This window comes from Puntigrus tetrazona, chromosome 16 (genome assembly GCF_018831695.1).
Source record: "Puntigrus tetrazona isolate hp1 chromosome 16, ASM1883169v1, whole genome shotgun sequence".
Lineage (NCBI taxonomy): Eukaryota > Metazoa > Chordata > Actinopteri > Cypriniformes > Cyprinidae > Puntigrus > Puntigrus tetrazona.
In genome coordinates, this window is record NC_056714.1 from 15476499 (window position 1) to 16053214 (window position 576716).

At 37.7% G+C, this 576716-nt stretch overlaps 45 protein-coding genes, 3 long non-coding RNA genes and 4 pseudogenes across 93 annotated transcripts; 31 read left to right on the plus strand and 21 right to left on the minus strand.

Annotated features, from left to right (window-relative positions):
* Window positions 1-16449: 16449 nt before the first annotated feature.
* rps19 (ribosomal protein S19) lies at window positions 16450-19915 on the minus strand. The gene is given in 8 exon segments (XM_043260093.1): window positions 16450-16506; window positions 17367-17421; window positions 17514-17613; window positions 17616-17650; window positions 17652-17694; window positions 18909-19009; window positions 19129-19205; window positions 19837-19915. Coding segments are annotated over 7 exon segments (438 nt in total). The 5' UTR covers window positions 19837-19915; the 3' UTR covers window positions 16450-16479.
* A 920-nt stretch (window positions 19916-20835) lies between these two features.
* LOC122360844 lies at window positions 20836-26499 on the plus strand. The gene is given in 6 exon segments (XM_043261693.1): window positions 20836-21029; window positions 25025-25050; window positions 25159-25492; window positions 25688-26238; window positions 26241-26267; window positions 26270-26499. Coding segments are annotated over 6 exon segments (1362 nt in total).
* A 3061-nt stretch (window positions 26500-29560) lies between these two features.
* On the minus strand, window positions 29561-150611 carry cadm4 (cell adhesion molecule 4). Of its 3 annotated transcripts, none has more exons than XM_043261113.1 (9): window positions 150350-150611; window positions 58304-58450; window positions 53778-54065; window positions 50211-50372; window positions 48794-48884; window positions 45475-45647; window positions 40849-40926; window positions 34309-34437; window positions 29561-31168 (listed from the first exon to the last, which is right to left on the minus strand). In XM_043261113.1, the coding sequence occupies exons 1-9, from the start codon at window positions 150420-150422 to the stop codon at window positions 31059-31061; spliced, it is 1251 nt and encodes a 416-aa protein (XP_043117048.1). In that variant the 5' UTR covers window positions 150423-150611; the 3' UTR covers window positions 29561-31058. The 3 variants fall into 3 exon arrangements, with proteins under 3 accessions (XP_043117048.1, XP_043117047.1, XP_043117049.1); XM_043261112.1 differs by lacking the exon at window positions 150350-150611 and adding an exon at window positions 68545-69944; XM_043261114.1 differs by lacking the exons at window positions 40849-40926; window positions 150350-150611 and adding an exon at window positions 68545-69940.
* On the plus strand, window positions 54072-57203 carry LOC122360481. Its single transcript, XR_006252806.1, has 3 exons — window positions 54072-54403; window positions 55256-55347; window positions 55502-57203. It is a non-coding gene; the product is annotated as an uncharacterized LOC122360481 (long non-coding RNA).
* A 3431-nt stretch (window positions 150612-154042) lies between the features above and the next one.
* On the minus strand, window positions 154043-163390 carry si:ch211-79k12.1 (uncharacterized protein LOC568891 homolog). The gene is made up of 7 exons (XM_043260918.1): window positions 163237-163390; window positions 161952-162073; window positions 160303-160513; window positions 159277-159431; window positions 157251-157395; window positions 155065-155206; window positions 154043-154777 (listed from the first exon to the last, which is right to left on the minus strand). The coding sequence occupies exons 1-7, from the start codon at window positions 163292-163294 to the stop codon at window positions 154690-154692; spliced, it is 921 nt and encodes a 306-aa protein (XP_043116853.1). The 5' UTR covers window positions 163295-163390; the 3' UTR covers window positions 154043-154689.
* Window positions 163391-164675: 1285 nt separating this feature from the next.
* Window positions 164676-169793, minus strand: si:ch211-79k12.2 (uncharacterized protein LOC568844 homolog). Of its 2 annotated transcripts, none has more exons than XM_043261882.1 (3): window positions 169568-169793; window positions 168890-169121; window positions 164676-167931 (listed from the first exon to the last, which is right to left on the minus strand). In XM_043261882.1, the coding sequence occupies exons 1-3, from the start codon at window positions 169586-169588 to the stop codon at window positions 166571-166573; spliced, it is 1614 nt and encodes a 537-aa protein (XP_043117817.1). In that variant the 5' UTR covers window positions 169589-169793; the 3' UTR covers window positions 164676-166570. The 2 variants fall into 2 exon arrangements, with proteins under 2 accessions (XP_043117817.1, XP_043117818.1); XM_043261883.1 differs by lacking the exon at window positions 169568-169793 and adding an exon at window positions 169325-169538.
* A 1979-nt stretch (window positions 169794-171772) lies between these two features.
* Window positions 171773-183115, plus strand: LOC122360429 (NF-kappa-B inhibitor delta). Of its 2 annotated transcripts, none has more exons than XM_043261018.1 (12): window positions 171773-171908; window positions 176262-176398; window positions 176485-176515; window positions 176617-176840; window positions 176955-177187; window positions 178150-178255; window positions 178333-178479; window positions 178554-178605; window positions 178689-178858; window positions 179486-179602; window positions 181007-181171; window positions 181337-183115. In XM_043261018.1, the coding sequence occupies exons 1-12, from the start codon at window positions 171893-171895 to the stop codon at window positions 181406-181408; spliced, it is 1470 nt and encodes a 489-aa protein (XP_043116953.1). In that variant the 5' UTR covers window positions 171773-171892; the 3' UTR covers window positions 181409-183115. The 2 variants fall into 2 exon arrangements, with proteins under 2 accessions (XP_043116953.1, XP_043116952.1); XM_043261017.1 differs by lacking the exon at window positions 171773-171908 and adding an exon at window positions 174768-175131 and having other exon boundaries at window positions 176603-176840.
* A 138-nt stretch (window positions 183116-183253) lies between these two features.
* On the minus strand, window positions 183254-195653 carry fxyd6l (FXYD domain containing ion transport regulator 6 like). 17 transcript variants are annotated; one of them, XM_043261022.1, is made up of 10 exons: window positions 195349-195647; window positions 194122-194178; window positions 193923-193949; window positions 192498-192521; window positions 192044-192067; window positions 190984-191058; window positions 190439-190472; window positions 190061-190092; window positions 189511-189547; window positions 188738-189416 (listed from the first exon to the last, which is right to left on the minus strand). In XM_043261022.1, exons 2-9 carry the CDS (start codon window positions 194171-194173, stop codon window positions 189537-189539), a joined length of 279 nt encoding a protein of 92 aa, XP_043116957.1. In that variant the 5' UTR covers window positions 194174-194178; window positions 195349-195647; the 3' UTR covers window positions 188738-189416; window positions 189511-189536. The 17 variants fall into 17 exon arrangements, with proteins under 17 accessions (XP_043116954.1, XP_043116972.1, XP_043116957.1 ...); XM_043261020.1 differs by having other exon boundaries at window positions 194122-194222; window positions 195349-195645; XM_043261024.1 differs by lacking the exon at window positions 195349-195647 and adding an exon at window positions 194245-194493.
* A 5013-nt stretch (window positions 195654-200666) lies between these two features.
* si:dkey-56f14.7 (engulfment and cell motility protein 1) lies at window positions 200667-212083 on the plus strand. Of its 2 annotated transcripts, XM_043261585.1 has the most exons (8): window positions 200667-200747; window positions 201824-201899; window positions 205006-205142; window positions 207296-207408; window positions 208198-208305; window positions 209241-209320; window positions 211270-211347; window positions 211563-212083. In XM_043261585.1, exons 2-8 carry the CDS (start codon window positions 201894-201896, stop codon window positions 211773-211775), a joined length of 735 nt encoding a protein of 244 aa, XP_043117520.1. In that variant the 5' UTR covers window positions 200667-200747; window positions 201824-201893; the 3' UTR covers window positions 211776-212083. The 2 variants fall into 2 exon arrangements, with proteins under 2 accessions (XP_043117520.1, XP_043117521.1); XM_043261586.1 differs by lacking the exons at window positions 200667-200747; window positions 201824-201899 and adding an exon at window positions 202617-202897.
* LOC122360742 (serum paraoxonase/arylesterase 2-like) lies at window positions 211999-216761 on the minus strand. Its single transcript, XM_043261580.1, has 9 exons — window positions 216461-216761; window positions 216197-216267; window positions 216003-216058; window positions 214976-215141; window positions 214540-214666; window positions 214247-214447; window positions 214054-214135; window positions 213807-213935; window positions 211999-213595 (listed from the first exon to the last, which is right to left on the minus strand). Exons 1-9 carry the CDS (start codon window positions 216562-216564, stop codon window positions 213431-213433), a joined length of 1101 nt encoding a protein of 366 aa, XP_043117515.1. The 5' UTR covers window positions 216565-216761; the 3' UTR covers window positions 211999-213430.
* A 504-nt stretch (window positions 216762-217265) lies between these two features.
* Window positions 217266-220107, minus strand: LOC122360744 (serum paraoxonase/arylesterase 2-like). The gene is made up of 9 exons (XM_043261582.1): window positions 219982-220107; window positions 219683-219753; window positions 219356-219411; window positions 219071-219236; window positions 218751-218877; window positions 218463-218663; window positions 218250-218331; window positions 217931-218059; window positions 217266-217760 (listed from the first exon to the last, which is right to left on the minus strand). The coding sequence occupies exons 1-9, from the start codon at window positions 220056-220058 to the stop codon at window positions 217599-217601; spliced, it is 1071 nt and encodes a 356-aa protein (XP_043117517.1). The 5' UTR covers window positions 220059-220107; the 3' UTR covers window positions 217266-217598.
* A 3127-nt stretch (window positions 220108-223234) lies between these two features.
* Window positions 223235-227682, minus strand: LOC122360743 (serum paraoxonase/arylesterase 2-like). Its single transcript, XM_043261581.1, has 9 exons — window positions 227524-227682; window positions 227245-227315; window positions 226952-227007; window positions 226696-226861; window positions 224369-224495; window positions 224075-224275; window positions 223900-223981; window positions 223623-223751; window positions 223235-223441 (listed from the first exon to the last, which is right to left on the minus strand). Exons 1-9 carry the CDS (start codon window positions 227598-227600, stop codon window positions 223280-223282), a joined length of 1071 nt encoding a protein of 356 aa, XP_043117516.1. The 5' UTR covers window positions 227601-227682; the 3' UTR covers window positions 223235-223279.
* A 3370-nt stretch (window positions 227683-231052) lies between these two features.
* ywhabl (tyrosine 3-monooxygenase/tryptophan 5-monooxygenase activation protein, beta polypeptide like) lies at window positions 231053-241388 on the plus strand. 2 transcript variants are annotated; one of them, XM_043261583.1, is made up of 6 exons: window positions 231053-231209; window positions 233247-233552; window positions 236951-237074; window positions 239493-239656; window positions 239757-239852; window positions 240306-241388. In XM_043261583.1, the coding sequence occupies exons 2-6, from the start codon at window positions 233259-233261 to the stop codon at window positions 240363-240365; spliced, it is 738 nt and encodes a 245-aa protein (XP_043117518.1). In that variant the 5' UTR covers window positions 231053-231209; window positions 233247-233258; the 3' UTR covers window positions 240366-241388. The 2 variants fall into 2 exon arrangements, with proteins under 2 accessions (XP_043117518.1, XP_043117519.1); XM_043261584.1 differs by lacking the exon at window positions 231053-231209 and adding an exon at window positions 231340-231616.
* A 1276-nt stretch (window positions 241389-242664) lies between these two features.
* On the minus strand, window positions 242665-244625 carry negaly6 (neuromast-expressed gpi-anchored lymphocyte antigen 6). Its single transcript, XM_043261694.1, has 5 exons — window positions 244577-244625; window positions 243767-243880; window positions 243521-243667; window positions 243322-243432; window positions 242665-242876 (listed from the first exon to the last, which is right to left on the minus strand). The coding sequence occupies exons 1-5, from the start codon at window positions 244623-244625 to the stop codon at window positions 242665-242667; spliced, it is 633 nt and encodes a 210-aa protein (XP_043117629.1).
* Window positions 244626-245613: 988 nt separating this feature from the next.
* Window positions 245614-247831, minus strand: LOC122361102 (urokinase plasminogen activator surface receptor). Its single transcript, XM_043262060.1, has 5 exons — window positions 247790-247831; window positions 247285-247395; window positions 247055-247201; window positions 246841-246954; window positions 245614-246206 (listed from the first exon to the last, which is right to left on the minus strand). Exons 3-5 carry the CDS (start codon window positions 247188-247190, stop codon window positions 245998-246000), a joined length of 459 nt encoding a protein of 152 aa, XP_043117995.1. The 5' UTR covers window positions 247191-247201; window positions 247285-247395; window positions 247790-247831; the 3' UTR covers window positions 245614-245997.
* Window positions 247832-249240: 1409 nt separating this feature from the next.
* On the plus strand, window positions 249241-253793 carry smg9 (SMG9 nonsense mediated mRNA decay factor). The gene is made up of 13 exons (XM_043259996.1): window positions 249241-249755; window positions 250314-250388; window positions 250489-250717; window positions 250821-250918; window positions 251015-251127; window positions 251233-251344; window positions 251416-251511; window positions 251756-251841; window positions 252172-252278; window positions 252436-252543; window positions 252621-252746; window positions 252962-253103; window positions 253267-253793. Exons 1-13 carry the CDS (start codon window positions 249612-249614, stop codon window positions 253343-253345), a joined length of 1515 nt encoding a protein of 504 aa, XP_043115931.1. The 5' UTR covers window positions 249241-249611; the 3' UTR covers window positions 253346-253793.
* A 403-nt stretch (window positions 253794-254196) lies between these two features.
* On the plus strand, window positions 254197-259210 carry si:dkey-79d12.4. 2 transcript variants are annotated; one of them, XM_043260581.1, is made up of 3 exons: window positions 254197-254273; window positions 254716-254825; window positions 255955-259210. In XM_043260581.1, exons 2-3 carry the CDS (start codon window positions 254742-254744, stop codon window positions 258181-258183), a joined length of 2313 nt encoding a protein of 770 aa, XP_043116516.1. In that variant the 5' UTR covers window positions 254197-254273; window positions 254716-254741; the 3' UTR covers window positions 258184-259210. The 2 variants fall into 2 exon arrangements, with proteins under 2 accessions (XP_043116516.1, XP_043116515.1); XM_043260580.1 differs by lacking the exon at window positions 254197-254273 and having other exon boundaries at window positions 254343-254825.
* Window positions 258775-277412, minus strand: kcnn4 (potassium intermediate/small conductance calcium-activated channel, subfamily N, member 4). 2 transcript variants are annotated; one of them, XM_043260583.1, is made up of 10 exons: window positions 276404-277412; window positions 275954-276335; window positions 272770-272865; window positions 270177-270631; window positions 269667-269802; window positions 265153-265263; window positions 262759-262880; window positions 260402-260471; window positions 259910-260076; window positions 258775-259829 (listed from the first exon to the last, which is right to left on the minus strand). In XM_043260583.1, the coding sequence occupies exons 2-10, from the start codon at window positions 276236-276238 to the stop codon at window positions 259826-259828; spliced, it is 1446 nt and encodes a 481-aa protein (XP_043116518.1). In that variant the 5' UTR covers window positions 276239-276335; window positions 276404-277412; the 3' UTR covers window positions 258775-259825. The 2 variants fall into 2 exon arrangements, with proteins under 2 accessions (XP_043116518.1, XP_043116517.1); XM_043260582.1 differs by having other exon boundaries at window positions 275954-277412.
* A 270-nt stretch (window positions 277413-277682) lies between these two features.
* On the minus strand, window positions 277683-283169 carry si:dkey-79d12.5 (maternal B9.15 protein). Its single transcript, XM_043260584.1, has 5 exons — window positions 283007-283169; window positions 280849-281029; window positions 280026-280163; window positions 279580-279865; window positions 277683-279325 (listed from the first exon to the last, which is right to left on the minus strand). Exons 2-5 carry the CDS (start codon window positions 281019-281021, stop codon window positions 279131-279133), a joined length of 792 nt encoding a protein of 263 aa, XP_043116519.1. The 5' UTR covers window positions 281022-281029; window positions 283007-283169; the 3' UTR covers window positions 277683-279130.
* On the plus strand, window positions 281041-311728 carry LOC122360188. 2 transcript variants are annotated; one of them, XR_006252775.1, is made up of 6 exons: window positions 281041-282644; window positions 286927-287920; window positions 298366-298473; window positions 308355-308484; window positions 309863-309945; window positions 310748-311728. It is a non-coding gene; the product is annotated as an uncharacterized LOC122360188 (long non-coding RNA). The 2 variants fall into 2 exon arrangements; XR_006252774.1 differs by lacking the exon at window positions 309863-309945.
* Window positions 311729-312083: 355 nt separating this feature from the next.
* On the plus strand, window positions 312084-320657 carry LOC122360120 (sperm acrosome membrane-associated protein 6). The gene is made up of 9 exons (XM_043260468.1): window positions 312084-312725; window positions 313171-313257; window positions 313837-313908; window positions 314162-314185; window positions 314595-314672; window positions 315243-315343; window positions 316631-316787; window positions 316887-317067; window positions 317350-320657. The coding sequence occupies exons 1-9, from the start codon at window positions 312710-312712 to the stop codon at window positions 317447-317449; spliced, it is 816 nt and encodes a 271-aa protein (XP_043116403.1). The 5' UTR covers window positions 312084-312709; the 3' UTR covers window positions 317450-320657.
* A 1930-nt stretch (window positions 320658-322587) lies between these two features.
* has1 (hyaluronan synthase 1) lies at window positions 322588-328204 on the minus strand. The gene is made up of 5 exons (XM_043260368.1): window positions 327264-328204; window positions 326333-327028; window positions 326007-326232; window positions 325455-325587; window positions 322588-324739 (listed from the first exon to the last, which is right to left on the minus strand). Exons 2-5 carry the CDS (start codon window positions 327011-327013, stop codon window positions 324064-324066), a joined length of 1716 nt encoding a protein of 571 aa, XP_043116303.1. The 5' UTR covers window positions 327014-327028; window positions 327264-328204; the 3' UTR covers window positions 322588-324063.
* A 12285-nt stretch (window positions 328205-340489) lies between these two features.
* Window positions 340490-342623, plus strand: fpr1 (formyl peptide receptor 1). Its single transcript, XM_043260046.1, has one exon. The coding sequence runs from the start codon at window positions 340490-340492 to the stop codon at window positions 341615-341617; it is 1128 nt and encodes a 375-aa protein (XP_043115981.1). The 3' UTR covers window positions 341618-342623.
* A 1435-nt stretch (window positions 342624-344058) lies between these two features.
* On the plus strand, window positions 344059-349363 carry si:dkeyp-84f3.5 (uncharacterized protein LOC334144 homolog). The gene is made up of 3 exons (XM_043261886.1): window positions 344059-344324; window positions 345093-345166; window positions 346231-349363. Exon 3 carries the CDS (start codon window positions 346667-346669, stop codon window positions 348407-348409), a length of 1743 nt encoding a protein of 580 aa, XP_043117821.1. The 5' UTR covers window positions 344059-344324; window positions 345093-345166; window positions 346231-346666; the 3' UTR covers window positions 348410-349363.
* A 7645-nt stretch (window positions 349364-357008) lies between these two features.
* Window positions 357009-378155, plus strand: znf1035 (zinc finger protein 1035). Its single transcript, XM_043261615.1, has 4 exons — window positions 357009-357678; window positions 358399-358470; window positions 369112-369165; window positions 369262-378155. The coding sequence occupies exon 4, from the start codon at window positions 369298-369300 to the stop codon at window positions 377395-377397; it is 8100 nt and encodes a 2699-aa protein (XP_043117550.1). The 5' UTR covers window positions 357009-357678; window positions 358399-358470; window positions 369112-369165; window positions 369262-369297; the 3' UTR covers window positions 377398-378155.
* Window positions 378156-379432: 1277 nt separating this feature from the next.
* On the plus strand, window positions 379433-385408 carry im:7147486. 3 transcript variants are annotated; one of them, XM_043261617.1, is made up of 3 exons: window positions 379433-379583; window positions 381092-381805; window positions 381854-385408. In XM_043261617.1, the coding sequence occupies exons 2-3, from the start codon at window positions 381172-381174 to the stop codon at window positions 384979-384981; spliced, it is 3762 nt and encodes a 1253-aa protein (XP_043117552.1). In that variant the 5' UTR covers window positions 379433-379583; window positions 381092-381171; the 3' UTR covers window positions 384982-385408. The 3 variants fall into 3 exon arrangements, with proteins under 3 accessions (XP_043117552.1, XP_043117554.1, XP_043117551.1); XM_043261619.1 differs by having other exon boundaries at window positions 381092-381781; XM_043261616.1 differs by having other exon boundaries at window positions 381092-385408.
* A 755-nt stretch (window positions 385409-386163) lies between these two features.
* Window positions 386164-390623, plus strand: si:dkeyp-84f3.9 (zinc finger protein 616). 2 transcript variants are annotated; one of them, XM_043260370.1, is made up of 2 exons: window positions 386164-386306; window positions 387387-390623. In XM_043260370.1, exon 2 carries the CDS (start codon window positions 387432-387434, stop codon window positions 390300-390302), a length of 2871 nt encoding a protein of 956 aa, XP_043116305.1. In that variant the 5' UTR covers window positions 386164-386306; window positions 387387-387431; the 3' UTR covers window positions 390303-390623. The 2 variants fall into 2 exon arrangements, with proteins under 2 accessions (XP_043116305.1, XP_043116306.1); XM_043260371.1 differs by lacking the exon at window positions 386164-386306 and adding an exon at window positions 386322-386486.
* A 182-nt stretch (window positions 390624-390805) lies between these two features.
* Window positions 390806-392713, minus strand: prss1 (serine protease 1). Its single transcript, XM_043260373.1, has 5 exons — window positions 392556-392713; window positions 392279-392438; window positions 391374-391627; window positions 391135-391271; window positions 390806-391045 (listed from the first exon to the last, which is right to left on the minus strand). Exons 1-5 carry the CDS (start codon window positions 392593-392595, stop codon window positions 390896-390898), a joined length of 741 nt encoding a protein of 246 aa, XP_043116308.1. The 5' UTR covers window positions 392596-392713; the 3' UTR covers window positions 390806-390895.
* A 2013-nt stretch (window positions 392714-394726) lies between these two features.
* Window positions 394727-398690, plus strand: si:ch211-261d7.3 (myb-related transcription factor, partner of profilin). The gene is made up of 3 exons (XM_043260372.1): window positions 394727-395869; window positions 396748-397173; window positions 397268-398690. Exons 1-3 carry the CDS (start codon window positions 395563-395565, stop codon window positions 398038-398040), a joined length of 1506 nt encoding a protein of 501 aa, XP_043116307.1. The 5' UTR covers window positions 394727-395562; the 3' UTR covers window positions 398041-398690.
* A 112-nt stretch (window positions 398691-398802) lies between these two features.
* On the plus strand, window positions 398803-405669 carry zgc:66448 (uncharacterized protein LOC327401 homolog). The gene is made up of 2 exons (XM_043260369.1): window positions 398803-399477; window positions 401965-405669. Exons 1-2 carry the CDS (start codon window positions 399105-399107, stop codon window positions 405504-405506), a joined length of 3915 nt encoding a protein of 1304 aa, XP_043116304.1. The 5' UTR covers window positions 398803-399104; the 3' UTR covers window positions 405507-405669.
* A 435-nt stretch (window positions 405670-406104) lies between these two features.
* Window positions 406105-414672, plus strand: si:ch211-261d7.6 (zinc finger protein 91). Its single transcript, XM_043261390.1, has 2 exons — window positions 406105-407131; window positions 408288-414672. The coding sequence occupies exons 1-2, from the start codon at window positions 406768-406770 to the stop codon at window positions 412382-412384; spliced, it is 4461 nt and encodes a 1486-aa protein (XP_043117325.1). The 5' UTR covers window positions 406105-406767; the 3' UTR covers window positions 412385-414672.
* A 1419-nt stretch (window positions 414673-416091) lies between these two features.
* Window positions 416092-417976, plus strand: LOC122360621 (trypsin-3-like). Its single transcript, XM_043261391.1, has 5 exons — window positions 416092-416223; window positions 416401-416557; window positions 416788-417047; window positions 417548-417684; window positions 417752-417976. The coding sequence occupies exons 1-5, from the start codon at window positions 416115-416117 to the stop codon at window positions 417899-417901; spliced, it is 813 nt and encodes a 270-aa protein (XP_043117326.1). The 5' UTR covers window positions 416092-416114; the 3' UTR covers window positions 417902-417976.
* A 1040-nt stretch (window positions 417977-419016) lies between these two features.
* Window positions 419017-420824, plus strand: LOC122359983 (annotated as a pseudogene).
* A 1543-nt stretch (window positions 420825-422367) lies between these two features.
* On the plus strand, window positions 422368-432237 carry LOC122359969. The gene is made up of 10 exons (XM_043260231.1): window positions 422368-422504; window positions 423561-424233; window positions 424677-425198; window positions 425372-428823; window positions 428970-429156; window positions 429292-429450; window positions 429560-429646; window positions 429736-429925; window positions 430024-430231; window positions 430594-432237. The coding sequence occupies exons 2-10, from the start codon at window positions 423621-423623 to the stop codon at window positions 431803-431805; spliced, it is 6630 nt and encodes a 2209-aa protein (XP_043116166.1). The 5' UTR covers window positions 422368-422504; window positions 423561-423620; the 3' UTR covers window positions 431806-432237.
* Window positions 432238-432415: 178 nt separating this feature from the next.
* LOC122359971 (zinc finger protein 85-like) lies at window positions 432416-436670 on the plus strand. 2 transcript variants are annotated; one of them, XM_043260235.1, is made up of 5 exons: window positions 432416-432572; window positions 433335-433513; window positions 433759-433874; window positions 434982-435125; window positions 435345-436670. In XM_043260235.1, exons 2-5 carry the CDS (start codon window positions 433363-433365, stop codon window positions 436125-436127), a joined length of 1194 nt encoding a protein of 397 aa, XP_043116170.1. In that variant the 5' UTR covers window positions 432416-432572; window positions 433335-433362; the 3' UTR covers window positions 436128-436670. The 2 variants fall into 2 exon arrangements, with proteins under 2 accessions (XP_043116170.1, XP_043116172.1); XM_043260237.1 differs by having other exon boundaries at window positions 432431-432572; window positions 433338-433513.
* Window positions 436671-436949: 279 nt separating this feature from the next.
* Window positions 436950-443004, plus strand: wu:fe05a04 (zinc finger and BTB domain-containing protein 41). 3 transcript variants are annotated; one of them, XM_043260234.1, is made up of 4 exons: window positions 436950-437444; window positions 438491-439159; window positions 439759-440735; window positions 441428-443004. In XM_043260234.1, the coding sequence occupies exons 2-4, from the start codon at window positions 438496-438498 to the stop codon at window positions 442727-442729; spliced, it is 2943 nt and encodes a 980-aa protein (XP_043116169.1). In that variant the 5' UTR covers window positions 436950-437444; window positions 438491-438495; the 3' UTR covers window positions 442730-443004. The 3 variants fall into 3 exon arrangements, with proteins under 3 accessions (XP_043116169.1, XP_043116168.1, XP_043116167.1); XM_043260233.1 differs by lacking the exon at window positions 436950-437444 and adding an exon at window positions 437488-438125 and having other exon boundaries at window positions 441428-443003; XM_043260232.1 differs by lacking the exon at window positions 436950-437444 and adding an exon at window positions 437489-438106 and having other exon boundaries at window positions 441428-443003.
* Window positions 443005-443576: 572 nt separating this feature from the next.
* On the plus strand, window positions 443577-445239 carry hcst (hematopoietic cell signal transducer). The gene is made up of 5 exons (XM_043260238.1): window positions 443577-443713; window positions 444035-444110; window positions 444445-444465; window positions 444755-444886; window positions 444971-445239. Exons 2-5 carry the CDS (start codon window positions 444053-444055, stop codon window positions 445012-445014), a joined length of 255 nt encoding a protein of 84 aa, XP_043116173.1. The 5' UTR covers window positions 443577-443713; window positions 444035-444052; the 3' UTR covers window positions 445015-445239.
* Window positions 445240-448475: 3236 nt separating this feature from the next.
* Window positions 448476-452322, plus strand: LOC122360717 (transmembrane immune signaling adaptor TYROBP). 2 transcript variants are annotated; one of them, XM_043261538.1, is made up of 6 exons: window positions 448476-448703; window positions 449279-449302; window positions 449392-449550; window positions 449641-449705; window positions 449907-449964; window positions 451940-452322. In XM_043261538.1, exons 1-5 carry the CDS (start codon window positions 448658-448660, stop codon window positions 449961-449963), a joined length of 351 nt encoding a protein of 116 aa, XP_043117473.1. In that variant the 5' UTR covers window positions 448476-448657; the 3' UTR covers window position 449964; window positions 451940-452322. The 2 variants fall into 2 exon arrangements, with proteins under 2 accessions (XP_043117473.1, XP_043117472.1); XM_043261537.1 differs by lacking the exon at window positions 451940-452322 and having other exon boundaries at window positions 448477-448703; window positions 449907-450348.
* A 7826-nt stretch (window positions 452323-460148) lies between these two features.
* lratd2b (LRAT domain containing 2b) lies at window positions 460149-462392 on the minus strand. Its single transcript, XM_043260718.1, has one exon. The coding sequence runs from the start codon at window positions 461510-461512 to the stop codon at window positions 460520-460522; it is 993 nt and encodes a 330-aa protein (XP_043116653.1). The 5' UTR covers window positions 461513-462392; the 3' UTR covers window positions 460149-460519.
* A 5697-nt stretch (window positions 462393-468089) lies between these two features.
* Window positions 468090-471559, plus strand: klhl38b (kelch-like family member 38b). The gene is made up of 4 exons (XM_043260716.1): window positions 468090-468290; window positions 468860-470213; window positions 470300-470405; window positions 470861-471559. Exons 1-4 carry the CDS (start codon window positions 468265-468267, stop codon window positions 471148-471150), a joined length of 1776 nt encoding a protein of 591 aa, XP_043116651.1. The 5' UTR covers window positions 468090-468264; the 3' UTR covers window positions 471151-471559.
* A 3449-nt stretch (window positions 471560-475008) lies between these two features.
* Window positions 475009-481684, plus strand: fbxo32 (F-box protein 32). The gene is made up of 9 exons (XM_043260909.1): window positions 475009-475262; window positions 475786-475895; window positions 475973-476022; window positions 476101-476193; window positions 478298-478391; window positions 478997-479181; window positions 480463-480645; window positions 480778-480921; window positions 481037-481684. Exons 1-9 carry the CDS (start codon window positions 475141-475143, stop codon window positions 481124-481126), a joined length of 1071 nt encoding a protein of 356 aa, XP_043116844.1. The 5' UTR covers window positions 475009-475140; the 3' UTR covers window positions 481127-481684.
* Window positions 481685-483170: 1486 nt separating this feature from the next.
* On the minus strand, window positions 483171-487210 carry prelid3a (PRELI domain containing 3A). Of its 2 annotated transcripts, XM_043260913.1 has the most exons (7): window positions 487024-487210; window positions 485989-486157; window positions 485389-485478; window positions 485191-485261; window positions 484922-485024; window positions 484416-484491; window positions 483171-484080 (listed from the first exon to the last, which is right to left on the minus strand). In XM_043260913.1, exons 1-6 carry the CDS (start codon window positions 487053-487055, stop codon window positions 484420-484422), a joined length of 537 nt encoding a protein of 178 aa, XP_043116848.1. In that variant the 5' UTR covers window positions 487056-487210; the 3' UTR covers window positions 483171-484080; window positions 484416-484419. The 2 variants fall into 2 exon arrangements, with proteins under 2 accessions (XP_043116848.1, XP_043116849.1); XM_043260914.1 differs by lacking the exon at window positions 484416-484491.
* On the plus strand, window positions 486214-490900 carry si:dkey-29h14.10. 2 transcript variants are annotated; one of them, XM_043260912.1, is made up of 5 exons: window positions 486214-486363; window positions 488260-488523; window positions 488657-488707; window positions 489260-489394; window positions 490126-490900. In XM_043260912.1, the coding sequence occupies exons 2-5, from the start codon at window positions 488301-488303 to the stop codon at window positions 490314-490316; spliced, it is 600 nt and encodes a 199-aa protein (XP_043116847.1). In that variant the 5' UTR covers window positions 486214-486363; window positions 488260-488300; the 3' UTR covers window positions 490317-490900. The 2 variants fall into 2 exon arrangements, with proteins under 2 accessions (XP_043116847.1, XP_043116846.1); XM_043260911.1 differs by lacking the exon at window positions 486214-486363 and adding an exon at window positions 487516-487685.
* A 458-nt stretch (window positions 490901-491358) lies between these two features.
* tbc1d31 (TBC1 domain family, member 31) lies at window positions 491359-498369 on the plus strand. 2 transcript variants are annotated; one of them, XM_043262102.1, is made up of 22 exons: window positions 491359-491690; window positions 491778-491924; window positions 492013-492128; window positions 492210-492388; window positions 492458-492609; window positions 492855-493014; window positions 493102-493302; window positions 493520-493687; window positions 493826-493905; window positions 494014-494160; window positions 494277-494410; window positions 494505-494638; window positions 494721-494900; window positions 495421-495653; window positions 495745-495897; window positions 495988-496123; window positions 496489-496581; window positions 496847-496987; window positions 497151-497345; window positions 497525-497678; window positions 497783-497893; window positions 497971-498369. In XM_043262102.1, exons 1-22 carry the CDS (start codon window positions 491617-491619, stop codon window positions 498114-498116), a joined length of 3234 nt encoding a protein of 1077 aa, XP_043118037.1. In that variant the 5' UTR covers window positions 491359-491616; the 3' UTR covers window positions 498117-498369. The 2 variants fall into 2 exon arrangements, with proteins under 2 accessions (XP_043118037.1, XP_043118038.1); XM_043262103.1 differs by lacking the exon at window positions 493520-493687.
* A 924-nt stretch (window positions 498370-499293) lies between these two features.
* Window positions 499294-510241, plus strand: dync1i1 (dynein, cytoplasmic 1, intermediate chain 1). 11 transcript variants are annotated; one of them, XM_043261257.1, is made up of 18 exons: window positions 499294-499454; window positions 500126-500250; window positions 500346-500460; window positions 502193-502334; window positions 503029-503034; window positions 503300-503359; window positions 504090-504205; window positions 504322-504408; window positions 504505-504667; window positions 504923-505022; window positions 506113-506238; window positions 506589-506735; window positions 507026-507139; window positions 507228-507361; window positions 507949-508093; window positions 508178-508318; window positions 509284-509409; window positions 509596-510241. In XM_043261257.1, exons 2-18 carry the CDS (start codon window positions 500143-500145, stop codon window positions 509707-509709), a joined length of 1944 nt encoding a protein of 647 aa, XP_043117192.1. In that variant the 5' UTR covers window positions 499294-499454; window positions 500126-500142; the 3' UTR covers window positions 509710-510241. The 11 variants fall into 11 exon arrangements, with proteins under 11 accessions (XP_043117192.1, XP_043117194.1, XP_043117186.1 ...); XM_043261259.1 differs by having other exon boundaries at window positions 502244-502334; XM_043261251.1 differs by having other exon boundaries at window positions 504322-504667.
* LOC122360541 lies at window positions 508243-509686 on the minus strand. The gene is made up of 3 exons (XR_006252813.1): window positions 509552-509686; window positions 509247-509393; window positions 508243-508363 (listed from the first exon to the last, which is right to left on the minus strand). It is a non-coding gene; the product is annotated as an uncharacterized LOC122360541 (long non-coding RNA).
* Window positions 510242-512362: 2121 nt separating the features above from the next.
* Window positions 512363-521704, plus strand: LOC122360538 (zinc finger protein ZFAT-like). Its single transcript, XM_043261249.1, has 16 exons — window positions 512363-512517; window positions 513564-513725; window positions 514049-514312; window positions 514389-514565; window positions 514638-514794; window positions 515476-516794; window positions 517082-517314; window positions 517397-517481; window positions 517554-517703; window positions 517866-518039; window positions 518774-518862; window positions 518941-519079; window positions 519188-519312; window positions 519992-520112; window positions 520193-520341; window positions 521023-521704. Exons 1-16 carry the CDS (start codon window positions 512499-512501, stop codon window positions 521251-521253), a joined length of 3594 nt encoding a protein of 1197 aa, XP_043117184.1. The 5' UTR covers window positions 512363-512498; the 3' UTR covers window positions 521254-521704.
* Window positions 521705-521813: 109 nt separating this feature from the next.
* Window positions 521814-524150, minus strand: rbfa (ribosome binding factor A). The gene is made up of 7 exons (XM_043261263.1): window positions 523869-524150; window positions 523748-523778; window positions 523411-523578; window positions 522647-522759; window positions 522487-522571; window positions 522332-522408; window positions 521814-522249 (listed from the first exon to the last, which is right to left on the minus strand). Exons 1-7 carry the CDS (start codon window positions 524078-524080, stop codon window positions 521886-521888), a joined length of 1050 nt encoding a protein of 349 aa, XP_043117198.1. The 5' UTR covers window positions 524081-524150; the 3' UTR covers window positions 521814-521885.
* A 664-nt stretch (window positions 524151-524814) lies between these two features.
* Window positions 524815-529973, minus strand: adnp2a (ADNP homeobox 2a). The gene is given in 13 exon segments (XM_043260048.1): window positions 524815-526275; window positions 526278-526298; window positions 526301-526840; window positions 526843-527536; window positions 527538-527816; window positions 527819-527839; window positions 527842-527891; window positions 527894-527944; window positions 527947-528186; window positions 528189-528198; window positions 528360-528452; window positions 529193-529323; window positions 529638-529973. Coding segments are annotated over 12 exon segments (2946 nt in total). The 5' UTR covers window positions 529301-529323; window positions 529638-529973; the 3' UTR covers window positions 524815-525436.
* Window positions 529974-531849: 1876 nt separating this feature from the next.
* On the minus strand, window positions 531850-534962 carry LOC122361119 (annotated as a pseudogene).
* Window positions 534963-535153: 191 nt separating this feature from the next.
* On the minus strand, window positions 535154-537287 carry LOC122361120 (annotated as a pseudogene).
* Window positions 537288-570051: 32764 nt separating this feature from the next.
* Window positions 570052-572571, plus strand: LOC122360846 (annotated as a pseudogene).
* The last annotated feature ends 4145 nt before the right edge of the window (window positions 572572-576716 follow it).

Below are 576716 nucleotides of genomic sequence, written 5' to 3' on the forward strand. Positions count from 1 at the left end.
AAATGTTGGAAACGCTGCTTTTCATGATCTACGAGCATGCGCTAGTGTGGTTTTAAGTCTTCCGCTGGTTTGGATCATTCATTTGTGTGTCTTTGGTAATAACAGTCTCTCAGTTCACACTGGGTTTCAAACAGGCATTCCTGGGATAGCTGGAGCAAAACAGCTTCTTAACTCTTCTCAGGATGAGGAGTGGGGTGCACAAAGAGAGAGAGAGAGAGAGAGAGAGAGCGATAAGAACCCGATAAGAGGAGAGAGGCTTGGGAAATGGAATTGGGCAAAGTGATGAAAGAAGAGGAGAGAGAAGACAGGAGGGTGGAGCTTTTGTGTTGGATAGAGAGGATACGGTGGGATATATTCAGCTTTGTCATTACTGTAACTTTGTGCTATTCTTGGGTCATGACAGCACAGCAATGTATTAAAGTGCTCATCTCGTAACACCAGAAGTGACGCACTTCAGAGTCCAAACGGACATTGCTTATGCATACGCATTCATATTCCAATGCCCAAAATCCAGTGCAAAGCATGGAAAGTTAGGGAATTAAGGGGTCAGTAACATCTGAAACATCAGTACTGAGAAGGGCTTGTTCTGGTAAGTGTCATAAAAATAAATAAAATTTTCCAGTAATGGCTACATCAGAGATAAAGCAGACTGACATGAACGTACGGTCTGTTAAAGGGATAGTTCACCAGAAATGAAAATTGGATTAAGTTTTCATGTTGTTTCCGTTTCAGTGGAATACAGAAGAAAATATATTTTCGCACAGACAGTATAGCATAATAGTTCACGATAACCTCCAAAAAGACTAAATAAGTGTAAAATTCACTACAAAAAAAACTAGTGCGGACAACAACATACAACAACAGTCTAACAAACAAACTGAAACTTTATTCACTGATAATCCCACTAAACTCAATCTCAAACTCCATTCATTCTCCATCACAATTTGCCAGCTGCCACACGATTGGATAAGATTGAAATGCACAGATAACGGTTTACTCACCACGTGTTGTTCTGAAATTAAAGATGCATTTAGATTCTTCTTTTTGTGTCTTCCGCTGGAAAGGAAAACCATGACAAGCTTTGGAAAACAATTTTAAAAGCAGTTATCGCTGTCAAATCTGCTGTACGGCACAGGGTTGCGAGGTGTCCGGTCTCAGCTTGGACAGGAGAGCGTAGTAACTGAAACCCATTCTGTGACCTTTCCACTGCCCAGACTTTGCTCTTTGAAAACATCAGAGCCTTACGTTGACCCGGAATGTTTCGGTGATTTAAAGTGTGTGTGATTTTCACCAAAAGCGTCATTTTCCTCGGGAACAATGCCATCAGAAGTACACTGAGATGTCGGGCTGACGGAGGGATGTAATGATAAAATGATGAAAAGGGAGAGAAGAGGTTAGAAGTCTTTGATTCTTGTGTCAGGGTGTGACTAGCATGAGGCCCCGGGGGAACAACGGGGATACAGAACAGAGGAGCGGAGAAGAGAGAAACAGAATGATAAATTGGGGCTTAAGGGAGAGGAAAGAGGACTGCACACCAGGCAAGTAAATCAGCAGAGAATGAGTAAAGACAGACCAAAGGGAGCATGGACAGAGGAGATGGATTGAATTTAATGTGCTTTTTAATATTATTCTCACAATTATAGGTTGTTACGTAAACGGCTCTCACATGCTTTCTCCAGTTCGTGTTTGCCTACATCCTTTCAGGCAAGTTTTTGTTTACCCTCCGATTCGATTTTCTCTCAAATAGTATTCCCGCAATTTTGTAGAACCGCTGAATACAGAGAACATGCTGGGATGAAAAATCTTGTTATCAGAGATGGCTTTTGAAAACGTCCCTTTTTTATAGACAAACCTGGTATGGGAGCAGGGAAAATAAACCTATTCAAAGTCTAAATGAACCTGGGGAGAGAAAAAAAAAAAAAAACGTGGGAAGAAAACCCTCTTGGTCGCTGTAAGATACTGTAAGATACAATACTGTTAACATCAAAAATACACGCTTGAGGTTGCAACGGTTGGGGTTCATTTTCAGATAATGTCCACTTAAAAAAAAGAAAAATTCAATTTTAATATACAAAGCAATCAGAATCACAACAGGGTGAACACCGCAACAATATAGCAGTAATATTACAGTGAAGTCCACTGAGGTCATTTTAAATACAATCAAAATCATAAGATGATGTCAGGCATGTTTGTATGAAATATGAGAGAGGTCATGAGGTGTGATATAAGAGTTCCTCTCTAATATCGCACCTCATAAACGCTCTCATATTTCAGTTACCTGGATGAGCAATGTTATATATATATATATATATATATATATATATATATATATAAGGTTACCAGAACTATATCACTGAAATAATATAATGAAACATTTAAAGCAAATGCTGAATTTCCTGGTTTTACTGTGTGTATTCGTAGGATGATACTGAACAAGGTTCCTGCAGCTGAGGTTTTAGTCAAGGACAGATCCTCACTCTGCTCTACTTTCCAGGAATGACTGCCACCATAAACCCACAGGCAACATGTATCCAGCCTTTAGACCTAGCCATAACACACTCACCATGGCGGCACAGCGTCGGGATCCAACCCAAAAAGTTTGCATATTTGTGTCAGTCATTTCGGTTTGGCGCGTGGGCGAACGTGCTGACATTTCGGCTGCAGGGTTCATCCTCATGGGGGCTTTCAATAGAACAATACAGCCTATCATTCCTTCTGCCCACAGCCTGACTGAACATCTTTCTCTGCACATAGAGCTGATTATCATAAACTACAGACCACACAGATCAGAGCACCGTGTGTCTGAACTGACCTCGACTCATGCCGGAGGTCAAAGAGCAACTGGGGAAGACATGGAAGGCGTTGATACTCTCAATAAACACGGCAGATTAAGACTTCAGGATGGAAACTCAAGAACGGCCTCATTAAGCACGGTCAGCGTACAACAGGATTCATACGGCTCTGCGCTCTAAGACATTTACGTTTACTGTAAACTGAGATGACTCACTCCAAAGAGCTGTGGGTTTTAAATTCACTGCCTGTGAAACAATAAATAAAAAGCCTTTGTAATAAAAACCTTCGTTTAATACTCACATGTGTATGTGTGTTTATAATGGGCTATTACACTGTTGTTTTTAGTTCACTAATATAGCTGATCCAGTATGTGCGTGTATATTATACTAATATATAAATATGAATGAATATATGTGTATGACTTTATACAGTATTTCTGATCATTCAGTTCACATTAGTTCTTTTCAAAAACTAATTGCTAATATTGTTGTATATAAATGAGTGCCGTCAAATCGATTCATTTATTAATGTGTATATAAATACACATGGGAGATATAAATAAATATATAAAATAATATATTTAATGATTTACATGACTATAAATATACATTATTTAAACATACGTATTTATATACAGTATACATATATTTATATTATTTTAGCTTCAATTAATCATGATTAATTAGTTTGATGGCCCTAATTTTTCCTTTCCGCAAGAAAACCTGTCAGATGTAAAAGGTCTTTAAAACCGAGGTATCATACTTTAAACAGAGCAGTCAACTTAACACTTTTTGTAAAAAAGTGCACTGCAAACTTAAACTTAACACACATTAAACTCCATAAATGAAATGATTTCTCTCTGAGAAAAATATTGAAATATTCATATGCTGAAACAACATGCCTGGAGAATTTAAACCTTTATCCATTTTTAGCACTGTCTGTTTCCACACACATACGCCTGCAACAAGCCTGAGGTCCATTTCAACACAGAGTCAGGAAAAAGTGTGTGTGTGCGCGTGTGTGTGTGTGTGTGTGTGTGTGTGCGCGCTCGCGCTGGAGTACAGATGGGGGTGTTGGAGCTTAAGGCAAATTCTGTGAAAATTTCCTCGACTTACTTTAAAGAGAAATAATAAAAGTTCCATGGAATGAATTAAGAGGTAATTATGGATGAACCAAAGCATGACTGTTTACTTATGAAGCATATTAATGAGGCAGCCAGTGCGTACATCAATAAGTCACAAAGACTGATCTGTGCGCACATCGAAACGTATTTACACCTACAGTACAGCTCAAGTTCACACAATTGCACACAACGAATAAACCACTGCAGTACGCAGCAGAAACAAGAGTGCGTTTTTACGACTCTGAGCTCAGATTTCTCGTCTCTAGAGTCAGACTATGGCAGTGTTATTCCACCTGTGCATCCATTAGCCTGTGCTTCTGTCTGTGTGTGTGTGTGTGTGTGTTAGCTGCTTCATACAGGGGCCCCATCTGTGCGTAGTGAGGGCTGTTTCGGTGCCAAACCCCACTGATGTCACCTCCCCTGAGTGGCCTCCTCCTTTGAGAAGACCCCCGAACCGGCACACACACAAACTTCTGCTCTTTATCGACCCAAGCAGCATGCTAATCCTCGCCCATCGCTCTCTTTAGCCTAGTTTTCTTCTCGCAATCTTATTTGCGTCCCCCATTTCCTTAACTTAATCTCCTTCCTTGTTCTGCCTCCTCGTTCTGTTTATCCTCATTTCTGCTTTCTCTGTCACCCTTTCTTTATCATTCCATCTCCATCCAGTTCGCTCTCACCCTCTATTACTCACGACGATGGCCATTATCTTATTAGCCGCTGATGACGGTGCATTCGGGGAAGAGAACCTATGTCACACACTGGCATATATATAAAGGTCTGAGACTGAGAAAGAAGAGCGAGAGAGAGAGCGCTAGAAATCCCAGCCCGCAGCAGTCAGAGCAAGCGATCCCCCCTTACCGCCATGATTTAGCACTGTGATCTCTGCTGCCAAGCTCCCAGCATGCCCGCTCATCAGGACCAGCGTGGCAGTGCAGCGGAATGCCCACGTGCTCCTTTAATCAACTTACCAGCTGATTCATTCGCATCCGCTGGCCGAAATGGATTGACTGGATTGCCGAGATCTGCAAAAAAACATATGACATTATTCAGGTTAAAAGGAAGCTCGTTTCAAGAGCCAGGACAGCGTAATGCACGCTCACTGCAGTAATTTCTTGAAAAGGTTTGGGACTTCATTTCGTGCTTAGCCACGGGAGCATAAATCAATAGGAATCATAATCAATATTCAGCATATGGTGAGGCGCAGCGTCCTGGGAGAGTGTGTGTGTGTGTGTGTGTGTGTGAGAGAGAGATTGTGAGCGTGTTCATCAGGCTCTGCTGGCTTGAGCTGCTTCTGTCCCTTTGATCAAGCAAGCGGGTCTGTCAGCCCCCCTACAAGAGCTCACACTCACTCAGTCTCTCTCTCTCACACACACACACACACACACTTCAAATGCTTTAGCTGGATTTACAGTTAAGCATTAAAAGATGACGTTAGATGAGGAATTATTAAAAATGTTTAAGCACATTGTGGTAATACAGCGAAAATGTGAAGCTAAGTCACAGTTACGCTGTGCATTAATTATCAATAATTCAACAGTCAGTCATTCTGATTATACCGCAGTAAGTACATAAACACATCGTGTGTGTAGAACTACTTTCTTCACACCGTTGTATGTTTATAAAATAAAACGAGAGCGAGAAAGAGAGAGGTGCTGTCCCTATAAATTATAATTTATGTACTAATTTCTGTATTTATCATATTTATTTGTGTCAAAATAACAGACATTGGCAAGGTGATATAAAACTGCAAAAAGGTCCGGATCTGGAACTACTTCGTTCTTCTTCTGAACATAAATGAATATAGTTTTGATGAAATCGGAGTTTTCTGACCCTTCATAGACAGCAACGTAACTTCCAGATTCAAGCACCAGAAAGGTCGTAAGGAAGGGCATTGTTAAAATAACCCGTCTGACATCAGTGGTTCAAATATAATTTGCTACAAGAATATTTTGTGTGTACAAAAACATTATTCAACAACTTGTCTCTTTGAACATAGAAACACCAACATGGATTATTTTAACAATGTCCTTATAAACTTTCTGGGCCTTGAACATGGAAGCTGTGTGGCAGAAAAGCTCTCAGATTTCAGCAAAAACTATCCTATTAAGTGTTCAACAGCATCATATGACACTTGCAGCATATACACTTTTCAACACGTCATCTCTTCACAAGCACCAAACTATCTGACTCACTCACTCACTTACACACATCCATCTGCCTGACGTCATCAACAATAGATCAACTATTCTGTCACAGAGAACACTGCTCACCACTTCCTGCTAGAATAATGCTGTTTGATGCTCCAAGGTTATGGGGAATCTGACTCAGCATCTCTCACTTTTCCCGATAGAGATGACTTCACACTGCAGTCCACAATATGAGCGCTACCCCTGGCAGGAATAAGAGAAAGTGGCAAAATACAAGAACAATTGATCTGTTTATAAGTGGAAATAATAGATTTTCTCTGAGTGCTTTTTAAAAGCATACAAACAGATACACTCTTTCTCTTTCTTTCCTCAGTTCTCTTACCCTTTCTTCTCTTTTACTCCTCCCATAATCCCTCATTCGCTCCTCCTGTCTGTTTGCGCTTTTTTTTTTCCCCACGTCGGGCTGATCCATTCTTCATCAGCATGCAAAGCGGTTGGGTTCCAGCTGTGAACAAGGGATTGAAATGGAAATAAAGGAGAGCAAAAGAGCAGATTACTGTCCTCCAGCACACGTTTTGCCTCTTGCTTGTTGAAATTGGGGAGAAGGGTCAGAAGAAAAGGGGCAGGAAAGAAAGGGTGTTTAATTTGGGTCAGAACTGGACTACTTAGGCTGGTACAATGCAGGGCACAACACAAGTAGAATTAAGGGACCTAACGAGGGCACTATTTGTTTACTTAAGATGCTAAGAGCACATTGGAAGAGGTTAAAGAATGAGGGGCATTAAAATAATGTTCAGAATGCTAATTGGAAGGTCTTGAAGTGGAATTACAGTTAATAGAAGTAAAAAACAATATTATTTAATATTTTTAGGCTCACTTTAAGTAATATGTTCCTTTAAGGTAGCAAAATTAATCCTTTAGGTAAAAACAAAGGTACTGCCCTAGGGACAGCTTTTGTTCCTTTATTTCTGAGAGTGTAGGAAATTATATTATCTGGTGCTCAGTGTTTGTTATTATTTATCACGGAATAACAGAGCAATTGCTAAATGTGAAAAATTACACAAACACATATGCATAAACATATATGTGTGTATACGTGTATATATATTTACATTTACATTTAGTCATTTTGCAGACGCTTTTATCCAAAGCGACTTACAATTGAGATATATATATATATATATATATATATATATATATATATATATATATATATATATATATATATATATATATATATGAAAATAAAGTATATATATATATATATATATATATATATATATATATATATATATATATATATATATATATATATATATATATATATGTATGTATATATATGAAATAAAGAATTCATTCAAAAGATACATGAACTAAAGGAAAAGACAGCTAAACGATACACTAAAATAATACGCTTATCTAAATCATTAATTGACAAATTAATTTTAAAAAACAGTAGATTAAAGTACAATATTATGAGATTGCTATGATTCTTGCAATAATGATAGAATAAGTTAAAATTAATAATATTATTTAATATGTAATAATATATAAGTTTAATAGTCCTTAAAACAGATACATTTATTATTAAAATAAATAAATTTACACAATTAGCCAGGTCAGGGTTACTAGAATTAACTAAAATTACAACAACATTTTTATTACTTAAACAACAATTAACTAATAAAAAAATATATATATATATATATATATTGTTTAACCTGATGTACTATATTAATTAAATAAAACTTGATACAAATAATATATATATATATATATATATATATATATATATATATATATATATATATATATATATATATATATATATATATATATACTGTATTTGTATTTATTTTTATATTTAATATTATATTTTTATATTTTTAATGAACAGAACAATTCAAGATTGATGTACCATGTTCATGTTTTAGTTTGCAGTCAGTCAATGTGCACCATACTTTTAATGTTCATCTGATTTTATTCAGATGACAAATGACGACAAATACATACAAAAATATTACAAAATTACAACAATGACAGCTACAATCAGGGTTTTCCTCAAAATAAATTATTCATAAGTTAACTACAATAAGTACCATTAACATAACATTTTAAATGAGTGACATTTAATAATGATATATAGTACGTACAGGTCAATGTAATTGCAGATTATACCTAGACCCAGCACCCAAAAAAACTCATCCTGCTCCAAAGTCAAGGCTGGAAATGACAACGGGTCAACAAACAGAATAAAACATGCTATTGCATTAAAAAGAGGAAAATTCAGACAGCAAGAGCTGAGTGGCAGTTATGCTTGCAGGTTGCAGGACACTTTAATGGGCAGAGTCTTTGTACCCACCCAACCATTACTCCCATAGGGCAAAGAATAGTAGCAGTACATTGTTATTCATGAAATGCTGTGTGTGCTGTGCTACAGAATTAAAACACGGCCAGACACGAGACACAGCTGAAACAGAAGCACCACGGTTGTGATGAAAAATGAAAAAGAGGGTCATTCATATATCAAAAGACAGAGAAGCACGACTCCCCATTACTGTAGAAGAGAAGAGCCTCAGGCAAACGCATAATGTAACACTAAATGTCTGTCTGTTACATTTGCGCAGCCCTAAAGCAGGTTCAGGCCTTTCATCTGCGTAGTATGCAGATGACAATCTGAATGGGACAAAGTGGGAAACAAAGTTATAATCTCTAACCCAGATTGCTCTGGAGAGCGCAAAAATTATTTAGGTACTTTAAATCCACATATTACAACTCCTGTTGTGCAAGTCGTACTTCCTAATTAACTGAAATGAAAGTGAGCTTTTTTCTATCACAAGTTTAAAAGTCTCTTCTGTCCCTTTGAAAAGACAACGATAGGGTATGCGACACAGCTTGGCATGCTAATAGATCTCAGAGCAATGACACAACGTCTCCTTTCTGGAACACCGTCCCAAAATTTCACTGTCCTGACTTTGACTGTAGCATTAGCATTCCATGTGAGCTCTCTCCTGAGCTTTCTCCTTCAAAAGCAAGGGGACAGTCAGTGTTCTGTATCCAGACAGTGGTCTCAATGTCCCACTGTGGCTCTGCACTACCTGACAGACAAGCTCTAAGACTAAAACATAAAAGATCTCAGACCTGGTCCCTCTCTCTCTCTCTGGATCCACTCCTCCAGCACTGGTGAAGCTCAACCGCACGAACACGCTACCTACAGCCTGTAAGAAATACCAGGAAATAGAAAGAGAAAAGGAATCAAAAGGAGAATTTCATAGAAAAGACCATCACTGATAGCGGCTTTTGTGGACGCTGGTGTTCCTTACAGTCCAGTTGGGTTTCTCATGTTTTGTAATTTATTCATGTGACGACAAAGATTAATTTTCAGCGTCCGTTACTCCAGTCAATCTCACGTGATCCTTCAGAAATCATACTAATATGCAGATTTGAATTTTTGAAATATATATTAGCATTCTTGCATAGAACGTTCAAAACAACAGCATTTATGTGAAATCGTGTAGTTTTGCTTTTGATTCATTTAACGTATCACTGATGAGTAAATGTGCTTACTGACCAAAAATTTTAATCTTACCGATCAAAATGAATTTCTAAAAACGTGATGGTACACTAATTGAGTGAATGAATGGTGTTGAAAAATCTTAGAAACCCATTTAATTAAATGTGACATTTTGAAGTAAAAGACTGCAATAGTATTTTATTATAAAATGTACTCAATCTTTATTTTACTTCTAACTTTAAAAGCCCTACAGCCCTGCTGTGTATTTTTTTTAAACTGTGGAAAAGGAGGAATATTAATATTCATGATGAAAACTACCTGATTAATCAGTACAAGCATATCATCAAGCATATCAGCGCATCTATGGTTCAAACGGAGGTATCACACAAAAATGGTGCTAAACAACAATAAAAGGGGTTAATTGGCTCTTAAACCCCATTCTGCTCCTCAGATTTTAGATACGTTACTCCACTCTCATACGTTTGCTATTATGGGAATTTACTTCAATTGCAAAAACTGCTTTGAATCATTTTTATCTTTTCAAAGTGTCTCATCTTGAGGGCCTGGATTATTTCCTTACAGGAGCTCCTTGCAGGCATAGACACACATTACCTTCAGGAAACACACTTTATTTTAAATGTCATTTTTAACCCTTTCCCCAATTAAACTAAGACACTAGAAGAGAACCTTTTAAAGAACAATACAGTTGTTTAAAGGGTTTTTATTCGGCGGTGATGCTGTATAAAACCTCACTCACCCCACTCAAGAACCAAAATGTTATAGTGTGTAGACGTAAGAACGAGTTTCATCTAAAGAACCCCCCACCAGCCTACATTTTGGAATTGCGTGCCCGAGGTCGTTTTCGAAATCGATTTCTAAATATTTCGTGCTTTTAAAAAATGTAAACATTTGAACGTCGATAAACTACCCATTTAAGTCGTCAAAGAGAGAATGCGGCAATTTATACAGAGAAAATACACCCCGTCCAACACACATACCTCGTGTACAAACCCTCAGCTCTGCATCCACCCGATTATCAGGCACTCCTACTTCACAAACAGCATGCCTGAACTCTGAGGGGACACTGTGAGAACTTTGCACCAAGTTAAAGAAATGCACTATTCCATTCAACACATCGCTAAAGCCATGGAAGAACCATCGCACCATCAGCACTGACCATTACAGCAACCATAAATAATCCATTCCTGTCTTTCTAGAGAGTTCACCCGCTCTAATAATCCTAACTCATGCGTGTCTGCTCTTACCAACTGCAGGGATCTCGGCTGTCATACGAGACTTAATAAATAACCGCAGGTATGCGCGTGGCTTATGTTCACATTCCTCCGGACACTGTTCGAGTAAATATTTAATACCGGGATGTTGCAAAATTCATATTCCTGCATGGAGGAGTGGGATGGTGGATGTGCATTGTCTGCATGAGCGAATGGGAGAGGAGCGGGCTGATAGGAGTAAACCGGAGAAGGACTGCGGGTCGGACGCTGTTAAGATAAGACCACACATACTCAAGAGATCAGAGCAGCTGAGAGCTTACGGTGAACAGGGGTTTGAGTTGAAAGAGAGGTGATGCTAGACACTGAGGGGGGCCGGCACAGGTGAGAGCAATACAACCGAAATAGGAGAACAGTCTTGTTATCGGTTTGTGTGATTAGATCAGGAGGAATTGTTTAGGAGCAAAGACAGAGACGGATCCCTAACCCCAAACAAGCTTGCGTGGGACTGTTGGGTATTTAGGTGGGTGGGAACAGATTATCCCTCAGAAATGTAGATGTTTTCTGATAACGTTGCAAGAACACTACTGGGTGTCATCTCACACCTTACTATAAATAATTCACTTTGTATAGTACTTATCTAGATGTTTATAGTTATCTCAGTCAGCCCCACCTTTAGAGTCTGTTTTCTATCTCAGGAGTTTACAAAGTTGGTGCCAAGGATCCGCTAATATACAGTATTCTCCTGCAAGGGATCCACATGCTGAAACAGAAAGGTATGCATTTATATGTCTTGTGACCCACAAACAGTACGATATCAAAATTGCAACACTTATGCAATATTGAATCACGTTCATTAATAACAAGGTAATAACACTAAATGAGCATGAAGAAAAACTACAACGATACAAATAATGTATTCTTAAATGTGATTAAAAAAAGGAAAAAGACAGATAAACGATTATAAAATCTTACTGTTATTAAACCAAGGTGTCGCTACAAGAATTAATTGATTGCTTATGATTATTGGTAATCATGAAGCCTGTAAAATTTTGTGTTATGTTTCCCCCTAATTAAATTTGAAAAATATCCCAAAAAAGTTTTTGTTTACTTAATGAATAAACCGCACAAACAAATGCATCATCTTTAGATATAAACACACATTCTACACATTATGAAGACTACATTTATATTATTATAATATAAATATTTTATATATATATATATATATATACACACACATAACATTTTTCTTAATTATCCCTGTGTCACATAATACACACTCGTAATCAAAAACAGTGTATGATTAATCACTCGACATCACTATATTAATGTAATATTTACTTTTTAATATTACTTATTCCAAATCATTTCATATTCTATCCTTTTTTTTTAACTTCTACATTTTTCCTAACCATACCAAATGAACTTGTTAAACTGTCAGCCCTGCTTTGGTTCTTTTATAATAGTTTTTCTATAAACTTGACTCTTGATTGTTTGACAGGTGTTTGACTATGTCTGGCAGATCAAGTGCCAAACAGACAGTCAAGCACAGTGTTTCTAACCTGCATCTGTTCGCTGCTCGCCTTTTGCCCTCAAAACAGGTGCTATGTCCAAGGGAGAAGGCCGTGCCATGTGCCGGTTGAGTAAAGACAACACAGGCTTGTCTGCCCCGAGGCTGTGCCACACACACACACAAAAATCACAGTCACATTTGCGCACACACACACAGAAGATTAATACACAAAAGCACCAGGACTTACAACACCACCTGCCCCAAACACAAACAGAGCATGATGGGTAGATTAACAAAGACGCCAAGCAGAAGCTGCGAGTGTCCGTGACAGTCTGACAGAGAGAGAAAGACACAGAACGCGCGCTTGCATTTATAAAAAAGCGTTTCTTGCAATGATGCAGCACGTTGTATTTGCAAACCAGTCATTTTAATTAGGATCTACACAAATGGGCGTAAATTTAACAATCCAGATTTTGCGACGGGTACAGATTTGACTCGTTACCGGCAGAAAGCTGCTTAGGTTTGAACGCGACTTCTACGAGAACCGTACTTTACATAAATGACCAATGTTTGCAAATTTTCAACAGCAAATTAAAACCAATTGTCTACTAGGACTTTCTCAAAACAATACGCCTCGGAAAAATTAACCAGAAAAAAATAAAAAATCAGCAACAAATAATCACCCAGAGCAATGGTTGAGCCATTGTTGTTGTGATAACACTATGGATCACTCAAAACAAGGATTTAGAGATAAACGCTCAACTTGTGGTGATATTATAATTTATTTATATGATTTATATTATAAGGATATCCATAGTCCATTGCACACAATTACAAACACATACAGATAGAATGACAGACCAACAGAATAAAATAAGATTCAATAAATCTTAGCTGCTGCGAATCGCTTACAGGCTTTTTTTTTTTTTTTTTTTTTTTTAACTTGCACTAGCCAGATGTTTCCTTTTAGTTGTCCACTTTTAAAGACAACTTTTTTCCATTATTGCCGTGTAGATTCTTTATATTTTTAATTACAATCTCTCTTCAAATACAAAGAAGAGAACTGAACTGACTCTTGCTAAAAATAAACTGCAGTTTACTACATTTCATGTGATCATGCGAGTCATGTGCATGCACTCTAGTCATTCATACACTCCACACTTAGGACACAAGCGGACAGAAAAAGCTGATGATCAGCATCGAGATGCCAACAAAGCCAATATAGTTTGGTCAACCTGCAACCAATACTTTAACCCCAAGTTTATTCAGCTAACCTCATGGTTCAGTCCGCAGAGCAAATTTTAGCCGGAGAGTTTCTATTCAACTCGTTTGCTTCCTTTCATTCGACACCACCAAAAATGGCTATTTACTTCAGTTTACGAACGGCGAGATAAGATTAGCAATCAATAGGACAGAAGAAAAATATATTTGCACACTTCAGCAGTGTGTGAAAAGGAAGAGTGTGAATGGATTTAGGACAGCTCACACACACAAAACTAAAGCTTTGTTAAACAGGAGCGTTCAATTATATCTTAATCTTATGCATTATTCTCTCCTTGCACTTTCCCGCCTGTCAGCCTGACCTGCTCTCACAGATCTCTCCATCCTGTGCTTTAAAAAAAAGGGTGTTGAGTGGCTCCGCTGATAATACGGTTATTTTAAAAGGACCTGCGCACGGTCCAAAAATCAGCACATCTGCAGCGGAAAATGCAGCCGGCTACCATTTAAACATTTTCCCACTGTTTAACAAGCATGACATTACCTGAGAGCACAATAACTTAATTATCTAACGTCATAATTGCAGTAATTATAGTTTTTAATCTGCTTTTCGCGCATCCACAGGCTCCATTACCAAAACAATGCCGTGCAAAAAGTTAATAAACGCAAGATAAAGGCCGCAGGGGCCCAGAGTCGACGTCTGCGGCGGTTTTCGGAGGCCTAGTCGCGTTCAGACAGTAGCAAGTGAACAAACAGCAACACCTTCTCAGCCAGCATTCTTGACATTCTCCTTTATCATTCAGAGACATGTTTATCTTTCTCTCTTGCTTCCAAATTACAGGGTAGAGACAGAGAGAGGGAGGGCCTCAGGTGCCCCAGTACAGCTGGCGAGTTGAAGGCGGGGAGAGGGAAAGAGGTGGATAGCAAAATATTACAAATGAGCGTCTCTTGAGAGATGATTGCGCGACGACTGACTCTGTAAAAGGGAGATTCTGTGTACACACGGTCATAGATAACCTGGCGCGGAGCTGCTTTGTGGACTCGGAATAGCAGGGCTTTGTTTCCCGGGGAACATCTGAACACACAGTGTATCAGGCAAACACGGCCCAGTAAACAGCACAAACCAGCGCTCAAACTAATCCCCGGTCACACCGGCGCGCGAACAAACCTTACATCTCATTTTCTGTTTTGTATACATACAGATTATAATGCAGCAAGAAACTGTTCTACTCGCAGGAATAGCAAAAAATAAAAACACCTATGATATTAAGAGTACGTGTTGATGCAGCAGTTCCGAGAGCAACCGCAGTGCACGGCTTCGTACAAACCTTGATCTTTGCTGCCCTCTGGTGTTTATTTATTGCAGCAGCTACAATTATGGACACATTTTGCCAAAGGACTTGTGAATTATCAGAATTTAGCAGGCGTATTTAACCATTTCCAGCCTTTAAGTGCACTATTAACATTATGCTAGTGTTAAAAATAGCGTCATTTCTATTTACGGAAATAGACCCGAAAAGGCGGATTCTGCTTACCGAGCGATGAAGCTGTTTAACAAAGGAACCCGCGGATTTTCTGTAATAACTGTAGACTACATACCCTGAGGTTAATTGTCTAGAGGAATGTCAAATCAGTCAAGTGAGAACATTTGTACACGGCCATAAAAAGTTCAGTGAATCAACTGTCCCCATTATTTCATTTTGCCGCAAGTCATATGAAAATCTAGTAAAATTTTAAAATGTAGTTTAAGACAAAGTATGCATTTCCAATAATAACTTCCGCACATGGTGTCCAAAAACGTACGTAATAAAATATTATATACAGAATATAAACGTAAATAAACGCTCGAGTTTCGATTTTCAGAAAGGTGGTAACTTAAAATTAACTTTCAAAAATAAAAGAAATACCACTGAAGTAGGCCTACTTAACATTGCCAAAATCATAGGTCACGCTTCCTAGTTTTCAAAGAGCAATATCCAAAACAAAACTGCTACCATATAAAGCTTTTCATCCAAATGATAGGTGAGATTTACATATAAATGTAGTATTTCCATCACTTTTGAGAAACCCGAGAGCAAAGTGAAGGACATTTCTTTCTGAATTAAGTAACAAATCAGCAGGACTGCCATAGAAAACACTTCAAAGGCTGTAATTGAATTCTTTTATCATGAAGTTTTATCTCAAAGATGCTACAGCACGAAGTAAAAGAAATGGAAAGCAGTGGCATTGTTTTTCAGAGCACCTTCGTGATTAAAACACTGCAGGTTGACATTTTCTGGATGTGAATTTTTAACATTTGAAAAGAACACTCGTAACTCCTCACAACCGGTTCCAACCGAAAATAAAAGTAAATCTTCACACCTACAGCCAAAACCAGTGACCATGTTCAGACCTGTAATGAGATGGGATGATTTAAGATGAAGTCTAGCTCACAAGTCAATATCAAGCCCACATGATGGCACTGTTACCATGCAGAAATCAAACTTCGGCTCAATGCACAGCTGTTTGACTCGCAAGCATTTGCCCAATAACTGCTCCAAATTTCTCTGCCAAAACCAGCAGCAGGGAAATAAAGACACTTGTCTTAATGAGTAAGTCAATCAGCATCCTTGCCAAGGACTGATAGAAATCCAGCCTTACAGTTCATCAGACACTAAGATGATGCAAGCAATTTTGCCTGAAGCACCTGAGGCTGAATTGTGAAATATGGCTCAAACTCACAGAATTGAAAAAAAATAAAATGAAAAAAACCACATCAAGTTGAAAAATGGCAAGGAGGGGAGAACATTAACAGACCATTAAGCCACTAGAGCTTTAGGAACATTAAAGCGTTTCATTTTTAGATTTTTGTCCCTGAAGGAAAGTCACACACAAACACAAAAACATTAAATAAGACCAAGACGCAGTGGTTGGTTTCTCACAAAAGTTTATTTTACACTTCAAGATTTCTTGCTTGCAGCAGCAACCTGCAACAGAGCATAAAGAAAGAGATCAGGATTAAGAGACAAAATCAAAAATCACAGTCTGGTTTATTCCCTGCACTGTCTGTCGCCCCAAAATCCTTGAGAAATTAATTAACTGTGGGGAAACATTCAGGAGCCTTTCAGGTTCTGGACGTGATCTTAGCCAGGAGATTAGGAGCAACATTCAATTCTACACTGACACTGTTTTTGCTCATGCCACCAATGAGAAGCCAAGCATTATCAACAGTGCTCTGGAAAGAGTCAGAGTGCAGACGACACAGCCAAGGCAAGCACAACACAAGAAAATCACGTTAACTCATCTGAATTCAGCTCATTAAGGGGATCAGGCAGAATAAAACGCCGCCATACGGCAGCCCAGCGAGCATGAAATTCAATCGGCTTGTTTACTTCCTCCAGCATCGGATTGGCGCACAGCGGTAGCTCGCAGGGAAAAGCGGAGGACCAACAGAGGGGCGAAAAGCAAGCGAAGGCTTTGGAGGAGATGTGCGTGCATTTCCTTTTTTGAAGATAGTACTGTGTCCACACACTAAATCAAAGCTACTGCAGTCAAAAAATAACCATGAGGCCTTTTAAGTGAAAATAGCTTCATTACATTCGGTACCTGAATCTGCTTGTTCTCATGCTACATTGTGCAGCAACATCGTTTTAATCCCTTTGAAATTTGATTACACAACTCGGGTGAACAGAATTTTGTGAATCCTGAGAAGCAGCATCTGTTCTACGGTACCAGACTTCAGAAGTGTGACTTGGAGACCGAATCAATAGCGCCTTTAATCCGATTTAACAAAAACCGAAGTTACAAATGCTCAACCCGAATACAGTAATCTGATAACACTTCTTACCTGCCCAGCAATTCTGTCCAGGTCTCTGGTGCCCTGAGGGGTCAGTCTACGCCCACTGGAAAACAGCAACAAATTTAGAGTTGGAAATCAAAAACACCACCTGCAATCATACAGATCACAGTCAAAAGCAGCCTACAGGCTACTCACCCATTGGGGTCTTTCTCCACCATCTTAAGTCCCTCGAGGGCCTGGAGCACTTTACGGGCAACGTTCTTGGAGCCCACACTGAAGTGAGAGGGGCATACACGTTCCTCTTACGCCCGCCGTAGATCTTGGTCATAGAGCACGCCAACACCTCCACGCAGGTACAGGTGACGCACTGTGGAGGCTGAGAGAGGACAGAGAGGGTCAGGAGAAGAGATTTCTTCAGGGGAACGTCAAGGTGCCAAGAAAAGCTTCACTTTTGCTTCTAAACGAAAGAACCAACCTGGTCGCAGCAATAAAATGCAGCGCACATGACAGAAAATCTGTAATATCAGTTCCTAAGCACACAAACTCAGCTCTTAATTTACAGCGTGTCAAGTGGGAGCTTTGTTTCAGAGAAAGAAAGTTTCATGAGTTTCTCAGCATACAGCAGAAACTGCTGATAAATTAACGGGACAAGGTCATCAATAATTGAGCCCAATCCTGACACAGTCGCTTACATTAACCATCCATTGTTTGCCACCCGATACTCAGAGTAAACATTTAAAAGCCACTAAACTGTCATCATTTGAAAAACAAGTATTCAAACCGATCAATCAAAAAGAAAGTTTTAACTACGCTTTGTGCAGAGCAGAAAGGAAGTTCAGCATGTTTTTTCTCCATTTTACTGCAATATACGAATGTAAACTTTGTTAGTCAACAGCCATAAGCTTACAAATAGGTCCATCTGGTAGACGTTTTGAAGTTCAATGGGAACGGAAGCTATTTTGTAACCAACAAGCTCCACAAGCAAAGAAAGTGTCATACAGATTCAGAACATCATGAGGGCAAGTATACTACAATTTTCCCTTTTGGGGTATCTTTAAATTTTAAAAGCATATATATCACCGTTTCTCTTGACACTGCTGGTACATGCTTGAAGCATTGTGTATAAAAGTATAAAGATCACTACTTCTAAGGTCACTACAACGTAACACTTGAGAAACACTTCAAAATGATCAACAGCATATTAGTGTTTATTATGATTTTGAAAGTCATAAGAACCACAAAATCATGTCTTGCTATCAGGAAGTTAATTACGAATAACACTGACATGTATACATCAAATATTTACAAGAATTCAATTTTAATAATTCTGGGACTAAAACAGATCTTTTCCCACAAAAGCCTGGCAAAGAAATATTGACTAAGTCCTGTTTACTGCAGATGATTTCCTGACAAATATTTTGCACATCACATAAGCGTGGCGCATGGCTCAAGTTAACAGACGCCTAGCCAGCATCCTGGTTTTACAGTACATGAGAATCTGCTTGGACAGATTTGCACAAAAGCACAATGCATTAAAGTCTTACTTTCATGCATGTCTATAAGCTTTTATGAAATACACATCACACTCACCAGCTCTGACGTAGAACCAGTTTTCGTCGCAGGGAGCCAGCTCTTTATGCTTGGCCAGCTTAACAATATCAACCCAGTCTGGCACCTTCAGCTTCCCCGACCTGTCAAAACACCAGGGTTCAAAATGAGCTTCAGTGCTCAAAGCCAATACTATTTTATCATGTCCCGAGCTTATAAAAATAAGAACATAATCACTGAAGACAACGAAAGCTGAACTGACTTCTTGAGGAAGGCTGCCAGCGCTCGGACAAACTCCTGCTGGTTGACGTCTTTCACTGTTACACCACCGCCTGGCATCTGAAAACCATTATTTTTTTTTATTAAAAATCACAAAAGGTATTTTACAGTTCTAACAGGAGCAACTCACATGTAAAACGTTTAGTTACGCGAATAAGCTTTATTTAAAAGAAGCGCAGACACCGCGTATATTGCAGAAAACAATACAATGAACTTGTTACACGTTAAACGTGCAATTACAACAAATACACGCAACACCTCGTAACGGAGTGTTCAGAGGCATCGTGTTAGCAACGCGGCTAACGACCACGTTTATTCTGCCTCGAAAAATACAGCATAACACCAAATACTACTGACTGACAAGCAACACGTTTTAAGTCTAGCATTTAGATCATGTAACGATTAATTGTAATTACTAGTAACAACGCCTCTTATTGCAGCTAGGCAAAGTGATACATGTCGCGTAGACTAGGCCTCGATGCGGCTGCATGGGCGCAGCCATTGAACACCGGGAACAGCATGCGATCTAATTTTTAATTTTCAAAAAAAGACGCATTTCTGTATCATTTTATTGACAGTCCGGCGACAGAATGAACAGTATTGCATAATAAATTGGTTGTAGGAGAAAAATAGTGGCTAGCAGTGCTTAAAGCTCACTTTATAACCTAGAAAGATACGGAGTATGAGTTACCTTGCTTGTGGACAGCAAAAGGAAGAGGGACGTGCAGGGTTTCCTATGCGTGTTAACAGGGGAGTCTCGCACTTGTTATCGCGAGATTTGCACGAGCTGCAGACAGCGATGGATAGTTGCTTTTAGCTTCTCGAAGTATGCTAACTGAAGTACTGCGAATGTTGCCAGAATGTTTTGTAAACAACAAAAAGATTATTATGTCAATGGAACAGTTGTGCAGTTTTGTATAATGTGTAAATAAGCCACAAGTGTTTAAAAGCTTTGTTTTTCATTTGAGGAAATTCAGACAAGACACTTTGTTTGGGACAAATCACTTAAATAAAATAAAAATTATATAAATGGTATATAACAGAGAGTCTAAATCACAATAAGGCAGGCATGTTATTAGCCAGTAGTAGTTTAAAGGATTTAAAACAGGAGGACCCAAAGAAGAATTATTTTTCTAGGCACATAATTTAATATTTGTGTAATTACCTCCAATATTTATTTATATAACTAGACCCTGCATGAAACCAAGCAAATTATCAAATTCAATTTTTTCCTGCCATTTTGAACAAACTAAAGTCAATAGTGTCAGACTAGTTTGCATTGTGAAAATACATTTTTCATGTTGTTTGCAAAGGACATTTGTTCATCATTTCATAGTGTAAAAGCTGAATATAAGCCTATGAGTTAAAGCAGTTAAATTTAATTTGATTCATTTGTATTTGATTTTATTTTTATTTTTTTTAAGCTTTTTGCAGTTCTATGATTGTTAAATGTTCTTCATGGAACCATTAATGCCAGTAAAGACTTTATTAATAAAATAACTATTTTGTGTTTTACAAATAAGAGTTTGTTATATATATATTAAAACTAACTACTAACTAACTGAAAACAATTTTTAATCTTAAGATCCTTCTGAATGCTTTACATGGATGTGAAATATTCTTAATATTAAAATAATACCATTAAAATAACCACACATGTCTGCATATCACTTACACAGGTCTTTTGACCATGTGCATCAACCGCAGCCTGCATGCAAGTGGGACTTTGATCAGTTCACAGTATGCCCCTCTCTGCATCCATCACTTTAGACCAGGGGTGCCCAATCCTGTTCCTGGAGATCTCCAAAGTTCAGCTCCAACCCTGATCAAACACTCAGGATTGGGCACCCCTGCCTTTGACCAAGGGGGTCCAATCCTGCTCTTGTATGTCAATGTCCTGCAGAGTTTGACCTTAACAAACGTGTCTGGAAGTTTCTAGTTAGTCTGAAGGCCTTGATTAGCAGGTTCTGGTGTGTGTGGTTGGAGACAAATTTTGCAGGACATTAGACACCAGAAACAGGCTTGGACACTACTCACAGCTTTCCTTGATGGACACTTTTCACATTTCTGATGTTCTGAGAAACAGAAGTCGTCATATTTGGGTACAATTCTAACACGATTTTGAGTTTCCATTTGCTTTAATAGCGAAAGATATTCAAAATAATATTTCTATGACTTCATAAAAAAGTGTGTGGCATTATAGAGAGATTGATTACATTCGTCTGAAAAGAGAAAGATATCAAATTTATCTCTGTCACTTTCTCAGCTATTTTAAAAACACACAGTATGTGTTAAAATGTTCTCTTCAATCTAGTGTCAAGGAAAACAAAGTACATTGTTATAAATATCCATACATGTTTTTGGTTTTTTTTAAAGGATAATATAAAAAGAGCTATATACCACGTTAATAACCATGGAAACATGTCATCACATTTATGAAAATGGTCTATAGTGCTGGGGTGAATATGACACACATTTGCCATTTGAACTGCTTAAAATACTGGTTAGATCAGAGGTCTTCAGCCCAGCTTCTGCAAAGTTTATTTTCAGTCTGCCTCAGCACACCTGCCTGTGCATTTTCAAGTGATCCTGAGGAGTTTAATTAGCTTCTTCAAGTTGGTTCGATTAGAGCTGAAACTAAACTCTGCAGGACAGTGGGTTCCCAGGAGCAGGACTGAGGACTTCTGGGTTAAACTATTTATTTCTTCTTCATCTGACTTTTTCTCATTTAGGGTCATAAATGTTCATGCATAGTTTTAGTAACTACGACTCTGATTCACAAAAATCAGCTGAAAATGCAGGTAAAAAAAAAAAAAAACTTTGTTGCTTGTCAAAGACTAAAATATAAAACACATCAGCACTTAAGAAATTTAAGACACAATTAAATACATTTCATTTACTTCAGTCTTCTTTATTGACTTCAGTAAGACTGTTTATTCAGTCCTCTGAAACGTCTGAAGGATAATTTGCTATTTCTTCATCTGTTTGAGCTTCACGGTCAAAAAAATCTGTGAAATGATGCTTTTGTTAGTTTTCTGGCTCCCTATTACTAGTCTGTGGCAACACTGAAAGTAAATGTGAGAAACCCATTTTCCTTCACAAGAGTAACCAGACAAAAGTAATGAATAAATAAATTATTTTACACTGGTACAATGTTAGATAATAATTATAATTATTTGCACAATACGATGATATGCACAGATAGTGCTCAACCTGTCCTTTCCCCTTACACTCCAAAGGTGTTTTTTCTTCTTCCTTCAATAAACCTATGCTATTAATCACCCTTTGCATCTGTCTCTGTTTACTATCTTCAAACATTTAGCCAATGAACGTATTAAATAGAGTTTATTTGTTATGAAACCTGGCAACCCGGCACAGCAACTGAACAAAGTCTTGCAACGGAAAAAATATCTTGTTGTTTGAACGAATACAGCGTTTTCATTACGAAAAAAACCCCCAATGTCAATAAAAGACCAATTTTGAGACCAGTGTGTAAAATGTGAATAAGAGACCTTCAAAAGATCAACATTTCTGGTCCTCCACAGAGTTTTTGCCAGGTATGTGGATATATTGGATATGCTGTAATCTTCTATTATGACTGTAATTGTGTTGGACGTAATTATTTAAATTATATTTCAAAACAGGCAAAATACTTTACCTGCCCCTCTTCTCAATAACATACATAAACATGACCAAACAATACAAATTTGTTTATAAAACCAAACAGAAGAGTTATTGTACTTTATGTGTAGAGACCAGTGGATCACAATGAAGTCATAAACATTGCTCACAGAAGATAGCTCTTGTAATTAGGTTTAAAGAAGCCCTGAAACTCTGTATTATTATTATTATGATGATTGTTAGTGATAGGAAATGTAAAGTTTTTGAGACTATTTTGTGCTATTTTGGAGTACAAAGTTGTCATTCAATAAGTATGTGGGTCAAATTGACCTCTAACACATTTAATACGAGTTCATGTTTTCTCATATTTTATAGCCTATTCCTTCTCTCAGACAAGCTGCAATAGAGGTTACACATTTTAGCACGAAATGAGTGTTTTTCATAGCGCTTGTTGATTTTTGACAAACTGCACGGAAACCAAAGGGGGTCACTTTGACCACCGGCACAAGTGGTATGACTTTATTTTCAAAACAACAGGAGGTCTAGAATACTTTACTAACCTTAAGACTTTCTTGTGAAGTTCAACAGAGTATTGTGTATTAGTACAACTTGTGTTTTTTTTTTTTTTTTTAAAGAAAAGCAATGAAGCAGCTTTATTGAACCGTGGTAGAAATCTATCATTTCATACCCTGCTGAGAACTGAATTAGTTCATGTGCATCGACACCTAAACTCCCAAACAGATAAGCTCTTCCTCTCCCCTTCATTCTTCTTTCACCCCAATCATTCTTGCCATATCTGTTTACTTTAGAGATAGAGTCCTGGCGTGCACAAATCGGTGCTGGTGTGTGTCTGTCTCAGGCTGTGCATATCTAAAAGTGTGTATGTGAGCTGGGGTCTTTATGTGTTCCTGAATGAAATTGATGTAGGCTATATTTATGGTGGCGAGACTGCCCTTTGTACTGGCCAAATGGAATGGGCAGTTTTGCTCACACACTTGAATGGACTGATAAGCGCACACTGTACTGAAGGGAGGAGTTGTGGTAAAAATGGTTTATTACGATGTGTTCGCTCTGTCCGCCCGCACATTTGAGATCCACAGAATTAGCTTTGGATGAAGGAGCTGACAGATTCGTGTTTATCTTCGCGTCCAATTACGGTATTTCAACAACTTGTTCCTCTCCTTTTATTCAGTCGTAAACGTGCAGTTTTTTAATTAACACATTTCCTGTTTTTTTCGTCAGTGGAGGGCCGTGAATCCGCGAGTGTTTGTTGTATCTATAGACTCGTAGTTGATTATAGCGGGATAAATTAATTGTGCGGAGAGTGATGTGCAGAAGCATTACAATGGGAGCGACACAATGAGACGACTTCCAACTTTTACACCATTAATTATTTCAGCTAATCAATTTGTACGAGTGGGGAAAACAATGAAAGAAGAGCAGACCCAGCGGCCCAGCCCGCGCTTGTGAGGAGCACTGGATTAAGAGATTGCGCAATCATTGTTCATTACTGTGAAGCACTCACAGGCTTTCTCCGACTGATTACTGTCAGTGGCTGTTGAAAAGGTCAAACTCATTATGATAAAGAGACAGGTGGCATATTGAAGCGTTTCGGGGATATTTTAACAGCTAATTTTTTTATCGCAAATAAGTATTTTCCTTTGTCTGGGCACAAAATGAAATAACCTGTCTGTCAGAGCAGCGAAGCAAGTACGTGACCGGGTTGTCGTAGCTGATGTTGCTGTGTGCGTGACTTTGCAGGCTTTTCTACACTGTAGTTTGTGGTCACATCCGCTGTATGGATGCACTGTCACAACAATCTCCGCTAACCTTTTCAATGGAGTGTAAACTACAAATGCCATCAGAAATCTCTGCATCCAACTCTCTGTTTTAAACGAATAGCCTACGTGGTTCAAACGATTTTTAATTTTAATAATAATTTAATAATCATTTTCCAGTAACCCTTGGCCATCTTCTGGTCCTGAGCTGTTATCATTGTGGTTTTAAAGCTAACCATATAACCTGATTAAAAAAAAGCTTATAATTATTAATTACATATAAAGACATTGTATTTACTTGTTTAAAGCTGATGATACACTTGGCAACTTTTAGAGCAATGTTGCAATATAAATGTTACGTAAATTATGGATTTTAAATACATATTGTATCAACATTATTGATATCATTGTTGTCATTATTATTAATAATTATATATGATCGATTATTTATAATAACCTCTGATTCTCATTCTGTTTTAGTGTTTACTGGGGTGTTGACAAAAAAGGTATGACCAGGGGAGTAAGAAGCAGGGACCATTTACATTTGACATTTACTCATTTAGCATACTGTATATTCAAAAAATAATTTTTCATCTCCCTCTTTTTCTTCCCAGGGGTCATGTATGCCATGTGGCTATATTCCCTGATTCAGTGTGTAGTAGCGGTGCTGGTGATCGGAGTGAGTGTGAGGTTGTGCTTGGCTGCAGCTGGTCCAGAGACCAGACGCTGGAGCACATCTGCATGCCTGAAGCTCTGCCTCGGCTTGGTCGGGTCAGTGGGCAGTGTTGTGGACGCTCCTGTGTCTGTGCTGTTAAGCCCGAGGAGCTCCCAGTGCCTGTACACCTGTATCGCTATGGTCACCTGCCCCCTCCTGCTCAGGCAGTTCACCATGTGCCTTCTGCTTCTGCTCACCCTTAATACACACCTGCAGAGCCGCCTGGGGAACAGGTGAGTGTGAACATACTGACCTTGCTTGCAGTGCTTGTGTTTGAGAAGTTCAGCAAGTTCTCAGCTTATTGGGATTTTTGCATATGTGAAATAACATTAAAAACTGGATTTGTGCTGACTGTAAAATCGCAGTATTAAATTGTGCTGAATATGCTAAATAGTAAAAACTCAAGACGGAGCTTATGTTTCTTTCAGATATGCAGGCTTAGTGGCTCGTAGGCGGGTTTTGTGCTCGGTGCTGCTCTGCTGGGTCATTTCAGTGATCATCGCCTTCGGCCAGTTCATCGTTTCCAAGTCTTCCGATACCTGGGGAGCTGCTGAGGATGACGATACGGCTGGACTGGGGATGGATGAATGGCCTGAAGCCAATTATACCACCCCTGCCCTCCCTCCCAAACGTCCATACCCCCAGGACCGCTCCGTAATCGGGCAGTTCTTGCCTTACGGAGGATTTCTTTCCAAGTTCCTGGTGGAGGACAATGAGAACTTCACATATGCTGAGATCCACGGCAGCCATTGGGGCGTCTGTGCCCCTGAAACCACTCTCAGTCCGGTCTTTATGGTGTATGTTTATGCCGTGACAGTGTTCGTTATCCCTTTGTTGGTTCTGTTGGGTGTGTATCTGGACTTGATGTGCTGCATGCCACAGCAGGTTCCAGCGAGCTCAACGTTTTCTCTAAAACGAAGCTCAGTGCTGTCTCGCTTATTGGCTCTTTCTATTTCTCTACTAGTAATGCTTTGCCTGCCCTGCACATCACCCACGCTTTGTTACTCTTCGCCCGAGCGCCGCTAGACCCAGCTGGACCTCTCCAACGGCCTCTGTTCTCTTCCAGATGTATGGCCTAGTGCCCCCTCTTCTCTTCACCAACACCTCTCAGCAGGTAGGCTCAGAGTGCTCCTTGTTATCCGCGCCCAACCTGACCTCGAGGGTTATCTCCTCTCGAGTCAAATCAGCAGGAGCGCTTTCCGTTCTGTGGAAGATTTTAGTCGCCCTGGACCGAAACTGAAAGCCAAAGCTTCTCCAGAGATGCGATGGGATGTTATGTGAAGAGGGCACTTGCACCAAAAAAGTTATCTGTAAAGTTATTGCATGGGTTATATGAAATTATTGAGTAAAACTAATCCAATTCCAGTCTGTGGCAGATGGCAGGTTTTCTGCAGTGCATTTACTTTAGGGTCAATCCATGTAATTTCAGATTGAATTAAAGAAGTGGTTGCTGCACCACGATTTTCTTCATACTTTTTGTGTTGTATGAAACCTAAAACTAAAGTTTGAATAAATTGGTCATTTTCTGGAGCCCCCTAAAATTATTATGCACCCACATGTCACATTTCACTAAAATGCACCCATCTAATGACTGTGGTCATTAGTTATATTTAGATACTTATTTTTTTATTCACTCTTTTTGTGATTGTTTCAAATTGTTATTCGCGTTTGCTATTTGACCGCCTCATATCTGCTATTTTATGCTGTGATTCACATATTCTGTCTTATATAGTGTGACAAATGGATTTGAAGCAATGTAAACTGCACCTTGCTGCTTTGTTTTCTTCAGAAAAACATCGCTCCTGCAATTTTCTGAGATCTTGTGCTGCTGCACTAAAGTACATTATAGGTTGAGCACATTTTATTTAGTTGCAAATCACAGAAATAACATAAAATTATATTTCTTCAAGATGACAAGTTAAAAATAGGTTATTTTTGCATTTTTAAAAAGGTTTGATGAATTTTTTATGGCTTCATTTCTATGGCATCAAAACCACTTGTTTCAATTTGAATGAAATTTCAGTCCTATTTGGTCAGCTTATACTAATTAAGAGTTACATGAAACATTTTCATTTGGACTGGGCTAAATAAGCTTAAAAATGAGCAAAATTTTGTTCCGCACCTGACTAAAATAAAACATCTCTCATTCTGCTCATAGACTTGCAAATTTTGACAAAGCCTATCAAGACTTTGGCTTTAAGATCAAAACGCATTTATTTGTATCCTTGGTGTTTTTGATTAAGGCCACAATACCACCCACGTCTAAAAAGTTTTCACTTTTCCCAACTTTAGGGGCCAATTATGAAAATACTTGAACTCAGCGGGGACACTGAGCCATTTGGATTTGAAGGAAACAAGTTTGTGTATGTATCTTCCAATTCCTGTGAGGCCAGCAATCGTAATTCTTGTGTTATCATACCCTGAACATGGCTTACCAGATAAGACCTTTTTGGCTTGGAAATAATGAATTCTTCAGGGGCTGAAAAATGATGTTACAATATGCAAGAAAAATTCTTGAAAGACCTTAAGTTTTACATCATCAACAACAAATAAGCAATATATGTTGCAGAAATAAACCCTTCTGACTGAACATGTAATGAATCATTAGAAAGCACTTTATAAATTCTTGTTATGTTGCACAAATGGTCCAATAAATATTCCATTGCTGCCATGTTTAATCCCAGTGATACTCCAGGATTAACGGTGCAATGATTTTACCAACATTCTCAGAAGACTGTTGATATGAATACATCAATATGTTTGCATACTTCTACATAATTAAATATAGTACATTAAAATGTGTCCCATCAATGTTGAAACCCGGCGCAAGCTTTTGGTTTGATCTGAATTATAATTATAACAACTATAATAGCATATCAAGTGGGAGAGACCGTTTGAATGCATCGAGATAATTAACCACTCAATAACTCCCAGGGAAAACAGGATTCCATAGCTGTTTTGATTAAATGCGTACTTCTTATGTGCAGCTCGAATAAAAGCCCTGTTTCACACTAATTGGATTATTCTTTTTGCTCACTTGTGCCAGTGCTGGTGTAAGAAATGACTCCTTTTGTATCTGAATATTTGTGTTGTGATCTCCATGTCTTCCTCTCCCTCCTCGGCGTCTCATTTCCCTATTATCCAGCCAAGTTTCAAGCATGAAATCCTCCATCTAATGTTACTTTCACTCATTTTGTCTTTGTAAAGCCCCGACTTTGATTTGCCTGGTGCTTTTTCCTTTCTTTTATCATTGTCTTCCACTCATTTTTCTTGCAAATGCTTTTCTCTCTCATTAAAGTCTGCACTAACCTCCAAAGCCGAGGTGAATTATTGAGTGAAGCTGGACTGTCAAAAAGGAAAAACAAGTAAAAGCTCTCCCCATTCGATTGTTTTGTCCGCTCGAGAGCCTTTAGCTTCCTGCCGATATGACAATCTTTCATCACTAAAGCGGCTTCAGTCAATTCAAGGCACCTGCTCTAGTTCACATCCTCTTGAATGGGGTCATTACAAGGAGTTGGGAAGCTTCAAATCCGTCACGCACAGAATGTAACCGTTTATCGTCCTTGGATAAAGCCGAAGGAAAGTTTGAGCAGCATATGCTTTATTACCCATGGATCTGCCTTATTTGAGATGCCAGCCGAGGTCCTGTAAACGAAATTACAAGAGATTGATGAAGTTCAGATCAAGTCTACGGCTGTCATTGCTCATTTGAACTCGGCGTTTGGAGATTGCCGGCCCACTGAAGCGTTACTTGCTTCGCAGAAACCCCAAAATTAGCAACTGATCATGCCTTGTGAAGCATTTCTAGTCATGCTAAAAGGAAATTGCTAGCATATGTCCTTCTTTATCTAAGGAGCTGCTCAAAGCGAGCAGAACAGCAGGTAACGCAGTGTGCGCTTTGATTGCCATGTGACAGTTACTGTTTATGACAGGCTTCTGCAGAGCCTCTCCATCAATAGAGGACAAACACATCGATCAGTCATCCTCCCCTCGGCTTTTAAACGTAGATCCACCCCTCCCGGAGCGCTCAGCAAGTGACTTCTGACACAATCGTATATTGATTGCAGCGGAATAATGGAGGAGTCCTATTTTAATGCACCTGCTTTCTCTCTTTGGTGTCTCTGCACTTTTGTCATAGGAGCCTTATGATTCATCATCTCAGTCACACAGCTTTCATCTCTGCTGGCTGCTTCTGCTAATTAAAATATCCTCCCTTTTTTCTTGCTGCTCTCCTTTATTGCCACCATGAAACTTGATTGTGTCAGCTTCTCCAAGTCAGAAAATCAGTCTTTGACACTGGAATCTTTAAGTATTTTTTATTTTGTCGTGCTTGGTATCTTTCCCCTATAAAGATGTACAGTTAGCTATATCAACAGCGACGCAAAGACTACAAAATAAACAGGAAGTGAAAGACGGAAGAGGAGACGGACAACTAGAAGGAAAGACACAAAGAGGATCAAGAAGGACAGAAGAGAATGAAGAGAGGAGAGAAAAGTGGGTACACGGCTGTTTCTACTGGTAAAACTAAAGCATGGGAAGTATACAATTTATAACATTTACAATTATAATAACAGTAAGAATAATAATAATAACAATAACAACGATCATAATAGTCCAAATAATAATTATTAAAAACAATTAAGACCTCTGATATCTTTTAAAGACAAACGAAATATATATTTTTTTGAATTTTGCATTTTTTTTTTAAAGATGACGTAACAGTAGTTTGTTCAGTTTTGCACCTCTAAGCTAATATTCTGTGTTAGTACGATAGCATCGTTGGGTAATGCGCATAAAAGTAAATGTGTTTTTTTCTTTTTCTTAAAAGAGTCATTTAACTTACTTTGTAGCCTTTTTCATACAAATAATGACTTTAGAGATATGTTTCATTGTGTAAGCGTTTTCGTGTTGAGCATTTGAAAAAGAAACGAAACAAAAATATTGAAATTTCTGACATGTTCTCTGCAAACTCCTTCCTGTTTTTTCTCACCCAAGTCGAGTTTCGCGGTTTCACGTTTCCAATGACTCTTCGCGATAATTAAGCCCCTTTTTACAGCGTCAGAGTGAGCGGTCCGCTCCAATTCATTCTTCTCATAAAAGAGAACATGTCTAATCCCTTAATTATTAACAAACAATAGTGGAGAGATAGCGGAGGGAGAGGAAGGAGTATCGGAGAGCGGGAAACAGAGAGTCACCGAGAGAGGATCAAAACGAGAGGAACTTTTCTTCACAAGTCAACAGGTTATTGGCCAACGTGAGCAGATAATGGAGTCTGCGGATGAAAAGCGCAGATGAATACTTTATGAGGACGGCTCTGAGCTCTCAGCGCTGTCATTGGTGGATTTATTGTCTACCAGCTCAGTCTCTGAGACCCGAACGCTTTGGCAAATGCAGGGAATTTCAATTTGCTCACGTTGGGACATTCAATAGCTCATAAGCCCTTTGAGGCTTCCCACGGTGACGCTGTTTCACCCGGTTATGGATCGGCTTGTTTTGAATGGACACTTTTCTCTCCTGGTCCTACAATTATGGCTAGTTGTCTATCGTACTCGCAAGTAAAAACAGAAAGAGTGTGTGTGACGGCTTTTCAATCATAATAATTATCCTCTCCTTTCGGCTCTCTCCACCCCGCTCCATTATTGTCTCCGTCCTCTCCTTCCCACTCCAACTTCATATGGCACGATTGTGATTCCCTCTGGTTGTCGCAGTGGTGGTGTGGGTCTGTTTGGGAACAGTGTGTGTTGCGATGTGCACTCTGTAGTGGTCCAGTGTTTCCGAAGAGCTCCTCTAGGGCGGTCGCTACAGTAGGTACTCCTTCTTGCCCTGACTGGCATCATTACCGTTGAGGAACGCCTCCTGAACCTCACCGTGTTCATCCAGCCCACTGGCCTCGTGAGTCAAATATGAACCTTGAGAGAAAGAAGACAGTTTCATCAGAATTTGGTTTATACTTCACTGCAGGAATTAATTGCCATTGGATATTTTTTTCTATCAAAACTTAATGTTGTTTTAATTATTGTCTCTTATTGATTTGATTTGCATCTAGTAGGGGACTGGGGCAAGTATTTAATTATTCTTTTTAAAACATGACACCTCCAATAAAAATGTGATGATAAATGTATGAAAAAATGTCTCACTTCTGGTTTAGATTTTATTATTATATAATTTCATATCATTATGTAATTTACTGAATATATTCTGTGATCTGTGTTCACTTTTATACAACAACATTTATTAACAGCAGGACTAAATACATTTAAGGATTCAATTTATGACTTTTTACCACATAAAAACACAATTAGATTTTGACAAAAACAAAAACCTGAGATGTAAGCCTTGTGAAAACTTCTCTGTATCAGTTTTATTGTAGAATTATTTAGTATTTGATTTACACACTTTAGATGAATCACATCACAATTGTTATATATTTATATACTTATTATAAACAAGATCAAACAAAGAAATCTTAAAGGAATGGTTCAGCCAAATAAAAATAGTTTTCATTCTTTCACCTTTATGCAATTGCTATAAGTTAATGTCAATTAATATTTGAAATGAACAGTTTCACTTTAGTTTTTAATTTTTGTTAAAATTTTATATGCTTTTGTAATTTTTTATATTTCTATTTAACTTTATATTATTTTAGTTTGAGTAATTTTAGTACAATTTTATTTTATTTCTAAAATAATTTTTACATATTATATATATATATATATATATATATATATATATATATATATATATATATATATATATATATATATATATATAATTTTTTTAAATATTATTTTCAGCTTTATTTTAAGTAACCAAACAATTACACATAAAAACACTGACCCACATGATACCTGGCCCCTGGTGGCCCTTCATAAATACTTTATCTTCTGAAGTATTCTCAGTGTATTCTAATTTGTATGCATAACAATCAATATAACGTTTGCACGTCCCCTCTTGTATACTCGGGTGTCCTCAATCAGCGTGTCTCCAAACTAAACTGTCCCCTGGGGATTCATGCTGTTTTATTAAATCGCACACATCTAAACATTCATCATCACATTTCTGACAGATGCAGTGTCTTTTGCAGGGCCAGCAAAAGTCATCTCACTGTAATTGAGGGGAACTTATGCAGATCAACTTTTAATTATTCAGTAAATTCATTAGAAATAATCACCTCTGACATTTTGCTGCACAGTCAGCGATTTGGTAGCGTGCGACCTTTTTATTCACACCATTATATGACACAATGGTTTTGCCTCTGTGGCTGTGAGACAAATAACTGAAATAACTCGGGCAGAAGTGACTCTGTGGCACCAGCACGACACCGTTTAATTAAAAAAATCGATCTTATGTACGTGCAATTTTGCTTCGCTAAAATGCAAGTGTACAGCAAAGGCTGATGGGGCCATTAAAAACAGTGATGCCGTGGCCGGCTCAGGACCAGCACAATGCATCAGAGCTGTAATGTACCTCTTCCTCTGCCCTAAGATTAATCACTTCCATTCTGCCTTTCCAGCCACCCCAAGGTTAGACAGGATCAACCCTAATGCTCTCTGTCTCTGCACCGATGGTTGAACTAACTGCATGTGACTTTGACTGGCAGCTGAGCTCGGGTTCCTCCCCGCCCTCTGTCTCCGCCCCAATTTGAGGGTGCCATGATTTGTATTGGAAACGGTGACACACCGAGATGGCCAGAAGTTCTTAAAGAGTTCAGGGCTGAGTAATTAAGTTTTCTTTATAGATGCGCCACGATACGGTTGATGAAAAAAGGCAATTAAACATGAGGGCCGTGCCCACATTTCCCTGGGCTACATCTCTATATCACAGGTCTGGTACAGTCCTCTGAAGACATTCTTTCCTTCTTTCTATCCGTCCTCATTTGAACACATTTACACAAATACAGACGTGCCCACAGAAACCAAAAAAAGAAAGAGAAGACACCTACACCGACTATTCTCTCCTCCTGACTTTTCCACTCATCTGTTACATCACCTTAAGGGTGGGCGGCATGATCAAAATCTCTAACATGATCAGCGTTGCGATATTGGTTTAACACAACAGTTCCCTAACTCAAAAGATAATACAAGTAACCTACAATTCCGATTACGTTGAACAGTTTTGATCTCTTTACCCACAACCAAAAGACATTTTCCTAAATATTAAATGCTGTTCAGAAACAAAGAAGCAGTAAAATGCTAAAAGTAATATTTTAAATAAAACATTAATGCTCAGAAGTTACATTTTTTACCAAGGTTGCATTTATTTGATTAAAAAAATACACTAAAAACAGTAATATTGTGAAATATTCTTTTTAAATGCATTTCAAAATATTTATTCATGGGATGGCAAAGTTATTAAAAAGCTATTACTCCACGCTTCAGAGTCACATGCTCCTTCAGAAGTCATTTTAATCGACTAATTTGCACCTTGTTATGAATGCTAAAAACAATTGTGCTGCTTAAGAAAGAAGTACATTTATTTTTAGAAATGCATAAGATTCATAATATTATAAATGTCTTTATTGTGACTTTTGATCAAACAAATCTGTCCTTGTTGAATTATGAGCAATATTTTTTTCAAAGGAACAAAAGCAAATTCTTTGATTGTTAGCGCTAGTAACTAATATTCAAAATACTGTTGAAAAATAGTGAACATGTCACAAAAACACCATCTGAAACGGAACAAAACTCTGCTTATATACACCCTGTATTCATCCTCACATCTTGATCTTCATTTTAAATTTACTCAACATCCACTGCAGCATAAACAGTAAAAAACTTCTTCAACCACCATTTAGTACTTTGCACAGCCCAACCTTATAACACCAACCGCAACTGTCCTTTTCTCAATTCTTGTTCCTGCAAGCTCTCACTGCACCAAACTCAACAAACCGCATGAGTGACTGAACCTGGTTGATGTTGGTGTAGTGCGAACCAGCTTTTATCTTCCCCAGACACACTCTCTAGCGCTCGGATATCTGTTACTGAGAAGGTGAGGTGCTGCATGTCAGTGTGTCAGCACAGGTTAAGTGTTTGTGGAGAGAGGAGGTCACCTTTCTGTCGGACGGAGCACCAGATGGTGACGATGAGCACACAGATGACAGTGAAGACCAGCAGAGCCAGGATGCCCCCGATCACTGCATACGGAACAGCACTGTGGGTTTCCACCACTGCCCCGGGGTCTGAGACACACACAAACACACAAACTTTAGCATTTTAACTCAAAACAAGTCACATATATCACGTTTAAAACGCCATCGTTATTTTATTGCTCGCATTTTATTCGTTAAAAAAGACAATGACTGCAGAGGAAAGATGCCACCGGAGCCTGTGTGTGAAGTTTACAGTAAAAGTTTTACCTAAACTGACAGACAGGAAACAGCGAGAGGCAGACAGACACTCAGAATCATCAACACATGAGACTGGACAGCATCCTTAAATATTTAACAACCTGTTTACAGCACACAGCGGTGGGTAGAAAAGCAAAATAGGAAAGACGGAGACAGACTGAATGAAAGAAATAGAGAGACACGCGGATAGAGAGAGAGCAGAAGAGAGAAAGGGACGTACAAAATGAGAACAATGCCAAGAAAGAGTGAGGAAGGAAAGTGCTGTGTGTTTGATTGCAGGGAAAAAGTCAACACCAATAAGTAATGTTTTTATGCATGCCTGAAAAAAAGTTATATATTTAAAATACATTTATTTCATACTAAGTATAGCTCTATCTATTAACATATTTACTGACATACTGCTAGAGGCTTATGGAAGTTATAATTAAACTTTATTTGGAGTACTACTTCTACACAATATTCATTTCTTAATATTAAGCATAAAATTAGTTATATTTCAGGCTTAATATTAAGAAATTAGCAGACTTAAGGTATAGCAGAAAGTATGAAAGCAGAGTATTTTTATTAAGCACATAAATATGCAAATATCTTCGTATACTTAGCATTTCATGTATATTGTTTTAGTATAGTTATATTATTTTTCACAAGAGAAGACCAAATCTTAAAGGGATATTTCGGGCAGAAATGAAAAATTCTGTCCTCATTCTCTCACCCTCACTTAGTCCCAAACATGTAGGACAAATTTGCGGCTCATGACCAAAGCTGTTACACTCTAAAATCTTCAAAAGGGTAAAACTTTACAATGCAGGCTATTATTATCAGATAATAAAATTATTACATTTCTTTTTTGTTAATTGTAAGGGAAGCTGAAAAAAATATTAGATGAAAAACCTAAACTTAAAGGAAAATAATAATGTTGTTCTAAAAGTCGACACAAAAAAATAAAAATAAAAATTGAAATAAATAAAAATGTGATATTTATATATGTATATAATAAAATTAACAAAAGCACATAACAGAATTACTTAAATTAAACTAAATAAAATTATGTAAGTATTTATTGCACCAAGTTTACAACTGACTTCCACAACATATATTATTTCATAATGTAAATGATGACAATGATGTTTTGTTTTGGGTGGATTATCCTGTACATGTTCACTATAAACCCTCTTTGTATCGAAAAGAGCTGTGTAAGAATTCTTCAAACATTTGCGTTTCAAAGAATAGCATATGAACCTGGAACAACCAGATTGAGTAAATAGTTTATATGTTACATATATTAAATCGAAAGTGAAGTGTGTAATAATGCTTGCTTTCAAAAAAAATTCCAAGCCAAACTGATAACCCCGCCCCCAAGCTCACATCATTGGTTGAGCTCACGTTGCCGCGTGGTCGAAATTTTCAAACAAACGAAACAATGCTTTAACCACAGACCCCCAGTGTTTACATTTTTCGAGGGAAATAAACCTAAAAATGTCTTTACTTACAGCTGTCTCTGCATATACATTTTTTGAATAGGAGAAAGTATTTAAACATCAAAAAAAATTACACACTTCACCTTCACCGCAAATGCTTTAGAAACAGCGGGAGAGCTTGAGGGAGGGAGGTCGCCTTTGAACAGGCTGTCGAGTAACATTTCATTAGGAGTCCGTTTCAGAGACGGTGAAAATTAACGCTGCTCCTGCCTCATGAACACTTTTCAGGGAACCAGCCATCCGGTGCTGAGAAGGTGACATTAAAGAGCGCCTCTCGCTTCTACTTGCAATTGTCTCTCTCTTCTAGTCTGTTCTGGAAAACACAGTCTTTATCCCTTCAATTTTTACTGGAGACTGAAGACAGCAAACAATGCCAGTCAGAAAGAGGCAGAGCAAGAAATGACAAAAAGGTGTATGTGAGACAGAAAGTGATAAAGATAAAGCGTCGTAGATTCAATGACTGTGCACTTTGAGGTGCATGAAATGGAAATGTTAGAAAATGCATCTGATATCTTCTGCAGGTCAGTGTGTTGGAGCTGCTGTGTGAGGTTTGTGCAGTGTTGCGTGATCCTGATGTCTCGCAGTACAGTGAAGTCTCTTAGTAGTTCTGTCAGGTGGGAGGATCAAGAGCTTCTCGTCTGACCTGACCTCACATCCCACAACAAGCCACGCCGTTTAGAGCCGGGCCTCTTTTAAGGGGTCGTTGTGTCTTTTTTTTTTTTGCTCTCTCTTCAAGCATGTGTTTCTTCATCTGCTCTCACACTCTTAAATTCGAAAGAAAAACAAGGAGCAGCAGCTGAGCAGATCCTCTGGAGAGCAGCGTTAGTGCTTCAGATGACAAGGGCACTTGGAAGACAATAGGATTGTGTGCACACGCATCTCGAGGAACATTATTAAACAAAACATAAACGAGGAGATGAGAAGCTAGGCGATTTAGGGGGAGAAAACATATGGAACCGTCTGGGAGGAATTCACATATGTTGAGGTGGAGAATGAGGTGTAAGACAATTAAAAAACTGTATTTGCGTTTCCTGAAGGAAATAGCAGTGCCTGCAAGTCAGCAAACAGCAACGTTAAAGTATAAGGTAAACTGGTTAAAAAACTGTGAAACCAAAGAAAGAAACAAGGAAAGACAGAAATTGACAGTAATGTGCAACGCAGATGGATGAGTAAGCCTAATGTCCTGTCTTTGTAGTTTTTTGAATGCATGTTAAAAAAAGCTGCATCCCAATTCGCCTACCTATAGTTTGGTTTTTGTAACACCTTTTATTTGTGTTTAAGTTTGCAATCTCCCAGCGCACCATGGGTCAAGGTCAGTATTAGCCAATATTCTGCACTTTGAATTTTCACAGGAAATAACAGACCATCCAGGTACCTCCGGGGTGCTCATTTCAACATACCATGTTCGGGACAGACACATTTTGAATGTGAAATACTATTTAGGATGGATTGCAAACTGGGATGCAGCACAACTGGAGTTCAGTATGCACATACACTATATGGACGTTTTGGAGCTCCCCCTTGTATTGAACAGGTTTGATTACTTTAGTAATTTTCAAGCACAAATCTTAATGTTAAAGCATATAATGAAATTCTAGGGAATTGTGCGCTTTTAGCTTTTATAACCTTTCCTATTCTTATATGACAATGCCTCTGCGTATAAGGCAATGGTTCAAAAAGAAATTATTTATTCAGTCAATGTGGAAGTACTTGACTGGTCTGCAGAAACCCAAGTCCTAATCCCAACTGAATACCTCGGGTGTGATTTTAAATGCAGACCTCGAGCCAAAAACTCAACACCAAACACCAATGACTTGTACATATAAATACAGTCATTTTAGACACTTTCAAAACTGTTGCAACAGAGATGAAAATACAATTTTTTAAATACAATTTTTGTTGCCACAGTTTATGAAGTGCCTTTTACTGTTGTAAAAAAGGCAGTGTCCCAGTACTCCTGTCCATATTGTGTATGTACAAGTCATTGGTGTTTGGTGGTGGGCTTTTGGCTCGAGGTCTGCATTTAAAGTCACGCCAGAGGTGTTCAGTTGGGATTAGGACCAGGGGCAGATTTAGTGAATTTGGGGCTCCAGGCAAATACAGGAATGGGGTCCTATACATTTACAAACATCTAGATCACCCTTGAGTTTCCCTTTTTGTTGTGATAATTGCAGCTGCTCAATGGTGCCCCGTAATTGTGTAGTGTTTCGGCATTTTTCATGTACATGTTATGGGATTCTTTCATTTAGCCTCCATGAAATGTATTAATTTAGCAAACACTATTATTCTTTAAATGTTGTAGACCACAAAATAGCAACTGATTTCCCTACGAGATACAACCTTTAAACAATTTTTTAAGAAAACGGATGAGTCAGAAGTATAAAATATTTTATTACGTAGTATTATATTTACTGACACATATCCTAGGCTACATTTTCACACGACAGAGCAGATGGCTTGTTCTGAACATGCAAAAGGTATATTTATTATTTATTACTACATTTGTTTTCCTCTCTTTACCCACATACTGCATTTTGATGCAGCTAAATTCTCAATAAAACTGTTTTCATTTCTATGTTTTAGTGTTTCTGTTTTCGGACAATGGGGTGAATGTGTAATAATCACTGAATTCTACATAACCAGCTCTACCTTCCGTAATGTTAATCCTAATTTATAAGCCGTCGTCTGATAAAATCACATAAGCTACACATAAGGTAAATACAATAGCTGTGCTGTTATTTAAGCAATACTTGCATGTAAAATTAGAGAAGCAGCATATGTGTTTTTCAACTGAAAGCGCAGCTCGCTGAACAGAGCAGACGCAGAGAGAGAGAGGAGTGTGCGCAGCGGGGAAGAGAGACCTCACGCTCGTGTGGCAGTCAGCTTCAGATGCATCATTTTTTCATTTGCTACAAGCAGGATGCACGAAGCACATTCAATTTAGACCCGCAGACAGTTGTCGTGGTAACAAACACCATAAACATCAACCGTTCACGTGTCCGCACTTAATAAGCTTCTCATGACAAGCATTTCAGGGGGCCTTTGGCTTTTGGGGGCCCAAGGCGGTTCAAAGGGACCTTTTTTTTTCGAATGGCTAAGTCCGCCCCTGATTAGGACTTGGGTTTCTGCGGACCTGTGAAGTTCTTCCACACTTATTCAATCAGTCATTTCTTTTAAAGGCATTGTACAATAAAAAAAGGGTCCTGTCCAAACTGTTGCTATAAAATTAGAAGCACACAAGAATATCATATCATACTGAAACCTTAAGATATGGACTAATGGAAATTATTAAAGTAGTCTAACCTGTTCATTAAAAGGGGGTGTCCCAATATTTTTATCTATAGTGTATCACAATGATGTCATCAGTCAGTTACATTTAGAAATGCTGAACATTTTACCAACATAAAGATGTGTTCATGTCCTATCAAAATTTCCATAATTATGAGGCTATAATAAAACATTCATATCCTCATTAAATGACTTAATTCTAATAGCTCCAACTTGCACCTTTCATGCAGCTTCACACAGAATCATTACAAATGGCAGTGAATTCAGCAGTCAATAGTAGTTAAGTAGTTATCTTGTAATATTTCAGTTCAAAAATTCCAATAATTGACTACCGTAAACGTCTTAAATGCAAGATTAATCGGAAAATAAATGATAGACACAATACAGTTTAATGTAGCTCAGAGTTGGACAACTAATACCAACTGTGCTTCTAAATAATTTAAATAAACTTTAAAAGTCTATTAAAGAGGCAGTTATATAAGAGCTGTTTTTTTTCTGGGCCTTTGTTTATTGATTACTTAATTTGCACAGATGCAAATCATGTTGCTGTTAATAGAGTTGAAATAGAAAAGCATAATTCTGAGGGCATGAAAATGTTTCAAGTAGAATGTCTGGGTTGCCGTATAGTAATTACTGTAATTACAACATGGCATGAATGCACCGTACGTCAACAGCACAACTGAATTCAATTTTTAAACAAATATAAATTTTACAATAACCAAAAACAGATTATACGACGGGCTGACAGCAATTCACAACCACAAAAAAAACCCCAGACATTATAGATTTTCAATAAAAGTTGCTTGAACCATTGAATGTATTCAAGCGCTGTCAACATGGGTTTTCCAAGGCTATAGCGTTTAACAAGTTTTTTATCCATTCTAAGTAGTGGACAAAGTCTCAAGAATTACTAATAGGTTTTCATCCCATAGAATATGTATGACGTTGAACATATGAATATTCTATATCATATGGTCAATCACATATTATAAAACAGAACCAATTATTCTGCAGAAGAACGTAACTCCACACAGATGCTGTGAGAGCCTCTTTGGAAATGAATGACTTGTGGTTTCATAGTTTGTCACATCCAGTGGAAAGGCAGCATAAGGCTAAAATTACAAAGAAAATAATTAGCAAAACAAATGAAGCAAACAAAAATAACTGCAGAAACTTGAGTAGAAGAATGAGAAGACCAAAAAATGTATATTAATACAGTGCTCAGTTTGCAAGCCCTGTAATAAAAGTGCCACTCATTACACAAATGAAGAGGTTAGCCATCGCAGCAGAGGTCGTTACATAATTCTTACAGCTACAATAACAGAAACAGTCAGAAGGGGAAAAAAAGAAATGTAAATGCAGTCATGCGAAACTAAAGTACGGTGCAATAAACAAGCTTAAAAAAAAAGAAAGGTAAAAGGGAAGTGAATAATGCAATGTAGATGAGGTAAGGTGAGGTGAATGGAAGGAGGGTTACCTTGGTATTCCTTCGTAAAGCTGGAGGATGGAAGGGTGGGGTGAGCGATGGCAGGATGAGATTTGGGAAGGACAGACACTACAAGGGAATGGATTTACAACAGGGTTATTTACCAACTACTGCAGCTACATACAAGCACATGCAGGGGAAAACACATGCGAAACGAGGCCTATCAGTGTGTGAGTGAGTGTACGAGTGCGTGAGCAAAAGATAGACCGCGATGTTCATGAATTACACCCCTCTGCCGGGGTCAAGGGTTTCTTTGCGGGTAACATCTTCAGCCAGCAGGGTGCAGCAGCTTCCTGTTCCACCCTTTCATCTCTCACCACTGCAAAATACTGCAGTTACTGTGCACCCCGGGCTCAGCTCTCTCTCTCTCACTGTAATCTTCAATCCCTCCGTCCCAAAGATCATCAATCTTACTGCTCTGCTCACCATCCTCCACACCTCTAATATAAGCACTAGCCTCATCGCTCTTTCTCGCCCCATCTCATTCCTGTTGCAGCCTCGCAGCTACTCTCTCCTCCATCTGCATATGGGTCTACCGACTTTTTATGCAACAAAGAGCAGCACCACAGTTTTCCGTTGCGTGTGTGTGTGTGGGCTACAACACTCTGAGGGATTAACAGCTTGGTACCAGACCGTTCAATAACCGGACGCAGATCAATATTCCAAGACCACCATGACTCTTCAGAAAGAGGAGGGCAGCTAATCATCCCCCCCTCATTTCTCTTCTCTCAATTCCTCTTATTTTTCTTTGAGGCAAAAATCTCATATTTAAAACACAACAGTCCAGATATTTAAAGGTACAGTTTCCTTAAACAACATTTTTAAAGGGATAATTATTTTAAAAGCTAATCTTAAATGGACCGTTGACCTAAGAATGTGAATTCTGTCATCATTTACTAACTAACAAACTCTTATGTTGTTCCAAAGCTTTTAATCCAACATAAATTGAGACATTCTTCAAATGGACCATATGGGTTGCATAAATATTGATCACACGACTATTTTCAAGTCTTATGTAGACTTACTATTGATTTGTGTAAGAAACTATGCAAACATTGGGATCAATTGATATGTCACTATGAACCAATGTGATCGGATCATTGAGTCAAACTAGAACCTCAAAACAATTCAGAAAACAAACCGGTCAGACAATTTTGTGAACCAGTGCAATGGAATCACTGAAATGATACACAGACTTTATTATTCAAATTATTTATTCTTAAACTAAATAACTGCTTTTGCATTATCACAGCATGTAAAAATAAATAAAGTTTGAAAAAAATGTGAATAACACATCTGGTTTGGTCGGTTTCTCACATAATAACAGTATATTAGAAGACTTTGAGTATTGCACACAAATCATGTGGATGACTTTAATGTTATTTTATGGAGCTTTTGGATCCTTTTTAAGCTTGAAAGCTTCGGTCCCAATTTATTGTAATTGCACAGAAAGCGGCAGTTAAAATCTTTCCTTTTGTGCTCTACAGAAGAAAGAAAGCCATACAGGTTGGCAATGACATGTGGGTGAGTAAATAATGACCGAATTTAGTTTTTGCTTGCCCTATTCTGTCATTCGGATCCTTTTGTCGCATTACATTTCCTGTCCCTCTTTCCTTTCTCCTCTCTTTTCGATGCTCCCATTCTCTCATTCATCACGTTTCTCTGTTTTTCCTGCACTTTTCCCAAAACCAATCATTTAAAAGGCGTTTCTCCTTTCCTGCTTCCTCTACATCTTTACGGCTCAGGCTGAAAGCTGATAAACATTTCATCACACAGATGTTTGGGTGAGTCACGTCAGCAATGTTGTTCTCTGCGTTTTTGGGACTCTGGGTTTTGTGCCACATTATAGCACCAAAGAAAGAGAGAGTGGCAGATCTTCAAGTTGTTCTAATCCTTCACATACAGAGTCCGTAAATCCCACAGTCTCTTACCTCTCCCCTCTCAGCTCAAAGGCCAAGTCTCTGTCGTCAACTCACTCGATTCGCCACTCTTAATATTCCTGTCATGACTATCCAAAGGTAAAATATGACATTTTCAATTACTATATCCCCTCTTGCTCACGCTTTCTTCTCCTTTTCCTGAGTTTCACTTCATTAATTAAGTGCCCATGTTGTTTCTTCCAATTAGAGCCACAGCTCATTACGCGCTTACATCTTTTTCTCTCTCCTGCGAGCGACGATGGCTCTCCTTCCATCTCTTTCTCCATCCATCCTTTCACTCATTTCAATCTCGGTGGCTCTCTGAGGTCATTCGATTGTAATGGTTTTTATCGGCAGCGAGGTCCATCGTGGGTAAGTACTGCTGCTGTTTTACATAAGCATGTCTCCAGGGGACTGTCCTGACCTGACCGTTTGACCGCTGGACAAGCCGCCGCATGTGTAGAGGGTCTGAGCACACGCACGCACACTCACATTTGCTTTGCTTTACACAACGGTTAATAGAGATTTAAAGAGTTCAATCTAGCATTTTTGTATGTTCTATAAAGCACTATTTATCATGTTTAATACATTTTGGCTGCTGCCTACAACGTAGGTGATTTCAGGTTTAGCAGTTCTTGTGTAGGCAAAACCTGAACCCACACAGATACATTTAAAAATATAAAAAGTAGTAGCACGTTAAAATGCTTCTTAGGTGGGTTTGGTAAAAAAGTGTGTACCAAATATATATGCAAATGTAAAAGTTTCCAGACAGACAGAGATAACGCAGCAAAGACAGGCGTACCTGTTGAGCCATGTGGTAAATACACACTTGCATATCAGTCGGCGCAAATTGAGAAATTTCTGAAAAACAAAATCTCCTCCTCCACTGTCCTTTTTGCCTTCCTCATTTCCCTATCTGTATCACCCTGATTCATTTTGTCTTGCTCTCACACTCCTCCAGCTTATATTCATCATTCTATTCGTATTTGGCTGGTTGCTCCTCATTTTGCACTTCATGGTCACTTTAGACAAAATAAATCAGTGAGAAAAAGTTTGTCAGTGAGAAGCAGCGAGATATTGAGATCAGCCTTCCTCCACCCTCTCGTGTCACTGTGACTGCTGACTCATCATCTCAGTGGTTGTCCCTCATCCTCTGTCAGCATTCAGCAGTCAGCTATTTCTCTCTTTTAGTTGCACAGAGCATGGGATTTCCAGCGGATGAAGCCTAAATACACTGATACCGCTGAGAGTTAACACCAAATCTTGTTCATTTACTCCCACACAAACACATTAAATGGGAAGGTCTGTGTTCTTTGTAGAAGAGCGACGACAGAAAGAAAGAGAAAGGAAGAAATGAGTTAGGGAAAGCAGGAAGACAGGAAAGGCAGGAAGGAATTAAGGAAGGACAGAACAAAAGAAGAAACAAAGAAAGAATGGAACGTAGAAGGAGTGGAAAATACAGGAATGAAGAGAGGGAGAAGGGGAAAAAGAAAAGGTGAAAGGAAGAAATTAGGAAGGAAGGAAGGAAGGAAGGAAAGGAGGAAATAAGGAAGAAAAATAAGGAAGGAAATGGGAAATGAATGAATGAGGGAAGGATGAAAACAGGAATAAAAAAGAATGTAAATAATGTAAAGGTATGGACATGAAGGACAAGAGGAAGGCATGTTAAAAAATAGAAGTAAAGGAGAAAAAAGAATGAAGGAAGGAACGAAGGAAGTAGGAACAAATCAATTAATAATGTAAGGAAGGAAGGAAGGAAAGAAAAAAATGGAAGGATGGATGAAAAAGAAGGAAAAAAGAAAAGACAACGAAGGAAAAAAAGAAAACAGGAAGAATGGACATATGGATGGAAATTAAACCATTAATAAAATAAGGAAGAAAGCTTAAAAGGATGGATTAATAAAAGAAACAAAGGGAGGAGGAAATGAAGAAAGAAAAAAGAAACAAGAAGGATAGACAAATGGAGGGAAGGAGGGAACAATTAAAGGAGGAAGTAAGGAAAGATGGAGTGAATAAAGGAAGTAAAAGAGGGAGAATGCTGGGGGAAGGATAGAAGAATAAACAGGCAGAGAAAGGGATTCCTGGGACATTTTCTGAAGTGCAGAGGTGTTTCAAAGCTAAGAGGCTCACCTACACAAAACCACGGATAGAACGAGCGGAAGAGAGAGGGAGCGAAGGATAGAAGCGGGATGAAAGATGACATTCCCACCCACCTGCGCTCTCCGAGCTGCCTCGTTAAGGTGCGTATTTGATGGCTGTCGTTACCATGCAAAAAAAGGAGGAGGAAAAAAGAGAAAGAAAGGAGGAAGACCTCTGGGGATCTCATTTCTTGCACTCTTTCAAAATACATCACACATCCTGCGGGTCTACAGACACAGCTAGAAGGTGCAGTACCCCGAACAACCACAGGGGGCAGAGCTGGGCGAGAGGGGGAGGATTGAAAAAAACACAACATGGTGGGAGAACTAGACTACTTTGTCGCATCAAAGCCACAGTAAACCACCTCTGTAGCTAAAAAGATCCTACGCTGCTCTTGAGCGGAAAAGAAAGTGTAGGTGTTCATGCATATACATGGAATAAGGTTTTGTAAGGTGTGAAAACAGGTTTCGAATGAAAGCCTACATACTAAGATGCAAAAATGTAGACTGCACCGAGTAGTTTAGAAGGGGTCATGTGACCGGGACGTATGTTTTCTTACCATATACCAGAAGTGTGTAGTGATCGGCTGCACGGCCGTAATTATTATGCGCCTGACAGAGGTAGGTGCCGTTGTGTGATTGGCTGAGGCGAGACATATGGAGAATGTTGCCCGTTTTCTCCGCCCTATCAGGAAGAGTGTCATTCACTCGCGACCACTGGATGTCACGCGGTCTAGAGAAAAAGACAGCAAAAGAAGACATTACATTAAAGAAGCAATCAAGAATTTATCAGAGAAGGAACAATGTGTTAAAAGAAAAGCTTGAAAAGCAAATCTTCTGCAAATAATGAGGCACCAGGGACGAAAGAGAACAGAAATCAGATCATATAAAAAAGATGAAAAAGACATAAAAGGATTTGGGGAGAAATAACAATTCTTAATCAGTATTTTCGTCTGCTAAAAAATTTAAACAGTCTTAAAACAAAGTTATTTTTAAATGTGCATTATTTGTGTAAAATGGGATTTGTTTTCGGAGAAGCATGTTAAATTAAGTATTTATTGTTTATATGAAGTATGCATCTAACGAACACATTACTAACTCATCCTCATAGAGAAGATTTGTGAATGGTAGTGAAACTATACAACTGACACTAGCGGACCACATCCAGATTAAACTCACACTACACGCATTAAAACAAGATAGATTTTAATGGTTGCAAAGTAATTACTCTACTTTCTACCTATTTAAAGTATAAAGCTTTGGACACAGACATTCACTTGCTTCTTGCTTTTTGGTTCAGTGTTTTGGAATGAATCAGTAAAAGAATGATTCAGTGACTCATAAAGCCATTTGCTTTGTTTGTGAACACACAGATGCATACACTGGTCAAAGAAAAAACAGCTCAAGTGTATTACAGCTTTAAATTTTTCCCCATACACAATACGTGCCCTGTGCAGTTATTATTTTTTTATATTTTTTGTAGAAAAAAAATGATTATCATACATTTGTACCATGATTTAGACAGCAATTACAATGTAATTAAGTGTTTAAAAAAAGTTCACATACTAAAAAGCCTGTCTTGCATATTAAGAAACTAGAACTATTACATGACATTAAAAGATTCTATTTAAGGATCACAGTGCAGCCCTCAAGAACTAATTAACAGTAATTTTGAATCTTTACCAGTCTTAGCCACTATCTTTCAAAACACTAGGTTTTACCAATTTGTTAGCTAAAAGTTTTTAATAATTTAAAATAGAATAAAATGTTGTATTATTTTTGCTGAACACTACCGTCCTGGATTTGTAAAAGCAATAATCTACTCGTGATTGCATTTATCTCATTTTAAGAACGTCTGAATATTTTAACTGCTTCTACATACCCTTGCATACTTGATATTTTTCAAAGAAGAGAGGAATAGAGAACAGAGGATAGTCCTAGCAGATAATACCAGCCAGACAGAGACAAAAGAGCATGAAAGTAGGAGATTACCTAACACACACACACACACAAACAGCTGCGAGGTGATCCAAAGCAGCAGGAGATACATGGAAACTGTAGGGCAAAAAGCCTGAGGCTTCAGTTCTGAGCCCACCGCCTGTGAAACGCTTCATCCCTCATCCACCCTGGCTGGAAGACAAGTCTACGTCATCACCCACCGTAATCCCACAGGACACGTTTAATTACAGCCCTCACAGGATTCGGCATACAGTACCACACACACAAACACCAAGGATGAGCCAGCCAGAGCACTGAGGAATAATAAACACACCCCTCCAACAAATGCAGACTGTGTTTAATTGGTGATTAATGTCGGATGAACATGATGGTAATGGCTTTATAACCAAGCAGCACGAGGCAGTGTACTGTGAGTTCAGTTACCGTCGAGCGGCATCTGGATCCATCTCTCATTCCTCCCGTCAATACACTCATTTATCTCAACCTATCCGGAGAGCCGGTCTCTCTGTGGGTGGGCAGTCTATTCTCATTTCTCATCACCGCATTCTGTAATCTTCAAACATGCCCCTACAATTAAACATTTACACGTTTCACACTCTCTTTCCCCCTACCGCATAAATCAAGTTGGCTTTCATTTCTCTTTCCTAGCTAAAACTCCTCGGAGCCCATCTTTCTTTCTTTCCTTCCTTCACTCTGTCATTTCCCCATTTCAGTGCAAAATGAGTGGCAGCTCGAGCGTCCTCTCTATCTCTCCATCTTTCATTTCTGTTGCGCTCTCCTTACGAGGCTCTGGAGAGGTTTAATGGCTTTCTGCTCACAGGCTCTTAGGGAGAAGAGGCTCAGTGACCACAGTCGAGTCGTAGAAAAAAAAAACTGAGACAAACATGTCTTCTGAAGGAAAAAAGCGCCTGTGCTCAGTGTGACATTGGTGAGGTTGACAGAGGACACTTCTTCAGTATAAGATATTTAGTGCGAAAATAGAGAAATATCCTTGAAAAACTGGCAAAACTATATTCCAACTGACCAAAATTGGCCGGAAAACACTTGCATCTGTTGTAGCAATGATATTTTTCATTTGAATGTTCATTAATCTCTTTTTTTTAATTGCTCATTTTATCCTTTTATTTTATTGCATACTATCATTTATATCAATGACCACCAGTGCTGCTTCATAAATAAATTTTAATTAAAACAAAATAAATAATGGTATTACCTGTAATAAAATGTATAATACACTATAATTTTTTAATTTTATTCCATTCCATTTTTATTTTATTCCATCATATTCCAAGTCTGTACCGCTACTTATATTTATTAAAACACATATTTTTTATTATTTATAAATAAAGGCTATTAGTGTCATAAAAATTATACAATAACAACTTGTTCTATTTTATTATATTATATCATATAAAGTTTATTTTGTTTTATTACCTCCAACTTTACTGCAAAATACATTTAATTCCTAAAATAAAATATGTCTTTTTATTTTATAAATAAATAAAGGTAGCAGCAATTGTTAGAAAATAATAAACATACAATACGTTTTTATTTCAGTTTTCCAGTCACTGCTTTTACTGTGTACTTTGAAATTGAAATTGAAGGTGAAATAATGAGAGCGAGTGATACAAGAAGGAACAGAGGACGGAGTGAAGGCTGTTCTCCCTCTTGTACAGATGCAGAATCATTCTTGTTCTGAGCAGTTATACTTTATTGGAGCTGGATTGAGATGATCCTCTTTAAGCATTTTGGAGCATTAGAAGATAAAAGCTGTTCTTGTGGGACCAGTTCAGATGATTAGTTTTTAAAGCACATGTAGAAACAGAACTTCACACGCGCTTTCACATCCATCAAAATCTCCCACACGCAACCTGACAGATGCATTTCCAAAGAAAAACACACATGCTCTTGTACACTCACAGTGGGTTGCCGGTAACGGAGCAGGTGAGACTGAGGGAGTCTCCTTCTCGGAGGATGCCCTGAGGGGGAATGATTTTCACCGTAGGAGCAACTGCAGAGATAAAGAGAAGGATAGAGAGAGGGAATAAAACTGGTAAAGAGCTCTGTCACAAAGTCTAGTGAACACACACTGCCACACGCACTAAAAATGGAAATTATTGCATTGGAATAAATATTTCAGTGTATAACTGAATGTTGCTTGGGATTCACAGTTGATTTTAACACAGCCAGTGCAATTTATAAACTTTTTAAAATTATTTTGAATTTAATCATTTTCTGTTTTTAGAGATTTATCTTAGACTGACCTTTTCGACATTCAAAGGTTTGGTCAATTTTTAATTCTTTGTAAAAGATTTATACATTTATTCAGCAAGGGTGCATTAAATTGATCAGAAATTACAGCAGGTAACAAAAAACATTAAAATATTCTATTTAAAAAAAAAAAAATCCTTAAAATAGAACCCTTTTGTTGGTTATAGGCTTAGGGTAAATACAGATGTAACTACAGAAATAAATTACAGGATGGTAACTTTATATAAATGTACAATAAAAATTATTATGTGTACAATAAGTGTATCAAATACTTATATTAAAGGTATGTTAATATAAAAGGGTGTGCACATATATATATATATATATATATATATAAATATAATATATATATATATATATATATATATATATATATATATATATATATATATACATACATACATACATACATACATACATATATATATAAACACATTTTTATTGTAGTAATATTTTATATTATTACTGTTTTATTGTATTTTTGACCAAATAAATGCAGCCAGGATGAGGCTTCTTTCAAAAAGCTTACCAATCTCAAACTTTTGAATGGTTATGCAATACTGTTTAGCATTAAATGAAATATTTATAATCATAATTTTGCATAAAAATGCTCTTAAAATGCTGCAGCTCCCCAGGTTTCATAACAGATCAAGCGTCTCAACTCATTCCAAGCAGGTGTATGATTTAAACTCACTGTGGGTAACAACAGCAATTCACTAAATTTTATTTGAACTAGGCTGTCTTTTTATAGAGCAAAGCCCTTCCGATTTTTACAGCAGCGTTATGAGAGGAGTCCTTGTGTAAAGTTAATATTAGATATTTTTATTGGTTGAAACCCTTCCACGGTATCAGATTTCTGTTAACACTGTGGTGTGTAATGGGATACTGTTGTCTTCTCATCCTTTATCATACCAGGCAAGATGTAACACAAACAAACAAACAAACCTTGTTAGAGGCTTGCCAAGTGAACATGTTTAAACAGATGGGGCTTCAGCGAGCTAATAACAAGCGTTAATCAGTCTAATATGGCGGTAGTCATAGAAACGTGACGGCATTGTTGGCTCACAGTGAACGTCCAGGCTGTAGTGACGAACTCGTTTCTGCCCCACGAGTGCCGGGTGAGACGCCTCACAGCTCAGCGCCGCTCCGTTATCTTTCCTCTCCACAGGGATACGGATAGTGTTGGAAACACTCACGGTCTTGCCGTTCTCCTGCTGAGAGATCACACCTGAACCAAAAAGAGAGGAACAGAAGTCAGTCGCTCGCGCTTGGAACAGTGTGTGTTTTCACATTTCAGCTAGGCACTATCTGCATACCTTTCAGACGAAGGATTGCACATTTGCCCCGATTACTTCAAACTGTATGAATCTGACACGCTGAGCAACACACATCGATTTCGCAAACCAGGCTCTATTATCCTTCGGAGACTATTAAGTTTTAATTTGATGATGAAAAACGAAACGACAAGGGGCGAGTGAAGGGCAGTAATGGGGTGATGAAACAGACAGAGGGAAGTGCAGGTCGATAGAGCGTGAGGTCGAACGGAGTTTACAGATTTATGAAGATTACTGCAATTATGGGTTTCCAACTTGTAAAACTCTTCTTCGGGCCTTTGTCAAACTTAACAGAAAGCGCCAATCACTTGACCGTTGCGACTACATATAAAAACAACCGAGACGGCAGCGGCTTAAAACAAATCGATACGTGTTTCTCTTTGATATGTAATTTTATACTCACTTTGTGCTTTGTTTTGAAAGAGCATAAAAATGTGAAAAAGCAATTGAGTATTCTGCTGTGACTGACAACAAAGCTACGAACGGATCCTATTTGGTGTTATGAGCATTGCCATAGAAACAAATCATTTCTGAGTCATAACCAGCTCTTGGACCGCTCCGACGTTTCTTTAAGACGCAAACAGCTCGGAGAAGCTTCTAACACAACAATGTACAATAAGACTCGTTGGTAACCGTTTATTTCAAAGACCAGTTCTCACTATTATACTATATACTATATTGTACTGTACAATCACGATACTCGTAACTAGCAGCTTATTAACATGCATATTACTAGAACACTGGCTATTTATTAGTAATGTATTAATGCATGCTTGTGCATGACCGCACTCTAGATCACTTAACCCAAGCCGATACCTGAACTATTAATGAGCAGCAAATTCACAGCGTACTGAGAGAAGACTCTTGTTTAATAGTGAATATGTGTTCTCTTATTTAAATTGATACTGACTCATTTATTAACCGTAGTTAATATATTAGGTATCATGAACTGAAAATAAACATAGGGGATAACATGATTCTGGAGGATTTCAAGTTCCATCATAACAAAGTCAAAGGGGTTAAATGCCTAAATTAAGGTCTGTAATGTGAGCTCAAGATATTTTCACATTTTATTCTACAGCATAAAGTACGCCAGTTATAGGCACTTCTGGTTTTTAACAGCTTTTACTTTTCTTGAACAAGGCAGGTGCTAACAGGTAGCAAAATTTACGGCCATTTAAAGCCGTTTATAGCCTACATTTTTGGGGCGACTGTATTTAGGCTTTAAAATTCAGAAAAGTTGTTGTGATGATAGATGATCAGTTATTAACTTTATGAAACATGTATGAATCATAAACTTTTGTTGGTCACAGAGTTTATTTTCCGCAGTAATCCAAAAGCCAATTCAAAAATCCTATTGGGTTTTTGTCAGGGAAACCAGGGTGATGCATAGCCACTGCAGCAGGCTGTACTTTCACTGCATGCATCTGGGTTAATATTCATTTATAAGAGTGTTTAGCAACAATTAATTGTGAATAATTACAAGTCTTTGTGTACATAATATATGTGTGCATTCTGTGCATATTTATTCTGCATATATAAGTACACACATACAGTTTATATTCAAGAAAATTATTTTATGTTTATATTTTAAATATATTTAGATATAAATTATATGAATATGAATATATACATGTAAAAACATATATTTTCAAAATATATATACTATATGTATGTGTTTATATACATAATAAATATTCCCAGAACACATGCAATTATAACATGAACAAAAACATTTATTTTGAACGTGATTAATCAATTAATTGTTGCCTAGCACTAATTTCTGAACATAGAATTGTTTAGTGTCAGATCATGTTTGATCATCATTCATTAAATAATGTTAACAGTAACTAATCACTCTAGGTTCAAGAGGGTGAGCAATTAATAGGAAAAAATTGCGTGTGAACAAAAAAAAGTTCAAAGTTTGGGGTCAGTACATTTTTTAAACATGTAATAGTATTACGTGATTTATGTATTTTTGATTAAGTAAACTAAAAATATATATTTTTAAGTAAACCTATACAAATAAATGTAAAAAAAAAACAGTATTGTCAGTCATTCATTAATTAAAGGGGTCACCGTTTATTTTAAGGTCCAATTCTTGCAATTAACAAACCATTAACTATGATTTTTGCCTCAAAGTCCTAATTTGCTGCTTATTAATACATTTAGGTCCTGGGTAGGATGAGTAATCTAGAATGTCTGCTTTATGAATACTAATAAACAATATGTTAATAATAGCCGTGCTATTGGTCCCAATCCCAAGTGGATCCAATCTCAAAGGTACCATCTCACAATACAATGACATGAGCAACACTGGTGTTACAGCACAGGCCAGTTTTAATGTTTGTGTCACTCCACTTGTCTGTGTTAGTGTCGTTCCAGACCAGAATATGCGAGCAGCATTTTGAAGTTGTGCCATTTGTCTAGACTGGCTGTCAGCCTGCGTGTTACTTGGTGAATTAACAGAAACGCACATTGCTTGACATAAACGCGTTTATATAAGGATATCGCTTAAATATCCTTGATCAAGCAGGCATTTAAATTATTTCCACCGAAGCGAAACAGCGGCAGACTCAGAAGTCTAAATTCAAACTGAGCCCCGTCGTACTGAATCTGTCGCAGACAGACACTTGCGCTCACGACTTTGCAGAGCGCCATCATTGATAGAGTGCCAAGCCTACAATCTCACTCTGCACTTTCCTGCCTCTTTTTTTCCTGTTTCTGTGTCTTTGTCATTTTCTTTCTGTGTTTTTTCCGTTCTCGGAGCCCAAAAAAGTAAAGCTGAAACAAAAAGATAGAGAAAATATGATGGCAGTGAGAAAAAGAACGGAGAGAAAGGTAGAGGTAGAGTTGACAGAAAAGGAATAAAAGGCACAGATTGGGGCCGCACCTGGATCCAGTTCTGTGCGTGCGCGTATGTGTGTGTGTGTGTGTGTGTGTAGGAGTGTATGTGACAAAAAAAGCTTTCCTGCACACATCCGAAGGGACCCAGATGGACAGATGCATTTGAAATTCGATAGAGTGACATAAAGCAATAGAGGGGAAAATGTGCCAATGAGCAAACACATGGGGAGAGGAGCAAAGCGTATCTTCCTGGCTGTCAGAGAGATTAGTCGAAATGCATGACATTTACCACGAAGACAGAGAGCCTGACAAAGAGACAAAGCAAATATGCAATCATGTGAAGGATTTTTGCGAAAAGCTGATTATTGGGCTTATGTGTCTTTCACAGTATATAAAAGTGGCCGCATTGAATGTAAATAATACAATAATTGCGACATTTAAATTAAACTCGCCTGCGATTTCTCTGCGATCTCGGACCCAGCGCAGGGTGGCCGGAGGTTTGCTCCGCGGGGACACACATGTGAGTTCCACCTCTCCACCCTCCACCGCCTCCGTCTTCACCTCCACTGTAGGCACCTCTGGAGGCACCACCACCGAGAGCGTCGCCACCTGGTGGTGTGTGTCATCGGTGTAGAGCTGGCAGAAGTAGCCACCCTCGTCAGATACACTTACGTTAGTCAACGTGATCCGCACCAGGCGCGGTGTGAAAAGAACCATCTGAAAACGGTCGTCTTTCAGTGCTGGAAGAGAGAGCAGGGATAAGTAAGGATAAAGGAACCTCAGGATACACAAGTCAAAATTAAATTAAAATTGAGCCTATTTGCTTTCTAAATACATCCTTGTAGCCTTATTTTGAGCAATTTCAGTGGAGCATGTTATTGCAAAGAAGAAAATGTGTCTTTTTAATTTTTAATCAAAAATGGAATGACTTTCTCCTTCTCTGAAATGACTTCCCTTTTCCGTTGATCTCCAAATAGGCATTTAGGCATTGTTTTAGCAATCCTATTTCGAGTTTTGCTTCATTCTGGTTGATATCGCCGCCTTCACACAATGATTAAAATCAAGTCAAGCCCATTACGTAAGTAAAATGGGTTCTGGTTGGCAATTCACACTAACTTAAAGTAACAAAATGGCTTTGTGAAGAGAAAATAGAGCTACTAACTTAATTACACTTGCATTCAAACATTTTTTTTTAAGAAATACATACTGTTGTTTCAGTGAGGATGCATTAAACTGATTGACAGTAACAGTAAAGACATGATGTGTTTATATTAGAATGAATTTCTAATGAATGTTGAATGTTGAAAATCTGCTTTGTCATCACAGGAATAAATTACATTTTAAAATATAAGAAAAATTATATTTTAACTTTAATATTATTATTAATTTACTGTATTTTTTATTCAATAAATGCAGCCTCGGTGAGCATATTTCTTTAATAAATTATTTTGATGGATTCAAGTTCATCCATGCCTTAATACCACTGTTTATTATTCAACTGAATTCAATTTAAGTTTATCTGTATAGTGATTTTTACAATACAAATCGCTACAATACAAAATTCTTGTGGTTTTCAATTGTTTAGCTGTCAGGAAGAAAAAAAAGTTTTGTAGATCCTGATTGTAAGCTCTTTTAAAAACCACTTTGTCTTTCGATTTTTGTAAGTAACTTGATAGTAAAATAAAACAGTATTACCTTTTAAGTATCAGCTTGTAGAGTTGCTAGCTACAATCGAAAGGGAAGCTTGTAGCTTAACTACTTTTAATTAGCAGTACTTTGTTATTTGCAAGTCATAGTTTCAAATTAACTCATCCAAACAAGAAAAAACACACAATAAAGATCAAAAGAATAGAGCAACATAAAAGGAGAAGATGAAAAGGAGAAGAAAACAACAGACGAGGGTTTTTAACTAGCATCTCTCACAGAACAGCTGACACAGAGCAACACATAAATACTGAGGGGAAGCAGAAAACAGAAGCTCCGAGAACTGGAGTTGAAAACGTTTGCCGTTTTGAAACCAAGGTGAGAGAAAAATCAATTGTCAGAAAATAATAATAATAACAAATAATGATGCTTGTTACAAAGGCTGGATGAGCTTTTTGGGATAAGATTCAGACAAGCCCATATTATATTGACCAGCACTAAACACTCCCTTTCTCCCTACTTCCTTTTAAAGCTCTTTGTCTGTGGCCGGCTGGGCTCTGGAGATGCGACCCTCTGCCATCAGCACACTCTCGGATAGCAGCAAGCTGTGCTCGATCCATAAGATGATTACTACTCTGAATGAACCCAGACATTTTTCAACACCTGGCTGCGTCTATCTGTGCGTCACGTTGGAAACTAAATGAGTATGCAAGAGAATGAAACAAATGAATGTTCGAAAAAATAAATGTGTGAGTGAATGAATCAGGTATTCGGTGTTACAATAAGGGAATAATAGTGACACACTGAGTAAAAATGAAACAGTGAATGGCATGCTTGTAGTCATACATTGGAGCAAGTCGGTGAATGAATAAATTAATGACTAAATGCATTAGTCTGTGAGAGATCAATCAATCAATGAATCAGTATTACATTAGGTTAGTGATAGTGATGCAAGTGAATCACTATACGACTCAAAGCGAGTGTGCAGCGGAGTAAATGATTCAGTGTGTTGCACTGAGCAAATGAGTGACACATTGAGCACGTCAATCGCTAAAATTAACAGTCAGCGACAAACAACTGAATGAAAGATTCAGTTACATGTTGAAAAAGTGCAAGAGTGATACTTTCAGTGAATTAAAGTATATTCATAATGAATAAACAAGCAATAAACTGAATAAATGAGCTCTTTTTCATGACGTGTATCTTCTCACTCGATCCGTGTTTCACACGACAAGAGTAAAAGAGCTTCACTAAAGGAGATAAATGCTTTCGCTCATGCTAAATGGCAGGGAAATGTCAACGCATTGTCCAGGCCGGTGTCACCTTTAGTCACGCCTCATTTACATACCTCACGGATCCAGCCAATCTGAAGGAATCTCATGGAAAGGGCGCATGCTGATAGGCTATTGTATAGTATGACCGCTGAGGGATATTTACGCCCTGCTGCCTGCTAAAAGACTGTTATCGGGATTCATTAGTTAGGAAGCAGAGGTTTTCATTTGCGTTTCTCTGTACATTTAGACCAGGGCACTCAAGCAGTAAGGGCAGCCTGGAGCTGTCAGGAGAATCCACTGATATTAAAAACCTAAAGATTGTTAGCAAAAAGTGTGTCTGAAAATAGTGGTGTGAATGGCTCAGAAGAGGGGTGATTTAGCTCCTACAAAATGGCCCAATTATGTGCACTTATAAAAGCAGAGATCACGGTTACTAATTCAGCTTTTAGCTTTTGTGGTCCTTTCTGTTTCTACCAATTTCATTCTTTTTCTCCATTCACTTTTTTTCACCGAATTACGTATGCTTTCTGAGTCCTTTGCTGAGGCAAGGGTTACAAAGGCAAGGATGAAAACACATTGCATATCATGTAAAACGAGGGTGACAGAGAGTCATCACTTAAAGGGATTTCAAATTTGAGCGATAGTGACGGCTGAGATGGAAAAAACAAAGGTTATTACATAAAAGGATCTTTAAAAAGAAATTGAAATAAGGTGTAATCAGTTAAAAAGGATTTCAGAAAGAATGACGGCGCCAGTATAAATATATTCCAAAGATGATAAAAGCTAACCAGCATGAAAAGAGACTGCTCCAATGCTAGCATGGACTCCAAGGTTGTGTTTAACATATTTACCACTTACCAGCGCTACAAGAGAACCATTAATGGATATGGAATATGTCTGATGAAGCCAGCGCTGGAGAGGGAGTGCTCAATAAATTCATTCTAGTACATTTGCTAAAAAACCGCAGCAGCTGGAATGTAATAATAATGGGAAAGAACTTTAATTAGATCATTGTCAAACTTTATATGATGCTTAGCAGACACTAAACTTAGAAAAAAGGCTGTCACTGGGACGGTAGCCTTTCGAAAGGTGCTAAAATGCACACTTCTGGAGTAAACAAGCTACCAGGGGATGTCTGCCCAGCGAAAGCTTTTGAAACCTTTTTTCTGAGATAACGTTTTGTTAATTATGATATGAGGTTTAAAGAGTATTATAGTATTGTATTTTACTATAGATAGATAGAATAAACAAATTTAATTTATATGATCAATGATACACGATAACATAATAATGTAATTCTAACTGTAACATATTAGCCAAATTTGAAATTGTGAAAAAGAAATTATTTACAGAATTTGTGTATAATCTAGACAGTGAAAACAGTGAAAAACCTGTAAACGTGACAATTTGTTGAATTTATTCATTGCTGAATTGATTGGTTTGCATAGAAATGTCCTTATTTGTAAATGACCTTTTTATGCTGTAAAATTTACAGTTTGTTTTGAAAATGTATTTACAGTTTTACATAGTTTTTTTTAAAACATTTTCCTGTAAACGCAGCTGCCAAAATAACTTTTTAAAAACAATTTTTTTAGAATGTATATTTTAATAATGCAATAGCATTTTATGCTAAGTTCAGCGTAACAAAAAATATAAGAAGCATAACAATACCATTGCAAGTAGTCAAAACTATATATTTATATATATTTATAAGACATACAAAGTTACAATTCAGAGAATTAAGTGTCTTTTGTATTAAACTGCCATAATTATCGCAATTATGAGAAATAAAGGTGTAATTTTGAAACAAAGTTGCAATAAAATCTTAATCTCCAGATGTAACCTTTTTTTTGTACGCGTTTTGTTAAAATAAAGGAAAACATCCCACTAATTGGTCCTGTGCATCCTAGCATAATCTTTAAGTCTCCCAGCTAACCCAAAGTAATGTGAGCAAGAATATTAAAATAATTATGCCAAAACAACTTTGTTCCAACATGTTTTTTTCACGGGGTTTAAAAAGATTTGCTAACGACTGCCAGCGAAGCGGCAGCTTCGCTCACCTCGCGTTCCATTGAAGAACAGCGTTTGTCTGCGCGGGTTCTGGATGACCACGATGGAGCCGTCGTAGTTCTGCAGACGACAGGAGATCTGTGCCGTCCCTCCTTCCAGCACGGTCACGTTCTCAGCCTGCACGGCCTGCCCCTGCGCTGAAAGACAGAGGGAGAACAGAGTTAACGCAAAACTCTCATTTGCCTAAATGAATCATTTATTTAAAAAAAAAAAAGATTTTTGATGGACAGAAGGAGACAAGATGGCACACGGAGCAAGTTTAAAGACAGAAATACCTCAGTGACCAATTAACACCTCGCTCACGTAACTACCTTTGTGCTTAGAAGTGTGAACTATGCAGAAGAGGAGACACAGCACGAGTGAAAAAAGGAAAATAATGAGAGACTGACAGATAGACAGATATAGCGAGAGGGAGAAAAAGAAAGAAAGGGTCCTAATTAAGTGCTGGTAAGACCAATAGCATCGTTATCTTTATCCATTACTGTGGGCTGACACACTTCTCTCTTCCATCTGCTCGCTCTGACATCCACCTCGTGAAAGCGCCGGTAATGACGGCTCTTTTTTCGCGGGAATAAACTCGGATCAGTCATACGCGGGGAACACAGAACATCTAATGGCACTTTGACTGCTAAATCTAGTTGAACGTAACATCTACCGCATGTTCCCGGCTGACGCTCACGTGTTGTTGATGTTTATTTTATCAGGACATAGAGGAGCTGAACGTGAGGTCATCACCGCTGGCCCGCGCAGGCATGCTGCTGGAACCCTGCGCACATCATTAGCCGTGTTCCTCGCGGAGAGCCTGTCTCTGCTGGACTGTAATGATTCGCAAGCCTGACACCAAGGCACTGCGTTCTTCAGCAGAACATACCCGATCTGATGACATCACAACAGATCGCTGGGGTAAAACTGTCACATCCGCTGATTCGCTGAGACCTGTCTCCCCTCATCGCCGCACTCAGCTAGCTGGGACAAGACGTCTGACATGCTCAGACTGACATGCTGCATGACAGAAAGTCTGTATATAGCTTGAGCTCGGAAAAGTTGATAGAGTACTGGGTAGGTGTCTTACTTTATATAATAACGAAGGTGAAGAGTGTTTCTTCATCTATATGGGCACTTGAGGTCCGAGGGCTGATTTTTGTAATAACTAACTCTTCTTTTCTTTTCTTTTTTCACACTTCTTGTTATATAAAAATCACATTAAAACTTCCTTGAAAACTTCCCCTCAGAAATGTAAAATTTATTTCTGCATTTATTTTATTTAGCTACTTTTCAGAAGTCTTTTATGTATAATATAGACGTTTATTATTTTATAAACTCTGAAAATGCATCCAAAATGATTTACCTTTATTCTAATATAATTACCATACTACCATAACCTAAAAAAGTGAAATGGTCATTTCAATATTATTGTGAGAATATATATATTTTTTCAATTACAACAGTTTGCCACTAGTAAAGTAAGCTCACTTGTTTACCACTTTTTTATGTAAAGGTCATATTAAAACTGTCTTGAAAACTTTTCCCCATGAATTCATGATTTATTTTTGCATTCATTTCACTTTTTACTTTCATGAGATTTTATTTAGTGATTGTCAATCTTTTTATTTTATATTATGAATAATGTTCAAATAAGTAAAAATAAATTGTGCTGTCAAACGATTAATCGCATCAAAAATAAAAAGTTTCTGTTTACATAATATATGTATGTACTGTTTATTTATTTTGTGTATATATATATATATATATATATATATATATATATATATATATATATATATATATATAAACACACATAGTTTATATTTTGAAAATATTTACATGTACATAAATTTATATATTTATATTATATCTAAATTTTTTTTTAAATAAATATACATATGCATGTGTACTTATGTATATAAAAATAAATATACACAATACACACACATATATAATGTAACCCAAAGCTTTTGTTATTGAGGTGATTATTCGTTCAAAAGCACTAATTATTGTTTTATCATAAGCCCAAACTAGAATGTGAAAGTCTATCATTTAAATATTAATTTAACTTATTTAAACATTATTCATAATATGATATAAAAAGTGACTGTAAATTATTTATTTTTATTATTTATTATGAAAAAATATCAATTTATACTCAAATTACAACTGGCCCTCAGTGTCATTTACAAAAAAAGCAATAATTATTACTTGTTTATCAAGGAGAAAACTAAATATACATATACATATACATAATACATGTACAACAGTGTGGTGAAACAACAACGCAGCATTGCTAGGGTACAACAAACAACAAAACCAGTGAAACTTTTTCCTTTCAAAGGTAAAAGTTGGAAGTGAAGATGTCCTCCAAACATTTCATCAGGACATCTTGGTTATATACAAGAGGCTAAAACATCTCTTAGAGGAACAATTAGGATTATTATGGAGTTTTTTTTTTTGCTGAAAAGCGACAAAAGAGAAGTTCAGGAGGGAAATAAAGCAAAGTCTATAAAGGCGCTAGTCGGCATCCTCCGTCACCCGATGGCCCGCTCGTCTGGCTTCATTTAAATTTAATCCTGTCAGGCTCTATCCATCTCAGAGTACCCTTGTCTTAAATTCAGCGTGGAGGGAGAGCGGGTTAATAAAACATTGACAGGTGAGGTATTGAGCTGAAATCAAGAGGCGAGAACAGAGAAGAAAATGAGAGACAGTGACTGAGGACGTCCTGAAATTTTGCTCAATTGCCATTGTAATTGTAGCCATTATTATTTCTGTCCTCCGCATCAATATTGTGATTCATATCAGGACAATCGGCACCGCCATTGCTATCCCAATTATTATTCTAATGACTGTTATTACTCAGCACTCGGGCGTCCGCAGACTTGGCCGCCATTGTTTTAATGGCTCCTAATTGTTCCAACAGCACTATACATCAAGAGAAGGTCTGTGAATGCATGGGAGGCAATTAAAAACCTAATTCAAACCTAACAGAACTCAAACAAGTGTGGCCAAATTCCCAACAAAAGTAGCTAAATGTGTTTGATTGAGAAGTCAAACAAAACACGGCTAATTGAGCATCCGTTAAATGCACTCTGCTGCACGCCAGCTGTCTCCTCTTCATGTAAATGACCGAAATGAAGGGACGCGAACGGGAAAACAAATGGCACGGAGGGAGGGAAGCGTGCCGTGACGCCAATACGGTATTCGAGAAACTCGCCAACTCGCTGACAGGGGGTGGAAAGAAAGACACCAAGCGAGATGTAGAGGGAGGCATCGGGCAGAAGAAAGACAGCTGTGGGTTTTGGACAAGTGCGCAGCTGCCAGGAAAATAGCGGAGGGGTCGGTCGGGTCCGCTACAACTTGCGTGGGAGTTGTTTGCGGTGGTATCTGCATCGTGGGCACGGGAGTTTATGAGAATCGACGGTAGGGCGAAAACAAGAAGAAACCGCAGATGGGTTCATCTTGACCCTATTACAATCAAACCATAATAAAATACACAACATGCTCACAATTGGATTAGGTGTGAAAGTGAAGAGATCGATAACAGGCCGGCATACTGATGCTGTGAGAGGCAAATAAAATAAAGTAGGCTGGTGGGGTGGAGGTGGAGGAGGTGGTGGTGGTGGTGGTGGGATGTGGAGGAGAATTTCACAATTTGACCAGATGAGGGCGATGTATCAATACACACAAAGTGTCTATCTTTATCCTGAAGACAGATGGGTAGAATGATCCAATAAATAAACAATGAGATACTGAATAAATAATGAGTTTAAATGTAAATATAATATAAATATGAAATATAAATAACTGTTATATAAATAATAGAGTTTATATAAATAGAGTACGCAAGAAAATAAATTCATAAGTCATATCAGTTTAACTGTAGAATAAGATGGGGAAGTTGCATGCTTGATCATTTGTTCAGATTCCATCTGATAAGTTTTACCGGTTTTCAAAGGAAAAGTTCACCTAAAAACCTGGATGACTTATACTTTCTTCATCAGGACACACACACACACACACACACACACACACACACAGAAAGATAATCTAAAGAATGTCTGGGCTGTTTTTGTCCATTCAAGTAAATGGCATCCAAAACTACAGCTTTGAACCTCAGTTTATTCAAACAATGACAAAATCTTCAGTTTTTGGGTGAACGGTCTCCTTTAAGGCAGGGCATTTCCCCCCATCTTCCTCTACACAGAAAGCAGCCGTGAATTATGGAGGTGAGTTCAATTTAGTGACTTGGTAGAAGGCCAGATACAGAGCAGGCGTATGAGCAACCACCCTGCTTGAGATTAACTAGCTGAATTACAGCGTACAGTGAAACCATCAGACGCCCTCACACACAGAATGCAGTCATACACACACACACACACACACACACACATTTATGACTCCCATATGAATGAGCAGACAACCAGGCAGAGATGAGGACATCCTAAGAGATCCATGTCAAAGTTTAACAATACTAGCGCTGTTGAAACATTAAGACGTGCTTTGATTCTTCCCTTTAATCCAATTTCAATTCAGACTTTCCGCTTCGCTCTGTGAGCACCTGATATCTTCGGAACTCATGAGTCACTCATCACTTTTCTTTTTTTTTTGTTTTATTTTTCCAGCCAACCTGAAGCTCCCAGACGTCACCTAACCTGATGTCTCAGGTAATCAGTGAGCAAGCAGCTTCGGCTGAAAAGCTGACGGACTGAGATTCCCTGCTGCTATCTTTGTATATCTCTTTCTTTCACTCTGTGGTCTAAAATTAAAACGATCTCTCCGAAGAATCTCGCTCTCTGCCAATCATACGTGGTTAAAGAAACATTCCCACCATAAATAAAACATAATCCCTTGCAGATCCCCTCTCTTCTTTTTTATCTCAATCTGTCACTCTCTTATTCCCGGTCTTTCCCAGTTCCATCTCCCTCAGCACCTTGTCTTTTCTTCAATCCGGCGTATTTCTATCCTCTGCCCTTCTTTTCTTTGTTCTTTTCTTTTCTCCTCTCTAAAACTCATAATTCCCTCTCCTACCGTATGCTTTTCCTCGCTAATCTCATTCCCTTCCGCTTTCACACCTACACAGACTCCCCTACCTCCTCCTTAACATCAAACCCTGTCTCTTTCCTTCATTTTCCCCTCGTTTTTCTCGTCTTCAGTCCCTTCGCCCTCAGACTAAGCTCCCTTTTTTCCTCAGTAACCGGCTTCATTCGTCGCTTGCTTCTTCTGGTTTTCTCCTTGTAACCTTCCCTAACTTTTCTTCCGTGTCCCTTCTACTTTACATTTCCTTAACTTTCCTCTTCTTTATCTCCCCACCATGGATTCCTCATCATCTCTTTCGTGTTCCTCCCGCTCTCTCTTTGCTATCTCTCCGGCAAGGGGCCTGTTTATTTCCATCTCTCTCCTTCAGAAATGTGATTTGTTCTGCAGCTCAGACTCGCAGTATAATCATCCTGCTTTGTCCGGGCGGGCGAGAGAGCTGGAGAGAGGAGGAGCGGAGGAAAAAGGGGAAGGAGGGAGTGAAAAGGACACGCAAAAAGCAAAGAGAGGAGAAAATGGACTGAACATCCATCTCTTGTCTCTTTGTTCCACTAGTCTAATTACATCCATGTTCTTGCCTTCATATATCCTCTCTCATCCGTATCTTTATTCTAAAGCTGCACGGTACAAAATGAAGAGTTCGCTGAACTTAAAAAATAATGAAGGACACGTAAATGGCTTTCCTGAATGCATTTACTTAATTATCATAAGTAATTATTTTAAGCAAATGTCTTGACTGAACTGGAAATGTCAAACTGCCTTGACTTAAAATCTGCCATCATTGTAATAATTGGCTATTTAGATTGAAGGTTCATGCAGTCATTTTTTCCCCCTCATTAAATAGTTTAACACAAAGAACTGAATAGACTTCAAGATAAATATTCCAAATATTTCATAAAATACGTTTTATTGTATGTGGATCAGGTTTACCATTACACCAATTTGTGGTTAGTCCTGCAACCTCACCGTTTTAATTTTGTCAAATTTGATACATCCACACCACTAGGTGTCAGTAAAATCCCAAGATGACAACATTAACAAAAAGCTAATTGTTGGCTCTATTTCCATTTAAACTGTGCGATGTATATTCGGTAAGAAAACTAACTGCTTTGACTTAAAAAAACTTAAACTTAAAAAAAAATGTCTTTCTCCAAACTACAGAGTCTGTTGCTTGGATCAGAACATTCTTTAAAATATTATTTTAAGAGAAATATAAGAGAGCAACATAAGGACGAGTAAAATTGACAGATTTTTTATTTTTGGTAAACTATTCCTTCAACAAAAAAGGCACAGCTATTTGGTTATTTTCTTATTTACTGATCTAAGATCATTTCCGTGTGTCCAAAACCTCCAAAGGTTTTTTTCTTCACCGTTTCATTGCCTGTTCATGTTGTTTATTCTTTCATTCCCTGTTCCATCGCTCCATCTGTGATTTCTTGTTCCTGTTCTCCCTTATCTCTTCCCCTCACCATAACCGCCGCGCTCTCTTTGCTTTGACCTTCATGTTTTACGCTGCTCTTTTCTATGACCATATTTCAGTCATATCACTCTCTCCTCACTCCATTTCATCTCTCTCTTTCTCTCTCTTTTCCCCTCCATCCATCCATTTATTTCTCTAGACCACATTCCTCAGGTCATCTTGTCCCTGATACCCTTGTTTTCTTGATGTGTGTGTGTGTGTGGACATTTGTTTGTTTTGGGAGCAGTGCAGAGACCCCCGTGTGTTGCTGACACACTGTTTCGAAGCACTGCAGAGACATTTACAGTCGGTCATAACAAGAGGGGTTTACGTGAAATTTACAGGGCAATTACACCTGTAGGGCAATTAGCCTGTGAGAGCTAGCCTACGGCCAGCACGGAAATCCAGACTACCTCAACTCCTTGCATATACACACTCATCCTGTCAACCTGGCTCCCATCCTCAACAGCATCTCACATTCTACTGCTAGAGAAAAAATGCTTTATTGGCGAGAATTACATAACAGCATATTCTGCCAAGGCTAAAGACCCATTCTTTATCTCTCTCTCTCTCTCACTCACGCACATACACACATGCTGGTGCAGAGAATGGCTTTTTGTTGCTGAGATTATGAATATACAAAACGGTTCAAATGTCTGAGACCACTGAAATTGCTTCTATTTAGCCTTTTTCTAATTTAATACTTTTTTCCATTACAAATTAAATTATCAGCATAACACTTTGAAACGTTAAAATGAAAATTTAATTTAATGACTTTTACGATGTCTAAGTATTTCTCCGTATTAACCACCTTTCGCTTTAATGCCAGCAGCACTCGGGCTTCATGAACTCCACAAGTTTGTTTAAAACCTGATGATCTTATTTTCCAGAATTATCTTAAAGCACAAATTCAAAATCTGACAGTGGACTATGGAATAAACGTTACTAACTTTTTTGATTAGTGACCAAGCAATAGCTTAGAATCTGAAATATTTTAGTATAGTTATACAAAGTACACATACAGTATACTCACAAATGGCTATACTGTATATGTACACAACTGAATTATTGCTTGTATTGTCACAAAACTATATTATCACGAAATTAAAATTTGCTTAAAGCAACTATATAGCACAAGTATATTAAGACACGATACACATTTACCTCATGGATTTCTTTAAAGTTGCTTTGAAAGTCTATTTGGAAAAGAGCTATACAAATAAATTGATCAGACATACAAATTCTATTCTATATTAATAAGCTGATTTTTCCTTTAATTTGATGCTTTATGAGTTTTTAATTCAATAATAAGTGTTAATCATTCTTAAATTCTATGCTAAATCTGTACTTTTCATTATTATTACTATATAAATCATGTTTTAAAAGATGAACTTCAATGTTAGATATGATGTTAAAATGAATCAAAAAAAATTCAAAGTGTCTTATATAATGATAAAACTATAGGTTGCAGTTCTACTTTATAGGTTGTCAAAATTAACACGAGACTGCGTAAAACTGTGCATTATGTACCCTTTAAATAGTTCTTATTTGTTTTACATCAGAACATGTAATTACTTAAGGTTTGAATTCGACTGAGGACTTCTGCTCCTGCTGACAATGTGGCTCAGCACCCCAGATGTGATGTTATTAAAAGGCAGAGGAAAACAGCAAGAGAAGTCTGAAGTATAGACAGACTGTCATATCAACCTGAGGTCTAGTGACTCACAGAGAACAGGACCAACAATGTCCTTGCTGTGCTATAAGTGCACATACTCTGGGAAAAACATCAATTAAACCATAAAATGGCCAATCTCGGGTTTCCTTGAGGTTCCTCTTGAATACATGTTCTCTTTAACGGCGAACGTCCCTGAGTGAATTTGAGGTTATCCGCCATAAAGCCACTGTCATATCTCCTTCCTTCATTCCTGCCTTTTGTGTGTCCCTACAGAGTCTGTATTCTTGTTCATTCGTCCCGTTCTCCTCATTGTTATACTGCCGTTTCCTTCCTCCCCAGTGTTCTGCACATTTTAATGGTTGTATTAACAATTCCCTCTCAACTTCAGGCTCTTGTTTTACCACTCTCCTCTCTTCCCTTCTTTCTACAAGATGTCTGTTCTCTCTGAGTTTTCCACATGCTGTAACTCTCCTTTGCTACTTCATCTTGCCCTTCCTATGTCGACCTTCATCTAATGAGTTATACAAGTTATTATTCATATAAATTAGGGCTTACAACGAGTAATCATTTTAACAAGTAGTCAAATTTGCCTTCCGTAAATAAGAGGTTGCGTAACTTGTTTCTGCTAATTTCCACGTTTTCAAAATGACATCAATCATTTTATGAGGTAAAATGCAAGAAACACATTTAAGCACAGTGCATCAATTTTCATATTACTAAAATGATATTTAAATGAATTAATAGTTACTTTCCCATTAGTCATGTTGAACATGCAGGTTTGTAGCATCACAGAACTCACTCCTCTGTGGTGAGCAAATCATCCAAGTGCATGAATTTAATCACTGAGGAAATAAGCAAATTTATTTTTAACAGACATCCCCATCTAAAACAATTGCCATTTAAATAGGGCGGCAGGAAATTTGGACAGTTCAAGAACATCTTGCAGTATTGACACCTACACAAATATCACAAAATAAGTGACTTCGAAGCTGCATAATATTAAATTCAGGACACTCAAATGGTGATCATTGTTATGGCTGATAATAGTATTCAATACTAGATGGACCAATAAGATGCATAAATAATAAATGCTAAGTGAACTCATCCTCACAACAACACTGAGATTTTGAGATCTACAAAAGGCGACATTTATCAGTGTCATTAAATGATTGGTGTTTAAGTGAGCGTTAGATAATAGTAAAAGTAATGGGAAATGAACGTACAATTAAACATCCAAAAACATTATTTGGTTCATTGATAATTAAGAAGCAAAGTGTTTATCTAAAATGTTGCAGCAACTGATGCGGTCAATCCAATCGAATACATTCCGTCATCATCTACCCACCTTCACTTCAAACTCATATGCCTTTTTCTGGTTCACAAAAAGGATAATTATCAAAATGTCAAATCTTTTGCATACAATGAAAATGGGGGTTGATCACCAGTTGTCAAGTTCTGCTGCAATTTTGCTTGCTTTATTTCAAAAGAGCCCATTAGGTCGGGTTTTAAACCCCGGTGCCTTTGCATGTTAAATCAAAACTCCATTCTATCTTGCATTTACATATGCAACTGGTAATTTGTAAAACAAAACTAAAAAAGTTTTATGTTCTTGCCTAAGGCGCTGAGTGAGTCGAGACTTCCTCTGGTGCCCATTTAAAAAAAGAGAAGGAAAAAAGTCCACGACACCACTATCTTCTATCTTTTTGTCTTTGGTCCACACTCCTCTCTGATCCCTCAATCATAAATCTGCCAGCTGGCTCGGCCTCCATTCTCTCTTTTCTCTTCACACACGCGCATCTCTTCGCTCCTTCCCATAAATTATCTTCCTCTGAGGCCGGGTGAGAGAGAAGGACAGAAAGAAGTGTCTAAGGAGATGGGGACTGGCGAAAATAAAGAGTAAGCGACAGGCCGAGCCCGAAATGAGAAAGATGAAGAGAAATGAAAGTAGCTTTGGGTTTCATAAGGTTACAGACAGAAAGAGAAAGATTCATTTCGAGGTGTGCTGAGGAATTACAGGGAGAAACGGGACACGAGACAGATGGAGAAGTAAAGCTAGAAATGTGACGACTCACGGCAGAGGGAGAGCAGAACGAGGGACCGCAGCAGGAGGGATGGAGTGGAGGAGAGGAGGAGAGATCGCTGGCCTCGTCTCATTGTGTATTGAGGCTCGGTAGCTGATCAATGAGGCCTCTGTGGTTGATGACTGCACAATTCAGCACACGCTACACAGCTGAAACTGCTGCAAAATTACTACACCAAACACCAGTGCTCTTTAAAGCGCAAGGTTAACTAAATCACTTTAGCGGCTGCGTTTTAATCCTCAAGCAACTAATATCGCATGCAATAATAACCAGCCGAAGGTGGCTAATTAAAACAATGCTCAACGTTCAAGAGTAAAAAGAAACTGTTGCAATTTCCAGACAACATTCCCATCAAACCACTCAATAGCACTCAAATACTAAACTCGGATGTTGCGTACATTAATGGAGTAGTGGCTTTTAGATAATATCGTATTTGTTATGCAGAAGGCTGTTGTGTTTATATCTGAAACGATAGCCGGCTAACCACATCACAGAACTAAATCACGCAAAAGTGTTCGCTTATGAAATTCTTGTTTTTACTGCACGTCTTGTCTGGTTTTGCGGGTTTGTTGTTCTCTTTCGCAAGAAGGCAGAGCCTGTTGAGATTCACCTCGTCATGACGCGCAGACCGGTGCCAGAATGACACCGTGATACAGCAAACACAGTCTGGCTCGCTGAAACAATCATAAATCAATGCGCTATCTAGTCTGCCAACTGTTTTCACCAGATTTTAAACAAGTATTTCAACTGTAAGGAGTTCAACAACCACATCTGCGCGACTTTAAAAAAGACTGCACAAAACAATGGAAGTACAGACAAAGCGGTCGATGATGTATTTTGCGTCGTATAACCAAATCTATAACTAATCTGAAGTGGAATTGAAGTTGAGATTGCATACCACACATCTATGTATGACACATTAAAGGCTTTGCTCTAAAACACTGAAAAACGTGTACAGTAGGAACTTGAAGAGCTGGCTCAAAAGCCCAAAATGATCCCTAACAAAGAGCTATGTGTTATCGCACCATGAGAACAGGAGTATTAAAGCCCAGAACGGCCAATCACACTAGTGTTCTAAGCACACCGTGATACTGAGCACAGCCAGGATCCTCACTAACACACACGGTGATTGGCAGGGCTGATATTCTCAGTGTGGGAGCACAACTTCAGATCTGTGCCTCAGGTAACTGCCTGATTCTATTCGATTTTCCCCAAAGTCGTCACACAACTTCCCCTACTTCCACCAAGGTTGAGTCAAAGTTAATCCATCTCTCCTTTCCTTTCTTCCTTCTCTCTTTTTCTTGAGCTGTCCATCGGCAGAAGGTCCTCTGATTTCTTCAAGTATTGTTTCTTTTCTTTTTCGTAGTCCGAATCTCCTTAAGTAATCTGCCTGATGTCTGTATAACCTCTCCTGAAAGTGCACAGACACAATTTGGGAGAGAACCCTGGTATATATACTTGAGTATGTGCGTGCTCTGCAGATGCATATCCCACATATCGTTATTTTGGCAAAGGCCAGGGTAGGGTGAAAGTCCACAATGGCACTCATTCAGAAAGCAAAACAGTCAGACAGTCAATGAGCTTCACTGTCTTTCAGTCTCACTTCTACAGTTGGTTGTGTTTTGCTAAAGCGCTGTGGGTAATCAGCTTCTTTCTGATCAGTCTTTATCTGTCTGGCACACAGAGAGTCTTCACAAAGTCACGAGGGGCTGTTCTAAATGAATGCGTCTTGTTTTGCTACATGCTGTACATTATGTACTATACTAAGCTATGTGCACATAAATGCGTGAGTCTGTGTGTATTCATATGTGAACAGTATCCAATGTGCACAAAGAGGAACAAGAGAGAGGATAGCAAGATTGTGTGAATGTGGACAGACTAGTCAATTAGTTGATTAATTCAAAGGAATTCAATCCAGGTTCTTCATAAAAAAATAAATACATCATCCATCCATCCATCCGTCTACCTATTCATCTACCTATCCATCCATTCATCATCCTATCTAGTTATCTACCCATCTATCTACCTAACCATCCATTATATCCAGCTATACAACAACCTTTCTAGATACCCACCTACTTATCTATCTAACAACCATCTGCTTATCTGTGTACCTATCCACCTACCTAACCATCCACCCACCCACCTACTATCCATCTATCCCATTTATCCAACCACCTACCTATTATGCATAAAACCAAACACACCTACTAATCTACCTACCCATTCACCCATCCATTTATCTACCTACCTACCTACCTATCCACCCACCTTATCTATCTTCCTATTCATCAATGTACTTACAAATTTATCTCCTATTCCACCTACCTGTCCATCAATACATCCATCCATCTAACTACTACTACTAATACTATATAAATGTGTGTGTGTGTGTGTGTGTGTGTGTGTGTGTGTGTGTGTGTGTGTGTGTGTGTGTGTGTGTGTATGTTGGTAACAATAACACAACTAGCTGAGTATTTTTTCTGGATGACTCCTGACTCCATCCCTACACAGCCACGTCCATCTGTTTAAAAAATTGTCACTTTTGTTGATGCACAGATGTCATTTAATTTCATCTTCTCACTCTTATTATGCTTTATTACTGCTGATGCGGCTGTGTGTGTATTCATTACAGTTGTGTGCAGCACGAGACTGTGTCCAAAGTCCACTTTCCCGTTCCACCATCCTCATTTGCATCCCAATCATTTCATTTTTCACTGGCACCACACCAGACCAAATGTTGCCAAAGCACTTAAGGGACATGAGTTAACAGTTGCATGAGGGTAATGTTAAAAACTCATGCATGCCTCATACACACTCTGACTGCTTGTGATACCGTAGACATTAAGGCTCTTAAAACTTAATCCAGCACCAAAGGTTCGGTCCAGGAAAGCCCGAGGCTGCAGGTGGGAAGGTGGGTGTCCGTGGGTGCAGGAATCCTGGTGCATCAGCAGAAAAGGTGCGGGGTATTTTTGATGAGCTGATCCTATGTTCTGCTTATCACAGATTAAATTTGCGTTTTGTCCTTCAGGCTATGTAATAATGCGTGTGGGTGGGGGAGTGGTGAATTTAAGTCTCTTGGAGGAGAAGGAGGGCGTAGAGTAAGAGCAAAACGAGTGCGCATGGCTCTGAGTGTGTGTGGAAGACTTTCTTGGCACTCTTTCTCTCTCTTTCCTTCTGAGTCTTGTTGTTTGTTAGTGCCAGGCTTTTATGCCAAGCCGGCAGCCATTACTCAATCAGACAGCTTCCTGTGAGCTCTTCTCATTAAAACCTCACACGAACTCTAAACCTATGAGCACAATTATCACCCTTTATACAAACACACACACAAACCCGGGGGCACACGCACACGGTCGACTCACAACGAAAATACAGACAAAACAGAAATCCGAGTCCTGCAATTTGTGGGATGCTATTAAAGCATTTGGAGATGAACTAAGCCCGGTCACCCCCAACATACAAACAGTTTAGAGCAATGAACAGCTATGGTAAAATATCCCTCTAAGGGCAACAACACTAACACACGGCCTGAACGCTCTGAATTTTTCCATTTATAATAAATCTGCCAACACGGAAGCTCTTCTTCATTTAAAACAGAAAAAAAGAATATCAGATTATGGTTTTATAATTAAGCAGTGATGAACTGAAATATTATCTTGTGAAAAAAGAGAATGAACATATTTTAAAGTTTTGCAGTGTCATGCGATCCTTCAGAAAAGATTACAATGAGCTCATTTCTGTTCGAACTACCCAAATGAACTGATTCACTAAAATGAATCGGACTGATTATCATTTGATTATCACCTCAGCCCAGTAGGCTGTAAAGTTGCGTGAGAGATACAGTGTGACAAATTTGATGTAGCTGTTTTGTCACGCTACATTGCTACATATTCCCCAGTAGCTTGTTACTGAAAAAGCAACATTATTAATATGATAAATTGCTTGTGATGTTTCTCATTTGTAAGTTTGCTCGGATTAAAACATCTGGCAAATTACTAAATGTACTCTAAAGATACTCCACTCTAAATGCAGCATCACTACCGATAGCACAACCGAGAAAAATATCGCTTTTCGATTTATTTGATAAAGATTTGGTTGATTTTCTACACAAGTTGTCACTTTTGACAGTTGCGTTTGCATTGCAGTACGGCCATTGCTACTGTCAGCTGTAAGTACACTTGTAAGCACACACACCCGCAGAGAAAAAAACACACTCGAACAAAGTTGGTCAACAGGAAGCGCGTTCTCGCAGGTTCTGAAAGAGCCGCCGTGTGCTGTTTCTCACCGGGATCAGAGCCTATTGAGCATCACTGCATGTTGTTTATCAAAAGGAACAGGAGAACGGGAACGTGATCACCACACTGTTTTCTTCTTCCCTTCTCGTCTCGTCCCCATTCTGCCAGTTATCTATCAGCCCACAAAGGAACTATTTCTTTCCATATGATAACATAATCTTCCTTTTCTGTTCCTCTCTGAATAGTGCCCTTTAGTGTCTCTTTATCGACACAGTGTTTCTCTCTCTGTCTATCTCCTTCTCTGTTCGCCTTCTTAGACTGTCGATCTGTCTTCTCCTTTCTAAATAACTCACTTTTTTTTTCCTTCTGTGCCAGTGACCTTACAGCGAGGCTTTGAACCTTGCTCTTTCTTCCTCCCTCTCCATCATTCTCTCCCTTTCTCTCTCTCTGGAGGAAAATCACACACTCATCAGTTTTCCCCGCTTGGCTCTTGACGAGCAAAGTCGCAAGGAGAATATTAATGGACTTCAGCAACCAATTAACACCTAACTCACATAACAACCTTTTATACAAGCCAGCATGCTGGGAAAAAGAAGGAGAGAAGGGAACAGAGAGAGAAGGAGAGAGAGAGAGGGGTAGAGAGTGTGAGACGAAGAGGAAGCCGTTTAATTTGACATTTATGCTGTGAGGATGGGGATGACGGAGGTGTCTAGGAGAGAAAAGCGAAAGACGGAGCGCATGATCATGTTAAAACGAGAGAGAGGAGTGGGATGAGGAATCATGGGAAGTAACTGTAATCACAATTAATCAAGAGTTGCGCTTCTAGACCTATCCAGACTGTTGAGAGTATTAGAGTGATTAAAATGAGTTCATTATTCAACTTGCATAATTAAATTCCAATTCCAATTAAATTACGAAGAAAAATAATTGAAAGGGATCTTATTGCGATTGTGAATGTGCACTACGATTCTAAAATGAGTGATCTGTTCAGCAACAGGGTCATATGATAAGGAGAATCATGCTTATTATACAGTATTATAAAAATGAATGATTATCATAAAAATAAAAATCAATCACTTCAAGAATCAAGACTCCAGTTTTATATCTATATCCTGGTTTATTCTGCAATGTTACCCAGAGTCAAATGCATGCAGAGAAAACTAATATAAATATAAATATAGAATAGAAATAGAAATATAAACAGAACAGAATATAAAACTAACTGTTCAGATGTACATCATCCTGAACAAATATACATCATGTGAACCTAAATACGGTGAACCGTTCTGTTTGTTGTGTGCTGAATCTATTATCTTTGCTTGGGTTCTGAAACTCATATATATATATATAAAACGGCAAATGCGCGTCTCCTCTGACCCAATACAAATCAAAGCAAATCAAATTACAAAAACAAAATATAAATGGCCTTGGAATACTGAAAGAATGAAACCAAACCATGATACAAGTTATAATGACATTGGGCTTCAAAACAAGATTATGAAATGGCAGAATATGTCGTCACTGTCAGAGACACTGAATACAGATTCACTTAATGCATCCTCGCTGTCAGAGATGTATGACGCAGATGCAGAATATCCCCACATTCTCAGAGATACAGAAACAGAGAGAGTACTGTTAGAGTAAAGCATCTGTAGATACACGGTATTGAATTATAGAGTTGTTAGAAGATGGGTGACAGGCACTGAGCTTTTGTAATATAATGGCTGACTCTCTTCGATTTGTTCGTATCTGAGATAACTATGGCCGGGTATCAGTACAGATTACCTGATTCAATTCAATAGTGATTCACAAGCTATTCATTCGATTTGATTCTGTTCATCACCATTCTGTTTTTCTGTTTATATATATATGTGTGTGTCCATTTTGTTGTACAGTATGTCCATAATGTTTTTAGAGTTTCAGACTGTATTAAAGTGCTAATATTATGCAAGTTCATAATTTTATTTTCTCCTAGAATACATTTACATCATTTAAAGTAAAAAAAAAAATTCTCATATTGTGCATTGCTGCAGGCCCTGAAAAGCCTGATCTATTTGGTCAGCCTAGTCGGTTACGATTGTTTCATGATTTAAAGAAAGTTTCAGAAGTGTAACATTCCTTGCCATAGTCAGGTTTTTAGCTATAAATAATATAATATGTATGGTAACTATAGCATCAGTTGACTGTATTTTGCCTTCACGGTGAAAACAGTCTACTCAACATAACGAAATCACTAACCCATCTGTTCTTTGAAGGAGGACCAAAGCACCCAGAGGGCGGGCATTATGCAAATGTCTAACATGGTGACATAAGCAAGTCACAGAAATAACTGCAGGACAACAAACAAGGCATTTCAGACAAGTGCTTTCTTTCTCAAAGATTAGCTCGCTTTGGTGTGGACTTGATGCTTTGTAACTTTACAGATCATTTGCATGCACAGATAACTACATCACATACTAAAGCAAAGGTAAAATAAAAAATAATAATCTTATTACTTGTTAAACTGGTTATGTCTTTGATTTATTTAAAAGACGTTTGAGGAGTTTGTTCATTAATTGGACTATTTTACTGGTTGCATGTTTGTTTTCACATTTAGTGAAAAACAACAGTTCGATTATTACTCATTATTACTGTCATTATTTACTCACCCTCACATTGATCCAAACCTGTGTGAGTTTCTTTATTCTGATGATCAGAAAAAAAGATATTTTGAAGAATGTGTTTAGCCAATAGTATCCTTCCACTGCATGAAAAATAGCAGCCTTTTGACTTCAGTGTTTCCCACTGGATTTTGTGAGACTAGTGGCAGCAGGTGACGTCACACATTAATTAGCATTTGCGTGATGTCATTGCACCCAGTTACCGTTAATGAGTTAATTAGTTTTGGCAATGCAGACATGTTCTACTCTATGAACTGTCACATACTGTAATATGACTGAATGCCCGATGAAGCTGTTCTGTTGTCAGAGGAATCTCTCTTGCTGTAGTCCTGATTTATAATCGCAACATCATCTGATTAACTCAGTATTCATCAAACTTAAACTAATAAGTGACCATATGCGGTGGTTTTGGCTATATCACCGTTTTGTCTTATTCTGCATGCTGCCTGCGTCTACGTAACAAACTATGAGCATATTAACAGACTCATTTCGTTCATATTTAAGTCCAGACAGTCAGTAAGTGACACATGCTTAGAAACACTGTTTTGTATTCATTTATTTCTTACGAGCCTGCTGCGGTACGGGCAACCTCATACAAAATAGATGTCAAGAGAGAGGACACTGCACCGGGAAAGTCAGACCTTCGAGCTCACATGGGCTGTACTGGCAATATCTTCCCACTGAATGATAGCTACGTTTTTTAAATGCACCTGTTATGTAAAAAAAGCCACTAAAAGGGTCTCAAAGTTGATAAAGTCATGCTTGTGTGTGTGAAAGACGGGAGCTGATGGCAGCGGGCGGTGGGCGTTTGAAGCGGTCGATCTGGATATTGTGGTGGCCCACCACAAATCAATCAATGTATGGGAAACACACATTTGTGTTCTTTTGTGTTCAGCAGAAGAATGAAAGTCATACAGGTTTGGAACAATTTTGAGTATGAGTAAATGATGTTTCTGGTCATTATTTTGGGGTACGTACTATTATAATAAAAAATAAATAAATATAGACTAGCTGTCAAACAATTAATTGTGATTAAGCTCATCCAAAATAAAAGTCTTTGTTTACATAATATATGTACTGTTTATTTATTATACATATAAATACACACACATTCAGTATATATTTCGAAAAGATTTACATGTATGCATTTTTATTACTACGTATTATATATTAAAATATAAATATATTAAATATATAAATAACCTTTTTCATAAACATATACATGCACGTGTTTGTATTTCCAAATACATAATAACACAGTACACAGTACACGTTTGACAGAACAAAAAAAAAACATTACAACAAATAATAATAATAATTATAAATAAGATAATACAGATTAAACTATACAGTCAAGTGGGTTTTGGGTGCTCTATACAGCTTTAACACCCAAAACTATGTAATAAAAGATTGATCTCGCTTGATTTTAAGACTCAAAACCGGGAAGATTAGAACAAAATTCAATATTTTTACCCAGCCCTAGTTATAACCATGAATTGTGTTGCAATTTCATCCAAAGCCTGCTTGCACAATGAGTCTGGAACCTCACAACATCATTAGATTCTGGCGTATTAGATTTGGCACATTACTGGTGCAAAATATACGCCAGTAATGTGCTTTTTACAAAACCACACTCACTCTCAAATCACTCACATATTTTTGTGTGTCCAGTACATCTATTTCCACTAAACAAAAGACCCCAAATCTCATACTCGACGATTCTTATCATGTCAGTCATACGTGCCACAATATTTATGACTAAGATTCATATAATCACTGCTGTTTCTTTGTCGAAAATTGGGTTACATAAGCATAACTTCATTGATTTGCCAGCAGTGTGAGCAGTCACGGCCACAGAATGAGAAGTGAATTAAAGTGAATTATGGGAAACAGTCTCAAGGGAAGGTTTCATTGAAAGAGGAACAGTTCCAAAAACAAATTACCTGAACAAAGGTAGGCCGAGACGCAAAATGAATTTGGGTGATGTTGGGACAGGAAGTACAACAGCGAGTGCATCATTAGCAGTAACTGAGAAGCTGAATAAGAAGTCTGGAGCTAAAGTACACATCTTTAACAGTCCAACAGGCCGTCTGTCGACTGAGAGGAACAAGTGAGGAAATGAGAGCTGAGGGAAAATGAAATAATTAGAAGGCCTACCTGCGGCGTTCATTGAAATATGCAAATCCATTTAATTTTGCTTTGATTTGCTCTGCTGCTCCCATTTCTAACTCACCCTCTCTCTCTCTCCTGTCGTCTTCTTTATGTCTCCGGCTCTTCTCTCATTCACACCAGCCATATTAAACTTGTATTAATACACTGTAGGTATGTCAGTTCAATTACCGTGATTCTGTACTGCCCATGGGCACAGACGGTGCGTGTGTGTGTGTGTGTGTGAGCGAAAGTGGGTGATAAGATGTTTATGAAAATAGTTATGCCTGAATCATTGTTTTAAAAAGCTCAAACGTGAGTGTTATAATCAGTCTCTCAGTGTGCATTCAGGTGAAACATATTTGGTAATGAAAATAGATGAGATTGTGTGTGTTTGTGTGAACTGGATGTGTGAGAGAGAGGCGGAGGGAGAGAGAGACAGATGTCTATGTAGATTACAGATCAAGAGAGCAACTGCAGAAATAGGAAGCTGTCTGCCTTAAAGGTGCAGCGTGTAATTTCCACCAAACAAAAACACAAAAATGAGCATTTTCAAACAAGCTTATTTTTCCTTGCGCTTTTGGTTGGACAACCAGTTGTCCTGAACGCTAAGATGCCTCTATCTCTAAAGGTGACTTTTAACTGTAAGGCAACATTTTATCTACTTTTTTTTATCTGCAATAGGTGTTATGATTTTTTTTTCATTATTGTGTATGATGTACATCTCTACCTACGGCATTATTTATCCATTTGAAGCGGTGACAAAAATATAGTAATTGTTTGGATTTAATGAGGAAAAAAGCATGCATAAGTTATAACTGTGTATGTATCTGTATAGAGTTCAGACGCAAAAGCCTCGAAGTGTCATCATAAGCATACTTCTTAGGCTCCTGTGTTTATGTTTAGATCCTATTAATTGCCATTAAAGTGAAATTACTCAACCTACACATATGATCCTAATAAAAATACTCATTTTAGAAGAAAACTGCAAATTGCATTTAGAGGTTTTTGCATGTGAACTCTTCATATATAAATACCGGTGCACACTACCGTTTAGGAAAGAAAAGTCTCATGCTCACCAAGGCTGCAACTATTCAATTATTACGTTTCAAAACTGTATTTTTGTTGATCATGAAAGATATTTTTATAGTAGATTACCAAGGCAATAATTATTCAAATTAAACTATTATAAAATTGTATTAAAAAATACATTAATCAGAAACATTATTAACATTTAAAATATCTTTTCTACTTTTCTAATATATTTTTTAAAAGAATTTATTTCTGTGATGTCAAAACATTTTTTTCTAGTCTACTAGTCTTCCAAGGTCACAATACTGGAAAAATCATTATCATATATATATATATATATATATATATATATATATATATATATATATATATATATATATATATATATATATATATATATATATATATGCTGAAAAATCCTATTATAATAAATGTTCATAACTGTTATGTTCTCGTGTTTTCGTGATTTTCTGATGACTTGAAAGTTCAATCGAAAAATTTGAAATTGTAACTTTTTGTAATAACATAAATGCTTTTAATCAATTTAATGCACCCTTGCTAAATTAGGTCCTTTGCAAATATATATATATCTCATACTGTTCCCTCGGAGCAACTGCTCTACACAACGCAAAGATATACCTGGTTATGCTTTTTAAGCGAACACCTCTCTCACACCAATAATGTTAAACCCGAGTACAGAAATCGCAGATAGACGGTATTTGAACTATTGGGGACACATTTGTCAACATCCCAAGAGATGAAACTCTCTAGAGCACACAAAGCACAAGGTGACATTCAACTACAAATTTAAAGACAGAGATGCGATGTGCAAAAGAACACCACCAACACAAAACACCGTAAACTGTGAATCAATTCATAACAAAGCAGTAGATGAGCGCTGGCAACCACAGCCTTCAGTACTGCAGACATCACAAAAGACCTAAAGTACATTTGTGCAGTTATTTATTTTTATTGTACAGTTAATTGGTGAACAAATACGGTCTCATAAAAAGCTAAGGGAATCGCATTTACGGCACAGAAAAGACTGAAAATAAACACTAAACCAGAAAGTATTTAAATGCCACACACAAAACTAAACTCATCAAAACCCAGCTTTTTTTCAAGTTTCATCATCCACGTTTCCTCTCCTTCTATTTTATTCCCATCTTCTCTTCATCATTAACAGGAAGTGGACAGTTTCTGGGCAAGGTGACCTCAGCATACAGGTGCTCTTTGATAAATAATGCACTCGTATTTTTTACTACAGAGCTTCATGTCAAACTCAAGCTGTTGCTATCAGATAGTCAGCAGCCAAGAACACAGAACATCTTGGCTGTTCAAAAGCATTATTATCTCCTACCTACACACACACACACACACACACATAACATCTCTCCTTCTGAGCTACTATCCCTATTTTTCAACTGTGTGCATCTCTTTGCACCAAAGACTTCTATTTGTGTGTCTATGTTTGCGTATATTAATCACAGGGCTCATTAGCTTGCTTCTACATATAGATCTCCAAACTACTACTACTACTACACACACACACACACACACACACACACACACAAATGAACACTTTAATTTGTTCACCCCATTTGACAAAAAAAGTTTTTCTGTACATAAAAAGTGCCTATGTGCAAATTTAAAGTCACAAAACACATTATTTAGATGCTTTCATTATGTTTTTTATTATTAGATTAGCACGTTTCTATTCATGTACACACACTGAGAGATTCAAACAAGCTTCTAGCTGTAGGTGTGGCATCAATATCTTTGTTTAATGCGTTAAATTGTGCTGTAATTATAGTTATTACACCTCTTCTACTAGCACGAGCCAGGCGGACAAATTCTTGATCCCCTCTCTCCCTCTCTCTCTCTCTCTCTCTCCTCATTTGTCTGTTCATTTCTCTCTCTCTCTTTCTCTCCTTTCTTCATGCACAGCTGGGCACTGGCTGCATCAATCACAGCCTGTAATGTCATTCAGCATAAAGCACACAGTCGCCAAGCAACTGCCTATCAGCAGGCCCGCACGCCTCTGTGCTCCGGCCACACACCAGCACTCTCGGCCAATCAGGTGAGTCGGTTCCCCCGAGTCGTTCCACTGTGATCAGAAAATACAAGGGCTCTGGGTATAATCTACAACACATTTCAACCCTTATTCTTTTTTCGCTTATTTCTTTAAGGAATACAGAGAGAGAAGTGTCCTTGGGGACACCAGGGTTTGGTGTCACTTTTTACTCCAGTGGATATTTCTCAGGATAGGTTTAGTTTTGAAGGTCAGTGTCTGTGTATAGGCAAATACATTAACATCTTGGCTGCAAAATAGCTGTTTAACATTTTCATTTTGAACAACGTCGTCCAAGAAAGATTCAGGTCATTGAACGTGCATTGGACTTTTGTGGCAAAATGCCCTAATAACAGGACAAGATGTTACACTGCACTAAAAAAAAAAAAAAAGAAAAGAAAAGAAAAGAAGCAGCAGCAACTGCATATTTTCCAGTTGACAGGACCTGTATATATGCGTATACTAATATACGTGAATTACTGAACTGAAAGTACTTACAAACTTGTTAGACCAATTGAATTGCTCCAAATGCTGTAAAATATAGTTGTCTGGGCAAATAATTTCATATTGAACAATACTGCTGAAATGGTTTTTGAGTTTTTGAAATGAATAAATAATGCTGTTGCAAGATTGCTGTGTTGATGTTTGCTGACTTTTTATTTATTATCATTTATTTGTATTATCAGTTATTTGTTGTGTTGTGATGTTAGGGGCTCTTTTCCTTTTTTACATTTGTTACCATATAATTGAGGTTTGTGTTTAAGTCTTTAAGACAGCTTTAAAAGGATTTGCTTTGTAAGGTGCTTGATTCTTCAGAAACTACACATAATTCATTTTGCCTATAAAAAACTGTATGGAAAGGAAACCAAAATAATTTTTTTGCTGAAACGACCACATAACAAAAATAAATTCAAACTTACAAAAGAGTACTTTCACAAAGACAATCATTATGACAACAGTTAAGAAAAATGTAAAATGTGAGCACGTCAGGTTTTCTTGACTTTTTTACTTTTCCCAGTAATTCCTTTGCTATAGTTTGCATGGGGTAAGTTGTCAAAGTTGAACCACCCATTAAACAGTGTATTACGGTTTTGTCAGCAAAATATAAAAGTTAGAAAAGATCACAAAACACCACATAGGAAAAATACAAACACCATAATTTTACCAACATACAAACAAGAAAATAAACCTGATAATTTTGAAAAACTACTAGGGATGAGGATGATACGGTATTAAATGAAACAATACTGTATAATTATTTGTATATTATGGACAATTAACTATGCTATTCTACACAATTTTGTCAAAATAAATTTGAATTAAAACATCAAATGTTTTTTGGACAATAAAATGATTCTAATTTGAATGGATGTTAAGCTAGATGTTCAAAACAGTTATACAAACCAATAAAAACTATAAAAACTGATGACAAATTCCCTGTATGACAACAAGCTCGGTCTCTCTTTATAAAAGTTTATCTAGCTCTCCTCTATTTCGTGATAATGTGCTGTCTTCTCTCCTTCCGGTGTATTCCACCCTCCCCCCTATCGTTTTCTCCATCACCTCGCTGTCATTAGTATGGCTGAGGTGTCAGGCGGTGGCGATGCTGAGTGGCCGAGTTCAGGCAGAGGACAGCAAAAGAAAAATAGAAAGACAGCAGCTGGTAGGAGGTGACAAGGTAGAAACACACAACAGCACATGCTCACCCACACCAACTTTTTATCTCATGACCCGAACAGATACATATATATAGATTTCCTGAACAGCAGACAGTGCACAGAGCTGCACAGAAATTTTGAATTACGCATCAGGCTTCACATCAGCACCTTTACAGGACCTCATATATCTACGACAAAGAGCACCAGGGGCAGAGAAATCACAGCAGGATGTGAAATACGCTCGCTCGTCTCTGTGCACAATCAATACTGCTTAACACACACTCTCAAGCTCATACTGGGGCCCTCAGGAGCCCAGAACTGTTACCAGTGTTATTGCTGAACCCAGCAACCGATTGTCAATGAAAACTCATATGGAACTACAGTAATGATACCGCACTCCAGAAGGAGAGGTGGATGTGAGGGGGGAGACATCCATTAGGAATAAGGTAAGAGTGAGATTAGCCGAGCAGAAATGAGGTACTGTGCTTGAATGCTGCTGACATGACCATCTTAAACTAAAATGAATTTCCATGGTTAGTGTGGGTTTGCTTGTCTAACTGGCGTATGTCTGCGGTGTTCATCTACAATGATGAAATCTCTCATTGACCAGTAAGGTCACTGTGGGGAAGCTGGTTGACTCCTGGGTGATTTGCGGTTTGCAGTTTGTTAAAGTCTTGGTGGTTATGCATTTTTTTTATATTTGTAATAGCAGATGTTAATCTCTGTAATTAGAAATTGTGTTTTTTGCATTTTTTATTAATTACAATTATATATATATATATAATTATTTTACATTCTATATTTTAATTGTAAATAAAGCTTTTTAAAACAATATTTGTATTTGTAACAAACTAAACACTTTAACTAAAAAAACATTTCAATATTTAATTGTATATATTGTATATAGATACTGACTAACACATAAATGTGTACTTAATTTCTATATTTTCATATATAAACATACATATATTTTCCTTTTTTCAACAGAAAAGTGTATTATTCATTGGCAAGGATGTCGGTAGATTTTGGAAATGACATTAAGCAGAAGGACCACTTCTGGTAGTTCTATTAGGGCCAAAAATCAGCCTGGCTGAGTTATTGGTCTATCACTAACCAACACACCAGTATCCAAATCTGGGATCCAGAATACAAACCACAACAGATGCTTGAGACTAGAAATGTTGGTCTTTTCATCAGGGAAGGCTGAGTGGAGACCATCTTGAGCTTTACTACTCAGCTCTTTGAAGAATTGCTGAACTGTGTATTTATCATTTATCATGCCATCACGAGTGCTCACAGCTGGCGAAGAACAAAAAAAAAAAAAAACACAGAAAAGACAGCTTCAATTCAACCGGTCTCAGATGAACGATGCCAGTCTGTTACAAGTAAGAGCAAAACAGCTTACTTCGAAAAAACAGCGCCCCGACAATTTCACCTGGTCATTTAAGATGTTCAGTGACGTAGCAGAGAGGATCCATCTTGAATGAACAACAGCAGGAGCTGAAAACACGTCAACATTTGGTGTCTCACCGATGAGTAATTGTTGAGTCACCATCCAGAGTTGAAGGAGATGAATAATCAAGTGTGTTTGTGTCTCTAGTTTCTCTCTCTCTGACTCTGTGATCAATGATATTTGCATTTGTGTTGTGCTCACAGTGAGTGTCTGTTTGCTGGCACATAGCCTTTGCGTCTGAAAGCATCTCGATTAATCTGACAAGCAGCTTGCTGATGATGTCAGGCCCAAATTGTTTATATTGTTATCTGTCCTGCCAAGCATTCACACATACAACAATTATACACTGCACTTACTCCTACATACACAGACAAGCCGACGCGAAGAAGTAAAGCTCCAAATATTCGACATATTTCTCCTTTATAACCGCCCTCCCACACGCTTTCCATCCATTCAAAAGCCCTCGACCGCCTGGGCAAAGATGAATAAACACGCTGCCCCACACTCGGGTGGTTGGAAAAAGTCTTTCTCAGGTCTTTAGCACAGTGATGCCATTGTGTTCGCCCGCAATAAGCCACACACACACACAGAGAAACGCTTCTTCTCTCTTCCCAGCCCTCTCCTATTCTTTCCCCCTAATTGTTGTCTCTGATGTGACCTAGAAAGAGAAAAGAGTGAGATAGAAGCAGGAGAGAGGAAAAACAACAACTGAAAGAAGTTGGAGTTAATGAGGAGCAACCTGGCTGACCCCCGCAGGCAGGCGAATGTAATTGCAGTTAACTTCCCCTAATGTGGTGCTAACTAACAACAACAACCCAAACTACCAGAGGGGGCTCGCAGGTGCCTGAGAGAGGGCTTCCTGATTAGCCTTCTAATCTGGGAGAGTGTGAAGAGCATTTAGAGAGCCAGCGGTTCCTCTGCCGGTTCGCCAAGCCCCCCGGTCAGCTCTCCAGATCCGTTCTGGTAAGGAACAAACGAAGCTACAAGAGCCAAGAAGAGGAAACGGGCTCGGAGGACAAAAGCATTCGGGAAAAGCTGGTGACAAACTGGGAGGGAGATAAAAAGACAGCATACACTGTAGAGGAGATGCTGCCGTTGTGTTTTCAAGTCGTCAGGAGGGAACTGGTTGGATTCGAGTCTTTGTTTAACCTGGCTGGTGGTTAGTGCCAGATGATGTGTGGCCTCTGTGACCTGTCAGCCGACACAGTGGGGCTTGGGCCCGTCTCTGGCATGCAGATGGCCAGCGGGAGCTCTCACACGCTCGGTTTACAGTGTGATTCCTCACCTCTGACGGTAGTTAGGCTGTGATTCATTCTCTCGGAGTCTGAGTTGTTTTGTTTAATGAATAGAGTTGCACATTGCCAATACCGCTAGATGGGTTTTTCGGTTGCAGGGGGAGATAGCAGGGGGGCTGGAGTGGGACCATCAGCAAGCTGAGACTCTGCAAGCGTGTGTGAGCGTGCTGGTGATAAAGTGTCGTTGCCCACGCGTGGTGTCGGGGATGGACCGGGCAGCGGGATGCCCGCCGGAGAGGCAGCTACACACCCGCGCTGCGATCTGGAGTGCAAAGAGAACATCTCTTGCTGTGAGCAATCTGTACTCTCTTCCATGCTTTCTCTCTCATTCTGTTTTCTACAACTCTCACTCAACCTTTGCCTGCTTCGTTTTTAGTGGCAATTTGTAAAACACGGACCTCCATTCACCTCTCCCCCATCCCATAATGCCTCTCTGCGTGATTGGTTCACATGTGCCCCTGTCACATCGCTGCTCATTCTGTAGCTGTGAATCTTCTCTCTAAGGACAGCAAACGTGATGGTAACCAAGATGACAGATGTGTAGTGACATTAGTATTTTTGCAGCATTGCTACTGACAAAATACTGTCTTGAGTCAGTCTAGCGAGGGACTATAAAGCAAACAGGTAAATATTGAAAAAAAGAGCGAACTTGTCAAATGATCAGAGCTGATTTTTTTTTCTGAAAGTTTAATTGAATAATTATAACAATGTTTACAGCATTGAGATTCTAGGATGACATTTTAAAGCCAAGCTAAAATATATTTCATACATAATATGAAAACTATATGTTAAGTGTGAAATTCATAATAATATAAATAATAATACATTATGTTAGCATGTTACTATCAAAACAACAAAAAAATATTTGCATTATGGCACAGAGGAAGCGTAAGAACATCTAGTCACAAACAGTATAGCTGATATTCATGTTTAAAAATCGGTTGATATAATATTCTCTTTAATTTATCCATGTAGGAGAAAAGCCCTGATTGGGGAATTTAAACTCTTGACATCTGGCAAGCCAAAGCATGAAAGCTTGTGAAAACTTGCTAATGAGATTAAAATGTGTAGCCTTATAAGTTACAGTACAGTACTACTAAATTGTTATATTGATATTGATACTGTATATTATATATTATTCTCATTACTCTTTTGACATTATTATTATTATTATGAAAAGCCTGAAATGAAGGACCAAAGGCAACCATGTTTTGCAGAAAAACATTTTTATTCTCCAAAAAATTATTATAATTATAATTTCATTTCAATTTTGTTTTTGAAATCTTCTTTTTTGTTTTTATTTATTCGCTATCACCTACTGGAATTTTGGCATCATGAAAAACCCACTTTTCTCAGAAAGTTTCTCTCCGAGTTTTTTTTCCCTCATCTGTCGTAATCCTAACACATTCATTTCACAACTCAATTTCTCTCACCCAGAAGAATAAAGCCCTGTTCTCTCTCTTTTCAACCATGTCTCTCCCTCTGCCTTCTGAGTTTGTTATGTCCCCCATCAGCCGCCGACCTAAAACAGTGCGATAACATCGGCGTAAAAGAAAGAGTGAAGCAAGGAAAAGCATTGGAACAGATGAAGAAATCATTCTTTCTCAGCCTTACACCCTCCCAAATCCCTAACGTTAGATTCTTATCCCATTACACCCCACCCTCCAATATGCCCCCTGTCCAGTGCTTTGCTCCATAATCTCTTCATCTCCAAACACTTTCTTTTAATATGACTCTGGCCGTCCCCTGCGCAGCCCTCCTGCCTGTTTGTGTTCTTCCGTTGTGCATCACTGGGGGTCGCCATGACAACATCACCCTGACAACCATCCCTCCTCCCAAATGTTCCACTCGTTTGCATCTCATTTGCATATTGTCACAGCAACCAGCCGCATTTGACTTTGACAATAAAGGGGTTGGTGTAACCCCCGCCATCGCTCTTTACCCTGACCCCCAGCTTTTCGATTCTCTCTCCCAGCGTGACACGCTATTTATTTTTAATTCCTGTCATACACTCTTTCTTGTCTTTTTCCCTTTTATTTTTCCACGCAGACTTATGAAAGCGTTTAGCTCATAAAAAATCTATCAAAAGTTGGCTGAATCATTTATTTCCTGTCAAATCAAATGCTGGGCTTTTTAACCTGCTTTTGCTTAACACTTCTGGTCACGTCACAACTCTTTTGACTAATTTTCCCATCCTTTCTCATTTTACCCCAAAGTTACACACACACAAGCCTGCATTTTTTGTCCCGAGACTAAGGTAGTCCGTTCCTTTTTTCTCCCAGAAGATCCAAACACAGCTGCTACAAAACGACTTACTTCCCTTCTACAGGAGATACAGCCAATTCCGTCATTTGCATTCCAGCTCTGCAGAGACACACAAACACACACAAACACACACACGCGCGCACACACGCTGCCATATCACTCTAGAGACTACCTCAAGCAGCTGTGAAATTAGTTACACGTTTTGAATTTGTCATTTTGAAATATTTTGTGTGCATTTAGGTGACTAATGAAATGCTGGCTGTTTTTTTAAGACAAGGATTTCAGTTAAGCCCCTTTGCCGATAAATGCGGGCAGACGCGTGAGAGGGGTGACTAATGCGTTTGGTCCTTTCGAAGTGTTTACAAACAGGAAGCAGCTACGCTGTCAAGTCGCTGACCACTTCAGGTGTTCGAGCTGAAGGAAGCCGATTATTGTGTAATCTTCATCACGGTAGTTTACGGTAAGCATGTGCGTTACCGAACAGCTCCCCAACAAGCACTACTGAAATGAAGAGCGCAAGTGGAATGCAAAGCAGCCATACAACTACTTATTTAATATGCTGAAGTGCATGCTGGGCCGTGGGTGCACGCATGTTTCAGTTCTCTAGGTGCTTGTATGTATGTGATTATATCTGTACACAATTATTAGATTTCCTTCTTTATGACTCCTTCAAAAAAAGAGAAGGAAAGAACAAAAGAGGGAGAAAATGATTGAGAAAGAAAGAGAGAAATGCTGGATGGAAACAGAGAGAGCTTTATGAAAACAGACAGGTGTCTGCTTGGAGAGAGTGGACATGAGGAAAGAGACAGAGACAGTGAAGGGGTGTCGAATGAGAAGTGAGAGTTTTTTGGAAAAACATTCAGCAATCATGCGAAGTTAAGCAGAAGATTTTATGCAAATGAGCATTGTTGCAATGCAGTAAGTAAGTGAGGAGGAGATACTGATACGCCACCTGATCGATGCTGTTACTTCCAACTAAAACAATTACAAATAATTGAAAATAGCTTTGATAAATTAAGATATTACTAAAACAAAACAAGTTCAATTTACTCAACATGGTAATCATATTGGCCAACTTCTAAAGCATTAAAAGGAAAGTAAGGTACAGTTAAAAAGGAAAAAATTAAATAAAATAAAATGGGTATTGATTTTATCAGCAATTTTCTGCATTTCCTGGTAATCAAACTCATGGCCTACCACCAAGCACTACTGTTGGAGCAACATGAACGCCAATTAGATGTTCTCCTCCTCCATTAGTGAATGATCCTGGGCCAAAATAAGCTGAAATGTGGACCAGACATTTTGTTGTTTATTCAGCATCCTGGCAACTAGTGTTTAAAAGTGTTTCAGTGAGAAAGTATGCCCAGTCTAAGTGGTTATTCAATAAATACAGATGAAAGGAAATATGTTTAAGTAGAAAGTGGAATTTGATATGAAATAAACAGATGAATATGAAACCTCCTCACTGTGGAGACTGTCCTTGTAGTCACAATAATAGAGAAGTCCCAATGAAACATGTCTACAATAGAAATCAATAATATGCCATTCTTACATTGGGCTGCAGGATTAGTGGAAAAAATAGAGCTCTGGCTTTTTGGAAACTGAACATGATCAAGGCTGAGTGATTCAGCTGTTCATTTCTGCTCATCCTGATGCTTCAATAAAGCTTCTGAATGGACAAGCACAGTCTACAACCCTGAATTGCATTGTCAAGCATCTAAGTATGAACCTGAACCATGAAAGTAAGTCGGGAAGAAAGAATAAAATGGAATAGGGTAGCCGAAAAGAGTCGCTAAAGAAAAATTATATCAATAAGCCATAAGAGGAGAAGCACAGCAGTGATTTTACTATGGGGTGTTGTTAGGCATGACACAGACCGCTTTAACTATGAAAAACAAAAACAAACATACTGAAATGCAATGCCTGGCTTATTGCTCTTTTATAGAACACTAAAGAGATAGCAATATGTTTAACAGTTATTACATTTATTAACAGTAATATTCAAAATAAAACACTTTTATGCTGAGTAATACATTTCATTAGCCTAAACAAAGGCTGTTGATGGTTACTAAGCATATTGGCAGAGTAACACATACTATGTCTAAATATGCCTTTAACACATTTTTTTTTTTAAACAAACTTAAAATCTTGTATCTAATATGACGTATATTAATTCTATATAATAATAAAACGTTTAAAAAAGAAACAGTAGTAATTAAATTTATATTAAACCTGAAAATTAAAAGCATAGGTATATTTCAGATAGAATGTAAGACTATCAAAGCTTAAAACATTTCTTTCAGAGACTAAATTATGTGTTTTATAAAAAGCATCTGCAAATAAGAACAGATGTGATGTCTGCCTAAACGCCTGGTTTAGGATATTGGAAGGATATTTAAGGATGGAGAATTGAGGACATGAAAGTGATATTCTGAGTGATGGACAAAACACGCTTGAGTGTGGGATGTGAGAGAGGAGGGAAGGTTTGAGATTAATACAATGATTGACAGGAGGTAAAAACTCCCCAGCGGAGGAATAATATTCATCACCCCTTTCGCTATTCAGTTTCATTTCACTGTAATTCTCCCCTATCTGTGACTGCCAAAGCACTCTATCACTCCACTGCCATCATCCCTCGCTTGCGCTTGCTCTCTCTCTAGTGCGCTTACACAAACTGAATGTGAAAGTAAATGATGTAAGAATGCTGTCTGTGAAAACGCACTGTTAGCTAAACTCACAGCGAAGGTTGACATCTCTGACAAACATTTCAATCTCAACACAAGCAGCTCTGCAGAAGCAAATCACCTGAAACACACCATACCCAAAGCTGCACTCTAATGTCTCACAATTTACACAACTCTATATTTCAATCTCTGTCTTTTTGTGGTAACCCACAATTCCATCAAAATGGAAAAGGGTGTGAGAAAACCTGAGTGTTTCCATTGCTGAACTCTCTAATTTCTCTCGAATCTCTGCAGAAAATCATGCTGGAAAACGTTAGCTTACGCAAAAAAAAAAAAAAAAAAAAAAAAAAAAGTAATTTTGTCTATAATTACTTTCCCCAATTTCTTTTCAAACCCATGTGACGTATGTTCATTTACATAACACAATGAAATCTGAATGTTTTCTCTTTGAAGCCCATAAAGTTAGCAGGGACGTTGTTAAAATAGTTCATATGACATCAGTGGTTCAACCATTATGTTTTGAAGCTATGAAAATACATTTTGTGCAAAAAGAAAACAAATGTAGTTTTGTGTATGATGATGGAGACTGAACTGGAAGAGAAGAAGTCATTGAATAAAGTTGTTATTTTTCTTTTCTCTGCACATAAACAGTATTCGTGTAGCTTCATGAAATTAAGGTTGAACAACTGAAGTCACATTGGATTTCATCGAAATATCTTAATTTGTGTTCTGAAGATGAACAAAGGTCTTATGCTTTTGGAACAACATGAGAGTAATAAATGACAGAATGTTTGGGTGAACTATCCTTTTAAGCAATTACCATTTTGTGCTTTCAGTTAACATTCAGTTAGCAAGCTAAAGCCCAATTTTTGCGTTATTGCAAGGCTGCTAATAAATTGCAAGGCTACTAATACATGTGATGTTATCATTAGCATCATACATCATCAGCATAGTATGCAAATACTATATGCATGCAATTTACACTTGCATTGACAACAAGACACCCACACTGACAAGCGCTTGGATGAGGAGGTTCAGAGATAGATGCAATTCTAGTTGAAACGGTAACACAACAACATTTTTATCACTCAAAACTGGACAAAGGTTAAACTTTCTGGTGTGAATATGTCGAGTGCCTGTGTTCACACATGCTATCAATTGGAATATCCTTCAGAGTGCTAAACGTTCAGATACATGCGTATGCTAGCAATATACAGCTTACATAATTAACATTATTTGGATTTGCTACTTCAGAAGATTGTGGAAAAGGTAGTATCCTGAGCAAAAATGGCACATTACCAGTTTTGTCCTTTGGATCTTTTTTTATGTGGCAGAAATGCACAAAAAGATTTCAGAGTGGACACTGGAAACTTTCAATGCAAGCACAAAACTAACCCTAACCTTTTTTTTTTTTTTTTTTGAAGAAAACTATTACCTATTACCGATTTCCAAAATCTTACTCCATTTTCTGTGCTAAAACTTCTGGATGTGTCTCATATACGTATAACCCCCACCGCTTCCTCTACCATCCCTTGATCCCCCAGGACACAATTACAGTTTTTCCCTGGATACAAACTAATTAGCTTTAAAAAAAAAAAAAACTCCCATGAATGAATAAATAAATAAATGAGGGGAAGGGAGCTAAATAAATGCTAATCCTTGGCGCAGAGCTCAGACACATGGACAGAGGGACACTACAACAGATTCCTTCACACACACACACACTCACAGACCGCGGCAGGGTGAAGCTGTTGCTGAAGCTCAGCGGGATTCTGTAGTAAATCACCACACCTGTGCGATGTAACCTGTGCGCGCCGACTCTCTCTACCCAAGGGAACAAACGTCCCACTTAAACACTTGTATAAAAGCTTCTGCAGGAAAACAAATGTGCGTTGGGAGAAAAAGCTCTTAATAAACGATGCTAGACTGAGACAGAGCAGGGAGTTAAATGCCTCTAACGGCACACGCTAAAGCAGCCCTAAACAAACATATTTTAATAAAGACTAGCGCTAGTAGCTAACATTACACTAACAGGTCTGTGTTCGGTGTGCATTAGTGGTTAATATAATCGAGGCTGAGGAAGGATGCTAATTACGAGGAAGCTTTGGGAGCCATTAGCTCTTCCGCTATGAATAAAAGAGGACAAACTAAACTGACAAGTGTACATAACTCACGGCACAAATGCTAATGCCACGGGACTCGCTAAACACCCACGGCAACCTGCCAATGAGTCGTGATCAGTTTTGCGCTTCTATTATAACAGCTAAACATTGGAATCGATCCGAAGATCCATGTTTCCATCAGAACCTGAGGACCACAATGACCCGGGGGCAGCTTTGCATCGGCAGCCATTTTGATATTCATGATTTCACGTCAGCAAACCAGAGCTGGAGAGATATTAATGGCATGAGATGATCTGAACTCGGCTCGGAGCACTTCTTTAATAATGGCTAGACTAACGAAGTGCAGGGAGCTCCGGTAAATGACCCCAGTAGATCCAGCACCATTTCCCTTTAATGGACTTTAATAAAACAGCATGATGGTCCCTTTATAAATCCTCTGTCAGAGGCAGGTGTGGAGGCACAGCAGGGGCTGCGCTTCAAAAATCGCTAAGCTAGGGATGTGGAACGAGGAAAGGCTGCTTAGCTGCGCTACTGAAGATTTGCAGCGTTGCTTAATGAATGTTAGGCTAACTCAGTGCTGTGGGAGTTTAGCGGTGAGACATACAAAGTGCTTTATTACTCAACTCTTAAGCGAAGCAGGGGAGATGGAGGGAGTGGGAGAGTTGGAGAAAAGTGGAAATGGGTGAAGAAAAATGCAGCTGGGTCATTTTCATTATGCTGTGCATTTTAATGTCCCCATCACGCAAATCTTAAAGGGATAGTTCACCCAAAAATGAAAGCTCTTTTCGTTCACTCATCCTCATGTTATTCAAAACCTGTGTGACTGCTTTTCTTTTGAGGTAAATAAAACAAGGCTTTCATTTTTCCTTTTTGTCCATAGAAGTCAATGATGACCAAAATGATGACTTTGGGTGAGCTATACCTTTAATATACGGATTTATAAAAGAAGTCAAATCATTTTGGCAGAAATCACATACACACATCTAGATGACCTTCAATCTGACACCCTCATGTAAATGAACTTCAGCACTTTATTTCCATCCTTCTATTTTCAATCTTGTCGTCAGGAACACATTTCTTTATCTCCTACCTGTTTCTATTGTTTTCGTTCATATTAAATAAAGAATCACATTAGAATCCAAAAAGTTCCAATCTAAGTTTGACAAAAGCATATTTCTGAAAGTTTGGTATGTCTTTTAAAGTTGCAATGAAAAGTAGCAACAGGTAATTTTACTGTATTGTGACATCTATCAGAGTGCAATGGATTATCAAAAAAGTAAAAATGTAGGATGGGGACTTGTTTCTATACATTGGTTGACTGGATTTTGAGATGTGGCCGATGTACTGAAAAATGGAGGCAGAATTTACATTTTTAAATATTATGAGCTCGAAAAACTTGGTCCCACTTGATATAAAGTAGCCTTAACCACTATGTTCTTATATTTAAAGTAATAATTTAACTAATTGTGTATATTCATGTTTTTACTTTGTATATATTTTTTTAATACCTGCATATAGTTGCATTCATTATAATTTCTTTATTTACTTTTATAATTACAATGCTGACCAATCTCTTACACCTCAACCCACCCTTAAATCTACCCATACCACCAAACCCATCTCTAACATGACCCGTATTCCACAACAATAGCAGCACAAGTGCTTTGCGATACGATATGACCACAAAAACGTTGTGCATTGTATTTATTTTTGTGATGTATAGTTAAGGCCACCTAATATAAAGCGGGACCAAAAACTCATACACGGATAAATAATTAATGACAAGATCAATAACACGCATTTAGAAAACAGATTTATTTCAAAATGTAATTCCATAATGACTTCAATAAAACTAAAAGAACACCATAGGTATATTCATCTGTTAAAAGTTACAGAGCTAATAACAGGAATAAAGCAGCTCCTCTTTGAAAGGCTATGTATATGTCATCCTTGTCATGACTGGTTCATCATTAGATAGATGGGTGGAAAAAAGACAATGTGTCACTCTCCTTTGGACCAGCCATTAGAGTCAGAGATGGTCACCTCTCTGCTTCTCTCACTTCACGTTCACTACCTATCTTGGTCATTACCTTTTATCTTTTCCTTGTATTTCACTCATTTTCTCTCCCGCTCAGTCTCTCTCCCTGTCTATCAGGTGAAGTGTGCAATATTGCTAATAATATCTAATGCACATTCCTACTGTTGTCCTCCATTAGCGTCCTCTAATGCATATTTAATGCGACCGCTGCCATAACCTGACCTTGAAATACTGACACCTTAGCGACACGTGCTCATAAACATACAAAACCCAGTCAAGAGGCCCCACCTCCACCCGTCCGTTACCCTAACTCTTAACCCCAGCCTATATTACATCTCCATGGTGACCGGTGCCTGGCAACAGCTGGAAGAGAGCGGCTTTCGTAGCGATGCAGTGTGAGGCGGTGATGTCATGGCCCGGTTACCTCAGACTCAGGGGGCTATTATTGCTGCTCTTATGGGAGATGTTTGAACATTATGTATTCGCCACCCCGTTACCACGGCGATCCATCGCAATCACCATCGGACTCAGACCTCGATTTGTCTTCATTAGGGAAGACTCTGTGCCGTTTTGTTCGTTACTCTATCCCCACTTCACTGTCATTCATTCCGACCTCTGGTCTTGCTCTTTCCTCCTCCGTTTCTTACACTCTTTTCTCGCCACTTCAATCAAGCCTAAGTAATGCGGTCACCGGCTGCACACACACAAATACGCTAGCTTTGTGTAGCCGGACACTCAATACACACAAAAAAAATCAATACAGTATGGTTTCACCTTAAAGTAAACAAGTATACGCTGACCAGCAACCCCCTGCCTTCTCTCTCTCTCTCTCACTCTTTCTTCTATACAAGAACACTGTACTCTCAATGCTCTCGAAGGACTGTGACCTTTTTATTCAAACGGACACAGTGAAAATGCATTAAATAGTGAAACCCTTAGGGTAACTATACACTGGAGTGAGCGCTGAAAATTGTGTCTGAAGAAAACTTGGTGCATGAGTGTAGATGTTTAACTCGAGTATTTAACTCAAGTGTTACATAATGTGGGTGTTTTTTTAACTGGTACTGGAGTTTTTAAAAATTGTTTTATATATTATTATACATTTTAAAATGATTATGGATCATGTTTATTTACATTAAATAGTACTTTTTTGTGCATTAAACAAATTCTAAAAAAAAAAAAAAAGAAACCCAAAAGAAAACAAAAGAAATCCCCCAAAGCAAAACAAATAAAAATACTGCAGATCAAAGACTACTGCACTTGCAAAATTATGCTTTGTCATGTCAACTAAAGTTGAGAAATGTTGCTGCGATGTGTTCTGCTAATCAATGGGAATTTTTGAGAGGCACACCAAGAAATCCCAATAATTTTATTCCGGTCTGACATCAAATTGACCCGCACAAAAAACAAATTTTAGACGTTCATATCAGTCAAACACTCAAGCTTTTTCTAGTGTAGGCGGCATTATACACAAACATCTGTGCCTGCAGCTGTACGTAACCTGAACGCTCGCTTATTGATGTTATTATTATTATATAATTCTTGGCCTTCAAGTTCACTTCTGATTTAAATAAAATTGAGAGAGCGAAGAGAGGAAAAGAGAGAGAGGCATGCGTGACGATAGAATTGTTGAACTGTATCTTTTCAAGTATGCGCTTCCTTCCCACAAATGATTAAAAATGACTGTCCTATTATAAGCTAGTTTGTGTTGACAGCAGTCTAGCTAAAAAGGAATAAAGCATTTCCAAAGCAACTCAACTTTTAAATGAAAAAGAGCGTTGGCACCTTTACAGGATGTACAAACTGTGCCGGTGTCCGCATCTTCCGTTAAATGTTCATTCAGCACTTTAAAGATACAAAATAGAGTTCACAAAAATGAAAATATCAAATGGATCATCCCTATTTTGTCAAGAAATGATAGATCCCGCTATACTATTTATGTTGTGGTATAACTACAGTGCAATTTAAAAATAGTTCACTCACCAAACTGTGTCAGGGAAGAAAGCTTAGTTGATTATAATGGAAGTGATTCAGTTTTGACACATAGTGCTGAGCTTCACACCTCCAGTATAGGCTTAAATAAACCGTGGGTTGTTTATGCTTGCCAACCTATGTTGTGACCTGCCATTAGTATGGATTTCACCTGATCTCAAGAGGTGAATAGCACAAAGCTGTTTTTACAGATACTGGATTTATCATTTATTTCTGAATAAAATAGTACCTTTTGATAAGTATTAAACATGTTCTCGAAACAAAAACTAAATAAATAAATAATAATAATATTCTATTACACACATATATATACACACAGACACACATACATGTGTGTATATATATATATATATATATATATATATATATATATGTTGTATGTACACATACACACACACTCACTCACACACACAAATATAAATAATACATTTCAAGTTCAGTTATTTTGATAACGCCCACCTTTACAGTACAATAACAACACACACTGCAGATGCTAACAAAGATAATAAAGCTGGCGCATAACTAATTTTGATTCATGGGGCCTAAAGTGTCTTGTTTAAACACAATGATGGTAGACGGCACTTGACAGATGGCGAGTTCCCCCATGAACATTCACCTTGATATTAAAAACGACAGAGAAACCGTTCAAACAATTTGACGCAACCAGGAGACAAAGAGCAAATTTTACATTCGTTTTTGGCACATCTTATTTGTTAATTAATGAGTGAGTGATGTTCCCAGTGCCATCCTTGTTGAGTTCTCAATGTGAAATCCTGCAAATCTGGCGCCCCTGCACTCCGCCGCACATATTTGAATGGGCTTGAGTGCCGAAGAACACAAAAACCATCAGGTGTACATAAACTCACAAACACTGCACTTCCTTCTCTCCTCATGACAAGCCTTTGCTCCAGCGCGCACATGGTGACATTTAAAGGAGGACAGAACAAGGACACAGTAATTGCGCAGCAGCGCAGAATGTGTGTGTGAACAGGAGGGTTGTGAATTATCAAGCACATGTGTTGCAGCTCACGCAGATGAAAGCATTATTCTCCGTGGAGCAAATTGCCTCATTTCCGACCCATTTAAAAGCCAGCTCATCCCCATCAGCAACATACAGCAAAAATTACACACACAAGCACGCTCACATTCGCATAAACTGTCCATTTAATTACCACAAAGCTCCCACCCACTCACACACACACACACACAAACTTTAGCCCTGTGGTTTCTGTGGTGTCTGTTACTCACTACCTTGAGACAGAAGACGGACAGTAAGCCAAGAGGATGTGCAGAGAGCGTGTATTAGTGTAAAAGCCCATAAAAAAATGTTTTATCACTTGATCAGATGTTCATTAGTAGGCTGTGCACCTGCATGTGTGATTTCCATTCAGACTGAATGTGTTTATTGCAGCATGGAGGCCCAGGTTCAAGGCGAGATAGAGAATAAATAATGCTTTGTCACCAGACCCATAAATCCAGCTGTGTCTCACCTATGCTGAATGTGCATTCATGAGGTGTCTTTGAGGTCAGGAGGAACACAACACAGCCAGGCAGCCACTTAATCAATGACCACCTGATGCCAGGCCTTTGGACCTACTGGTCCCTTGCACGGACCATTCTTTCACTCATACCAAAGCAGAGCATTACATTTTTCGTGCCTTTACAAGTAATGTATTTCAAGGAAATATTATGTTTGAATACTACTGTACTACTGTTGAAGTACCTTAAGAGTACCACATGCTAGGTCTGATACCACTGTCTTTGGTTCAAAACTGCTTACTGCTTACTGGATTGGACGCACTGTTTATTACCTTTTTACTGGTATATACAGCGGTGAGGTCCAGATCTCATACACACACACACACACATACAGTACATACATACATATACATATACATATTTAAATATTTATATATATTCAAACTGAATGCATAAATCTAGGCTATGTGCTGCCAGTATCAGAGCAAAATGCAACACTAGATATTTCATTCACTGATTCGCTTCACTCGGCAGCACTAAAATCAGCAGTGCATTCACTTGCGGACAACGTGACAAAATAAAAACTTGCTGATTTTAGGTTTGAAAATGCTGAAAATTTATAATAAAAAAATATTACTATTGAATTGAATTGAAGTGTATTATAAAATATTTGTATTTTTAATACTATTTTTTTTCAAAGCATGATCCTCAAATGTTATTTACCTTGTTTATTTTTTAAATTAATAAAAGAAAAAGCTAAATTAATGCAATAAAACTATTGCGAGCACCAAACCAAATCATAAAAAAAGCTTATGTGCACACCTTTAAATATACGTATGTATTGTGTTCAAAGCATAGCATATTATTTAACATACATATGCAGTACAGAAAAAAAAACAGTATTACTATAGAATTATGGCCATAAAACCCAGTAACACTGTGGCACTACTGTAAGCACTTCCTGTCCCTGTATATCTGTGCCCTCTGTCTGTCTGTCTGTCTGTGTCTCTGTGTGTGTGTGTGTGTGTGTGTGTGTTTGGCTGGTCAAGCTCTAGTAACAGTGTTTTGTGGTTGATTTACAACATTCCAGAGAGTGGAGGAGATTAAATGTGCTATCCTTCTCTCTCTCTTTTCCTGCCGTTCATCCCTTCCTTTCTATACATTCTTCCATCCCTTGCAGCTCTATCTATCTCTCACTCCCTTTTTACGGCCGAATCCCTCTTTCCCCCTCTCCTTCAACATAAAATAGCTGACATAAAGTCATTTGCTCTTTTTATTGCTCTCTTTCAGTGCTCTAATGATTTTCACATCCTTCATGAGGCCTTACATGCGTGATGTCATGCTCTTTCAGACACACTTTCTCTCTCGATCTCTCTGCCTGTATACAGACAAAGATTGATAACGTATAAGATTCGACTTTCTGAATATTAATGCCAAATGTGACATTTGCAACACATTTTACTTGCATGATTTGGTGTATTTCAGAGAGAAACACAATACTCAGTCAGGGAAAAAATGTAGATCGGGACTTGATCTTATCCATTGAGAAGTGATTATACTGCGAAAAGAGGCTTTTAAATACCAGAATAAAGTCAAACCAAATGGGAGTTTGCTAAAGTAATGCGCAAACAGCTATTCTGTAAACATTATTCACTAGCCCACACAGACTAATGATGTCATCAAAACAGAAAATATGCATAAATATAAGAGATAATTCAATATTTTGATGTGGAATTTGAGGTGTTGGAAATCTACTGCTGTGTTTTTATTTTGTAGTTTGTATACAAGCGCATGACTGGCCCTGTTCTCATGACAACTCTCATTTAAATTAATGTCCATCATCACAATGTCATCTAATCATACGACTAGCCCTGTTCTGCCTTGAGAGACAAAGAGAAAGAAGTAAACAAACCCCTTCAAGCTCGCATCCACCTTCAAACACAACACATCTGAAAGAAGATGTAAAACATTCACAAACTCCACAAGAAAAAAATGGTTACGTTTGATGTGTCTCCAACTGTCAAAGCAGAATATACCAGGCTGGTTTGCAAGTCACCAGGCTTTTGGGCACCAATCAGTGTGACTTAAACCAGAAAACTATCTTGTGCTTTTTTTTCCCCCTTTCAGGATTTCACATCTCCCCTCTGACCAGGGTTTTTATTGTTAAGTAAAACTAAAATTCGAACTACTTTTACTGAAATACATGATTTAAATAAAGCTACAAAGTGCAAATAAAAGGAATACATTTTAACGTTTTCACATATAACAAAATTAACTTTCAAAATTAAAAGCACAAATTGACAACTACTGTAAAAATACAATGAATAAAGGATTTTTTTAATGAAAAAATCTATTTATATATATATATATATATATATATATATATATATATATATATATATATATATATATATATATACATACAAAATAAAATATAAAAACCTAATTAACAATATATAAATAATACCAAATAATCTGCTAAACTGCTAATGAGCCTTTTTCACTTCTGCATTTATCATGTTTATTTCAAACAACTCTGTGTCTACAGTTCGCCTTCTCTCAAACAAACTACTCTCACTTCTTCACTCTGGGTAAGTCTAGAGAAGAACCTAGACAAGAGCCTGTCACAGTCCAACAAACAAACACTCAGGCCCTTCAACTTACTGACTCACTCACTTGCCTTTGCTCTTTCTGCCATTTTCATTCTGATATTGCTGCCAGGCCCTGCGGATGATACACACACACACACATGCTTCTCTCTCCAGAGGGTAACACAAAAACAAGCTTGTTTCATTTAGAGTGTGCTTGACTGCCTTTAGCCGTTACTGTTGGGGCAATGACACTGACCACAGCACAGAAACACATTAATCTTTAAATCTCTCTCTCTCACACACACACACACACACAAACTTCTGCTACAACCACCAAACTGTGATCTGCACACACATGGACACTTCACACAGACGAAGTGAGATGGAGAGAGTCGTCAGCGCCGTTCAGGATAGAACAAGAGAGAGTCTTGGCCTTATGTGAGGTCACCACTGTTGTCGCTGTCTGGAGTGGACGGTCAGAACATACAAAAGACCTTTACGCTTGTCCAGACAGAAGAAACACTGTTTCGCTCCAGGCCAATGATGACGGAAAGGACTGACGTCTTAAGAATGGTAAAATGGAAAGTATTGGGCCGAGCGGAGCCAGCAGCAGCGCCTGCGTAGATTGATTAAAGATTTTTATCAGAATTGATACAGACACACAGAAAGGGCCAGACAGCGATAGAGAGATTTATAGATAGATGAATAGATGGAGGCCTTTGTCAGTCTATTTATTTCTCACCGTGCCATGAAGAAAAAACCGAAAAAATCTCAAGTCAGCACAGCTCTCTTTGAATGCATTACCAGTGAAAGCTAAGGTGAGAATATCTCTGATTGGCCATCTGTGAAATAGACCACAATGCGCTAGTAAAGATTCATACACTTTATTGTCAGAGAAGATTTAAGCGAACATTTAGAACCATTACTGACATAATTTTCCATTCACAGTCTTGTATAATCAATACTAAAAGTTTTATTCAGTTGTGAGGTTAAATTAAAGTCATTTCGACCTTGCTGTTATAGCGGTTCTAGTGAATGTAGAGGGGGGCTGTTAGGCGCAATGCAGTGTAGAGGTCCATGATATATCAGTGCCTTAACTGTTATAGATCAAAATTATATATTGTGTATACTCTATTTTTACATCATTTTAATAACATCGTCTATCATCTACATACAACTCTTACAGACCCAATTACACTGTCATTCATTTTTAAAACACTGCTGAAGATATGTTTAATGAAAGAGATTTCTGTCTATCCATTGGAAATCCATTCAACTTTGATGCTGCAAAAAGGAAAGAAGTTAAAGAAATCCAAGTCAAACGAGCATTTTATCCCAAATCTTCAGAAAAAAATCTTTTTATACTAAACAGATTTAATTTAGGTTTATATTCACGTTCACACACTTGGAAACTTATACACAGAGCACTAACAAATATGGTTAGTCATATATGAGTTATGACAATTTACATTTTTACATGAACAAACCCTTTAAAGTGGACCTTTAAAATCACTAATAACATCAGTCTTCAAAAAAAATGATTTAAATACATAAAAAAAAATATTTAGGCCTAATTGATCAAATCACATATTAGTAGTTGGTTTGAGACGCAAACAAGACAAAAAGAGGGCAGCAGCTATTGTCCTAGTGTAAATAGCCTCTATCGCTATTTACACTAAATGCAAACAGCAATAATGCTAATTTAAACTAAGTGCAAATAGCAATTAGATGCAGTTTACGCTAAGTAAAAATAGCATATCTTCTTAGCAATAAAAATTAAGTGCAAATAGTGATGGATGACATTTACACTAATTGCAAATAGCTATAGATTCTATTTACACTAGGTTAAAATAACAGGATGAAAGTGCTATTTTGTGCACCTCAAAAAGTGACAATTATCTGCACCTCAGTAATGCAATCCATTATAAAACAACCTGCAACTGACTTACTAATCTTAATTCAAACTATTAAATGGATGTCACATTAAACCCTCCCTGCATCTACCCAAACCCTGCCCGATGATTTACGTTCAACAGTTTGATTATTTCCTTCCTTTTTATTAAAAATAAATACTTTTCTGATGTGATTTGAAGTTTGAAAAAGGAAGGGGGAAAAAGTTTGCCAAATGGCGGACTCGAACCCAGGTCGATCGCGTCAAAAGATGCATGACACAGAGTTAACCACCTACAGCCCTCTAGCTGATGAATGTTGACTGTCTTTTGTAATGTTGATTAGTCCAGCGACGTTAGTGTAAAAACCTTCTGCCAACAAGGCGGTTTATTTGCACTTAGCGTAAACCGACACTACTCAAAAATAAATCAGCTGGTCGAGAGACATTAAGTGACAAAGTATAAAACCTCTAAAACTCTACTATGTTCACAGGGATATAAAAATCATCATTTGAATACATTGTTTTCATTTACTTTATTAATGAATTCCATTTATTTGCCCATTTTGCCATCTTTATTCTAGTAATTTTATGAGGTTGATAGCTGCACATTCACTTTACTCAAATTACTCGCCAGCACGAAATGAGTCCATATCCTACAAGGCTTTAAACGTGCCAGAACATCTGCTGATATTGTCTCGGTTTAAATCCTAAAAACACTTTCCCCACACTGTCTGGGAAATATCCACTGGATAGATTTCAAATTCATTCTCAAAATATGGAAACGGAAGCGTAGTCAAAGATAAGAAAAAGCCTAATTTAAACGCAATTCGCAGACTGCCATCATTATAACCGCTTTGTTTACAACAACACAGGTGGTTACTTACGGAAAAATCAAACACCGATAACAACGGCGGAACAAAAGATCCGAGAGATCTCAGCGCTGATGCTGGTGCCAGGTAGTTCAGACTCGCCTGGCCTGAAATCAAAAGCCCGGGGAAGCAGATCAAAGAGGGACCTCCCCGGAAAACGCTGCCATCCAAACCAGTTATCCCATCTGTAGAAGAGTTGGGTGGGCCTCAGCGCCTGGTGTATCGCGGCATCGCAGGCATCAATCTATCTGCTAAATACATGTTTAATCCAGAGCAGCTGTAGGATACAGCCATACCAGAAGCAGCATTCAGAAAGCGCTCCAGTGAGGTGTAGAGGACAAATCAGCACATTGAATCGCATGTCTGCTCGCCTATTTAACAGACTGCAAAGAGTTTCGGCAGCAAGAGCACATCGATATTTAGTGTTTTTTAGCCACGGGGGCCAAATCTGCCTTTGCAATTTGCGCAGTGCCAAAAAGAAATGAGTTACTGCAGGTGCGAGAGACTCATCATTCTAAATACCCTGATGGCTTTGGCTCGGTTAGATAATGTGTTTCTAATGTAAAAAACTTCTGTTATTACTGCAGCTTGTATCAAAGCGATGGAAGCTTTGAGCTTTTACATCATGAAAATATTACTTTTCTTATGTTCCAAAGAAGTGCACATTGATTTTTTTTTTTAATTTCTTATTTCTTACAGCTCAAAATGGTCTCATATCACTAAGCAGCAAGTCTAAAAATAGTTGCAACATTTAACAAAAAAGAAAGTCTATTCATTGCTTCTGTACACCGGTTTTGCATTTACAGTACTGTAGTGCAGATAGTGCTTCAGTGACTTTCATGGGGGCTTTACTGAGGTTATACACAAACCTTTTCTAAATGACAACTTTAGTTAAGGGGTTTTCAAACTTTACGGTGCCCTGTAAATAAAGATTTCCGTTTTGAATTATTACAAATTATTAAAACATTCATTATGTTTTTTTTAATAATCTTTCAACACTGGTAAGAAATCTTTGAGCAGTAAATAATCAGAATTCTTTTTTGAAGAATCATGTGACATGGAAGACTGGAGTAATAACACAGGTAAAAAAAAATAATAATAATAATAATTATTAATCCATATTACACCTAATAAATAATCATCTTTGGTGGTAGTTTTAAATTATACCATTTTTTTTAAAAAGTATATGAATTTTATGAACATTTGTTAATGTTTCATTTTTTCTTTTTAAAATTGGCTGAACGCCACACAGTTTGAATATGTCTGTTTTAATATATTACGTTTTGCAACATTTGGCACATTATTATGGGAGATGTCATGCTATTAATTACTACTGTGTATGACCTAAGCATTTCCCCCAAAGAATAAAATGTAACCCAAGACCATAGGAAATAATTTTGGTTGGTGTGATCACACTGTCTGAGAGCCTGAAACGAAAAACGATGGAGTATGTGTGAGAAAAAGCGGGGCGCATATCCAGGGTCCACATATCCAGACCCAGCGAGCAGCTGTAATTATGATGCTTGGAGTGCTAATAGATGAGCAGTGCTGGAACGGGTTGGATTAAGAAGCTTAAACTGAGCTCTAATGGACCTGGATTTCAGCTTTATATGATCCTGCATCACAAGCAGCCAGCAACAAGCCCAATTACATCTTTAGTCTTTCAGTCTCTCTCTCACTCAGTCTCTTGGTGAGAAAATCTTTTTATAGAAACATCAGTCTTGTTTTTTGTGTTTATGTGTGTGTGTGTGTGAGAGAGGTGTCTGTGAGGATAAAAGGGATTGAGGTCTAACTGACCAACACCATGTTTGTGTGTATGTGGTTGTGTGTTTGAATGTTAGTGTGTCAGAACCAATTCTCAAACAAAAGCCCTGAGGGGACAACATTCTGACAAGGGCCAAAAAAGGCTTTTCTCTCCTGTGAAGCTTCTCCTTGTGGTCATCAGAGCTGGACATAAAAATACTTAGGTCACAGAACATTATTATTACTTGCTAAAATGTGTGTGTATGTGTGTGTGTGTGTGTGTGTGCACCTGGTATCACATTATGGAGACCAAATGTTCCCACAAGGATAGGAATACCAGAAATTTTTTAACTCATGGGGATATTTGTAGGTCCCCCTGAGGGAACAAGCTTTTAAAACAAACAGAATTTACTTTTTGGAAAATCTAAAAATGCCAAGGGGATGTATGTAAGGTTAAGGTTTAGGTGTAGGGTTGGTGTAGGGCAATAACACATATAGTCTGTACAGTATAAAAACCATTAAAGAGAGTCCCCATAAAACATGGAAACACATGTGTGAGCCATGAAAAAATGTGTTTACATTTTAGCAGTGAATGTGAGCTTGCAGTCTGTATTGAATATGACGCAATAAAACACAGTGTACCACAAATAATGAGAGGAATTTTCTTACTGTTGAGTTGTCCTCAACTGCACGCACAAGCAACAATGACTAGTGTGACCCGATTTACAAAAGGAATGGCACTTATGAGCCAGTTCCATTTATGAATAGTTCAAAAAGATGAGTCACTGTCTTGAGCAAATCAGTCTGAAACAAATCTGCAGCATTAGCAGAGAGAGAATGCCTTTATATTTAAGTAAAATGGACAAAATAATTTAAAATGAAACCATAATGAAATCAAACCCAATCAAAATCGAATTCTGCAGAATCAAGTGTTTATGATTCAGAATTAAATTGGATTAAGAAATCCGTATCAATATCCATCTCTAATTACGGGGCTGCCAAAAGAAATGTAGCTAATTGCTTGGTGCCTGAAGTTTACCAGCAATTTGTCTGTTCACCCAAAAAAGAAATCATGTCGTTCCAAACCTGTTTCTTTCTTCTGTTGAACATAAAAAAAGATATTTTGAAGAATGCTGTAATCAAACAGTTGATGTTCCCTATTGGACTCCATGGTATTTCTTTCCCTACTATACAAGTCAATGGGGACCAACAACTGTTTGGTTCTTCAAAATCTTTTTAATGTATCTTCATGTTCAATATAATAAAGAAACTTACACAGGATTAGAACGAGTTTTTTGTGACTGTTTTATTGTATTTATGCATTTAGTGTTTCCCACAGCTCACACAGAAAAACCGTCTACAACTCTATGAATCCTCATAAACAACTTAGCGTTCTGAAATATGCTGCTTCACCTTCATATCATATTCCAGATTGCATGGATAACTAAAGAAGTAACTGGATTTGGCCTGCAAAGATTTGCTGATCAAATTTGATTGCACGGGAATTCTTTCGTGAATTAGGGATCAGCACTGAAGCTTGTAAACATGACTTAGTTTCCTAGGGCCTGTTTCAGACAATAAGTCAGACTAACTGAAATAAACCTGGCTTATTTCGTAAACTTGTTTTATGTAACAGGGCCCTGATGAACTGACAAAAACATATGAAGAAAATGCAGAAAACAAAGCCATCTGAATGTACCATTCCAGTGGTTTTATTTTCAGTATGCATGAAACGGTGCTTGAACGGTCAGTGGTCTGAGATTAGTCTAAGATGGTCATTTCAGCAGGCATGTATACAACTGTTAGCATTATACTCAAGACAGTACACAGCAGAGTTGCTTGGCAACAAACTGCTCACCAGTGTGACACTAACGCAGCGTGGTCTCACATACCCCGGTATTACCAGCTCTCCTATCACACACACACACACACACACACAAACTGAGGGTTGAGTGTGAGTGGTGCTCTAGAGTCAGTCTTGGGCTTCAAAGTTCTCTGAACTTCAGAACAGCTTCATGTAAATGGGTGTGCGGAGTGTTATCGCTCACACACATTCACAAACACACATGCCCTTCATTTTTATGCTACTTTCATTCACAACATACTCTGAAGGAAAAGCACTGACAGCATAAAAACACTTCAAAGGGTGGCAGGCGGAGATAGGATGGGCCAAATGAAAAGAATTCAATTTAGAGTCGATTCGACGCAAAGGCAAATAAATTCAGCTGGAGAGACAGATGGAGAGATGATAAAATACTGCAAGGACTAACTTTAGTCTTGAGGGACAGAGTGAGCGGATGGATGGACAGAAACTACAAGGGAAAAAAAGAGAGATGAGAGGAAGCGAGGGACAGTGAATCCTTCATTGGGGTTGTTAGCAGGTAAATGACCATCAATTGCTTTTGAGTGAAGTGAGTGTGACACCCTCTCATCTCTCTGCTTTCTGTCCGTTCCTCTCCACAGCAAAGCACTGCCTGACAAGTCTTCAAATCACTGTCTCGCACTCCCTTAAAGAAATAATTCACCTGAAAATGAAATTTCTGTCATCATTTGCACACTCTCATGTCTTTCATTTCTTCTGTGGAACACAAAGAGAAACATTTTGCCGCCTTTTCCACGCAATTACAATGAATGGCTACTAAACCTTTCGGGCTTCAAAAGGACAGGAAAGCACTAAAAAAATTCCCATAAGCACTCAGTATGATTTGAACACTATTTTACAAGACTTCTGAACCAATGTGCCAGATTTGCTTGAAAAACAGACCAAAATTTCAAAGGCAAGAATACACTATAACTTTTGCACCAGTTTCCAAAGTGAGTTTTCTGTGAGTTTTGTAGTTGACAGGTTTCACAGGAAATTACACCATGTACTAAAATGTACAAAAGCTTTCACTGGAGCGGTATTCTTTCAAACGGCATGCATTTGTGCTTTATTGTGCTTTATTATAGGGTGCATATTATTACCTTCAAGATACATATTAGTACCCATATGGTATGAGTTCCTTTTAAAAAAGTACCGCCACAACTACAGCTTTTATACCTTTTTTTTCTGAGCATGTATGATCTGCCCAGACTATGATTTGCATCTATGATTTCATGATTTCAATGAGTATATCAAACCTTTTTTTAATTTCTCATGCATCTTCTAACGCATGTTTGTGTTCGAAACGACATGAAAGTCTGATAATGTGTGATCCTCTGTTGTTTAATGTTTTTCTTTGCAACCGTTTACAAAGTCAGCAATTGTATGATGCCAAGTGTTTCATAGTCTGTTCTCTGTATTTCAGCCTTCAGTCGTTTTTCACCGTAGCTCAGTTTTACATGTGCATGACGGTGCGTTTCCACTACAGAATCAAATCTGTACTCGGTGCCGCTGGCAACTCTAAAACACCACTTGTTTGGGGTGTGAAAAATGTATTGAAGAGTACAACTAAAAAACAATGCATTTCAGCTTCTTTTAACAGTAGTTTGCAAACTAAACACTATTGGCGACATCTTGGTACAACCCAAAATTCAAAATGATCAAAAACTTAAGCCTATAGAGATAGCTCTAAATAAAACATGCCTATTTCAACAACAAGTGATTTCAGCTCAGTAATCCACAAATTCAAACTTCAAACATGCGTCAAAATCTTACCTTGCCTACCTTTCACAATAATTGGTTGCTGCCTGGCATTTTTCGCTCAACATTTGAATAAAGGAATGCCCAACCATTTTGATGCTCTCGGTCGTTCTCAACACATTCTCTGCATCACTTTCAATCCCATAATGCACTGCGCAAGCATTTAATCTCAACTTCCATAGGAATGAATTGAAAATGCTTGCTTCACTGTGCTTATAATGTGCCAGTGGAAACAAATTGTTAGAGTTCATGAAATCTGTAGCGTTTAATTTGTGAATGAATCATTTGAGCCATCATTTGAATGAACGCTTGATGCAGTTCACATATCTAAAGGATTCATTCACAAAATGAGTAGACTAGATGCAATCTGAGTGTCGCAAGGAAAGTTATCATTAAATAATGACTTCAATTATGGTCTGTTCATAAAACAAACCTATAGTATGACTTGGAATATTGCATATTAGCAATAAGGACCACTTTAATATATTATATGGTGTGTTTAAATCCTTTTTTTAAAGCCTGAAAGCCTCACTCGCCAATCAAAACCTAATACGAGGAAGAGAGCAACAACAACATTCATCAAAATATCAGCTTCTGCACTTGACAGCAGACAGACATATGATTCTGGAAAAACATGAAGACGAGTAAATGACAGCATTTTCACTTATAAGAGAACAATCTTTTGAAATTCTTACCCTGTCTACTTTTTTATAAGAAATGCTACAAAACTGTCCTCCCAGCTACGCAGAATGCAAGAAATGAGGAGGGAGAGATGTCTTCCTTTTTTCTTATTTCTCTTGCTTTCATTTTTACATGTCGAGGCCATCAGGGGACACAGAGCTAGGATGGAGTGAGAAATGAGGGAATTTCTGAAGGAATGACTGCAGGTAAAAGATGTTAAGGCAAGAGATATGTATGTTGTAAATGATAGAAGGAGGACGGGATCAGAGAGGAGAAAAAATAAAAAAAAATCACAGATTCAGAGATCAGTGGAGGACAGATGGAAATAGAGACATGAAATCAAAGATGAACGAAAACACAGAGGACCGCTGAATCAGATTCAGCCGTTGTCTTTAAAGAGCAGACGCAGTCGCTCCAGGTGGATACACGGCGTACAAATAGCTTCTTCAAAACCTTCTGAAGAGGCTAGACAGACGGGGTTACAACTACCAGCCACTGACCACAAGAAAGCAAGTAAATCAAAAACCGAGAGACAGCAAAAACAAGACTCTAAGAGGCAAGAAAGGGAATGAAAGATTTTGGAGGAAAATGAAGAGTGTGTCAGAGAGAACAAGCTGAACAATCGTGCTGAGGTGCGTTTGCACTCGCTCTCTCGGTCTCTCTGATAAAGGAAATGTTGCAGCGATGTATTTGTGTCTCCAGAGAGAAGAACAGCGAGAGAAAACAGACAAAGAACAAAACAACAGAAAAATGAGGACAAGCTGAAATACTGTACAATAAACTAGCACTAAACTAACACACAAACATTCGCACAACACCGTGAATGCATCAAAGTTGAAATACAGTACAATCTTTCGCTCGCTCGCTCATAAACATGCTGCTTAAGCAGACAAACAAACCTCATCTTGAGCAAATAAGAAAAACAAGAAAACATCTAACAAAATAAAATGAAATTTTAATCAATGGGCCTTTGAATTAGCGCTGTTATTAAGTAAACAGGAACAAGGCACATGAAATATTCATGTGGCACTCACATTCATTAAGGAACTGGCCCTCGAGGGTCCCCGTCAGAACTGGGACATATCATGATGTATGGAGAGAGAGAAAGAGGTCCAGAAGATCGTGAGAAGAGAATGATGAAAGAAGGAAGAGAAATGGTGGAAACAAGGATGAGAGATCTCACAGATGGAGAGGGAAACCACTGAGAACAGTGTTGAAGAGGGCCAGATGATAGTATGGAGAAGAACAACATCACACGATGAGAAAACAACAGCAACGGAAAGAAGGCAGTGAAGTGAAGAGTAACAGAGGGGAGACGGATTCAGAGAAATAGCTGAACCTTAAAGACAGAAATGTATGCTATTTCTTCAACAGCGATATGGTAACAGAGTGCAGTGTTGAGAGTGAAAGAGCATAAAGAAAAGGTGCATGTATGTAGACTGAAATGCTCAAAATAGAAATGCATGACACCCAATATGCTAAAGTTCAAGGCAAAACAGCATAACGCATTCCTCAGCATATGGACTCTATAACACAATATATTAAGCTCTTGACAAGCTACTGTACAACAGACCTTTCAAAACAGAAACCAGACATGAAAAAGTGCAGTAATGATACACAGAGCACTGATTTACTTGTGATCTATTGTATTTAAAATTTAAAATCTTTAATATCTCCAAAATGTCAAATGTTGATCTAAAAACATAGATTGCTGGCATGAGAATGCATGATGCAGTATAATTATATAGTATATCAGGATAATAGTTTCTTATAATTATTTGATGTTTCTTTCCTAACACTATATAGTCATAGTAGTCAAAGGCTACATCAATGCTGTCATGAATAATGCAAAAAAGTATCATGGTGCCCACAAAAATATTAAGCAGTTTTTAAACAATGATAATATTTCTTGAACCCCAAATCAGCATATTGGAGTGATTTCTGAAGGCTTGTGTGCCACAGAAAACTGGAGTAATGGCTGCTGAAATTTATTTTGCCATCACAGGAATGAATTACACACAAATACACACACACACACACACACACACACACATATACATATATATATATATATATATATATATATATATATATATATATATATATATATATATATATAAATACACACATACATTATAGAACAGAATAGATCCATTTTAAAGAATATTTTCTGTATTTTGGGAATAAATGCCACCTTAGAGAGCAAAAAAACTAAACGTACTAAGCCGCAACACTTAAATATGACTAGATTATAATATGAGCCATAGCTGTTCAAGCATGTGCCACGTTTACCATCTCATGTTCTCCGATAAGTTTCTAGCAGTGATCTGCCCTCAGGCAACACGCAGGGAGTTCTCTGATGAACAAAGCCTGGGGTTAAATTAACCCGTAAAATCAAACAAAGGATTAGGTATAAGCTGATGGGTTAAACCAACCATTTAATGACTCAACTTTAGACCACACACTGGTTAAATCCACGAGGAAGGGTCTATCTCAGAATGCCGTCCATGTTATTGAAACAGATAACACTGGGGGTTTTATAACACTTTGTCCTGTATTCTAATGTTGCTTACTTCATAAACACTCTGCTTTGAAAAGAGCACAGATGTGTTAAAGTGATGTATTGAGAAGAAAGATGCAAGTGCACACAAAACAAGATAGAGAGAGCGAGGAAGATGAAAGAGGAGAAAGGAGAGCAGACTGAAAGAGTAAAGTGATTGATTTTCACACAGTTCTAAAACCCTGTCTCCGGAGAGAAGGAACCAGAGAAAGAGGAAGAAAGAGGGGAAGAAATAAAAGAGACTCCTCGCTCTCCTCTAGTTACACACATTTATTTCTGCCCTTTATCTACCTTTTCTTCCTTCCATTCACTCGCACTCTCACGGTCAACCTTTATTCAAATAATGTTCCCAAAGCCACCTGAGCTCTCTGCCACATGGGAAGAGAAAATAAGGGTATGAATGGATAGAAAATAAAAGGATACAAAAGTTCATAAATGTAGTGTAGAGAGATACAATAAAATAAGACTAAACAGATAGATGGGCGGTGGTTGCTGAAATAAAGGAACAAGCAGGTCAGGTGAAGACTTGGTTTGAGCAAACAAAGAACTCGGGCGTGTTTTAAAGTGTTCAGCTATAGTGGAGCTTCAAAGGCTGCTATACAAAGAAGACTTTGTAGGAAGACGATATATGTAGGCTAAATTATATTGTACAATGATAAATGAATACAAATAAACATTTTAAAGGGATAGTTCACCCAAAAATGAAAATTCGCACCAGCATGTTGTTCCAAACCACTAAGACTTTTGTTTATCTTTTAAGATACTTTTGATGAAAGCTTTCTGATCCTGCATAGACATCAACACAACTATCGCATTCAAGGCCCAGAAAGGTAGTAAGGACGTCTTTCAAATATACTAATATACTTTTTATGTGCCAAGAAAACAAAATTTGTTCAACAATTTCTTTTATTTAGTGTTTTATTTAGTGAAATTTGTTCACAATTCAAATTTGGCACATATGTGCATTCCTCTGTTTGTAAAAAAGCAGCAGGGCATCCGTTCATTGAGTGAACTACCACTTTAAATGCATACATACAACATATATTGTGCAAATAATTTCCTTTGTGTAGGTATTTGATCTAGGCCTGTTCTGAATCTTTTATTTGCACCCTCACTAGAAAAGCAAGACAGTAAAACTCAGTTGCTCAGAGATTGCTCATGCATGTCTCAGGAGGCCTAGCGCTCTCAGTAACGTTTCTTTTAACTCCGACTCCATTTCCTCCTGAATAAACAAAACAAAACTTTATCAAGCAATGCTTTTTACAATGTCCCATCATTTATTACAAATCATCTTTTATATAATTTAATGCTATAAGTCTGCTTTGGGCCAAACATAAAGCTCTGATGGAGATGATGCGATTACGCTGCACTGTTAACAGTAAGCTCCGCTGCTTTTTAAATGTTTTTCTGTATAAACTTGCACGAGATGAATGTATTTGGCCGTTGCGTCGCTCCTCACAGCTTGCACTGGAGGCCCTGCTTTCTTTTCCTGTCATCAGCGCCGTAGCTCTGCGGTTACTACTAGGCAGAGTCTCGTGTTTTTAAGAGCAAAAACACGTTCTGTGTGATCATCCCCTTACGCCTGTCACTCAGAAGTAAAAAAAGGGACAAATAGTGAAATTGAAGGTAAAAAAAATGGTGCATAGTAGGGCATTTTGGATGATTGAAATCATAAAGTTCACGGGTATTTTGGCACTGATGAGGCAGAATGCTGTATACATGAAAAATCAACATATACTGTATAGTTTATTTACAGTATTGTGTATTTTACAACTGAAAAAGTAAAGCGAATTCATTTGTGATGTATCTTTCCTAGAACGAAAGAGTATGAGACAGAGGGTGACAGAAATCAGGAGTGAAGGGTGCTGTACTGGACCAGAGACATACAGTGTCATAAATGTCACACCACTAATGCTCTTCCAAGGCTGCCGCTATCTCAGTCAGTGTATATATGTGTGTGTGTGTGTGTGTGTGTGTGTGTGGTTAGGTGTGAAAGTGAAAGAGAAAGACAGCCATAGACATATAGCACTTGCCATCTTTTCTCCTTACTCTTGTTTGTATTTAGGCACTTCAATTTCCCCCATCTGCTTCAAAATCCCAAAGAAAAGAGCCAAGAACATAATGTCACCGCTTCTCTTTAAAGAAAATGGCTAAAAAACGAGGAGGAGGAGTAGAGGAAATGAGGTGGAGAAAGGGCACTGTTTGTGTCGGAGGAAATTATCATTAATAAAATCTAAAAATAACAGCGGCACTCAGAAAGATGACTGAGTTATAGCGCCAGCCAGAGCGGTAATTACGCTCGGCTATCAAAACGCACGCTTACATTAAATATTAAGAGAAGAACCGGCACACACGTCTCATACATTTGAACGTCCTCCAGCGGTGCTTTGTACAAAGTGCATAGACAAGGCCTACCCCTGCTGAGAGCGCAGACTGAAGCGCGCTGATAATTTGCCCTCAGCTTCAGTTCTGTGACAAGCAACGCTCTCAAAGTGAGTGCGAGTTTTGTCGTTCAATGATGAATTTGTTCGGTAAACAAGCTGTTTTTATCTATAGAAATGCAAAATGATCTATTCAGCTCTGAGTATTTCAATATCTTTTCTTACCGGGTTCAAAAGAACACAAACAAAGCCACAGGTGCACTCGCACAAGTGTGCCTCCCAATACCACCTGATGGAACAACGATTCGAAGTGTGAAACCATGAAAACCAGTTCATAGATGGCTCATTTGCATACAGTAAGTGATACTCTCACGCGTCCTCAGGCCAGATATGTTCATTTTAACTTACACATTGCATATATATGGTAATTTTATTGTTTGGATTGCAGTCGTCCCGCTCGTGCCTGTGGGGACACTGCACAGACACATGCGCTTTTATTTTGCGTCAGACAAAAATGTGTGCCTGTGGACAGACTGTATCAAAGACAACAGGCTTACAAATGTATAAACCCCATTTCATCATACAGTACAAACAAAAACAAGCACATACACAAATGACCGCGCCAGTAAACTCCCACTAGGACGCTTCACAGTCAGCCTTTAGCACACAAATACACTTACACCCTGACGAGTTAATACATTCTGTTAGATCCACCAACTTCACCTGCAGGGTGGACCAACGCTCAAATGTAAATATGCATATGCTATTCAACAGGCATTCCCATTATGGAATGTATCCAGTCTTGACTTTCAATAAGACGGAATCACTATTTGGTGTGTGTTTATTCACACATGCAAAGGAGCAGTAGGGAAACTGGCAATTTATTTATGAATTAATATGAAATTAATCCATTTAATTGACATTATGTTAATTTATTTCAATGACCTGAATGCACCTCTTCTATGATGAGCGTGTTTTTAAATTTCAAAATATTAAATAATTTAAATATTTTTGATGTGGGCAAAAAGTGAAAATAGGAAGGGGGAAAAAAAGTGGCCAAGGTGATCAAACTTTCCTGATTGGTTTAAGCCTCATTAAAAGAAATATAATCTTGAAAAGAAAGCATTTTGGCATAAAATCTCAATTTTTTATTTCTCAGAAACTTTAACTTATTCACTATTTATTAACGCTGGGAAAACTTTTACTCAAAGTCAAAGTCACAACCAACATGCAGAGGAGAAAGCAGGAATACACGCAAGCCCTCATGACTCTGTATCGAGGTGAATAAGTCTTTAAAATATTAGCTACATTTGACAATTTTGACAAAACAAGGTTAAACCAGGGTGACAAATGTCAAAAGCCTATTGAATTAATTCACGTTATTTGTCAAAAAATGTTTTCAAGGTGCAAGGAAATTATGCATTACTTTTTATTGAAAGTTCTCATTTCATTTTTAGAGTCATTTGATTTTTTTATGAAATGATTTAAAATGATGTACATTTCTAAGAACTTAGAGATTGCCTTAGATCTCTGGGATGACTTAAAAGTACACATGTGCATGCTACTCAACAGGTCATCCACAGACAGCAATTATGCAAGGCTTTTTAATTATGGGAATCATTGTTTTTGCGGCACATGCAACAAATTGGGAGAGGGCCTGATGGGAAATTGAGAGAAATAAAATCCCAGCGGTAGCTATATAATCTCATGGCTTCCAAGATTATATAATGACGAAATCTCTCCCTCTTTCATTTAATTCGGTCTGCTTGAAGGGAGCATTGCGATCTCATTTTAAGCTTTTCAGATCGCATCCCTCCCTCTTTGCTTTCCTTTAATTCAAAGCGTGTCTGATTCATCCTCGTGGGGGAATAAGGGGCTCGTCATTGCGCTGTGAAGTTGAATGCGCTCTGACCCCTAACCGTTCATTTGTCATAGCTATTTCTCAACCTCGGCGGATTGCCCTGGTAATGGCAGCTCGAAAACACACACCATGCCAACCGGTCCGGGCTGAATTGTCATCTGGGGACGTGCCACATCAAAATATCTGTGAGTAACATGCATTTCTGAAGTCAATGCAATTTCCACAAAGATGACGGACCGGGATGAATATAATAGCAGAGGAGCTGCGAAGCACTTGAGGTTTGTCATTAACATCAACTGTTCGAGACACAAGAAGTCAAACAAATGTGGCGGTTCAACCATGACAGCTGAAGTCTAGGCTGATTTAATGTTGTGCCATGGTTGTTTTTCTGTATTTTTCATTAGCTTGAGGGGTCAACATAAATCAAGCAAGGGGACTGAAAAGTGAAAGTGTGTGAGCGAGCGTGTGTGTGCTGAGGGGGGAGATAGGGAGACGAGCAGAGTGTTTATAAAAGATAAGCTCTGGCTGAATCACAGAATAAGAGAGAGAGCCTACCATTAAGCAGTACAAACATGATTATTCAAACAGTAACTTTCAGTCCACAAATGAGAAACATCGAGGGAAACGTGGAAGAAAAACAAGTGGGCAACCATGAATGAGAGCAAAAGATGGATGAAAAGGCCCGGAAGAGCCAGCAAGACAGAAAGAGGGAAGGACAGAGATAGAGCTGGACATGTTTTCATTTGTCTAAATCGTACTTTTTTGTCCCAAAAACAAGCAAAGGGGAAAAGCATGAGAGGGATCCGAAATATTCCGAAACATCTTGACTTTTAAAAAAGCATGTTTTATAAATATCTATTGCATGTGTGTAGTACTGCACACTAGTAGTGTTTTATATCGCTAAGACATACATACATACAAGCATTCATTTTTTAATTGTTCACAATTAACAAAATACTATATAAAATAAATGTATATATATATATAGAGGCCACCTTGTTCTCCAAGACAACACATTTTCTGTCAGTACACCTGAATGGACTTCCTGTCCCATAAGCATTCTTGCACGTCATATTTATTGTTGTTTGTATTTTGTGTTCTTGCACTAATTATGTCTTTGCACTGTTTGCACTAGTTTGCACACTGGGTTTGCTCTCTACTCCCCTGCTGTTTGCACTAGTCTGCACACTTTGCACTTTATGTGTCTAAGGCACTGTCTTAGCTCAATATGTGAGTTCTTTTGTATTGTTGTAAGTGTGACTCCATGTAGCACCAGGTCCTGGAGAAACGTTGTCTCATTTCACTATGTACTGCACAGCTATATGTAGTTGAAATGACAATAAAAAGCCACTTGAGACTTGACTTGACTACAGTAGAATCCATTTCGGTTCGACTACTGCGTACTACACCTGCCATGTTGGCATCGTCAAATTATATCATATGCAATGCTTTATCACTTTTCCCTCTCCTACTCCTTCATGGGACAGAAAATTTCCAGTGGATAAACAGTAGGTTACCCAGGTATGAGTTCACTTTTTTTTCACTTTTAGCTGTGTATTTCAACATACTACTCACATATTGCTTTTCGCATACTATACAAGCAGTAAAACTGGCATATTCAGGCACAGGAATGGCTTAGAGACACAGATCCACAGCGCACAATAAACAATGGTACTGTACCAAGCGAAAGAACAGACGCACTTTATACAAAGAAAGCAGAGAGGAACAAGGGACAGAAGCTTTAGGTCCAACAGGCAGATTGGCTGTAAAAAATTAATGGCAGATCGTGAGAGGGAACAGTGGGGCGACAGATCGAGGAGAGCGTGTGATCCAAGCCAGAGTAAAAGTATAGTTTTAATATTGACTGTATCTCATCCACCATCTCCCTTCTGTAATGACTTTTTCTCTCAGTTTTCCCGTCATGGCTCCTGTGTTGCTTTCCATCTCCCTGCCACTGAATGAATTACATTATTTGTCCTGGGCCCATCTTCTGTGCAACTGGAATGTGTGTGCGCATTTGTTCCTAACAGCTATTCTTCTCCTGCAGATCTGATTGTGTCGATTTGTCTTGCAGCTACGCTACACTTCAATTTGCCATCTGTCTGTCAGGGCCATGCTGAGGGCCGTTATTGATTCGCTGTTGCTGCCGTCACTCTTTATGACTGTCAAAGCACAATCAAGCCCATACCATTACCATACCTGGACTAGGGCTGAAAGGCATGATGGTATAAACTGCCCAGCAACAAAAAAAAAAAAAAGTGCTTACAGTTAAGATTTAGCTCAGTATATTTACACATATTCACACTTTCTACTTAATCATTTATTAATGATTTAATGTTTCATCGATAAAAATGCCAAATGTTTTTACACCACTGTCATGCAAAGATAAGATGGTGTTCATATCATAAATATAATTTTGGATGCATAATTATCCGTTCATGATTAGGTGAAATCTTATAAGGAAAGTTGACAGCAAAATATATTAATAAATTAATCAATTAAATTGGAAATTATATTTAAATTATGAAATAAATAAAAAAGGAAACGCAAAATACAAAACTGAAAAAAAAATAGTTATATAATACTCGTATATCTCAAAATATTGTAAGTAGAATTTGCAGAAAAATATGTTGCAAGATATAGACAGTAACCATGATATAAAATTACTCTTATCAGGCCATGGTCCTGCCGCCCACCCCTAATACGGACATATGTCTCGCTCTGAACCTTTCATGTTATCTGTCTCTAAGAACTCATCTTCTCACCCACATGAGTTAATAGATGCCACAATTCACGGAGATTTAAATAAAGTGATCAGCTGCTCAGATGGAACTGCGGTGCATGTAGTGATTACCTGTCAGAGGGTAATTTACTGTAGGCCATGTGTATCGTGCTCGCTGCAATACCCCGTAGCCACACACAAACCCACACGGTATCATGCCATCCGAAATCAATTCAATCAGGCAATATTTATGGACAGATTGAGCATTACATCATCTCACTGTGCTGCTCAGTAGGAGGACGTCAATGAAACTCAGCAGGCAAGAGTAGAGGATGTGGCCCGTGACTTTCATACTGAAAGATTAATAGAGTCTCATTGTTACAGTTTCAGATCTCTTGCACACATTTGTCTCATTCATCTAGCTCGCACAGACCTTCGGGAAGAGTGCTCGACAACTATATCCCATGCCTAAGAGGACAAAATCACTTCTCTGCCACAGACCGGATCTACTGGTATAAATATTATGGACGTTTAAAATATGGTTAATTACTATACTTACTAAAAATTTCAGTCAATTTAAGCATCCCAATGTATGAACGGTATAAAAAAAAGGATATAAATATTTGCTATAGTTTACTAGATTTTTTTTCACGCATAAAATCTATTAAATATCAAATAATACTTACCTAAAAAGATTAATTAATCCTTTAAAAAGAAATCTAATAACGGCAGACAATTTCTACTTATTTATTACGTGCCAAAATTATTTTGAACCTTAGCAAATATAAAACTACATTTTCTTTTCTTTCGTTTTTTTTTTTTTTTTTTTTGGGAAGAATGTCAATAAAATTGACTTGGCTCAAAAATCAAAGTCTCAATGTGCATGACACTTCTGGGCAAGTTATTTCAAGCTAGTTTACTGGCACAGAATAACCACTACAACTGTGAGCAACCAAATTAAACCATTACCAAATATATTTACCTGTGATTTTTTACCTCCAGCTGGGGTAAATTCACAGAGGGTGCACTTTGCTTCTTTATATCTGCTCAGCAGCTCTCTTCTCTCTCCTCCATTCCTCCTCTCCTGTCTAAATGCCCCCCAGGGAGGAGAAGTCCAATACAGGCTTCAATTGATTGAAGGTGACTGAGTTTAAAGATTCTGCTTCTGAAGGGAAGCACACACTACTTGACTGCTGCCGTGGGGAGCGTGACTGAACCGGGTTCAAACTTTAGTGAAAGCACACTAAATTGGCTCTTCATAAAGACCCTCCGGACTGTGCATGAACCGAAAGTGACAAAAAGTTTCAATGCTGGTTTAATAAGGAAAAGTCTATAGTCGGGTTTCAATGACAACGTGTATTTAAAAAGGTGTAATGATTGAAGATATTGAACTCGGCCGTTGGTCATTTTAGCTCAAGTGCTCAAATAAAAATTAGCTCAAGTTCACAATTGTCATAAAAGCAATGAAATTGGAGCCTTGTGTGAGGCACATTAAAGTGGTATTTCACAGTTAATTTCGCTAAGAAGCCCACCACAGATTATGCTAATAAATTTGAATCCATATTTGTTTAACAACTCTTTAGTTTTTCTTCTAAAATATAAACAATATTTTAGGATTAATTTATTAAACTGTAAGGTTAAAAAAACATTTTTTTAAAGGAACACATTATAAGCCCACTCTCAATTCAGTGGTGCCATTAAATACAAAAAAATTATTTTACATTTATGACCCAACCGATAAGAAATTAACATTTAATTTGATTAATCAGTAAAATAGAAAACAGTTAATAGATCAATCAACAGAAAATTAATTGTTAGTTTCATATTTCCCTAACAATCAACTGACGCTCATCCTTAGCAAAATACAGTATATTTATTCAAGGAACAATCCTCTCGGAGCAACCAGTGGTTAACCATCTCCCTGAAGACCATAATAATGATAAGCGATGATCATGGCTCACTGCAAATCTCATTGAGCCAGACTTTGCCATTAAATATGTTGTCTGACCAAAAAGGACTATGGCTAAACTGCCCTGCAGGGTTTTAAACCCACAATCTTGTGGCCACCAGCCCTAGTGTTTACAGAGATCTAACCACATGATTGGAAAGAGCTTGTTCATCCAATCTTCTGACCAACCTGTATTTCTAAACCCATCCACTTCACGGACTGAACAGTTACAGGGCAGTCATGAGCATGTCTGCCTGCCTTAGAGATGGTATACATGTTCAAATGTGAAGCTGAGTTTATTTTATTTCCGCTCCGTTGATCTCTCTCTCATCCCTACCCGCTGAGCCAATCGGAGCGCTCCAAGAGAGCAAATGCTCCTTCAGAGTAGAGTCCTCTTGATTCACTACTGAAATAAGACAACAAAAACTCTTGTCTTTCTCTCTCTGTATGTCAAACACACAAAAACATACTGTAAGATAACAGTCAACTAACGAATGCTGTAGCTGGGCTGCATGCAGTCTCCAGTTGTTGTAAAAGTTTTGTAATAAGAATCTGTGATTCTGGTGACAATAATATTATGTGGGCTCAAACAGAAATGCATGTGTATTATGCATTATATCATGACTGATGAAGCTTGTGGCCCAACTACACAAAAAAACTGTAGTAGCTCAGTAGTAGTAGTTTTAAATGTGTTTAATGTCACCAATCTCTGCTTTTCTGGGAAGCCTTTTAAGAGACCCATTTATTTAACTTTTGCTATGCCCCTTTCCTCTTGCAAATGCTCATTAGATGTCCACTGCTGCTCAACAAATATAGATTTTTGTGCAGAATTTAAGAGGTTGACTCAGCATAGAAACGATAATGGAATGAGTATAACCTTATTAGTTAAGTGGCAAAAATTGCATAATGATTGATAAAGCTCATTTCCCAATTTGGGGAAACGAACTATTTTCATGCGTTATATAGTGCAGATATTGCTCTCTCATTTTCCTGAACATTAATTTTGCAGTACGGTGACAATTTTGATAACTGAAAAAGCAGTGGTACGGCATGCATAAACAGGAACTTAAAAAAACGGTTCGGTTGTTCCCTACGTGATCAGACCACCCTGACTTTATCCCCTCACCACTCAGACAAAGCAGAAGAGTGAAAGACCGGCTCAAGATCTCAACTCTTCCCAGTGGAGATCCGGCTCAGAGCACCAATTAACGGGCCAATCCGCCTGAACTATCAGCCCCAGTGATCTGCACTGCTGGCCATCAGGATTTATCTCCCTACAACCACACAGCAGCAATACACTTTAGAGCTACAGCACAGCCAGAGAAAGAGTGTGTGACGGATGAACAACCCGAGTGAAAAATGGAATCAGAGAAAGGGAGAAGGCGATGGAGGACGATGAGAGGAAAGAGAGGGGAAACATGTGTCATCTTAAGCGAGGCGGTCGCTGAGTGTGAAAAAGAAGTCGTGAGACGTAGCTAGTAGATTGATCTCCTCATCAACACAGTCAGAGACAGTGGAACAGAAAGAAGATGGACTACTTGGAAAAAGTTGAAAAAGAGAAAACGGAATGTGGAGGCTGTCAGAATGGAAATCAGAATAGAAAAGTAGTTGTCAACAGACATTTTTAAGTGAGTGGCCGATCGATGACACGAAGCCAAAAATGCTACCATTTCAAAATTACGTCAGCAAGATTTTATCCCAGTAGAATAAATATAAATAAGTGTCTTATGCTCACCAAGGCTGTATTTATTTGATCAAAATCACAGCATTTTGTAAAATATTATTGCAATTTAAAATAACTGTTCTCTATTTTAATGTTGCAGTAACGTATTCTATTTCTGTTATGGCATCATTGTCTCCAGTCTTCAGTGTTAAACGATGCTTAAAAGGTTACTTCACCCCAAAACGAAAATGTAGTCATTAATCACTTACTCTCATGTCGTTCCAAACCTGTAAAAGCTTTGTTCATCCTTGGAACACAATTTAAAATATTTTGGCTGAAAACCAGGAGGCTTTTGACTTTCATTGACTGCCAAGTAATGAACGCTGTCAAGGTCCAGAGAAGTATGAAAGACCTCATCAGAGCGGTCCACATATAATGTCACAAAGCGACGGAAATACAAAAATAACAACGCATATGTTTTCAACATGTATTTATGCTTTGATTTGAAATCAACGCATCTGTGTGTCGAGGCTGACACGGAACAGTGTACACTGTTTGCATCAACAGGATAATCTCCAAAATGATACATATATCATCTGCGATAATATTGTAATTTTTGTTTTAACAATGTGCAATTTGACATTTAAAACACCTCTGCAAAGTGCATGCATACATTAGGTGAAATCTGGACTAGTGCACATTCACAAATTCAAGACATTGGGGTAGAAAATATATATATTTATATAATTTCATACAGCCTAGGATATCATTTTCACACAAAGAGCACCGGTTTTCTCAGAAAATGACCATGTTTACAAAAGTGATATTGAATTTTTACAACAGTTCAATAAACAAAATTAAAAAAGACTTACGTTTTTGACACAATGTTTCCTGTTTTTGCGCAATTTCGACAAAAAAATAATTTCAAACACAACCACAGCATTATTTTACATCTCTGAGACAGTGATTTGTTTCTGAATGAATCAACCATATAAATAATTTGGTTTAGTCACAATGACTCACTTATTTACAGTGACTACGTGACACCTATTTAATTTCCCATTCAGAGTATCTTGCACTATTTAAATAATTTCAAATATCAGTATTCAAAAAACTATAGGCACTTAAAAAAGGCTTGATAAAAGGTTAAAATGCACATAAAATGCACATAAATTGGAAAAGATATATTTCTATCAGAGTGAACTGACCAGTACACAGAATATGAAGAATTTCACAAACAGATGTCCAAGACAGTCCTTAAGACACCAGCACAATAACACACAGCAAAATATGTATGTATCACTAAAATCATCTAAAATATCAAGATATTATTTTTGTCAATATCAGACACACCTAGAATATGGTGCCGAATTGTTGAATAAAGTATATTTTTTTGCCTCCTTACAAAAAGTATTCCCAACGCTTCATAATATTAAGGCTGAACCACTCACAGTAGATAGAGTATTTAGTATTTAGTATCTTTCATACTTTTCTAGATCTTTTCTGGACCTCTAGAGAGTTATCTGACTACCTATCTATCTAGACACACACATATGTATATGCTTTGCTTATTCTAATTATTTAAAATCAATTTAAAAAACAATACAATTATTTACATGTTAGATTTATTATTTTATGAAAGAAATATATTTTAACTAATAACACTTTAACCAACAGTGCGCTCAATGTTATATAAGCCTACCAATCGTTGAAGAATATTCAGCCTGTCGAATATTTCGTTTTTCGTGTGCCCTGAAAAAATCTAAACGTATTATACTATTGTGTCAGATTTTAGTGCTAATTAAAAATTATTAATTCAAGTAGATAGGATCTGATTACCTGCACAGAAAACAGCTGCTCGAGGGCATTGCAAAGATGGCTGCAGAGAGAAATGACTTGCCTTCAAGGAAACACAGTGTTGTTTACTACATATTAATGAACTGGTTATGTGGGTGACAGAAATTTGAGTTCATTGTTTTCCAATCAAATTCCCCTTCTTTTCTCTTATCTTTTCCCGTCCTTTCTCTGCTCTCCTATCAGTAAAAGCAGCAAAAGCCTGAAAGTAGCAGCAAGGCAGAGGCAACAAAGAGAGAAAACAGAGCACTCGCACGTGATGAGAACAGAAAGGTTGGATGACTGTAGTTTGATTGCTAATTCCACAGTGCTATGAAGCAAAACAATCTTGTAACCCGCAGTGGTTCTTGACATGTGGTTTAATTGTGGAACATGACGGATGGTTCTCCGTTTAAGTGAGAAGCTGTGTTACAGTAGCCATGGCTTCTTCAGCCTGAGGGCATCTGAACACACTTCACTATCGGCGCCTCGGAGAAAAAAAGAAATGCAATTTCACCTAGCCTTGATCCACTACTACTTGTATGTGTTCTGTGATGTTGTTAAGCGATTAGCTGAGGAAACGAGGAGGCCGAGAGAAAAGCACTTTCTGTTATCTATGTGGGAGTCTATGGTTAGCCTCAGAGTCATTTGAGATCATTAAGGTGCAGACACCTTATTTAAATGCAAAGCTGCCCGAGTTAAAGTCTGCGCTCTCTCTCTTGCCTGGAGATTCATCTGCTGGGAAATGGCAGTAAGAGTAAACCCTGTCCAGACTAATTTCTCACCCTTTCGATACTGATATTGTCAAGTGTAAAGTATGCCATGAATGTCTTATTACACTGGACATTTTTTAAATAACAAATCCTACATATAAAATATATCAAAAACTCAGACCAGTATGAAAAATGTCCTATTTAGTTTTGTTTGTTTGTTTGTTTTGGGTTGTTTTGGGTTTTTTTTAGATTTCAAAAAATTGATTTTGTAGCAATTGTATTATTAGGATAATAATTTGACTATATTACTTAATATCAGAATTACTCAATGTTTGTATGTACACTACTATTACAATTACAGTAATTATTTACTAAATTATTACAGAAATTAATACTATTAATTCAATACTATTACTATGACTTAAGATAACAGTCACATAGGATATGTATTTTAAATAAATAATTTCTGTTCCATTCCATTCTAATTATTCTTTCTTTTCCATAAAAATATGACGCAACATAATTTAAGATACGATCAACACTTATAAGATGTTTCCAAAGCAACATAATTTCTAGATTTTTTTTAAAGAAAGAATTTTTTAATATTTCTATTTTATATTCTATTTTTATAAAATACACAACTCTTGAGTACTGTATTTTATAGAAAGATTATTTAGACAAATACACTACAATACAAATACTAAACATTTAATATTAAATAGATATTTAGTACTTGTATCACAAATTTTCTTAATTTGATTATTGGCCCAGAAATGTGTGAAACATTAATGTGTTGAATGTGTTAAATATTAAATGTAAAGTTTTTCTACCCAAAAAGATAGTTCACCCGCCTCGTGCAAAGCCTCCAAAAATAAATGAAAAAAAAAAAAAAAAAAATATATATATATATATATATATATATATATATATTTATCATATATATATATACAGCTTCCTCGTCCCTCCATATGTTTTTTAAAGTCCACTAGTGTAAACATACAGTTACTCACATGTATTTTCGGCTCCAAAATATATAAGTATATAAGTATAAGTATATCCCTTTAATATCATAAAAGACTATTTTTTTACAGGTTTAAATCTCAAGAAAAGTATAAGTATGATATTTATATTTGAATTCCCTAAAGTTTAAAATTGGTCAACGGCAAATTGTTATATATAAAAGTTTTCAATCCACTTTAAAACATCTGAGATAACTGACCTTGGCTATAGAGCGAGATACTTTCAGAACCAGTATATTCAAAAGGTAGACTTGTTTAATTAACAGCTTTCAAGGTTCGCTATGCTGAACTGTGAGATTTGAAAAAGGTAAAATTAGCGCACAGAACAGCAAAGATCACTCCGAAAGGTACCTACAGGGGGAAGGATTTCACAACATAACACAGTTTTCACAGTGTGAAAATCATCCTGCAGGTTGAATGACTTTTTTTTAATTAGACTAACAGCATTCTTGCAAGGACCGAAGTGCTTTTAAAGACCTCCGACTGCAAAGAAAAGCAGTTCTTCTCTCCCCGTCAGACCACAGACAGAACATGCTGCACCCGTGGCCAAACCTTACATGTCTGAACATGTGAGGCGGCTGTCCCAACCATACCAGCCCCTGATAAAACACACGATCCCGCCAAACATTTCACACACTTGCGTCATTAAAGAGCCCTTGACAACAGAAGGAGGGATGAAAGAAGATGAGAAACGAATGTCACCATATCTTCACCGCTAACTTTCTCATTCTATCTCTCATTCTCATTTTCGGTCAGTAGTGGTGGTGGTAACTTAGGGATTTTCTATGTCTACGACTAAAAGCAAAAGTAGTCTTAAAATGAGCCAATCACCGGGCCGAAAATATCCGACTTTCATTTTTGCCCAATTTCACAGGACTTTCCGCGGACTCCTACACAGGAAACACTTGTACCGCTATGAGCTGTCACACTCTTTCATAACCACGTCTCTCAGGTCACGGCTATTTCTCCAGCCAAGACTTTAAAGAGATGAAGAGAATGAAAATGAATCTGAAGGAGAAAGGAGACTGGAATGATGCCATTAAGGCTAAAGAGTGGTAGAGAGAGAGAAAGCAAGCTTGAATAGAATCAAAAGAGAGGGCAGAAAAGTCTTTCAAAGAGAAAGTGGAAGTGAAAGCCTGCATCGCAGTGATTGATGTGACACACTGTTTTACCTTTCACACTTAGATTAGACACTGTCTAAAATATGTTTATATTGTTAATCAAATGCGCATTAGTACAGTACAGAGTCATTTTAATTACTTGCTTTGACATTAAATCATACGGTGAGGCAATATTTTTTTGTCAGACCGTCTAATAAATCAGTCACAGCATAGACTATAGATTGTAACTGCAATTAAATTAAAGTTTAATTAAACACAACCTCTGTTTTTTTGCACATTTTCTGTCGGAAATTTCCCCTGACAATGTTCAGCGCTTGAATACAATCACTCAGCTATTTACAATTCAAGAGCATTTACTCAGAATGACACTGATACTATAAAGTTGTCAATTACAGAGAGAACAAGAAAGTAAATAAATGCTGTCCTCAGGGACGAGAGGAGAAAGTAAAAAAAAAAATCGGAGTTATTAACAGGCCCAATAATTTAACATAGCCTACTGTTAGTGTGTAGGTGTGGGAGAGAGCTTTTCCAGAAAACACAGTCAGGTTTTGCTGAAAACATGACAGGTTTTAAAAGTTATCAATCAAAAGCTTTGCTCCAAACGTCACCCTAGTGGTCTTTGGGGGCACAGGGGAGTACAGACATATTCCACAGAGAGATCATCAACAAAGCTGCTTGAGAACCCTTAAACAACAAATAGAAGACGCTATGGCATGGATTCAAAAACCTTTTGTCAACCAAACCCCTCTGACTTAAAAATCTGTTTGATGTACTGAGATCCTATGGTAATATTTCAATAATTTAAAAGCATATGCCTGTTCATGTTTCTTAGATGTTGGTCAATGGTCATATGACATGCAAATAAATAAATATTTAATCTTTTTTAGAAATTTTTTATAACCCCAGTTTGAGAAACCCTGCCCTACATAAAGAAAACTAAAAAAAAAAATACTTTTTTGTATGTATTTTTTTTGTACTGTGTCCATTTGCTACATTAGTTCTTTCTCTGAAATATAAAAGAAAAAAATACCTTTCCTGCATCTGTCTCTCACATACTCTATGTGAAGTGTGAAAGCATGTGAAAAAACAGCATGCAATGTAACTTCAGTCTTTCTTCTTTTTTTTCACTGTGGTTATGAAAAGCCCTGAAGGTCAAATTAATTCTCTGCTGTATGTACAATAACACCACAACATTTCTTTATATATGCAGAAAATGTGAGAAATCATTTTATCCATTTTCTTACATATTTCCCCCCTAATTTGTTACACACAATGCAAAAAAAAAAAACTAAACATGAAAAATGGATTCAGGGAAGCATTGTAAAAAAAATAAAACAAGTAAATAATTTCTGCCCTATATGGTCTTGGGGAATTTGCAGATATTCAAGACATAAAAAGTGTGCCAAGGAGAAAAAAAGGTCACACTCTATTTTAAGCTCCAATTCTTGCTAAAACATTAACTATGGCTCAATAAACTCCTAAATTGCTGCTTACTAATAGTTAGTAGTTGTTAAATTTAGCTATTATGCAATATTATGACAGAATATGCAACCTGATGTTTTTTGAAGTAACTGTTTCTGCTTAGTTTTTTTTATCAGTTATGTTTATTAGGGTTGTATGTTGTTAAATGAATGTTTATTGCATATTTAACTTTAATGAGTCTCACTGTGATGGTGTTTAGTGCTTGTGTGACTGAGACTGAGCACGTTCTAGGTGTTCATCTATATGTTCATACTTTGTGTAAAAATGAATACAAGGTGTCTGCCTCTACTGTTCTCTATTCCTTTGGAAACTGCAGCGATATGTACTAATTGGTACGTATTTCATGCCTCGCTAACAAACACACCCAGGTACGCCATGAGACCAGGTAGGAATATGTGCTTTGTAAGTACTAATAAATAAATATCTATAACATACACAGGCTGCAGGATCAGTAATGATCAGCTTCCCATTCGCACACTCTTCGCGTCACCAGCTTGATCGTCATATCACGTTTCTTCTTAAAATAGCTGCCTAATTAATTCTCTATTCCAGTTTTCAAAAAATCCCAAATTGCCACAGTGTATTTACAACATCTCGGCAACACCTCATCAGACTTGGAAACAAACTCTGAATGTGAATCAGTATCAAATGACAAACAAGCAGCGCTCACACACGCTATTTCTGTTTTATAATGACATATATCTCTAGAGCATCACAATATTATTATGCATGAGCATTTGGATGCTGAATAAACATATCCCTGCATAGTGAAGGAGGAAGTGTGCCCATCAGCATTCATGGAGTGTTTCCTGCGCTGACATGTATGCATTTCACACTCTGAGACACAACAACGAAAGGTCACAGAATGTCTTGCATTTGACGTTCGGCACACAGGTTCAGATTTAGTAAACACCTGTGTGTATGTGTGTGTGTGTGTGTGACAGAGAAAGAAAAATAGAAAGAGAGAAAGAGAGAGAGAGAGAGAGAGAGAGAGAGAAAGTAAGAGAGACCTGGGAAAGGTCGGTGAAGCTTCATTCCCGTGAGGAAAAGAAGTGGCCATCAACTTGCCTTTCAAATTCTAATCAGCCTTTTCTCTCTCTCTCTTCCTGTCTGCTGCTTCTCGCTCATCAGCGGCATCATCAACATGATCATAATAATCAGATCTCTCATCTGAGAGCCCTGTAACACCTGCTGTTCCCTTCTATAACGGTTCACCTCCCACCTCCTCACTCAGATTCTCTTACTCCTCACTATAAAATCATTAAACCCAATGTAGAATAATTAAAAGAGCAGGACATTATTTGTGTTCAGGTCCTACACACTTCACGCTGATTTTGGGGAAAATCTATGCCACGAATTTAAATAAATAAATATGATAATAAAACGTTGTTCTCGTTGATGTAGATAACATTTGCAAGTCATAATCAACAAATTCATAAAAGGCAATAAACTGAACCATAAACAAAAATGAACATAAAGTTAATTCAATGTGGTGACTACTGGGAGCAGAATCTGATCTGATGGAATCCAACATTAATACTGTGGGAAAAAAACAAACCTGCTAAAGATCAGTCTTCGCTTGTTGGATGGACTTTATCTGGTTTCATCTGGTAGGTGATCTTCAAGCCTGGCTAGGCTGGTCAAGCTGGTCTCTCTGGAACCAGCCTACTAACTAACCAGCTATGACCAGGCTTGATGACCAGTTAATTAACCAACCTTTTTTAAGGAGCTTTAATAGCCTATGGTTTTAAAACTGTGATATTAAAGGATCACTATAACATGCCATAAAATGCTATATATACTCTAGGATACTGTCAACATTGAAATGGAACAATTGTAATATTTTTATGAAATGTTGGCGTTTTGACACTTAATTTAACTTACCCAGGCAATCATAAGCTGCACGGTTAACATACAGGTGTTGCAGATGTCAACAAAGACTGTCTTCATCGCTGAAAGTTGATAGGATAGGGAGCTGTCCGAACGGGTTCAGATCACGAGTTTGATTCGCTGCAAAGAACCAGCTCAAACAAGCAATTTTTGTTCGGTGGCCCGGCCCTGCGAGCTCTGCTACTTTTTGAACAGCTGACAGAAAATTCAGATGATGCACTCACTGAATTGCTAAGATAATGACAAGAAAATTTCTTTTTAGGCAAGTATTTGTGTTATGCTTTGATAATCGTGACAAGAGGAAGTTTGTTCGACAAATAGTTCTACTGAAATAACTTCAATTGGCGTCCCATATACGATAGCACTATAAAATGGCTTCCCTGACGATGCAGCTTTTATAATAAAGAATCATTATTAGTTTGATAATCTCTCTTACCTTCAGAATTACCTGTAATGCTGATATTACCACTCGGATTACATCTCATTAATCTATTCCCCTCTCTCTCCGCCCTATCTCTCTCTCTTTGTTCTTTCTCTTCTATATATATCTCCCGCCTGCTGTTTCCCCTCTTACCTCTTCATTTTCTCACAAACCCCTGGCTTTATATCTAAATGATCTTTTTTATTTCTACTGCCACCCCATTTTTTTTTTAGAAAAGTACTCCTTCGACACTCGTTCCCTCTGGGTGTCTCCTTCATTTGCTCTTTCCCACTTCTTTTTCTCTCTATCTGTAATTACTACTCAGTCAGGAGACATTTTAATATGTGGCAAAGTAGCTATCCTCTGCTCACAGCTTAGTCATTTTTCATTTTTAACTTTCCCTCTCTTTTCTCAGTTTCCTTCATCCTAAATCTCTCGCCTCGTCTGATCTTCTACTCATGTTTTTCCATCTCCTAAATCTGTTTATCCTGTCTTCTCATATACGGCATAATCCGTCGCATAGTCCTAAACATACACACAGAACTGGGATAAACCATTTCCGCTGCTCATACAGACGCTCTTCATTTAAACAAACCACTTTTTGCACACAGTATTTCAGCACATCCTCCATTTATCAAGGAAACCTCAATCCCCTGATGCACTAGCTGCCAGAAAGTGCGCAAACACACACACACACACACACACACACACACACAAGGTCTTCCAGAGAGACGCACATCTGTGTCCCTCTCTCTGTCACTTTTCCATCCCCTGCAGAGGAACATGATTGCCGCCCCCTGGGCCGGAACACAGCGTGTGCATTTGTGTATGTGGGTCTCTTTAACACCACGAGGCAGTGGGACTGGAAAGCTGAGCTCTAATGGTGATAGATTCTCAGCATAACGGATGTGGCTCCACTTCAGATAAAGTGGGTCATGTCTGAGGAGCGGCGATGAATTTGCACAGTGCCAAATCCAAATGCATTAGCCTCTCTCTGTTTTACTTAACGAGGATGGCGGAGGAAGCAACGGGGTGTGTGTGCTTGTGCCGCACTTCAACCATTTGAAGTGCACATGTACGAGTGCCAACGAGTAAGTATTTGTGTTAGGATTGTGTGCAACTCAGACGGGAACAGGAAGTGCTGATGACTCACTCTCATAGAGTAATACAGCGGGTGTGCTGATGTATTTTGGCCTATTTTTCAGGTTGTCTCGTTAAGACATCTTCATTGCCTCCGTCATCATCTTTTTTAGTCTTTATATGCCTTGATTAGACAGGACAGTGAAAAAGACATATGGGACTGGAAAGGATACACTCTGCACTCTAACTTGTGTCCCCCGCAGGTGGCAAAAAAGCATCTGGAGACTTAAGTCACATTTAAAAATATCTGAATGCCATGGCATTAAATTCAAAATGTCAGACTGTGGCAAATGCAGAACTAAACTTCACTTGGCCTTGTTTGCAGTGACTTATACACCTGGAGTCAGGGTGATTTTTAATGGATGCATAAAGCCAGGTATTGACAGATGTAGTTCAGTATGGTGAACATGTCAGAGCACACCAAACCGCCATCAGATAATAGCAACAACGTATAGAGTATAGAGTACAGAGTATATCACCTGTGGCTGGGCCATACATTTTTCGCAAATGAAGTACCAGCAGGTGGCAGCAGTCTTATCTAGTCTTAAAGAGATAGTTCACCCAATAGTTTAAATTTAATATTTATCAGTTTACCCCCAGGGCATCCAGGATGTAGGTGACTTTTTTAACTCAAACCATTTCAGTCAGTCATTCATATAACGCAAGTCAATGGCCACACGAAAAACAATGTCCCTAACAGACATTAGGACTGCGGATATACAAACCACAAACAAAGCAGCTCTCGCTTACCATTTTAGATTTGAACCATGCTGATCAGTTGGTCTTTATTTTCCACATTCAAGACAGCCATGTCTTTTTGAAAATATTAATAATGTTCAGATGATTATGTGAAATTAGAAGAGCATTCTGCGTGCTGATTTGTTTTCATGAAATTCGCTTTTTAAATCACCAGTTTCTCTGAGTGATCTTGGTACAGAGCATACAGCAAAAACCAAGCAGACAAATGCTAAGTAATGGCCCAACGTTGACCTGGCGGTTGACCTTTATCTTGAAAGGTGTAAGCCACTTAGTTGATATTTAGTTATATAGCGCTAAGACCTTCACATGGAGTGTGGCTTGAATGTCCTAATATATTTGGGGTTACTTTATAAGCTCATCATTTTGTAAGTTCATCAGAAATGCTTTAAATGGCTCACACATGTATTACAGTACTTCTGACACTTTTCTCAGATGTGGAAAACAAACATAGTGATGGTGTGGCCTTGAGTTGCTTATCATTTCTGTAGAGATGCACAACAGCAAATGAGTTCTGACCTTCTGTTCTCTTACTAACAGAAACATTTACATTTATGCATTTGGCAGACATTATTTTGGCAGACACTTAGATACAAAGCGACTTAAATGGCATTCAACATTTAATCAGTTTTTTTGCTTTCTCTCCGAATCAAACCCATGACCTTGCCGTTGTTAGCACCATGCTTAATTGTTTGAGATAACTTAATAAAAAAAGGGAAAGAGGATGGGAATGGATGCGAAGCAAATAAAGGAAATTACATTGGCCTTTTCACTGTCATTGGCATTATAAAAATATTATGTAATCATATAGAATATTTATGTAATGCTAATAGATACTCAATATATTATATAAAATAGTTTAAGGTAATGTTTTGTTTAAATCTAAGAAAACATCTGGGACAGTTGCATAACCACAATGTTAACATTTAACTAGTTTGATGAACTTTTCAAAGGGGGTAATCAGTCTTACTTTTCTGATTCAAATTAAAAAAAAATCTACTTTTTTAGAACTTAGTGAAGAAAAAAATGGGAAGAACCAATCTTAAAGAAAAAAAAACAGATGACAAACTTTTCATGACTAGTCTAAGCAGTTTATGCAATCTGAGCACCAGCTGACCTACAAAATTTCTTTCATTTAATCCCGGCAGTGATGAAATGGATGAAAGTGAACAAGAATGTGCTTGTCTAGAGAGAAACTGAGATTGTTTTGTAGATAAGAATCACAAATCACAGGAGTTTGGACCTATATTTATGTATAATTTTGGTGATGTAACAAGCCAATAACCACTGTTGACTTTTCTATATTTCAGTAATTTATTTTTTAATTGTAATTTGTGTCAATCAATTGCAGTTTTAATATATCAGAGATGAGAATGGCCTACTAAACCCAGTGTCGAGATCAATACATATCGACGGATGTAAGGATATGCCAATTTACAGTGATTTTGAGGTTGGTTGCTCAACTGTCAATAAAAACAAACTAATATTCATGAGCAAAGCCATCACCACTCAACTCAAATTAGTTTGAATCTCAGTGTGTCCTATACACAAAGCACTAAGAAGCTGATCTTCTGAAACATCTTGATGAATACAAAACGTGTAATTGAGAACATGAAAGTACATTTGCTCTGTGGATAGCGATTAAGCGATTAATTCTCATATTGACGTCTGGGGCATCCAGAAGTGTTGGCCTTTGCATTCAGCCTCCTTCCTCCCCTCGCTTTGTTTCCCATCTATCACGAAAAACAACATTGTTGAGAATCTGAATCCGTTGCAGGGGCAATTACGGCCTAAACACAAAAGCCTGTGTTGGTGGAGCTGTTTGTGTAATCATAGTAATTTTACCAAGAGCTACTAATAATGGCTTTCAAGGCCTGTCCATAGCTGCTTTTAATTACCTTGCGAGCTTCTGCATTGATTCTTTTCCTCCATCTTTCCTGCCGCCCCCTCCTCTCTATCTCCTTTTTTCATCTCACTCTTTTATTAATATCGTAAAGCAATAACAACTGTGTCACAACCCAGATTTCGGGAGTATAATCAACGGGATTAATTCAAAGCCAAAAGACGTGTGTTTCCGCCTGCTTTCACAGCTTTCTTTTTGGACCCACATTCTCACGCACATGCACGCGCATCATCTTCGTTCTGTTTTTCGTTTTCTGCCAACACTCATCTGAAAGGGGGTGGTGAAGTACAAAAGGAAGCGATTTAGCCCCTAGACAGGGAGAGAGAGAAAGAGAGAAATAGAGAGAGCGAGAGGGATGCAGGGTCTACTTGAGAAGAAACAAATGACGGCTAGCAGAGGTGGATGCTGGGACTTAAGGGTCGGGATGCTGAATTAAAGATGGGGGGATGAAAAAAGGAGTAGGAGCGAGAGTGAAGGACAAATGCCCCTCTGGCTGCTGTTAAACCTCCCAGCAGAGCCAAGACTTACCATAGCCTACAGTGTGACAGAATGAAAGTATGTGTGTGTGTGTGTGTGTGCCTACAGCATGTGGGCCGTGGGAGTGTGTGATGTTCTTAAACTTCAGGCCTCTTGGACTTTATGAGCGTAGCATACCACATTAGGCAGCATGGGGGTTTGTGTGTGTGTGTTTGTACGAGCGCTAGCTGATTTAAACTAGCGGAGGACTCCATAAAACTTTATAAAACATAAGGGAGCCGAATACACCGTCTGCATTCGTTCACTAGACCCTCATGCGCTCGTGAAGACATGTAAAATGTAACCTGGGGTTAGCTTAGGTTGCCTCGTCCACTCCTGTCCTGAAATTCTGAGCATGTGCCAGCTAGCCTAAGCCTGCTCAGAGTGCCTAAGTAAGAGTGTATGAGCGCATTTGTATGCGTATGTGTGTCATTGTTCCTGCTGCAGCTGTATAGTTGGCAGAAAGTCTGGATGGTACTGCTCGGTTGGGATATTTCACGAGTGGATGAGGACTCAGCTAGCCCTTTCATTTCCAGACAGCCGCCGGTTTCACTGGAGGACTGTGGTTTATATAGCTCTTTTTATCCTCTCGTAGAAAGCCTTGCGACATATGTACATATATACAGTACAAATGAACTAAAACGTTTTGTTGTTTTTTTTTGCTTTGTTAGATGGAGCATGACTCGACTGAACCGCTGAAAAACTAATAAAGAAATCTGTTAAGGTAATGCCTTCGGAAGAATTTGTGTCAGACGGCAGTTCCAAATCATTCTTGGCAAGATGCAAATATTTTAATATATTCATCCCATGGTGCTCCATGTCCAGAGCAATGGCAGTTTTGTAAGAGTGTTTCTTCAACTATGAGCACTTTTAGCCCTGTGGAATTTTAGAAAGTTATTTACTTTCACTAGTTTATTTAACGGTCTCCAACTGCAAAGTATATATGTACTATAAGAAATAAATGATCATTTTCATTGGTAGCATTTAAATATATTCGAAATATGTACACAACACAGTATTTCACGTGTTTACACTTTTTGCATAAGCTGAAAAAAACTACATTTGTCTGGAAAAAAACATTTGCATTGATTTATTTTTTTGTATTTCTCAATCATATTCTTCATTGGCAGTTTTATTTATTTTTTTGTTTGCAATGTTGGACCAACAGTTAAATCTGAGATTTGGCCTTCTGATTTTTTAAAACAACATATATATTTTTTTTATGTACAAATTGAGAAAGTCTTCTCTCTATTTTCTCTCAGTGCCTACGTAAGTGTGTGTGTGTGTGTGTGTGTGGGGGTGTGTGTACATGCATGTGACCAGGCCATGCAGCGAGAAGCATTCTGCATAATAATGACACAAGCACAATAATGTATGTGTGTGTGTGAGAGCTGCACACTTCTGAGCCAATGACCGCTAATGTCCCCAAGTGCATATTTTACACAAACACACACACACACACACACACACACATCCATACAGATGCAGTCAGTCCCCTGCTATTCCCTGATATGCACATAAACCTTATGTTATATTGCTTGGCAGAGAGACATAAAGAGCAATATATAATGGATAAAGAGATAAACTGGGCTTGGGGGAAAAGAAGGAAATCGAGGGAAAAGAGAAGGGAAGAGAGATGGAGCGAGTGAGACGTGTCCGCTTTACATTCCTCACCAAGACAATAATGCAGAGAGATGAGAAAATTAAAAATTGATGCGAGTAAATAGTTTTAAACGTCCCACTGCTGTACAGAAAACCTCCCGATGGATATCACCCAAACTGAACGATGACTTGAAATTCAAAGAGAGCGACAGACAACAAGAAGGTGAGCAGAGAGAGAAATGAGACGTCTGAAAGTGAAACTGAAGAACTTCAGTGCTGGAAGGAGTGATTGAGGGAAAATAAGCAAAATACAGAGTGATAAACAGGCAGGGCGAGAAGAGAGGAAATGAGGGAGAACAAGGAATTTTAGTGGGCTGAAATAGAAACGTCAAAAAGATCTGCTAAAACAAAAATGCAGTACAGCACAGATGCAAAGTGCACACTTCAGCAGACCGAGAGAGAAATGAGAAATTTAAAGAAAGACCCATAGAAAGAGACTATTAAGCAAAGAAATTAGCTACAATCAGAAATGGACTGGCAATAGGGATCACAGAGTGAAGGGATGTGCAATTCATGTTTAAATTTTAACTAAACTGCAATTTATAACACTTGACATACAGTGCGCTGTCTAATGTGTAATGTTTAACAGAGAATGTTTTTGATTAAACAATAGTCAGTAAAATTAGTTCAATATAATGGATTGGTTTACTTTCTTTCGATTCCTCTTTCAATGCAGTTCAGAGTTATTCAAGTTCAAAAGAAAAGCATTTAGTTAAAAAAAGTCATCTTTTGTAGCAATGTTTTAGTGTCTTCTTTCATCAATTTAATGCACATTTAATGCATTTTATGTTTATAAAAATCTCGCTGACTCCAAACATTTGAAAATAAAATCATTGAAAATTAAATGATCATTATATTATATTAAAAAAAAAAAATACACATATTCCTGTCACGGTACCAATATTTCTGTATCCAGTACCAATACTAGAGAATATCCAAGGTTCTCTCTACCAATTTCATTACCAAAACAAAAACACAAAAACGTGCTAATTAAAAAAAAAGAATCTTTATTAATAAAATCTAACTAAAATAAAATGTGCAAACATCCATTGCCATTCTTTACTTATTTAAAATTGTGTTGCGAATTTTTCCACAAGTAATGAGTATAAAAAACAGTAAACCAGTTCAACTTAATTTGTCTTTTAATGGAATTTGGAAAATTAAAAATAAATAGTGTGACTGTTTCTTTAAAAATAAGTACTGGTAGCAGTAGCCTATCACATACATTATTCTAAATACAGTAATATATTTATGCCGCAATATCTAAACCAACTCTATTTTGAGGGTTGCCTTGAATAGTTTACCAATTCGGTGTGTATATGATGATGCTGGTATTATTCAAATTAAACTGTAAAAGTGAAGTTACTTCCGGAGCAGTTCTGGATATGTCAAAAAACATGTTGACGGGTACACAGTTCAACTTGTACTTAAAAATACCGGTACCATGACATTTTCATTTTTTTAAGTACTGAATTGGTACCACTGTACCTGGTCTTTTGACAACACTATGATAAACAGACATTCCTTGAAATACTTCAGAGTGTAAAGCAATGGCTTCTGCAAAGCATTCCACCTCTTACCTGTAAACATATAATTTTTATGCATATTATAAATGATGTGGTAGACGGTTCTGCTGCTCTCAAACTGTGAGCAGTCAATGTATGTTTTTGTATAGCACACAGCATATAATTGAGGAATTCATACAAGAAACATAAATCAAAGCGTATCTGCTTAAGTTGTTTGCAGTGCCCCTTAAAAAGACAATAGAGAGCAGAGAGACTAAAGAGGGACGGTGGTGTAACAATGTCTGGTGGAGGTAGAAATAGAACCACAGCAGATTTTCTGTATGTAAATGAGCACAAAACAGCCACGGGCGTCAAATTTGGACACCTGGACTAAATGCCCTGCTACAGAGCACCTGCCGAACACACAGCTTCCTCTACAAAACAGAGCCCACGGCAACCACCATGAAAATCACTTTCCCCCACATCACAGATATCACATCATGACTTGAGTGACCACCAGGAATAGCTACTGTATGTGTAGAGGTGTGTGCGTGTGCGTGCATGTGTTATAACAATATCCATATATGGATGAAGCTGAAAAGGTCAGAAGCCAACAGAGAGAGAGAGAGAGAGAGAGAGAGAGAGACGAGCGAATGTTGTTGAAAAGCTTAATATGAAAAAAATCCATTCGGATGTCAGATCTGCAGCCAGAGTTTACCTCCAGGACATGAAGCGAGAACAATTTTATACTGCCATATCCAGCCATGTTAGAGAGATTCGCCTCAAAATGAGACCTTCCTTCAAAGCATATTTCACCTTAAAATCAAAATTCTGTCATCATTTACTCACCCTCACGTCATTCCAAACTTATACGATTTTTCTTTCTTTTGTGGAACATAAAAGAAGATATTTAGAAAAATTTGACTCTGGACCTTGAGTTTCACATTTGTAGAAATGGCCAACAATACATTGTATAGGTTGAAATGATAGATTTTTCTTTAATGCCAAAAATCATTTAGATATTAAGTAAAGATAATGTTTCATTAACATTAATTTTTTAAATGTAATATATCAAAACATATTTTTGATTAGTAATATGCATTGCTGACCACTTAATTTGGACATCTTTAAAGGCTATTTCCTTAATATTAAATTTTTTTTGCATCTTCAGATTCCAAATTTTCAAATAGCTGTATCTCGGCCAAATATTGTCCTGTTATAATAAACCACACGTCAACGGAAGGCTTATTTGTTTAAGTTTTATCTAAAAAAAAAAGCCCTTATGACTGGTTTTGTGGGCCAGGGTCAGAAATGTACTTACAATGAAAATCGGTTCCAATGAATTCTTCCACGTGTCTTTTATCCCGAAACAACCACCTGCCTGCATCTGTTTTCTATAACCAGTCTCTTAATAACCAATTCCGTTCACTTCAACGAAATCCACGTACGCACATAAATGTCACTCCGCGAGTCGTCTGCTGCCATCCATCTTCCAAATATAAGCAATCTTTTTTTTAATTAGACAATTTCCTGTAGCAGCCAGTCGCATTCCTCAGAGCTTCATTAGTCGAACACAGATAAGGTGAAGGAGAATCATGGGTAATTAAAGCGGTATACACTGACAAATTCCACTCTTCCCCGAGGTGCTAGAGGCCGATATTCACCTCAAAAAGTGAATCATACAGATTTGTGTGTTTGCATCAGAAATTACTGTTAATATAACAGCTTGCACAGAAATGCGATTTGCCGGCGAGGCAGAGGGGGACGTGAGTCATCCCACCCGTGTGCGAGAGATGATAACATTATTTCTTTTTCAGATGAGTTGCGAGATTGTCGAGCGCTCCAGGTTTGGTCTCGGGGGTACAAGAAACAAGACTTCCAAATCTCCGGCCCAGCCACAGTCACGGCTGCATCCATTCAGGCTAAAAACCTTCCTGTCTTATTATGCATTTTCCTATTCTCGCTAAGAGCTCCCAGGAGCCGAGTTCCCGCAATCACCCATCGTCAAGGTCGCGAGTCCGGGATGTCTCAGCACCTCGCGCACGCCCCTCGAACCGAGACAATCTCGGAAACGTAATCCATTGTTAGAGAAAGTAATCTCCTGCTATCGGAGCCTCGGGCCAATTCTGCCCACCAGCCCTGGAAGGACAAACTCTCCGCATCGCCAGAACAACAACAAAATGACCTCACGGCCACTACTTTGTTTTTTTACTGAACAATAAGGAGTCTAACCACCGCAAGCGTTGCCTTCGTCCTCGAGGCGTGCTTTGAGATTTTAATTGTGGAATTACCAGCAACTTTTTGAAGTTTTTTTGTTTGGTGGTGTAAATTCATTACGGCTAATGAAGATTTATTTACCGCTTACTAATTATCCCAGATCAAAGGTTCACTCCCAAGCCTGAATTCATTGTTCTGGGGTTGGGAAGGGGGACAGAGTTGTGCTGATGCTGCAGTGTTGGATGGTGTTGTACTGTCTGGCTCTGATCCACGTTTGAAGTGCTTATCAATCCCGCATCTCACATCACCTCAATTTGTTTTCAAAGTAATCTCCAGATAATCATTATCGCTGAGAGCATCTATCATTTAGCGTTTGGTGTTTCCTGTGAGGGATCTCTATTGCCTGACCGTGTATTCGTTCATCTCAGTGTGGCCCTTGACCCGTAACAGTGGTGTAGATCGCTTCGCGAGACTGTACAGGAAAGTAATTACCTTCATTTATGCGCCTTTCCTTCTAAGTTAAGTGTCGGTTCTCAATCAGGTCCTCGCTTTGCGTTTGAGCAGTAACTCTCTGCCATTTGAATACTACTTTTATTTCAGAATTTGCAAATATAGCAACAAAATAGAGCATTGAATACAGAATGCAGTTATTTGAATTTGAATGCAAGGTATGGACTTTTGAAAATGTTGAAAAAGACAGCCAGACAGACTGACTGATTAATTGATTTAATATTGTTAAATTATATTTTGTGGACCAGAATGAAAAAACAATTCACTTCCAAGAATGCAATTCAGTAAATTCCTTTTTCTCTAATTGCAGTCAGGATTATTTTTGGTAACTAACAAAAATAATCCAGTTTTACATATACATGTATTTTGTTTACATAATATGTATATGTCCTGTGTATATTTATTATGTATATATAAATACACACACGTATGCATATATTAACAGAAAAATGTAAATATCCAAATATATAGTGCATGTGTGAATTTATATATGCATTATATATATATATATATATATATATATATATATATATATATATATATATATATATATATATATATATATATATATATATATATATATATATACATATATGCATATATGCATTATATATGTGTGTGTATATATATATATATATATATATATATATATATATATATATATATATATATATATATATATATATATATATATATATATATATAATAGTTTTATGTTCCCAGGTTTAATTAACATTCTTTTTTTAATTTTTCTAAATTTCTATTTTAAACTGGAAAACTATTATCGTAAATAAATAATAAATAGCACTGATTCTAATTCAGTTTGTGGCTAATTTAATTCAAATTCAAAGTCATAAATTAAAAAGAAAGCCAATTCCTCAGTTCTGAATGCTGCACAATCCTACAACTCTCATTTGCCAGCCCACTGCGGAGCGCTCCAGTGGGCATATCAGTGAAAGCAGAAGACTAGGAGGGAAATGTGATTGTGTTTGTGTGTGCGAGCGCTTCACCCCTGACCTGCCACTCAGCTCCAGACGGGTGGGTGGCCTGCAGTAAAATGTCCTCATTGATCATCTGTTCTCACTTTGTGATGGTGCCATGTTTTTGCTGTTTGCTGCAGTCACCTACACAACTAGTTTTCACACAGCTACTTACTCACTTCGTACTCTCTCTCTCTTTCTTTAATGTTCCCGCTGGATGCAGGATCTTTTAGCCTTCAGTCTAATGTGTTGCTCTTTCTTCCCGGTGATTCTTCGACTACCTCGGTTGTTTGTTATTCTTCCCTCCGTCTCTTGCTCTCCGGTCTCCTCAGTCAAGTCTGGTGGCGTGCACACTAGCCTCTTTAACTTCCCATTCTCCACTGTTTCACAGACCATTGAACTGTGTAGTGTAGGTGCTGAGACCTTCACGCTGTTCTCCTTTAAATCTTCAGCCTTTTCTTCCTCCCGTTTTTCCCCGCCTCTCTCTTCTTTGTCAATGGTACCATGGTATCTAGGTGTTTCTTCAAGCATGGGCACTTCTGGCCCAGAGGACATTTAGAAAATACACACTCTTAAACACACTTTTCACACTCACTAGTTTATTTAATTTCTCTACTGTTTAGTAGGGGACATACAAAGAAGAGTTATCGGCCCTATCTCAATTTCCACTCAACTCAAACGATGTAGCTTTCTGTGAAGGAACAGAAAACTGCGGAAATAAAATTTTGAAAAACATTTTTAAATATAATGGCTGGCTCAAGTGTCTTAGTTAACAATGTACGGTATGTATCTTTAAAATGTTATTATGAATTTATACAGCTTGAGATTACATACAACAAAAACATTTCTGCTCAAGTGATAGCTCACATATCGTGTGAAGCTCCTCACGGACACTGCTGTGCCCTCAGTAAACAAAGTGAATCTTTGTTTAGATGATCAAGAATGTGTAATCATTCATATTTTATAACATTGAAATAGTGGGATTTCTTGACATAAAATCCATTTCAAAAAGCAGTACAAATAAATGAAGCGATAGTGAAATGTTTCTAAGGCCTTCTTATATTTATATGGAAAAAAAGAAACATTTACCCCTGGGACATAAAAGTGCTCAAAGTTAAAGAAACACCCAACCATGGCATTTGGGCATTTCCCAATCATTCTCCTCCATCTTCCACACAGGATTTCCTGCCCAGCCTCTTATTGTGCTTATCGATAAAAGTGCCAAAATAATGTAATAATTCGATTTTTTGTTTTAATCGCACAGCTGGTACTAAATATTTAAAAGTATATTTTTAATAAAATATTTCCAGAGTGCAAATTTATTCTGTATAAATCTGAGCGCATTCAGACAGATTGATAAAAAAATAAAAATAAATAATAAAAAAAATCGATTAATCTAAACAATTGTTCAGAAATTGACCAAATAAATATAGCTATAAAACATACTAAGTGTCACGTCTTTTGTCTCTTTTGTTGTTGTTTTTGTCTTGTGTCATGTGCTCTGTGTGCCCTACCTTCCCTTCCTGTTAATTGTATGATTGTCTTCACCTGTTTCCAGTTAATTTAGTCAATTATGTTGTATATTTAAGTCCTGTGTGTTTGTATTCAGTTGGTCCGATCGTTGAGGTCCTTACGTGTGGTTTATGGTCTGCCTGCCTGCATATTATTATTTTGCCCACTAAAGAAGATTAAATCTGTTTAAGTTTTTTTTACTTCTGTGCTTCTTACTCTAAACCACACGTGACACTAAGCTAGGTTGTTTCAAAATTTGACAATATCTTAGATTTTAAAATAGTGGCTATTTTATTTTTATACTCATGTGACAAGCGCGTGTGAAAATGAGAACCGTCCATGTCTGCATCGCAATGCAACGATTCATTTCAACACTGTTTTATAATCTCACTTGGAGAAGTAGGCCATGTAGGTGCTTTTTGCGTACTCTTTTAGGAGTATCTATAAATTCTGCCGTATTTTTTTTTTCACTTCCTGTTTTTGCCTACGTCATATAGTAAGGAAGTGTGCAATTTCGGATTCAGCCTTTGTGTCTGCCATTAGCAAACAGACTCGCATCATTAGGCCGTTGTTGCTGATGTCAAGCTGGTCAGAATGCTTAAATAAACAAAGCAATACCTGGACATTTTGCCACAGAGCCACGGCGTTCACATATTGTCCGCTTATATAAAGTTGTCTCTGACTACTAAACTGGGATTAGAAAAGTGAAAAATCGGTCTCATACACTCCCCTATTCTTCTCTTCTAATCTCTCTCTCCCTGAATGAGGATGCGCCGAGGTCAGATTTGACTCGTGTCTCACACACACCTGTCCCAAGTAAGGGCTGCTCCCTCCAGCCCTCTGCGCTCATCCACAGCCTCATTATCGCCTCCACGCTCTCCACATAATGTAATCGGTGCAGGCGGCATTAGTCTCCCTCTCAAGAAGCTACGAAGCCTTTCACACACACTCCATCTGGAGCAGGAGCCCGTTTTAGTTCTAATGGGCCCTTCATCCAATCAAACCTAGTGAGGGCTTTAGTGCCACTCAAACTCCTGTAATTACTGCAACAGCCTGGGACCTTTACCTCATGTGGGTAGGGAACAGAGACGCGGCGGGAGCCTTGGAAACTGGTGGAAGGATGAGGCAAAGAAATGAAAGTAGGAGCAAAAGAAAAGACAGGGGTTAGGGGGCTGTTAAACAAGCAAAGGGCAGAGTTTGCAAAGTCATGGCAACTCTGTCCCCTTTACGGAAGAATGTTCACCTCTGTGGCAATCAACCACAACATCCACTTAAGTCTGGCTCGCTCTCCACCTTTTCTTTTCATGTCTCACAGTCTCGTCTTTTATTTTTCTCTCTCTCTCTCTACGTCAGCAGCTCTGTTTCTCACAAGTCTGTCTCAAAGAAAAAAATTCCAAAAAGTGATTTTCTGGGTGTAGACTGAACAAAACTGAAAGGTTTTTGCTCACGATTTTGTGATATTGCGAAAGTGAGAGATTAATGAAAGTACATATTTTCAAAATCAACTAGTCATGGATATTTAATGGATATTATCTAAAAAACGTTCAGAAAAGAATCTATAAAAATGGGCCACGATGTACTGCATTGCTATATTTTCCGTATTCAGAGTTTCTGGGAGGGTTTTACCGTATTTTGAATTTAGCACCGCACTGGGTTGTTTTTTAGGGTTAACAGAAATGTGGGTAAAATAATGTGGGATTTTTAAGGCTACAAGTTACATTTGTAAAAAATAATAATAAAAGTTACTATTTAAAAAAAATACTAATATTATTTATATTTTAAGTTTGACAGGCCTAAACGTACTTTTTTTCCACAGATAGACCTTTTTTACTGCCCCGTGTGATCAAAAATCTGAAAGCCACTTTAAGAAAGTATATTTTAATCATGTGTTTAGACTTTAGCACCAATTTAGTACCAGTTTCTAATAGTCCGGTTTTTAAAGAACTGAGACCCCTAAATTACTGTGACGCAAAATACCATTAAACCACCATTTATCTTAGCCCTCATTAGAAAAAAAGTTATTTCAGATTTCTAAATTTCTATCTAATTCTCAAGCTGCGAAATAAAGACACTGAGAAATAATGCATTGCTATTCTCCAGCCTTATCCTCCTTGCTGATACAATGCATTGCTATTCTGAAGTCTTATTCTCCACGCTGAGAAAGACACAGTCAGGCACCAGACAGCAAATCTGCCACTCAGACATCTCACAGGACAAGAGGAAGAAAAATTACATCTGAATCAGACTGCACTTCACAACCCAAGTCTGAATTATTGACAACTCGTGTCTGGCGAGGTTTTGCCTCCTCACAAGTGACACAGACAGAATCGGGTCCAGTACGAACAGGCACATTTCAATAATTCACACACTTATCAGAGAGCAAGCACTTAAATTCCCACAATGAATATGCTTGGATTCAATCAAAGCCAGCCGCAGAAACCGCTTGAGAGTGATAACCCTGAAAAATAAGCCTGTTTAATTGGCGCACCTTACTGAGCGTGTTTCATTAGAATAATAGTCCAGACTTCTGGGAAAGACTGTAGGATTTTGGTTGCATTGCAGCGGTGTGCTGGCCTTGCTCAATAACGTTTGCAGTCAACTTGACCACAAGCGTCTTATTCATCATTTCTGTCATTTAAAAGCTGCGCGGTCTTCCAATAACCATCTCTTCAGCCCTGAAATGAGACGTAAAGTATTGTGTCTAATATGAATGACCGCAGGCAGGCAGGCAATGAGAGCGAACACGAAAATGAAAGGACTGTCTAATCAGTCGGATCAGATTGAAGATAATTACGGTGAAATACAGTTACCGAGACACGCCACCTGCGACAAACCCAGCCCGTGTAACGGCATCATAAAACACAATGATGAATCCGGCCCTTCCTTGAAACGATTCGAAATAGGTCTGTTTCTCCCTGTTTATCTTCTCGTGCTCAAATTATAGGCGTTTTAGCACACATATGACTCTTACTTTGTGCTGTTGAGTAACAATAGGATCTCTAAAGAAACATCTGTTTATATAGGGCTGTAAAATGTGTAATCTATTACAGTGATAAGAGAAAGCCAGGTAGCTATGTAACAGTCTGCCAGTGGCTCTCCCTCTATGGGTCGTCTTTATTTGCCTGTTCTGAGCCTGGGTTTTGTGTGTACTGTGAAATGAGAGTAAAAATAGGAATCGAGTACCTGAAGGCTTTACTACATGTCTGTTTTTAACATACTGGTAGGAGGGCTTCCACTGTAATTAAATGTCAACATTTTTATTTTACTGGGGGAATTACACAACCATACACTGGAATCAAAGGATAAACCTTGGCTTAAGATAAAGGCTTCCTCGTGGCATTACAAAACAAAGTGTCAAGTGAAAATACAGATTTCTGTCCTACATGCGCTAATCCTATAGCGCCTACCCCACATAATGCACCAATTTTACATCTGAATAAGACTAGGAAATCAAACGTGCAGAACAAAAGATGCATTTGAATTCCATGCCCTATATATATATATATATACAGGTCTCCAGACTGAGAAATGGCTAGGTGACTTGTGAAATGAAATATTTAGGAGTCAAATGTCTTTTGTTTACAAATTGCCTGATAAGGAAGATAAAGTTTTTCTGAAGTGGTGTAGTTTCCATTTTAGCCAGACTGTATATGTGGCATAAATAACACTCTGCTTTGGAAAAATATTTGAATATTTAAAAACACTTTCATTTTCTTATAATTTGCATTTATTTCTAACTTATTTGTTCAACAACTCACAAAATATTTGTTTGATGGTTCATTTTTGGTCAATTTTATTTAAATGCAGTGAGCTTTTAATGCTCCAAAAGCGGCACCTAGTGGCAAAGAAAGAACTTGCATTTTCATTCAGACCGATAAGAAACTGATTATCCCAGGTACTGCGCAACAAATGGCAGGCAGTATGCTAATGTTTCATGTTAAAGTCATCATGAAACTGCTTAGGACTTATTTTTAAGGACTTATTGTGACTCATGCTGTTTGTTGGTGCATGTGGGAAACACAAAACAACTGCCAAAACCACATATATATGCACAAAAGTTTTCTCAAATGCTGCCGATGGCAATTTGATTGTAAATTATTTTCATCAATTTTTATTGTTTGTTGCATCTGAAACCATTTCAGTCACAGCATGGAGCCATGATATATTAAAACGGGCTGTTTTCAACCTTCATCCACATGACTAGTCATGTCAAACTGCATAATAAGGCAACTATAACTACAATATGTAATTGCATTTCACTCAAAGAAAAAAGAAAATCCATACAAATTATCTTTAACTGTGCAGCTATTTTTATACTTTTTTCCAATTAGGAGGCAATTTGGCCCTCCAGCAGAAGCAACATTGACGGAGTCCCAAAAAATGATGAAAACAGATTCAAACGAATGACTCTCATATTGCTTGCCATCGAATAAACAAATAGAGATGATTAACTGCGCAGGGCCAGTGATGAGAGGGGACGGGCAAAGAATGCAGCATGCAGAATGCGGCTGGCGCAGTTGTGGCCGTTAACTGTGTGTGTGCTCGTGTGTGTCAGTCACACAGCGCTGCAAAAAAAGGCCATGCAGAGGGAGAGAGATGGAGAGAAAGACAATGAGAGAGAGGCAAAAAGAGAAAGAGGGGCTCAGATGGAGAACACAACATGAGTCTGCAGGCCTGTGCCCAAGGGACACACACAGTCACTGAGCCTAGTACACTCTGTATTTGTTGTGCTGGGGGAAGGGGCAGTTTTACACACACATACACACACTATTCTATATCTTTCTTTCCCCTGCTCTCTCAATCCATGATAGAGTGGTTTCTTAAAGGTTCAAGTCTCTTCCTCCCATTATCCCTGTCACTCCATCTGTTTCCCTGGCAGTCTTCTACTTTTCCAACCCGTTTACATCTTCACCTCTCCTTCATTGTCTATTTCTCTCATTTTCATTCTGCTTCGGTACGTAGAAAGATCATTTCATCTCACACACTTTTTCCTACCCGTTCTCTCTCCCCCATCTTCCCCTCTTGCTACATCTATAAGAAACAAACTTTTCCGTGTTTCTTTCTGGAAACAAGATATGCAGTTCAGTATAAAAAGTCTCTATTGCATTAAATGATGAAGGCGTGTTATAATCGGTCTTCTCCATCCTTCTCTCTCTTCCTAACCCCCCCTTCCCCCTTTCTCTCTTCTTTTACCTCGTGTCACTGGAGAGATTAATGACTGTCATCTCCATAGCTCCCTCTTGACCTCTAAGGTCCAAATGAAGAGACACCCTGCCATTTGAGCAATGAGTGCGTATACCCATAATTGCAAAGCCTATGCCCACTAAAATACAATTCTACGCATTTTAGCATTTGGCCACAAGCGCATACAGCAGCAAAAGCAGTGTGTCGCTACAGAAAAACTAAATCTTCAATTGCTCACTGATTATTAGAGTATAAAACAACCACACACACACACACACACACACACCTGCCAGTAGCTCCGACCACAAATAGCTACTGATTTCAACAAAGGAACGCTTTTAGAATCTCAAAGAGATAAATATGTTAATACTGTTTACATAAAATACAAAACATGAAGTGAGGAACTGAATTAAGGAACTATCGTTTTGATTTCTTTGACCCCCTTCTACCAGGCCTTCTACATTCCTACACTGCCTAAATATGTGCAAATATGCAATTTCATAAAAGTACATTTGTAAAAGTCAAAGCGTTTTGTTTTCGCTTGAAGTGGGTTTCTCTCCCTGTTAAGCAGAGGAGAAGAAAAGTAAAACCCGGAGTGGATCTCAGGCGGACTGATTCTATCTTGAACGCTGTTTGCAAGAACGAGAGATATTGGTCATTCCGATCCATCACCACTCCAGACCTTGGTTACGAGCTAAACTGCCTGATTTGGCTTTGTTTTAATACGTACTTGACTTTTTTTTCGCCTGCAATGCAAGTTCTAACTTGGTTTGTCGATTAACTTTATATCAAAACAGATGTTGGCGCGAGTGAAAAGACCTTAAAAAAAATCTAAACGCGTTTTCTTTTTTGTCCCAAGCTATTTTCGCGATTGCTTAATAATTATTAATTTGAATCATCTTACAAACAGATGGCGCAGCTTGAAAATAAGAATTAAACGGCCGGCTAGTATCTTCAAGATGCTCTTGTAATCCAAATCCCAGGACAACGGCAGATGCACTTATCATGCGATGGCAAGCATGAAATACGCGGCCCGTGTTGGGATTTGCTCTGACAGTCTTGTATTTGAGACTGATTTGGGATAGTAACCCCTGCGCGGAGAAGCTCAGAGCGGGACCTCTGAACAGCGCAATCCACAATGACATGATTTCACGGTACCTGCGCTCTCCGACTGTCGCAATGGCCATCTATACGTGCGCCTCGAGATCTCAAAGGACGCCGGTAAACGAAAGAACATTACGTATACGCGAAGAAAAAAAAAGAGCAGAGAACAATGATGCGCGCGACAACAAAGCGCGCCGTGAACGCACCTACAGAAACGTAGCTATCTGAAAATGAATTGGCAAGCACACCGTGTACGGTTCACGCAGTTATTGAGCGGACTCCCTTTATTATTAGAGCAAACGGAGTCAGCAGAGGCGCAGGTGAGCGGCGCAAACTACTGGCCGAAATAAACGATAATTAGCACCTATAACGACAGAAAGCGCGAAAACCGGAACAGAAAGAACTTTGTGAGCAAACAGAATACATTTCACTTTCGTGGAAATGTTAAACACAGAAGCTAACGAGATTTCTAGCTCATTTAACGCTGAACCCATGCGCATGCTGTATGCGATGTTTACATCGCCCGTACGGCTATTATATGCGTCTCGCGATGGCAACATTAGTGGACATATCGATACAGTTCTTTCCAGCGAAACGCATCTGTCCGCGTTCACGGCAAGTTAACTTCCGAAGTGTTTGTGGGCTGAATAAATATGGTCTTACCTGTCTGCGAGTAGGACAGGAGCAGTAGGAGAGAAAGGGGAGCGCAATACTTCCAAAAAGAAGAAAATGCCATCGTGCGTGTTATTCCGATCTCTCTGTTTATTCCTCTTCCTTCGATAGGAATTAGAATAACATGAGCGCGCAGGCTCTCACCTACGAGTTATGTCTTTTCTCAACTCCAGTGTCGGCTGGAATTGTTGTGTATTACATACTAGTACTCACACGCGCACACTCAATCTGATGCACTACTCTGAATGAAAGGTGGAAATGTAGCAGGGCCGGTTTTTCTTGGGCTCAGCCACAACCAATCGGATTTGACAATGACCGGCGCACACCCAATCATGGGCGGGGGGAAAAAAGAGTATAATATTATAAGACAAATAACCGTTTGTTTGTTTTATCAAAAAGCGATGTGGTAGACACGCAATTCATAGCGTTAGAACAGCTATTGGAACGGGTCCTAGCCTCCGAACGAACCGTTCTATATATTAACGTGATGAATTACAGTGGCGATCAATAAAGTTTTGAGCGCGGAATATAAATAATTCGAATTTACTGGAAGGCCGAGCTTTTTAATGAATCTCTGGCGTGTAATGTGGAATCCGAGGAGATAAATGACAGATTCACCGAGCGGACCCATTCAGAACAAGGAATTAGAAGGTGATTCGTTTAACCGTGTGACATGCGACGAACGGAATCAGCGCGATCGTTAGCAAACCAAGCTGGCGCGAAACCAGCCCGAGCGCGACTTCGCGTCTTCCTCAAACTCACTTCTAACTAATTAAAACCTAAAACGATTCGCAGTCTTTGGAGTTGAGTTTCACGGTTTGCATTTAGCGACATCGTGCGATGATTTGGAGAACAACAACGAGGTTTTCAATTAGGTGTGCGCGTGGGAGTCTCGCGCGCGTCGGCCAAATAGAGGAGGCTGGGACTGGTCACTGGTTTTGGTGTCATGGTGAATATTTTTAATTTCTTAATAGAACCTTGAACACACTTCTAAGTCCACAGGCCACACGTCGACCTTTTTGTGAACTATTGAATGGCACGTGCTTAATAACAATTATTAAGATCGAAGCATTAAAAAATAATATAGTCAATTGTAAAACACACGCCTCAACATATTTATGAAAAATGCTTTTGTCTTGACAACATAAATTTGGCTTTTGGGTTCAAATCTACATTCATTAATCAAACTCGCCTCTTGGAATAAAGGTGTGTGTGTGTGTGTGTGTGTGTGTGTGTGTGTGTGTGTGTGTGTGATACACATGGTTGATGAGGAGACCCCTCCCCCCCACACACTTAAAGAGTGCCTTCGAAAAACGCTGTATAAATGAAAGGTATTATTATTATTATAAGCCTGTTATATAATTTTCATTTGGAGAACGTAATGCACGAAAAATCAAGAGGTTCGTGATGTAGATGATTGAAATCAACATGCTAACCCACCGCTATAATAATTTGCGTGACAACTAGCCCTTTATATTATCTAAAGTACAAGCTTTGAGATTCAGATACAAATGACAATTATTTTAACATGACCACGTGCTTCATGTAGAAGAAATCTTAGATGTTCAATTACGCAATTAGCAGCAAACTGAAAAAAGAACACTGGGCTCCAAACGACGCTTTGTTTTCGCTGTCGCCTATTATAGATTTTGCTCCTTTGTTCAATTACAGTCAATCATAAGAAACACTTCTAGAAGATTATGGCCACAGACGAGCTACAGATCAACAGGATCCAACCCGTTTGTTCACTTTCATTCTTTCCACGTGTAGCCCCGCGCGGTCGCCAGGGTGTTTTCTAATTGGCCAGCACACATCAAACCTTTTGGGCTTCTTTGGTCAGAGCATAAATAATTTGAAAACGCAAACATGTATACAAAGGAAAACTGCAAGGCATTTAAATGAGAAAATAACCATGACTGTTGACAAGCACCTTAGTAGGTGAGAACCGTAAGATGTGAAAAATAATTTTAACACATCAGTATTTCTAATTCTAAACTGCAACCCATGGCATTTAGAACGGAAAATATTCAGGCAGCAAATTAGCAGTTTTTGATGTCTGGGATCCTTCCCGAGTAAACCGCGCTGGGTAAAATAGGTTTTCTGTGAATTAGAGGTGTAGGGTTTGTCCTACAGCTATGATAAACTCAAAAGAGAACAGTGGATGTTTTAGAGCTTTTATTATTCGGACCTCTCTTTTATGAAAGTCCATTATCTAGATGATGTAAATGTGAAATGCGTGACCCTTTGGAGCTTTCCCCCGCCGCAGGCCATTTACTTTGAAGAGCCCCAAGAGAAAGGGAAATTTAAAAATGGGATTTTTCCTTTTAGTTCTGTAACCATTTCAAATGTTTGTACTCCAAAGAACTCACCGTATCAACGTATCCTCTTGTTCAAGGACTTTCTGAATGAGCGCTGGAGAGGAAGAGAGATAAAATAATAATATTGTTGTATTCCGTGGCGTGTACCTTCGTTAATGAACTGTCATTGTTAAGGCACGCAAAACTCGGTTATTAATGGCGGCCTCTGGTCAGCCGCGTACTGGTAATGAAACCACACAAAATGAAACATAGCAGACAGAAGAAATGAAATGAGTAGCTATGATAATGTTTACAGTGATTAACTGCTAAGGTTAAAGCATTGGAGGGTAAAATTAAGAAACAGTTGTGGTTATGTGCTGGCTGAGTGTAGTGCAGGGGATTCCAGTTCATGTTGTTTGTGAAAACGTCAAACCAAGTTAAGCTTGTGGCAGAATGTAAAGATGAGGTATGTCACGTTCTGAAAAAACAAATACCTCTGGACTGCCTCGAGGCCTATTTAGGTATGGATTTGTTCTCCTTTTTCTTTTGTATTCAAAGAGTTTCCTGACACATTTCTTGTTTTTACCTTTATTATTAGATTGGACAGAAGCATAGTTACCACCCGTTTAGAGACCAAGGTGAAATGCAGGCCCAGAATAAAAATGTAGCAGTATTATTTTGTACAGTATGAGCAGTGCCACGGTATGTATCGATGATTCCTGTCCTTGCATTTGATTGGCCAAGTGACATTACAATAACTCAATCCTTTACTGAGACTAATAACTCATTCACTGATTCGTTCAAAAAAAATGTATCCAAAATTGCCCCACAACCTAAAGCCTCAGTCACTGCTTCCTGCACATAAATAAGTGTACTTGAAAATGTCTACCAAGGTTTCTGACACCTACAAATATAATTATCCCCTCAAATAGTGCATCATGCAAGTAAAGGTCCCTGAATCATTCATTACACTGATTTGCTCATCAGTGGTTCATTTAGTTATTGATTTTTGGAAAATAGACAAATTAGCTGGCAATATGTTACTCAATATGAACTTCTTGTTTGTTGTACAAGAACAATATGCAAATCACAAGATAGTCTACTCGGGACAAAAGCAGTCATGATCATGTGATGTTGCTCAAGTGTGTTTTGTAAAAGTCAATAAGTCAACTAGCTAATTAGGATGAGTGTTATGTATCAGAACTCTAGACTGAGAAATTACAGGTATTTTTTTTAACAGGCTACCTCAGAAGTCTAAAATGGAAAGAGCTTTTCATAAACATTGAAAATGCCATTTACATAGAGATGAACTCTCTTGAGATTTCTTCAAAGTTGGGCATACATGAATGTCTATCTTAATTAGATCAGTAACAACACTGGAGGGTGATTATGTTGTAAAATTATATTAATAGCTTTAAATTCAAAGATATGGAAAAATCAAACTTGTGTAAAAAAAATGTTACAGTTTCAAAGTGCTTCTAGAGTAATTGGTTCAGTGTTAGTTTGGATCTTATCTACTATCCTTTCAAGTGAAGCAGAACATTATATACTTATGTAAAGCAATACCCCTAAAATTTCTACATCTGACTAAATGATCGTACAGCTTGCAGATGGTAGTTTTCCTAAAAAGAAATGTTAATCAGTTTGAAGAAATAAGCCAACCTAAGGCTGGTGGGAAGAAAGAAGCGTTCAATGTCACCGCACAAAAACATCTTTTCAGCATTTCTCAATTTTGCAGGCTTGTTGAATCAATACAGAGAAAATTGCACACCTTTTGTTGAAGAGCGCTGCTGCCATCTACACTGGAAAGGACACACAGTAAAACCATCATTTGTCCCGTCTTTGTATACTTTTTCGATTCCCCGCATAGACAGTCTCCTAATTATATATCTGAATGAAGACCCAAGAGCATAACAAAATCCATGAGCAAAACTCTCATTAACTCTCTTCCACTGTGAATAACCAATACTCCCTAATCTTTTTTTTCTTTTCTTTTCTCTCCTCTCCTCTCCAGTCCTCCATCAATCTCATTCTTTACACCAGCGGCTGCTTGTCAGAGGCGGAGGAGGGCAGGGACTCCACGCTGGCTGTGTAGATGGGTTTCTTCTGGGAGCGGTCATCACTGAAAGCACGAGAGAAGGAAATATGACAGAGTGAGTGTTTTATCGGACAGAATAAGAAAAGATTTGGACCTGAGGGAGAGCGTGGTTAGTGAGAGTTATTTGCACATAGACCGTCCAGCCTGGACAGCTTTGAGAGAGTGAGAAGATGCAGAGGGAGAGAAGTGCCCATCAGCATCTACTGATGCTCACAATAATACACAGACTGCACTCCACATGATGGAGGAGGGCTGGAGGTCAAACACCCACATAAATCATTTCTAGACAACGTGACTAGGGTGGTACTTACATGGGGCCCTTGCTCTTCCTCTGTCTGGCTCGGCGGCAGAGGTAAGTGGTCATGGATATCACAACCACCAAAAGGACCAATCCTGCTCCACATATCGTGAGAACGATGCGACCGGAGGTTGTCTCGTACCACGCTGCATCCTCTATAAGACAGAGACAATCACATATTATACATATGTCAAACAACTAAAATTTAATCAAACTATTTTAACCTGGTATTACGGCAATTGCTCACTTATTGTGATTTAGAATTAGAAATATTACAACTGTTTACGTTAGAGTCCTCAAATCGAATCAAGTACAGGTACACCTAAAAAAAAATTGTGAAAAACATTTTTTGTAATTTATTTCAAAAAGTGAAATTTTCATATATATTTAAGATGTACAGAAAAAAAATTATTTAATTCTGATGAAAAAGTAAAAGTCAAAATCATGTATCTCAAAATATTAGAATATATTTTCTAAAATCAATCAAAAAAGTATTTGGTAAGCAGAAAAGCTCAATTCCTTAAAGAATGTTTCAATTACTCAATTACTGGCCAGTGCTCCTTTAGCACACGCTCCAGCATCACTGAGGACTGCCATTTAAACGGTTCTGTGGCTCCGCTGAGGCACTATTGAGTCTTCTGTATTGATGGATCCATTGTTTCTCATCTTTCTCCTCTGTAAAATATGCCACAGATTCCACATGTGGTTCAGACTAGACATGTTGGCTGACCAATCAAGCACAGTAATATCATGGTCAGCAAACCACTTGGAAGTGGTCTTGTCACTGTGGGTAGGTGCTGAGGTCCTGCTGGAAATGGAAATCCGCATGTTCAGAAAGTTTTCTTCGCAGATGGAAGAATAAAGTGCTTCAAAATCACCTGACAGATGACTTTTGGTCTAATGAAACACAATGGACAAACACCAGCAGATGTCACAGCTCCCCACACCATAACAACTCCAGAAACCTCACACTGGAGGTCAAGCAGCTTGTGTTTTGTGCCTCTCCAGTCTTCCACTGGACTCAAGATCTTGATTTCCAAATGAAATGCAGCTTTAATTGGCTCCTTGTGAAGCTCTCCCAAGTGTTTCAATCAGCTTTGCTTGGCAGTATTCTCAAACTTGTGGTCATCCCCGTTGCTTGAACACCTTTTACCCAATTTCTTCCTTCCAGTAAACTTTGCATTTAATATGCTTTGATACAGCACTCTGTGAACAGTCACTCCTTTCAGTAAGGACCCGTGAACCTCTTTGTGGAGCGTGTCAGGGATCATCTTCTGGACCATTGCCAAGTCAGCCGTCTTCCCCATTATTGTGGCATCAAAGAGATAACCGGAATTTATATTGTAGGTATGATCATTTTAACGAAACTCAAATATAAATATTCTAATATTTTGAGATACTGGAACAAAAAAAATTTTTTCAAATGTTTTACAGTACATGTAATTTACCTTTTCACTATATAGTTTTTCACTATATTTTTTTAGATGTATCTGTATTTAAAAGGGACTGTTATGAATTATGTTTCTTGGGAAAAATTATTAATTACAAAATTAATTAAAAATTATTAAATATCTCTACTGTCAAACTGCATAAAAGTATTGAGATATTCTAAGACATTAAGACACAATTAGGCACAATTATCTGTAAAGCTGCTATAAAACAACATGATTTGTGAAGAGTGCTCTACCAATGAACTGTATTTTTGCTCAGAATGCTCAGTTCTAATAGAAAGGTAGTCAGATCCTTAATGTTAGTATACCACTGTCACCATAAATTTTTTATTTCATTTATATGTTAAGGAGATCAAGTTACAAAAAGACAAGTATACATTCTAAAATATATGCATTCTTCAAGCAAAACAGCTAATTTCTTTAAATTGGAAAACTACATGTGCGCCAAATATAGGCTTATAGCTGAAAGAAATGGCAACAAGTATGTAAAATATAACATATTACGAGATAAATACATATTTTTTAAAGGAGTTTGGGGACCTTTCAAATTGTTTTTAAAATGTGGCGGAGTTGGAAATGTGTTGATAGAACTCAGGTTTTTGAAAATGTGTATTGTTAAAATGCAATTTAGACTTTCAGAGAATTAGACTGAATATTGGATAAACAGATCAAAGAAGGATTTCATTTGTTGAATTGTTGTTGTTGTTGTTGTTTATTCTAAGCTGCACACCCTTTTTGCTGTCCTGACCTGGTAGAACAGTGATGCTGATTGTACGTTTCTTCATGAGGGAACGCACAGTAGGAGACTGAGCTGAACAGGTGAATCTTCCTCCATCCTGCTCTCTCACTTTCTTCAACTTCAGTTTATTGGAGGGCAGAAGCCAGACCTCTCCCTTGATAGAAAACAGACAGGGAAGAAGTTTTTGAGAAGTAAAAAGCAAAGCAGGAACCCCCATGAGAGCTCTGACGTAGAACAGATAAGCCAGAATTTTGAATTCTCAAGAAGGGAAGCATGCAAGAAGGTGAAGTCCCACTTCTGTATGCTTTTTTAAATGAAAACTCAAGAGAAATGAAAGAAAAAACAAATCTACCAAAAGTTTCGTAGGAATCTCTGCACCAGTTACAATAAATAACGGCAGTGAGCATAAGAGAGTAATGAAGCGAAAATAAACATAGCACCGTACAATTCAAGGAAACAAATGCCTGTGCAAAATCCACTCAGAGCACATCATAACCGTACAAATGCTTTTGGCACTAAAGGAACTTCTGCAGCCTGCCAACAAAGTCCATTTCAATTTAAATGAAAGTGAATTAAGAGGATTCCCAGTGAAGCCAAAGTTCTGGCCAAAGTACCATTGTTTAAGCTAATCTGTTGGCTCCAAACGTCTTCCCGTTTCCTCTGTTGGAGTGCAGACACAGCACAGTGAACAGGTAGCTGCTATATGCTCTGTCATTTAAAGGAAGCTGGCTTCTCTGGTTTATTCTTCATACGAAACTGTTCGTAAAAATCCAAAGTGCATACTGAAACCAAATTGAGTAAGTGAAAATATGTTCCTAAACTAGAATGACACTGCATATTTGCGTTGTGGAGGACGGACTAATAGACATCCTAATAACAAGGATGAGTAATTCTGCACTTCCATTTCATAAAAATCTATGGTCATCGATCAACCACACCATGACATTTGGAGGGATATTTTTTTGGTAGGCACATGCTTTTTTACAGCACGCTACATGTATGATCCATCGTTACTGACAGGTCCAAAATGAACAATTTATCTCACCGGTCCATAGCGAGTGAATAGTTTAATCAGCCTTAACAGAAAACATTTGGTGCTGTCCCTCAAATGATTTTCATTCAATACAATATAATATAATATAATAAGAATAAATAATTATAATTATTTAAATGAATGTAAATATTACAATTCAAAATATAACTAAAAATAACTTATAAATAACGGAAAAAAGGGTTTTTGTGCCTATAGAAATTGGATTACAGCTACCTTATTAGTGAAAATTATATTGCATAATACATAAATATACTCCAGTATCCTTGAAACTACATTAACAATATATTAATTTAAGTGGCTCAATATAAGTAAATTTCATTTGTTGCCACACGGTGAAATAAATTTCTTGACTTCCTACATAAACAAATGTCGTCAAATTTTCCACCGAGGTGGAAGACGCTTGAGTCCTGACAGATGTTTTCTTTAGCAAACATCTGTTAAGAGCTGTGTGGTTTATTACTCTGATTTCACTATCAGTTATTGTACGATTATCTTTTCACATTCTGCATAAACTTAAATTCTACTTTAGCTGTTACATTAACAAGCCACTAAAAGCAATTTCCTCACTAAAGCCAACTTTTGCTCACATTTGGCAGAAATTTTGGACCCTGGTTGCGCAAAGCTCACATTAAAAAAAGGAAAAATAGAATCAGAATCGATTTGGAGAGTGCAGACTAGACTAGACCACTAGAGACTCTTTAGTGTAGATCTTCCACACACTGTTCCAGGCTTAGCACTTTTCATGTTCTGACTAAATGAGTTGACAACTTTCTCAACCTTTTCCCTAGACCTGAGTGAATAAGCTTATTTCCCCTTTAACAGCAAGCTGGCCTTCCAGGTCTTTTTCTGAAATGTATGAGAAACTTAACATGAAAACAGGCAACTGCAATCCCATTACAGCAGTAGACAGAGTAATGCATCGTGTTAAAAGAAAAACGAAGGAAAAAGAGCAGCGAGAGCATTATATATTAAATCTGTCACCTCTTTAGCCCAGAAGTACTCAGGTGCCTCAGAAGCTGAAGTAGAACATTCCAGCTCCACATCATCTCCTAAGCGCACTTTGAGGTCCTGCACCGAGTTGAAATAACGTGTTAAGTATCCCAAACCAGCCCTGTGCACAGCCACCTCCCGCATATCTGTGAGAGGAAAAAGAGAGAACATTTGAGGATAAAACGGATTAGTCAAAACAGCTCTGCTCCAGGATACATTTGCATAGCATAAAAACAAGGAAGTAGGGCATGGAAAATCTGCGTTTTCCTTGCTCAGAAAATAACACATGTACAGTATATATTATCTCATATTATAGAACATATACTATATACACATTGTTTTTTATATATTAATGAAATATACATGCATCATCAGTCTTTTTGAAAGAAATACTTTTATTCATAAATAAAAATTAAATATAAAAATTCTAAATAATGGTGTAAAAAGCCTTTACAAACTAGAGACTGAAGTAATGATTAAATTAATGTAATAAAATCAATTAAAAGAGGAAACTTGTTATTATAATTCACAGTATTGCTCTTTTTGCTTGAATTCGGCTAAATAAATAAATATGTTTAAAAAAATGCATCATCCGTGAGCATAAGAGACTCTCTTTAAAAACATAAAAAAACACTCCAAACTTTTAAACCCTATTGTAGATTATCATATATTATTATAGTATATTAGGTCCAGGTTGGCTGTAATAATACAATGGATCATCTTGTCTCCATCTGATTATTCATACTGAACATTTCTGCATCGATCCATCTGTTTTTTTTCCAAAAAACGCCACTGTCAAATCATCTCTGGCCACTGTAAAGCACCCAATCAATAACAATATTGATTTTGTCATCTTGGGAGATAAAGAGTTTTACTTGTCCTCTAATCATTAAATCCCAAATCTAAAACTTCCTTGCAGCAAAATGTCAGATGCAAGCTTCTGGACAATCTAGACACATATGGATCAGTTCGTGTATGCAGACATCAGTGGGGATTTGCATCTCAGCTCTTACTCACAGTGTATGGGGATGGTGAAGGGTTGGGAGGAGTTGTCTGCTGCTGAACTGTCCTCAGTGACACAGCGGTATGGACCCTCAGACCAGGACTGGATGCTGGGGATCAAAAGCTGCAGTCTGCCTTCCTCCCTTCTCACATCCACGTCATACAGAAAACACCGACGGTAGAAATACGCCTGATCTGACTCCAACCGGTACCACTTCTTCATGTACTGTTTGGATGAAAAACAGAAATATTTTTCACTCCATTAGCATTTCAGTTCCACCTAATATATAAACAGCACTTCGTTTACTTAAATAAAACTTAATTCTTCAAAATATCTATTATTATAGCAGATTTTGTAATAACATTTTAATTCTAATGGAACTTGTTTATTTTGATAGTTTGTATCTATAAAGATTCTATAAAGACGTACATATAAAACGATATTTTGAAATCTATTTGTATTAAATTTGTATTAAATATTAGTTGTTACTCTGTATTTCTCGTATATTTCATGTTTCATGAACAATGCATTTAAAACATTTAATGCAATGCCTATTTAGATATTAGATAGATACACACAAACAATCATCAAAAGCCTGGCGCATTATATTTTATTTTATATTATATATATATATATATATATATATATATATATATATATATATATATATATATATATATATATATATATATATATATATATATAAAGACCGTTTCAATAAGTGGTTATCAAAAAAATGACAAATTCTAAAATCAGTAATGATTTTACAGCAAAAAGATGAACAGTAGAGGGACTTTTTAAAACAGATTCCAAAACTCCTTTTTATTTAAAAGATCTTTCAGGTGACAGAAGGAATGCAGCAGAAGGAGTAGAACAAAGTTTTTTGATCAACCTGATCATTTAGAGGCCTTGAAAATCTGGTCGGCGCATACAATGGCTTAGGCTTTATGGGTTAAAATGTCTTGCTGATGTCTGACACTTGCCAAATTTGATAAAGTATGTAACACTTGGAGGAAGTAGACTATTCGGGGGGACTGGCACTTGGGTCTAACTAACACAGGTTAATGAGAGATCGCAAAACAAAGCATCTGTCTTTGTGATTGCCGGTATGGAAAACCTGTTTCGCTCGAATGTGTTTAGATAGCTGGAAAAGGTGACAAACAGACTCTGCACTGACAGAGGCAGCAGATGCTGTGAATCCTCCAAAGGCCCCTCACTCCCAGATACTAATTAAACCCAGAATAACAGCTCTCAGAAGCTCACTAAAACACACACTGCCTCCTGCTGTTTAAATACCAGTTGCAGTCTTGATCTCCAGACAAATAAATTCAAAATAATGTTATTGTTCTTTATTTGCCATTTCCCTATAAGATTGTTTACAAAATCACGAGAGCAGTTGCGCGGATATTTGAGAGTAAGTGTCCCTGACAGATAGGTTTGTAATTTTAGATCTCTCACTTTCTGTTTATGCCGTGATCAGACCTGCAGCGCTGCGGAGGACGTGCACAGACAGCAACAATAACTTAAACCCTTCTCACTTCCCATGAGAAACAAGGTGTCATTCAGCTTCAGTGCGCCGTTTTCTTGACATTTACAGACAAACGCACGTCAAAGCGCACCGCATACCAGATTTTTCCCTGCCACCGTGCGTTAGTGACCTTACCTTGGAGAACCTCTCAAAGTGCACCGTGCTCATGTTCAGCTCGGATTCTGTATCCACGCACTCCAATGTCACATCTTGACCTTCCAAAATCGGCTCAGTTGGACCTTTTACGTCCAACGAAGCTGAAGAACAGCGGAAACAAAACAGACGAATAGTAAAACAAAAGATCATCGTATTTGCTTGTTTTATAGATTAATGCATTAATTGCATCATATGTCATACTCAGCAGAATTTGATTAGTATCTCGTACGCACCCTATAAAAAATCTGGGGTAATTGTTTAAGACAACCTTATGGGTAGTAACTCAACCGCTGGGTCAAAACAACCCATTTTCTGGGCCGCCCATATTTTATCCACTGGATTGTATCTAACACGTTGTTTTGTTTTTTTTTGTCAATCTGGTCTGTCAAATCAGCTTATGCATTTATGTAACTATGCGTAATATGCCATGTAATATTCTTCTTTCTAAACTTCCTGGTCTGTATAATCTGTTTGCACACCAACCATGACTACAACATGAAAGGGCAAATGACATGCTATCCGATGCTCGCTGCAGTAAAACTAAGGTCAAGCATTGTATAAATATAGAAATAGAGGTGTGTTTGTCCTAAAGTCTCAGGTGCTATGGTAAAAAAACCAAAAAACAAAACAAAAAAAAACATTCAAATGGTCATCAAAAGTGGAACAAAAACTATTTCCATGAAATGTTGTCTAACTGGAAAGGTCAGGATCGAGTGTGTCAGGTGCGCATTAGGTGAGATAGCAAATACCTAGCCTTTACATGTTATAGGCGCCTTAACATATCTTTTCAATAATGGTGTTTTTGGCTGTGACGATGAAAATGCAAATGCAATATTTATATCGTATTATATCTTTTTATATTGTTATACTCTGTGATGTTACACAAACAGGACTTTCGCTTTCACCTGCAAAACAATTCCCCTATATTACCCCTTAAGGAAGCGGTGTAGTAGCTCAAACTTATTATATTTTGAGTTACGTGTAGATACAGTTTCTTTAGGGTTAGTATCAGTTACCCAAGACGTTTAAACTATCCAAGTTTAAACGTCAGCCAGCAATACAAGAACAAGTGGAAAACAATAGGCTACAATAAAAAACTTTGTAAAATTGTAGCATCTCGTAGCTCTGCTCTAGGTATTTTGTTTTCATAGATAAACGGGCTGATTGCGTTTGGTTTATAACATTGTTTCTATGTTGAAACTGTGAAAGGCGGTAAAAAAAATAATAATAATGGTTTTGCGAAGATAAGCAAAATTGTATATACCTGTGGATCTTTGGAGGAAGGTGAACGCCAGGACTGTGATGAAAATATAGCCTTTCATTTTGAAGGGTCTTGACTTCTGCGTTTGAGAGAAACTTCTGGCGAAATGAGAGTTTGTAAACACAATTTATTAGCGCGGAAGAAGGTGGAGCTTCCGAGAATTACAGCGCTATTGTTTTTGTATTTACTAGAAAGCTACGACAGTGCACTAATATAATGTCACAATGGCATTATTTTTTTTATATTTGTTTTGTCATATTCCAAAAATTATTACGGACAATGCTATCTTACGCCGTGATATTAAAACATACATAACTCCTTGTCCAAATAACCGTACGCATCACTTGTATCTACCATAACATAGGCTCAGAAGGTGTGAGTTAATTTCAGTTTGAAAAGGCACTTAGTCAGGCACCTAGCAGGACGTTACGATTTCTCGTTTTAGTATGACAAATGTCTGATATGTGAATCTGCAATAAATAATGCCATCAGGACCACTTAAATTTGGCAACGTTGCGGTTGAAAACATCGCCAGAAACAGCTATTCCTATTTTACGACAGGTGACGCGTTACATTTAGGTACCGAAATCATTTTGAAATCTACCATACATTTAAAACTATCTATTGTAGCTTACTTAACTTGTCATGACAAAAATAATTTTTTACCTTAATTTCAAAACAAACTCGATGCAGGATTATATGCCTACAACCGCTGGGTATGCTGTTAATTATTGCTGAGAGACTAGGCCTGTAATTTTTACCTTAATAACTATGGTTAATGGATTCTTTGTACCTCTCATTTCATGGAGTTGTCGATGTACACATTTGATAGTTTTCATATCATTTCAATATGAATGCAACCCAGTGCAAAGTTGTTCGCAACTATAAAAGGTCATGTTAGGCTAATTCAAAAACAAACCAAAAAAACACACTTAATATGCGTGCATGATTTAAATAGATCTAGAGAGAATATTATCTTCTCTCACCAGCCAGCCACAAAAAAAAATTAAAAAAAAACTTGACCCAGGTCACTGGAGGAAAGAGAAATAATAAACATGCAGGTTAGAATGTACTTAGTAGTAGGCATTAAATAATACATAGCCTTGGAAATTTGAAGAGGGCAGAACATCAGCTAGAGAGCAATGGAAATTCCCTAGTCTAAAGTTCATTGACCTTACAGTAATTTTAGACTGTCACAGGTGACTGTAGGTGATCTCAGCCAGGGTGAATTCTTCAGGAAGTGCAAGCCGTTAGACGTAGTTATGAAAAATAACCATGTTTGTTTGTTTGTTACAGACGAGGTGTCACGTCTCATATTGAGAATATGTAACATCCACACATGGTTCAAAGATGCTGGTCTGAAACGTATCACAACTGTTAGTCGCAAAATTAGTCAACAAAACAGAATACATCATTAAAGCAGTCTGGTTACACTACAGCCGCAAAGTTGAACTTTTTAATCTCTTGAAATGTAAACTTCAAATAAGTTACATCAACGTTTATTTCTGTTGAAACATGTGTACACGATATACATGTATTGTGGACTATTGTATTGAGCTAACTGACAGACGTACAAAAAGTATCTGATGTTCTGGGTTGAGGGGCCATTGACCGGCCAATAACATTTGCAATACCGCATTAAGAAGGGTTCACATATCAACAGTGTAATTCTAAAGATACAAAATGAACACAAAAATAATAGACAATTAATTTCCTCTGACAGTTTTGTCAATATTTAATTCTAAGCAGTAATGCAAGGTATTTACAGGTATCTTTAACAACAAACCTTTGGCCAATCCCTTACAACGGCAGACGCTTATGCAGTCTTGTGTACTGTCAGTCCCTGCAGACTCCAAAAATACAATAAGCAACACCTGGCAGGTACATCAAATATGCTAATAGTGTCATAGAATGTATCCCCATACAACAAGCTGAACTGACTTTAAATACAGTAAGAGCATTGTTTCATTTAAAACAGCATTAATATTACAACCACACTAGGGTCTGACAAATAATCTTAAAGACTATATTTGATTTTAACTTTTAAAGTCATAATCTAATGTTTTTGCTTTAATTTGTATGTGCTTTTCAAGATTCCTATTAAGAAGATTTCTATTAAAAAAGGCACTGCTATGTTAGCAGAAAAATGTGCTCTGTCAATTTCAGACTTCAGGCAATTTTCGCACTTACTAAGAAAGCAATCACAACCATTTATATTGGGCCACAGGCTTTGGAAATACTCAAGACAATCCACCATAGAGACACATTCGCGCCTTCAGACAATTTATCTTCTCCAGTTAACCTATATGTCTTTAGACTGAGGGGAAATCAGAGCACCAAGAGGAATCTCCTCGTAACATGTGGAGAACATGCAAACTCCACAGAAAGACCCAAGCTCAAACCTTCATCCTGCGAGGTAACTATTATACCTTCTGAACCACCGTGCCACATTCCAATAAGCACCTTTCTTAATCCAGTTCACTATAGAAACAGCATCAGAAGTTTGTTAAACTAAAAAGAAATATAATAAGCTTAAAATAACAACTTGCAAACCTGCAAAATACTTTTACATACATATGTACAAAGTGCCAAAATGTAAAATAAAGCACTTTTCCACTATCAGGCTGCATGGTTGTAAGCAGTACCAGTTGTGGCAGTTGCATTAAGTACAAACCATTACATTTTTGGATTTATCGGCACATCTAGCTAAACGTCCTCAGGCCAAGAGAATGATGCTGGTTAAATGGCTTTGGTGACACTGAAACTCGCGAGTTTTGTAAACCAAGCCTTCTGTTTGCTTTCTGGTAACCTTTAGGCCCAATGGTGGAAAAAGTAGTGCAGGTTTGGTAACAAATATGCACAAATACCTTAATACTGATAGGTAAAGCTACTTATTTAAAGTTTAAGGTGCGTTTTCACTATACAGGTTATCACAATTTAGCTTTTTTAAGAGGCACGAATAACAGGCATAAGAATTTTACATGACCAAAACAAGACCGTTAGGTCTGACGTCACAAGCCACCATTTCTGGGTCCAAACACTCTATCAATTGTCAAAAGCAAACAACAAATGGTGGTAATGTTCAGTACACTCATAGCGTGCTGCAATAATAACAAAAAAAAATCATAATCCTGACCTTTATATCTATACCGAAATCTCAGATGGCTAGACAATGATTCATCTTTTATAAATCATTAAAATGCTGGTGTCCTGGACACCATGAGCCTGAAGACTGTGCTGTACACTCTTGGTTGGACACAATCAATATTTCTTATGTCATGACTTAACGGTGTGATAATATCAGCAAGCTTCAAAGAGGCTCAGCATCTGCTTTTGTCTAATTTATAGTTTTGTCAGAGCTGCTCGCTTCCTTTTCTCTGTCTTCCTTAGAGTAGTGTTGCAACGTCTGGTGTCTGTTTCTAGACGGAGCGTCTGGAAACCGCTGACCGCAGTCCTCGCAGGCATACGGAAGGGCATCTTTGCCCCTATCCCCTCTTAACTGCTCTTTACTGGGTGGACCCCTATCTTCCAATTCCCGAAGATGAATCTGGTTGGGACCGGAGGCTTGAATTCTCTGGAAGTCTGAAACTGAGGAGGACGCAGAGGCAACCAGGCTAGGCCTTCCCACAGAGTTGGGCTCCGTCACGATCCCGTGAACCGTGCGGTGATGAAAGCGAATACCGGAACGATTTGAAAAGCTCTTCCCACAGAGGCCGCACACGAAAGGCCTCTCGCCGGTGTGTATGCGAGTGTGGATCTTCAGAGCCCCAGACTGAGTAAAGCACTTCCCACACTGACCGCAGCGGTACGGTTTCTCTCCCGTGTGAATCCGCTGATGCGCTCTCACCCCAGCTAAGTGAGGGAAACCTCTTCCGCAATAAGAGCAGGTGTACGGTCTTTCTCCGGTGTGGATTCGGTGGTGAATCTTAAGCGCCCCGGATTGGCTAAAGCTCTTGCCGCATTCGGAGCAGCTGTACGGACGGGCGCCTGTGTGTACGTTGAGGTGGATGCGCAGGTTGCTGTGCGAGTTGAACGCGCGGCCGCATTCGGCACACAAGAAGCCGCCGGTTTTTGACGCATGCTGGGTTCGCTGGTGCTGGAGCAGTTGCGATGGCCGGGGGAAAGAGGCATTGCAGTGCATGCACGAGAGCTGCTGCAAGCCCTCCTGTTGCGCGTGGCCCTGCTGATGGCGCAGGAGCTGGGCACAGGTGGGGAAGGTGCGCTGGCAGGTCAGGCAAGGGAAGGACGGGAGCGTACATGGCGTGCAGGTGCTGAGCGGGCAGTGATGGTGGTGGTGGTGATAGTGGTGGTGGGCAACGTGTGCATCGGAGTCCTTTTGTTGGCACAGAAGTGGGCTGCAGGTTTGAATCCCTCTGTGGCAGCAAAGACACGGAAAGGTTTGAACTGGTAGGGACTCGGGATTTGCCTGAGGGATTGGGCTGTGGGTGCTAGTGCCTTTGTCCTCTTGTTGGGGGTGTGTGCTGCTGGGCTCTGTGTTTTCCTCTTCCAGAGAGAGTCCCAAACCTAGACACAGGCCTAAGCTGGGCTCTTTATTCTGCTGCGGTGGGGTGGGTTGTGGGGAGGAAGGTGGTTGGATCTGTGAGACCGGGATGGTTCTGGGTTTTAAGGTGTGGATTGAGGAAATGGAAGGAGATGAGGACAGAGGGCAGCCAGGGCATGTGCAGGCACGATGCTGAACTACAAAAGATAGAAATCAATGAAGCAGTGAGTAAAAGATGGATAAACATGATAAAAGCTAATATTAAATTATTTCCTGGCAGGATTGGAAATTGGAACCGGTTGTTATTCAGAAGAACAAGCGCTTTAGTTTCTGCACTGGTTCAAGAAGCAGTTAAAGATACATCTTATGAGCTTTGGCACATTCAGTGGCATTTTATAAAAAATAATAATAATTTTTATTTATTACATGGCTCTTTTAAATACTTCTGGGTTTAGCTAAATAATGACTGTTGTTACTGTATAACTGATCTACTTTCTTTAAACCTATGTTTCATATAAAATACTCTTCTAATCACCCTGTATGGGTTTCATTTGTAACTATGACCTGCTGACTCTTATTTTCCTTAAAAGGTTAATCCAGCCCAAAATGAAAATGTTGTCATTAATCACCATGTTTTTCAGAACCGATAAATCTTAGTTATTCTTCAGAACACAATTTAAGATATTTTAGATGAACTTCTGGACTTTTCTTGACTTTTATTGTCATTTAATAGGCAGTCAAAGGGACAGTCACAAGCCTCCTGGTTTTTATCCAAAATATCTTAAATTGTGTTCTGATGAACAAAGCTTTTAGGGCTTTGGAACGACACTAGGGTAATTGATTAATGACCATTTTAATTTTGGGGTAGTATATATATATATATATATATATATATATATATATATATATATATAGATCAGACATTATGCAATCGGCTAATTTATGTATTTTAATATGTAATAAAGGTATTTTTATTTGCTGTATCTCTGTTCTGTTGAAATCTAAAATGATCTCATCATTTAGCAACATGCTGCTGAAGCCAGATACAAAAAAAACAGAGCTGTTACTAAAAATCACTCAATTCTGCATGTGAGAAAGTTTATTTATAACAGAGCGGTACAGTAACCTTACAATCTATAGCATTAAGCTACTCACCATGGCTTTCATGATCTTTGGGTTCCCTTTCCTGCAGACCAAACCGAACAGCACTTTTCACCTGGCTCGGTCTGGACAGGGTAGACTGGGCAGGATGAGAGACTTTGGGCCAAACAGGACTTAGTGTCTCCTCAGTACGCTGCTCTCTCAGTGGATGACCAGTGACCGGAGTATTTGCAGCCATAAGGTCACCAATAAAATTATGCATATCCAGCCATGAGCATGGACCAGCCTGCATTAGAATAACACAAATAATATTAGCTGTAAATACGGTAATATAAAGGAAATAAATAAGATAATCGCATATTTAAATATGTCAGTGTCACAGTGCTGCATATGCACATTTCTTTGCACTGGGTTAAAGTAAATAAACATAGTCATAAAGCAAAAGGACAAAGGGGTCACAGAATAAACCGCATCATGAGAAAATGACACCTTTAGGTACGCGTAACAAGATGCTATACAAGCGTTGAGCGTACGATATCAAGCGATACATCGTACTAAATAACAAAACATTTCCATCGATCCGTATCGCTGCGCTGTTAAATACAGGTACGCCAATAAAGAGCTTCCGTCTGCGTTTTTGTCGCCTTTGGTAGGCTATTTCTTCAAGCCATGAAACACATTACACGCCCCTTTTAAGGCTACTTCCTCGTGTTTATTTTGGCATGTACTCACTGCGAGTCTGTCTTTGTCCATCTGGAGCGCCCTTACATAATCTAGCGCGCGACTGTATTAATACACAATTGTGATTAATGTAAGGTTGGACGTTTCTGTATTTTGAAAAAACCAAGAACCGCGGGTAGTGATTTGTTGTCTCTTGACTCTACTGCCCTACTTCTCCTACAGTCTGGAGCTGCTCATAACGCCATTTTTCCCCATCGACAGAAGAGTATTTCCGGGATATGAATCATGTGACTGCATTCCTTATTTCTTCATACCCGAGTTTTCTGCCTACAGTGGTATACCATGTATAGCATCCGTCTGCCGTGTATGTGTGTGTGTGTGTGTGTGTGAGAGAGAGAGTGGAACAGAACTGTCCAAAAAAACCGATATGCTACAAAATATTTCCATGTGTCTCACTCACAAATGGTCCAGAGGTAACAGACATGTATTTCTCTGTCATGGTTGCTAAACTTTGCCAGTAAATTATGACGTAACACTTGTAACAGAGTGAATTATGATGCAATCTTATGACTTTGTATATGTCTGTAAATACGAGTTAATCCATAGTGATAGATGCTCTTTTTTTACATTAAAAATACATTTGAGCTACATTTAAGGTTGAATTTGGACTTTAACTGCTCTCTGAAAATCTATAAAGTCTAGATTACTAGGAAATGTATAAAAACGGGTTGCCTTGTGAATATTGCATCATGAACAAGAATATGTTTATATTTACATGCATATTCTACAGTGTCTGTTCTTATTGAGCACATGTTATATATCATCAGTTAAAACACTGAATTAGAACACCATTACTTTAAATTCACATATTTACTGAAAAGACTTCTCAGATTTTCTGTATGAATGAATGCTACATAAATATCCAACATTGGATACATAGGGCAGATCTCAGGTTTTTTATTTATTTATGTAATATTTGTATAAAATTATAAAATCCCATTTGTTGTTGATGTTGATTTTGATTTGTAAATGATGTAATGAGATGTTTATGCCACATTATGGAGCACGTTAATTTACCTCAACAATGCACGTATACATGTATGTAATATTTTTGGCCACTAGATGGAGCCATGAAGGCAGAAGTTCTTTTCACAAACCAGAAAACACTGCCTCAATCTAATTATAGACTGCTCGAATTCCACTCCTCTTTTAGAACATACGTTCAGTAAAAAAAAAACTGAGCTGTAATACCCATAATCCTTTATGTTCTTTACATTTGTAAGGACCAATAATGGAGGAGCTCTAAATCTTGCTCTCAAAGATCTACAGCTAGCTGGTTCACACTGAGGTTAGTCAAACAAGTATCCTATGGAGTGGCAATGTAGCATTTATTAAAAACTATTTAAGTACTGATTTTTTAAGTACTGTGCTTTAAAAGTAAAGTACTTTAAATGCTTTTTGCATTATACCCACCTGATAACTGTAAGACCACTAGAAAGTGAGCAGCAATAGAGCTTAGGCGTTTTAAGCGTCTCCTCTTTTTTTGTAACTGGGAGAGGGTGGATGAGTGGGTGGAGGTTGAGGTGGAGGTGGAGGAGGAGCAGGAAGACGCAGAAGACAGTTTTGGCATCGTGGTGAGAATGGAGGAAATGGACACCATGGTAAACATCTCATGGTGAACAGGCAAATTAGCACATCAAGGTGTTTGTGGGGGGAAAGGAAGCGTAGATCACTGTGTAGAGCACTCTACACAGAAGCACTGTCTATATCATATTAGTATAAATTATTAAATTAAATACATTTCCAATAGTGATGAAAATCACCAACAATTACTTAAATACACATTTTCTATGATGAGGTTATTTTCTAATTCTGTATAATAAATCTGAAAATATTTTAAAATTACATATCGTATATTTAATATATTACAAGAGTTAAAATTATTAAAGGTGCCTGGAAAATATTTTAGTACAGTAAAGGGTTTTCAGAATGTATGAAGTCGAACCAAAAACATTATCGTGCGTTTTAAAATACAATTTCTAAAAGGTTTCTTAATGTTATCGTTTCAGACATATTTATTTGTCACTGAACACATATGCAGAGAGAGAGAGAGAGAGAGAGAGAGAGAGAGAGAGAGAGAGGGAGAAACGCCCACTGCTTCGACCCTAGTGTTTGACAGCCCTAGTGGGAGGAGCTACAGAAAAAGGGCTGGCAGAATACAACGTGCTCTCTGTATACATAGTGGAACGTGCCGGAGTCAGTTAACTACAGGCAGTGACTCGAGGAGCTGACATTTACCAGAGGCTTCTCTGCGGCTGACATTCATTTCACCTGGTGTGGGAGCCGAGAATTAAAGACAGCAAAAGGGATTCTGACATGCACTTTCAGAAATGTAAGTAAGAAGACTTTTCTTTTTGTTATTGGCAAAATGTTTACGAAAGTAATGAGGAATATAAGACGGCTTTATTATCTCGGAATACGGTATAAAAGCTGTCACTACTACAGTACTAACTGCTACTAGTTACTAATACAGGCTACTTATACGTAACCTACTAACATTAACTTTTTATGGGTAAATAATGAATAAATGTGTATTTAAAAAAAATGCCGACCCAATGACAGCTTTTGTACTGTAGTGTGTGTGTGTGTGTGTGTGTGTGTGTGTGTGTGTGTGTTAGACAAGAGACGGGTCAGCCTACATTAGGACCTCAGTGATAAATTGACATATCCCATGCGTTCAATAAGTAGTCTTGGCTAATTCAACTAAATACACAATGGCTATTAAATACAATAGTTAAGCTGTAAACAACATTAGAAAAACTACCTTTGTCTTTCGCTGTTTACATGTTTTTTGGTTTTTTTCATGACGTCAGTTCAGTAATGTATGACCGCTTAAAAATAGACTTAACTCATTTGAATAAAGGATCCCCCAACAACAGAGTAGCCTGTAAGGCACTGACTTCATGTTTTTTACAGCTATGTGGACAAACCCCTTGATAAATTACTCCTCCCCGATGGACTTTCATTTCCCGTTTTTACTGGGTGTGGGTCTTATTTTACAGAGAAAAGCTTGTGAAAACGTTAGCCTGAAGAAAATCTATCAGTCTACTTCACAGCGCGCATTTTTAATACCGGTAGCCTAAATGTCATGTGCAATACGCCAAGCGTCTAGGAATGAAGTACAACATCGGTTTTTTTATTTTCACGAGTGAATATGCTCGCTGTGTCTGTAGTCAGAGAGAGCCACGAGAGCCACGAGAGCCACGGAATCCCCGCGTTACACCCACGCGCGTGACTCACCGGCCAGGGATTTCCGTCTTTGAAATTACAAGACACGGGTGCGAGGGTATCCCAGCCGCTAATGCCCACTCTTTCGGACATTTTCGGCATGAAAATCAATCTTGTGTAAACTAGTGTCATGTGACCTTTAAACGTGTTGCGAGTGATAAGCACCGTTAAAGAATACGACCGGGTTATCGGGTGTTGTTGTAGCAGACTGTGTGTATATTATATATATCTACATATGTTATATATATATATATATATATATATATATATATATATATATATATATATATATATATATATATATATATATATATATATATATATAGACTGCTTTCCTTGTGGGTCCAATAGATGTACACTGGACATTACTTCAGAAGAGTAATGGTCATGTACAACAATTACAGATACGGTCTCTCCTACCCAATGTAAATAAATCAAAAAAATTTAAATTGAGACTTTTTGGTATACCTTTCCGAATTTGTGTATCATTTTAACCATTGTTTTTAAGAAATATATATAACTTTTGCCAGTTATGCATGTCCATTGTATATGAACACAGTGCTGAGCAGTAGCCCGTCTTTTCTCTTAACGTTTTTAATAGCAGCCAGAGAAGTGGAGTAATTCAAATAAACTGGAATGGAGAACAAACAAGAGAGATAAGGAAAGGAATGATCCTCTGAAGGTTATGCCCAGTGGAATTTCCATCTTCCTCTTTTGAATCCCCTTCGCCATAAGAATTACTTAATGTTTTGCTGAAACCAGACACTTTTCTTGTAAAGAGATACCTTACAGAATGAAACACAAGTAGTTCTTCTGTCCGAGCTATAAATAGATAAATCAACCAAAACACTATTATTGTATTTAGCACTATCGTCAGACCAGAGAGGTGCATGATAAAATCTGGACATACCCGTAAAAGATAAGAAAATAACTTCAAAGTGTTTCTCTCACACTGCAGTGTTTGTAAGAAATATATTTCCTGAACCAGTAAATTCTGTAAATCTCGAAATATTAGATGAAATATTGCAGTTCCAGGCCGTAACCATGTTTTTAGGGGTGTGCACTCTTGACCAAAAAGAAATGTAATTATTATTACAATTATTTTGATATTTTCAGGGATTTTTATCTGTAACGATAATTACATTACATTTCATGTGTTATTATGCTGATATAAGGATATATGACTCCTAAAGTTTGGGATATTCTTCATATTCAATGATAGAAATAAATCCTTTTCAACGAGTTTTATATTTACTTTTATGAATTCATTAAAGTGTCCATTGTCTTTAAATACTGATATTTAAAAATATTTAAACAAAACATACTTTAAATGTAAAATTAAAACCGCCAGTAGGTGGCAGTAAGTCTCTGTAAATAAGTGAGTTTTTGCCATTGAACCGAATCAAAAAACGGATGATTCATTCAGGAACGAAACAGAGACGCAAAATAACGCTATTGAATTGACTTGTTGTCAACACCACCCCGCAATTGTTACTTTAATAAACGCAATTTTAACAATACGTTATTTTTTCTCAGCAACGACGTGTTTTGAAGTAACTAAATTTACAGCTGTACTGTTTGCAGGGACAGAAAAACCGAGCAGACGATTAACGCGCATATATCCTCCCTCTCTCTCAAAATGGGCATAACGTTATTTGACAACAAAGTCGGGTATTTGCTTCACTGAATACAACTCTCGGCCATTAACATTTCCATTGTCATAAAACGATCTGCAACTTTCATCTTAACCTCGCTCTCTTTCAGCGATAACCTGGCAATTAGCGTTCAGCGTTACAACGGTAAACCCCGCCTCCTTCGATTTGATTGGCCGGATCAGTTGTTTTGACATTGATGAGCGCCAATAGCTCGCAGACGCCGAAAATGTTACTTTTAACGCCTTTTCGTTGCTATCAAGAGCGCCGCGTAATAGAGCGTAATAAAATGCTGAACACCGGTGGGGACTTTTGGCCATTACTAATTATCGAGGGGGACTTGACAAAGTCTGTGGTGGTTGCGGGCCTGCTGCAGTTTAGCTATGATCTACGGAAGCTGATTTCAGCTCATTGCCGCCACTCAACAAAATGCTAGACAGGCATCAAATCTGACTCTGAATCAGCATCTGAGCTCGTGTTTGTTCACCTCCGATGGGCCCCTGCGAGGGACATACGTCACCGATGCAGGAAGAAGATGTGGTTTGCCGCGAAGAGCGTAACGGAGGAAAGGAAATAGTTACAGAGAGCGTGCTGTGAGAACCGTCTCCATAGACGCAGAGGACAGGTAGACGTAACCTCACCACCTCTTTTCCAGATGGAATACCTTCCTCACGGGTGAGAGGATGAGCGTTATGCTCCTTCGGTGGAAATTTGGCTCTTATCTCACGTTTGGGGTCAAGATTTTGAAGAAACTTTCCTTCCTTCTGCTCTAGAACACGTAACTGATGCCCACTGGAAACCTCCGATATTTGCATTCTTGTCGTTTTCAGTTTCTTTTGGTGACTAACACGAAGAAAACACATTTTAAGTCATACCAGCACCTGTTATTAAAAACGGCCCTGGGGAAATCACGTTACTGGAGAAACCGATCAGATTTCTGAATGTGATTATCGTTGTAAATCAAATGGTTTTAACAGAAAGGTCAGACCTGCAGATCCTGCTAAAATAAATATTTAGTACAATTTAGTTTCATTAATAAAGTAATAAATATTATGTTATATTATTTTATAATTACATTGCGCATATATATATATATATATATATATATATATATATATATATATATATATATAGTGTAGTTTTTAAGTTACACCATTATATTTATATTATTTTTATAATTATAGTTACATTTTATATATATGTGTGTGTGTGTGTATATATATATATATATATATTTTTTTTTAGATATTCATGAAGTACATAACTATCCTAAATGCTAATATTGAAAATACTAATAAAGCAATAACAGAAACCATTTACACAAAAAACTAAATTTTGTAGACTACATTTATTTGAATAATACTGTAAAAAAAAGGATATTATGAAATAATATTATCTATAATAACAGCTTCCTATGTTAATATAATTTAAAATGTAATTTTTTTCATAATCATAATGCCAGTGTTCAGCATCACATGATCCTTCAGAAATCATTCTCATATGCTAATTTCGTGCTCATTTCTTATTAATATCAGAGTTGGAAACGGTTGTGCAGCTTAATATACTTGTTGAAACCATGATACATTTTTCAGCATGAAATAAAACTAATTGACTCTTTTGTTGATTTTGATAGCTTTCATTCTTCGGATAAAAGCGTCTGCTAAATGACTAAATGTAAATAGAAATCTATATGTGCTTTCACATTTCATCTACTTGCTTTTGAATGGCGTAGGCGATATGTATTATACAGTTCAACAGCATTTAAACAACAGAAATATAAGAGCGGTTCATTCCTGTTTCCTCAGCACCGAAGGAAAAGGCGTGTTACCCTCTGCCCACGGTGAAGAAACTCCTGGAGCAGAAGAGAAAGAGAGAGACCTCCTCAGCCCCTCCATCCTGCTCTGCAGCATCTTACACTGCTGGTGGCGCTGCATCTGTCCCAGTAAGTCAAACTGTTACATTTCCAAGCACGAGTGTCTTAAGGCTGGTACGAACGACTTTAATCATCCTCCGAAATTTTTCCAACAGGTGTTGGCATCAGGACAATCTCCCACTGCCGGTGAGTCTGACCGTCTTTGCTAAATGAGAGTCTTGCTTATGAAACGAGACTCCGGTCGCATTTAGCTCTTCTTTTACATCTAGAAAGCTCTTCTTTTGCAGGAGCCGGTGCGAGCTACACAGACATGGGAGCAGTCAGATATGACCGATGGGAAGTTCCCAGCATTCATCAGGTGCATTCCTCGCTGCAGCACTGCTGCTCATTCCCGTTCATGCCTAGTTCTTCCGCCGCGCAAAACTTTAACCAGACTGGACAGACGCTTGTCACTGGCTACAGCACTCAGCAGATACAAGACTGCCAGGATGCCCAGACAACACAGCAATATGTAAGAGCTCTATAAATCTCACAGGCAGCGTGATTACAGAAGGCTTACAAAATTGAAGGTTTGTCCGTATTATGAATGGGGGGAAAAAAATCGGTCTGTTCTCTGTTCTCGCAGTCTATAACAGAGTGCCCTGTGACTGCAGTAGGGACTGATATGACTGGGACTGTCCCCATTCAGACCTCTGGCTTGTGCTGGCCCTCTGAGTCCAGAGCAGAGGATCACACAAGCCCATACCCTCTCCAAGAGTTCAGGCCCCAGATGGATATGGTGAAGCTGCAGGAGGCCAGGGTCTACCTGCAAACCATGGATTACAGTAGGACCACCTGGCAGGATGATGACGGGGACACGTAAGTCAGAAGATCTTCTGAATATTGTTCACGGTGTTCGGGGGCAGTAAGATTGTTTGAAGTTTAAAGTAGATTTAAAAATCTACTATGCCGTCCAAGGCCTCAAAAATGCAGCGATGTTTTTATGATGATGATTTGAATACATAAAATTTTTTTTTATTTATTACTGTGATGCAACGTTGAATTTTCGAACTTCCAGTCTTCAGTGTCACATTATTGTTCAGAAATCGTCTAATACGCTGATGTGGTTTCAGAACGATAAATATATATAGTTTAATATAACAGCCTTTTTTGGGAAATAAAAGGAATATGTAACATTGCAAAAGTCTGTCACTTTTGAACAGCTCAAATGATTGTTTAAATATTTGTTTAAATAAAAAGCTTTTACATAAACCATTTATGTCTTTATCAGGAAAGTGGGTGAGGAAGTTTATTAGTATGATTACGAGTAAAATTAAGTAGTTCAGCATAAGCGTTTTATTTATTATTTTTAGAAAAAAGTGCTTGAAAATGTGGTCAAGGGTTGTGCGACATGGCCCATGCCCAAAAACTCAATAATATTTCATTTTTTAAATTAATGTATGTACACTCATTTTTTTATTATTTAAGATAATTACCTTTTACTTCATTACACCTCTTGAAAGTTTTAGAACATTTACATTTCAACTTTTTCCAAATAAAATAAATAAAAAGACAATTTTTTTTTATGTGATAGTCTTATATGTAACTGACCCAAAATTTGGAGTCTTATTTAGATACATTTGTTTTAAAACAGCCATAGTCTTACTGTATTTCTGTAAATCGTTCGATTAATGCATCAACAGATAACCATATTAGGTGTTTTACCTGAGGTGTTTCTTAACTAATGAAACCACAGTGTAAGCGTAAATCCTATGAAAAAGTTGTTACCTGCACTGTAAAAGAAAACTGAAACTCTGTTCTTACTCTGTATACTATGTTAGCATTCTACATATCTACACCGCAAAAGGCCTGAGGGAATATGCTTTTGCTGCTGCGGAGAAACTTAGTGAGCTGGGGAAACTGGACTCTAAAGAACACAAGGGCAAGGTGAATATCACAACAAAATACTAATAAAGATAACTGAAAATTGACCTTACTGACTATCTGTTCTCTTCGATTCCCAGACTGCTTTGCTGGTGGCTGTAACTGCCAATCAGCCAGATATAGTCCATGACCTTCTCTCTCTGGGTGCAGACATCAGTATCTGTGACGTCAACGGTCAAACAGCACTTCATCTGGCTGCCACATATGGTTTCCCTCGTGTCATGCAGGTGAGAGGCCGGCCGTTCGCAATCCACTCCAAATCCCCAAAAAAACATGCTGCTAAACTGCTGTGATTTAATAGGTTATTCTCAACGCTGGACTGCGAGTGGACCTGGAGGCTCGTAATTTTGAAGGTATAAACCTTTACATAGTGTTGCACAAGCATCACAGTAACAGTGACATCTGATAATATATTTCCTTTCTGCTGTATTTTCAGGTCTGACTCCTCTGCATTGCGCAGTGATCTCTCACTGTGCCACGATAAAGGCTTTAAATGCCTCCTCATCCTCAACGTGGCTAGCTGATGGCAGTCTACAGACTCAAGCAGAAGATAAACTGCTGTGCTTACGGCTTCTTATTAATGCTGAGGCTTCGGTTGTCAGTCAGGTACTACGTTTTATGGCCTTTCAATATTTAAGATTTTCAGTACAGTTTAATCCCAGTTATGATAAGTTATTGTGTTAATTATTATTAAAGTACCCCTTGGTGTATAGACAGATGGTGCAGGGACACTCATTAAATAATAATATTTTAAAATATTAATATTATTATAATGCCCATAATAACATCAATAGAGTGCCATATTAAAGTCAATAAAATAATGTTTATTGGTTTACACATACGTGAAGTTTAGGTTCTGTCTCTTATGCTCACCATTGCTGCACTATTTGATCAAAAATACAGTAAAATGAAATCTTGTGTAAGGTTTTAAATATTATTGGCAATTTAGTGGCACTGTCGATCAATTTTGACACGTTAGAAATCAAAATCTTACTGACAAATATTGTCGTTTCCAAATTATGGTAGCGATTTCAGTCATATAGGAAAAGAAACGATATATTTCCCAAATGTTCCTTTCTGACAGACAGACAAACAATTGATTTTGTCATTGTTCCATATAGAGCGGTTTCGTTTTGAGACTGCCGCAAAAGGAGGAAACCTCATTCATGCCACACTCGCTTTAATGTTGCTTCAGTTTCACTTTGTTGACAAGTATACCTTTGTCTTTTTCAGGAAATCAAAAGCAACAAGACAGTTCTTCACCTGGCAGTGAAGGAGGGGAATATCCATCTTGTGCGCTTCCTCCTCAGCCTCCAACTCTCCAATATGCAGGCGTTCATTAACATGAAAGTGAGACACATGATGACGATATTGCATTGCCTTTCATGTACATACGAAATCATGCCCAAGCAATATCACACTTGCCTCGTGCCGCAAGTAATTGCAGCTGTGGCGAAATCATTATTGTGGGTGTGAATAAGAAGTTATTGTTGAGTAACTTACATGTTAGAGGCAATAGCACAGTTTAGAATAGTTTTGAATAATGCTAAAGCTAATTTAATTTGCTGTGCATCTCTTTTCCGTATTCTAAAATCTGTTGATTTAATAATCAATGGTTGACTCAGCCGGTGTTTTTAAACTAACCGGTTGAGCGAATGTTTCAATCATGATTGAAAGATAGACATTTTTTCAGTTTGAATTGGTTTAGTGAACAACCTAATGATTCACTCGTGAACACTTGTTACATTCCAGAATGTGTCAGTGTTTCTGAATGTATTGGTTGAGTGAACACTTTCATAGGGCAGACCCTCATTTCATTCCCGAATGCATCAAAGTTTCACAGATTGAACAAGCCAGTCACTGACACATAAACTCGTTGTTTTTCTCTTAAAAAAATAATAGTGTTAAAAATTTTGATAATCTAATTAAACAAATCTATTTAAAGGTATGGCTCAGACAAAAAAGAAACATTTTGTCATCAATTACTCACCCTCGTGTCATTCCAAACTTGTAATCTTTAGAACACAAATTAAGATATTTTTGGATGAAATTCGAGAGTTTTCTGATCATGCTTAGACAGCAGGGGTAGAATACTTTTTTGTGCACAAAGAAAACAAAAAGAATGAATTTGCATCATGGTACTTTCTGAACCCACATCGAATACTGAGACGAAAGAGGAAAAAAAAATGGTTAATGAAGTTATTATTTTTGTTTTCTCATAGCTTTAGAGCATTACGCTTTTAACAATGTCCTTACAAGCTTTCTGGGTCTTCAGCGAGGTAGTTGTGTTGCTCTCTATGCAGGGTTCTGGGATTTCATCAAAAATATCATTTGTTTTTCCTGAAAATGTCAGGTCTGGAATGACATGAGGTTAAGTAATTAAAACAGTCTGTTAACTTTTTTTGTATTAAAAATGTAGAAAATTTATATCAGCAAGTACACCATGAGTCAGTTTTCCAAACCGTGTTTTTGGCTTGTTCTGAATCACTACCAGTTCGGGTAGGTACCGCTGCGAAGTAGCTCGGTATCTGCGTTATTCATCAAAGACATATACAGAGAGAAGTAGCTCCGGCTGCAATGTTCTCCTGCAAGAAGCACGCAGTTCTATTAACCTCTAGTGCGCCAAAAGGACAGAATTTTCCTGACTGTCATTCATTAAAACAGTCACTGGCCATTACATGCTGAAGAAACAGTCCCTGTACAGAGACATGGCTAATGTATAGAACTCATCTATAAATGTGTGCCTCCTCTCAGGCTCATGGACACACCGCCCTGCACATGGCTGCGGGGCTGCATGGAAACCCCTTTCAGGAGGAACTGATCCGACTGCTGCTGAGCTGTGGTGCTGATCCCAGCATCCGCAACCTGGAGAACGACCAGCCCGCTCATTTGCTGCAGAGCGGAGACAAAGGAGAGAGAGTGAGAGGTTTTCTTTATTAACAAGCAGTCTGCCTGCTGTGGGAATGTGCCATGCAAAAACATTCTCTTGTACAGTTTCTACCATTTTTTTTTAACAGCAGAGAAAGAAAAGATGGGGTTACACAGCAGCTGACACACCATTTTCCCTCTCTCTCTCTCTCTCAGCTCAAGCTCATCTTGAAGAAGAAAAGTGCCTCCTCTAGGCGGCGTTTTACATCCTTACAGGACCAAGAGTGACCAGGACTGATTTTTAGTCCCAGCGTATCCCTCATTCTCCAGTAGAGATGCAGTCAGTCATCTGGATCAATTAATAGCATCCACATGAAACATTAATCATAGGAGTGTAACGATACGTGAATCGTGTATAGTACGGTTCATGGTCATTTTCCAAAGTCAAAGCGATCACCCTTATTCCCTTGTTAGTGGGCACTTTGGAGTGAGCAGGGCACGTGCGTGAAAGTATTCAGTCGTTTAGTCACATGTTAGTCACATTATCTTCAACCGGGATGATCCTGTGACAATGAACCCAGCGCGGTATGCGTCAGCAGATTCTTTAAAAAAAATAAAATGTATGTTTATTTGCAACAGCTACACTAACACCAATAAAAAGACATTTATGACATGAAATTAGTGACATCTGCTGACGCACACCCGCTGTGTTGTCACAGGAACATCCCAGTTGAAGATAATGAGGAAATGACATCACTCCCTTTGACAAGCGCATTCCAGACGACTAAATAATGGCGCGCACGGGATCAGGATGATCGCTCTGATTTGGAAACGGCCATGAACCGTACGATATTTAATTCATCGCGATAGTTTTGCTAATCGTTCACCACCAAGACCTGAATGAAAAGTTAAGATTTAATATCAGAGAGCTTTAAAAAAAAATAATAATCCCCAAAAACATCATCTCTGGAGAAGAATGGGTTCATCTTCAGTATCCTTTCATGAGGATTTTCAAATATTGCATCATTTTTAGTATGACAATATATTTTTAGGATCTTTAATTGATTCTGCGCCATAAAGCTGCTTCCGCTCATTTTAGTTTGATCGTGAAAAGTGATTTCAATGAAACCGTCACGAGGACTGTCCGTACCAGTCGAGTTTCCACCTTCGAATCTAAACCACATTGGTTTGCTTTTTTAACTCACTGTATCAGTGGGATATTCTTCATTTGTTTTGTGATGTATTTATATAGCTTTTGGTTGGTATATGTTGCATATCATTGTCTGTGCTCATATTCATGTTACTTTCACTCAGGGTGAAGATCATATATTTATTTTATTGTTTGATATGAATGACATCAGTTCTCTATGTAATGCACTTTTCTCAGCAGCACACTTGATATCATAGTTGTCCTTACAGGAGATGTGTCATCCAGCCATGTATGTGAATGTGTTATTTTGATGAGTCACACTTGAGGGGGTGAAATGTCAGGGGGTTCTGAGGTAAGAAGGTAGTTTTGTCATCAAGACCTTCCAGAATCAAAATGTCAAAATCATTGATATGATTTAACAATGTTATTTCAGTGGAATAGTATGAAAGGAATGGTTTCTTTGTGTAGGGATAGTGCCCATCTTGTATCAAGATTTCAAATGTTGAGGATGTTGTTGTCGAGTGCTATGCATGATTCATCGGGTTCAAGTACCCAGAGTCCCTCTGGAAATTCAAATGAGGGAAAACACACGCTAATGTCACTTTCTCGTAAAAACAAAGAGAGGTCTGTGGATTTATGAGAATTACTTTGAAAGCAAAGTGCAAACTGCCTTCTAAGAAATCATTTATGTTTTAACAAATATCGCAAACACTCATTGAATCAAACCATCTGACAAAACTAAATCCTGCGAGTATAAAAAGTAGCATTAAAATGTGCTTGATCGTATGTACAATGTTTTTTTTTTATATATATATATATTGTCTATGAAGTGTCATCTTTAATGAGAATTGCGTTTATAATTATTCATGTATTTCTGCAAATCATTAATGTTTTATTAATGTGTTTGTGTACTTTGCATTATATGTCAACTGACCAAGCCAAATTAAATAAAGCTAAATAAGTAAAGGCCAAGAACAAACCTCTGTAACTCAGGATCTTTTATTGGGCCAAATGTCTTTGTTACATGACTAACATTTGGATGATTAATAAAAACACCTTTTTGTTGTAGTAACCATATTGAACTCTTCATTGTGACTGCTGTGGATGTTTAATCGTACTCGGTCAATTACTTCAATGCAGAAAAAGAATAAAAACATTCTTCAGTATAATGAAAGAAATGAATTAAGCATTCCTCCATGCTGATCAAACAGATGTGCAGTGGCTCATTATTCTATGAAATATATATGGATGCTTTCATATTAATAAATGAGGCATAAATACATTCAGTTGCCATTCAGTAGTATGCTTTTTAGTGACACTTGGTTTGGGGATTAAAGCATTACTTTCTAAAGTGCTTTGTTTATAGGGATACAGTAGTTCAATATTCATGCTGTTGCAAGGGACATAAGATCATGTAAAAATGCAAGGAAGACTTGCATCAGCCGCTCGTGAGGTTTGACTTAAACTGAGATGTAAAGTTGGCTTAGTAAACTAGTTACGAACTAGTTAGTTTTTATTTGACTGAACCGTTAGTTCTTAAGGCATGACTCCTACATTTTCTGAGCTCTCTTGTGATGTCTGACTGTACTGATCCAAATGACTGATTCGTAAACAGAAAAAAACGTGAATTTCAGTTTATCTTGTTATGACTGTCGTCAAATCTGTTCATGAAATTAAGTTACATTTCTACTTTCTGTGACAAAATAATTGGGAAACACTTTTAAAAGTATTACAGATATACCAACGTTTTAAAATAATAATAAAAAAAATACTACAGGACTAAAACAATTAGAAATTTGTCTTACATTTTGTTAAAAACAGCATTGCATGTACAGTACTTTCATGCTGGAGAGCTAATTTATGTTTATTCAAACAATGTTTTGTTTATTAAATTGTAAATGTGTGAAATACTCCATTTCAGTCTAAAGGATTTCAATCTGAAACGTGAGGTCTTCACTGTAATCCAATCAGTCTCCTAGTTCTCTAATCATTATTCCTGATCGCTCTGTGAATACTTTTTAGATCTAAGCCTCATATAACAATAGTAACAACGTTAAAAATATTCTTCATGCAGGTGAGTTGTCAGGTGAAATGCGTCGTGAATGGTGTCATTCGCGCCACAAAAGAACACAAAAGAGCATGTGTGCTACCGAGAGACCTAAAAATACAGCAACAGATCAGCATTTAAGCTGAGGTTACAAAAAGAGGTCAAGCAGGTTCGACTCTCCTCCACATTCCTGTAAGTAACTTTGTGCGCCTGAGCATTTCCTCTCGCCGAAATGGGCCGCCCTGTCGCACCGAGTGCTTCACACTGTCTGAGGTGGAACTAAAAAAATAAAAAGGTCAGATTTATGAAGCGTTCAATAAAAGGTTTAATTTAGTTGAATTCATGTTTGTGGTAGTGTACCTTCTGTCTTTGGTGGCTGAAGGCCTTCCACTGGACTGGATCTGTAGGGGGGGGGGAATCAAAAACACACAATTATCCCACTTGCTGGTCTATTTAAGCCAGGGGTGTCAAACTCGCTTGTGAAGGGCCACAGTTCTGCCAAGTAACACTCCTACCGTCGGTTTTCAAGTAATAGTCCAGGTGTGATTTTCTTGGAGTTGGAGCTAAAATCTCCAGAGCTGTGTCCCTCCAGGTCTGACAACCCTGGCACTTTAAAATATTCAGCAAGCATGCAGATCCGCATTAGTCAAATATAACTGGTGTTGCTCAAATTTAAGCGAAGACCTGACTTCACGATACCGTCAAATGAATCCGATCATCTCAGAATTACATGCTCAGCATTTTATCAGGCTACGTCTACATTGAAAACAGCATCCGCGCCACGCTTCTACAAGTTTCTCAACCACACTGAAAAAGGAAAATGGTAAATGATCTCATTGTGTATACACTTCTGAGAAGTATCGACTTCCTAAAGTTCTTCTTACGTAATAAATTTATCATGCTTTTCTTCTGGCCTGATTATTTTGTCAGTAAAATATTTCAACACTGGTGCTTTCAGGTCAATCACCAAATCTATCGGAGCAATATGCACCAACTGATTAAACATTATAATCATTTTAACATAACTCACTTTACAGACTACATTATAGCTTTTTCAGATTTATCCACTTGGGAGAGTGTCTTCAAAAACCAGAGATGCAAATGGAAAGCCAAAACCAAGAGGGTAGAAAGGATGCCTTTTCAAACGTATCCAGTGTAGAGGTAGCCTGCTCTTCATACACACTGCCTACAACCACTTTAGTTCTTGATTCAGTGAATGGTGTGAGAACAACAGATGTTCTGCTTTCTTTCATGAAACACTGAAGTAACTGGAGCTTTGGCAGTATAAACAACACAACAGGTGTCTTTTGCGTCGTGCAAGTAAAACATGCTGTTGTTTAAACTGATGGACAGCGATGTTGAGCTGAAAAAAGAAGCTCGGTCAGTTCAGAAACCAAAGACTTTAGAAACCAGGGGCTGCATTCAAAGAGTACAGGAGCTTTCCAGTGAACAGACACGGTGCCATCGATTCCATTCGACATCTTTTTTTCTTTCAGGTCGCTTCCTCGTCCTTTATTCGGACTCATTCCACATGCACAGTCAAGGCTGCACATTTTGCGTAAAAAAAACTCTTACTTGGATTTTGAGCATTTGAACTTGTTACCTGTCAGGGCAAAAAAACATTTAGAGATGGTGAAATATATAACCGAGAGGGGCTTTGAATGGACCACAAAAAGGGTCATTTCAAAAAAAGGGGAATTTTTTCAAATTGAGATTTATATGTCATCTAAAAGCTGAATAAACAGACTTCCCGTTGATGTATGTTTTGTGAGGATAGGACGATATATAATATAACTAGCCAAGATACAACTATTTGCAAATTCGGATAATGAGGGTGCAAATCGAAATATCGAGAAAATTGCCTTTAAAGCTGTCCAAATGATGTCCTTTGGCTATGAATATTATTCATCAAAAAAATGGTTTGATATATTTACTGTAGGAAACGTACTACATATCTTCCTGGAACGTGATCTTTACTTAATATCCTATTCATTTGGGCTTTTGCTATAAATATACCTGTTCTACTCAAGATTGGTTTTGTGATCCAGGGTCATGAGTTCAGCTAGTTTGTAAGAAATGCATTCAGTTAAATTGATCAAATTGTTCATACTGCAGAAGTGCTCAGACTCTGACGGTTTGGTGTATTGAGAGAACTGCAGTGAATGTATTCGTTACAACGACTGAAGTGAGACTGGACTGACTGTATAACGTCCCTCTTGATGCATCACGGCCAATACTTACTCAAAGCAATAAGAATCCCAGTTACAAACATAACCACAGCCAGGATGACACCAGTGGTCCTCAGCGTCTCGTAATCTGAGCACAGCAATCCAGAGCGGTCATATGCTGCTTTTTATTGCCTTTACATTTAATGTATTCGCATGCAGTATTCACATACTTACCGTAGTGAAAGGCACTCTGGTCCATGTACATGTATGACTCTGTAAATACATTTAAATTTTTTAAACGACTAAACCTGTGATTCACAGCGAAGACATAGGGCACAGGGGACAGGGGACAGGTTTCAGCACCATGGACAGATGCTGGTTTATTGCGTGTATAAATATAGTAATATTATCCTGGACAGTCACACTGTAATGAGCCCTCAAACAACGACGGACGTATTAGAGGAAATACTCTCAGACTGCAATCGTTTGAAATGGTAAATCACATAAGTAGCGATCTCAATTAGCTGTTGAGCGTGGACGAGGCAGAAGGGCGTTTTGCAAACTCCAGGGTTTTCACCGAAGAGCTTCAGTAATTCGGGTTATTGATTGGCTGCACGGCGAGGATGCAGCCTCAGCGAAAAGACGCTTGCATGCAGCAGTCACAAGCAAATGGCAGTGGACTTTCCTTCAGCAATAATCAATAAAGCTGTCCAAACACCCGATATTGAGAGATTTCTGCACGCATATATGAAAAAGTATTGTTGTTATCTGAGAATAACACGCAGGGTACAGCCGCACAACTTCTTGGTGTCCCATTAGATCCGGCTCTAGCGCAGTGATGCGGCTGTGTGTGAACTGCAAGCTTTGATAGCGGCTTAATACTCGGCGATTTCCAGCACTCCTGCGTTGATAGATCACTTTAAAATACTATATATTTGCTATCACGTCTCTACAAAGCTTTGTGACTTAGTCTTTGTTCTCAGGAACACAAAGTGAGACTTTGACAGAATGACAGTCGTTCTTTCTAACGTTTCATTTTGGGTTGAAACTATGTCTTTTGAAATAGGTGAACTATTCAAACCATACGCAGGCTATTATCTGCAGTATGCAAACAAATTTAGGAAACAGGCTTAATGAGACTGGAATCACAGAATATAGCAATAATTTATAGCCTATTAGTAATTCCTGTCGAATTACACTGTATTGGTATAACAGACTATTTCAGGACGAACAGTCAAAAGTCATTCAACAATTTAAAATTGATCATTAATTACACAACCATGCAACTAGTTTCAACTAAATCAAATAAATGCAATAAACAGACAAACCTGTTGAAGCTGCCATTTCTTCGGTATTTTAACGAGACAGGGTTTCCTTAATCTTGCTCTAAGCTGATATTCAGCACCGTGAATGAAGAGAGTCCGCCGCGGAGCACTGCGTCGATGCTGCGCCTCGGAAGTTACGCGCTTGCTCCCCCTAGCGGCGCCGGTGTGTCGGTGTTCCCGGCGGGGGAAGCTCCTGGACGCGGCGCTGGGTGGATAAAATTCACCCTGGCCAATGCGGTGGGGATCCCGAGCCAAACACCTCCCCAGTGGACGCATGCGACAGAGAACCCCACCCATGCAGCAACAGGACTGGGGTCTGATGGAGCAGGACGGGAAGTGGAAGGTGGACAACTTCAGAAAGCTCGAGCCTCGGGATGTTAAGTATTTGTACGCATTAAAAAAAACAAAAACATTTTTTATCAAATTCGACGTCGACATATGGATAGTTTATGGTCTATCTGCACTTTATGTGTCACTCTGCACTTATTTCGCGACTACATAGTTTATATATACAAGAGTTTATAATATGTATTATCATTATAATAATTTGCATTCTATTTTTTCTCTCTTGTTGACTAGCAGATACCTTATTTAAATAGCGCAGGCCACATGCCCGTAATATAATATAATTTACGTGTTTTCTAATGTAACTCTTCAGTTTTTTGTTCTTCAGACCTATATTTTATCGTTTTTCCTTTTTGAAAATCTTCCAATGACATTTTATCAAGCATTTGTAGTTGTAATATCGCTTTGAATCGCGAGACGGCGCCAATGATCTACTCCAACTTGTGGTCAAATAAAAAAAAAAAAGAGCGCGAAAGTGTCTGCCAAGACACGAAGGGGAATGCTGTGGACAACATTTATTGTTCAGTGATGTCTGACCACACCCTGACCGACCAGAATTAAATATTTCAGAGACCCTTGATATGATATTTTATATGAGTTTTTTATTACTTTTTTTTTTCAGAAGCTAGATACTACTGCAACATTAGTGACGCAACTGCAATATCAAACTGCTTGTACTATTAGGCCTACTACTAATAACAGGGTCAACTATTTATAACACAGACGAATATGAGAGACAGACCAGGGCAGATGCCAAGCACACATTATATAACGGTTACATTTTCTTGAGGACACTTAATAGACATTCCATGGAAATCGCTTTATTTTTCAACTACAGCGTTTGATTTGTTACTTCCGGGACATGACAAAACTGTATGGACAATTTACAAAATATATAAAATTTCCACTTACTACCACTAGCTACCGAGCACTTGCACATGCTACGCTACGCATTTCCTAAACTTCACAGAGAGCTTGAAAAGTACATGACAAAAAGTGGAGGAAAATCTCAAAAGGTATCAGCTGCGGAGTTAAATATTATGGCAGTAGTTCTAGCTGATAATCGACACTTGTTTAAACAATATTTTTTTAAAACTTCAAATTTTAAAAAGGAGCACTCATACTCTCATGTACCCAAGAGACAAAGACAAAATTGTTTAAAAAAAACTGTGAATACTAGAAGAACTAAATCCTCAGGTGACTTTCTTCTTCCAAACGGTTGAAGTTCTGATTAAGATTTCTCCTTAAGAAGCCATGCTTTCTGTCAATAAGAACCAAAAAAACAGAGATATACAGTCTTAACATGCAGAATACGTAACGCTTTAATATGAATTCAAAAGTACAGAAAGTGTCACCTTTTTCTCTGTTCCCTCAGCTCACTTTATTTTGCCCCTGCAATAAAAATACAGTAAATGTCCATTTCTTTTTAAAGGAATAGTTCACTAAAAACATGAAAATTAAGCGAAAATGTACTCACCCCTAAGTCACGGGGGGTTTTAAGATAATTATCATGGCTCTTCCAAGCTTGGTAATGCTGGTGGATAATGGCCGACTGGATGTCAGTTATTTACGTTATAATTTTAAAACTGGAAATATTTTTCTTACAAAAAAACCATAGATGTGCTTCAAAGCACATGTGATAAACACCCTTAGCTTAGTTTTAGGAGTACTTGGAGATGTATCCGATTTACAGAGCTTCAAAATAATGGCCACTATCCACCAGCATTACCAAGCTTGAAAGCCAGGACTGTTTGTTTTTTTAAAAACTCTGACTGTGTTTGTCTGAATAGTCATATAGACCTAGGAGGCCTTTTGGGTGAGTATTTTATGGCGTAATTTAAACTTTTGGTTGAACCATTCCTATAAGTGTCATGAATCAAAATAAAAAGGAAATAAAGAATGTACCTCTGGCTGCTTCTGCGTCAATACCCACTGGCCTGTGAAGCAGGAAAAAGACAACATGAAAGACACTTAAATGCACATTATATTGTTATATCTCGTTATTGATCTAGTTGGAATAGATGCAGTCAGGTTATAAAAGAATTGTGGCCACAAAGGATGAGTTGTCTATTGTCGATAATGTAGCATTGTATCAAGCCCAGATCACACAGAAATTGTCAAAGCAAGCAGATTTTTGTTGGTCAGCACAGCACATCTGTGGGACCAAACCAATCAAGGTTGCGAAATATGGATGGTGAAATTCTTGTTAAAAAACACTGGATTACGTAAAGCCGAAATAATTTCATGGAATGAAAATGCATTCGAGTTTTCTTTGCCACTTACTTTGACTTGTTCCCTTTGCAGCGGCATTTCCGACCTATTGGAAACAAGCCAGAATTATGAAATGATCAAAACTATAATATACAAGAGAACAGCAACACATGGTGTTTTAGAGATGTCCTATGTTGCTGTGAAATGAAGAAATTAGACACAGGTACTTAAAAACCAAACTACTCTCCTTAAAGACCCATGTTGTGATCCAACTCATGCTCTGTATAACAACAGGTCAGCAGGGTCTCTCGTTAGTAAATTATGTGGGCTGGTGGGGGTTTCTGAGCAAGAGTGTCAAAGGTTAGTTAGACTGGCTGCTTGTCTCTGCACTGGTGGATCACCATAAGTCATGGTATGGTGTTGGGTGTCGTAGAGAGGTTTAAACTTAGAGGTTATGAAAGACATGCTGGCCAGCAACCAGTCTACCCTCAGTAACCGATATTTGTTTATCTGCGTGAGTGGATACATTCTTAGATTAAAATATTCTATACATTCAATGGCAAGTACTATACAAAGGTTTAACGCTTTCTGAGAACAGGACAAAGTTTGACACTCACTGACAATAAGGAAGATCCCCATCAGGAAGAGGATCACAGCAAAGACCATGCCACCAATCCTCAGAGATTCATAATCTGGAAAGAGGATTCAGAAGAACATGAAAAAATGCAGTAATGCATGTTGTCATTTTATTAGAACGTTAACACATCATTAAAATGGGTAACGTTCCACAATAAGCTTAGAATGTATTTAAAACAAAATAAATGGTTGCATCTGTGGTAAAACAATACACAAATTACAGACTCGCATACGCAGAACAGCCCCTTTATAGCAGGTTAACATGGAATCTGTAGAACTGGAACTCGTTCACAAATTTCTGCACCCCAACCAATTGTTTAAAGTTTAAAGCCTAACCAATAGATAAGAGTCTAGCGCTACTGTAGTTTCACACGACAAATTTAAACCTAAAATCATTGTAAAGTTGACTAATTTTCTCTAAAATCAGCACAGACAACGTGTGAGGTTCTGCAGATTCCGTTTGGTCCTGCTTATGAATGTTAAGGCCAGCACAACATGCACAAATAATAATCTACTAAGCATAATGAAGACAGCATGGAACCACTAAACTGCCATGTGTACTTTGCTTTCTAAGCAGGGCTCCGAGTTGTACTTTTAATTGTAAACATGAAAGATTATATGTAATGAACAAACTGATTATATGTAATGAAACTTCATTTGCGAAATTCTGGGGTAATAGTCAAAAGCTAACTTGAGCGTTTTACAGAAGCTCAGTCCCGGGGTGAATATTTTCCATTTGTTTTGGAAAAACAGAAAGGGAAACGCAAATCTCTCTGACTTCCCAGATGTTTCCTGAGAAAGGTGATGCACTTTGGCCCTGAAAGCCCTTCTTAACACAACAACGCTCAGCACACTATGGGAAACATCGGAGTGCAGCTGTAACACTCACAATACTTTGAAAAACACAAATTCCTCCGAGTAATCACTATGTTTTGCATACTAGCATTTCCCCCTTTCAGCTTTATGAAGTCAACCAAGAGATTTCCTTAATCCATATAAGTATGTATACTGCCTAAGCAGCTATAGTCCATCTGTACTCACCATAATGAAATGGCTTGTCGTATTCTGGTGGGAGAAAAAAAAAGAAAAAAAAGAAAATATCTAGAGTCAAAACTCTGTGCAGTTGTTAAAAAAAAAAAAATACAAAAAACAAATACTGGGAGCAATCAAAATGTAAGAATTTAAGAAGACAAGATTTTAATGATAGACAATAAAATATATTCTCTACAAGTGTGCAAGCCATTTCTCAAATACAGAATGATATCGACAAATTGATACTGTATGGAATGTACCATAAGAGGATAAAAAGACTGGTGACTCCATAAACGTTTTTCACACCCACTGTAAACTAAAAGCTTTGTGTGAAGCATATGCTGTTTCAGTGCGTACAACATTAAACCTGGTCTAGCCTGGCTAAAAAAAACACTGTTAATAAGCTGATAAAACGTTCAGTTAATGTTAAAATAAAATTCATTCTAGACTAGAAGACACTTACCATGAATTTCGTCCGTTTGAGAAGCTGAGGGAGAGAAAAAGCATTACAATGTCAAACAATGTCAAGCTTATGCCAGTCAAACTAATACAGAAAGAGCATTATTAGATTCTAACGATAAGTGCTGAATTGAATCAACATAGAACTTCAACACAATTGAACATAAAACTGACACCTACGTATTGCAGTGTACTATAATGTTAAATATACACTATGGTTGCATACTACATTTCAACAGTAAATGTTTTAGACAGAGACACACGTACAGCCATAAAAACTCCAGAATAAGACAATATGTTCAAAAAGGTGCACAAGCATGGACGACACGAGGAAATGCTCACACTGTAGCAGTCAGATCAACTCAGAATACGTTTAAAAGATTGATATTACACAGAAGAGTTATTTTAGGAACCCATCTCGACATTAATTTTAACATTTTGACAAGTTCTTTTCAACGACTTCTTGTTAGTATTAAACAGACATTTGGCAGAAATGTTACTTTATGAATCACAAATGTATGCCACAAATCTATCAGCGGAACGATAACAGACCCACATGTTTTTAAAGAGTCTTTTCAGAGGATCTGCTCTCTCTGTAAACAAGAATGTTGAAGGCATCGCTCCAAATCTCCCATTAAACATTATGAATGGTCTGACTGTAAGACTTTGGTTATCCATAATGATCTCTCGCTCTCTCTCTCTCTCCCTCCATCCCTTTCAAAAACAATAGACAAAGCATTGATGCAAACACTAGAACATTCCCGTGTACAAAAACATTATTTAATGCTGCTCGTGAATGCGTTTATATGGGTAGTATTTACATGAGAGCACACTTAATTGGTGTTGGCGCGGCAACGCACACACGCTCAAAAAAAGTCTGAGAAAGCAGCGATTCTTCCAACAAAAAGTCCAACAAATTGGCTCGATTCATGCTACTGCAACTTGTTAAAGCGGACAAATCTCAAAAGAAAACTTTAAAGCAACAATACTTATAAATCCCAAGGTCAATAAAATAATTAAATGTATCATTCCGGCAAAACTGCCTCCTAATGGGAGTAGCAGAACTGCACGTACCCGGGGTTATTTACAACACGAGCTGCACTGGCACACTAGAAAAAGTTTCAAGCCTCGTGGTGTAAGAGTAGTGTTACTTCATCGGCTTTTCAGAAAAACCCTTCAGGGAAAGGTGCAATAGCACGGAGAAACGAGACACAGTGGAACCAAAAACACGCCAAACCAAAACAGCACAAAGTGCTCCAGTATTTCAAAAAAGCAGTCAAGTGCGACGCAGTCAGATTTTATTAAACAAAAACAAACAGAAAAAGCATTGGTACACATCAACGTCAGACAGAAGCACAGAAAACTTGAAATTCTGCTTTTTTTTTTTAAATCACTCACATAAAGTGTCTCTAACCCTCCACACACTTACCTGGCATTTCCCTGCCAAAAGCTGATCCTGCGTACATACACATATACCATTAATCTCTAAAGGAAAGTCACTTTTCAGTTTTTGACCTAATTACATTGTGGAGATGATTTCTACTTTATGTATTTAAAGAAAAAAGAATTCTCAGAGTATAGTTGAGAAGGTGGCAATAAAAAAGAAAAACATAAACAACAGCACTCACCCAAAGCTGGAGCGAAGTAGGACAAAAGCACTGCAGCAACGTAAAGTTCCATCTTGTCTGAAAACACAAGCGAGTGTGAGACACTGGGCTGTCTTCAATCCCTGAAAAATTCCACACACATACTTCAGTTCTTGTGGGAAGGTTTAGAAACCTGACGAATGAAGTCTCACTTCTCTTATATTACTAACAGGAGCACTTAACAGAACCCTTCGACTATGAATTAAAGAAGTCGTTGTGGGTCACTTTTTGACGGTCATCAACTGCTTCTTTTGTAAACAACTTCAGAGAGCATTTCTGCATTTATGAGCTGCACAAAAAGATCTCTTTCAATTCCCCAGCATGTTTCTCTCCCCCGTTGCTAAGAATGGCAAAAGGGCTCTATTTTTGGAGGACCACCTCAAAACGATGGGATAAGGAGCCCTAGGGACATGGCTGTTAGGGGGGTGGTATTTCAGATTAGATTTATTAAGCGATTTGCGGACGTGAGTGTTTTAGCTGTAGCTCTCAAACACATACCATATAACCAAATCTCAAAACACATTTCAACTTAGATACCACAGCGACTGATGATCTCTAAATGACATCAAAAACTCATTTATGTGCAAAAAAATACCACAGTAAAGTACAGTTGATGAATAGATGTGTCAGTACAGCATTTTCCACCAGATAAATAATGAAGAGGAGGAGTTGCATATGCTTTTTACAATTCTGGCACCAAGACACAGAAGCCCCCCTCCCCCTCATCTAACCCACTTCCGCGATATTTCCCTGAATTGCTCGGTGGCAGGAGCTTTCTCTTCGTTATCACAACTAATCTCATACTACAGTAAGCCGTCTTATGACCACGCAATTAAAAACGTGAAATGCTGTGCGCAAAACACCAAAACAACTCTCAAGGAGCTGTAACGCGATACGACGGTCACGTGCTCCAGCTGCCGATTTAATCAAGTCTGCGTGTTTTTTTTTTTTTGCAAATGTTAAACAAAGAAAGAGCAATCAACAAATAAAAATATGCATTCAAGCCCGCATGCATAAAAACAGTTCGGTTTGGTTTTGTTCTGTTTGCAAAGATCGACTGGAACAACAGATCACACTTGCAGAAACCATTTATAAAGAGCCATGTGTTAGTTATGCAAATAATATTACGTTAACATAAGTATGAGCTCATTCAACTTAAAAAAATATGTAAAAAAAAAAAAAAAAATGAAAAGCTCCTCAAAGTCTTACCAGCTCGATGCTGCTCAACACCAAAGAATCCGGTTTTAATGAAACCCTGGGGCAAACCAGAAGCAATCTCTCGACGACCCAGTATGTTATACAAAATTTCTATAGAATTGCTAGTGAAATGATGATTGAAAAGTCTTCTTATACGAGTATAAAAAGTGTTATTCCCTGCACCGTGAGCTGCACGCAGTCATAGTTGTGGACATGACACGTACATGTAAATATTTAGTGATGTTCGAACGCGCGCCTGTGTAGCGGGGCTAGACTCCTCCCCAGCTCAGACCTCTGACCCAGAAGGTGGAGGCAGCGAGGAATCGACCTTTAAAGGAATTTCGATGTGAACTACTCAGGGCGCAATCTCTCGAGGTTTGCCTCGGGCAACCTCAACTAACGCCTGTTTGATATAGCCTACGCGTTTTCGCGTGGCAGATGAGGTCTTATTTGTTGGGGCGTTTTCCCAACTCGAAAGGTCGCACGTCGTAATAAAGAGACATTTATTAGGACCTTTATGATTTGTAATGTATGCGAAACAACCTTTTTTTTTTGCAGGCGCAGGTATTTTTCAGAGATAACTTGCAGATGTAGCCCTATATGTGCAGGCTATATTTGTCGTTGAACCACCTTTAAAGACTAAATACGACGTGATTTGTAAAATAATAATAAAGTGATACATTTAGTAGTTCCTTTGTTTCGATCTTTGCGCAAAGCGCTCCCGCGAGCTACTGTTGTTATGGTTACCAGTTCGCCAACTACACCCGATTTTCATTCTCTAGCAGAAAATCCTCGTTCTGCCTTGTGGATTTAACTTTTGCGCGCTGCCCTTGCTACTGCATTATTTTAATGCTCATTCCTCCTGGAAGGACATCCCATATTTCAATATCCTTGTATATAAAGAAGGCAAACATACACATTTAGCGCTAAAGATCTCGAGCGGTAGACCTACTGATTTGAAGCCTGAAGACAAGATTGTTGTCTATTTACAAGCCTCTCAGATTCCTCAAATTCCACAGATAGCGTGTTTGCACAACACCCAGAAGCTCGCGCAAAAATAAAGGGAGTGCGTGAAACTCATCTTCGGGAGTACGGTCTCGTGCATTAATCTGCATTCGACTAGTATCGCGATGCTTTACGTTAGACTACTTATCTGTTTACTTTTTTAAATCACCGTATTTGTTTCGTAGCTCACTGCTGGTTGTGAAAAAAATTGAGAGACGAAAAAAGGACCAATGTTTATTTTCATACATGTGCAAAACCAGTCCGTTGCATTATACTGTGCTGCCCGAGGTGGCGCTATTTAACTAAAGCGGTTCTGTGGAAGAACACGGGTCAGAAAGGAATTAATGTACTACACATTTTCAACACTGAGGTGCAGCAAAACACCCTGTAGAATGTCTTCCCTTTTTACACCCTGAAATGCCTGCTTAAAAAAAATAAAATAAAAAAAAATCCAAATAACTACGCAGCTCCAGCCGAATGGATCTGCTTAGTTATTTGGATTTTTTTTTTTTTTTTTTAATATTTATAATTATTTACATATAAAATTATTTGTATTTAAGCAATATTTATTTGTTGGCCATCTTTAACTTTTATCAAAATCCAGCAAAAACACTATAAAAAGCAATTATCTAAAGATGTAAATAAAGTTCAGGAATTAAACCACCTCCGTTTCTACTGAACCTCAGCCACCTGACTTCTTTGTAACAAAAATTTCTAAATTAAAAATGTTTCACCACCCATTTGATCTTGATAGTTTTTGCACCCGATTTTTATTTGCATTAAATGCCTGTTTGAAAGCTCCCGTATTAAAACAAGTTCCAGACTTGAGTTAAAATGTGTTTCCAGAATGCAGCAGGAGGTCAGCGTCTCGCTCCAGAAATAGGCCGTGACGTCAGAGTGTGAAACAAGCAGGTGTGCCCTCGGCAGATGCTGGGTCATTGTTATAGCAGCCTTTTGTAAGTGTCTTTGATAATGTGTCACAGGTGAGACTTCTGGAAATGGCTTTCCATCTCATCCCAATGTCAAGGTCCGCCGGAGAGAGATGGAGAGCAAAATCACAGCAAATCTGTTGCCCTTTACAATTTACTGCTCAGCTGTTGCAAAGGGGAAGACACTGCGTACAAAAAACAGCTGAATGATTGCTATTCAGGTTTCAAAAGGCACCGATGGTCAAAGCCAAAACAGAAACACGAAGTAAACATCACACAACGATCTGCATTTATTATGATATGTGACAAAACGTGTTAAAGTTTACTCCGGTCGCGCTCTGTCCTGAAGACTGATGTAATGCTTCAGTTTAAGGGAAAGCTGCAGAGGGACTCGGATACATGTGTGCAGTGACCAGAAGTAAAAGGGACTTATGTAACAACTCTGAGATGCAGAGCAGATGCATGGACAAATTCCCTTAAGACCTTTTCAGTTTTCCACACTACTGAGCAGACGGCGATGAATCGTCATTTACATACAAGCCGACAAATATAGCACACCCCTGGTCTTTTCAAATGAAAACAATCTGTTTTGTCACTAAAGGACCCATAAATATCTATATAAAAAACAAGAACAAAAACACCCCCACCCATCACCCACTACTATCCTGTTTAACATTAAGAGCATTCCTTCCTTTACACACTAAAATGTCAAACATAAGTCAAACATATCTAGAGGAAATGTCAGAAAATGTTATAAAAGCCGTAATGCTATGGCTAAATTCAAACATCACTAAATAATAATAATAATAATAATAATAATAATAATAATAAAATAAATGACTAAAAAATAATAATAATAATAATTAATTAATTAAATATGCAATAAAAGACTATATATATTAAAAACAATAATAAAATAATAATAATTAAAATTAAATATGCAATAAAAGACTAATTATAAAAATATAAATAAAAATTAACAAGTAAAATTATTAATTTAAATATTAAACAAATAAAAATGAATGATAAAATTTAAATAAGAAAGCATCATATAGAAAAATACAATACACATTTACTTGATGAATACATGATGGATATAAATTACAGTTAAGAAAATATGAAATATATTGTAATATACATGTAAATAATATTAATAAGCAGTATTATTATGATCTATTATTATTATTATTATGATTATTTGTGGTTAACATGCTGGTTTTTAGGGCTCTATATGGTGTAACACTCAAATCCTCACAGTATTCTTAGAGTCTCTGTTGGGAAATTGCTGCCTGCATCCTTGCAAAACGTCTGAATTATTGAACAAATCCACAAGACCTTAAAGCGACATGAGACATTCAGAGGCCCTTAAGCAGCAGAGAAGCCAAAGTACAGAATGAATATTTCACCGAGCTCTGAAACCAGCATACATCAATCCCACCACCACCATGACGAGAACAAACCTTGGCAGCAGACGAGTAAAAACCCCGCTCATTCTGAAATCCACACAGCAACAAAATCATGATTTGGTAATCACACAGGACAGAAACCAGACTTCTGAACGGACTGCTTCAATAGCACAATTGCATGGGAACAAGTTACAGGCTTAACTAATTTTTTTGTGTGGGTGAGGATTTCATAATCCGAAGCGAGGATAATTATATAGTGTGCAGAAACGTACAGATGTGAGATGGAGGTGGTCAGCTGTGCTCAGTTTGGCAGATGTCAGCAATCTTACGTAACAGAATTGTGCCTGTTATGAGTCTTGAGACTAACTCATTAGGAGGGCCCGTCGATTAATGCAGCTGCAATGGTGTTTCTGCATCCTGTATTAATCAGATTAGAGGTGACATCTTTCAGAATACTTAAGATCAGCCTGGTCAGGCATTAAAAATAGGCGGTTGGAAGCCTTTTAATGTTACTGCTACAGTACTGGAACTGCTTAGTATGAACATTTTGATTAGGAATATCATGCTGTGCACATTTCTCTAACTTTTTTTGCTTGGAACAAACAGAAATTTATACTAGTTATACATCAAAAAGTTGACTAGTTTTATAGCCTATGGGTCAATTCATATATCAAATGGTGAGGTAGTTTAAGTCTTTGACTGAAGTAGTTTAAGTCTTTTAATTGTAATAATGTTGGCTCACGTTTAACAAATCCTAACCAATTCACTATCTCAACAAATTAGAGTACGGTGACATCCCAATCAGCCAATCAACTCAAAACACCTGATGTGTTTCATCTGCACCCGTTTACCAAGAGATTTTGGAGCACTTCATTCTTCCTTCTGCTGACCAGCTTTTTGAAGATGCTGATTTCATTTTCCAGCAGGATTCAGCACCTGCCCACACTGACAAAAGCACCAAAGGTTGGTTAAATGAGCATGGTGTTGGATGTGTTTGGCTGGCCAGCAACGCACGCAAACTAGACCTGAGCCTCATAGAGACTCTACCAAGTATTGAGTGCATGTTCAGTAAAATGAACAAAGCCCAACAATTCGCTCATTTTTTTTTATTGGTCTAGTATTCTAATTTGTTGAGAGTGAACTTTCTCTATTAAAAGGAAGGGAAAAAAACATGCACAGAGAAATCAAAATGAAAAAATACCCCACGATAATGATACACTAATGACCTAAGACATGAAAAGAGCGGTTGTGTGAGAAAACGAACAGCGTTTATATTGTGTGGCGTAGTCTGTGCAAGCGCCCAAAAGTAATGACTGATGTATATGTGCAAGAGATCACTTCTGGCCCTTTTCGGGAACCCTCAGATCATTTGGACGTGGTGGTGTGCAAGTAAAAAAAAACGATATAATGATATCAATGTATCGCTATAATGGGGTATGGTTTAAATTGGATTTCTCTGTGCATGTCTATTTACTCTCATAGAGACGTTTCCTATACTGACCATTATATGATATAAAGACTACTGCGTTTTGACCAAAAAATCTCAAAATTGGATTTAATGAACAAAAAAAGACACCTACACCTTAGATGCCCTTGGGGTAAGCTGATAAACTCGAGAAAAAAATTGAACTATCCCTTTAAACTACTTCAGTCTGTGTGCGTTGAATGTACTCGACACAATTTGAGCTGAATTGCTGAAATCAACTTTTCCATGACATTCTAACTTACTGAGATGCACCTGTACTGCTAGCTTCACATAAATATGTGGAGCTTTACTGTTAGGCGTCTTTCAAAATCTGTGCGTTGACGTGTGGTCCCATCTCAAAAGGTTATCGACGAGTTTGATTCAGGTCGTCATGGAGAAGTGCTCATGAACATGATACTGTGGCCTTGAAACGGAAACAGACCGTTTTTGTTTTTTTGAGGAATTGAATCCACCACCTGCTTTGCAGTGCTGTGACACTTAAAGCAAAGAAGGGAAAAACAGTGTAGCTCTGGTGGTTTCTGGGCATTGAACATGCTGACACTGCAGAGAAATATCAGGTACATCATTATAGAACACCACTAATTGGTGAGTCCCCCCCTCCCCTTCTTTTTAAACTACAAGAATCAGCTTGGCATATGACTTGAGATTCTCTCATTCAGATTATGAAAGTTTTATGCTAGATATTTTAAAATCAATTTAAACACACTGCTTTATTGCTTTGTGCTTGTGCACTTCTGTATAAAAAGCTGGGGGCTGGTACATTTTGTACAAATAAATTATTCAAGAAGGATGGATTGAGTTGATTAAATGTGACAGCAAAGACATGTTGCGAGCTATTTCTATTTAAAATAAATGCAGTTTTTTTTGTTGTTGTTTTTTTGCCGCTGATGAAATTGAGAAAAAGTTTTAAAACACATTAAAATTTAAATTGTAGTAATATTAGGCCTAGTGCTGGGTGATATATCAGATATAACAGTAAACCAGGCATGCAAACGGTACAAATTTTGTGCCTAAGCAACAAATGGTGCAATAAAGTTCATTAAAGTTGGAGCTGAGGTGCGTTCAAGTGGCAATTTAACTTTTCAAGAAATAAGTCAACTACTCTGCATCTTCAAAACGTCAACATTTTTCAAAAGTTTGCAGTTTTTCTAAAACGTATTCTTTTACTTTGCAAATAAACTAATTGTCATTGTCAATATCCGCCTTTTTCTTCTTGTAAAAATGGCCGCAGCCATTTATAAATTCTATGGGTCTACCTTCCGGTCTCATCCAAATCCAACTATTTTTAGCTGCACAAAACAGTTTGTTCTGCTGCTTGATATTAACAATTGGTGTGTCTTACCGTATTATTATTAAAGTATTATCTTAAATATGAACACACTGGTTTGTAGTGCAAACAATTTTACCCTTTACTGCGTGTTGTTATTCTTCTCATTATATCCCTGTTATTTCCCTTTACCGCCTAATGAACCCTAAGTCTTACCCATAGTCTTGCTTCCATGTTCAATAAGAAGGTAGATATGCAGCATGTTTGTTTGGATCGTGATTGTTTCAGATGCGTTCAGATTCATATAAAGGTACCATAAGGTTTAGACTACTTTGAGGAATTGGTCATTTCTGGATCTCAAAATGCATGCCTTGATTATTGTATATCTTCACAGTACAGAAAACAGCAGCCTGAACATCTCCTTTTGTGTTCCACGGAAGAAAATCAATCGAGTTTAGAACAACATGAGGGTGAGTAAAAAATGGTTTTCAAATCAACTGCTTTAACGCAGCCTGCACCGTAACACACTGAAATCTCTATTTAAACCAACCCTACGACTGTTCCCCTACCTGGTGCCTAACCTTTATCTGAACTGAAACCATTTGAAATTCTAATCTGCCCTCATACCAACGTATGCTCGATGCAGTCCATGAATCACAGCATCTCCGCTCGCACGTCTGATGTGGCCTTGTCAAACTCGCTTACGTCCTGCATATCAAGAAGACAGAAGACGGGAACGTAGTGTAAGAGCAAGAGGCTGCAAGGCTCTTGTTGTGTAAGGCAGGGGTAGACGGAGAGTCCCGCCACCAGCCCGACAGGCCACACTGAACCGGTTTCCATGACAACAGAATTCTAATGACTACACCCCTGGCTTTTGCTTTGAGGGAGAACGATGCTACTGGATCTCAGCGTTTCCGAGCTCCGTCCCGCCTTTTCTTTTTCACAATAAATGTCATAGACTCTCATCTTGTCTGTCTGTATCTGACGGTGCTCCCAATATCCAGCAGCAAAAGCCCTCTCGAATTTAGCCAGACGGTCTAAGTCATTATCTTCTGGTCCTGTCCTCCCCCATCCCCCATCCAACCTGCTCATGCTCTCCCTCTGTGATCTACCCATGTGACCATAGCCAGCTGTTCATTGGCTGGCACCACGAAGGCATCTGTCCAATCGGTGCGGTTCACTCATATAAACATAAGCAAAGCAGCATTCTTATGATTCAGAACAGTGTCTTTCTTTCAGTGAGGAGTAAATGGGAAATACTACACCGGGTTCTACTACTTTGTTTGTCCTCGTTCTCATACCCACGAGCCGAGGGGATCTTCTCCTTTTGAGGGAACTATTCTGGCTGTAGGAGTATCTGCTGTTGCCTGCATTAATTCGCTCTCGCCCCATTGATACACTGTGGTTCAGTCCTTTTCTATACACACATGCAGTTTCAGCACTGACACACTGGACATGGCTTTGACATGTAAGTACATCGAGCCTTGTTGACCGTATTTAATCTTAACTGACTCTACTCCCACCTGAGAATCACAGGAGTAGTCCAAGACCTGAATGACTGAATGAGTTGTGTTTTGTTACTGCTTTGTTGCATGATTGAATAGAGTTGGCTAGCAAATCTATTTAAAGTAATATTTCTTTTAAAGTATTGTACAGTCGTTTCACCTTTTTGTAACTCATCACAGGACAAAGACAGCATCTTTATAAATAGATCAGCTCTGTGCTTTACTATACAATACCCTAAAATAATATCTGCTGTGTGTGTTTTTTATAATATAAACATAACTGACTACTGTTTGTATTTAAGGACTGCTTTTAAGTGAAGGGGGTCTATTTATAGCTCATGTCTTCAATAGTCTTTTGTTTTATTTGTCACTGGGAGGGTGTGAGTTATTGCTCATTGCATGATAATATTACAGGATACATTATTATTTTATTTGTAATGGTGACTAATAGTGCTGTTTTAGTGCCATTTTAGAGGACTCATCTGGACAGGCTTTAGAATGAAACTAATCGGAAGCATGGTAAAAGAAACTGTCATATAATATAATTTGATATCATACAATTATTAATTACCTTACTTGATCCTTCCAATCAAATAATTACACAGTCTTACAATAAAAACATAGCCGAAGTTTCAAGTAACTTCCTGAGGGATCTTAAGATGCATTTCCAAAAATAAATTTTTTGACCTGTATTCAATATGAATAATTAATTGAATATGGCACGATTTATGTATTTTTTAATTAATTGGTTTATTTAGTAAATTTTTTGTAGCAGTAGTAATCCAAATAATTATAAATTACTGTTATTATTACTAAAAGTTTGGGGTTTTTTATGTGTGTTACACAGGGGAAACCATCCATATATACTCTGTATGGAGTATTTACAAATTTGACCATGGACCACAAAAAAGTCATAAGAGTCCATTTTTGGAAATTGAGATTTATACATAACCTGAAAGCTGAATAAACAAGATTTCCAGTGATGCATGGTTTGTTAGAATGGGACATTTTTTACAACTATCTGAAAATCTGGACTCTGACGATAAAAAAACAGCTAAAAATACTAAGTTGTCCAAAGGAAGTTTTGATATATTTATGGAAGGAAATTTCCAAAATATCTCCATGGAACGTGATCTTTACTTAACATTGTAATAATTTTTTGGCATAAAGGAAAAAAATCAGTAATTTGGCCCATACAATGTATTTTTTGGCTATTGCTACAGATATACCTCTGCAACTTATGACCACAAACTTATGGACCATTTATTTAAAGTATTGTTTCCAGCAAAGTATATTTTCATTAATTCTTTTCCATGGTAAATTTGGTGCATTAAAACTTCTTCTATTATTACTTCTTTTATTCCACTTGTGTGCCTAAATTTTCCTCCTTTTCAGATACAGACTCTTGAGTCATGAAATACATGCAGAGTGCCATCCGAATGCTTAAGTACACACTTAAGGGTCGATTACGTTAAAAAGAACAATGAAAAGAACAATTTACTTATTGATGAAGAAATCATGACTATCTACATGAACAGAAACAGATGCTGTAACATGACGGAAACATTTCATACCGTACAGTACAACAAGATAAAACACATGGCAACCGAGTAATTAACCTTAACCAATGTGTCCTCTATAAAGACGTTAGCTGGCCCACTCTCTTCAGTGCACTATGTCAGCACGTTTCTCCCCAGGCTCTGACTGTGTCACAGAACTGCTGGAGATTAGACTGACAGGGCCTTAATCCCATAGAGCTCCTCAGTTCCCCCTGCCAGACCCCAGCCCTGCGCCAGGCCCGTACCCAACAGCCACACGAACGCACGAGATAAAGAAAAACTCCATTAAGCCACACAGATAAAGCACTACACGAGAGAGGACTCGGACTGAATAAACTGCAACGTAGCCGACAGCAAATAATATTGAATCGCAAAACACTCTTCAACAGAGTGAACTAGAACGACAGCTGGCGAAGCCTCCGGCTCTTCAAGGCGACGGAAATCAAGTCACGAATAAAGCAATAAGATGTGTTGATTCAATTATTTGAAGGGTTATGTCTCCACCTCTTTAGGCAGAGAAAAAAGAGAAAAGGTATGCCACCCAAATTGTCACGTCGCAGTTTAAAAGAGTGGACAGTGCCAGGCCTCACGGGTCCTTGCTGAAATCTGAGATGTTGAGCCAGGATGACCCCAAATCACGCCCCATGCTGTAAGTACATCCTCCTACTTTCAGACCTCGTAACGAAGCGATACACTGCTGGTTATGAACGGCCTGTCAGAAACCAGCTTCTTGCTTAGTTTTTCGTAAGTGTATATGCTGCTAAATGCATATTGGCCCGAGTGCTGGCCATTAACTAATGGACCAGCCATATTTCAAAAGAGTTTTTTTTCTCCACTGTGATCCTTTTGTATTTTTCTGTACGTAAAACACCACTCTACTTCACTCTGCTTTTAATTTTTTGCTTTTTTAAAAAACTGTATTAAAAAAAAAAAAATTGAATTGAAGTCAGCATTAAATGGAAACCTCAATGGTCTTTTCCTGCTTATTGTGATGTATGTCTAGGGCTGAACAATAAACAGAAACAAAATCGAGATTATCAAATCAGAAATGGTGCAATTTAATGAAAAGTATGCGTGTTTCAGAGTGAAACGCAGAACTGTATTCTCCTACACGTGAGCAGCTCATGAGCTGAAGATGTTTGCAGAGTCTCAGTTCAAAGTAAATGTGGAGTTTAAGTGGAGCAGCACCTGCTTTGAGTTTGGGTCATTTTAAAGTGCATTAGAGAATACTTCCCTTGTAATGAGAATCCCACACTTGTAATGAGAATATTGTTACAGATTTCATATATGCACTTATTTCTCTCACAAATCTCAGAAATCTTCAGTCCAAATGAGAAAGTCACAAAAAATGATTTAATTGTTATTTTGGTTGCACCAACAAGGATTAAATTTAAATCAATGCTTATCTAATAATTCCTTTGCACCATCGTTTACATTTAAACCATCATTTTGATCCTGGATTTAAATTTATATTTAAGATAGATTAATTTTAATCCTGTCGCTCCATAACTTTAAACTCAGATTTAAATGTCGAGGATTAACTTTAAATTGACAGATAAGGAGGTTGAAATAAAATAAAGTGCCCCTACGGTTTCAAATGAACAAAAAGAGAAACAGAGGGAGGGTCGTGCGGTCTCAGAGAGGTATTTATTATAAATAAAAATTCATATGAAAGCGCACCGAGCTGGCAGATTGTGAGGGTCTTGGCAGCCCGTGGTAAACGTGAGTCTGCGGCCGTGTCCGGGATGTGAATCCGTCACTTCTCCCGGTGAGTCTCGCCGTACGACAGGATCCCCGCCGCTCCACTCGATCTACAGGAGCGGAGGTAGTCGCCAGGCGAACCATGCCAGTCATTTGCTCTTATCTCGGTTTTGTCATAAGCTACACTCCATTAATCGATGCAGTAAATATATATTTGCAGGATTATGAAATACGAATGCACTGCCTCAATGCTACTGCTTGCTTGGATAGCCGTTTGATCTCAAAGGTCTCTCTACGTAGCGGTTTTTAAAATCTGCGGAACTTTTACAAGTTTATTTCCTTTATCGACAAAAGAGAAGAAGACAGAGACAGAGGATAAGGAATATTAACATTGTTTCTGCTTAATTACTTGACGAATCCATCATGGCGGAGAAAATGAATCGAAGATGGAGGTTTTAATCGCTGGTCAGAATTCTAATCTTAAAGTTTAAAATTAAGACGCGCAACAGAACTCGATTTAAAATAAAACCCAGATCAACCAATCAAACACCGATTAGCTCTAAACTTTGCTTAATTTAATCCTTGTTGATGCAACTAAATTCTGCCGCCTTTACATTTCAACGCCGAATTGCGCGAGTATGTATGGAGTCTATATAAATAAATAAAAAACTAAGTGTGACGCAATTCTAACAATAAAAAGAATGTGATGTCACAATGAGCTTTTTTTTAATTACTATTATTTTTATTGCACGCCTTAAAGTGTAAAGTGAACTCAATTCAGAGAAAAAGAAATTAGAATTCTTAGTTTGTCTCTCAATTCTGAACTTTTTTCCTGAATTGTGAGATATAAACGTAGAATTATTTAGAAAAGTATACATTTTTCAAAATGATGCGCACCGATAAATAATTCAAAAACGCTGCAACATTCCGTAAAATGCAAATTGGCACTTTTGATCTGGTGGCGACTTGAAAATTGTGTCTCAAAACCTTGTTTTCTTGTTTTTCTCTGCTGCTTCTCATGTTTTTAAAAGAGTGCTTCTTAATGATGGTTTGATGAGCCGAGGTAGTTCAAGGTAATGTGTCTGACTTCAATTTCTAAAGAGAACTTCGAGAGAAGCTCCAGCCGGAGGTGATCGAGCTGATTAAACAGCAGAGGTTGAACCGCCTGTGTGAGGGCACCTGCTTCAGGAAGATCAGTGCCCGGCGCAGACAAGGTCAGTTCGACTCATTCAAAATCAGGAGACCATTGCATGCGCGCTGGTAAACTTACTGATGCATGACAGAATCGGTCCCAGTTTCAAAAAAGTCATCGGATAGATGCGATTACAGTTGCAGAAGTACTGTTTGTGTAAACATCTCATCGAATTTATTGATGCGCATAAGTATATACACAAGAAGACACTGCATTTGAACTCTTCCTATGGCTTAATGTCTATTCACATTATGCAAATTTTCTATAATCTAGTCAAATATAGGGCACCACAGGCTTATAGGTTCCCCTGAGTACCTTATCCTAATGCTTGGTCTGTTTGATACTGCATTATATTAACACACAACTTAAGGATATTGATACATTAAAACGATAATCTCCTTTTCTATTTGGAGCACACAACAGCCTGTATACAAACGCTGCATTGTATCTTTTCTCGCTCTCTCTTGAAGAACAGATATATTATTATCGCGACCTCTTTATTTCTAATCATGTTTATTTCAAAACCTATTGATATGAAATATTCATCGAGTATTCCACATGAAAGGGCCGCCAGTTAGTCACAAGCACGCACTTAATGAGGCTTTTAATCAAAAGTGATTTTCTCAGGTCACTGGCGCTTTAATTAAAATTTGATTTTCATTTACAGTGCTGTTGACCTGCTAGTGGAAAAATAAATAAAACCTAATTGGAATGGATCATTATGAGGACAGCGAAAAGCAAGACGCAAGAAAGCAGCCAGTACATAACATGCATATTCTCATCTGTGTCCATCTCTCGTCATCTCCTCTAGACAAGTTCTGGTATTGCCGTCTATCACCAAACCATAAAGTGTTACACTATGGAGATGTAGAGGAGTTCTCGCAAGGACAAATATCACATGACTCTCTTCAGGAGAAAGGTCAGCAACACACTTTTTGATTATAACTCACAACGTCAATGAAACATCTATAATGGCTTGTATTGTTAATCACAGTGGGCACAAATCAACTTACAACTTACGTATGCCGCCAACCTCCTCGTACCAATGGTAGCGCATTGATAAACATGGCGGGTGAAAACGATCGTTATTTGAACATCACGCCCCTAAAAGCCTCGTCCCTGTAGTTTACAGCACAGAGAAACGAAACCCGGCCAAAAAGAGGAAGTGAAATTTATCTTACCCCAAAAACACCAGTTAACCAAATAATTATGATACATTAATTTATGCCATTTAAGTGTATATTAAAATATTAGTAAATATAAACAATATAGTCTTTTTCCCTCACTCTAAAACAAATATTTAAAATGTAATGGTATTCAGGACAGGACATGATATATTAAATTGGCATTGGCATTTATTATAAACAGAAAACAGAATGTTTGCTTAACATTAAGACTGTTTCAAAATTTTCTAATTTTCTAATTCAAATTCAAATTTTATTTGTCACATACACATACATACATGGTACGACATGCAGTGAAATGCTTTTTAAAACCGTCCAGCGTAAAAAAAATAAATAAAATAAAAAAATAAAATATATATATATATATATATATATATATATATATAAATAAAAAATATATAAAGAAGAAGTATACAAAGTATAAAAATAAAATATAAAGTATAAAGTGTAAGGTGGCTGTTGTGAATGTCCAATGTAAAGTGACTAGACTAAAAAAGGCTGTTTGCACTGTGCATATAAAGCCCTGAATAAGGAAAAATGACATTTGTTTAGTAAATGAGGCCCACTGACTGTTCATTACTGAGCCACAATCTTGGATTAAGGTTAAATATAGAACATCATTTCCACAGTTTTGGTTGATGAATCTACATAACATTTTTTCTACTTCTAGTGACAGTAGCTGATATCAAAGCAGTGGTCACGGGGAAAGACTGCCAACACATGAGGGAGAAAGGAGCACTTAAGAATAAGGTAAGAATCTAGGACAGGACAGGGACAAGGTGTAGTGGATATAAATTCAAGAGTAAGCAAGACATCAAAAACAACAGCAACCACCACCTTTAGACAGATTGGGGTCCGTTCTTTGTACCTTGCTTAATACATCTGAGATGATTCGTAAGATGCCAGATCTTCTACTCCTGATAACTCGGGTTCTTCAAAAGAATTTGATTATTAGATTAAAATATCTGGATTAAGTTGTCTAGGATTACTGTTCTTGTGTTCCCAAAAAGGGCAGATGTATCGATACTGAAACCTCGATCAGCAGCGCAGCGATTGGCTGGCAGCAGGACAGCAACGTGATGGCATCATATAATTAAAAAGACACCTGTGAAACACTTGTCAAATTCCTGGACTTTTATAAGCAAACAAATAAAAATAAACAAACTGTACACTGTTTATATTCACAGTTTCGTGGCCCTACATGATTTCAGTTTTTATTTGTATGTTGCAATTAGCAATTCATTTAATTTTTCTTTGAAACAGATTCGTCACATGGCAACATTAATTAAAGTTTCTTAAGGGTTAAGATCATGTTATCTGCATCTCCTGCTCTCTGTCAAACGACTTCCATAATATCTTACCACTCAAATTAATGCACAATTATATATATATATATATATATATATATATATATATATATATATATATATATATATATATATATATATTAATTTTCGTCCCTGTATCAGTAGCATATTCTTGTAATAAAGTAGCGTTGGCTGGGACAGATATGAAGTATCAATTCTGCTTTTAAAGCCGCGATTTAATCCTGTTTACATGAATTCAAGCTAATGGACCTGTTGCTATGACAACAAGTCCGGGATGAGCTTCATAGAACCAAACAATTTAAGATCAGGCGAAATCAAATCCAGCTAACTGAGTTAGCGATGTACGAAGAACGGACCCCAGTGAAAGAGCAGAACAGTGACCTCAGACAGGTACATCAACAGCTGAAAACAATTAGCAATTAATCCTGCAACGCCAATGAAGTCAAACTGACGCCATCTAGTGGTTATATGTGGATGAAAGACTAATGAAGTAAATTTAAGGCAAAAAACGTGTTGCGTATGAGGCCCCCTCTGACCATCCATGTCAACAAGACAGGTGTCTTTCTGGACTTTCAAAAAAGAATAATGAATATGTTTGTAGTTAAAGCTGAGTTATTGTTTATAGTCAAAGCAAACAGTGGGCAATAAGGTAATAATAATATGAGATAGAATCTCTTGTAGGCAGCTTATTTACATACACACACACACACACACATTGCGTTCAACTTAACGTATGACTAAAGTGCTGTTGTTGTATTCTGTGTGCATATTTATGTTTTGGAGACAAAGACTGCCATGTTCAGGACATTAAAGAGAAACACCTAAAGTCACGGCCAGAAAATAATCTGTTCCCTGAATTGTTGAAGTTTTCAGTCTGCTTTATTATAATAAAAATACTTCTGAGTACACAGGCTGCACGCAAAAACAATCAACGTGACCAGCCTAGTCTGATTCACGAACAACTGACTCAAATGAATTCTCACATACATTCAGTCGTAAGAATCGGCTCTTTTAATGATAATTAGGTTGAATCAGTCCAACTAATGCTAAACTGAGGGGTGTTTTCTGTCTTTTTCTAAAAGCATGTTTTTGTCATTATTTTTCTTGTTAAAGATGCACATTTGATGCTGATAAATGAGTTATAATTTAAAGGATATTTCTGTCTTAAGACTTGGGCCTTGATCAGTATCAGCACTTTATAGTTCTAAATTGACCTTGTTGGAAATCAGCACCCCAGCTGGGTGACTTTGGGAGGAGGTTGTAGCGGTGACAGAAGCCATCTGTTGTGCAAAAGGCACCTGTAGAAAGTTCGGCCGGGAGCAGGTCAGGTGCTCTGGGTTTGGGGGTTATTATTCTTTGTCTGCTTTTCAGGAGCTGCTGGAGCTGGCTTTTTCCATTCTTCATAATTCAGATGAATATCTGAACTTCATTGCTCCTGACAAGCATGAAGTGAGTAGACCTATATCACAGCATATAAAAGGCCAGGGCAATCATAGAGAATTCATTTTGGTTGCACGGAAAGATATAAAAAATATAAGATAACAGTATCAGCTCATTGTGTGGACATCAAAGCCGTTATTTCTTTAATTCTACGATATCAGTTATCACTCATGCACTGCTTGAATTCATGCATCTTCTTTAATTATGCTATCTTTTCTCACTAGTACTGCATTTGGACTGATGGCTTGAATGCTCTTTTGGGAAAAGAGATGACGAGTGAGCTCACAAAATCAGATTTGGACACTCTGGTTACTATGGAGCTGAAACTTCGCCTTTTGGACCTCGAAAACATTCAGATTCCTGACGTCCCTCCTCCTGTCCCCAAAGAGCCCAGCACTTACGACTTTGTTTACGACTTCAGTCAGCAACACACTTGAGACTGGAATAAAGCCCTTACTCGTGCTGATGATCAGCTGCAAGTAAGGAGAGCCCACGTTTTTATCTTTTTTTGATTTTCCTGTTTAGTCTTTTCCCTCTCGCGTAGACAGAATCATACGTTTTCCTCTAGATTGTGACTATGATGTGATGCTTAGTTTTCTACTTCATTGAAATGCCTCTCGTAACTTTATCGTTCTACAAAAAAGAAAAATTCGCAGCAAGTTTCTTTTCAGTCGGTTTTAATGAACACTCGACTTGGTATCATGCACAGCATTTTGTGTAAGTAAAATGCAAATCATAAAATGCTGACAGTTGATTCGTTTCATTATCGTGTAAAAATAAAAATCAGTCGTGAACATATACACAGAACTCACAGAAAATAAATGTGCTAATCATTGGACAGAAGGACGATTCCAGAGTAATCAACTTATCAACTAAATCACACTCAGCATTAAAGTGCCCATTAATTATTTACAATTTCAAAAAAGATACTGTTTCTCATATAAACAAACACACACAGGCTACAATTATTCGATTTTCTACTTCTAGTAATGCTTTAGTAGCATGGCTTTAAACACAGACTGCTTTGGTCTTCAAGAAAAAGCCCTTTGGCTTGGATGCCTTTTCTCTTCCAAAACATGTGACTATCACACTGGCTTCCTTTTCTTCAGTATACAGTTTGCATAAAATCTCCACTCTGCTCTCAATTATACTTGCAAGGTACTTGGGCATTCTTGGTATTATCAATCAAAAATTGTTTTTTTAAAGGGGTCATATCACGCAATTTCAAATTCTCCTTTCTCTTTGTAGTGTTACAAGCTGTTGGTGCATAGATAAAATCCTTGAAGCGGCAAAGACTAAAGTCCCAATGTGCTGCGTGTTGTTGTGAAAATTAAATTACTTTCTTTGTGCTTTCGAAAAGAGGGCACAGCTAGAAATCACTTTTCAAACACTTTTCCACAAATATTCAGATTGTTTTCAAATATTCATATGTAAGTTTTTTGAAAACTTAAACTACACAAGCACATTGCATTACACCAAATACACAAATAGTGTTTTTTTTAGCAACATCACGTGACCCCTTTAAACTCTTATACCCTGTGTGAGGAAGAGACACATCTAAAACACTTCCGACACATTACAGTATTATCTGTTACTATCAAGCTATCCATTTGGTGGAATATTGCTTGTAAGGTTCACTCATTAATTATTAATTTTCACTGACAACATATTAAAATATAACTTTGTAAAATTGTACATTGTAAAATCAAATCACAAGTTGACTCAAAAAGTTGCACTCTACCCAAATGAAATGCGAACAAGAAATTATTTAAAATCTTTTTAAAGCAGCAAAAATGTTGGCACTAACGGACAATTCAGAGATCAACAAGCCAAATATAATAAGCATTTCCAGTCTTTAATTTTGTTAAACGCCAATATCTCAAATCATATACCCTATCCAATGCCCTATGTATTTATTCTTCCTAATTCAACCCAATCTGGGTTAAGCCAAATTGATATTATATGGATTTATATTTCAAACCCTATAAAAGGCCTTGACTTTTGTTTTGTGTTGCCTTTAAAATCACTCTATTTAGACAAATTCTTTCAAACACTTGATCCAATATTTATTCTTCCCTGTGAGCGAGTATATTCACAAATGAAAGTCACAGATCAGAGCTTTCTGATAAACTGTTCCTATGAGCAGCTTTCCTCCATATGGTGTTGCCACCGAAGAACCAACGATCACACTGCCGTCATCTGCATATACCTGAGTCACCCTGGGCTCTTCAGAGAGGATGTTCTCAATCTTGATAACCTATAGGAGAACATGGAATCATTGACTTTTTATTGTTTTACGGCAAACTAAAATAGGAAAAGAAATAGAATAGAATAGGAATAGAATAAAGAAAAAATAGGAATGTCAATTAATATACATTGTTTGATAAATATTTTCTTGCATACATGTACAGAAGACACACACACACACACACACACACACACACACACACACACACACACACACACACCTCAGAGCCCGGTGGATCTTTTGGATCACTAAGCATAAATTTAAGGCCATTTGGGTGGCAGCCCATCCACAGATCTCCAGTTTCAGGGTCCACCTCAATGTTGTCACAGAGTGACCCCACATCGACCTCCTGGGTAAGAAAAATGACACATTGACACATTAGCAGTGTCACAATGCACTCTCATGGTTGTTTATTTAAAGCGAACACATCCAACAAAGCTAAAACAAATACAAAGTTCTGTGTTTACCTTTATGTGAGACAATACGGTGTTTTTCTGTATTTCCATGACACTAATTTTGTGCTTCATAATATTTGACACATACAAATGCCTGAAATAAATTATGTTACTTGCATTAACAACACAAGAGGACATGATAAATGTTAATGATAATACTATATTGTACTAATCAATAAATTCTTGACATTTTTCTGATACTTGCCTTTTGTCGGGGGAGATATTTACACCGTTGGCGGACGGAAACCCCCCCGCCACAACCTGCACGGTCTGAGGGCTGTAGTAGACGACGTCACACCAGGGCAAAGACAGAAACCGCTCCACCATCTTGAGAATCTCATTCGTGAAGTAATGATCATTGGTGGCATAAAAGCTTTCGGTCCCCACAGCTACTATATCATTCACACTAACAAACACACATAAGTAAACATAAGGATTTTTTTCAGATCATGTTCAAAAGTACAGACTTATTTTGATTACATAAAAAGAAGCACATACTTTTGTAGGAGTTCATGCTTGATGGTCTTGATGTACTGAAGAGCATTTTCATCCTCAATAAATCGGAAAATCTCCACTTGACTCTTGCCTTGAGGATGATTCACAACAAACAGGTATATAGCACCATCTGTAGTGAGAGATTAATTCATACATTTTATCAAAAGGTATACATATAGGATTTAAAATGAAGATCAAACTTTTGACCAAAAGGTGGCTACTTTTCCTTAGTTTAGGAAACTTAAAAATATTTTTTTGTAGTAACACAAATCCGTATTACTACAAAATCCAGTTTTAATCCCGTTTAGAATGTCAAACATTCCTAAGTGTCTGAATTCCATAGACCTGTTCATGGAACATTTAAAACATCTAACAAAAACTGCATGCAACCCAAATAATGCTTGAAAAAAAATGCATTTAATGAATGAAAATGGCAAACCTTGTTCATCCGTGTACAGGCTGATTCCATGCGGATTAAAAGAGTCCTTGTCAAAGTCTCCCTTGATTTTCAGTGCTTTAATTTTCATTTTAGAATCCAACAGATTCAGGGTGTAGATCTTCCCAGGGTCATCTGAATAGGATGGTAAGCCCGGATACTTCAAGCCCTGTTTAATGCATCACAGTTCATTAAGACGGTGTGACCAGCGTCTATTTACAAGCGCAAAGGGCTTTTTTCACTGACACCTTCGTACAAATATCATTTAAATGTACACTTTGTATGAATACCATAAGATTCCTTTTTTTTAAATACCAGTTTTAACTTACTAGCTATACACAGTTATACTGACTATATCCAGCTTCTGGATTAATGTGTGTGCATTTGGTGAATGTGATTTCACCGAGTACAACATGCTCCTAACTCAACACCCCGTCTATCCTGTACAACATCCCAAGCAACCAATCAGATTTAAGGGATAGATTCAAACTATGTCTGTTTTACAACAAGGGTTAGTTGCTTTTGCTCCCTTGATATTCAGCTATTATTTCAAGATAACCCTTATTACTGCAGAACACAAGCTCCAGGGGGCAAGGCTGGATCCAGATCCCCCTTATACCTACACCTACCCATCTCCACTTCCTAATCCCTAAACCCACCCTTCTCCACCCTTTAACCTTCCCATCTACACCCACTAGATGTGGATCCAACCCCGTCCCCTAGACGTTTGTTCTGCAATTAGCTACTGATCATTTCCCTCTGATTATTTAGGATAATTATGGGTAGAGTCAGGTTTATGTTTAGGTATAGGGATAGTCCTGTGTTTATGGACAGTAATGTTGTTCCAGGAAAATGACCGTTTCCATTTAACCAAGACATTCCTAGTATTAACTCAGTTCTAGTCTAATGCTGCACTGCATAGGTAATAAGCTAGATTTTGAATATATCTAGGACTACTCACACCTTGCATTTAATAACGGCATATATCTGATTAACTAATCAAAATGCTTAGTCATAGTTTTAGACATACAGTGCTCAGAAAAGCCAACCCGTCGTCGAGTATGGTGATATCTTCAGCTCCATACTCTATTGAAAAAAAGGAAATAACATCATTGCAACGTCCCCAATGTGACTTAGAAACAAATAAGTACACTACATTATTTAAAAACAGACCAGCAAGTGACACCTATAGTCACATACAGTGTGTGTAAAATGTTCACTTACCTATGCCCTCTATTAGTTGGCAGCTAGGAAGGTAGTTTTGTGTAAGCTCTCTGGAGTAAAGCAACACATGCCTACGGAGAGGTTTACATTTACACACATTTATTATCATTTGCGCGACAGTTTAACAGTTTGCATTAGTAACCTAACTTAAAAAGTAGCATCAAATGTCAGAAAAGCGTTCAGCCGAAGAAACCTTTATTGCAGCTGAAAAGCCTGACATTCATGGCCATCGTTATATAAATGTGATTGGAAATACCGACAAACCTAAGCGCAACGATCCTTTCTCCCACGAAAGCTGCCAGAGCAATAACAGCTAGCGAGACAACTGCTAACTTCCCCATACTGTGTGAAACGCTCGTAAACAACATTAACCCTTATCATAGTTTTCCGGGTTGCCAGGTCTGCGAAACCAAACCATCCGATTTCTAAACAAAACTAAACCAAGCGCGTTTTTTCCAAGGGTTTCCCTTTGTCAGTCTCGTCTTTCGACTAAAATCGGGTTCAGGTGAGATGAATTTAACCTGATGCACCTGTTTCAAAGTAGCCCACTTCCGCGGGGAAATAGCGGTCTCGGCAACACCGTGCCTTATTCTCCTATTTACGCGCCTTTTGTCCCATTTACGCGCTTCAGCATTTTTTTTCCCCAGAAAGCGTTTTTTTTTTTTAATTCTTTGCCAATATACAGATTACTTATGTATTTCTCACATAACTGTTTCCTAATCTAAACGGTTGCATTTTGCATCTCTTAGGTAAGACTAGCCTAATTCAATCAAATGTCCACAATACTAAAACGCAATACTAACTGCTGGGCTGGCTGACATTTAGGCCTTTCTCGAACTACCCTTCCTTCCGGCATCATTCTTTTCCATACAGTAATCAGCTTAATTATCGCTGGGTTCGTGCTCAGGAAGCTACACAAAAATTCCCAGAAAGAGGCACACTTTATTTACCACTCTGCATAGAGCGGCATTATTTAAGTGCTCTTCATCCCTGCTGTTATGTGGAAAATACAAGTCGTGCTAATTAGTAATTATTGTCCATTTGCACAAATTACTTGTTTCAGTGAGAGTGTGTTGGTAAACGTTTATTTGTGTTGACCGTACATCATAAATTTATGAATATTTTTTACACAACTCAACAAATTAAAATCAAGTGTCAGACAGCTACTGAATGAGAACAAATCAAAACGAGTGAGATGCTAAAACAAGTTATACTTCAAGCACACATATTTAGTAGAGGGTGTTTGCAAGCCAATCAGCTTGTGTTAAGCCAAATTTCGTGTGGATTATTTTTTCAAATTTTACCCTACAAAAGGCCTTTACTTTGTTTTATGTTGCCTTTAAAATGACTCTTTTAAACACTTTAGCCAATATCTATTCTTCCCTGTAAGCGAGTATATTCACTATTTTAGGTCACAGATCAGAGCTTTCTGATAAACTGTTCCTATGAGCAGCTTTCCTCCATATGGTGTTGCCACTGAAGAAGCAACGATCACACTGCCGTCATCTGCATATACCTGAGTCACCCTGGGCTCTTCAGAGAGGATGTTCTCAATCTTGATAACCTATAGGAGAACATGGTTATGTTACAGATTTGTAACTCAGGGATAGCCGAGAAGACATAGAGATAGTGGGAAAAGAAAGTAGATGGGAACGTGATGTGAGCCGGACTCAATCAAGAGAGCTCATAATATTTAAGCACAGGCACTAAACACTACACAATACATTCACACACCTCAGAACCTGGTGGATCATTCGGATCATGAAATACACATTTAAGACCGTTTGGGTGGCAGCCCATCCACAGATCTCCAGTTTCAGGGTCCACCTCAATGTTGTCACAGAGTGACCCCACATCGACCTCCTGGGTAAGAAAAAGGACCATCAGGTGATATTAGTAATAGCAAAAAAACTAGTAAAAAACCTATTAAATTGTTTCATGCTTGTTGAGTTTGAAGCAAACACAACTTACAATTCTATACTTATACGGATTTTCAAAATGTTATGTTTGGGATAAAATAAGTAGTGAAAATTGTGCGTAGTTTGATGTTTACCTTTACGTGAGACAACACAGTGCTTTTCTGTATTTCTAAGACAACAATTTTGTGCTTCAGAATATCTGCCACATACAAATGCCTGAAATAACAAGTTAATCACATTAACAACATATAAACAGGACGCAATTACGGAATAATGATTTGATGGTAATATTACACTATGCTGTGCTTTTATCAGTTACAAAGCTTGACTTATTTCCTGAAACTTGCCTTTTGTCGGGGGAGATATTTATGCCGTTGGCGATCAAGAAGCCCCCCGCCACAACCTGCACGGTCTGAGGGCTGTAGTAGACGACGTCACACCAGGGCAAAGACAGAAATGGCTCCACAAACTTCAGAATCCCATTCGTGAAGTAATGATCATTGGTGGCATAAAAGCTTTCGGTCCCCACAGCTACTATATCATTCACACTAACAAATACATATAAATAAACAAGAATTTATACGTCAGGTTTATTGTACATTACAGCAATGTTGTAGTTTAAAAGAAGCACATACTTTTGTAGGAGTTCATGCTTGATGGTCTTGATGTACTGAAGAGTATTTTCATCCTCAATAAATCTGAAAATCTCCACTTGACTCTTGCCTTGAGGATGATTCACAACAAACAGGTATATAGCACCATCTGTAGTGAGAGATGAATTTATACGCCATTATGTTCATTCACAATCATCTGTTATACAGTTTTAACATTTCACAATAACTGCTTCTTATGTGTGTAGGTAATATTATGTGATATCAACATAAGTATAGGCCGTTCAATAAGGAATAAACTTTTTCTTGTTTATGTACACATTTAATGAAAGAAAATGGCAAACCTTGTTCATCCGTGTACAGGCTGATTCCATGCGGATTAAAAGAGTCCTTGTCAAAGTCTCCCTTGATGTTCAGTGCTTTAATTTTCATTTTAGAATCCAACAGATTCAGGGTGTAGATCTTCCCAGGGTCATCTGAATAGGATGGTAAGCCCGGATACTTCAAGCCCTATGTTTAATTCATTTGAACATGTTTAACAATTTTGTTTGCGTTTAATGGTCAAATTAATAGTAAAAATGTCTGTTGCTAACATAAGATTACACAGTAATGATTTTGTTATGACATACAGCGCTCAAAAAGGCCAGTCCATTTTCAGATATGGTGATATCTTCAGCACCATATTCTGTTTTAAACAAACAAAAAAAAACAAACAAGAATACTGTTTACCATAACACCCGCATTTGCACTGTCAGGGACCTACACATATGCTTTTTTAAATGCTCTTTACTCAATTACATAAATAGTTATGAAAATAAAACATTACACAAATAAAATATTTATATGAATGTCACATTATAATTTAATAAGCAGCACCGACTTAGGTCCAAGTAAATTTAATGCAGCAAACTGACACGTGACCAGAAAAGAAGGCAATCAATTCAGTGCTTACTTACCTATACCCTCTACATGGTGACAGTTAGGAAGGTAGTTCTGGCTGAGTTCTCTGTAAGAAAGCGATACATGCCTAGGGAGAAGAAAAACCTACATATATAATAGATATTCTTATGATTATTGTGCTGTTCAATGATTGTGCACAAACGCTAATTAATATGTCAGTACGTAGCAGCAAAGATTACAACAGCGTGCAGTCATAGAAAACATTTAGGCCTATTACAATAGTTTCAAAGATTGGTATTCAAAAAAGTAATCGCAAGTCATTGTTATGTAAAATCGATCGGACATATCAACCAACCTTAATGTTATGACTCTTTCTCCGATTAAAATCGCAAGAGCTGCAGCAAACAGCGAGAGAACTGCTAACTTACCCATACTGTCTGAAACTCTTGCACTGCCTCTAGCGCACAAACATATAACTAACCCTTCAGTGTTGCCATGTCCGCTTTTTATGCGCGAGTTTTAGATACATATAGATATAATATATAGATACATAAGGGTGCTGGTCATATAATGGTAACATAATTAGAATATCATCAAAAAGTTGATTTCACTAATTCCATTCCAAAAGTGAAACTTCATTTATTAGACACAAACTGATATACTTCAAATGTTTATGTCTTTTAATTTTGATGATTATAAAGGACAACTAATGCAAACCTCAAAGTCAGTATCTCAGAAAAGGTTTGGTATTGAAGACTCCTGGTGCCACTCTCTAATCAGCTAATTGACTCAAAAAACACCTGCAAATACCTTTAAATGTTCTCTGGGTCTAGTTCTGTAGGCTACACAATCATGGCAAAGACTGTTGACTTGACAGTTGTCCAAAAGACAACCATTGACACCTTGCACAAGGAGGGCAAGGTACAAAAGGTCATTGCAAAAGAGGCTGGCTGTTCACAGAGATCTGTGCCCAAGCACATTAATAGAGAGGCGAAGGGAAGGAATAATGATAACCGCACCCTGCAGAGGATTGTGAAACAAAACCCAATCAAAAATGTGGGGGAGATTTACAAAGAGTGGACTGCAGCTGGAGTCAATCAATCAATCATTTATTTTTATAGCGCTTTTAACAACACAGGTTGCATCAAAGCACTGTACAGTATAATGTAGAAGATTACAATGACAGGGATGTATAATGGCGAGAGTGACCAATTTCTTATTAAATGCAGAGACGGTCTCTGTAATCAATTCGACGTTAAATCACTAGCAGATAAGTGTCCCCAAACAAGTAAGCCAGAGGCGACAGTGGCAAGGAAACAAAACCCCATGCATACAGAATGGAGAAAAAAAAAACCTTAACTTCCAGTTCAATTTTAAATGCAGCTGTGTCAGATAGTGTAAATGACTTAGTGTGCGTGTGCGTGTGTATGTGTGTGTGCATCAGGATCTGGTGATCTGTCGACGGGAGCATCTAGGTTTTCTGGTCTCTGATGAACATAATCTCTGTGTGCTGATCCACCATCTAGTCTGGATACAAACTGTGAAAACAGATTGAGAAAGGGACAGGACTAATATTAGCGTAGATGCCATTCTTTTTACGATGTCGCAAGTACATCGTATTTTAGGAGTAGTGTTCCTGGTTCCAGCAAATCTAAGTAATGCAGCCTAAAAATCCTTCAACGGATTTGAATAATAAAAAGTGTGTTGGTGTGTTATGTGTAGGCTAAGTTAAAAAGATTAAAGAAGTGTCTTTAATCTATATTTAAACTGGCAGAGTGTGTCTGCTTCCCGAACAGAGTTAGGGAGATTGTTCCAGAGTTTAGGTGATAGATAGGAAAAGGATCTGCCGCCCGCAGTTGATTTTGATATTCTAGGTATTATCAAATGGCCAGAGTCTTGAGAACGCAGCGGACGTGCAGGACTATAATGTGATAAGATCTCGCTCAAGTATTGAGGAGCTAAACCATTCAGGGCTTTATAGGTAATTAAGATTTTAAAATCTATCCGATGTTTGATAGGGAGCCAGTGCAGTGTTGACAGAACCGGGCTAGTGTGATCATACTTCCTAGTTCTAGTAAGGACTCTGGCTGCTGCGTTTTGGACTAGCTGAAGTTTGTTTATTAAGCGTGCAGAACAACCACCCAATAAAGCATTACAATAATCTAACCTCGAGGTCATAAACGCATGAATTAATATTTCTGCATTAGAGGTTGAAAGCATAGGTCATAATTTAGATATATTTTTAAGATGGAAAAACGCAGTTTTACAGATGCTAGAAACATGATTTTCGAAGGAAAGATTGCTGTCAAACAGCACACCTAGGTTCCTAACTGATGATGAAGAATTAACAGAGCAGCCATCAAGTGATAGGCTGTGTTCTAGATTATTATATGGGGGGTTTTTAGGTCCAATTATTAGCACCTCTGTTTTTTCAGAAAGCACTGGAGTCAGTGCTTCAAGAACCACTACACACAGACGTATGCAAGACATGGGTTTCAGCTGTCTCATTCCTTGTGTCAAGCCACTCTTGAACAGCAAACAGCGTCAGAAGCGTCTCGCCTGAGCTAAAGACAAAAAGGACTGGACTGCTGCTGAGTGGTACAAAATTATGTTCTATGATGGAAGTCAATTTTGCATTTCCTTTGGAAATCAGGGTCCCAGAGTCTGGAGGAAGAGAGGAGAGGCACAGAATCCACGTTGCTTGAGGTCCAGGGTAAAGTTTCCAAAGTGATGGTTTAGGGTGCCATATCATCTGCTCCTCTTGGTCCACTGTGTTTTCTGAGGTCCAAGGTGTGCCACAGTGCCAAAGCTACCAGTACCTGGTTTAAGGACCATGGTATCCCTTTTCCTAATTGGCCAGCAAACTGGCATGACCTTAATTGTGAAGAGGAAGATGCGATGTGCCAGACCCAACAATGCAGAAGAGATTTTTGATTTTTGCTGATATTCTAATTACATGACCAGCACCTGTAAATTGCAGGTGGTTTTTGGTTTTGCTCATAAATTTAGTTCTTCTTATTGGTTAAATGCTTTTGCATTTGTTTGTTTTACATTTCTGTCAAACCAGCCAAGGTGTGGTCAACAAGGATAATGTTTGTAAATTTCACTAAAGTAAACGTCAACCCAGAGAAAAGTGATTACTTTCATAACATAAGATGTTTTTTTTTAGTTAGGCCTTAACATAAAGGTTGACCCTGTTTGTGGGGCTAAATAAAATAGTTATTAATTTCCATGAGAGTTGGTAAGGTTTCTGTGTTGCATGGACATCACAAACTGACAATATAGGTTATATATTATTTTTACACGATCAACTGATTGCTTTTGAGAACATATACTTGATAACATATAGATTCTATTGAAGTTTAACTCTTGCTTTAAGCTTGCATACCTAGTATAGAAGAGTCTATAATAAATCCAAGCACTCTGTCAAAGCTAAATAAGCTAAATATTTTGTGAATTAATTATTCTTACTTTACAGTATCTGCACAACGTGCAGCTGAAATTTTAAGTTAATTACCAATATATTATTAGTTGGTCTTATCTTCGTTTTGTTGTGTTTTTTTGTGCTGCAAATATGGAATCTCCAAAATGACACTATTCAGACAAAATCTTTTAAACAGCTGAGCAAATATTTATTCTTTCCAGTAAATACACTACTTAAGGTCACAGATCAGAGCTTTCTGATAAACTGTTCCTATGAGCAGCTTTCCTCCATATGGTGTTGCCACTGAAGAAGCAACAATCACACTGCCGTCATCTGCATATACCTGAGTCACCCTGGGCTCTTCAGAGAGGATGTTCTCAATCTTGATAACCTATAGGAGAACATGGTTATGTTACAGATTTGTAACTCAGACACAGTTAAGAATAGACATGAAGAGTGGAAAGAGAAAGGGGAAAGACGGAAGAAATGTGGTAGCACATCAAATATGAGCATGGGCAGTAAACACTAGGCCACAGATCAAACATTTAAACATGCTGAATATATTTACACACCTCAGAACCAACTGGTTCATTTGGATCTTGTAGTACCCAACTACGACCGTTTGGGTGGCAGCCCATCCACAGATCTCCAGTTTCAGGGTCCACCTCAATGTTGTCACAGAGTGACCCCACAACAACATCCTGGGTAAGAAAAATTACCAAAACAATATTAACAAAAGCAGTCGGTTGTTGTTACTGTTATTAGATTAAAGAGATTGTTTTATTTAAAGCTAACACAGTAAAGTACACAAAAAATAAGGGTGAACATTTAATGTATTTCCGTAATTACCTTTACATGAGACAATACAGCGCTTTTCTGTATTTCCAAGACAACAATTTTGTGCTTCAGAAGATCTGCCACATACAAATGCCTGAAATGACATCTTAATTGTATTAATAACGTAATAGTAATGCAATAAATGTTTTGATAATATGCATTTGCAAATCTTTTTCCTGATACTTGCCTTTTGTCTGGAGAAATATTTATGCCGTTGGCAAGCAAGAAGCCCCCTGCCGCAACCTGCACGGTCTGAGGGCTGTAGTAGATAACTTCACACCAGGACAAAGACAGAAATTTCTCCACCATCTTGAGAATCTCATTCGTGAAGTAATGATCATTGGTGGCATAAAAGCTTTCAGTCCCCACAGCTACTATATCATTCATACTAACACATCATTCACACTTAAATAAACTGGAATTTATACTTTATAGGTCTAGGGTATGTTAAAGCAATATTGTGGTTTTATGGAGCACATACTTTTGTAGGAGTTCATGCTTGATGGTCTTGATGTACTGAAGAGTATTTTCATCCTCAATAAATTGGAAAATCTCCACTTGACCCTTGCCTTGAGGATGATTCACAACAAACAGGTATATAGCACCATCTGTAGTGAGAGATGAATTTCTATGCTATTATGCTCATTCACAATCATCTGTTATACAGTTTTAACATTTCACAATAACTGTTTCTTATGTGTGTAGGTAATGTGACAAGTGTTCAGAGTGCGTAGTCGTCGATCGCATCCTATGAGCCCTTCCCCGAACACACTGACAGGCTGTCAGGATGAGGAATCCTACCAGCACCCTGGAGCTGGTGGAAGGGATCGAGCTGGCGGATGCGGCTTGGGGGGAGAGAGCGCCGCATTTTCCCAGGACGGTGGTCCAGGAACGACGCGTGACCAGTAGGCAGGCCGACGGCTCCCTCACACCACGATGAGGCAATGCTCACTGCACGCTCTCCGCGTCAACGTGGCTGACGTTGACATCCAGCCCCGAGTGCTGGGGCCCCGACTAGACAGCAAAACCTTCCTACCGATTACTTGTGTGCACAGGGATACTCGACAAGTTCCAGCCCGTTCCGTCACCATGGCAGCTGCTCCAGATTCCTGTACACTGGAGGTACTGAAGGATCTGCCGGTTCCCGTACTCATACTGGCCGGGGTTCAACCGCCTGCTTGCCATTGTTACCCAGCCTGCCAGCCCTTGAGGGAGCCTTGAGGAAATCCTATCCCGTTTCTTGATGTTTTCCAGGAGGTGACAGAAGGGGGCTCCTTTGCCTGGGCCCAAAAGGAAGATGACCGCCTGAAACACTGCTGGCCACAAGTGAGGGCACTTGAGGGACAGGACAAGTTCCCTCTGCAAGGTGGAGAATGTGCTGGAGCTGGCCCACTCTCACCCGATGGCAGGACATCGCCAACAACATCCAGGGAATTAGAGACCGCTTTTGTTGTGTAAAGCTACAGCCAAATACATCGCCCACGAGTTGTTCCTGTTGTTCAGCTGCTTCATCATCCCCAGGGAGATATTGACCTATCAGGGAACCCCCTTCATGGCCCGGCTAATGGCTGAGCTCTGCCGGACAGGCTCGTCGAACGGTTCAATAAGACCTTGAAGCAGATGTTGCGACGAGTAGCTGCCGAGGATCGGAGGGACTGGGGCCTCATGATCCCCTATGTGCTTCAGCTGTCAACCTCTGGGGCTCCTGGATGTCGACAAAAAGGGCTGGGAGCAGCAACCAGCAGCCCATCGTACCGTGATCAAACACGTACGTCAGATGAGGGACCGAATCGATTGGGTCATGCCGCTAGTCCGGGACCATTTGAGCAAAGCCCAGCACGCCCAGCAGCGCAACTACAATCGGGCCGTCCAACCACGGAGTTCCAGCCTGAGACCGGGTCATGGTCCTCGTCCGAGCGAGTCAGCCCTGTTACCTACCACCTACGGCAACCATCGAAGGGCCGTACAGATCTACCACATCAATCTGCTCAAGAAGTGGGTCGGGACTGAGGACCAGGTTGCTGCACTCGCTGTCTCCGAGTCCGTGGTTGTGGATATCAACCCGTAGCTGTTGGCTGCCCAGAAGAAGGAACTCCATCACCTGATCGGTCAGTTCTCCAATGTGTTCCAGAGGGTCGCCTGCAAGCTATAGAGGTTGAGATCCAGCAAATGCTGAAGTTTGGGGTAATTGAGCCGTCCATGGTCCAGCCCCATCATCATGGTTCAAAACCAGACGGCACCCTGTGCTGCTGCAACAACTTCTGACGCCTAAACGAGGTCCCCGAGTTCAACGGCTACCCCATGCCCCGTGTTGACGAGCTGCTTGACCGCCTGGGAAGGGCTCGGTACATCTCGACCCTAAACCACTAGAAAGTCTACTGGCAAGTCCCCTATCTGAGTCCGCCAAGCCCAAGACTGAGAGGCTATAAAGCCCCACATGGAGGAACGCCGTGTTGAGCTGCAACTCCATGGCGAAAGGACTAACACTGCCTCTCCTTCTCTCTCTCTCTCTCTCTCCCAGACAGCAGCTTGTGACCGATCTCTGCACCAGAGAACCCACGGACCCACTACACCAAGAAGGAGCACTTTGAAGCACTGGAGCACCAAGTCACTGTCTTCTCACCACCCACATATACTGTAGGTCTTTAATTTGAGCCCTCCTTGTTGTGTGATTCTTCTGCCCATCACAGTAATATTATGTGATATCAACATATAGACCATTTGATATAGATATCAAGTATAGACCGTTCATAAAGGAATAAACTTTTTCTTGTTTATGTACACATTTAATGAAAGAAAATGGCAAACCTTTGTCATCCGTGTACAGGCTGATTCCATGCGGATTAAAAGAGTCCTTGTCAAAGTCTCCCTTGATGTTCAGTGCTTTAATTTTCATTTTAGAATCCAACAGATTCAGGGTGTAGATCTTCCCAGGGTCATCTGAATAGGATGGTAAGGCTGGTTGTTTCAGGCACTAAGAATAAATAGTTGCATTTTCTTACCGGTCAAATGTATTTAATTAAGCGTACTTCAATAACCAGGTGCTTTTAGTTTTATGACGTACGGTGCTCAGAAAGGCCAGTCCATTTTCAAGTATTGTGATATCTTCAGCCCCACATTCTGTTTAAAACAAGTGTCAGAAACATATGCCTCTTCGAATGTATTACAAAAACGCTCTTTACTCAGTTACAGAATAAATGAAAAAAGCAAAACAGTACAAAACTAGCACTATACTTTTTCTTTCTTTTTTTGAAAAAAATGCATTTATAATTGTATAAAAGACTACATTAGGTCCAGCCTTGTAAGTTCAGTCCATGACACGTGACCAGAAAACATGGCAATCAGTCCAGAGTTTACCTATGCCCTCTATGTGGTGACAGTTTGGAAGGTAGTTCTGAGTAAGTTCTCTGTAGTAAAGTACTGAATGCCTGTAAAGAACACAAAACAATATATAGTCATATACAATCTATACTGCTATGATTATTGCCATGTGCAATAACATATAAACACTGATTAAAAACATTTAGGCTTTTTTATGTCAAAAGGCCCAGTTATGTAAATAAGTAGCGGCAAAGATCAGAACAGCATGTAAGTCAAAGAAAATATAAATTCTATCAACCAAACATATCAACCAACCTTACTGTAATGGTTCTTTCTCCGATCAAAATCGCAAGAGCTGCAGCAAACAGCGAGAGAACTGCTAACTTACCCATACTGTCTGAAACTCTTGCACTGCCTCTAGCGCACAAACATATAACTAACCCTTCAGTGTTGCCATGTCCGCTTTTTATGCGCAATTGTGGGTGTTTTTTAATGGCTTTACTAGCCTCTGCCCTTTTTCATTTGTGCTTACAAAAGGTGATTCTTTTTATTTTTTGGTAAAAATTTTTAAAACACTGATCTACACCGAAATGTTTTGCTCATTTTTGCTTATTTTGCTTGTTCATCGTAATATTTGTCGACCTCCTGTTTAATTTTACTTTGTTAATTCCCAGATATGACCCAGTTGCGCTTTCTTTATTAACGGCTGTTTCGTTCAAGGACGTGGTTTCTGGTTGTGCTTTTCCTCCCCTAAACATGCATTTAACGTGCAAACCAACTTTGACATGTTTCACTTTTTACGCAGAATGTGTTTATGCAGACTATTATTGAAAGGGCGTTTGTAAAGCAATATGCCGCTGTAGTAGCGTGGATCGGTCAGTAGTCGGCACTATTACATATTATTTTCATACTAATTCCATTTGCTATTGTAAATTAGGTATTTGTGTTATTTATTTGTGCTGTGACTGGTTCAGCCTTTTATTTATAGCTCAGCAAGTTTGCAGCAATATCAGTGGAATGTTAAAGTTATGGCAGAACCTCTAAAGCAGATTCTGAGCCGGCTTAAAAGTGACAAAATTGGATTAAATGTGATATACTTCTGTGTGTGTTTTCCGAGAAAAAGTCACAGTCAGGCTTACCACAGTGCTTTATATAAACTGTATGATGTGGAGCAAAAATCCCAACCGGTGATATAATCAAGCACAATGAATACATTAATACATTTGTAATTTTATCCAGTTCTAAACAAGTAAACTTAACAAGGGGGATTTAAAGACTCATACGCAAGTAGAATTTGAATTCAAGAACCATATCCATATTAATAAAATCTGGTAGACTTCTTTGAACCAGTACAGCACCTTCTCCTCTACTGATTTTAACAATGCACTAGAAGCTTCTTTGCCTGCAGGTGCCACATTCAGCAACATGATGTAACTGTACATTTTTAGCATACTAATTACTTTGATAAAATGCCACATTGTAATGTAGTTGACAAATAACATGCCCAATAACTGTTTTTTTTAAATAATTTATTTTAGTTTCAAATCTTTTCTGCTGTAACTACTCACCATATATTGAATTTTCTAATCCTCTTATATCAATATGAATAACAACAAGAACAATTAAATTAGTCTGATAAAGCATGCATTCACAATTATTAAAAAAATTTATTTGCATACATAGCATGCCACAATTAATAGGAGGCCATAAAAATGCATAATTATTATTTTAAACATGTTACAAATAATGCTGCTTCCACTGCTTACCTTTCATCTCATCTAACCAAAAGCATTTACATTGTAAAGTAACTAAGATTTCTAGTAGCATAGTATAGAGAATAGTAGCATGACTATTTACTGTTTGATAATGAAACAAAATATGTTGGAATAAATGAGTTTGAAGACATAACTTGGTTGTTTTAGCTTCATATGAGGACACTCAATTACAAACTACATGTATATGACAAACAATATACATGAAATTAAGAATAAACATTATACATACACAATATAAACAATTATACACTTTGAATATGAGTTCTTAATAACTGTCTTCTTTATATAATGTGTTTAATCGATTTTTCAGAATGAAGTCAATGAATATTTTGTCAATTTCTTTTCCATTGTTTTTTAGCAAGATGTACAGCCATTGCTGCATAAATAACATTGGGGTAACCTCTACCTTTTTAATTAAAATTCCAAGATATTGAACCTTCCCTTAACTATGACATTGTCGAATAGTGTCTTTTTTATTTCTCTATCAACAATATATACAATGATATAATATAAGAGAAAAAAAGTGGTATAGAGATAACAGGGCACCCCTGCCCAATTCCTTTAAAAATATCAAATGTAGTCTGACGGACTTTTACCACAGCAAAAGAGAAGACAAATGTTTGTCAGCTGTGAACACTTATATGCAAATCAGCATACTTAAATGCGTTGTTCGGTGGTGTCAGGAGCCTTTGTGTTTTTGTCATCAAGACATTATATCATAAGCATAAGGTGAAATACTTTTTTAAGTAAACTATGCCTCTGACAATAGCAAGCTACAGAAGCGTTTCTAGAAAAGGCATCTACACCCTTTGCAGAAGCCACGGCTTACCTAAGTGTGTGACTCTCAAGTTACTTTGAACTGTCAGGCTCTGAGTGTTGTACTGGGGTGTGGCTTTAAGAAAACTGAAAAACCTGCCCTGCTAGTTACACAGCACACGCGGTAATCACTGTTCACATTCAAATGAAACTGCTGTTACATTTGTTAGCACACACACTGGTTGCACAAGTGCTTCGTTCTCACTGTGGATTTAACTTGCACCAATAATACAGAGTTTTGCCCCGAAATAGGTTACTGAATTCATATCTGATGGGAGGACATGTGACAACGTAGAAAATAGACTCATTCCCCATGGAAACAAACTGGAGTAGCTCGGAAATAGCTCCTCTTCCACCAAGCAAGCTCAGTATGGTCTGTGTTCTAATTTTGCTCACGATGGTCTCTTTACAATCGCCATTCCACAGTTTTACAGAAGAAAAAAAGAAATATTTTCAGCTGCATAGTTGCAAATAGAAATACTTTCTCATGGTCCAGCTGAAAAAAATGTAACCAGGTTTTTATATTCATTATAGTTTTAATAACACAATTTGAGGCACTATTTACGTGAGGGGCCTCATTAAGCAATTTTCTAAAATATTTGTGACCCTGGACCACAAAACCATGAGAATATAAACCATTATATCACGTTGTATGGTTTGTTTGGAGCAGATACAACTATTTAAAAATCTGGAATATGAGCGTGCAAAAAAAGATTAAATATTAAAAACAACGCCAAATGAAGTTCAAATAAAATTAAAAAAATTGTTTTGGTATATTAAGGTAGGATAATTACAAAATATCTTCATGGAACACGATCTTTACTTATCATAATTATTATTTTTTTTTTTTTGGCATAAAAGAAAATAGGATCATTTTGACCGTGTATACAGTGTATGGTTGCCTATTTCTACAAATGCTACGTGCTACTTATGACTGGTTTTGTGGTCTAGGGTCACGTTTGTCATTCGCTTGCTATCCAACCATCTTAATTCATGTGCACACTTGTAAACATGGATCAAACCGACTCATCGCGATACTACGAAGATAATAATACACTTCGCGTTGATTTTAGAGTTAATCGTCATATTATCACAATGAAACGTAGTCTAAGCGGGAAGACCTTGGTGACATAATTTATGGAAACACAAGGGCTGAGGACATGGAAGGAAAAGTGGAGGGAAAATGGTGCACCACTGAATCACGAACTGGCTCTCGTGCAATCACAGACAACTTGAAGTCAGCCGTCGCCTTGGTTACCTTTGACGTCACGTGGCCCAGCCTTGTCTCGGCTCCTGGGGCTGGTCTGATTGGAGGGAAACCCCGTGGATTAGCCCGACAGCCGTGAGAATCAGCTGTGAGCCGCGGTTAGCTTAGCTCCAACAGGACCGTCGTTATTCCCAGACACTCAGGTAAGAGAATCCACCAGATCGGGGTACGTTCCATGCGCATTGCTCCCGTTTTTGCCGTTTTATCATTCGCGCCGAGAAAAGAAACGCAAACGGCGATGGACGACGCTAGGCACACGGGACTGAATAGCTACTGATGCTAACGTGCTGAAAATGAACAATAAGCCTTTGCTTGGCAGATCTAGGCCGCCCCTTTTTGTTTCTTCCTCTTGATACGTTATGTGATGTTGTCGAGCTTTCAGTTAAAATTTACGGCTAAAGTGACTCGTTGTGTAGTTTAGATCACAATCTGTTCATCCCTTGCCGTTTTCCGTGTGTGTCCTTGTGAAAAAATAGTGTTTCGGTGTATTTTCGCTGCTAAAACAAGCCGAAGCCTTTTTTGTCTCAGCCCTCAATCCTGCCACATCCAGGTAACTACTTTTTCCTGTTATGCTAACAAATGTAAAAGCTGCTCTCTCTATCTTCGATGGTTTCTGGAAACGTTATTCGGTTGATATTATCAAACGAGCTTCCAGCATGCGTTGTAATCGAGAGACCCGCCTGACACACATCGCCTCCGTTTGCTCTATCGCTTTTATCGACACGCAGAATTCGCGCAAATCATCAAAAACGCATTGGTGGTGTCTTGACATTACAGAAAGCAGCGGGGTTTTTTTCCCCCTCTGTGAGGTCAGTCAGCCGTGGAGATGGGCAGGGCAGACCTTCCTTCATCATACGGCTTAGCCAACAAGCTAACTTGCTTTTAATCTGAAAGCAGCGGTAAAATATGTCACCGTGACATTTTAGCTGGGCACATTCGATGTATTGCGGAGCAGCGCTGTTTTTTTTTGTGTGCACTGCACAACGAAACATTCCTAATAAGTCCCACAGCTGTAAGTTAGTCTGATATTGTTGGTTAAGCTTTGTGTAGTCAGCAAGTCACCTAGTGAGACAGCGACGGGTGTTTTAGCGCATGGCAACCTCGAAAAGGATAGTTCACCCAATTTTTTTTACTCGACATTATGTTTGAAAAAACGTTTTACAGTATTTCGTGGAACGCGTTCAGTTTGGCGGACTGACAGCTTCAGTCACCGTTGACGAACATTAAGCATGTTTTTTCCCCCTCATACAATGAAAATGAATGGTGATTGAATCTCTCGCTATTGGTGGTCCACGGAAGAAAGAAAGTAATTTGGAAAGCCACGAGGTTGAATTCAAGATGACAGAATGTTCTTTTTTTTTTTTTTGATGGTGAACTATCCCTTTAAGACACAATATGTAAAGCGCGTGAATGGGTAGCTATGGGAACTGGGCGTGGTTGTCGAGAACAGCACATCCGCATATTTCTTCGCACTGTAATGCGACCCCGGAGGGAAAATACTTACGGTATAACTTTCTTTTTTCCTTTTGCTGTGTGCAAGATTGGCATCTAGTATTTTTGATCACATCGTTTGATGTTTGGAAAGTGCTTTTTGTTTCCTTCCGTTTCTCTTCTGCTTTCACTTTTTGATATGAAACTAAAGGCTTTCCGTAATTTAGATGAAAGTAATGGCACGGGCAGATAGCACCTATCTGACCGTTTGTTGTAGATTTTCTGTTGCGTAATCACGAAAACGATGTTATACATTTTTTACGTATTTTATGTAATATGCATGGCGTTATATAATGTGCATTGTCAAGAGGAAAAGCACAGCAGCACATCCTGTGATATGCCAGCAAAATTGATTTACTGCTGTGGAATTTTGCAGCACTTCCGCAAGGATGATTGTCCAGTGTTCTTGCATATATTCAATAATAAAAAATAAATAAATGAAAAAGAACAGATACATGAATGTTACAGCACATTTGTGAGTGTGTGTGTGTATATATATATATATATATAAATATAAAATATGTATGTGTGTGGGTTTGTGCAAAGCTCTTGAAATTGATTTAAATTAGTTTGGTCTAAAACTAACCTTTCAGGGTTGGCTCGTAAGTACTCCGTTACACCTTAAATAAACCAGATTTGGTGTCTGAGTGAACTCTGTGACTCTTTTTTTTTTTTTTTTTCTCCCCTAGCACTGAGCAGCCATGGACAAGAGCGAGCTAGTGCAAAAAGCCAAGCTGGCCGAGCAGGCAGAGCGCTATGATGACATGGCAGCCGCTATGAAGTCCGTCACTGAGGGTGACATTGAACTGTCTAACGAGGAACGCAACCTGCTCTCGGTGGCTTACAAGAACGTGGTGGGTGCCCGCCGCTCCTCCTGGAGAGTGGTCTCCAGCATCGAGCAGAAGACGGAGGGCAGCGATAAGAAGCAGCAAATGGTCAAGGAATATCGGGAAAAGATCGAGAAGGAGTTGAAGGAGATCTGCAATGACGTACTGGTAAGGATCTTACAACTGAGATAATCCAATCGTTTTTATTCTGACTTAGAGATACGCACAATATACGCACATTTGCTCTTGTCCCTGTTTCTTTATTCCAAGTGTTGGTGGGTAACGTAAGTTGATAATCCTGCTTGCATTAATTACTCATCATGAGCAAAGGCCCTCTTTCAGCCAAGCCTATTAGTCCAGGCCTGATCTCATTTGTTCCAACGCATGCACAGGTGTCCTTACCTTGGGACGGTTATTGTAGTCCTGTTGACAGATTTAATGGGTCAGGGTCTATTTAACTTCTGTTTTAGCCGTTTTTATATAGATTCTGTATAGCGTGGAATCCACATTCCATAGACACTACGTAATGAAGTTCATAAACACAGAATTAGAAATATTAAAAAGCTAGAACATTCAGACTTCAGCTGGTCTAATGCCTTTAAACCAGGTCATACACAGAAAGTGGGTTCACTGTGATTATTTGAATTTAGGGTGAAATGTGTCTCTAAATTTAAAGTCATTGTGAATCATTCTAAGCAATCCACTTCCATAATCCAATGGATTTTTGACTTTTATCAGTATTCTCAATGTAATATAGATTAATAAGTAGATCAAAAGTTGCTCTTTTCAGACTTAGTAAATTTGCTAAAACGTGGGTTGGTTATTTTATTTGTCAGTTAACATTTAAATAGCTTGCACATTTTAAGTAATAGTAGCAGGACAGAAAAGTTGGTTGTAAATGTTTTGGATATAAGAATTATCGTGAGAGCCTTTATACACATGCTCAAATGGTTATGGATAAATTCACTTCTAAAAAAAATAAAAAAAAATAAAAACTTGTCAAAACACACCCCAGTATAAAGTAAAAAGATAAAAATATGCATTAGTAATTAAAAAACCTTTTTGTTTTATTAACTTGCCTGTTTTTTGCAGTTGTGCCACTAGACTGAGTGAGTTCAACCGTTGATTAAAAAAAAACACTGAGTTGTGCAAGAAACATATCACCAAGTCTTTGAACGTTACAGAAGACGTGAGTTTTAAGTCCACTTCAACTCAGTAAGCCATAAGCGAAGTCCCCTGAGAAACACACTCACTCCGAGGCTTTGGCCAATGTCTGAGTAAGTGAGAGAGGCTGCTAATTAGCTTTTAGCAGCTGCTTTGGTGGGAGAGAAGAGGCTATGTAATGAGGTGTGGGAAGTGAAGAGGCCTCCAGAGAGCATGAGGATGGCTGTGGTTGTGGACCAAACATGGGCACAGTACAACACTTACAGCTGCTTGTAGATGAGCACGACTTTTCATTAGGACAGTATTTGTTTTCTTCTCTTTCTTCTTCCTCAGGTCCTGGTGACGATGAGCTCAAACCTAAGTAGCATAGGTATTTTGGCCAGGCTTCCTGATGTGTTTGAAAGGAGGGGATAAATTGACGTTGTGTGCACATGGCATGAAAGTGGCTGAAGGCCACAGAGCTGTGTTACCGCACAGGTTGAGTCACCTCTAATCCCATAATGACAGCAGCTGAGCTCCTGTTTTTTGGGCCACTGACCTGTAGCTCTCCACATTACAGCCAAAAGGGCTTTTTACTTTCGCTGCTTTTGCATTTTGGAGAATGAAACGAGACTATGATGTCATGTGAATTCCAACGTATTACATAATGTTGATTTAGTAGTTTGAAACCCTTACTGTGTGTCCTACACAGACATGATGGGACAAGATTTTTTTAGCAGAAAGTGCAGAAAGCACAAATGCCATGCAGTGCGACACAATCGCAGCCAATTAGCAAAGTACATGAACATGTATCTCGGTTTTCACACTCCTAATGCAAAAACCATGCTTTATTTACTTCAGTGAGGTTTTTTATTTGTCGTGTAGGATTTATTAAACGTTTTGTGATAATACCAAAGGAATGGGTTTGGTTCAGTAGAAATGTAGTGACAGATAAATGTGCTCGCTCTCGGTTAGGACACTGTTCTTAACCATTTCAGAGAAGTTACCATGGGAGGGCTGTTGCTCTTTAATTTTTAATTTTTTTTTGTATGTTAAGAAATGGTGTTTGACATAGTTAAATTAAATCATGATTACAGCTTTTTGTAATCAGGCGAACTTCAATCATTTCAATAGCAATCCAAGCAAATGGGAATTTTGCATGGGAATGGACGATTTCCCCACACAGATTTTACAAAGGTCACACAGATTTGGAAAAATCTTGATTTGAAAGTGACTCTCATACATCACTGCACTGACAATAGACAGTGGGATTAAAAAAAACCCTGTTAATGTAGCTTCATATTGTTTAATATTGCAGAGGAGGTGAGTGGCAGTTGGCAGCTCACACTTTGTCACTATTTACACACCAAATGAAAAGATAAAACCGCTCACCTGACGCAAGCTGCTGCGATCTCCCATCCACATGTCTTGACTTGATAAAGACTGGAGAAGCAGATGGTTATGCAAACCCTTAACTGTGTATCTGTCAGCTTTAGGGCTACATTATGGAATTGCGTTCTGATGCCGTGCATTACCCCCCACCATTAAAAGCACAAGTAGGTCATTGGTTCATCAGTGACAATTGACTTAACAAGGTTAAGTTACTAGTTTTAATTGAAATGCCTAAATGATTTCTCGGATTACGGAAGTCCATGCGCATTTTGCACCTATGAAGTCCTGTGATTTTGACCCTTGATGTGATCAAGGTCACAGACGTTTGAGGCGAGAACACGTGTGCTCCATATTTATTAGCGTGACCTTGACAGAATCAGTTTGCTGCAATAAAACTTCCTCCATCTTTAAGGTAGTCTGTTAGGTCGTCGTTGGAAAATTTAAGCCACAAGCCTGTGGTTCTGTAGGGTGGCTACAATCAGGCCAGTCGAGCTGTGAACAAGCCCAGCAAGCTCAATGACCTAGTTCCACAAGCTCTAGCTCACACAGCATAGTCAATTTTCCCATTCTCCCCTTCCTCCCTCCCTCCCTCTCTCCCCTCAACAAAGTCTCAGAAGCATCTGTGAAACTGCAGTCCTGCCTCGAGCCGTCGGGCCTCTGTCAACCCTAAAGGCAACTCAAGGTTGTTGTCTAAAAATGCCCAGAATGCTGAAATTCTAGAAACCACATTGTTGGGACTAAGTAAAGGGTCTTTTAGTGTGAAGGGTGTTTACTCTAAATGGCATCTCAGTGCTGGACTCCTTTTGCTCGAGAGGTTTCATGGTTTCACCTGGGCCTCTTTTTGTAACGGCGTGCCGTCAAACGAGTTTTACAGAGCTCTATCTTATCTGTTCATCTCTATACTACTGTTGACTCTTGTTCCACTCTGGACTACTTCCCCTCCTTTTCTTACTACCACACTGAAACCAGGACATGAAACTCTTCGACAAAACGCTAATATGGATTTTTCTCCTTTTGTCTGTGTCTCACAGGTTCTTCTGGACAAGTACCTCATCCCAAAAGCGACCCCTGCTGAAAGTAAAGTCTTCTATCTGAAAATGAAAGGCGATTACTTTCGCTACTTAGCGGAGGTGGCTGTGGGAGAGGAGAAAAGCTGTAAGCCATTCTCTTAAGTCTATCCTTAAAATTTAAAGGAAAACTTCATCCAATAACTCACTCAGATTGTTCAATTCAAACCAATAGGACTTTTTATTTTTCTCCCATTTTTGGGCCTTAAATTGAAAGTTACTTGGTGCAGAATTGTTTGTTTTGGATTTCATTGACATGACTGTAAACAAAAGATATTCTTTGTTCAATTAAATGATAGAAGTGAATTTTGTATATTTAAATGTATTAGAAAGATGGAGATGGATGTCTAGCACCCCCTGGAGCTCCTTATATCGTTAAATCCGGTTAACAATGTCAGATTGTGTTAGCTAGTTAATCATGTAGGCATTTGAACAATGCAGCGCGGCTCTCAAAGCTGCGGTAGTGACTAGTCTCCACCATCTGCCTCTGAACGCTCTAACTTCTGCTAAAAATGTAACGCTTCCGCAAAATGTTGACACGAAGCCAAGCTTGAGAGGAAGTAAGAGGGTCTGGGTGTTTTGTTTTTTTTTGTTGTTTTTTTGACCCATTCATAAACTCCATTCATCTTTTTTTTTTTTTTTTTTTTTTTTTTTTTTTTTTTTATGAAGTAATGAATGCTTTCATTTCAGCATTTATTTGATCAAAAGTGGCAGGAAAATGTTTCTGTAAAATAAATGCTATTCTTTAATACAATTTTGTTCTTCTAAAAATCCAGAAGAGATTGTCATGGTTCCATAATACGCAAAAATCAGCATATAAGAATGATTTTAAGCATCATGCCAGACTGAATAATGGAGTAACGATGCTGAAAATTCGGCTTTGCCACAGCATTAAATGACATTTAAATGGTATTAAATAGAAGATATTAGTTTTTTAAATCGTAGCAATTTTTCACAATAAAACAATTACGTATTTTTGATCAAATAAATGCATCCTTGATGAGCACAGGACTTAAAAATAAACAAACAAACAAATGTATATATCTACTGACCCTAAAGGTTTCAGTTGTAGTTTTAGGTGATTACCAGACTCTCTGTTCACAGGCGGGTTCTATTTAAAGCAGATACTATATAAACCTTGAAATGGTTTGCTCTCCATTGTCTGTCTTGGTAGGACTGCGGTGTGCATAACAGGAAGAATCATGCGGCAGTCTTCCTGTGCCAGGAGGTTGACAGGCTCTCTGGGTGTGGCTTTAGGATTCGGTTATGGGAAAGAGAGGGAGAAGAAATAATAAAAGGAGGGTCTTTAGGCCTACAGGGGAAATGGTTAGCGGTCTGATTTCCTTCCTTCATTGGAACAGGTGCAGACATGTGCGTCCACCTCACTGAATGAATGAGAGCCTGTGCGTGGGCGGAGCTCCAGAGCCGCTTCACAGCTTGTCGGATTCCTGTTCCGTCTTGTTAAGAAGGAAATGGAATATAATCTTTTTTTGTTGTTGATGTGGTCGTTTCTCACTCAACGCCATCAGATATTTAGTACTCTCTGTACTCTTGGTAGAAATGGTGTTGACTGAAAGGCCCTACGTGATGTAAAGTCTTATATCTGAAGATCTTGCGGTTTATTAAGAGATGCTAGAAGCAGAGTACAATCAAAATAGAAACAGGTGTGGGTCTTCGTGTCTAAGTCATGGGTTACACATAGCGAAAGCAGAGTGCCTCTGTAAACTTGCCTGGATGGATTAAAAAAATGTATTTATAACCTGAAATCAATTTTACAGTTGGTGATTGCAGTACATTCTCAGAAATACAGGTTCAATTGTTTAATCCTGATAGGTACAAAAAGTGTACCTTTTAAAGAGGTACCGCCCTAGTGACAGATTTTGTACCTTTTATTTCTGAGAGTGTAGGATGGAAGCGCTAGTAAAAAAAATAATAATAATTTGAGATGATTTAAATAGGTAAAATAGTTTTGTAAAGTAAAAATCTTTAGGTGGTTGATCAGAATAACTCAATTTCTCCTCTTTATATTTATTTATTAAATGTAATATTAAAAGTGCTTAGTGCTAAGCTTTAGAATTTTTTTTTTTTTTTTTTTTTACTAAAACTGTCCCAACCGGAAAGTTTGTGCTTTAACGCCACCTAGTGGAAAAAAATAATTGAATTTGTTCACAGCAAGAAGTGTTTGTTCATATCAGCTGAAAAGACTTTTTTTTTTGTTGCTTAAGCCTCATTTCATTTTACTTTTTGAATTGATTCAAAATTGAATAAACCAATATAAAACAAACTGTACTCAAGTTTAAATATTCTGTGCACAATGTGAGCGTGCAAAGTTTAAATTGAAATTTCAAGTCATAGTTCAGTTTTGTTGAAATGGTAGTCATTATATAAACGGTTACGAAATGTTTTATTTATTTTTAAGCCTATTATGTTGTCCTATATAAGCCTATATCATCAAATCTTATAAATATTCAATTACATTCACACAATTTTCTCTTTGTATCTCCAGCTATCATTGGCAGTTCACAGGAGGCCTACAAGGATGCCTTTGAAATCAGCAAGGCAGAGATGCAGCCCACACACCCCATTCGTCTGGGCCTTGCTCTCAATTTCTCCGTATTTTATTACGAGATTCTCAACGCGCCCGACCAGGCCTGTAAGCTTGCCAAAACGGTAAGGTTAACACACACCCACACGCACACAGGCTAATAAACAACATAGAAGAGAACAATTATTTCATCTAAATGTCGGTTGGTTGATCTGTTTCTCCTAGGCTTTTGATGAGGCCATTGCAGAGCTTGATTCACTGAATGAAGAGTCATACAAAGACAGCACATTGATCATGCAGCTACTGCGGGACAATTTGACAGTGAGTGTCTGTTTAACAGCAGGTTAAATTAAGACCGTTTACCATGTTAATTTAGTCTAGTTAATATTTAGTAACTAAAGATTTAAGGCCCGTTCACACAGAGGACGCCTAGCTATTAGTGTTCACACCAGCTGACGATAACATTGTTTATTGGGAACATTTGCTGGAGTTATAATCTGCTGTTTTTAAATCTTCTTTCTTTCTTCTTTCTTTTTCTTTTAAAGTCAGAGTGAATTTTTATTGATCGTCATTGTTTCATTATTAATCACCTGCAATAAATTGTTCTGATTCCAACAATATTGGTATAGCTTATATATAATGTAACTATAGGATATAAACACCTTTATTTAGGTGATGTTTATACTTATCCGAGCTTAAAAGAAAGCTAACTAGGAGCAGATGTTAAGGTGTTCGAACTGATGAGTGACTAGTGTCCTTTCCTCCGTTTCGCAGCTGTGGACTTCAGATAACCAGGGCGACGGCGAGGACACCGAGGAGGGCCGGGAAAACTGAGTCTCGCTCTGTCCGTCCTTCCCCTGTTATTCACCTGCCATCGTTCCAGCTCACCATCAACACTGAGACCACCTCATCGTCGACTTCTGTCTCTTTTAGTTCTTTTACTCTCGCGCCTTCCTTGCTTTCTTCCTTCCCTGTCATTGTGGGGGTTTTTTTCTAAGGATTTGTGTAACGGGAGGTGGGTGGGAGGGGTTAAATAGGGGTGGGTGGGCGTCGGGATGCGGCCCGGAGGCGGGGGACCGGGAGGGGATGAGGTTTGTCTGCTGTTAACCTTGTTTTCTCCGTGGGGAGCTCTAGGTTGTCGCATTAGCGCGGAAGGTATGCGGGTGAGGCAAGTTCTCAGCTCATGCAAAGTTGCAAGTTTAAACCCTTTTGTTATTCGTATACTGTATGTAAATCTCTTTCAAGGAGTCATTTGTCATGGTCATTATGTACACCTGCAATTTAAGCGTCTGCATTATAAACAGCCCTTGTCTTCGAGTAGAGGTGAGGATAGCAGTGCTAGTCTTTAGCTAGGAAAAGAGCAACAGCGGCGTCATACAGTGAACTGCTCGCTCTCGCGCGTCCTGCAAAATGATGGGCGAAAAAGAAGTTACATTCCATTTATTGTCACTTTTAAGTTTCTTATTCCAGGCATTTGGTGCCCAGCAAAAGGCATTTACTTATTCCCTGTTAATTACGAGGTATAGAGGACCCTAAGAACAAAGAGCACATATTGCTTGATACTGTTACTGTATGACTGTACAAGCAGAGCAGTAGGAAAAACTAGTGTGATTTAGCTCTCCAGTAAATGTTTTTTTTTTAATTTTTCTCCTTTTTTCCATTCATTTCTTTTGATACTTGCCTAATTTGCATGTGGCTATGAAGTAGTTAATATGGGGAGGAAAGGGAGTATTGTCGGGCTGGCTAGCTTTGTGTCATGTCTCTGGAATTTTCATACAGAACACCCAAGCATAAATGTTATTTGGAGGGAAAATATGTAATTTCATGTAAGTGGATTAAAAAAATAATTTAACACAATGATTTTACCATGTCGTGTTTTTTCTTTTTATTGTTATTTTAGTTTAAGTGTAATGTGTCTGACCATATGTGACCCTGGACAACAAAACCTGTCTTATGTTGCATGAGCATATTTGTAGCAATAGCCAAAAATACATTAATATAAATTTCCTACCACGGATATATCAAAATGTAATTTTTGATTAGTAATATGCCTTATATGCTTATGCTTTGCTAAGAACTTCATTTGGACAATTATTTATGTTTGGGGGGTTTTCACCCTCAGATTATAGAAATAGTTGAAACAAACCATACGTCAACGGAAAGCTTATTTTTTTCAGGTTTAAGATTATGAATAAATCTCAGTTTTGAAAAACTGACACATGGTTTTGTGGTCCATGCTCACATATTAGATTTACGTAAAATGGGTATCGAATACATTCTTAAATGAATAATGTGATTTAAATGATAGTCATCAGGTAAAAATGACAGCAGCAGTTCAAAAGTTTGTGGTCAGTTATTTATTTTTTTTACATATTTTTTTTAGCACAATAAGTAAAATAAATTGTAATGGAAAAAATATAACCTTTAAAAGTTAATCAAAATTTGAAATGTTACAAATGATTTTATTAGTAATTAACATTTTGCAATATTGGTGTATTTCATTTTTTTGGTTTTTTTATCAAATGAGTGCATTAAAGACCCCAATCTTTTGAAATGTTATAATATTTTAAATGTGTGTGTGTGTGTGTGTGTGTACACATGTACGTTACTTTGTTGAAAAAGTCCCAAAAGAAGTGCAACACAAAGAGATGCTTTGAGATCATCGGATTTCATCTCCTTTGTCCACAATAATTCAGAGGCCCAAGGCATAAGGTTTTGTGCAACAAAATATTAGTGTATTGAAACTACATCTACACCCTCTTGAAAGGAAAATCTAGTCAGTAAACATCTGTACTCCGTTACACACCAGACTCTCAGGATTAGGTTATTCAGACCAAAGAGATGTTCATTTAAAAAAACGTGTCAGAAGAGTGAGTCAAGGTTACTGGCCATTCTTTGCTAACATCTTTTTATATCTTTTTGTTGAATATTGCACAAAAGAGGCAAAAACAGCTAAGTGACCATTATAATATATACAAAATGAACAGCTTGACAAGCACTCTTTCACCAATACTCACACAACCTAGAATCAGGTATTAATAATATATATTGAGATGATCATAAATCCAAAATGCAAGAATGTTGGCTGGATTTTATAGTTTGTAAATATGAAACCTAAGAGAGTCGTGACAGCTCAAAGTGTTTTCTGTAGCATGGCGTACAGGAGAAAGCCCAGCTGAAAGAAGCGGCTCGCAGCGGCTGTGTGAGCGCTGTTACACAGATGACCTTTACAGCAGCTCTGGTCCGCTGTTATGCTGGACTGACCGATCTTGGTGGACAGGTCACCCATACAAAAGCTTCTGGTCACACATCCTTTCAACGTCATCACCTGTTTGTCATTGACAACTGTTGAAAATGACGAAGAGGTTGTTACAAAACCATTAAAACGACGCTTACACAAAAGAATCTCATTCGGGGCAGCGAGACTTTGCAAACCGACACGGTTTCATTGCCTGCAGCGCTGAGCACTCGACTCCTGGGACAAGCTGATGTCAGAAATGCCCTTGGGCTCTTACTAAATTTCATATTTAACAAATAACAATAATAATAAAAAATTCTAAAGTGTGGACCGTTAGGATTATGCATTGCCTCTCATATGCTCACCAAGGCAGCATTTATTTGATCAAATATACAGTAATGTTGTGAAATATTATTACCATTATATAGAATTTTAAGCAGCCTTCAGTTTGACGTGATTCTTCAGAAATCACTGTTTGCTTGTTAGAGAAACACTGCTTATTATCTTGTGGTAAACCGTCCTGCTTTGTACTACGTCTGTGTCTTATCTTACCTGTTGCTTTGATACAGTGATCTTCCTCATCAATGCAAGGTAAAGTTGATGCACAGTCTTCTCCGGTGCAGGTGAAGCACTGCATTCCATTTGGGATCATCTTGGGGGATTCTACCAAATACGCATAGTTTAAGCAACAACGTCGAGTCGTGTCCGATGTGAATACATTTATTGTCACTTGGCCCTGCGTTTAACGTACCTAGTTCGTTCTGGCTATTGCACAGGTTAGTATTGCAGCACTGGTTGTTGATGACTATTCTTGTGCTTCCAAGGTTTGCAGATGCAGTCACGCATTGATGCTCTTGAGAGCAGTTCTTCATGATCATGTCAGCCAATGTGTTGTTTCCTACAGCAGAAATTTACCTCAGCCTCATTTTGAAAAAAAAAAAAAAAAAAAAAAATCATTTCTTTTTCATTTCAAATGTTCAATCTGCCCAAACCTTACCCATATAAGTTGTGGTTCTCATAGTCCCACACTGACCGACAGGACACTCCACTTTAGTTTCAGTGCATTTAATTGATGTCTCAGGTATGCACTGATAGCAGGTCAGGGTATTTGCTGAAATTGAACAAATCTTTAAGCGCAACACAATTTAAACCCCTTCGCTGTCACTCACATTTCTGAACACAAACATTAAGGTGAGCTATCCAAACTGCAATTTATAATAATTCAATTTATAATTCATTCATAAAACATTTTGTAATATGATTTTGACAATTCCCATGGAAATGCAATGTCTGATTTTAAAATGGGTTTCAAATGATAATTTTTCAGATTTATACTATATATATATAGTGTGTGAGAAAGGTCTGAACACCTGTTATAATGTAGATTTTTGCAGATTTTTGTTATAATTTAATCTATTTTCTATACTTTTTCTTCATAACTTTTTAACAGAAGACAAAAGTGGTAAAATATATATTTAGTAATCTTAGACATTTCCAACTATGTATAGTTTGTCAGGATTAGAGTCAATATAGTAAACATTTTGGCGTCCCAATGAAGGGACGGGGTGACAGTTAAAACCCTTAACCTCTTTTAGAGAAGTCTTTCTGAAAAATTATGTAAATCTAGGACACTAAAAAAGCACTTTATTAATGTTTAGGTCTGCTGCATTTCAGATTGCAAAGATTAATTTCAGTGACTTATATTTAAGGTATTATTATATTATATCATAAGAATATGATAATAAATTGTATCAAAATTATATCACTTAACACTAACAAATGCATAAAGAAAAATTCCAGCAATTACCTTTGTAGAAAAGTGTACTGATGAGAACAAAGAGGAGAGGCTGTGCCATTTTGATTTGAGTTCAGACTGAGATGAGAAGGGAGGGACAGGGGACTACATCCTTCAGAAACATGAAACATGCTGAAACTGATACTGTCCTTCAAAAAAAGCGTTGCCAACGTGTCACATTTAGCTCATAATTCTTCCACTTGAAGTTTCTGCAGTGAAACTGACAAATTATTGGTTTATGCTGTTGTGATATACTGTATGTGTGAGAAAGAAGGAATGTTTTATGGTATTTGTTATGTTTTTAATGTATATAGATATAAACAGGAAAAAAGTGGGAGGGGAAAAAAAGAGGGAATATGATCAGGATGTGACAACAACTTATGCGCGTTCGTCACTGAATAGATTTATTGTATGGAGGTGATGTTATTGTGCTGTAACATGGCCTGCAGCTTATCACTATTACAGACTATAGAAATCAGGTTTAATAAATTGCTAGGAACAAAACGTCGGTGTATAGGTAAACAAAGTAGCTGGTTATTGTACAATAGGTACATTTATTTTGCTATGAAACAAAAAGAGGGAGGTAAATCAAGTTGTACTGATTACAAATATTCTGTCTAATTAAGGATTATGTTTTTTGTCTATATTTTGACAGAATATTCTTTTCATTGAGCTGAAATCTATCAAATAATCCATAGGCTTCTTCATTCTCTACTGATATTTTTGACAGTTTTTTCTTACCTTTTAAACTTTTTTTACCTTTTAAACACTCTTAATTTCTGAAACCTTTTATTTTAAATCAGCATTTTTTTTCTTTTCAAATATCAAATGATATTTTATGATATGTGCCATTTAAAAATATTTTTATAACATCTTATTGAGACCAGGAATGTACATAAAACATGCATAGTGTTAATGGTCGATGCTATGAAACCATTTACTTCTGGATAGTTAAATGACATAGATATCAGCATAAAGCTACTCGAATGGAAAACAAGAGCCGTTTGAAGAGCAAAAAAAAATCTTTATAAGTATTCCACATCTACTACAGTCCCCTCCACCACCACTACAGCTCTTGATCTCCTGAACCCTTTTCACATTGCTGCAAATAGATAAAACACAAAGTAGCCTATAGTCTGATAAATGTACAATTATAAAAAAGACGAAAAGAACAGTGGAAACGCGTCTCACAGTCTGTGAGAAGGACCATTGAGATTGAGCTTTAATTCACGTGGCTCAATCAAACAACTTCAAAAGACATGTACATTGGCTTAAACCAAATGTCATTGCATTAGAATTAAGTGAGAAAACCGTAAATAGGCCTAATCTTTCAAAGTTATTAATTTATATGCCTGTCAGAACACAAATTAGAGAGATGTTTTTAAGAGAAAAGTTCAAAAAAAAAAAGAAGAAGAAGCTTAAAACAGCATATATCAGAAGACAGATAGAGAGATAAGTGGTACAAGCATCAGGAAATACACTCCCAAGCTCTGAGCGCTGTTACAAAGGTTTCCCTCGCAGCATTTCATGTTAGCCCCGAAGCCGTAGGACTGCACGGGTATTCCCAGAGACAGGGTCCCGTTCCCACAGAACAACTTGCTCGAGCATCCTTTCGTGCTCACCTTCTTGCCACTGACCTCAGCTGAAAGACAAAAAAACAGAGTGTCTATTACACATGCTGGCGGAGGCTATTTACGCTAACTCCGCCCACCAGTGTGTGGTTGTGACAGTCACCGAATCAGCCTTCTGGCGAATTCTTTCTCCCTTTTTAAAATTCAGATCGCAAGAAAAGCATTTATTTTCAATAAAAATGAAGGAAATTATCAAAAAGCTGAAAGGGAAGGGAAGGTGTAGCGAGGGCTTTTTCCCAATAAGGGTGTCAACAATGGCATCTAGTACATCATTTCAATTGAAATGAACATTTACACTCAATAAGTTGCGTTCTGTTTCATTACGTACCTCTGAGGGGCAGATAAGTAGTATAAACAGCAGAAAATGCTATTTGCGCTCAAATACTGCTATTTTTAGTTAGAGTAAATAGAATCTATTGCTATTTGCACGGTGCAAATACACTCTATGCTAAGAAAATATTCTATTTTCACCTGGTGTAAATAGAATACATCGTGTAAATAGCATCTATGCTAAGAAAATATGCTAGTTTAAAGCCCTAAATAAAAAATGATAGCCTAATTAGTGAATTAATGAATAGATTTAAATTTTTTTAAAAAATAGCGCTTTAAAAAAATAAGAATTAAAAATAACAATAAAAGGTTCACCTGTTGTGATAAAGCACTGAGTCTCATCGCCCTCACAAGCCATTGTTCGTGTGCAGTCTGCAGTGGCATTGCAGGTGAAACATTTCTTCCCATTAAGAGGCTTAAGTGGCAGATCTGCACAGGTTATGTGTAGACATGACGTTAAAATTAAATATCTAAATACCTATGAAATGTCAAAACCTCAAAATGAAATATCGTCATTTAAGTAGCCTACCTGGCGCATTCACATTGTTGCAGAGATCCGTATTACAGCACTGGGAGTTTAGGGTCACTTTGCTCCGTCCAGAATTCATGCTCCCGTTGACACATGAAACAGGATCTGCGCAGGTCTTCGCAGTGCTGCTTTCCATTTTTTTGGCGTCTACAAAGACCAAAGTGAAAATCGCTTTAGTAACAAAACCCTAACAAGATTTACAGATTTTTCATGGTCATCTTATTTCTTACCTACGTATGCGGTTGTGGTTACGGAGCCACAACGTGATGGACAGGTTATCACATTTGGTGTGCATGCTCCAGTGGAATCTGGTGTACATCCGTAACACCTCAGTGTCAGGGCTGAGAAATAAATCATGCATTGATCAGTATTTTGATGATATGAAGCACCGATCTTAAACAGGAAATCAGTTTGAATCTTATATCTCATTTTAACATTTAGAAACAAATAGAATAAATACAAATTCCCTCTATATAGCTAAAACTTAAATTCTAGGCATTTTTTTTATTTAAAAATTAAACTGAAAAAATATTAAAATATATATATATATTTTTATCCCAACTAGATTTCAATGCCACATTTCACATGATATATTTCACATAATATAATATAATATAATATAATATAATATAATATAATATAAAATTAGCCATTTATAATAAGCCATTTAAAATGTCAACTATAAACTATAACAAAAAAAATACACTAAGATACTAAAATAAGCCTGCACTGTACCTTTGGAGAAAAAAGCAGTGGTGAGGAGCAGAGTAATGTGCAGCGCCATAGCTGGACTAACTGAAGGGTGGCAGTTCTTCAGCACAAGTTCTCATATATGCATTTCCATAGGTCTGTTTTGCATTGTAGGAACATTTAGCACTGCATGACTTCATCCAGAGACTACTTTGTTAAGCAGAATTCTCAAAAGGCAATATCCTCTGTCTGAACTTGAGCTCAAGGAGGAAAGGTAAAACATACGGGGAAGCTGGTTTATCAGCCGATGTGGTATATGACGTGCTTGATGATAATTCATGTTTGTTTGTAACATATTAAAATTTTTACTTGAAATATAAAAAAAGTTCTATATATAAGCATTACATACATACAGTACTTAGAAACCTACAAACATATTCTTTCACTGTATGGACAAAAACAATTATGCATTCTAATATTTAAATGTGTGTCACACATAGTGTCAATAAAATACTAATTTCACTAAAAACACACCAATTTGCTTGTATCAGAATTTTTTTTTTTTTTTTTTAAATACATGAGCCACAATATATCACAAATGACCAGTAGTCCTACACTATAGGCTACCTATACATTTTCATAACAATGCAAATGTTATATTTACATTACATGTATAGTTTTTACCTATTTTTGCATTTTTCTGTGACGCTGACCTTTTTGAAAACAAACCCGTCTTGGAATGATACTTCAGTGACTCAAGTTCTGTTAACACAATATGTTTTATTTTTGTTTTACTTTAAAAAAAAAGAGAAGAAGATGGCAATTGAATCATGAATAGAAAAGGGTTTAATCATGAATGTGTCAAAAACGCTTTCATTATTAAAATATAATTAGAAGTTTGTAGGAATTAAAGCTTAGCAGCTGTATAGCACTCTTTGATAGATAGAAAGATAGATAGATAGATAGATAGATAGATAGATAGATAGATAGATAGATAGATAGATAGATAGATAGATAGATAGATAGATAGATAGATAGATAGATAGATAGATAGATAGATAGATAGATAGATAGATAGATAGATAGATTTAAAATTTAGTGAAAATGAATACAAATAAAGGTAATGAATTCCTTTATTTTTCTATTGTTACATTTATTTATTTATTTATTTGCATATATGTGTATTTATTTGCTAATTATTCATTAATTCTCGTTTGGGCCTCCATAGCAAAGGTTATGTAATAAAAAAAAGTTACTACTACTTGCAAAATGATTAAAAGTACAATTATAGTGAAATTCTAACATAAAATACATCTTTATATAACAGCACGATATAATCTTGGTGTTCATTGAACGATAGAATACAGCTAATACGATGATATTTTAAACTATGTTGTTATTTAATACAGTTTTTATTTTATGTGGCTTGACTGCCAGTGCGATTTTATGAATTAAATGATCGGAACCAAAAAAGCGAAATTGCGGTTCCTCATCGACCTCTTTTCGGGTTCGTACCGTTTGGTTCATAGAGCAGTCTGGTACCTGATGAGGGATACTCGCTGACATATATTTAAATATTACGACATTACAAAAAGAAAGTCCGCTACTTTGCTGCGTAGATACAGCATGTAAGTCGACATAGTACTTAAACTAAAACGGTTCATTCATTCATTAATAGTTTGGCTGTCGACAGGCCAATACTAGTCATGATTATGTTTTGATATGTAGCGTTAATATAACGACTTTAATAAACGCTGTAAAACGCTAGGATGGTAAATACTCGCTTTGAACGTCAAAACCCTGCCCTAAAAGTGTAAAAGTATAGAGTAAGAAGTCCAGCACTCGGTAACGTTATCTAGCATCGGTCATGTCGGAGTCGGGTCACAGTCAGCCCGGGATGTACGGACAGGGAAGGAGGAGGAGGCGACGGAGAGACCGAGACCCAGGACCACCGGCTCAAAACCTCTCCGGACCCAGTCGAGATCGAGACTATGTTCCCCGTGAGCGCAGGGTGAGCTTCTGTTTTCAGCATTTTTGAATGAAAACCAAAAGTGTAATGTTAACCTTAACTTTATAATGTTTAGTGCCAACATTTTCAATATTTTAGATGCCCAATACAATCCCTTTGCGAAGGAACCCCATTCTAAAATGCTACTATGTATTTTTTATTTGTAATAAATAAATAATACACCAAATTAATACAGCGAAAACATTAGTACTATAAATATATCTAATGCATTGAATTTAGTTTTTTATGAAATTACTAACAGATTACCAACAAAATGACTAAAATACAAGTCTCAACAGATAAGTCCTAACAGTGGCAGTTTTTGTATTCAATTTTAATTATTTTTTTAATGATTCTTTTTAATCAAAGTTTGCATTATTAATTAATATATTTATTTAAAACATATTTTTACATTTTAATTTTATAAAGATTTTTTCATACATTTTCTATAGACCTCCTAGCACTGCACCCCTGTGGGAGTCCCTGGACCCTGGATTGAAAACCCAATCTTTTGTTCAATTAATTGTTGAGTTGTATGATAGTATTATCATGTATTCTCAGGATGGCAGCGAGGAACCCACAGGACCTCTTCTACAGAAGACTCCCATTATTCTTGCCAAACCTCCTGGAGAGCGAGTATGTGTATAATTTGCTTATTCTACAGAAGCAATTATTCTTGCTTTGGATTACTTTGCATATAGCGATGATGCATAATGTTGTCTTCATTTGTTTTTAGTCCAAACCAAGCGTTCCAGCGAGTGGAGCCCCATCTTTGGAAAAGCCGATCATGCTCATTAAAACCAGAGATGAAGGGGGGAAACCTGGGAACCCTCCTGATGTGGCTCCTTCGGTCTCGGGTGCAGGAACTGCCAAACTGGAGAGAGAAGGCCAGCGGCCGACCCAACCGGTGTATCAGATCCAGAACAGAGGCATGGGCTCGGCTGCATCCGGTGGAGCAGTGGATCGTCAGTTATTTTCTCACATTATTCTCCTTAAAATAAGCTTTAAAGGTATAGTTCATTCAAAAATGCAAATTTGCTGAACAACTCAATCACTGTGACTTTTCAGCTGTGATTGGCCAGACTAAGCTCCTCCCCCCTGAGAAGATGAAGCACAGCATCAAGCTGGTGGATGACCAGATGAATTGGTGTGACAGCGCTATGGAGGTGAGAGGTTTTTTTCATTTAGTAATGTTATGTTTTGTATCTCTTTCACTATATAGGCGTATAACAGTCATAGAATATGTGTTTATTATTTATCAGTATCTGCGAGACCAGACGGATATGTTAGTAGTGGGAGTTATTGGGCTGCAAGGCACAGGCAAGTCCACGATCATGTCTCTCCTGTCTGCAAACAGTCCTGAGGAAGACCAGAGGTCAGTCCATCTCCGGTATCCCGAGTTTGTATTGTTTTCCGACGATTTATTTGCCTTTCTCCCTCATTGTTATTGCATTTCACCTAGTGATTGTCTGTTAAACAGGGCATATGTGTTCAGAGCTCAGACACAGGAGATCAAGGAGAGAGCTGGGAACCAGAGCAGTGGAATCGATTTCTACATCACTCAGGAGAGGGTCATCTTTCTGGACACGCAGGTCAGGCTGTAGGGTCTGTTTTCTGTTTTCATGTAGTTTATTGATAAACTAACGCTCATTTTCATCTCCAGCCAATTTTAAGCCCATCTATTTTGGATCATCTCATTAATAATGATCGCAAACTTCCGCCGGAATACAATCTCCCACATACGTATGTGGAGATGCAGGTGAGTTCAAAACACTCTATGCCATGTACTTTTTATTATTAATGCTGTATATTAATACAACATAATAATATGTATTAATACATACCATGTGTTTAGATTCATAATTGTCACATAGACTTTTACAAATATCCTGTAGTTTATTTACGTACTAATTTTAAAATAGTGTAATGATTCTACATTACAAAAATACTATGTAGATTAAATTAAACTGAAATTCTCCCTTTTTTTTACCCGTTTGGTTCAGTCTCTGCAGATCACTGCCTTTCTCTTCACCGTATGCCATGTTGTGATTGTGATTCAGGACTGGTTCTCTGATATCAACTTATATAGGTAATGACGTTATTGCAAGTTTAATAATAATGACATTAAATTTTTATATATATATATATATATATATATATATATATATATATATATATATATATATATATATATATATATATATATATGTATGTATGTATGTATATATGTGTGCACTGCAATTTCTTTAGTGTCATAGTGTCCTTCAGCTGTTTTTACACAAAATGTATGTGTAATGTGTATTTATACTATTTACTTCAATTGTCATAGTAAATAATAATAGGACAGTAAGTTATCTGAGTGAGTATGGATAGTAATGATCATTAGAAACTGGAGGCTCACAGCTGTGTCTGTAAGCAGGTTTCTGCAGACTGCTGAGATGCTGAAACCCTCGACTCCATCGGCCAGTCACGACAGCACCGGCTCCTCGGGGGCAGATGATGGCTCTGAGTATTATCCTCACATAGGTGAGAAAACTATTAAAGATCATCATTATTCCTGTATTATTTACCGAGCTACCAGGTTGTACTTTCAGATTCACGATGTATGGAACTGCCGACAAAAGCTTACAAATTTAGAGTTGTGCAAGGCTTTAATGCACGTCTCTTCATTCTATTTTTTTAGTTTTTTTGCAGAACAAAGCAAGGAGGGAGGAGTTCTGTCCACGAAACCTGAAGAAGATGCATATGGCTGTTGACAAGCTTATGGCCCATTCCCACCTAAAATATAAAGGTCAGTCAATCTGAAATGAAATAAACATGGTCATAAACATCACATGACACGGTGTTTTACCTTTCTTTCTGTTGTAGGCACCTTATCCATGCTGGATTGTAACATATTCCCAGGATTTAATCGAGATTACCTGGAGACAGAAGTCAATCTTTTCCTCTTACCTATGATGGAGAATGATGGGGAAGATGCTCTGACAAGAGCAGGTCAGAAAATAGGCCTGGGTTTTGTTAAACTACATTTTTAGAACTGTAGTATAATTTCACTTTTGATTATTTTATAGCTCATGTTATCAGAGAACTCATGCAAATAGTTATTTTAACATGATAAAAAAATGATTATGGATTTTGATTATCATCTACCTCTTCTTGATGGATGTGCTAACTTTATTTACACTGGCTCTATATCTTGTGTGCACCAGGTTCAGGTCCCCCTCTTTTCTCTCTGCTGCCTGGTTACAGAGGTCATCCCAGCTTTTCTTCACTGGTTTCTAAATTCCGAAGTCAGATCCTGGCTATGTCCCGCAGTCAGCTCTCTCACACAATCCTCACTGAGAAAAACTGGTAAGGCACTTCCTCACAAATAATGCTGCTTTTAGTGATTGGTCATTTTTTGTGTACCTTTCTTGCAATAGTTTGAAAGACGTATTTAAATTAAGAAAGTATTAAATAATTTCTTCATCTATGCACATTTTAAAATAATGGATGGCTGCATTTGGCTTTGCAGGTTTCATTATGCAGCTAGAATTTGGGATGGTGTTAAGAAGTCATCTGCGCTCTCTGAATATAGCCGACTGTTGTCATAGAAAAGATGTTCTCACAGGACGTGTGGGTTCGTTGTTAAAGAGGACTGGGCTCCCGCTCAGATGATTTCTGACAAAAGGCAGTTCCCAAAGAGAAGATTGGGCCACAGGAATGCAGTAGCACTGAGTGAGGTTTAACCATCTTCTTCTGAGGTCTGGTTTACAGCAGCGGAGTGCTTCGTGGTTTGGGAGTTGTGCATGAGCAGGTGGTGCCTGCTAGGGTCCATCCAGTCATGTGTTAAACTCATTGTTATTACAAAGGATAAAATGCAAACATTCGGTGATGTAAACATTTTCTTTCTACAGCAAAAATGTGCAGAAGTCTTTAATTTTCATATTTTATTCGGCTTATGTAAATAAAATGGGTTTGAACAAAAACTTTGTAACCTAGAGGCAGTTACACAAAGTGTTTAATGAAATTCAAGAATAATAAAAACATGTCCCATCTTTATTTGCTGTGTGGTTTAATTTAATGTTATCCATCAGTATTCCATTATTTAATTTTTGTGCATACTATTTTTGGAAAATTGCTCAATCATAATCAATTATTGTTTATTATTGGATATTATTACTGAGATAAGATAATTATAAGATAACTAAAGTGTATGAAATAGGAAAGATTACAATTATTTTTGTTTATATAAATGTATTGATTTATGAAAAGATTTATATAAATGAAAAGCTATATATATATATATATATATATATATATATATATATATATATATATATATATATATATATATAATTTAATTGTGTGTGTGTGTGTGTGTGTGTGTGTGTGCGTGCGTGTGTGTGTGTGTGTGTTGAGCATGCGCAATAAATAGACTTCTTGTCCGGACTAATTTAGGAGACGGACTCGCACATGCGTACATTTTTAGGGGAGGAGCCAACACCAAAACACGAAAATTATTAATGAAGTCATTATGTTGTAAGTATACGCGTTTATAAGAAAGACTCCCGTCTTCTACTCCGTTTGCATACTATAAAAGGTGTGAGAAACATGCTACAATGAAAGGTCTGGCACTGGCTTGTATCTTGTCCTATTAAATGTCAGGTTGCTTATACAGGTTAAGAGGTTTTATTTATTATTTAATAAAGTGTGATATCCGCCTGACACAAAGTCACTGCTACACTTTGAGAGAGAGAGAGAAAAAAAGAAAAACCTTTAACTGCACAAACAGACCACACCCTCTAAAGTTTCTTACAAGATTTAAACTGATTTTATGTTTGAGGAAAAGTTTTATTGTGCTGTAGGACACTTAAGTTGCACAGGATACGGTAATGCAGGTGTATATGTAATGTCTAGGTAGACCGCAATATTGTTGCAACTTTGTTGAGCTTGTTACAAATAGCTTTTCTCACGGTTTCAGCCTAAAGTAGCTGTTCAAGAGTTGTCATGGAAATCCTACCATTTGAGGAGGTGGAGCGTGTTCCTGGTGCCAAAATGCAGCGAGGTGGTGCCACTTGTCTTCAACAGTATGTAAGTGGCGCAGTGAATTACCCCCTACATGAGAAAACGCCCGAAACTCATCTCTTTCCAAGGATTTGAGAAACGAACACAAATTCTGGTTCGACGTCCTCATTTGTACTAGTTGCTGTATTAATAAAGTTTTTTTAGCGGAAGACTTTCTGAAGTACGCGCTTGCCATCTGCTGACCGTCTCAGTTAAGCGACAAAACATTTACTCATCTTGCTCTGAAAACATTTTAGACTGATTTCCTTGGTAGTGGTATGTTAGAAGTGTTATTTATATCAGTCCGGGGATCTGTTCTAATATTTTAGTTGGTATGCAGAGTCAAAAATGTGGTTGCTATGGTTACAGTCTTGATTTTTTTTTTGTGCCAATATGCCCTTGAGCTAAATATTTAGATATGTTGAATTATCGTGACAACTAGGTAACACTATTTACATGCATATCATTTTCACTAGGAAATGAGTTCATAAGAAATACAAATATAGCTGAATATATTGCCATTCAAAAGTTTTATTAATATTTTATTTAAAATAAAATTAAAATGTACTTATTAATGAATACAAATAAAAATTATTTATTTATTTAGAAAGTTTAATTAAATTGATCCAAAGGCTTTTACATGGCCACAAAAATTCTATTGCACTATTATTCTGTTGAGCTTTCTATTTAGCTAAGAATTCTGAAAAATGAAAAAATATTAGGCAGCACGTCTTTTTCAACATTGATGATTTTTAATAAATGTTAGCAAATCAGCATATTAGAAGGAGTTCTGAAGGATCATGGGACACTGAAGACTGAAGTATAGCTGCTGGAATGTCAGCTTAACCATCACAGGAATAAATTTGTATAATTAATATTTTTATATTTTTAATTAACTTTTTATAATTAAATGAAAATTAAATAAACATGAAAAGTTGTTACATAATATTACACTAAAATTATTTATATTATTTTAGTGTAATAATATGTAAAAATATTAGTGTTATATTATTGTAGTGTATTAAATTATTTTTAATAACCCCCCAAATTTAAATGTTAATTTAATATATATATTACAGTGAAAGCATCTGCTCTTTTATCAGATGTACACTACATAAGCTACCGATTTTCATAGGATTGTTTGCTTTGTTTTTAGGGCTGTTACAACATCTCTACACCTGCACATGGTTTTTCAGAAGACTCCAGTGATGAAGAGGACTACCTGGCACCACTGGTACCTAAAAGTGAAGAAGGCTCCGTGTGCTGTGTTTGTGGAGAAAACATCCCCTTACTGAATAAACTGATAGAACACTTTAAGACGCACACAGCCGAGGTGTATTGCCACCTATGCCAGACAAAGTTTGGACGGGTGATGTCACTGGCATTACACTTAAAAAATGCCCATCCAAGGCAAAGTTTCATGTGTGGTATCTGCAGAACTCTCTTTAGGTGCTCATGGAATCTAAATGGGCATATGGAAAAGCATCAGAAAGACGCAATGCAGGTAAAACCTGTGATTAAAATGGAACCGACAGAAGAAATCAGCATCAAAGAGAACGAAAGATACGTAGCCTTGAGGGATCATTCATACTGTGTCTCAGATCAAGCAGTTACAAATCTCACTTGCAGGAATCGCATTGACAGTGACTCCACGAATCAAGAGTCGCACATTAAAACAGAAGCCGAAAGATTGCCTGTTACTGAGAAACAAAACGATACTTGCAACTTGAGCCAATCAGAGAAAGAGCATCTAAGCTTTAGGCTGAAGGAAGAGAATGAGGATGAGAATGGGCTCGGAGAAACTGTAGTTTATGAGGTCACTGCAGAGGAGGAAATCGGACTGATGGAGGATGACCAAAGTACAGACACCGATGACGATGTCAACCCTGACTCACTACCCCCTGGTGACACGGCATACAACCCGGATGAGGACTGCAGCTCGGAACCTGACGACAGCGACTCAAAAAGCAGCTCCTGCGACCGCCACCGGAAGAAAAAGACACGAAAGATGCAGACGCCCAACAGTAAAAAACCTGCAAACAGGAATCTAAAGTCCGCTGACATTGCAGAGAAATTTGGGTTCCAGTCCGATTCTCCCTTCTGCTGCTATGGCAAATTCGCAAATTTGGGGAAGCACATGGACGACTGCAGGAACAAACTGAGGTCTGCTTGTCGCCTGTGCAACACGGTATGTGAGAATGAAAAGTTGCTGCTGAAGCACATGGCCGAAAAGCACTCTGCAGCTGGGTATATCTGCTCGCGCTGCCACAGTGTTTTCCCTAGACTGGACGGTTTCAAAAATCACGTCTGTTTGAGAAGAACAACAGGGGCCGTGAACTTGCCTGCCGCCCAGGTAACCAAGATGCCCGTCGTGCCTTTATCCAACAGACCTTCTGCCTGTGCTTTGTACACCAATCAAAACCCGAGTAAAGTTATCAAAATGACTCCAACAGCGAATACAATTTCCCCAGCCCCTGTTCCTCCACCTGTAGTGCTTCAGCCATTGCTTCGGACAACTCCTTTGGTTCCTGCTAAGGTAACTAATTTGGTTCCACAGGTTGTGGCTGTGCCACAAACTCTTATCAGGCCCCATTTCCCTCAAATGAAAGTTCCTGTCCATGTACGTCCAGTAGTGCGTCCCTTAATACCAAATCTGTCCAGGATGACTCTTCGTATCCCTACCGCTTCCAACCCACCTTTTCCAAGTCAAGTCGTCGTATCCTTCTCACCCACAGTGAACGTCTCTGCACCATGTCTAGTATCAGCCAACAGGCCTGTTCTAAGACAAGCACCTCTGGCTAATATTAGACCCGCACCTGTAAATGTCCCGCTGATGACCTCAGTCACTTATCCCACCCTGGTCAGTGCTCTTACTGAAAACAGTAAGCCTCAGGTCCCAGCTCCGTTACATATAGTGGCCATGTTTGTGAACCAAAGCTCTACAGAAGCTCTACAGAAGCGACTCGAGCAGAGCTGGCGCTCTAAGACCATCTTCCCCTGCCGTCACTGTGGTGCCGTCTCGAGGCAGCCGTCGCTGAAGGTGCGTCACAGATACCTGCACCGTGGGTCAAGGTTGTACAGATGTCAGTGCGGAAGGTCCTTCCAAAGGCAGCTGCATTTGCTGAGACACCAGGTCCAGCATGCAGAGTCCGTCAGATTTGTTTGTGCACGGTGCGGAAATACATTCGAAGGGGCGCATAAACTGACCTGGCACAAACAGAAGCGTAGAAATGGCAGGCGGTGTGCAAAGAAGAAATGCAAGGTGGCTTTTGACTGTAGCTGTGGACAGATGTTTACCAGGCCGTCTGCGCTGTTGTGGCATATGCTTAAAAACTCCAAACTTTCAAAACACATGCGAAAAAAATCACAGTCTGTCTCTGTTTGAGTGGTTTGTGTAGACGAGATACTGCAAATTGTGTTTTTCTTTGGGCCTAATTGATTTTTCTGTATTATTATGTAGTCAGCAGTGTATGATTTTTTTTTTTTTTTTTTTTTTTCTATAATGGCACTTTTTGCATTAGAAGAAATTTGATGTAAGCACTTGTATTTTTTTCTCTGTCATAAGATAGATGAGACCACTGAAAGAATACCTAGTGAGAGTATTTTAAGCAAGCTCTCATTTATTAATGACCAAAAAAAAAAAAAAAAAAAAACGCACACCTTTTTTATTTTTATAGGGGTTTTGTGTTGTAAGGCAGTGATTCTAACCCATTTGTAATAAAACAATGCACATAAATACACAGTGTTCTGTGTGTGTGTGTGTGTGTGTGTGTGTGTGTGTTTTTAAGCGTTCTCATCATCACGTAGCTGGGAAAACACAAAATTATGTTAACATGAGATGGCTTTATTAAAATGTGCAAAAATAATGCTGTAAACGTTTTCCGTCATTTTCAACTCTTGATAAAAATGCTCTTTTTACTTCACTATGTTCCTGAATAAGCAGCTTCAGTTAATGATTGGTGAAATTGGCCATTCATGTTTCAAATACGCAAAGACAGCAGTAAAACCAAGGCAAAATTTCAATTTGTTTATAAAAGAACTACATACAACAGACCTGACCTCTTTTCGTATACCCACTGCCCTCATATGATCATTATACAGCATACACATCTAATCTATTTCGAAAATATTCAGCGCAAACGATACAGGACAAGCACAGTCTTAACAGGAATGATGGCCAAACATGCAACACATATTTTGTCCACCAGGAGGAGATACCAGAGACGACTGACAGCCTCTGTCTTAATAAACTTAAATACAGGCTCAAGCAATAAAGATTTTTCCGTTACACCAGTATTCTGAATACCGTACTACGCAAAACCTTTTCATGGTGTAATTAGAGCCGCCACATGCCGTCATTCAACAGATGCCCTGTCAGGTTAAAGGGCTAATGGAAATTCAAGTCATTCCCAGATTTTTTTATTGGGGTACTTTGGGTGCAGGTGGTTCTGCCTCAATTAAGGTTGTTCTAAAAATAGCAGTGTACAAGTCTGTGAGGAAGTCTGCTTATCCTCGACAATTTATCGGACTTATCTTTGAAAAAGTTGCCAGCAAGTTACACAGACCTTTATCAGCATGTCATTACCAGGTTATACGCACATAACTGGAAAATAGTGCATCAGATTAGAGCCATTAGGTTATTTGATTCATATTTCCCACTTCTGAGATGAAAGACTAACTTCCGCAGTCTCACCTACAAACAGGAACTGTAAAAAGTTTCATGGTTCTTCTATCTAAAATTGTTCCTTAGTGTAACACCAGAATCTCCGTCTCATAGTTTCGGTATCAATCATAAACTGAGACTGAAAATTAGAAGTCAAAAGTTTAAAATAAGCAAAATGACCTTTTTTCCCAAGCTCGTGTTTGTAGCAATGAGGAAATGTTCATAAATACACGCGAAAATAAAAGGAAGTCTGCAGAGGTCGTTGCTGCTCTCAGTCCTTTTGAAGTTTGTCATAAAGTCCCTCCGTCAGTTCAAGAGGCTTGAGGATGAAGACTACACAAGCCTTCAGTAGAGATGTCACAGGTCACCTTTATAGAAATAGATCCAGAGGTTACGCTATAAACCTATTAGATGAGGCCAAGCACATTAAGACTGCTGTGGACATTACCTGTGGTCCAGTCTGCGGCGATGTAGCGCCTGTGTGAGCAGCTCCGAGGTGATCTGAAACGAGCGTCCCAGTTCGTCCAGCTTCTGCTCCATAGAGATGATTCGCTGCTCAAGCTCATGGTAAGAGCTGTTCCAGTTCGCACTCAGATCACACATGATCATCTGCATCTGTTTAAAGACAAAGGCCATTTTCAGGTAACATCCGGGTTTCAGCTGTGCTTTATGAATGTATGACGATCCCCCCATAGTATGCATATCAGCATCGTAAGAGATTTAAAGTTCGGTCATATCTCCCACTCAAAATATTCAGGAGACATAGCTTGTGAAACATCAAGGTCTTGTTTTTTTCTTTTACGTGCATAGCTGTAAGTATCACACAAGATGCGGTCAGACTTAAGGTAGTTTTTACGGAGATTTTTACGGTTTCACTGAACATTTATATGTCTGGGTTGCCTCTTTTTTGAGACACGAGTCTGATGTATGTCTGATTTACCTTCGAGAGATCCACCATCTCACTGGCAAAATCTCTTAACTTCCTCTGCTTCAACCGCAGGTTACGAAATCTAGTCGAGAAAGGAAAAAAATACATTACATTAGGTTTTAACAGAACTCTAGTCAGCTTGGTTTCTCCTGTGTGTTCAAGATGTCAGTCTTTAGATAACCCAGAATACCCAAAAAAAAGAGAAGAAAAAAAGAAAGAATCAAAATTAGGTGAGGTTTTTGTGAAATGTTTTTCCCCAATAATCCTTTAATTTTTAAATATCTCATGTATTTTTAAATCTCACGTAAATTAGTAATATCTTTTACTTTTGATAGCAATAGGTACATAAAACAAAATGTTTAGTAACTGTTCTTATTGGATGTCTTAAGTAGTTTTGGTATAATTCGATGCTATTATAGCACTTATTTTAGCTATTATAGCTTTTTATTTTAATTTTAGTTGAAGGGTTGTTTATGTATTCATTTGTCATTTGGATTAGTCTTCAATAGTTTTAACTTGCTTTCATTCATTTATTACTTTTAGTCATTTAAGGACCTTTATTTTGACTTCTAATTAAATTTCAAATAACAATACTGAGTAAAAATTACCTCTCAAGATTATTGATTGATATTTTTGACAAGTTTTATACAGAGTAATATTTATTTGATTGTCAATATTTGTAATTACTTCAACTGAATTTTTTATGGTAATGGACAACAGACTTTTAGGGTCATTTCAGAGTTAAATTCAGAGTTTTACTTTTACTATATATACCATTTTTCTATTTTGTGACCTCTCATAATGAAGTTTTAGTAGGTTGACTTGCAGAAAAAAAGGAAAACTGAAAGCGGATATTGCAGAACCATCAGCAACTGCCGAAGCAAACAGAAATGACCAGTGTCCATGTGTCCAGAATGACCTTTTAAGCATTTGGCGGTCTGCTTGCTTGCATGCCGTTTCAGTTGTCACTGCGGCGGTCGCTTTCTTTCCAGAGTATTTTTGGTGGTTCTGCTAACTGTAAAACAGGAAGTCCGAATCCCTCCACCCTTACGGCCATCCACGGTTACTCACGGACCTCGTACATACACACATGGAACATTCTAAGAGCCAGATTCCTGTAGTCATTAACTCTGTTAAACGCTGTGGTGCAAATTCACACATCGCCTCTTCCTATTCACTGGTCATAAAGGAACTGCAGCCAGAGAGGGCAGCCAGCTCAGCCGCTCTCCCTAAACTCAGCCCCTTATCTACAGGAAGATGTCAGGACTTACTGTAAACAACACCGCGGTTAACAATCAGCTGAGAGATGGGGAAACTGCCTTTCTCGCAAGACCACAAGATAAACAATCACAAGACGGCATTTTATCCAAGCTGCTTCGCTCCGCATAAAGTGACCTCTGTGGAACGAAGGATTTTACAGAAATCATGATCGGTGTCCTATCCCTATTTTAAAGGTTCCAGGTGATGGGCCATATGTTGAAGTGTTTTAACCGCTGCATGAGTTTGCTCATTGGCATATATGATGTGTCATATAGATATTAATTATATTAAACATATATTTATTTACAGGAAATGGTTTTGATGAGATGCATGAGGTCCAGTTATCAGCCAAATGCATAATTAATCATTCATACATGTTTATATTAGTTTACACTTGATTTTTAAAAATAAAAACATTATATATACTTTTGTTTTATTAAAGAATCTACTCTACTTCTACTAAAGAAGTCATTATACGTATCACCTAAAAATCTGTAAATTCATTCATTGCAATTACATATAAAGTATGATTTTTTGTTCACATAATATGTGTGTACACTGTGTATATATACTGTATGTATACAGTATATTAATACACACCTTTAAAATGTATTTATATATTTATAGATTTAAATATTTTTAGATATATAATATAAACCCAATACTTTTTTTCTTATATATATATATTAATGTGTGTAGTTATATATGTAACATATAACAAATATAAACATTAAACTCAAAAATGTTATGTAAACAAAACATATTTTAATGCGATTAATCGTTTGCCAGCGCTCTCTCTCTCTCTCTCTCTCTCTCTCTCTCTCTCTCTCTCTCTCTCTCTATATATATATATATATATATATATATTTAAATTTTTATGTCAATGTATATATAATGAAATTATATTTTTAAATATGTGCACAATTAAAAAAACACAAATATTATAATTACTTAGAATAGGTCTTAAATTATGTATTTGCTTAATGGTGTGTTAATTATGTGCCTATCTATATCTGTAATGAAAATGGTAATACGTTTTAAAAGATATTTAATTATATTAAACGTGCTAGTTGTTTTATGTCAGCTATCTGTGTGTAATGGTCACTCACACACGGATGGCCTCCAGCAGGTGTCTCTGGTGATGACGATGCTCTCCGCTGTTGTCTTTTGTCTGGGTGGTGCGATGAAGCAGCCAGCATTCTCTCAGCACGTTGGCTGCTGCGTGCCGGATCTGTGCCGATTAGAGTAATAAGTAAACCATCCGTCATAGCTCTACTATGATAGTCTATTGACAGTTTGTAGGACATTCCTTAACTAAATAGTGGCATGTTTACGTTGTTCAGAAGATAGCTGATCAAACACTGTCTGAAAGTACCGTACAAGTGCCGTCTGTTTAACTCCACTCGCTAACTATAATATGACGATTGTGATGTGATTGTGTAATTGACAAATTATAACATAACAGAGTGTTACTAGAAAATCTGGAAAGGATGTAAGGAAACTTGTGCAGTGTATTAATGGGGGCGGCCTTGATGAAAATAACACTGGAAAGACGGGAACGGAAGGAAAAGTAATGGCTATTTTGAGGGTGATTTGAGAATGAGAATAGCCATCATAAAGATGTGGGTTATGGACAGTCAAGGGCTTTTTTTAATCACACATTTCTCTGCTGTCTTTGATGCTATTATTGTCTTTGTCTTCCTGTTAAAGACCTGCTCATAATGATGTCACCAGCTCCCTGGCAATTTTGTGTGTTTGTGGTTATTAATAGTGTGTCCAACTGTGTCCAGATGTCTTCCTTTAAAGTATCATCAAGGTAAATCATCGCAGGGCCTGATGAGTAGGACCCGTGGCATGCACACACACACACACACACACACACACACACACACCCTGTGACAGGATATGGCTTTTGCCAAGTTAAAAAAAACATAGGTTCAGACCTTCATGAATGAAAGGAATATTCTGAGCTCAGTTTGGGTTAAACTCAATCAACGGCATCAGTGACATGAATCTGTTTTCACTTGTCCTTCTTAAAAATATCAAATCAAAAGCTGGTCTTCAGTGAGGTAAACACAATAAAACTAAGTGAGTCCAATTTGTGAACAGTAAAATACTCACTTTATCAATTGCTGCAGGATAGAAACATGTATTAAATATGAATTAAAAATAGTTTTTACTGGGTTGTTATTAAAGGACATTATAATTAATCATAATGTGAGTTGTAATAATGAATTGATAAGTGTTATAATGTATTAAATGCATTGCTATCAAATGATTAATCGTGATTAATGACATAAAAAAATACAAGTTTTTCTTTACATAGTATGTGTGTATTGTGTATATTTATTATTCATATATAAACACACACATATGTTTCGAAAAATATGTAAACATATACATTTATATATTTATGTTCTTTCTAAGTTTCATATTCTATGTAAATATATTAAATACTTAAACATATATAATAATATATCACATATACACAGTACACACACATATATTGCGTAAACAAAAACTTTTATTTTGGATGTGATTAATCACGATTAATTGTTTGACAGCACTAATTAACTTTAATTAGAATTATACATGAGACTGTACAATGCATTACAACTACTTTTACAACGCAATATACATAAAGGTTTTAGGTAAAGTTTTATTGTTATTGTTTGTTGAAATTTCATGCCAAAGATGCTGTTGATAACCTCAAAACCTGGAGTATTCCTTGTACATTTTCAGTGGTGGGAAATAATCAAACTAACGTAAGTAAATTTTTCGCAAAACACCTGTTAGTGGTTGCTCACTCAAAGCAGTCTGATTTCATTTCCGTTTGTGGAATCTCTAAACATCAACCATCTTCCTCTATGCATTTATTTTGAAGCCTTCCCTCTGATAAGCAAACAGATGGATCCTGTTAAAGAGAGGGGTCCTGCCCACCTCAGCCCTCAGCACCTTCTCTCCTTCGCTCTTTTCCAGCTCACATGCTAACGGACACACATCGGTGCATCTTATTTCCTGCCTGAGTTAAGCTTCTCATGGACTGACACAAGTTTTCCTGACAGGGACCTGATTGTTTCCTCCCTTTGACGCCTTCGGTCGACTATTAAGAGCTCAGTGGCCGTCTCTGCCTGGCCATCCTAAGCTTTTTCCCACACTGTGCTGCTATGTGGAATTCCCTATTTAAGGAAAAAAATAATATTCTGAAAAGCCTCCGAAATCATAACACGCGTGCGATGCGGAAAATAACGCTGCTCTGCATCCTCCGGGTCACTGCTTTTTATGTTCCTCATCCGAAACGGAGGCTTATTTTTAAAGATTAAGTTAAGTATTCCCTAATGGCAAAGCTAAGTCTGATTATCATTAACGTATCTTTTTTGTGACTACCATAAGTCACAAAAAGGAAATAACCAAGCACACCTAGGTGTTGACAAAAAGACAGCGAAGAATTGAAAGAGGGTGCCATTTATGGGGTGTTTTATGTGGTGCTCTGTCTTGCTCACCCGCTTGGAGATCTGAATGTCCATCATGAAGAAATGCACATGTTTCTCTCCTTTGTTAAGCGCCAATTTCTTAGTCATGACGGCTACCAACATAGCAGTACATGCCACACCCTGACAACAAACACATAGACATGAGCATGGTTACCATCTGTCTCATTATCCCAAACATGTACTCAGACATAAAGTATTCAGAGTTAATGATATTCAGACAGCAAACAGATTCCCGTGTATAAAGTGTATAAATCATTTTTGGGAGAATGAAATATAATGACATTTATTTTATTCACAAATCAGTTTCCAAATTTGGAACGCTTTACCAAAACCAAAAAACATACGAACTTAAACCAGTAATATCATAAAGCAAAAAATAATCCAATAAAATTAGCAGTATTATATGGAAGAAAGAGTATGACTCTGTGAAGAATGTTTCCATGTAATTTTACACTGAACGGTTCATTTACCTGAACTCCTTAATTTGTCGCATTAGAGAACAAAATGATTGAGAGATAAAGACAGGGAGACAAAGAGAGAGCCAGTTAGTTGTTATGGAGAGAAAGTATAGTTAGCATCGCTTCTTTGTGGCATTGACTAAAAGTTCTGAAAACACAAAGGCTTTAAGTTTTTCCATACAGTTGATTATTCACAACAGTCAAAGAAAACGTAATTACAGAACTCCCCTTAGTTAATCATTCAGGTAAGCCAGAATTAATCAATTCTAACGGGCAAAATCTTAATACTACCATTATTTTTCACAAGAGTCGCTCCCCAAATGTTTTTTTTATTCTGTTGGCAGACAGTGTGAATTCCTCTGTGTTATAATCTAATATAAAGAGATGCACATTTTTTGAACTGTCCACACCCCATAAGCAGAATTTTCAGGAATTTGTGCAAGATTCCCCTCGACTATAAATATTCAAACATACTTTAACCAAATGAATTGGGATACAAATCAGTAAAATCTCTTTATATAAAGCTGAATATGTACAAATTCATGCTTTTTTACATCTTATTTTATTTCAGTTAACCTTTACTTTAAGTAACATGGTTTTAGTTTGAAACCAGTGCAGTTTTATTTCCCCCCTCAATGACTCATTTATATGTTTTAATTCAACTCAGTTTTTGGGAAAAAAGAGAAAACTACGAAAGAATATATGTTTTTGCAGAGCAGCTGCTGGTGGACATGCAAAACAAGCAGACGCTCCATCACATGTCCACTTGATGGGTAACAGGTGATAATGGAAGCTGATCCCGACAGTGGAAAGTTATTAAGTCTCATCTTTATGTGGAGAAAGTGATAGGAGGTATTTGCATGGGGCAGCCAGACATGTTGAACAAGCTACAGGTGAGAGGGCTATCCCACAATAATGAACACCCCGTATACTGTTCCAACTGGATTAGGAAACTTTTTTCTGGTTTTCCAAGTCTTGGGCACAGGTTGGCACACCCTCCTGATCTAGTGGCGCCAAATGCTATAAACCACCTAAAAATGGCAATGGTGGAAAGTTTTCCCTATAAAAAGGGGAAAGCTTATAAAAACAGTGAGTGAGGGAGAGAAAGAGGAGTGAAGGATTATTTTCCACTGTGTCAGGGAGGTGTCTGGGTTTGGCTTCAGCCCCATGCTCCTGTCGTGTGAGCCCCATGCTCCTATCCTGCCGGCTTATCTGTCCTGATCGGAAATGAGGGATGGAGAGAAGAGAAGGGCGGACAGTCCGGTGCAGATGCAGCTGCCTGAGTCAGAGAGAGGCTGGAAACTCAACCCTCACGAACAAACGGCAGGACGCACTCTGCCATGCGCTCTTGCTGTCACTTTAAACAGCTGTTCGCTAACTGCAATAGTTATCACCAACTAACAATGAAAAATACTAGTAAAGCATTCGTTAATCTCAGTTAATGTTTTATGTTAAACATTTACTAAAATCAAAAGTTGCACACCAAAGATTAGGAAAGGTTAAGTTTAGTTCAGGTTAGTTAATGCGTTAATAATGGGACCAAACTATTTTATCATATAAAAATATGATATAAAATCAAATCAAATATACTATTTTACCTTAATAAACAATATATTTTAATAGTTATAATAATATAATATAATTATAGATTCAATTAAAATATAATATTGTAAAATTAACAAAAATATTTAATAAAGCTTCTTGTCATGAACTTTTGCTATGAAATTAGTATGTATCGACTATATTTTCAATCATTCGGTCTAAAATGATCTTGTACGGGCGTAACCAAAGTACTTGGTTTACAGACAAAACAATCTGTGTATCATATTGCTTAATCATTCCCTCCCTTCTTCACTTACTGAACTCTATGCTCAGATACACCCAGACACACACACATCTGAGGGTCCATATATTTTTTAAAATATGTTCACCGTGCCTTAAAGATATAATTTCAGTTATAATTTTCAGTTACAATCTATGACAAATGATTTAACTGATGCTTGTTAAAATGCTAATCATTCACTCAGACCACCTTGTTTATTAATCATGTGACTGAACAGCCGAACGATGTTGAATCTACTTAAATTATAATCTTCATCCTTCAGTGAGCCTGCCAGCACAGAATCACTGAAATCCCTTTGGAGTCTAGTATCACTGTCAGGAAGGGTGGAAGAACAGCTGTAACTGTACAAAAAGTCTGTCCAGATAGATGTGGATCTCATAACTCAGTCGCGATGCTTTAACTGTGATAAGGCAGAAGCTGAAGCAGTGCAGGTGGGTCCCATTAACAGACAAATGACTTACAAACCACAGACACTTGTGCTAAGATTATTCATTTCTTGAACTATGCTGAGCATATGTATCTGTATTTAAACTTTATCATATGATCAGCAGGTCAGTAAAATATACATCTAAAGCATACTGCACAGTTACAGTTTATTTCTGACAAAAGTTGAAAAATGACTCATGAGGGAGTCAGCTGTGAACTCAGTAACGACTCTGAACGATTCACTAACCGACTCTGATTAAAACGGCTCTTTAAACACTCCCCCACTTTTCTACGTCACGGTGTTTATTTTCATAACACTGCCCAAATGTTTATGCAAAAAAAGAAGGCCGAGCTATTATTCTCGCTGCAGTGTTCCTGTCAGGGGACGTTGTGTTTTGTTGAGAAAATGAAACTACTTTGTTTGTGTTTCCAAGGAGAAGCAACTAGAAATCATTGGTTAAGTTGTATTCACAGCACTGTTTCTGGACAGTTCAACCCCAAAATTAAAGTGTGTTCTGTGCATTTACAGAGAACTGATTCCTGAACAGGGCAGCCTATGCTGGTTGTGCACAGAGACAGTAAAGTGGTGCAATTCCAAATCGGCAAGCACAGTCTGGAGCTTCTGAACTTCAACCTCTAAGTAAGTCACATTTTCTTATTAAAAGAACCAGCTACTTCCTATTCAAATGCGAGTTTTGAACAGTGTAGTGTAGTGCTTGTTGTTTGTCTTTTCTCCGATCACGAATGCAGACATGGTGTTATGTAAAAGTATAAATCATTATAATCAGTCATTATGTCTCCACTGGATACAACAACTGCCTCACTTGTAATGGCTTTTATTGTTTTTGTGTCATAGTGCCGGGACGTGGCATCATGTTATAGTAAGGTGTGTAACATTTCCGTCAGACGCTTGCAGTATTTGGCCGATCATGTTGTACTTGGATAGCTGGCCGACCAGAGCACACCTCGCTTTTTTAGAATAAGCTCTGCACAAATCTACCTGTTTCAGGAAGGCAGGGCTTAGAGGAGAAACAATAATGTACAGTATGGGGAAAATATTGTGTTTTCTAAAACTTAATCCACATTGCATTACACCAAATACACAAAATAATGTTCTTTTTAGCAACATCATATGACCCCTTTAAGGCACCGGCTCACAGGTGAGTCTAAATCTGTTTTATGAATCTTTTAAAGTCACTTATTAAAATTGTGCATAAAGGTCATTTTTTGTGACGTCACAGCTCACACTGTGTTTATTGTGCTGATATGTTACATACATATCTTAAACTCACACACCCACCAACACACACAGAGTTTTTGCATTTATAGCTACTTTAGTCATATCATTCTCAGAAAAAGGTACAAAAGCTGTAACTGGGGAAGTACATTTTCAAAAGGTACACCTTTGGACTAAAAGGCGCGTACTAGTATCTGCGGTGTACATTTTTAGCACCTAATTGATACATATTAGTACCTTTTTCAAGGGTACTGCCCCAGTGACAGCTTTTGTGCCTTTCTTCCCCGAGAGTGATTCACAGCATCATATGATAATGCTGAGAATATTTTATTTCTTTACCAAGCCAAGGAATTGAGTTCCAGTGAAACAGTAGGAGTGTTTGTCTTCATTTTGTAAAAAAAAAATCTTTAAGAAATACCAAAGTACATAGTACAACAAAAGTAATTCTTTTGTCAATAATTACATGATTTACTGCATTTTTTTTTTTCAAATTACTCTTGTGGAAAAGAACGGCAGCAGATCTATAGAAACATGACTAATTGTTAAGAGTTATATTTACCATGACACCTGTGAATAGACACACCACCTTGCCACAGCTGGTGTGAGGGGACACATCTCCATATCCCACCGTGAGGAAAGTGATGGCTATGAGCCACAATGCTGTATCCATGCCGCCTGTCTCTACCTGCTGCTGCCTGTAGGTGGAGACAGAGAGCAGCTGTGTAAATATACGAAAGACATGTATTGTGCAAAGCTTCAAACGACTGTAACTTCCAAACTAATAGTTGCAGAAAGGACAACAGTGTTAACAAATGACTCATCCTTGCCGTGACAAGTAAACTTCAACATCTGACATTCAGTAATGAGCTGGTGCTGAAGAGCAATGTGTTTGCTCCTGAAATAAATCTTTTGGTAAAAAACGTATGACCACAACTCAAATTGACCATCAACATCAGAAGACGCATGATAACACTTGACGAGCTGTTTCTAATGAGCGAATGGAAAAAGCATAACAAATACCGTTGCATAAGTGTTTGTGTTTCTCTACAAATAATTGCATGCCCTGTACCTTTCACACAGTCGCAGCATCCAAGAAGCGGAGAGCCAGAAGAACATAATGAAGACCAGCAGCGTGCGGGCCGGGTACTTGTTCATTAGCACCTTGAGCACAAAGCGGAAGGTGAAGTTGATGTTGTTGAGGGAGCCGATGCTCCTGTACGAGGCGCTGAGGAGCACTTTGCTGTGTAGCAGGACGGCCCTGTGCACCAGATAGAGCCTGAGGAACATGAGGGCCGAAAGAAGCAGCTCCACATCCAGCATGACTGCTCTGTGACTGGAGGACAAGCAGAGGGGGGTAGAGGAGTTTTGCTCTGGCTTCTCCCAGACTCCGTCCTCCATGTCGGGCCTCAGGTAGTTAGCCACGGGATGGATAGCGCAGACAACGAGCTCCAGGGAGATGCCGAGCACCCGGTTGCTGGTCATGGCAATGCGCCAGTCCACCTGGTTGTGGTCAATGATGAAAAGCTTGAAGAAAGGAAAGAAAAACAGAGGCAGGATGTGTATCAACAAGAGAATCACTTGATTGATCTCATAAGGAAGCAATGATTAACAAAGTATGGCAGAGACGAGAGAGTGAGCAAGACATTCTTGATTCACTGTAAGAATGGGGCCAAAACAAACACAGCCCTGCCCTCCATGATAGGACGTCCAGCTGTAAACTGTTTTGCTTGTGAAGGACAAGTGTGTCAGTGAAACTACTCGAAACCATAAATCACAAATGAATGGCTCATTAATTACATGACACAAAAAATATTAAACATGACTTAGAGCTGAAAATGAGTAACACCATATAAATCAACAGTCGTCTTGGATTACGACAGACGGTTTGAAAAGTACATGGAGGACCAGAATTCAGTTGTAATTGTGATCGTTGCTTACATTTTCCTGCCACACTTATTGTACCATTTCCAGCTGCTGCATAAACTGAAAACGTTTGTCATTCTGCGCCGCGAACCTTTCCCCATCCATGAGGTCATTCGCTAGGAAGACATGAAATTCTAGATGCTTTGATCAAACATTTCAGCATTTCAAATGTAATAGAGCTATACTGTGGCAAATTTTATGTATATTTAAAAACATATTCGTCTTGAATCTTACAATTCAGATTTTGGTGGAAATAGCTCAAACAGCAGATCATAAGATCATAGCTTTAATTCCTAGATAACGCATGAACTTATAAGTTAACTATTCTCTTACTTCTGTGTAAACAAATGATATTGCATCTTAAATGCTTCATAAAAAGGACCAGAAGAAAAAAACACTTTTCGTGAAAGGAGCCTTGTTGTCCACTACTGATAACAGTGTAACATGTGGTCGCACAAGGTCCCGCTTTGATAGGAATCACAACTGAAACAACCAATACTCAAAAGCGACCTTAATCAACACAAGACTACTTGTAAAAGAATTGCTGGAGCAATGTAAATATTTCAGTGTACAACATTGAATATATCAGTCCATATGGAATATTACATTTATTTGCTTTGATAGAACTTAATTTATTAATCCAGCTGCAGACTTTTTGTCCAAAGATTTTGTTTAGTGAGGTGTGCAATATGAGTCTCATGGGAAAACATTTAAGGGTTCAGGCATAGGCAACAGGGTGGGGGATGGGGTAAACTGAGAGAGATGTGAGACCGTGTAAAAGCAGGTGATGTCTTGGCAAAGTGGGCCGATGAAGACATGTGCTGAGGCAATTAAGACTAGTGGGGGCTTTTGGCTAAATGTCATACTTTCTCAAAGTACACCAGATTTTAGAAGACAGACATTTACATGACACACACACACACACACACACACTTTCTCAGTTCTTTTTCAACTGCTTGTGAAGTGTAACTGACTGGTACTTTTTCAGTTTGAGGTCCCTTTAGCCCTCATATTACTGACTATGCGTGAGGACTTCAGATAAGCCCCATCTGCTCATCACACTTTTGACTTTTTATCTCTAAGCTGCACTTGTAGATCCCCTGTTTTGAGACGTTTTGTGAATTTGAGGGTGTTCAAATTTAGCCGAGTTTCTTTCACTATCCTTACTCAATTCTTTTACTGATTATCCTTTCTTGCTTAAACCAAATCAACATACACTACAGTTAATAATCACAGTTTTCCAGTATAAATAACTAAAGAAGTTGAATTAGTTATGGTTAAATGTGGGAATCTTGTCTGGGTTAAACTAGTTAACACCTTTAAAGCCTAACATAGATACATGACATCACACCTCAATGCGTTCTTGTTTACTTTTGCAGATGAGAACAAGTAGCATTCCTTTCTAATTAGTACAACATTTCAACAGAAAAGAAACGAAAATAAAAACTAAAAGCAAACCATGTCAAAGGCTTTAATTTCTTAAAGGGGCAGTTCACCGAAAGATGCTAATTTTGAGATTGTTTTACTAGTGAAATATTTGAATGAATAAGAATATTTACACTGCTCACCAAAAAATGTCTTTGTTCATGTTACACAAAACAAGTAAAGTCATAGACATTTTGAATGACAGTAAGTATATAATGACAAAATTGTTATTTTTGGGTGAACTGTACCTTTAAGAGTACTTTCTTCAGTAAAAAAAGCAATTCAATTGATTCAGATTGGACAAAAACACTCACTCTGATGTCTTTATAATGGAAAGCGATGATGAGAATGAGCAAACACCCCGTGGAGAAACTGATGAGACCATTAATGGAGAGGGCATATATGGATCCCTGGAGAGAACAGACAAAACGAAGAGAATGAAGGTTACATTCATATTACTTTTCATCATTAAGAACAGAGAAATACCAATTAATACAACTGCTAAGCATTTAATAGTCTAAAGTTACTGTAATGAACTGTAATTTCCTCGGTTTAATTATTCCTTTTGGTATTAATAAAGTGAGGCAGGTGCTTTCTGTCGAAAGAGCAAGTTAACATTTTTAGAATCCTATTTTTCACTCCAGCGACGGTGTTATGAAATTCAGCATTAAGCTTATATGCCATTAGAGGTCAAAACTCAAATCCATTATTCAAACAGGCGCTAATTATGCACTAAATGATGTGGAAAGATGCAATATGACCGTAGGCAGTGTGAGCAACACAAAGGGGAGGGAGACAAAATGTGGAAAAACTTGCATAAATAGCCAATTTTCCTGCATAACCTGTTTTCCAAGAGAATGGTGAGCTTAAATTATCGTGCCTGGAAGATCGTTCTCTTAGCATGTGTTCCTTCTCCATGCCAGTGCAACGAAAATAATATAAAACAAATACATGCATTGCTATGCAACTTTGCGAGCAAATGCCGGTTACTTTGGCAGAAAAAAATTGGCAAAAATTCCATTCTGATAAAATGATAGTATGATAGTTTAATAAATTCGTCTCCTTGTCAGTTTTGGTGTTGAGCAAGGTGTCCTGCACCATTTGGCATTCTGTAAAACCCCTCTGTGGCCGACAAATCATTTTATGCACTAAAGTTTTAGTGCATAGTGGAGATTTTGAAGAAGATCGGACTGCTCTGCCGTATATTTTCACAAAGGCATCAATGGTAAATTTAACAATACGAGAGACCGCATTTCATAGAGTGAAATCTGGCATAACAAAACTCGTTTAATAAGACCAGGTGCACTTAGGGAGGAAACTTCCATTGCATAGGTTATACACCCAATCAATGCACGCTTTGAGTTGTATAAAGACCTGGCAACTTCATGTACACAGTTCTGTTCAATGTACCCCAAAAATGAATGATCTGTCATCGTTCACCCGTCATCAACCTCGAGTTGTTCCAAACCTGTATAAGTTTCATTTATCTGTAGACCACAAAAAAAAGATATTCTGAAGAAATTTGGTGACAAAATCAACATTCATTTTTTTAAAGAATCGGAATATCGATTTTTGGCTAAACGATGTCTTTAAATTCAAAGTCTAAAGGTTTTGGCATTTATAGAAACTATTTATAGTTGTCTTAAGTATATATGGTCAAAAAATAAACAAAACAAAAAAACCAACATTAGGGAAACAGCTAGTAAAATTTACGAGGGTAGTGCTGAAGTTTGCTTGCCCACTTCAATCACCACAGTATGTGGACAGGACAGCACGTGAAAATCAGCATAGTGCTTATGTCCCGTTAGAGGTCAACACTCAAATCCATTATTCAAACAGGCGCTAATTATGCACTAAATGGTGTGGAAAGATGCAACAGGCAGTCTGAGCAGCACAAAGGGAGGGGGACAAAATGTGGAAAAACTTGCATAAATAGCTGCTTTTCCTGTATAATTTGGTTTCCATGAGAAGGGTAAGTTTAAATACACTGTCACGGTTGCGAAGTAGGCGTGAATTAATTCTTTCTCTAAATTGTCTGAAGCATTATAATAGTTTTAAGCAATATGACCGGAAAAACTTGAAAGAAAACAGAGATAAAAACACTGATTAGTAGTCAGTAAGGATATTAAAAGTCTTTAGCCACCCGCGTTGACTGTTATGGTGTGATGCTGAAAAAAGAAGAGTAATACTAATCTAAAGATCTAAAAATCTAAAGATACTAATCACCAGGTCTAAACGTAAAGGATGCTTGTGTAGCTATCGATGTTAAAAAAAGAATGATTTTCTATCACTTATGTAACCATTGTAAACAAGAGTTTAAAAACAGCTGATGCATTCAAATTCCTTTTATAATAATATAACATACACTTAATGGGATGGAAATCAGTGCAGGGGCCAGACAAAAAAAGTTAAGAAATTTCTAAAAAAATACATTACAATGTTCAATTAAAAAAAGTTCTCAAATATACACATGTACAAAAACAATGACAGGCTTTACAAGGGCTGGATTTAAAAAAAAAAATTCTAAAGTAGCTTAGGAATTTTCTTTAGAACAATTGTTTCCTTTTTATGATATATTTATGTTACAAAATAAAAACAATAGCAGGTAATAAAAATTGTATTTCTATATGAATGTTTGATGAAACTCAAGGAATATACCAACCCTTAAATTATTATTATTATTATTATTATTATTAATAAATAAAATTAGTTACTGTTTCACACATAAAACAGTAGAGCAAGGTGCCAGGAAAACCAAGGTCATGGGTTAAAATCCTAATGCAATGCACTGCATTCAATTGCACTGTGACTTGCTTCGGCTAAACGCATAAATGCCCAGACACATCAAAATAATGACTACTCTCGGAAACATACGAGTAATAAGTGATTACAGTGCACAACTATCTGCTTTTCTCCTTTGGTCAACCTGCTACCCCCATTAACGCGTTCTCAAAAAACGACGAGTCCCCATCGACTAGAATTTTTCGAGATAACTGTTTGATCTGGGGAACGGAACCAACACAAAACGTTTGATGTATAAAGGCATTTGTGACCCGATTTGAGACCTCGGAGAAGTTCTCGAGTTTTTTGATCTGCGAAATTAAAGAACATCTTGCGTTGAGCTCGAGGTCTCTAAATGAAAGTATTTTGAAACATTATTTATTAGATCACCAAGCCAGCCTAATATACTCATTTTAAAGTCATTTCAAGGTTTAGATCATATAGTAACCCATCGTACCCACGTTTCCAATCATCAAAAGACGATTTTGCTTATTTCAGCGACGTCAACGAGGTTTTAGTTCCACACAACTAAATTAAAACGAGCTATGACTATTTCAGCCGGGCGTGATTTTGGGACGCTTAATTTTTGCTTTTCACATTTTCTCCTAACTTTGGAATGTATTTCTCTTCACTGAATATCATTTTACTCTCGAAAGCTCCGTCCATCAGATCCACTGCTTGTTTTCTGTACTTCACTATAGCTGGAGATCTACTTACTGGTTGATACACTACTGGGCACAGCTCAGCATGTAATACCATCAGCAGAATGCCTAACACCGCGGTCCCCAGTGCCCACGCGCAGAGGCGCTTCTTGTCCTCCAAAAGGAACTTTCTGTCACGCAGTCTGTAAAGATTCCCCCCCTCGATCGGACTGAGCCTCTTCCCCGCGTGAGACAGCGGCACTCTTATCTCCGTCGTTTCCCCGTTGTGGTTGACAAGTCCATCACAGTTTCTGCCATCCACCTTGGCGTCCGAGTGCGCAAGGCGAGCGGTCATCTCCATAGCGCGCTCTCGTCTTCAGCTCGTACAGACATCAGTCGCCTTGTTCTCCATCCTGTCCTTCCCCCTCTCCGACCAAAATTTCGGAAGGCATAGCACGCTGAAGACAAGAAGTATTTCAAAGCACGGAGTGAAAACCGAAACGCGCGCTCCTACCTGCGAACTTACACTGTTACGCGCCTCAGCGTTTGACTTGGGTCTGTGGGAAGGCGCTCTGAAACTGTTCACTGTGAAGTAGCGCTCTTACGTAGGCTAAGCTGTGGATGGACTGCAGCAAGCCGTGTCGCCTAAAGGTTGACTGTGACATACGGTTTTTCTTCGTTTGTTGTCATGAGTGTTTCTTTCAGCGAACCGTCGTTCACGCCTGGGTCTCAAAGAGCTACAGTCCGAGACCAGCGCAAAGGCAAAGCTAAATGTAAGTTAAATGACAGTAAAGTTCCCGACGGTTGCCCAGATATTCTCAAGTGTTAGAATGAAGTGTTTAATAGCTCGTGTTTGCGCGTTTGAGCCAGAAAATACAGTCAATGCAGACACTGCCAGAGGGGTACCTCTAGTGTTAGACCCGTTTAATGCAAGACTAACGGTTTAGTTGACTGTATATAGGTCCAGTGCTCCAATTAAGGTTGTGTATTTTCGGGGAACAATCTGCTCACGAATGACATCACTAGATTAATTGTATATGCATTCAAAGCATATTTCTTTTAGGTAGGCCCAAGCTAAATACTGACGGCATTAGTCATGTAAGTGCACCGCCCGAGTAATTGCAACGATAGGCTGGTAACTTATTGTGCTATGGTTAACCCTACTAGCGTGTTTAGCAACAAGTTTTAGTTTACGAGGTTAGCCTTTTGAAACATTTCACAGCACCAGTTACACAATATGTAAAATGAATATACAGTTAAGACTCGAAGCCTTTCTTCTTAAGAATTAAATACGAGGTCAGGCCTTGCTTTGCTGGCAGGTGGACCTCAAACAGCAGGAGCACGAAACATCAAATTGTCACTTCCATAACGAACTCAAGAGGGACAGGAACTCGGAAACTAAACATGCGTGGCCACGAGGTCTGTCGCTCTCTCCTCTTCGTTTACAATCCACCTCCTTCAAACCCAATGAACTGAAGCAGATTCTATTTCTATGCGCAAATCCTTGCTTGTCTTCCTCTAGGAATGACGTAATGACCTTGGGCCATGTGACGCACTAGCCTCATGTGGATCCTTCCGCCAGGGCATCCTGTAGCACAGAACCCACAACAACCGTCCCGATAAGTGTTTAGTCCAGCTCAATCTGGGAGCCCATGTAAAGTAATACATTAGGATGTTCCCACTATATATTTGGCTTGCTTTCAGAGGTTAGAAGGTCTTTGAAAAGCTTAGAGATCCTAGAACCTTTGGCCTTCACGGTAGGCCTTTTGGAGACTCTACAAACATCTAATTCTTCAGTCAGGTCATGCAGAGTACGAAAAGTGTTTATTTTCAATCTACGAAGAATACTGTGAAATGCACAATTCGGCAATTCAGAATCAGCCAAATCGATACAATTCAGGGACATTTTTATGGTACCATAATCAAATTAAATAGAAACAATAAATCGGTTACTGTTTCAGCAATAAAATATATATTCTTAACAACCGTTAGACATAGCTCATTATTTTTCTTTTGCAAATGCAAATTTACAGTGATTGCGTAACAGCAAAACATTTAAAAGAAAGCAAAAATAAATATGCATGTGAAGACTGAGACAGAAAGGCAACACTTTGTAAACACAGCATAGGTTATAAGTTTAACATACAAAGCTGCACACAATTAATTTATATAAAAAATATTCATGATATAGCAAAGGTACAATCTAAAAAGGCAAATTCTAAAATAGTTTGTGACAATCGTGAGATGACACTGTTCACTTTTACAGGCAGTTTTTTTTTTTTTACAAAACAAATACTACAAGAAGAAAATCTGTTATGTACAATCACAATATCAAGATAATGAAATGTAGAAATATGGCTTGTAATTAAATTATGGCTTGAGGCGATGTATACTACCACCTAGTGGTATTGGAAAAAAATACAGTACAATTACAGTACACTTAGGTAAATGGTAATATTGTGCACAGAATTTAATATAATTAATTAATATTAATGTTTTTGTTAATGCAGTCCTCCCCACATCAGATGTGATTCTTCTTAAAGGTGATTTTCCATTAGTCAGGAGCGTTATATGCAGAAACTAATTTAAAATGTCACTCACACAGCACTCTTTGGCTTCAGTAAATTCTATTACTTTTAATAGAAAAGGTATAAGATGCTTGCTGTTTTAGAGGTAACTTCATGAACTATTACACCTGAGCTGAACCGCTGGTCAAATTTGGGAATGTGCGTCCATTGAGTATTTCAGTGAATAATTACATTCACTCAAACCAACTCTACCTCATTAAATATCACTCAAGTACACCATGAATAAAAAGTTACCAAAACATTTAAACACTCATTACAAAAGCTACTAGAAAAGCTGTGCTTTTCATATCTACGACTAATAAAGTTCAAGTATGCAGTCCACGCAAGTACGCATCCAACTTTGGCAAAGTTGAGAAATAATAGCTGTGTGCGATTATGATCCAAGTTATAACAAAGCCATTGTTTTGTGGAAGAGAAGTTTAAACATATTTTTAGCATATAAAAAAACGTAGAGCTAAAAACCTTAAAGAAAAAATAAATAATGGTAAATAGGTGGAATGAAAAGCTTAAAGTTGATTTGAATATATAGGCCCAAAATCAGTGAAAAATGTAGAAAGTCAACATGCTTGACGCTATATTTCAAGTTTATGATTTCATTATAATATGCTATAAAGTTCCCTGCAGATTGGCAGATGCGTCTTACATTACAGATACACAGGCTTTGGTTACCCTTTCACTGTCCCCCAGGTTTGGAGGGTAGCGTGAGGCACAATGAACTGAGGAGGTGCTTTGGGTACGACGTAGTAAGCAAACAATGGAGAAGGTGCTGGTGCACATACAGTCGTGAAGAACACGCCTCTCTTCTTCTTGTACTTGGGCCATATCTGTGCCGGGTTATAAAAGTACTGCGGGCCAGGGATCTGTCAAGGACAGAAAATGTTTTACAATGTTAGTTTAGTTACTTTTTTAATCGGAGAAGTTGCCCTTTTTTCCCTCCCTTGAGTGTACATTTCTTAATTGAGCGTAATTTGCTGACGTGAACTTTAAAGGGACTGCACACCCTCAGTTGCTGGTTCATAGTATGGTAAAAAAAAAACACCAACAACAAACAAGTCAATGGGGACCAGCAACTACGGTTAAACTATCCCTTCAAGTAATGCATAATGGTAATTACCTGAGCTGGAGGAAACTTGCGTGGCCCTTTAGGCTCCCTTGTTTTAGATCTTGTCGCGTGACATGTGTTCTTCACTGTTCTCTCCTCTCCTTTTTTTGTTCGGTGCTCTTTCACCTCCTCCTCTGTATCACTTGAGACCGCTGAGCCGCAATCAGACGAAGTCGCTGAGTGGTAGTCGGATGTATCTAGATTCACAGAATCCACTTGGCTAAAAGTATCATCCTTTTCCTCATCCTCAACTTCAGCAAACTGAGCTACTGTAAAATATCTGCCATTCTCCCCAGACCTGCGGGGAACATATGAATGCAAACCATTACTCTTAGTGACAAGTTCTCACTTCACACAAAATGTCAAGTGTAATCATTCACAGAAAGGCTAGGAAAGTGTCTTTTTTTTTTTTAATGTATCAAATAACAAGCCTTTCATAGAAATATTCAAGACCTTACCGTACGCACACCTCCGACGGATCGATCCAGATTGTGATCTCACGAGGAAAGCCCAACTCACTTGGCTTTAAGCCGCTGTCCATGCACGCTTGAGATACTGATTCGTCATAGGGAATTGTGTCATTTATTCTGATGCATCTGAGCAGGGAATAAAAAAAAAAGTCATTTTGTGAATGACTTCTATGTACGTTTGTAGGTCTTTTATAGGTAATTTCATTTAGAGTATGAATTTGGACTTATACAAAAAATTAAATGGTCATTTTTAATTTTTTTTAAAAAGTTTTATTCAGCAAGGATGAATTAAACCGATCAAAAGCAAAGACATTTACAATGTTGCAAATGATTTGTAGCAACAATGTAATGCATTCTTTTTTTAACTTTCTAACAAAGAATGCTTGAAAAATGAATCACATTTAATTAAAAAATATTAAGTAAAACTATTTGAAAAATAAAAATAATAAAAAGATGTGTTCCTTGATCTCCTAACCATCACATTAGAATGACTGAATAGAATGAATATACCAGAGAAATATATTTTAAAACATACTAAATCTGAAAACTCTACTTTAATTTGTAATATAATTTTGCAATCTTAAAGATTTTACTATATATAAAACAAATGCAACTTTGATGCCAATATTTCAAATAGTGGTGTATATTTAATGTTGAGAAATGCTATATTTGATATAATTTTTTAATGTTTTGTTTATTCAGAATCCTCGCAATTCAAAACAAAACACTTTTAATATAGTCTACAGCTTAAAAAATAGAAGATAGAACTTTCCTATAAAAAAGTTGAATACGTTGAGTCCCGTTCATTTACCTGTATGCCTGTCCTTTGCAAGGATTGTCTGGGTACCAGTGGTCTCTGAACTTTTTAAGCAGGAGCTCTTGTAACTTAGCAGCGAAAAGTTTGGCTTTAATTTGATCCACACCTCCACGCTCCACTGCCAAACCTTTTAGAAAGTTCACTCCAGCACTCACTTCCTTCTTCATTCTCACCACTGTAAGGAAAAACAAAACAGTAATTTTATCACAAACCACAAAGTTATTAAATAACCTCTGAATGACCTCCTTTTTAAGTTGAACGTTGTATATATCAATACAGGCTTGAAAAAAGCATGTTATTCCAGGCTTCTTTTACATTCAAATAAAAAGAATACCTATTCGTTTTTAATCACCTGCCAAAAATGTTAACGCATATGAAAAAAAATCGAAATCTCATGTGTAACCACAATCTGAAACACCTACGCTTCTGTAGGTCATCTCTATTGGCATCAGTGATAGAGGAACTTCCCTGAGCACTGTTTTCTCTTTCCTCTGACACCTGCTGAAGCTGTGTCAGCTGTTACTGAACTTCACCCCATGTGAAGACTTGTTATACTAAAAGAATGTCACAGCCATAATTTGCATTACAGTCAAATAAGACCCAAATAAGGAAAAGCATATAAAGTGCAAATAAACATGCATCCTTCTGACTCACATTGGAGGTTGTATTATACTGCTGAACAAGCCACTCTTTAACTTCTTTTAAACTCCAGGGTTTTATATTTAGACTTTTAAAGAATGATCATGGCCTGAACTGACTAGTTTTTATTTGTTTTAAGTTAATAAAACCATGAAGCAGAGGTGTTTAATAAATGTTTTATTCTCCAATTAACAAAACTTACTCTTTAAATTAAACTTTGGTTTTTACCTTGCGAATCATGTTTGCCCGTGTATGATAATTCATAAGTCTTTGTTAATTCCAAGGAAAAAAAACAAGTTAACTTTAATGTTATATAACACTAATTAAACCAAATAAACATGTTTTTGCCACTTCAAACATGCGACTGAGGTTGTTGCATTAGGCAACCTATGAGCAACATGCTGTGAATGTACTCAAGCATTAGTCAGAATGCTGATTTGAGTGACACAATAATAACTCATTCAAGAGTAAGTCTCTTTAACAATGCACAAAGGGCACAAAGGGCTCAAATGGAACTGAGATCAAATCTTTTTTTCCACCTACGTGTCAAGATTTTGAGCAACAGAATCTGCAAACTAAATACAGGTAGAATGTCACGCGCGTTTTCAGATGGACTGCAGTCACTGCCTCGTGTTTAAAGTGAAAAGGTCTGGAAGATGCTGAACCGTTTGTCTAGGCTGTGACTAATTGAGTAATTGAAGGCAGACACGTAACACAAACATCATACTGTATGATATGTATGATATAAGACAGTTTAGTTTATTCAGAAGAGGAAAGATTGTATTAGAAGTATGTATGATAAAATGAGATATAAATTTCTACAAATACACTTTGAACAGACGTTATTTGACTCTATATGTCTATATAGCATAAATCACTCAAAAACTCGGCTATTTTAGGCAAAAAAAATATATATATTTTTTTAATCTTTACAATAATCAAATAATCTATTTCATCATTATATTTTAGTAAAACTGGTATGACCATTTAATAACCTGAGGAAAATGACTGTAAAGGAGAAAAAGCGCAAAGCACTGGAGAACGCGTATCAGTCACGTGCTACACGCGCGCCACACGCAATACTGAAGGTTTTCAAGCAAGCGGTTGGGAAAGTGCATCATCGGAAATTCCCAAGAAACCCCAAACCATATGTATGTACTCTAAATGCACACACACACACACACACACACACACACACACACACACACACACACACACACACACATATATATATATATATATCATAGCTAATACATTAGTCATTGTTATGTATGGGGTCTCCAAAATTAATAATGTATTTTTCTATGACTATTCTTCTTTATTTCTTTTTAAAACATCTTATGGTAATAACGGTGTCATTTAATTACGGTAACAAGTTAAATCGTGAAGCCCGTACTTTAATGTCATATTTATGTTTTGACACTTTAATTCCGGTAGCTTCTATTGAATAAATAAGAAACAAAAACTTTTGTGTTACTGTTTATAATGGATAGTTCTTAAGGCGTTTTCTTACCGATATACGCTGAATCCAAAACGACTGGCTGTTTATCGTGCTCTTCAGCGATAGTTCCTCAAAACGGTTATATCCAAGCAGACTAATAGCCTGAGTAAGCACGTTGCTTCCTTGTTGTAGTACACTAGTGCTCCACGTTTCTTCGTTCGCGCTGGGCTCGGTCGACCGACAAACACGTCATTTTACCGTCAGCGATTAGCATATGACTCACTTCCTTGTCCATAAACTACAGATTACATTGTTTCTACTACAAGCAGTCGTGTCTGTTATTATGACGCTGATTCACTCAAAGCCCAAATATGGTCAGAGCTACTGTACTAGGAAGTAACTGTAAAATATAATAGCAGTTAGCCAGAACATTTATTTACGAAGACGTTGTGAGAACACGTGCTACGTTATGTGTGTTATACGCCTGATAGTTTAGATTCGTTAAATAATAATTAATAATAAAAATTGTATTATTATAATAATATTATTATTAACTTACACGTGTACGTGTTAATTAATGTTTAGGGCTACTCAATAAAAAAAAAACATTCGTTCTTTAAAAAAAGGAGAAAGTCTTTTAAATCTAAGGCTGTGCATTGATACTGGATAATTTAAAGGCGCTATAAAAAGCAATTGCAGTCACGGTTAAGAATAGAATTGCATTGGTAAGTGTTGATAGAGGGTGAACTTCATCCGATGTACAGCAGATGGCAGAGTCGATCCCTTCTCTTTCTTTTTTCCCCCCTCGTTTATGCTGCTTTTCTGTCGCTCTCTGGGTGAGGATCTGATGTAAGAGTATGTTCATCAACCCGCGCAAGTGTTTGCTCAGCTTGCTTACATTGAAAGTGGAAAAATGTCCCGATGATCTGAATTCTAAAGAGCAGGCAAGAAAACAGCATGAGATTAACGTTGTTATCTAGGCACTCCTTTGCAGTCACAGTCAGTCACTTTGAATTCAAACCGAAGTCACAGACAGATCATAGGCTACAGCATTTCCCAGATGCTAAATCAAGGGGAAATTGTGGCTAAAAGGAAGAGAGGTGGACACAGATCAGATATCCCTTGCCAATATTCAATGGGTTTTTACGGACATTGCAGCCAGTGAAATAATCAATCAGCCTTTGCTCGCAGCAGGAATGTAGGAAGAGAACTGGTAAACAGTGTGTTTCTCCTCGTTTATTTCTCCTTGCATTGTCTTTTCCTCTTGGCTCCTGTTTTCTTGTCAGTGGGTAATTCCGGTATTCAGCTGGTTGACTGATTGGATTTTTCCTGGACGCCTTTGAACAAGCAATTAATTTGGCCAAAGAGTCATGGCTGATTTGGCGTCCCTCTTGAATTAAGAGTGTGATGCATTCCTTTGACCTGGCACCTCAGCCCTTGAGAGGCTGGTTTCGCGTGAATCATAATGAAGAAAACCTGTGTGCTCGGTTCATTTGCATTTGATTCATTTTTCTTCAATACAGAAATGTGTCTTGAATGTGACATTTTGACCAATCGTAGGCTGATTTCCCCAAAGTCTGAACACTGTGGCTCTGTCAAAACATTTAGTTTGTTTGTGCATCTCAGCCAGCCCAGCAACAGTGGCTCGACCAATGGAATGAGTTTTGGGGCAGAGCTATCTGCGTGACTGACCAATGGCAGACGCAGGGAGTGTTCGGTCATAATTTTAGCAAATTTAGCAAAAAATACTTCAGTTTGGTCAGAATTTGTGCCAGCTTGGTAACATGCTGAAGAAATTACACATTTTAACATTATTTCTGGAAATACTTACTGGAAATACTAATTTTGCTATTATCTTGCTCTCGCAGCTGTCTAAAACTCCTTGACTTATTATCCACAACGATAATAGTGGTTGAAAAGTAGCTTGAGGTTTATTTTTTTTAACTTACCACTACCAAGGCAAACAAACTCATATTACCTCATATTAGAAACCACAGGTGTTTCATACGAGATTTCAAATGATCGAGAGGAAGTTATGGATAAGGGCTTATACACATGGCTATTTTTGGTTGCTTAGGCTGAGCTTTGTGACAATATAAGATTTCTGTACTAGAACATCACATCTGAAGGCAATTTCTTTCATTTTAGTTAAAATATATAAAATAGACCTATATATATATATATATATATATATATATATATATATATATATATATATATATATATATATATATATATATATATATATAATTTCAGACCAAAAATATTTGACAAAATATTTGCACTTTAATTATATTTTTGTGATTTTTTTAAATAACATTTATTTGATTATGCGTATTGTTATTTCTTAAAAATAACCACTTTGGAATCAATTTTATATTACTACAAAAACAAATGCTATCTGCTAGTTGCTTCGCCTTTAAAAATGTATTGATTTCCCGGGCTCCCAGCAAGCTTAATGCAATCGATAGCGATGGCCTTTCAAGATCAGCACCAGTATAAGCATACCATCCTCTCATGCAGTTACCTCTACACAGCCACACACTCTCTCTCCCTCTGTATCCCCCTCACACCCCAGGTAATGATTGTCCTTGGGCAAAAGAACAGTTTGTCTGCATTAGGAGTGAAGTGTTCCTAATGGGATTGTTCTCCCACTCTGGGAATGATGTTATGTATGAAGGGCCAGTTTGGTTCTATAATGAAGGTGAAAGAGATTGCAGCACACTTCTCTTTGACCTCTGTTATCTACCCTGTCTTTTCTCCGTCTTTCATCCCACCTCAACTCTCACCAATTCTGAAGAAGATCGATAGTTGTTTATGTTTGCAGTTCGCTCAAAGATCTGCCTCGTTGGTTGTGTGGAGATAATGTGTGGTGTGATCTGTCCTTGTTACTCTGGGTGAGGGCAATCAAAGAGGTGAGACTGTGATTTTGATTCCTTTTGAAGGGTTGCTCAGTGTCATCAACACAATGTAAAGCTCCGCTGGTCACATTGTGTAATTATGGAATACTTTAATGTGCTCAAATGTGAATATTTAGTGAAATCGCTTGCAATAATTACACATTGGTATTTTTTGGGTAGAGTTTTTCACTGGTTTGCACTCCTATCCAAGTGCCTTTATTTACCTTTACTCTCCATATCTGTATATAATTGTGTAGTTGTTCTTTTATATATATTTTATTTTTTATCTGTAATTTTTATGTTGTTCACCTAGGGTTCGAGAGTAGCACAATTTTAATTCTCTGTATATATGTGCTGTACGTGTGGAATAATTGACAATTAAGCAGATTTGACTTGACTTGAATTTATAATTAATTCTGTTATGTTGGAGTTTGAGATTTCCTGTGTTGAGGAGCGGAGATTTCCTTAGTAAGGTTTGCACTGCCATCCTTTACTATTTACATCTTGTTTCTTTCTTTACTAGGAAAATTGATGACGACAGAAGTCGCAAATGATGTGCAGAAAGCACTTGTTTTGTTGTTTGTTGCGCCCTTCTGTTCTGTTTTAGTGCTTCCCTGTTGCAACATGACTAATTTTTTAAAGTAAAATCGTAACTATGTAAAAAAAAAAAAAGCCTGCGAAAAACCTATTCGGTCTGTGTTGGAACGCAAGAACGTGTCCCGTGTGAAACCACCATTATTCCAAACGTGAAGGAACGGGGATTTCTGAAATTTGAAGGAAGACGTTTAATAGACTTTTATATAGAAAATCAAGGTGAGCAAGGATTATAAGCATATATAAATATACAGACAGAGGCAGGGTTTTTACTTGTTTATCCAACAACTATTTAAATATTACAAGCAAGGAGAAAAACTCTAATGTAAAGAGCTTTGTGACGTGCGAAACCAGAACATAAAAGGCCTATCATAACTGATTTCTCTTTGATTATAAAAATGTTATATTTACACACGATATGTCAGGATATCTCTCCCTACAGTCCCGCACCTCTCTGCTCTGCATATCAATGTTCACTTTCCCTTTCTTGTCCCCCAGACTCAGTTCAATGTGTTTCTCCTGTCTGAGGTTCTCAGGCAAGGAGAGGCCAGGATGGGGTTGCAGACCAGCGAGACAGTTTCAAGTTCAAGTGCAAGATTACATGTTCCTGACCGAGAGGAAGAGCCAAGAAAAAAAGTGTGGTAACTAAGCCGAGAGGAGTCATCTGTATGCTTCTGTAACCTTAACAGCACATTGATTTCGAATGAGTGAAAAAGTGAATAAGAGAAGCCGGGGAGAAAAAATCCACCCCTCTGCTTTCTCTTCACTCCTACTCTCCTCCTCTTTCCCTCCCACTAAGATATTCTGTCTGAAGCCAAGCCCCTTTTCTCTCTCTTTCTCTCTCTCTCTCTCTCTCGCTCTCTCTCTCGCTCTCTCTCTCGCTCTCTCTCTCGCTCTCTCTTTCTCGATCTGTCCTGTATTTCTGTCCTTCACTCTCTCCTACACATGTACATACTATTAAACACCACTTTTCTTCTTTTTCTTTGTCTCTCATCAGGTCGTCTTTTAGCGGACCGCTTTTAAGAGCCTCTAGTATTCTGTTTTTCCCAACCGGTGGAGAAACCGGCTCAATGCGGCTCTCTCTCTCAGCTGTGTATCACACACTGGGATAGCCTGTTTCTCATTGAGAGGCCCTTTTTTTCACTTGTAACACACGAGTCTTGCTCTCTTTACGGTGCAGGTTTCCCTCCCCCTCCCCTTCCTCTCTACACTTATCCGTAAAGAAAGGAAGGAAGCGGAAGAGAGAGGTGTCTGTGAGGAGGAATGATGAAAAGGCAGAGAGAGGGAGAGAGAGAGAGCGAGAGAGAGAGAGAAGGAGGGGGTAAAAGAAGAGAGCAGGACTGAGGAGAGTGGACTGGCAGAAACGTGAAATACGAGAGGGAGAAGAGTAAAGTAGGAGAGGAACCCGTAAGAGAAGAAACGAGGGATGGCTGACCTGGAAGTGGGCAAAATCGGGGGAAAGGAATCCACCGTTCTATCCCAACACTTGCTGGTATTTCGCTTTTCACTTTGTTTTTGTTTTGGTCATTTATTGTCTTCATTTTTTTAAATCTTTTTATTCTTTTTTTTCTATATGTCTTCATGGTAATTTATCCCAATATCATTCCTGAGTGTTTTAATAGTGTGGAAATGTGCTTTCTGCTTCTTTACGTGTGAAAGTAACCATTCGTTTGCAGACTTCAAGTACTTTTCCTTCCTCTTCATGACATTTTTCTCTCTGCAGCAGTCACGTTTTGCTTTCTTGTGCGACACATATTAGCTTAGGTTGTGTATTTTTTGCTTGACACCTTCTTTAACGCGTTAGACTATTATTCATGACTCTAGAGGCTAAAATGGGGCCAGCAAGTCAAGATGATTGCATAAAAGCTTTAGCGCTTACCGTTTGCATCAGTTAAATTAGTTCTGCACTGATGCACTTATAGTGAGTGTGATCTTTATGTAAAGTCAGTCCTGGCCTCCTCAGTTTGTGCCACTTTTGTTTCGCTTGAAACGCTTGAAATGTAGTGTAGTCCCTTTATTGGGGGTGTCCCCTCTTCTCTCTCCGTACCACGCTCCTCCCATCGCCCCTCATCCCCGCTGTCTGTCTTCCTCCGTCTGCACCCTTCCGAAAAGGTTCGTTGTAACGCTTGTGTTTATCAAACCAATAAATACAGATGTTAACATTAGTGAACCATTTTTCCCTTTGTGTTCATCCTACCTCAAAAGCCTCTTTAATCTCGTCTTATGATTTAACAATGGCATGCTATCCCATCCCCTCTCTCTGCTTGCATATGTGTTTCTTCCAGGGTTTTATATCTCACGTCTGACTGCATAACTGTCTCCACGGTGATTATCCTCTACTGCCCTTAACCTCATGGTTCCTGCTAACCTGCCGACATATAAAAGTGCAATGGTAATTTAGTGGTGAAAACAGCCCTAAAATGATGCTTGCTTTAGGCATAAGTTAAGAGCTTATGTGTGTTGATACTATGATTTTTAGCTCCCCTCCCTGTACAGTCATTTTTATGTTCTTTAAAGGGCTGTTTATTTGTAAACCAGTTCTTCATTCACTTTTAAGTCTAATGCAGCGCTTCTCATCCAGAGGGCCGGGGTACACTAGAGGGCCTCAGCAAACTTCAACGGGGGCCTCAAGATAACTTAAGATCATTTTAAGATAATGCATCTAAAATTCAAGATATTTACCTTTTTAATATTTTTTTTGGTCTTTGAAGAACCAGGATTGCTTTGGTTTTAGAAAACCTGAATACATGAGGAAGACTTAAACTGTGATTTCTATATGTTGAAATAATGTAAATTAGAAAAAAATAAATAAAACAATGAGCATTTTTATAATTAGTTAAAAAGTATGACAAAAAATATGTAAAAGTCCTTACATCCTTAAAAAACCCCTGGAAAACAAACTTAAAAAAGCGTCAGATATAATATACATAAAGAGGCTTAGCGAGGCACCAGAAAGGGAAAAAAAGTTAGACAGAAGTTAGAATCAAATGTTTTTCACCATCCCTATTTCATTTATGCTTTCGTGGGGTATGTTAATCAAACCCCAAAAGAATGGATGTTCCAGTTGTCTTAATGTTTTGTGTGCTATAACCACAGACTCTGCTTGGTTAAATAAATATACTCTGTCACATTTTATATCTTTAGTATTTTTTGTGTTCTACAATATCTATTCTGCCTTTGTGTACCACCTCAGTTTTCTTGAATTTTGAAACTACATTCATCATTGGCTCACAAGTGCATTCATACAATACCACATCAATGTCAGTACAACAAACAAATCACCTTGAGCCTCAAGTCTTGAATACTACCAGCAGTACAAAACTGTATAAGGGCCATTGACTCTCCATATGTTCAAGTGTCTCAAATTGCTTGAGCCCACCCTCACTGAAGTGCTCAGGAAATCAATAGGTTTGACATCAGCGCTGCCTCCTCTCTTACAATTTCTCACTGAGGGATAGAATGTGGAAAATTTGTTTGAATCGGAAATAAAAAAGAAACGCTAATGTTTTCTTTTGTGCAGTACTTACTAGTCAACAGGTATTTACTATGAGGCTTAAATGCTATGTATCGGTGCAACATTGTACAATCTAAGTAACAAAGATTTATTCATGACCGATATATTGCATAGTTTGATGCCATTTGCTATTAAAAAAAAAAAAAAACTTTATTCCTATGGGCTCTGTTTAAATAGAGCATTTCTATATAAACAGCAATTTGTCTCGTCCTTCTAGTGTCAGATGTGTCCGTGAATGTGTCTAATTGGCCTAAATTGTAGTGGTTACTGTATATTTTTAGGTTACCTTACTAGTGACTCAAGTCTAAATGGCTCTTTCATCAAATCTCAGCCCACTTCACCATCCAAATTAGGCTGAATTAAGACATTTGCTGATGCCATTGTCAACAACAGGTGGATATGGATTACATTCATTAAAGCAAAAGTCTTCTTTCTTCTTTAAATGGCTTCTATTCTTGCATGGTAAAAAAATAAAGTATTCAATGTAACTTGCTCTCATTGAGTGTTTAACTTGATTCCTGAGATTCTGATAATAATGACAATCCTTAACACACAGATATTGTTTATACGTAATCCCAAATTATAAAGGGTTATTACTAGGGGGGGGGAGAAGTCATCATTGCACCCCTCTCATGTTGTTCAGTTTTGCTTATTTTATCTATACGTAAAAATGAAGCTATTACAAAATTTCAGTAATTGAAACAAAGCCCAAATAAAATAAAACGATAAATAAACTGTATCTAAATGATGACAGAATTTTCTGTTTTTGGAGACCTATCCCTTTAAGAGTAATGTTTATTTATTTGAAGTAAAAAGCAGTGTTTTCTGTGGAGCTATAATGGAGGTGATGTTTTTCTGGTGATGCTCTGCACCTGCATAGTCAAATGTGCTGACAGTATGGGGCTAATTAACAGTCGCCTGACTGCTGTAGTACTGTGTGTTTACCTGGAGTGCTGACGTACGAATTGCTGGAGAAGAAATGGTACCACCGGCTATTGTGTGTTCACTATGCGTGCGCTATGAACGTTTACACAGTGAAGGTGACACAGACGTGTTAGTATGCATGACCAAGTGAGAGTGACATTGTGTCATGACTGTGTTTAGTCACACCTAGGGTTTGCTAGCGTGTGTACAGCCCTTACGATCATGTGTGGGTGTGGGTGTGCGTACAGTGGTCGCGTGGGGGTTAATATCTGCAGTCCAGAGGAATGTGTTTCGGGTCAGCAATGAGAATTCCTCAGTTCTGCATTAGTAGGTCACAGCGCTGCTGCTTGCCTCAGCAAACTCCCTCGCTGGCGATATTCTCTCTCATTTTCTCACCTTCTCCGCTTCCCTTCTTTTGCTTTAGCTAGGTCTCATTTTCATTTTCCAACCTTCACTTTTCCCACATGGAATTGTTATGCATCCTCTCATTCTTTCTTTGTTTCCTCTCTCTCCTGCTAAGACGACTGAGATGTAGGGGGTTGGGTGAAAAGGGGGAATGGCTATATGTGTGTGTTTGTGTTATATAAATGTAGCCACGTGCACCCTTCACTTTTGCTGCCTGGTGCTAATGTTTGCATGTGATTTATGTCGAAAATCTTTCTTATAACGAGATTCCGCCCATTTCAGTCTCCTCCGATAAAGAAAAGAGCACAAAGTTCAAAAAGTTTAGGGTAAATAAGATTTGTTTTTTAAAGAGATCAATACTTTAATTCGGCTAGAATGCATAAATCGGTCAATACTGACAGTTTCAAATAATGACTCGTATTCAATCGTATTCATCAAAGGATCATGTAAGCTAAAAAAAAAAAAACTAACAATTTTTTTTGTAATTTAAATGAAGCAAAATAAATTAAATGATGAGTATTAGATAAAAAAAAAATCATAACTTAAACTTAAAAACCTAAATTTCATTAATTTCATAAATTGAATTGACATGACTTGTATAGCCGGTTTGAATATGCGAAAAATGTTGTTTCTTGCCTATTAGAATGATTTCTAAAGGATCACTTGACACTGAAGACTAGAGTAATGGCTGCTGGAAACTTTAAATTGTAATATTTTACAATATTGCTGTTTTTGTTTTACGGTACATTTGATAAAAAAATTGGCCCCTTTCTTCAAAAACATTATAAAAACTCTTTTGACCCCGAATGTTCTTATGTTAGTGTATACTATATGCTAATTTTGCACATCCGGAAGTACAGTATAGTACCATTCAAGTTATGTAAAATGCAATATAGGGTAACGTAACCCAGGCGAAAACGACATATGCCACATATTCACAAGCTTGCAAATATACAAACTGAGGTATTATGTACTCATTCACCAGCGAAAGCAGGGCATTATTTGGTTTTAACTTTACAAATTCAGTCGAACATATGGCCTGCAGCTTCAGGGTGGACCCGCTTTTCAATTGTACCTTTGTTCCAGTGTCCTCAGTGCTCTTTTATTTGTGTTGTGTCCCTGTCTTTCTGGTGGAGATACCTTTCTCTTTCTTGGCTTTCTCTCTCCCATCTGTGTCTGCATTTGTTCATGTCTGCATCCCTATCTCCTGCCTGTCTCTGCTATCTTATCCTCTGATCCTACACTGTCCAGGTTGTTATCCTGCTCCTTCTTTTGCGTGTGTGCTCCCAGAAAACTGTATTTGTGTCACACTGTGTCCCCAGAGCTCGCTATGTGTCTTTAAGCCCTTCTGGGAATCGGGGAAAAAGAGGCATAGTCTCGACGGATTCGAAGGGTATAGTGCATTTTTCAATTCAAAAGAAAAAAAAATAAACATATGAGAAACTAGGTTTATTTTCAAATCTGAATTTGATAATAAATGGTTATATTTAGATTTGGCCTTTAACTACATTGTTTGTTGTGGGCATATTGTTGTAATATCAAAATCTGGGATATTATGAGAATCTTAAAAGATTCCTTTAATATTCACTAAGGGTTTTATGCTGTTTCTTTCTTGGTTTTACAAGATTGAGATGTCTTGGACTAGACGACTAAGCTAAACTAAGGTTCTCCAATCATTAAATACAATTAATATTTAAAGATTAGAATTTTTTTCCTGTGATGGCACACCTTCAGAAATCATTATATGTTATTAATCATAATCATATCATATATATATGAAATATGATTTGTAGCTCAAGGAACACTTCTTATTATTATCATCATCAATGAAATCAGTCATTTAGTGAGAACAGCTTTCATTTAAAATAATGCTTTCAACGTGTCCTTGGTAAAACAAACTTTAAAATTGATAAAACTGATCACAATTGAAAAAAAGCAAGATTTTCTGAACACAACTTTTAATCAAATGAGTATATATTTACATTTTTCATTCGTTTTAAAAAACAAGAACATTTTTTTTGGCCGCCATAAACATATTGGACAATTTAGCAATTCATTATTCAGCAGTACAAGCTTTGTTGAAGCTCTCAGTTTAGTCTAGAGCCACACACAAAGACAGGAAGCTCTTCGAAGCTGCATCAAATACCCAGCGGCTTCATAAGAAACATGTTTTTTTTCGGATGCTTAAGGCCTTTGAGGGACGGTCATGGGGGCGTTGAGTTGCATTTGCCTTTTTATGGAGAAATGAATGAGGAAAACGACTGTATTGTTGACTGGTCCAATGACAGTGAAAGTAACAAGATGATTGGTTAAAAAGCAGCTGTGGCTTTTGAGTTCATGCAGTTTACAGGAACGACACTGTAAGATGAAAGCCGCCGTAACCATGGTTCCCCTTCTCGGGACGTTTGCTTAGAGCAAAGAAAGGTCAGGAAACAGATCAAGTGCAAACACTTGTGAATTGTTCAAGTTCAAGGTGAAGTTTAATGCCTAATGGAAAACATAGAGTAAGAATAAGTTCAGTAGATACAAGTGAAAATTTTGAGACACTGTATAATATGACATGGTTAGTTCTGCTATTACTGTTTGGTCACAGTGAGAAAAGCGTGTTTGACTTTTAAATGACTGTTGATAGCACTTCAGCAGTAGTATTTCCTAATTAATATGATGAAAGCTTCTCAAACGCTCTCAATTTGTGTGCATTAATGACTTGAATACTGGAAAAAGAGTCACTCACTGACAGTTGTTGGCTTCACAATATGCTGTAGATTCGAGGCTGACCTGATTTTCTGCCAGTGGATTTGAATGGTTATGCAAAGCTAACCAGTTAAAGTTGACATAATAGATGTTTATCAGCAGAGAACAGAGACAGGTGCAGACTAGAGAACAAGAGAAATGGCTAAACGAGTCACATGCTATCTGGATGCATGAGTGATCATACAGCATCATCCTCTTGTGAATTAGGTGATTTGCGCCTGGTTGTGCCCGTCTGCCCTCTCAGAAAATGTACAAGGTCACTGCCAGAAGGTCAGATGTCAAAGCCGGGGAAATGTGACACTTCCCTTCCCCCCAGCTCTTGTCCGACGACCTCCTGTGTTGTGTCTGCTTGGCTGATATGTGTCTGTATTTAACCCCCCATGGGATGCCCATTATCAAGTGCTGTTAACACGCAGTCACACTCTTTATCATGTCTTAAAAATACACTAACAAAATATCACAAAACAATTACATTATTTTGGGGACAATTATCTACTTTTTTTTTTATCGTAGTGTAATAAAATAATTTTTCTAAAATGTTTACATTTATACATTTTATTTGAATATATATTTATATAATGATGATATATAACTATAATACAAGGATTGTTCACAAAGCAAGCATGATTTAATGGATTTACGCAACAATAATGTTCTTTCAAATTTTCTATTCATCGTAGAATTAAAAAAAAGCAGAAGAAAAAGAGATTTCCCCAAAATATAAATAAGCACAACTGTTTTCAACATAATAAATAGTAATTATTAATATTAAGCTTATTAGAATAAGGGATCGTGTGACACTGAAGACTGGAGTAATGATGCTAAAAATTATTCTTTGCTTTCACAAATTTCATTTTAAAATATATTTAAAAATGTAAATATTTTTACATTTTTTAAAAATAGGCGCACCTTTGGTGAGCACAAGAGATCTCTTTCAAAACCATTGAACAATCTTGTAATATGTAAATGTGTAATATGTATTTACGACAGAGTTAAATGCAGTTATGTAGTTTACGTATGCATAGTTTTTCCACTGTAGTCTTCCTTAAAGATTTTATCAGATTTAGAAAACTTCTGTAGATAAATTTGCACCCAAACTATAGCTAAGTAAACACACACACACACACACACACACACACACACACACATTCACATAAATTAGGTTCTGACTCACCCCTTTAACAGAAAGTCAATAACAGCACAGGAATGATTAATCAGTGGCTCCATTGTCCAATTCCACCAATTCCCCCTCCTCTCTCACACACTCTGGGCCCCTCTCATGGCACAGTATTGATCTGAATGCATTTGCCTTCCATTTATCCACTGAACACAAAGAACTGTGAACTCACCCGGTACTGTGCCCAAATCCATCTAGGGAGGGATCACTTGCTTGCCATAGACATGCATAAATAGGTTTAGGGTAAGTGTTAGTCAATGGAAATGTACTCAGCAACAGCTTTAGCCTGTTTTTCTTTTTTTTCAGCTTTTCCCCCCCTGAATTAATTGACAACATCTCACACACTGTTGGTCATGTGTTATGAGGTCACATTATTTGGCAAAATTGCATATTGCAGCGCACCAGCAGAGAAACATAAATTAGATAATAAAAGTCAATATTCAGGCATAAGACATTAACGTTCAGGAAATGGGAAAGCTGTATATCATGCGGTGCTGAGTATAGGAGAAAAAAAAAAAGATAATTAAATGATGGAGCTGGTTGTGAGAGTTAAAGGAGCCACATGCACAATGTATAATTCTGGAAATTCAACAGCTGTATTATTTTAACAGAAATAAATTTAGATTTAGTGTACATAGACGCATACCATATTTGTTTATTTAGTATCTTTATTCTCTTCACTCTTTAAAGCTTGCTTGTCCGTCATTGTGTAAAGGAGTCTGTGTGTTGCTGTTTGTCTGTGTTCCTGAAAACCAGCAGAAGGATTTGAGAACAATTTGACAGACAGCCTGTTCAAAGCCCTCCCTGCCTACCCTATCATTGTGGTTGCTGAGAGTCAGGTTGCCATGACACCAGACTGTTTTGTCTGCCCTTTGACCCCTTTAAGAGGTGCTTTGGTCAATCAGGCATTACCCACGAGGGGCCGACTAAGGGGGAAAGATGGGGCGACATTTCCTCTCTAAAAATTAGGTACAAAAGGTTCTTGTTGAAAAGGTTCCTCTATACATCCGTTGTATGCAGGGGTACCAGCATAGTTATTGGGAGGCACAGACTCGCACACACAAACAAAAGGCACAGATGAATGTATCCATGGCACAGTTCTGCCTTGAAAAAAAAAAAGAAAGGATCTATGAGGTCCCTTGTGTAGACAGAGCTCGCGCTTGTGATAAGAGCAGCTACCAGCGCAGGAAAGATTTTCAGAATGCTTTAAAAATTAGAACTGAGCAGTTTGATGGTCGGAAAGGATGCCGATAAATGAGACAATGTATAGCTCTAAATGTTGTTAATTGATTCAAATGCAGTTTAAAATATCTATTAATTGTGAACTGTTTTTAATAATGTTACTGACCCCAAACTTTTAAAATGGTATTTTGTTGAATCAAAATGTATATATATATATATTAGCATTTTAAAACAAAAAGTAAATAAAATGAAATAAAAGAGCAGAGCATCGATGGATGGGCATTATTTCTGGTTTTAGAGGTCAGTTATATTTTCTGGTAGATTTCAGTTGTGGTAAAGATTTAATGGTTGTAATAATCGAAGTAATATTTCGCCCATCAAAAGACATAAAAAGTGATTACAGACCATCTTATCCTGTCACAGTGCTACTGCGATCTGCCATCTGATCTCTAAAGATATCACCAAACCTATTAATGTAATCACATGAATATGCGTATAGAAGGACCACTTTGGCAATCATGGGTAGTAAAAGGACTATCAAGCATAATATAAGTCCTATTTACACTTGACTCGAGTGAACTAACGCCTGACAAGCCTTTGAAATTAATCCTCTCTAGCCAGAACTGCAGCAGGCATCCTCCTCTCCTCCGAGGATTGTTGTGACTCGCTGTGAGTCCTCGTCAGGACTGATAAGATTAGCGTGGGTTCTGTTCTCACCCTAGGACACAAAGTATGTGGAACAGAATAACAGCTCATGGGAATTTATGTTGCTCTGTTTAATGGTGTTAGATACGTTATGCTTCAGACTATGAAATTGGCCTGGAACAGAGAATTTGTTTGGTTTTCTCTCCCTGATAGCCGCATAAATGCAGATAATCGGTGATGAAAATGAACTTACTTTGATTTCTGAAGGCTCCTTTCATTTCGGTTTTATTTCCGTCGTGAGCGCTGACCTGTATGTGACCTGTTTAATATGGTGTATGCAGATAAGATTACTGCCAGGCAGAAGGGTGGGTTTTTTTCTCATGCAGATGAACACAGAAGCCTGTCAAAACAGACATAAAATATGAATTACATAGCAGAGATCTGGGGCTGGAGTTTGTTTATATTTAAACACTTATGTGCATTCTTGGCGTTATGTCACAATTATCTGGGTAAGATGATGCATCGGGGGAAAACCCAGGGTGTCTGGATAAAAATGAAAAATTAGAGCACATGCTTGTAAGCATAAGGCAGAAATAACTTAATCAAGCTAATTTTATTACATAAGAATTATTAATCCAATCGTTCAAATACACTGTGGTCCAAAAACTCATTTGGATGGAAAGACTGCTCTTAAAAATGTATGAATGCCTTTGAATTATATAACAAAATATCAAATCAAGCAGGACTGTGATGGCAGAGCTGAATTTTTAAAAGCCATTGTTCAAAAGAACAGAAATGACTGTAAATAGAAATCTTTTGAAACAACATATATGTTTTTACTGTCACTTTGATTCATTTATTGCTTCTTTGATTAATAAAATAGGGGTGAAACGGTACACAAACATAATGGTTCAGTATGTGCCACAGTTTGTATGGTTTTGTTTCATATGGTATGATTTCTAAAGCATTTATTGTTTGAAATATCTGAACGAAATTGACATAATTTGAAAAATGTTTCTTCTCAAAAGTATAAATCTATAAAAACTGGAGGTTTCCAAGAAAGCTCCACCTGTGCAGTAGTTAAAACTATGAAGCATTTGTTCTGTATACACACCTAGAATAAAAGTATTCATTTTCTTTAAAAACAAACGAACATTTGTAAGCGTAGTGTTTTTCTGACAAATAAATAATTGAAAATGAACTGATGCCACTTGGTTTATTACGTTGAGTTTTGTGTCAGATGTGTCTACACGGTTTCTGTGGGCACTGCATGCACAGTGCCATTTATTTGTGTATTTGTAATGTGTTTTAAACCAGGAGTCTTTTGTGTTCTTAGAAGCTGGGATGCATCACCTGAGATCTGCTCTGGTGCTCCTCAGGGACTACAGGTGTTCACTCCTCGTACGACATTCAGCTCAAAGGAGACCAGCTGGTCAGTGATCAGGTAACCATACTTTTCTCTCACACCATCATTCTCCACCCATTGTCTTCTCTATCTACAATTCTCTCACACCAGAGCTGAATCGAAACTCTTAGAACCTGTTTTTTTGTTGCCCCAAATAGTTTTGCTATTATTCAGTATGACTTTTTCCAAGAATGTTGTACGTTCTTCTGCGTATGTTTCTAATATCTTTCACATTTCTGCCATGGATTGAATGTTTCCTTGAGTCATCTTTTATCATCGAAGTATTTGTTGAGTGGCCTCACATTCGTGTTTTGTTTCCCACTCTTTTCTTACATTAACGGCCGAAGCTGGACGTCAAGTTGCTCTCTGAATATTTCTGATTGTTCCTGAATATCCTTGGCATTCCATTGTGCACTTATAATGCCATCCGGCCTTCATATTTCGCAGCTGACCAGAGCTGTGCGTGTGTATGTCTCTTTTCTCAGCAGCAGAGCTCAGTCCCACCAACATGCCTGGCATACACGCTAACCCCTCTGACGTGATTGACAACTCTGCCCTAGCAACCGCTTGGCACGTTGCCGGGCTGCCCAGGGTTGCCAGGGAAAGTGTTCCCATAGCAACACGTTTAACCACTTTATTTGCCACCTTGAAATGTAGCGAAGGTTTTGCAAAGAGGCAGAAAGGGATTACTGCTGAAATTTGCCCAGGATGAAAATGTGTGGAAAGGTGATATGATATTTGTGATTCTTTTTCGCCATTTATTTATCTATTTACTTTTAATTTTTGTATGTGTTTAGGGATCTACTGCTAGTGCCGAAGGAAGGATATTTTTCTTGTAGATTTAACTAAATCTAATTTTACCTTTTTGGTGGACAAAAGTTCCTATTGCTGGTCTCTTAAAATCTCAGACATCAATATTCAGCTTTCAATATTCAAGGGTTAATTTGGTTCCAGAATAAAAAAATATCCTGGTAATTTATTTACCCCCATGTCATCTAGCATTTTCATGTCTTTCCTCGGTCAAAAACAAATAATCTATAATTTTATTTCATATCTAGCTATGCCATTTTGCACATTTTGCCATTTTGTGATTTCAAAAATATATACATGTAAATTATTTTTAGGTAATGACCAATAATTTATCTAGATAAGACCCTTATTCCTCTGCTGGGATTGTGTAGACCCTTTAAAGCTGTATTAAAATGTGATATGGACTTTCAACACTTAGACCACCACTGAAGTCTTTTGTATGGAGAAAAAAAAAAAGTCTGGAGCAGTTTCCACAAAAAAAAAAAATTTTTCAACCGAAGAAAGAATGATATGAACATTGTAGATGACACAGGGATAAATAGATTCATCAGGAAATTTTTCTTCAGGAAGTGAACTAGTCCTTTAGCGTCCGTGTGCACATCAAGAACGATCGTTTCAGTTTAGTTTCAAGGGTAAACACAAGTGCCTCATGCGTTCACAAGCATGCATTTCAGTCAAACAGTTACACATTAACACTGTTAAGGCTAGCTGTTTCCAGCATTGGCATTTATATGGAAAGTGCGATCTGGAGCGGCTGAGTGAGAGTACATTTGGGAACCGAAAGGAAGAAAAGTATGGAGAGATTTTAAAAAACACCAACTGGAAGAGGGGGTGTTAACAAAAGCTGTATCTTGTGGGGGTGACGCTGAGTTGACATCATTGCTGCATTTATGCATGATTTGATTTTAAAAGAGAGCAAGGGGGTGCGGAGGTCAGTAGAGGGAGGGAAAATAAAGGGATTGGATAATTGAAGATAGAGTGTTACAATGAGAACCGGATGAGACGTAGGTGGTCCAAAGGTCGACTAAGTAGTAGGACGGAAAAAAGGGACACTGGGATGTGGGCAGAATTAGGGAGGGAACCTGACAACACTCATAGTAGTGTGAGAATTAAAAGAGGGCAAGAGTCTAGAGACAAAAAGGATGTAGGGCCAAATAATCTACCTGGCAACAAGCTAAAGGAGGCCCTGGTATTGCCATGGTAACATGCCACAGGATTGTCAGAAGCGTAGAGGTACAAGCAAGGGTTTGGGCATTATTTTGGGATGTTGTTTAAGTGGAGCTTGTGAGCTCTTCGGCAGGACACCATAAATTATATTTTTAAAAATGTTGATAACCAGGTTAAGGGATTAAGGACAGCATTTTTTTTCCTGACTGAACTGTCCCTTTGAAATGTGTTCTACTCCTCCTTAATATGCAGATCATGGTGCGAGTCTGATCTTTTTTTAGCCAATGGCAGACTGGGAGATTGTTTAAGGAAACCCGTTTAAAACTGTTATTCTTACTATCCTGTTTGTTGGTGAAGAAACGGCATGTTTTGTCTTTTAATCAATATATAACTCACAGATAATTGCAGATGAACCACATTAGCTGGGAATATGTTCTACTTACATTTTCAACCAGAAAATACATGTTGTTTTAAAATGTGGAACCTAACAAAATTATTTTTGTGACGATTTGCTTAATCTTAAAAAAAAAAAAAATGAGTGCAATTTCTCGATTTTGTTTAGTTTATCTAAAATAACAAAATTAACAAAAAAAACATTTTTTTAACGACTAATATTATAGCAAGAAAATAAAATCAAATTCAAAATATTCACAAAAACTATGATGTATTTCATTCAGTATGTCAGTACATATAATATAACACTAAATACCACTTGTAAGAGATAGACACAAACATGCACAATTATTTCCTAACATAATATTTGCTTCTTGGCACAAAAAAAACAGCACTAATCCCAGTTCTTCAGCTAGCGTTCATATCTGTAACTACACAGAAGGTCGTAAACTCATTAGCTGAACCTATACACTCATTAAGCCAAAACCTCTTGGATGAATTCACACTGCAATAAAAAACAAATGTAGAGAACAAACGCAAACAAAAAGGCCAGGCTGTAGACAGAGCGGCTTATGCTAGTGCAGATAAACACATTTGCATTCCTTTGCATGTATGCCATCTGTGGAACGTGTGTAGCCGGCATGCAAACCGATACGGCTTGAACCTATGGCTCTCGTAGGCCTTTGGTGTCTGTGTGTGAAAATGAGAGGTCTCAGAGGAGTGCTACACCACTGCTTTCCTGCTGAATAAGCACCAGCTTCTCTGTTAGCAGACAGACTCTATATTGCCAGGCCTGCAGAATCGGTCTAGACTGACGGAATACAAGCTCACATCAGTGATTCACACATACACAGGCTAATTCGATTATTTTCGAGCATTTATTGTCATTAAGCAGAGATCAATACGATTTTTTTCTAAAAACACTGCATGTGTCTGAGGGAAATTATTGTTTGAGGGGATGACGACGATAAAAGAAAACATATTATCAGGGCAGCATGAATATTTTAGTAGTTGCAGAGAGAGTGGGTGGTTTCACCAAAGAGGTCAGTCTATGTGCGTACATGTGGATGCGTGTGTGTGTCTGTTTCATGTGTGTATTATGTATGTGAAGCCTCTAATGAGCAGAGACAATGCAGGAGGCAGGGCTGAGTCCGTTCAGTGCACAATATCACCAGCAGAGGGCAACAATGCCACAACAATGAGTGTAAAGTGCTTTCAACTAGGGTTTTGTGCTCGTATTGTTTGCTAAATATGCTAGAGAGTTTGTTCGTGGTGATTTTTTGTGAATTTGTGTGTGTTGTGTACCCAAGGACTATATTATAAATGAGGCCGTTAGAGTAGTTTTGAATACCGAACATATATTAGGACAACTTTTAAACTTTTGTCATGAATATAAATGCGTTTGGGACATCAAAATTCAAGAGATGGCGGTGGAAAAAAAGTAGGGGGATGAAAAATAACGCTTCTGTTTATCTGGCAACGGAGTAATAAGGTCCTCAGCAATCTCTCTAATGGGCTTTTCACGGAGAAGTATGTGGCCCTGCATGTGCGTTGCGGTGTGAGGTAGTTGGTTGTATGGTTTCGCATAATAAACAGCCCGGAGATAACTGTACAACCTTCTAGCTTTCCCTGCGGCTGCACGCTTACGGCTATCAGAACCCACTATGACGCCTCAAGCAGCATGGGATGAGCTCATATGGAAAGCCAGGAGCAATGATTCAATTACAGTGGTTATGTAGTGGATATGTAAGAGATTATAATTACCTTCTTTTTTTAAAGATAATCTGAGGTATTAAATTAGATACAGCGGGGTCCCGGAATTGAAAGTGGGATTCGAGCTTTCAAATTTGTGAATAAGCAAAGCTGTTAAAAACATGTTGTAATATGAATCATAAATATTGAAGAATCTGCGCTATTTCAGATATGGAAATCTGTGAGGTGAGCTTTTGTACAAAAGGTCAGATGTTCATCTTCCATTGCAGCACAAGATGCTCTTCGGATAACATCATCACCTGGTTTTATTCAAACCTGCGGAGTTCATGTAGCCTTATTTTAAAAATCACTTCATGCTGAATATATCATTTGTAATGAGAGAAATTTGCAAAACAGAAGCACTTCTCTAGTCTTTGACTCTTGGTCTCCGCTGTATTTCATACAACATATAATTTTGCAAAACTGACTGTACAGTATCACTGCGTGCACTGCCAAAGACAGAAGTGGGTTTTTTTTTTCATACACTGGAAACATCAACAGGAGATGCTTTAAAGCAGCATACGTGTCGTGAAGTCAAAGTCACTTTTTGTTTGGTGGTGACTGAGGAATGTAAACAGCACAAAAGCAGTAGCTTTTCGTAGTCTGTACCATATTTAAATTGAAAAGCAAAGCATTCTTAAAAAAAAAAAAAAATTAATAAATAAAAATTCAGAGCAATGGTATGCAGTTTATATATCAGCTTCATAGAAATGCTAAGAACACTTTAGTTCTGATTTATTGCCACTGGCATCCAATTAGATGAAATTTGTTTGATACCAAAGGCTGTCAGATCTTTCCTTTAATTTTTTAAACACTTTTTTTCAGCTAATGTTCATTAAATTACAGATTAGATATCAAATGAATATTTCTGTAGTTTTTATTTTTTTAATTGTATTAATTTCGTATTAATTAATCTGAAATGACCAGCATTCACCTTTTTTCCCGCTCAGAGACAGCGGAAACAAAGCAGAAGGCTTTTGCTGGTTGTTCGTGTCTGCACACTAGCGTGTGTTTGTGTGTTTATTTGTTTGTGCCTCCTATTTCTGCATCACTATCCAAGTCACCCCTCATCCTCCTCCTCCTCCTCCCCATCTCCCCCTGTGTGTCTGGCTGGTGGCTCAGACAGCCAGCATCCGCATTGCGTTGTAGCTCTCTTTTACTCCCCCTCTGTCTCTTTCTCTCTTTTCATTCCCTTTCGCCCTCTCTCTTCCTGTTTCACCTCCATAGGGTTGGAAAAAGGGCATGTATCAGCATATATCCTATCGAAGGTGTGATGAGAGGTTGTTCTGTGGTCAGATGTCGATAGTTTCGGTTGTATGTTGAGGATTTTACACACCATAACGGTATGAGTTAAATGATATGTTTCGGTGTGTGTTCTCCATTGATGTGTGCCTGCAACCAGACTGGACCGGTTCTGGCCTCATCTATCCGCTTTAATTTTCATACCCTTCACCCACTTTGACTCTATCTTTATTACTGCTGCTCAGATCAGCTGCACTCACACAAATAATTGGCGTGATGTGTAATAAAATGTGAATCTTTAATGTGGTGTGTATGTGCTTACAAACTTGTGTGTCCTGTGTCCTGGGGTTGGGTGAATGCATGTTGTCACACAAGGATATTGTCTTAATCGGTGCATCTCAGTAACTAGGGTTGAGTTCAAATTAAAATGGAACTATTTTTGTGTGTTAGTAAATAATAATAATAATAACAACAACAAATAGAATTTATTTTTAAGCCAGTATTGCAATGTTTTCTGAAGTATTTGAATTGTACATTTAATTTTTTGTCTGTTTCTTTTTTTTATATATAATTCTTTTAAATATTTTTTTACAATTTAAACTTTACTAAATAGGCTGCAATGAATTGCAAACCATTTATTTTAGCTACATGTTAAATAAAATAACAAATTTAGTTGAAAGTTAATCAACTGAACTGCTTTATTTAAATGTTGCTAAAATAAATTGATTGCAACAGCTTGCCTTAAAAAAATTGTAAATTCAATGAAACATTTTTTCAGTGTGTTTAATGGCAAGTTCCAATAGAAGTATTCTGTTTTTTATATGTATTCAGTACTTTTCATTTATACACTATATTTCAAAGTTTGGAGTCAAACGTTGTTTTAAATGAATTAATACTTCTAATCAGCAAGGACACATTGAATTGATAAAATGTTCTTTCTGTTTTTATTTTCTGCTCTATTCTGTTCTTTCTGTTCTATTAAATGAATTCTGAAAAACGTATCTCAGTTTCCACTAAAATATTAAGCAGCACAACATTGATAATAATGATTCTTGTTCAACTCCAAATCAGATCATGAGTATGATTTCTGAAGAATCATTCGACACTGAGACACTGAAAATTCAGCTTTACCTTTATCTTTTGGAAACATAAAATATTTCACTTATAAATACTGATTTGTTATTTTATTGTTTCACAGTATTACTGTTTTAACTGCATCTTATTTACTGTATTTTATTAAGTGAGAAAAAAAAACTTGACTCCTAAACTGTGTGTATATATATATATAGGTATATATATATATATATATATATATATATATATATATATATATATATATATATATATATATATATATATATATATATATATGGGTCATTATTTCTTATACTGTTGCACAGTCATCCTCCTCATTAAACCAGTGTGGAAATTTTCCTGACATTTGTCTGGTGACTGGAGGAATTGGATGCCTGGCCACGTGAGGAGCAGTTCTGATAGAGACTTCCGGGCCATCCGGGTCCTGGAATGGGGAGACCTGTACCGAACAAGGTGACGTCATTCCTTCAGTGAGAAACTCAGTGCTTTGTCTCATAGTGCTCCCTTACTGCATGCATGCAGCACACTGGACAGAGGTAGAAAAAACAAAATAGCAATAAAGGACAGACATTAGAATATTAAACAGTGGAAAAAGACAGAGGGTAGATATATAGAGAAAATAAAGAGAGTTATTTAAGAGAGGATAGATGCATAGAAATGAACAAGAGTGAGAAGCAGATAAAGCGCAAGCTTTTGCAAATAACTTCCAGACTGCCTGCAGTCAGCAGCACTAATAACAGCTGTTGCCTTCTTTTAGAGTTGTGGAAATGGAGGTTATTAAGCATTCCCTTTGAATAAGCTGCTGTAAAGCTAATGTATAGCTGATCCATACTTGTGCAACCTTGTTTAAGTAGGCTCTTTCATGTTCCTGCGCATCAATGTCTGAACATCTTTATCCCAGACTGTACTAATAATGCTGTCTGCAGCAGACATTTTGGCTCCAGAACAAGGGACTTTCATACCCGCTGGTTGCGATGGCACAAGAAGGGGCTATTCCCTCTTAGCTTTTCCTCGTTGCTACTTGCGCCTATCTTTGTCTTTGTTACTGTCGACTCTCAAAGCGAAACGACTAGCCTCCCCCACTCACTGTACCAGCATGTCATAAATCATATTTAAACGACTACACCTCCACTGAGGCTGTGGGACTGGAGTGTGGCTGGCTAAGGAGGCCATGCGAGGACAATGCACCATTTAGTAGCAGAAACGAGCTGTTTGCGTAGCTGAAATTGTTTCAATTTTTTTTCCAGCAAACTGTTGATTTATCCATTGTAAAAAGTTTATACACTCTTTTAAGTACATATACACCAGTGTCACACATGACCTTAATATAGTATATTTAGGGTACTAAACATACATATTGCATATATCGTTTTGCACACAATATCTTTGACTTGGTTCTTTTTGTGTTTTTGAAGGAACAGTCCACCCAAAAAAATCTGTCATGTCTTACCAAACCTCTTTGACTTTCTTCTACAAAACACACACACGCAAAGGATATTTGACGCATGCTTTGTCTGTGCTGAAAGTGAACGGGGTCCAAAACACTGACTTTGATTAAACAGACAAAAAAAAAACGGCTGTTCTTTCAAACTTTCCGAGCGTCAGAGAATCCTAAGACAAAATGATCACAGTTTCCACATTGAAAGTCAACGGGGTCCAAAACAACACCGGACCCCGGTAACTTTCATTAGATCGAGAAAAAAGAAAGTCATACACGTCTGGAACGACATTCGAGTGAGTAAATGAGAACATAATTATCTTTATCGAATTCAAATGCACCAAGCGTGATGCTTCTGGTGCTGAAAAATATAAGTGTGCGAGCACGTTAGTGCACGAGTAGCTATAGGCGATTTGCTGCACTGGTGAAGCCGTGGTATGTCGGGAAGATGGAGCGTAATCTGATGAGGCGTACCCGTGGATTGATTAACAGAAGATTGCGGCAAACGCGGGGAGTAATATTTTCCAGCGCTTTATCATTTTGCTAGCCTGATGCTCAGTGGCTTCTCACCCTGTTTGAGATTCTGACCCTCCCCCTTCGTTTCCCATTCCTTCCTACTCTCGGCTCTCTTCTCCTCTCCCCTTTGCCCCCTCCCTGCTCCCTCTGTCTCTCACACACATTTCCTCTCTCAGACGCACGCATACACGAGCGCACAGACTGCGAAAGAAGGGGGGGCAGGGGTAGTAACGGAGACACGATGCCTGAAAAAACGTGAGCGAGGGAAAGAGAGGGAGACAGAGAGAATAGGGATGTTGTAGGCTAGGGAGGGATTGAGAGAAAAAAGCGAGAGAGTTTGAGATTGGGGACAAGGGATGCGAGTGCTTGAGATGCTGAGGAGAGACAGAGTGATGGAAGACTCAAAGGCAGAATGTGTGTGTGTGTGTGTGTGTGTCTGTCTGACAGAGAGGACACAGTCTGAGGGGCTCGTGGTGCTGTAGACTATAGGATTGCTGTAGGGGAGGTAGGTTGTGTGCTACCTATGGGATCGGCGTGATTGTCTATGCTCTACCTGCCTGTGGGCTCATTGTCTGTGTCTGACTGACTGTCTGACTGTTTTTCTCTTTCCAGAGAAAGAGGAAGAGATGACCAGACACTTAGATCGGGGAGCGGAAAGGATGGACATTTTCTCGTTTTCCGTTTTCTTTCACTTTGTCTTTGTGTCGTCAGGTTTAACTTTTCTGAGTCCGGAACGTTTCCGCATCCTCCATGCTGCGCGTGAACTGTTTTTTCGCCTCGTATTCGTAGTTTTCCACGTCGACATGCACTTTTTGTCGCCACAAAGCTTGACATTGTCAATGTTCCAGATGCCAGGATAAGGTAGTACATCTCCTTTTGGATCTTTGCCATTCGCCCCTGCTACATCATTATGCGATTTTTGGCACGGCAGAGGCTTGTATTTGCCGTACAGATTATTGTGGTGCTTGTGATTGACACACCTGTGCACACGCATGTATGTGACAATAATTCTCTAATGCTGAGATGGAGAGATGCTGTGAAGCGCGCCTGTTCGGTTTATTTAATGTTTTAAAAGACAATAGAACTGTGGGTCTAACTACTGCTGCAGTCATTTTCATAATTCATGACGGTGTGATGTTTGAGAAATATTTCATCGCCGTAGTATTTTCAAATCTGTAAGCAGTTTGAAGTATTGCACGTCTGCAACCGGCAAGGCGCGAAGATCTTAATCAGCTTGTCAACTAATTTTTTTATGAGAGCCACGGTAGATTTTTTGGTGATAGTCATGGTCAAAATTTGAACAGTTTGGTGTCTACTCACTCAGTCACTGTGTCAGCTGTACCAGCTGTCTACCAAGAAGGGGCACTATTGCACCATTTTACCTTCTTCAGGTACCCATTTGCAGTTTGTGTATTATAAATCCATCTAATAAGTGTTAATCAGTTGTTTAGCTACTTAAAATATTTGCATTGTATATATTCATATTTGTTTTGTTTTATCTTTACAGGTTTCGACCTAGCACCCGGATTTTTGGGGAAAACTGGATTACTTCAATGCACTGTGCTGTAGGCATTCCCTGTCCTCATGTTACCTGATGACAGCTGAAGGAGTCATCCAAGTCTTAACATGCTTTTTTGGTTGGTTGATTTATGGTTTTTTACATAGTAATGTATTAAGAATTACTTACTGCAAGTTAGTTTTATTTCATTATAGTTTTGTCGTTATGTAATATTGCGGAGAAATCCTGTATCTTTGTCTCAGGAGTCTGCGAATGTGTCTTTGATTTTCCAAACGAAAAGCTCCTCAAGCTGATGAGGTTTTACTGAAGCTCCTGGTAGAATCATGCAGAGGATGATGCCACGGCTTACAGCCTCTGCGGTGAAACATATTGCAGTAAAAGTACCCATCAACAACACCCCATGGTTTTATTATGACTGACACAACACAGTTTGGTGCAAACATTATGTGTTTACTGCTCTCTGTGCACCTTCACTGCCTGAAGGAAGTGAGGGTGAAAATCTGAACAGCGCAATGCAGTCGGAGCCCCTTTTTCCAGGTGCTTTAAATGAGGTTTCGAAGACATCAGAAAGAAAGAATGACGTAATTGTGCATTTTTAATTCCAGAAACATGGTCCTGTTTTTTTTTTTTCACAGTATGTCTCTTTGTCCCTGAGACCCTTAACCTGTGAGGTCAAACTAGGTCACAGGTGAGGTCCTCAGGAACAGGGCTGCATGCGCCATCATCCCAAAAAATCAAACCGACGACAAATATTTGCATTTTTATTATGTATTTAAACTAGTCCTAGCTATATTTACTGTAGCTGACTAAAATATGCTGAAAAAGATTAATTTAATATTAGATTCAGTATTCTTGTACTGTAAATGATTAGATTGTACCCTGGCCTTCCAGTTGTGCTAGTGTCTACTGGGGACACACCCTATTGGCTGGCTTTGTGTTCTACACAAAGAAATGGTCCAATAAGAAGACAGCCAAGGGTGGTGACCCCATAATATTATCTTCACTGACAACAAGACTGAAAACGAGAAGGACATAATTTACGAAAATACAGATGTGTTGATCCATATATGTCATTATGTATCTCTTCTCTCCTTTATCAGTGCCGGCGACTTTTTAGTATCATTTACATACTATAATTAATATTTAGACTTTACGTTTTACTTTTTACTTTCAAAGTTTTTGTATTTGTTTTTTATCATTTTTTTTTAGGTTTTGTAATGTCGGTATTTTTTTTATTATCATTTTATTTCAGTTTTTGTTATTTTTGTACAAGTTAAACTTAATTTCACTCCAGTTGTTTTTCTTTAATATATATAGCTAATGCTCTCATAGTGTCTCTCTTTTGAAACATATTGCTGAGTTTTCTTACTTTCATATGTGCATCATTTGCTCATACCTATCAATAGAGCTATTTAAAAATAAATAAAAAAATGCATCTCACAAAGCATTTCTGGGAACTTACTAGTTGTTTGGTGCAATTATTGTGTGTTTTCTAGTCTCAGTGACAGCTTCAATGAAGTGGGCCTGAAAATGTTCCTTAATCTGAGCAGTGCAATGCAGTCAGAGCTCCTTTTTTCAGGTATAATTTGTTCACTTATCGGTGGTCCTGTTTTTATTTAAATGCAAGAAAAGTAAAACACCCCACAAAACATCAGTGCATACAAAGATTTCTATCACACTTAAAAATCTAGAAAAAAAAGTCACTCTCCTGCATGTGACGCACATTCAGAATCACAAATGAAAAATGAACCTGGGAAAATAAAGAGACACAGGCACTCCATGATATGTTCATTTTTCAGTGCACCCTTGCTGACTTTCTGGCCTCCTGTTGGAGGGCCAGCTGTAGAATTAGCATCCCAGGACAGTGTAAAGCAATGCTACCTGTCTTCTGATCATTGCTGACAGGCCAGCTGACTGACTACACCGTCTTTTCTCTGGCAGGCCTGCGGTGGAGCTCCTGCTCACTATTGATTGGCTTGTCTTTGCAGAGACAGATGAATGCATTAGTACCCAAGTCGCTCCTGCCACTGGAAATATATTAACTTCATGTATTAGACACCCTGTCTCGTTACCATGGCGACACTTTGGAAAAGACATGGGAGGGGGGTGGAGGCAGGAGAGGGGGTTTTGGGGTGATGGAATGGGGGGGGGTGTGGGATACGGGATGCAATGAGCTTGATTGGTAGTCTCTCTGTTTCTCAGACACACACACACTATGTTGGGGATCCTACTATATCAGATTTTAAAAATATGTTTATGTTTTACCCTTTCTATTAATCTTTTAAATGGCAATTATGCTTTTCCTAATGTCTCACTCATTGTTTCATTATTGTACAGTAATTTACGGTTTGTCTTTTTCCCTTCTTTTGTCTGCTGCTTAGAGATCCGTGATCGATCACATGCACAGAAAGCCTTTTCTTTTCCCTTTGTTCCGGTCAATTTGGATCATTTGCAATATCACGGCACCCCACCACCATCATCAACAGGCACACAGGCATCACCCTCTCCCTCCCTTTTCCCTTCTCTGGCTCCCTCTCCTTCACACACACACACACACACACACACACACTCCCCATCTCTTTACTTTGCAGCAAAATGGTGCATAATGGGAGCAGGAAGAGGGTTGAAAAGACAATGAAGTAAATTAGCAATATTTCTTAATGGGGGAACACTCCACAAGCTCATGAACATCACAGATGTATATTGCTTTTGTCTGGAGGCACTGCAAGATCAAGATGAACTAGCATCACCTATATTAAAAGGATAGGAAAATTCAGTCCTTCCAATTCTGTCTGACTTTATTTTTTTCTGTGGCACATAAAAGAAGATATCATGAAGGATGTTGGAATCCAGACATTTTGTTTTTCACTGTAATTGGTTTCTGTTGTATTTATTGTTCTTATAGTGGAATCAATAGGAGCTGATCATTGTTTACCAATAAACCTATGTCTGGTTACTGCCGTATTTTAATTTTGACAGGAATGAAAATGAGGCTGTGGCAGATAGAAGTACTACAGCATGCTTTCAATGGTTTTTATAAAAAACATACTGATTGTGCGGCTGCTGAAACATATTAACAACAACAACAACAACAACAACAAAAAAAAAACATCCAGTAGACAAAAAAAAACCTTAAGCTTTGAGTTGGTGAAAATGATGTGATCTACACAATTGTATGTTTTTCCTTCACAGCCTTGTTTTCGTCTAAATTTAACGTGAATACATTTTTCCAAATATATTCTTTAACGTTCCACGTAAAAAAGGAAAAACATGCTGGTTTGGGAAAACATGAGGGTGTGGGATTACACTTTTTAATTTTTTTATTTTTTTTGATTACTATCTCTTTAAGAATCACATGTGAGCCTATAATCCATACACTTTCTTCTTTTTTTTTTTTTTTTTTTTTTTTTTTTTTTTACTTTTAATGACCTATAGAAATGTAGAGATGTAGCTCTAAATGTAGCTCTTTGTTTTTCACTTTTGGATATATGTTAATTACAACAGAAATCGCTACATAATCTCACTAAGATCTGTTGCCAAAATCCCCCTTTCGCTCCTGTCGAATAAAAATGTACGTTTTTCTAAGAAATATTATAATCATTTCGTCACGATGATGTAATCTTAAAACAGAATTTTCAAAAGATGCTTGTTTTCAAACGGGTGGAGGGATAATAGAACAGGTCTAGGCATAACGGAAATGTCTGATATGATCGTAAAAGTGTTGCTTTTCATCTCGGTAATTAACAAAGTTTTTAGCTGCTATCAGTGCTTTATTGACGTCGACGACAGTCTTCGCTTGTGCTGGGGTCACATTCTCTCCGAATACAATATAAGGAATGTGGACTCTTGTTTCAAAACACTCGATCGCATATTCAACAATGAATCGAGAGTAATTGAAGCAGGAAAAGTAGGTAAGACACATATTTTTTACATATTATTGGTGTTATGCTACTAAACAATGGCGTATTGTACGAGAAGATGTAGTCTACACTTATGAAAAAGAAGTGCTATTCTTATTTTAAAATTAAAATAGGAAAGCATATGTTTACTTTTTATTCTCGGAAATGGGCTATGTGCGCTTCTCAGAAATATAGCTACAATAAATTACCTTTAAGTACTCGACTTACACTCTACAATCTAAATATATTCGAGTTATATCCTATACTTGTGCTCCGTGTTTTCATTGTTATTCGGTAGGGGGCGCTAGTACATCTGTACTGAATTAATAAAAAAAAAACGCAAGTGAAGAAGAAACTGAAACAGCAGACGCTTGCACGTGTTATCTGTCATGATCATCAGGCATAAAACAGCATTCAAATCTGTGTAATATTATGGAATAAAATATGGACAAATTAAGAGGTAATAAAGACTGAGCTTTGGGGTGTGGACCGGCACCATTTATGTTTTGATTATACTCTCATATTTTTTCCAACTTGTTCTTCAAAAAATGGTTTGTTTATTAGTGCATGAAGCCAAAATAAAATATTTTAGTTTACAATCAGATATCCCTTTTTTGTTTTGTATGTTCAGATAATCATATAACAAAATATATACAAATTAATGCATAAATGGGGACAATACTTAAAGTATGATGTAAAATTCAATTAAATGTTAAACTTCCCATTTTCTGTCATTTCTGCTTGCAATCAACTATTTAGTAGCCTGATTAAATTCAAGCTTCATGTTGCTCCACTTTAACTTTACTGTAAAAACAAGACCGCAATTAAACTTGATGTTATTTATAGCATATTCAGAGTTTGTACAGTTTCTTGCATAGCTCATTTTTTTTGTGTCTCTTTCACAGGGAGAGGCTATGACTTGGTGCTGAAGAATATCTTGATGGCTGAAATTATGCCTATAGTGGACGAATTTGACCTACAGAGAAATTATGGTAACAAATTTATCTACTTACCAGTTTCAGCAACCAAGTACTGACTAAACTAACATTAAACCATAATTTGAAGGGATTTACCCTGAGCCTGCAGATAAGTAAATATTTCCATCCAGATATGATTTATTAGGAATAGAAAGCGTGAGGATCTTTTATCAGTGAACTCCAACAATACTTAGATTCCAAAGGGAAGACACGGAGACTTGTGTAATGTTTACTAAAAAGTGATATGTACAAATGTGAAATGATTGTGTGCACTCACCGCACCCAGAAACACAGAGTGTTTATGAGATGCTGGGTGTTGTAAAGCTGTAAATCTGTCCGTTCTAGTGGTTTGGTTGCAAGCCTTACATAATTGTTTATGATATTTCCTTTCAACAAGAACTGCTTACTTTAGTAATTTTATTATGAAGCCAATTTTCCCTCAAACTGAGGACAGCAAAAAAGACAAACTGGGACTGGCTTGAAATATCAGGGAGAGATCCAGATAGAAACAGACATGTAATCTTTGACATACACACTTTGACTGAAATTGAGATAAATGGCTCTGTCCCTCTCCCCTCTCCTCGCTTCTTTCAGATACAGTATATGAGTTCAGGCTACAGGCAGCAGCAAACAATTTCATTGCTGCAGCCTCAAGGCTGCCCAGAGGTGAGGCTTACATTATCACTTCATTTCTTTTGCTTGGTAAACCATGAAAGACTGGACCTTAGCCTTCATCTTTAATACTGCAGTTCTCACTTTTGCCTATAAGTTCCGTCACAATTTCTACTTATTTCTCTCTTAAATCTTAAGTTCTCCCACTCTAAAACTCTGCACCCGGCCACCTCAGTATTATTGAACTGTACATTCCTTGCACATGGATATTGCAGTATCTAAAATATGTTTTTACTCTTTCCTGCAGCCTCTGGATGTTTCCCCCCATGCGGTGAGCAACACCTACAGTATTATATGTCATGACCCTGCTAATGAAGCACAGAAAGTGCTTATTACGTAATTTGTTACACTGAAATCTCTGAAAAAACATATTTAAGGTACCTCAAGGTACTCCAGAAAGTGACTGCAAAAGGTCTTTCTAAAATGTATGGGTTCTTTCCTTTATGTTTTTTTTAGAATACTGTTTTTAAACTAGTGAGTTCATTGAAAAAGGTATTTGAATGTGAAAATATAAAGATGCCTTTTTATTTTAGAAAGGAGGTGCCTTACAAGGGAAGCAAAGGGGAGGGTTCTGGCAATCTCTACTACTCAAATATATATGCTTTTCGATTTACAAATGCAGTTTTTTCAAAGACTACAAAAAAATGCACACTATAAATGCCCTCAAATACATTGTTTAGGTTTCCAGGTTCAAGGTGCTGTTTATAACTGCATGACCTGTCAGTACGACTCCTGTGAGTTCCCGCTGGATTGCCCCGGTGAGTTGACAGGCTCCTTTACATATATGCAGTGTTCTGTTCAATATATTATGATATGTAATTCTATGCAGTCCCCCACTCACCCACTCTCTCCACACTTGACATGATGGATATGTTATAACTCAACCTGACAGAACCACCTCTGTAATTATGTAATGGCATTTACGCAGCGCAAACATCTACAGCTTTTAACTCTACTTAGGAGCACAGCAAAGTTGTTAAACGAAACCTTGGGCCTTGACACACTTTTACACATAATATCATTTCACGCAGATAGCCCTGTGGGTCACCTAAGATGGCAGGCCTTCTCCCACACACTGTGGTATTCATTTCCACTCAGCACAGCTACAATTATTGCTCAGCGTATCGTTTCCTTGGCTGCTCTCACCAGAGGCTCTGCTTAAATATTATAATTAGGTGAATGGTGGGCAGACTGTGCTGCCTCTGTTCTTCTGTTGACAAAAGGCATTCAATTGCAAGGTGAAGTGTTACAGATCTGCGTCTAATGTATTGCTGTGCATGTGTGTGTGTGTGTGTGTGTGTGTGTGTATGATGTATGTGCTTTTACAGCGAAGGAAATCAAGGTAAATGAGAACAACAGGACTCAGATGTGGTGTAAGGTCCTTTTCCTGCTTCCCACAGATGCAGAGATAGTCTGGAGATATGCAGTGGTAATAAGAAAATCACTTCAAACCATGAATAGCTAACATAGTTTATGAGAAAAACTAATAGTAATAATTTTAATTATGATATATATATATATGCTGTATGTGTGTTTGTTTATATATGCATAATTAATAAACACAGTTATGCATAATGTAATACGCTTTTATTTGACAGCACTAATAAAAAATATATATATTAAATTTATTCAATTCATTTGAAATTGCAGTATGTTTTCTGCTGAATTTACCAAAATCAGAGGTGGTTATAGCTATATTATTTTCTTTTTATGCAGACAGAATTACAGTGTATTTCTTACAGATCCAATTGCTATTCATTCATTCATTCATTCATTCATATATTTAGCAGCAATATACCATGTAGCAATATAGAACTGTGACCGTCCAATATATGAGATGCCTATTTTGATTTTACTATATTACATTGTAATGCAATCATGACAAACTATATATCATTGGAAAGGTCTAAGACTTTTAAATAGATCTCTTACCACTGTTTGTTGTTAAAATTTATGTAAGAGCAATAATAGATACATTTATGAGTGCACCTCAGGACATATTCACGGTAACAGGAGCCCTGACCTTTGACACAAAAATTCTTTGTTGTTTGCTATATCCCTAACACTTGTTTTAGTAATCATCATAAATTATATATCATTTAAAAGCTTAAAACTCAAGATTCATCCTGTGAACACCATTTTAAAATCGAACTTTGCATTGCCAAAGAAATAGTACTTTAAATTCTTTTAGTGGGCTCCTCCCCCTTAGTGCAGGGTGTCATATTAAAAATATTTTACGGTCTTTTGGAATCAAAACTTTTTATAATCTTGACAAAATACATGTCCTCGGAAAGCTATGAGTCTCAGGAGTGCATATTTGGTGGTTATTTGCTGATAGAAGTTATAATTTGAGAGAAATGTATACATTTTATAGAAAAATGCAAACAAAATTTCATAGGAATTAAATTTTTTTGTATCAACTTCAAAGAAAAATAGTACATTATATTTCTTTACTGTAAATTTAAACTTTTTTTATGATTTATGATTGTTGTTTTAAAAAAGGGACCAATCTTAGGTCTGTATTCAACAGCATTTGTAAATTATAATAATTTAAGTTTGAATAATGCACTTTTACACTCTAGTAATGCACTTTGTATCTCTATATACAAAAAAAGTTTTGGGGGATTTAGAGTTGAACGTGACAGTACTTTAAAGACTTTCTAAACCTTTCCTTCCAACTTTTTCTCTACGTGCATCCTCTGAACTTGACGTACAGGAGAGAACTTTATTGATGGATCGGTTTGACGAGGTCACGGTTGGAGAGGATCCACTTTACGTCATCCCCTCTGCCCGGCCAGAGCACTCAGGCACCTATCAGTGTGAAATATTCTCTCAGGAGCACTCACTCGTCCGTATCTACTACTACCTCACAGGTGACCACTCACATCTAGGAAACAGAATTACATTCCTGTGCTGTTGCCAGTACTGACTTTATCTCTATACAAACCAAATGTCTGTGGTTTTCACCTCAGTAGTCCCTATGGCACAGATAGGCCATGCAGAACTACAGGATGTCTTTGAACAGGCTCTCCTCCCAGGAGGCCGCTTCCCTCCCCTGACTCCTACAGATCCGTTCACCTTATGGCTGCCCAGTCCTGCCCTCGTCACCACTTGTCTGACTGCAGTGCTTCTGCTGGTCTTCCTCAGTCTAGGGTAAAAAGTCTTTATTTCCGGTGTAATTATTCTGTGTACTTCCCAAACTGTTGAACCCCTTTAACCTAAATAGTCGACCTGTGAGCTTTTAAGTTACTATTTACAATTTTTAAATAACATTTTTAGTTATTTAATTATTTACACTTCACACATTTCAGCCGGGGAAAGCATGCTTTACAATAATGCATAACAAGGCAAAAATTCCTTTATATTTTCTCTTGAATTTGGGGGTAACATCTTTTTACAAGTTTGCTGATTTATTTGACATCTCCTTGTCCTCAGGGCACTATATTGGTCATCTTATCAGATTGCGAACAATGATTCTGATCCAACCCAGGAAACAAAATTCACCGAAACCAAGAAATATTTGATTCACTGCTAACAAGAGAAATGCAGTGAAATATTAAAGCACAACTTGTTTCACTGGTAAGGCATTCTATTATTGAAATATTACTATGTAGAAGACAGTTATTGAAATGAGCAGGAGAACATGTGAGAGTCAGTGAATCTGAGTTCATGAGTGAGGCTGTGCCACTACATGAAGTTATAAAGCCTCCTTTATACTACTAAATATAGCCAGACGTGACTCAAGGCGTTACTCCGTTTGCAGTCTTTACTCAGTGTTTTGCCGCTGTTGTCCCAACAACCCATTAGGTCCAAACTGGGCGAGGGAAATACTTCATTGTACAGCATTGCGATTTTCCATAATGTTTGTTAGGACAATGTGTATTTTAAAGCTGCAAATGATTTTTTTACGATGTCTGGATTTTATCACAGGTCTTAAGATTTAAAGACCTAATGTAGTTTTTCCATAAATTCCGAATACATTTAAATAAGCAGGTTTTCAGGGATGAACTTTGTTGATGACTATCATCACCACTAGTCATATTTCTGTTTTTCGTCTCGTTTGGCACCTCTTTACCTCTACTTATCTGCCCTGAGATAAGATGATGTCCGCCAACTCAGTGCTGAGGTCATGACTGTTAAGAAGAAACCACCCAAAATAGAAGACTGCACAATATTAAAGTAAAGTGGAAAAGAGGAATTCAAAGGCGCAATCTGTGCCTGTAACTCTGGATTTTAATGTGTGAAGATTTTATGCACAGTTTAAAACTAAAAAAGTGCTATTTTATTCAATGGCTGTTAAAATAAGCATCAAACAACAAAACCACCAGACACTGTCAGGAAAGGCCTCAATTGTGCTATAATATAATAATTAGTAGTAGACAAAATTATGTGATGTAGGTTTAAATATTGTTTCACAAGACATCTTTTTCTTTTGTTCTTCCTTTAGATGAAATCATTACACAGTTTTGCATGTGAAAAGGGCAGATTTGTGATTGAGTTTCCTTGAGAAAACAAGCTGTCCTAACTATGAGATGTGACATGGAAACTTAGTCATGTCTTCAGAGACATTAATGAGGACTGTTCCTTCTAAAGTTATAAAAAAAAAAAAAAAACTGTCAAAATGTTTGATGACAATCAACATGAAATGACTGCGGAGACAAAAATGTTTTTAAAAGGCTGCTGGAATCCAGCAGAATATGTCTGTAATTGGATGCCAATTGAAGTGAAAAAAGAAAATAAATAAATAAATAAATAAAAGGCTATAGGAACAGCCAATCCTGTGAAATCAAACAATCTGCCAGACTGCAGGCAAAAATATAATTGATCAAAATATACAAAAGTAAAATGTAAAAAAAAAATTTGGCAATAAGTATATATTATAAAAACTGCAACCCCCTTTGTTTAATTTACATTGTTTTTATTAGCACACAGGATTAATTACTGATTAAGTTATTTTACTGTAATATTACATTTTATGTTACAAATGTTTAATATATTGTAAGTGAAAACAAAAGACAATTATGTCAATTAATTATGATGTTGCACTTTTGTCTATATTACAACTCGGTGTCCTGATTTAAGCAAAAATGCCATCAACCAACTGAAAAATCTATGTAGAGGATCACATTATCAGTTATTATTTTATTTGTCTGTGGTGTGTCCAGATATCAGCACAGTAAGCGGTGGCAGTGACAGTGATGACATTATGTTTATCAATGACGCTGAATCATTTGCGGTTGCCGTTGTGGTCTGGTTTTGTTGTGGCGTGATCAGTGTGTGAGAAATGAAACAGAAATGACAGTAGGATGAATTCACTGTATGAGACCAACATAGCACCTCTTACTCATGGAAATCTGTTTCCTCTTTTAATCACTCGCAGATGTGTGGTCTGGGTCTGTAGACCCTCTGACGCAAGAAAGGGAAAAGAGACCGGGGGGGCAGGGTCTGAATAATTGCAAACATTTGTCGAGGGTGAAGCATCGTTTTTGCCATGGGTTGAGTACCAGAACAGTAACAGAAAGAGGTTTCTTCATTTTTCTCAAGCGCAATCACGATGAGTGCCGCGTGTTTAAGTAATTGCATTTTTATATCAGTGCTAGTCTTTAACTGACCAAGTAAAACATGACTAAACAAAACAGAAACCACTGGTTGGAAAATCGCTGGCTGATGTCAGTTGTGACCGTTTTATCAACCTCTCAGTGTTGAATGAGTAAGAATGACGCAGGGCAGGTCCGTTACTGGAATTTCACTTTTAAAAAAAAAATTTGGCAAATGGAAGAGATGCATTAAGCTCAAGTTTATCGTCATTTCCCATAGAATATGCGTTTAAAGTGTTTAAAGGTGCGGTTTGTTGCTTGGAAAATTTTCAAAAGTCTAGTCATTTCGATCAGAATCCATGTATTCAGGAGTTTCCCATAAAAGCGCAATCTTCCCCATGCAGATTTAGTTAAATTTTCTGTATTCATCAACAGAAAGCTGCTCGGTTTGAAAGTGATTTGTGCTTCATATATATCTCTACGCTATTGACAATATATTTTATATAAAAAAAAAAAAAAAAAGACTTAATTCAGCAATTTGTATCCTATGTGTCTCTCCACGTCAATGTAGCACCAATTTGGAGAATATCCACTGATCGCAAACTGTAAGCTGTTCTGTGTCAGCTGCATTACATGGATACTTGTATGTATTTAATTAAAACATTGAAAACAGTGTATCCCTTAATAGTATCCCTTCAGTGTGTCGCTTAATAACGTTACAGTTGAATCGGTTACTTGGCAGTCAATGGGATAGTCACAAACCTCCTGTTTTCATTCAAATATCTTAAATTGTCTTCAGAAGAGAAAGAAAGCCCTTTTTGGGTTTGGAACGGCATGGGGGTGATTAATGACAAAATCTTCTTTTTGGGGTGGAGTAATAATTTAAATATTTCCCCAAGAAAAGCTATTTATGAAAATGTATCACATTGACCAACAAAATTCAGCTTAGTTTTAATGTTTACACAGTTTGAGCAGCAAGATTGTGTTTAGTTTTAACTATCTTCCATTTTGTATTGTGTTGAGTAAGTTAAAAGATCTTTATCCTATCTGTAGTGTCTTTCATGTCACCACAAGGAACTGCATCTGATGTGGCATTTATATGCATGTACAAAGTTTAATGTACATGGGGACATGGATGCATTGAACCTGCAGTTACAAATGCATAAATAGTGCTTTTAAACATAACACGTTGAATGCTGATCTTTGCCAAGTGTCGGTCAACTGATTAAATTACACTGCATAAAATGATTTTCTAGCTTAGATTCTTGTCTTGTTTACAGCTAAAATATCTAGAAAAATTTTCTAGAGATATATATATATATATATATATATATATATATATATATATATATATATATATATATATATATATATATATTGCAGGGAATGTTCCTACAATGATAAATGTTTCATTAAATGGAATTAACAGGAAACTGTGGTGAGAAGAAGTAGCAAACCTGTGACTCGAGTAGAGTTGAATGAAAGAATAAAGTTCCTTATTTATAAACTTATTTGGTTGTGGGTTCGTTTGGAGAACGAAAAAATCTTTGTTCTTAATACCCATACCTACACTACAAAAGAATCAATGAAAGTGAAAAGCAAAATACAGTAAATATAGTAACTAATAATACTAAATTGAACAACAATAAAATATTATTTTCTAATTCCCTTAATCATTTTCATTTCGTTAACAATTTCATTACCCAGGACTGTCGGAGATTAAACGTTGCATAGAGCTGCTTCATATAAATGCCGGTACAGATGTGCATGTTCGGCCAGAGTCGACTTGAAGCCGTGCAGCATCACACGGAAAGTTAAAAAAAGGTGCCTTTCACACTACCGCGTAAAAAGTGGCTTTACACACTCAACACACACGACCACCCAATCCATGATAACATCATTTTCAGAACACGCACGAGTATAAGCCAAGCATAAGAGAGAGGCAGGGTCATACTCGCAGGCTTGTGTACTGCAAATACAATGCTCTGTGTCTGTCACATCACTTTGGTTCTCATTCGGGTTTGAACTGATGGCAAAACTACTTAAAGGCATTATTAACTGTTTTTAACTTTATTTTGACATTTTGACAAATTTCCGACTCATGCTTGTAGTGTTTGGCTAATCTCAATGCACTGTGTTGGCTGGCCAATCAGAACAGACTTGAACCACAATGACTATTATAACACTGTCGTTGCTCCCTATCTGTGCCTTGAACGTAGTTGCGTTGCTGTCTATGAAGCATCAGAAATCTCTCTGGTTTCATAAAAAATATCTTAATTCTTGTTATGTATATGAATGAAGATCATGAGAGTGAGTGATTAATTAACATTTGGTGCGCTATTGCTTTCATACCATTGCATCTTACTTTTCAAACATATGCTTTAATATTTTAATTTCTTTCATGACTAGACATTTTTGTTACATTCAGTGAAGGCCAAATCACATTCCACTGCAGATATTTCATGAATATTAAAAAAAAAAAAAAACATTCAATAACTGTATTGTTTTTAAAATAGTATCCCAAAAGAAGTGCCGCATATTGAAAACAAACCAAATGTTCATAAACACCTTTTTCTTAAACTTTTGAGGTAATACTCTTAACATGTGGCTCTAAGATGTGGTGAAAAACTGCACTTCCATGATGTGCTTAAAGTGAAAAATGTACTCTATTTTTATGAGCTAATTTTGTACTTATATTCTAAAAAATATTCTTTAGTAATTAAGATAATCTTTTTTGCACACCATGAATATGAACTAAATGAGCTTTTAACATACTTTATCTCTATGAAAAAAATACTTATTTACCGCTTGTAATAGTCTACACTTGACTATACACCCATCTTTTATACACTAGTGGGTCTAAGTGTACAACAAATGGTATCTTAATTCATTTTTAAAATACAGAGATAGTGTGTTAAAGGCACATTTTAGTTCATATTCATAGTGTTCCAAAATAGAACAGTTGAGCACACTACTTAGATGGTCTTACGATTATCTTACGTACTAAAGAATCATTTTAGAACTATATATCAAGTACAAAATTATTGCATGGAAATAGTGCTCTTTCAGTACATTACGGAAGTGCAATTTATTTTCTGCTAGCATTCTCTAGTTTAAGCTAAGTTGTTATTGCTCATATAGTTTTAAAGACATCAACATTCAGCTTTTTTCCCTTGTTTCTGGCTGTTTGTTTTTTGTTGATGGTTTTATTGAAACAAATTTTAATTCTCAGCCTCTGTAATTGGGGTCCTCCTTGGTTGCCTTTGGTAACAGTCTAAACATGGTGCAACACAAATGAAGCAATTACCCCCAAACGACTCCCACCCTGTTCTGATTCAGCCTCTGATTCAAGATGCTCTAAATCACACAAAAGGTTAAATCATTTACTTTGCATTGATCATGCATATATTATCCCACAGCTCAATTATGGCCAACCATAACTTATTTGTGGGCTGTTATCCTACAGTGTTATTGATTTTGCTGTAAATGACACCCAAACTGATTTATGTCACTGCTGGTCTGGAGGTACAAATGTCAGGGAATCCTCCCTTAAACTGTATTTTGTTCAAGGATTGTAAAATCATTCAAAGACCAAAGGTTGTGGAATAGAGTTGCACCCTAGTCTACATATACATTGCTATTATAAAAAATGTAAGTAAATTTTGTTTTATCATTTTAAAATGACTTTATTGAATGACAAATGTCACATTTTGTCTCCAATCTAGGTCTACATTTTAAAAGCATTCACATTCAAAAGCAGTGCAATGTATTTACTTTTATACTGCCTGCATATAGTTATTTTAATTGGATGTTTGAAATAATTCAGCATATTTTAATAAAATAATTTATTTAATTTCTTGTATTGTTTAAATAACCAACATTTGTAAGTTCACATTTACACAATATTGCTGCCAAAAGTATTTGTCACTAAGTATACATACTCAACATATTTTATTCAAGTGCTAAAAAAACAACATAAAAATGCCCTGTCACATTATATCAGAAATTAAAATCATCAGAAAGTATTTTAAATCAACGCTCGCCATAAAAATAAAATAAAATAAAAACATTTGGAAATTCTTGCACAATTGTTTGTTTTTAAATATTTGTCCTATTTTTCTTAGTAGTCATTCTGAAAGTAACAAATCCTAATATATGAATATCACATGATCAGTGCTGCTCACTGCGTAGCTATGTATCAATTTATTTATGTTCTTCAAATAATGTTTAACAACCAATGATGTGCTAATAATGAATGTGCCATGTTCAAATTCCCTCACTAATAACATACTCCTATTATTCGGTTTCAATACTACATTTTGTACACAAAAACGTACATTATGAATGCTGACTCTATACGATCGCTTTTCGCACATTTCATATAGTCTAGTCATTACATTTCATAAAGACCGGTCGCCTCCATGTCACTTCTGATCTCTGAATACTTATAGGCATCATAAATTGCATAAAATATGTGCAATATCAAAAAACGTCATAAATAAAATTGCAAGTTAAAAAAAGTCTATAAATAAAATTGCATGTAAACCATTTAAAAATACCAATAAAAAATGTGCAAGTGGTCCTAAATAAATAATGTGCCCAAATAATTGTCTTATACATTCACAGTGTAACTCTGTGAGCGCTTTCGGAATAATCTCCGAAACCACACCCAGTAGAGGCAGAGCATTACAAGCCAGTAGCACACATAAGCTATGACTCCAAATATCAAAAACTTGATCTCCTCTTTCTTTCCATCTGTTGTCCAGGTCTCATTGTTTTGCCTGTAGATAGTGTACCCCAGGCCTCCCAACAAAATGGCCCCCCACACTGATAGAGGCGCCAAGGGGATATAGTTCCCCACCATCTTACGACGGCCCGATGTCCCCCAGCTGCTTTTGTTCATGGTGATAATGGCAAAGTATTTGGCAGGCAGGAGGCTGGTCATATAGAGAGCAGAGTATAATGACATAAAGAGCATGACTGCGTTTTGTCGTAAGATGCAGGCATATGCTGCCTTTACCAGACCAATCAACTGGATGCAGCACAAGACCCACAAAATGTCCCAAAGAGTGCCTGTCCAGAACAGCTTAATAATGGTGGCAGTGACAAAAAAAGGAAAGATGCCTGAGACAATGGATTCGTAGGTCATCCAAAGGTGGTGTTTGTGCCACCACATAGCGTTATACAGCCATTCACGGAAGTAGGATTTGGTCCAGCGCGTCTGCTGATTGAGCCAGCGCAGAAACTGAGCGGGAGTCTCTGTGTAGCACTTAGAACGGGCAGTGTACCTTAAAGAAACAGAAACCCGGTTAAAACATGCCTGTTTGAAAGTCATTATAGTTTATAAGTAGTTAAGAAGAAAAGGAGCTTTTCATTCATATGCTAAATAATAATTAAGTTGCTGTCACTAGATTATTTTCTGCTATTTGACCGATTGGTTCCAGCTTTTTTTATCAGTATACATTACGTTGTATTCAACAAAGACATCAGAAAGACGTCAGCTGAACAGTCTCATTTTTCCTCCTATCAAAAATTCGATAAGGTGTAGATCAGTTTATGTTTTAGCAAAAATTCATAAAATTTTTCAGATGATTTTCTGATACCATACAAATGGTTAGGTATGGGGTGGACCTTCGTACTTAATTTTTATTGAAAAAAAAATGTCTCTGTATGAATACAAATACATAAAATTGCCATTTCAAGAATAATTTATGACAAAAAGATTTTACTGACAAAAGATCAGGTCAAGTTAGCAGTCAACGCGCATGTACTGACAATTTGAAGTCTCAATTTGAATTTAAAATGTTCTCTACTTTCTTATCCATTGTGCTTGCCAAAATAATATGCTGATATTATCATGTGGACCTTCATCACGTCACTATAGAATGGGAACGGTTTGTAGTTGTAATGTGCCAAACAATTTTGGACCATTTTGCCAAAAGTTAGACAGCCGCTTATCATATATTTAGCATGTAAATAATCAGTTGTCAATGAAGAACTTACTTTGTAGCATAGCCCATGCTTAGCATTCGATTGGTGAGATGCCGGTCATCCCCAAAAGTGCAGTGGGTACCAAGAAACTTCTGATTGTACCAGGATTCCAGAAACTGCTGCAGGAGGTCATTCCTATAAAGACCTGAAGCGAAGATCTTGAAACTTATTAAGTTATTCCTACAGACAAAACATTCAACGACTAAAAAAAGCTAGAGTAGATCAGATGAGAACTGAGCAATCCCACACCTTTAACAACATTACGATCAGTGTTTGGTGTGAAATATTGTTTACATACTGTAATTGAACCAATTTAGTTTGCTGCAGCAATTACTAAATATTGTTTGGCTGTTGATTAATATCATCCAATAGACAGCAGTGACATCTGTTGGAAAGTAATTTTGGCAATGCAAGTTATTGTTTTAAGATTATGAAGACAAACGTTCTTTATTTGAACTAAGCTGCTCTGATGACTCATTTAGTATAAGACCAGACACATGCATTTAGTACATAGGCTCAGTTACGATTTAGTGTAAACTTCAGGTCTATAAGAGTTTCTGTTACCTAAGGGGCCGCTGATACAGGAGACACAGTCGAAGAAGGACTGGCAGGACCTCTCAATGTTGAACGCCATCCAGTAGCGCAGGCTGCTCATGAAGCTGATGTAAGAGTCTTTAAGGTTAAGGATCATCACATCGCCTCCCACAGCACCGTATTTCTTGTTGCTCTCCAGCACCTTGCAGAGCTCCACTGTGGCCAGAGGGTCTAATTTTGTGTCTGAGTCACACACCTGATTAAACAGCAGAATAAAAAGATTTCTTGAAGTATTTCTTACACATACACATTGTAGTTCCCTTTAAATTCAATGCTCGAACTTTAAAATCACTAACCTGTATATAATCCACAGAAGATCCTAGTGCCTTGAATGCTGTATACATCACTTCCCTCTTTCCTCCCCATTTTTGCATGATGCACACACACTTCTTGGTCCTGATGAGTTCTTCAACCTCTAAGCGCTGAGGGTCTTCAAACACAACTTCATCGTCTGGACCATCAGCTTCAGCTGCATTCTTGTCAAGGCCAGTGGGCTTCCAAGAGTGGTAGTTGTTTTGCCATATATAACAGCCAGGATCCTGGTCTTCAAAGACCTCCCTGAACATCTCCAACATGTAGCGGTCATCTTCGGAGTTCCCGTCCACCACCATGACAATGCGTAGCAGCTCAGATGGGTACTGCAGGGCCCGTACTGACTGAAGGCACTCGCGGAGATAGACAGGGTCCTCCTGATAGGCTGATATAGTAAAGCCGATGGTTTTTGTGTAGGAGCATGGTTTGTGCCGTGCGTTCATGCGCCGATGCTCCACAAAGGCAAAGAAGCTCTGAATTAGGACATGAATGCTGAGAAGCACCCCGTAGAAACCAATGGAGATGATGTTATATGGAGATGTGGCTATCTGGAAACCATCGATGTATGCCCATAACATCACCCCAAGTACCAGCAGAGCAAAGAGAAATGTGAGAATGACTCGGACCAAAGAGGCAAATTTCCTTAATACTGGTTTGATGTCCATTTTTTTATGAAAATGCTAGAAATATGGGGAAGTGGGGGGTTAGTAAAAAATATTTTTGTAATAAAATCTCAGTGCTGATATGGTATATATATATATATATATATATATAAATATATAAAAATATATATATATATATATATATATATTTTTTTTTTTTTTAATATATATACATTAAAATATAAAAATATATGCATAAAAATATTATAGAATTAAGTAAAATTTAGAAACAATTCAACTGATATCAACATACCTATTCCTGGGTTTGTTCACTCCTTCTTTGACCTGCTCTCCTCCTGAACTAACTGTTCATTCAAGACCTGAAAAAACTTATAGTCTGGCTCTGAGCTCAGGGAACATCCTTCTCCAGATGTGTAATGAGCTACAAATGTTTCTGAGCTCAGATCACGCCCCACAGGACCATCCATGACTCATACGTTCTACGTCAAAACTCAGTAGTCCTCTTTCTGATGTTCTGGGTGTTTTTGTTGGGTCAGTACGCATAACACAGACGATGAATGACTATCATCAGTTTGGGTCATTATAGATTTTATTCTTCTGTTTAGGTTTAACGTGCCTTACAGAATAGTCATGTTTCACGAGGTGTGCACGTTTGATAATCTGATCACACAGGTGAAATTTTTATCTAAAAATCGCTGGTACCTTTATTTTAATGGATTGTTATGCATTGAAATCCAGCTTCTATATGATTTGTATGTATATATGTGGTGAAAAACTAAGAGGACTTCTCCTCTTGATCTAACAACATAAGAATATACATTGATGTTTTTTATCTGAGAACTTGTGTTCCTGTTTCCATATTTCCTCCATTTTTATTTTCTTTTTCTTTCTTTCTTTCTTAATTTTGTAAGTTGCATGTTTAACTTTATAAATGCATTGTGGGCTCGTCAGTGATGACATTGCTCACTGTTACAGTATTTTATCAAGACAACAGGAGGGTGTGAAGTGAGAAAGAAAACGTACCCCTTGCCCTCGTGATTGTTTCATAGAAACATCAATACTGTAAATTTATCCAATAAATTTGTGCCTTTTCAGTTTGTTTTGTTTGCGCTTTTGGTAAATGAAATAGCTGAATAAAGAACAATATAGCTCCAAGGACTCCTCTGCCTTAAAAACAGAATATGTTGCCCTCTTGTGGTACAATGTAGTAAAAGGAAAGTTTGTAACCAGGCGGTTTTTGGGTCACCATTGACTATTTTTTTTTTTACTATGGAAGTCAATGGTGACCCAAAACAGCTTAGTTACAAACTTTCTTCAAAATGATTTCCTTTGTGTTCGGCGGATTTTCGTACAGGTTTGGAACTACTTGAGGGAGACTAAACAACAGAATAAAAATTTTTGGGTGAATTATTCCTTTAACATCATAAAAAGTCTTTTTTTTCTACTTGTTTTTTTTTTTTTTTTTAATTCTTTTTAAATTAAGGGATCGTGCTGCCAAGGTTTAGTCAGCTCAAAATACAAGTTCTACTGTTTGACAACATGCGTTGGGTTAAATTGACTACACTTAAAACTATTAACACTTAGCCTACTTTAAGTTGCAATAACATTTTTTCTCAGTTTTTAAAATAAATATGCATTTTTGTCAGTACCTGCTATGATTTACAACCAAAGATTTAATCAATTAAGCTCTAACTAACAAGCAACTAACTCTCTTTGGAGTATTAATAGATGGTTAGTGGGATAAGTTGACCTGTAACATATAGTTAGAATGCAACTACATATACAAGTTTATTTATTTATTTTTATTATTTATTTATTTTTTAGAATATGACAACTGCTCCTGAAATTAGTTTTACTAAAGCACTGTTTTGCTGTGTAACCATGTTTTACCAGCAGAGGGCAGCACCGCATTATCTAGTTTTCGAGGAGACTCGGTCGCCTGCTCTCATTCTAAATGCCTGTCAAGTAAACACTTTTTTAAGACAAAATAAAATAAATGGAACAATATAGTCTGGCTATTAAGCTACTGTTAAACATAACTTATTAAAGAAAATGTTTTTACCTACTAGTGTTCTGTATTCATTGTATTTCACTGTCAAACCACAAACTGTTTTGAAATGTCCACGGTTTAACAGCTGATTCAGCTGATCTTTAAATATAAGCAATGGGGATTACATTTACACAGTATATATTAGTTCATAGGAGGTTGCTATATAGTCAGTAATGTTTAAAAATATTTGTGCTTTCACTGATGGTGATTTTGCTAATATTGTATTCAGGTGGTATTTATAGGATGTCAGCTGACCTTCAAAAACCTCAGTGCAGGGTTGTCCTCAATATCAGGAAGTTCATTCATGCATTCTATGGAAGAAAAAAAATGGTAAGTAGTCAAATACTGGTTTTGACTACTGTTTGTTGAAAGCAATGATTTTAACAATAAGCAGTAAACAACTACATTTTAAACAATCTTAATCCTGATGAATGTTAAGCCTATGGTGAAATTCTGAAATGGCATTATATTGCATTATATTGTGACACACTTCTGCGTCAAATCCACATGATACAGGCAGATCAATGGCAGTCTGAATAAGTTCACTTGTTATCTTACTTTTTTTTGATGGGTGAATTGTGACTAACGCCTTTTTCTCGAAATGTAATCTCATTTTTGTCATAATATGTCTTTCAAAACACTAATTTGTGGCAAACGACAATAATTGTGTAACTTAGGAAATACAGAGAGTGGTTATTAGCGTCAGAATCATGTGGATGTACAACACATCGAGAGCTGTTTGTTGTGCACTTAAACTAACAGTCATGCTGTCAAATTTAATGAGAGTTTTATTTTGATATTATTGATATTTTCACATTCGGACACAAAGAAACAACATTATGTTTCTCACCTGCATGGTGTTCTTAAGAAACTTCCATTTCTTAATTTCCAAAGAACAATGTTGTTCAACAGTGTGCAGTTTGCATTATTTTTAGATATTTCAAAAAAAAAAAAAAAAAATATATATATATCTCTGAATTTCCTGTCAGCAGTTTAAGAGGAAGCAAAATTTGAGTCATTGTCACACCTTAGTTTTAAATAAAGTCTTGCATGAATCCAATTAATAATTCATGTTTTATTTAATTGCTGCAGATTGTCAGGCACTCTATAAACACACTGTGTTTATCAGTGGCAGACAGAAAAATAGTGAGATGTGAGGGTACATTTCACAAACCCCATGATTATATGTACTTAACTTTTAAATATAACGCATTCCCATCCAGTATGGGCAAGTTCTCTACTACTCGCTCTTTATGTCATAGCTGACTCGCTTTTATTGTTAAACTTCAAAGGCCATGGTAAGAAATTCTGGGCATTGGTATAATAAAGAAAATCATTGCTATTCTGCTTTTTTCTTTTTTGTATGTTCAACTCAGGCAGATCAGTTTTTTATGTAGTAGGAAGAAATGCTCATTAACCGTAATTTGCAACAACAAAAACTGATGTAACTTTTTCTCTCAATCTCATGCAGTTTTTCATGTGAGATCAAAAAGAAGATTGGTATTGATGTTGTCACCACAGCTCTTTTCCAGTCTCTATATGTGCACTGTTACATCTAACCCTGTTTCACAACACTTCCTGGTCTCCATGTGTCATGCAATGGTAAAGATAAAACTAATAATAATGAAAAGTAATGAATGTTAAAATATTTCACATTATATAAGTATTTGGCTTATTTATCGTGACTAATGAAGTGAGTAGGACAGGCTTTTAACAGCTATTAACATTTTGTTATGTTATTCAGGCCAAAGACTGTATGTAAATATGTAAATATTTAACAAAGCTAGTTGCTTTAGTTATTTATTTATGTGACCCTGGAACATTAAACCTGTCTTAAGTCACACAGATATATTTGTAGCAATTAACACGCATTATTGTACATTTTTCTTTTATGCCAAAATCATTAGGACATTAAATAAAGATCATGTTTCATAAGTAAGCATATACTGTAAGTATATAAAAAAACAAATTTTTGATTAGTAATCAAGATTCCAGGTTTTCAAAAAAATGTATTCAATCCTAATGAACTATGCATCAATAGAAAGCTTATTTATTCAACCTTATGACAGGGTTTGTGATCCATGGTAACAAGTAGTGTCTTAATAGTCCAAGAACAAGATAATCAGACTACAACTCAAAATACAACCATATCACAAAACCTACAGCCTACCCGACAGTTTAGACAACAATAAATGGACCATTTGCGGGAGAGAAAAATAACAAGAAAGGAAAAAATGAGTGGCAAGAAAACCGGAAAAACTACAACAGGACAGATGCACATGAAAACATGCAAACCACAACAAAGTCCCACCACTGTTACAGTGCAGATGTTGGCAAAAAAAAGTTGTATGCATCGTTCTGTTCTTTTGCTGATGTTTTAAAAGTCACTTGTTGTGTATAAAACAGAAGCTATTGCATTTCTCTTTCTCTAATGACATTGTGTTAACATCCGCACCAAGAGGCACAGATGTGGAACTGAAATTGAAATATATGGCTCAGTGAATGGCTCTCATGAAAAAAGCAGCATATGCCTAACAGATGCTGCCTTTTTTCTGGATGATGAAACAGTGTTTGCTGAATGTGGTCAGTGGAGGAAGTAAAAAAAAAGTATGAAGACAAAATTTCACTGTCCTCTCTTGTGTGTGTGTATACGGCAAAGTTTATTGACTTTGTCCATATGCCAGTAGCCTGGCTCTGATTTCCTCCTCCCTAAAATGCATATGTGTATTTCTCATGTGGTCTCTCATGGTTGTGTTCATGTGAAAAACAAAGAGCCTTTATATTTTATTCAGTCTGTATTATCACTAAGGGAGACTGTCTCTTTACATCCCAATATGCTGTTTAAGACAGAAAGTTTTCAAGAGTTTCTAAGAGAATGTTGTAACTATACATCAATCTTTTTTTGCGGTTATTGTAGAATATTTGCGTCACTGCTTACAAAGACTGTGGTTGGAAATTGAGAAAAGTAATAGGAAGTGGGTCTGGCATGAAATCTCTAGCATTTGCTCTATGTTGATTTTTGGTCAAACAGGAAAAGCAAAAGTGGGGAGAGAATCTTTGATTCAGTAACAAAATTCTTGACCTCTTCACAGCTGTAACGCACCACTCTGCCCTCCCCATCCACCCAAACCCTGAAGTTGACTTGAATTAAAAATGTACATTGCACAATAAGTACATTTTCGCACGTTGAACAATAAATACCTTAAATGAATCACTGCCTCCAAACTTTTGTTTGTTATAAAACAATTCCGATCAGGTTCAATTTCTGTGTTTTCACATCCGTAGCATGTCTATTACTGTAGTACAGAATCAACTCCAACTCTCTCAGTCAATACAATGATTCTTGATTCAGTACAACTGACAGTTTATGCAGTGTGCTTGCAGTAAAATCAGGAAAACAGGTCCATGTCTGTCAGTCACTACAAGTAATGTTGTGATGACAGACTGGGGTCTTGCTTGGAGCCCTGATTAGATCTGATTAAGTGACCTCAGGGGCATGACCTCATTGCGAGTGACTGTGCAGTGATCCCGCTTCTCTATCCTTTGGAATGGACCAGCACCTTCAGTTGTCACCCAACCTGTTTTTTCTGCAGCAAGCAGAGGATCACTGGCTGACACATTGAGGGATCCGTGTGAGTGCCGTTTTGCCCCCAGACCACTCACTCCTCCTGCAGCACCTGACCCATCCAGCTGCCGAGCGATTCAATGGAGCTGTATTACTCTGGTCATCCTGTTTCATTTGGTGTGCTGAGAGAGGATCAGATGTTGACCGCTGCATCAGAGGACGGGCTATAGTCAGCCGAGGAGTATGACGAGGAGGAGACGCGCCCTTTGGGTGCTGTGGCTTCCACCAAATCAGACCCAGCCTCAGCCAGCCTCCAAGTCCTCTCAGAAGACTACTAAGAGACCCTGAGACGGATGGCCTGGAAAGGCGAGGAATTGCTCTTCAGGATATGGTGAACAAGGCGCCACTCCTTCATTTTGTTTCGGTACCCAATGTCTTGGAAAAAGAGCAATTTCCTCACCCTCTGAGCCTTCAGGTCCGTGGCTTGACATTGTGTGAGGCATTGCTTCCTCACTCTCTACCACAGCGCCACTCATTGCCAGTGGCCAAAAGACAACATTTAGTGGATGCCCCGCTTCCCCACATGTCTCTAGCCAGCTCTCCAAGGTATCCAGACAGTCTGATGAAGTCCAGCCAGAACACGCTGCCTTTTCCTGACTTCTTCTTCATTGTTGCACTCCCCTTGGTACACCGGTGACTGCCACTTGTGAGGAGCTTTAATGTGTGGATGGCATTGCCCAACCCATCACGCTGGTTTATCCGGACAATTCGGCTCGACTATGCGATCCAATTTCCCCCCGGCAACCTCTCAGGTTCAGTGGCATCCTTAAGACTTCAGTGGCAGCCTTGAATGTTCCTGTCTTGTGCAAGAAGATTGCCGTCTTCCTGGCAAAGGAGGCAATCGAGCTAGTCCCTCCAGCCGAGATGGAGGGGGGGGGGTTTACAGGCTCTACTTTATCATATCCAAGAAACGTGGTGGCCTTCGACCAATTCTGGATCTGCGAGTTTTGAACTGGGCCCTACACAAGCTCCTGTTCAAAATGCTAAAACAGAAACGCATTATCACATGTGTGCAGCACTAGGATTGGTTTGCAGTGGGCAACCTGAAGGATGCGTATTTCCATGTCTCCATTCTTCCTCGCCACAGACCTCTCCTATGGTTTGCGTTCAAAGGTCGAGCATGGCAGTACAAAGTCCTCCCCTTCGGGCTCTCTGTGTGTCTTTACAAAGGTCGCAGAGGGTGCCTTTGCCTCGCTACGGGGGACCTAGTGCTTCAGCACCTCAGCCAGTTGGAGTCAACTGAGAAAAGAGCAAACTCTTCCCCGTGCAGAGAATCAATTGGAGTAGTGCTCTCCTTCCTGTGAGAAAGGTTGGAGCGTAGGCTGTCACCCTCCACCTTGCCATTGCAGCTCATCACAATGCAGTAGACAGTCAGTCTTTGGGTAAACACAATCTTGTCGTGAGGTTCCTCAGGGGTGCCAGAAGGTTAAATCTCTTAGTGCCCTCATGGGATCTCTGTGGTCCTGATGTTGTCTGGAGCCCCCAGCCTCACTCCACCCAGGGTGTTGCCTCCTCCTTTGCGTTGCCGCACTTTGCCTCTCTGGCAGATATCTGCAGAGCTGCGGGGCTGCGGGACACCGAACACCTTTGGTAGTACAGTCCTCGTGCAGATCCAGTTTTTCCCGTGTGTTGGGTAATAGGTAATTGGTGGGAAGAGCTGACCGGTGTCACACTTGTTGCGCCATTCCCCCTTTCCTGGGGATGCGAGCATTGTTTTTTCTCCTCCAGTAAGTTCCCCAAGTGAACCCTCGTGGAGCTTCCTCCGACACACTCGGCAATCAGAATTGGTGGACCAGTCTGACGCCAGGCCCAGTATCAGCTTAGCTTTCCCAGTTACGGTTGGCCCTTGTACTAGGCTAGGTGCTCCATGAAACTGATTCTTCTCTGCGATCCTATATGTGTATCTTCCATGGTAAGGTTTCCTCTCTGTAAACACGTTTCTTCCCTTGACAGAGTCTTTTGTCTGTGGGTTGGTTTCTCCAGTTGTCATGTGCTCACAGTCCCTGCAGGCAACCAGGTCAGCGAATTGCTCTGGGGCTCCTGGGAGGGTTACAACCTTTGCATAGCATTAGTCTGACACACATCACTTGCCAACTATTGCAGTGCTATCAGGTGGTAATGGGTTCAGGTTGTGGGGTTTTTCATTGGACCCCAGTCTGTCATCACAACATAACTCGTAGTGACTGACAGACAGGGAATGTCTCGGTAACATATGTAACCCTCTTTCCCTGATGGAGGGAACGGAGATGTTAGGTCCCCTTGCCACAATGTAGCAAGACCCCAGTCTGTCATCACAACATAACTTCTCTGTTCACTCCATTAGGAAACGAGGGTTACGTACGTAACCGTTCTCTAAAAATAAGGGCCTAAAAATCAAATAGTAAATGGAGTGTGCAGCTAAAATTGAGTGCATGCAATAGTGTTAATTTTAGAAAGAAAGCAGGAAAAGAGGTTTCTGGTCAGTGTTGCTTTCCAGAAGAAATCCAGCTGGTTGCAGCAAAAACTCAAAATTGTTTCTGTTCTCTTTTCATTACGAATGTTTGCCCTGCTAAAATGAGGGTTAGAACTAGAATAGGGTATTGAGGATTTTTCCCTAACAGCTACATAAACACAGGGTGGAAGTTTGTACAGTGCCTCATTAGATTTTTCATTGCCACAAAACGAGAGCAAAGCAAGTTCATTTTCAGCCCTTTGGATCTGTTTTTTCGTAACCACACCCTGCCTTCATCTGCACAAAAGAGTCTACTCCAACCAAGCCCCCAGCCCAGGCACAAACTAACTCTCTGCCCCATAGTCCCACTGGTTGTTTTACACACCCAAATTGGTATTTATGCTGGCTGACCAAATTGCAAGTTTGAGAGACCTGGGTGCCCGCAAACTATAGGATCTATTAATATCCCATCCAGACACCATCATTATGAATGACTCATAACAGCTTTATGTGAAAACCTAGGACAATCAATTAAAATAAGGAAAACTTAATGAGAATTTGCAGTGTAAAAATGAAAGATTTATTCTTTATGCTTAAAATTCCATAAAAAAACAAAAAACCAAAAACATTTCTAACCTTTTGATAGGATGATAGGATGATAGGCTACACTATTGCTTAATGTGCTGATTTGTGGCCTTCTTTAATCTCACCTGGAGATTGTAAAAGATACAATCGCAATATTTTTTCTCCTCTGCCCAAAATGCAACAATCAGCATTATCCAAGATAGAAATAACATGATAAGGGAAATTTAGATTCAGTTTAAGTATTTGTGTGGTGCACTATTACAAAATGATGCATTTGAACATTTAGCACTAAGCTTCCACACCCTCCTATTGCTCATTTCTCTCCCCCTTTCCCCTCTTCCTGTCTTCAAGTTGTTTCTTTCGTTCTAACTTTATCTTCCTCCGCACATCTGTATTGGCAACGTGCATGACTTTCAGATTGGTTGCTTATGCTCTTTAAGGACTAGAATGGTTCATTTGACGGGTGCAATTAATTTTAAAGTCAGTGGAATTTAAAAGTAAGAAGTGCTCAACAGTAATGTTCTCCAGGCGACTGCAGGAAAACCCAAAGTGGGAAGGTTAAGAAAACCCTCACAGCCATCTAAACCGATGTCTGGAAGCAAATATTAAAACGTCAGTGCAAAGTTTTTTCTTATTAATTTTTTTTTTAGAAATAGAAAACTGTCAGCACTGCTCAGCCACTGTAAACAACCTCAGTGCTTATGATGGTTTTATGTGATTTTGGCTTGACTGGATGTGACGAACAGGGTGTTACTGATAATACCCTTAAAATCATAACTAAAGGTTTTCTACAGTAAGTGGTTAGTTGCAGCTGAGAACTTCATTATGTGTGTTTGTATATAAAGCCAGGTTTGAAAAGACTATCGCATAATTTCTGTCTCTGATTCATGTCATTTAGGTTGTGGGCTGAAATTGGCTGTCTCTTGTGTGCACCTTATAATGAGCCATCTGAGAGGCAGAATGTGATTTGGAGATCTTGATGCAAGTGGGTGATGGTGATCATTGCTAAAGCCTTGAGTGACCCCAGGAGAGATGTTCCTAAGAATAGTTGTTAACAATAGCAAGCTGTTTTTGAAACTTTTGATTCCAAAAAAACAAATAAATAAATACAACTATTTAAAAGAATAATAATGAGAGATAGAATTAAAATTGTTGTTACCTCCTCTGGACAGAATGCATCTTTAGAATATCTCTTAAAATTTCTCCACTGCTTGTTTCCCTTTTGTGCACTGCTTTACTCTCAGACAACTACAGACCTTTTAATATATTCACCATTATTCAGTGTGCATGTTTTAATTCTCTGTTTAATTTTGTCACTGAGGTTTAGTTGTCAGGTTTCAATTCGTTTTGCATGCCATCCCATGACCAATAATCTTTACAATGTGCAATGTGCATGTTTTCATCAAGTTACCTGTGCACAGGTAAGACACCACATTAATAGCAGTACAATTCTGTATGTCTTTAATTCCGAACTTGAATTAAATATACAACTAGGCATTTAGATCGATGTGATTAGACAGAAAATGAATTTTCCAATCTGTAATTGCGTCTGTTTTTTGCTGTAACATTAAACATAAAACCCATTTCACAGATCATTCCAAAAGGTTTTCGACTGCTGTTAATAAAGATTTCCCAACATTGTTTTATTCTCACAGATGTTCAGGGCAAACACTTCATCCTGAACCCCAGAGAACTCTAGACCCAGAAAAAGGTTCCCATACTACCTTGCCAATATTCACAATACACCCACACAGCAGCATGCAAGTCTCTGCTACGAGGGTGTATAATAAATGAAGGCACGTAGGGGGGTTCCAGAACCCGTCCTCATCTCTGTAGGTTGGGTGTGTCTTAAAAGAAACCATCCTGTTTTTTAAACCTCCATGGGAAGAAGGGGTGGAAAGGGGACTGTAATCTCACAGCACTCATCCACCTACACAGCAACCTTCTACAGCTTGGATTGATTATGATTTTCTTATGTTTCACAGTCATTGCTGTGTTTGACCAATGCATGTGACTACATTGACTATGCAAGCATGTTGTAGTGCAGATGTATATTGTGCTGTAAAAGACAACTGAAACAATGAGTTTATATTGTGAAAGAGTCAAAACTCATTTATATTCATTCCAGGTGGTAAACACTGATTAACTTAAAAACTGGCATCATAACATTCCTACCAATTTGCATTCGTTGTGTATTTCCAAAAATACTGTTAGACGTTTTTAAACATTTTTATGGTTTTAGTGTTGAGAAAACGGAGTGGAAATCCATCTATACACAATATATCATCTTAGGTAGGCTACAGTGAATAATTGTCTTTTAGAAAGTGACTCTAGAAAGTGGTGAGGTTACCGCAAACTGAAACACTCTGATAATACGCAGTCATATGCATCAAAAATGTTAAAATACAATTATTTCTATAAAACGTTAGGTGCTAAGCTTGTATTCTTCTAACACTCTTTAATAATATTTTCACATATTCATTTGATATTCATTGGGATGTAACATAGTCATATTGTTTGTATTCCAAAATAAGCAAACTACAAAACTGTCTCTGTCTGCTCATCCCAGTGTTTAGTTTGGCCAAAGGACCAAATTTTGACAGAACCCCTTTTGTAAGTTGTGTTAGCATTGAGTGTTTGCAGAGCCTCTTTAACCTCTTCCAAAATTATCTTTGATTGTGTGGATCTGATTCATTTTTGTTTAACTCTACAATGACATGATTACCCTAAGCAATTGATTTATTACATCTGTGCCATATAAATACTCTCAAATCTCTTGGGAAACATGTCTACTCTAAGATATATATACAACCTGTTGGTTTTATTTTGCCTTGAATACAACTAGACAAATCAACAGAGTCACCATGACACACAGGGCAGCTGTGGCCACTGTAAATCATAAACAGATGCAGTGACTAGACTTGTCATATGTACTACTGGGAAAACAAGACGTGCATGTTCATGTTCATTCATTCACCAGTCAATGCAAGGCCTGCATTTAAACCTCAAGCCAACATTTCTTTGGGACAGTGAAGAAAACCAAATAAAGAGTCACTGCATACTTGGGTTGTTGGTAGAAGTAAAATGGTTGAGCCTTCTGTCTAGTTTCAGATATGATACTAGATCATCTGAAATATTATAAATCTCACTGCAACCTTTCTGAAAGGAATAAAAACTCTTTCCAGTATGAATAATGTGTTTTCACATGGTTTTATTTACATAAATGTAATTGATTTTGTAGCATATGCAACTTTTTGTCTTATGATGTAAGATACTCCAAATGATTGTCACATAAGTGTGGAAATCTACGCAAGTTATGTAAATTTGATTATGCAAGATTTCATGTGATGTTATGATTAATTTAAAGCAACAGTCCTTTTTACTGCTCATGCATATGTTAACAGTATATTTAAAAACTAAGTGCACTAATAATAAAATAAAAACATTGACTATATGCTAGGAGAACTTAGATGTTCATACAATTCAAGTGAAGGCAATACACAGATGGCACATTTAAAACTTGACATCTATGGTTTGTACATTTAAGAAGTAGCCCTAGATAAATGCAAGTTTTAGAAAAGCCATGCAGGAGATAGGACTATTAAATTATTGTAATAAACCTGTAATACTGCAACTACAATTGTAATCCTATACTAAATACATTTTTAAAGTTGTCTTACATCGTCGTATGAGATCGCCTTACTCGTTTTTCCAAACATACTGTTTTTGTCAGGGGATGGCAGCTTGCGGTACCGCATTCGGGGAACCGCAGTCATTCCACGGCTCTCAAATGTTGGAAATATTTGGCAAGTTACAACCCGTAAAAGAGGCTTGACGCCTCCAAAAATGATTAGTCTAACGGTATCAGTGCACTACGTACGTAAAAACACCGCTCTGGTCAAGCCTACAAGAAAAATACTATAACATCGTGATAAAAAAAGGAACAGCTACAACAACAACCGAGTAGAATTTGGAGGGTGGTGATGTGACGTCACTCCAGATTGCGATTGAGTGTCCCGACAAGAAACAAGAGAGGTCATTGCAGTTGTGCTCTCGCGAGTCACAGGTGTTATCGAATTATTTTGTGGAAGTCACTTATTAGGCAACTCTAGGTAAGCAGCACGCTTTGATAATATTGTCTTACTGTGAAACTTAACTACCATTATTATTATGAATGTTTAGGCAAAAGTCATTTGAGCATAGTCATCATCGTTATCGACTCGGATGTCTGTTACAGCAGAGATCTGTGTATCGTTTGGATTGCGCATTTAACCGTTTTGATGGTTTAACAATAGCATAAAGTCTTAACAGTCACATTTTGGTTGACAGCCTAGAATTTTTTTTTCTCTATGAATCAGTTTTTTTGTTGTTCTTTTTCAATACAGTATTATTTTTATAGGAGCTATGATTTTACATAGGCTATATGTTTACATAAAAACGACACTCCCTTTATGTCTGTTATACTACACATGGAATAAACTCTTGTAAAAACTGGAGGGAAAAAAACATTTGACATTTTGCGTTAGTTCAGTTTAGTGACGTATAAAAGACACCGTATGTACAGACATCACATAAAATGGGATCAATTACTTATTTGAATAGACCGATAATTTCCATGCGAAATGTTACACTTCTAGTAGAGAAAATGCTTTTTTGATGATGTTCGGAGCTTTTCTCATTTTTCTACTCCAATTCTGGCCTCCAGTGGACAAAAGCAGAACAGCATGTTAATTAGTCCCGTCTAGATCAGGTTTAGTCTATCTGACTGCTTACAATTATTTACTAAATACCATATTTGTTCTGTCAACCTAGGTTTGAAGATTTACAATGACGGATTCATACAATCTTTCAACCAGTTATGTCAATTACAACTCATCCGAGTATGAAGATGACTATGGTGATGATTATGATGAGGATACAGATCTCAAGAAATCTCTTAACATCATGTCACTGATAGTCTACAGTCTGGCTTTTGTACTTGGAGTGGTGGGGAATGGCATTGTCATTTGGGTTACTGGATTCAAAATGAAAAGGACGGTCAACACGGTCTGGTTTCTGAACCTTGCTGTAGCAGACTTCCTCTTCACTGCCTTCCTCCCTCTCAGTGTGGCTTATACGGCTATGAGCTTCCATTGGCCTTTTGGGCAGTTCATGTGCAAATTCAACAGCACTCTCAGTTTCCTCAACATGTTTGCCAGTGTGTACATCCTGGTTGTGATCAGTATTGACCGCTGTGTGTCTGTGGTGCGTCCAATTTGGGCACAAAACCATCGGAATGTGAGACGAGCTTCTGTGGTGAGCTTTGGAGTTTGGTTTTTTGCCCTGGTGCTGAGTTCACCCTACTTTGTCTTCAAGGACACTGCACCCGACCACAGTAACCCAAACATTATCAACTGCTTTAACAACTTTGCGTTTTCTGATGATTATGAAACACCAGAGGTGGTGGAGCTCCGGATTCTGCGGCATCGTGCTATGATCATTACCCGTTTCATCATAGGTTTTGTGGTGCCTTTTGTGATCATCGTCTCCTGCTATGCGGTTATCATCCATCGTCTCCAAAGAAACCGTTCCATGTCTGGCCGAACTGCCCGTCCCCTCAAGATCATTGCAGCAGTGATCACCACCTTCTTTCTGTGTTGGGCTCCTTACCATATCCTGGTGCTCATAGAGATGGTAAACCACATGGGAAAAACATACAGCTCCACCCTGCAATATGTCACCACTGTTGGAATTCCCATTGCAACCAGTCTTGCTTTTCTAAACAGCTGCCTTAACCCACTGTTGTATGTTTTTATGGGACAAGACTTTAAAGACAAGGTACGCAAGTCAATCCTGAAGGTTTTGGAATCCGCTTTCACAGAGGAAGTTTCACGCACAAATACCTGCACAAATTCAATGCCCAACATTCGTAACAAAGAGAACGGGAGCAAGTCCTTCTCTGATGTGGAAGTATAACTGTATAGCATAAATGAAGCACGTTTTTCTGAAGGAGGACTTTACAGACTGTCTTGTGTATTTAATGCTCTTGTAAAACAGTCTGATTGATTGCCAGTAACTTACTGTAGATTCATATTTATAAAATTAATTGGCAACGGTTTGTTCAAATATAAATTAACATTAAACATAAACAAGTCTCAAACAACTCTTTAAAGAATTAAACTAATAAGAACAGCCTCATGCAAAGCATTCTGGGAACCAGAAACCGTTATCAACCTTTTTATTTTATTTTTTTATTGGGTCCCAGAAATGCTTTGCATTAGGCTGTTATTTCATGTATTTTTTTCCTGTAAAGATAAGGCAATCAACTGCCATACTGTAATTTCTAAAAAAATGTTAACAGTGTGGGTATATGCTTATACAATGCAGAATTATTATGTACATATTATGTGTGTGTGTGTGTGTGTGTGTACTTGTTTATGCTTCACTGTGGAGACCAAATGTCCCCCACAAATAAAATCCTGAAATGTTTGACATTATGGGAACTGGCCTGTGGTCCCCAAGGGGAAAAAATAGTAAATGGTGTTTATCTGAATGTGCAACCATGCAAATTGTTGTGTTGTAAGGGTTAGGTTAATGGGTTAGAAAGTATTGTTTTGTTTGTATAAAAGTAATAGAAGTCTAGTTCTCACAATTCACAGAAATAAATGTGTGTGTGTGTGTGTGTGTGTGTGTGTGTGTGTGTGTGTAAAAGATAGAGATTTTATTATATACCCATAAAGTATTTGACAAATTAAACTTGGTATTATAGGCCATATATGAGCAAATTAGAATGAAGTTTTTACATGTATTGTGCGTGTAATGCAAGTAGCTTTTGGCTGTTTCTTTACTGTATAACTATTGTCTGCACATAATTTTTATAAAGCATATTTTATTTCATATAAAATAGTATTACGCTGGTTGATGTATATCAAAGAATAAGCAAAAAGCTGAAGCAAAATAAACTTATTGATTAAGCTTCTTACTCTGGTCTTATTTTCTGTGGAGGTCTTGATATAAATATAATCAAAAACTGAACATGAATTAATATTACAAAACGATAAAGGTTTTTACATTTTTTGAAATAGGAAAATCACATTGATAATTTTAGATATTTAATAATGTAATGTATGCTGTTTCTATTCAATTATATTACAGTTTCTAAAGAAATCACTTAATGCATTCAAAGGACCTATGGGTCTTCTATAAGACGGTATTGTATATTAAAAAAGTAAAACCAATTTGCAATTTACAGGCAGTTAAACCATTATATATATGCACACACACCCATTTTTACACACAAGCAAGTTGGTTTTTTAAGCTTAAATGTTAACCCTCTTAAGAGATTCATTTAAGGTCATGATGATCAGTTCTTGCTCAAGGATCACACGAGCGAGGGTGGAAGAGAGTGCTGATTGTTCATCCTCCCTACCAACAAATCCTGACCTGAGACTCAAACCTGGAAACTTCGGGATACAAGTCTGATTCTCACCATTATTCCACATGTACACCACTGATTCATTCTTTTTGTAGGCACTGCCCAAAGTTAAATGATCAAATTATTGCCAAGCAGTTCACGGTATAGAAATACATCCATGTCTTTTTATTACATGATTCAAATCTAAATCCTTATGGCAGCCTTTACTTGAACTCCAGGCACAGAGATCTGGGCAGGGACATATTGCTTTTAACTCTAATGGCCATAGGGAGGAGTGCTATGACTCCATAACAACTTAAATTACATTACACCATCACGCCATCATTACTGGAATGGCAATTAAGCATCTTGAACGCTGCTTTCATCAAGCTGGATTTTGTCTCATCTCTAAAAGCTATGTACAGTAACTACATTTCCAGTAGATCACATTCATCCACTTTCCAGTGTTTTTCTTTTTCATTTAATCTCTAGAGGAATGGGTGGAAACTTGTTTATGTCAAGCTCATTGCTCTGCTGTATTAAAAATCAATTACATACAAATGTTTGCATGTAAAGCTGCACGATTACAAAATAGTTTTCTTTCAGCTGTTTTGGAAATCATTTTGAATGAAGTATTGCCTGTCACATTGCAAGGTAAACCAGCTTCCCAAAACAGTTCGTATTTAATTCTTTCTAAAATTATTTATCGACAACTACCCTCCCAATTACCGCACAACACATGCAGGAGAAAGTAAACGGTGAGTTTAAATAAAAAGCCTCACATTGCGAAATTCTTGCTGTCTTGCTTCAATGTTTCAGAACAGACAAATGTGCACAGTAGATAATGCAAATTATCCAAATTATCTAAAAGTAACAGATTTAGATAGCATGCTTTATGCAGTACATGCATGCATCGAATATCAATGAATTAACTATTATTTATAGATTTTCCTCTCTACGTTCGGTGTTCCCATTAACTGGCATCTACCCTCCAGTCCTGTAGGAGGCGGTAACGCAGCAAATCAAATCGCACGCGAAGAAGATTGCCAAAAGGAAGCTTTCGTTTTTCTTTCTCATCCCCTTCTTTTTTGAGAATCTAGAGTTGTTTTTGGATAAGCTACGACTACTTCAGTTGACCGGTCAAAAAAACTAACAAAACCGATTTACGGTGGACGTTGAATTCTCAAGAGAATTCGCTCTACAGCTTCCCACTAAACAGAAAGTTGCTACCTGCGTTTGAGCCTGTTAGAAGTGACATCTATCGACGAGGTAATTTGCGAATACATGTGATTGTTTCGTTTTGAATACTGTTTTATGAACGCATGGGGGTTTATTGTATGTCCCGCACACCTAGCCGTTTGGGTTTTACTTATGTGGCGTAACAAGTATGTAATCTACAAGTAAATCAACTTTGCTAACGTAGCGTGTGCTTTAGGCTTGTAATGTGGTGTTACTAATGCAATGGTGTTTCGCTGATTTTATGTGGTAAGAGCTGTACATTTCCCACAATATTTCCGTTGTAATAGATGTGTGCATTTACCGCCAGTTTATTTTTATTGTGTAGTGGTTGTTGTCGTTAAAAAAATACCATTATGCTTTCTTTTGAGATCGATGAGCAGCCTGATTTTGTTGCTGGACTCATTAAACTCCCACGATGCTTTAACCCTCAATCCAGTGCCGAGAACATTAAAAAAAATAATCCGCTAACCAATACTCATTTGATCATATAACTCTTTTGATAAAATACTTAGACGTTCAGCTTGTAAGCTGCTTTAAATAAAAGAGCTGAATTAATGTAATGATAATGTAGAATCTGCAGCAATGTATATTATGAAACCTTCATTGATTTTAGCCCATTATGAGATTATTTCTGTTCTACTATGTTGTTGTTTTTGTCAGTGCATGAAATAAATTTCTTGTCACAATATAAGAGGTTTTTCGCTTTTGTAAATTGTTGATATAGAAAAGGAAATGTACCAGACCTTTGTTCAGTGTTCTTATATACCTGCTTTAACATTGTTTTTCTATTTTTGTCAGTCTTTAGAAATACTGGGTGTTCATCCTGGCCTTGATAAAGGGGGAGTAATCACTTTTAAAACATCAGTATTGAGGTGAGTTAAATCAAAACCTGTTTTCCTGTTTTGTACACTTGCTAGATGTTTTATAATAAAATTCTTGAGAATAAATGATGCCTTCCAGTGTATCCAAGGAACATTCATGACACATTCAAGACAGAAACATAAAGGAGTAACAAAATTAACCAAACAAAAATATTATACTGTTAACAAACCCAAACATATCTGTATTCAAAATCAACCTTTTAATTTATTTGTGTGTTTTTTCCTGTTCCTGTTCACTGTATCAAATATAAATTTTTTTTGGATTACAGTGTTTCAAATCAACACGCGCCTCCCAGCATCACGACTCGGCAACTTGTGTATGATGCTACACCATTAGCAAGCAGAGTTCTAAACACATTTACTTAATCATTTTTCACATTCACAATATGTTGAACATTGCAGCTTATTAGTTTACTTGGAAGGTGTTAAACTGATTTATCCTATTTCTTTAAATAAATGTAGAATAGTTTCCAAATGTTATCAAATGTTAAAATATTTATTCTGTTCATTGTGCTTTTGTTAGGGAGCTGGATTCAATGTATATATGTATATATGTGTGTGTGTGTATATGTGTGTGTGTGTTTATATCACACTCTAAAACATACTAAAAGACATAATAAAACAGAAATTTTGTTTTAAACAATGTTTTTAAATATTACTGTTGTATATTATTAGTTTTATAAACAGCTAGAATTTGAGCCCTGATGTTAATTTATGGGGAAAAAATGATGTGCCAAGTTAGAAATTTTCTTACATAACCTTATTTTTAGTGTCATCTGAGAGTGTTTCTTTTATAAGTAAAATGAACATCATTATGTTTGTGCTTGTGAGTCAGATTTGGGAAATCTACCTCTATACCACAATGGTAATGATGTTGAACTAATAGCAGTTCCCCAAAACTATTGTAAAGTTAATTCAAAAGTAATACTTATTATGAAACAATAAAACATTTTAATTAAGCAAAAAATATAACTTGAAGCTAAATGTATGTGTCCTTTGTCTTACTTTTCTCTCTCTCTCTCTTTTTTTTTTTTTTTTTTTTTTTTGTTCTACAGATGGCATTTTCTGAATTGCGTGCCAGCACCTGAAACAAGGCAGGCCATACATAACGAGGTTTACATCATTGTATTATGCTCAAATGTCACATTTTCTTACAGAGTTGGGGATTTGATTTAATAGAAAATCAAAGACTTTTTAATGATAGATTTTTAATCCTTCTTTTGGAATTTTACTTTTTTTGGAAGTTGGTAAAGTTTACATTTTAGAAACACTGTGAGCAGTTGTGGCTTTTTTATTAAATGCATATGGAAACTTGGCCTTGTTTTATAGCAGCTGAAGTGAGTGTTAAATGGACATTATTTCCTGGAAAATACTAATCAAAGCTATTATATTTTAATATATATGTTTGAACATCTCGCATAATATATACCATGCTCTCTGTTTACTAAACGATTGAACTTTACCTCAAAAGAGGCTACATTTTGCTTTGTCATGATGGCTTACTCAATGGACTACATGCAAGAATTAGGTGGAGGAGATGCCTTCATCTGCACAGAGTGTGGTGAAGGGTTTAGTCAGTATCCAAAACTAGTTGAACACATGGCCATTCATGGACTTAATGACATATTTTCCTCTGATGGATTAAGCATTAGTAATGGTAGTTGTATCAATGCATCAATTGAGGTCGCTCTCCATGAAAACGGAATGCTCACAGTGGTTGACCGTTCTGTGTTGTCTAACTTTACATTCTTGTTTGGAAAACCGTCATCCAAGTCATTATGGTGCCAACCCCCTAATCAAGAAACCATGACATCATCTAAGATACCAGAGAAGGTGTATACTTATTTTAAGTGTGAAAGATGTGGACAATTGTTTAAAACTCCAAAGAGCTTACAACAGCATCAGCAGTATCGTGCTCTTGAACAGGGCTTCAAATGCACTCTGTGCTGCAAGGTGTTCAATGACCGAGAGTCTCTGCAGAACCACCTTCAAAACCATGCTCATGAACGCTTTTATAGCTGTGGACGCTGTGGAAAACGATTCTTAAGACAAGAGACTGTACTGTCACATCAGAAACAGTGGCATGGATCTATTGGTTCCAAGACTTTGAGTAGAACTGAGGAAAATCAAGGAAATAATATAGACAGGTCTTATCCTTGCAAAATTTGTGGCTTGCGTTTCTTTTGGTTATCTGACTTGCAGAGCCACCTAAACAGTCATTCTCGTGTCAGCAGGCCATCCGGTGAGGTAACACAGAAACAGGAAATGCTTGCGGAAGAAGAAACTAAGAAAAATGGCATCAATTCGGTTCAAGAGCCATGTCGTTGTGGCCTGTGTGGGGAACCTTTCAACCAAATTGCAGATTTAAGAGAGCATCATAAATCACAGCATCCAGATAAGGTGGAAGTGAAGGACTCTTCAGGTTTACCATCTAAGCTGAAACAGCAGTACCATGGTGTAATGCGACAGATGGTTACAAAACAGCAAAAGCTGCGAGCTGATCCACTAAGGCCAAGTATAAGAGGAAGACCTAGAGGCATGAACAGAGGCAATTTTAGTAAAATATTTTCCTGCAAACTTTGCCATCGGGTTTTTGTACACTCAAGCAGTCTCTCTCGTCATATGCGTTACCATAAGGGAACTCTGCATGCCTGTGTTTATTGTGGAAGACACTTTCCACAAAGATGTGATGTTACAAGGCATGTAGCCATGTACCACAATTCTGTGCTTCAACCTAAGGCTCCTGGGGAGTCAAAGACCGAACATGAGGATAATGATTCTGTGAAAGTATCGACACAAACAAACAGTGATGGTCAACCAGAAGAACTTGAAGAAGAAAATCAGCCCACATCCAAGACAGAACAGGACCTGTTACTTGGTTCTCCCTATAAAGGAACTTACAAACCAAGGATGAAGTACAAATGCAAAGAATGCTGTAGAGTCTTTGGTCTACTTAGTGTTTATCGGCGGCACGTATATTATCACAAGCGAAGTCCTTGCAAGGTTTTGCTCAGTTGCCCTCTCTGTCCAAGCCGCTTCACATTCCTGTCTGCTTTAGATCGCCATCTTGAATATCATCATAAAGGAGAGTCTGAAAATGATGGCACAAAACCTCTTGAGACTAATGTAGTTGATTCCAAAAGTCAACATGGAGATGCTGAAAAGCCTGATAAAAATGGTGATAATGGCATGTCATCTGTACTAAATGATTCAACTGAATGTTCTGAGACGTAGAGATCCACAAAATGGCCAAAAGTATATGGACACCCTTACCTAATGAACAGGTTTGGCTATTCCAGCAATTTTAGTGAAGATATATGTAAATGCTTGACTCTAAAAGGGAATATTAAGCTCTTTCAATTTTGTTTCAATAACGAGGGGCCTTTTTCTATTCCTGCATGGCAGTGATACTTTGTACAAAACAATGCTCTACTGTTTCAGATATTGAAGAAAGCAATGAATGGCATGCACAGATCCACTACTGATTACCTTTGGGATGGATTTCGCTTGATTTTATTGCCTGACTGTCTTGATGCTCTTATGTCTCTTGGGGTCTCGTTATAGCAGCAAAAGGCGTGATTAATGCCATACTTATGAAAATAAACTGTTATATATATATATATATATATATATATGAGCATCAGAGAATAATTTACACCAAAGGCATCTAGATCTTCATGCAAACCAACACTGTCCTTTTGGAAAAGAAAACACCAAATACTTCAATAAGTTATTAAAAATTAAGGTGTTATGATTACAATTCTGCTTAGAATGCCTGAAGAAATGCCTTCCTAATAATTTATCAATAAAAGAGTGTCCACAATGAAGATATAATGTAAATCAGTAGAGTTCTCAGAATGCCCGTAGTAATTAACACACTTTTTTTATTTTTTTTTTTTTTTTTAGATTTTGAGTGTTGTACTTCTGTAGCGTTTGGATCATCGGATGTACCAAATGAATGCTGTTGTCTCATGTATGTTGCATATGTTGTATATAAAAGTGTTTCCTTCCAAATTCCCATTTGCATGTTCCAATTTTTGGATAAACTATTCAAATTTTTTATTCAAAGTAGGTGTTGAGAGAGTATGCATTTACAAACCAAAGGGTCCTACATTTGTCTAATCATCTGATGAATTTAAAGTAAAGCAAAACTTGAGTCATTCATGGTTCAATATATTTATCCGCACCACGTCTGTAAAGTCGGTTCTTTAATTAGCGTTAAATCTCCATCAGCTGTTTTTAAATGCAAAAGCAAGTTAATACACACAGTCGTAAATCACTGACAAACTACTCCATTGAATCACTCGCAAAATTGAATGCAATATTGCGTAGTTTGTCAGTGACCTACGACTCTGTGTGTTCATTGGCGCTTCATTTGAAAACAGCTGATGGAGATTTACCACTAATCAAAGAACCGGATTTACTGATGTGATGCTCAGATATATTGATATCGCACAGCCCTATATTCAGTTTTAATCATTTTGTTGACAAAAAATAGTACTTTAAAAAAAATATGGTTAAGATAATACACAGTGTAGCTCAAGAAAATTATGTTTTTAAAAACGTGTGTGACGCTATGTACACACATTCTATCTACGTTTAGGGCAACATACATATCACTGAGAATTACTGTTGCTTTTGTTTTTGTGAACCCAAAAGCCAAAGTTGCCTTTCTTTTATATTTTTACATTGTGATTATTTATTTGTTAGGAGGCATTCACATAAGAACAGAACGCAGAGCTCAACCCGTAGTTTTTAATCTATGATTCCCCCACCCCAACCCTGTGCCAAATGTTAGATTCTCTCAGATTTGAAAGGTACCTTGTTCCAAATTATGTTAATTGCTTTTCTGACTGGTATTCAGGTTTCTGAATGTTTATGTTTTTCTACCATTGTTAAAGTGACGACTTACATGTTGAAATTACTATAGAACTGAAGACTAGCATAGGGTGCCTTATATTAGTACATGGCACCTGTATTGTAGACAGCATTAAAATAAGATAAAGGTCATAAGTAAATGACCCTAAACCAAAGCTTCTGGGTGATCTCTCCCTTTAACCTGAAGGGGTATATATCCTTAAGGCATGTCATTTAAGACCATTACAACAAATCTCTGAATTGTCACTCATACCTACAAAATAGCTGCAGTCCGTAAGTTTTGCATCTTTGTCGCCATCTATGTTTGAAAACTTACTCCCGCAGTCCAAAACAGACTCCTAGGTATTGTGGAATTAGTTCCATGTAGAATTATATATGAAGTGGATGTGTAGATGTCTGTGACTGCAGTGTTTTAAGCAGTTTACAAAAGAACGGTGCACAGTTAGCCAGTGAAGAGCTGTAAGAATATCAATGCTTATTATATGATTATATATATATTGTCTATGGAGTAGTCAGAGAGGAATTGTGCTGAGCCTTTTCAATGGTAATGTTTGTCAGAAACCAGAGTGATGCCGCTGTATTTAGAAAGTTTCTAGGACTTGACTGGCAAGTCAATTCTGTAGATATGCCAGGAGAGCAACCTAACCCACCTGATCATTTCCACTGCAGTGCTGTTAATGCTAAGAAAATTACACCCTCTGTTTTCTGTTGCTGATGATTAACTTAGTCATGTCATTAGGAAATTGAATTACAGCTGAGAAGAGCTGAACAGGTGCACATGTATTAAGGATGCATAAAGGTATGGTCCAGGGCTAAAGTCGGTCAGGAAGTCCAGTTTCCAACTACTGGTGTATATAAAAGCTTGTAACATAGATCAACCAGTCATTCAGATGATTCAGGCAAGTATTTTCATTTTGGCATGTATTCAAGATCCAAATGGTAGAAACAGATTCTATTTGATGATATATGATGTGACCACCACTTTTTTTCATTTAAACCTGCTGAAGGAATCTGGGAATAAACTCCGATCTGTATTTCAAAAACACCAACAATCTTTGTTCAAATAGCCTTGTGGGCAGCATGCCGACATATAGCGCCTGTTGCACTTCAGTCATCCTGAGTTTGATATTTCCTCTTTGTTGTGTAACCATGAAGCATTGGGAGAATCAGATAAACAGACTTTACCATGTGTGCTGCTAACACCCAGAAAGTCTTAACTAAATACTCCTCTATACTCCATTTGTCTCTGCTTTCTCCCCCTACCTGTCTGACTGCTTACGTCTTTGCTCCTTTTCTTTACTGACAAAGTCGAAACCATTTGTCTGCTCTAGACAAACACAGAAACGTACATGACTCGCATGCTCTTTTATTCTGTCTCTGTGTCTGATGTTTCCAAACTTATACTAGCATGTTCTCTAGATCATGTCATCTTTGATTTTCATCAAACCACCTCTTTTACACAACTGTTCTCACAGACACGTGTCTTATTCCACTGGAGTCTTTCCCACCAGCAATCCCTACTATAGCCCCACTCAAACCAATACTTGACATTGCAGCGGATTTCAGTTTCCATAAATATTTTCAGCAGTGATATTTATCAATAGCCACTACAGGTGTATTCAAGACTCGAACCAATGATGTTTGTGTCGCTTGTGCCATGTTTTACCAGTTGAGTTGGAATTGGTAAGTGTTACACAACACAATACTGAATTTTTGATTCCTGCCAAAAACATTGTCTTCAACTTTTTGCATTCCTTTCACAGAGCAACCTGCTGGAAAAACTATTCTGACTTTGAAAGAGGACATATGACTTAGACTACCCAGCTCTTCTTTCCCAAAGCTCTATGACTGGAAAGGACTAAGATCAGCTACCATGACTCTGCTTGACCTGTTTGCTGGCCTTGCCATCATCCGCCCCTTAATGTCCTATCAACTCTATCAGCATTTAAAATGGTGCAACTATTGAATCTTATCTTACAGGCATATCTGTCAAGATTTGACTACTAGGCTAAACATTGGTGTACCCTAGAGATCAATGCTTGGCTCTCTCCTCTTATCTGTATGCCTAAGTTTTACTGTTGATTTGAACCTTATAATTCCACACTTTTTACCTAACATCAAGGACTAAAAAACAGGAAAAGTTGGTGTCTCATACTTGGAAGTTGTACTTGCTGTACATTTCACCTATCCAGGTGCACACACAGCATTGAGCACTGAACAAGTATGCATACCTTGAATACATACCCAGAGCAGTGGGCCGTCATTTTTGCTGTGGCACTTGGTGTCTTGTTCAAGGGTTTTACCTCAGCCATGTTATTGAAGGTGGAAGGTGAAGGTAAAACAGAGTACTGGTCACAACGACAGTTCCTACCAGTACCGAGACTTAAACCCACGACGATGGGTTACAAGTCTGAATCTAACCATTGGACCATGACTGGCCCTGACTGAATGTCCAGATCAACCTTGCAAAGGCTGAACTCATTGACGTATCAGCCAGGCCATCAATTGTATACATGAATGAATGAGTAAATGAGTGAACAACCATCTGGACAACTGCCCAGTTTATGCTTTTTAACACGAAGAAACATGCCCACACCACTATGGTTCTGTTGTGTAGTTCTGGGTTACCCAAAACAGTAAAATGCTTTACTGTCTGGCCTTCTAGCTTTCAAGACTTGCATATGATCCAGAATGTTTAAGAGCTTCCAGGTTTCAGTCAGCCAAAATTGTGCATCATGTCACATGACTGTTAACTCACTGCCTGTACGTATCTACATTAAATTCAAGGCTCTTATGGTAATGTTTTAAACCACTTCTCTGTCTGCATTCTTCCATATCCTGGAGTCAGTAGAAGAACGTGTGATGGTGCCATTATATTGTGGTACAAGGTCACCTCTAAAAGCTTTCACACTGTTTTTCTCCCTCAGTCTTCACCTTAACAATGCAATCCATTATCCTCTTTAAGAAATTGCGTTGGGTCACTTTGATTGGTTTACTCTTGAATTGGTGAACATTAACGCTCCCATTGTCTTATCTTCTCATTATGAGCAAGTTCGGTCGTGGAGAGCCGCCGTCCTGCAGAGTTTAGCTCCAACCCTAACCAAACACCTGAACAAGCTAATCAATGTCTTCCAAATTATTATGGTTACGTGAAGTTGCTATTTTTTTCAGGGTTGGAGCTGAACTCTGCCGTACTGTGGCTCTCCAGGAGCAAACTTGCCTACCCCTGGGTTAGGTAAATTTAAATATTTTAGTCTTGTGTGCAGAGCGCCATCTTTGAATCCCAACACTTCTATCTAGTTTGGTTTTTGTTCTGTGTCAGGGTTCAGACATTCATGCTCTGTGTGTTTTGCCTCTACTTGTTAGTGCATGGATTCATTTGCTCTGAGGCCTTTAGCACAAAGCTTGTTTGTTTTTTGCCTAGGTAAGTTTGCATAAAGATGAAGGGGTTGGTTTTAAATGGGTTCCATCAATGTGGTAACTTACTGTACACAGCTACCCTGCTCTTTACCCTACAGCCACTCCCCAGTATCTCTAGCTCAAAATCGCAGGAGTTTGAATTTTAGAAACCGAATTGCTTAACTCTTGAGACTACTTATATCGAGCTTTGTAACCACATGGCTTTCCTGTTTATTGTCTTACCAAACCTTCTTTTAATGTTTTTTTCCCCCCGTTTGCCCCACCAGTCCTCCCTCATTACTGGCTTTGTCTGCTCTATTTTTTTCTATTCTGTTTTCAGCTCTGTACCAGTCCATCACCAATATTACCCTGTTCTTCCTTGCCCTGTTTAAGCCCAGCAGCTGGTCCTGTTTTTCCATTACAGGATATATTTTGTTGTTGTTGTTGTTGTTTTTTGTTTGTTTTGTTTTGATTATATAAAATCCCATATTGAACTTCACAATTTTGTTTCCACAAACAAACACACCTGATTTAGCTCATCACCTTAGTTGAGAGTTCCCCTATGTTTGAAATTCATCCTACCTCCTATACTCTAAGTCAATGTTCTAATATAGTGCACTTGAGGAAGTGTTTGAGCACTGATTGTGCCAGAAGGATTGCTACTCTTGTGCTTGCTGCTTAATGATCAGTTGAAGCATATGAAAACTAGCATGTAACTATTTAAAACAACTGAAAACAAGTGCATACCTTTTAATATTATGCTGTACCCACATTGGACAAGTGGTTTATAAAATGGATGAGTGAATGATTCAACTGCAGACGCCATGAAACACATCAATTGATTTAGCATGATCCTCACAGTGCATTATGGGTATTCTGTAGTCATTTAGTATGCTTCGATTGTACACCTGGGCAGCGCTCCAGTCCTCTTTTTTTGTGTCCTTCACTCCCAAACTTCCCTTTGTTTCGTTTATTCGCATGTACATCTTTGTGCCCACTACTGGTGGAACCCTTGCAATGGGCTGAACTCGAGCATCCTAAGCCCTTGATTACTTGGAATCCGCTATGTAGTTTGTTCATTGTTAAAAAACATTTCTTCTTATTAATTTTTTTTTTACGTACAAATAGAATATAATTTATATACTATGGTGGTGTTTGGGGTGGGTTTAAATTAAACATATGATAGTGTTGCATTGTGGTTTAAGGTGTGGCCTGAAGTGTTCATATGAAGCAGACTCGCTCCCTCTGTCAATATTGAAGGGTCAAGGGTCTGTCCAAACATCCTCGTCCACTTCGTGAAGTAAAATGCACTTAAATGTCCTCTTCTGACAGCAAGTGCTTAGGGAAGTTTGTGAGTACATGTCTTAAAATGGAGTGGAACACAGCTAGCTCTGGGGACCTTTTCAATACCCTCCATCCGTTCTTAACTCCTCTGTCCTTTGTTCTATGACAATTAGGGTTGGTGCTTAACTGTGCAAGACATTGGCCTTGTAGGAGCAGGATTGGACATCACTGCTTTAAAAGACTAAATGTACATAAAATGCTTATTTGCAGTTCCTCTGTCTTAAATTATGGGTACATCAGGACAAAGAATGTTAAATAAATACTGTTTCTAGCAGAATACTAACACTAACACATATACTATTAGCAAAAGAAACTGGAAAAGCAACCAGAGATACATAAAGCGACTCTGACATCATGTGACCCAGTGCTTCTCAAACCTTTCCAGGGGGCACTGCATGCCTCTCTTATTGAACCTAACCATTTTGGCGTTTTGTAGTCTCTGCTGATATGATAAATCAGGTGTGTTAGATGAGGGAGCCATCCTAAACGTGTAGTGGTAGAGGTGCCTAGGACCAGTTTGGAAAGTACTGAAGTAACCAACCTGCATAAATAGGTTGTGTAGAGGGAAATTGGCAGTCAGTTTCAACCCTCAAAAACAATAATTGGTGTGACTCAACTACATCTCAAACTCTATCTCAAGATAAACCATACAACAACTAGGCCCAATATTTTTGTTTGTTTGTTTCTTTTAAAGGCTGTTACTTAACACTATGATCTATAAGGTATTTACTGGTTCTTGGTCCTTGTATAAGTCAGCCTCAAGATTGAGACAAATGCCAGATTCCCATAAACAGAAATAGAATTATACTGTGACAAGTTTCCAAGTTACTTAAGCTTCTCCATTGTAGAACTGGCCAAAGGCAGTTTTTCCTGACAAAATAAGAAGCCATTTAAAGGTTTTAAATGCTTTAGATCTTGATTAAATGGTAATATACTTAATATGTTTGGTAATATATCTACTCTTGTAGTGAACTTGTCCACCATTTATAAATAGTGAGCACCATTTTTCTGCTTGTGGGAATAACACTTGCACATTTGGACATTGTTGTATTATATGCTGTACTGTATGATTGTATATGTTCTGCATCATCTCAGTTGACATAATGTTTCCACACAATTCACAGCTATCTTTGATATTTCAGGTGAGGTACACAATGGGATTAGAATCTTGAGTCTTCTCTTACCATAAGAGAATATCACAAGGGAACTTGGTACCCCAAAACAATTGTGGATATCAGGTATCTAATGTACTTTAAAGGGCTAAAATGGCGTTAACAAAACTGATCTGTGAAACTTGCCCATGTACCCTTTCTGACTGAGAGTATGCCACTGGATTTTTTAAATAGACTTTTTTTCTTGTAATCCTGTAAACTATAAGTGTCCATTGACACATTGCCCCCTACCTCCCATTTAGAGTCAATTCCTTGTACAATGACCTTTCTTAATAGTCTTACTCTAAACCCCCTGCAAGTCACATTTTCACCAGAGGCAAGTATATGTACTATGTTTAAATGCTTTGTATTGAGTAAGGCTGACTCGTTTTATTCTTAAAGCAATTTCATTGAGTGGCACAACACTGTGTTAAGGTAAACTGGTATAAGAGATACTAACTGGTTGCCAAAGTCTGTAGCCTACCAATGTAAATGCAATCTTATATTTTGGTAATACACGTCAATATACTTAACTACATAATATAGACCCCATGTTCTCTATTTTTAAGAACATGACCAGAATGTATTTTTTACAGAATTTTACTTTTTTCATGTTTAATTGTCTATTTTAACTATGAGTGACAACTCTCTAGTATTGTATCTGTGACTCTGGAAGGTACAACTCTGGGAATAAGAGCGAGCTGGGATTAAGTCTAAAAAAATGGAATCCATTTAAGGATATGGCTAAAGTGTTGTGGTCAATCTAGAACAGTCAACAAGAAGACTAGGGGGAAAATGAAAAATGTTTCAGTCTCTGAACAAAAGGGAGCCTTTCTCTAGGTGGTGCATGCATGTATCTTTGCTAGGACCTCCCTTGGGGTTAATAGATAAGCATTTACATCAGGTGAGCATACAACTTGCCATGAAATGAGGAAGTGAATGAATGGTCTCAGTATCAGGTTTGTTAAATATATATAATTATTTTATTTTAAGACTCTCCATATTAATCTGATGCATCACCTTAAATCTTAAGCAAGAGGAACCACTTTAAAGTATATCATTAGTTGTTTATTACAATTGCCTTTTTCAAATGTGTTTACAATAGGTTACTAGGTGCAAAGGTGTGGTTGGCTCCAAAATCAATTTGGTTGCATTTTTGTCCCTGAACATTATTTTACAGCAGCATGGTAACTATGGAGTATCTCAAAGAAACAAATAAGAGGATAGGTGGTGTAGATTCTTGGACCTCTGGGTAAACTTACGCCCTCAAGTTCTTTGACAAGAATCTGTAAGGTCCAAGACTGCACCCTGCAACAGTTTCAAGGGCATGGTATTGGATGGTCGACAGAATATCTAACAAGCTCCTCCCACAACATCGGCAGCCATTTTAAGGTACGTTCCTTAGATACCATGCGCAAAAATGTTTCCACACGTTGGACATTGAAATGGAGGCCCGTAGAACTGGAGGCGGGTCTTTCTCCCCATTCGCAGTCGTCTCATAGGTTCCAGTCGTCGGGTGTCACGAAATATCCCGGGTTGAGCCACATTGTTTGGTGAATGTGCACTGAGTTGGGCTAACATCGAACCATTGAAACTTTTAAATAATAAACGGTGTTACAAGCATCTTTTACTTGAAGTGAAAGTTTTGGAATATCCTGCGTGCGCATTGCGCAACGGGGAAGGTGCAGTCGTACAAAGGAAAACGGCAGCAGCAGGAAGCCGAACGCGACGGTGAGTACGAACAGTTCTTAAGGGGAATGGGCTCACAGGGAGAAGCTTGTGCCGCTTTACGGCGTAATTAAACGATACCATATTACTGGGCGTATATTGCAGTAGATACGATTTAAAACTAGAATTAGGATGCTGGGTTTCGTTGTTCCTCTGATCGCGAGTTCTTGTTTGTGTGCTCGGACACCAGGTTTCAAGCATGCAGCCCATTTTGTTTTGTGACGTTGGACGTCCATGTTCCTAGCCAGCCAGCCATCCAGCTTAGCTTCGTGTCGTGCGTTTCTCTTTTAGATTGCTCTGCTAGCATTACGTAAACAAGCAAATAACAACTCAAATGACACCACGAACATTTTATGCATGCACACGGGTGTAGTTACTAAACGTTACTGTACTTGACACCTATGATCATTTACTGACTAGTCGTAGATTTTCGTCTTAGGGACACTTGCATCACTTTAAAACAGCCACCTTGTTGTCAATGTACAGTTAGCCAGTAGAGACTCATACTGCATCGTTTATTGTGCAAGGTTACCATGGTGAACCTATTTAATATCAAAACATGTATATCTCGTTTAAAGAATATATATATATATATATATATATATATATATATATATATATATATATATATATATATATATATATATAACGTCGTTTACAGTTTTTAAGTTTTCTCTCTTAGAAATAAATGCTACATAATGATGTTAGCCTTTACTTTTACAGCTTGGAAGACCAAGGACAAAACGGTGATGACAAGATTGAGTTTGCTTTTGGAATGTATACTAGCATATTAGGGTGAGTAGACTTTTATTCATTTTGTTGGCTGTTTTTAATTATTCACAATGTGTGTATATATATATATATATATATATATATATATATATATATATATATATATATATATATATTATAGCTTATCGAATTTATGAGTATTTAGTTGCTTTCATGCACAAATAAGGATGATTTTCCCAGTTGGGAATGAGGAATTATTGTTGCATTGATCTTATTTTACAAAATAGCATGTACAAACACTTTGCCTACTCTGTCAAACCAGTGCCTTATTACATTACTGTATGTGTGTGTGTATATATATATATATATGTATATGTATATATATATGTATATATATATATATGTATATATATATGTGTATATATATGTGTATATATATATATATATATGTATATATATATATATATATATATATATATATGTGTATATATGTATATATATATATATGTATATGTATATGTATATGTATATATATATATATATATATATATATATATATATATATATATATATATATATATATATATATAAGTTAGTGAGTTATTACAGATCTTACAGTAAGGTCACTGGTGGCATACTGCATCCAACATGTGAATCACATTAAAGTGACTTGAATGCACTGGTTTGTGTACAGACCAAGACAGCATTGGTTGTTTAGAATAGTCTTAATACAGATAGATTGTACTAGTGCTCTCTGTAAACATATCCTCATAAAAAACAACAACAACAACCTTTAAATGAAAAGAACTTAAAATATTCTAATATTTATAGCAGTCACCGCATAAAAGCCATTGGGCAGGTTGCATCATGGGGGCTGCCATGTTGATATCATGTGGCCAGCTATCTACTAATTGCTTAACCTCTGTAGAGTACTTATTACAAGACACTTTTGTTCTAGCGATGCCAAAGTCACTTGATTGTCAGACAATGCGTGAACTGATTAATGAATATTGTGTATGTTGCTTTAGACAGTAAATTAATTATAGAAAATAAGTCCACACTGCTATGTTTTTAAATCCAAGATGACACCATATTGTTTTATTTGCTTATTATAAGCTTCATTGCATAATAGATTATTAACAAAAAACATTACCCTCTGACTATGAATTGTTTCACAGCTACTGCATATGCTACGTGAAAGCATTGCTGCAGTAGGCTCATTTTGTGCTGTTACATATGAGCAATGGTATTGTGCCTTTATTATTACAGTTTAGTATGATTTTTTTAATTAAAGTGGCTTTAAATTACAGTTCAGCATATAGATCTTATTTAAACTGTTATACTTCATTTTTCGTCATATTTTCTCATATCGCAATGTGCTGCACTGCAAAAATAGTGCCAACATTTTACAATCTGTGAATGTAGTAACATGTTAATGAAACGTGCGTTCGAAGTTTGTTAAATACGCCAGGGCTTGTTGTGGGCTGCGTGGGGCCCGTAGCGCTGTATATCTTGTTTAATTTAACTTTTTACTCAAAAATATTAATGTAGGCTACCTGAAAATATTTATTTAATGTGTTCATTTATGTCCAATATTTAGTATTAAACTGATGGTCTTTAAAATCACCAAACAGTTATGAAATAGCCTGTAACAAGTACAGAAAGTCCACCTTCTAATACATGATAGTATAGTGTATCGGCGATATCGGATGATATGAAAAATGACTGTATCGCCCAATCCTAGTGCAGAATGCAATTAATTTATACTTGAAATTGTGAAAATAGTTCTTCTGATATGTATCTTTCAATCTCTTTACTTAACTGTTACTGGTTCAATGGTTCACAAATCTCATAGATTGGATCATATTAAGGTTTATGAATGGTTGTCATAATTTTTTTGAATCGGCAAGAAAACTTTACAAAGTGCTTCTTCAGCACCACAGCAAAAACTACTAACCTAAGAAAGTTGAAGAAACAAGTGAATAGCGATAAGAACACTATTAACAACTATTACACACAAATTACAAGTGTACATAAATAAACAATGTTACAAATTTAAAAAAAAAGATCTGTAGTGTTCCGGAATAGAAATGTAGTAAGTGTAAAATAAACGAAATGTTCACTGACCAGCTAACTAAACCGAGATCATAATCACTGCTGATTTGCTTGCAATTCTGAATGCGATATTGCATAGCTCATGCTCTCTTTATATGTAAACAAGCTGGTACTGGTCCCTGTCCCCTTTTCCTGTGTTTTTACAGCTAATTTCTCAGATACTTTCTCAGATATAGGTTTTAATTGTTATTATCTATCGTGCTAAAAATATGCATTTTAAACCAAATTAGTTTAAACTTCTGATGTACGCAGAAAGCATCCGTCACGCGGCATGCGAGTACTAAACAAAGTCCATGTCTTATTGTGCTTAAACTGTCAAATACACATTTGTAAAAAATGTTACTCAAACAGTTGGTAATGTATGTGAAGGGAAAGAAACTGTATTTTTATATTAGATCTATGGCATCAGTGAATACAGTGCATACAGTGAATAAATCAATAAATCCACTGCTCTCTTGTCTCCTCTGAGACTGGGACTCCAATTCTGTGCTTGTCAGTGCAGCCGAAGACAGAACCGTTCACCATGGCATTAAAACTTGGACACTGTTGTCCCTTTCGAAAACACAATGGTGGAGCCGTGGGTGGAAACTTGGAAATTAAGGGCTGGTAATATTATAATAAGATCTATTTTCTATGTCAGGGGGAGCAAAATCTGAGTGACCTGTTTTTCACAAGCTTTCTGAAAAAGGCTTACCAAAAATTCTTGCTGGATTAGTCTATCTCAGGTTTTCTGGGATATACCATTTTAAACTTGGAAAATGTTAGATTTTCATGATGTCCCCTTTAATCGGTCCTGCTTTGTGCATGGGAGTTTTATCATATTGATATAGATATGACCCATCCTAAGCTTTTTCAACATCGCACATCTGCAATGTAATTGTATGCAGCATTAAGATTTGTCATCTGAGGTAGGCGCCGGTAGCTTCACAGGCAGCACATTGACATTCGAGTTCGAGTCCTTACTCGCAGACCTTTCCCAATCCTGTCTTCCTATTTCTCTACTGCTTCACTTCCCTGTCAACTATGATCTATCCTTTCATATCAAAGGCATGGGCCATGGCATTGAAAATTTAAAATTTTGAATCATAAACAATGGTCTATTAAGGTAGAGATTCCACCCATCCACCAATTTACCCTGCCCTGCTAGAACGTTGGTATATAGGACTGGCACAGCAAAAGAGTGCATCAAAGGCATATGGTGGTTCTACCTATGAGCATCCTTCTGAAACCTAGTGAACTGATGCATGTACATGCTGCAGCAATCTTGAGTCCTCAGAATTGCAAACTGAAGGTGTCCATTAAGGTGTAATATCAAATCACAATAGTTATGTGATCACAATGTTCTATAGCAATATTGATTTCGCACACAATGTTGGGATAGCCGATTTGCCTATGATCCCAACCCTAGTGCTTATATTGTAAGTTCTGTTTCTTGTTTGTTTCATACTATACATATCAGTAATGTACATTCTTGGATTAATTCTCAATGTTATTTTGTGCGTTGTTCGTGGTTTGTAGTGTCATAAGACTTCTTCACTGCTTGGTGAATGGATAGCCTTGGGTTTTATGCCTGCAGGGGCAGTTGTGACCCAATGCATGTTGAGGCTCACTGCTCAATGCTGCTGGATCTTTCTCTGTGTGTGAATTAGGGAGTCATTATGATTGGTTTTGTCCAACAGGAACATTTTGGGACATTTTCTTACTCACTCATACTTATTATTTTTGGTGAGGTGGGTTGTGCATGCTTAACCTGGACTCAAATGTTCTATTATGCTGTATGTTAATTGTTCTTGTTATATTGGTAGGTATTCTGGAAAGCAGGTTATGTGAAAAACCTAGGGTGCATTACAGTTAACTTTTTTTTTCTTCCCTGTCTCATGTCGATTTCAGATGTATGTAAACCCTTGCAATGGACTGAATTAGATATCCTAAGCCAGTCTACGAGGGCATTCAATCTGGACCCTGCTCTGTGTCTTATTTTAAGTGCTCTCCTGTCACTCAGACTTCCATAACATACACATACAGAAACACACACACAGGGGTGCATGCAGCAGTGTTTACCAACATTTTTGAAAGACAAAGTGCATAGCAGCTAATAACATTTTGGATAATCCTTAGCTTTCATTCAAAAGAATAATGCTACCATTTTGCCCTGTGAGTATAGGATCTTGGCGTCCCAAATGTGGCTTGTCTTTCTCGACCAACAGACTTGGCAGCGGCATATTTAAGGGACCAAACAGCAGCAGACTTGTGAATAAATGAATGAATAAATAACGTTTCCAAAAAACACTAACTGTTTACTGTCTAGGCATGTGAACATGAATACAGTTTGTCTGTAAATATGCACATAGTTTGTTACACAGATGGACATTTGTGCTGCATGATATAACTTAATTTGTTGCAGTTATGATTCAATATTTCTGCTATTCACTTGAAGTGACTACAGGTTACATTTGAAGTACTATACTATGCCAGATATAGAAAACATTGAAATAAGAAGAGCTTTATTGGGCATTTTGTTGAATAAAATGCAGTACTGAATGTAGGAGTTAAGAGTGTAAATATAAATATTAAAAAAGACTGTTCACATATATACTTATCACTTGGAGTAAATGCAGTGTGCAACATGGCACAATATTCCCGCCTTCTAAGTGAAAGGGCCAATCGTTTATTGGTAAGGTCATTGCATCATTGCAGCAGCTGTTATTAGCTCCAGTTCGCATAGAAACCTGCGGCTACAGCCAATGGCTGAAGCAGCAAAGAACCAATCTGTGACAGAGTAGAGAAAAAACCTTGGGAGAAACCAGGCTCAGTTGGGGGGCCAATTCTCATCTGGTTAGATGAATCATAAGTTCAATTCCAATTGCAGCAAAGTTACATTGTGAAAGGTCTGCTTCCCATGGTTTTGTCCGGATGGCCATCTATGTGATGAGGTCTTCACTAGGTATCTGTCATTGGGTCTTCTCTAGATGTCCTGGTCTCTTTTGACGTTCAGGGCTGTAGAGGTCGTCTCTACTAAAGGAGTGGATCACTGGCAAACCTTGAAATATAGATAAATATTCTCTGCATTTGAGTGGCTTTGCTGCTAGACGCAAAGAAAGCTGTAGGAGGAAACTGTCATTTTTCCATCACCCACCCTGATGTCCAGGGCATCTTAGATGTGTTTCTGAAGAGATCTATTGCATCTGACCTTTGGTCACTCCTCACCCAAATAATAACTATCAAATTCTTCAAAAATATCCACATAAGGATGTAAAATTCAAAGTTTATCTATGTTTGACCAACCAGAATCTTGCATACCTATGTATTAATGCAATTAGTGACCTCTGTTGGAGTATAATTACTGGTGGTTCTAAGATGTAAGCAGTGCGGCCTACAAACTCTATTGTGAGTGCTGAACTGACTTCTGCTGATGAAACTGCAAACCATTTTCTTTAGTAAATGTTTCTTTTTCTTGAGCATATCTCTGACTCCTGGTCTTCATTCAGCATACCTGTTCCTGGGGTCTTAACTGTTTATCCCCAACACTAGGTGCTGATCACCATCTGCTCTGGATATGGACTGGATCCAGGTAGCAGCAGAGGTCATTTGATTTGTATACAAACTGGATCTGGTGGCTAAAAGGACCTCTGGAAAAAAAAAAGAAAAACAGACCTTAATATGTATATGACATTCTTTTGTAAAAAAACAAAGTCATTAGATGTTTGGTCTTGTTTGAGTCTTGTTAGTATTTGGAGTTAAGATCCAGCCCTAATGTGCTTCTGGCACCATACATGTATTCGTGCGAATCCGAATCATCACGGTACGGGTATCTCGGTTTGGTGCATGCAGTCTTTACAATGAATACAGGCAACCACCCTCCACCCCAACCAGCGGTAATTCAACACTGTTTGATTTAAAGCCCCTAGACAGTGAACATAGGCTGATTCTGTACAAGTCTCTGGCACAGACTGAGAAAGGAGTATACTTTAAAGACTTACGCATTCATCTCTTTGTGAAATGGAGCTTTATTCTCTCTTTATCCTACCTCTGTCAAGCTATTATTTTTTCATGTAAATTAAATTGATATTTCCTTCTCCAATTACTTGCTTTTGTCAAATATAAGGGTTATTGCCTGTCCTGTTCATGGACAGCCACTTTTCTACAGGTTCCCCCTCAATATTAAACTGCCTAATTCAACTATTTTCTGGGATTAGTAGAATTTTCAGACTAGATTGGACCTCTGCAGGAAGATGGTTATTCAGGAGCAGGATTAGACGCCATTACTCTGGTCTTGCAGATGAAATGTGTGATTCCTTCCTTCTAGTTAGTTTTGGAGGCTTTGCAAGCATAATTTCTAGATGTTTTATTTAGAATTTGGCTGGATCCAAATCTTGGAAGTGGATCATACATTGCATCCTGGACAGTGCAGAGCTGTAGATATTGTTTCTACAACCAGGACCAGTGCAACATTTGATTGACAGCCCTTGGGCTGGGTTTGAAGTTCTATACTTTTTTTTTTTTTTTTTTTTTTAGGCACTGACCGAATTGCCTCGATGCAACTGAATATCAAAAATGTCTCGCCCTTCGGTGTTAAATTTCGATACCTAAGAGGTTAATCTAGTCAGCTTCTGTAAGTCAATAAATGCCCTGATATACTTCAAACAAGCTTCGTTTTTATTCTTATTGAGGGCTAAAAGAAATTTGAAAAGGCTGAGCGATGGTATACAGTTTCCAAACATCAGAATGTGCTGCTGGAGGCAGGGTTTAGATGAATGTAAACATGACGTGACGTTAGCACTTGCCCTATAAGTTTGATTAAAAAACAAAGGTTTATTTGTGTACATTTTTAATTAGCTTTGAAAGAAGAATACCAATGACAGCAGCAGTATGGTGTAATATTCATTTGCTTGCTACCTTTCCTGTCATTCTTTTCATTTCTCTACATTGCTTTTTGCATAACTCCAGGTCATTGACACAGCTAGGTTGAAACTCTGCAGGAAGAGTTTATTTGTTTTTTTTTGTTGGAAATTTATTTGTTGGAATTAATTGCTTTTCTGAACTTTAAAAGTCTATCTGCGAGCGATTTGTACTGGTCTAGATGTATATTTGTGGCAGCTCAGCTATGTATATATTTATATGCTCCCTTGCCTGACCTCGGCTGAATGAGAAATTAACTGGTAAGAAAAAATCCAGCATCAAAGAAGGTGGAGTTTCTGAACACGCCCACTAATTGTGTAACTGCCTTGAACCAATGGTAGCTTAAAGGTGTTTAGGAGCTAAAACAAACTCCACAAAAAGTTTGCTTTGGTGAGCTGATTCGAACTGCCACAACAAACTTAGTTTTGGCCTAATTTTGTTTGAGATTGTCATTTCAGTTTGTCCTTCGATTTAGTTTGAAGTATATCGGGGCCTTAAGCAGTCAGCACTTATTGTGTTTGACTAGAAGTGGCACCACACAGATCAGATATTTGACATCCACAAGATCCACTTGATGAATTAAATTAAATGCGGTGTTTTTCAGGGTATACCCAGGGTGCTGAAATCCAATTGGGTAAACTGGCAGTAAGCAGGTTTCGTAAACCAAAACATTCCGGCCCAGAAGCACATTTTCAAAGGGGCTCATCTTGGCATAGATTGTTGAATCTGATTAGACTATTAGCATCTGTAGCTCAAAATTTTTTAGAGAGTTTTGATTATTAAAACTGCACTCTTCTGTGGTTACATTGGTTACAGACTGACGGAAAATAAAAAAAATATTTTTCTAGGCCAATTTAACTATTAACCATACTCTAATTCTGGCGTAATAATCATGAACTATTAAGGTATGTCATATTTAACAGGCATTCGTGGTCCATGCATCTTTTGTTACTTAAAACTTGACTCTTGTTTAGTTTGTGTACCAAAACTGATTTAGTGATATGGTTAATATTGATATAATATAAATATAACGATATGATTAGGAACTATACTCCCTTTCTGGTGTAATAAACAAGTAGGTTTGCTGCCATACTATTGGCCACAGCAGGCGCAGTGATATCACGTTGCGCCTGTGGAAAATAGTCTTCAGCTTGCAATACACGGTCCCTGTGCAAGCAAGAGGGTCTGGCTGTTTTCAGGTGCTGTGTAATATCACTGCGCCTGTTGCGGCCATGGTACGGCAGCAAATTTACGTGATCTGCTTTCTCTCCTGCTTTGCTTCCTGTCATAATAAAGGCAAAAGGGTTAAAAATAAATCTTTACCAAAAAAAAGTGTCAGTCCTGGCCCCATAATCTCATCACTGAGGGTCTTCAAGCTGCTTAGCACCCTCTACAACCCCCATAGATCTCAGCCTAGGAAGTGGACTTTGAAGTTCACCTTGAAGAGAAGTCTTGAAATCCTGAAATGAAGATAGCTGGCACTGACCTTTTATGAGGAAGCCTTCTAGAGAAAATGCTATTTATCATGTCAGCATATGCTTCTCCTAGACTGGCATTGAGAACCAACTGTTGGAAGGTGCCAATGGTAAGATGATCAGTGGATCTCATCACAAGACTAGTTTTAGAAGACAGCTGGGATCGAATGGAAAACTCTTTATGAGATTTGCATAAACTCTATTAAATGTTATGTGGATTTGTTCACTGCTGGTGAGATGCTGCTCTGGGTCATTTGTGTTTTTAAGCCGCCTAAGTTTAATTTATGAACTTCATTATGATTTCATGCTGTTTGGTCTGTATTGACCCTCTGCTAGTTCTGGACTGGATCTGGTCTACCATTAGAGTGTGTGGGGTATGCTAAATGTGTTACCGAAGGTGCAGAAGGAACTAAATAGACTATTGGAAAGTCCAACCACTATTCTTTGCATTATTCATTGTTTGTATAACAAGCACTTATATCCTGCTATTCAACAGTTATACAACCCTTCATTTTGTCATGGTACATAATATGGTGTGAATGATGTAATGATGCTATAATATGTTGTTAAGACAAAACTTAAATAACAATTTCCAGGCAATCTTCCAGTGGATACGTTGTAACTGCAGCAGACCACACATTCCTGTTTGCTAAATAGATAGCAAACACTACTGTGAATACAGGCTCAACCAAGCCTGATCATGCAGGGTGACCATCTTGTTTGAGTCTGGAGTCATATATTAATCAGTTTTAAAATTTGTTAAATGTAGGCTTAAGAATCAGGGTCGTCATATAACTTACGATTAGGTTTATGTTAGGTTTATGGGTAGGTATAAGTTTGGACCATGATTTTGAGCAGGAATGTTCATGCAGGTTATTTAAAAAATTTTAATAAACAAATAAAACAACAATTTGGAGTACTTCTCTTCAAATCTTGTAGCTTTCTGATCATTTGTGGGGTTTATTGCCAGTTGTAATAGGAATTCTTCCTAACTGGATAATGGGACACGAATGTAGATGAATTCAAGTTTAAGTTCTTTTCCCCCTTAAGGTTGAATATAATCTGACCTCAATCCAAAGCACTGCACCTTTTGAGTTAAAAAGGCTCCCATAGTTGTGTTATGAGAAAACTGCTATATTTGCTATATTTGCTAGCCAAATGATACATGTAAAAAGCCTGCAATCGCTTTCCCATACACAGTGTTTTTAAGTTTTGCCTTATTTTTACCTAAAGTTAGTCTTATTTTCTGTGCAGTGGAAATGTCATTTACCATGCTATGTATAAGAGCATGCACTCTCTGTGGGATTCATGTTCCGTTAGTTAGCACTATTAAACACAAATTTAGTTTTGTTGACCATTTACAAAAAAGAAATTATCTTTCCTGGTGTGAATACACCCTAAGAAATTTGCCATATTTTGCCCTAAAATTTGACGGTTGTACGGTTGTATCTCTTTCGAGAGAGAGATATACTACTCTAAATACATAACTGACAGTATGTACATCAGTTACATTTAAAAATGCAAGTGCATTTAACCGCAGCTGCAAACAGCCGCTTCCAAAAAAGTCTGTGCTATGAATCTTGCCATGTGCAAATGACGTTGCTGTCAACCGGCTTGTTTTTTTTTTTAGTACCCAACGTTGGTGTGTATGAAAACTTTTTTAAATGGTACTTGGAAATAGTTCACTCAATTGCCCTAGTACTTTAGTACTGTACTTTGGTGAGAAAGTCCCTTATTTGGACCTCTCTGGAGAGGTGACGCTACAGTCTGTATGTAGACCACAAATGTATGCTTTCACCTGGACTTGTTTCTTTGTAATTATTTGAGACACAAAATGGATTCAGAACCAACAAAATGTTATGTTGTGGTGTTTCTTGATGGTGCCTGGCTGTGCTGCTTCTTTTCTCTGAGCTATGCTTTATACCTTTTGGCATCCCCATACTCTGTCTAGTATTGTTTGTTGCTGCAAGCATTCTGTGTACCTCAACAAGCACTGCTCTTTTTCCCACCTAACTCAAGCACTGGAAAAACACTGATGTAGTTTACTCTTGATGTTCTATTCCTCAAAATGGTGGTAATAGCAGCTACTACTGGTCCTCATGTAATGTCAACATTAGGGAGCAACTCCTTCATTTAGTTCATGAGAACAGATTTTGTCAGTGATCATGGTTTGTATGCTTATTTTTTTAAATTGATTTTCTTTTTCTTTATGCAGATCTTTGGTCAAATCAGCAATAATGTTCCCACTGATATGTAGTGGATAAGTGGGGTGAGCATTTAACTTTCTCTTATTGACTTATTGTCTTTCTCTTATATACTTATAAACGTGTGCTTTTTGGTAATCGCATGGACATTTGTCTTTCAGAGGTAGGAGAATTAGCCCTTGGAGGAGAACACCAGGATGGCTCAAACATGGAATGCACTTCAGCAAGCACAGATTCTGTCTAACCATAGCCCGGACAATTCTATTGGAAGTATGGACTGTAATGGAATGCCAGTGGAACCGGACGAGAGCTTTGCTCATGAGATAGAAGAGTTAATTGAGAAGGAGAACTTACAAAGCATGATGGATTTGCAAGACATTGCTGAATCAGACATAAAAGATTTGGAGTCTGATTCTCTGCAGCACACATGCTATGAATCATCTTGGCAAGATGTAATGGGTTCAGACGACCTTGAACAAGATAAGCCAGGGGATGAAGGAGAAAATGATGGTAATGTGATACCCTATCCCTTGCCTAACTCTGTAGAGGTTGAATCCATACTGGAAGCACATTCTGACAAGGCTGTATTAGAACCTGCTTTTGAGACGAATGCTAGTCTTGTTGAATATTCAGATATTAGCAGCTGCTCTGACACGGAAGGAAATTTTGATTGCAATTTAAGTTCATCCATTGATGTTAACATGGGTGGCATCCAGGCTGGGCAGCCTTCAGATGAAGGAGACCTGAATTCAAGTATGCACTTACCTTCTGCTGAGGTCAATAGTATTGTGGAAGCAGGTTTGAGTGAAATAAAACAACAGAAGGACACTGGACCTCCAGTGACCCCAGGCAAAAGCAGTGATTGTGTAAACCATACTGGCAGTGACTGTAGTGAGGGGCCACTTCTTACAAATGCAGAAGTGTCTTGTATGGATGTACAAGGTTTGGACCATATGATTAGTGCAGTACCTTTGTCAAAAGAAGGGCAAATTTTGGAAAGGGAGATGACTTGTGATTTGGAATGTTTTTTGGATCACTGCAAAGAGCTTGGTACCTCTCAGGATGGTTCCAATTGTGCCTCAAATCATGCAAATATTGATGCTTCTTTGACTTCTAATGGGGGTGAAAACACTTGTCCAACCATAGATTCAAGTATTTGCCAACTGGAAAGGACAACCCCAGTTGCTGAAAACATGTCAAAACCTGAACTTGAAAAGACACCTGTGATTTCTGGTGACGGAAAAGGTCCACTTGGTGACTACCAATTAGATTTAATGGATCCAAATCCTGAAAATAAATCCTCAAAGCCCAACTGTCAAGAAACAATTAAGATATATGGCAATGAAAAAGATTATTTTGATGGCTCCTTATTGGAAAGCAATCAACCAGGTCCTGAAAGCCCATCCACAAAACCCGACTTTCAAGAGATAATTGGGGTATCTGGACATGGAAAAAAATCTCATTACAGCTGTCAAATGGAGAGCAAAAAACCCCATCCTAAAACCACATCCTCAAAATCTGTCCATGGAAATTCTGTTCAGCTAAATGCGAAATGCTTTACATCTGATGAAGAACAAGTTGAGCGGAGTAGTTTTGGGTTCCTTGAGTCTTGTTTTGGTTTAAGTAGTGCAGTGCAGAACACTAAGCAACTGAAACACATGGAACCTGCACATGTAAACAAAGTCAATGAGTGTAGTCTGTTTAATTACAGTGCTTTTGAATCTAAAAATAAGATGGATGAGGGAACTGATGTACCAAAAGATCCACCACTACTTGGCACAGACCAAATGTCCAAGGACTTCCTAGATCCTGGACAGCAAAAATTTCTGACTGACATTGGTACCATTACAAGCAAAGATTCTTTATCACATTTAAGGACCCAAAAGAGAAAAATGCAGCCTGTTGTTCTCCTTAAGACAACTGAGAAAAAAACTGGAAAGAAATATCATTGCTTTGAGTGCCAAGAGTCAACACAAAGTGTAGATGATCTAATTGAACACTACCACTGCTTGCATTCTACTCATAACTCTCAGTATTGTCTCTCTTGTGAAAGTTACTTAACTGGTGGTATATTGACAGAAAAACATGTCTGTGGAAAAGTCGAGCTTAATGACAAGAAAAAATCATCCCTCTTGTATACCAAAGTGCTTACTGAGAAGAAGGCAAAGTTCATATGTAGGTACTGTAAAAAAGCCTTTGTTCGACAACCATATCATGAAGAACATGAGCTTAAGCATAGAGTTGTCACACAACATAGATGTGACCGTTGCGGATTATACTTTCCTAATGCTCACAAATGTCAAGGTCACAAGCGTAAAGTAGCATGCACACCTTTGATACTAGACCCTTTTTTACAGACTGCAGATTACTCTGAATCAATCCCTGAAAAGAACGACATACCAGATGTGGTGGAAACAGTAGGCTCCAATGTAGAACTTCGTAATTGCTTTGTGAAGCTAATGGATGTGTGCAAGACAAGCCAATCACCTGAACGAATGCATTGTCACATTTGTGGCAAGAATTTCAGACTCCGAGCGCAATTGAATGCACACCTTAGATCACACTCGGATGAGAAGCCCTTCAAGTGTGACAACTGTGAAAAAGCATTCAAATATACTTGGAATCTTAACAAACATAAAAGAGAGCAATGTTCTCAAAAGATTGTCCCACATGAAAAATCTTCGCTTTCAGATAGCAACTTCCCGCAAAAGTTTAAATGTCCAATCTGTTTTCGCATTTTCAAGTACTCGTACAATCGGACGCGTCATTTGCGGCACCAGTGTCTCAAAGAATACATGAAAAAAGGCAAAGGAAGGATTGGTGACAAGTATCGCTGCCCTTTGTGTAAAGATATGTTTACTGTGGCTGGCAACCGCAATAGACACATTAAGCAAACTTGCATTAAGCTTAAACTCTATAGAGCCAAAGGAAAGGTAAAGAACAAAAAAGAGTTAGAGGAACTTAACTGTACCGAAAAAAAGGACAAAGAGTCACCATTGACTACATCCGTACAAAAAACATCACGGTACAAATGCACTTTCTGTCCATCTGAGTATTCTAGCAAGTCTGGTTACTACAACCATTTAGCAAAGCACAAATTGCTTGGACATTGCAAAAAGGCAGTCAAACACAAACATGCTAATGCTGCTGATTTGAAAAAAGAAGAAAGTGCTGATAAAGGCACAAGACTTTCTTTCTCCTGTCGCTTCTGTGGAAGAGCCTTTGCTTCACCTGACTCTTTAAAAAAGCACTTACGACTTCATAAAGGAAACAAACCTTTTCGCTGTTTAGACTGTGGCAAAAATTTTGCCAGGCATGGGCACCTAATGGCTCATAAAAATGTGCACAGACGGAATGTACAATGTTCAGTCTGCTGGGAAGTTCTGCCGTCAATTGGAGATTTGTTAAAACACAGACAGTCCCATCCTAAAAAAGGCATGCTTAAATGCCCTGATTGCCCTTTGGAGTTCAAGTTTCCAGTATTTCTGCTTCGACATGTGGCTGTGCATGAGAGGAGACGCAAACTTAAGGAACTTCTCCCTTCAAAGGACCAAGCTACACCTCACAAGGTAGAAGAAATTTACAAAGAGGAGTTCAAATGTGGTCTCTGTCAAGAAGCCTTTGTTGACTCAAAGGCACTTAGTGAGCATTGTTTGACTCATATGCCTGGACCTTCTGCATCCAAATGTCAGTTCTGCAAACACCATTTCTCAAGTCGTGCTGGACTTATTCGTCACATCCGCCTTCACACAGGTGAAAAGCCTTTTCCCTGTCTAACTTGTGGCAGGCACTTTCATAGAAAGGAAGTTCTTAAATTGCATCAGGAAAAATGTCAAATAGAGGAACGGCCTCCATTACAAACGTCAAGTACAAAGCAAATAAAGGCTGAACATAGTCTTGACACTGATTTGAAAAAGACCGGCAAAGCCTATAATTGCTCATACTGCCCACATTCATTTCGTTTTCCAAACAATTTAAAACTCCATGAGAGGGCACACTTGGCAAAGACAGTATTTCCTTGTTCAAAGTGTGGGAAGTTTTACAGAAAACGAAAATTTAAAGATCACGTTGAACTCTGCAATGGAGACAAGATGAAACCTGCTTGCAGAAAATGTGGGAAAATTTTTACTCGAAAAAACTATAGAAATTCTCACGAAAAACAGTGCAAGGGCATGCAGAACAAAACTGAAACCAAAACAGGAAAAGGAACAAATGAGAACTGCAAATTTCAGCAGCAATGTCCAAAATGCTTTAAATGTTTCAGATCTAGCATTTTCCTCCAGAGACACATATCTCTTCATTCAAAGGAAACTGCATATTCATGCATGCATTGTGGACAGAAATTTGACAGTGAGGATCGATATTTGCAACATGAAGCTTTTTGTGATGGTGTGTCCAAGGAGAGTTTAGGAGGATCAATGTTTGCTGAATTAAAGAATCAGAAAGACATCACTGTAGTTCCTGGAGAAAGTGGTGAGTCATTTAAGTGCAAATTTTGCACCAAGTCATTCTTGAGAGCCAGATACCTAAGGCGTCACATTCTCACTCATACAGAGGTCAAGCCATACCGGTGCAAGACTTGTGAAAGTTGTTACTCACGATATGATTATTTAAAACTGCACCAAACCCGCTGCAGAGGAAAGCGCCAACTCGAGGTACGAGTTGAAAAGATGAGTCTCAACAGCTTAAGCACAAGTCCCCAAAGTAAAACCCAGGAAGATGGTGACTCATTGAAATGCAAAGTTTGCTCAAAGCAGTTGTCCACCCTCAGTGATCTGAAGCGTCATATGTCCATGCTCCACATTACCGATAAACCTTTTCCCTGCAAAAGATGCGGCAAAACTTACAGTTCTAAGAAGACTTTAAGGAGGCACAATGTCTCAATCAGATGCAAAAAGATTTCAAAGGAAAGTGTGGCACCTGTCAAGAATGATGTTCAAACCCAACCATGCAGAGAAACATCCAAACTTCTGCAACGTATACAGGTGCACTATATGAATAAATTTAAATACCAATGCGAGTATTGCCCTCGACGCTTTAAACTATCGGGGCAGCTAAAGGTACATCTACGTCTTCATACAGGGGAAAAACCATATGGCTGTGCCAACTGTGGAGAGCATTTCATCCGAACAGACTATTTGAAACGGCACTTCGCTAAATGCAGCGGTAAGGGAGAAAATCATGAGAAAATTCTTTGTGATAAGTGTGGTGACCTGTTCACCCAGGATGCGCTGTATGTACATCAGAAGACTTGTGTCATTAGCTCAAAATCATCCGAATCATCTCAACAGGTAAATGATAAAGTCAAGAACCCCACCAAGATTAAAAGTTTTTCCTGTGCTAACTGTAGTGAACGATTTTTATTGTTCTCACAACTCCAGCAACATTTTTTAGCAAAGCATAGATCTGATCAGCCACAACATAAAATCAATCAGCAGCAATTGGTATCCGGTCATGTGCAAGTCATAAAACAAGAGCAGGTCGATGAGGGGTATGGACAGAACCAAGAAAGCAGCAGTGAGATAAATGTGCTGGAGCAACGTGCATGTTCAAACACAGAGGTTATAAAGCCTCTTAAATGCCCACATTGCACCATGCGTTTTTCCAGGAGCACTGGCCTTGGTATGCACATGCGCATACATAAGGGAGTTTACCCACTTTCTTGCACAAAATGTCATGTTGGTTTTTGGACCAGAAAGACAATGGAGAAACACAGGAGAAAATGTACAGGCCACACACTTATCTCAAATAATGGGTCTGCAATTGAAAGTGGGGGTGACTTAAATGACACCGTTCTAGTATTTAACAAGGGTTCTAATACAACAGGAACTGGAGTACTACAGACTAAATTCTCATGTAAAGATCAGGACCAGGACAATGAGGCAGAGAAAGGGGATGTATCTGTTCACAAGTATCAGTGTTCTGAGTGTGATCAGAGTTTTACTGATGGACTGAGACTTATAAGTCATTTGGAGGAACATGGCCGTGAGGATCAAGAGCGCAGATCTGACATCCACAGATGCTATGTGTGCAATAAAGTCTTTGCTCAAGCTGGTACATTGCAAAGGCATATGAAAATGCAACATAATGAAAAGATGAATTATACTTGTGAAATTTGTTGCAAGAATTTTCGTTTTCCATCTGACCTGGACATTCATAGATCTTGTCATGACCCCAGTCGTCCCTTTGCCTGTAATTATTGTAAGATGCGTTTTTTGACTGCTAAAGCCCTGACTATTCACCAAAGGATGGCTCATTTGCATGCACAACCATCCAACTCAAACGAATCTAGTGTGAAAGCTAGAGCGGAGCAGCCTGAAATATATAGGTGTGAGCCATGTGACAAAACCTATACAATAAAAAGGTCATACATGAAGCACTGCAAAATAAAACACAAAGAGGACGTTATCGAAACCTTGGCTGATAACGAATTGAAAAGATCTTCTGGTAGTGCAAGTCAGGAATCAGATGAGGAAGACTCCAGAAATTTTGAAGATGAAGACGACAGTGACAATGACTCTGATTCAGCACCGTACTTTCCTTGCCATGTTTGTGGTAAAACATTCTTAACATCAGAAAGTCTTGAAGATCATCAAAGATGTCATCTTGGCGAGAAACCCTTTGAATGTGAAGAATGTGGCAAGTGCTTTTTTCAGCTTGTGAACTTGCAACAACATCAACGGTGCCACAAAGCGGAGTTTCAGTGTCAAATGTGTGGTAAAGGTTTTGTCTCACTCTTCAGCCTGCGCAAACACAAGCAAGCGCATATCAAAAAGAGTCCGCACCGTTGTACCAAGTGTAACCTGAGCTTTACACGCTCTACGGAATTAGTTGAGCACATGGTTACCCATCGTGATGAGAACTTTCCATGTGACCTTTGTGATGAAACCTTTTCCTGCAAAACAAGTCGAGCAGAACATCGCAAGATGCACACAGAGCAAGAAGAAGAGCTTCCGCCGTTGATTCCCCCCAACCCACCTCAAACAGTTCAAGTAACTCCTGCCATTACAAGTAACATTGAGCAGTACAAGTATCGCTGTGGAATTTGTCAAGTAAGATTTCCAGATCCAGAACAGCTCTCGGAACATGGCTGCAATCCAGCAAAAGAGCGACCATACTCCTGTCCTGAATGCAACAAGCATTTTTTACATGGTTCACACCTGAAAAAGCATCAGCTCAGTCATCAGTTGACGGGTCCACGGTCTTATCAATGTAATCACTGCAGCATGAGCTTCACCCACCACCACCTTTTTCTCACTCATTTACAAAGCCATGGGAATGAAAAGGCTTCCAAGGACACCAACTTTCCTACCAGTGAAAAGATCCGTGTGGAACCTGTGAAGCGTGACAAAATTTACCAGTGCCCCATATGTCCAGAGAGTTTTTACCAAGCTTTGGACCTTGCGAATCACCTCTCTGTTCATTCTCACATGTGCAGTGTTTGTAATATGACTTTTCCCACTAAGAAAGACCTTGATGAACATGAACAATGCCATTTGACTGCTGCTACTCAGTATGAATGCACAGAATGTGGGGACAGCTTTCTTGGAAGTGATGCTTTCCGCAAACACCACTGTAGTAACAGAAATGTGAGCTTTTCAAAAAAACACTGTTCAGAGCTATCTACCTCTTCCTCCAAGAAGCAGAGTTCAGGCACTCGTTTTCAAATGGGTGAAGAAGAAGAAGAGGTTGATGTTGGAGAAGACTTCATAATTTGTCCTATCTGTAAAAGACGTTTCTCCTCCAACAGCAGTTTAACGGAGCATCATAAAAAGCATCATGAGGATCCACGCCCATTCAAGTGCTTGGTTTGTAAAAAAGGCTTTACGAAGAAACGTTACCTAACACAGCACCAGCAGATACACAGTGAACGCCCTTACCAGTGTGAAGTGTGCTCAGAATCCTTTAAAACAGAACCAGCTCTTGTAACTCACAGTAAACTGCACGATGCAAAAAGGCAACACCAATGCCCAATATGCAGCAGAACATACCTTACATCAAATGATCTTGCAAAACATAAAAGAAAACAACATGCTGAACATCAAAGCCTGAGTGAGGACAACCGAGAATACCGGTGTGATATGTGCTATAAATCCTTCACCATGTTTGCTCATTTGCAAAAGCATCAAGAAAGCCATGTAGGACAAGTGGTCTATGAATGCACAGAGTGTGACAAAGCCTTTGCTTTTCTAAATCTTTTGGAGGAACATCAGAGGACTCATGGTGCTGCTTCTACAGAATCTCTTCAGTCGCAATCACCAACTCAGTTTCCCTATCAAAGCTCAGTAAATGAATGAAGGTTAAATTACTGATGACTCAGTTTCCTGCAATGCAGGTTATTCAAAATCATTCAGTTTTCTGAACGTTATTTGTTAAAATAAACTGTACATAAAATTCATTGTTTTTACATAGGCCTAACTGCTTTTATCCACTTTGAAATACGATATTGGTGTTTTACCCTAGTTCAGAACTGGTCTGTTAATGTTCATATAATATACTCTGACCTACAGTTCTGTGAACTGCTCACAAATTTTTCTTTGTACAGTACTTAGACTGACGTAAATTTAAATGTATGTGATCTAGATGATGTATGGAACTATAGGCATATGTGCATGAATGAAGTTGTTGGGAGATGTTGATGTTCCACAGTACAGTTCACAATGATGTATAGTAAATCCTGCATCATTCCTTCATTTTTGACCTTGCTTTAAATATCCTTATGAAGCTTAGATATGTAGAATAATGTTCATATTTCATAGTTATGATCAGCAATGTTATATTTTTTTTGTGTGTAAACATTTAAGGTCATGTTAAGGGGTTATTACACAGGTTATACTGTATATGATGTAAATGCCTTTTGAGTTCTATTACATAATCCAGATTAACCTTTTTCTTGAGAAAAGTCTAACTTCAATGGCTTCCCTCAAAATTAAACTCCATTCTGTATGTTTTAATCTACCTTATTGTTGATTCATGTCTATTAAAACTGATGTTTAGTTTTACTTTTATATGGCAATGTTGAGAATTCCTTCAAATAGTAAAAACGTTTACATTTGCTGTGTGTTTGAGCAGTTTCTTTAACTTTTGGAATGATTTGAGGTAGCAAGTCACAATGAACCACATTTTATATCCACCAAAATAATTCATAATAAAGGAATGGTTAATAGCTTGGTATACATCTTTTTCAAAGTGTATATTACTGAGATACAGGATCATTCTCATACTGGCAGTTAGGTTTTGCTGTAATGACTGGAAAGCAGCCTCACTGTCCGTTATGTGATAAAATACCCAAATAAAGTTCCCATATTAGATGCGACAAAAAAAATCGACTTACTCAGAAACATAAATTAGCCATGTTAAAGCGTATTGATCTATGATGTTTTGAGTCAAGTTTCATACCTATTTAAGGTCACATTGCTTTTTGGTCCTTCAATACGTAGGTCTTCATCCCTGTTCCTGGGGACCCACTGTCCTGCAGAGTTTAGCTACAGCCGTAATCAAGTTCCTTTAGACTGCTCAAAAATACAAAGGCTGAAGCAGGTTGGAAATAAACTTTGCAGGACTGTTGGTGCCCAGGAGCAGGTTTGAAGACCTTTGCTTTAATATTACTAATTATGATTATAGAGACATTAGATTAGGAATTTCAGCATCTCTTTTAAATTACAGCCCCTACTGAGGTGTATTTTGTAATTGTGAATCTAACAGTTCAATATCTAAAGGTCAAGAGCTTCTTAAGACATTTGACTTTTGAAGGTTCAGAGTGTGTAGAAAATATGGCCTTGGTATCTCAGTATACAAGTATACATTAAAAGTAAAACTCACCAGTTACTTCAGCTTTGTCTTTCATAAATATTTTTAAATGGATTGAATTAAGAAAACTTTATGTATAGTTTCTCTAATAGTCATCTTTAAAATGATCAACTATTAATTATATATATATATATATATATATATATATATATATATATATATATATGTGTGTGTGTGTGTGTGTGTGTGTGTGTGTGTGTGTGTGTATAACCACCACATGATCATCAATAGTTGGTTAAAAGAGTAGTTCAGCTCTGCTGAACAGCAATGTCTTTTTTATTACTCAAATATGTGAAACTAAATTTAATCAGATATGTGTCCATACACTGACTATAATTGCAGACATTGAAGCGCCTATCCATACTTTCTAGGCCTATATCTATGTTTCTCGGGTAATCCAAGATGAAATAAACTTATCTATTAGTAATATTTGTATTGAGTGAGAAAAAGTGTAGTGTATACCGGTCCCTCACACCAGTTGATGGCGGTATATTTAAGGCATAAATGTAGGGAGTGGGAACGAGCGCTCAGAGATACTGCCCTCTATAGTGAACAGCGGGAATTACCCGGCTCTACAGAAACTGGGTGCAAAATACATACCGCCTTTCGGATTGAAAATAAATACACTTATTCCGTCAAAATCATGCAAGTTTGCAAATCGTACGTTTCCACGGTGAGTGCAAGCTAATAACTGTGTGAGGTACTTGTTATTGTTTGTTTTTATTTCGTGCATACAGCCCTTAGCTGCTGTTTTTGTCATTCAATTCCCTTGTGCAGCACGCGAATGACATGCTCTGCAGTATCGCGCAAGATGTACATATAAAGCGCGTTTAAATGTGTAAATTGGTGTAATTCAACGTTGAGATGTTGCAGGGTAATTGTATAGTTATATCTGTCTATGTCTGAGGAGCGTGCTAAACCTGCAGCATCCGTTGCCTTGCTTGTTGTTATTAGCATGTTGTAGATTACGTTCACGCTGATTTTAAAATTTCTGATAAAACTAAATCGTCGAGTAGTCTACAGATTACCCTCGTCTTGGGTTTAGTTGTTTTGAAACCGCGTTTATTTAAACATTTGAGTGAAGTGGCCAGGCCTATCAAAATCTAAGCATGAGCAGGCTTGCCAATTTTTTGCCTCTATTGTTACTAGCTTACATATGAAACATAGGTTGTGTATATCAAATGCTTGAATACTTTACTTAAAAAAGGCAAGACGTGCAGCAATTTAGTTTGAACAAGCTGAGTTTTCTAAAGATAAAAGAGTTTTCTCATTTAATTATGCATGAACTCGCTGACATTTATGTGTGAGAGGTTGCGATACGCCATTTAAAAAGATTTCTTTCTTTTTTGTAATCACAAGTTCTTAATTTGTAGGAATGTCATCTTTGTAGTCATGATAGTTACAAAGTAAAAATCACGAAAAATTACATATTTCGTTCCCCTAATGTCATGGGAATCAGGAAATGTTCAGTATTTAACATAACATGGTAATGTGTTATTGTTTAAATGATGGTAATAATAAAAATAATAATGTAAAACAAATTATATTGTTCTTGTAATAAATATTGTTTTACTGTTTCATGCATCCCCCCCAAAAAAAACTGTGAAGAATTTGTTTTTGATGGTAGTTTCATTCAGAATGTATCCAAATATAAAATTAACTGTACAAAGGTAATTCCATTTTTAGAACTGCATTACAGAATTGCCTTTTATAAGAAGCATTGCTGAACCCAAAGACAATGTTCATTGCTGTAATTTCATTACTTTACATTTGAAAATGCAATTACATTATTTAACAATTCTATACAAAATTAATAGATTGACCATTAAAATGTTTAATGTTAAAATTTATGTTTTAACTTAACTTTCTCTTATTTTCTCTTATTAAATAATCAAATTGTAAATAATTTACTTGAAAGAATTAAGAGAGAGTTTTTATGCCTGTCCTTCTATTGTATTGGTTCAAGCTGATATGGGATTTAAAACATAATTACTAATAGTAAGTAATGTCATACTTTTTCAAGAAAGTAATTAGTACAGAAATCTATTTACAGTGTTATTTACTTTTTATTGTAAGTTACCTGAGAGTGCTCATAGGGCCCTCGACATGTAAATATAGCCTTTCATGGTTAATTTCTAAAATGAAAACGTCACTAATGTTGTTTTTCTGCTTTATTTTTAGGAGACCCTAAACCATAATAAAGACGTTGGTAACACTTCTTAAATTTGACACTGGCTGAGGAATCATCTGGCACCTACAAAATGCTTGGACTTCAAGAAACAAGGTCTACTGGAAGTCCTAAAACATACAGTTGTGTGGCATGCTCAGCTACTTTTCATAATTTGGCATCACTCCTTGTGCACCAAGCATCTCATGCAAGTGATATCTCTCAACAACCAGAATCAGCATTACCTACTTGTGTCAGTTGTGGAAGCTTATTTGCGAGCAAAGATCTCTTTGAAAAACACCACTGTGTAATGTTGCCCACTCCAGCATCTCCAGTCCACACCTACATATGCGACTGTGGCGAGGAGTTTGGTGGACTTACAGCACTTGAAGACCACAAAAAACAACATGGGTCAGAAGACATTGTCAAATCCAATTTGGAGAGTATTCCACTTGTGCCAGATAGCAAAACAGACTCCAGCCGTTCTGTCTCAGACCAAATTTTTCACAGCATTTTACCATCCTCTTCCAATGAAAAACCTCTTGCACAAAGTCCACCTACTTCTTCAAACACTAACCTGAAGGCGAACGAATCCAACAAATCTGCAGGCATGGAGAGCAGTGAAGTTGCAGGCATGGAGAGCAGTGAAGTTGCAGGCATGGAGAGCAGTGAAGTTGCAGGCATGGAGAGCAGTGAAGTTGCAGGCATGGAGAGCAGTGAAGTTGCAGGCATGGAGAGCAGTGAAGTTGCAGGCATGGAGAGCAGTGAAGTTGCAGGCATGAACAGCAACATCTTGAAGCCATCTGAATCCCATCCTGTGACCGAAGAGCAAGTGCAGTTGCCTGAGCAAGACGGTGATGCTTTAACAGCCTCTGACGTGGTGAACCATTCTGTGCAAGACAATAACAAATCACCAGAATCTGGTGAAGATTCAGCTGCATTTAATAAGAAATCAATCCTGAAGATGCTAGCATCTGCTTACATGGGTCATAAACAACCCATCCAAATGAAACAGAGGAACCTGCCCCCCAGAAAAGCTTCTCCGAGAGCACCAATGCAACCTGCGATCACCATAACAATACCAAAACCCAAGCCACTGGAGAATCAGTCAAAGATAAAAAAAGACAACACAGTGGTCGGTGTGAAAACTCCAAAAATGGTGTCTAAGAAGAGGAAGATTATATCTGTGACACAAACTCTCTGCCCTGTGGTGGTTCTTGAGACTCGTCAAAAACTTTTTGGCAGGGACAATGTGGAAGGCAGACATCAGTGCAGACTCTGCCGCAGGGTTTTCCAAGATGTAGACACCTTGATAATGCATCATGCCCTACATAAAAAAGAAAGAGTTAAATTTTGTCTTTGTTGTCAACAATTTGTGATAACTGTAATCTCTGTCCCAGAAAGCCATGTCTGCTTTGATGGATTTTCTAGAAACAATCAACCTTTGATGGGAAAAATGTCTCTGAAACCAGTCAGCCCTACAGCACCACAAACAGAAAAATTTTTCTACTGTTCCTTATGCAAGCGTGGCTACACACGCATGCGCAGCCTCAAAAAGCACAACTGTCCGTGTAAAGCTTCTCTGAAATCTCAGAACACTGTAGGCACCAGCAGTAATGTCAAACTTCAAAACTTGGAGGAGAGCAATAGAGCTGTCCTAAACTCGAAAACAAATCAAATGTCAACACAGTTTATAAATATTGGCGTAGGCACAGAGCCGATTAAGATCGAGGAACAGAACACAGAACATCCTATCGGTAAGAAAGATCAGACTGGGCTGAAGATGGAGCTGAAGGACCAGTTAAAACCCATAAAAACCCTTGAATCTGTCTTTGCCAGTGTTTCCAACTCCAAACCAACTGAATCAACTAAAAACTCAGTTGTAGTATCAGCCAACATAGATGAAGTAAAACAAGAGGAAAGCGATAAATTGGTTGAAAAGCAGTGGACCATGCCTTTGGATGATGCTGAAATTGATGTACTAATAGATGTGGATCAGAAGGACTCTGATGAGGAGGATTTGACAGATGTGGTTGAAGATGACTATGATGAAGCTGAGGATGTTGTCATTGTAGAGCCTCATGAAGACCAAGATATAAATTCCACAATACCTAGTAATGGCTTTCAGGTGCACGTGACTAACAAAGGTTTGAAGAGGTTTGTTTGCAACGGGTGCCAGAGAAGCTATTCCCGCCTGTTTACTCTAAAGGAGCACTTGAAGATTTGTGGGGCAAGAATGTTAAAGCAGCAAATTGATACAACGTCTAATACGACTGGGCCCATTAAAAGGTTTCCATGTCCTCAGTGTGGTAAGTTCTTTAGCCGCAAAGACAATATGAATATGCATCGAAGGAAGTGCCATCCTGCAACAAACACTAATTCAGTAATAATTAACAGAAGTGGGGAGTCTAAAACACCTGTCTCTCAGGAAAATTTATTTGTCCTGTCACCATCTACAGAAAACCAAGCAGTCCGACATGAAAGCACTCAGAATACTAGCAGTAACAGAAACTGGGGGATCATGTCACTTCCATCTGTGCTCCCAAGGAGAGTGACGTGTGAATGTGGAGCTTCGTTCACATGTCCTCGACTTCTCTTCGAACACCTGCAGCAGCATGCTCAGGAGTCCTACATTTGTCCACACTGCGGTGAGAACCTGCAGTCGTGGATGGACTTTGAGGCACATCAGCAGTTGCACCAATCTCAAAGCTCTGCAAGTGAGCAAAGAACTGCCCAGAAACCACCTCATTCATTTCCCCAAGCACCACCCTCACACATTCTGACTCGGCTGCAACAGTCTCCAGGTTTTTCTGAGCATAACGTGAAAGCCCAAGCGCCTGGACTCTTGGCACCTCAACAATTGAACAACGCGCCATTTTCTGAGGCACTGACTTGCCATAAATGCAAAAAGAACTTCAGTCTCCGCAGTTCCTTGTCAAGACACATACGGTTGCGTTGTATTGGCGATACTGCAGGTCAAAAGAAACCCACTTGCCCTCGATGTGGTACGACATTTCAAAGCCCATTGATGCTTAAAATTCACATTCAAAGCAATAACTGTAAACCTGCATTTAAACCAATTCGGTGCCCGGTGTGTGTGCGCTGGTTCAGTTGTCTGGATGGGCTTAAGAGACACCTGGTCTCACATAGTAGGCAATCTGTTTTAACCTGTCAAATTTGTGACCAGAGCTGTCCAACCCCTCAGGCACTGGAGGAGCATAAAAGAAACGTTCATCGACTCAACAGTGGAATGAGGCCAGCGGAGGATGCACAAGAACCGCTGCATCAAGCAGGTGCACAAGCTAATCCACCTACTCCTTTTCAGTGTCACATTTGTCTTCGCTACTATCCAAAGCTTCAGTCCCTAAAGGATCACTTGAGGAAAGTTCATCGTCCTAAACAGCCGAAACAAACTAATCGGATTACTGTAGAACCGGTCCGTTCGGGACCATTTCAGTGTCAGATATGTGACCGCTCCTATCCTAACATAAAATCTTTGAAAAACCACCGCAGAAGAGTGCATCATATTGTGGGTGGTGTGTTTCTGCCAACAAAGCAAACTGAGCAAAACATCACTCACAATAAGTTTCAGTGTCACATTTGCCCATGCAGCTATCCAGATGAACAGTCCCTCCGAAACCACAGAAGGAGGGTTCATCATATAGTGGAAGGTCATGATCTGTCAAGGGGAGTCGCTCAACACAATCCATATAAGTGTCAGATTTGCCAGCGCAGCTATCCTGACGCAATGTCCCTTAGAAATCACAGGAGGAGAGTTCATCGCATATTAGGACCAGTGCCTGAAATGCCGCCGCCCCCACCACCACTGTCGCCAACAACAACAACTACAACAAATAATGACACAGAAGATGATCTAGAGCAGAAACCGATACCTTTTCTGTGAACAGTGGTCATTAATTCATAAAAGGTGGATTTGCTGCTTGCCTTTATTTCTGTATATGCAATCAAAATGTTGTAAAAGACGTCATAAGGCATATACCATTTAGTAGTAAAAAAATAATTTTGAATAGTTAAAAATGTTCATATCTGATCAGTGGTGTAAGGTTTTTTTTGTCTTGTTAATACATTATTGAGCTTCCTCTGTATTTTATTGATGTTGCCTTAATTTAATTCATCCATTGAATACAAATGTTTTTCCTCCCCAATACAAACAGATAGATTTTTGGCGACTACACTGTATAAATGTAAAATAGAACAGTTGATGGCTGTTTTTAAGGTAGCCAATGTGTATTAGTGTATTGTAAATATATTTTGATGTAAACATGTCCTACGTTGCATCAATAAACACAATAGTGACACCTTTCCAGTAACAGGTGTGGCAATGCACGCATGTTCATTTAACATTAAACTGGACACATCCAAAGATCATCTAAGATTGATTTGGTGAGGTGTACAAGTAGTAAATCTAATGGACAACTGAACAAATAAATACATGAGCTGCTTTAAGCTGAGTTCTTAGTAATCAATGTTAAATTTACATGATACAAAATTTTGGGAGGGGCACAAAAATGTCAGAATTGTCTTTTAATTGTCATATAGTTCTTCAGTGCTTGTGTAGAGATTATTTTGTCAACACTTTACAAGTGTGTGTATATTATACAATGGCAAACATTTTTGCGAGGATAAAATGAGTTCTATATATACTATATAATTAACAACGATCAATAGTAGGATGTATTTATAGTTTTACATGAACTTTGATTAATACATTATGCAAATATTGTGATGCCTGTCAATATGATACTCATTTGTGTGTAAATGAAATGCAGCGTCAGATCAGCCCTAATCTTCCCACGACATGTACAGTTTAATCACTTACGTTTTAAAAAATCTATAATAATTTCACATGTCATTTGAAACCGTTTTAGCAGGTGTAATTTGTTTACCATACGTGTCAAAAACACTTTGTTTTATGAAACATTTTAGTGTTGTATTTTTATAACTGTTAATAAAAGCGAATAAAATTCATACCGATACCCAGCCTTTATATGCAATTGATGGAATGACATCATGTGTTGTGCGTTGATTGCAGTCAAACTAGAATGACTTAACATTTATTTGAATACTTGGTGATCGCTTTTACTCAGCCACACGTCCAAAAAAAGATGTCTAGAGGCTTTTATCGGAAACGGAAAAGGAAACTCCGTTTGTTTAGTATATGCGTCCTGAAGCGTAGTTCACTGGTGCTGAAAAGAAAGAGCATGAAAGGTTGGTGCAGGTTGCCTTGCTTTGTTTTATTTTCTTGTGTGCTTTCTACAAGATAAATGCAGATTCTGATTTGAAGCAGTCGAGTGAACATTGAGCAATATTGCACAAGTGGCGCTCTCAAAAATACGTTTTGAGGATTTGATGATGATTCGATAGGTCCAGCGTCAGGTAACGTTAGCGGTGAATTAAGACACCGACACGTTAGTCCTGTTATGTTTAAATACGTTCGTTTCGCTTTTTAGAATAAACACAAAGGACAGGTTGTGCAGTGTTGGTAGATGCAGGGTTGACTGTAACAGAGCATGCATAAAGCTTTGCAGAAACGTGCATTCTTAATGTCTGGAATGGCCTATGGCTGCAGACGCCTGCAGAGCGCCATCACTATGTGCCGCTATCCACTGCGGCATGGGGAAAAATGTTTTACCCGAATTGGTGTGCGTTTGCAGTCTGAATTGAACAATACGAAATAAAACGATTAAAAAGGAACTAACCGAATGCAACGAGAACGAATAGAGCACACCTCTGCATTTTGTTTTCTTTGCTGTAGTTCGGTTAACCAACGAATGATTCTTATGAGCCGATTCTTTTGAATGAATCGCTGAAATAAAAGCACGAATCAGTGGCAGAAAGACAGTCGAAGAGACATGTGAAACATAAACGCATCCATAATAACAATACTATTAACAATACAGTATTCACCTGTTCATTAATTTCCCATATTTTTTTTTTAAATACTAAAATAATTAGGCCTAGTAAATGTTTTGGAAGTCAAAAAATTGCTGCAATATCATGCTTTTTTTTTTTTTTTTAATTTTAGTAGCCTATTACTGGCTTATATATACACTCACACGTATGCAAAATAATTAAAAACCATAATACATCTGTACTATATACTGTCGTAAACTGTTTTGTACATTTACCTTTATATTAATAGTAAAAGTGTGTGTGTATAAATTAGCATGTCCACCTATTATATAAATAGCAGGTGATGCAGCTGCTAAATTTTGATGTTAATTAGTATTAAGTGCAATACATCTTATAATAGGTTGTCTTATTATTTTTCCTTCTGTTTACTTTCAGCTTGAGTGGGGGGGAACTCAGGCACCAGCATACGATTCGCACACCATGCTTGAAGGAGAGGCCGAGAAGAATGAAACCAACTCTGATGTGGCTGATTCCCAGGAACAATCAGTGAAGAGAGGAATGGGGGAATTAATTTCAAAAGGCCTGGCATTAAACTCTCAAAACAGAAGTGTGGCAGAACCTCCACCTGTAGCCACTAATGTCCTACCTGACCCCTTGTCCTGCAATGCTGAGGAAAAAGATAAAGAAAAGGGCTCCTGTGAAGTAAATATAGATAAATGTCCACAGCAATCAAACTCAGATTTTACCCCTGTCAATGAGGCTGATGTGGATACACAGAAATATTCGGAAGACCTTGAAACAAAAGAAAATGAACCAAAATCACTGCTGCTTAATGAAGAATTAAATGAACCACAAAATGACAATCAAATGTCTGTTACAACAGATGAAACCTCAACTCAGTCCGAAAGGAATGAAGCCCATTGTTCAACTGCCCAAACATCTGAGGAAGCTGTCTGTAATACATCCTGCTCTAATAAAAGTGATAAACAATGCGAAGAATATTCAGACCAAACAATTCATGAGGGCTCTGCAGATGTGGACGTTTCAGACACTGAAAATCAAGGAGAATCGCCTTCTGATTCATTAAATGAAAAAGATGTAACATTGGATGATGCCTTTGAGGAGACAAATTCAGAGCACAATAACGAGAGAATTTCAACTGAAGCCAATGCTGAGGAAAGTGTGGAGAACACAAAAAACAAACGTGGATATCCTTCTTTTTCCCGTGGAAGGCCACGCAAAGAAAAAAGGGTTATTAAATGTGAATATTGCGGGCGCCCTTTCAATCATGCCTCAGCATATATTATTCATCTCCGAGTTCACACAGGTGAGAAACCCTTCACCTGCCAGGATTGTGGCAAAGCCTTCGCTCAACTCTCCAACCTTCGGTCCCACAGCAAAGTCCATAAATCCAAAAGTAGGAAACATCTACACAAACACCAAGATAGAGCTACACCTGAGAAAATTGTGGAAGAAAAAGAGGTAAATGTGACCGACAAACTGGAAAGTGACTCTCATTGTACCCAAATTACCCCTAAAAGGAGGAGGCGAGGGAGAGGGAAAGGGAAACCCCAAACATGTCCGATCTGTGGCAAAGTCTTCTGCTACAAATCTGTCCTCAAAATCCACCTTCGTATTCACAGTGGAGAAAAACCATACTCTTGTAAGGTATGCGGTAAATCATTTACTCAAGCGTGCACAGCACGTGTTCATGAGAGAGTACATTGGTCTATTAGACCTTACTTGTGTTCAAAATGTGGTAAAGGATTTTCTCAGATAGGGCCATTAAAAGTACACACTTGTGAGGGTAAAAGAAACCCTCATGCCACCTTGAAAGATATGGAATCGGAGGGTGTAATCAGCTTCAGGTGTCACCTTTGCAAAAAGTGCTTTGGTACCAGAGATGAGTATGAATTACATTTGCAGGGACACACTGATACCCAGCGTTACAGCTGTGACCGCTGCAAGCAGACCTTTAGTCTCCTTTCAGAGCTACATACGCACAACAAGCACTGCGTTGCCATTCGGCTCGCAAAAGCAAAGTCTTCTTACAGTTCACCTCACAGATTACAACACAAAAACGCCTTGAAGAGAAGATCTCCTCAAAGAATCCGAAGTCCAGCTAAATCTCCTCCAGCTAAATCTCCTCCAGCTAAATCTCCTCCGAAAGATTTTTCCTTTCCGAGGAAGCTCAAAAAATCCTCCTCTTTACTTGCTTGTCCTCTTCAGGTCATGGCCCCCACTGTTTATGACTCTCAGAATAATCTCTATTCAATCAGTCAGCCCATCAAATCCAGCTATTTTGTGTCTCAACTGAACAGAACCCGCCAAAATGCAGATCCTAGAAAGTATTTCTGCCCACAATGTGGACGTATATTCCAGCACGTAGGAAGGTTGAGAGCCCATATGCTCACTCATTCCCGCGGTCAAAGCTTCACCTGTATTGATTGCAACAGGATTTTTAAAAACTGGAACAAATTTTGGATTCATCAGCGGCTACATAGACAGAAAAGAGGGCGTTTTTTTTGCCCCAAGTGTGGGCAGGGGTTTCGATTTGTGGAACTGTACAATCAACATCTACAGAAGCATCCGGAACTTAATGCTTACAATTGTCCCTTCTGTCCTTACACGTTCTCAAATGCACAAAAGTTGAGGAACCACCAGCTAGAGTGGCACCGCACAACGATGCCCTTTATCTGTGATATTTGCGGCAAAGGTTTTGCAAGCGCGGTTATTCTGAAGCGACACAGAGTTGTTCACTGCACAAATTATCCAATGGAGACGCATTACACCATTGATCCGCAGTCTGCTTTGCATCCTTATGAATGCGGTACATGCAGTGCGAGTTTTGAGAACTTGGACTTGCTTTTTCATCACCAGCTCCGCCACAAGGCTGTAGATAAAGGATCAATAGCCATGAGAGGCCAGCTACTTAGGACAGAGGAACATCAATCTCAAAATCTCCAGCATCAAAGCTATGACTACAGCTTTTATGATAATAGGAGGCAAGAGAAGCTCCGTTCATTCCCCTGTTCAAATGGAGAAGAAATGCCTCAACGGTTGTCACACTTTGGTCCAGTTACCATACATCCATCACAAAAGTCAAAACCAAACACTGAAGCTCCAAGCACCACCAAAACTAATCCTCAAACTAATTATGGGCAAATGGTTAAACACACTAAGGACAGTTTTTCAGCAGTTGAAGAATCAAATGGTTCAAGTCAGTCACCATCCATACTGAAGACAGAGGACACGACTGGTGACTTAATTTGCACTGAATGTAATGCATGTTTTTTCGATCTTATAGAACTACACGGACATTACTTGGAACATGCCAGAGGAGAAATATAAATATTCTGTAAACATTCTTTTTTTTTCAGTGAGTGTGTGATGAACAGTTGTATGGGAATCACATACTCCTGAAATTTGTGAAATGTTTGCCGTATATTTGTTGTCCGTGTAATATCAACATTACTGATGTGCCGATACCCAATTTTGTTTTAAAAAACATAATCTTCAAATATATGGACTAGAAATTCCCTGTAATGGACAGTATTGTCTTATTTAGTAAATCTATTATTGAGTTGGATATCTTTTAGTGTTGGTGCTGTAATTGAATTTTATCTGAAGACGTTGCTGTTAACAGATTAAACATCTTGACATCGCTCATAATCAGGTCTAATGTTTTGAAAGACAGCCATCATGATCCGCCCCCAAAAACCATCATTTAGCAAAGAGGTTTCATGTTCCAGCACATACTACTTGGATAAAGGTTTAGACTTTAATTGAAAGTACAACATATATCATAAATCTTGTATCTACGTTAAAAATGATAAATAATACAATCAAACATGTTTAATGTTTGTTCTCAGATGTTTATTTTATGTTTGCCAAATTATATTGCAACATGCCATGATTATGGGCTCAAAAAAATCTGGGCGAGCTTAGTTGGAGTTGATGGTGGTGTTGATCCAGGAGATGTAGTTGCAGACCTTGGTATAGACACCAGGTTTGTTCCTCTGGGCACAGCCGTAACCCCAGGACACAATACCCTGCAGCCGGTTGCTGCACACCACTGGGCCACCAGAGTCACCCTGCAATCCACAAGTGTTTCACAGAAGTCAGTTTAACATGTTCATATCTATGAGTATAACCTTAGTGCTGTAATTCGCAGTGATTTCACCTGGCAGGAGTCCTTGCCTCCCTCCATGAAGCCAGCGCAGAACATGTTAGAGGTAATCTGACCAGGGTAGGCTCCTCTGCATGTGCTGTCACTCAGGATAGGAGCCCACAGGCACATCAGACGGCTGGGGTAGTTGCCTAAAGAAAGACCAAGTGCTCACTAGGTGAATTTGAATGTGTTCACGGTGTTATTCTACAATGACTTGACTATATGCAAAGTGTTTTGCGTGGAGTACACACTTCCAGAGGCGCTCATGTTTCCCCATCCAGAAATCAGGCATTGGGTACCAGATGAAGCACAGCTTGAAGGCAGAGAAACGGTCTGAACGTAGCTGTTCAGAGAGGCGGTGCTGGCCAGCTTGATCAGCATAATGTCATTGTCCAGAGTGTTGCTGTTATAACTGGGGTGTCTGATGACCTTTTGTGAGCTGATGAACTGCTCGGTGCCCTCGGAGACATCAATGTTGTGCTCACCCAGACGCACCTGGATAGAGCTGACAACAGAGACGAGTAAGTCATTACTATTATAAGAAAATGGCTATAATTGCAATTGCTAGTGGTTCATAACTTATGTGCCTCTTGTAGAATTTATTTTTAAAAGATATTTTCTAGATACATGTAAAATCACGACTACAGTATTGAAACCATAACAATCATTTTTATATACCGATTTGGTGCTCAAGAAACAACAGTTATTACCTATTGAAAACAGTTAACACAAAATATAATTGGAAACTTTTTTTGGATGAATAGAAAATTCCAAAGAATAGCGTTTATTTGAAACAATATATGTTTATGTAATAAACATGTAATATGATCAGTGTTATTACTGACTTATTTACTGACTTTTTTTAATGCATCCTTCCTAAATAAATTATTTATAAAGCATCTTACTGACCATTTTTAAACTTGCCATTTCATTTAATTAATGTCTCTCTGGGAAATTTAAATGGTTAAAAAGAAGCACAAAACTATTTATAACATACAATGTTAAATGTAACAGAAAATGCTTATCTTCCCTCATTAAAAAAAATAATTCACTTCAATTCAAATATTTTTTACTGAGATAGAAACATTTCAAAAACCTCCCCATGCGACAGCATATATACTAGAAACATGTCAAAACAAAAAAACAGTTCACTTACGACTTGTAACAGTGAGCAGCAGACACAACCCATCGGTTGGTGATCAGGGAGCCACCGCAAAAGTGATAACCACTGTTCAGGGAAACCTGGTATGGAACACCATTCCTAGTACACTCGAATCCACCAACAATCTTGTCATCCTCATCCAGAGGAGCAGCATCTGAGAGAATACATCATTTTAATGTCACAAAAAAAGTGAACAAAGCATTTGGAATTAAAATCTCCCCCAAAAAATTTTTTTTATTCCAGTTTAAATTCCCACTGTCCCATTACTTACAAGCCACAGCGAACAGAGCCAGAAGAATGAGAGCCTTCATGTTGAAGCTGCTGAGTAGTGTGTTCTGAAGGTTTTAAGACCCACCTTTTATACTTTGTCTACTCCACAGCTTAAGATAATTTTCAAGGGCATACATACAGGTATTCATTATATAAGCAAGCAGTGTGTGACTCTAGCATGTGCTTTAATGTAATGTCTTTGAATGTTATCGCAAATCATTTTCTGGTAGGCTATGACGAAACTAAATTCACAAATCATTCATTAATAGATATTTCCTAATTTTCTGATGCATTCATTATTTAAAAAGGGGACATTTGGGTTTCTATATATTTGTCAAATAAGGGAGTATAAACCAAAACATGTTTTAATGTTATTTATTTTTATCATGACAAGCTGTTGAATTGTGAAGATAAGCCACTTAATTGTAATCAGATTTAAGTCTTGACTAATGTTGCATATATGTGTGTGTTAAAATTGTTGATTGTTAAATTATAGCTATAATTCATTACATTATATATGATCGTCTGCACATTCTGTGGTGTTTTACAAACGTATGACTTTAAATAAACATCACATGGGAAAATATTCAACTGAATCAACACGTGGCAGCTAAACCAATGGGTCTCTGGAGATGCTATCTTCTGTCAAACAATTTAGAAATGCTTAATCAGACATTTTGCACAGACACAAGAATAACACTGCTGTACAGTTGTAAGCAACAGATCCTACATTTTCAAGCTGATAGCTACTTTGCAATACAAGTCACTGTTTAGGCATTAAAAAAAAACATCAGTTACATTTGTTTTAACCATTTGAGGCATGGAGTCAGCTACAGTGAACAGATCTTTAAAATGAATGAATTAACATTAATGCTATTACAATCCAAATGACCTTTCACATTTTTTTAAATTATATATCAGTCTTCTTTTATATATTTCTACTTGCTTTCCTTTTGAATATTCACAACATGCACATATATTTATTAATATAATTTATTAATATAAACTGATTAATACCGATTTAAATGTAATTTTATATACATACACTTAACATGGTTAAGAAAAGTGAATATGACAGGTAAGGACACATATAAGATATTAAAAAGATTATGTTAGACATGTCACTTTTAAAATTCATATTATTAATTTAAAAAATGAGGTCCATCAAGTGAATAATAAAACATTTAACCTAAATGGGAGGAGGACGGAAACAGAATTCAACAAAAAAAAGTTACTTATAGTTGGCACTGTGTGGTGAAATTAAAGATAAATCATTAGCTCTTGTGGGAGCATTGCAGGTGGCACACGAAGGCTATGCAAGCATTAAAAAAAGGACTGAATCTTTGTTGTTTCTGTTATTATTCATTTAAGTATTATATTTTCGGCCTTTATTATCTTTAAGAAAAATGTATTCTAGATTTAGTTCTGCATTATATACACCAGTATCACCAGGCTAGTTGGCATATGCATCCGGACGTTGCCACAAGGGATATATCACAGTTTTAAGTCAAAAGTCCAGTTGCATAAATAGGTCAGCTATATAAGGGAGGTTGATTTTAACCAAAGGGATCCTGAGAAATGTTCACATTCCAGTGAGAGCAAGTAATAAAAGTAGTCCAAGACATTGCATGTTTTCTGAGAACTCTGAGCATCTTCAAGTGCTTCATATGTTTTACCTACTATTTCTCATTTAGACAGGACTTTAGGACGTTTCAATTTTAAGTTATTATTTATTCCTATTACTACTCATTTATTTATGCATTAGTATAAATAGAAATAATCACATAAATGTGCAAGCACCAAACTCTCTAGAAGACTCAGACTCACGTAACATCTGGAGCAGCTAGGCCAAATTTAATTTAGCACCAACCGTTTTTTTTTTTTTGTTTTTTTTTAGCTGCATTTGAAAACACGGTGTTTAAATTAAAAGTAGGCTATTAATTAGTGTTTTGTGTTTTGATAAAGTTAAGGCAAACTTGTAGGCCTAAAGCATTTCACAGCACGTTTTGAATAGCACAGACCGGCTTTATTTTTTCGGTTTTCATTTTTAATGATTTATTTTTCGCGCAAGGTGACAAAATACTTGCGCGTTTAAAAACACTATTTTCGTTTGCATTTCTAAAATATCACAGGGTTTAGAAATACCCACACGGCAAACGTCTCCGTGTGATGTCATATTCCTGCGACGATTTTGGTTCTGTGTACATTTAGGATTTTAAGAGGTTAGCTTTGCATCTATGCGTTTATGTCATTTCAGTATTGTGTTTTAAGCTTTCTAGCCACGTGTCACATTACGACGGTGTGAGTGCGGATGATTTTTTCCCCGAAACTAGAGCTTTCTCGTAATGCGGGCACGTCGCATACATGACTTTTACACGAAGAGCAGTATTTGCTTGAGAAGAGCTAGTGGCGGCTAACGTAATTTATGCGGAATGCGCATCCATTGCGGATGTGGTGCAGAATATATGCGCATTGCTGCGACACAGGTAATTTTGGCCTTTATATCTAAAATATCCCTTAATTAAACAATTAGTTACATGTGATTCCAACTATATTATCCATGCGTTCTTCGTTTTATTTCTCGCCCTCTCCTCAGTAGCCTCGGTTTTTTTTACTTGTCATTGCCAGATTTACTGTCAATTAGAAGAGCTCTAAGATGTCTGCATGTAATGAATGATACAAATACATAATGTCAAACATAACAGAATATCAGAAGAACATCTCCGAGTTTTGCTTTTGGACGGAAGCCACAGGTTTTGGTTTTCTAGGTCTTACGAGATACAGTCAACAAAAACATCGCAGTAATTGCGCAGAAACCGCGTTGATGAACACCGTCCCTTTCTAAAATGACGCGTTAAGCTATTGTTGTTCCGTAGCAGATATCTATTTTTTGTGGCTGTGTATTGCTGAGCCCATTAGTAAGGCTATTCTTGTTAGACATGACAATGAAGCAATGAACGCCTTGCCATGGAACAGCATGGTGGCTTTTCACCCTCCTTGTGAATGGCATGCTGTCCACCAGTCATATTGGTGTGTCTGGAAACCACAACATATCCATGACTGAATACTACGAGGAGGGGGGGTTGCTGTATGAGCACTCACCTCCCATGCACATCAAAGTGGAGTCTCCAGAGGGGCCCTTCGGAGGCGGGGTTTCAGAGGACGGTTTCCCCAGGGAAGATGATGACTCCGAGGGGAGTTGTGACCACCAGAATGGTGGGTTGCCAAGCAGCCTGCCTTTCAATGTTGTGGTTGTGCATCCTAACATAGTTGCGCCTGGAATGTCTTCAGATGACCTCATCCCAATCGAACAAAGTAAGTGTTAACAAGTTTAATAATATGGGATTTTACTTCACTGCTGATGTTACTGTAACGAGTGTTATTATTCCTTTGTTGCTAGGGTTTTACAATTATAGATATAAAGTACAAGTAGATATTTAAAATCATGTACACTAATGCACATGAAGATGAAGACTTTAGTCGTGGTAGTAAAGTAAAGTGTTAAATCATGTTTTTCTCTGTAACGTCCTAATATTAGATAACGTCTATTTGCAGAATCATGTGTGACTGCGAGTAGAATGTTTATGGGTCAGTGAGATGACACATCCTTACAGTTTTTACTCTTTGAACATATTAAACGTTTCAATTTTACAGCCCAAACCTAAAAATAAACATTTTATATTTTTGGTATTATAAAATATATGATAATAAAAAGATTCATAAAATATGAAATTGAGTCATGAAATACATTTTGAAAATTATGTGTACACCTAAGGTGTATAGAAATTGGATTTGTTCAATAATTTGTACAATTTTGGTTTTCTTTATAAATTAAAACCTTGCACTTGCGTTGTAAACATTTGCATTACACATTTTTGAATAGATTTTTAAATGTTTTTTTCCTCCAAAAATAACCCCAATGTGAATACAGAAATTACATTAACTACAAACTTGGTGTTTTGAACTATGACTTATGTTATGAAAAATGATTTATCCTCTTTATAATCTCAGGTATTTTTATTTGCCATTGACACTTGTGCGTCATGCTGCACTCATGCTGCTAGATGTCAGTATTAGTCCAAATAACTTTATTAAACGGTGCAACAAAAGCCCAAAAGATTTATTTGGTGTACCTTTGAATAGAAATACAAAACCTTGTTTTGTGTTAAATGATAATGTACTTTTATTTAAAGACAGGGGTGTGTCTTCAGCATTAGCCGCAGGAGGTGTAGGAAAAAGGAAGAGCCGCTTTAGTGGGGCAGAACTGGAGGTGTTGGTATCAGAGGTGACCCGTTGTGAGGGGGAGCTGTTTGGACCAGCGGGGAGGCTCCGGCGCCGAGAAAGAGAGCGCATTTGGGCCGGAATACTTGAGCGTGTCAATGCTGTCTCTAGAGTACCTCGGACTCTAAGAGAAGTGAAGAAACGCTGGGATGACCTAAAAAGACGTAACGGTGGTAGACTGGCCGACGCGAGACACCGCACCTGCTATCTGCCATCAAGCAGAGGGACTTCAATTTTGGGAAGGCCGTCCCAAGTCAGTCCCAGGCTCCAGCAGTCTCGTCAAAAGCAGAGCACCAGAGCAAAAGCTAGTTTCACTTGTCTGTCAGACACTGATCCAGGTAACTCTTTTTTTTTTGAGGGAAGGGGTTGGATTGATCCTACAAAAAAGAGAATTTTTCTTTAAAGTTTGTTTGTATGTTTTTACTGTTTCAGTTGCAGTTGGAGATGGCTCTGAAAGAGATGGTTTCGAAAAAGACGATGAAGCTGGTGAGCAAGAGGGTGACGATGCAGATGATTGTGAGGGTGTAGAGAACAGCATGGAGGATAAACTGGGTTTGGGCCTGGGTCTTGGAATAGTACCTCCTCCAACATCAGAACGCTGGCTACCTCCTTCACCACTGTACAGTGCGCCGTTCCTCAACGGGACTCCTCAGCCAAGCCCGGAACCATCTTTAGGAACCCACCAGGGTCCGCTGGAGCCCCCTCCACCGCGCACTTCCTGGCTGGAAGATGAACTACGTGGACTGGGAGAAGCAGCCATGCAGCTTGGAGATCGCATGGAGCAGAACCTGCGTGAGTTTGGAGAAGGTTTCAGACGGGATATGCGGACGCTCGTGGCTTCGCAAGAGGCCCTTACAAATAGCTTGCAGCAGAATAATGTACTTTTGCAACGTCTGTTGGGTCTACTTGAGATGCAGCATCAGCCGCCTCAGCAACAAATTCCACAACAGCAACAACTACAGCAACCTGCACAGCATCAACAGCAACAGGAACCTCCACAACAGCAGCCTTATGAACAACTGTTATTGCCACAGGAGCAGCCAGAATTAGAGCAGCAACTCCCAGCAACTGTTCCACCTCTACCACCCCCTCCAGATATCTTAGATGGTACTCGGCACACTGAACCGCCGAATGACATGAATGGAGTAACTCAGCAGCCACGCCGTGGAAGAACAGTAGACCTCAGAAGAAGACGCAGGCGCTGATGTTGCCGTGAGACGTGGACAATTGAACTGTATTTGGTTACAGTAAATTTATTTATTTAAGCAATGTTTTATAAGGTTAACTAGTCGCAGATTGTGCCATGTCATATTGCAGCCACACTTTATGTTATGCCTGTCGCAGATATATAATAAATTGTATAATACGTACACCAAAAAGCTCAAAGCTATATCTAAATTGACTTCTGCACTCTTGTTGCTGTTAGTAAATTACTGACATTTTATGGATCTGCTTGCTTAAGTTTATATATAATAACTGCAAGTTTAGAAAAAAATTCCTCTAGGCAGGCTTAAAAAAACTCAAGATAAACATCATTCATTTTAATTTTTTAATCAAGGTACACGATATCAGTAAAAAATGACATTTTACTTTTGCTACTATCACTGTTTAAGAAAATACATCCAAATGCTGTTTAAGGGACATTATATTGCATAGAATCTGTCCAGTTACATGGAAATAAATGCAGTTATCAAATTTGCTGACTAATGTAGAGATCTAAGGTCGCCCGGTCACTCTGCATGCAATGCAATATACTATTTTGCAAACTTTCCACCATGTTAACGAAAATCACTTGTACTTGGAAAAAAAATGTCTGCCTATGAACAAATTTTAATAAAAGCAATCAATACATTTATCTATAGTTTTCTGTCATCACAGCACATGCACACATAGGCGTTTTCAACATTGAGACGAGGCAGAATATTAGACATTTCTAAAGGATAAAGCGACATTTAATTACAGGAATAAGACCATAGAATACATAAAAATGGAACAGTTGCTAATAAATTACTAATTTATATTTTACATAAAAGATTATCCACAAAAAAGTCTTGCATGCATACGCTAAATACCTGTCTGACCATGGTTGTCAATAAATCTGCTAAGTCTACAAAACTGAAACATCAAAAATCTGAAACGTCAACATCTTTTGAAAGGTGTCGCTTTAAATGTAGTCGCAGGGGGCGCGTGTGACGTAGCGCACGCTTCCAATCAATCTTTGGCTTCCATGTTTTTAGGGGTGGAGAAAAGAGAGAAAAATATGTGAAAAATGGCTACTGTGCAATCTGAATCCGAACAACCATTAGAAGATAAACCCATTAACGGTGCGCTCCGTGAAAACAAACCCGAACTACAACCTGAATCAGCTACAGTAGCCGACTGTGACGCGGAGGTTTGTGCACAAGGAAGCGACGCAAAGGGAACGGCTGACCCTGGCGTTCCGTCTTCACCATCAAGTGAAAATTCACCTCCACATGGCGTTGCTCTTTCACCACGCAACAAAGATGCTTCAGGGATGCCCTGTGATTCTAAATGTGCGGAAGACGAGCAAACCCCGGATGTGCTGCCTCAGATTGATAACAAAGATCTCGTGTCAGCGGAGCGCGAGACGGAGTGCGATCGCCGGCATAATGAAAACATCGGTAAGTGCAACTTCGCATCAAGGGCACGAGCCGCTTCTTGAGCATCGCATAGACTTCTGCTATTTCACACATATATTTAGACGTGGGGAGAGCTTGCAGAAACTCTTGGAGCGTTTTATTCTTCCTGACAGCGATTAATTTCTCTGTAATTGGCCTCTCCTGACCCAATCAGAAATGCGACTGTTATTTAACACTTTGATGCGTGATAATATAGACTCGATTTAGAGGTTTCTAATGAAGAATTTCGTACAACTAAGTAAAATGAGTTTTTATTTTACTATATATATATATATATACGCACACACACGTGGCAAACATAAATATGCAACAAAAACAACCCAAGTAACAATTCATGACATTATTATGAAATTATTAACAATATAAAAGATAGAAAGACATATGCAAGGTGGTTGTTACAAAAACATGCCGCTGTCACTAGGAGTGTGCAATATAGCCTCAAGATTATATTACGATATTTAAAAAATATTTGCGATAATGGTTTTTATGACGATATACAAAAACAATGGACGGCATTTTCCATCCCTTTCCGATGAGCTACAGAACTGTCATTTATGACAGACGACCTATTTCGAAGGTGGCAGAATCAGCATTTTAGTGCAAATGCAGTGACCAGTGTTTAAAAAAAGTCTTTTGGTTACTTCTCACAAAAATAAAACCAATTACCAGGGAATGTAACTATTTTGTTACTTAAAACATGTTAAAATGTCAAATAACTTGGATGGCTAAATATTAAATGTTAAATGAAAAAATTTACACTATATGGAATAAATTATTATTTTTGAACATTGTACACTTATACAACATAATTTAAAAATACTTTTTAACATTCTAGCAGACATTGTACCAACAAAGCCCTATTCGATGTAAAATTAATGAGCAAACTAATATTTTGTGGCCATTTTTGAGGCCGTCTTCTTACATTAGTATTGCAAATAAATGCAGCTTTGCTGAGCAGAAGGGAATTCTTTTAAAACATTAAAAAATATTATAGCTCCCAATTTGAACACTGTGTTTGGATGTTATAAATGGTTTAGTAGAGCTGTTGTAATTATAATTGTTTACTGTCTTTTTAATTTTATTTAAGAGAATAACAGTAATATCACAATACTAACATTAATGAATGTTAATGGTGCTTCTATTTTGATGGAAACCCACAGGAAGTCCTGCTTCTTTTTGTTTACAGCAGCAGATTTATAAGTTACTCAATTTGAATCATCATACAATAGGCTATTAAACAGCAACAACCACCTCTTCCTCTTCTCATGGAAGACATGCAATGCAATACTAAACAGTCTTTTGCTGTCTGTGCTTGCAATCATTTTTAGCATCTTTCTCAGACAGTTTTAAATGCTTCCACACTGCTGTCATGTTTGCTGCAATTTTCTCACAGAGTGCAACAGTCCAGGTCACAAAAATCCCATTAATTTCATCCATAGAGGATTTGTCTTTGAGCTACAAAGTTGTTTATTAAAGGTATATCATATATAATTATTTGTTTATACTTTAAGCCATCAGACTGCATTTTAAGTTGTTTTTAAATAATAATGTTTAACAGTGGAATTCCTGATGAAAAAACTACATTACCCATAATTTTACAAAAGAAATCTCCACCAGTAAAAGAATCACAACAAACAAATCTCCTTAAAATATCTAACTACTTAATTTGTTTTAAATTATTATTTATTTATTTATTAAATAAAATATCTATCTATCTGTCTATCTAAATCAGGGATCCTCAAATCTGGACCTCAAGATTCACTTTCCTGCAGAGTTTAGCTCTATCCCTAGTTAAAGGCACCTGAGCATGTTAATAAGTGTCTTCAGGATCATTAGAAAATCACAGGTAGGTGAGTTTTATCAGCTAAACTCTGCAGTACATTGGACCTCCAAAGCAAGATTTGAACTAAATGATTTAGATTGCTCAATGTTTTTTGATTTTGTCATTTGTAATGCTTAACGAGGATGTAGTTCTTTTATCTTTTTAAAGCCATTATGTACACATTCTCATACTTTGTACTTTATAGCTAATTGATTTGATTCATTGCTTCTAAATCCTAGCAATGACTTTTTAATGATACATATAGTCAAATGAATGAGAAAAGTTTGTCTGAACCCAGGTGTGCTGAAAAAATGGATTAGCACTTTTGCACTTTTTGTAGAGTAAAGGATATATGGTAATAATGACATATTGTACAGCCATGTCACTTGAATTAGCCATTAAGTGGTAAGGCACATACAATGGGTTACTGATGTAGTGAACAATTGTATATGACTGTTTGGAAAGTAGAAATTGGGGACATTGGTGCCAGTGTCATATAGAGTTCAGCGACTCAGTAAGCTTTTGAGTCAAATGTTTAGTTACACTATTTTTTTTTTCTAATAGTCATTTCACTGAACTCTCACAAAAAGAATGTATGCTAACTTACTGACTTATTATCTAATGTATTTCCTGCTATCACATTACAGGGCAAGAAACCGATAAGGAAGAAACGGTGGACAAAACGACAGAAAATGTTACTAAAGAGTCAAAGCATACCAGAGAGGTAGAACACCCACCAAAACAAGATAAAGGTCCAACAAATATAAAGGAGGTATCAGAGTCTCATGATGAGACAAGGCAAAGCACAGAAAAGAAGGTAAGGGAAACAGAAGATCCCAAAAGCATGGAGAAGGTTAAGGACGACGCAGAAGAGGAGGAAGAAGAAAATCCAAAAAGCGTGGAGAAAGTTAAGGACAACACAGAAGAGAACGAAGAAGAAGATAAATCCAAGAGTGATGGGACAGGCATAGTTGTCAAGCGAAGGAAAAGCCGACTGGAATGCAACGAATGTGGTAAAAAGTTCACTCGTCGGGAAACATATAATTTGCACCGTCACTTTCACATGCACCAAGACGAGCAGGCTTCCCTTGTTTGTAAAGAATGCGGTATTACTTTTCAGCATCGAAGTGACCTCATCAAACACCGCAGTATTCATAAAGAAAATAGCCAAACAAGCCTGTCACATTCGAAACGCTCTGAGAGAATATACAAGGAACGGAGGAAATTTCAGTGTGAACATTGCGGTATGTGTTTCTCGACAATGATGCGATTAAGGCTTCATGTTTGTGAACAGAATGTGGAAAAGCCTTTTCGCTGCCCTCTGTGCCGCAAAGAGTTCCAGTACAGGGTGTCCATCAATGCTCACATGCAGAGTCACTCATTAGACAGTCCTTATAGGTGCCGGGAGTGCAACAAAGGCTTTCAGAGTATAGTGACGTTGCATATCCACCAACGATCCCACGCTGCACTAAAGCCATACGAGTGTCCAGATTGTAGTATGGTCTTCAAGCATCGCTACGTCATGGTGGACCATCGACGCAGACACATTGAAGAAAAAGCACACCTGTGCAAAATCTGTGGGAAGAACTTTAAATACAGCAGCCTTTTGCAGCAGCACCAGTATCTCCACACAGGCCAAAAGACTTACCACTGTTCATACTGTGGAAAAATGTTTGCTTTTGCACAAAACATGCGAGCACATTGTCGGCAACACAAAAAGATCTCAGTTAGGCCTGAGGCAAGTATTACAAACCATAATGTATCTCTTGTAGGGCAAGGAGATAAAGAGAAAGCAAATGTTGATCAGCAGCGCAACTGTCCTCTGTGCCCTCAAATTTTTTATGCAGCGCCTGATTTAAGAGCACACATGTTAATCCATGAGGCAGAGTATGAAAGGATGAGTAATGGCAAAAGATTTGATAAAGTCTATGCCTGCCAGTATTGTCCTCTTAAATTCCAGTCAGAATCCATCCTGCAATCCCATTCACAAACACATATGACTAACATTTTAGGTTTAAACACAACACATATCACAAATCAGGTTAAAGCGGTACTTGAAAAGCAGGATGATGTTGGTATGGACGAGGCAGATATTGACAGTATGTCAGGAGTAGTGGATTTAGAGGACCAGACAGAGAAGAAACCATTTAGGTGTCGAGACTGTGGAAAGTGCTTTCGTTACCGGTCAGTGTTAGAGCTTCATATGCGCATACACAACAAGGGTTATCAGTGTCAAGTGTGTAAAAAGTCCTTCAGATTTAGTAGCTATTTGCAGCAGCATTCTATTATCCACACCGGGAAGAAGCCATACAAGTGCCCGGATTGTGGTAAGGATTTTGCATTTCATCACAACATGAAAACACACCAGCGGCTTCATCAACAAAAGCCGTTTCGCTGCACACAATGCCGTAAGGGCTACAGCGATGAAAGTCAGCTTCAGCGGCACATGCTTTCCCATACAGGTGAGAAACCCTACAAGTGTCATCTGTGTGACAAGAGCTTTGCTTTAGCCTACTTGCTCCGAGACCATCTGAACACTCATACAGGGGAGAGACCCCATCGATGCCAGGAGTGCCATAAGTCATTTCCTTGGCTTAGCAGTCTGCTCGTGCATCAAAAGATTCATGTGCGTAAACGGCAAGGTCAGAGTCACGGTTATCCGCTGTCCATACATTCTCAAAGAGGCAGAGTAAGTACTGGCAGGAGAGGTAGGCCAAGGTTAGATCGAGACAATGGAAGGACAGGGCCTCTACCTGGTAGAATCATGCCAGACACACTGTTGCCAAATGTGGTCCCACACCAATCCCGTAACTTCGATGCAAATAGACATGATCGCATGCAGCTTAGATCACAGCACTTGCACACAAGAAGTCATTCCCAGCAGGTTCATTTGCAGCAAGAATGGCAGCTACAAATGGCGCCTTCTTCAGAAGAACTGCTGCACTCTCAAAAGCCTACAAATTTATTGGAAGGCCAGCCAAGCAATGCAGTGCAGATGCAGTGGCCAGGAAGTCATCTTAAGACAATCTTGCCTAAATGTGATGGTCTCCCAGAGCTCATGCACCAGCAGCAACCTTCCCAAGCAAATGTACCACTGTCAGCACAACCTAATCATTACTCGGAGATAAGCTTATCTGAAACAGAGCAAAAAGGCAAGCATTCACAACGCCACGTGGACAGGCCGTTGCTTCTGGATGGAACAAGACAATCACCAAGAGCAATTCAAGACCCACAGCAGTCACAGTGGCCAGTACTCTGTGATTCAGTGCAAACCTCTAAACCAGAGCTGTTCAATAACTCATCAGAAGATGGCAGTGTAACCGACTTAGAAGCACCATCCAAAAAGGAATCTGATAAACTTTCTCATGATTTGCAGATGCCAAATTCCTCTGGTCTGGCTAAAACGGAGCTGGGTCAGACTGGTGGTATAGTCCTACCCGCTGGTGCTTCCAGTCTACCAAATACCACTCCGTGGGGTATGAAAACATCTTTAGAAATGTCTACATCTGTGGGCTTGCAAGAAATACCTGGAGAGTCATTAGAGAAGCAGCAGAACAGACTAATCCAGCACTTGCCTCAGCAAATTCAGGTTCCTCAGCAGCTTCTTCAACAACAGCTTCATCAGCAACAGACTCAGATACCTCCTACTTGGGTTAGTGCAACTCCTGCAACCCAGATGGGACCTGTGAACATGTCATACGCAGCAGCTCGTTTTCCCCTTGGGGACAGACCTCCAATTTGGGGGTTTCAGGCTGCTCCCATTGTTTCCCAGACCCTTGTAAATGGACCAGTTCAACAGGGCCACATCCGGGCACAACAGCACGTAGCTCTGATTTCTGGTCAACAGATTCCTCTAAATCAGCCATCATCTTTTATCACACCACCTTTTCCTCCAACAGCTTTAAATATACCTGCACCGCATCCAATGCATTCAGTTGGAAGGCATCTTCCAGGTCCATTACCACAAGGCATCTTCTTTACCTCACAGGGCACTATAAATGAGATGCCAATCATTCCACAAGTAACAAACTTACCTCAGTTAGCCCAACAAACTGAGCCACACAAAATGGGCAATAAAATGCCTTTTTCCCCAGATCACCTGTTTCAGTGCATGATATGTGGTTGTTCTTTGCCTGGAGAACTAGAATTACAGATGCATTATATGCAACATGCACAGCGAGATGTCTGAGTTTGATTTTAGAAATTATAAACTTACAAAACAACAATAGCTCCGTTTAGACTGTCTCTTTGCTGTTTTATTGTACATTGCTGTTAAGCTGCTGGAGTGTGTTGAAGATTTAAAATGTATTAATGTTTTTATTCGGTTATTAAATTTTCCAGCTGAACATATATCCTAGTTTCATGTGTTTTGTTACCCCCATATACAAACCATATTAACTTAATCAAAATATTTTAAAATACTTTATAAACAACTGCAGTGTTATTTATCTAGTTGCTAAAATTGTAGCCTACTTTGTCTTACAGCAATGTCATAAACATCTTGTTATTTAGAAGTAATATGATGGTGTTTAAATATGTTTGCAGACTGATGGTAGTGTGTACTTTACTGTATTTGTAAATAGAAGAGGTAATACAATTAAAAGTTTATGAGTTTGTATGCATTTATTACTAGATGAATATGTAAGACTTTCATATTTTCCTCCCTAGTAAATTATTATTTGTAATAATAATAATAATTGATTAACAGAGGTAAAAAAGTAAATAACAAAAACACAATTACATGTAATTATAAACTGTTTTTTGTTTATTTTGGTACTGTACATGAAAGCATGTGTATTATCAGCAATAGGCTACATCCTTCTACATTGATCCACAATCAATCTCAGAATGTTTTTGTCTTAACTGATGACACTCGTAAATAAAACACTAGAATAAACGTTTAAATCTTATAAATCTACTAATCCATATTATATGATGAACACAAATGAACATTCACCCCAGCCCATTTATATATAATTAATAGAGGAAATCAGGTGGACAGCGTTTTCCACTATAGACGCAGATAAATATAACAACCAATAAAATGAAATGAAATGCACCGTGTAAAGTTAAAAATTAGATTATTATTTCGAAAGAAACATGACCCGACAAATTATAAACAATGTCCGGGCCATTAAGCTCCGCCCATCTCCACAACATTTATATATATGTATTTATATCTTATTGTCCACATAATTTCATTATTTTAGAATCGTATACGATTCTATTGCAAGGTTGTAATATATAAATATTAATTTGTTATGTACGTAGACGTTGCTTGCTGACCTTCCTGGAGCCACAAGAAACGTAACCTAATTAATATTAATAAGCGAGGCTTTCGCCATAGTAGGATTCGAAAGTTTGCCTACCCCCAACAACAACACTGTCCTTTACCGCGAAAAGTGCGGCTCTTTTTCTATCGAGGAAAGCTTGGGCTGGCTACAGCCATTATGGCTGCTGTTTACGCTGCAAACGATGTTAGTTTGCAATCCAGTAATGAAAGCGTGTCCTCTGAATGTGAAAAAGGTGCAGCCCAAGAGATACACATCGATCCAGTGAGCAACAGCAAACCCAGCAATGCTAAAAACACGGACGGAGAAATGGAATTAAGTCCCAGTGGCCCTTCACTGGAAGCCCAGGACCACGCCGAAGTTGTTGCAGACAGTGCTGCAGTTGCACCCGTGAAGATTAAAGTAGAACAAGCGGAGGAAGATGAATGTGTAGTTGTACATATAGACGAGGTCGAGGAGGAAAATCTGGCTGATATGTCCACCAATAAAGGAGACTCGTCTGAAAGAGATAGAAGTGCAAAAGGTAAGCAACTTTTTTGTTGATGTTGACAACACTGACCTATCAGTTCCTAGCCACGAGCTATCTTTTTACCTCTAAATAAAGTCACCTAAACATAATTTCACGTCTTCTCGCACAATCTGGTCCTCTAAACCTTGACATCATATTTTGTTCTGATTGAATTGGGCAAATGAAAGACTTGCAGCTTAATTATTATTGGTTATAATTTGCGCTAAAACATAATTAATTCGCACGCGTCGTCACAGGGAATGACAAGACGGCAGCTGTACCGCATGCCCACGAGCAATTTCTGTTTCATGTCCTTCTTGCTGCCTGTCATATTATTTCTTTGTATAGGGTTGACTGGTTTTTGGCTAACATTTCACAACGGTGAGGTTTTCGTCTTGGACTAAATAAATTGTATGTAATTTCAAACCAGGTTCGCAGTCACTGTAGTAGATGTTGGATTCTGAACTGCTCCACCTTAAATGATTTTGCAGTATTGCCATGTTGCCGGTAGATGGTAGGCTTTACTCACGTTATAAATTGCGCATGTGCGAAATAGAAAAACAGAAAGAATAAGTGAGTGAATGCATGTTAGTTTAATGATATGTTAGCACAATTTCCAGTGTTTGTATTTATCTGTATAATATATTTGGGGAACTTATTTTAACATTTTGTTAGTGTCATAATATTATGATTGTTGGATATGTGGCCATGTGGTCGATATAATTTAAGGTGGAACAAATAACTCGACGAAGACGCTGAATTGTTCTGTTGTTACCTGGCAACAGAGCTGCAAACCAGATCGAATTAATTTACAGCTGTGCCAAATGTAATCAATGAGATCATTCTAAGCATTTTTGTTTTGTAGTTTTATGAATGTGTTTGTTATTCTCATTAAAAAGTTGCTATAAGAAAGGTTGTTTTCCTTATTTCTTTACTCATTTAATTTGCATAATTATTTCTTGATTAATCTTCGTTTTTTGGTCTAATTTGTGACCCTAAATCTCTGTGCTGTTAAAGTGTACCGGAATAAATAAGATATTTCCACTTTAATATTATTATTATTATTATAGTACTGTTTTTTTTGTTTTTTTTGGCTCTATATATTTACTTATCTCTCTTCTCTAGCAACAGACATCCCATTGACCTCTCAATTTCCCCTTTCTGCTTTTAGAGGATTGGCCATTTCGCTGTGAGGATTCCAGTGAAGTCTTTGGGAACAAGGAGGACTGTCTAGAGCATCGCAGCGAGCATATTCACGATGGTCCCATAGTCTGCCTGGACACAGATTCGCAATGGGATGACCTGCTTATCTCGACCGACGGAGGACGGAGAACGTTGTTCTGTGCTCTTTGCGGTCAAAAGTTTTCAAGCTCAAAAGGCTTTTTCAGCCATCAACTGAAGCACCGCAATCAAGTCATTAAACGTGGGATAGGTAATGGTGAAGGTGCGGTAAGGCAGAAGCTTTTCGAATGTAAGGATTGCGGTAAAGCCTATTCCACTGTAGGTCAGTGTCTCAACCATCAGCGTTCTCATAAACAGGCCTCAAAATCTGTTTTTCATCAGCTCGCTCATCTAAAGAAAAAGTCATTCCGGTGCCCCACCTGTGGACGCTGTTACTCTCGAGCTTCAGCTCTTGATGCGCATCGCCGTTGTCATGAGGTGAAGCTAGTGAAATCCAAAAGCTGTGAAACTGAGAAGCTTCATGAAGCTCCAGGTCAAACTGAAGACCGTGGCACAAGCCCTGAACAGAACGAGGAGCATGAGCAAAAGGTTTTTCAGTGCTTGTGTGGCAGAACTTTTCGCACCATGTGTGGCCTTGGCACGCACCAGAGATTCTCAACCAGCTGTTCAGATGGAAAGGTGAAGGAGGAAATTAAGCATCCGTTTGTTTGTTCTGAGTGCGATAAGACCTTTGTTAGCTCTGTGGCTCTGTTGTGCCATCAGCGTTGGCATAAAAGACGGGCACAGCTTGGCTGCAATGGCCAGCCGTATAAATGTACAGAATGTGGCAAGGTCTTCACCTCACTTACGTTCTACAATAAGCACCAGCGATTGGTGCACAGTGAAGAGCTGCCAGCAAAATCATTCCTTCATCAAGTTATCCAACTCAAGAAGAAAGCTTTTGAGTGTGAGGAGTGCGGTCGTCGGTTCTCACGAGCATCTGCCCTGCAGTCGCATCAGCTCTGTCATACCGATGTCTTCCGGGACGTCATGGAAAAGAAGTCTGAGATGAATACCGCCACTCAGCCAGTGAAAATATATCAGAATGATAATGCCGACAGTGTTGTTTTTCATCCTCAAGACTTATCGCATACTGAAGTTCAAGAGAAAGATTTTAACTATAGCGACAACGTAGAAGAGCATGAGCCCGTAGATGGTGATTATGAAGTTGTCCATATCACGGCTTCAGATGATTATGAGAACAACAGCAGTCTGTCTCAGGATCAAAATCCTGATCTCGAGTTAGTGTGTGAATCAGACCACGAGGAAAAAGATGTCTTGGGTCAAACTGAATGTACCTCCTCCTTGCAGTTAAATCCAGAAATTGATGTCAAAATTGTACAGATTGATTATGAACACTTAAATGATGAGCCGTTAATAAATGCAGAACTAACAAGCAAAAGAAGTCCTCAAGAGGCAAAGTATAATTGTCCACATTGTGATCGAAAATTTGTCAAGGCTTTGTCCTTGCGTTGCCACATACTTTGGCACAAAGGATGCATGGGGAAAAAAACTGATGGTAGGCAGAAGTTTGACGTATTGACACCAACTAAGAGGACACTTCTAACATGTGAGGTTTGTGGTCATGAAAGTGCCTCCAAGAGTGCTCATTATTTTCACATGGGCAAGCATGAGGATAAAGTAGCATATAAATCTATTTCCTATCAACTTGCAAATCTGCAAAAGAACAATATTAAATGCGAAGAGTGTGGCAAGTCTTTTTCCAGACTGTCTGCATTGCATTCTCACCAGCAGCATCACAACAATAGGAAAAAGACCTTTGCTTGCTTGGAGTGTAACAGGAGCTATGCGACCGCAGGTGGTCTGTACAACCACCGGAAGGTTTGCACTGGAAGTGCCAAAGACGAAAATAAAAAGAATTTTAACCCAACCAAGTCACTTTTGGGCCCAAAGGTACATCACTGTAAAAAGTGTGGTAAAGGTTTTTGGTCATTGGGAGCTTTCTGTCATCACAAGCAAAACCACTTGGAGTGTGCAGATGTCGAGACGAGGCCCACAGGGACGCATGAATCAGAGAGCGTTCACATTCGTCGCAGGAAAAAGAGTCGTAGGGGTGGTTATAGAAAAGTGCACCGTATGAATTCAAAAGAAGAACATAAATGTGAGGTGTGTGGCAAATCATACCACATGCTAGCTTGTTTTCTTAAACACAAGCTTGTCCATGATCAAGGTGTCCAACCTGCTGTCAAATCATTTGACTATCAAGTCCAACAGCTGAAAAAGAACTCCTACCAATGTCCCTACTGCGGAAAAGTTTTCTCCCGTGCCATGGCCCTCCAGTTTCACATGAAAAGTCATGGCTTTGAAACGGGCCTTCCTGTGATTGACTCTGACACATCTGAGCAACTTCAGTGTATGACATGTTGTGTTTTTTTTGCATCTGAGTCAATACTACAAAATCATCAGAAGCACTGTTCAAAATCAGAGGACAAAGTGAAATCTCCAGAAGAATCCGCAAAAGTAGAGATAGAGGAGCAAAAATCTGAAGATGTTTGTGACTCTTCTCATGTGGCTGATTCTAGAAAAGAACAGAAGACTTCTTCGACTCCAGATTTGAAATATAAGTGTCAGGACTGTAGCCGAAGCTTTTCGGTAATTGGTGCGCTTAATTTTCACAAGCGCATTCATCGCAGAGGTCACCAATCTAAAAAGCTGAAATCCCGTTCAGCAAAACAGTTAAAGCTTGGCAAAGTAAAGTCAGATAATTTTCCAGGAAAATCGCCTTTTGCTTGTGGTGAATGCGGAAGATATTTTCGCTCCAATTCGGCTCTTGGCACACACAGGCGGTGGCACAAAGACAAAAAATTTGCCCGATTTCTTTCAAAGACCAATAAGATACGCTCAAGGAAAAGTGTGGACGGTGGACCATATTTATGCAATGTATGTGGAAAAGGCTTTTTTTACCTTTGTGTACTTCGACGGCATCAGCTACATCACCCTCCCATGGAGACTCTACCCCAAAAAGAGCACGAAGTTGCAGAATCAACTGGTGGTTTCACCTGTCCAGATTGTCAGATGTCTTTCCCAAGTGGGTCTCTTCTAACAACTCACTTTGCAGAACATCACAGCAAGCCTAACGAGAATGAGAAATTGCAAGCTGAAATCATCCCTACAGATGAGTTGGGGCCACCCATCAAACAATTGTACACATCCAAAACAAAAGAGAAGACCAAGGTGCAACACCATCAGTGCCCCTACTGCACCAAGAGCTTCTTGAACATACGTGGCCTTCGTGCACACAAATGGCAGAAACACAACAAGGTTAGCAAACAAACCACTGCATCTCTAGAAGAGCGCTTGGCATATGAGAAACCCTTTGCTTCTCAAGGGGTTGTTCCGAAAATGTTGACTAAGAAAGAGCTGAAAATGTCTATGGAGGAAGAACCCATACAGCGTAGTCGAAATGCAGAACTCACAAAATGTTTTTTCAAATGTGATAAATGTGCTAAAGCGTTTCCCAGTGAGGAGCAGTTAAACACTCACAAAGAGGTCGCGAAGACTCGTCCGCATTGCTGCGCTCTTTGCTGTCGCGGTTACTGGACTGAAAACCAGCTTCAGCAGCATCTCGCATGGCACAACGAGGTACGCCGACGTCTCCCAACCGAACTGCGATACAGACTGAGTGCTTCCATGTCACCTGGGCCTTCAGATAACCTGCAGGATTTATCACACAGATCTGAGTCTATAGTCAAGCTGCCTGTGGCTCTTGTAAGTCCACAACTCAATAGCCATAAATGTCAGCAGTGCGGAAAAACTTTCTTATCACCACGTGCTCTGCAGCAGCACCAGACTCTTCACAAAAATGAGGAGCCGTACCATTGTTCTTTGTGTTCACAGACCTTTACTGAAATCAGAAGTCTTATTGACCACCATCAGGAGTGCTTGGGTGATAAAGAGCTGAAAGACAGGTACTCTACTACCTCAGTAAGAGACGCTCTTCACCTGACATGCATTGAGTGTGGGATTTCCTTCAAACAGGAAACGGAACTGCATCAGCATTACATCGATCATGCACGTGGGTTCTAATATGTGTAAACATGCATTTACTTGCAAATACATTGTTTACTGCACATACACTGATTTAATGTAGTACTTGATTCAAGTTTGTTACCTGCTGTGAGTGTTTGTATACAGTCGAAAAAAACTGTATGTCTTAAAAGGAAAATGCCACAATCAGCTTTTAAATTCTACATTTTTGCTGAAATTGTAGAGAGAAAGATATCTGCTAAATGAAAAACATGATCACAGATGTCCTTTAAACCAAATAGTGTGTTCTAAATATTTGCATAATAATTGCATATTTATAGTATTCCCTTTAAAATCCCTTCTGGGAAGTGTGTCAGCGTATTTAGTTTTTTTTTTTTTTGATTGCCTGTGCTTCATTCTGTCATGTACTTTAAAAGTGCTGTTAATTTAAACTACAAATGTGTTAGATATTGGTTGTACATGTTATTTAAAAAAAGTAGATTTTTTGGGGGGAAGTATTACAGCTTGGTCTTGCTGGACGTTAATTTGTGATTTGTACAGCATCTGTTCATGCCCTTGTCATTGTTCCTTTATTGCTATTGATGTCAGCATAGCATAATCCACCCTTCTATAACATTTAGGTTTTGGTTTTATGCAAAAAAAATGTCATGTTGTTGACAATTTTTGGGTTTGAGGTTTAATGTCTCTGACAAATATTATGACTATCCAGTAAAGGATTGCCTAGATAGAAGTTCCCTGTATAAATTCCCTCAAGTCATGTTAATGGCATTAAGAATGTATGAATAAGATGCAAACTGTTCAGTAGAGGCAGGGTTATTTTTATACGTGTGACATGTTGAATCATTAAAATAGCACATCATTTGAACTGGAAACCCTCAAATTGAACAGTTAACATTCCATTTTGTCAAGTCTTTGCTGGCTGGTGTTTGTGAAGGTTTATGGTTTGTTAATAAACATTGATTCATTTTCTAAAATTGCGAGATTACACAGGTATAAGATATACATATAAAATTACACAATAGGTACAAAATATGCATGCACCTAGATGGAAGAGAACTGATAAAGTAATAATAATTGTGGATTGAAACTTGTATTGATGTATCATCAAACTTTGGACCTCAATAAGTTTTTACTTGCACTGAAACATAAGTTGAACATGGTCATTTCAAATGGTCTCTCCCAAAATAATACTGTATGTGATATTTGCTGATAGATACAGTGTGCACTGAATCCCTTAAACCTTAATGAGTTTTAAGACAGATGGTGTCTCACTAACTGGCGGTTGTTTCATGTTGGTATGATTGATTGTATTTTCCCAAATCTGCTTCTGTTTGGTTTTCTAATAATTATAGGTTTCCACTTTAATGTTTGAAATGCACTGGATGTAGATATTTAAAATAAGAAATTAAATGGTTAATTTCAATGAAATACTGTCTTTATTGTTTTGCCTTGTAGATAGGCCTTGTTCATGTTGCTCATAGTCTTGTTTATTCTCCGACACCCACTCCTTCTTTAAATAGCGGTGGGAATAAACCATTTTGGTGGTGCAGTATTACTGAATGGTGTGACATATTTACCCATTTGCCCTTGAGATGGCTTTTCCTTTTCCAGTGACATCACTTCTATTTTTTTTCTGAATGATTTCACTGGAAAAAAATACTGATAAATAATAATGTGAATAGCTTATTTTAACATTGAATAAGAGCAGTTTTGTGAAACCCTAGTATGTGTATTATGCAGTTTGTGATATACTAGTTCTGTTTCTAAAACTACATTGTGTATCTTAACCTAACTGATGCTAATAAGACGCTTGCTAGATATAGGCAACCCTAAAATAAAGATATGTGTGTGTTTCGGCATCCTTTTTTGTGCTGACTGCTGCAGAACTGTCCGGAGAAATGTCTTATGTTGCCATCCTTGTCGGGGATGGGTGTCTGGAGACACCTGTTTGGTTTTGCTTCTGGTTGCTGACACCTGCATGATCACTTGATATGCTTGCATCCATACATGGAAATTGTCTAAATATGTGTTATAGACCCAATGAGATGTTTGCTGACTTATGCATTGATACAATTAAACATATTTATTGGTGGCTGTAAAATGTACTGCACAGTGGCCTACAAACTCCACACAAGTATTATATCTGACTTCTGCTGATGAAACTAAACTATTTTTCTTCATGAATTTTCATACTTCATTTTGATTGCATCTCACTCCTGGCCTTCATTCAACACCTGGTCCTTGGACTTTAACTTAATTCCCTTTACATTTCACACACTGATGGTGAGCGACAGTTGTAATAAGATATCAATAAATCATGAAAGTCAACAAAATATTGGTGTAGGTATTCATTTTGTTTTGGTCTTTTGAATTTCGTTTTCTCCAGTAAAACTGCAGTACACTGTCTGGAAGGCCTTCAGATTTTATATCCGTGAACATGAATGAGAGAGGAAAATGGAAAGGACAATGAGATATGTTCCAATAAAGAAAAAGTGATGGAAGAAAAAGAAACAGTTGAAGATGAATCCATTGATAGTTCTTGTCAGATAAAACTCTTCCCTTCCCGTCCTGCTTCTGATAAGCTGTTAAAGGAATAAAAGTCAGTGTATACAAAGACACAGTATATATCTGCTCTGTATGTGGAAAGTTCTATTCCTTCCTTCAGTCTTTCAGAAATCATCAGAATCTGCACATGCTTACAGTGCGACAGCCTGAAATCCGCTGTGAAAAATCTTACACTTAATTTTAACACATTTAACACTTACATTTAATTTGAAACTAAGTAAGCAGTGTGTGCCTTCCGACCTTCACTGTAACGGTGTCATAAATCAAATTTTGCCTAATTGGCAAGTCATTATCAAATACATAAGCAGAGGCCTTTCTGGTGTAATGTATGTGCTAAAGGTTTTAGAAGTTCAGTAAGATTGGAAAAACACTTGCTTGGCCATGACAACACAAAGTGACGCTACCTTAACTGAGAGCTATTTAACCATCATTAGTGATTTATCGGACATCTCATCAGTTGAACCACAAAAACGTTTAAAAGCAGAACAGGAAGAGATTTTGCAGGTTCAGGAAGGTGACTGGGAGTGTACTGAATGTGGTGCACTGAGCTTCACATAAATTATATGAAGCATGCAAGTGGGGAAGTTTGATACACAGTATCTTACTTTAAATTGCATTATATAATATATTTCTCTGTGAGTTCATTTTAACGGCTTGGATGATGCTAATTAATAACAAGATTGCCTGTTTTGCTTTTGGACACCTTGTAGGCCTTCTTCACTGCTTAACATTAAACTAGTGTATTTTAGATACACCTTTTAGTTTGATAGGAAATGCACAAGAATTTACACTAATGCCAAATTACTGCTTTGAACTAGCTGTTTATGTCAGTTTCTTTCTAGGTTGGCTGAGGTTTGTGTATTTTTTCTTACAGAATATGGTTTATTGCTTTTAAGTTTTGAACTGTTACTTGTTGCTGGTTTGACTTAAGTCAGTGCATGATCAATACACAATGTGCTGTTTAACAGTTAAGTAAACAATATAACTGACTCCCTTTAAGCTGTGCTATACTAAAAAGTAAAAAAGATAAATAAATGAAAAGCTTTAGACATGTACTATCAAATTTGTATGTTACCTTGGATTTATCATGCTCATGGAAAACAGTGTGATAAGAACTGTTGTCCCAGGTGCAATTTTTCTCTTCTGAATCATTTTCCATGATATTATTGGTTGTTCCGTAGTTATCATTCACTTAAAAACATAAATGCTATTCTTGAACTGTACAGAAGTCTACTCTCTAAAGTTTTTTGTATGTGAGTACTCATCCACAGCAATGAAGAATATTGTGTTTGCTTTGCTGGTTGTGGCTGTGGGTATGTAGATCTATATTATTAACCATTATGCCAATTGCTTAGTCTTTAACATGACATGTTAACCAGATGAAACTGCAAATATTACAAAGAAATACCATCTAAAGCAATCAAAGCCAATTACATTGTTATTTCCTTTGCTTTATCTTGGGCACTGTTAACAATGAATTTTTTGTGAAGCTTGCAACGCAGATGATAAAATCATTGGAGGTTATGAATGTTCAGCAAACTCCCAGCCCTGGCAAATCTACCTTACTTATGATAATGGGCAACGCTGGTGTGGAGCATCTCTGATTAATGAAAGATGGGTTGTTTCTGCTGCTCACTGCTATGTTTCGTGAGTATATCATACGTTTTATTATGGTAAATCTCACCGAAAATTGTGTATTGTGAATCACTCAAATTGTTGATCGTAAAACGTAACAGCTGCAGGATTTCTAAATTAATGGAAAAAAACGTTTCATTGAAGATAAGTGCATTAACCAATCATTTGAGACTCTCTTCCATAGATATTGCTGATAATATTTGTACTACAGCACAGTAATGTGTGAGTTTATTGTTAAATAGAGCTTCTCGTCTTACTGTCCACCTGGGAGAGCACAATGTGTACGTTGAAGAAGGCACAGAGCAGCGGATCGGGGCAGAGAAAGTGATTCCTCACCCAAAATATAACGATTTTTCCTATGACAATGATTTCATGCTGATCAAGCTGAAAGAGCCTGCCGTTTTCAACCAGTATGTGCAGCCAATCTCTCTGGCAACCAGCTGCTCTTTTGCTGGGGAGCAGTGTTTGGTTTCTGGTTGGGGCAATCAGATCACCACTGGAGGTGAGATAATGGAGGCTGAGTAATAAAAATCTTCAGTGTTTTAAAACATTTAACACAGTTCAGAATTTTTCAGATTGATTGAAAGATGTAATAAATCTCCATCATATCCTAAAATAGTGTACTATTTGAGATGACAGCCATTTGTATGTGTACGGAACAAAGTCAGATACAGAGTATGGTTTTATTCAGTCATAGGATATGAAACATGATTGAGCCATCTTTATCTGCATCTTATCTGCATTAATTCATTCAAGAATCAAATGACAACTACTGTTTATCACTGTAACGCTAATTTTGGCAGTCATACAACAGATAATCATTTGGTGGCTGTTTAGTTATTTACGTTAAAGCATCTAATATGTACATTTGTTGTATAAAAGCCTCCGTTTACGACTACCACTGCTTGTATAATATACTGTAATGTAAAAGATTTATTCAACAATTCATTATGTACAAGATGCAAAGATTTAATGTTGCTCAAATGTTGCTCGTTTTCTCAGTTGACTATGCTGACAAGCTGCAGTGTCTGGATTTGCCTGTGCTGTCAAGGTCACAGTGTGAAAGTGCGTATGGATGGCAAATCACTAATAACATGTTCTGTGCTGGATTCATGGAGGGAGGCAAAGACTCATGTCAGGTAGTCATCGTCTTTAAATGTGTTGCATATTTTCATACAAAACACTTACCTTATTTCACTTTCCCAGGGTGATTCTGGCGGTCCTGTGGTGTGTAATGGAGAACTGCGAGGAGTTGTGTCTTGGGGCTATGGCTGTGCTCAAAGAGGCTATCCTGGGGTTTATGCTGAGGTCTGCCGCTACACAGACTGGGTCCAGTCCACCATAGCTAGCAATTAACTATTTGCTCAGCTAAGTTGGACTGTAATCAAAATCAGCTTGGAATAAATAAAAGTGTTTCTGTCCTTCATTTTATATTGATATGGTATTATTCTTTTTTTTTTTCAGTCATAGCTGCTACCAGCCCAAATTGGTGCAACACTGTGCAATTTCACTACAGACAAATTTCAGACTATATTGTAGAGATCCTGTAGCAATTGTGAATCCACACCCTGACAGCCATAATTGTCAGCACTGTCATAAATCATTATTGTCACTGCATTACAGCAGCAACTGATAGTCACGCAACTTCTTGTTTTTTATGTTCACAGTCCGACTTGAAATATCAAAATATCAAATCTTACTGACCACCAGCAGGGGGTTGTATGGTAAAGAAGCAAGTAAGGATGACATAATGTCAGAAGGTTATTGTTGCAAAATGAACAATGTGATCATCACATGGAGAGGTACTAAACCACCCTGAAGGAGTTAATTTTGCAATAATGGCTGACCGGTTGTGCATTACCATGCATATTACAGTTCCAATTCATCTGAAAGCAAATCATCAGACATGAGTTGCTCTGACTCCTCAGACTCCAAATCAGATAAAGATCAATACCAGAAACATCATGGATAAGGCACAGGGTGAGAAACTAAGAGCAGTAAGTGGCAGTCTGAGCTTCACATGCACTGAAGTGTGCAAGACAGGAAGTTTGATATATGCTTATTTTTAGGTATCATGTGCCCAAAACACATCATATTGTACAATACTCAGTAAATAGCAGTCCTGGGACCCCTTATACACTGGAACATAAAGGACATAGCATAAATGCATGCCATTGTGCTTGAATCATTTTAATAATTCATTCAACAATGAAGCAACACATGTTTGTGGAATTTGTATTAATGTGCAGCAGACGCTTATTCTGCAGGTTAAAATAGCTAGGATTGGTTCTGATCAAGATAAAATGAAAAAAGGATGACAATTACAGCTCTTTGCATGACAGAGAATCATCTGACTTTAGTGATCATTTAGGTGAGGCACGTAAAGATATTTAGCAAGACTATGAAATTCAGACAGACTGGGCGTGTTTTGAATTTGGGAGTATGAGTTGCATATGCATTAAATAAGCCATGCACGTCGTGTTTAAATATACTTTGTTTTATATGCTCATTCATACTGCTTTTGGATACAGCCAGGTTTCCGCTGACTGCACAAGGTATTCATTTATTATTATTTAGTAAGCATTAATATCTAGAACTAACACTTAGCACTTATTTAAAAACTGTACTGCTATTCCTGAACTTTGCAGAATCTCTTTCTAAACCTGACTTGACTTCTCCTCCTCTCCTTCACTGAAATGAGGACCATTTTGTTTGCTTTGCTGGCCATGGCTCTTAGTATGTAGATCCTCTCCTGTTAGTTATTGTCAGTGTCAGTTGTTATAGCTTCTAGCCACACTGACCTACAAAGTTTCTTAGATAAACTTTAATTTTACTATGATACATATTACTACATTTTTATTGTGCTTTTTTATTCTCTTTGTAATTCTCAATAATAATATTTTTTAATCTGAAGCTTTAAGCGCAGAAAAAAAAATCATTGGAGGTTATGACTGTCAGCCCAACTCCCAGCCCTGGCAAGTCTACCTCTCTTCTAATGGCCAACGCTGGTGTGGAGGATCTCTGATTAATGAAAGCTGGGTCGTTTCTGCAGCTCACTGCAAGAAGCCGTGAGCCTCACTTTTATTTATTTATTCATAAAAAAAAAAAAATGATATGATATTGTTTATTCTTGCCTAATGTGTACTGAAATTGATGGTTATAAAATGTAACAGTGGCAGGGTTTTCTACCTCCTTTTAGTAGAAAAGGAGAGGTGAGCAATGTTGCTGAAAATGCTGTTTTACAGCACAGTAATCTATGATTTTCTTGTCAAATAGAGCTACTCATTTTACTGTCCACCTGGGAGAGCACAATTTGAACACTGAAGAAGGCACAGAGCAGCGGATCGGGGCAGAGAAAGTGATTCCTCATCCAAAATATAACAATTATAATTCTGACAATGATTTCATGCTGATCAAGCTGAAAGAGCCTGCCGTCTTCAATGATTATGTAAAGCCAATCCCTCTGGCTTCCAGATGCTCTTCTGCAGGCGAACAATGCTTGGTTTCTGGATGGGGCCATAATGGAGTTGAGATTTTAAGTAATTAAATAATTTTATGTATTTATTTGCAAAAAATCAATACTTATAGTTTTACGTACAACAATGTATGTAAAATGTTTTTACATAGCTTCAATGTTTTTCTTTTTTTTCCTTAAGATGGAAATCCTTCTGTGCTGCAGTGTCTGAATTTGCCTGTACTATCAAGGGAACAGTGTGTGCATGCATACGGTAATCGAATAACTGAAAACATGTTCTGTGCTGGATTCATGGAGGGAGGCAAAGACTCATGTCAGGTACCTCAGTGGCTCAGTCTTCTTTTTTATTTTACTGAATATTTTCATACCGACTCACATATTTCTTTTATTTTTCCTATTTTCTTCTCAGGGTGATTCTGGTGTGTAATGAGGAACTGCAAGGAGTTGTTTCCTGGGGTAAAAACTGTGCTGTACAAGCCTATCCTGGGGTTTATGTTGAGGTGTGCCGCTTTAGTGACTGGACCAAAAACATCACAGCTAACAACTAAGTGTTTGTTGAGCCCGGCTAACAGCGCCATCTATTTTTCCCTGAAATATCTGCAATTAAATTCTGATTCAAACATGTCTATGTATGTCTGTGTTATATTTTTAAAAATAAAGTATTTTTAGGTTTTTTAAACCAAGGTTGCTTTCAGGTTAATAATGTAAATCTGAAAAAACGGTTCCAGTTTTTGTGAAATGTAGACAATATGACAATGATAGTTCTGAGAACCATTGATGATGACTGGAAATTAAAACTACAACTCCCACATAGATTTGTGAGTGATGTCACGCAACCAGCATCTCAGTGTTGTAACATAGCAATCTGAAAATATAAAAAATAAAAAAGATAATTGCAATCGTGATAAAGTCAGTAGAATATTTTTATATTTCATTTAAACAAATAGGCCCCACAAATTATAAAGGAAAAAGTTATTTTATCCTAGATCTATAAGCGGATTGCATGGCATTTGGGGCTACACTTTTAGGCTATATTGTACAGATCCAAGTCCTGTAGCCATAATTGTCAGCGCTGTGATAAATCCTTCTTGTCACTGGATTACATCAACAACAAGAGATACATGAACTCTGTGTTCCTTTGTGACTTGTGATATCAGAAAATACATTATTAGAATCGTCAAACGTTAGTGGCTCTCATCAGGCTTCACATCAGTTTAAGAGGGGTCTAAGCTTTTGAATGAAACATACAAAACAAGAAGTTTGATAAATGCTTATTTTTAGACAATTTTAGGCAAAACTCTACATTCATTCAACAATAAAAACAAGTGTGGACTGACTGATGTGCTAGGGCACTCATATTAGGGGGGCTAGCTAGGAAAAAAATGTTTAGGAGCAAAGAATGGTTTTGATTCAGTGGAAAAGGTGATGAGGGTGACAACATTACTTCTTTATATGACAGAAAATCATCTGACTCTAGTGATTCTGATTCAGATAATTTAGGTGAGGCACGTTATTTTTGAGATTACGAAATTCAGACAGACTGGGAGTGTTTTGAATGTGAGAGTAAGTTACTCTTTATTGAGAACTCACTGTGCATTGCTGCATTCATCAAGACGTCTGACAAAGGCTTAGCGCAGTAGAGTATATACTGCATGCAAATGCAGTACAGGAATCAGTCCAGTAACAGAATTTACCCAGCCTACCCAGCATACATACTTTTGACAATGATTTCATGCTGATCATGTGCAGCCTGGGGTGAAGGCTGTGCTGTACAAGGCTATCCTGGGGTTTATGTTGAGGTGCGCCGCTTCACTGACTAGACCAAAAACATCACAGCTAACAACTAACTGTTTGTTGGGCCTGGCTAACAGGGTCATTTTCATTTTTTTCCCTGAAATATCTGCAATTAAATTTAACTTGAAAAATGCATTTGTTTGTCTTTCTTATACTATAAAATGGAAAGTGTGATTTTAAGTTGTACAATTTTGAGTATGGTGCAAGCTTGGATGTGACAGATTTATTCATATTCATATTTTTTTATTTTGTCATTATTGTGTTTGGAGTTTAGACTGATGTGGGGGAAAAGTAATTTAAAGCAGTTAACAAGGCATATCATAAGGTTGTATAACGATAACTTAGTCAATTGACAGTTTAACAATAAAGACTTTATTTTGCTTAATTCATAAAATACCTCAGTGCTTTGCTCTATATTCACGAAATGTCTTGGATAAATATTAACGTACCTTTACATTTCAACCCACCAGTTTTTTTGAGGAGCGAACACGATGCGATCTACAAGGACTACAACCATTTCTGTGAACTACAACTCCCACATCTTTACTTTGTTCGTGACGTCACGCAACCTGCATCTCAGTGTTGTGATATGGCGATCTCGCATAAAGCCAATCAGAGAATGGCAAAATCAATGGTCTATCAAGAAAATGCAGAGAAGAAAAGATGACTTGGGGGTGAAAAAGAAAATCGGTGAGTTTGGTGCTTATATTACTTAAAGCATTGCTGTGGAGTCACACCTTTATGGCTATGCATACAACCGCGCAAAGACACGCGCCATATAAAAGGCAGTTTTGCACACAATGGGTCAGAACAGCAAATCCTCTTGTTAGCGAAACATGTAAGGATCTAACCCCTGCACGGGCGAGAGTTTACAGCCGTATTCTTCTAGTCGTGTTTATTTGATTTGTCTTTCCTTCGGTGCACAAATTATGTTATTGAACATGTGAAGTGGGCTGTGTCTCACAACCTAGTGAAGATGTACCTTCAGATTCAGCAGATTTATCATATCAATAACCACTTGAACAGCTTTCTTTATATTTTACTCCTCGCTAAGATGACTTACTATATTACATAAACGTTGTATTGCATAGGTTCCATTTACTGTTTATTTTTATCTAACAAATGTAATTATAAGATAGTTGCAGCTTCATTTATTATAATGCTGATAGTGCTGGTGTAATCCAACAGCACTTTTCATTGTTTGTGTCACTCCATGTATGTGCTCCAGACAAGCTGACAGCCTGTGCGTTAGTGGTGGGCATTGTCCACTGACTCTTCTGTAGGTTATACTGATCGAGTCTTTGAATCATTCTTTTAACCAGTTTGTTCATAACACTTATTTGTTTTTGTTTAGAGATGCAGTGATATCCTTTATAATGACAATCCAGTTTTAATTAGTTACCCTCATTTATTATCAATGAATCAACATGCGTTTAATACAATAAATATAATATAAAAATACAAACACAATATTGGAATACAATTATGCCTACATGATCCTTAAAAAACCTAGATATGACCAGGCTTTATAGGTTTACTTCCTCCACCATGCTTATTATGGATGACAATAAATGTAGATAACATGAAATGTAGCTAAAATGTCTGAAAGAGATTTTTACAACTGTAAATTTAGCCACTTCTGGTTACTTTAAAACTGCATGGTGCATTGTGACATTGGATGTTCATATATGTTTTTAGTGTGTTGCTCTTGTTTATGTTAATTAACTTGAATGCTTTGTATTTTAGGAGAATCTTAAAGACCTGAATTTAATTTAACATTGAGTTTCACATCAGAAGTTGAGCACCATGGAGCTGGCTAACGACCTACTCTGTGAACAATCTGCTCCTGAAACAAATCTGCACAACGAGCACCTTTCACTTTCAGATCACCTGTCTCCTTTGGAAGCACCATTAGATAGTATTGTACATGGAATAGAGGCTACAGGGGGTACAGAAAGAAACAGTGGCCTTGAGTTGAAGCTGGACCTATATGTCCCAGCACCACCAATAATAGAGCCTATAACCCCTGTAGAGGAAACAGTGGAGCATTGTGCACTTCCTGTAGTAACAGAAGAGGACAGCACACTACCTGAAGCTGCTAAAGCGGGAACAGATGAAACTGACAATGTTGAAGGCTTTCATTGTGAAAATCAGTCAAGCCTGGCTGAGTCAAATTTGGATACTGTGATAGAAGTGGAATGTGAGCATGCATCCAATGAAACAAGCTCATTAGACTTGATGACTGCAAGTTCTGTGCCTGTAGAGCCAGTAAGCTGTAAGGAAATGCCAAAACGCTGTGCTAATATTAAATCATCAACTGGAAATACAGTATATAACGCAGACAGAAAGAACATCCCTCCAAAGAAGGACAAATTTAACCCTTTGAAAATCGACATGGCCAAAGTAATACCTCTCACCTGTAAGTAATTTCACTCTGTGTGTAATTTGAATCTGAAAAATGTTATTTTACCAATATGACCTGACCCGATTAAGATAATAGTAGAATTTATAAAAAATGACACTGTTTAAAAGTTGACATCCCCTTGATTCTTAATACTGTGTTGTTATCTGAATGATGGTTGTTTGTGAGTCTCTTCCCTGAATAAAAGGGGGTGTAAATTTGTAAAAGGGGGTGTACATTTTTTTTTTACCTTAACTGAATTTACAAATGTTAAAGGTGGCATGAATTTGAACTTGATATTATTTTTAATAATATCATAATATTGATGCTAATTTTTGAACGCTTCATTTAATTTTTTTGAATAGATTAGTTTTTTATTGTCATTATCTTTTAATATCATAACAAATTCTGTGACTCACTTTTCTAATATGCATTGTTTTGTTTTTAATACCAACTTCTAGCGTCTCAGCTGTCACTACAGTGCCTAGAATGTCACATCATCTTCAGTGACTCCAAAAGCAAAGAACGGCACCTTAAAATGAGCCACCCTGCAGAGTATCAGCAATGCATTCTGGGAGATGCACTCTTTACTTGCTATGTTTGTGATCAGCATTTCAGCTCCTCCACAGAACTCATGTCCCATCAGCGCACACACACAGGTAATGAGCGGTTCAAGTGCCCGTTCTGCAATGAGGCTTTCTACCAATCCTGCGAGCTAACAAGTCACAAAAAAAAAATCCACTTCAGTAAACATGGATATACCTGCTCAGAGTGTGGCAAGCCTTTCAAAACTTTTACTTTGCTCAGATACCACCAACGGGTACATACAGCAGAAAAGCCTTTTGTCTGCATGCACAAACAATGTGGTAAAAAGTTTTCTGCATCCAAGTCTCTTCAGCACCACTTAGAAAAACATCAGAAAGAAGATAACCAAGATGGCCAGACAAATGCTTCAACCACCACAAAGAAAAAAAGAGATAAAGGTAAATACTTTAAAACTACAAAAAACACTATATATGTGACAAAAACAGAGAATTAATCAAAGGTGATAACCAATAAGTAACCAATAAATTCTGTATTCTTACATCATACTGGGCTTTCAGTGTAAATATTATGCTATGCTGACCATTACATATATTTTTTACTTATTCTGCAGGAAAAAATGAGCGGAAATTCCCATGCTCGCAGTGTGCTGCAGTCTTCAAGACTTCTAAAGCACAACTTCTTCACATCAAAAATAAACACTCTCAAGAGTCGCAATGTAGCACTGTGTTGGTGCCACAACTAAAGCCACCTGGTCTTGCGCTGACACAGACTGCAAATGGACAACCACAGACTCTTATTATGGAAACTGTCAGACCAGCATCTCAGCAAATTGAAAACCTGGATCCGGAGCAAATTAAAAGACTAATTGAAAAACTTGGAAATGTACAGAAAGTGAATCAGTTGGTAATATTACCTCTGCAGCCACAAAGCTTTGGGTCACCCCATTCACAGCCAATAATGCAACCATTACATGTTAATTTTACTGAGTCAACCGTTGAGCCAACACAGAGTGAGAAATCTGACTCAAAAACAGAGCAAATTATACTTCAATTGTCAGCAGAAACTGGACATTTACGACAAAAGGAAAGTGTTCTGTCACAAGAAGAAAAAATTATTTCAACAGAAAACTCAGAGAGCCAAGTAACAGCTGTTGAACTGACACAAACAGAGGTCCAAATGCAAATGGATGAAATTCATCTTGAACTTATACCAATACAGACTGAAACTTCAGTTTTGCTGGATCAAACATCTTTACAGCTTGAAGCAGCACAGAATGATTCTGTTAACGAGATTGCACAAATAGCCGGGGAACTTATTCCAGTCACACAAGGCATTGCACCTTTGGAAACTAATAAAAAACCACCTTTAATTCCTCAACTTGAAATTGCAAATTCTAACCATGTAGAGGAGGACAACGTGCCAGTTGACACAGTAGCATTAGAGGAAATGGTTACCAATGTAGAGACGCCCTGTTCTACAAAAATGCTATATTCAGCAGAATTGAAAGTGGAGTCATTGGTGGTAAGAGACCAATGTGATATAGACAAATTAAGTGAACCTCAAGAACTTCAGGAGATCCAAGCTCAAGTCGAGTCAGAGAAGGAACCATCCATACTAGTGGAACCACAATCTCAGCCTGATCCTCTCAGCACTGTGCAGAATGACACTGTAATTGACCTTCAGCAAAACTCTGTGCTAACACCAGACCAGACTACAGCAATTTTACAGGATTGCCCTTTTGTTCAGAAGAAACTTCCAACCAAGAAAAAAAGATCTAAGAAACAATTGGTTGAGAAAATAGAGACTAAAAAGACAAGTGAAGAATGTGGTGGTAAGGTAGCGAAAACCAAGAAAGTTAATTCTTCAAAAAGTACATCAAAAGTAATTACTAAAAAAAGAGAAAAGGCGAAGAACAAAAAGCTTGTTGTCAGATTTGGACCAGCTGAGAAGAAGAAAACCTCTACAACAAAGGTAATAAAAACATCAAAAACCAAACAAAACCAGAAAGAGCAAATTAGCGATCAAGACCAAGTTCCTATTTTGACTCAGCATGACAATAAATTGGATTTTAACCAAAAATTGCAAAAAGATAAAAAAGGAAAGGGGGTTGAAAGTCCTTTAGAAGCAGCAGTGAAGACAATGGGTCAAATGACTAATTCCTTAGACACGGTCTTGGTGGAAACAAAAGCAACGCAACAAGTGAAATCCCAGAAGAGAAAAATTAAGACTCAAAACAACCTGGAAAAGAAGTCAAACTCTATCCATAAAGCACATCAAATTGACACAGTAGTACCTGTACAAAACAGAAAGAAGCAAGGAAAAACATCTGAAGATGAATATCCCAAGAAGCCTAAGGTTAGGAAAACTCAAAATGATGGTTTAAAGAAAAACATACACAAATTACCAAAGCATAAAATAACACGGGCAAAATCTAGACCTAATGTTCCAGATCTGGCTCACGTAGAGAAACAAGCATTGCTATTATTAAAAGGTCACAAGCAGCCTCAGCTGAAGGTACACAAGTTGGATGCTACTGAACTCGAGAAGTCACCCCCAAGCAAGTGTGAAAACAAGGTGCTGAAAAAAACAAAAAATGCACAGAGCAAATCTTTGAATGCAGCACACCAAAAGAAAACAAAACCAGTAGGAAATAATTTCTTAAATTGTCAAGTAGAGCCCCTTTCATTTGAAATGCCTTCTGTTGAGAACAGCCCTGGTTCTGTGACTACAAAATCCAAAATTGTACGGAAACGCAAAGCTCCTACAAAGATAGACCAGGAAATTGCATTAAGCCCTCCATATTCTCAGCTTACTCTTGGGTGCCAGGACTGTGGAAAGACATTCTCAGAAGTGTCTGCTTTACAGGAACATATGGCATCCTGGCACTCAGCTGGAAAAGCAGCCTTTCCAGATGAGACAATTGATGTTACTAAAAAGCGAGTCATAAGACCTGGTCCTAATGAAAAATGCATTTCACCTAATGTCTTTGAAATTCATCTTGCAACAGATTGGGACATGGAGACTGAAGTGGGGGAGATTGTGGGAGAAAGACTATCATTCCCAGCGTTAAGTCCGTCTCCTTCTTTGACACTTGCTTCTGGTGTTGTTGAAGGAAAGGAACAAGAAGGAGAAAAAGATGTTGAAGAAATTGTTTCTGGACTTGAGCAGCCTCCTGAGCACAATCATTTACAAGTTTGCAAGAAACCTTCACAGGCCTCCACCACAGCCTTAAGCAAAAGTATCATGCCCCAGGAGCTCACAGAAAATACTAGTGAGAGTGTCTCAGAAAAAGAACAGTGCCATGAGGTCGGGTCCAACACAGAAACTACTTGCGCTGAACTTAAAGATGCAGCAGAGGAAGAAATTAAAGAAGAACTGCCTTTAGAGGTGAATGTAGTCATGGTTGGAGAAAAGAATGGAGATGACAACCCTAACATTCGAATAGGTAACATTTTAGGTGTCTCTCAAGATCATGAAAGTGAAATGAGCAATTTATGTTCTGAGCCTCAAGAATCTGCAAAAGATGCTGGTGTAGCATTGACTCATAATGTTCTTACTGAGACTGAGATAAAGCAAGAAGAAGAGGAGGTACTTGTTCGTAGAGTTGATGATCATAAAAGAGTAATGGGAGAAAATTCCGAGACAAAAGGTAAGAAAGGAGTTGGAAAAAGCCAGGGCAAGAAACCACTTGGAAGAAGAACTAGCCCAGAAAACAGAAGTAAAAAGGACATGGATGGAAATAAGGATCCACAAGAATGTCAAGTTCTCTATCATTTGTGTGTACTTGATACTCCGGAGGGAAAGAACCAAGAAAAGGACATGAATGAAGTTAATGTCTCTGAAACTTGTCAACCTTTGTCTTCTGAGGAGGCTCCTGAGGAACAGGTTGTTTTTGAGTTGGACTCTGTTACCACAAGTGTAATGGATATTGTAAACTCTGAAGACAGTTCATTTGAAGAATCTAGAGAGCTGGTTCGAGATGGGAGCTCTCCCGGAATCATACTGGAAAAATACTTGACCGCTCGTGAGAGAAATATGGAAAACACTCAGAGACGGACGAGGGTAAGTGACTTTGCATCCTTTTTAGACTTTTCAGATATTGTCCTTTAACATTGACTTTTAAATCCTTTTAGAGAATATTGAGTACTGATTGTGTCATGTACAGTATGTGTATTATGTATCAGAATTACATAAAGTTCTCATTCCAGGCAAACACATCAGCTGAAGTGAAAATAGAAGAACGTTCTTCAAATCTGGCTTCCCACAGTCTGATTTCTTCTGAGAGTGGTTTGATACGTGGAGGGCAAATGTTTTTTGTCAAAGCTGAAGACCACTTGACTACAAATGAGATGTTTCAGGCACTTCAGCCTGTCCATCATCGTATTGCGTGTCAAGGTCAGTTTTAACTAAATTCTTTAACTGAATAAATATAACTTTCTGTTCTAATACAGTATCCTGACAAAGATTATCTGCAATATCTGGCAAAACCTAAAATTGTGTAAAGAATAAATTTTTCTCTTTCTCTTTCAGATAAGAGCAGAGATGCCACATCTTCCGACTCTCATGTAGTACCCTTGCAGTCCTATAGCAAGCAATGTATATTTTATCCTGTTAAGGAGGAAGAGAGGGAGCATTTAGTGGAGCCTCCTCAAGCGAATCGGATGTGCTTGAATTCTGGGGAGCTTTCAGGTAAGAGAAGTCATTGCATTGTTAATTGTTGAATACATTTATGTGGGGTTTTTTGTATGTCATCTTTAATCTGTCCCTTTATTCATCTTTCCAACTCTAACATCTGTAGTTTCATCTGGAATTGAAGAATGTGATGAAGTCAGGGTGGGTTCAGTACAAATGGATGTTCAGCATCTATACACAACATCTGAAGAGGGTAAATAAAATTATTGGAAGCTGAATGCTTTAATGTGTCCTGTCTGACTTGTGTGCTTAGTTTGAGAATGTGTTTTATTGTTTTTGTAGGTGATGGAAATTCTGAACAGCAGAGAACTCAAGGCTTTTTAGAATTCCTCTCTGAGAATTCAGACACGGATGAGGCTGATAATGTCCACTCTGAACCAGAAGCTGAAACCATTGTGATGTCCTGTTACCATGGAATACAGAGTACAGTACATCAAAATGTCAGAGAGAGATGTGATCCAAGTGGGAGAATGTGAGTATTATTGGCATAACATAAAATAATAGAAGTGCCAAATTACTGTGACTCAGCAGTTTTTAACTGCTGTTTTTTCTCTTTTCTCTGTTTTTTAGAAATGAGGCTGCCTTTCTAACAAGGCACACAGAACCAGACAGACAGCTCAACTGGAAGCCCATTGACTACTTTAATCAGTACTTTAGTTTGGAGACATGGAATGAAATTGCTGTTTGCACAAGGGAAACATCAAAACTGACAAACCTTGTTACAGTAAAAGAGGTTGCACAGTATGTGGGAATCCACATTGCTATGGGAACTCTAAAGGTTAGTTACATGACAACATTTTAAAAAATGGGTCATTCCTAAAAGATGGACCTTAATATTTTAGTCATGGAAAAATTATTTTAAATCATCAGATGAGAAACAATTCCAAACCAGTTTAATAAATAACATGAATTTGTTTGACTTTATATTGTTTTCAATGTTTTTATCACTATTATGTACATTTGTTGAGCACCCTGCCTCTACACCACTTCTGTACAGTCATTAGTCATTTACAGTAATCATTGTTTAAAATACAGAATTTATTGATTTTAGTCTATTTTAAAATGATATTGGCCCCATCTTATTGTTGCACTTTTTAAAAAAAACTCTCTCCATCTCTCTGTCTGTTTTTTACCACAAAGTTTCCAAGCACAAAGCTCTACTGGGAAGACTGCACACGAGTACCTCTGATCTCTGATGCCATGTCGGCTTCAAGGTTCTGTGAGCTCACTCGTAAAGTGCAGCTGGCCAGTTCTGGTGGAGCTTCTGGTCAGCACTCTGAAGAAAGGAACATAAAACAGCCAGGAGATACTAATGAAGCTGGACATAACTCCAAAAACTTAAAGACAGATCCTTTGTGGAAGGTAATGTCATTGATTAGAAGAGTTCAAGATGGTTGTCGGGGACTGAAGCGACATGGAAACTATGGGGTAGACCAGTACCCCCTTCCTTTTCAAAGACACCCAACCCATTCTTTACTTCACACAGTTGTCATAAATGGTGGAGGGTTGGTTGTGGACTTCAACTTGAGTGTAGATGACACCAATAGAGAAGATGTAGTTGAGAAAATGGTGTCTAGAAGTAAGGAGAGAAATGAAGGTATGGTGTTTCTTTGCAAACCAGAGCTTTCTACACCTTCTATGCTAGAGCATCTTTTAGATGCAGGTGTGCAAAGCGCTGGCAAGGTCGGTGGAGCAAGAGGGCAAATAGGTGATGAGTTTGTGAGCTCGGATGGAAAACTCAAGCTTTTCAGGTGTCATCATGGCTTTATCCTTTCGGCAGTGTTAAAGGAAAAACCACGCTCAACATCTCTTGTCAGCGGCTTCGAGAGAGCGATTAAAGTGGCAAATCTCAACCGTGACTTGAGAAGTCTTTACCGCACTCCCTGCACAAACTCGGCAGTCAGCGCTTGGCCGCAGTCAGTTCTCTGGGACTTGATCGATCTGGTTTTGGTAAATGCATGGATACAGTATAAGCAAGATTACAGTCATATTACAGATCTATTATCACTTATGTCATTTCGTTTGGAGGTGGCCAAAGCATTGATTCTCTCCAGTGGTGTTGAAGCACAGGACTCATCACCTCCCTGCCCTCCTGCTCCAAAACTACACGGTCCAGATACAAACTCAAGATCTTCTCAGGTTCTTGAGACCCCTTTGCCTGAGGAGCATACTCGGTTTGATGGCTTTGGGCACTGGCCCGAGCAGCTAGCAGAGGGCGAGGAAGCCAGGAGGTGTCGTTACGGAGGCTGTGAGAGAACATCACGTGTGCGGTGTCTCAAATGCTGTGTGTTCCTGTGCATTTCTCGAAACCACAACTGCTTCCTAAAGTTTCACAGTCAGGGGTCTTCATGAAGCTTACAGACTGTGCACATTTTACCTTAAACTTTTGTTCTTTTAATAATATAAGATGGTTAAACAGTAGGTAATTGCTCCTCATGACTCAAAGCAAATCCTGAGCCATCCATATTTATTATTGTCCAGGTTTTGTAGTTGTGCAATAGTTGACACAATTAAGCCGATGTGCATATATAATGAATGTTATAGTGTGATTTGTTATATTTTGTTTTATGTTGCTGCTGAAATTGTACACAAACATATTGCATTTTAAACCTAGAACATGTCCCATGCATTGTTTGCTTTCTGTTTCCTAAAAGGAAAAAGGCAATTTTAGAAAGTGATGTTTTCTTTTAATAATTCCTGACTATATTGATTCCTGCTTTTTGTGTATTTTAAGGGCATCTTCAGTCTATTTGTATGAAATAAAAGCCTTTCCGTTTTGTAGTATGAGCTCAGTCTTGTGATAAACACTTTTATGCATTTATACCTAACTTGTACAATTATAGTATACTGCGCGTACGCAGTTATTTTATACGTGGTCTACATAATTAACAATGTTAAATCATTTTAGAAGGAATTTACATGACAAACAGGCCATGTAGATACCTGTTCTGCTTTCCTACGAGCACAATGGAAAGTACAGCAGACGCTTTGGCACGTGATGCAGGTTTTTTCAGTCTTAACAGCGGGTCACTGACTACACGTTTGCGCCCCCTTTATTTTCATATGAATTTCTGGCTTATGCCTTTTCCCTCCGGACAAAAAAGGTTATTCTCTTTCAGGTAAGATTTCTGGAAATTATTTTTTAGGAACGAAGTTGAACGTACTTAAAAATAGAAATATTTCCCTCTTTTGGTCTTTGTTTGGAGAGCTTTTGAGCAGCGAACTTGGTCGTTAGTCTGCACCAAGTTTAACCTCGATCCCAGCAGCTGGCTAACGTTATAGCAGTTTAACAAAAATTAACATACGGTTCCCAGTTTATTTATTTTTTCCCACTACGATTTTGATGCAAGGTAGTGGGACTAATTTAAATATATTAAGGCATTAGCTAGTTCGCTCTATAGAATTTGTTTGGTTTGCACAAGCTTAAGGCCCCTGTAGGCCTCGTTAGCCGGTAGCATGTAGCTTAGCTTAGCATAGCTTAGTTAAAGCGAACAAACGGTAGGCGGCTCTAAAACGCGCGATTGGAAACGTTTGGTCTCCTAACTCAGTTTTCTAAAATGAAACCATATTTTTATATTACGAACAAATATTTAAGTCGACGGCGATGTTAAGTTTTCAATGTGTGAAACAAAGGTAACGTTAGGTAAATGAATGTTACTTGAAGCACGTAAGCTCGTTGTGTGTTTTAATGGCTCAGGTGACTTTTCTTATTCAGCGGTGTCAAAACTTCTGCCTGAAAACTCGTACAAACGCTTCAGTTGCGTTCATTATTTGAGAGGCGCTTTTTAAATGTGTGACGGGTTTTGTGATACGTGCCCACTCAACACGTCTATACTCTTTATTTGTATACATGGATTAACTGACTATATTTTCATTTACAGCAGGCGATTGAATTCTTAATCCCTCATAATGGACTCAAACATACTGAACATAGAGGAGATAGTATTGGGCGGAGGAGGAGAGGCTGCTGCCCCTGCTGAACTGCCTTCTGAGAAGACAGAGGATGATACCTACACCACCTCAATTCAGCAACATGCACCACCTCCTGTCATTCAGTCATGTGAGTATGAAGGAAATAACTCATTTAGCGCTGGAATGAATATGGATAGACCTCCAGGTTTAAATGTATGTTTCTAATGGGCACCTGTTGCTCTAGTGTTGTTTTCAGATGTCCATGCATTATTTTCTTTTTGAACAAGCTGGGATGGAAAAGAATATTACTTTTAATACTTAAATATTAAATATTTTAATAAAGTATGTGTGTTTTAAACTTTTTTAAATTTGTTGCCCTCTCTCTGTATTCAGACCAGCATGAAAGCCTGCAGTGTTTCCAGTGTTTTATTACTTTCTGCAACTCGAAAGCCAAGGAAAGGCATATGAAGAAGAGTCATCGGGAAGAGTATAAACAGCAGCTTCAACAGGTGAGCTGAAGCATTACTTTGATAGTACCATAACACACATCTCTAATTATGATCAGATTTCTTGAGAATAATAATATTATTACTACTAGATATTATTAAGTGTAGTACTATTCCTGTTTCACATATTATTGTCTACTTACAATTTTTGCTTCTGCTTTTTGGATTCCTCATTTCTAAGTAGCTTTGGATTAAAACCTCTGAAATTACTAAATGTAATTGCTTTAAAACAAAATTAATATACTCAAATATTCAACTTCTGTGTGAGTCTCCAAAGTGCTTTCTCAGTTTAGTTTGCTATTATCATCAATCTACTCAATCAACTGTTCAACTTCTGCATCAGACTCCAGAATGGTTTAGTTTACTAGTATCAGTTCTAATAATTGAGTGAGGATGTTAATTTGTGTCTGTTTTTAAAGCATTCTTCTAATGCTACCGATACATTTAGTTGAGCTTTATGTTCTGCTAACTTTTTTTGCTACAAAATTAGAAATTGTTTAACTCGTATACCCAATACCTGATTTTCTGTTAAAATTATTCATTTGGTTTTAGTACATTTGTTAACATTATGGTAAATTATATTGTTTTTACATCAGCTGTTGTGGTGTCAGCTTTATTTGACACACTTGGCAAACTGAAAGCTGTGAAATTGCCACCAGGTGGAAGAGATGTTTTGTTTTTTCTCTCTCTCTCTCTCTCTCTCTCAGAGGAAGGAGCTTTATTTTTAACATGATAGATGCAAAAACTTATTGTTAGAACTGGTATAGCATGAATTATGCCACCATATAGCTCTTATAACTAATGCAATGCAGCAATAAATATATACAATATATATCGCACACAAACACATTTTTGTATAAGTTGTTTATCGGGTTGTTTATGGTTTTTCAAACTATATTTCTATCCCCTTAGCCCTTCATATTTTTTAATTGAATATATTTATTTAAAAAAAAAAAAAAAAAAAAGTAAAAAATACTTTACAGTACAGAACAGGGATTTTGCAAGAAACAAGTCATTAATTCAAACATGAAATAATTTGTATTTGATTTGTTGGTTAGTTTGGTTTGCTTTTAATGTATTTTCACTAACCTGTTGTCTTTGCGTCAACAGTGCGATACTCTGTTCACGTGCTACGTGTGCGATCGAACCTTCCCCTCCTCTGAGGAACTGACACAACATCAGTCGACCCACAACAAGGAGGACAAGCCCTTCAAATGTGCGCATTGTCAAGAATGCTTCCGCACATTCTCAGAGGTGAGAGGCGTTTTAAATTAATTTAAACAGAAAATGCCTAATTAGAAAAGTAGTATTTCCCAAAAATAAGCAATATTCAGTTGCTAAAAATGTTATGCCATTGGCATTGTTATGGTAGTGTTTGAGAGAATAACTGTACTTGGCCAATCTATACATGCCATGATTGTAAATGTAAGCCTGTGTTTAATATTTCAACATGCACCGCTTTCTTTCCACAAGTTAACAACGCATCGGCGGCAAGTCTGTCCAGAACGTCAGTTTGTTTGCAAAGAATGCAACGAGATGTTTCGAAGCTCTGGACTTTTGCGTAACCATCGTTTGACCCAGCACCCTGTGCCCATGGACGGCGAAGAGGCAGAGGATTCTACTAAGACCTACCGATGTGGCAAATGTGGTAGGGGATTTGAAGAAGAGGCAGAGCTCTTGCAGCATCAGGAGAACCACGCAGGTGACCGGCACTGCAACGGTAGTGCCGCCGTCAAACGCCGAGGGAGGCCACCCAAAACCGAGCCTGGTGAAAAGAAAGCGAAGCAAAAGAAGAAGGAGGAAGAGGCAGAAGGGCCTGAGGAAACCAACCATTCAGAAGACACTTCTGCAAAACCAGCCACGGCTGAAGTGAAGACTGCAGCAAGACGAGGACGCCCAGCCAAATCTACCCAGGAGCCCAAGGCTGAAGATGAGAAGGCAGAAAATGACGACAAGAAACCCGTTCCTCAGCCAACTCTGCAGATCCCTTGCACTGAATGCGACCTCACTTTCCCCAGCCTGACGCAGCTTCGAGCACATAAGAAAGAGAAGCACACGCAGCGCAAGCCTCACGCCTGTGGAGAATGTGAGGAGAGTTTTAACCGACCCGAGCAGCTGGAGGCCCACATGGCGAGGGTGCATAGTGCCGGCCGGCACACTTGCCCCACATGCGGGAAGAGCTTTGGTAGAGAGAGTAACCTGAAGGCTCATCAGCAGAGCCACGTAAAAGAAGAGAAGCCAGTCGGAAAGAGATAATTCTGTTGGGGAGAATTTTGAGGGCGTATGTTAACAGAAGACGAATTAAAATTTTAAAAGGTTTGTGTATAGAAATGTAGGTGGGGACAGGGTTGACTTTAGATTTTAACTTGTAACATAGCAGGGGATCCTTAAGCTGCGTGACCCCCGAGATCAACACTATGTGAACATGTTATTTGAAAACTGGAAACCCAAAGGGTAGTGAGTTTACGGTTAACCAATGGTGACCATGTTTGGGTGCCTCATTGTATCTTGACATCTGTACATAGCTCTGGCATGGAAAGTAACAGGATTCATACCATGACTGATTTCTCATTTGTAGGGTAACCATGTTGTAACTAATACCATCAAGAAAAACCCACAGGAAAAGCCTTATTATATTGTCCTAAGGCTTGACATTGTTGTTTTCTTTCTTTTTTTGGAAAATTTTAAAGTCTTTTCTATGAATCTAATATGTTATTGTTTTTACATTATTTTTAAAAGTGTACAATGGTGAGTGGAAAGATTTACTAAACGATTGTTTTCTGCCGAGATCGGACTAAATTTGATTTCAGATGTTATCATTTTTTTACCGGTATGACTTGACTTTTGACTTGAACTTAAATGTTACCCACAACTAAGACAGTTCTCTGATTGAAGTAAATGTCTGAATAATTAATTGAAAATGTTTTAAAATGTTTTCCGATTTATTTATTTTTATGTGTTGATATTCGGATTCATGGTGTATCCATAAAGAATTTCCATGATGATGAATTAATGAGATCAGCAAGGAGGTACTTAATACTTAATAATATTATTATTTTAAGACCAACTTTTGCTACCACAAATTAAAGTGTCTTATTTTTTGCCATACATTATTTCGGAATTAAGATAACGTTTCATTTCTGCCTAATTGCAAAGCATTTATTGAAAAATCCTTTAAAATTATATTTACATAATTGCTCTTAACAAAGATCAGCCTGAACATCTCACAAGTTTAACAATGTCTATTAGCTCCATCAACTTTTGTTTTTAACTACCTTTTCAGTTAGCCTTTGTTTAGATCGTTCCACTCTAAGTATGCTGAGCTAAGTAGTTAAGGGAAGCTTGTTTAATGAACTAGAACATGATTTCAGGACAGTGCGATCACAGACATGCATTAGCAAGCGGGAAAGGGTTTTCCGTGACACCGGAAAGGCTGGCATCTTCTTCCTGTGATCAAAACCAATACATATAAAGGAAGGATAACAAAAAATAACAATACATAAAAAGGAATCCCATATCTAAAACCACGAAGATGTAAACACGTATAAACATGCAGCGGATATTTTACTACAGGTAAAACATAGCATCAGCTAATAAATTAACAGCTTGATCTGTGTGGTTTTTCATACAGTTACAAAGAATTGTGCGAGTCAATATATATCATATTATAACGTGTTTCGTTTGCTGTCGTCACATTTTAAATGCAATTTATATTTTAACGTATAACTTAAACCACGCCCCTTATTCCCTGCACTACTAAGTGCATCCGTTGCACTTTGTTTTTGTGTTCAGCTTAATGTGGACAAGTGCATTTATTTAATCATGTTTGCGCTTTAACGGCCCGAAAAGCAACACAATTAAGTGCAAACTAACAGTTTAGACAAACGCGTCGTCCCTTCTGATTGGTATCTCTAGGGCGCGCTCACGCTCCCCTCCTGCAGGCGGCGCTCTCTACATTCTAGTCAGGCATTTTATACCGGAAAGTATCGGATGAACGGTGGCTCACCTTGTTTCTTCTGTATGCTCATGCAACTTGATTTGAGCTTTATTATAGCCAGTCGTGACAAAACAGTTTTAGCCCTGGCGGCATTTACCATCAAGCAGTATACAGTAACGTAGTGGTTTATTATCACAACACAATGTCGTTGAGCAGTTAATAAACCCGGCATAATCAGAGATTGATTTTTGCATTGCTGAACAGAAGGTGCTTGCATATGCTCGTCGGAGACTTCTAGGTAACGTAATATGAACGAAGTAAGCTTGCTTCTGTATTCACCGCGGTGATTGAATTAACAGAGCGATCATATTCAAAACGTTACTGTGTCTTTAAACCAAGCAGCTCATTTTAGACGTTGTAGACATTATCGTTATGTTTGCTTAATTTCTCTGCAAACAGGAAAGACCTCTTTAGGTATAATACGATATTATAAACTATGTTACATGTACATTTATGCATGCGTGAAGTGTTCAGTTAAAATTATGCTTGTAAATGATAGAAAAACACACACGCGCTATGTTTATGTATGTGGTAGTTGTGGCTCTTTATTAATGAAAAAGTGTACAAATCAGAGTATTTGCCTTCGTGACTTGACAGTTTTTTTTTTTTATTTCTCTCCAAGGCACAATGTCAGAGTTCACCCTCGATATTCAGTTGACAGAGTTGGGTTTTTCAAACTGGAATTTCCCTCTATGTGAGCCCCAGAGTGTTAAAGACAACTTTTTGCCAACCCAGAATGGCACTGAAAAGCCAACGCCAGAGACTGAAACATCCACAGAAAGTCACGAAGATCACTGCGTTGTTGCGAGCTCGTCGTCCGACAGAAGCTTTCTACAGGACCATCAATATTACACTCCCTTTAAAGATGACTCGTCGAGTAAAAGAGAAACGGCTCCAAGCAATTCCACAATCAGTTTCACAGAGAAGAAGGATAAAGTCATTTGCAATTCGTGGAAAAGAAGAAGAAAGAGAAGAGAAGGAACAGAACAGAGAAATGAGGATGATGATGATCACAATGAAGAGCAAAACGGAAAAGAGGGAACTAAAAACAATTACAAGGAACAGACATATTTAGAAGTGAGCCAGGAAGCCACTGCTATCACAGTAGATGATGCTATGTCTGGTGAAGAAAGGACAGATGAGGATGCAGAATTTGTTTTAACCGATGAAGATGATGATGATGAAGATGATGATGATGATATTGAGGAAGAAGAGATAGAAGAAGAGGAGGAAGATTATGTTGTGGAGGACAAGGTGATGGAGGAAGATGATGATGATGTTTCTTTGTCAGGTACTATTATCATTTTCCAAACAATGGTTTGTGATTTTTAGTTTATACACTACTCTGTAGATTATTATTTAAGAATAATAGTTTTGTTCTGCTGAGCCAGTTTGTTATTGAAGCTTTTTATCATTAACAATATTTATTTATATATGCAAATTTTTCTTTAAGTACCTTTGTCACTGTTAATGATAATATAAATTAATGTTTAAATACACTAAAAATTGCTAATTAAAATGTATTTTTTAGCACTTACTAGCTAATGTATGTAACCGCATAATAACACACAGTTTTTGGGTTTTTCACTTGTTAAAAAACGTTTGTCTGCAGAAATATGTGCCAATTCTTTTGTAACATATTCATTTACAATAAACTACTTGTTTTAAATTATTCAGAAAAGATGCAACTCTGCAATACTTTTACTTTTATAATTCGTTTTTTTTGCTGAAAAGTGCTATAAGCCTATATGCATAAGCCTATGCAAAACAAACTGATTTGCTGGTTATTTCCAGCCCGTTCTAATGGATGATCCCCACAGCCTGACAGAACAAACAATTTCCTGTTACAGCAGCTACTGATACAGTTTTTTTTTTCTCCTTTAATTTCAGAGACAAACGGATCTGGAGAGAATGAAGAGAATCGCTGCCATGTTTGTGATCTCACCTTCTCCTCTCTCTTCTTGCTCCGGGAGCATTTAAACATGCATACGGGTGTTCGCCCCTACCGCTGCGATGAATGCGGCAAGCAGTTCTGCCAGTTAGTCAATTACCGTACGCACCTCCGCTCCCACTCCCAAAAGGCCTCCATCCACTGTCGTGTTTGCTCAACCATCTTTGAGACCGAGGAACAGCTCCAGCAGCACTTGGACACCAACCATTTTGAGAAAGAGTTCTATCAGTGTGATTTTTGCAAACAGATTTTCACTGACATAGAAGCGTGCAAGGCTCACGTCGAAGCACACAGGCAACAGGCGAAGCGGCATTTGTGCCTGAAATGCGGCGCCAGTTTTTGCCTTCGCAACTCGCTGCTCCGACACCTGGAATGGCACAGCAGAGGCATCTTCTCCTGCTCGGACTGTGAGCGGACCTTCTCCAGCAAGGCTTCTTTGTTACGCCACAGTTTCTCTCACTTGGGCGTCTTACCGTATACGTGTCTAAAGTGCAAACGTCATTTCCGTTTGCCGTCTCTCTACCACAACCACGAGTGTAAGCCAGAGAACATCCAGTGCATGGCATGTTTGGTCTTCTTTCAGAGTCAGGGGGATTTTGATAAGCATAAGAAGGACACGGGATGCTGGGGTCATCAAGGAGCTTTGCCTTCCAAGACTGACGAGATCCGCTGCATGGAATGTGGACAAGTCTTTGCGAGCATTGAGGAATTAAAGAAGCACGGAAGCACTCACCAGAGGGTCTTAAAATGTGCAGAATGTGGGATGGGTTTCCGCTCGTCACTCATGCTTATGTCACACATGGGAGGGCATGCAGGACAGAGGCCATGTTTCTGTCAGGACTGTGGCCTGGGCTTCCCACATCAACAGGGTTATGACGGCCACCTGAAGACTTGTGGAGTGGTGACACCCCCAGTGGTATGCACTTTCAGTTTCTTTCGGTTTCTCTCGCTCGCTATTTATAAATCTAGAGGTACCAAAATGGCCCGTACTTAAAAGTAGGAGGTTTTTTACTGAAAAAAAAGTAAAACATATTAATAAATAACACGTAGAGAAAATTCACATTGATTGAATTTGACATAATAATAAAACTGTATATAAACTAATATTTATTTATTTATATTATATATTGTATTATTGTATTATTATATATTATATATTGTTTGAAACCTGTATGATTTTTTTTAAATTGCTGCTGGCCAAACAGTTACTGGTCCCCACTAAAAACTTGTGTAAATGATGATAAAATGTTTTTGGTTGAAATATCTATTTAAAATTAAACTAAATGACAGCATTTGGTAAAGGTTGGTTGTTAACAATTACACTATGATTAACAATTATTTATATTATTATTTTAGAAAGATGATTTTATTGTAAAATGTGGCAAATTGGATTGTAATTGAAAACTGTTGTTTTACATTTAATAGTTGGTGAATACACAACCTTTTCAAGATGTTTGTTTTTGCTTTAGTAAAATTTATTTGGCTTTAATAAAATGTAAAATATTTCTACTTTTTGTTAACAAATTAATAGAAAAAGTGTATATATTATATAAAGCTGTATAAATCTGTAAAAAAAAAATTTACTTAAAAATATAATTCTGTTTGCAGGCTGCTGTGAAGAAATCCAAACCAAAAGCAACTCCCTTTCCACAAATAATGAAACCAGTAACTTCTAACATAATCATCCAAACTGTTGCTCAGGCCTCATTCCCCAGTAGCTTGAAGGAAGTCCACATGGTTCCGTTCGGTGACAAGCATAAGTTTGCTGATGGTAGGTGGAAGTTTACTTTAAATAAAGAGCCTCCTCCAGGTATGCCTTTGGTCATGCTTCTGCCAGTTCCCACTACACCGTACTCGACTACCTCAGTTCCTACCAAGAGCTCCCAAAACTTTTTACCATCCTCTCTGGTCATAGAAACGCCTTCACCTGCCCCACATATTGTTTCCATACCGGCGGTCTCGTCTGGCACTGTCTTTAGTAAAGAGGTGGAGAAAGACGCTGTAGAGCCCAGCAAAACCAACATTCCTTTAAACGCACTCATTCCTGTGCAAAGTCAGGATAGTGCCTCACAGAAGAGGTGGACTGTTTTAGAAGATCAGGGTTCTGTTCAACTGTTTGCCACAGAAAATGTAAAGGCAGGAGAACAGGCTGCAAGTGTGGCTGTAGCAAATCAGGGAACAGACGTTACTGCTCAAGTAGTGGAGAACAAGCAGGAAACTCAATCAGATTTGAAGCCTAATGCACTGGGCGATGAAAAAACAGTTCCTGGGAGTTCATCAGAAAATGCATCTCTCAAGACACCTTTATGTCTAGTAAACGTACAGGAGGAGAAAGATGGTGGTGAAAACCTCAAGAAAAGCTCTTCAAATTTGAAGGACCCCGACGACTCACCTGTAATGTCAGTAGTAGACGTTTTAAAGAGAAAACCAGAAAAGCAAATGCTGGATTCTCATAATCTGGTCTCGTGTTCTCCAGAAATGACATGCCACAAAAAGGCCAGTAAAGATAAGAGATTATGCAAAGAATTGGTGTCATCTGACAGGATGTGTGCAGAGTCTCAAATGGAATCTACCGTGACGTGGGACAAATCAGAAAACTGTCCATCGGGTCAAAACGAATCTGGTTTTGATGTAGAGGTTGAAATTAATGAAGATGCGGAATCGAGCAGCATGGAAGTGGAGATTGGGGATGAAGACAGCGGAGTGGATATGTTGGAAGGTGAGCTTCATGAATGTGTGACCTGTGGACAAGTCCTTCCTGAAAAGGATATGATCCAGCACTACATGAAGCATGCAGCCGACACCGACAGTCCTGAGCTCTCTACTGTTAGCCGTTCCTCTCACACTACAGAACAATCCTCTCCATGTAGTCCTTCAAGAAAAAGACTACGATCTGGCACAGAGTTGTGACATTTAGTTCAAGTATTTGGTTTTTTTATTACTATTGTTTTAAATTGATTTGCAGTTATTGATATAACACAGACTTAACTTCCATTCCGTTTACTTGTAAAACAGGGGTCACAGTCATTTTTGCCAAATTGAAATTTGGGAAAGATGGATGTTTGTTTAAACAAAGTGTGTTTTGAATGTGTTCCACTTTTGAATTTTTTTTTATCATTTTGTGTTTATGTTGTCTTCTAGATGCAATAAATGCAGATTGGAGAATGGGGAAAATTCTTTCTTTTTGCTTTATATATGTTCAAAATTTAGCCTTTAGTTTAAGATGATTGTGACTTTCAAAACAAGTATTCTAAGGTAATTAGTGTCACCACTACAGCAGTTGTCAGTGCACTTTCAATAAAATATAATTATATCCTACTTATATATATATATCAGTAGAATCAATAATGTATGAAAGTTCGAGCATTTCTGTATCTCAGATGTTGGATATAAATTGTTTACTCCATAAAGGTTTTTTTTTGTGTGGTCAGGAGGTGTTAAAAAGAACAGAAACAAGGGAAGGGGAAGGGAAGAGGCAAGCTAGCTACGATTACAGTTGTTTTTTTGTTTTTTACAGAAATGTTTCAGTAAATCTTTCAATTCTCTATTTGAGTGTATTCAAAATAATTAGGATTCTATGATGGCACAGATTCATGATGGCATGTTGTTTTGGTGATTGTTTTGAATTAATACAGTGCTGGTAAAATGGATTGTGAAATACAGATTTTCACACAAAAAAAAAAAAACCTCTTTATTGATGGATCGTTATTATTGAAAATATGGTGTGGAATTATGGTGCTGTATATGCTCGTTTTTTTTACCCTTAAAGGTCTTGTAAATATTCATTGGAAGCTCTGTCGACACACATGACTCAGAGGGAAACTAAAAAGTGGGCGGAAGCAGGTTAACTGATGAGGAACTTCATATGATGAATCGCTGCATAGCACTTCACTGGTAAGAAACTCTCCTCGTTTAATAATAATTGAATTAAAGAAATTATATATATATATATATATATATATATATATATATATATATATATATATATATATATATATATATATATATATATGCATGTGTGTGTGTGTGTATATATATACTTGTATTCCTTTTATTATACTCGCATTTTTCAACTTGCATGTCTTTTTAAGATTATCAATAAGGCTTATCGTGCTAAAGCTTGGTATAATAGCATAGATATAACTACGGTGAAGTGCTATTAATTTTGAAATATGTTGACATTTTTATTGATTGAATACAACTGCGTTTTGTTAGATGAAATAACACACAACGATGACACCGGAAACGACAAAGAGAGGCTTTCTGATATTTTTTTCCATCTATCTGTTAGGTAGGTGAGACAAACGTTTGGGTTTTTTTTTTTTTTCCATCTCTCTCTCTTTTTTTTTTTTTTTTCTTCACCCAGATCTGTGAGACCACCGTGCACTGCATGGTTTGCAGCAATATCCTGTTAGATGGGTGTGCTTTTCAGAGAAAGCAGATTAACCGTTGTAATTTTCCACATTATTTTGTGGTGGTTTAGGTGAAATGATGCATAATATTGATAACTGTTGTTAACTGGAATCGAGAATCACTGATTTAATAAGTATACACTGTCCACTAAAAAAACAAAACTTAATACGTTTCTTTTCTCTAACTCTTGTTTTTTTTCTTTGGGTGTCAAGCTACGGTCAGTGCATTTGAAGGTAAGAATGATTTTTGGTGAGCAAATGTATTATCTGCTGAAGAAACCCGGCTTAAACCAGCCTAACATGGATAGACATCTTAGCTGGTTTAAGATGAAAGTAACTGGTTTTAGCTGGCTGTATCAGCTACGAAAGAGGCCAAAACTCCTTTAAAACCAGTCCACCAGCAGGGAATGCAACTTTAAATCATTCATATAAGTCTCCTGCATGATAATTTGCACCTCTTTGCATTTCTTTACGTGATGTATTAAACAGGATGTATGCTTTAACCGCATATTCTGTCTCACAGAGAAAGCCTCATGTTATGGAGTCGGTTCTGGCACTATTGCAGGTGTTATATTCGCTGATGTTGCGGTGACGGTCCTCATTGTTACTACCACCTACTGGTATGCCAGCAAGCGTAGGCAAAAGAAAGAAAACGGTGAGAAATGTCAGAGACGGGTTTTCTTTAGCAATTCTGAAACCAATAGACATTTAACGTGTACGTGTCCATGTGTTTCTTTAGCTGACGAAGTCTACATGAATGTCAGAGCAAACTGCAAAACATGAAGATCTTTGGAAGAATGACATGATGAACCAAAAACTGACATTTCACACCAAAACACCTGTTACGATCATAGATGATGATTTATATTCTGAACATATTTCTAGCTTAGCCTGAGGATCTGCACATTTTAAACTATGTCAGAGTTGCTTTGTAAATAAGACGGAATTACAATATTTATATCATTACACTGAAAACAATGGGCCTAATTAAACTATTTCTAAATCAGAGTATACAAATACTGGAGCTCTGTTTAGCACATTATCAACAGAAATAAATGCTGTGGAAGAGAAACACTGACACCTAGGGGATACTATTTTCTTCAGCTAGAACTAAAGTGGCTAAACCCTCAACCTACTAGTACATCTAAAAAACAATTTATATCGAGAGAAACGTTTTTTTTTTTTTTTGTCACTTATTTCAAAAAGCAAAACCTACAAATATATTTTAGATTCATTAAATGTCAAGTAAAAAAATGTTTTAATGTTTTGAGCTTACAGCTCATAAAAGTCAAAATGCAGTAACTCAAAATATTAGAATATTTATATTTGAGTTTCATTAAATGATCATCCCTACAACATAAATTCCAGTTATCTCTTGTTCTTTGATGCTACAATAATGGGGAAGACTGCTGGTCCAGAAGGTCCAGAAGATGATCACTGATACGCTCCACAAAGAGGTTCCCGGGTCCTTACTGAAAGGAGTGACTGTTCACAGAGTGCTGTATCAAAGCATATTAAATGCAAAGTTTACTGGAAGGAAGAAATTGGGTAAAAGGTGTTCAAGCAACGGGGATGACCACAAGTTTGAGAATACTGCCAAGCAAAGCTGATTGAAACACTTGGGAGAGCTTCACAAGGAGCCAATTAAAGCTGAAGACTGGAGAGGCACAAAACCCAAGCTGCTTGACGTAGAGTGTGAGGTTTCTGAAGTCGCTTTGGGTTCAGGAGCTGTGACATCTGCTGGTGTTTGTCCATTGTGTTTTTTATCAAGTCAGAAGTCAACTCAGCCCTCTGTCAGGTGATTTTGAAGCACTTTATTCTTCCATCTGCTAAGAAAACTTTCTGAACAAGCTGATTTCCATTTCCAGCAGGACCTTAGCACCTACCCACAGTGACAAGACCACTTCCAAGTGGTTTGCTGACCATGATATTACTGTGCTTGATTGGTCCGCCAACATGTCTGGTCTGAACCACATGTGGAATCTATGGCATATTTTACAGTAATTGAGTGCAGAAATTAATATTCTTTGAGGAACTTTTCTGCTTTTAGAAATGTTAGAAATATTCTCATGTTTTGTATTACTGCATTTGGACTTTTATGAGCTCTAATCATAAAAATTAAAACAACAAAAAAAAACTTTTAAAATGTTTTACTTGACATTTAACAAATATAAAATATATTTTAGATTTCACTTTTTGAAATAAGCTTTTTCCACAATATTCAATTAATTAATTAGCTTAAACGCTTTCTCCACAATCAGTCTTCTATTTGGAGTGTAATCCCTTAATGTGTCTTTTCACAGTTAGCTTGTATTAATTTTATTATTGTGTAATTATATCATTAGTAAACTCCCTGTCAAACTTTACAGTCATCATTATCAAATGCTTTTGCATAATTTCTTGTCACACAATTTTTATTTGGAACAACTGAAATATTTTACATAAGAGGACATCCTTGGAAAAATGGTTCAGTAATGTTGTTAGTGAGCCAGTTGTTGGACAATGATTGTAATTTGTTGAATTATTCTCATTTTATTTTAAGATATCACTTTCCTGTAACAAGAAAAAAAAGTTAATACAATTTTAAAGGCCATCTCTCTAGAAGTCAGTATTCTCTTTAGAAACAATAACAGTGGCTCATTGTTTTCAGTTTGTCCTTTCAGTTTTGAATCCACTGTGGTTCTATTTGTTTTTGTTCAAAAGAAATTTGGACCTTGTTATTTCTAATTCTTTCATTTCTTATTGGGTTTCTTTTGGGTGATATTTAGTGGATATATGTTTGGTCACTCCCTCAGAAATTTTTCTTAAATTGAAAATTGTATTCTGTCTGTTTCTTAGGAATCTTCATGTTATATAGTTTTTTTGTCCCTGTTGATCCATAAGTAGTTAAGTAGTATCATTGAATGGTATTAGGTATGTTTTTTTACATACTTTTCATTTATTCTTTTCTGTTTATTTTGTGAGCACTGTAATCCATGTTATTTATTGCAAAAGTAAATAAATGAGGGGTCAAGTAGATGTAAAACTTACGCGATGTAAAAATGTATTCAGATTTTTTTGAAGAATGACCTTTTTTTTAATTAAAATTCACTCTTTTTTTTCAATTAATAAACAAAATTAAACAAAATAAATTATGGCTGCATGGCTTAATAAGCAAAAAGTGCACTAAGTATATTTTGCAAGTGTATATGAAAGATCTGTACATGTAGTTTAACATGTACTTTGTGCTCTCTTTTTATCTAAGGATCTTGATCTTTTCCAGTCACGTTCTGCTTCTGCTCTAAGCTGATAACTGAGCTAAAGAAGAGTTAACCCATAAAATATCAGCAAAGATGTGTCCATTGTCCTGGCTGCATGTATGCATACTTTTACATTAGCATGTATTTTAGCATTTTTTGTGTATTGTTATAAATATGAAAAATGACTCCCCTTTGGAATCTCCCAGAAATTCCTATCTAAAACAAGCACAAGACTGTGAGTGTCCGCAAAGAAAAAAAAAGAAAAAAGGAAGTAGAAAATGCAGTTGTCATCACATACATTTCTACATTTATTTGCACTTAGGTTATTCAGTAATAATAGATTTGCAATTAACAAATTATTTAAAACCCACTCAGCGCATCCTTTTTACTTATACTTTTACTTACTCATGTAATTATAGGATAATAATCTTTGAAAAGCATGTGCGCTTTAGTTTATGCTACTGTAAGGCAAAGGTCATTTATCTGTCAGACTGAACTTCGGGAAATAACCTAACATGACCTCATCAGTTTGTTTGCCTACTAAACAAGGCACATCTTCAGGTGAAACTGACCAACACTAGCATCCTTTTTTTTTAATAAAGGGTTATTGAGTAGAACAGGATATAAGTTTTGCTTTCTACCTGTTTGGGGTTATCAGATGCTGGCTTTAGTAGTCACATCCTGTGCTGTGAGGCTTTTAACCACAATAACACCCAGGTCCCTCTTACTAGCCTCTTGCTCACATATCTAACTTACTGCGAAGTCAAACTATATTTACCAAGAACATTTTAAAATAAGCGCATATATTTTGAGTTGCATGATATGTAAATCAGATGTATGCTCAGATTTGGTTTTCGATTTTACTTTGAACCTGAAACCTAAATAATCAAAGTTATAAAATGTTAACACATTAAGTACTGAACAAGGTTAAGTGTGTGTGTGTGTGTGTGTGTGGGTGAGTGAAGGACAGCACTTCAGCACATGAAGCTCCTCCCCAATATCCTTTGGTTCTATTTTGATGGATGGTGATAAGTCATCAGCACATACTCGGTGATTTTTGACACACAGACTATTTCCATATCATTCGGTCTCCAATTCGAGGTGTTTCAGCTCACGGGCTTCTTGTGCACTTCTCAAGTCAGGGCTGCACCGACCCTGAGCATTTCTCTCCTAAACCTGCCCTCATTATGAGAAGGACTGCATACATAATGGTCCCCATGAATGCACTATTCGGTGAGTACAATTTATAAACGTTTAAATAATGTTTTTTTGCGTATTGTTCCTTGCAAATCCTCAGCATTAAAATGATCGGTCAGCTTCGGAGTCAGTAAAGCACAATCTTTGAAGCACAATTTACGATATTTGCAAAGCTTAAACAGATTTCGGCGTTGTTTTCACTACAAAAAAAAAAAATCAACATGATAAAAGATGCTAATTCAATTATAGCTGTGTCGAAAAAGCATAACAAGACTCCATGTTTTTGTTATATATTATTATTTTATAGTATATAGTTATAGTTTCACACCAACATATAGTGTATTTTCTGCATTCCATACTTTTTGTATATTCCAAAATAAATGTGTTTAATACATGATTTTATATATATGTATACTTTATATGTCTAGTATTATACTATGAATACCTTCACTGGATCAGTTTAATAGGGTGGTTTAATTGCACTGAATTGCAGGACTATGTACTCAGTGATTAATGCAAGAAATCAAGAGGAAATGGCATTTGTAGTTCGGTTGGTTGACCTGTGAACACGCAATTATAAAATGTTCTCTTCCCTCTCTTACTTTCAACAGCAGGATTGGTCGAGGGGAATCAAGGTAACAGTTCCTTAATACCCTGAATCTGAAATTCAGTTGGTTTTTGGCATATTAGAGTGAACGAGCCATTGTTTTTTTCTGTTTCCCAGACTGCAGTTCATGTTATCAGCTGGACATTGGAGTGGCCATTGGGATCATCACTTGTGACATCATCCTCACACTCCTCATCGCTCTCTCGGTCTACTGTTTGGTTTCCCATCAGAAAAGAAGAGGCAGTTTACGTGCACATGCCAGATGCTGTGGGTCGGGTATGGCTGCTTTTGAGAAATCAAAAAGCTATTACTGCACATGTTCCAATCAAAATGTCAAAATGACAATCTTTTCTTTTGATGTTTAAGCTAAAGCAAAAGCTCATCAGTCATCAGTGAGGCCAAAGACGATTGAAGTGGAATCACCTTATCAGGTAAAATGAGCAGTACAGCAATTATTCATTTGACTGCAAAACTAAAAGTATTTGCATTTATTACATTCATTTATATTTCTATATATATATATATATATATATATATATATATATATATATATATATATATATATATATATATATATATATATATATATATATATTTCTTTCATTTGTCTTCTCTCCATAATGGCTTGGCAGGAACTTTATGGAGTCCAATCAGATATATACAGTGATCTTCAGCAGTATCGGAAATGAGGTGACTATGTGACATGTGATGTTAATCGTGGGTCCCGTGCAAACCTGAGAATATTTGTAGTTTGCATATGTTTTGAAACTGTCACAAATGTGTATTTGGCACGAATAAGCTACAATAACTGATCTATAAGGAATTTTGTTTTTGAATCCATGTGATTGGTCATGTGGCATATATACAAACCATAAATATAAATATATATATTTTCATAGTTTGTGAAATGAGGTCATGTTAGGTGAAATGATCTTTAAGAATATGTAGTTTTTAATATCACTGTCCTTTTTTCTTTCGTCTTCGTCTTTTTTTTTTTTTTTACTCAAAACCTTTGTAATGGAAATAGATCATAATATAATTCCTTTGCTCTTTATGTAGAAATAAATGTTTTATTTTGACTGTCTGACCTTTTGATCATTTCTTTGTCTGCTTTTATAGACAGCATAGAAAGGTGGATGAAGCCGCATTCACAGACATCCGCTATTTATTTATTTTTTTCATTTTTCCTCAAGTGGCTAGGAAGTGGCTGAAGTGTAGCCGTGGCCCCGTTTAGAAATCACATGAGAGCAATGAATCAGTTAAACAAAACGGAAAGGGACCACGTAACGTTTATATTTCTTTAAGGTCATCCTGAGTTTTAAATCCTGATATTCCTGCATTCTCATGGCCATTTTCATTATTGCTGATTTACTGTTCTGCGTATGTAAATCAAGTGTGATGATAAAAATGAAAAGAAAATGAAACCATAGGGTGTTTGACACCTGGCACAGAGAGTTTTCATTTAATTTAGTTCTTAGTTTAAGTGTGACCACTTCCAGCGTCCACAAGAGTGCACTATTATCTCAGTGTGTTATGTGTCACATTCACCAAATTTTGAAACTCCTTGCAGTAATAATGTCTTGTTTGTCTTTGCGCACAGTGGACGTTTTAGAGAGAATTTTGAGATACTTCAGCATCTTTTATGGGTCATTCATGCTGGACTAGCATCAAAAACTATTGAAATTCAAGCGGACAAAACAGCAGCTGTCCCACTATTTATCATAAAGGTTTTTTTGTGTGAAACGTACGGTTTTTGACTACAGCATAAACTATTTAAATCATGATCTGAACCAAATTACAGAGCCGGAACAATGAAGGTGGGTTTGTGATGACTTTCTAGCCGCCTAACAGATACGTTTTTTTTCTAACATCCTGTAGTCTGATAGCTTTTAACAGTTTTGAATATAATAAACTGTTGCTGTGACAGTAAAGTGCTGCAATTAAATGTCAACGAATTTCGGAACGCGAGTGCGCGCGACGCCGCGTACGGTAGCGAGACACGTCATTGTTTACGTACGTGCGTAAAGTTGGGCCTAATGGTAAGCGTTTTCTACATCTCAACTCAGCTGTACGTGCGTTCAGTCTGCCAGCAAATTTTGTCTTCCACACGGCTGGTATTCTTTAGTTCTGCCGGGTTTAGGAAAAAAGGCAAATACAAACTAAACTTTGAGTCGAAGATTATTTTTGCAATTACAGCTCGAAATCAGTGGCACGTGTAAGCGCGCATTTCACGATTCTGTCTTAAAGCTAGGCTGTTTGTTTGCGCGACACGTGGACAAACAAAGAGAGCGTTCAGATGAAACTAGGTTAGGCTAATCTTTTAATAATCTTACATCAGGTTTTTAAATAGGATTTCAAACACTTTCTTTTGCTTCCTGTGCACTATTTACCCAAAGTCTGGTATGCTTGAACTCCTCGGAAAGAAACAGTAACATATTCAGAGAAAGAAACCAATTATTTCCAGAATTTAAACTGGTTTGTTTGCTGACGGGCTTTTTTTTCTCAGTGTAAGATGAAATGTGCTTGAGTGTTTACATGCTGTTTTAAGATTTCTATTCACATTTGGATGTGCAGGGTTAATACGTATCCCTGCTTTTCAATCTTAACGCCTCCTTACTATTTGAACTATGTGCAGTACAATCTGTTTGTCTTCATTTACCCATAGTTTCTGCTGTTGGAATGCACTGGGCAGGAAAGATAAAGAAGGAACTAGAGGAGTGCGCTATCTATCCTGACCTTGGCAGCCAGTTATCCGCTTCACTATCAAAATACAATACTTAACTGACAACAAGCACAATGAACAGAGTTGAGTCATCTTTAATGCCCTCCTTCATTTTTTTGGTCTGTTTTCTGCTTGTTGGTTGATCAGTGCTTTTATGAATCATTTTCAAGTTCACAAGCAGAGAACGTGGCTTAGGAGAGCTGTAGTGTATGTGCTCGTAGAGTAAAGTAGACTTACTCTGAATGCTTGTTCTAGTAAATTTGTGTAGAATGTGGATGTTGAATTTATAATCCCTGACTTGAAATGGACCAGGAATGGAAGCATTATCCATAAAACAAAGCAAATCTGAGCTACAATAAACACAGACATACCATCAAGTTTTTTTGTTTAGTTTTTTTTTTTTACACACAATTGTTATACATATAATGTATGCATATACTATACACTAACTTTAAATACCATATTAACCCAAACCCACACTCAAAATTAACTGTTAAATGTGTTTTTTTTTTTATTTTTATTCATATATTAATTTTATGAATAAAGACATCTGCTGTCAAATGTAGCTCACCTTTGTGGAGAGTCTTATGCTAGATATGTTTGGGGTATGTAGGTTTTTTATCTTTATTTATTTATTATTATTAATTGGTACTTTTTCCACTAGAAGACATTAAAATTATGACAGTACAGACTTAACACAGTATTCTAATGTTAAAATGTATGTTATTTAAAAAAAAAAAAAAAAAAAAAAAAACATTTTAATATTCAAAGAATCCTGGAATAAATTAGGTAGTACAACTTTTTTCAACACTGATGATGTTCCTTGAGCACCCAAATCAGCATATCGGAAAGGTATCTGAAGAATGCCGCATTGGTGAGTATAAGAAACCTTTTAATATCAAAAAACATTTGACCATGTAGTGTATTTTAGTCAGGGCATCCCATGAATGTTATGGATTTATAATACTTTAATGATTTTTACAAAACCCTTCCCCCAAACCTAACCTTCACAGTAACCTGTTGACACCAAACAAACCAAAATGAGGCTGATTTATAAGTCAATGGACAATTGCACTAGTCACTTTGCACTGGACATTTGCACAGCCACTTTACACTTTATATCTTATACTTTATATTTATATTCTATACTTTATTTTATTTTTTATATTCTACTTTGCACACTTCTTTTTTTATACATATTTTTTATATTTTATATTTATATAAACATTTAAATTTTGTTTTCTATTCTGATGCTGGATGGTTGTAAAGAACATTTCACTGCATGTCGTACCATGTATGTATGTGTATGTGACAAATAAAATTTGAATTTGAATTTTTGAATTTGAAGTCTTTAAGATAGAAGGGACCACTACAAATCAGCTTTCAACATATCCTACTGTATTAAGACATTTCTAAGTATTTAACAGCTGAATATATACACACACACACACACTCTTTTTCCTTCTCAGAACTGGCTGGAATTACGAAATAATTCTGTGACCTTTTACTAAGCACACAAGCCTTGCTTAGGTAAGAAAATTAAACCTTTGTAAATCCCTCCCTGTATAACCCAACTGGTGATACTGAACTGCCATTAATTCCATTTTTTTTTCATCTAGTTGTAGTTAAACGAATACCTTCCAGACGGCTATATTGTCCACCGAAGCACTTATTTTCCTGAAATGGTTGCCTTGGTAAACATGATGTAACCAGCTGCGTGATTCATGTCCGCAGCGAACATGTGATAGCGTTTGTGTACAGTAGGAGTTGTGAGGTCTAGTCACACACTTTTTATTCATAAGAACTCTTATTTTGCAACTGTTTGAAAAATGCCAAATCTGATGGTGTCAGGCTGAGTGAATATGGTGCTGTAATTAGCTTCTGGCTTGTTATCTTCCTGCCCTGCTCATTGCTGCAGTATGAGGCCTGATCAGCGCTGGGAGATTGGGTGCCCTGTCAAATCAAACAAACTCTCTCTGTGTTAGCACCCCGGTGGCTGGTGTTGATAAAAAAACGTCATGCTGATGGGAGAGGATTCGCATGAACCAACACCAGCAAGAAGTGCTAATTCATGTTTGTTGCTTTACAGATGAAGGACAAACCCATTTTGTGTAATTTTATGTAGGCCAAAAGCTAACTTATTTTAGATCAAAGAATCGGTGAGAGACTCAAAAACATTAAAAAAGAATTTTGTATGTATATATTGGTCAAATATATATTGCATGTATATATTGCACATTATAAGGACCACAATAGCAGTGATTAAAAAACCTGGGTATATTTGCTGCAATAAATAAATACCAAAATACATTGTATGGGTCAAAATTACAAATTTTTCTTATGTCAAAAATCATGCTCCATGAGGATATTTTGTAAATTTCCTATCGTAAATAATTCAAAACTTTTATTAGCAATATGCACTGCTAAGAACTTCCTTTGGACGACTTTAAAAGCATATTTCAGTGTTTAGATTTTTTGCACCCTAAGTATTGACATTTTCAAAATAGTTGAAATCTTGGCAAGATATTGTCATCAGTGGAAAACTTATTTACCTTTCAGATTATGTATAAATCTCAATTTAAAAATTTTACTATTGAGACTTTTTAACTAGCCATGTGATTTAGTGTTGGATTAGCCATTTAGTTATGTCATAGCTAAAACACTTTACACTTCTATTTAAGTGCCTTCAGATCTACTTCTCAAAATGTTTTTGGTATACACACACGTGCACACATAATATTACATTTGGCTATATCTATAGAAAGAGAGAGAGAGAGAGAAACGGAGAGCAAGGAAAGTTATTTTGTTACATTTTAGACATTACCCTTTTTATTTGCATTAAAATTACGTAAAGATGCGAGGTCTCCATGGCAAGTTTCAGAACATGGGGTCAAGTGAAACTCTATCAAAGTTTCTGACCCACTTATGATTTTCCTGAGCCAGTGCTGGGAAATAGATTGGATAATTTGATTCTGACTTGCCCTGGTAATTTTCTGCCTCTGTAAGTGTGTGTATTCGTGGAGAGCACTACATTGTTCAGTGGCAGCGAGTAAAGGAGTGTTGTGTGACTAAAGTGCCAGTCAGAGTGAGCTGGGCGAATACGTGTCACATTGATGATCCTTGGCCTGAAAAAAAGTCAGTAACAGGGTCATCCTCTTATCTTGTCAGAACACTGGAGCTTTGCGAACTGACAGGGCCTAAGGGGCATATTCAAAGTGGTCTCTCATTTTCCTGCTTTACTTTTATATTAAAATTGTTTAAAGCATCCATGGTGTGCATGATGCAACGTTAGGATTCGCAAATATCCAAAATGAGTACATCAGATCTACATTTTTGCACTTTTTATAATTCAGTTTTCGTGAAAAGGCACAAATGCTTTTTTTTCTTGCTGTGTACTATTTGAACGGAGGATCTTCAGCACACTGGATGGATCATGGAGGGTATTAAGAGCTAGTCATAATGAGCGTCATTCACCGCTTCGGTTGCTCTGCATCATGGGGGCACTTGAATGGCCCACCAGTGACTGGCCACAAATTAACCAGACGAGAAGCACAGGGAGCTGAACGGTGGCTGTGCTCTGGCAAATATGGGATTAGAAAAGATTCAGGATCTGACACAAAAGAGAAGGATGAGTGTCAGATGCAGTGAAAAAAGAGCAATGGATGGATTTAAAACTTCATCTGATTCTTGTTCAGCAGGCCATGCTATCATGTTGTGAATGAATAGCTGAGGTTTTGTCATGACTCAGCATGGTGTCAATCCCAGAAACATGGCTTTCTTCAGCATGTCTTAAGCCTGTGTTGTATTTTTATAATTCAAAGTTAGTTTTTGCATTTACAGAATGCATTATTATTAAGAAGTTCTGGCCTTGACTTTAAAACTCCTGAAGCACTATGGCAGAAAGTTCTTGAGGGAATGGCTTTGACTGGTACGGTCTAAAAGCCTGAACTGTTCTTCAGCCAAGGAAATCCTGGAAACTGTACAGCTTTTTCTGATAAGATGTTTCCTGGAAAAGAATGCTGACTGGAGTAAAGGAGAAACCTTGGTTCTGGTCATTACAAATATCTTCAGGTAACATATCTTTTCTTTTTAATGACCAAATGATAAGTTTCTTAGGGAGTTGACCTGATTGATGATTCTGTTTTTCACAATTCATTTTCCTGTGGGCCTTTATAGCTTGTTCAGCATTAAATGCTCACTTAAACATGTAAAGCATTTACATTTTCTAATTAAAGCAATACAAAGGCTCATTTACGCATTTAAAAATCTAATTTCTTTTAGTTAAGTTCATAGCAATGCCTCTTCTGTTTTCCTGAGTTTTCCTAGCGTTTTTCAACAATTCCCAGAAGAATTCTCTCAAGGATACGAGGAAGGGTGTAGTACTTCCTCTTGTTCCTCTTATTGTACACAACCTAAACAGATAAAAGTCAAGCTAACCTTATCTGTACTTAGGCAAAAGACCATTTTACGAACCAAGTAAACCAGAAGGTCAGATTTCATTTTAAATAAAAATGAATGCATACGTAAGGATGATTTTATACATTTCTCTTCATCATACCATCTCTCATAATTCCTTTCTAGTATCAAATGGATAAGCACAAATCATTCTTTCCATTTCGCTCTTCCTTTACCATGCCATTGAATATATAAAGATTTTAATCTGTCTTTTACTTTCGGGAGAGAGTTCTGATTGCTGTTGGGAGTGTAATGATCCCATGTAATTAGTCTCACAATAAATTGCAATAACACGTTGCACAGCTGGGAGATGTAGCTTTGTTGCACTGGAAAAATCTCCTTCCCTGGAAATGAAATACACATTTAGACGAAAGAGTGACTGCTGTTTTTACACATCCTGAGAAATATTACTATCATATAACACTGAAATGTATCAAGTTACTGAGCACCACAGCTAACATCATGCTCGCATTCAAATTGCGCACAGATTTTACTGAATTAATCTGCCCACAAGTCTATTGTTATGCAGTGCTGCATTTTTTTTTATTTGCATTTTGGGGAAACTGACCCAGCCCAAGGTTGTTTCCAAGAAAAATGCTTTATTTCCATTCTATTTCATAACGCTGTACACGCCTGCTTGTGTGTACATGTGTGTGTGTTGAATTTCATTGCACAGTACTAACAGCGTATCAATCCTAAACAAATTCTTAGTGCAGGGCTATAGGTATTTCAGTCAGGTGAACCTGAAGGGACCCCTTTCATATCCCAGTTCAGACCCTTATCAGCAATGGAGTTATAGATGGCAAAAAATCATCAGGACGATACAGCTTATTATTCCTCTTCATTAGCCTTTTCTCTGTGAAAGGGGCATTTTTAGCCTAATTAGCATAAAGTTATTGAAATGTATCTCTTTATTTTATACGGCGATTTAAATTCACGTTATCCATTTGAACTTCAGAGGATGAGCAGCAAATTAAAACTGGATCAGTATGAAGGGAATTGATAGCTATCGAATAAAAGAGCTTTAAATAATTGTACTGTGTTATGTGGTCTTAAGTATCTCCGCTTATCTCATTTGAGAGGAGATCTTAACGACGAAGTTGTTTAGATCATTTTTATGGCTGTTAAATTATCTGTTAGCTATAATAGTGATATTTTTTTTTCCAACAATGAAACTTTTATTTCAAATGTCCTTAATACTAATTCATACAGAGATGCTGTTGTTGTACTATAAAAATGAAATACTTGATGATCATGTTTGCCTTTTGCTATAGCAGGTTAGAAGAGGAGCAGCAGGTCAGTGAATGGATTGCTCTCATTTTCTCTCTCTGGCATTCAGACATGTTTTACTATCACCAGACCGTCTAATGTAAACAGTCTCAACGTTTCCATGGAAGTGAGGGGTGAGACCAGAGACAGAGATTGAGGCTGACTAACCCAACAAGCCCTGTCGAAGAGAAGGGATTAAAAAGATAACATGTTATAACAGAGTAATTTAGGCTTGGTGTGATAGCTGTGCAAATGTAACTTGCTACTTAAACAGTATTAAATTAAATACTTGGTGGCAAAAAAAAAAAACCTTTTATAAACATTTAACCAAACCAGGATTAGTTTGCCCAAAAATGTATGCATCAGTTTGTCTCTTCACTGGAAAAGATTTGGAGATTTTACACCAGCTCACCAATGGATCCTTTGAATGAATGAATGCGATGGGGATAAATGACATAAAACATCACAACTAATCCACACATCTCCATCAATTAATGTCTTATGAAGTGAAAAGCTGCATTTTTGTAAAAGCAAATCCACTGTAAAGACATTTTCACTTTAAACCATCATAAACCACAAAACACTTCACAGCGTAAAAATCAGTCCTGTGTTGATATTTTTCTTTTTTTATTTTAATGGATGTTTATCTGTGAAAATTTCTCCCTTGATTCAAGCTAGACCATTTTTAATACTGAAAACAATATAGAGGACTTGTATTTTAGTTTGAAATTCAATGGTGGATTTATTACAAACTCACATTTTTGTTTCACTGGAATCATTTGGATTGCTTGTGGATTATTGTGATGTTTGGACTTTCTGGGTCTGACGGCACCCATTCCCTGCTTAATTCTATTTGTGATCTATTTGTGAGCATGTGATCTAATGCTAAATTTATTCAAATCTGTTACAATGAAGAAACAGACTCATCCTCGTGGGTGGCCTCAGGGTGAGTACATTTTCAGCAAATTTTCATTTTTGGGTGAACTATGCCTTGCAGTATTGTCATCTCAGTCTGATGAGGTAATCAGTTGTTACAATAACATTCACATCCTGTTCCTGCCTTGCGCAAAAATCCTCACCCCATTGAACAGGACGGGCAGTTTGTTTACATATTGTCTAAGTATTTCCATCATAGTCTATAAAATATTTGCACACAAGACAGCAATGTGTCCCACTGTTTGATATACAGCACAGTAAAGCACAGAACAGCTTTATGTGTGGGGGAAAAGGATTTGGGGATGAAAGTCAATCATTGGTAGCTGTAACTCTTTTAAAATATCTATTTTATAGTTGAGTTTCTTCGTGTGACCTGTGGGGGAATTCTTAAAGGCACATTTGTGGCATTGAGTTTAACAAAGTAATAACTGATTAAGATCGCATCTTAATTATTCAACTTCATTTGATTAATGTTGGATTAAATTACGTGATTTTATGCTTAAATCTGAGCCAGTATCTTAAATTAGACGAGAAATTAGTTTAAATTGAGACTTAAATCTCATTAAGACTTTTAGTTTGAAACACTTCAAAAAGCAGTGGTTATCTTTTCTGAGCATCTGTACATCTTATCTTGGGAGCGCAGTCAACTTCTCCAGCATATCTGTATAAATCCTCTCTTCTTTGGCTAAGTAAGACCTTCTTTAGGCAACATTATCTCACAGATACTACCATCGGGGGCGATCTCAAGCCTGGTATCATGAAACAAAACGCACATCGGAAACTCAGAAACCACATTTTTATTTCTTGCTGTGGCGCCTTTTTCTCCCTATTGATTAGATTCATATCAAATCTCTGAAGGGCCACAACAAAAACAACACAAAAGGCACACACATGCTTTATAAACATAAAAAGTGGTTTTACTGGCTACCATGTCCAGTCCCTAGTTTTTCTTACATATTAACTCATTTATATATTGCTCTCTTTATCTTTAATATGTGGCAGCCGTGTATATATAAGTAAAATATAATCATAAAAATCACCAGGGTAAACAAAATATACCTTTATATTGGCCAAATGATGATCTGTGGGAGAAATCCTTTCCTCCGAACACTGTAAACTCAGTTATTTAATCATATTCATAAAGGAATGTTTACTTTGTCCCTCGGGGGTATTTTTCATCATTAAATGTTTGGATGCTCATGAAATAAATATGACGGAATCAGGAGTCAACTCCGGACAGAAAATGCTCAATCACCATCAACAGCCTAAAAAACATCATAAATATATATTTAAAACACGAGTCCTATCCATCAGACCGTTCGGAGGAGTTGATCTGAATTGAATGCTGAGATGCCTTTAAAATAAAAAAACGTCCTCTGCATGAATAACACTTGAATACGTAAACTCTATAGCAAAAATACATAAGTTTATATGTACTTGTTGAGAATCTGAAGAGCAAAAAGCCTTGTTGATTATATCACACTCCAGTTCCTTAAGTATTCAGAAAATATTGAGACTTTATTGAAATTTGTGTCAAGGGAATACATACTTTGCCAGTCCTCAAAATAAAATGCTATGATCATTAAAAGGTGATATGGAAAGGCTTTAGTAAAGCTTTCCCTTGAATACAGCAAAGTGACGGAATGATCAAATCCTCATTACAAAAAAAAACACACACCAGGATTATCAATGCAAACAAGCTGAAGTTGTCCAATTTATAAAAGCGCTGCTGACGGAAAACTCTCTTGAGAAACTGATGAAATTGCAACACTGCCGCTGCGCTTGAGGTGATTACAAATAAAGCCCATATCCACCATGATGAGGCGGTCTGGCCACCGGAGAACCTCCCTCTTTGATCCACCATCAGTTACAATTGTAATCATTCTCAGTGTCTTCTGTGCAATTCAAATGATTCTCCAGTTCCTGAACTACGGATTCCCTTCCCATCTGATCGTTTCTCCTCTTTTCCATGATCAGATCCTCCAAACTCTGAAAGTCCAGAACGTGACTTTTCTTCTCCGACAGCTGCAGCTTCATCTTGTAGGGCTGCTTGCCGATTCGTATCTCGCCTCCCGTCTTAAACTCGCGCTTGCCGAACCTGCACCAGGCAGCGAAGCACTCGGAGTTCTTCCAGCAAACGTCTCGCTCTTTCGCCCCCACTTGCTCCGTGGCGTTCTGCACCACGACATCCGGGCTCAGCGCGCGAAACTTATACAGCTCGTTCACAATTCTGCCCCTTTTGCCCTGACCGGCATCGAACAGAAATTCGCATTTAATCTCGTTTCTGTGCAAATGAACCACCTGTAGGTCGCCGACGCACACTGCCCAGTGCGGGTACTGCCCGAGAGCCACGAACTCCACCAGGTCGCCGGGTTTGCACTTACTCGCCAAGTTTTCACACGACAGGGTTCCCACTTCACCGAACCTGCTATTCCTCTCGTATATGCACTCGTCGCGATAATACACCGCGCTTTCTAATTCGTTGCGGCAGTCGTAGTGTTTGACGTCTTCCTTCTCGCTCTCGTCGATGTTCTCCTCTTGCTCGTCGTCGTCCGCGGAGAAAATATAAGACACGCCGATCCGCGGAGCGTCGTCCTCCAGGTCCAATCCGTTAGGGTCGGTCGTGGGTAATTCATTGTAATTCAAATGGGTAAGTTTCTCCACTTGATTGCCCATAACAGAAACTCGCGTGAACAGTTTCGCGTCCCACCTGTGTTGGTCGCGGAGGGGAGATTTCAAAAACGCGACACGTAATCCGGCTTTGGAGCCCAGTTCGGGTCTAAGTCCATGTCTCCTTTTTATCGGCGAATAATTGCTGTTTAGAACAAGTGTGCGATGTGCGTTTTGGCGTATCATACAGCTGTCCGGAGGGTCCGCCAGCCGTCAGACAGCGCCGGGTTTCAGGCTCCGCTCCGAACAGGTGCGTCTCACCTGCTCACTTCCTGCTGCGAGCGGCAGACGGGGGAAGCCCATCGGGCGCAGCGGTGAACCCGCGGGGAGTCCTGCGGTAACGTCTCCAAGAAAGAAATGCACTTTTGATGAGTTACTTCCAACCTTTCCGAGTAATGGATGGCGTCCGCGGCTCTTTGAAGTTCTGGCGGAGGCAGCAACAGCGCTCTGTGTGAAATAGTAGCGAGCACGGCAATGTTTACACAAGGCACGGTCAGTTAAAGGGACAGCGCACATTTAGACTCACTCGGTAAGATAAATTCGCTCACAGTCTAAAGTTTAAAGATTGTCTTTCTGACTAGAGGCTAATAGTCTATATTTGCCTGCTTTATTTCGAGGTGTCAATTAACTGGTTTTTATTGACTTGGGGTTCCATGTGACATATCTGAACTTTAAACTCACACATGTTGACATTTTCAGGCGTCGTGATGATGCAATACTTAAGAATGCAGTCTATTACAAATCTTTTAAAATTACTGCGCTACTTAAAATCGTTTTAATTATTATTCACAGGGGGCGTGTGAATTATATTAAGTATATATTATGTAATGCCTCTGAATAAAGTCTAACATTCAAATGTTACATTATATATGATTCGCCCAGAATCAACATTAGCGAAATGTCTGCTAAATTTGATCTATGTTGCGGTAATGTTTAAAATAAATCTGCCCAAGGTCACACAGAAGTCGCTTTTGAATCAAGTCAGTCAGTGTGATGAACTAGTGTGACCAACATTAACCTATCACATAATTTGCTGATTTCTTGCCCTGAAATGTATTATTTTAGTTATTATATCAAAATATTACTGATATTTTAATATTATTTCTATTGTTCAAATGTATTTCTGCTTCAGGATAGAAGCTATATTTAATATTTCTTGAATTAAAACAGTTTTTTTCTTCTTTTTTAATATCTGTGTAATGAGAAAAATGGGTAGCAATTTATTTTACAGTCCTGTTCCTCGTGTACTTATTGTAGTAATTGCTAGGTAACACCAAGGTATCAACCCTGCACCTCCCCTTAAACATAACTCTACCTCTTGTAGTTACCTTATATAACCAGTACTTACTTGGGTAAGTACACTGTAAGTGCACTGTAAGTACATGTATGTACACGTAAAATAAAGTGCAACCAAAAAAATGTTACTTCTATATCTATTATTCACCTCCTGTTTTAATTCATGAAAAATTAAATATACCATCTACCGTGAAATAAGTCCGTTGCTGTGTCTTTCACAATAAATACAGTGGCAGCATCTTCGGAGGCGTCTCCCAGGAGAAACGTGAGCTTGTGGTATCCAGTCTGTAAACTACTGCAGTGTTTAGTCCTGTGTTGTGGATTGCCAAACAGCTAGCCTCTGGCTGTCAGTCCATCTCCTCCAGTGCAGGGGCTTCTCGTGCCCAGAAGCGTGCCTCAGCTCTTAATTACCAAACGTAACAGCTGGTTAGTGAGTCTGCCGTGCATTTGCTCACTGCGGTGCGGGGATAACTGGCTGTCGCCGTGAGGCATATCAGTTACAAACCGAGCATCCATCTCCCATCACCACATCAAAATAAATACAGTCTCCTGACAGCCTCTTCAGACCAAACACACCTGATCCCCCCCAATATTCGAGTCTTAATATTAAATGTGCTTAATATCTTTTGAATGGTGAACGCTTTCAGCGTTTGTGACCCTGGACCACAAAACCTAAGTGTCAGCTTTTCGAAAAATTGAGATTTATGCATTGTCTGAAAGCTGAATAAATAATGTATGTGTTCAATCAATGTATGGTTTGTTATGAGATTAAAATATTTGGTCAAGATACAACTATTTAAAAATCTGGAATCAATTAAAAAGTGAAGAGAAAATTGCCTTTTATAATTGTCCAAATTAAGTACTTAGCAATGCATATTACTAATAAAAAGTTTTAATATATTTACAGTAGGAAATTTACAAAATATCTTCATGGAACATGATCTTTACTTAATATCTGAGTGATTTTCTTTGGTAGAAAAGAAAAATCTATAATTTTGTATTTTTGGCTATTGCTACAAATCTACCCCAGCGACCTAAGGCCGGTGTTGTGGTACAGGGTCACATTACTAAAATGTATTAAATATTAAAAATATTAGGTCAAATGTTAAGGGTTTCATGGAGCCATCAGTGCCATTAAAGAACCATCATATTCCAAAAAAATGTTTCTTGAATGTTTTTTGTGAATAACGATTGATTCCATTTTATGATTCAGCGATCAGTCTTCAGAGTGACATTTTCACTGAAAGCTTATATGTTGTAAAGATCCACACACCCCGCATCTCTATCCTGGTGAGTAAACAGAGGCATTTCAACTACCTGACATTTCAGTATTGGTCTGAAACGACCACGGGAATTCCTCTGAGTGTTTGGACTCTACAAAGATCTTTTTTTTTTTTTAAGTTTCTCTCACCCTGAGAGCCTGTACTCCGGCCATTTTGAATGCCAAGGCACCTTGTGTCAGTATGCCTGTGACACTGTATGAAGCTGTCTGCCACCACTGAAGATATAAAGATAATCCGAGTCGCCTTCACACTGACTCACTCGGTGAAAGAACTCATTATTTAGTTTCCTCAACTGTTAAAAAAAAAGACGTCTGGAACACAACACCACTGAGAGTAAACAAAATAGGGTGAAAGTGCCAGTCTATTGGGAATGCATCTGTGTTTTTGTTTCCAGTGGCTATGCACTGGTTACATCAGAAGAATTTTAAGCAGCTAATAGTAAGCCCCTTAAGACCCCTCTTTCTCTCTCTAGGTTTCCAAAGGCAACTGCGCTCCATCAAAGGTGTATTATTGCTGAAGGTGCACGGCGTGTGTCTGTTTGTGTCACACCGATGAAGCTTGGACTGACTGCAGAGAGAAGGATAAAAAGAAGACTGAGAAGATCATCAGGTGAAAAAACTAAAAGAAAGAAAGTGAAAATGACAGACTTGTCAGTGGTTTTGAATGCAACTCTTCCATTTTACTATAGTTACTCTGATATGTTTTTCTTTTAATGTATAAACAACTGCATTGTCTTATAGTACAATGTAGGTTTGCTGAAAAAATCCAAAACCATTTATAAGTAGTTTACTGATCAATAATATTATGTGCAGTGAATCCATATTTCATGATAGCGTGAGTAATGAGTAAAGGACCTGCTTTATTTCGGTAAGTTCAAGTATCATTTGAGCTGCACTGACCTCTAGAGGAACACGACATTTTTACCAAAATATAACATGCATCTGACCAAAAAAAAAAAAAAAAAAAAAAAAAAAAAAAAAAAAGGCCAGTATGCCTGGTGTTCTGTAAGCCAGGGGTCTGCAAGCAGTGAGAGGGAGTCCTTGAAATGGTGTTTGTTTGTCAGGGTTGTCACGGTTATTTATTTCACTAATTTAATAATTATTCTGGTCAGAAATCAATACATTATATTATTTAATTTTATTTATGTTTCTTTTCATAATATATTATTTTTATAAATATTTTCCAAACAATAGTTTTGTCAATAAATATGCCAATGATTTAATTTTGAAAACAATTATTTAACTTAGTTGCCTTTTTCTTAAAAAATAATGATTTTCATATCAGTGTAATAGCAATGTAAAAGTCTTTTTTTGTATTTGTCTTACATTTGCACGCAGTACAAATGGGTTTTACACATAATTTATCAATACAGACAACATGGAAACAATATTTTATTGCGATTTTTATTATTATTATTATTATTATATTATTTTATTATTATCTTTCTTACATTTGTAAATACCAGAATGCTGATCACATTACAGCTGATTTGTTTGCACAGAAGTTCGAAGAAGAAACTTTAGTACTCTCTGTTTGGTGATGGTGATTAGAACTTTTGCCATGCCTTTGAAAGTGGAACATTCTCTCCAGGCCATATCAGAAAAAAGGCCGTAAGAAGTAGGTCATTCAGATCTGACACAACATGACCCAATTTGCTATCTCACTGTTTGTTATGTTCCCTTAAATTTCTGCATGAGCTGAACAAACTATGTAATATATCACTGTCACACCGATCTTGTAGAGGTCATCTTGCGATTCCTAACGGACATATTGCATTTTGCATTGCAACGCCATCAGTGGCGCCGCTTAATATGAACCTAATGTACAGCAACATACTTGTTGCTTCTACCCTAAGCAGTGTTACACAAAAAATCCAAATATATTCCCAAATATATTTCTCTTGTGCTGTAGAGAAGGGCTCTTGTTTTATGGGGGTCTGTTTTGGAAATGATGCAGTGTGTTTGAGGAGGATCACAAAGGAATCCATTACGGCAACCAAAAGATGAAAGTGCTCTTCAAAATGCATCAGACATTGTGCCTCAATATCTAAAACGTGCCTCTTTCTATTAGGACTACTTGTTCATCTCATGATGCGTGCCAAACTGATTTTTTTCCTAAATAGGCGCTGCTTGATTAGTGTCAACTGCTTTAATGTGTTCATAGATCATGGAGGAGTAACACATATATGCATAAACATTTTTTTGGGGAGAACGTCTAAAGGTCAAATCCTGCCATGTCTCGATCTGACTGTTATTTACCCTTCATTTACTCACGCTGTGATAAGCAGTGTTAATCAGTAAGGATGCTCTCCCGAGGCACAGGCGTTTTTAGTATGAGATAATTAACAAATGCACAACAGGCCCACAGTAAATCGTGTGGATGCTGTAGAACAGAGCCAGTCTCAGCACTGCTGACATATCTGAAGTAGTCTGCAGGCTTTAAACCTGCTATGACAGGATACTTATCAAGTTTTTACCAAGAGACAGCTATTTCCATGAAAGGCAGCTCTGGAGAATTTAAGGTCCACAACATTGTCATTATTTTGAATTTTTTTTTTGTAAATTGTGTGTATATGGATGTTAGGTGACAAGTAAATATTTATTATTTATTTTATTTATTAATTTGTACCACCCTTTAAACAGATTACGGAAAACAATTCTTGTTTTAACATTTATTATTTGTTTATAAATATTATTATATTTATTTAAAATTGTATTTATTCGTTTATTTCCTTGCTGGCGTGCTCTAGAACATCCTAATAAATTCACTCTCTGATCTTACTGCTAATAAATTGCCTGCTGTAATCTTTTCAAAGGGTGTTGTGGTAGAAGTTCAAAGGGATTACTCAAGCTATTCATTTCAAGCCCTACAATGTGTAGGGAGGAGCAAAAATTTGTTTACCACAAATTTCTTAACCTGACATTCTAGTTTTCCATCATTTTTATTTGAGGAATTTTGTGCCTTGGTGATGCCAGAGTAAAAAGTAAAGTAATTCCAACCAAATCCTGCAATGTGATACATTCTTGCATTTGGCAGCTGATTTTATTCAAAGTAACTTACATTCAGGGAATTACATTATCAGTTTTTTGCTTTCTAGAAATCAAACGTGACAGAGCAAGGCCCAGTTTAGGAGGTTTAAAAAACAGATGGCTAGTTGCCTTAGGCTATTCTGTGCACACATTTCAGCAGGTTAAACTGTTACTGAAATGTTTCTGTTTTTCTTCAACACATCTCTATGTTGCGCTGTGTGCTTTGGATTTTTTTTTTAGGAAAGTAGTCATGACTTTTTTATCAGTACATTTTTTCTATTCGATCAAATGCGGATGCATCTGGCTTGTACAACAGGTTATCTTACGGTACAAGAGAACACATACATTTTTGAAGTCGTTATTTTAGCTTACAGCATGAGAAACGGATGGCAGCGCAGGTGCAACTATTGCGTAATACCTCAGGTACAAATACCTCAGTGCGGGGAACTAACACTAGGTGGCGCTGTTGATTTAACGCTAGATGCTAAAGAGCCTCAGTTCACAAATATCTAATCATCGATTTTGTAAAAAACGGTTTAGAATATTTAATCATAGATTATAGAGACATAGATTGAGATTTTGATTTAATTACGCTTTTGTCTGTTTAATTAACATTTCTCGCTACATTACTGCTTATTACAAGAGTTTATTTGCAGGTGCTTACGCAACTTCATACGCTTGGCGTGCAACACGGCGCAGGACACTAAATTAGCGAGACTGCGTTCAGACAATACCCTCATCACTCGGCCTTGTCTAATTTATAACTGTGTATGTTTGGCTTCAAAGCCTTCAGCTGTTCTGTGTCCTCATCCCGGAGCCTTCATCATCCCGATGTTTAGTAACGACCGCTGCAGTAACACGAGGCTGACTTTGAAGGGGCTTAGCTCAGAAACTGGGGTCTTTCCGAGTACACGGCTTCACTCTTAGAATAGCATTCGGGCAGCCGGGGTGTTGTTTACAGCCTCGGTAAACATACACACGTGGTGGAGCATGGAGCAATTCAGACACGCCATGCAGACGGTGGAGAAACTTGTGTTGTGGAAAAACAGAGGGGGCGAGGGTGAACCACGAGGAGGTGTTAGCGGGACCAGCTCCAGTTCTGACAGAGAAGAGAGATTTCTATTTTTAGGGAGGCTGGAATGTACACTGAGGCCTCTCGAAGGATTTCTGAACAACAAATAACATACCGCGGTCGCCCCGGTCTCTATAAACATCCACCTGCCAAACTCTTGAGAGTGAGCAACTTTCAGAAGTGCGCTGATTTTGAAAACAGAGGGACGTGTTGTTTGAGGTTTGATGATAAATAGATCTTTTTGCAGGACCTTTTAGAATGTGCTTCAAATCGGCTGAGACGAGGTAAGGCAGGATATGACTGCAGGCACAACATCACCTGTGGGTTTTGTAGATAACGGCATGGCGTGTGTTTGCTATGATATATCAGTCTTCGGGTAAACTGGACAACTCAAATCTCTATGATTGTGTAGTGAACATGCAGAACTGTTAAAAGTATATGTTTTCTGGCTATAAAATATGATGACGAGGGACCAATTTCTGTTATCTTTTTATTTTTTGTCTTAAAAAGTGAAATTGCCAATTAAACCGTGCAAATGTGATGCTTTTGAAAATATTCACAGATGCAACTTCACAATCACGTTTAAGCATGTCATTGTGTCAGTCAGTTTATTATTTATTCATAGCATTCATTTTATAAATACACTTTGATGACCCTGAATGTTAGATAAAAGCTGTAAATATAATGTTGCTTCATTTAGATTTTAAATTAAATAGTTCTATGGAATGCATCTAAACTGCTGCAATTATTGTTTTTGTGTACAATTAGGAAAAATAGGCTGTCTTCTGCAATTGTGGCAACAAATATTTAAATTACAGAAAATGTTATGATCGTAAAACCTCCTTTTTTACAGCTTAGATGAGCCAATATCAGAAGTCTTGCATTTTAATGACAAAATCCTGACTTCCACTCTCCTTCTGGAGCTGAATACCTTAAGGAAGGACCGAATTCTCACAGATGTTGAGCTTTGCTCTGAGGGCAAAGAGATCCCATGTCACCGCAACGTTCTGGTGTCCAGCAGCCCTTACTTCTACGCTATGTTCTGCAGCAGCTTCCTGGAGACCCAGAAGCCCCAGATAAACCTCCAAGGTGTTCCTTATGACATCCTCAGGAGTGTGGTGGAGTATGTTTACACGGGGTCCATCAGCATCACCATGGAGCTGGTTCTCCCTCTGATGCAAGCCGCCTCAATGCTTCAGTACGGAAGACTTTTCGAGGCCTGCTCCACCTTCCTGCAGGCCCAGCTCAGTCCAGACAACTGCCTGAGCATGATCCGGCTCTCGGACATCCTGCACTGCTCAAGCTTGAGGGAAAAAGCAAGAGAGCTGGCCGTGAAGAGCTTCTCAGATGTGGTTGTCTCCGAGGACTTCTGCGAACTCTCGCTACCCGAATTGGTGAGCTACTTGGAAGACGACAGGCTTTGCGTTGAAGAGGAGCAAGTATTTGAGACCCTTCTAGCTTGGATCCACCACGACCCGTTCTCCAGACGCGGCACCATCCATGACTTATTCCGTCGTGTGAGACTAAGACATGTCCACCCTTCGTATCTTTTCCAGTTTATCGCCAACGACCCTCTAGTCCAGTCTTCAACTTTATGCACAGAAATGATCGAATCTGTTCGTCGACTTCTCTTTTCTGTCGGCACTCATTGCTCTGGCGATCTCGAGCCCATGTGGGCCGCGCCTCGGCGTCAAAACTGCAAGGAAGCTCTTGTAGTAGTAGGAGGTCGTAAGAATGGCGAGCGGACATCTCGTGAGGCGCTACTCTACGATGAGCAAACTCACTGCTGGCAGTGGCTTGCAAAAGTCCCTTTGCGGCTCTACCGACCCGCTTATGTTTGCATGCACAGCATCCTTTACGTTCTGGGTGGCTTAACCATGAAAGCAGGAGCCCAGTGCACACCTAGCAACACCGTTTACACGCTTTCTCTCAAAACAAACCAGTGGAGAATGGGAGAACCCATGCTGACGCCTCGGTACGCCCATCAGAGCTCCACCTACCTGCATTTCATTTTCATACTGGGTGGATTGACGGCCGATGGACAGCTGTCCAATGAGGTAGAGCGATACGACACCATGTTCAATCAATGGGAGACCATGGCCCCGATGCCCACCGCAGTGCTGCACCCAGCTGTAGCTGCGCATAACCAGAGGATATATGTGTTCGGAGGAGAAGACGCCATGCAGAAACCTGTTCGGATGATCCAGGTTGGACATTTCAGGGTTATTTTTGGATGTTTAGTTAGCACAAATTTCAATGATTTCAAAGTGGTAAAGATGCTTGCTTTTGATAGGTGTACCACATAGGAAGGAATCTGTGGTCTAGGATGGAAACAAGGTCGGTGAAGAACGTCTGTGCACCAGCTGCAGTGATTGATAATAAAATCTACATTGTAGGCGGTAAGAAAGGTTTTTTTGTTTGTGGTATCGTAAAAATAACATTCCTGTCAGAGTGAAATCTAAATTATTACTAAGTGATTATTATATATTATCCATAAAATCATCAAACTTCTGACTCCTAATTATTTATTTGTTTATTTATTTATGGAAAGAAGAATGATTTCTAAATGGATCATGTGACATGGAAAATTCAGCTTTGTAATGCAGAAATAAAATACATTTTAAAATACATTTAAATAGAGCACAGTTATGTTAAATTGCATTAATATTTCTTAAGGTTACTGTTTTTACTGTATCTTTAATACAACGATTAAATTCTTGGTGAGCATAATACACTTCTTTCAAAATCATTAAAAAGTATAAAATATTCCAAACTTCTGACTGTATGTCAAAATAGGAAATGAAAAAACAATAGCAATTTTCGCTTTATGTCAATTACTTTTTTGTCTCAACAGGCTACACCAGAAGAATGGTAGCCTATGATGTTAAAACCAACAGGTTTGAAAAATGTGAAAATATGAAGGCCAGGATGATGCATCACTCTGCTACTGTGGTCAACGACAAGATCTATGTCACAGGGGGCCGTTTCATTAACAGCCACGAGAGTGTGGAAGATTCAGACCGCTTTGACTGCTACGACCCAGCGACAGACTCGTGGGTGTCCAAGGGAACACTGCCATTCAAGCTATTTGACCATGGCTCAGTACCTCTGATCTATCTCTCTGATAAGTTTCTGCCTACATGAATGAATTTATGTGACAATGTAACTGTCTCTTCCTAACCTGCATTTGATAGATTTTACTGCGAAATATATAGAAGGTCTCTAAGAATGTTGCCTTTTGAATGTATGTGAAGTATTAGTAAAATATATTGTAGTAGTTATTAAAATAGCTGAAATAGACAAATAGTTGAAAAATATTTAAAATTAAGCTCAAGTCATACAAGGTATGATACTTTTTACCTTGATTTTCAAGTGTCTTTCAGATCACCTTATTTAATAAATATTTAAATGACGTTTTATGTAAATACATTCCTCCATTTTGTTAAATGATTTTTTTATTTGTGTTTTCTCACGAAGTTTGTAGCGGTTGCATTCTGTTGAAAATGAGTTTTACTTGACATTTGTTTATCATTAAATGCTAAAAAAGTTAAAATGCCCTTTTGCGTTCTTTTTGTGCATAATTTGCCTTTTCTGACCATTTAAATTTTATATAATTGACTAAAAACACACTGTAATAATTATTTGATCTGCCTCATCTCGAAGATGTGTGTGTGTGTGTGTGTGCTGTATATTTAAACCAACACACACATATATATATATATAAAAAATGTAGTATCTTTTCAGTGCATTCTTATAAGTTATTACATAGCTCTGCTGTGATACATCATCTAGATCACAGAAGATGAATCACATGACAAGCCACAGAAGGTGTCAAACATAAAGCAGCAGATGTGTGAGAAATGTGTGTCTGAGTATGAGTGTCTTTGCCCCGGCTGAGTCTTAAATGTCTTCCTGTCACTGTAACAGGTGTCAGCATGCCCAGACATGAAACTGCGAATAACAAAGAAGGTTTAAAGGAGGTTTACATTGATTATACTAAGTCACATTCGTATCTGAACATGTTGTGCTGAATGATGGGCTTCAGTCTGGGCTATAGGTGATCTGATGTTATTTAGGGAAACAAACAAGGGAGAACTTTACACCCCCAGAATCATGTGGCTGGCCCAGATAGCAGATTTGGTTGGTCCAGGATGTAAATTGAAACATTTCACAGAGTGAACCTGAGGGAATGATGAAATCTGTGTAAGAGCAACAGCAACAGGTGTGCTAGTGAGCATGTGTGCAAAACAAAAACACTTCTAGACATTTCCATCCACGTCGTTGCATGAACTTGTCGTTACATTTGCTTGTTTTGCTCTTGTTCAGACAACTGTTGAGCTTTTCTTAGCTTTAAATCATAAAATGGAAACATGGTTGTCATCTAGCCATCTACACGTCTAGGAAATCCCCTCATAGCACTTGTCCCTGAGCTGAGAACCAAACAGTGAACATGGCTTGGGAAAAGATATTTTAAGAGAAGAACAAATGTCACGTTGTTGAATGTATTTGCCTTGCAATTGAGGCAAATGCCTTCCTGATGTGCAGTTAAAATGGGTCCCAAGTCACAATGTTACTAAAACATTTCAGACATCTGTCTTTCAAAAAAGTTTATTCTACTGTACTATAATTTATATTGGATATCTGCCTAAATATTGTGCTTGTCAGTATTTCCTAAATTAAACAATGACAAAATACCACTATTCTGTATAAGAATTATAAATAAATTGGTAAATTGATAAATAAAATAAACAGTGTGTGTGTGTTTCTATTTACATAATTTTTAGATGTAATAAGCAAATGTTTTTTGTCACATGATCCTATTATATGCTCACTTGCTGCACAGGAAACATGTTATTATCATCATAATAAGTTAAAAACAGCAAGTCTCTATCATTATTGACTTGATGTTAAGTGTTACTGTTTTTATTTGAAATTAATTTATAAATACACACTTCTAAAGTGAAATATCATCCTTACTGGAAACAAATTACTTCTTGGAAAGTACTAAGTACTGGGTCCTGTGAAGCAACATGGTTCACTGAGAATGTCACTACAGTCACACTCTGTGCATGCGCTTATTCATTTTGTCATGTGCTCCTGCTGATGCATGTTTCATTTACCACTTGGTGAGGGATCTGTGACCCTCTGCATCTTTTACAGTCAATCAGACTGGCTAGAGTCAGTAGAGAGAGAGAGAGAGAGAGAGAGAGAGAGAGAGAGAGAGAGAGCAGTTCTGGAGCCTTCTACTCCACTTTAAACACAGTATGCAGAATAGTTTACAGCACCCAGCCAAGTCAGGTTACATCAGTACTGTAGTGAGGAGATGAGGAGACCAATTGTTGAGAAATGTTTCCTGTAACCTCTATCACACGCCTGAGTGTGTGCTGAATCTCAAATGTCTGTTTAACTATCGCATGGCATGCACTTCTGTTTTGATTTCAATAATAATAAAAAAAGCAAAAATATGCACAATCATAGTTCTGCCTGTCTGGAAACAGAAATAGTCTTTATAACGCAAAATCATTAAATAATGTGTATGCATGTATGTATAAACAGTTTGCATACATTTTGTTGTGCTGACTCATTTAGGTATAAATAGCCCATGTAAATACATGAAACCCACAGCTCTGCATGATAATTACAATATAATGTTAGTTTAGCATCAAGGAAGTGTAAAACACTGTTAATATGCATCTTCTGAAATTTACTCAAGCAACCATTTTCAGCTGAAAAGAATTAAAGTGTCTGAAAGTAAACAATCAACACAGAGGAACTCTTATATCTGTCTTAAAGAGATTAAATGATAAAAGGAAGCTGTGAGTTTCTCATTTCCATCAGCTCTCATTACATCATAATGTAGGGCAGCTGGGTCACATTTCTTGCTCAGTATGCAACTCATTACCAAACAAATGTGAACAGGTATTGATGAAATCAACTTCAAACGATTATATTTCCTTATCATGTGTGAAGTGCTGTTCCCTGAGTTTCATTTTACAAAACTGATGGTGTTATGTTAATAGGAGCTCGACTAGACTCTGATCAGGTTACTAAAAGGTTAAGTAGGCTAATAAGGTAAAACTTCTTTCCTTATTAAAAAGTTGTTTTCACACACACACACACACACACACACACACACACACACACACACACACACACACACACACACGTGTTGGGTTTCCATGTTTTATGGGAACTTTCCATAGGTATAATGGTTTTTATACTGTACAAACTGTATGTGTTATTGTCCTGCACCGAAACCTACCCCTTACAGAAAACTATTGGCAATTTCAGACTTTTAAAAAATGTAATCCTGTATGTTTTATAAACCCCAAAACTGTCCCCACAAGGTCAAAATTTACTGGTATTCCTATCCTTGTGGGGACATGGGGTTATGTTTGGTCCCCATAATGTTATAAATACCAGGTGCGCGCACACACACACACACACACACACACACACACACACACACACACACACACATATATATATATATAATGGATAGCATAACTAACCTCTATTTGACCCACTTCTTTACAGTCAATATAGTCTGTACATTTTAATAGAACAGAATTACATGATTTACTCCTTGATCCAAAATACCAAACTTTCTCACAGACTTTACTCTTATTTATAAAGGATACACTTATGCATGGGTAGATACTACAGTCGATGTTATGACCTTAGTCATAAGGGAAAATCAACAGAAGAGTCAGCTTTCTATGTTTAGATCACGTCTGGGTCGTTTTCTAGTGTGTTTCACAAGGAAATAAGAAATCTGGAGGTCATCACCAACGATTAAATGATATGATATTTCATAAGCGCAACGAGGACAGATGATCCAGCAGCACACCGAGCTCTACATGTGATTATGTTTCCAGTGAGGTTTTGCAATATTAAGGAAGATGATAAACAAAGCCACGTGTTGGAGAACGCGGTCCAAAGGGGGCGGGACCAGGAACATTTCCGGATTCTCCTTCTGACAATATAAATACAGCTGCGCACTTTTATCATCAGAAACGCGCTCGCGACATGATATAATATAGCGGTTAACACGCAAGAAAATCACTTCAGCGGCTTCTCGAGTCTAACGCTAACAAATCGCCTTCAGTCGTCACTGGTTTTCGCGTCTTGACAATGCCGTTTCTTGGACAAGACTGGCGGTCTCCTGGTCAAAGCTGGGTGAAAACCGAGGACGGGTGGAAAAAAACGACGAAAGATGACAACGACACGAATAACAATGTTTCAGAACGAAAGAGGTAATGTTTAACCATTAAACGGTTGCATTTTTTAGTGTTTGATCCGCTACTTTCCATGGTCCACTTCTACCAGCATCTTCAAACAAATGGCGTAGTTTGATAAACAAAAGCGTTTATACATCGGAAACCTTAAAGTCATTAACACTTTATAGTCAGAAAGACGTTTCATGGCTGAAAATAGTTATCATTATATTTTTAGTTTTGTGTTTATACGTGTCGTATATTAATATTTGTTAATGTGTATATCCAGTGCGTCTGTTTGAACGCAGTAATGTGAATATGCATAGCCTAATTTGTCTGTATAGGAGCAGTAAATAGCTGTGGTAAACAAAAAAACCTTTGAGTTTAGTTATCATCTGTTAATCACCTTGCTATTAATACCGAGAGGTCACGTAGCTCGAAATGTTTACTGTTTCTAGGTACAGATGAAAACTGCTTTATGGTCTACTCATCGAGCAGGTTGCTTAACTATGCAGATATATCCTGCACAAAGCATTTATAAAGCCTTTCACTGTGCTTCCAGCTACTGCAAAGACGAGCATGACAAGGAGAATTTGATCCTCAGCATTAATTATGATGTGGCTGCAAAGAAGCGAAAGAAGGACTTGCTGAATAACAACACAAAGATTCCTTGTGAGTATCGTCACCGCTTCTTCGTGACATTCGGACCGCTGTAAGTGCAGAAATCTTGACTCATTTCTTCTCTGCAGATTTTCACAAAGACAAATGGATTTATGTCCACAAAGGGAGCACCAAAGAGGTAAGGCGTGCGATCTACTGCAGTACGACAGAGTGGGAATTAGTAGTCGGCTAACTCCTCTTTGATCATTTCACGCAGCGTCATGGATATTGTACTCTGGGCGAAGCATTTAATCGCTTGGACTTCTGCAGTGCCATCAAGGACACCAGGCGATTCAATTATGTCGTAAGGGTGAGTTTCCGCTCGTCTATTTGTGGCAGAGCACACAGTGATAATAGCCAGACTCGGTCTCTGAAGAGGAAAGGGTTAAGTTAAGTCTTGGGCTCCGGGTATCTGCTACTGTCTTCATTCTTATCATCGCACACCAGACAAGAGGGCCTCTGGGGCCCTTTCATGGCAAAATATACAAGGACCATCATAGTGTTTTTACAGTTTAACTCCTCTTCAGTTTAGCTAAAGTCTCTTAAACTCAAGTTTGTCAATACAGCTCTGGTTTAGGGTCACCGATGAGAGGATGTTCTAGATTTACTTGCGCCATTGATGAACGCAAAGGTCATTAGCTGAGAGCAGATAAACACGGGTCGGTGTGATGTTGAGGTCATTGTCACGCAGTGTCCCAGCAGACAGCTGAGGCTGAGAAAGCTTATGAAACCAGAACGGAAAGTCAAGTGACTTAGGTGCCCTTTAACTCCCCCCCCCACCTCATGGGCCCTTCTCTCTCTGTCTGTCTGCATTGTGACCCTGAATTCTGATCTGATCACTTGACTCCACTGTTCTATAGAGTTAGCTATGATGAGCTTAAGGTGCTGGCGAACTGGGTCATGATCACATCGGATGGCAGGTATACAAAGGATCAGGATGAAGTTGTTTACTCGAACCTTTTGGCTAAGGTCATTAAAATTCAGTTCAGTGCATCATATATTTTTCTAGACATTTCCTGGCGCTGCTGAGACACTGTAGTGTCAGGTTTATCTTACAGTTTGTCTCTAGCTTGTCTGGCCTTGCGCTGATGTTGCGTTAGAGCTCGGTTACAGAGATCAGGTTTAGTAGGGATGGAAAAAGGGACCTTTGAGAAGACTTAAACAAAGACCACTAATACCTCGTAATATCATATCACTGTCATTTAGCTGTGTGAATTTACCCATGATAGTGGTGATTGCGTAATATGAATAGCTTTTGCATGCAACTAATAACTGTTTATTATTCCAAAGAGCAAGGCAGATAAAATATACTAACCTTTTTTTTTTTTTTTTTTTTTTTTTTTTTTTTTTTTTTTTTAAATAAATGCTTTTGTAATATTTAATTTTATGACGTATAATAATTTAAAAAAACCTCAAATGTGACATTTTGGTCACATAATATTTACTTGCATTTCAAACAATCAAATATTAATTTCATTTGAATGGAACAACAGGTTTGCTATATTAATTTTAGCATCAATAATATGAATGGAATGTTTCTGCCACATTGACAACCGCTAACATGAAGCAGACGAAAGCTATTAAAAAGATATTACACTCTGGTATCATACCAAAAGCCAAACTTATGGTATTATGGTCAAATAAAAAATTAAATCTATAAATTAAAAAAATAAATAAATTAAAAAAAAAAAAAATATATATATATATATATATATATATATATATATATATATATATATATATATATATATATATATATATATATATATATATATTTGTGTGTATACATAAGATATTGACAATACACACAGTAGACAAAAACGTTTTGTAATAACTATTACACAATTTTCTTTTTTTTAATCAAATGAATGCAGCCTTGGTGAGCCTCTTTAAAAACGTAAAAATCGTACCAAACATTCATCAGGGGTTCTCTGTAGGGGAGGGTAAGAATGACAATGCTCACATGTTGCTGGGTCGAGTGTGGGTCAGTGTTGCTCCATGATGTTGACTATGCTGATATTACATGCCAGTCATGCCGCCCAACACAGCACAGCTCTCACTATCTGCTCTTGGCTGTCCTTCCTTTTGAAAATGAACTTGGGTGTTGGGAATCTGCTCTTGTCAAGCTGATAACATGCATATGCACAAACAGAATTACAATACAGTTAGCACTTTGTTTCACCATCCATTTGAAGCATCTGAAGGAACTGTTCTTTTGTCTTCAAAACGCCTAAACAACAACACTGCTTAAACAGACATGAGCCAGAGTGCATTTGTACGTGGAGAGAGTGTCCCATTTCTGAGTCTTTTGTTTTTGCCAAGGCTGAAGAGAGTGGAATATAACAGTCTGTAAGTAATGCTGGGACACGCAGTCTCTTAGTCTGACCTCTGAAATTTATGTCTTAACATTTCAGCTGCTGGAGCTGATCGCCAAGTCCCAACTGCCTTCGCTGAGTGGAGTGGCACAGAAAAACTACATGAACATTCTGGAAAGGGTTGTGCAGAAAGGTAAGCTTTCTTACTAGTGTCTCGCACTCTCACCATCTCATTACCAAACCATTAGTCAAAGTGAATCATCAACAGTGTCTGTTTACATCTTCACAAAGATTATTTACTCGGAGGCTTGTACTCAAATTCTCATGTGGCTAATAGGAAACATAAAAAAAGTAACAAAATCGAAAAACAAAATCAGTTTGGTGGGCTTAACCAGTAGCTCGTAGCTGAATGGAAATTTCATGATTTCCTGCATTGGAAAGAGCGACAAGCCTCAGAGAGCCAACAGGAACGTCAGATGTATTGTAAACCAAAAGTCGTCTCGGCTAAACAAAGGTGCAGGTTGTTATGGGAAACTAAACTGCTCACTTTGCAGGCTACGTCATATTCGAATCGCTTTATTAATTCACCTGTCACTCTTTTATTCTTCATTTTTTGATTTAAATGTCTTATTCATCATGGAAAGGTATTCTGTTTTGATCCGTGTGTTATGAAAGCATCAGGCATGAACTTAAAGTATCCCGTGACAGACACCAGATCCTGTCAGCACTGTTGGACTCATGTTGTTGTGCAAACTTGAACTTGTTAGTTACTAACTAAACATTTGCACTCTTTTTCAGTTCTTGAGGATCAGCAGAATGTTCGACCGATTAAGGAACTGCTGCAAACGCTGTATGCGTCGTTGTGCAGTCTGGTTCAGGACATGGGCAAGTCCGTCCTGGTGGGAAACATCAACATCTGGGTGCATCGCATGGAGAACATACTGCAGTGGCAGCAGCAGCTTGACAACATTCAGATCAACAGGGTAAGTGTAAAACTTAATTTAATTCTAGACTAACTTTTTTTCACCCTCCTGTCGCTTCAAACCTCTAAGACTTTTTTCCTATTTCAAATGCAGAATGTTTTAGCTGCTCTTTTCTGCACCATAAATATTACTTGTGAATTAAAGCCAAACATTAAGTTAGATCTTGAGATCTTTGGTCACCATTCACTTTCATTTATATGAAACTATTTTAGTTGAGAGTAACAACATTGATAAATTATATTTTGGGGGTGAACTGTATTATGATTGCTGTCAAACAATTAATCACGATGAATCCCATCCAAAGAACGTTTTTGCTTACATATTATATGTGTATTGTGCTTATTATGCACAGACACACATGCTGTATATATTTTGAAAATAGTTATTATATTTTATATTATATACAAATATATTAGTGCTGGGCAACAATTAAGCACATTTAAAATAAGTTTTTGTTCACATTATATGTTTTTTGGGGGGGTTAAATGATGTGACAATTAGAGATTAGACAATACAGAAATTGAAATCTGCTTGCTAATACACACTTTACTCATATTCACGTAATACTGATGTTATTAACATGAATAATTTGTGAGTAAAGTACAACAACAATAATAATTTGCAGGTTTTGATGTGATATGAGCTAATTGATCATTTGATTTGATCACCAATGGTAGCATGAATTACTATAATGCTTTTTCCCTCAGTGGGTCAGATTAAAGTGTAGCAGACCTATTACTTGTTCAGATGACAATAAAATAAAAATGTTCACCTTTGTGATGACTGACAGCTAAACATTCACCTCAACAGATTCCTCCACGCCGAACAACTCACGCATAGGATAAAATGCAAGTTTTTAAACCTAGATGGTGACAAAAACGCAAAGCTTACGGACTGCAGCTTTAAATATATTTATATATTAGATAAATTATATGAATATAAATATATGTAAACACATGTAAATATTTTCTAAATATATACTGTATGTGTGTGTCTTTTTAAATATATCTAATAAATGTAAAACATAATACACATATATTATGTACGCAAAAACGTCTTTTGGATGTGATTAATCACTGTTCCGCACTAATATATAATACATAAACAGCCTTTTTTCTGAAATATATAAATGCATAATACAAGTGTGTACTGTATATATTATGTAAACAAAAACGCGACGCGATTAATCATTTGACAGCATTGCTTAGACATATAAACCATATTTTAGGATGTTCTCCGATCATGAATGTAAACAGAAACCTCCTCCTTTCACTTGTCCAGCCCACAAACACAGGGATGACCTTGCTCGATCTTCCGGCTAGCTTACAGCTCAACATCATGCACCATCTCTCAGACGGACGAGATCTGGTTAGCCTGGGTCAGGTATGCCCTGACCTGAGCGTGCTGACAGAAGATCGGCTGTTGTGGAAGAAACTCTGCCAGTATCACTTCTCAGACAGACAGGTAGACAGACGTCTGTGGCTCTTCAGATGGAATGCAACACACTTGCTTGAAGAACTTGCATATTTATGTGGCTGTTTATAAGGTAAATCTTGCGCTAAATTTGGTTAAAGTCATTTGGTATGTTCTTCGCAGATCCGCAAGCGCCTAATGGTGTCGGATAAAGGACATTTGGAGTGGAAAAAGATGTATTTTAAGTTATGCCGGTGTTACCCTCACAAAGAGCAGTACAGTGACACATTACAGTTCTGCACACATTGCCACATCCTGTTCTGGAAGGTGAGACTAAATTCATTTCTAGCTTTTCACATTTTTTTGAAAGTACATCACTTTTTTTTTTTCCATGTATAGTCCTTTTATGGCAATAACTGATTTTTTTGTGTGTTCACTTCAGGATACAAACCATCCTTGCACTGCCAATAACCCGGAGAGCTGCTGCAAGGCCGTGTCTCCACAGGGTTTCATCAACCTTTTCAAGTTTTAGGAGGCGTTGCATTGCTGCCCTGTAAATAGTGTCAATAGTGCAAAGGATTCCTGGATGACTTGAGGCAGGGGAAAAAATTAGAAGCAGGTGTCATAATGTTTTGTGGAGAAGTTTGGAAACCGAATGTACTCAAAATATGCAAGGAGATAAACTAAAAAGCTGTGTTGGGGATCTGTGTATTTATAAAGGATTTTTTTTATTTATTCAGCATGGATCTTGTTTACTTAAGAGAGGTTATAATAAGGTTAAGGAAAAGGATGTTTAAATTGATCCTACATGCATAAAATATGTTGCCCTTATGCTGTCAGGATGCACTGGTTTCTTCTGTGAATGTAATATAGGTTTGATTTTTGGCAACACAAACATTTATTAGATGGCATAATTGGTGCTTTAGCAAGTGCATGGGAATGTTTACCAAAATGGCCTTAACACTGGTGTGCAATACTTTTCTAAGTACTTTTTTTTTTCACTTTTATACATTTGATATTCTCAGTGGTTTGCAATTTAAACCTGCTTTGTTTTTCTAAACAATAAATACACCAATATGTTGTAAGCAGATCTGAAGTGTAAACTCATCCAAGGTGCCTTATTCTGAGTGGTCATAAACTTAAAAGCGGTCATTCGTTTGCAAATGGTTCTTTCTGAATAAAACTTCTGAATCATATTAATTCAGCTTTATAATACAGGAATCGATTTAATAAAGTGTTTATATAGATCCTATAGTGAATTTATTACAGTAACTTTAACTTTTGCCTGTTTTGGATCTTCTTTCAGTAAGTAATTTCTATGCTTACTATGTTATCTTTGGTATTTGAAGAACATACTTGGCAAAGAATTACAAAAAACAAGATCTATAAATAACAAGAAGTTATTGGTATTGTTGATATAATCCACAATTTATCATCGGCTAACAAGATTTTTTACTGCCATCTTGTGTACAAGAGATGTTTTTTTTTTGTAAAATTATGGGTTGAATATGTCTGATGGTGACTCTGTGTATATATATATATATATATATATATATATATCTGTGCTCTATAAATATTTATTTATAGTACTGGGTTCTTTTATTTACATGATTTTAACTCTGACTTCACTACTAAATACACAAAATAATTCTGTACTAAAAAAAAAATATTTACTGTTGAATTACCCAGTAATATTTTGATATTAGAATATATCTCAAGAAAATATAATATTCTTCGCGTCATATTAATCTCATTAACACCAGTCATGTGCTGAAAAACACTGCCAGGAGTAAACGGCACAGTTAACCAACACTGACCCTTCAATGCTGGCATCTGTGCATATTTATGTATGAATAGCCATAGCCATTAAAATAAATTCACATCACAGAGAAAAACTAGCATTAAAAGAAACTGTAAAATGTTATTTAGTTTCTTTTAATAAGTTCCTCATCCTCCACATAAAGAGAAAAAACAGGGTTTGAGTTTGCATTAAAAGAACATTTAATACCACGGCATTTAAAATACTTTATTAGCATAAATTATGCATGACTTATTTGCCCCCAGACCATCAAAAAATGCATTAAAATGTCACAGTTAAATGAGAAATGGAGCTGTAACGATTTTCTGCTGTTCCTTAATTAACAAAAGGCTTAAGTCTGAGTGTCATGTAATACGTTACAAAGACATTTCAGTCTGTTCAACAATATCAAAGCTAAAAAATATTACATTATGAAATATATAATTCTGAAACTCATCTGGCTAGATGACTCAAGTACAGTACAGACCAATTTTAAGTTTGTTTACTTCTGCTTGGTGGTGTTTCATCATGCTTTTCTTTCCAGTGGAGGAGCTTTACACAATTTCAAGTAAGTTATTTCATTTTCCCTAAGTCCAGTACTCCAGTGACTAGTGAAGTAATTGTTTAATTAGCTGTGACACTGATGAGCATTTCATTCGTTGAAACAACTAGCGAAACGATTAAATACCTTACAAATATACAATAACAAGGAAGCCTTTAGTAAAATAAGACATTAAAAAAACGATGTTATTAACACAATATGTTCGAGGTGTTTCCATTTCAGCTTTTCAAACTCAGTTTAATATTTTTTCAAAATGTCTTTTCTTTTAAAAATCGCCAGTAGGGGGCTCCATAAGACCTTAACAATTATTTGTTTAGATTTTGACAAGCAATGATTTTAAATAAAAAACAGTTTACAAATGCAACACAAGTTTGTCAAAGATGATACACTGAACTGAAAAGGAAAACGTGTATTGTGACATTTTTCCCACATAATAACGCGAACATGCTTTTCGTACTGAACCACAGCAATATTATAAGAATAAAATTTAATGAAATAAGATTTTTTTTTACATAACCATAAATAAGCATTCAATCATATCATTCTACTAAATAAAATAAACAGCCTTTACAAATGAATTGATAATATGTTCACATTGTGTAAAGAAGCAACATAAACTTGTTTAAATTATAGAATATATAGAATGTTATTACAAAATAACTTTTCATAAGTTATAGTATCTATTCTACAAGTTTTATTTAGACTTTATTAGTTAATTACACTTTATGACTATCCATGCAAACAACCAAATCAACTTCCTGTTAATCATGTCTTTAAAAAAATTAAGGATGCACCAAAAATATTACATTTCCAGATATTCTGAACTTTAATGTGCTTAATTTCCGAATTAACAACCGACTGATACTGGGATCCCTGTTATAGCATTAAAAGAAATCTAAAATAAGAGGTAGTCAGTGCAGTGCATACATGTTTTGTAGCGACATTCAAAACTCTATACAGTTTTGTCTGTAATAGTGCAATTTTATGAGGTCTTAAATCCAACAGTGCATCAAGGAGCACTAATTTGACTACCTTCCAATACAGACATCAACACACAGAGAGACGGGCCAAAGTCACGCAGGCCAGATGTGGTTTTAGAGCTGGTGCTGCTGCTTACTCATGGGCTCTGAAAGCACATATTAATATCAAGTAAAAATATCAAGTAAAAAAAAAAAAAAAAAAAAAAAAAAATATATATATATATATATATATATATATATATATATATATATATATACTTTTTTTTTTACTTTTTGATGGTTATTGCCTTAAATTAAAAACTTATATTTATTGTAAAACAAATACATATACATATGTTTATTTGCATACAGAATAGAATATTTATTTTGTAAACATTTACATATTATTAAATAACCTATAGTACTAATGCATATGACAAAACCCACTACGTGCCATTTCTGTTTTGCACCACCCAAAGACAGGTGCTAGATGAAACATTACCTGTTCAACACAAGTCACACAAAGGGACATTTTCCCTTTCAGAGTTTTGAATGATCCATTCAATTGCGTCCCATCCCTATGACAAAAAAAACCCTTTAGATCTTCATACTTTATTCAGAGGCTTGAATAATGCTTCATCTATAGTGCATTAAATAATATTAGGTTTTTGTTTTTAGAACTGCTAAGAAAGAAACTAAAACAATTAATAAAACTAAACTAAACTAAAAAAAAAAAACATCCACAAAAACAACAGGGTTTCCCTGATAGGGACCAAAAAAAAACAATATTAGTGCTTTGAAGTTACTTATTTTTGGTGCTTCTCTGATTGTGTCAGCAGGAAAAAAGGAAGTACTAAGTTCTCATTTATTTAGAGAATAGAAAACTTTCATTTAGTACTTGATGAAACACATGAATACACATGTGACATTGACACTACGTCGAGTGGGATATTCCAAGGATATTTGGTCAAATTAATATTTTTCATTACATTACATGAACTGATTTACCTTTCTTGCATTAGCTGACATGGTTAGAGCCATCAGTCCCTCAAGATAGCTGCTCAGACTGACCCCCTTCACGGTGATGATCGCCTCTTGGGTTAATACAGTGCTGCAAAAGTAACACAAACGTAATTTTCAGACACTGGTGTTTGATATTCAGTTTGATATTCCATATTTAACGTATTATTGCTTTCTGTTTGTACGGCTTGCATGTATATTGATGCAAATATTACAATTAGCTCTTAAAAAATATGCTTACAAATGGCTTTACTTACACCTCTGGATTTTCTGGATGGGGCCTGTAGACAAGCCTTTCATCAACTGATATTAAATTAGTTAGGGTTATCTAAAGGTGAAAAGGAATTTATTTAGAACAGCGTAAAATGAAGATGTGAATTCTTAAAACCACTTTCCATTAAAACAATCATAGCTTTCTATAATGCATAACTGTTAAATGTTAAACCAACACTCACGTTCGTTGAGCAAAGCTCCATTTTTTTCTCTTCTGGGTCCACAATGGAATGCTCTTTTACATATGTGACGGTCCGATTTGTCCCTAAAATCTAAAAAAAAAAAAAAAAAAGGAAGATCCTTATAAGCCAGTTTATCTTAATCAGGAGGTCCCTAGAAATCTTCCAAGAGACTTTATTATGACGTAAAATTGTTTTAAATAAGCCAAAACACTACAATAATCAAACATATTCCTTATTAATTCACCGCCTCAATGTTTTTTTTTCGTAATGTCTTGAAAAACCTGGTTATAGGAGGTAGTCTTTTGTTACAAGTTTGACAGCTAGTTATGCCAAGCTCCAAAATATTTATCAGTTAAAAACCTTGTTTACAAATCCTTATCCTTCATCTCTATCAAACGAGGGCCATGGAGTCAAAGACACTGCAATCCACTGTTAAAAGTACGGTTGTATACACTTTCATATTGCTAAAGCTATTAAATATCGCTTCAGATTGGACGGGTAATTATGTGCTTTAGAAATAAAATATACATGATATGCGAGATGTAGAAGCTGTAATATAAATAAGAGAGATATTTGGCAGCGTGACGCATATCTTCTAACCGCTCTGACGACTGCTGGAAGCCCCCACTCCGTGCTGAGCAGCCGATGACTGTGAAGACGTCCATTTGTGTCCAAGTTCCTGTCAAGAACGTCCACCCCGACGACACTAGGGTTCATCGGATTAGGATACTTCCTCATAGCCGCTTTGATCACGGTCTCCCAAGGGTAGCTGTGTGAATACAATCAAAAACACATGACAATAGATTTCAGCTGTTTATGAGGAACATCACTGTACCAGCGCTGACCGCGTAAGCAAAACACAGTAAAGGGAAATTTAGCTTAAATATTGAAGAGGAAGCAATTTTTGCCAGTGTAGTTCATCATCAGCAACAAACATCACACTCATAACATGAGAGGCTGGCACCTTAAATAAAGGTTAGTTTGAAATAATTAATTTCCACATAATGAATCATTTCTGAGCGAAACTAATGACTTCATTTAAAAAAAACTTTGAAATATACTGGTTTTGCACAATTCGGTTTTGGAGATCTGATGAATCGTATTGCATCACAAATCGAGCTGGTTTAGTGGTTTTGGTTGATTTGAGGTGGTCTTCTCGGTTGGTTTTATCTGTTAACCAAATAAAACCCTTCTAATACAGGCAAACGACGAGCCGGGTCGTTTATAAATATGGAAGCAGACGACATTTTAGTAAACTTTTGAAATTTACTGACAGGCGGGGGAGAAAACTTTCTGTAAAAACACCTAAATAAGGTGTAACTACATTGATGGGTATTGTTAGTAACACAGTTGTGAATAGGAACAGTGAGTCGCGTAAGGACATGGCGCAAAACTGTAATAACAGACGTTCGCAGACAAGCGAACCGGCTAGGCCCAAATTAACGCATATTCGCAATTAAAGCTCAGATTTGTGTTACGCGCGAGATGTAATTGTTTAAAAGCCAAAAGTGTCCGAAGGAAGCCGTTTCCGGATACTAGCTCTACCAGAGGGAATCGGGATGCAAATCCTGACGGAGAGGATGCTGGAATCTGTGCACGCGAGCGCTGCGTCCGTCCTGAACGCTGCTCGTCTACCTGAATATGTGCTCGGTGCTCCAAATCTTCATTTTTGCGACAGTTAGAAAGTGCCTCCAAACGACGGTGGACTGTAAATCTCATGCATTCGTATTTTCTCGCTCTGCTTCCATCATACCGGCTTCGAGATGCTCCTCATCTAATCAAGTGCAGCGGAACCTCCCTGTTAGAAAAGCAGCTACCAATAGAAATCAAGCGTTGTGCTACTGACGCTCGCAGGCGGCTTGATGTGCATCAGTGTTGCGCTACGAACGTGCAAAAGTGCATTTATTGTAAGAAAAATAATGTGTTATTGATTTCAACGCTCGGCGGTATCAGACGCGCATTATTTTAAACTCTTTTTCTGTTCATTTGACTGCTAAAGACAAGCACGTACGCGTGTTGGTGCCGCTAAATTGCGTTTATCGAAGACGAGGTATATTAATAATGTAAACTTTTGATGTTGTTGTTGTTCGCATGTTAGCTGCGGTTGACCAGAATGACATAATGCACTCGGGGAAATTCTTGTCTGGAAATTACGTTCTTAACGCGCATGCGCACAACTCCCACGTATATCAATGGAAGTAGTGTTGGGTTTCCAGAAGCCGTCAGAACTACTTTACCTTGTAGTGATATTTGTTATTACTAGTAATAGATGGACAGCACCGTTGGTATATCCTCTGGTAAGTTTCTAACTCGTAGCCCACATCTCCTTATGCCACATACGTTGTGTTTAGTTAGTTTGTTTTGGGGAAAGTGACAACTGTGAATGTGACAATAAGGAAGCGCAAATGAAAATCAGTATAGCTGTCGAAACTGTAAATGTTGTTTTAAGTAGGCTATTGAAGCAAATACAGGGTGAATGATCCAAAACAGTTGGTACTGTATATTCGGTGAATGAAAAGGTGTACCTTCAGTTATTTTTAATGTCACAACCCTCGTAAAAGTAAATTCTTAATAGCAATATGTAATTTCAGCTGATTTAATAATTCAGTTTTTTAGCATAAAAGTTGAAATGGCTTGCTGTAAGTTGTTATCAAATATATTTTCTGCAATTAAAATAATAATAAAAATGCAACTTTCTTTTATGAACAGTTTCTTAACATGTTAAGATCAAGGCAACTGAGTGTTAAACTTGTTTGTCTCACTTCATCAGTACAACTTTGAATGCATTTATTGGATGTATTAGGCTACATTCTGTCTTGTTTGAAGATTCTTGTATTGTAAACAGCTCTCTCTTGTTCTTTTCCCCAATAGATAAACAATTACAACGCTATTTGGGCTCCCTAAGTAAGTGTATGACTGGGTGCTTGGTTCAAAGGATGTCCAGCTGTTTGTCCCGATCTCGCACGATCACGGTGTACGAAGAACAGGTTATTACGTCCCAGCCCACGGACATGCAGAAAGCCTCCAGGCTGATGCAGATTGTCATTAAAAAAGGTCAAAGTGCATGCAGTTTGTTCTTCACATGCCTTGGGATTTGTGACCCAGTGTTGTACGAGAATGTTACGGGATTCCCAGGTTGGTCAATCTATCAAAAATTAATGATATATGTATATATATATTTAATTTGCCACAGTCTGGATTGTTTATTCGTTTCTCATTTGTCCATTTATTTCTATGTCTTCTTTTCTTGTGACATGCTATCATTCAGCACAATTTAATCCAGAGGACCATCAACATGCAGAGCAAATTCCTCTTTCAGGTAGATATCTTTGCATATTCACTTACCGGTGATATATCTTGTCGTATACTATTTCATTTGTGCTCTGTTGTTTTAGGAAATATCAGGGGTATCCCTTGTTGGAAAATCCAGCATATGCTGGTTAGGTATGTTTTGAAGCATGGCTGCTGGTTTGAGCTAGTACAAGCTGCTCCTTAAATGGTCCTGAGCTGCTTATGACTTAAGGTAGCTGCTTAGGACCAGCCAAGGACCATGTTAAACCAGCTCAAACCAGCCATGCTTCAAAACTTACCTAACCAGCATATGCTGGTTTTTCAACAGGGTCAGTGGAGACATTTTTTTATCACTTCCTGTTCAGTGGTTACAATTCTACTTCCTGTTGTTGTCTCATTCTTGTTTGAAAGATTACCTCACCCACTAAGTACTACAGGTATTGCTATGAAAAAACCGCATACTTTATTTTTTAAAAGCATGCATGACTAAGAGCCTTGTTTTGCTGTCCCACATTCCTTTGATGCAGTGCTGTACCTTTGCTCATATTGATGTCTTTTGTTTTTTGTCTTCTCTTTTCAGAAAAACTGCAATTTACACCTTGTATTATAAACATACAAAACTCTTCCCTGACCAACTGTATTATTGGAAACAACAATCGCCAATGCATTACCTGTGACCAGCATTCTTTGCTTGCTCAAAATGATGCAAGCAATGGTAAGTGTCTGTATGTGTATGTGTGTGAGTGTGTGTGTGTACATAAACAGTTTATTGTGTTTTATATGTTTGTATAAAATGTAAAAATAACCTATTCAATACTATTCTTTTTTATTCTGTTAGTTTAGATTTTCTAAACATGTTGTGTGAATTAGACACAATAATAACAGGGTTTCTGAAGGTCTTAAAAAGGTGTTTAAAAAGTCTTAATTTACCCCTTCCAAACATTATGACCAGAGAATAGATCTTAAATTGGAGCAGAAAAGTCTTAAAAGTTGCAAACAAATAAATAACTAATCTTCCTCGGTAATTTATGTTCTTGTTTTTTAATGCAACTATCTGAACATTCTTATATCAAGATACACTAAGCACATGAAGCCTTGTTTTCTGAGCAGTTGAAGACAATAGCATTAATTAATGCTTAAAACAGCAACATCAAGCATCTGTGAACAGGGAATGAAAATCTAATTGATTTAGTGTCAACCCACTTCATTTTGATCAGTTTATCAGAAAATAAAGCTTTCTGTTTTATGTCATTTTGCTTATTAAGTAAATGTATTTTCATTTAAGGATCTACTATTGAAAAATTTAAAATACCTTTATTAAACCTGCAGAAACCCTAAACAGAGTGTTATATAATGATTGTATATATGAATAACATATGAATAATAATAAATATATATATATATATATTTAATTGATTATTTGTATTATATATTTTTTACAAACAGTGAATGAAATGCCGGATACTGAGAGCAGAGATCAACTGCTCCCAGTGCAGGACACAATAAGTGGCAACAGCGTTCACATGGAGAGATCCAACATAGAGTATGTAATTATAGGCGACCATAACAGTATGACAGTCACAGAGTACTCGGAGTTTGAAGAGGACACAGAAACTGAGCCAGAAGTGATTGGTTAATACGTGTGAAAAGGCAGGAGGGCAAACTCACAGTTTTGGAGAGCTGCACATTGTCAACTCGCCTTACCAGGCCTGACCTGTGATCGGACGATAAAAGCATAGTATATGCTTTAAACGGACCAGTGCTCAGACGCTGCCAAACACACCATTATCCTTTATCGTGGATTTGTCGAAACCTGTGTGCCTTGAGGTAGTAATGATATTTGATGCTGCCTTGATTGTTACTTAACATGACTGTTACTGACTGTTTCTCATGTTTTAATGGGTACATCAATATTTATTTGTTCAACAGAAATGTATCAAAGTACATATGTTGCCTTAAGCTTTTTGTGATGATTATGTCTTTCAATAACGTTTGTATATATAACTTAACTTAATATCTATTGATATTAATTGTGATAGATACTTCTAATATTTTATTTGATAATGTGTATATATATATTCTGTTATAGAATTTTGTTTGGAATGTCACTAGTGAGATATGACCTGTTCAGTCATTTTATTTATACTGAAGAAGGAATGAAACTTACTCATTTGTTATTCTGGAGTAATAGTTTGAAATAAATGTGAAATTTGAAATTGAACCAATGCCCTTGAAGTTCCCTCTCAGTTGGTGAAGCTGTCAAAAAATATATATAATAATTAAAATATTAATTTAATTCATAGCAGTGTAGAGAAATCACAGTCATTGAAAGCCTTGTCCAAGAAGGTCTGCAATCTAAGAAATGTTTTTTTTATGATATTTAATTCATAGCAGTATTTAATTAATTGTGTATTATAAATGTCCTGCATTTTAAATGACCTTTGCAAAAATATTGGAGTTCCTTTTAATGAAAACTATTACATCAGAATTTTCTATCAAACCATACATTAACGGAAAGCTCATGTATTCATTAAAATGCTGTATAAATCTTAATTTTTTATATATATATATGCATACATATTTACATACCTTCTTTTATTTTGTCACATAAGGTCACGTGACATTTCCTGGCAATTACTCCAATACCCATAATGCCATCAAGTGTTTACATACGTCACTTCCTCTAACTGAAACTTGCGTTTAGCTGCCTGCTTCTTTATTTAACAAACACTAGCAATCGCGTTAATGCTTTTGGTACTGATACGGTGAATGTCGACATGAGATTAAGTTTTAAAATCAAGCATAGCAGACATTCTTTAATGAATTTATGAAAATCGTTTGCAGTCATTGAATTTCCCGCTGAGATGCTCGTTTGAGGCGGGAGGCTGTTCGTTGGAGCAACTTAGTTGTCGAGTCTAAGTGTATAAGTGTTAAAAAATGCAAGTTACAGATATCGGGTCCAGAGAAGATGGAAAAATATGGCACAGAAAATCTGTATCACCAAAATATGGGTAAGTTTGACACATCTAGCTTGGAGCAAACTGTTTTTATGGAACGAGAAGAGATTAAATTTTGCGCTTAATGTCATGCGTTTCCAGCGTCTTGGCCAATGTGGTCCGAAACGCTTCTGCTCGTCAAACCAAGACGGTCCGATTCCTGCAAGTGGCTTTTGACACAACAGGAGAGTCGTTTCTTGCTGGTGATCATCATGGCAATATTTATATGTTTGACATTAGCAGAAACAGGTATATACTATATTCCCCCTTTTATGTTTTCATGTGTGATTCATTCTGTTGCTTAATCACGTATATTTTCGTTTGTCTCCTTGGACAGATTCAAGCTGGTCCAGAAAACAGGCCAGGCATGTACCGCTTTAGCTTTCAACTTGAGAAGAACCACAGAGTTCCTAGTTGCTCTGGCTGATTATTCGATTAAATGCTTTGATAAAGGTGAGACGCATTATTAGAGGTTTCTCATAAAGGCCTGCAAATGTTTAACTTCTTCTAAGAAGCGTGAACTACTGTTTCCAGACACCAGACAGCTAGTGAGCTGGATGCGGGGTCACGAAGGTGCCATTTCTTCCCTGTCCGTCCACAGTTCAGGGAGCTACGCCATCAGCACTTCCTCAGACACCGCTCAGCTCTGGAGCCTTGATACTTTTCAGAGAAAGAGGAAGCTCAATGTTCGTCAGTCTGTTGGCATACAAAAGGTAGACATCACTAATCTGTACGTAAGCATCATATTCTGCGTCGGTTCCTCATTTTTTATTTTTTGGTAGGTGTTCTTTCTTCCACACAGCAACACCATTCTCAGCTGCTTTAGTGACGACTCCATTTTTTCTTGGGAGAGCGACACACTTTTTTGCAAGTATCAGCTCCCTGTTCCACAGGACGGACCCAGAATACACTACAGGACTTTTGCTGTTACACAGTAAGACTGTAATACTTAGGCTGATGGTACATGGGGCAACTTTGGGCAATGTTGCCCTTAAAGGGCAGCCAGGTGAGTCACGGGGCGCACGACTGATTTAAATATAGAGAAATGTATTACCCATTTTCTATTGAAAAGTGCCCAAGCAACCCAAGAGCCCAAGTTACTTCATGTATCAGCCTTAGACTGTATATTTGCAGCGCACCGCCTGTTGTGTTGTAGGTAATCATTTTGTTTTGTTGTAGAGATGGAAAAACACTTGCTGCGGCTGGACGCACAAACTTGGTCCATTTGTGGTGTCTGGACACTCAACAGCTCCTGAGAGTAATGCATATGCCTCCAAAGGTCAAATCAGTAAGATTTGTGGATTTCCTCCCAGATAGTTTTGATGGCGGATCCAACCAGGTGCTGATCAGTAGTCTGCTAACCTAAAACATATTATTACCCAGTTTATTGGTTTATCGTGCAAACGACTAATACTGTAATATACAGATTCTAGGGGTTTTGAGCCAAGATGGCGTCATGCGCTTTATCAACGTTCAGTCATGCAAGCAGATCTTTGAAATAGGATCCCATGAAGATGCGATCACGTTGGCAGCCATTTGTCCTAAAGGCCACCATATCGTTGCTGTGATGGACAGTGGTGCCCTGAGAATCTATGACGTACGAAGCCTTAACCCAGAAATCAGTAAGGTAAATATCTACTTGTTCTCTATTAAATGTGTGTCAACACATTAGAAAGATTTCTCGACACAGCTTGCTATGAATTGCATTTTAAAATATGTTAAAGTATAATACAGTAAAAACAGTCAAATTGTGGTCAGATAAATACAGCCTTGATGAGCATTAGAAACGTCTTTCAAAAACATCAGAAACACTTTCCAACAGTTTTACTGTTTTGTTTGTGTAGCCTTCCCAGCCTTTGTTGAAACAGGTCACTAAAGGCAAAAGCAGTGAGGGATCAGGTTTAAAAATGAAGGTTTATACTGAGGCAGGTCAGCGTCCTGTGAAAACATCGGGACGCAGAATCCAATCTAGAGTTTTACCATCGGCTGTTTCCACACTGGATGACAAAGAGGTTATAATCGCTTTATTCAATGAAATTTTAATTAATTTGTGGGTTGTGCCTACGAGACTATCCATCTCATTCTCTTTCATCTCTCTTATTTACCTATGACCCAATCATAAACGCATCTAATAATTTTGTTTTGTGTAGAATGATTTGCCTAATGGCCTTAACAAGAAAAGGCTACAAACATTACTAAGAGCATTTGGAGAATACCCAGCCAAATACAGGTAACAGCGTAAATGTGTCATGCAGAACTGATGATGTTTCGTTGATTTTAATGTGAAGCTGTAGTCTGGGTCTCTACTTTATTTGTGTGTGTGTGTGTTTTCCGTCAGGATGTTCATTTGGCGTTCTCTGTTGCATCTACCTGAGAACCACGCAGCTTTCAGCAGTCTGACCGACAAAGGCCTGCATTCAGCATACATGTGCCTTCAGGAGCGCTACCCGATCAAAAGCCACAAACTACAGAGAGGCCTGCAGAGGTGGACACAGCAGCAATCAGTTGACTTCATTGTATACATATAGATTTGCCATCTACTTGTTAATGTCAATATCTTAAATTACATTAAAGTGTATCTTTTCATTTCCAAACTGCCAGAGTGCTGTCTGCTCTTGCTCACTGGGCGGCCATCTTCGGTGAGACTGATTATCTCCCTCTGCTGGCCTTCCCTTTCGTCAAGCTGTTTGAGAACAATCCACTGATCTGCTTTGAAGTAGTGGCCACTGTCATTGGTAGGTAGTGCTTTGCCACTGACTCTTTGGCAGCGATTCAATGATTTGGTCCATAGCTGAGAGACTTCAAGTGTCTTGAATTGTTCTTTTACAGTGAACTGGTGCCAGCACTGGTTTGAATACTTTCCAAACCCCCCACTTAATGTGCTCAGCCTGGCTGAGAACGTGCTGGCCCATCATGATAAAGAATTGCTTCAGCATTTTGTTGTCTGCAGAGTTACCTCACAGGTAAAAGACTTTAACGTCAATGTTGATATGACATAGACAATGATAAAACAAATGCCATACATACTGTGCTTCTCTTCTCCAGCTGTATGCATGGCCTCTTCTGGAGACCCTGTTCTCTGAGGTTCTGATGAGAGAAGAGTGGCTGAAACTGTTTGACAATGTTTTCTCAAATCATCCCTCCTTTCTTCTAATGGCTGTGGTGGCATATGTCACCTGCTGCAGAGCACCACTGCTGCTTTGTACTGACAAGAAGGACTTTGAGGTATATTTAGTTTGCTCACTGGCCATTTTAACTAATTTTATGAAAAACAAATGTGGCTTTTTGCTTTTAGGGGTTTTATTTGTTTTTATATAAAAATAATAATAATATTATAAAACAATAAATTAATTAAATGACAGTAAAGGCTATTTTGTAACAATGTATTTCATTCTTTTGAACTTTATCACAGTTTTCTCAAAAATATTAAGATGTTTTGAACATGGATAATAAAATCAGTATATTAGAATTATTTTAGATTGTGTATGAAGACTGAAGTAAAGGCTGCTAAAAATGAATTACAATTTAAAATATCAAAACAGAAAAAAAAGTTAATTAGTTTATTTCACAATATTACTGATTTTACTCTATTTTTAATCAAATAAATGCAGGCTTGGTGAGCATGAAATAATTTTTTAAATGATTATGTGTTGTTGTTGTTGTTGTTGATGATGATGATGATGATGATAATAATAATTTATTATCAAATGCATAAATGACATCCATTCTTTCTTCTACCATGTAGTACTTTTTCCATCATCGGAACAGCTTGGACATTAATGCTATGCTGAAGGAAGCCTATCGATTGATGGACAGCACCCCTGCGGACATCCATCCCAGCACTGCGTTGAGTGACTTTGAACCTCTGACACAGGGCCAGTACCCCATTTTCAACAAATACCCCACCTTCATAGTGGAGTACCAATCCCAGGAACGTGAGAGGATCCGGGAACAAGAAGTGGAATATCTAAGGGAGAGGTGCAAAATTTCCTTCCTTTGTATTAGTGATATTAACTCAGTTTTTCGTATTGCACATATTACAAAACATTTTTCCTTTTTTGTCTGTAAGACAAGAGGTTCAGGAGCTGCACGCTGAAGCGATCAGACAGCAGGCTGAGTTTGAGGCCTGGTACAAACAGCAGGAGTTGCTACTGCAAGGAGAAGAGCAACGTAGAAGGATCCTACAGGAAGAGGAGAGTAAACTTGCTCAACAGAGAGCCAGGTGGGTCTCCCTCCATCTGCTAAACCTCTTATGATCTATTTTAATAGTATGTTCATTCAGAGTTCACCTGACGAAATCTTCTCTGCTCAGATTGGCTGCTATGAAGCGTGAGCTGAAGGTGAAGGAGCTCAATCTGATTGATTGTTCTAGAAGGCGTTTTCTTAAGCACCAGCAAGATCAGCGCAGGATACAACTCAAGAGACTAGATGATGAGATCCAAAGAAAGGTACTCGTGTGTTGTTGGTTTACTTTTGATTATGGAAATTAATCGGATTACTTTTTTGTTTTAGAAGTTTGAGGTTGGTAAGATTTTTTCACATTTTGTATTTGACAGAAGTCATTTTCATCAAGGCTGCACTTCTGTGATCTGCAGTATAAAACTATTTATTGTAATGCATCCTACAAATAAAATTTCCTTTCAAAAGAAACCCAAAAAAATTAGCTGACCCCAGAATTTTCAGTGATAGTATGTTTCCCAAATAGTAAATGTATTTAAAATGTATTTAGTATTTAAGTTTGGAAAATTAGAAAGACAGGTAGAAGTTCTGTAAAGTTATTTCTGCAAATTCTTTACATTTTTCTCGTACTTAGATGGCGCTGCGAGATCAGGAGACGGCGACTGCTGTTCAAGATATAGAAATAAGACAGATGGAACTTGATGCACAGAGACAACGGTTTGAACAGGTTGGCTCCTGTAAAAACGTTACTTCTTTGTGACTGTACGAGGAATGTCCAATCCTTCTCCTGGTTGGCTATCTTGATGCAGAGTTTAGCTCCAACCTGCCCCGACACACCTACCAGAAAGTGTCATGTAATCCAGAAGACCTTGATTAGCTGGTTTAGGATTAGGTGTGTTTAATTAGAGCTAATTCTGCTGTAAGGTGGGTCACCAGGAGCAGGATCAGACAGTCCAGAGGATCATATCCAATCATTATGTTTTGGCTGCTAGCAACTGGCCAAAGAGCAAGATCGAGTGACTCAAACGGTGAGAGCAGAAGTGGATACGAGGAGACGCAAGGCTGAGATCGAAGATTCTACATTTCAAAACTTCATTCAGGAAGATGCAGACGTCAGCCAGACAAACAAGAAGGTGCAATTTTCATGGAGTGCATATGATTATCTTTGATAGTAATCTTACTCCACCCTTCTCCTGTTTCCTTTCTGCATTTCTTTTCTTTTTGCTTAAAAGACTTACGCGTTGCAGCTGAGTAAAGTTTGGACGAGACTGATTTTGAAAGTTGAAACCCTTTCAGATGCTGGAAGAGTCTCTGGCAGAGGTGGGTCAGAGGGAGGTGGATGCTGAATGGCAAACCGAGGTGATCAAGCGACTGGAGAAAGCGAAGCAGAGGCAGGAGAAGCAAAGAGAGCGACTTGTGAACCTCAGCAAACAAACACGTGCTAAAGAGGAAGACGTAGTGCAGCTGATGCTGGAAGTTGAGGGAAAGCAGGTGAGAATTCACATGATAAGGGCGTGATCGCATTAGCCACATTTCATGTTGTCAGTGCGGTAGTGATGTATGTAACACGGCTGAAACAGAAGCCATTTTCAAACCAAGCGGCTTTCTATTGGTCATTGTGGTGAATCAATACAACATGTAGAAACCCAACAACATTGTTTTGGTCTCAGTGGGATGATGTAGTAGCTAAGCAAGCTACACTGGAGGAGGAAAGACGGGCGGCTGCCACTGTTGACGCCCAGCGGAGGTCACTTATCTCTCAGGAAACAGAAGAGACTGAGAAACATCACGGCAAGCTGCAAAAGAGTCTAGAGAATTCATTAAGTGAGTTAAGACAAAATTACTTCCTTGTGAGGATAGAATCAGTTGAAAAAGTCTTTTAATAAAGTTTTACAAAAGGTAATCAAGTTATTTGTTTGTGTTTGTAGATCATCAAAGGAGGCTCAGATCTCCCTGCTCGTCGAGAGGCCTGCTGCACAAGACCCAGGGCGAGACCCCCAACACTTCCTCGATCAATCAGTCAGACCATTCTACTGGCTGTGAGTATTATTTTAACTGTCATAACCAAACATAATGAAGCAACAAGATCTCTGCCATGTGCACTGCTGCTTTATAGTTTCTTTAGATCGTTGCCGAGGGGAGCTTGACTCTAAGGAAAGGGAGTTGATGCAGGAAATCAGAGAACTGAGGACGAAATTAGCTGCCAGAGCCAGAGCGACTGACTTCATCTCGCCGTCGACCAGCTCTGTACACTCTCACTGACAACGTGGTCACCACCAACCAGTGTGTGTGGAGCCAGTCACACGTTAAAGAGGATCTGAACGAAAATCACTTTAGATCATTTGACAAGCATGCATATTTTGTGCTTGCTTTAGTGGCATTAATCTGGATGTAGACCTGTTCATCAATTTCAGATTTATTCTTATAACAGTTTTAATATTTTGTAAATGTTTTTTATTGTTTGTATTTTTTTTGTACAATCTTTCTCATGTTTTTGTGTTTAAAAATGAAAAATGTCAATAAATTAATAAAAAATGACATATAATTGAACAGTTTTAAAGGTTTACTTTTGATTACATTTGAATGTTTATTTATTTTTTTGAAAGTATTCCTGCAATGTAAAGCTAATTTTAATGTTTTTAAAAGAAATCTATTAAGCCAATCACGGTTGCATTTATTTGATAAAAATGCCACAACATTGAAATATTAACCATTTTATGTAGCTTAATATGTTTGGTATAGTTATGTTTTAAATGTCATTTATTGCAATGATTCAACACCCCCACCCTCCTCTGTGTAACATGATTCTAAATGTCTTATAATTTTCCTGCTACTTTATTTAAAATAATATTTGGAAAAGTTAAAATTTTGTAACTTTATAATTGTTTATACTGTCCCTTTGATACGTTTAATGCATTTTTGCTAAATCAAAGTGTATATATATATATATACATACATGTGTGTGTGTGTATATATATATATATATATATATATATGTGTGTGTGTGTATATATATATATATATATATGTGTGTGTGTGTGTATATATATATATATATATGTGTGTGTGTGTATATATATATATATATATGTGTGTGTGTGTATATATATATGTATATATATATATATATATATATGTATATGTATATATGTATATATATATATATATATATATATATATATATATATATATATATATATATATATATATATATATATATATATATATATATATATATATATATATATATGAGAACGCCAAATGAACATCCTGACGGAAAACACACACGAACAAATAGAGTATATATATGCTGATAAACACATGTGAGTGTTTTCTGTTTATACACCTCACTATTACCGCTCATTTCTGATGACGAGCCGTCGCGCGTCTGCCCGTTGTTGCTGGGAGGCGTTGATGACGTATCGGCGGCATCGAGCACTTCCGGCTTTTGGGTGCTGATGAGACTGAAGTGAACTGGAGATGCTTTGTGTTTTCATTTAGCTGTTGATGCTCATGTGTAGATTTATAGCCTTTTATTTCAGCATTTACGCGACAGAGCGCAGCAGACTTTGTCCTGGTTTGGTCGAAGTAAAGAAGACGGTATAGTTCAGTTACTATGTTTTATCGCATAGCTTACCACAGGCTTTGTTGCGGACTATATCGACGCTTTCATTGAAATGCAACGACAGTCTTTTGTGAATGAACGGGATTTTGTTTTTAGTGTACCTGTCTGTGTTTTCTGTTTTTATCTCTCGTCAGTAGCGCATTTATAGACCACATTCATCTCATTTCGGAATATAAGGAGAGCGGGCAATGCAATATAATGTAATTTTCCACATCCGTTTTTAATTCTCCGTGTAGGAAGTTCACCAAACAGATTCACAGACAAGTTTAAATTTTACATTTTAGTTTGTATTCATTTGCTAATTTGTTAACATATTACAGCTGTATCATTGCATATAGTTTTAAAATAGCTTTAAAATAAATACATTTAGTTTTCATTCAGACACAATACGTTTATGGGTGCATCAGACTAATAGTGCTTTACAAAGGCTGACCTTCTCATTAAACGTTAAAAGTAAGCTGGATGTATTTAACTTCACCCAAATACATAATGTATACAGTGCATACCTTTAATCAAGTGACAGATTGTCTTTAACGTGTCTCTCTCCGTCAAAAGTTTGTGTGGCATAATTAATGTACGTTGAAGCATGACAATGTTAATGCGCCAGTACTAAACTGAAAACTAAAATTGTGCGTACTATACATAGATTGAACGACACAGAAGATGGCTGATAGAAGTGACCTGAAAGCTGAGCTTGAGCGCAAAAAGCAGCGCTTAGCCCAGATCCGAGAGGAGAAGAAAAGAAAGGAGGAAGAGAGAAAGAAAAAAGAGGTTGGTGCTGTTTTTGTTGGATATCAGAGCCATTTATGGTTTTATCACCTGCATATGTCTTTTATGTGGCACTCAATGATTGACCTGTGATGCAGTCTGAGATGCTTCAGAGGGCTGAGAATGTGTCTGAAGACTCAGATCTGGACAGAAAGAGAAGAGAGACAGAGGCACTCCTGCAGAGCATCGGGATTTCACCAGAACCACCTTTAGGTATGTGTCACTGAACATACAGCTGTCTGTGCATGTACATAATCTGTGTGAGATACATCGTTATGAATGTGCATGCCACCTGCTTGAATGAACTGAGAAAAGGAATCAGCAAAAGAAAAAAGTGTACATCTCACTCAGCAGTCTGTAGTGCTATATCAGGCCTTCCCCTAAACTTGTGAAAAAGAACTACAGTATAGTTTTAAAAGAGAATACTCAATATACTTTATATTTTAGCATATGTTATATTTATATATCTATTATATATAGTATATCGTATATTTCTGAGTATTCCTACAATATAATATCTGTGGACTTGTAATTAAATAAAATATCAAGTACACTTTAAATTTGTAATGAATGCAATTAGCTAAACCTGGCTAAGTACTTTGTAAACCACTTAAGCAGAACTTTTTACATGTAATTTTATAACAAAAAGGTCCATCTTTTTTTTTTTACTCTATAATAACTCTCACCTCTCTGAGACCTGACGACACCCCCGCTGTTTCTCTTTTTATTCAGTTAGCCACATACTGAAACTGTAGGTTTATTTAAACCTCCCCAGTTGTAAATTTAAAGTTAATCCTTAATTGAGTTTAAAGTTCTTAAATATAAAATAAATCAATTATCAAAATGATGGTTTAAATGTAAACCTACTTATTTTTAAACAAGGTTTAAAGTTTGGTGCAACAGGATTATTAGATAAACCTTAATTTAATCTAGATTTAAGATTTAATCCTTGTTGGTGCAACCCACCCCCTAGTGGCTTTTGAATATGTTAAATGCACAGTTTTTTATAGTAATGTAAAATATTTTGTTTTTTAAAACTTGTATATAATTGCATTGGTTAACTTGCAGTTTAGTACTGTAAAAAATATATTAACTTGAAATATAATATTGAATAATATACTACAGTTATAATTAATCAAGGACTTTACATTTTAGTACATTAGTGAACATACTTTGCAGTTTGTGCACTTTGAAGCATACTTTGTGCATCATTTAAGCGGGTTAAAACAGTCATTCTTTTAAAGTATATTTAAGTGGTATTTTTTAATTAATAATATCAGTTGCAGTTTATATTATCAAGTGCAGTTTTGTAAATATACTTTTATTTGAGGTGCACTACAAGTGCATATTCAATATAACCTAGCACACTTCTTTTTCAAAAGAGTATGGTTCATGTTAGACCGGTTTATACTTCTTTTATACAAAGGGCATGTTGCTTCGGCTTGTATTTGAATCCAGTGTTTTGTTATGTTTTGTTTTTTGGGATCTTGTTTGAGGGAATGTCTTGTGACCTCTCTTAAATGTTAGCTACTTTTAAATCCGATCAGATTTTACGTCATTTGAGATTTACATACAAGTTAGGTCATGGATTCATCCCCAAAACCATTACTACACTTTTTACTATACGGTATGAATATAAGGATGTTATTTAATATACAGTTTAATGAACTCCTGTCATTTACACGTTGGCTGTACTTGAAGCAGACTTGACTCAAACTCTGTTAGATTTATAAGGTGGTATCTGATGTAAAATTGCAATTATTACAATTAGATTAAAAGATTTTTTAACATTAAAGATTTTTAACGTTATAGAGAGAAGTGAAATTCGCTTGACAATCTCTCCTGTTGTTTTTCCTTTTGGATTTTTTTTTCTCTCTTTGATTTGACCATTTCAATCCATTCTGTTCATTTTGATTTGCCTCTGTCTGCCACTGCTGGCCATCAGTGCAGCCACTGCAGCTTTTAACATGGGATACCTGTTATTTTCATTATTTAGTCCCAACCCCTATGTCTCCCTCTTCGCAATCAGTGAGCCCACCCAGTGAAACTGGAAGTCAGGAGTCCATAGATGGAGGGACAGTGGGAAGGTATGAACTATACACTGTGTACACAGATTCAACACTGTATAGATAAAATGTGATCTATTTGAAAATATATTTATATTCGCTGATATATGAATGTTATAATGTTAATGTAGGCATTTTCAAGCTGAATTCTACCAATGTTCTAGGAGGTCTAAGCCAAATTTAAGGGTTAACTAAAATATTTCTTTTTAGAAATGTTAAAGCTTACAGTAGAAATGTAAAAAAAAAAAAATTTTGAATATACACTGGATATATTTATATATATCACAATATTAGAAATGATCTAAAAAATACAAATATTCAGCAATTTCTAGATAATATTTCAAATTATTTAAAAAAAAATAGATTTTATTGTTTTTTTCTTTTGCACAGTATAAATGGCTCTTTATATAGTAACTGCTTTTGTATTTGAAGAAGAGGGTCTCTCTGAATATGATCATTTTTGGCAACAGTTATTCCTGTTGTAAAGGATATGAGAATAAAATGATGCATTCTAATTAATTTTATGCAGTATTTTGGGGATTAAATATTTAAGATGAAATTATTTAATAGATAATATGACTTCTTTTAGGAAGTTGTACATTATTTCTTAAGTCATGACTCATACAAGTTTTGAGTTATTTTATTATTATTTTGTTTCCGTAAGACTAAGTCTAATATTTTTCCTTTTCCCTACATCTTTTGTTGGGGACATCAGATATCGGTAAGGAGAACTGTTGATGTTATCATTGTTAGGTCCTGGCATTCATGAAGCATCACCCATCAGTGGACGTGGTTCTGTTGTAGCTGGTTTAGAGTATGATGCCACAGTCTATATGTGATCTCATCTAAGAGACAGCGTGTTGTCTGATGTAATCATGCATGAAAGAGGGTTATGCACCGTTGGTGAAGCTGCAGGACCTAATCATGCATGATCTTAGTTTCATCCTTTCTAACCATTATATGATATATTCTTCTGACCTCTCTAGGACGTTACAGTGGGACACTGACCCCTCGGCTCTTCAGCTTCTCGCAGACTCGGTTCATGGGTGAGACTGCCACCTCAAATTTCATTCACAATATTAAAGAATACATAGAGTGTCAACAGAATGAATGTTGAATGAAGCCAAACTGACAATTCTGCCATTTCTCACCCTCAAGATGTTCCTAACCTTTATGAATTTCTTTCTTCTGCTGAACATAAAAGAAGATATTTTGAAGAGTCTGGGTAACTAAAGTTTCTGCGCTGCAAAAAAAGCTTTTCTATCTTAGAAATTTTTTTTCGTCCTGTTTCCAGCCAAAATATGTAGAAATTCTTAAAACAAGATAATAATTCTTACTTATTATTGTAAGTAAGAATTATTGTTTTGTTTTCAGAGAAGAAAATTAAGTGAGTTTTTGCTTGAAACAAGCTAAATAATCTGCCAATGGGGTAAACTAAATAATCTTATTTCAAACAGAAAGCAAGATTATTTTTCTTACTCCATGCATGGGCAGATTTTTTAGCTTGTTTCTGTAATTCTAACTTGTCTAGAAAATCTTTCTTGATTTAAGAATTTTTTATTTTGAAAACAAGACAAAAAAAATCTAAGTAAAGCATGGTTTTCAGTGTGGTCTCCATTGATTTCCATAGATTTTTTCTTCAAAATATCTTCTCACAATATATCCTACAAGACACTCACAACTTCAGGGGAGGGAAAGGCTTACAGGTCAAAGGCAAAAGAAAAAACTAACTAAATAAAAACAACACATTCAAACAGTTTGGGCTTGCTTTCCTAGGTGCAGGATGCAAAGGCTTGGTGCATCAAAAATTGTTCAAATTGATTTCATGCCAAAAGAACTGGTGACATACTCTAAAGAGACACAGACCCCTGTCGCATCTGATCAGCCTGAAGGTAAAGAGCTGTTTTAATTCTGTTTAATAATTAATGCGGATATAAAACTTAACAGTGGCTTTACCGACAAAACAAATGCCCCGCTGCTTAAACTTTCCAATGACTATTTTACACAGAAGAGGAGGATGAGGAGCTGACAGTGACCAAACCTGAGTCTGTGCCACAGCAAGAAGAAGAGCAGAACTCTCAGGAGGCCGAAGAAGGCAAGAAGAATCAGTTTAAAAAAAAAAATATATATATATACATTTTTAAAAGACGTATAACATATATACAGAGCTGTATGAATATGTGTGTCTTAGATCAACCTAGAGAACTGACCAACGAGGAAAAAGAGCAGATTATTCACTCAGAGGATTTCCTGTTTTTCTTCGACCAAAGTATCCGAGTAATGGAGCGTGTGCTGGCCGAGGATACGGACATTTTCTTTGACTACAGTGGGCGAGATATGGAGGACAAAGAAGGGTCAGCTGAGGCTTATGTAACAGTCATACATGCACAGAGTCCCACATGATTACAGAAAAGTTATTCATTAGATGGTACTAGACAGGTTTGTTTAACCTAAAGTAGGATGATGCTGTCTTAATGGTTTGAAATCAGGTTTAATGAGGTGACCCAGAAACTCAAGAGGTGCACTCAGCCTCAAGTGACTCCTGGGAAACTTACTGTAAATTGCTTTGGATGATTGTACCGGAATGCAAAGGTTTGTTTTGTTATCAGGGACATGCAAGCCGGATCAAACTTGTCTTTTAATCGACATTTCTATGATGAGCACTGGTCCAAACATCGAGTCGTCACTTCCTTGGATTGGTCACCGCAGGTAATTTATTCATTAATCAAGTTAACATAAGCAGTGCTGCTTAGTAACGGAGTACATTTAATCTGAATTATGTTCTCAGACTCCAGTATGTAATTGTAATTCTATTACATTTTGCGGCGCTTATAATAAGATATCAGTTGATATGATTTCATGTTATTCACACAGTGCTGGTTAATTATTTGTCATTTATTGATTCAACCTAGTTGTTATTTTTTTTCTCTTTAAAACTTTTCATTCTAAAAATCTTCACCACTTATACACATTTATACAATTTTGTGGAATCATTTATTTATTTATTTGAATTTAAATCTTTTATGGTTTCATAATAATTATTAGCTTTTCACTCACAAACCCCCTGCAATTTTTTTTTCGCAAAGCCCAGTTTGAGAAACATTGATGTCATGTTTAATGCACTTCATGGTTACAGCAAAGGATGTAACATATCTGACCCTGGACAACGAAACAGTTATAAGTATAAGTATAAAAATAATCAATTTTTTCTTTTGTGCCAAATATCATTATGATATAAAAATCATTTTCCATGAAGATATTTTGTACATTTCCTACTGTAAATATATCAAAACTTAATTTTTGATTAGTAATATTAGCATTACAAAGAACTTTATTTGGACTTATTTACAATATTCAAAGGAAAGCTTGTTTATTCAGCTCTTAGAAGAACCTCAAAATATGACCCTTATGAGGCCAGATGTTTTCTTTCTTTCTCTTTATATATATATCTATATGGTGCATAGTAATCCAATTCAAATCTATGTGGTAAACATATTAGATGAAAAAAAAATCTTACAGTAATCAAAAATTTGTCAGAATACATCGGCTAATATGTGTAATCCAACAGATTACGTTATTAACCAGTTTTTATCATGCAATCTATAATCAGTAACAGACTCCAATTTGCAAGTAATCTAGCCAGCACTGAATATAAGCATGCTCAATGCAAACGTGTTACTCACAAATAAAAGAACCCCAGTACCGGAGTGGGTTTATTGCATAGATCCATGATATCCGTAATATGTCTAAAGATTTTGACATGTAGCACGTTGTATTCAGTCGCATGTTCTATTTGCAGTATCCTGAATTGCTAGTGGCCTCATACAACACTAATGAGGATGCACCTCATGAACCAGATGGAGTTGTGCTGGTCTGGAATATGAAATTTAAGAAGATGACCCCCGAATACATATTCCACTGTCAGGTCTGAATTCCCATCGCTTCCTAATAAATAACCCTCAATGGTTGAATGTTGTTCCTCTCAGCAGCATTTCAATATACTGTAATACTATTTTTTAATTATATACTGAGCATGTGTTTGAGTAATGAGCTTTTAATGAACAAAAAGTGAACCTAAACTGAATTTCTATTATTAAAATACACAAAACAATAGAGCTTTCAAATGTTCTCATTGTCTGTACGATCACATTGTACAAACCGGCCTTGATGGAGGTCGGGTTGGCATCGTACTTGCCAAAAAAATAACTGTAGCAAAGAGAAATTTAATTACCGGTGCATTCAACCAATAATGCACTATATGGTTTTTCTTTGTAGTCCTCAGTGATGTCAGTTGGCTTTGCTCAGTTTCATCCCAACTTGGTAATTGGAGGCACTTACTCGGGACAGATAGCACTGTGGGACAATCGAAGTCACAGGAGGACGCCAGTGCAACGGACGCCCTTGTCTGCAACTGCACACACCGTAAGACACACATCAATTACAGAACAAATGGTTAAAAATGCAATGCAGTGCGTTGGTGGTTCAACAGTTAAAAATCTGAGCAGAAAACACTAATGTTGCCAGGTCATTGAGGTGACCCAGAAACTGAAGAGCTGCACTCACCTCAAGATATTCCTGAGAGACTTTTCAAAATGCATTTTAGGAGAATTAAAGACTGTTTTTTATTGTATGGCAAAACAGTTCATTATTAGTCTTGGAAAAATATTGTTATCGTCAATGTATATGACAAAAGTATCACGTGTTTTTTGCAGCATCCTGTATACTGCGTGAATGTGGTTGGAACACAAAATGCCAACAACTTGATTACAGTATCCACAGATGGCAAGATGTGCTCCTGGAGTCTGGACATGCTCTCACAGCCTCAGGTGTCCAGATAACACATTTTGACCGATTGAATTATTGTAAAATCGAGCGATATTAAACAATACATTATATGTCTGCTGTTACTCGCAGGAGAGTATGGAGCTGATCTACAATAAGTCAAAGCCGGTGGCCGTCACTTGTATGGCCTTCCCTGCGAGTGATGTGAATAACTATGTGGTAGGAAGCGAGGAGGGCACCGTTTACACAGCTTCCCGCCATGGAAGGTCAGTTCCTGCAGCTTAACATATTAATAACAGAGTTTTTACATTTGGGTTAACTATTCTTGTACATTAAAGAGGTCATATCCTGTGTTGCATTGTGAAAGTGAAACTACTTTGTTAGCTTGTTGTTTGTCATTTCTCGATCACACATTCAGACATGGTGTTATGTTAACACAATGTGTAAAAAGTCATTATAATCAGTGAATATTTCCCCACTGGGTGCAACAAATGCCTCATTTATAATGGTTTTTAGAGTTTTGGTGTCATAGCGCCGGGACACAGCATCATGCTATGTTGATTTCCGTCAGACGCTTGCGGTATTCGGCCAATCATGATGCACTGGATAGCTGGCCAATCAGAGCACGCCTTGCTTTTTTAGAATAATGAGCTTTATACAAATCAACCCGTTTCAGGAAGGCGAGGCTTAGAGGATAAACAATAATAAAATCATGTTTTGTTTTTACCTTAAACTGCACACACAAATGCACAAAATAATGCTCTTTTTAACACCATCATATGACCCCTTTAAAAACTCTTGACGAAAAACAACTTTACTATTACCCTGAACTTGCCTAACTCGTCCCATGCAGCAAGGCTGGTATTGGTGAAATGTTTGACGGGCATCAGGGTCCTGTTACTGGTATCAGTTGCCATAATGCTGTGGGTCCAGTCGACTTCTCCCACCTCTTTACCACTTCCTCATTTGACTGGACAGTCAAACTGTGGTCAACCAAAGTAAGATTTGTTTTAGAATTTGTGTGTTGCTCTGTATGTATTTTAATCATGTAGCGTTATGTAACTATTCCATCTCTCTGACAGCATAACAAGCCCCTGTATTCCTTTGAAGACAATGCAGACTATGTTTACGATGTCATGTGGTCTCCAGTACATCCAGCGCTGTTTGCTACAGTGGATGGCAATGGTCGCCTGGACCTCTGGAACCTCAACAACTACACAGAGGTCAGCACTGCAGCTCATTGTATTCTTCACTCAGCCGACTGTCTTCTGTATTATATAAGGATATTATATTAGGATAATATTAAGAATATGTTTTCATTTTCCAAAATAGTTGTCATTAATGTAAATTATTAAATGAAATTATATATGCACCGCACAAAATGTTTGGGATAAGTATGATTTTTATGTAAATCTATAAGATGTCTTATGCTCATCAAAGCTCATAAATAGTTTGTTTGATCGAAAATCCAGTAATATTGTGAAATATAATTATAATCTTTAAAAAACTGTTTTGTGTTTTAGTATATTTTAAATGATTTCTGATGGCAATTACTCCTGTGTAATAACATATATCATGTTTTATTTTATTAACAAACAACTTTAATGATTACATGCAACTTATTAAATTGAATAATGCCAAATCAAGTCTAAAAATGCAGCCTGAGTCATACATTTGAATTACAGTATATAAAATATAGCTATGTAGCTATTGCTTCAAAATTCATGGAGTGATTAAATTATAACAAGAGTTATCAAAACAGTTACATTTCACTTAAATAAAACATAGCAAAACATGCCACTGGGATTCAGTAGTTGGGAAACAATAATTGCTACAGTACAAATCTAAACTAATTACTATGTACACAAATCCTCCAATAACAAATTACAATAAACTTTTAATATATATCATGATATTAATTCACAGTTATCCAATGATAAACACAGAAAAATATAATCTCAAAGAATACATCTAATATGCGCACATGATAATTCAAAATTAAAAAGAACCACTGAATAAACCAAAAAAAAAACAAAGGTGGTGTGTGCGACAGGGTATCTTTTAGCCCAGCTTGAACTGCCTTTAATTGATATCTGTGTGCTGATTGGACAGCAGCTAAATCATGTTTCCAAACTATTTTTTTACACTTACATTTCCGCTCCCAAAACAAGCTTTCTGTGTGTACCAGGTGCCATCAGCAAGCGTGACAGTGGAGGGAGGGTGCGCGCTGAACCGGGTCAGATGGGCATCAGGGGGCAGAGAGGTGGCCGTGGGTGATTCAGAGGGCCATGTCTGGATCTATGACGTGGGAGAGGTAATAACACCTACATTATGACTACACGAGCAGTTTATCACTCTGAAATTTTCGGATGAACTATAAATATTTGCGCTCAAATTTAAGCACACGAACTGATCAAACAAGGTGCAAATTTCAACAGTCGCTAATTGTGCTCTACCGTGAAGATGTGATGCAGAAGTCGGTTGTATCTGTCCATTTTAGCAGTTGGCCGTGCCACATACAGACGACTGGAGCAAATTTGCCCGTACGCTCATGGAGATCCGTGCTAACCGAGGAGATGGAGAGGAAGAAGGTGCTTTGGAGCTACCTGCTTAAGACACACACACACACACACACACACACGTTTACATTCAGTGAGAAACACATAAAGATATGCTGAAACAGATGCTTGATATAAAGCGAGTGAATCACACTTATCCGCTGCTGTGATCACAGTCTTTTTTTTTTTTGCCTACAAAAGTCTATCTATAGCATGGGTGTTAATTAGCAATAACTTCTCTTCCAATGCTAATAGTTAAATCCAGAACACGTTCAAGTGAATGGGCTTGATCTAAACATATATCTAGGGCTTGCAGTGACTATATAGGAGTGAGCCAATGTGATCATACTGTATCAAAACAGCAGTGCCAGAATTACAGCTTATTTTACTTAAGCGCGAGGACAAGGTCGTACGGAGATACACGGAGAATGCATTGACCGTAATGTAAAAATATATTACAGCAAAACTTATGAATGTGACTCTTTTTCCTTTGACCTTTTATGTCGTATGTGTGCGTAATTTAATACCAACTGCAGCATAAAGCAAATGTAAAGCGTGAACTTACAATAAAGGTCATTGTGTCTCAAATCGTGTGTGAATCTTCATTTAAGGAGTAATTTGTCCAAAGTGCGGGTGATAAAAAAAGTTTGCCTGTCAATGTCATATCACTCCGTGATGTTTCGTGTCATTAAACCTTTTATCTTTAATCACAACGACAACAGATTCCTTGTTATCCAGGTTTTTCTTTTTTTCCTCCATCATCAGCAACTTTCATGGACGCACACGGCCGCACGTAGAAGGCGGGATCCTGTTACCATGACAATTACGTCAATATTAGTGTCGGGTAACTAAAGGTCAAACTAAAGACAAGCCAGAGACGGAAGGAAACAGGCTCGGAATGGCGGAGACTAAAGGTTTTTTGCAGCAGAAGCCGGAGGAAATCACAGTAATAAACTGTGGGTTAATCGCGTTATCGCTTGAACGGCGGCGCTTTGTCTAAATCGAACAGGATACCCATATGTTACGAGGTACTGGTGCGGCGGGAAGGACAGTCCATGCTAGTTTTGTCTGTAAATTGGAGCAAAGCTGTAGAGCGTAGCTACCGTTAGTTAGCCTTGCTGTGTTGTTCCGTTTAGAAGCAGGATGACTTTTGCTAACTCTGAGTGCTGTGTTAGACACAAACCCTACGCCTGGACGGCTCTAGGTCGCTTTTGTGAGGGTAAAATGCAGTGCAGCTATCGCTCGACTGTTTGCTTCCTCTTCACCCAACTTGGTAGCCGATAGCAACACAAGCTTACTTGGTGCAAGTTCTTCTTATCATTACAACTCTTTACGCGCGGTAGACTGTGCTCGAGACCGTCTCAAAATTGACCGATTTTCCCGTCCCCGAGCAGAGAAACAAGGTTGACCCAATGTCAGTCTGCAAACACCAAGGTTTTTTGTCACAACTGTTGTTTCTCCCCTCACTCGAGCTCGGGTCGCGCGGGGCTGTTATTCACGGTGATGCTCGCACGCAGGGACCGCGCTTCCAGTCGTTTGTTGTTTTAAATTTATAACTTGTGTTGAAGACGAAAACCTCGTCTAAACCGACGCGAGCACGTTTGCGTCAAGTGTCTGTGATTTTTTTTACAACGTGGCTCTGTTCAAATCCGCAAGGTCTTCATCCTCGTCGCGGTCCCTTTGTCATTGACGTGAAGGAGAGAGGACCTTTAACTTTCAACTCGGCTTTTGCTGTATTTCCACTGCTCGTGTGGACTGTAGGGGGCGGCAGACTCACCGCAAAACATTTCCTTGGTGTTCATATAAGACTCCAATTATGTGTTTCTTGCTTGGTGTGTCTCGTTTTATTTAAACGCGTTGATTATTGTGCGTCATGCTGGTTGTTTATGTCTGTAAACATCCCCGACTGGAAGCTGTGCTCTCCGTAAAACGAGCTTTCAGTTGGATGTTTGCTGCCATCGTCCAGTTATTTCGTCTTTGACATGTCTGATTAAACAGTGCTGCCTCCTAAGTGCGGTGTAACAACTTAAATGTAACTTAATAACGTCCATTTGTTAATAGTGTCAATGTTTACATGTGTGCCATCTGGATTTGGTGAAATCTATAATGTTTTTTTTTTTTTTTTTGTGCTAAACTTGGTCATTCTAGTGTAGTCGTTGTAAACATCCTACACTCAGCTGTAATCTGCAAACGAGGCTGGGGGGAGGGTGTTTGCTGTGACTGACTGGAGCTCCTCTGGCATGTAGGATACTTTACTTGATTGTGGGAGAAAAAACATGAACGCTGAAGGGACAAAAGATGTGGCCGATAACGTCGAATATTTACTTTAAGCTGTTTTTTTATGCTGTTTTACTTGATTGTGAATATCATTTACCCAAATAAACACTTTTTGCATAAATAAAACGAACGTGTGTTGTTATTAATAATGGTCGATTTAACAGATTTTCGCGTTGAGTTGCTTTAATAATGGATAATGGCAGTCGGTGGCTTTTACTTGTGCATTTCTCTCATTTTGATAAGGGTGTAAACATTGTGTTCACATCAGTGGAAATTCTCTGAATGTCGCATTACTGATTGCAAGAACACAGCAAGTTTAACCTCCAAAATCATCCAAGTAGGGCAAAATGACCTCCAGGCCGCAGGTGGCGTGCGCTTCGGCGCAGATGCTTCTTTTTTTTTCGCTTGAAGACGAAGATCCATCCGCCATATTTGTTATCGCAGATTCGACAGAAACCTCTGCAGAAGTAATTTAAGTATAATGAATGCGTTTAAATTGCGCCCTGGCACTATAAACGGCGGTTAAATCGTTTAAGAGGCTCTTTTACATTTTGCTGATTTAAAAAGAATGGATGCAGCGCAAGCAGGTAAGCAAAAGGTGATTTTCGGGTTAACTGCGCTCCGAGGAAACGGCTAGTTCCAACGATTCGATAAGGAGACAAATAAATTAGGTAAAACTAGTGGCTCGCACCAGCAAAAGTTACTTTTGCCAGAGGATGCTTTGTACATAAATTCAGTTTTATGCCCGCTCTTTACAGTTCTTTGTTGAAATAACACCCTTTCCAACTCTTTGAGCCTAAACGTCAGCTTATTTAATGAAAACCGTTTCCAGTGCCTAAGAGAAAAACACGAAACTGGTCGCGAGTTTGCAAAAATAATATGGCAGGGGATATTTTTGGTTTCCCTTTGGAAAAACCCCGGGCTTTGACAACTAAATTACAACGTAATACGACACGCCTTTGCTCTTGAAAAATCAGCCTTGGTATGCAGTTTAGTAACGGGTTTATGAAATCTATTGTTGAATGCCATCTAACGTATTGCATATTGTTGAAGATCCGTATCGCGGATAAATTAATAGTGTTGTTATGACTAGAAATTAAACTGCGACTACTAATCAATATGCTTATTAATATAAGTGTCAATAAATTAATTCCTGATTTGAAAGTGTTTAAACTGATCATAGTTGGACGCTTTTATTTTGAAAGGGCTCCCTGATGCTTTTGAATAACGACTCCAGTGAATTCTGTCAGGGAAAGTTTTTAAAACTCACCATTTGAAACAAATGTTTAGTCAAATATAGTCAGAAATTACATATCTTTAGAGCCTTATATTATTTACCTATAATATTCTGCGTAGTAGTACATATATTACTTTTTTGAAGGATGCATGTTAAATCTTAGTACTTGGCAAATGAAAAGCCAAATGTGTGTGTGTGTGTGTGTGTGTGTGTGTATATATATATATATATATATATATATATATATATATATATATATATATATATATATATATATATACACACACACACACACACACAGTTAACGTCTCCAGGGGAATTTACAGTCTCAAACAAGTCTCTCATTATAAATAATAAACCAAATGAAGACTTAAGCTGCTGTTTTTATGTTCACAGACGGTTCATCAGTCTTCATGTGCAAAATATGCAACTTGTTTTCTCCCAGTAAACCATTGCTGCTCTCTCATGTTAATGAGACTCACTCCAATGAAGGAGGTGATCCTGACACTTTTATTATAGCACTTAAGCCTTTGACAACTCAGGAGCCACAGAGTTCAGGTAAGCAGCTTTGAACCCTAAAATCAAACTGAATCGAACATTATTAAGATCCAAACACTGAAAATAAGGTACTTACAATTACAATGTCGGGCTGTATTTTACATTTATTCAATTTTTACAGTTTTCCAAAAACACACTTTACCTCAAGCAGGATTTGTACATGATGTAACATTACACATCTAAAGAATCTTGATTTAAGCTTGAACTACCAAATATACGCTGACTTAAGCTTCATTTTTATAATTTGCAGAAAACTGCATTATCTCATGTTATTTGTCATTTTAAAAGCACCGGAAAACAAGAATGTCTTGTTTGTCTTGCAGAAGTTGTTGTGAAAAGAAAGCGTGGACGACCAAAAGGCTCCACGAAGAAAGTACAGCCAGAAAAGGTGCAGAAAAATGCACCCGATCAGCAGGAGAAAGACTCCTCAGAAACTCCACCGTTGGCAGTAGCTGAAGAGCCCAGTGAGGATGGCAGTGATCTGGAGTGCAAGAAATGCAATCGCGTATTCAGCAACAGGCGACAAATCTCTAAACACATTTGCTTCGTAGGACTGAAAGAGACCGCTGATGATGAAGAGTGTAATGGTACGAATTCATGCCGGTTAATGTTGTAGCTCTTTCTGAATTGCCACACATTTCACCTGTCGACTTTATTGCCCAGGTAATAATGCTGATGCAAATAAAATCAGTGATGAAGAGGAGGAGAAAGAGAGGACACCAAAGAAAGCTCGGGCGATGCGGACAGATAAGCTATCCAGTGCAAAGGACCCTGAATCAGCAAGCGCCAACAAAAACCCTATTATTAGTGTGGTCCTTACCAGTCACGAGGCCATGCCTGGTGAGATGTGCCTATTTGCTTTAAAAGTTGAGTGAAGCATTTCAACTGACTTTACGTTTTGCTTTATTGCAGGTGCCTCTAAGATAGTTCCTATTGAAGCAGCTCCAGCTGAACCATCCACTCAGACTACTGTTGCAGATGAAGGTTCCCAAGAGGCAGCAATGAAAAGGGGATACCAGGAATATGCCATTCAGCAAGCTGCTTATGAAGCACCCCTCAAATCAAACAGGTTTATATTTCATGATTCTTTCCACATTTGAAATGTTATCTTCAGATTTACAAATCTAGAGAAATTATTTTAATTATTTTAATTATTATTAAAGCAAAATAGAGTATTAATATGTGACCCTGGACCACAAAAGCAGTCTTAAGTAGTATGAGTATATTAGTAACAATAGCCAAAAATACATTGTATGGAAAAAAAAGGATTTTTCTTAAATACCAAAAATCTTTACAATATTAAGTAAAGATAATTTTCCATGAATTTTTTTTAATTTTCTTACTGTAAATATATTTAACTTATTTGTTTTATTAGTAATATGCATTATAAGAATCGTATTTGGAAATGTTTCAATGCAATTATTTTCTAAACAAAATCATAGAAAATTTTAGTAAATATATTATGGAATTGCTAGACATGACTTATTTTAAATATATATTTATAAATTGATTGATTGATTAATTATTAATTTATTTAATCTACCACTAACATTTTATCTCTAAGCAGTAGTCCAGAAATTATGGAAAGGTAATAAATGTAAAAAAATTATAATTATAATAATTTATTAGGTCAAAATATGTAAGACCCTGATTAAAGCTACTTGACCTACAAAAGTTGTATGCTCATTTGTACTGATCTTGTAAAATTATTTGGCACAATGATATTAATAAAACATATTTCTTGTTACAGATTAGGACAGACGCAGCTTAAAATCTTCACATGTGAATACTGCAATAAAGTCTTCAAGTTCAAACATTCATTGCAGGCTCACTTAAGAATTCACACCAATGAGAAACCATTCAAGTGCCCGCAGTGTGACTACGCCAGCGCTATAAAGGCCAATCTTAGCGTTCACATGCGGAAACACACCGGGGAGAAATTCAGCTGTGAGCTGTGCTCATTTAATTGCCTCAGCAAAGGACACCTCAAAGTGCACGTGGAGCGAGTGCACAAGAAAATCAAGCAGCACTGCCAATTCTGCAAGAAGAAATACTCTGATGTGAAGAACCTTCTAAAACACATCCGTGAGACTCATGACATGAACGACAAAAAGGTGCAGGACTCCTACAATGAGTACAGCCTCCAGACCAGGGAGGGCAAAAGACAGCTTCTGTACAACTGTCAAATATGCGACCGGAAGTTCAAGAATGAGCTCGAGCGCGACCGTCATATGATGGTTCATGGCAACAAGAGACCCTTCGGCTGCGAACTCTGCGATCACGGCTCGACCAAATTTCCAGCCTTGCAAGCCCACATCCGAAAGCATCCCTTCATCTACGTGTGTGCAATTTGCCAGGAAAAATTCGTCAGCTCTGTGCGACTTCGATCCCATCTCAGAGAGTTGCACCAAGAATCAGATGAACCCTCTGCTTTTGCAGACTCCATCAATTCCAGTTTTTGCTTGCTCAAACCAGGCGATGACATTCAGAAGGACATGTTGAACCAAGACGAGCTTAAGATCACAGAAGAGCTGTCGCAGCTCAACGCCCAGGAGTTGTTAACCACAGAAATAACTTGCATGGTTCAAGAGGACCTTCAGACTCAATGCTCTGATAGTTTAGTGGTGGAGTCAGACCTTCTTATACAGACCTCAAAGGATGAAAATCCCATTTCAGATAGTATAAACAAGCCAGACACATCTGAAGCAGGACAAACACAAGAGATGGCTTGTGAAGATGAAATAAATGTCCCACAACTTCAAGATGATCCAATTAAAATGGAGTGCAGTTTGACAGAAGATCAGAATCCTGCTGGAGGACCTTCACCTTTAACACCAGATAAAGCACAAGCGCACTCTGAGCAGTTAATATCAAAGGATACATTTCCTCAAAGCGAGGAAGAGGCGATTGTTCCACAAACTAACGCAGATGAGGACTTGCTCAGTTCAGAGCAAGAAGAGATATCTGCTTTCAAGCAGATTGTAGAGCAGATGCAAAAGCGACAGCTTAACATGGAAGTGTTTGAACAGATTCGGAAAGTGTACGGAGACCTTGAATGTGAATACTGTGGTATGAAAATCTAGTATCTAATACAAGAATGCACATTCCTGTTCCTGGAGATCCTATTATCTTGCAAAGTTTAGCTCTGATCAAACAGCTGAACCAGCTAATTTAGTTCTTCAGGAACCGGTTGATAATTGCAGACAGTGTTGTAGTAGGGTTGGAAATTAACTCTGCAGGTCGGCAGATCTCCAGAACTAGGACTGGCCATGCGTAATTGATTATCTATGAATATGAATAACCTGCTTTTTAATTATCATATTTAACTATTGTCTTTCTATAACTCTTTGTAACAGGTAAGCTTTTCTGGTATCAGGTGCACTACAATACACATGTGCGAACTCACACGAAAGAGCACCTCCATTACTGTTCTCAGTGCAATTATTCCTCCATCACTAAAAACTGCCTGAAGAGGCACGTCATCCAGAGGCATTCTGACATCCTACTGAAGTGTCCCTCTGAGGGATGCCAGTACTGTACACCTGACAAATACAAGCTTCAGGCTCATCTCAAAACCCATTCAGACATAGTGAGTGTTCGTAGTCTGCTTATCCTTGAGATGTTTGGCGAAATTGCATCTTCATCGGATCTTATTTATTTCACATCGTTAGGTCAAAAGAAGTTTTACATGCCCAGTATGTCAAGAGTCTGTTCCTGAGGACAAAGTTAGAGCTCATATAAAAAGCAACCATCCAGGTAATTACAAATAAAACACTCTCAAATTACCCACAAGAGCCCTAAAGTAATGAATGTGCTGTTGCTGTACAGATGTGTCTCTGAACCACATCTCGGAAACGTTGGGAATACGTGTACATGTGAAAGGAGTGATCGGGAAACGAGCCTCCAAATGCCCGTACTGTGATTGTTTCTTCACAAGGAACGGAGCAGATCTTCAGCAGCACATATGGGCTCATGAAGGTGGGTTTTATGTCTTTTTATTTTTATTTTTTTAACCTTGTCATCAATCGTATGCACTTAAATTCCCCAATTGTAATTCACTTTGGATAAAAGCATCTACAAAATGACTAAATGTAAAAGAACCACCTCAGTGTACTGATTTTGTTCTGTTCCTGTCTCCAGGACTGAAACCGTACAAATGTTCACAATGTGATTATGCTTCAAGAAGTAAAAGCAACCTCAAAGCTCACATGAACAGACACAGTACTGAGAAAACTCATCTTTGTGACCTCTGCGGAAAAAAGTTCAAGTCTAAATGCACTCTGAAAAGTCATAAGCTCATGCACACAGCAGACGGTGAGTCTCTTTCTCTGTGTTTAATACTGCATGCAGTGTTATTTATGTTGCTTATGTTCCTCAGTTGACAAGGCTTGCATAATCGGACATATGCAAGAATATCAAACTATTGTCTGAGTACTGCAAGGGGATGCTATAGGGGTTATGGAAAACATACAAACCATATTTTGACAGTAACAAATGAAAAAACTAAATATGAAAATAATTTTATGTAAAATACTACCATTCAAAACTTTGGGGTCATTCATTTTTGGATTACCAAGGATGCACTTATTTGATGACAATTAAAATAAATATAAATAAAAATCAAATTAAAAAAAAAAAAAAATCTTATATAATGGTATAAAATCTGATAATAAAAGCTGAGAATCCAGTCTTCAGTGCCACATAATACTTCAGAAATCAATAAATCACCGATTGATGAAGCTCATAGCCCTGCAGAATTATTTTCATATTTTTGGATGTGTGTTTCTCTTACAGTCTAGTATTCTGTAGAAAATATCTATTTTTAATCTATTAATTAAACCTTTTTTCATATTTTATGTGAAACAATTATTGAATAATGTGCGTTGAAGAAATGTGCACAAACTAAAGTGAGAATGATTTATTAAAGTAAGAATTATTTAAATTTTGAGTCCATTTTGATTTCATGCTGATATTGAATATATATTAGAGGCTTTGATTATTTGTGGTATTTTTTTTTAATACACTGCCAATGCTATTTTGTTATGTAGGAAAACAGTTCAGATGTACTGAGTGTGACTTCACTGCTGCACTGAGACCGCATCTCCTTCGTCACATGGAGCAACATGCCTCTTTCAAAGTAACGAAAGACATATTTTTGTTTTGTTGTCACGTGTCCTACAGTCACCACCAAAGCCCAATGTTTTGCCTTTCACAGCCGTTCCGTTGTGCGCACTGCCACTATTCGTGCAACATTTCAGGTTCACTGAAAAGACACTATAATAAGAAACATCCCAACATTCAGTACATCAATGCTGGAACTGGAGTGTCCACTTCAGAAACTGTGACGGAGCAAGGCAAGTCTTTCCAGTCTTAACCGTCCAACATATATGCTGTTGTTTATTACTAAACACACAGTGTTGTCTAAAACTGCATGAGCAATTGAGAAGTGTGTGTGTTATCAGGTGGAGTCAAATGTCCTGTGTGCAATTACGTTTATGGCACTAAATGGGAAATGAACAGACACCTAAAGAGCAAACATGGTCTCAAAGTGGTGGAGACTGACAGTCTGGGGCTGAATCAGTGGGAGGTGAGTCTCCATTATAATTACATGTTTCATTAAAGTAAAGACAAGTCATATTTTTACAGAATGCATAAACAACAATATATGTTTACCCAAAGTGCTGTACAGTAATATTTAGAGATAAATGATATATTAATAGTAAACCTATAATTCAACCAAAAAATCTGTCACTAATCTTGTCCTCATGTCACTACAAACCCATAAAGCTTTAGTTAAAGTAAGATTTTTTTTTTGTACAAAATCTGAGAGGGTTTCTGTGTCTGAAAATCCAGATAATAAAAACTTAAAAGGTACTAAAAGGTCATATATTAAAATCTATTCGTCATGTAAAATGATTCTATCTTACAATCTCTTCACAAGACTTGGTTTAGACAGTTTGATTCATTATATGAGGGCTTTGTGACTTTTTTGGGATTACCTGGAGGTAAAATGAAGGGACAGAAACTTTCATTAAAATATCTTAGTGTGTGTTTCAAAGATAAACTAAAGTCGTATGGGTTTTTGGAATGACGTGATGTTGAGTAATTACTAACTTGAATTACATTTTATAAATTACTTTATTTACTTGGACTCTGACATGCATAATATTTTCTTACTGACAAAACAGTGCATGATTATTAAATTTCTTTAATGACGTTTTCTAATTACTCCATTTGCTCATGATGTTATTGTTGTTTTGATCCAGGTCGTGGAGTCAGTGGAGGAGCCGGCCATGCAGTACCTTCACATAGCTGAGACTGAGGATCCACAGGGAACGGAGACGGCTGTATCAGCTCTGCAGGACCTGCGCTTTAACACGCAGAATGGTCAGAAACGGTTGCTTGACAGAAATACAACAACAGTTCAAGAAATGAAATCCATGTCTAAACTCCTCGTTTGTGTTCAGGTGTTGTGTCTGCGTCAGCGGGAGACAGACTAGACCCAGCGTCTGTCAACATCCTGCAGCAGATCATTGAGCTGGGCTCGGAGAATCACGATGCTGCTGTGGCTTCTGTGGTTGCTATGGCTCCTGGTACAGTTACCGTTGTAGAGCAGGTACGGCGTACCGATAGACCTCTGCTTCTGGAAAGCTGCCCGTACTTTTTGAGTTTGCGAAATATAATCTACACTCATTGCTGTATGATTATTGTGTATGAATTGTGAGGTTTATTGCCTCGCTGTGTTTGGTATCACTTTTATGGACACGTTAGTAACTACCTGTAATCAAACGATAGCTGTGCTATTCAACATTAATAGTGTCTATATGAATATAGAAGGGTCATGACATACTACAGTTTCACAAAGTTAATTTTTAAATGAATGTTGACCAAATCAACATTTATTATATAACAGAATATTTCAATTAAGTGTAGTCTTTATATTTACATATTGGGACAAAAATGTATGGTTTTCATAAAAATATTGTTTTTAACACTGATAATTACAAGAAATGTTTCCTGAGCACCAAATCAGCAGAGTTAAACGGAAATGTTTAAAGACCATGTAATAATAAACCTCAGCTGCTTGTTTTTAATGCTGGGTTTAATTAATCACCTTGAATCGTTTATGTGTGAGTAATGTATTTATGTATTTATCCGACGTCAGGCATTTGCGAGTCATTTTTGTGGTCACATTTTCAATTGATGCGCTTTTGGATCTCTGAAAGTAGCAAAATGGCTTGCAGCATGATGAGCTCCACGAATCCTATACTTATAAAAGTGTTCGTGTTTATCCTAGGTGGAGGAGGAAGAGCCTCAGACCAATCATGCCATGATGATCCAGGATGCACTGCAGCAGGCCACAGTGGGCCTGGGGGAAGAGCACCATCTAGTGGTGTCTTCAGATGACATGGAGGGAATCAAAACGGTTACAGTGTATACACAGGGGGAGGACGCGTCCCAGTTTATAGTCTATGTTCAAGAGGCAGTTCAGGAAGCTGTGCAAACTGAGGAGACCACCACAGTATAAAGCATAGTAAGATTTTTAGTTAGTTCAAGTGTTTTGCTATAGTAACTAAAGTTACTCCTGTCAGGCTCTGAACAGACTATTGCAGACATACCTAGAGGTTATAGGGACCTATTTTGCACAACTGTTAATAATCACAAATAAGCAGTAGCAGTGAATAGTCATAGCCTTGCGCTACAAAAAATAGATGCGTTTCTTGACTAGGGGACTCAGCAGCAGCAATAAGTTTTAGGTCTTTGCAAAAAATCTTGAGACCTATCACAGTAGATAAAGCAAATTGCACAGAATATATTTTAGAAAGTAGAAGTATTTTTTTTTTTTCGTGTACTATCGTTACCTGCAAGGATAAGTATGTATGTAACAGAGTTACTGTGTGACTCTGGCCTTCTCCACATTTTTATATAATACTCCCATACAGTGTATGGCTATCATAATAGTAAACCAAGTTATTTAACGGGTGGTGTTGAGTTTTATTCACTTTTTGTTTTGGCCAGTAAATGACTGACTTATCTACCAGCACAGCATTTTATTATTAATTAATAATCAAACAACATTGGAGCCCATTTACTTTTTCGCCTAAGCTTGAATATTTTTATTAACCACTTCTATACAACAAGTAACCAAAAGATGTGATTTCAGTGTCTGCTGTTGTCCTCTTCCATCAACTCTGTGACCTGGCTGTCCTCATCACCATCCTTCTCCTCTTTGTCCTCTTTTTGAAGGCTTCTGGACAACAGAAAGTCCTTAGGAGTGATATCATTATCCTTCAGCCATTTAGACTTTTTCTTCTTTTTCTCTATGAGTTTTTTCTTCCTTATATCTGCTAGCACATCCAGCTGCTCTTGTGTTAGTCCTCCAGCGGCAGGACTCTGCGTGAGAGTGTCTCTTGCCCCCTTCTCTCGTTTATAGGCTTCGATCTGTTTGTGCAGAGCATCGTGATCCACACCGAACAAAACAGGTCTTTTCATGTCTTCAGATTCCATCAGCTGCAGTCTGGCCCTTTTGAAGATTGAGCACATTAGAAATTCACTTTAAAAAAAAAAACTATTGATTTAGTTTATTAGAACTAAATTCTTCTTACCCGACATTGTTGGTAGATAAATGATTTATGTTATCTTCATCTAGACCAAAATCTGCCTTCTTGAGAAGGTTGTCGATCTAATTAGAAAAGAAAATGATAAATGTAAAATCCCATCGTTAATCACTATTAAATATATTATTAAAAATAACTTGTACTTCAGTGACAGCAGCATATTGTTTGTCTCTGATTAAAACCACAGGCGGAACATTGCCAAGGATTTGGTGAGAGATCAGAAGGTGCCTGTAATATAAAGTAAGCCAAATTATGGAAATCTTTTTTTCAACTAAAGTAAAATACACTATGAAAGATGCATACCGTATGCGAGGAGCACATTTATTTAAAGCCTGCTGAATATGGCTGTCTTGTTGAGCTGACTGACTCGTCTTCCAGTATATTCGGCAAGCAGAGAAATCTGGTGACAGTGAAACCTCGCGTGGACAAGAAGACAAACTGTTTAGGGAAGCACTGAAAACAACATTTGAGAAGAAAAGGCTAATTTTCCCACTCTTGTCATTTCAAAACTCTACGTTTTTGTCCATAAAATGGACATATTATATTTTGGTTTGTATTCTACAGAAGAATTAAAAAGTCATAAATTTTTGGAATGGCATGGGTGATGACAAAAAGTTCATTTTTGTCAATGTTGTCTTAAATTGCACAGGTATATTTGTAGAAATAACCAAAAATACATTGTATGGGCCAAAATTATTTTGATTTCATGCCACAAAAACTATATTTATAAATATATTTAGCATATTCTATATTATATTCCTACCGTAAATATATCGAGTACAGTACTATGCATTGCTAATAACTTAATTTGAACAAGTTTAAAATAAAATATTCAAAAATATAAATTGCAAATATTTTTTTTGTACCCTCAGATTTCATATATTTAAATATGGCACATACATTGTGCCATTCTAATAAGCCATAGATCAAATGAAAGCTTATTCTTTTTTTTTTTTTTTTTTTTTTTTTTTTTTTTTTTTTTAAATAAACGTATTCAGGTTTCGGGGTCCAGAATCAAACATGTGATTATTTAAGGTAAGGGATTTTGAAGCAAGAGGATATCCTACTTTGGAGATCTGCACACTGTGGGAACTGATCTCTGAGTTGAGCTCATAGGAGCTCAGCAAGTCCACCACTGCTTTGTAGATGATGATATTGAGAGTCCTCACACGAACACTGTCCTCTTTACTTCGCTTTGATGGTTTCAGAAAGCTGAGTTGACTGACCGCTGAGGCCTGGATGGGCAAACCGGAAAAAGTCCAGTAATTGAACCGAATTTAATGCGTAGTCACACTGCTTAGTCGTTAACGTATGCCATATCTAGAGTATACAGTACTGAAAACGACAGTACGTTAAATTAAATAAACACGTGTATTTTAAATATATATTTAGAAGAACTCTTACCTGCGGAGGAGAGTCATACCATTGTTTCTTCCTGTAAAGAACAATATCATATAGCATCACGCAACTTTATAGTCAAAACTGGCGTTACTTAGTTTATTAATTATACAAAACCGTGACTCGCTTCTTTTTGTTCAACATCTTCATCAGTTTATTGCCTCCAGACAGACAGGCTGAGCTATGAATACCAACGTTACTTTCTTTCAACATACCACCCAAGGACAAACTCTGTCTCTCCGGCCGGACTGTCATTTTATGGATCACACTGGTTAATGCCGTCGTATATCGACTAATTGTGCAGTCTTTGGAGCAAACAACTCTTCTGACAGCCAGCATGATCACCAGCTTAATATATCTTTACACTCACGCTAGTTTCAGCATCGACTGCATTTGTCTGAGGGCGAAGGCTAAAGCAATTGAAACCAGATCGGGTCGATCGACGATAGGCTACTCTCTCGTGTGCTTTGGGTTTAGAAATATTTTTTCCTTTTCATTTTCTCCACAAGCAAGCTATGAATTAAATTTATTAGCTACGAGGTGAATCCCAGCATTACAGACATTTATGAAAAAGCTAATATTGATAATTGATACAGAAAAAAAGACAAAGTTAAAAGATTTGGGTGAGGTAAAGATTTCTTGAGTAATAGTTTTTCAACAGGAACTTCAATGTTGATCATTTAAATAATATTTTTACTGATAAAAAAATCATCTTCAACAAAAGCATATACAATCAATTTGCACCATCATAGCTCACAGTAGATCTGTCTTAAAGGTTTGAAACACCATAAATTAAAAATGTCAAGCCTAAATCACAAATTGTGAAGCACGTTTTCAGTAATATAGTCTGTTTACAAACAATGGTCTGATTCCTCAAGCATTCATATTCACATTTACTTGTCCTCATAGCAACAACATAGTTAACAACTTAATTTAAAAAAAAAAAGCTGTTTTAGTTTTAACCATGTATAATATATGTAATGACAAATTAAACATAAAATACCAATTTGCTAACATAAAGAATACCCTACTTGTTCAGTCACAACTAATTTATTTAGTAAACCACACATCTGTAATATTTAGTCACGTTTATTCCAAGAGGCAAATACAACTGCAAACTTTAAATAGGACATGGAGGCACTTGTCTTTTTTCACATCTGAAATAATTACAGTGTGGTTATATGAAGGCGGGGGAAAAAAAGGGCATGAAAACACCATAAAGTGTCCCTTCCTGTGATACAGCTATGAAACGCTGCCTAATCTGCCAGTTAGTAGTAATAATTAACCAAGTCTTCATTTTCTGTACAGTTCTAATATAAAATGTTAGACGCAGAACTATTTCACTACAGACGTCCCCATATGTATATTACATTTAAAAACAAACAAACAAAAGTTTGACCTCTAATATAAAAGATGGGAAAGTGTTTTTTTCTTGCAATAAAGATATGTTAAAAAAAAAAAACGTCTTAACGTCATCATATGAACTATATACAACAATACAAAAACGTAGAGTGTAGAGTCTTTTCAGCATTGCTGTAGGTTCCTTTTTTTCCAAATATACTAATGCCAAAAAGCAAACCATCTTATAAATGTGTAAATCAAGTATTTTTAAATAAACATTTTGCAATGGTTTACATCCTAGTGTGAACATGCTGCATATAAACATAATTCATCTAACAAACTGTTCAGCCATTTTTACAGAGGCCGTACCTCTGAGATGAAGAGGCCATGTTCCATGTCATTTACTTCCTCTTGTTTAACAGTTACCCCTGGGATGTAGAGGTCATGTCCCATTTCTTTTACATCCTCTTGTTTAACAGTTACCCCTGGGATGTAGAGGTCATGTCCCATTTCACTCACTTCCTCTTTTTTAACTGTGACTGGTACCCCTGGAATGAAGAGGTCATGTGTCATTTCATTCATGTCCTCTTTTTTAACAGTTACCTGTGGAACGAGGCCACGTTGTTTTACCTCGCCCAAGACCTTTTTTTTAACAGGCTTCGACTCTGGAATGAAGAGGTTGTGCTTCACCTTGTTCACTTCGATCATTTTGAACCCGAGACGTACACAAACCTTCTTCTTCTGAATTGCTTTTAAACACTTGGTGAGCTTGCTGTTGAAGTGAGCCTTTACGTCAGCCTTGTTTATCCACAAACGAGAAGCCAGCAGTTCAATTTCAGTCTTGGTCACGTATGGCTTTCTGTGGAAGTACTGCGAAAGGAAGTCTTTTCGGTCCTCGAACGACGTCATCTCCATTCCCATTGGTTCTAAGACGAGCTTAACTGGCATTTCTGGGACTTCTACCTTTGGAAGTTTAGAGTTCCTTCTTCTGCTCTTGGGAGTGATTACTTCTCTCTTTGGCTTAGCAATTTCGAGGCTCTCCTGACAGGCCACGTCTGAAGAACTGGCCATCTGAGGAGAATTACATAAATCACCCTCAGGGCGTTCTGTTGTATCTGGATTCAGTTGCCTCTCAGCTTCCTTGACGGCTTTGGGAGCACAACGGCACCGTTGCACGTGAATAGAGATTGTCTTGGTGTCGATTTTTCGGTATACACCCGAAACAATATATGCATTTGTATGCAGGCGTTTTTAGTATTGCATGAATGGTGGGAACGATGTGGTGTTTCGTTTGAAGATGGCTCTCATAGTCCTCAGAGTTCTGGAGTTTTACTTGGCAAAATGGGCAGGCAGTAGGTGTCGTCTTTAGCGCTGTTGCGTATTCTGCCTTGTCCGGATACATTTTTATGTACAGCTTATCTTGAGAGCTGGTGACTAGTGCAAGGTTGAGCTCTCGGTTGTCTAGAAGATCTTTGGGCACGTCTGTGTTCAGATTAAAAGTGTTGAACATTAGGTTCCCCTCGTCATCACAGTCGAGGCTAAACTGCTCTTTAATGTAATGTCGATTTTCCTTGATTTTCAAACTGTGCTCTTTATTGGTGTGCTCCATGATCTGCTTGAAAGAGTAGAACATCTGAGGACAGAACAGACACTTCAAGCCATGCAACAAATGCTGGAAAATCCCCTGCTCTGTCAGTAAAATCTTGCACCTCAGGCACTTGACAGTGTGATTGTCGTGTTTCTTCAAAAATGGCGCAAGCACGCCAACTCATTTGGCACCGAATTTCTGTTTATCGCTCTCTGAACTGTAGGCATGAGACCAGCGGGCACCAACGCTGAATTTGTAGGTTGGCTGATCTGATTTGGTGTAAGTACCATTTGAGCAGGACCGCCGTGAACGGGAACCGTGACTTGAACGGGTGCTAGAGTGTAGGTTGGGACACCGTTGACTTTGTTGCCTGTGGGAATGAGACGCACAGACTGCGAGGCTATGAGGGGAGCTCTGGGAACCGACTGGTTCAGATGAAGACCTTGAGTAACAAGAATTGGTGACCTCACACCCATTTCGCCCGGGAGGTTGACCTGGACGCCAGGTGGAAGAAGAACCTGCTGTGTTGGATGGGTCTGCGGTAGCCTGGGCATGGCCATAGTGATAGGTACTGTCTTAGGAGCGCTTTGCTGCATGTTTGGCAACATCATATTAATGGGCTTCACTACTGGAGAGGTAGGCAGGACTTGCGGCATCCCGGCTGGGGACTGCGGATGCTGTGCGTTCTGAAGAGAGGCAACAGTCGTGCCTGACAGTAAAGCTTGCGTTTGTGGAGACAAAAACATCTGCCCTGCACCAGGAGAGCAAAACAAAGCAGCGGCGCTGCTTGGGCCTGCCAGAAGAACAGTACCGTTTCCATTTGTTTGTGGCATCTGCTGTGGCACATAGTTGGGCCTTGCGAGCAAGCGTGACCTGTTGCATTGCTTTTGGCGCAAGGTTCAGCAGATTCTGTAGTCCAGCCATTTGGTTTGTGCAGTCTTTTTCGATTATACACGGCATTATTTGCCAGTGCAGGTCTTTGTGCTTCTCTGAACTCAAAATGTGATAGAGTAAATGTTCAATGGTCTCTGCAGGCAGTTTGCACACTTTGCAGTGATATTTCACTGATGCCCCGTCCCGTATCCGCTGACCGTCAGTCTTTTGCTTACTGTCCGAGCCCAGCCCAAAGTAGCGATCCAGCATCGCGCAGCATAGTGGTTGACCAAGACGCGTGTTTCTTCATCACATATAGTAAAGAGTCATGATAGCCACAGGTTGCGCCGTGTATCGGTCATCGGCAGCATCAGCGGAAACTGTAACTGACACGGTTTTCGTGTGTGAGCCAAAGTGTGGCTAGGGTTGCTGTAAAGAGGTATACGATGGGTTTTTGACGGGAGCATGTGGAAAAACTGGATGTGTTGCTCTGTGACCTTCGGAGCGCTGACAAACGGGCAGTAGGGGCACATTAACAAACAGGCCACATCCAGATCATTCCAGTGACAGCGATGGATGTGACTTCTGAATGTGGGTACTGACCGGCTGGAGTACCAACACAGACTGCAGCACAGAGCTTGGCTCGGTATGGATGCTGAAGAACAAATGTAATATTGTGATTAATATGACATAAAATAATAGTGTGCACAGCGTAAAAAAATTTATTCCACTCAAAATGAAAAGTTAAACTTAAATTAAATTAAATGTTTTTAAAAAGAGATTTTACAGCACAACATATGTCGTATACATAATCACCTTTTTTTTCTTTTTGCCAACATGGCCATCAGTGAAATCATCCCATTCCGTGTTGTCAAAACTTGCATCACCAGCATCAAAACATTTGTATGTCTGTTGGAAATAATACAAAAAATAGCATTAGCAGATATAATAGTATTTGTGTATTTTATCACTGACTTGTGAATAAAGGAGACACTAAAAATGAAAATATCGTTTTATTATATAAGACACATTTATTATTGAAATAACATTTGTCATCATCTAAACCTCATTTAAACTAAATGTAAAAAAAGACTGAAATTAGAATGCACAGTCAAATATGCAATATGAATTGACACTGATAATTAAATAAAAACAACACTGATCTCAGCTGATAATTAAATTAACCAGTTAACATATAGAAATGACATGCTTTCTGGTGACATATTGCTGGACTTCTTCAATCATACTTAAATTCCACCTCTTCCTTATAATCTACTCCAAGATCTGCTTCCATTAAATTAACAACCTTTAAATAGAACTAAATCCCCGCCCTAGATTTTTTCCCCCACTATAAGTTTCTGATGTATTTCACAATATGGAAGAAAAGAGCTGTCTCCCATTATTTCGCAACTTTTATAGTAGGATAGTTTCAGGTTTTTTTTTTTTTGCCAGTGTGTTCTTTTTGCTGTGAAAGTTTTTAAAGTTCTTTAACTACAATAATTTGGTAAAAGTCGCACTAAACTGTAATGCGGTCAAAACTTGATACTGTATACGGCTATCGAATAATCAGCGCCTAAGACCGTCCGTCAGCCAATCAGAATCGAGCATTAAACAGATGCGGGTATAAAAAGAACATAACCTCTCGTTACCTCCAATAAATCTTGACACTGCTGCATCCCGATGTCACACAAAATACTTTTGACGCGTTTCCTCGGACGTCTGAGTTTTGTCAGGTTCTTCACTGGAATCTGATACATTTTGCTGATCCTGTAAATGAAAACTAAAAAAAATAATACGAAATATTAAATAGCCTGTCAAATCTTAACCTGTATCTGACGAGAATCTAAAGGACAATTAAGAGATCTCTAAATGAACATATGACTGGGGCCTATAACATAGTTATAATAAATATAGCTAGTTGTAACTATGTACCTAGCAAGGTCTGTATTGCAAACCATCCTCTGACACATCATATACACTTTTTAACCAGCCGTGGATTTTAAGCGGTATAAACGCAGAAAAGACCGACATATGTCATTCATAATCAGAACTGTATTAATGCTTAAACCTGTGTGTGTGTGTGTGTGTGTGTACCTCCAGTACTCTGGCACAGAGCTGCGATTGAGTGGATGGATGTCTGCGTGCGCCCGTTTTCTTCCGGCGTCACTGGAAGGCGCGCAGTACGGAATGAGCTACTTCATCGCGTGAAGCATCCGGGTTGCGTTCAATCCGCCTTCCTCGGTGCGCTGGTGATCGTCTGTTGTTATCCGAACGCGGGATTGCCCACTTTTGATTGTATCTCACTAAAACATCACCCCACTCCTGCTGAAAAACATGGCGTACAGGAAGACGGGAAGTGACGTTTTCTGATTTACATATTGCATAGTGCAGGTCCACCAATGGGAGAAAGGTGGGCTGATCTTGCAAAGTTGATCAAAGTGATGGTCATTGGCTTTTGGAGCTATCCGTGAATCCACGCCTGGGGTCCTCACCTGTGAGTGATGTAGACTCACCTGTGGCACAACAACGCCTTCAGAGAGGGCTTTTAGGGGAGATGGATTGATTGATGGATTGAGTGTGACATGGTGACGAGGAGGCGATAAGAGTGGTGCATGCTGTCTGTTATGATATGGAGAGTATACCTGTTGCTGTTTAGGTGGTCTCTTGCATCACTGCTGATGTCGCCACAGCATTTCAGTTCAATTCAAATCTAATGACTTTATTCAGTGAAGAACATTTATGAGAACACCTAGAACACGTCTGCATTAGGGATGTCTCTAAAGGACACAGAAAGCCATTTTATGGATGGGAGGTCTATCCATTGGTCCCTGTGAATGCAAGGACCTGAATGGACCCCATATCATTACGGTGCCCGCGATATTCCCTGACAGTTTGAGAATTAATTTTTAAAGGCAGAACACTGCAAACTTCATTTCACGCAAACCAACACTCACAAGTCATGAGAAAAGTTTTGTGAATCCTTTCTTGGCCACTTACTAAATTCCTCGTTTAAACTAAAAGAGATAGGTCACCCAGAGGTGATAATTCTATAATGATTAAACCCTTATGTCATTCCGGACTTGTGTGAACTTCTTCATTCTGCGGAGCATGCATTTTAAGACGTGTCTCAATGCTTTTCTTTGTCCTAGCAATGGAAGTCAATTGTAACCAAAACCGTTTCCTGAAAATGTCTTAATCTACGTAAGAAATAAAATCATTCAGGTTTGGAACAGCATGAAGGTGAGTAAGTATTGAGATTTTATTCATCCCGTTAGTTCACTAGCCTTGTTAGCTTTATTTCACAAGTGTTGTTCTGTCAATATAAAACTAGTGAGAAGAACAGCCGAATGGATAAACACAGCACTGCTGTGCTTATAGCGTGATTGTGTCTGTGTAGAAGATGCAACTTTTTCCACAACTTATATTGATTTTATTTTTCGTGGACAACATTGGCAAGAGTGTATGAGATGCATGTGAGGACTGTCTCTGACAGCCAGCATCAACCTGTAGCTGTCAACACCTGGGAAGGCTCCGGCTGCTCCTGGACGAAGTGCTGGTGAGGCCAGCAGAGGAGCTCATCCGGCCGTCTGTGTGAGTGCCAGTGATGATAATGCTACAGTATATACCGTAAAAATACAGTGTTGAGATGTTTACTACATTTTTAATGCATATTTAATTTATCGTAGGCATGGTTTATTTAATGCTATGAACTAAAATATATATTTTTTTTCTACACAGGCCTGGAGGCGGAGCACCAGATCCCAGCCTTCACTCATAAACAGGTAACATCCGTTATTGTATCCAGTTATTATATGCATATTTTATTTAGTTGGTGCACATGTAACTAACATTTTATGCACATTCTGTGTTTCTGTTGTTGTTTTTAGGTGTCCAGCACAAATGTTAAGAACAAAGAACATAAGTCTCATACAACAAAAAAGCATTCGTATTAAAAATACTGATCAAGTTCATTATACTAATTTTATGTTTTGAATGTGGCCATGGTTCATATTCAAATGCAAAATGTTTTCCTTAATTGAAATAAGCTAAACAGTTCTTGAAAAGACTAAAATAATTTAAAAGGAATTTATTTAGAATTTTAATTGCATAGAGTCAACAGAAATCATGTGTAACTTTTTCTGTTATTTTATGGATTTGTTTCTTACAAAAACCCAATGCTATATATTTAAAAACACTACTTTATACATTAATAGCCATTAACTGTAAGAGATTCACTAATGTTAGTTTAACACATTTAATCAACACTTGGTTATGTTTATACCACAAATGCATGCCACAAAGTATCTGAGCAGAGTTTGCATTTATTTAAACGTAAAATTACAAAAGTAAAGATATTGTCATCAGTCACCCACTTTCACTCATTCCAAACTTTGATGATTTTCTTTCACTGTGGAGAGTAAAGAAATATTTCTCGAGACATACAACTGAATTCATTAGTCACCATCAACATCAACTACTAACATTTTCCAAAATTCCTTAATTTTTTCGAAAAGAAAATCATTCGGGTTTGGAATGAATTAAAAGGGGCTGAGTGAATTAAAAAAATTTTTTATTTTAAACACTTTTTTAAAGGCTTTTCAGAGTATATTTTTATGCTGGACAATACGAAAATTCCTCAACATGCAGAATCCACAGTAATTTTAAAAAGTGATCACGATACTGCCATGTGAGTAATTACATATAGAGTAATTTATAAATTGTAGTGTACAGTTTAAAGCGGGTGGCGTATTTTCATTTTATTTTACAAAACAACAACAATTCCATCTTCCTCCATTGCCCCCTGGGGCAACAGTAAATGGCGACTCAGATCTACGTGCCACGTGTTTAGAATATCATGTGTACTGGAGCTTCCCTGTCTGATGACCGGATTACAGCCGAAATGCTGCTGGGAGGTCCGATGCCTGTGAAGAGCGGCGCTATGGTCAGTGTGAGCTGTATGAGCGAGACAAGGCTGAGAGTGATAGGACGCAGCCGAAATGAGTGAGTTGGGCCATCTGGCAGAAACTTGAGGCCTGTAGGAAGTATTAACGTAAAGCTGAGAAGAATGAGAGGGTGCTGAAGACCCCTGATGTCGGGACCGGTGTTTGATGGGGCTCTCGACAACCACGTCTGCATCCTCTTCGCTCTCAGAGCCATTACCTAAACCATAAGCTTTCATTATCATAGGTAGCCCTGGATAGCTTATGGAGTGCGCACTATCAAAATAGTGTCCCGAACTTGAGGAACTGCAGCTTTTTCGCCTTATGTTGTTATGCTGGTTTGCAGGTTTCACCGTGATGATGAGGTTGTGGCTGTTGGCGATCATCATGTCGGTTACCTGATCCAAAGACTTCCGCAAAACATCAATACCATTCACTTCCAGGACCTGGTCATTAATGGCCAGCAGTCCCGTGCAAGCAGCCAGTCCTCCAGGAACTATACGGGAGATGAAAATGCCCGGAACCTTTTCCAGACCGTACGGAGTAACCCTGACAGTGGTACCATCGCGAATGTAAAACCCCAGAGGTCTGTCTGAGCCCTGGTGATACAGACGCACTCTTCTGTGGCATTCTGGTATGACGTCCACATCGATGATGGGCCGAAGCGGGCCGGAAGTTCTGTGGCATGCTGATCTGGAATGGGGTTTTTCTCTGGCTGACAGGTTTCTTTCGTTTTGTTGCATCTTCAACACCTATGATAGCCTGGTCAGCTTCCTCTGTAAAACAGTGTGGGAAGAAAGTTGAATTAAGCCTTTTTGTTTTGCAGTTCTGAAATTATGAAATCATTTTTTTAACTTAAATTTTAGTGTCATCACCTTTAGCTCTGATGTTGTCTGTAGAAGAGACTTTCAACTTGAATTAATGAATGGAACTGCTAAAAATTTTAGCTTGTTAAAAATAAATACAGATGAATGTAATAATTTTAACAAATTAATTAATGTCCTGATGGAGTAAACAAATTCTCCACTAAATGTATATATGTCTAACTCTGATTATTTCTTTCTTTTAGAGATTAATTTATTAATTCTTTATTTTTATTTCTGTTTATTCTTACATTATTTTCAGAATTACGCTCACATTACTGTGGCACTTTAAGAACTCACATGATCTAGGACGGAAAGCAACAAGATAATCTACAGTATCTGACAAACAAACACACCACAAGGGAATACGAAGCAATTATACTCAAGTACATGATTTCTAACTAGATAAATTCCTTTTCTTCATTTTCCTCTGCTTTACGTAGATCAAGCGGAAAGCTAAAAATGCCTTGATTAAATGTGTCTGAATTCAGAAAGAAGTCTTGTTTTATTAGCAGAAGAATTTATATCCATGTAATATATCTGAAAAATAATGCACTTTGGTACATACAAACATTATAATACTTAAGTTGCCTAAAAAGAGTACATAAACGTGTGTGGGGCAAAGAGTATATTTAACAGAAAACTAGAGATACTGTATTCATTGATTTCCCTTCTCCTTATACCTTGAAGCTGAATGAAGATACGCAGTAAAGACTGTGTGGAGGTCACAGCTTTGTAGAAGTTGTCATCATTATTGATGGGCAGCAGCTCTCCTTGGACATCAGCATAGCCGATAAGGACATCCATTTGCCATAGGTGATGTAAACGCACAATGAGCCTTTGAAAGTCTTTATACCTGCCAGGCTCAGAGCGGTCCAGGAAAACCTCCTGAATTCTGCACCATACTAGAAAGAGAAGTGAAATTGTATGAAAATGATTTCAAAACACAATCTCAATAACACTTGTATGTTCTACCGGACAAGATCAGTGAACGACCTAGGGCTGCATTCAAAGAACAGAAACAATGGACATATTTTAGAAGCGACCCGTTTCTGGATATTGTGTAGGTTTTGATTGTTTAAGTTATTGTTTACAAAGGTATTTCCTTTCGGTCTAATAATAATTAAGCGCCAAGATAACCACTGGGAACGCATGAAAGACACAGGAAATCTGCGAATGAATTTTAAATCTGGAAGAAGAATATGTAATTCCAAAAAGATTCAATAAAGTCTCATAAAGAAACGCATACCGCCGCCAAAAACAAAGATAATGTGAGGTAATATACTGAATAAGACACATGCTACGGATCTGTTGTCAGAATAAAAAGTACAGACGTCAACTTACTTTACTTTTTACCTCGAGGACCGAACAGCAACGCAGAGACTGAGACTTTCTGAGCGCCCGGTTCATGTTGTCCGATGAGCGGTCAGCGAGCCACTGACCGCCAGCCACTCGGGTTTGGTTTGGTTCGGCTCAGCGTGACAAAACAGCGTTACGTGTTCTCATCACACGATGAATGGCTTGTTAAGAGACAGGACAGCACGGAAACTACACTTCCCAGGCGCTAGTGTACTTCTGCAGTACATAGTATCGGCGGATCAATTAGATAAACACGCAATGATTTATTTGTGAGACAGCTGACAAAATTAGTGAAGAATGAATAGATAAACAAACAGAAAAAACACACACACACACACACACACACACACTATATGAACAAAGGGACAGGAAGAAGAGAGTGGATATAAAAATGTATATTCTAAGACGTAATTATTTTATTTTTAATTATTTTATCTTAGGTAATCATAACAGTCTTCTTGTAGTGTCCCATCTCCTTATCCTTCTATACATGTATGCAAATACATAACTACATTAAAGCAACAAACAAATAATAATTTACCTAAAATCCATGTAATAGCATGTGTGCAGTATAAAGTATGAAAAGACACCCATACTTCCTTTAGCTTTGTAATCTTTTTTTTTTTTTTTTTTTTTTTTTTTTTTAATGGTTGGGAATGTGAGAGATTTTGTTGGACAGAAAAAAAAAACATGTATTTATACTGTGCCGTTCAATCTAACAAATCCTTTAATATTCTTTAGACACCTGAATTAACATAAAACATTTAAAAGATGCCTCGCATGCACAAATCACAAAACATAATAAAACGAATCTATTAAATCTATTAGTATTTTCTGTGTTTTGATGGTTAAAAACAAAAGAGGAACAGATGGCTCTGTGCTCTGGCTCTATGCCTTGACTTCATCAGGAAGCTGGCCTCCAGTTACTGCGGCCAAGGCATTGGTCACCATCCTCTCCACCATTATCTGTGTGGTCTCCATAGTGTGGGTTCCTAAATGAGGCAGGACGATGACATTTGGGAAGGACAGCAGGGGATGATTCCTGTTTACAACCAAGGAGCATAAAATTTATACAACAACTGCGACAAAAATTTGACTATCCTCCTTCTAGTAACGTAAGGAAGTCTGTTAAATAAAAAAAACATGCCAAGCAAAACAAACCTGGGAAGTGGTTCGGGATATGTGACATCTAAAGCAGCAGCTCGTATAATTTTCGCCTTGAGAGCGCGTCCACTAAAGCATCTTGGTCCACTACCAAGCCTATGACAAGGAAAGTAGTTCTCAAACAGGGCTACTTTTGTTTAATTGGATTTATTTGCTCCAGCCTTATTACATTACCTCTGCTAATGTTGATAAAGATGCTATTGGGTTTCATCATGGCAAACTCTTTGGCACCGATCAGTTTGTGCGTCTGAGGGGACAGATTGACCACCACCATGACGGAAGTCTGACCTCTCCAACAGCTCCTTCAAGCTTGTACAATATGTGGCCCCAACTGCTCTCTCTCACTCTCAGGCCTAAACAAATAAGATGCTATGAAATTAAATTTAAGCATTACATTTAGCCAATTTGACTGACCTTTTGACCAGTTTATATATATATATATATATTTTTAAAGCAATGTCTAATGACGTCTTGCAGAAAAATACACAGAAAACTGAGTTTATGTATTACTTAAGCTGTTTATTGACAGTGTGAATATTTCAAAGTCCAACAGATTCACCTTCGATTCCTATTGTGGTAAAGGATTTTCATCTCAAAACCTTGAGCTCTCTGGGCTATTTTGTATCCTATTCTACCCATGCCAATTATGCCCAGGGTGCCTCCAGAAACATCAGTGCCCAGAGAGGACTCTGGGAAATCATCAGACTCTCTGGACTTGGAAAAAATGTGTCCTGCAGTGAAAAAAGACCTCCGCAATGGGTTCAAGTGAATAATGTAATAAACCAGGATGTAGTAAAGAAAGGAAACCGCATCTCTCACCTTCAACAATCTTCCTTGCAGATGCCAACATCAAACTCATGCCAATATCTGCAGTAGCATTATCCACCACATGAGGTGTGTTGGAAACTTTGACTCCAAAGCTATTGATCAGGGGAATGTCAAGGTGGTCTACTCCTACCCCACCATTGACCACAGCTTTGAGGTTGGGCAAAGACTGTAGCAGGTTTTGGTCAACCTTTAATGTTTTACCCCAAACAAACACTGCCTGGATTTTGTCAGCCGAGTGTCCTTTGCTCTGTACAAACCTCTCATATGGGACTATAGTGAAGTGTTTCTCGATAAACGGTGCAAAACACTCGTAGATGCCTCCTGGCGCTCCAAGTGTGGTAGCTAATATATACGGTTTCTCCATAACCTGTGAGAACATTAGCCCGTGATAGCATACATTAGCAATACCTATATAAACAAAGTAACAGCCTAACGCAAAAAGTCTTTAAACTTCTTATATGAGATATCTTTCTCTCTCACCACTTGTGTCGCAGTCGATCGCAGGCTGAATGTTCGCTCGATAAGTCTGCTTGTCATTTACAACATGGTATTTTATTTTCCAGACGTGGTTAATCAAGCACCGATTAAGGTAAGAATGTGATAGTTTCTTACTCGATAACCAGAAGAGGGCGTTAGAAGCTCATGAATTGCATTAGCTGCCCGTTCCTCCATTTCTGTCACAAGATTGAGTACATATGTAGTTGTTTGATGGACATGTGCTTCGTGTTTTGTACTTGTACAAGATATTATTTCCAGATCTGACCTTTTATGAATTGAGTGATTTCCTTTGATCACTTTATAACAACACTATAACAATCACACTGCGGTGATGAACCAATCGAGTGAACAGTGAATTTGCTAAAAAAACAACAACAAAATTAGTTAAAAATTAAGGCCATGAATTAAATGGTGGAGGCTTCACGACGATTTGGAGGACATTGCATTAATTCAATAACTGTTATGGCTGTTAATGGCGGCATCAGAGCTTCCATCTGTTTGGAAATTCACGTGTAGGGATTCAGCATCAGAAATAAACAACCATATAATTCAATATACTGAAACTCTAGCTTTTCATGTTTTCACTATAAAGGACACTAAATGATGTATTGTTTTTACAAACAAAGTGAGTCATAATTTGTTTATTTTCTGAACATTTCAGCATTGGCTACTCTAATACAACGATGCCCGGTGGGTCCATGATAAACTCCCCAAGTCCATCTGCTACAGCTGAAGGTATGCCACAATAACCATATCTGAGTGATTATTCACCACACACACATTGTATATGGCCAACCTATTAGTTATCGATGACAGTAGATAAATAATCAAAAGAAACTAGACAGTTATAATACCTTGTTATATACATGCATTAATTTAACATCTGACCAACTCTTCAAGTTGGGGATCTAAGGAAGATCAGTCTCTACCAGCCTGAATGGTGTCCTGTCTTTGTATGAAAACTACTTCCTTGAAAGTTTGCTTGGTTTGGCAATCAACCAAAAATCTTTTCTGTTCTGCTGAGCACTTCTCTTCAAAGTCTAGTGCTTCACAATTAGCCTACATCTCTGACTCTGCCCCAGGGACAGGCATGTTTTAAAGTGATGAATTGATTCTCCTGCCAGCAGGGTGGCCCATTATTAGTGGTGAATTACAGCATTCATAGTCCACTTAAAACCCTGTTTTTTTTAGAACAAAATGGTAGAAAATACCAGACAAGTTCTTGTTTTGCAGACTTTAACAGGCTCACGTAGTTTAACAAATCTATGAGTACTACAAAGTTCTTCTTTTTAAACTTACTGGACAGGAATATTTAAACAGCATTCAGCCACATCCTCATGAATTCTAATGTATCCTAAATCCTCTCACTTAAAAGTCCAGATGTATGACATTTTAAAAAATAAAATCATAATTTGGTACAGTGGTTTAATTATTTACGTCCCAAAAACTATTACCAACTTCTTTCAGTTTGCTCTTCCTGTCTCTGGCATTTTACAACTCCAGCTAAAATCTCTGGCTTAATGAAATGGGCACTTGTGCTGTGATATGCCCCTGATACTTCTTGAGGTTATTTTTAACGCTGTTCCAATTAAAGAGGCCTATCTGCCCTCAGGCTCAGGCTGAATGATAGCGTTCCTGGTAGAAAGACAAAGACCAGACTTCAGCAGATCTTTAGCTTCACAATCACAGGAATATCCCATCTTGCATTTTTTCCAGCCAAAATGAAAAAAAAAAAAAAATTCTAGAACCCCAAAAGTAATGGCAACAACAGTAATATATATCTGAAGCCTATACATTTTTAAGCATTATAGAGATGACACAATCAACCAGCCAACCAATAAATAAATATTTACATTCTCTTATATTCTCTCTAATGCTAATATATATTTCTTTCTCAGTTTTCTGTTGAGGCAAATTATTGGTTCTTCTATGATGAATTGCTTGTGATTGTCCTCGTTTGTAAATTGCCTTTGCTAATGTATAAATGAATCAATGTAAATTTAAATGAACTTGTTAACTGAATATGGTGCATTTCTTTTTTTTGGCAGCAACCCTGTTGTCTGATTTAAGGGAATGACACTCAGAGCATTTCACACTGTAATGGGGAAAAATACCCCATCAGTTTCATCCCCATATACTGGGATTGCTGATCAGGGTGTTTATTTTTAGAAATAATCCCTGGATTATCACAGAGAGGGGTTTGCTATAATCCTTAAAGACTCCTTGATTTCGCCAACATTGGCATAGTACAATGCATTTAGGGCCGTGGTTTCCAAAACTAGCAACTTTTATGATTGTATTTAAAGCTGGGGATAACCTATATATATAGGTTTAAATGCGAATTGTGTGTTTCTGTATGTTTGCTATTCACACCGATTCTATCAGTTAGAAAAAAAAAGATAACACCAAACCTTCAATCTGATATTAGCATTTTGAGTCTTGGTCAAGATGCATACAAGTGATTTTATTTCTCATTTCTTGCAAACTGGTGACAGTGTTCTGAAGCCATTTAAAGCTTCGTGGCAATTCTAATAACATGCAAAAAAACTCCTAAAGCGTTCACGAACTCAATGCATACACACTGAACTTAAGGGATAAAAAAAGCACTTTATTGTTCAGGCTTTTCCACTCATCTTTCTTACTGCACCTTCTTACAGTCAAGGCTAATTATTATTGGCAGCTCAGTCAAAAATATCTGTAATTCATGCGGCTGAAATACGTTAAAAAAGCACCGATTCGTGCGGCGTTTCGCGACACGCTTTTCAAATGTACCGCTGAACGAGCCGACGGTGAGTGATAGGACGGAGCTTCCTATGAAAGACGCCACTAGGTCGCGGTAACATCGGTGCCATTGAGTTCACACAATATGAGGGAGCACAGCGGCAGCCAAAACCCAACTCTAGATTTTTCAAATTGGTGCGTTTGACTGTTTTGCACCCGCATAATGTAACAATAAACGACACATTACAAGCTACGAGACTGGAAGCCAGGAGCTGGCTTTATTTTGACTGCAAGAATGTGGTGCGGAGAGCTCTGACAATACGCCGTTTAGCTTTCAAATGGAAGATTGGCTACTCCGGCTCATTTCGGTGGATATGTTGCCGTTGTTTTTTTTACACAGACCCTTTCTAATCGCCATGGATCTTCGGATTTGGATTCTTTTACCTCTGTGGTGTACTGAGCTGTAAAGAGAAGACGGGCTACGCCGATCGACCGGGATACGACGTTCTCTGCCTACCTCGACATTTTGCTACCAGGGATTTAAATAATCACGTGCTACAACAACGGAAAGATTTTTTTTTTAACAATCAGAATTGATGTGGCCGTCTAACCTTTAATGAATTCAATCTGGAGGGCAAAATGAGTAGGGAAAGGCCGAAGAGAAATATCATTCAAAAGAAATTTGTAAGTGCAAATTTGACGTTTAATCCGTTGCGTGACCATGAATTCAGTGGCAGCTGCCTCTTAATTTGCATTAATCACATCGCCGTTGTCCCCCGTTTTAAGTTATCGTCAGGTTAGTGACAGAATTAGGTCAGATGTTATAAACGACCAGTCCACGGACCATCTTCTGTTTGAATTAGAGGTTAAGGGCAGGCTGGCCGATCCGTATCTTGCTGTTGACCCAAATAATGCATCGGGCTTTTGAAGTGTACCTTGTTACGGTTCGCATTTCCGGTGTCTGTGACATGTTACTATGTTGATTTCCACTGTCAGCTTTGTCATGTATTAGCTCCAGTCGACGTAGACGACCGTCTCGCGACACTGTAGCGTGGTCAGTGTGTGTGTGTGTGTGTGTGTGTGTTTGCGGTCGTCATTCTGTGAGTGTGTGTGTAGGTTGGTTTTTCAATGTCACGATAACTTAGCTTGTCAAATCGTGGGTAGATGCTTATATTGTGGTTAAGGCTGATTTAGTTTACAGCCTATCTCTGACCTACTGGTTAGATGCCGTCACGCAGACTGACCTCTTTAATATATATATATATATATATATATATATATAGACCCTCCTACTCTCCTTCTGTCACATTATCAGATGTGTTTGTTATAGTCTAATTAAGTAATCGAGTCACAGGTGATCAAACTCATCTCCCAGTGAGGTATTAGGGCTATTTTTCATGTTTGGCCCATTAACCCTATCTAATGCGTAATCCTAATCATTATCACCCAGACCAAAGCTATTATAGTTCAAAAAAGGCTAGTTGAAATAAATGTTAACTGAAATAAAATGCTTGTATACTATAAATAAATAGGCATTAAGATATTATAAATAAAATACAGGCTTATTTTTAGCTACCTGCAACATTTAACATCTTAACGTTATGTACTAAAAGTGTAATAAAACATAGGACGATATAGTCAGAGGACAAATGACAAAACTATGACAAATATACAAATAAATAAAATATAATGATGATAATAATAATAATTAAAAAACAAACAAATAAATAAAAGCAACACATTTTAAAACATGAATAAAAACACTATAATACGTTAATGACAGTAAAATAACTGTTAATCAAAAATTTTATAAATTTTGTTGTAGTAAAATGTTTGGTTACATATGCATCATAATTTAATCTGTGATTGTTATATTTATTTCAAACTATTCAAATTTATTATTGTTTTATTTGTGTTTTTAAGAATAATTGACTTGAAGACCTATTACTTAAGCGTGCATCAACACCGACAGTTGTCAACCTTTTACCTCCAAGGCCTTTTTTTGTCCTCAACAATTTTTGAAGGACCTCCTCTGTATAAAACACTTATGACAGTTTATTAATTTGTATGAATTTTTAGGTGTAGCAGTTGCATAAAAGCGAGAACACGTCATCTACCCGGTTTTTAGTGTGTGTTGGAACAGTCGGAAACAAGTAGGTAACTTGGTTCTTTAAAGAAAAAGAGCCGTTGAGAGGGTGAATTAAAATAAGCCATTTTATTTTAGTTTGTAAATACCTTAAATCACCTTGAGGTCCCCTTGGAAGTTTGCTGCTGCCCCCTAGTGGACCCCAGACCCCTTGTGGAGAGCTACTTATCTACGTCCCTCTGAATACAACCTTATCTAGGAAACATTATAATCCATCTTGAGCGTAAGAAAACAAGCTCCAGTGGGAAACGTCGACATACATTTCTATAATTTAAAATCACATTCCAACGGTAAAGAAAGAAAGATATGAAATAACAGCCATGGTCTGCCGTTCTTTGAGGTTGCCATTTCATTCAGTTGCCATCTGATGTCTTTGTTTACATTGACTCTCTGATGTTTAATTGCCACATGGCTCAGAAGTACGAGCACTGAACATCGAGTACGGTTGAAGAAGGCTGGGAATGATCATTCTTCTTTGTATGGCGCTCTCTGCCCATGGCTTTAGCATTGCCTATAATTCATTGCGATCCTGTGGATCAAATACAGCTGTCGCTTAGCTGTTTAGATATGTCACACTCATAACACTTCACGCCGGAATCAATCACAGTTCAATGCGAAGGTAATTTCATGAATAAACATGAAAAACGCAAGGCTATGAACATAAATAGCATGTCGTGCATATTGTGACTCTGAGAATGTTTTGCATTCTTTCTTCTTTCTCGCCAAACCGGATATGGTTGGTTATTAAATCTACGCAGGGATCAAGAGATTCTGATTAGGGCTGCATGATTCAGCAGCGAAGTTGATATGTCACTTTCCATTGTAAACCGGCCTGTATTTACACAGAGACTTCTCTCATGCAGTTCCCATTATGCCGTTTGATCTCATTCTTTCTGTTTAAGAATATTACACAATGTCATTCAGGATTAGGCGAGGTTACGGAACGCATTATTACTAAGGATTATTGTAACATTATTGAAGTGTGGTGTAAATGAACGGGCGCGGAAATGAAGAAGGCTGCAAGAAATCGCGTTTCACGCTTTCGCATAGCGCCGTATGTGAAAACAAATCTATTTAATGTGACAACATCAGAGCAGAAATTGGCAGATATATATCGCTCCGTGTTTACAGTGAGCACAGGCCTGCGCACATGCCAGAGATGGCCATCTAAACTGGAAGCTCTCGTGTCACACATTTTCTTTGGCCTCAGCAGTCAGAGATATTTGATATATGTTTAGCTCCTTTAGACTCATCCTTGGCATCGGTTCGCTTCACACAGTAACAGAGAAGTGAAGCCCATGCTACACTGACCCAGTTTAGGTAGTGCTACATTTACAAACACTAGAAAGACTATTTCATTCAAAGTGTTTGCTTTAAGCGCTTTTTCTAGAATCGTTGACTGTTATTGCAGATCTTGACTAACTGGTTTAGTGGGGAGGCTTGAGCGATAAATAGCTGGGCTGTTAACTGTACCACATAATGGTTATGATAATCTATTTCATTATTGTTTTAGAGTTTTAGTTCTCATCTCTTGAACTGACAGAGACATAATGGACCTTTAATTTAATCACAATCTGTTTGTGGATTTTGGTCAGCGTTTGTATGATGTATGATTGCTAATGTGGTTTTAAATATAGGGCCCGAGGAAATACTTGGTCACACTTTGTATTACAGTGTTCATTTTACTGTGTATTTACATAAGTAATGAATAATACTAATGGACTACATGTACTGGCTCTGTAATTATTTACGTAGAACTGACTGTTATTATATTAATTAGAGTAACATGCTTATGAGACTCGGGCACTGTAAAATTAATTGTTTAAATGAGGTCATATTGGTGTTATAACACAGTAACAACAGAATTGACATGGCGTTGGATGTCATTAATTCATCCTATTGATCTAATTTTTTACGAATTTGAGGAACCATTTTGATATATTTTTTAAAAATATTCTTTTGTTTAGCAAGTTTGCAAGAGATTGTTAAAAGCGACATAAAATACATTTATAACATTACAGAAAAATTCAAATATATGCTTTTCAAGTATCACTGTTTACTGAAAAATATTACATGAGCGTAACTGTTTTCAACATTGAACATAATAAATGTTTTCACGATCACTGGATCAGTATAACAGAAATATTTCTGAAGGATTTAAATTAATAATATGAACCAAAAAAAAGTCATATTTTGCATGGATATATTTGTAGCAGTAACCAAAAATACATTGCATGGGTGAAAATTGATGCCAAAAATCATTGGAATATTGATTAATGATAATTTTTATAATAATTATGTATATATAAAATATTCCAGTTGTCAGTTAACTTGAAATTTCAAGCTGATTAAACTTAAAAAAAAAGAAGAGCAATTTTTTTAGGGTGTAAATTTTTGTAATGTTCACACTGATAAATCACTGGATCATTTTAATCTGTGATGAGTTGACAAATAAGCAAAGGAAGATGATTAATATCACATGTGCCATCTACTACTGTACAGCCTCATTGCATTTTATCTGCGTAATGAAATTTTGTGGCTGTGTTACAACTCTCAAATAAAACAAAGGATGATGTAAAAACTGCAGGCAGCTTGTAATGGCTGCTTCATCCCTCCGTCTCAGACGTGTCCAGCTGTGCACTAATTGATGCAGTCATCCCAAACTCCAAGGAGACATATTGTATCAGAATGGGTCGCTAAATTGGGTATAGTTATTGCTGTGGTGTTATTGTGTCAAGAGATGTTTTATCAAGAAATGTGTCTGGCTTTTTAATTTGTTGTAAAGATAATACCCTTAGATGGCATAAGCGGTTTGATGTATTTAAAACTTCCTTAAAACTTGGATAAGCAAATATTGCTGCATTTAGTGTATTAGCGTATTAAAGCTAAAGGGATGCAGCTTAGCTTGAAAGTAATAGCTTTATGTTCTCGAAGGAAAGAAACATGGGCGAAAATCAGCGTCTTTTTGTCATACTACTACCTCATACTGCTTCACGCTTTGTATTAGATCACTCAGTTTTAAATTTGCTTTAATTGTTGTTTAATGCTCATGTGTATGGAAACGGAGGGAGGAAGGTGCACGTAGTAAAGCGGCCAGGTTTGCCACTGGCATTCTCCTGTTGTCATGGCAGGAGAAGGGATTGTCACTGGGTGGGTCTGTGCTTCCTTGGCTCCGTCTGCAGCAATCTGTCTTCACAGCTAGGTGAATGTGTAGAGAGCGCTGTCACTGGAAACAAAGTGTCCTTGATAAGCAAACCTATAGGATGCAGCGCTACGAACGGGCTTGTGGGAACTCCCCTGAGCATTCAATCCTTTGTGTTTATGTAGTCAGCGAGGATTGTGTGCCACAGCGCTGAACCTGGGAATGCCAAAACATTTATTTGCAATGCAAGCATGAAGATCAGCAGCTCTGTTGTTGGGGATGATTTATAATGTGCTGTTAATTTCAAAATCAAACAGCGTTCTGAGGAAATGCGTGCCGTTTGCAATTTGTAACACTGCGCAGGTTATACTAGATTTTCCCGAAATGTCTAGTTTTTTAAAGTCTTCTTTCTTTTGCACCCGTATTGAAATTCTGTCTGATAATGATAAGTTGGAAATCGTTTTCATGTTGTGTCCAATAACTGAGAGGGAAAAAGTATCCACATAAATAAAACATTTTTAGGGAAAAAAGCAGCAAGTGCAAAATATTTTGGATTCAACACTTTATTAGAACCAAACCGTTAGGAATGGCAGAATTTTTTTACATCTGTACTGCACTGTAAAAATGACTTTTCAGAGTTGTAAATAAAGATTACGGGAATATGTTTTACTAGAAACCACTTCAATATGTCATGGTAAATGTCAGGAGTTTTTGTAATTATATGTGAAGCTTGCTAGCAATATTTGAGAAAAAATCTTTCTCGTCTTTAAAAAATCTTTTAAAAACTGCAGTATTTTTTTTTTTTTTTTTTTTTGTGCTGTACATTTAGGCAGTATTATGTCCAGAATGACAAACAATAGAATAGATCATTTCAAATATGATTATTAATAAATATTAATAATATAAAGATTTTGGCTCACAACCATATACACATAGCAACAGCAACATGCGCGTTTTTAAAGCGAAAGGGCTTTTAAAGTGTCAGACCATTGCAATAATCTGTTATTATTTTTTCAAGTTAGTGCTAGATGATGGAAGAATTTACCATTTAAAATACATATTGATGATATCAATATCTTGTAAAACACAGATACATGTTTACAGTTTCCCATAGTCTCTCTCAATATATTTTCTCTCTCAATATATTCTCCACTTTTTGGGAGTAGTTGATTTTCTTCATGAATGCAGTGGATATTTGACACCAAGGAAGTTGAATGCCTTATTTGAAAAGCTTATGCCAGTCATCATTTACAATCGATTGCCTGCTTGTACCGTGCTGATAGGCCTCTTTTAACATCAGGTTGTTGGCCCTGGGTAAATAATAGATCCGTTTTTTCTTTCATGCCAGCTTGCTTTTGTTAACATTAGTAGTTAGTCAGCTCTGTGTGTGTGTGAGTGGCCAGTGACTGGTCTGAGACAGATGGGTAGCAAGGTCAGATTTGATATGTTGGCAGGCTGGCCCACAGCCCGTCTGCTCCTGCTGCCCTGTTTGAATTTGATCTGTGTGAAGCAGCTTTTGCAGACCCAACTAACATTGGCGAGCTCCGTCTCAATCAGGCACTGTGCAAAACTTCAGGTAAAGACGCAAGCTTTCCCAATCATTTTCCTCATTCGAGCTGTTGAAATCCATAAGGGAGCAATTTACTCATTAAACCCATCATGTTGAATAAAAGCCATTTGACAAGTTATCTGTATGCAAATCAAACCCACACACTAAATTAAACAAGCTTCAGTCTGCAGCCTATTATTCTTCCATTATTGCTCTGACTTTGTCCTCTGTTATTTGGTTTTGGCTCTTTGTTGCTGTTCTGATGCCTTACTTGATCTTTGGATTATAGACTCCCAACGTAAACATGTAAAAAGTCCTCTTAATTCAACCGATGTATGCCGCTAGCGTGAAAGGTCTGCATTGTGCCTATGTTGACAGACTTATCCTCATGACTTCAGACACAATACACCTTTATCAATAATTGACAGGGTTGCTGGCAGCGTAATAAAAACCAGCGCGTGGTTTAGAGACACGTGTGGTGAGAGATGCTGGTGTAATTGTAAGAGCTGCTCGGAGCTACATGCATAAATAGCAGACTGATGTGGTTAAAAGGAAGATGCATATGAGGCCCTTATCATAGAGGAACTGATTATGACAGTTAAATGAGAAACATGACTGTTTAATTGATTTAGGAGATACCGGGCTCATGTGCTCGCTGTGATTATTGTGTTGATATGAGATCTCGCCTTATGGGGAAATTTCTACTGTACATTTATTTATTGGCCTAAACGGGCTTGTTTAGTGAAAATAAAAGAGTTACTTTGTTGCTTTTCTTTTGTGAAGCGCATCAGGCCCTCTTGATCAAATAACAGACCAGGATATCCTAGAACCATTCACTTAACTGTCAATTTTTTCAAGCATCAAGCAAGCAAATTGCATTTGGAATTGGCAGCGGACCTTGTGCTGGCATAAAATCAGTGAATTTGGCCATAAATCCAGAGTGCTTCTGTCCTCCAGTAATGTACAGGCTTTGTGCTTTAAATCTCCTGTAATATAGACCCTTTTATCAGTCTTGCGATTGAAGGAAAAAACCACAGTTTAAAGCCATATCAGAGCAATGGCATTTATAATGTTTCTATTTATGAATATATATTGTGTATTTTTATATACGTTCAAAGTTTTTGTGAAGGAAATAAATACATATTTATTTAGCAAGGATGCACCGAATTGATCAAAAGTGACAGTAAAGGCTTTTACGTTGTTACTAATAAATAACTTTCTAAAATTGTTTTAAAATTGGAATAATATTTTACAATACTATTGCTCTTACTGTATTTTTGATCTAATAAATTTGTGAACATAAGAGACTTCTTTGAGACTTATGTGCTGTAAATAGAGAATGTAGTTGTATAATATGTTAATGTATTTCTGTCTCAGTCAATATTCGCTCTCTCAGTCCGGTGAAAAAAATTTTTTTGCGCATTCATTTTAACAATAGAAAATTGCTAGTGTAAATATATAGTTAGGTCCATATATATATATTTAGACATGGGTCCCTCATTTTCATAATTTTGGATCTGTATGCCACCAATAAATGCTTGGGGTTGAACAAAAAAAGCTTAGGAAATACAACCATTTTATGCACAGTCCTCGTTATCAGAGGCTCAAATGTACTCACGACAAATAAATATTCTGTTGAGAATCCAGTCAATGACTGCCTTAAATCTGGAACCCACAGTTACCATTAAAGACTGGGATTCCTCTTTTGTGATGTTTTGCCAGGTCTTTAATGCAGGTCTTTTGGCTGTAGTTTGTTTGTGGGTCTTTCTGCCTTTAGTTTTGTCTTTAGCAAGTTCAGTGGACGTTCAATTGAGTTGAGATCAGGAAATTAGCTACTGCAGAATAATCCTCAAAACTTTCAAAAACACTTGAATAACTTTTAAGTCATTGTCCATTTGTACTATGAAGCACTGAATGAATCTGGGCAGAGAGTATGCCCTTGTGCACTTCAGAATTCTTCTGTCTTCTGTCACGTCATTAAAAACAGCTGTAACTCCAGTGCCACTGTAATCCATGCATGATCCTGCCGGGACATTGCTCCACCATGATTACAGATAATGTTGTATGCTTTGAATCATGAGCTATAGTTCATGAATCATGAGCTATAGTTCATTTTCTCTATACTTTTTTCAGCCATCCAAAGAATGCTTTTCCAGAAGTGGTTCTGGATTTTTAGGCATTTTTGGTCAGGCCTTGTATGCTCTTGTAGTGAACCCACTTTGTTCTCGTGGAGTCTTCTCTTGATTGTAGACATGTAGACAGTGACAGGTATACCTTCTCTTGGCTGAGTGGGGTTTTCAGTGTGCTCTTCTTCTCAGAATGTACCAAACTGTTGATTTAGCCACTCTTAAAGTTCCCGCTATCTCTCGGATGGCTTTGTTTTGTTTTTGAACAGTTTCACTGCATTGAGAGCTCCTTTGAAGACATCATGTGGGTTCACAGCAACAGCTTCCAAATACAAATAGTGCACTTACAATCAACTCCTGACCTTTTACCTGCTTAATTGATAGTAAATAACAAAGGAATAGCCCATGCCTGTTCCTGAAATGGCTTTTGCGTCGACTATCCAATTATTTATGGTCACTTAAGGATGAGGTACATATTAAAGAACTGTAATTCCTTAACCTTTCCTCTAGTTGTGATGAGAATATCCTCAAATTAAAGCTGCAGAGTGTGCATTTTATTATTGTAAGTTGAATGTGTTTTGGTCAACAGCAAAAGTAATATAGATTATGTCCAAATATATGCGGACCTAACAATAAATGTAATCAGTTTTTCCTCCATAACTGCCTGTTTGATGTTTTAGATTAAAAATATAGTAGCTTTTTTTTTGTGCAGTGTTTAAACCATTAGTTTAAAGTGGATTAAGTAGATGGGATTTTTGGGGTTCATATAAAGAAGCATTTCTGTCTGGCAGTCTGCTGATAGTGGCTTCCACTTTCTGTTGGCTCTTTTGTGGACCCTACTTGCATAATCTCATAAGTAATACAGCTTGGCTCTTACTCGTGAAATGTCATATCATTTTGAGTTCACCCCTGACAGGGACTTTCAAATGACCACCACAATAGACCTGTGGAAGTGCATCTCCATGGTGACTAGAAGTTCCTCAGAGAGTGCCACTTTCTCGTAGTGTGCCATAAGGAGGCCCTAAGCTGGGGTTAAGCACTTCACATCGTCCTAATCATCGCAAGTATTTCACATTTCTGTCACTAGTCAGAGAGGCAGCATGATTGAGAATTCTTACCCAAAGGGTCTGTTTGCAAAAATAAGCTAACATTTGTAGTGATAACGATAAATCACATATGTAAAATATCAGATCTGGCTTCATGAATGTGCCAAATGCAGGGACAATCATGACATTCCTCTGCGTCTGGCCTCTCATGCTATAGAACTGCTTCCAGAGGGCTGACTCACTTCACTTCACTTCAATGCAGGAAATTGAGTGAATGTGAGCAGTTCACAGGGTTGTATTTTTTTTTCTTTTTGAGAAAGGTGATGCTGCTGGATAAAATGACATGATTTCTAAGTGTTCACCTTACCCTTCATGAACTATATTTAATGTGAGCTATTTATTATGGGTGGATGATATGAGCAATTTTATTTCACAATAACAATATAAATCACACTATGTTTATTTTTGCTTTAAATATCGCTGCTTTACGATATCAAAATTTCTTATCGTTAGAAATGTCATAATTCTTGTCAATATCACAAAACACTAAATCTAGCCTGAATACATTAACATGAAGAACATTACAAGCATAGGACAAAAAGTATAGTAGAACGTATAAATCAGAAATGCTACATTGTATCAAATAATCAAATGTATAAATACTCATATTCTTCACTGTGTAAATTAAATATATGTTATTATTATCATGTTATATATTATTACAATTACAAAAGGAAGAGCAGCAGGAGGTGTTCTCTATTGTTGTTTGATTAACATGAATAACAAACAGCAAGAATATTAGACTGCTGTCACTTTAAGAGCTGCCTGGATCCAATATACTGTTACATGTGTGTTTTCTTTCTCAGTTGTTTGTTTTCACTTAAGACCTAAATTACTTCATTTATGAGGACACTTGCAAAGATGGGCATTTTGACACACACACGTGTGTGTACTTAACCGTTGAAGGCCAAAAAAAGCAAGCAGCAAAAATATCCCAGTCAATAGGCTTCATGTCTCCAAGACAGCTGGCGTATATAGTAAAATAAGTTTTCTTTTGCTGCTAATTGCATTTCAGTAGCTTAAACCTGCAGAACTTTAAATATGTGCAAAATGATACGTTTTTTGTGACCATGATGTAGTAGAGAAAATCACTTGAGCGTGTAACCGAGAATAGTCCAAAATCTTCACTGGCTTTCTTTCTTTCTTTCACAGAAAAATGGTACAAAGCTGTTAATGGATACCCTAAGGTATAAAAGCTAAAAAGTAACTAACTAATATGCACGCTTAAAGGAATAATATGTACCATTTAGGGAGTAAATAAGACACAGCAGTATGCTTTACCTGAGTGACAGCAGCGCTAGAAGACATGATTGAGACCAAGCTTGGTTATTACCCGTTTCTGGTGATTTATTGTGCCCCTAAATTAACTGACTGTTATACTAAAGAGATTTAACAGTTTATAAAAGATCACATTACTGAATGAAAGACTTGTTTTGAGGCTTTAAGAGAAATGTGAAAAACAATGAGAGTCATTCAGCTACCTAGTTTGAAAGATGTCTTACTACAGCACATTAGGTCATTTGGGGGAACAAATGTTATACTAACACTGAGAGTATTTGTTGTGATTGCTTTTGGAGCATTCAGTAATAAAGGCTTTGTGACACGTGCTGGAATGGAGAAAATGCAGCCAACTGCACTATTTATGGCGCAGTGTTCTGTCTGTATAGCTGTGGTTTCACAATACAAGAGTTTTGTTTTTTTCTCGTCCACTCTCAGTGTTTGTCGTTTCATTTATTTGACCATTGCTTGACTAATTAACCCAAAACGGTTTATTTAGAGAGCTCATTTTTCTTGTGAGATGACTTGAGAGTCACATCTGTTTCATTTTTTAGAGCTCTACAATAAGCTTTTTTTTCCTTCTGCAGGATGATAATGATGGGATCCCCGTGGTCGGAGGAGAGAGTGGTCCACCGGGTGCTCTACCTCTCAATAAAAAGAGTTTAAGACGGCTCAGAAGAGCAAAGTGGAGAATGGCACTGGAATAGTTAGCAGTGATATACGTCTTTTCTAGAAAAGTGCTTTCAGCGATATTAACTACAGATGCATACTGACCTTTAGAACAGCTGCAGCGAAAATCTCACTCCTGCGACCGCTGCATTCAGCTGCATTTTTGAATACCTTTTAGTGAATGATATGCTGACAACATCATAACGTAACAGCTGGCGCTAGAATGAGTTTTAAAAGTCGATATGTGAAGCTCATTAATATGAATTAATTTCATACTGACATTTGCCAGGTAAGTAATATTGATAAGCCAAGTCTTCACCTTGGTCACATTTACAATTCATATCCTGTTCCTTAGTGAAAAATATAATAAATATATACTAAAATACATATTTAAAATACAAGTATAGTATAGTACAAGTACATTTACATATTTATGTGCTTAAAGGAACACTCCACTTTTCCCAGAGTTCCCAAAGGAACACATTCTCCAACTCCCCAGATTAAAATGTTAACGTTTTGGATAATATATTCAGTATATTCAATTATACATTTTATATTAGTACATCACATATGATATTAATAGATTTGAACTATACTTGAGTATCAAATAAATGTACTTTAAATATAAAAAACTTTTTTCACTAGGGGTCTATGCTGTTTGGCGTTGGCAAAGCCAGTTTTATGTTGAAATAAACTGACAGTGCATTTTAATGTTATAACAGACGAGACAATCTACATATTTAATCTTTCAAAAAGACCTATTAGCCGTTACATAATTGTAAGTTTGTTCTTTTGAAATAACAGTGATTCATGATTTTTTGAGTCAATTCACAAGCACAACTGAGCAGCATTACATAATTTACTTCGATGTATTTTTCCTTCCGTCTACCTAAACTTTTCATAAATGCCCCCAGTCCCCGATGTGGTATTTGAACGGTGTGGTATTTGATGACGATTTTAAACTCCAGGCAGCTGAGATCACGGGCCAGCTGTGACACTCCCGAGGAGCACATGCTCGTGCGTTTTCTTCTTCATAAGCAGCTCCAGTGTTCCATTCGGTATTCATGCATTCTGCCATGATTGCGTTAATGTGACAAAGTAAATACCTTTAGACCATGCCTCTCTGTAGGTTTCATGCTCTGCAGGCTGTACCAGTAGCTCTCACTGCTTTCAAATCACCTCTAATGGGGTGACCCAGTGACCTGCCTGTATACTGGTGCAGTGCATCCATCTCAGAGAATGTCAGAGACCAGTTTCAGAACACTCTACAGCTCTCAGCTGTTGTGGCTCAGTAACTAACACTTAAAGTTCCTTTGAATTCTTTTGTAATCAAAGCACTGCATTGATCTTACCTTTGAGATTCACTTTACATAGTGTTTGCCAATTAAAGGCAACAGGCAAATTCTAACAACTATAATGTGGCACGTGCTTATAAGTAGTTAGCAGCTGCATTGGATATAAATTACATTTTTGTATGCTGATATTTCCATTAAAATATTAATGTTTTATTTGATTCATTATTTTAACTGATTAATAATGTTCATAATTATTAACATTAATATTTAATTAATTAATATGTAATATGTTATATAAACATTATTTATTATTATTTATCTGAGCCCCACCCTAGTAAAAAACAATATTTTCTTTAAAATACATTTACTTGTACTAAGTATAACTCAATCTATTGCTCTATATCGCTCAAGGTTTGCGAAATAAGATTATAATTATCAGCTTTTATTTTGGAGTACTACTTATGCAATGCTTATTTCGTAATATCAGTTTGAAATGTGACATTATAAGTTATATCATTTTTGAATAATATAAGATCTTTGAATTCACCAAATGAAATATTTAAAGTGTACCTCTTGCAATATTTCCACTTTAGCACAATCAAATATACTTCAGTATATATTTATTTTAGTTTTCAAATGTATAATGGCATATTCGTATGTTAATGCTGCACAATTAAGTGCATGTAGTTTATCTGGATAAAGATAATTAAAATTATTTATATTCGTGTAAATATCTGATAATTGTCTTTTGCTATATACTCAGCTTAAAATAAGTGTGTTTCAAATATATTTTAGTGTATTTATTTTTCACTGGGAGCATGTATTTCAACAGGTATTTTTTTTGCATCGATTTTTGGATGATGGGAAGAATAATAGACAATACCTCCTTTTGTTTAGTATAAGTTAATAGACTAAATGTTTGTTTTGGTGACTTAACCAGACTAAACTTAAATAAATGTAACAGGACAATGGAGGCATTGTGATTTCCTCACGTCCGTCAGTTAGTCTAGTGTTTACTGTTTTTGACTAGTTCTTGCGTTTCAATATCCTATTTCAAACCTCTTTTTCAAAAGAGTTACTAGGTGCTGTGTCACTTTGGAATTTGCTCATTTCAGGTAGATATTTATATATTAGTAAAAAACAGAGATAGAGCAAATCATTTTTCTCTACTGCTATTGCTCTGTATATGACTATTGCTTAAACTTCCCAGAGGCTCCTTTGCAAGTGGAGCGTTTAAGCGGTCGGGAGCTAAAGCCGGGCTGTTTGCTGGAAGCTGTAAGTCGGACCGGACACAACATGCCGTTCCAGAGCAGGAGCTGCGGCCGTGAGTACTCCAATGGAGAGGCCTGTCAGAAAGGAGTGAGTTACTAGGCTTTTAGGGTGAGATTTGGAAATTACAGCCTATTGTGGAATTACAACATGTGTTTCGAAATACTGATAAAGTTTATAGTCTGTCTCTCGTGATGCTTTAATTAGGTGGGAAAATAACAGATCTATAACTGTAGGTGCCAGAAATACGTATGAAATTACATTCTAGTGATCTCTATTTACCAGCAAAACATCAAATCATAAATGATATTCTTTAAAGCTGGTGAGGACATCCAACCATGAAAACCCTGTAACATACTGGCTGCTGTTGGCCAATTAAAAATAGCTTTTTGAGTCAGGCACTGCTGAGCTTTTTGTATATCAGACCAAACACACTCCTCATTGCAGTCTCTCCTATACAATTGGTTAACATCTCTCTTCCTACCAAAGCGTTCCTTTCTTGTACCGTTAAACCCATGGTTTCACCAACCACTCAGTGAGCAAGCTGTTCAGCCAAAGATATCAAAATCTGTCATCATTTAATATCATTTTACACTCCAGCCATGGCGTGATCTTGATCTTAATAAAAGGAAAGAAAGTTAAGTCAAGATTGTAGGAAAGTTTGGCCTGAGTGGCTTTGAATTGTGATGAATAAATGAAGGATGGGAAGATAATAAATAATAATAGTTGCTTATTTCTGGGAAGAACTAAATCCTTATTTCCCTCTCAATTCCCTGACTTTATCATGCCAGGCCGAGACTGCAGGCTCAGAGAGACATCAGTCTCCTGCTCTCCCCAATACCACCCGTGAAAATGCTGGAGCCATGCCCGGGCCCAGCCATGCTCAACCTGTCTGGGCATGGAGCCAACAGAAAACTGCCTTACAGCCCTCTGCCTAAAGAGGTGGATGCTGCTCTCTGTCTGTCTTCATTTTTCTCATCCTATCAACTCTTAAAATGTTTACAGTATGCAATTTCTTTGCCTCTAGGCCTTTTTTTGCAAGCCCTCACATGGGAGTCACGGTTATTAGAGTCACTGGCAGACTTTTGGCTGGCTGTCTTTGTGTGCTGCTGTTATATTTTGGCTCTTGGCTGATCTGTCAGTGTCGTTTTCGTTCATTTTACCACTTCAGTAAAAGTCAAGGTTACAATGGCAAGGCAGCTCTCGAACATGAGAACTTCTTCTTGTATTCACTGGCGTTATACTATTCAGGTTAATTAATTGAAATTGCATGATTCCTACTTATTACATATAAAGATTATATATATATATATATATATATATATATATATATATATATATATATATATATATATAAATTTCATTTATTAGATAAGCATATTAGTAGTGTGTCAAACATCAGTTAAACAAAAGAATATTTTAAATCTGCTGGATATAGTTTGGGTGCTTATGGATGTTGTGAGTTGTGAAGAGCATAAATGAATATGTTGATATGCAATAAAACATTCATAAATGTGACAGTGCCTAACCAATATAAAATAATTGGCTTTGACCAGTGTTATTGTGTTAACTAAAATTACTGTTATTAAAAATAAAAGCTAAATGATGATTTAAAGCTAATAAAGATAATGAATTCAAATAAAGCTAAAATGAAATTAAAATGATAACATTTTAAATGGCAATTTAAAAAATTAAATAAAATTAGAAATGATGCCTTAGCAGCTAACTATATAAAGTAAACTATACAGGTACAGTGATAACTAAATTGAAGTGTAATGGCACAAAAATGGCAAAACTAAAATGAAAATAAAGCAGAAATATAAAAACAATATAACTTAATTGGAAATATGAATATAAAAATAACAGATAATTTAAAATATAATAAAAAATACATAATAGTACATAATTAGTGATAAAATAAAACTAGTTTTGACATTAAAGCATAAACAGAAATTTGAACAATTAAAACACACATTTACCAGATAAAAGGTGTATGTCCTCCAAAGGACAGAACTGAAAATAAACATATTTGGGTATAAAAACAGCTGATAGGTCCTGCATTGGTACAGCAGCTATACATTTCTACCAGTCCCTTAATCATATTCTTCTTCTCTCCGCTTTGCTGTAGAACAAACATAGAGACCTAAATTGAGTTAACGTCATACTTTTTGGCTTATTCCTCTCTCCCTTCCCACTCCTCACATTTCCCAGGCTACTTTGAAATGGAGACTTTCCTCAAATCTCTCTTCTTTCTCACACACACGGCTGTGTAAGACAGGAACAGACTGATTGGATTTGCCATGGACTCTTGGCTGAGGCAAAGTGGGTTAATGGATTTTTAAACATAAAAAGTCTCCACGTGAACATCTTTTCCCAGTCTCCATTCCTCCCTTATCATGCTCAAACCTCTCATTTATTGGGTTAGAGGCTAAGGCGACGTAAATGTAGGAGTGGCATTGTGGATCAATTTATGGATTTTTCAAACCTAACTAGGCTTGTAGTGTCACATAAGTCAAGGCTGATTTAATAGATGCAAGTCGTAACTCAGAAGCACGGCGGTTGGTACTCCTCTTGTGAGAAGCAAGAGATGTCACTTATAGTGTAAAATCCTTATTTATTTATCCATCCATTCATTTATATAGTAGTGTCTGTTTCTAAAAGCTGCATTTTAAACTTTTAGTAAACAGTGAAAAATAATTCTAAAATGTCTGTTTATTTTAATGATTAATTTTGGCCATGACTGTATATATATCTGCACTACCATTCAAAGTTTAAGGTCAATAAGATTTACTTTTTAGAAAGATATTAATATTTGTACTTTACAAAGGAAGTATTCAATTGATCAAAGTGACAGTAAAGAGATTTACAATGTTACAAGGTTTCTATTTTCAAATAGATACTACCTTCTTGCAGACAAATGAGTGTTTATCCTATTTTCCTAAATTAGTGAAAGACTTATTTCAATGTATTAATAATTATAAAAATGTTTATTGAACTAAATCTTATTGCTGTCTTTTTTTTTGCTGTAGTTTAATGCAGCTTTGGTGTGGATAAAATATTTATTTCGTTATTTATTTCCAGTTATACTACTACTTTACACTATTTTATATATATTACACTCTGAATCAATTTCCATTATATTAGCATTTTTGAATTTATGTGTAACAACATTGAATTTGATTTGGTGCCATTACTTTCTTCTTCGCTCCTCTCACTTTTTCTCCTGCTCATCATCTTTCTCTCTTCACCTCATTTCTCCAGCAGCCCATAGGGACAGATACAAAAAACAGATTCAGATTCATGCACCCAAAAAAAATCCTCAAAGGCATCATTCAAAGGCAAGAAGAAAAATTAAAATCAGAGAGACATCATGAGATCTGATATTCCAACTCTTTCCAAAAATAATAGGATACTTAGACCACAGCATGAGCCTCTTTCCTGCATATGAAAGTGCTTGCTGTCATGTTAATTCTTCGGCTAGTAGAAGTTGACCACATATCACAGCAAATAATCAGCTGTATTACTGCAGGTAAATAATTGCTGAGATAATCACATTCATTAATATTAGCTCTAAGTAATCACTAAAACCTCTGGCGTTGCTCGAGAAGAATCTGTTCCAGTTGCCTCTTGAGATCACGAACAATATGCCAGCTCAAGCCCCAGGAGCCCTTATTAAAGACTCTTGATGATGAGAGCCCAGACCTTAGGCCTTGCTCCGTAATCTAGAGGCCCAGGGACCCTTTCATTCACCATTCATCTGGCTCTCTCATTTCCACGCAAATATAACCCGCCATCCATAACCCAGTCGTTTCATATATGGTTCATTCTATTGATCTCAGAGTATTGGCAGATATCACCGTTTGCTACCTCTGATTTTAGATTATTATTTTATTACATGGTTTGTGATTCAAAGACAAACAATAACAAACAGACAAAACCTTTAAACCAAACATTGGTGCAATATGCAAAATAGGCACAAAAATAAGACAAAGGAGAATAGCGGTGTACAAGACCAGCATATCTGCAAAATAAATTACAATAATCATATTAAAAAAAATAATAATAATAACATAAAAAAAAATGAAAACATCAGTATTTGGTCCTTGGCTCAAAAGAAAAGTAAACACTGGGTCCCACATTCTATCAAATTTTTGTATTCCAGAAATAGAATATGATTCTTTCAAGATGTAAGTGGAAGTAAGTCCGGTTATGATCTGAGAAGAGAGAGGCTAACATTTTTCTTCCAAAAGCAAAATAATTTTCTTAGCTACAATAATGCCATATTGGATAGGTGGCCGTACCTTTGGACTTCAGGCAGCTCAAGCAAATCTGACCAACCAAAAATTTGCTATCATTGGGTCAGGGTAAAACACAGTTATAGACTTGGGCAAAACTGAAATATTTCTAATAAAACTCCTGAATTTTAACACAGAACCAGAAAGATGTGCCAGTGTACCACTGTAGCTTTACCTTATCACAGATGGGAGAAACGGAAGAATCGTTTGTTGAGCTTTTGTTTTAGGATAGTGAAGTCTGTATGAGCCTTGTGCTGAATAAGTTGGTGCCTCGGATTTGTACATTGAAAAAAACAGATAAAGACATTTATCCCAATCCAAACTCTGTGAAATTTGAATTCCTGGAGTCTTCTTCCCAAGCAGCTTTTAAATGAAAGGAGGAAAGAGAGTTAAATTACATCTTTAAAAGCATTAACAAACAAGAGGTTAAACCCTTAGCATCTGGGGATTTGAGAAAATAAGTCAAAAATTTTGTTTACTAAAAGGCAAAACTACAAAATCTGAAAAATTTAAGCAACATAATTCCCGGACCTGGAGATATCTGAAAAAATGAAGAAGGAAGATTAAATCTCTCATGAGCTGCCCAGAGAGAGAAAAGAGAGAACTTAAAAGAATTACCTAATGTATAAATCTTTAACTTTTCATGAAATTCCTTTATCTTTTGTTTCCAGCAAAAACTTTATCTGTAAGAGGTTTAAATGAATGATTATAACAGATAGGAGAAAATAAGGGAAATTATTTGGTAAGTTAGTCACCACTAATTTGATACTAGTTCTAATTGAGTTTAGTAAGGATTGCAGTATTTGAACCTCTTTTATTAGACAGGGAGTTAGAAAAAGCAAAGCAGAAAGAGAGAGAATGGAAGACTTTATTTCTATTGCTAACTAAGAAGTGTCTGCTTGAACAATGCCTGGAAAAGAATCCACGCCAATACAGTAACACTCTGCAATTCTTTGCCCAGTAATACTGGCGAAAATTAGAGCAAACCCTAAGCCACTTCATGACTAGTTTCTGCAAAATAGATCTTAGATATCTGAGCATTTTTGGAAGCCCATATAGAGGCATGATAGTAGGTCCAGAGTTTTAAAGTTTGGAGATAGAAAAACAGGTACGTTTTAGAAAAAGTATAAGAATCTTGAGCTCACCATTTTAACGCATTGATCGACCCGATCATTGATACTTGGGAGTAGTCTCCATGTTGCTATATCTGCTTCAAACTGTCTAATAGCGTAGAAAATTTAATTTAACTAAATCCTTTGAATTCTTTAGGACAGTTACAAGATATTTCAACATATCCGGAGCTAATTTAAATGGTATACTCTGCATGAAGACTGGGTCTATATTCTTGCCAATGAGCATAAATTCCACTTTTGCCAGTTAACAGAATAACCCTGAAAAATTACTAAATGAATTTAATGCAGAGTCCAACGAAAGGTGAACAAATTCTCCAGGATCTGAGGGCCTCAAAAGAAACGTCATCGGCATAAAGAGATATGATGATTTACTGACCTATGCTTAAGAGCGGAATCTTAGCCCAGATGATTTCTGATAGCAATTTGCTAAAGGTTCTGTAGCAGCGCAAGCAGCAGGGGTGAAAGTGGGGCACCCTGTCATTGTCTTCATGCAAATCGAATTATGGCGATCTATCAAGGTTAGTTAAAACCGATGCACATGGATGATGAGGTACAACATTCACTGACCCACGAGAAAACCTATCTCTAAAATTAAATTCTTTTTAATAGTAGTTTAGAATGTATTTCCACTCCATGATCAAAACCTTTTCAGCATCTAATGCAATATGCCAATTTAGAAAAGATTTTTGCTTGGAATGAATTATGTAAGAAAAGCGTCTAACATTGAAAAATGAGAATCTAGTGGGGACAAAGCCAACCTGATTGGGATGAATAATAGTTTGAAATATGTTTGTTTTAATCTGGTTGCTAAAGTTTTAGTGAACATACTAAGTGATATTAAAGTGCGATTGGGCGATAAGAGGACACATTTATCTCATCCTTGCCTTTCTTAGAAGTAAAGAAATATTGGCGAAGTAAGAGAAGAGAGAAGGAAATTCCTGCTTGTAAAGAATGATTAAACATGCGCTAACATAGAGAGTGCAATTTTAGCATATTTCTTTACTAAATTCATACAAAAGCCGTCAGGACCGAGGCCTTCCGTGGAAGGCATTAAGCGCATCAGTGTCTCTTGAAGAAGTAATGTCGGCATTTAGCATTTCTGATCAGCCTCACTCCCAGTTTTGGAAGAGTGAATGAAGAAAGTCTACAATAGTTTGTGAAGACACAGAGGTCTTGGACTTGTATAAATCAGCATAGAATTCCATAGAAAATGAATTGTGTCATCTTTTGGATTAGTCAAAATATTTACCATCTTTATCAGCAATATGATGAATTGACCTGCTGGCATATGAACCCCTTGGTGTTGAGCTGTAGTTTATCTGTTTTATCACAATCTCAAAATGTCTTTGTTTAATTTTAACAAAGTCTTATTCACCTGATCCAAAGTAATCTTATTATATTCATATTTAAGTGACATAATATCATTTAAAACACTCCAGTCCGCAGTATCCCTATATAATTTCTCAAATGGCTAAGATGAGCATCTATCTCCAGCAGCGTTTTTGTCTAAGTTTCTTTGCTGTTGACTCATGAAATGATATGTCTCTCATTCTCTTTGAGTTCCCATAACATGGAGTCAAAACATCACCTTTATCATTAAACTCAATAAATTCTGTCAAACAATCTGAAATATGCTGTAAAATTCATTTGAAAGGAGGTAAGTGTTAAGTCTCCAATTGTAAAGCAGCACACACATTAAAGTCATGAGACTACTGTAACAGCAAGGAATGATCAGAGATCAGAATATTGTTAGTATTTAGATGCAGAGACATTAGGTATTAGTTTGAATCTATAAAGAAATAATCTATTCTAGAATATGATTTATGGACATGAGAAAAAAGAGAATTGCTTATCAACAGGGTGAATTGTAGCCTCCAAATGTCAACAGTGTTCAATGACTTGGTAAGATGTTTAATGACTGGAGTGCAGTTAAGGGGAGGGTCAGGCAGACAGGAGATTTATCCAAAGTGGATCCAATATACAGTTAAAATTAGCCGCAATTATGAGTGAGTATCAGTAGAGGCAGTAGAAAGAATTAAAAACCTTACGGAAAAAGGCTGGGTAAAGTAAGTAATTAGGGGCATAAAGATTTAAAAGCGTAAAATGTTTAGAGGCAATTAGACCAGTGGCGACAACATAACGACCGTTCGAGGTCGATTAATGGCGAATATGTGTTTAAACATAACAGAATTACGAAATAATTGCTACACCTCTAACTCTACACTTGAAAAATCGAGTTGAAAAAACTAGGACAGCCATTTTACATTTCAAACTGGTTCTGTTCACCATGTTTAATATGATTTCTTGTGAAGATTATATCGGAGATAGGCGCAAATATAGAAAACACTTTAGCTAAAACAGCCTGACCCGTTCAGTCCAGCGCACATTCAACTACGCTAAATGACCGCCATCTTGTGATGAAGTTATATTATGTGCCATTTCACAATGTACACAAATTTAACTGCGGTAACGAATCGCACCCGATAAAAAGAAGGGTAAGCAGAAAAACAACGTAAAACACAGAACGTCCCCACTATCAGCGCTTCCCCAAACTAAAGCGGAATAAGAAACTCCATATATCGGTGAAGCCAAAAAGTGACACATAAGGCAGCAGTTTTACGAAACACAAGCAGAAAGGAAAAAAGAATACCTAAACTGCCCTCAAATCCCTTAACTGCGGTATAAATTATAGCGGAAAAGACCGCGTCTGTGGAGTCAAATAAAGAAATACTATGACTGCACTGTGTCACTAAACTCAATAAGATGAAAAATAACAAATATGCTGATGAACTGATCAGCATCGTATGAAAAATAAACAAGACCTGCAGCGGTGAAGAACAAAAAACAAGATTAAGTCTTGCCCGACCTTTCCTGCTGGCACAGTAAGCAGAGTGCAGACTAGTGATTGTCACCAGCTGTAGTGAGTCAACAGAAACTTGGGCTTCTCAGCGAGTCAAAAACATGTTTAGCTGAATTATGGGTCCACGAGAAGCGACAGGGAAGGCAACCACTTGCGAACATTGGCACTCCTTGAGCCTTTTCCTCACGTGGGTTGGCTTGGCGTGGCAGAACACCTCGGAGGTGAAGTCGGGAGAAGGGGAGAAATGAGAATCACGGCTCCATTTATTACATCGGGGGTGAAGACAGCCGCGCGAGACAGAGATCTTCTCTTTATGGGTAGTGATGGTCTGGCCACCATGCGTCGAGGCGAGATTATGCGTTACCAGCGGGCCCGTCTGATGGGCTCCGATGCGATCTTCGGAGGTTTAGGAAAGTTGCTGGCGCGAGAATGTTGCGAGAAGGAAGTCAGCAACAAGCTGAGTCAGGCGACCCTCCTCCACTTTTCCGGGCAGACCCGTTGATCTTAATATTTTTATGCTTGAGCGCCAGCAAAAGATCATCCAGTTTAGATGTTAGAGATTTACGTTTGAAACCAGTCACGACAATGAGCCATAAGGTTAGGAAATGCGGCCCTCGTAATCTGCACTAGCCTTTCCGAGTTCTGTAACTCGTAGTGACTTCGGACAGCGAGGCCAATGTCGCAAAGACAGCGTAGATTCCAAAATCAAACTTCTCATTCATGGGCGTCGCCGACATTAACCTCCATGTCAAGCGAGATTAACATAGGTTAATGCCTTCATGCTGACCTGCGAGTAGATCCGACTAATAAGCGCCCTGTTCACCTGCATCCTCTGTTGGTTTGTCTCCTTTCCTTGATTTGATTCGTCATGCAGTTCTGCGATGCTATTTAGCAAACTTTAAAGATAAGATTGTTGATGCAAATTAACTATTATTAAGGGAAATGAGGAGCACAAAAAAAACACATCTACTCATATGGAACTCACTGGCCTTGCTTACTGCATAAATTTAACAGTCTGTAGTGTTGGTTTGGAGAGTGGACCGCTAACTTCTCTCTATTTGTCTCTCAGCAGTCTGTCCCGTTCCCCACCCCTCCTCTGGGGCTGCATGCTTCACTCTCTCAGCATGCACACAATCACGTACTCGGCGCATGTGAGCACCACGGACCAGTGACTCTGGTGCAGATAAGTAAGCTATTGAGGAATGTGGAATAAAGCTGGTGAACAGGCTCTCTGTGAGCGCTGAACCCTTCGAGATCAGTAGCACATGAGATGGTAGCTGGACCCTTCCGCGTCCCATTTAACGGCTCTCTCACAGTGCTGGGACAGTGAAGTTAAACAGGATATATGGGAGCTTTGCACAGTATACAAATGCTCTCACACCAGATTTAAGTTTATCTGTATTTAGCCTGAAAGCGTCTGTGCAAGCGTAGAAAACTGAAGCTTTTTTAAATCCTAACCGATTAATGGCCATATTTGTTTCATGCTTTTTTTCTGCAGGCATAAAATATGTTTAAGATACATTTTTCCTACACAGTAAAAGCCAGTTTTTAGTTTTTGTAAAATAAAAGTCAATCATTATGAATGTTTCATTTAAGTGTACGCTACTATTTAAAAAAAAAAAATTTTTTGTAAAAAAAAGATGTACTAACTGTGAGAGTTACATATGATGATTGAGTCTTCTAGCGTCTTAAGTCACAAATTTATAACATGCTGTTGGAACAAAAAGAGCCAGAACTCCAAATGTCAGAAATGTGTAACAAAGAAGGCACAGTAAACATAACATTCTGTGTTCTGTAGAATTTCAGGAAAAATTATTTCATAAATTTTTTATTATCAGTAGCTAATTATATGATGTTATATTGTATTGCATTGTAATGAGTATATTATATTGTACTGACCTGGCTTCAAATGTAGTGAATGGTGGTGTGGGACCAAAAATATTTATTTATCTATATATTATTAATTAATAATTTTTAATATCTTCCTTTATTTTCCACAGAAGCAAGTCATGAATTACAAATGACAGCCTAATTTGTATTATTTTTTATTTTCATTTTTATTTGATATCTCTTTAGAGCTTAATGTTCGGGTTTCCGATAAAGCAAGATATGCAAAGACTTAATCTGTGTTCATCTCAGCTGGTAGTCATTACTTCTGTTCTGTTCTCTATTTCTAACTTTCGTACTGTAATACCCTCTCATACAAATACTCCCTCATTTTGTCTTTACCTCTCTCTCATTGGTTCAGGCTCTCCTCGTTGCCCAGCAACATGGCATACTTTAGTAGTGCTAAAGATGATGAAGATGTCGATGAGGAAGAGGATGAGAAGAGGAAAGAGAAAGCAGTGTTAGCAATGCCCTGCTTCCTGTAATCACTCACATGAGAAACAAGGATTGCTCATTCATGTGTGATCATGGTACTTACATTCCTGAATGCTGAATAACCACAAACACATGATCGATTTGTGGTTTATTATCACTTTTTCACTTTTCCACCAGTAGTGATTTACAGTATTTACTGTATTATTGCACTGCCAGTAGCAGACATTTGGTTCCATTTAAGGACCTCAGTGGAGTGTTACAGTCTGCCTCTTTCCACCATACAGTTAATGTTCTTGACTATATGGGCTGACATTTGCTCTATATATTTCTACATTTTGCATCCATATAAGACAAGGTATTTAATATCTCATGTAGTAGAAGCACATATGGTATAATATAATTTGTAATTGCAGCTGAAAGTTCAGTTTTTGCAATAGGAATAAATAGTTAATTCATTGATAAAATAGCATATGTTAATCATTTTATTTTTATTTATTTTTTATCAAATAATTTTTAGCATAAATAAATAAATATGCAATATGTATTGTATGTATATATATATATATATATATATATATATATATATATATATATATATATATATATATATATATATATATAAATATATATATATATATATTGAGTGTTAAAATAATAAATTATTATTATTTTCATGACTATTTATACTATGTTATGATAAATATTTTACATACATTTTCTATCTCTGTTTATAATTAATGTAGTTGCACTGTAGTCATAGGCAACGTTTCCTATTTCTCTTTCTATTTCCAACATATTTATAGCTAACAGATCAAAACAGGCCAAGCTAAATTTAGCCATATAATAAAGTATGACGTCTTTTGAGTGCTCACCCCATTTCTTTCGGTCTCTGGGTTTGCGGACCTAATGCCCACTCAGCAAAATCCACAGGAAGTAATCACAACCTCAATATTAATACCACTCCACATACTCAACATGTCTGAGGGCTCGGACAAACTGCCACGCACCGTCACCTGCGCTGGGGTTTACGAGGAATTGAATTAGACCTTGAGAATTAAACAGTGTTTGTGTCTAAAAGTGGGAACAGCTTTCCAGAGGTTTATAAATTTAGATCATTCCTCTCCAATGCTTAGCTTATGAGATCCTTGAACACTGACAAGATTTTTTATTCAGTTCTGCTGCTCTAAATTCAGTCTCTGCACTTGTGTGTTGTGTCTGCTCCTTAGCAAGGATATCGTGCTGAAAGGACACTCTGTGTGCTGCCTAATGAAATAGGAGTCATGTTGAGCATCCCTACTTCTCTTGAGGCAAGGCCACTTCTCTTTACACATGCTATGCGAGACCACACGCTAAATATGACACTTTTATATGCACCGTTGGCTGAGCTCAAATGGTTTGAATGATAAGTTGGTCCCTCTAGAAAGCTTTCATTTACTAAAGTGACCCAAAAGAAGCCTTTCAATACTTGTTTAGTGTTTACTGCTAACATTGGACTCTCTGTTCAGTTTACCATCTGTTTGGTTAATGGAAACAAAGGAAACTTTGAAAACTTTCTTTCTTTTGTCCAAGTGCAATGTGGGTGGCTCTCAGGAAGAATGAAAATCTGTTACAGTAGATTGTCATGCATTATTAAGTTGTTCTTACAGTCGAAACGGGAGATGGTGTTTACTTACAGCCGAGTTTACTTACTTTTAGTGGCACATTCAGTCATTCGTGGTACTGGGTTTTGATTTATTGATGTTGGTTTAGAGCTGCTTAAAGCAGCTTTGCTGTTACAATGTTGAGCTTTAAATTCCATAAATTCCTAGTTGCGTTAGACAAGCCTCTATATGCAGACTCTGTTAGCTGCTTGGCAGTCTTCAACTTTTATAGACGTTTACAATTAAGTTCTGAAAATGCGGAGAAAGCAGTGCAGTCAGGTACAGCAGACCATTCCAGCGAGATTCAAACTTGGGTCTTTTCACTACCAGTACTGACTCATCTGGTTTAGGTCACGCGGGCGGAAACCGTCTGGTTATCTCAGGCGTTCCTCAATCGACAGGCACCCATGATGGCATTCTAATATAGATAAATAAACCATCTAAGTACATGCATTTTCTTTTCATTTTAGAAATGAAATATGGCTGTATTCAATAACGAAATGTGGTAAAGAGAATTCTTAACATTGTGATCTCTCTTCTACCCAGTTTTTTAATGGACAGACACGAGCTGCTGAGGAACACGAGAGCAGTTTAGGGACCAGAGGGGAGAGGCGGGGGTCCATGAAGAGAACTCTGTAGCATCAGCTAGGACCTCCACTACACACAATCTCACGTTGTGAGGCTGTACAAGAACAGAAACAGCAGAGCATCATAGATTGGGTTTTTTTTTGTTGTGCTGTATTGCTTTCGTTTTGTGTTGTGTTGCATTACTTTCTGTTTTGTTTGTTTTTTTGTTTGTACCGTTTTGTTTTCTCAAGACCCAACTTGAATTTTCTTGTGATCTCAGCACCAAAGGTTTCTCCTGATCTTCATTTAAGTTTTGCATGACAAAGTAGTGCTCATCATTTCTCTGGTCAACTGCAAAACATTTAATCAACATCCTGTGAACATCAATCGTTATCCCAGTCCTCGAGCTGGCTTGAAAGTGAGGTATTAAGTGTTCAGACATTTCAGATCACTTATTATTTCACAATGCAATGTTTAAGCTGCAGCCTAAGTGTAATACGGATGTGAAGTGGTCTGTCCCTGACAGACATGTTCTGTCTATCTGAGCTTGAAGTGGGTCTGATGAATGTGAGAAGTGGACTCGCTCAACTATGATGCAGCATTATATATATATTGCACTTAGAAATGGCTTTTGTCACTTTAGATAAGAAAATACAAGAAAGTATTTTCAAGCTGAAATTTTGAAAACAACTTTATATCAAGATCAATGAAGTTATTTGAAAGCTGTGGAGAAATAGCATCAAGCCTTAGGGATTCAGATGTATAAATGCTGAAGATAAAATGAATTTCAGAAAGATTTTTGAATTATTTATAACCAAAATCCTGCTTCTTAGTAAGAACTGCTAAGCCAACAGTAGCATATTTCATAAATCTATTACCAGTAGTTACTTCTTATATGCTGGCAGCGTTGCTGTTATACACCACGATGTAAACAGCTGCTCTCAGGTGACCTTTCCACTATGAGTGAATGGTGAATAATTGAAAAGCAACAAAAACAAAATGTTCAGCTTTCAAGAAACACACGTCTGCCATTTTACACAGCATTACTTATTAGAAATTATATTTCAGTCTTTTTAAGTGACAATTTGCCTCCCCTTTCTGTCTGCTAATACATTCGGTACAGAGAGAGGCTAATAGACCTGTAGGACCATTTGTGAGTGTTCATCAGAATTTCCTCCTCTTCTGTAGGCGTCCTGTAGGCTCATGAAATAATATCTGATTAGCTTTGCCCTATCTACTATCCTGCAGCAGGCCTGGCAACACATGATCTCATCCTCTCCTCCACCCCAGCCCCTCTCTCTCACTTTAGTCCGATCCAGTGGGTGTGCAGTCACCACATACGTGGGACTGTGCAATTTTATGCTTGTGAACTGCGTCTGCATGTGGTGCAGACCATTTATTATGGCTGGTGTGGTTTCTGTGCAGAACTTTGGTTTTGCAGAACCGGTCGCTCGCCCTCCATCCCCATCGCATGGATGGAACAAATCATCTCATGACCCAGGTCACGTGCGTGACTCCTGGGACGATGGAACAGCTCCACTGAGCCCCTAGTGGAAGAATGTGGTCACTCTAAAGGTTGTTGTAGTGCATCTCACATTTGAGAGATTATGTTTTTTCACTTCTTAGAAAACTACTACACCCTCAGCCCTTGACTTTAAATCAGTGAAAGAAAGCAAACACCAGACTCTTGTTGCAGCAATGCAGAGACCAGCGTTTGCAGCTCAGACAAGATCATTATTGGGATTTTGTGGATACCAAAATTTCTTTAGATAAAGTGCTCCAAATATTCAGTTTATGCACTTTAATCTACCTATGTAAATAACAATACTTTTACATTTTGAAATTAAAGAACATATACATATATATATATATATATATATATATATATATATATATATATATATATATATATATATATATATTCTCTTATTCATTATTAATATTACAATTATTCTTAAAATTTTTGTCAAAATATATATTTTATTAAACAGTTCAAATCATAGAAACATGAAAAAAGCATAAAACAGAATTATATACATAAAGTGGGCCTCAAAATATTTCAACATCATTAAATATTTTTCAAAGATCGAATAAAATTAACAAAATTTTTGTTCCAGGTTGGACAATCTGGTATTCACAAGAAATGGTATTTCGTAATTATTAAATGAACAATAAAATCAAATATTGACCTTCTCAGAAATGGTCTGAAGATTTTAACTATATGAAACCAACATGAATACAAAGAATACCTGAATTATGCTAAGAAACAAATATAAAATGATGCACAGCATCTTGTGTATTTGAATTTACTTTATATGGAGTATTTGACCAATAACATATTGGACTGTGTCCTATGGTGTGACACCAACAAAGTTATGATTTATAGTTTGATCACATAAGATAGTGTGAGTGTTTTTTTTTACATTTGTCACACCATTGGACACCTGATACATCAACTTCTCCATATTCCAATTTTCTAGCGCAAATAAATGAAATAACCTAAAGTAATTCTATCATCCCTCAACCGTCCAAAATGGATAGAACATCAGGGAGCATCCACTGTCAATTCTAGGAAGCGAGAGAACCCACGTAGTCCCGACCAAAGCGCGAAATACCCCAAGGGGCCACGTGACTTACACCAAAGCCAGACTGCTCGAGGCCAAGACTCAGCTGGCTACACACACCTTACACACCCTCAGCACTCCAACTCCAGAAAAACTTCAAACCAGCACGCCAAGATGCAAAAACAAGGTGCTATCACCAGCAACTGCTGGGAGGCTGTGTGGGAGGACCTTTCCCACCCAGAGAAGCGGACTGAGACAGTCAAAGGCGATTTAGGTTAGCGGGGATGATCTGGCCGGAACAGAGGGTCGAGGTCAGAGAGGTCAAAGTGCAAAGTGGTTCCCGCCCAGGGACACGGGTAGGCTGGCTCAGAACCCGGTGAGATCTGCGTGGCAGGATGCAGCGGCCCACGGAGCTTAGTAGGGGAAGCTCATGTTCACCAAACAGATGCTGTAAAAGCCACGTTCTGGCCAAGAACAGCCCACTACCTCAACACGAGACATTTGAAGCCATGCTCCCCAAAATATAGGACCCCCAAAACAAGCAATTCTCTAAAGCAAGAGCAATCCTTCTGTCGGCCCCAGGCCAGTAAATCAGCAAGCTGAGCCTAAAAGCGCGACGGCGGCGGCGCGGAGAGTCCGCGGAGTTCCCGTTTTCTATCCCCTTTGCGCGACTTTCGCGACCCGATGGCCCCACATGGAGGGTTGTGCGAGGGGGCAACCGAGCGTATAGGTTATGCCGGGTTGTTCCGCCCAGCGGATTGGCGTCCTGAGTGTAAGCTTAAGAGGAGATGCGCTTTTGTCTCGTGCGTGCAGCATGTTGCACAAGCTGGGCAGGCAGCTGGGGCCAGATGGCCACAGCAACTGGCCTGCATCAGAGCACCTGCGCACACAGGGCATTAACATGGAAGAGCCTCCCACTTATAGGTGAGGGCTGGACGGTGGCGTAATAGACAATCAGAGACGAAGCGCTGGGGGTAACTAATTGGTAGAAATGCTGCTAACTTAGTCTTTATTTTGATGGGTGATGAGAGAAGGATCAAGTGGTCCTGACTGGGATTTAAACTTGAGCTGCTTAAAGCGTAACAGTACTATATGTGGAATAATACCCATATATTATTCATTGTGGTGAAATAATTTTCTTAAACACTATCCATAACACTCCCAAACACTCTCTATTTCTTAACCTCTCTCACAATAAGCATGACGTCAGGTTCATTGTGATGGTCAGTTCATCATAATAGTCCTTGCTATCAGATGTTTTAAGTAAGATTCATGCTAGTAAATCGGTTTGCATAAACACTCCCCTCTTTTTATGTAGCATTAGACAGCCTGATTAATTCCATTCAAATGGGTTCATTTGGATGCATCACTATAACACAATATTTAATTAATTGCTTCCTATTCAAAAATGCTCAAAAAGTAAAAAATAGGTTGTGTTCATTTAAATGTTTTTTGCCATATTTTGCCTTAGATTTATCGATTAAATGTTGTTAGCTCTTATTCTTTTCCAAAAATAATTGTTTATCATGTTTAATTTGAATTCAAAAATGTTAATCAATGTTAAAAGGCTGATTTATAATCTTTATTATACCTTGACTACAACCTTAGAAGTTACAGTTTCAAGAGCTTTCTTAATATAATTATATTCATACCCATTTCATCAAATTCTCTTTTAAATCAGGCTATGTTGTCTTTGGTGATAAATTAGATTAGCGTGTTAAGCTCAGACAAAAGTAGTGTGGGTGCATGTTAATATTCCAATCAGTATTCTATCTTCCTTGTAATCCTACCAGCTATAAGTGCAGATCTGTTGGTCATTCTGCCACTGGCTTTCTGTTTAGTTTAGGACAGATTAGCGAGCTCTTCCCATGCGCTATGAGGCAGCTTCCTTTGTGAGATTACTCCAGTGCATCTGAGGCCAAGACAGATAGACGACTCAGTCTGGTCTCTCTTCCTTGACTGAATGAGGAAAATCATCTTGGCCATGCCAGACAGGCTGCTGCCTTCGCACGCAACCTCAAATCCTTCTTTAGTTTCAATGTACCCTCAAACAGTGACATTGCTGGCACTATCACGAGCCGTTTGAAAGCCTGTGACTAATGGGGTATGTCTTTTACATTTAGAATAAAAGTGAAAGCCCAGGAAATTAAAGAAGCAGCCATTTGCAGCAATAGCGTGGTGATTCATTTGTATCCTTTTGCTTCCTTTCAGCGTGTGGCTGGACTGGCCAGTTCCAGATCCTCAATGAAATGGGGCATGCAGCAGGTGACAGACCTGAGGCGTGGGGCCGTCTCGCCGATCTGCTGGGCATCCCGGCGCTCGGCTCAAGACGTGGCCCAAGCTCCAGGAGGCGTGTTGCCAGTACCTGCTGCTCTCCCTCGCTCCTGTCCACGGCTTAGGGGCCAGCTTTGAAGAAGGAAGTGCTGGCAGAGAGGCCCTGGAAGAAGTGGGCCCCTAGAGGCCAGAGACCTCTCCCAGCATGCGCTCTGCTGGCACCCACGCTGCGAGGCCCAAAATGGACTGAGTGAGCGGGCGTTGCGGAGGCGGGCTGTGAGCACCTCAGAGAGCTGGACCCCACGGCGAAGACCACCCGGCCGAAGACTAGAGAAGAGGGGAGGATGGAAGGGTGCACGTGAACATCCTGAAGAGTGCATACACGGGGGTATGTTTGCTCTGCTTTCCAGGATTACATAATTATATTTATAGACACTTCTTTTAAGTTGGCAGATTAAGTGATTTCTACAATTCTATTTTTAGTTGTTAGTGTAATCTTTGCTGTTTACAGTATAAACAGTGTCACAGAAAAATTCGAGGAGATATAGTCTTTTCAAATTCTGGCAGCTTAATGCCTACAAAAATGGCTTGTAGGGACTACGGCAGGCTACTTCCAGGTTGGTGACATCACTGTTCCTGAAATTTATATAAGCCCCGCCCCCGGAAACACTCATAAGGCAAAAGCATGCACTATATGAAGCACTGTCAGGCACGCCAAACCAACAGGTGGTGATATAGCCACCATAAATCCATGTTTAAACAGGATAAAATGTATATTTCAAGCTAACATCTACACATTGGCTACATTACAAATAACAGTACATATCTAAAGGTATAGAATTACATAACAAACAAAACATATTCTAAAGCGTCCTGTAATATTTCTGTGCAATAATATTCTCTATGAGACTCAATGGTGGCCAGAGGCATTAACACAAGTTAGACTGCACCATCAAGCCTAGAAAAGCAGTGCTTCACCCCTTTATTGTTTTCTGTCTTTGCCCGGGGAAAGTCGTTCCTTCAATGACGTTCTAGAACAATAGAAACACCTTTAGAACATGTACTTTGGCAAAAAGGCCAGACCACACATGAAGAGTTGAGGGCATACTATGTTTGACAAGCTGTTTCATCATGTTTTCTTTTGAGTCTGCATGGGAATAAAGTGTCTTCATTTTGGTACATTAACTCCACTCCACGTCTTTTTAACTGTTTGGAGAGTACTGGAGACTGGTTGATGAAAAGGGAATGCCATGTTGCTGTGCACTGTGGAGGTTGACACAAAAAGACTCATGGGTGGGATTTCACTTGTGGGGAAAGTCCAGGCCATTTCAAAGTTAGTGTTTTTGAAAAACTTTTTTGCATTAAAGGGATAGTTTGCCCAAAAGTGAAGATTTTGATACTGTATCATTTGTCTTCTCCTTTGTTTAAGCCTGCCTTGTCCTCTTTATTCACAGTAAACACAAAAGAAAATATTTTGAAAATTTAGTTGGTAACCAGATAGCTGAGCGGTAACCATAGAGCATCTATAGTATATTTCCTTTACTATGGAAGTCAGAGGCTGCCATCAGCTGTTTGGTGAGCAAAATATCTTCTTTTATGTTCAGCTTAACTAAAAACTCATACAGGTTTGGAACGATTTGATGGGAATTTGCATAATGACAGAATAAAAATTTTTGAGTAAACTATCTTTTATAGTTTGTATAGATTATCATTTAATCATCAATTCAAATTTTTATAAATATTATAGTTAATAAAGTATATTATGTATATTTATATATAAGCGTTAAGTATTATTGAGTTTATTTGCAGACAACCCAGTTTTTGTACATTTTCCAAAAAATCATATTTTTTAAGTATGTTATTATGTTTTTTAAAAAATTGTCAATTAAGATTAATTAGAATGCACAATGAAAAAACAGTTTTGAGAATTGTTAAAATAGGTTATCTGTTTTGCAAATCTTTATATATATATATATTAACAAATGACACCCAGTAAAAAACAGATGCTATCATTTAAAGCTATATTAGAGTGAATTTAGGCATTTCGATGTACATTATGAAGAAATGATTATTCATTTTTACGTGTGCGTGAAAGATTTCCTTTTACAGATTTGCTGTGATTCAAGTTGGTGCGCAGATACACCACGCTGACCAACAGGAAGCTGCCGTTGACTGTGACTCCACGTGTGAGCTGTTTCATACATCACTTTACTGTTGACAGCAGACAATGGGCCTTTTGCCTCTGGAATTTCTCGAGCGTGACTTAAGGTGTTTTTAAAAGATTAACTTAAAAACATAGGAAATGAGCAGAAAATCCGTGTTATTTGATGTATTGCTCAACTATTGTAAGATGTGTATCATAAATGAACCTTATTACTGAGAAATTAAGAATTCTTGTTTATTACCTATAGTGCTTCTTTGATGTATAAAACCTTTACCCGTAGAATAAACAAAATGTGCACCAAAATATTGACAGACTCTGCACAAACTCTAATTGGTTGTTTTTTTGTTCCAAGGCATGGATGGAATCTTACTGTCCTTCCCAATAACTCAGGATCCATCTTACGTCATCTTGGTGCTGTGCCAGGTAATGTTTTCTGAAAAACAAAACTTGGATGCATATAGTAAAACATTTTGACCACAAGATATTACCCGTTCCCATTAGATCCTTTAGAGATGTTTATATTTAATCTGCCTCTTGAAGTTACCAGATCAGCATCAAATTATTTCAGGAAGTACATCTGTTTGTGTTTGCCCTGAAGGAGTGACCATCCTGGCTGAACATAGGCATGGTCTTCTACCTCATGCTGGTGTCAGGACAGACAGCCTTCCCATTATATAGATTACCTACACACTGGTGCTGACTACGTTGGTGAGGATTTTAAAGAGTTTGGTAAGTTCTTTAAATCAAACCCAATTGGTTTGTTGCTAACAAAATGTGTCTCTCTCATCCTCCAGGTACTGTATTTCCAGCTGAAGAGAAATCAAAACTCCCAACAAGTAGTACACACACTGCTACAGGCGAAGGCTGGCCTCCAGGGGCTGGAGATGCTGAGAGGAACATTATGGTGAGAAGAGAAAGCGACTTTTCTCTTAAAGGTTTTAACTCATAAAAATAAACATTTGATTTTAATTTACTCTCATGTTATTCTTTCCTCTCTTTTCTTATGGTGACCGGGTAGGGATATGTTTGTTCGCTCAATTTTGTTGTGGCCATAGCATATTAACTTGTAGGAACTTAATAATATCACGACCACGAGATCATTTTGTTCGCAGTAACAACATCATATATCTCATCAGCTCATTGATGTAATGCTATTTTTGTTTTACAACATTTATTTTTTATTTTACGTAACATTTATTCATGATAAATTCACGCAATACAGTCTGGTAGCCTTCAGCTATAGTTAATATAATAATTTATTAGTATAAACATTTCTATGATAATATCCTTAATAAAATAATACTAAATTCATCCACTTGATAATTCCGGGTCACTAAGGTCTCCTTAAAACCACAAGATATAGACAGCTTGGAACAGAGACATAATTTCTATGTTGTGTTCAACAGAAAACAACAAATGTGGCCATTTCTGGTGACTGGCCGCTAAATGTACTGTCTTTCTGTAATGAAAATGCTTTGATGTAATGTTTTCATTTGACTATCTCTTCATCCTCTGACAGATTTCTCCCAGAGGTGCTCGGTGAAAGTGTACGGACTGTACAGCAGGTGGGCAGTTCATGGTATGTTCCCAGGGACCTTTGTGTCTAAGGTGTGTTGTGGCTACAGTGTCTCAGAGACAGTGCGCCCTTAACCCCAGTGGATGGAGAACTGGGCTGCGAGGCAGCTAAGGTGAGAGAGACTGCTTGCGGACGGACAAAACCAGCTGGAACTTGGCAGTTTCAGCTCAAAAAGAGAGCTATGTGTACAGCCTGAGTTTTGCCTGTTTTTCTGTGGGTATGCAGTTGCATTCACACATGCGTGTCGTGTTTTCTTTGGGATATTAGCAGTCGTATGGGAGCCTTTCTCCACGGGAGCTTCTCCTACCAGATCACTGCATGTGGCGGGACAACAAGCAGCTCATGAATGCAATCTCAGTCTCATCAGAGATCTCCAGGTCTATCGAAACACATCCCGAGGCCTGCGCCCGACTCGTTTATTGAGCCGGTGGCCAGAAGCACAGATGAGCACGCTCGCCCAGGTGAAATTTCTGTTCCGTGCACGTTTCCAGGGATGCAGAGATTAGCGGCGCAGGGATCTGTTAGAGCGGGCTCCGTCTGTCAACACCTACGGCACACACTGCGAGCTCAAGCTGACAGAAGAAGCGCAGCGCTTGAGATTTACAGAAGGCCACGGCTGACAGGCGCTGCCAGGAGTGTGTCCGCACATCTGTATTACCTCTCCATATTAAATATTACACATCGTGTACTGTCTTAAGATTATGAATAAAGTTCCCCATCTAATTGGTCTAGCTGTGCTATAATATATCGTGTTAGCGTACATACTGTACTCTCCTTGTCTTGTTTTTAACAGGTTGTTCCTTAGGAAGGTAGCAATGTAGTTTC

Bases quoted from the DNA above. Each gene is read 5' to 3' on its own strand.
- cadm4 (XM_043261112.1), bottom strand. From the start codon at position 68,626: ATGAGACGAGGCCAGCGATCTCTCCTCCTCTCCTCCACTCCATCCCTC. The intron at 50,373-53,777 runs GCGAGTTTAATT...TTTTTGGTTCAG, and splicing joins AGATCGCAGAGAAATCGCAG to GTGTGATCTCTCAGCAGGAG. The intron at 34,438-40,848 runs GTAACCCTCCTT...TGTGTGTCTCAG, and splicing joins CTTTACGAAGGAATACCAAG to ACCCCGGGGCAGTGGTGGAA.
- si:ch211-79k12.1 (XM_043260918.1), bottom strand. From the start codon at position 163,294: ATGAAAGGCTATATTTTCATCACAGTCCTGGCGTTCACCTTCCTCCAA. The intron at 162,074-163,236 runs GTATATACAATT...GCTGTTCTTCAG, and splicing joins CTTCCTCCAAAGATCCACAG to CTTCGTTGGACGTAAAAGGT. The intron at 154,778-155,064 runs GTAAGTACCACC...TCGTGCTTTCAG, and splicing joins AGGAAGAGCAAGGGCCCCAT to TGATGACCGCTCCCAGAAGA.
- si:ch211-79k12.2 (XM_043261882.1), bottom strand. From the start codon at position 169,588: ATGGACAAAGACAGACTCGCA. The intron at 169,122-169,567 runs GTGAGTACATGC...ATTCTAATGCAG, and splicing joins TGGACAAAGACAGACTCGCA to GCTGGTCCATGCTCATGGCT. The intron at 167,932-168,889 runs GTGAGTAGCTTA...TATCTTTTGTAG, and splicing joins CAAAGATCATGAAAGCCATG to TTCAGCATCGTGCCTGCACA.
- LOC122360429 (XM_043261017.1), top strand. From the start codon at position 175,112: ATGGAATACCTTCCTCACGG. The intron at 176,841-176,954 runs GTAAGAGCTCTA...CTGTTCTCGCAG, and splicing joins CCCAGACAACACAGCAATAT to TCTATAACAGAGTGCCCTGT. The intron at 178,859-179,485 runs GTACTACGTTTT...TGTCTTTTTCAG, and splicing joins AGGCTTCGGTTGTCAGTCAG to GAAATCAAAAGCAACAAGAC.
- fxyd6l (XM_043261019.1), bottom strand. The intron at 184,719-186,558 runs GTAAGTATTGGC...CCCCCCCTACAG, and splicing joins TGGGATTCTTATTGCTTTGA to ATCCAGTCCAGTGGAAGGCC. The intron at 184,597-184,677 runs GTACACTACCAC...TTATTTTTTTAG, and splicing joins TCAGCCACCAAAGACAGAAG to TTCCACCTCAGACAGTGTGA.
- si:dkey-56f14.7 (XM_043261585.1), top strand. The intron at 205,143-207,295 runs GTAAGTACATCC...CAATTTCTAAAG, and splicing joins CCCAAATCACGCCCCATGCT to AGAACTTCGAGAGAAGCTCC. The intron at 211,348-211,562 runs GTGAGTAGACCT...TTTTCTCACTAG, and splicing joins TTGCTCCTGACAAGCATGAA to TACTGCATTTGGACTGATGG.
- LOC122360742 (XM_043261580.1), bottom strand. From the start codon at position 216,564: ATGTTGTTTACGAGCGTTTCACACAGTATGGGGAAGTTAGCAGTTGTC. The intron at 214,448-214,539 runs GTATGTGCTTCT...TGTGTTTGTTAG, and splicing joins AAGCATGAACTCCTACAAAA to TGTGAATGATATAGTAGCTG. The intron at 214,136-214,246 runs GCAAGTATCAGA...AATTTATTTCAG, and splicing joins AATATCTCCCCCGACAAAAG to GCATTTGTATGTGTCAAATA.
- LOC122360744 (XM_043261582.1), bottom strand. From the start codon at position 220,058: ATGGGTAAGTTAGCAGTTCTCTCGCTGTTTGCTGCAGCTCTTGCGATT. The intron at 219,754-219,981 runs GTTGGTTGATAT...TCTTCTCCCTAG, and splicing joins GAAAGAGTCATAACATTAAG to GCATGTATCGCTTTCTTACA. The intron at 219,412-219,682 runs GTAAGTAAGCAC...TGTTTAAAACAG, and splicing joins TCACCATGTAGAGGGTATAG to AATATGGTGCTGAAGATATC.
- LOC122360743 (XM_043261581.1), bottom strand. From the start codon at position 227,600: ATGGGTAAGTTAGCAGTTCTCTCGCTGTTTGCTGCAGCTCTTGCGATT. The intron at 226,862-226,951 runs GTACGTCATAAA...ATTTATTCTTAG, and splicing joins GACTGGCCTTTCTGAGCACC to TGCCTGAAACAACCAGCCTT. The intron at 223,982-224,074 runs GCAAGTATCAGG...ATGTCATTTCAG, and splicing joins AATATTTCTCCAGACAAAAG to GCATTTGTATGTGGCAGATC.
- ywhabl (XM_043261583.1), top strand. From the start codon at position 233,259: ATGGACAAGAGCGAGCTAGTGCAAAAAGCCAAGCTGGCCGAGCAGGCA. The intron at 237,075-239,492 runs GTAAGCCATTCT...TTGTATCTCCAG, and splicing joins TGTGGGAGAGGAGAAAAGCT to CTATCATTGGCAGTTCACAG. The intron at 239,853-240,305 runs GTGAGTGTCTGT...TCCGTTTCGCAG, and splicing joins TACTGCGGGACAATTTGACA to CTGTGGACTTCAGATAACCA.
- negaly6 (XM_043261694.1), bottom strand. From the start codon at position 244,625: ATGGCACAGCCTCTCCTCTTTGTTCTCATCAGTACACTTTTCTACAAA. The intron at 243,668-243,766 runs GTAAGGTTTGGG...TTTCTGCTGTAG, and splicing joins GAGAACCACAACTTATATGG to GAAACAACACATTGGCTGAC. The intron at 242,877-243,321 runs GTAAGATAAGAC...CATTTTCAACAG, and splicing joins TCACTGTATCAAAGCAACAG to TTGTCAATGACAAACAGGTG.
- LOC122361102 (XM_043262060.1), bottom strand. From the start codon at position 247,190: ATGGAAAGCAGCACTGCGAAGACCTGCGCAGATCCTGTTTCATGTGTC. The intron at 246,955-247,054 runs GTAGGCTACTTA...TAACCTGTGCAG, and splicing joins CAACAATGTGAATGCGCCAG to ATCTGCCACTTAAGCCTCTT. The intron at 246,207-246,840 runs GTGAACCTTTTA...TTTGTCTTTCAG, and splicing joins TCAGTGCTTTATCACAACAG to CTGAGGTCAGTGGCAAGAAG.
- smg9 (XM_043259996.1), top strand. From the start codon at position 249,612: ATGTCGGAGTCGGGTCACAGTCAGCCCGGGATGTACGGACAGGGAAGG. The intron at 251,512-251,755 runs GTGAGTTCAAAA...CGTTTGGTTCAG, and splicing joins ATACGTATGTGGAGATGCAG to TCTCTGCAGATCACTGCCTT. The intron at 253,104-253,266 runs GTAAGGCACTTC...TTGGCTTTGCAG, and splicing joins ATCCTCACTGAGAAAAACTG to GTTTCATTATGCAGCTAGAA.
- si:dkey-79d12.4 (XM_043260581.1), top strand. From the start codon at position 254,742: ATGGAAATCCTACCATTTGAGGAGGTGGAGCGTGTTCCTGGTGCCAAA. The intron at 254,826-255,954 runs GTAAGTGGCGCA...CTTTGTTTTTAG, and splicing joins CCACTTGTCTTCAACAGTAT to GGCTGTTACAACATCTCTAC.
- kcnn4 (XM_043260583.1), bottom strand. From the start codon at position 276,238: ATGGAGATGACCGCTCGCCTTGCGCACTCGGACGCCAAGGTGGATGGC. The intron at 272,866-275,953 runs GTAAGTAGATCT...TGTTCTCTCCAG, and splicing joins GCCCAGTAGTGTATCAACCA to GGATCCATATATGCCCTCTC. The intron at 265,264-269,666 runs GTAAATATAACT...GTTTGTTGTCAG, and splicing joins GTCTATTCACAGGTGTCATG to GGTGTGGCATGTACTGCTAT.
- si:dkey-79d12.5 (XM_043260584.1), bottom strand. From the start codon at position 281,021: ATGAAGAAGGAAGTGAGTGCTGGAGTGAACTTTCTAAAAGGTTTGGCA. The intron at 279,866-280,025 runs GTAAGGTCTTGA...TGTTCCCCGCAG, and splicing joins CCGTCGGAGGTGTGCGTACG to GTCTGGGGAGAATGGCAGAT. The intron at 279,326-279,579 runs GTAATTACCATT...TGTCCTTGACAG, and splicing joins GCAAGTTTCCTCCAGCTCAG to ATCCCTGGCCCGCAGTACTT.
- LOC122360120 (XM_043260468.1), top strand. The intron at 315,344-316,630 runs GTAATAAGAAAA...CTTGACGTACAG, and splicing joins TAGTCTGGAGATATGCAGTG to GAGAGAACTTTATTGATGGA. The intron at 316,788-316,886 runs GTGACCACTCAC...TTTTCACCTCAG, and splicing joins TATCTACTACTACCTCACAG to TAGTCCCTATGGCACAGATA.
- has1 (XM_043260368.1), bottom strand. From the start codon at position 327,013: ATGGACATCAAACCAGTATTAAGGAAATTTGCCTCTTTGGTCCGAGTC. The intron at 325,588-326,006 runs GTAACAGAAACT...TCTTCGCTTCAG, and splicing joins CTGTATCAGCGGCCCCTTAG to GTCTTTATAGGAATGACCTC. The intron at 324,740-325,454 runs GTAAGTTCTTCA...TGTTTCTTTAAG, and splicing joins AGCATGGGCTATGCTACAAA to GTACACTGCCCGTTCTAAGT.
- fpr1 (XM_043260046.1), top strand. From the start codon at position 340,490: ATGACGGATTCATACAATCTTTCAACCAGTTATGTCAATTACAACTCA.
- si:dkeyp-84f3.5 (XM_043261886.1), top strand. From the start codon at position 346,667: ATGATGGCTTACTCAATGGACTACATGCAAGAATTAGGTGGAGGAGAT.
- znf1035 (XM_043261615.1), top strand. From the start codon at position 369,298: ATGGCTCAAACATGGAATGCACTTCAGCAAGCACAGATTCTGTCTAAC.
- im:7147486 (XM_043261616.1), top strand. From the start codon at position 381,172: ATGCTTGGACTTCAAGAAACAAGGTCTACTGGAAGTCCTAAAACATAC.
- si:dkeyp-84f3.9 (XM_043260370.1), top strand. From the start codon at position 387,432: ATGCTTGAAGGAGAGGCCGAGAAGAATGAAACCAACTCTGATGTGGCT.
- prss1 (XM_043260373.1), bottom strand. From the start codon at position 392,595: ATGAAGGCTCTCATTCTTCTGGCTCTGTTCGCTGTGGCTT. The intron at 392,439-392,555 runs GTAAGTAATGGG...GTATTCTCTCAG, and splicing joins GGCTCTGTTCGCTGTGGCTT to ATGCTGCTCCTCTGGATGAG. The intron at 391,272-391,373 runs GTGTGTACTCCA...GTCTTTCTTTAG, and splicing joins AAACATGAGCGCCTCTGGAA to GCAACTACCCCAGCCGTCTG.
- si:ch211-261d7.3 (XM_043260372.1), top strand. From the start codon at position 395,563: ATGCTGTCCACCAGTCATATTGGTGTGTCTGGAAACCACAACATATCC. The intron at 395,870-396,747 runs GTAAGTGTTAAC...TTTTATTTAAAG, and splicing joins CCTCATCCCAATCGAACAAA to ACAGGGGTGTGTCTTCAGCA. The intron at 397,174-397,267 runs GTAACTCTTTTT...TTACTGTTTCAG, and splicing joins TCTGTCAGACACTGATCCAG to TTGCAGTTGGAGATGGCTCT.
- zgc:66448 (XM_043260369.1), top strand. From the start codon at position 399,105: ATGGCTACTGTGCAATCTGAATCCGAACAACCATTAGAAGATAAACCC. The intron at 399,478-401,964 runs GTAAGTGCAACT...ATCACATTACAG, and splicing joins CCGGCATAATGAAAACATCG to GGCAAGAAACCGATAAGGAA.
- si:ch211-261d7.6 (XM_043261390.1), top strand. From the start codon at position 406,768: ATGGCTGCTGTTTACGCTGCAAACGATGTTAGTTTGCAATCCAGTAAT. The intron at 407,132-408,287 runs GTAAGCAACTTT...TTCTGCTTTTAG, and splicing joins AAGAGATAGAAGTGCAAAAG to AGGATTGGCCATTTCGCTGT.
- LOC122360621 (XM_043261391.1), top strand. From the start codon at position 416,115: ATGCTATTCTTGAACTGTACAGAAGTCTACTCTCTAAAGTTTTTTGTA. The intron at 416,224-416,400 runs GTATGTAGATCT...TTTTTTGTGAAG, and splicing joins TTTGCTGGTTGTGGCTGTGG to CTTGCAACGCAGATGATAAA. The intron at 416,558-416,787 runs GTGAGTATATCA...ATTGTTAAATAG, and splicing joins GCTGCTCACTGCTATGTTTC to AGCTTCTCGTCTTACTGTCC.
- LOC122359969 (XM_043260231.1), top strand. From the start codon at position 423,621: ATGGAGCTGGCTAACGACCTACTCTGTGAACAATCTGCTCCTGAAACA. The intron at 425,199-425,371 runs GTAAATACTTTA...CTTATTCTGCAG, and splicing joins AAAGAAAAAAAGAGATAAAG to GAAAAAATGAGCGGAAATTC. The intron at 429,157-429,291 runs GTCAGTTTTAAC...TTTCTCTTTCAG, and splicing joins TCATCGTATTGCGTGTCAAG to ATAAGAGCAGAGATGCCACA.
- LOC122359971 (XM_043260235.1), top strand. From the start codon at position 433,363: ATGGACTCAAACATACTGAACATAGAGGAGATAGTATTGGGCGGAGGA. The intron at 433,875-434,981 runs GTGAGCTGAAGC...TTGCGTCAACAG, and splicing joins ATAAACAGCAGCTTCAACAG to TGCGATACTCTGTTCACGTG. The intron at 435,126-435,344 runs GTGAGAGGCGTT...TCTTTCCACAAG, and splicing joins GCTTCCGCACATTCTCAGAG to TTAACAACGCATCGGCGGCA.
- wu:fe05a04 (XM_043260234.1), top strand. From the start codon at position 438,496: ATGTCAGAGTTCACCCTCGATATTCAGTTGACAGAGTTGGGTTTTTCA. The intron at 439,160-439,758 runs GTACTATTATCA...CTTTAATTTCAG, and splicing joins TGATGATGTTTCTTTGTCAG to AGACAAACGGATCTGGAGAG. The intron at 440,736-441,427 runs GTATGCACTTTC...TTCTGTTTGCAG, and splicing joins GAGTGGTGACACCCCCAGTG to GCTGCTGTGAAGAAATCCAA.
- hcst (XM_043260238.1), top strand. From the start codon at position 444,053: ATGACACCGGAAACGACAAAGAGAGGCTTTCTGATATTTTTTTCCATC. The intron at 444,466-444,754 runs GTAAGAATGATT...TCTGTCTCACAG, and splicing joins TACGGTCAGTGCATTTGAAG to AGAAAGCCTCATGTTATGGA. The intron at 444,887-444,970 runs GTGAGAAATGTC...GTGTTTCTTTAG, and splicing joins TAGGCAAAAGAAAGAAAACG to CTGACGAAGTCTACATGAAT.
- LOC122360717 (XM_043261538.1), top strand. From the start codon at position 448,658: ATGAGAAGGACTGCATACATAATGGTCCCCATGAATGCACTATTCG. The intron at 448,704-449,278 runs GTGAGTACAATT...TACTTTCAACAG, and splicing joins CCCCATGAATGCACTATTCG to CAGGATTGGTCGAGGGGAAT. The intron at 449,706-449,906 runs GTAAAATGAGCA...ATGGCTTGGCAG, and splicing joins AAGTGGAATCACCTTATCAG to GAACTTTATGGAGTCCAATC.
- lratd2b (XM_043260718.1), bottom strand. From the start codon at position 461,512: ATGATACGCCAAAACGCACATCGCACACTTGTTCTAAACAGCAATTAT.
- klhl38b (XM_043260716.1), top strand. From the start codon at position 468,265: ATGTGCTTCAAATCGGCTGAGACGAG. The intron at 468,291-468,859 runs GTAAGGCAGGAT...CCTTTTTTACAG, and splicing joins TTCAAATCGGCTGAGACGAG to CTTAGATGAGCCAATATCAG. The intron at 470,406-470,860 runs GTAAGAAAGGTT...TTGTCTCAACAG, and splicing joins TAAAATCTACATTGTAGGCG to GCTACACCAGAAGAATGGTA.
- fbxo32 (XM_043260909.1), top strand. From the start codon at position 475,141: ATGCCGTTTCTTGGACAAGACTGGCGGTCTCCTGGTCAAAGCTGGGTG. The intron at 475,263-475,785 runs GTAATGTTTAAC...CTGTGCTTCCAG, and splicing joins AATGTTTCAGAACGAAAGAG to CTACTGCAAAGACGAGCATG. The intron at 480,922-481,036 runs GTGAGACTAAAT...TGTTCACTTCAG, and splicing joins GCCACATCCTGTTCTGGAAG to GATACAAACCATCCTTGCAC.
- prelid3a (XM_043260913.1), bottom strand. From the start codon at position 487,055: ATGAAGATTTGGAGCACCGAGCACATATTCAG. The intron at 485,479-485,988 runs GTTAGAAGATAT...TTTTTTTTTTAG, and splicing joins TTCCAGCAGTCGTCAGAGCG to ATTTTAGGGACAAATCGGAC. The intron at 485,262-485,388 runs GTGAGTGTTGGT...TTTCACCTTTAG, and splicing joins TGGAGCTTTGCTCAACGAAC to ATAACCCTAACTAATTTAAT.
- si:dkey-29h14.10 (XM_043260911.1), top strand. From the start codon at position 487,658: ATGGACAGCACCGTTGGTATATCCTCTG. The intron at 487,686-488,259 runs GTAAGTTTCTAA...TTTCCCCAATAG, and splicing joins CACCGTTGGTATATCCTCTG to ATAAACAATTACAACGCTAT. The intron at 489,395-490,125 runs GTAAGTGTCTGT...TTTTACAAACAG, and splicing joins TCAAAATGATGCAAGCAATG to TGAATGAAATGCCGGATACT.
- tbc1d31 (XM_043262102.1), top strand. From the start codon at position 491,617: ATGCAAGTTACAGATATCGGGTCCAGAGAAGATGGAAAAATATGGCAC. The intron at 493,015-493,101 runs GTGCTGATCAGT...TGTAATATACAG, and splicing joins TTGATGGCGGATCCAACCAG to ATTCTAGGGGTTTTGAGCCA. The intron at 496,124-496,488 runs GTACTCGTGTGT...TCTCGTACTTAG, and splicing joins ATGATGAGATCCAAAGAAAG to ATGGCGCTGCGAGATCAGGA.
- dync1i1 (XM_043261251.1), top strand. From the start codon at position 500,143: ATGGCTGATAGAAGTGACCTGAAAGCTGAGCTTGAGCGCAAAAAGCAG. The intron at 504,668-504,922 runs GTCAGCTGAGGC...TTTTGTTATCAG, and splicing joins GATATGGAGGACAAAGAAGG to GGACATGCAAGCCGGATCAA. The intron at 506,239-506,588 runs GTCTGAATTCCC...TTTTCTTTGTAG, and splicing joins AATACATATTCCACTGTCAG to TCCTCAGTGATGTCAGTTGG.
- LOC122360538 (XM_043261249.1), top strand. The intron at 517,704-517,865 runs GTGGGTTTTATG...TCCTGTCTCCAG, and splicing joins GCACATATGGGCTCATGAAG to GACTGAAACCGTACAAATGT. The intron at 518,863-518,940 runs GTAACGAAAGAC...TGCCTTTCACAG, and splicing joins AGCAACATGCCTCTTTCAAA to CCGTTCCGTTGTGCGCACTG.
- rbfa (XM_043261263.1), bottom strand. From the start codon at position 524,080: ATGCTGGCTGTCAGAAGAGTTGTTTGCTCCAAAGACTGCACAATTAGT. The intron at 522,760-523,410 runs GTAGGATATCCT...TGTCCACGCGAG, and splicing joins ACAGTGTGCAGATCTCCAAA to GTTTCACTGTCACCAGATTT. The intron at 522,572-522,646 runs GTATGCATCTTT...TTTATATTACAG, and splicing joins AAATGTGCTCCTCGCATACG to GCACCTTCTGATCTCTCACC.